The sequence below is a fragment of the Bos indicus x Bos taurus genome, chromosome 7 (assembly GCF_003369695.1).
Source record: "Bos indicus x Bos taurus breed Angus x Brahman F1 hybrid chromosome 7, Bos_hybrid_MaternalHap_v2.0, whole genome shotgun sequence".
NCBI lineage: Eukaryota > Metazoa > Chordata > Mammalia > Artiodactyla > Bovidae > Bos > Bos indicus x Bos taurus.
The window spans coordinates 77,104,192-77,680,907 of record NC_040082.1 but is presented as its reverse complement, the minus strand read 5'-3'; the positions used below and the strand labels follow the sequence as shown (position 1 = coordinate 77,680,907).

The 576,716-nt window shown below is 37.7% G+C and overlaps 1 protein-coding gene and 2 pseudogenes across 4 annotated transcripts; all 3 read right to left on the bottom strand.

Annotated features, from left to right (window-relative positions):
- Positions 1–130,821: 130,821 nt before the first annotated feature.
- Positions 130,822–131,230, bottom strand: LOC113896619 (annotated as a pseudogene).
- Positions 131,231–160,141: 28,911 nt separating this feature from the next.
- PRR16 (proline rich 16) lies at positions 160,142–453,630 on the bottom strand. Of its 3 annotated transcripts, XR_003511877.1 has the most exons (4): positions 453,265–453,627; positions 268,720–269,641; positions 267,631–267,734; positions 160,142–161,419 (listed from the first exon to the last, which is right to left on the bottom strand). XR_003511877.1 is itself a non-coding variant. In XM_027546957.1 (2 exons), exons 1-2 carry the CDS (start codon positions 453,421–453,423, stop codon positions 268,886–268,888), a joined length of 915 nt encoding a protein of 304 aa, XP_027402758.1. In that variant the 5' UTR covers positions 453,424–453,627; the 3' UTR covers positions 268,270–268,885. The 3 variants fall into 3 exon arrangements, 1 of the variants encoding a protein (XP_027402758.1); XR_003511878.1 differs by lacking the exon at positions 267,631–267,734 and having other exon boundaries at positions 453,265–453,630; XM_027546957.1 differs by lacking the exons at positions 160,142–161,419; positions 267,631–267,734 and having other exon boundaries at positions 268,270–269,641.
- Positions 346,918–348,650, bottom strand: LOC113895580 (annotated as a pseudogene). Its single transcript, XR_003511876.1, has one exon. The product of XR_003511876.1 is annotated as an elongation factor 1-alpha 1 pseudogene (transcript).
- Positions 453,631–576,716: the final 123,086 nt, after the last annotated feature.

The window sequence follows — 576,716 nt, the reverse complement described above, 5'->3', positions numbered from 1 at the left end:
CTGAACTCTGGAATGGATATTGTGTACCTATCTTTTCTAAATGTGCAAAGCAATCTACCTGGGCTACTCAAATATTTTCAGAAAAGTGTCATCTGCTAAAGTAAAAATGATAAACCGATCCATTTTAAATAGAGAACCTATCTAGCACACTTTGTGATCTTATCTATTTTGAGTCATGTGAGGAGCCTGGTGTTTGTGCATCAGTCATATGATGAGGGTCATATACTTATTAACTATATAATTCTCAGCAGTGGGTACCCATTTTCATTAAACTCTCTCATAGTCATGAAACTGTGTGCTGGAATCCCTGAGACATTCTAGCCCCCTATGAGCAACTGTGGAGACACAAAATCAAATCTAGTCTGCCACAGATCTCTGCCCAACCTATATTTAAACTGTAACTCTGGATAGTCGAGAGAACTGGGCTTCCACAGGGTTTGCCCAGGATAGTTAACCCTCATAGATTCTTCCCTTCCAATATACCCCTGTCCAGAGACAGAGCTACCGTAAGTCTTTTGGGTCTTCCACACACTAATAGTGATGGTTAAATCAAATCGGTCCACTTGAGTTCCTTAAGAAGATATATGCTTCTGTTCCAGCTATAAAGAATTTTGGGGAGATATACCCAAGTTCACAGACATAGAACTATAGGGTAAAAATGACTCAATAGTATCTCACAATGTACCTTTACTTCCCTGAGCCTACCAAACTAAAGAACTCACAGACTGGGGTAGTTTAATATGGTGGCATAGGAAAAGCCTGAATTTACCTCCTCCCATGGACACATCAAACATACAACTACATATGGATCAGTTCCCTCTGAAAAAAACCTGAGAACTAGGTGAATACAACAAAGAATTAAAAAACATATCAAGAGGGCTAGGAGGAACAGAAACTACTCTCACCAAAAACTCCCAGTCCCAGCATTGTGTCTCACAGTAGGAAGGGATCTCATCAAATGAGTGCTTTTCCCCGAAGAAAGAAGGGTTGGGGACCCACATCATGAACCCTGGGCCCTAGGATCTACACTCAAGAGACAAACTCTCGAAATGACAAATTTAGAAAACCAATACGACTGATGTCCAACAGTCCCAAAGTGCTATAGGAAACTGAGACTCCTTCAAGGGGTGAATGTGGTCTCACTCATGCCAAGACCAAGAAAATCACAGCAATACGAAACGTGCCAAGACTATGTAGGAAAGGAGGTCATTTGCAAACCTAAAAGCATTGGCTAGAGAGGAAAGCACTAGTGAGAATGCTTATCCATGCTCCTCATAGACTGAGGGATTGTCAGACCCCACCATCACCATTCCCCTCTAACCTGCTAGCCCTCAAAGGAGGGTGAGCTCAAACTCAGGGACAAGTGATTGCAGCACTATGCGGCCACCCTGCTGATGCCAGAAAGCTCTGGTAGTTGCAGCCCTCCCCTGCTCCCTGGCTGGGGCCAGTGGGCACAAAGAGTCATGGCATCTCTTGTTCCCTAGCTACTGTCTGCAAGTATGAACAGCTGTGACAGTACCCTGCTCACTGACTGGGGCTGGAAATCATTAGAAGTCACAGCATTATTCTGATCGACTATCTGTCGATCACCAACTCCCGGAGTTCACCCAAACTTATGTCCATCGAGTCGGTGATGACATCCAGCCATTTCATCCTCTGTCATCCCCAGCCTCAAGCAGAGTTGACATTCCCCTGCCCCCTGACAAGGATTGGTGGCTGCAGGCAGTCTTAGCATTCTCCCACTCCTAGCCTTAAGCTGATTCACATATGAGGACAAGGCACTCTCCTCTTGCATGTCTGGAGCCCACAGGCACAAATCATATTCCTTTTGTCTTTCTGAAGCAAGAAGGCAAGCCCTTCCCATAATGCCCAGGCTGCCTAGCTAAAGCTAGCAGGCATGCTGAGTCCACAAAAGGGTATCACATGATCACTAGGCACTGGCGCTCTAGAGTGCTGGTGTTTCTGAGCTCTGTGGCACTTTAACAATTCGAAAGAATTATTCATGGGCCACGACTCCCAGCACACTGCACAGACAGCAGACTGAAACACAACCCCAATCTTCCAGTGATAAAGGCTTATTTATTTGGTCTGGAGTTTCATCAGGAGGGTCAGACTTCAGACTTCTCGCACATCTAGAGGCCAAAGAGGTAGTCCTGGGGAGACATCCTTTGTGAGAACCCACTTAGCCTACAACAGCTTGACAAAACTCCCCTCAAAAGAAGATTATACATTCATCAAAAACCTGAGTTTTGGCAAATGTCACCCAGGACACCTCCAGATCTCCTGGTCTGGAGGACAGAAGGGATTAACATTGTAGCCCCATAGGACACCATATATTTAAAATACATTAAAACCTGCCATCTGAAGATCTAGCTTTCAATTAGCCTGAAATTATGTGCTAAATGAGATTCCCTCCTTGGAACACTGACAGGTTTTGGCACACTCTCAACCACAGAGGCATGTCAAGAATAAATCAAGTAGTATAGATGTGTACAAAACACATCTCAATAAATTTAATGAGACTGAAACCACTTCCAATTATAACAGTATGAAACCAGAAATTACAAAAAAAATTGAAAAAAAAAAAGCAAACACACGAGACTAAATAACATGCTACTAAAGAATCAATGGGTCAATGAAGAGATCAAAGAGGAAATCAAAGAAATACACCTTAACATACTGAAAAATGGAAACACAACATTCTAAAAAATATTAAACACAGCAAAAGCAATTCAAAGATGGAAGTTCACAGGCCTATTTCAAAAAGCAAGAAAAATCTCAGATATATATTTCAAATTTACACCTCACTAAACTAAAAAAAGAAGTACAAAACTCAAAATTAGCAGAAGGAAGGAAAAATAAAGATCAGAGCAGAAATAAGTGAAATAAAGACCAAAAAAATCAATGAAACTAAGAGATAAATCTTTAGGTAGATTCATCCAGAAAAGAAGAAAGGAGGGGTGGTCCCAAGATGGTGGAGGAATAGGATAGGAAGACAACTTTCTCCCCTACAAATTCATCAAAAGATCATTCAAACGCTGAGCAACTTCTACAAAACTTCTGAACACTGGTGGAGGCATCCAGTAAGGCAGCCCATTCTCTTTGAAAGGAGGTGGGACAAAATGTAAGACAAAAAGAGAGACAAAAGGGTTAGGGATGGAAACCCACCCTGGAGAGGGAGTCATGGAGGAGAAGTTTCCACATGTTAGGAAACCCTCACATAGGCGAGTCAGAATGGCTACTATTAAAAAGTCTACAAACAATAAATGCTGGAGAGGGTGTGGAGGCAAGGGAACCCTCTAACACTGTTGGTGGGAATGCAAACTAGTATAGCCACTATGGAGAACAGTGTGGAGATTCCTTAAAAAACTGGAAATAGAACTGCCATACGACCCAGCAATCCCACTGCTGGGCACAGACACCAAAGAAACCAGAATTGAAAGAGACACTTATACCCCAGTGTTCATTAAAGCACTGTTTACAATAGCTGGGACATGGAAGCAACTTAGATGTCCGTCAGCAGATGAATGGATAAGAAAGTTGTAGTACATATACACAATGGAATATTACTCAGCTATACAAGAATGCATTTGAGTCAGTTCTAATGCGGGGAATGAAACTGGTGCCTATTATACAGTTAAGTAAGTCAGAAAGAAAAACACCAATACAGTATATTAATGCATATATATAGAATTTAGAAAGATGGTAACAGCAACTCTATATGCAAGACAGCAAAAGAGACACAGATATAAAGAACTGACTTTTGGGCTCTGTGGGAGAAGGCGAGGGTTGGATTATTTGAGAGGATAGCATTGAAAGATGTACATTACCATATGTGAAATAGATGACCAGTCCAAGTTTGATGCATGAAACGGGGCACTTTTAAAGCCAGTGCACTGGGATAACCCAGAGGGGTGGGATGGGGATTGAGGTGGGAGGGGGTCCAGGATGAGGGGACACATGCACACCCATGATTGATTCATGTCAATGTACGGCAAAACCCACAATAATATTTATTGTACAGTAATTAGCCTCCAATTAAAATAAATTAATTAATAATTAAAAAGAAAGAACCCAGATAAAATATATGAGAATGAAAGATAAGTTACAACTGATACCACAGAAATAGAAAGGACAATAAGAGACAACTATGAATAACTGTGTGGGCTTCCCTTGGAGCTCAGCTGGTAAAGAATCTGCCTGCATTGCAGGAGACCCCAGTTTGATTCCTGGATCAGGAAGATCCCCTGGAGGAGGGCATGACAATCCACTCCAGTATTCTTGCCTGGAGAATCCTCATGGACAGAGGAGGCTGGCGGGCTACAGTCCATGAGGGTCACAGAGTCGATCACAACTGAGTGACTAAGCACATGAACAATTATGTAGCAACAGACTGAACATCCTAGAAGAAATGGATAAATTCCTAGAAACTGATAACCTGCTCAGACTGATTCATGAAGAAATAGAAAACCTCAACAGGCTGATTACTACTAAGACAATTGAATAAATAATCAAAAACCTCCCAACAAACCACCAAACTGGTGATATCTACCAGACATTTAAATAAGAATACCAATCTTTCTCAAACTCTTTCATAAAATAGAAGAGGTGGGAACATTTCCAAAGTCACCTATAAGGTCAGGATTATCCTGATATCAAAATAGTCAAAGATACGAAGAGAAAAGAAAATTTCAAGCTGATATTCCTGATAAACATAGATGCAAAAGTCCTCAACAAAATATTAGCAAACTGAGCACAATGATTCATTGAAAGAATTGTATATCTTGATTAAGTGAGAATTATTCCTATGATGTGAGGATAGTTCACAATCCACAAGTCAATGTGACACATCCCACTAAATACCTTCAGAAAAAGCATTGGGTAAAATCCAACTTTCATTTACAATACGATCTATCAACAAGGTAGGTATAAAAGGCACATACCTCAACGTAATAGAGGCCATATATGGCTAACATCATACTCAATGGTGAAAAAGTAAAAGCTTTTGTTCTCCTCACTCTTATTTAACATAATACTGGAAGTCTTAGCCAGAAAAATTCGGCCATAAACATGGTGGGTAAGGCACCAAAATTGGAATGAAAGACAAAACTGTCACTGTTTGCATATGAAATGATGTTATAACATAAAACCCTAAAGACTTCACCAAAACACTGTTAGAACTAATAAATGAATTCAGTAGACGTGTAGAAAACATGATATATATTAGTAACAAAATTTGGGGTTTTTTAACACTAATAATGAGCTATCAGATAAATCAAGAAAACAAAAATGTTAGAAATTGCATCAGTAAAAATAGATACCTAGGAATAAATTTATCTGAGGAAGTGAAAGAGATGTACTCTGGCAACTGTGATACACTGATGAAAGAAATTGATGAGAGCACAAACAAATAGAAAGACATACCATGCTCATAGATTAAAAAAATTAATACTGTTGACATGTTCATACTACACAAATCAATCTCAAGATTCAGTGCAATCGCTCTTAAAATACCAATGGGTTTTTCCACTGAACTTTAGATAGATCAAAGAATTCTCACTTTTTTAAATGAAAACTGCAAAAGACCTCAAATAGCCAAAGAAATCTTGAAAAAGAAGAAAAAAGTTGGAGGTATCATACATCCTGATTTCCCCAATCCTACAAAACTATAGTAATTAAAACAACATGGTACTGGCAGAAAAACGGACACATAGATCAATGGAACTAAATGAACCCAGAAATAAGCCCATGCATATACAGTTGATTAATTTTTTAAATAAAACAGGCAAGACTAAACATGAGAGAAAAGACAATTTCTTTATAAATGGTGTTGGGAAAATTGAACAGATATATTCAGAAGAATAAATCTGGAGCTCTACCTAACATCCATACAGAAATAAATTCAAAACAGATTAAAACCTTAAATGTATATCTGCAATCATAACATTCTTATAAGAGAACAAGGCAGGAAGCTCTTTGAGATAAGTCTTAGTGAAAGCTTTTAGACCTGTATCTTTGGCCAAAAATTAGAAGGAAAGAAAAAAAGGAACATAAACAAATGGGACCACACCAACCTTCTGCAAAGCAGAAGGAACCACCAAAAGAATGAAAAGACAACCTGCTGAATGGGGGAAATATTTGCAAATTTTATATCTGATATGGGATTAATATCTGAAACATATGAAGAACTTGTACAACTTAATATAAAAAATAAGCAATACAATTAAAAATGGACTGAGAACCTGAATAGACTTTTTCTAAAGAAAACACGCAGACCAACAGGTACATAAAGAGCTATTTAAAATGACTAATCATCAGGGAAATGCAATTCAAAACCACAATAAGACATTACCTCACACCTGTCAGAATGGCTATTACCAGAAGGACAGCAAATAAGTGTTGGGGATAGGGTGGAGAAAATGAAATCTTTGTGCACTGTTGGTGGGCATATAAACTGGGACAGCCACTATGGACGTCATTATAAAGGCTCCTTAGAAAATTAAAAATAGAAATACCACTCAATTCAGCAATTCTATAATACTTTTGGGTATTTACTTGAAAAAAATGAAAACGTAATTCAATAAGATATACCCAACTCTGTGTTCACTGCTGCATTGTTTACAACAGCCAAGATATGGAAACAAGCATCCACTGATAGATGAATGGATAAAGGTGTAGAAAATATATATACTTCTATATGTACGTAACTACTGGAAAAACAATAGCTTTGACTATATAAACCTTTGTTGTTAAGGCAATGTCTCTGCTTTTTAATACACTGTCTAGGTTTGTCATGGCTTTGAGAGTTGGACCATAAAGAAAGCCGAACATCAAAGAATTCATGCTTTTGAATTGTGGTGCTGGATAAGACTCTTGAGAGTCTCTTGGACTGCAAGATCAAACCAGTCCGTCCTAAAGGAAATCAGCCCTGAATATTCACTGGACAGACTGATGCTGAAACTGAAACTCCAATACTTTGGCCACCTGATGGGAAAAGCTGGATCACTGAAAAAGACCTTGATACTGGGAAAAATAGAAAGCAGGAAGAGAAGGGGATAACATAGGATGAGATGGTTGGATGGCATCACCAATTTGATAGACAAGAGTTTGAGCAAGCTCTGGGAGATGGTGAGGAACAGGGAAGCCTGGCATGCTGCAGTCCATGGGGTCACAAAGAGTCAGACATGACTGAGTGAAGAACAACAAACATAAGTACATACATATGTACATATGTACACGGGCTTTCCTGGTGGTTCAGATGATGGTCAAGAATCTACCTCCAGTGCAGGAGACCGGGTTCGATCCTTGGGTTGGGAAGATCCCCCGGAGGACAGAATGGCTACCCACTCCAGCATTCTTGCCTGGAGAATTTCCATGGACAGCGGAGCCTGGCAGGTGACAGTCCATGGGGTCACAGAGAGTCAGAAATGACTGAGCTACTAACACTGTCACTCTTCACACATATATATGTGTGTGTGTGTGTATATATATATACACACACACACACAACATACACAATGAAATATTACTCAGCTGTAAATAATGAAATATTGCCATTTGAAATAATATGGATGGATCTAGAGGGTATTCACCTAACTAAAATAAGACAGGGGAAGACAAAGAGAAATCCCATATGATCTCACTTACATTTTGAATCTAAAAACAAAACAAACTAAACAAGACCAGACTTACAGATATAAAGAAGGGATGATTGCCAGATGGAAGGGAAATGGGGGTGTGTGCAGGCAAAGTAGATGAAGGGAATAAAGAGATACAACTCTCTAGTTATAAAAATAAGCCATGGGGATATAATGTACATCATTGGGAATATAGTCAAAATTTTAATAACTTTGTATGGTGACAGATGGTAACTAGACTTATCATGGTGATCATTTCATATTACATGGGTAGTTCAATTTGTACATTGAGAAAGGGCAGGTACATGATAACTATTTCAGAGCTCAGTTCACCTGTTTTAGATTAGATTGTGTTTCAGCATGTCAGGCTTCAAGTCTTACCAGGTTCACAAACATACTTCAAATGATGATCTAAGTCATTTGTTGTGTGTGAAGCTGCAGATGTATCTGGGCCTTAACAGCTTTGAAGCAAAGAAAATACGTAGCTTCCTCAAAAGGCTTATGATCTGAAGAAAATGAGATTAGTTTATATAGGAAATAAAGGGACTTTAAATGCAGCTGATGGATTTACCAAGCATTTCATATTACTATTACACCAGAAACTAATATAATATTACATGTCAATTATATTTCAACTTAAAGAACTCAGGTATTAGGATCCCAGCTTTAGTCAAGTCATATGTATGTGTAGGCATTTCATGCGTACAAAAGTAAATAGGAAGAGAAAAAAATCTCGAAGTTTCTCTCTTAAGGTAATGAGTCATGTTCCAGAGAGTATGAAGGCATTGTGATTTTACTGTGATTAAATTGACCCTCTGAACGGACATTGTCATCAAAAGTTTCCAAACCTGCTGTCTTTAAAACACTGCTGGACTGGTTAGTATTACTAGAGTCTCAACATTTTGCATTAACAAAGTGGATAAGGATTCCATTCTCTTCTTTCAATCTTGCTTTTGTATTCTACTGAAATAAACTCCCCATCTTGCTATGGATCCTAATTGAGCCCAACTCTTTCTAGTTATGTGGGTTTAAAAAAATAATTGTGTAATCTGTTTAAAACTTCTAATCTCTTGTCCAAGGAAAAGTTCAACACATGTTCCCTTTTACAAATGCTTCCTCTACTACTAAGTTGAAAACAGGAAGGATTATAAAGAGCGAAAGTCTCAAATTAGAACACTTTCAAACACCACACACAAAGATAAAACTAAAAATGGATTAAAGACCTAAATGTAAAAAAAGAAACTATAAAACTCTTAGAGGAAAACATAGGCAGAACACTCAATGACATAAACCAAAGCAAAATCTTCTATGACCCACCTCCTAAAGCAATGGAAATAAAGTAAAAAAAAAAAAACAAAAAAAACAAATTGGACCTAATTATACTTAAAAGCTTTTGCACAGTAAAGGAAACTACAAACAAGGTGAAAAGACAACCCTCATAATGGCAGAAAATAATAGCAAATGAAACAAGTGACAGAAAATTAATTTCCAAAATATATAAGTACCTCATACAATTTAATATCAGAAAAACAAACAACCCAATCAAAAAGTAGGAAAAAGACCTAAACAGACATCTCTCCAAAGACATACAGATGGCTAATAAACACATGAAAATATGCTCAACATCACTCATTATTAGAGAAATGCAAATCAAAAAACTACAATGAGATACTACCTCATACCAGGCAGAATGGCCATCATCAAAAAGTATACAAACAATAAATGCTGGAGAGGGTGTGGAGAAAAGGGAACACTTTTGCATTGCTGGTGGGAATGTAAATTGATATGGCCACTATGGAAGATGGTATGGAGATTCCTTAAAAAGCTAGGAATAAAACCACCATATGACCATAATCTCACTCCTAGGCATATACCCTGAGGAAATGGAAATCAAAATTGAAAAAGACCCATGTACTCCAGTGTTCACTGCAGCACTATTTGCAATAACTAGAACATGAAAGCAACCTAGATGTCTATCAACAGATGAATGGATAAAGAAGCTGTGGTACATATATACAATGGATTACTACTCAGCCATAAAATGGAACACATTTGAGTCAGTTCTAATGAGGTGGACGAACCTAGGACCTATTATACAGAGTGAAGTAAGTCAGAAAGAGAAACATAAATATTGTATACTGACACATATATATGGAATCTACATGGTACTGATGAATTAATTTTCAGGGCAGCAATGGAAAAACAGACATAGAAATCAGACCTGTGGATATGGGGGGAAGGGAGGAGGGAGAGGATAAGATGTATGGAGAGAGTAACATGGAAATTTACAATACCACATGTTTGGGCTTCGCTTGTGGCTCAACTGGTAAAAAATCTGCCTGCAATGCAGGAGTCCTGGGTTCAATTCCTGGGTTGGGAAGATTCCCTGGAGAAGGGAAAGGCTATCCACCCCAGTATTCTGGCCTAGAGAATTGCATGGACTGTAAAACATATAGTCAATGGGAATTTGCTGTATGACTCAGGGAACTCAAACAAGGTTCTGTGACAATCTAGAAGGGTGGGATGGGGAGGGAGATGGAAGGGAGGTTCAGGACATGGGTGCACCTATGGCTGATTCTTGTTGATGTATGACACAAAACCATAAAATTCTGTAAAGCAGTTATCCTTCAATTAAAAAAAATAAAGTAGCAAAAAATATTAAAAAGTGGAAGTCTCTTAATTGAGTTGCAGACCAGTTCTTTTGGAAGGCTATTGCTTCTGTGCAACCTGTGTTCAAACATTCTTTTGAACAAGACATGGTTGGCTTCTCTGCAATGCACTTTGTGATCTGGAATTCACAAAATTTCTTGTTGTAGGTTATCTGTTTCTAGTTGAAACTCTTCCATTCATAGCTGTTCACATACAGCTCTCACTAATGGACTTGTTTGTCCAGTAAGTCCTCGGGTTGGATACTTGCAGCGTGATTCATCCAAGGTATAAAGGTTTATTTTATCATTTCTGCTTCCCTGGGAAACCCCTCATATCCAAGACTCAAACACTGGGATAGCAATAAAGTCTACACCACGGCCACTTCCTGTGACATCTCTCTTCTTCTCCTTGGTTCTAGCTGAGCAGACTGCCCTTCTGCTGCTCTTACGAACTTACACAGAAGCTTTAAACCCAGTTTCCAACTGCTATAACCCCATTAGCGTGGAATAAGACTTATTTTCAGATATGGATTCTGACAGCCAACTTCAGGAAAGTGGAAGAGCCCCTAAAAGCCTGTTATTTTACATCTTAGAAAGAAAAACATGTCTCCCTCTATAGAACATTTCCATCCACGGCCATACCCCTTAAATAACTCCTCAGTGATGAGAGTAGTTCTGTCTCACCTCATCATAGTGGCAGAACAGGACAGAACAATTCCCAGCCAGTCTGATTTTAAATTAACATTAGTATCAATGAATGCAATGCATACACTATTTTGTTCCACTTAATTAAAGCTCCATTAACTATATTTCCAGGTTATTAAAATTTTTCTGTGCTTTATGCCCCTGGGAGAAATAGCTACAAGGATCGTTACGACACAGAACACCAAGCTTGGGTCTAGAGATCACACACAGTGAATCTTGGCTTTAAGCCTCTGCCCGTGAAGTTGGTCACTTTTTTGTTTTGTTTTTTAAAATTTCATATGACAAAGATCTGCTTGAAACTGGTTAGACCAACCCTTCTTCTCTGTAAAAATATAAAAACGAATCTAATTTTAGGTGCCACTCCATCTCAGATGGTTTAAACAGAGCCATTCAATGCTTATTTTGTGTTACTTTGTAATAAATTAATCTTAGTCTCAAGAACAAATCAAAATGATTCTGAGTAAAATATTGAGGGTTTATTTTTCCTTCAATCAGTAGACTAAAAGCCAAAAAATAGAAAGCATTTTCATTTTCTAAATACTAAACTGCGTGGTAGTAAAAACTACAAAACTATAGGAATTACAAAGATGAGATTATCTTGAAAGGAGACTGACTGCAATCACACTGGTAGAAAGAGAAGACTAACATAGAGCCTACACGCAGCCATGTACACACTCCAGTAGAGAACGTGCACTCATGTTCACTACCACACTTGTGTGTGGGAGTGAGTCTTGTCCCACCCAAACCCCCAAGGTCTTTGTGAACACTGAGGTGGCTTTTTTCTCCCAAACCTGAAATGTCCATCACCATATTTTGGGTATGGCAGGATACATGCGCAGCCAGCTAAAGAGAGGAATTACATTTTAGAAGCTTTTCCTGATTCTTAAAGGTCCAATGCATATGCTCTGATGGTGGATTTTAAAAAGGTTTTCTTTAAAGAAATGTTTCTTCAAAGAAATGTCATCTGCTCATTTGATTGGGTGGGAGGAAGATAAATTAGGAGCTTGGGCTTAACATATACACACTACAATATATAAAACAAATAATCAACCAAGTCCTACTGTAGAGAACGGGGACCTCTACTCAATATTTTGTCATACCCTACATAGGAAAAGAATCGGAAAAAGAATGAATATATTAATATGCTTAACTTAATGACTACACTGTACATGTGAAACTAACACAACACTATTAGTCAACTATGCTCTAATAAAGTTTTTTAAAAAGATACGAAAAGGGTTTTCATATAAATATACACTAAATTATCCCAAGTAACCCCCTGAGCTCATGATTCCTCCACCTCATAAGAGAGCTGTAGAGTGTAGTTGTTCAGATTTCATGGTAGTATGCAAAATTTTTTCTTTGTGATGGGAAGTTCTTTTCTATAATTGTCACAGAGGCAACTTCTGCAGACTCAGCGAAGTCTGTGCTTAAGGGAACCTGAGTCTGCAGAATCAGGGAATGGAAATTGTTCTCAGATTCCTTCAAGAAATAGGAATACTTCAAGTTTTCTGAGGAAGGAGATTTTCAGAGGGAGATTTTTCATACCAAAGATGAGGATGAGAAATATTCAAGGGGGGACCAAGGAAAATAGGCCACAGAAGACCAAAGTGAAACTGTGGGGCTGTGAAAGCATGAATGTTTCACGCCCTGTAAGAGCCTAAACTCTAAGTGCTCCTTCCACCACTCCTGAACTCTTTTTGAAGCACACAGAAGGAATTAGTTAGGCCACAACTGGTAACTATACTCTCTTGTTTAGCTCTGAGATGCTGATATGATTGTTCACTTAAAAATAACAACAAACACACAGTTTAAACATCTTTCTGGGTCAGTAGTGTGAGTTCTCTTAAGGGAGGCTGAAGAAGAGGTGGTACATGTCTTCAGTCGCCTAGCTGGTCACCCTCCCCACTGGGCTGTGCCTCTTCGTGTGCACTTCCAATTGAACAAACCAGGGGAGCAACTGGTTCCCCAAGCAGGAGAGGCCACAGGGTGGTGGTCTGCTTCTTCCCATCAGCGTTCACCCAGACATACCACTCTGGGAAAGACAGGACTGCTCACAGCACATCAACCCTTCACAAAACCAACAAATAGATCATTGAGGAGAGATTTGGAAAAGGTTATGTATACTTTTCAAGCCACTAAACTTAGTAAATAAACCCACCAGGATATGCCATTCAGCAGGTAACAAGTCTGGTAAAGAACAGCAACCCTTCTTGTTGCTTCCTCCATCTTCCTCTTTCTACTGGTTATTTTTCCAGCATATACAAGGTACTCTGGGATTCCAACTCTGGGATTCCTGGCTCTGCTTCACTACCTGGGTCTCATTTTCTTACCCTCCTGTTTTTCCCATATTTCTTGAAACAATCATCCATACTCCCCATCTCTGTTTCCTTCAATCTTTCTGCATTCAATTAAAACCCATTACAATCTGATATCCTCCCTTTTCTCTACTCACTCTTCTGACTTAGGTCATCATGAAGCTCCATATTATCTAATGCAATAAACTGGTGGGGGTAGAACTTTATTTTTGTAATTGGTCCACTATCAAAATTCTCTAAGGCCTGCTGCTGCTGCTGCTAAGTCTCTTCAGTCGTGTCCAACTCCGTGAGACCCCATAGATGGCGGCCCACCAGGCTCCACCATTCCTGGGATTCTCCAGGCAAGAACACTGGAGTGGGTTGCCATTTCCTTCTCCAATGCATGAAAGGGAAAAGTGAAAGTGAAGTCGCTCAGTCGTGTCCGACTCGTTGCGACCCCATGGACTGCAGCCTACCAGGCTCCTCCATCCATGGGATTTTCCAGGCAAGAGTACTGGAGTGGGTGGCCATTGCCTTCTCCACTCTAAGGCCTGAAGGTCCCAGATATTTTTTTTTTACCTTTGTGGATTTATGATGCTAGTATCCTTTGTATTTGCTGTGTTCACACTGGGACCCCAGAATTAAGGCTTTGGCCTGTGCTCTTTGCTCTGTGGTTTTATCCAGGCTCCAGGTTTTCACTATACCACCCATGTACTAATGAATCAAAGCTCTAACATGCACATTCTGTCATGATCAGACTCACGTATCCAGGATGTTCTACAGTACCATACATCAACCTGTACACATTCTTATTCATCAATTCATCATTTTTCATCTTAAGTCTTCCTTTCTTTTATAATCTTGTACAGTCTCTGGTTTAGTCCTCAATCTCCAATATAGTCCATAAATACTTTTAATGAATGAATTCATAATGTTTAACAAAAATCAGCAATGGCTTGTATAAATTAATCATATGAACTAAAGTAATTTATGTGCTTACCCAAAAAAATCAAGCTAAGTGTATCCAATATATATGAATATGTGTATCTATGTGTATATGAATATATAGGATACACTTAGCTTGATTGTTTTGGGTAAGCATGCAAATTACTTTAGTTCATATGATTAATTTATACAAGTCATTACTGATTCTTGTTAAACATGAATTCATTCATATACATAGGATCCACAAGATGATAGAGTAGAAGAATGTGCACTCATCTTCTCCTATGAGAACTCCAAAATTACAACTAACCACTGAACCAAACCATCGACAGGAGATGGTTTTGCATCAGATGGAGTTTCAGCTTTAGCATCAGTCCTTCCAATGAATATTCAGGATTGATTTCCTTTAGGATTGATGAATTTCAATCAAATTCACCACCAAAAAAAATATGCCCACATCCAAGGGCAAAGGAGAAGCCCCAACAAGACAGTTGGAAAGGTGAAATAGCATTTAGAAGCAAATCCCATACCCACGCTCAAACAAAACCTTGTGTGCACCAGGACCCAGGGACCCCACAAGAGGCTGAGCCAGACCTGCCTTTGAGTGTCTGAGTATCTCCTGTGAAGGCACAGGTCAGCAGTGGCCTCCTGCAGGGACAGGTGCTATGACTGAAGCAGACCTGGGAGGCAGGCAATTGAGCCCCAACATAAAGCCACCAAGCAGACACACCACAAACTGGAGAACAATTATACCAAAGAAGTTCTTGCACTGTTGTGAAAGTTCCAGGGTCCACAAGAGAGTTCCCAACCTGGGGATCTGGCACACGGACTGAGAATCCCAGGGAATTTGACTTTGAAGGCCAGTGGGATTTGATGACAGAACTTACACAGGACTGGGGAAACAAATTCTTGGAGAGTACACACAAAATCTTGTGTGCACCAGGAACCCGGAAGAAAGGAGCAGTAACCCCACAAGAGACTGAGCCAGACTTGCCTGTGAGTGTCCAGGGGTCTTCAGTGGAGGCGTGGGCAGACAGTGGCCTGCCAGGGAGTCAGGGGCACTGACTACAACAGTCCTGGCACAAGTCCTTTCAGAAGGAGATTAACAATGTTACCCCTACCATAGTTTGGCCTTAGGCCAAACTACAGGGAAGGAACACGGCCCCACTCATCACAGAAAACTGGATTAAAGATTTACTGAGCATGGCCTCCATGAGCCAAGGAATGTTGGCAATTTGATCTCTGGTTCCTCTGCCTTTTCTAAACTCAGCTTGAAAATCTGGAAATTCATGGTTCACATACTGTTGAAGCCTGGCTTGGAGAATCTTGAGCATTACTTTCCTAGCATGTGAGATGAGAGCAATTGTACAGCAGTTTGAGCATTTCCACAAACTGTGGAAAATTCTTAAAGAGATGGGAATACCAGACCACCTGACTTGCCTCCTGAGAAATCTATATGCAGGTCATGAAGCAACAGTTAGAACTGGACATGGAACAACAGACTGGTTCCAAATAGGAAAAGGAGTACATCAAGGCTGTCTATTGTCACCCTGCTTATTTAACTTACATGCAGAGTACATCATGAGAAACGCTGGGCTGGATGAAGCACAAGCTGGATCAAGATTTCTGGGAGAAATATCAATAACCTCAGATATGCAGATGACACCACCCTTATGGAAGAAAACTAGGAGGAACTAAAGAGCCTCGTGATGAAAGTGAAAGGGGAGAGTGAAAACGTTGACTTAAAGCTCAACATTTAGAAAACTAAGATCATAGCATCCAGCCCCATCACTTCATGGCAAATAGATGGGGAAACAATGGAAACAGTGAGATACTTTAGTTTGGGGGGCTTCAAAATCACTGCAGATGGTGACAGCAGCCAGAAATTAAAAGACGCTTGCTCCTTGGAAGAAAAGTTATGACCAACCTAGACAGCATATTAAAAAGGAGAGACATTACTTTGCCAACAAAGGTTGATCTAGTCAAAGCTATGGTTTTTCTAGTAGTCATATATGGATATCAGAGCTGGACTATATATTTGAACTGTGGTGTTGGCAAAGACTCTTGAGAGTCCCTTGCACAGTGAGGAGATGAAATTCATCAATCCTAAAGGAAATCAATCCTGAATATACATTGGAAGGACTGATACTAAAGCTGAAACTCCACCTGATGCAAAGAACTGACTCATTGGAGAAGACCCTGATGCTGGGAAAGATTGAAGGTGGGAGGAGAAGGGGATGACAGAGGATGAAATGCAGGATGGCATCACCAATTCGATGGACATGAGTTTGAGCAAGCCCTGTGAGCTGGTGGCGAACAGGGTAGCCTGGCGTGCTGCAGTTCATGGGGTCGCAAAGAGTCAGACATGAGCAAGTGAAGTGAACAGAACTAAATGTATACTCATAGCTCATAAGACTCAAACCATAAAATCACTAACAAGTCTTCTGTGAAGCATTTTGTGCCTCATCTACCACTCTGCCACCAATAAACTATAGAACACTGGAGAAAAAAATTATAATCTATGTATGTGTGCTAAGTTGCTTCAGTCATATCCGACTCTTTGTGACCCTGTGGACTGTAACCCACCAGGCTCTTCTGTCCATGGGATTCGCCAGGCAAGAATATTGGAGTGGGTTGCCATTCCCTCCTCCAGAGGTTCCTCCCTACTCATGGATCAACTGGTGTCTCCTGCATCTCCTGCATTGGCAGGCAGGTTCTTTACCACTAGCAGAACCTAATACCTCACAAATAAAAACAGTAGAACTGGTCACATTATAAGCAATTTAGTTTCTTATGTGTGTGTCTAACTATAATTTGAGTTTCCTAAAGGCTAACTTTATACACATATAAAGTTAGCCTTTAGGAAGTTAGTTTCATCTTATCTGTGCCTGCCATATCTGGCACTTGATATTTTTGGACAAGTAATAGAATCTAGTAGACCTACTTTTAGTGTAGGATGTCCTTCTCACTTTAATTTTTATATAAGATTCTTTTACAAGATGAACTATTTTCTTATTTATTTTAATTGGAGGCTAATTATTGTACATATTTGTACAATATTTGGTTTTTGCCATACATTGACATGAATCAGCCACAGGTGTACATATGTCCCCCATCCCGAACCCCCCTCCCACCTCCCTCCCCATTCCATCCCTCTGGGTTGTCCCAGTGCACCAGCTTTGAATGCCCTGTTTCATGCATCAAACTTAGACTGGTCATCTATTTCACATATGGTAATGTACATGTTTCAATGCTATTCTCTCAAATCATCCCACCCTCGCCTTCTCCCACAGAGCTCAAAAGTCTGGTCTTTATATATCTGTCTCTTTTGCTGTCTCACATATAGAGTTGCTGTTATCATCTTTCTAAATTCCAAATATACACATTAATATACTGTATTGATTTTTTATTTCTGACTTACTTTACTCTGTATAATAGGCTCCAGTTTCATCCACCTGACTAGAACTGATTAAAATGCACTCTTTTGAATAGCTGAGCAATACTCCATTGTGTATATATACCACAGCTTTCTTATCCATTTGCCTGCTTCCATGTCCTAGCTATTATAAATAGTGCTGCGATGAATACTGGGGTACAAGTGTCTCTTTCAATTCTGGTTTCCTGGGTGTGTATGCCCAGTAGTGGGATTGCTGGGTTGTATGGCAGTTCTATTTCCAGTTTTTTAAGGAATCTCCACACTGTTCTCCATAGTGGCTGTACTAGTTTGCATTCCCACCAACAGTGTAAGAGGGTTCCCTTTCTTCCACACCCTCTCCAGCATTTATTGTTTGTAGACTTTTTGATGGCAGCCATTCTGAACAGCTTGAGATGGTACCTCATTGCAGTTTTGATTTGCATTTCTCTGATAATGAATTATGTTGAGCATCTTTTCATGTGTTTGATAGCCATCTGTATGTCTTTGGAGAAATGTCTGTTTAGTTCTTGGGCCCATTTTTGATTGGGTCATTTATTTTTCTGGTATTGAGCTACATGAGCTGCCTGTATATTTTTGAGATTAATTCTTTGTCAGTTGTTTCATTTGCTATTATTTTCTCCCATTCCAAAGGCTGTCTTTTCACCTTGCTTATAGCTTCCTTCGTTGTGCAAAGCTTTTAAGTTTAATTATATCCCATTTGTTTATTTTTTATTTTATTTCCAGTACTCTGTGAGGTGGGTCATGGAGGATCTTGCTGTGATTTATGTCAGAGAGCATTCTGTCTGTTTTCCTCTAGAAGTTTTACAGTTTCAGGTCTTATATTTTAATCCATGTCAAGTTTACTTTTGTGTATGGTGTTAGAAAGTGTTCTATTTGGTTTTAAATGTCTTTTAATTAGTATTTACTAAGTCACCCATGGTGCTTAAAAGATATACATAAATAGTAACAGCACCTGTTCAAAGACAACTGCTTTGTTGATGGATGGCGAGCTATTAAATATTGAAATGAATGTAATACAATTCGAGACACAAGAAAGCAAATCTTAACTATTTCAGGAGATTTTTCAATTGCATACCACAGATTCTGATGGACAATTCCAGGCATTTTTCTTTTCAGTCAGTTCAGTTCAGTCGCTCCGTCGTGTCCGAATCTTCACAACCCCATGAATCGCAGCACACCAGGCCTCCCTGTCCATCACCAACTCCTGGAGTTTACCCAGACTCATGTCCACTGAGTCAGTGATGCCATCCAGCCATCTCATCCTCTGTCATCCCCTTCTTCTCCTGCCTGCAATCCCTCCGAACATTGGAATCTTTTCCAATGAGTCAACTCTTCTCATGAGGTGGCCAAAGTACTGGTGTTTCAGCTTTAGCATCATTCCTTCCAAAGAAATCCCAGGGCTCATCTCCTTCAGAATGGACTGGTTGGATCTCCTTGCAGTCAAAGGGACTCTCAAGAGTCTTCTCCAACACCACAGTTCAAAAGCATCAATTCTTCGGCACTCAGCCTTCTTCACAGTCCAACTCTCACATCCATACATGACCACTGGAAAAACCATAGCCTTGACTAGATGGACCTTTGTTGGCAAGTAATGTCTCTGCTTTTCAATATGCTATCTAGGTTGGTCATAACTTTTCTTCCAAGGAGTAAGCGTCTTTTAATTTCATGGCTGCAGTCACCATGTGCAGTGATTTTGGAGCCCCAAAAAATAAAGTCTGACACTGTTTCCCCATCTATTTCCCATGAAGTGATGGAACCAGATGCCATAATCTTCGTTTTCTGAATGTTGAGCTTTAAGCCAACTTTTTCACTCTCCTCTTTCACTTTCATCAAGAGGCTTTTGAGTTCCTCTTCACTTTCTGCCATAAGGGTGGTGTCATCTGCATATCTGAGGTTATTGATGTTTCTCCCGGCAATCTTGATTCCAGGATGTGCTTCTTCCAGCCCAGCATTTCTCATGATGTACTCTGCATATAAGTTAAATAAGCAGGGTGACAATATACAGCTTTGACCTACTCTTTTTCCTATTTGGAACCAGTTTGTTGTTCCATGTCCAGTTCTAACTGTTGCTTCCTGACCTGCATACAGGTTTCTCAAGAGGCAGGTCAAGTGGTCTGGTATTCCTATCTCTTTCAGAATTTTCCACCGTTTATTGTGATCCACACAGTCAAAGGCTTTGGCATAGTCAATAAAGCAGAAATAGATGTTTTTCTGGAACTCTCTTGCTTTTTCCATGATCCAGCGGATGTTGGCAATTGATCTCTGGTTCCTCTGCCTTTTCTAAAACCAGCTTGAACATCTGGAAGTTCACAGTTCACATATTGCTGAAGCCTGGCTTGGAGAATTTTGAGCATTACTTTACTAGTGTGTGAGATGAGTGCAATTGTGTGGTAGTTTGAGCATTCTTTGGCATTCCCTTTCTTTGGGATTGGACTGAAAACTGACCATTTCCAGTCCTGTGGCCACTGCTGAGTTTTCCAAATTTGCTGCCATATTGTCTGCAGCACTTTCACAGCATCATCTTTCAGGATTTGAAATAGCTTAACTGGAATTCCATCACTTCCACTAGCTTTGTTCATAGTGATGTTTTCTAAGGCCCACTTGACTTCACATTCCAGGATGTCTGGCTCTAGGTCAGTGATCACACCATTGTGGTTATCTGGGTCATGAAGATCTGTTTTGTACAGTTCTTCTGTGTATTCTTGCCATCTCTTCTTAATATCTTCTGCTTCTGTTAGGTCCATACCATTTCTGTCCTTTATCGAGTCCATCTTTGCATGAAATGTTCCTTTGGTATCTCTGATTTTCTTGAAGAGATCCCTAGTCTTTCCCATTCTGTTGTTTTCCTCGATTTCTTTGCATTGATCGTGAGGAAGTCTTTCTTATCTCTTCTTGCTATTCTTTGGAACTCTGCATTCAGATGTTTATATCTTTCCTTTTCTCCTTTGCTTTTCACTTCTCTTCTTTTCACAGCTATTTGTAAGGCCTCCCCAGACAGCCATTTTGCTTTTTTTGCATTTCTTTTCCATGGGGATGGTCTTGATCCCTGTCTCCTGTACAATGTCACGAACCTCATTCCATAGTTCATCAGGCACTCTATCTATCAGATCTAGGTCCTTAAATCTATTTCTCACTTCCACTGTATAATCATAAGGGATTTGATTTAGGTCATACCTGAATGGTCTAGTGATTTTCCCTACTTGCTTCAATTTCAGTCTGAATTTGGCAATAAGGAGTTCATGACCTGAGCCACAGTCAGCTCCTGGTCTTGTTTTTGCTGACTGTATAGAGCTTCTCTATCTTTGGCTGCAAAGAATATAATTAACCTCCAAGAGTCACTGGCAGGGGGGTGATACTGTAACCAACTGGAGTGTGCCCTATTTCTCAAATGAATTAGAGTCAAAATACATCAAAAAAAGAAAAAAAAAATGAGAATCACAACGTATTAATTTCATCTGCAAATATATGTATGTATGTATATTTTTACATACACATACATATATATAATTTTATAAAATTTTCTAAGAATGTATGATCACCCAAAATAAGCTTTAAACCTACAATAATTATCACAGCATTTTTAATTAATAGTGAAGAGTGGGTGAATGTAAAAGTTGTTCAGTTGTGTCTGACTCGTTCTTTGAGACCCCATGGACTGTAGTTCATGGAATTATCCAGGCCAGAATACTAGAGTTGGTTGCTGTTTCCTTCTTCAGGGGATGTTCCCAACCCAGGGATTGAACTCAGGTCTCCCATAACGTTGGCAGATTCTTTACCAGTTGAGCCATGAGGGAAGCCCAAGAACACTGGAGTGGGGAGTGTATCCCTTCTCGAGGGCCTCTCACCAACCCAGGAATTTAACCTGGGTCTCCAGAATTGCAAGAGGATTCTTTACCAACTGAGCTACAGGGAGGCCCCATAAGCTATTTCTATAGATGATATCTGAATCCCTAAATCAGTTTTGTGAACGTTGACCATAATTATCAGTTCAGTTCAGTCCCTCAGTTGTGTCCGACTCTTTGCGACTCAATGGACTGCAGCACGCTAGGCTTCCCAATCCATCACCAACTCCTGGAGCTGGCTCAAACTCATATCCATCAAGTCAGAGACCATCCAACCATCTCATCCTCTGTTGTCCCCTTCTCCTCCCGCCTTCAATCTCTCCTAGCTTCAGGGTCTTTTCCAATGAGTCAGTTCTTTGCATCAGGTGGAGTTTCAGCTTCAGCATCAGTCCTTCCAAAGAATATTGAGGAATGATTTTCTTTAGGGTTTCATCTCCTTCCTGTCCAAGGGACTCTAAAGAGTCTTCTCCAACACCACAGTTCAAAAGTGTCAATTCTTTGGCACTCAGCTTTCTTTATGGTCCAACTCTTACATCCATATATGACTACTGGAAAAACCATAGTTTTGACTAGATGGACCTTTGTTGGCAAAGTAATGTCTCTGCTTTTTAATATGCTGTCTAGATTGATCATAGCTTTTCTTCTGAGGAACAAGTGTCTTTTAATTTCATGGCTGCAGTCATCATCTGCAGTGATTTTGGAGCTCCCAAAAATAATCTGTCACTGTTTCCATTGTTTCCCCATCTATTTGCCATGAAGTGATGGGACCAGATGCCATGACCTTAGTTTTCTGAATGTTGAATTGTAAGCCAACTTTTTCACTCTCCTCTTTCACTTTCAGCAAGAGGCTCTTTAGTTCTTCGTTTTCTGCCATAAGGGTGGTGTCATCTGCATATCTGAGGTTACTGATATTTCTCCCAGCAATCTTGATTCCAGCTTGTGCTCCATCTAGTCCAGCATTTCTCATGATGTACTCTGAATATAAGTTAAATAAGCAGGGTGACTATATACAGACTTGACGTACTCCTTTTCCTATTTGGAATCAGTCTATTGTTCCATGTCCAGTTCTAACTGTTGCTTCTTGACCTGCATACAGATTTCTCAAGAGGCAGGTCAGGTAGTCTGGTATTCCCATCTTTTTAAGAATTTTCCACAGTTTGTTGTGATCCACACAGTCAAAGGCTTTGGCATAATCAGTAAAGCAGAAGTAGATGTTTTTATGGAACTTTCTTGCTATTTCAATGATCCAATGGACGTTGGCAATTTGATCTCTGGTTCATCTGCCTTTTCTGAATCCAGTTTGAACATCTGCAAGTTCACGGTTTACGTATTGCTGAAGCCTAGCTTTGAGAATTTTGAGCATTACTTTACTAGCGCATGAGATGAGTGCAATTATGTGGTAGTTTGAGCATTCTTTGGCATTGCTTTTCTTGCTTTAACTGTATGGACCTTTGTCTGCAAAGTAAGGTCTCTGTTTTTTAATACATTGCCTAGGTTGGTCATAGATTTTCTTCTAAGGAGCAAGTTTCTTTTGATTTCATGGCCACAGTCATCATCTGCAGTGATTTGGGAGCTCAAGAAATAAAGTCTGTCACTGTTTCCACTGTTTCCCCATCTATTTGCCATGAAGTTATGGATCAGATGCCATGATCTTAGTTTTTTGAGTGTTTTGTTTTGAGCCAGCTTTTTCACTCTCCTCTTTTACTTTCATCAAGAGGCTCTTCAGTATTTCTTCACTTTCTGCCATAAGGGTGGTGTCATCTGTGTATCTGAGGTTATTGATATCTCTCTCCTGGCAATCTTGATTCCAGCTTGTGTTTCATCCAGCCCAGCATTTCTCATGATGCACTCTGGATATAATTTAAATAAGCAGGGTGAAAATATAAAGCCTTGACATACTCCTTTCTTTATTTGGAACCAGTCTGTGTCTTTATTTGGAACCATGTCCGGTTCTAACTGTTGCTTCTTGACCTGCATACAAATTTCTCGGCACACAGTTTAGGTCATCTGGTATTCCCATCTTTTGAAGAATTTTCCACACTTTGTTGTGATCCACACAGTCAAAGGCTTTAATAGTCAATAAAGCAGAAGTAGATGTTTTTCTGGAATTCTCTTGCTTTTTCTATGAACCAAAGGATGTTGACAATTAGATCTCTGGTTCTTCTGCCATTTTTAAATCCAGCTTGAACATCTGTAAGTTCTTGGTTTGTGTACTGCTGAAGCCTCATTTGGAGAATTTTGAGCATTACTTTGCTAGCATGTGAGATGAGTGCAAAAAAAGAGCAAGATGGAGGAATAGAAAGACATGTGCTCATCTTCTCCTGCAAGAAATCCCCAACTGCAACTTGCTGCTGAACAATAACAACAGGAGAATGTTGGATCCCACCATAAAATGATACCCCACATTAAAGGGCAAAGGAGAAGCCCCAGCAAGACAGTAGGACAGGCAAAATCACATTTAGAATCAAACTCCATTGGCCAGAGGTGCTTGGAGGGCTCAAACATAGCCTTGTGCATACCAGGACCCAGAGACCCAACAGAGACTGAGCCAGACCTGCCTTTGAGTGTTTCAGTGTCTCCTGCAGAGGTACAGGTCAGCAGTGGCCTGCTGCAGGGACAGAGGCTCTGGGTGCCAGAGATTTGGGTCATACACCGTGTGTCATAAGCCCTCTTGAGGAGGTCACCATTAACTCCACCATAGAGCTGTGGAGCAGAAGACCCACAAACTGCAGAACAATTATACCAAATAAATTCTTGCACTGTTAATAAAGTTCTAGGACCCACAACACATTTCTCAGCCTGGGGATCTGGCAAAGGGATTGAGAGCCCCCAGGGAATTTGACTTTGAGGGCCAGTGGGATTTGATTACAGAACTTACACAGGACTGGGGATACAGACTCTTGGAGGTAACACTAAAAACCTTGTGAGCACCAGGACCCAGGAGAAAGAAGCAGTGACGCCATAAGAGATGAAGCCAGACTTGTCTGTGAGTGTCCAGGAGTCTCCAGTGGTGACCATGATTATGACAACTTATCATATGGATCATATTTACTTAGTCTACAATAATCATTTTAAGTCAAATGGCAGATTCCTGCCTATATGATTTCTATTTTTAAGTTATCTAAAGAAAACACAGTTAACAATATGGCAATCTAAAGATTTAATCAGCCATCTGTAATTCCCATAGTTAAAATACCAAACGGACAAAAAAATTCATTTAGTGAGGTGGTTCAAATGGTTTCATGTTCTGAAAAGTTCTACTTATTTAAAATTTCTGTTTTATTTGTTGTGGTCAATAACCTGAAAACTGTTTCTGAATGATTGAGTAATTTCATAATCTTAAATATTTTATACAGTGATTTAAAAAACACACTCCAGGAGCAAGTGACTCATAATCTGTCTTAATAACAAAATTAAAGAAAAGCCAATACTTTGATTGGCAAATAAAGTTAAAATTTTATTATTTAAAAAATATAGCTGTCACATTATTAAAAATATTTATAGCTTCAGAAACTATCAGCCAACTATTTACTGATAGAAATTGATTTTTCAATGTTTACTGCTCAGAATAGACATAGGTCAAATCCCTCTGGATTTAAAAAACAAAAGTAATCATTCTTGGCATCCAGTAAGAACTTCTCTTGGATATTCACATACCTCTACAAGATTGCATAGCTGAATCACTCACTGACTTCTAGTGTGAGTTGCTCTACAAAATAAAAACATAAAAAGTCATTATTTGCTATACCTCAAATCTAAAATATGCCACATATATTCAGGTCATTAATCTCAGTTCCATTTGTGCAAAGAAGAGGAAAAAAAAAAAATTTCCATGGCTGTAAAATGTTTAAGCATGCTTGATTACTTAACTTTATGAGAGTCAAACTTTTCTGAACAAAGTTACTCAATGCTGTATGGAAATATGGGCACACAACAATATTCTGAGAATTAGATAAGGTCAGAAACTCTGGGTCCTGATTTCAGGGGTGTGAGTAAGTATGGCAAAAGTGGTACAAGCTAACTTTTTTAGCATTCTATGTGGACATTAAGCAGCACATGACTACACCATAACTATATACATAAACAGTCTATTACATTGCTGGGACTGCCAGATTTTCATTTCCTACTGTCTAGACAGCCAGTCTAAACACTGTATTCTGATGCCTCCGTGGAGCATAATTCTCCAAAGACTTCTTAAAGATCCTGGTAGTAACTATGTTAGACAATATCATTTTATTGCTTTTCTCTGGTACAATTTGTGTCCAGAAAAACAAAATATAGGATTCCTTAGGAGTAGGGAAAAAAAAAATCCAATCATTTTTTAAGTTGTAAAATCAATAAAGTCTTAACAACCAATCACCCACTCGCAGTCCAAAACCCTCCAGATGGCTTTTAAACTGTGTTCAGCAGTCAGGCTGAGCAGTTTTTAGGAGAGAAAGTATTACATTTTCATGAAATACAGAGTGTATAAAAAGTTTTCTGAGAGAGAAACCCCTGGAATTAAAATAAGTGTTCTTCATAGATTATTAATAATATTCCATGTACTGATGAGCCTAAAAAGAATGTTTTGAAAAAAATAAGAAAAGAAAAGAAAGTGACACTGTCTTCAGTTTTAACTCCACAGGGAATAGTCAATTATAATCCATTTTAAACCAAAACTAGAGGAAATCAGTTAAATCTGAGGTTGAACAAAATACACCCAGGGACAGTCAGCCAAATTCATACAGGGCTCCCAAGGAAGTGCTTAATATCAGAATATAACAATAATCAGATGGAGAAATCAATCTGGAATAAACGTCAGAGAAAGACCACGAGTCAGAAAGAAATAGAATCCAGGTCAAAGACTTGTTCAAAAACATTCACAAGAGAATAACAAGACACCAAAATAATGTGAGCAAGAATTTGACATCAGGAGAACTTTCTAAAGTTTCTGAGAGCAGATTACATGGAGGTTATTAGTCTCTGTTGGCCTTCCTAAAAAAATATGATCTATTTACATGCAGCATTTTTTTTTTCTAAATCCTTATTATAAACCAGAGTTCTTGAAACAACAGTATTCTCAGAAAGTTTCAAAGATATTGAATGAAAAGAGGTATGAATAACAGATATAAGCACCAAAATGGTGCTTAATGATACCTGGCTCAGCTCATTTGTGAAGATCTAGAGCTTCCAAGTAAACCTTAGCCTGCACCCTGAAGAGAGAAGTAGGCATGGAGCAGTACAGAGTAGAAAGGAAACAGAAAGTCATCAACTAAGAGCAGACAGATCCTAACATAGGTTTTGCCAAGTACAGTTAGAAGGACAAAGCACCTGGGTTTACAGCATATAGAGTAATCCAGCTCTTTACAATGTCGCACAGGCTAATCTCCCACACCACGTCCCCACTGGAAGCTGCATCAGTCTGTCACTGTTTGTGATTTCATACTGCATTCTCTCTGCTAAACACCAGCATGATATTATGCATTTTAAAATATATATTTTAATAGTATAAAAATTATAAATTCACACGGCTTTAAGAATTCAGCTTCATCTATTACCCCCATCCCCAGAGAATCAAACTTTCAAAAATCTTAGAATGTCTTATGTCAGAGGGTTAGTGATGAAAATTCATATAATATTTATAAAAAGCAATAAGTTGTTACAAAGTGTCCCTGTGTTACTTTAAACAGACTTCATTGTAATACAACTTACAGAAGTAAGATGCATCAGTTTTAAATACACTAATTTTATTTACATAAATTAAATGATTTGGTCAAAGATATAAATATATGTAATCAAGACATATCTAGTTTTAAGTGTACCCTATTATAAATAGAATTGTTTTCTTAATTCCATTTCTAGATTGTTCATTACCAGTGTACAGAAATAAAATTATTTATTTCATTTAACTATATCAGGACTTATTTTGTTTTCTAGAATATGGTCTATCCTGCTTAATGTTCCAGTGTGCGCTTGAAAATAATATATCTCCTGCTGCTGTTGAGTGGAATGCTAAACATTTATCAATCAAATCCTGTTAACTGACAGTGCTGTTCAAAGATTCTTTTATCCTTAATTTTTGCATTATTTCTATCAATTTCTAAGACAGGAATGCCGAGGCTCCAATAATTGTTCAGTATTCTATTTCTTCTTTTCCTTCTTAATGTATGTTCAAACAACTATTACTAGGTATCTATTTATCTAGGATTTTTATGTAATGATAAAATCACCCTTTATCATTATGAAGTATCTCTATCTCTAGGAATATCCCTTGCCATGAAATCTAATTTGTCTTATATTTATATAGCAGTTCCAGCTTTCTTAAGATTAGTGTTTACATGGTTTTTCTTTCCCCATCCTTTTAACTCATCTCTGTTTTTATATTTAAACAAATTTTTGTTGAAAGTATATAATTATGTCTAGACACTTATCAGCTGATACTTTGCTGCCTTTTAATTAGAGATTGTATCATTTATAAGATCACTTAATATGGCTGATTTAAATCTACCATCTTGCTACTGATTTTCTGTATTTTATATTTGCTCTTTGTTCCTTTTCCCCTCTTTTCTGCTGTTTTTTTAATTACCTGAGTGTTATTTAGAATTCTGTTTAACATTTGCTTTTGACTTATTAGCCAAGCTTTTTCTTTTAATATTTTTAGGTTTCTCTAGAGTTTGTTGCTGCTGCTGCTAAGTCACTTCAGTCGTGTCCGACTCTGTGCGACCCCATAGATGGCAGCCCATCAGGCTCCCCCATCCCTAGGATTCTCCAGGCAAGAACACTGGAGTGGGTTGCCATTTCCTTCTCCAATGCATGAAAGTGAAAAGGGAAAGTGAAGTCACTCAGTAGTGTCTGACTCTTCGCGACCCCATGGACTGCAGCCCACCAGGTTCCTCCATCCGTGGGATTTTCCAGGCAAGAGTACTGGAGTGGGTTGCCATTGCCTTCTCCTTCTCTAGGGTTTAGAGTGGCATTTTCACTTATCATGGTTGGACGGAAAGAATATGTTTATTGTCTTGACTATGGTGATGGTTTCATAGTGGTTTCATATACATTTATGTATCAAGCTATCAAACTATACACCTTAAAATGTTTCATTTATTTCATGTAACATACACCTTACTAAATCTTATATTTTAATAGAGTTATAAGTCTATCACATGGTAATAAGTGTTATACTAGAAAAAATTATCCCTAACATAACAATATCTATATTACCTATATACTAAGTAATATTCCTGAGTTTCTATCCTGAGAAATTGGAACACATTTTTAATATTCATGCTAAATCTCTGAAGCATCACAAATAATTTCTGAGTCACTGTTGCCTCTAACTATCATAAGCAAAGGGGAAACTTGAAAAAAAAAAATCATAAATTCACAATCTAAAGGAACTGAAAAATTAAACATTCACCTGTGAACAGCACATTCCCAAATTTGTTTTCTTATCTACAATTAGATTGATCTGTTCCATTTTCCCCTTATTTTGCCTCAGTTATGCTATAGAATATGTTAGCTTTTTTTTCCCCGCCCCTGTAAAGTACATAGAGTAAATAGTTTGGAACTTGAAGATCATATACATCCTGTCTCATATTTTTTTAAATAGGACTTTAGAAGTGTGAAAACAATTCTTACCTTGAGGGCTGAATAGAAATGAGCTGCAGGGCATAGTTTGCAAATACCTGCTTTATATTAAATTTTTTATTTATGTTCTTTGGGACCTCATCAATTGCTATGGACCATAAGCACTCCAAAGGCAGACATACAATAATTGGGCATGGTAATATAAACTCTGCATGCTTCCTTCGTACATTTCTCCCAAGCATATATGAGCTAATTATTCAAAATCTTTTGCACCTACTTAGTTGGCAGACAGTGAGAACTGACACATTGACATTTTACAGGCTTACTTGAGTTCTAGGTTTGGCTTCTATGTATTTGTAAGTTAATGGAAAACTTGAGAAACCCTGAACTAAGCTAAAAAAAGTCAACCATTTTGTATATGCAGACATATTGTAAGCTAAATGGAAACATTTGATTAGCATAGTTGTTTCATAAATTAAAATCCATAATTTCCAAAATAAATATCAAAATAAATGAGGTACAGTGAGTCTTTTTTTGGAAATGACATAATGTTTTAAATTTTGCATTAAGGGTATATTTGGAAAGGCTGACAAAAATGTGCAAAACATTTATTCCTATAGTGCACAAGTAGTTTTAAAACTGTCTCACCCAACTTCATTTGATTTGGGTAAATATGTCCGTGTTATTATTCATATATTCAGCAGATGTTTATTGAACATTTAACCTGTCTACTTAGAAAAGAACGGAAAACAAGACCGGCATGGGTCTTACCATGATGGAGTCTTTTGTCTATAAGACTGAGAGGTAGTAACAAAGATATAAAAACCAAAATAATTGCAGACTATTAAAAGTGAAGGAAATAAACATGACAACTTCACACAGATAGAGTAACCTCCAATATGAAAACAAGGAGATAAAGTTGGAACAAAAGGCAAACTTTGAGGACATAACCCAAATCCCAAGAGGACAGCCAGTGAAAAGGTATCAAATGGAAGTGGTCTAATGTGTTTAAGGAATTATTAAGAGGTCAGTTGTCTGAGGTGGATGTCCGTGAACACGAGGCATGAAATAAGACTGATGAGGTAGTAAGTCTCACACTGCTACCTGTAGACAAGACTGGAAGAGGAAACAGTGAACACAAAAGGGTCAGCAGAGACTCAATATGACCCATTTCCCTTGAGGAAGTTATTCCTCAGATAAGAGAAAACAGTGGTTGAGAGCAGGATAGTGGCAGAGGGATGAAAGGGAGTAAATGCACAGGCAGACCTGGAGCAAAGGGAAGACTGATACTATAGTCCTTTTGTAAAACTGTAGCAATGATCCAAAAGAGACACCTCTGAAGCAAAAACAAGAAGACCTGGAGCAAAGGGAAGACTGATACTATAGTCCATTTGTAAAACTGTAGCAATGATCCAACAGAGATACCTCTGAGGCAAAAAGAAGAAGAAATAAAAATTCAAAGTGCTTTAGAATTTAAATTACACAATTTAATTAGCATATGGCTTCCCTGGTAGCTCAGATGGTAAAGAATCCTCCTGCAATGTGGGAGTCCTGGGTTCAATCCCTGGGTCGGGAAGATCCCTTGGAGAAGAGCATGGCAATCCACTCCAGTATTCTTGCCTGGAGAATCCCTATGGACCAAGGAGCCTGGAAGGCTACACGGTCCATGGGGTCGCAAAGAGTTGGATATGCATATACTTCTAGAAGAATAAAGAAGAGGGGGAAAGTTCTTTAAACTCATACAAAATTTAGAAATGGAGTTTAAAACAAATCGTAAACTCATCCCCTTCTTAAAGTTTTCACTCATCAAATGTAAGTATTTGCCACATAACATGCCATATGCCAGATCCTGAGAATATAGAGATACATATTTTTGATATCTATGAGCTTACATTTCTGTGAAATTGTTTAGTATTTTCCATGTATATTTTCTGCTGTATATTAACCAAGTAAAGGAAAGAGATGTTTTAAAAGTGTGCAAGGACTCTTCCTATTCTTCCTCTTCCACTTTCTTTCCTTTCTTGAATTAATCACTTGTCCAAATGCTAACTAAAGCAGAGCACAGTATATCTACACTAGGGCTGCAGATGCCATGAGGGCCCGGTACAAGATGTTGGAATTTTGAGCAGGATGACAAAGACATCTACCTAAGAGTTAGGGAGGAGCTGGGCAGTGTGACATGGCAAGTCAGAGCTAGAAGAGTGTATCTATGCACTGGGGCAGTCCAGGCAGGGAGTTGGATCTTAAGCAAGATGAAGACAGAGTCTGCACTTGAGAGCATTCTGGTATACAGTATTGAAGTCCAAGTGCAGAAGGTAAAGCCACAGAGGTATCTGCAAAGGGAACAACCCTCTGTGTGGAATCAGAGCCCAAGCAGAATAAGGATGGCATGCATTCCAGACCAGCTAGGAAGTATCTGAGAAGGGTAAGGAAGGATTCTATGTTTGGGGGCAGCCAGATAGAGAATTCAGAGCCCATAAGGAACAAGCAAGGCACTCATATGAGTAGGCAGTCTGGTATGAGATTCCAGAGCCTGAGAAGAGTAGGGAAAGCATTTTCATAAGGCAGCAACAGCCCAATGCTGTTAAAGCAAAGCCAGGTGAAACTAGCCAAACCCTGGTTCAAATCTGCTTCGGAGTAGAAGTGGCCGTGAAGATGGGAGACTGGTAATATACATGGGAACTGATTGACTAAATATATTAAGGAACTAGGGGCCAGGATTCTCATTCTCAGAGAAGAAATGGAAAGAGCAAAAAACAGAAATGAAACTTAAGGTACTGAATTAAAATTAGAAATGTCAGTATGAACTCATGCCATACAATCTTTATAGAGAGATGTAAAATACATCTAAAAGGACATATAACCTGCCCCCAAAACTGTAGCTCAAGAAAGGAAGTGCTCACAAAATGCACGTACCCATACCCACACCTACACACACTTACACACACACTTACACACACATACATATGCACAGAGCTCTGTCTAAGAAGCTGAAAGTAGGAACACCCTGAAGGCAGAGAGCATATCTAGCATACTGATTGTGGCTTTTGAATATATTCTCCTCTAAGGGAATTAGGGTTCCTTGGAGATACAGCTAATTCCACTGCTAGACCAGAGAAAGTATGAAATAGACTTGGAATCCATTGCCGTGCCAGAAAGCAAACAAGTGCTTAGAGAAAGACAGTCATGACAAAAGAACACAGAAGCAAGTTTACAGGGGTTTCTGCTGGCCAGGTCAACAACCACATGACTATCACTGAAAAAATTAAGCACAGGATGATAAATCACTTAATAAGATGTCATAAATCTATAGAAATATAAACAAAAAGATATAAACCTAAAGTATGAAATCCCTTAGAAGAAATGGAGTAGCCATCATGGTCAGCAAAAGAGTCCGAAATGCAGTACTTGGATGCAATCTCAAAAACGACAGAATGATATCTGTTCATTTCCAAGGCAAACCATTCAATATCACAGTAATCCAAGTCTATGCCCCAACCAGTAACGCTGAAGAAGCTGAAGTTGAAAGGTTCTATGAATGCCTACAAGACCTTTTAGAACTAACACCCAAAAAATATGTCCTTTTCATTATAGGGGACTGAAATGCAAAAGTAGGAAGTCAAGAAACACCAGGGGTAACAGGCAAATTTGGCCTTGGAGTATGGAATGAAGCAGGGCAAAGACTACTAGAGTTCTGCCAAGAGAATGCACTGGTCATAGCAAACACCCTCTTCCAACAACACAAGAGAAGACTCTACACAAGGACACCACCAGATGGTCAACATCAAAATAAGATTGATTATATTCTTTGCAGCCAAAGATGGAGAACCTCTATACAATCAGCAAAAACAACCTGGGAGCTGACTGTGGCTCAGATCAGGAACTCCTTATTGCCAAATTCAGACTTAAATTGAAGAAAGTAGGGAAAACCACTAGACCATTCAGGTACGACCTAAATCAAACCCCTTATGATTATACAGTGGAAGTGAGAAATAGATTTAAGGGACTAGATCTGATAGAGTCCCTGATGAACTATGGAATGAGGTTCATGACATTGTACAGGACACAGGGATCAAGACCATCTCCATGGAAAAGAAATGCAAACAAGCAAAATGGCTGTCTGGGGAGGCCTTACAAATAGCTGAGAAGAGAAGAGAAGCTAAAGGCAAAGGAGAAAAGAAAAGATACACCCACCTGAATGCAGAGTTCCAAATACCGAGAGAGATAAGAAAAACTTCCTAAGTGATCAACACGAAGAAATAGAGTAAAACAATATATTGGGAAAGACTAGAGATATCTTCAAGAAAATTAGAGATACAAAGGGAATATTTCATGCAAAGATGGGCTCAATAAAGGACAGAAATGGTATGGACCTAACAGAAGCAGAAGATATTAAGAAGAGGTGGCAAGAATACACAGAAGAACTGTACAAAAAAGATCTTCATGACCAAGATAATCACGATGGTGTGATCACTCACCTAGAGCCAGACATCCTGGAATGTGAAGTCAAGTGGGCCTTAGAAAGCATCACTATGAACAAAGATAGTGGAGGTGATGGGATTCCAGTTGAGCTATTTCAAATCCTGAAAGATGATGCTGTGAAAGTGCTGCACTCAATAAGCCAGCAAATTTGGAAAACTCAGCAGTGGCCACAGGACTGGAAAAGGTCAGTTTCCATTCCAATCCCAAAGAAAGGCAATGCCAAAGAATGCTCAAACTACCGCACAATTGCACTCATCTCACACCCTAGTGAAGAAATGCTCAAAATTCTCTAAGCCAGGCTTCAGCAATACGTGAAACGTGAACTTCCAGATGTTCAAGCTGGTTTTAGAAAAGGCAGAAGAACCAGAGATCAAATTGCCAACATCCTCTGGATTATGGAAAAAGCAAGAGAGTTCCAGAAAAACATCTATTTCTGCTTTATTGACTATGCCAAAGCCTTTGACTGTGTGGGTCACAATAAACTGTGGAAAATTCTGAAAGAGATGGGAATACCAGACCACCTGACTTGCCTCTTGATAAACCTATATGTAGATCAGGAAGCAACAGTTAGAACTGGACATGGAACAACAGACTGGTTCCAAATTGGGAAAGGAGTACATCAAGGCTGTATATTGTCACCCTGCGTATTTAACTTATATGCAGCGTACATCATGAGAAACGCTGGACTGGAAGAAGCACAAGCTGGAATCAAGGTTGCTGAGAGAAATATCAATAACCTCAGATATGCAGATGATACCACCCTTATGGCAGAAAGTGCAGAGGAACTAAAAAGCCTGTTGATGAAGGTGAAAGAGGAGAGTGAAAAAGTTGGCTTAAAGCTCTCACTCAGAAAACTAAAATCATGGCATCTGGTCCCATCACTTCATGGGAAATAGATGGGGAAACAGTGGAAACAGTGAGAGACTTTATTTTGGGGGGCTCCACAATCACTGCAGATGGTGACTGCAGCCAAGAAATTAAAAGACGCTTACTCTTTGGAAGGAAAGTTATGACCAACCTAGATAGCATATTCAAAAGCAGAGACATTACTTTGCCAACAAAGTTCCATCTAGTCAAGGCTATGGTTTTTCCAGTAGTCATGTATGGATGTGATTGTTGGACTATGAAGAAAGCTAAGCGCCTAAGAATTGATGCTTTTGAACTGTGGCGTTGGAGAAGACTCTTCAGAGTCCCTTGGACTGCAAGGACATCCAACCAGTCCATTCTAAAGGAGATCAGTCCTGGGTGTTCACTGGAAGGACTGATGCTAAAGCTGAAACTCCAATACTTTGGCCACCTCATGTGAAGAGCTGACTCACTGGAAAAGACCCTGATGGTGAGAGGGATTAGGGGCAGGAGGAGAAGGGGACGACAGAGGATGAGATGGCTGGATCTCATCACTGGCTCAATGGACATTAGTTTTAGTAAACTCCAGAAGTTGATAATGGACAGCATGCTGTGATTCATGGGGTCACAAAGAGTCGGACACAACTGAGCAACTGAACTGAACTGAACTGAAAGTGTGATAAGATATGTAAACACTTTTGAAGTACTTCACCACAAAATTCATATTGTTTTTAAAGGAGTAAAGAGACCCTTTACAATAAAGAAACCAGGCAAATACTTCCTTAATCAATAATCAAGTAGTATTATTTTAATAGGGCAAATCAAAATTACATGCCATTTGGCAGACTGAAATAAGAATAGCAGAGCAATACTCCTTCTGATATTCCTCCCAAAGGTACATAACCTGAATCCAGCTATAAGGAAATATGACAAGAACAAAAACTGAAGGACATTCTGGAAAGAACAAATAAACTGGTCTGTAATCTTCAAAAGTCTCAAAGTCACCAAAGCCAGAGAAATGGCAAGAAACTATTCTAGACTGAAGAATAGTAAAGAAACTTTACAACTAAATGCAATATGTGATTCTAAACTGGATCTTTTGTCATGAAAGTTACTCTATTGAAATCACTGATGAAATTTGAATAGGATTTATGGGTTGGATGGCAGTGCTGAATCAATATAAATTTTCCCAATGAGTAGTCTGAAATGTAGAGCATCAGAAAATCAGTTACTTTCAAATGATTCAGGAAGGAAATATTCTTTACAGTACTCACAACTTTTCTGTAAATTTGAGCATATTTCAAACATTCTTTTTAAAAGTGGTACCAAATTCAGTGTTGTGGTTTTGATTTCAAATCATGATCCCAACACTATACGATTTAAAACTTTTTAATTAAAAAGTGGAACAGCCGATTTTCATTTAATAACAGTTTCTATGTTTACTCAGTTAATTCATTTATTTATTTATGTTCATTTTACCTGTTCATGCAGCAATTTAACAACTAATCTGTATGGCACAGTATGGAATGTTCAGATGTTTATGTATATTTTTCATTTATTAATTATAATATCTCTGCACATTATGAGTTATTATTCTAATCTGTACATGGAAATAATGCTCAGAGAATTTATCTAATGCCACATAAAATATAGGAGAACCTGAGTTTAAGTCAAAGCCTAAAAAGTTAACACTTGACTCAATTAAGACATTTAAGGACAAATCATTTATCTTGATTAAATGGCTAGTTAATTAATAATTGTTCAGTTCAGTTGTTCAGTCATGTCTGACTCTTTGTGATCCCATGGACTGCAGCACGCCAGGCCTCCCTGTCCATGACCAGCTCCCAAAGTTTACTCAAACTCATGTCCATTGAATTGGTGATGCCATCAAACCAGCTAATCCTCTGTCGTTCCCTTCTCCTCCCACCTTCAATCTTTTCCAGAATCAGGGTCTTTTCAAATAAGTTGTGGTGTTATACAAAAACACCTTAAAACTATGGTATCATTAATCTTCTTTACTCAGTATTAACTGTTTCACAGTAACTCCTAATGCAGAAATGTGATCAGGAAAAAAAAAATAGAGAAACTAAAATGTTTATTATGTGAAAGTATACAATCTGAAAATTCTACATACTTCTGAGACCAATTTGATGACATTGTGAAAAATGTAACAATCAGTTCAGTTCAGTTGCTCAGTTGTGTCTGACTCTTTGCAATCCCATGGACTGCAGCATGCCAGGCCTCCCTGTCCATCATCAACTCCCGGAGATTCCTCAAACTCATCTCCATTGAGTTGGTGATGCCATCCAACCATCTCCTCCTCTGTCATCCCCTTCTCCTCCTGCCCTCAATCTTTCCCAGCATCGGGGTCTTTTCAAATGAGTCAGCTCTTCGCATCAGGTGGCCAAGTATTGGATATGGAGACAGTAAAATGACCAGTGCTTGCAAAGGGTTGGTGGGGAGGGAAGGATGAATGGATGGGGCAAAAGGGATATATAGAGCAGTGAAACTACTCTGCATGATACTGATATCAGATGTATACTATTCATTTTTCCAAATGTGTAAATGTACAACACCCAGAGTGAACCCTAATGTAAATGATGGCCTTTGGGTGTTACTTTGTCAGGGTGGGTTCACAGACTTCCCTAATGTACCACTCTCGTAGGGAACATTGATAATGGAGGAGGCTATGCATGGTGGTAGGGGGAGAGGGATATGGGAAACCTCTGTACCTTCCACTCACTTTTACTGTGATCTTAAAACTTTTCTAAAATTAAGTCTATTAAAAGATTATGATCAGAGACCCAACATAGACCTGATACTTCCGCCTCATATGTGCAGCTAGCTGCTAAATCCCAATAATCTGGAAAACACTGCCAACATGAACCAGACAAAGACACCTACAGAGATGAGAAGATTCCCAACAAACTCTCCAGAAAATTAGGAAAGTATCAAGGTCATACTGTGAACCAAAGGAGACTCAGTTAAAACAAACAAATGTCCTTAATCACGTTTTGTCTCTCCTCTGAGCAAGAAATTATGATGATATCAATTTTTTTCAGGCAGTATAAGGGATTGCTTGCCACTGAAAACATTAAGAACATAAGAATGACTACATTTCCCAGGGAGAATATGCAGCAACATGTCTGAGCTAGAGCTCAAAGACAGCAGGAATAGATGGAGGGCCTGGGGATGAGGGTGAAGAGCAGTGTGGGGCTGTGAACAGATCCCTCCCTTGTTACCCACTGACATTCAGTAAGTGGCAGGAGAGATCGCAGTGCTATTATGTGAGTTCCTGGGAAAGCTGAAAAGAGATAAAGAATGGAACCAAACTGTTTGGGGGACAGAAGCTATAGGAAATCAGTAAATTTGCACAGGGTGGGAAAATGTGTCTCCCTAAATCTCCAAAAGTCAGGAAAGTCTCTAGAGTCCTTGGGTTGTATAAAAAGTGGCCCACATACATCATCAGATTTCCCTATCAACACATACCTGATGGAGGGTAAGTCCAGGGAAGAAGCTGAAAGTAAAGCTTGCTCATTCAAATTTTCAGTTTTTCTAAATGTGCTTGAAGAATTGTTGAAATTTTCTTCCTATGCCATTTGTGCAACGAAATTATTGATCATATGTGTATAATATTAATGTGCATATATTGCTAACATATCTGGAGAAGGAAATGGCAACCCATTCCAGTACTCTTGCCTGGAAAATCCCATGGACAGAGGAGGCTGGTAGGCTACAGTCCATGGGGTCGCAAAGAGTCGGACATGACTGAGCAACTTCACTTCATTCATTTAACTCACTTCATACTTTATCATTAGAAAAGGAAATGGCAACCCACTCCAGTATTCTTGCCTGGAGAATCCCATGGACAGAGGAGCCTGGCAGGCCATGGTCCACGGAGTCGCAGAGATTTGGACATTACTGAAGTGACTGAGCATGCCCACTAACATATCTACACTATCACAAATATATACTCATGTTTTTATACATGTAATGTACATCTACATGTAGAAGATATATACAGAGAACATAAATTCTCACCTTATGATGAATTAGGTTCCACAACAAGGACTCAAAAGCATTTAAAAAGGTGTGTGCCACAGCGTAAAGCATAGACCTTCCCTCCTTCGTTCTTTATAACACAATACAGTTTCTTATTAGAAATAATATCATTATTTCTTTGATTAAGGACTATATAAAGCTGGCTAATCTCTCTATCTTTAAACAGGAGAATAACACTTACATTGGTGGGTTTAGAGAAAAAATTTCATAAGAGACTGGCTAGGAGATAGCAGAGTCTCAACTCCCGTTCCTCCTTCCTGGACTAGGGAGAGAATAATCAGTACTACTTAAATCATAACCATTGTTCTTTTTGTGGGAAAATATGGAAATATAGATTCCCATTAGTTTAATGTATATGATAAAACTATATTCCATTAAAGTGTTTGTATGTATGAATTCCATCACAAGTGAAAGTGGAGGTTAAGAAAATCCATGAAGAAAAGCTTTAAAAAATATACCAGCAGGAAAATTGTTTTAAAATGAATTTTACTCTGTCACTCACTTCAACAAATAATTATTTTGTGTCAATCCAACACTGCATGCCAAGTAGCATGAAAAGTCTCTTTCCTATGTGTTTTGATATGAGAATAAATTAAGAAGGACAGGGAGGAAGGGAGGGAGGGGAGAAGGGAGGGTGAAAGCTAACTAAAGGAAAGAAGCTCTAGTTGATACTTTGAAAAGTACTCTTTAACTTTGCTTTTATGGTACTTATAAATTATATGGTAACTTTAAAATCAGAATTGTTATTAATTCAATAAACCTGGAAATTCTATAGGCTCACTAGGCAATGATATAAAAAAGAAATCTGAATTTTTTAAAAAACATGTTAGAAAACTGAAAACACAGGCAGTGTGTTAAATAGTGGGTTAAGTAGGATTAGATTGAACAAGATTGAGTATGGAACTGAGAACAAAGGAAGTCATTGTTTATAGGTGTTCACCTCTACATGTGTAACAATATCCACACCATCCATGCAAGCTTGCATTTTGGAAACATGTATCTTTTAAATAATATAGACACAAAAATCTTATTCCTTAATCAGAAAACAGACCAAACCAACAAAACTCCAACTTGGCACACTCTCTGATATCACATCAATTTCATTCCCCTTGCCTTGCAGGCCCACAGAGCAATTTCCCCATGCAACAAGCCCATCACTGATATCTGTGTGGCAGCAAGTGATATTAGAAGACTGTATAAATTCTAGTAATGGCAGGTGAACAGTTATAAATCCCTGCTCAGTCATTATCTATGTCCATCTTATAGAGATGCAGAGACAAGGACCATGGCCAGTGACTCTGTTAAGTTTCTGGCTCCAGTTCAGTAATTCTACAAAAGGCAAACTCATCTTGTTTCTTGTACACAGTATCAGAGGGTAAGAAAAAACTCTACCACAATAGGTATGCCTATACACACATGCAACCTAAATGTTAGCCGGGGCATTTCCAGACTTCAAAAGCAAGGTAAACTTACTGTGAAACTCTGTGCATAAAAACTTAAGCCTCATCAAATTTCTGCCAAGCCCTGAGAATTACCCCTGCATCCAATTTCTATAGTTTCACATATGTTTCTCTTTCACTTTATGCTTTTACATTCATCTCAAATATAGACATCTGCAAGGTTTACAAAAAGGATACATTTTAGTAAATTTTACTAGCAAAGATAAAGTATGGAGAAGGTGGTTACAGCCACCTGCCCTCTAAATACACAGACTCCTCTCTAATCTCTCTCTTTCCTACACCCTTCTCCAACTCAGGATTCAAAACAGAAATTCTTATCACCTAGCACACAGATTCATGCTCTTCTCCATAAACCCCAGTATTATCTGACACTCAGGCTCACAATGACTCAAATTCTATCTCAAATGAGCTTACCAAGAAATCACTCTCAAATAGTATGCACTGTAGGGGGAATTCTTATAAGGAGAATGTTCTCAAACTTATTACCTTTTACAGATGTAAAAGTTACACATACTTACTACAAGTATAAAAATCTGTACATGTGTGACAACTATCAGGAACTTTAACTAACAGATTTCACAAAGTGCTAAGCAGAGTCAGGAAAGAAGTTTAACTCATGACTTCTCTCTCCAGTGAGTTTACTGACAAAAGTGGCCTGAAATTTGGTGACCTTCTCTTCTCAATTTATCCCTTTTGGAAGCTAAATTTACTCAACTTTTTATTTCCAGAAACACTGAAGATTAATAATCTGAGACCATTCTCTCTGGACAACATATATTTATCAATATCATTAACACCTGGCTGAGTGCACATGGCATTAAAGGAAAACCTATAATGGCCATGATGTTCAGATAGTTTCTTTGACATTCAGTAGTCATAATGTTGGTCACTCAGCTGTGTCCAACTCTTTGCAACCCCATGGAGTGTAGCCCACCAGGCTATCCATGGAATTCTCCAAGCAATATTGGAGTGGGTAGCCATTCCCTTCTCCAGAAGATCTTCCCCACCCAGGGATCAATCCTGGGTCTCCTGCATTGCAAGCAGATTTCTTTACCATCTAAGTCACCAGGGAAACCCTTCCTTGACATTCAAGTGTTTATAAAATATAGGTCCAATTCATCTCTCAGCTGCTACTGCTGCTGCTAAGTCGCTTCAGTCGTGTCCAACTCTGTGCGACCCCATAGACGGAAGCCCACCAAGCTCCTCTGTCCCTGGATTCTCCAGGCAAGAACACGAGTGGGTTGCCATTTCCTGCTCCAATGCATGAAAGTGAAAAGTGAAAGGGAAGTCACTCAGTCATGTCTGACTCTTAGCTACCCCGTGGACTGAAGCCCACCAGGCTCCTCCGTCCATGGCATTTTCCAGGCAAGAGTACTGGAGTGGGTTGCCATTACCTTCTCCCATCTCTCAGCAATTACTACCAAATAAAATTAGTGTCACATTAGAGGGTGATCATCGTTACTTTGGAATCATGCTTTCATGAGATTGTTCTAGACTAATACTACTGTCCCCCTCTGCCCTATCCCTAGCCTCTAATCCCAATTGTTAAATTTGGACGAAGAAACTGAGTATACCTTAAATGCAAATAAGAGCCCTTGTTTTTCCACGCTCCTCAGTCTTGCTGGTGCAAACAGCCTGTTCCAGAAAATAAGACCTGAAATTATCCAGTCATACAATGGTTGGAATATGTTTAGGACAGAAGTAAAGCATTAGGAAGCCAGCTGTCAGTGCTGTCTAAAACTACATTTTCCAGTTGGCTTCATATGTGTAAAGCAGATAATGTTACACATCTTTCTCTCCCTCTCATGACCCTCTTCTTATTTGTTGATGTGTTTGAAGCTCTGGGAATCAGAGTAGAATATGAAGACAAGACTTACTGCTCTCTCCAAAATGCCAGCATGTTATAAAGTAGATTTATGAAAAAAAAAAAAATACAATTTACTGTGACTGTCATCACTGAGCTGATGTCTGGTCCTAAGCACCCAAGAATTTTCAAAGTCTACAGGCTCAGTAAATATAATATAATTTATTTACAAACCAGACTAACTTCATATGCTTTCCAAGCACAGACTATTCCTCTATTGGATATTTGCCATGTTTAGTCATCCAGGGTATTCAGATCCATTTTCTGTTTAGAGAATTTCCTAAATTCTAAGTTTGGGGGCTAGTAGGCTCTTCTTTGGGGGTAATAGGCTGACAAAGGTCCCTATAGTCAAAGCTATGGTTTCTTCAGTAGTCATGTACAGATATGAGAACTGGGCCAAAAAGAAGGCTGAGTGCTGAAGAATTGATGCTTGCTTTTGAGTTGTGATGCTGGGGGAGACTCTTGAGAATCCCTTGGACTGCAAGGAGATCAAACCAGTCAATCCTAAAGGAAATCAACCTTGAATATTCATTGGAAGGACTGATGGCTTCCATCAGTAAGGAGGTGGCTCTAATACTTTGGCCATCTCATGTGAAGAGCCAACTCACTGGACGACTCTGATTCTGGGAAAGATTGAAGGTAAAAGAAGCGGGTGGCAGATGGACAGACAGCATCACTGACTCAGTGGATATGAGTTTGTGCAAACTGTAGGATACAATGGAAGACAGAGGAATCTGGCATGCTACAGTCCATGAGGTTTCACAGAGTTGGACATGACTTAGCTACTGAACAACAACAACAAAGACTCTTCAATGTTGAACCCATACCATCAGCCTCTAAGCCTGGTTCTTTAACTCTCCTGAAATGTCGTAACTTTTGCAATATCCTTTAATTGAATCCTTTGTGACTTGAACTACAGTAGATTCTGTTAAATACATCAAAGAACCAGAAAAAATTCTAATTTTTTCCAGGTAGCGTTATAGAGAATTACACTATCCCTGCCAGCTACAGCAGTATTCATTAACCTGAGGCTTTGCTCCTTATGTGCAGTCACTCAGCTGTATCCAACTCTTTGCAGCTCCATGGACTGTAGCCCACTAGGCTCCTCTGCCCACAGAATTTTCCAGGCAAGAATACTGGAGTAGGGTGTCATTTGCTACTTCAGAGTTGCCCCTTATAATATCATTAAATTCAAGAGAGAAGCTTTTAACTAAAGGTCAATATATGTTAGATGTTATTTTTACTTTTCAAGTCTTAGAAGAATTTCCCATCTTCAAAAAGTTCTGCAAACCCTCGTTTGTTATTTAAACTCTGAAAGCACAAACTGCCTACACAATGAGATTGTTCTTACTGAATATAGATTGCTTTTCCATGAGAATAGAGGGAGCTAATCTTATATTCAGTGTGCACTATGGATTATACATTGAGATAAATGCTTTATTTTACATTATGTCCTTTGACTTAACCATTTTAACTCCAAAAATAACATGAGTTTTCCATTCTTATTTTATAGGTAAAGAAAGCAAGGCTCACAGAAATTTAATTCTCCAACAGTCATACAGGCAGGACTCACATACGTCTATGTGATTTCAGTTATTTTCTTTCACTATAGTATACAATATAGATCTCATTTTTAGATCCATCTTATAAAATACTGAGTACTGTGTCAGGCATAACGTGTTGTATTTCAGGCAAAAGCCTCAGGGCAAGATGGTTCCCATGGAAACATGCACAGTAGAAAAGGAAAAAAAAAAACTGAAGCTTGAATGAACTCACATAAGGAATAGGAGAGGCCTGGTTGGTAGGTCCTTAGCAGCTGGCTCCTACATGTACCACCTGACGCATAACAGATTCATTCATAAAGAAGATTGTCTGCATTATTCTAACAATGACCACTAGAGCAGTTTTCTTCAGTGGCTAGCAGTAAGAAACCAGAATTAGAGCTAGATATTTATAAGCCATAAACAGACCATGAGGTCACTTCTTCTCATTATGTTTTGAGAATAGAGAACAATTGATGTTTGGGATTCTGATCATCAGTAGCAGAAATCAGCCATTGAGTCCTAAAATCATAGCAGAATAAAACACTCTCCGACATACATCACAAGAGGATCCTCTATGACCCACCTCCCAGAATATTGGAAATAAAAGCAAAAACAAACAAATGAGACCCAAATAAAATTAAAAGCTTCTGCACAACAAAGGAAATTATAAGCAAGGTGAAAAGACAACCTTCAGAATGGGAGAAAATAATAGCAAATGAAGCAACGGACAAAGAACTAATCTCAAAAATATACAAGCAACTCCTGCAGCTCAATTCCAGAAAAATAAACGACCCAATCAAAAAATAGGCCAAAGAACTAAATAGACATTTCTCCAAAGAAGACATACAGATGGCTAACAAATACATGAAAAGATGCTCAACATCACTCATTATCAGAGAAATGCAAATCAAAACCACTATGAGGTACCATTTCATGCCAGTCAGAATGGCTGCTATCAAAAGTCTACAAGAAATAAATGCTGCAGAGGGTGTGGAAAAAAGGGAACCCTCTTGCATTCCCTCTGTTGGTGGGAATGCAAACTAGTATAGCCACTATGGAGAACAGTGTGGATATTCCTTAAAAAACTGGAAATAGAACTGCCATACAACCCAGCAATCCCACTGCTGGGCATACACACCAAGGAAACCAGAATCGAAAGAGACACGTGTACCCCAATGTTCATCACAGCACTGTTTACAATAGCCAGGACATGGAAGCAACCTAGATGTCCATCAGCAGATGAATGGATAAGAAAGCTGTGGTACATATACACAATGGAGTATTATTCAGCCATTAAAAAGAATACATTCGAATCAGTTCTAATGAGGTGGATGAAACTGGAGCCTATTAACAGAGTGAAGTAAATCAGAAAGAAAAATACCAATACAGTATACTAATGCATATATATGGAATTTAGAAAGATGGTAACGATAACCCTGTATGTGAGACAGCAAAAGAGACACAGATGTATAAAGCAGTCTTTTGGACTCTGTGGGAGAGGGCGAGGGTGGGATGATTTGGGAGAATGGCATTGAAACATGTATATTATCATATGTGAAATGAATCGCCAGTCCAGGTTCAACGCATGATACAGGATGCTTGGGCCTGGTGCACTGGGATGACCCAGAAGGATGGTATGGTATGGGAGGGAGGTGGGAGAGGGGTTCAGGATGGGGAACACATGTACACCCGTGGTAGATTCATGTCAAGCAAGCAAGCAATCGCTCAGTCATATCCGACTCTTTGTGATCCCATGGACTGTAGTATATCAGGCTTCTCTGTCCATGGGATTTTCCAGGCAAGAGTATTGGAGTGGGTTGCTATTTCCTTCTCCAGGGGATCTTCCTGACCCAGGGATCAAACCCAGGTCTCCTGCACTGCAGGCAGATTCTTTACCCTCTGAGCCACCAGGGAAGGATTCATGTCAATGTATGGCAAAACCAATACAATATTGTAAAGTAATTACCCTCCAATTAATATAAATTAATTTATATTAAATAAACCTTCAAAAATAATAAAAAGAATAAGATTAATAAAAGAAGGGGAGACCTGGATAATTTTATTAAACTATTAAATTTGGTCTTTTCTCTTGGTGGAAGAGAGATAATATTTTATTTTATTTTTGAATATATTTTTCTTATTTGGAAGTGGTGAATTATCAGCATAACAATTGGTTATCATTGATAGAGTAATCTTTTCGAAGACAATCTTTGTGCTTTTCGAAAGCACAAAGGTTTCGCTATTATATCTATATTGCTACTATATCGCTATTGTGTGTGAAATTTGAGAAGATTGTAGAGCTCCTTATGGGTAATATGTATGCTTCTAATGGGTTTTCACATAACTTTTAGATTTTCTAAGTATCTATTAAGTTTCCACATAGGTATAGGTGTCAAAATCTGGGAATCAAATTGAATGCTCAGTCATCATCATTTCAAATGGTTGCATAAACGTAATACTGAAGGAGAGATATTTCTAATTTATTCTTATCATCCCACACTCAATATTACCTTTATGTAGACAGGTCCCAATCACTGATTTTATACTGATAGGCTTTTCCCTCTACTTCTTTCTGTATTGTGATCTCTGCAAAATTACCAACACAGATCTCTAATCTAAGACACATATGTGCCTCTTCTAGGTATACAAAATACTCTAATTTTATGCTGTATTAAATAATAAAAGTGGTAATAATAGGGACAAATTCAAGAATATACACACAGAAATTATTTAGGCCAGGGATCAGCAAACTTTGTTCATAGAGGTTCAGAAAAATACACATATTAGACTTTGCAAGCCATATAGTCACTGTCACAACTACTCAAGTTTGTGGCTGTAGCTCAGAAGCAACCATATACAATAAACAAATGAGTGTGGCAATGTTCCAATAAAAGGTTGTCAAGTAGATTTAGTCTGCAAGCCACAGTTTGCTGACCTCCAATTTAGACACATGTACAAGAACACTGCAGCTATTTAATTGTAATAATTAAAATTTAGAATGCTTTCACTAGGGATGAAAGATTAAAATCAAAAGTGCCAGTTATCCGACATTTAAAGACTACAAAAACATAATCAATTACACACAATCCCTAAGGGTCTAACACGGGTCAATAAAAGCTGCTCTACTCAAGTTATCCACATCTTCCTCTCTTGTGACTCCCCACTGCTACTTTACACTCCACCTCCGGACAAACTGAAGGGGAGCATGAAATAAAAAAGGAGGAGATATATAACATAAATATAAACACTTTCTACCTTATGGGAACTAAATGTCAGTGGTGAGAAAAAGTGTCCCTCTGGATATAGTAAGGAAGCATTTCCCATCTCTTCAAGTCAAGTTTCGTGGTAGGAATGTCCAGCTTGAAAGTGAAAGTTGCTCAGTCGTGTCCAACTCTTTGTGACCCCATGGATTACACAGTCCATGGAATTCTCCAGGCCATAATACTGGAGTAGGTAGCCTTTCCCTTCTCCAGGGGATCTTCCCAACCCAGGGATCAAACCCAGGTCTCCTGCACTAAAGGCAGATTTGTTACTGTTTGAGCCACCAAGGAAGCCCAAGAATACTGGAGTGGGTAAGCCTATCCCTTCTCCAGCAGATCTTCCTGACTTAGGAATTAAACCGGGGTCTCCTGCATTGCAGGCAGATTCTTTACCAGATGAGCTACCAAGGTCAAGCCTAAGCCCTCATAAACATCTGAGGTGCTAAGAAGAAAGGAAGATGATCACTTCATCCCTGGCTGGATAACTCATGTGCTGTAGAATCCTGAATTCCACCCTGTGGTATTAATACAATTAAAGGGAGTTTGACCATAGGGAGATAGTTCTTGACATTTAACACTTGCAATTTGAGATAGTATGTAAACACTGAGGGTAGCTCATGGTATAGCTCAGCTGGTAAACCGTGAGCTCAGTATACATTTCTAGTCTATAAATTTCTAGGACTTGAAACTTCTTGGAAATGCTTGAATTAAAAAATGAATAAAGGAAACAATTATAACATTCTTGTGAAAAAATACAATCCTCCTCCCCATCTCAATCTTCATTATTAGAAGCCTTCACTCAAAACCTGCAGAAAATGAACTTGGCACTTTTGTGAAATAGGCACAAACTTCAGAAGAGGCAATAAGCACTAGAAAACCCCAGAACCATCAAGTCTACTGTGTAGGCAATTTACCCAAGAATGACTTGAACATATACCACCAGTGAGATTGAAGGAGAATAAACCAATACCCTCTGAAATGTTCCTCAGTAAGGAAAGGGAATTGGATGAAATGGAACACTATTCCCAAAGAAACTCACAAACTTCCTACAAAAAATCAATCACACTGATGACCAAGGTAGAACCCATCAGCAGAAGACAAACTCTGACAAATTGATACTTCTCCATGATCAATGGCACTAGTGGTAAAGAATCCGCCTGTCAGTGCAGGAGATACAGGATACTTGGGTTCAATCCCTGGGTTGAGAAGATTCCCTGGAGTAGGAAATGGCAACCTGCTCCAGTATTCTTGCCTGGAAGATTCCATGGACAGAGGAGCCTGGCAGGCTATAGTCCATGGGGTTGCAAAGAGTCAGACATGACTGAGCACACACATGCAGGCATGATCAGTATAAACTTGTTTATAATAAGAACAATATTTTCCAAGTCTGTGTGACTCCAAATCTGGTAATAGCTGAAACATGAGAGATGCATTTATCATAGGTGTCCATGCTTTCCCTCTCAACTTTAAGCAGAGATAAAACTCAAGCCTATGATCAGGAAAAGAAGGAAGATAAATCTAAATTCAAACTGAGACTAAATTCTCATATTTAGAGGTTTATTAATTAAAGAAGAAATGAAAATCCTTCTGTTAAGGGATGTGAAGTGCATGCTAAGTCACTTCAGTCATGTTTGACTCTTTGTGATCCAATGGACTGTAGCCCACCAGACTCCTCTGTCCATGGGACTATCCAGGCAGGAATACTGGGGTAGGTTGCCATACCCTCCTCCAGGGGTATTTTCCCAACCCAGGGATTGAGCTCACATCTCTCATGTCTCCTGCATTGGCAGGTGGGTTCTTCACTAATAGCACCACCTAGGAAGCCCCTAAGGAATGTGAAGGGACATAGTTCTTATGTCATGCTTAGAAATAAAAAATTAATGTATTTCATATTTATTCATAAAAGACCAACTCAGTATATAACCCACAGAGTGATATGTCAGTTAACTGGAATATTCAAACCAATTATAAGATGATCTATAGAATACTTGTTTCAAAACAGGGAAAATTTCAGCTATAGTGAACATTAATATATATACATATATTTTATAGAGGCAACCATCCAGAGTATGGATCCCTATAATGTATACTGCTTTAGTGTGCTCCTTCAAAAAAGGAAGAAAATTGGAATATATTGCTGTTCCACCCATTTATCATGAATTCTAGAATATCCAGAAGGAATTTCCCAGAAAATATTCATTTATGTATGTCATCCAAAACTCAGATAAGAGTCAAGGAGCAGTTGTTGGGATCTAAACATGCTTGAAGTAGCACTGCATTTTCAAACAATAGAAAAAGCTTATTCTGTGACTATATAATAAAGGCTATGATAGCATCATCATATATCAAGGTGGTGGTATAACATAGCCATTGGTTATTCACTGTTTGATAGGTCACAGTCAAGTTTCTTCAATTACTATGGGATCAGTTACTCAATATGAGAGCAGTAAAGAAACCAGACCTTTTAAGTACCATGTGATTATTAAGTACCTTGTCTCATAAAATCCTTTAACCAAACAGTTCTGCTTTTATGAAAAATGTTAATTCCAAACACTGCAATTTACTGCCCTTAGAACATGACATAAAATTATATATGGTACCTAGCAAGGAAATGAAAGATTTTATAACACAATTTTATTCTTTCTATTAGTCAAGGGAACAATTTTAACATAAAGTATTATGCTGAAGGCATCTAAGAACAAAATAATCCTATGGTAAAGAATGAGAGGTACATAAAAGCAAAACTACAATCTTCCTTTTCAACAACTCATTACTGTATGCATCTACGACAAGTATGGGTATTCTAGAGATTTGAACAAAGATATAAGTCTGGGTTCCAAGAGAAGAATAAAGAACATAATATATTGGATAATCTAATAAATGAATGTCTTCTGAATACTTAGCAGAGATACACAGAATACAAAGCAAAAAAAAAAAAAAAGCCAACAGCTTTAGATACAAATGTGATGCCACATGATACAAAAACATTGTAATGATAATATATGGCTATTAGCGCGAAGCTTTCAATTAAATGTGATGGATCAAACTTCTGTTTATAAAACTATGTATTTAAAAGACATAAAGACTTATGGACAAAAGGAAGAAGAATGATGACAAAATGACAGCAAGTTAAAGGTATGAAAAAAATGATAGCAGAACTTGCCTGGTGGTACGGTGTATAGGAATCTGCCTGCCAGTGCAGGGATATGGGTACAATTACTGGTCTGGAAGATTCCACATGACATGGAGCAACTAAGCCTCAACTACTGAGCCTGCGTGCTGCAACAAAGCCTGTGTGCCTAGAGCCTGTGCTCCATAACAAAAGAAGACACCATGGTGAGAAGTCCATGCATGGCAACAAAGACTAGCCCCTGCTCGCAGCAACTAGAGAAAGCCCGCATGCATAAAAGACCCAGCTGAGTCCAAAATAAATAAATAAATAATAAACATTTAAATATATAATTTGTAGTTTCTTAAAAGAAATGATAGCAGCTTCAAGTTTTAGAAAATAGGAAGCAGAATAGCTAGAGATGACTGGTGTATCATAATAGATAAAAAAAATATATATATATATATATATAAAATCACTTGGAGATCAGTAAGGCAATCAGAAGCAAACTCATAGCTACAGCATCATTTGCGGACTGGACACTCCTGAACCTCTGAAGAAATGGTGTGAGTTTTGTCTCAAAGCAGAATTTCTTGAAAACCTATATACATATAAGCATCATAAGATTGTTTTTTTTCCCAGCTCCACCCAGCACAGGACTACTTATCATCCATCATGGCAGACACTTAGAAAATCAATCAATGAAAGTTAGATTTAGGAACTTTCTGGATTTGGAGATACTGGTCACAACTGAGTGTGAAGCAGTTATACTAAAATATGATGATTCATTATAAATCTGGACAATGAAGTGGGAAATGTTCCAGTTCTCTATGTATGTGTGTGTTTAGTTGCTCAGTCCTGTCTGACTTTTTGTGACCCCATAGACTGTAGCCAGCCAGCCTCCTCTGTCTGCAGGGTTCTCCAGGAAGGAATACTGGAGTGGGTTGCCATTGTGCTCTCCAGGTGATCTTCCCAACCCAGGGATCAAATCCAGGACTCCAGCATTGTAGGCAGATTCTTTACCAGGGAAACCCTCCAATTCCTGAGGCAATTCCCCAAACAGATTTATCTCCCAGGCTGGAAAATGAAACATTTTGAAAATATCTGACTGACCCATAATAAAATTAAAAAATTAAAAGTAGTGTGATTATGTCAGGACCTGTCATGATAAATTGTATCTTGTCCACTGTGGGTCCCTATATTGTGGACAGAAATGTTGACTATGTGATTTGATTTGTTCAATGAGAAGTGACTAAAGGTAGCACTCTCCAACAGAAGTAAAGTCATTTCCTAATTTAACATATTTATTTTTCCTTTGTTGGGATATCTGGCAGACCTATCAGCCTAGATACCACAGTACAGACAACACTGAACAGCCACACGAGAGCAGCTTTGGACAAGTGGCATGAGTAAAATAAGGATATGGCTTGCAAAAGCAAAAATCAAAAGAAAAAGAAAATGAACAGCAACCAAAAATAAAAAATAAAAACCACAGAGCCACACCAACTCACAATACTTCAACTAACAATGTTTCAGAATCTAATGATAAAATTAAAGATATAAAAAATTTCCAAAGAGGTAATAGCTATCACACTAATAATTACTTTTGTGAAAGGCATCAGACTACTCAGCTAACTGTAATACTGAGAGCTAGAAGACAGTGAATCAATGCTTTGATAATTTTGGTGGAAAATTATTTCCAAACTTGAGGTCTATCTTCAGCCAAATTATCCATAAAACATGATAGAGAGATACAGTTTTGGACAGTATCTCAGAAAAACCGTATGAACCACAAACCAAGAAAAGCTTCCAGAAGATGCATTCCACAAAAATAATATAAAAACAGAAAAGAGAAAGACACGGCAGACAATAAAGAATTTGACCTTTTTCTCTGGTTCCTGAAAGGGAGATTAAATCCTTGGGATGTTTTAAGTATTATGAATGCCTATGTTAATCATGAACCCTTATATCATATATCAGTTTATGCTAATGAGATGAGTCCTGGAGGCTGGTCAATAAAAAGGCCAACTATGCAATCAAAGTTGAGACTTTGAGACAGCCCAAACTCCAGAAAGGGAAAGGGTACTAGAAAGTGAATTCAATCATGTGGCCAGTGATTCAATCAATTATGTCTACTTAATGAAACCAGAAAAAATAAAACACTCTGTACACCAAGGCTCCCTGGAACTTCCCAGTTGGTGAACACTTTGATGTGCTTGAACAGTGATGAACAATGAGTCCCATGGAATCCCATGGGAAGAGGGAATGGAAGTTCTAGGTTTGGGCTCACCCAAATCTTGCTCATTTTATCCTCTATAATTAAAATTTAATTGTTAACAAAAAGGACTTGACTGAATTCTTTGATTGATCCTAGCAAATCATTTAATCTGAGGGTATCCTGGTAACCCCTGAATCTGTAGACAAAGTTACAAGTGATCTGGGGACCCCAAAAGTACAACTGGTATCTGAAGTGAGGGCAGTTGGGCACCATGTCCTTTAAGTTGGGGGGGGGGGGGTCTTTGTTAACTTTGAGGAGTTATCAGAATAGTATTATAGTATAGCATTTGGTGTCACAATGGTACCAAGGCTGTTGCTCCAGAGTCATAGCCCTGCCCCTCTCTTGAAAGGAAACCAATTACTCTAATCTAAGATTCAGGAAGAAGATGCAAAGAGAGTAAAATAAGAACTGGTTAAAATCAACAAGGCCTAAGATGGCAGACCTTGAACTTCATTAGATGTTCACTGAAATACATTGACGTGCCAGATGACGCATCCACCAGCATCACAAAATGCCGGGAGCCAGCATATTGCATATTGAGTGCATATTGCATATTGAGTGCAGCACTTTCCACAGCATCACCTTTCAGGATCTGGAATAGCTCAACTGGAATTCTATCACTGCCGGTAGCCAGCGTGAGGAACTCCGCCCATGACAAAGGTCATGAGGAAGGAGGCTCGGCATACGCAAAGGCGGGATCGAGCCTCAGGAGTCCCCCTGGAAATTCTCGAGCATTTACACCCAAAACCAGAGTCTGCCTACTTTCTGCTTTGTGCTTTCACCTATACCTCTGACTTTACCGGGGGGCTGTCCCCCACTACCTCTCTCTGAAAAAAGAGTTAGCTTACAGCTCCAGTTGATAATTCCTGGGTGTGACAGTGTTTAACCTACAAACTCCTTTGGAAATCCTCTAGCCTGCCTGAATAGGTTTTTCCGGCCACATGTGATTGTTCAGAGCCTCCCAACTGTGAGAGGCAGGAGATGTTCTAAACTGTCTAAACACAGATTCTTTTGAGTAGTTAAAAGATTGATTAGAAATTGTATTGGTGAAGGGATTTTCACTTGTTGGGCCAATGTTTGCTGCTAAGTTTCCATATCCCTTACCTGCTGTGTCCCTGGCAGTGTATTGATTAATATAATTGGTATAAGTAGTAGCTTTAATGTTTGTAACCTGGGACCCTTGAGTTAATTCTTTTTCTTGTTATAGCCCACCACACCTTTGCGCTGTAGGAATGCAACTTTATCTAATGCTTTTGGAGGGTGGCTCCTGACCAATCACCTTTAGAGAAAAATAAGTTTTCTGAAGAAAAGGTCTTAAAATGTTAACAGGCCTCTGGGCCAGAAGATGATGCAAATCACCTAAGCTTTTGCATATGATAAGTTTGCAGGAAGAAAGCCTGGCTTGCTGCATGACTCTACCCCTTCCCCCTTTATCCTCTATGCATAACTTAAGGTATAAAAACTACTTTGGAAAATAAAGTGCGGGCCTTGTTCACCGAAACTTGGTCTCACCATGTCGTTCTTTCTCTTACCTTCTGGCTGAATTATTCAGCCTCTTTTCTCCACTGAATTTCCTCACTGAGCTATCCTTATTTCAGCCTCTTTTCTCCACTGATTTTCCTCACTGAGCTATCCTCATTCTATTACTCTTTATATCCTTAATTAACATTTAATTAAGCAATTGTTTCCTGATCTTCGCCTACGCCGTCTCTCCTTCGAATACCCTGGATCAGCCGGGGCTGGTCCCCGGCAACAAAAGTTGACAATTGCCACAACTGGAAAAGTCCATACAGGGACTCACAAGAAGAGTTGCCTCAGTTCCAGGAGATCAAACCAGTCAATCCTAAAGGAAATAAACCTCGAATAATCACTGGAAAGATTGATGCTGAAGCTGAATCTCCAATACTTTGGCCACTTGATGCAAAGAGCTGACTCACTGGAAAAGACTCTGATGCTAGGAAACATTGAAGGTAAAAGGAGAAGAGGGCAGCAGAGGATGCGATGGTTAGACAGCATCACTGACTCAATGCACATGAACAAATTCTGGAAGGTAGTTTGGAGACAGAAGGACAGGGAAGCCTGGTGTGCTGCAGTTCATGGGGTCACAAAGAGTTGGACACGATTTAGCAACTGAACAACAACAATCAGTTCCAGTTCCAACCATGCCTTTGTTCTCAGATAACTCGTGAATATTCCTCCTACTCTTTCCCATCCGCTCGCTTTTACCAGATTGTGCTATATATTGGGTTTCTCTGCCTGAATTGGGTTGAGAATTTGATCTGTTTCCCACTTCTCCATTATTTGGCCACTGAATTAAAGTTTGTGCTGTTCCAGTCTCAGTTTTTATCACTGGCTACATAAATCTTATCAGAAAGAAAGGCTCCCTGGCTGAGACAAAGGGTCTTGGCCTGGACCTCAGTGCCAGTCTAGTCAACCAATTACAATTCCTTGTAACAAGAATACAAGAAATTCAATAAGTCTAAGTAAGAGACAATTAGATAATTCCAAGGTTGCTAATGTGAGGAAGTTCCAGGTTGGTAGCTTGAAGGTTTAAAAAGAAACCATTCCAGAGCAAAGGATGAAGGAGGGCTCCTAGAAAAACTAAACTGAGAGATGACCTGATGGTTTGGATCATATACAGAGGATATTTTTGATTCCTTGATAGATTGTGATTGAATTATTGAAAGCTACATTAAAAAATAGCAAACAATAAAAAGTAATTATTTACTACAGGTAAATCATAAAATTATAGAGAATGAAAAGCATAATATATTATGTGTCTCAGCTGTAAATGATAAAGGCATTAATCATCTCTCAATCTTTCTTTAGAAATATGGATAGTAAAAGTTTGATATGAGGGAAATAAGTGCCTATCTACCTCTTTATTAAGTCAATATGTATTCTCCAAAATTTTAAATTTGATACTATAAAGCAAAATATCTAGATATATGAAGGTACAAACCATAAATGGTGAGTAAAAGAGTAGGGAATACTTTAAGTCAAGGATGATCTTAGAGCCTGGGTCTCTGTAAACATTCAAATTTACTGGGGATTCAGAGCTTGTAAGTTTTCCATTTAGAAAAGCAACAAGTTACAAGTATAATAAATATTGTGTAACATATCCAGTGGAGTTTTTGGAAGTACCCTATAACATCTATATTCAAATTTATTAAGAAACCCATTTGAATGTTCACAGTTCTGCTGCTGCTAAGTCGCTTCAGTCATGTCTGACTCTGTGCAACCCCATGGACAGCAGCCCACCAGACTCCTCTCTCCACAGGATTCTCCAGGCAAGAATACTGGAGTGGGTTGCCATTTCCTTCTCCACAGTTCATGGACTACTAAATATATATAGTTTCCTGAAACTTTAGACAAAATATGGAATTAGTTTTTAAATATATTTTGTCTTTCTAAGCTTTTTGAAAAGTAGAATTGTAGAGAAGAATTTCTTACCTGTTTGAAAATTTTATTTTTAAAATTATGTGTATCCTATTATTTGCTAATATACAGAGCTTAAAAGATAAAGAGTAGATAATGATATCAGAAAAAATGGAAATGGTTTGGCCACTCATTTTCAGATAAACATGAAGGCTTATAAAATAGAGTTGGTGAAGAGATTCAAGGAAAGGCAAAAAAAAAAAAAAAGAAAGGTTTGAGTTTTGTGACCTTGAAGTTAAAGGGAGCAAGATAAAGAGCAAACTAATTTAGTTAGTATAAAGGATATAAAAATACAAAAATTTGAGTGTGTAAAGGTACATTTTTAGAGTAATATAATAAATTATATTTATCATCAAAGAAAATATATTGCAAGTTAAACTACATTATATTAAACTTATAAAATATCTAAATGATCCATATATAAAGACCACCTGAACAATTTTACGGAGGTTGAGAGGAACCTGGTTTCAATGAATATTTCTTTATTTAATGATCTTCTTGTATCTAACACAAAGTGCTGTTTAGAAGACTGACAAAAATGAAGTATGTGAGAAGAGCACTGTAAACTCAATAATGTTGCCAGATATTATCTTTATGATGTGTCTATGGATTGCTGAGGTTGCCAACTGGTTCAATTGTTTTCTTTCACTCACATCTGATTCCCTCTTTAGCAGCATAATGAGGAAAGGATCATCTGAGATTTGTGTCTGGACGATGTCCCAGTGCCAAGGAAAAGGACTCTGAGAGTAGTATCATTCTTAACATGATAAGAATGTTGGAGACCCTTAACATGATAAGGGTCTCCAAGAGGTTTCCCAATGTCAGGGTCAATAAATCCCTCTTGAGCAGTGTGTTATCAGATATGTGGAATGACCCCTGTTCCCAAAGGAATTTCTAATTTGAAAAGTAATTAGAACAGATTCTTTCTTACTAAAGAGCCTTATTTTTCAAGGTTGAGCACAGTGTGGGGAGACTAAATTTTTGTGTGTAAACAAACCTGATCATTAATTGAATGCCCTACTCTAATACATAATTGATGGTTTATACTTTTTCTCTTTGAGCAGTTGTTTCCCCCCAAGCATGCCCTGCCCCTTGCTGTGTTGTCTGGTCCTTGATCATCTTGTTACAGTAACAAGAAGCAAGCCTACAGAGGGAGCATCCAGTCTTTCCTTCCTGCTGAGCTTTCGAAGCCAGCTTCTATAAAAATGTATGTTACACGTAGAAAAAGATTTTCATAAGCTGTGAAAAGCATGCCTTGAAAATAACATTCTAAGTGAAATCACTGTTTTATTTTCCTAGATCAAAATAACAAATCATAATTCAGAAAGGAAAACGATTCTCTATAAACCACCATTCCTCTCTTTCTTTCTCCTGTATCTCACATATTGAAGTCTCTATTAAAGGCAGTAGAGTTCAGCCCACCTTCTGCAGCAGGGAGACAGGAAGACATCCCTTACAAAGACAGTAAGAAGTGCTGGCATGAGTACAATAGAGCATCAGAGAACATTTGTCTGATCTTCCTCCTCTTTTCCTTATATTTTCTGCTATCCTCTTCCTGTCTTCTATTTGCACCCCTCAGGACTTAAAAACATGAAGGTATTACTGTGAGAAATACAGAGACTATTACCAATGCAAATTCAGTGAAGAAATATGATCATGGATTGCTTACATCCCCAAGGACTATCCTATTAACATGAAGAGTAGCCTAAGAAAAGCAAAACAAAATCAACTTTATTCAACATGATTTTACGAAAGTAAAAAATCCAATGCTAAAAACAATCTTATCTGCCAATACTCTGCTAAATTTAGCATCTTGTTTTATTTCTAGAACAAATTCCAAGTGTTATTTTGCATCATATTTCTTCATTTAACAGTAATACTTTGTGTTGTGTCTATTACATGCCAAACACTCCTCTATGCACTAGGGATTTAACAAACAGACAGACTCTGTCGTGATAGAATCTGTGTTCTAAGGGGAAAGATTAGACAGCACAAAAGGCTTAAACAGGTTTATGTAGTATGCTTGAAAGTAACAAGTGTTTTACAATGAAACAAAGCAGGTTAATGTGCTAGAAAGGAAGGGAAAGAGCAATAGGACTTGAGTCAGAAAAGTAAGGAAGCTCAGCTCATGGTGGGCCTTGCAAAGGAATCCTTATGACTCTTGTTTTTAATATGAATCAAAGGAGACAGCCATTGGGCTGTTAAACAGATGAGTAACATTATCTAAACTAAGAATTTTTAAAAGATCACTGTTGTGAAATGGTACCTCATAGTGGTTTTGATTTGCATTTCTCTGATAATGAGTGATGTTGAGCATCTTTTCATATGTTTGTTAGCCATCTGTATGTCTTCTTTGGAGAAATGTCTATTTAGTTCCTTGGCCCATTTTTTGATTGGGTCATTTATTTTTCTGGAGTTGAGCTGTAGGGGCATACACACTGAGGAAACCAGAAGGGAAAGAGACACGTGTACCCCAATGTTCATCGCAGCACTGTTTATAATAGCCAGGACATGGAAGCAACCTAGATGTCCATTAGCAGATGAATGGATAAGAAAGCAGTGGTACATATACACAATGGAGTATTACTCAGCCATTAAAAAGAATACATTTGAATCAGTTCTAATGAGGTGGATGAAACTGGAGCCTATTATACAGAGTGAAGTAAGCCAGAAGGAAAAACACCAATACAGTATACTAACGCATATATATGGAATTTAGAAAGATGGTAACAATAACCCTGTGCACGAGACAGCAATAGAGACACTGATGTATAGAACAGTCTTATGGACTCTGTGGGAGAGGGAGAGGGTGGGAAGATTTGGGAGAATGGCATTGAAACATGTAAAATATCATGTAAGAAACAAGTTGCCAATCCAGGTTCGATGCACGATACTGGATGCTTGGGGCTAGTGCACTGGGATGACCCAGAGGGATGGTATGGGGAGGGAGGAGGGAGGAGGGTTCAGGATGGGGAACACATGTATACCTGTTGCAGATTCATTTTGATATTTGGCAAAACTAATACAATTATGTAAAGTTTAAAAATAAAATAAAAAAAGATCACTGTGACATGAAATCATTATAAGAAAAAAAAAAGTTATACCCACAGTTCCTTCTTCTTTTTAGAAGCCTCAGGAACTAAATTCTTTACAGTGTTAAGTGGAATATTATGAACTAGATCAGCAGACTGGATTTACAATATCTGGAGGGAAAAGTTTTGGTCCAAAACCAAAAAGAAAAGGCCAAGCAAGCAAATTATTTAGAAAAGCATTCCAGCAGTTTCAAGAAATGGCTTTAAGAAATTAACCACCAGTGGAAACAACCCTTATCTGCTTTCTTCCTAAAGAAGCCTCCTGTTCATTTTATTCCTCTCATATCAGTCATCCATGGTGGCTACTGTTCAGCCAGGCTTCACACTCTGAACACATCTGCTCTCAAGAACATCTGTGCTCATGCCACCTTAGAGACACATTATTTCCTCATCTCTGCTTCAGCCCAACTTAATTCATTTACTGCAGTGCCCTTTGATGTAGTCATTTTTCTGAAATGCTGTTTTAGAGACTCCTCACTTCTATTCCATAAGTGTTTTGAAGTACTTCTTGTACTTTAACCTCTTCATAAATGTTCTTCAAAGTTGAAGGATCTTAATTAGGCACAAATTAAATTGCTAATGTCTTTGATAAAGAGCCCCTTCATGGATCACAGCCTTGTGATGGTGAAGGGGCTTGCTTAACTCAAGGAAGCTCTGAGCCATGCCCTGCAGGGCCACCCAAGACAAGACAGGTCATAGTGAAGAGTGTTAACAAAATGTGGTCCAACGGAGGAGGAAATGTGGTCCAATCCAGTATTCTTGTCAGGAGAATCCCAAGAACAGTATGAAAAGGAAAAAGATATGACACCAGTGATGAGTTTCCTAAGGTCAGAAGGTGTCCAATATGCTACTGGGGAAGAGTGAAGGGAAATTACCAACAGCTTCAGAAAGAATGAAGTGGCTGGGCAAAAGGAGAAATGACACTCAATTGTGAGTGTATCTGGTGGTAAAAGTAAAGCCTGATGCTGTAAAGGACAGTATTACATAGGAACCTGGAAGGAATATTACTAGGTCCATGAATCAAAGTAAAATGAATGTGGTTGAGTACGAGATGGCGAGACTGCACATCAACATCTTAGGGATACTGCTAACTGCTACTGCTACTGCTAAGTCGCTTCAGTCGTGTCCGACTCTGTGTGATCCCATATATGGCAGCCCACCAGGCTCCCCCATCCCTGGGATTCTCCAGGCAAGAACACTGAAGTGGGTTGCCATTTCCTTCTCCAATGCAGGAAAGTGAAAAGTGAAAGTGAAGTCGTTCAGTCATGTCCAACTCTTAGCGACCCCATGGACTGCAGCCTACCAGGCTCCTCCGTCCATGGGATTTTCCAGGCAAGAGTACTGGAGTGAGGGTGCCATTGCCTTCTCCAAAAATGGATGGGAATGGGTGAATTTAATTCAGATGGCCATTGTATCTACTATTGTGGGCAAGAATGCCTTAGAAGAAATGGAGTAGACCTCACAGTCAACAAAAGAGTCCAAAATGCAATACTTGGGTGCAGCCTCCAAAACAACAGAATGATCTCAGTTCATCTCCAAGACAAACCATTTAACATCACAGTAATCTAAGTCTATGCCCCAATCATGATGCTGAAAAAGCTGAAGTTGACCAGTTCTATGAAGACCTCAAAGACCCCCTAGAACTAACACCAGAAAAAGATGCCATTTTCATCAAAGGGGATTGAAATGCAAAAGTAGGAAATCAAGAGACACCTGGAATAACAGGCAAGTTTGCCCTTGGAGTACAAAATGAAGCAGAGCAAAGGCTAATAGAGTTTTGTCAAAAGAACACACTGGTCATAGCAAACAACCTTTCCAAAAACCCAAGAGACATCTCTACACAAGGACATCACCGAAGGTTAATACCAAAATCAGACTGATTATATTCTTCACAGCTAAAGATGGAAAAGTTATATACAATTAGAAAAAACAAGACCTGGAGATGACTGTGGCTCAGACCATGAGCTCCATATTGCAAAATTCAGCCTTAAATTGAAGGAAATAGGAAAAATCACCAGGTCATTCAGGTATGATCTAAATCAAATCTCTTATGATTGTACAATAGAGGTGACAAACAGATTCAGATGATTAGATCTGGTAGACAGAGTGCATGAAGAACTATGGATGGAGGTTCATAACCTTCTACAGGAGACACTGACCAAAATCATCCCCAAGAAAAAGAAATGCAAGAAGACAAAGTGGTTGTCTGAGGAGGCTTTACAAATAGCAGAGGAAAGAAGAGAAATGAAAGGCAAGGGAGAAAGAAAAAGATATACTCAACTGAATATGGAGTTCCAGAAAACAGCAAGGACAGATAAGGTCTTCTTAATAGCAAGGAGAGATAGAGCCTTCTTAAATGAACAATCAGATCAGATCAGATCAGTCGCTCAGTCCTGTCCGACTCTCTGTGACCCCATGAATCACAGCATGCCAGGCCTCCCTGTCCATCACCAACTCCTGGAGTTCATTCAGACTCACATCCATCGAGTCAGTAATGCCATCCAGCCATCTCATCCTCTGTCGTCCCCTTCTCCTCCTGCCCCCAATCCCTCCCAGCATCAGAGTCTTTTCCAATGAGTCAACTCTTCGCATGAGGTGGCCAAAATATTGGAGTTTCAGCTTTAGCATCATTCCCTCCAAAGAAATCCCAGGGCTGATCTCCTTCAGAATGGACTGGTTGAATCTCCTTGCAGTTCAAGGGACTCTCAAGAGTCTTCTCCAACACCACAGTTCAAAACATCAATACTTAGGCACTCAGCCTTCTTCACAGTCCAACTCTCACATCCATACATGACCACAGGAAAAACCATAGCCTTGACTAGATGGACCTTTGTTAGCAAAGTAATGTCTCTGCTTTTGAATATGCTATCTAGGTTGGTCATAACTTTTCTTCCAAGGCGTAAGCGTCTTTTAATTTCATGGCTGCAGTCACCATCTGTAGTGATTTTAGAGCCCAGAAAAATAAAGTCTGATGCTGTTTCCACTGTTTCCCTATCTATTTCCCATGAAGTGGTGGGACCGGATGCCATGATCTTCATTTTCTGAATGTTGAGCTTTAAGCCAACTTTTTCACTCTCCACTTTCACTTTCATCAAAAGGCTTTTGAGTTCCTCTTCACTTTCTGCCATAAGGGTGGTGTCATCTGCATATCTGAGGTTATTGATATTTCTCCCAGCAACCTTGATTCCAGCTTGTGCTTCTTCCAGTCCAGCGTTTCTCATGATGTATGCTGCATATAAGTTAAATATGCAGGGTGACAACATACAGCCTTGACATACTCCTTTTCCTATTTGGAACCAGTCTGTTGTTCCATGTCCAGTTCTAACTGTTGCTTCCTGACCTGCACACAAATTTCTCAAGAGGCAGATCAGGTGGTCTGGTATTCCCATTTCTTTCAGAATTTTCCACAGTTTATTGTGATCCACACAAAGGCTTTGGCATAGTCAATAAAGCAGAAATAGATGTTTTTCTGGAACTCTCTTGCTTTTTCCATGATCCAGCAGATGTTGGCAATTTGATCTCTGGTTCCTCTGCCTTTTCTAAAACCAGCTTGAACATCTGGAATTTCACAGTCCACATATTGCTGAAGCCTGGCTTGGAGAATTTTGAGCATTACTTTACGAGCGTGTGAGATGAGTGCAATTGTGCGGTAGTTTGAGCATTCTTTGGCATTGCCTTTCTTTGGGATTGGAATGGAAACTGACCTTTTCCAGTCCTGTGGCCACTGCTGAGTTTTCCAAATTTGCTGGCTTATTGAGTGCAGCACTTTCATAGCATCATCTTTCAGGATTTGGAATAGCTCAACTGGAATTCCATCACCTCCACTAGCTTTGTTCGTAGTGATGCTTTCTAAGGCCCACTTGACTTCACATTCCAGGATGTCTGGCTCTAGGTGAGTGATCACACCATCGTGATTATCTGGGTCATGAAGATCTTTTTTGTACAGTCCTTCTGTGTATTCTTGCCATCTCTTCTTAATATCTTCTGCTTCTGTTAGGTCCATATCATTTCTGTCCTTTATCAAGCTCATCTTTGCATGAAATGTTCCTTTGGTATCTCTGATTTTCTTGAAGAGATCCCTAGTCTTTCCCATTCTGTTGTTTTCCTCTATTTCTTTGCATTGATCACTGAAGAAGGCTTTCTTATCTCTTCTTGCTATTTTTTGGAACTCCGCATTCAGATGTTTATATCTTTCCTTTTCTCCTTTGCTTTTAGCTTCTCTTCTTTTCACAGCTATTTGTAAGGCCTCCCCAGACAGCCATTTTGCTTTTCTGCATTTCTTTTCTATGAGAATGGTCTTGATCCCTGTCTCCTGTACAATGTCACGAACCTCATTCCATAGTTCATCAGGCACTCTATCTATCAGATCTAGGCCCTTAAATCTATTTCTCACTTCCACTGTATAATCATAAGGGATTTGATTTAGGTCATACCTGAATGGTCTAGTGGTTTTCCCTACTTGTTTCAATTTCAGTCTGAATTTGGCAATAAGGAGTTCATGGTCTGAGCCACAGTCAGCTCCTGGTCTTGTTTTTGCTGACTGTATAGAGCTTCTCCATCTTTGGCTGCAAAGAATATAATCAATCTTATTTCGGTGTTGACCATCTGGTGATGTCCATGTAGAGTCTTCTCTTGTGTTGTTGGAAGAGGGTGTTTGTTATGACCAGTGCATTTTCTTGGCAAAACTCTATTAGTCTTTGCCCTGCTTCATTCCATATTCCAGGGCCAAATGTGCCTGTTACTCCAGGTGTTTCTTGATGTCCTACTTCTGCATTCCAGTCCCCTATAATGAAAAGGACATCTTTTTTGGGTGTTAGTTCTAAAAGGTCTTGTAGGTATTCATAGAACCGTTCAACTTCAGCTTCTTCAGCATTACTGGTTGAGGCATAGACTTGGATTACTGTGATACTGAATGGTTTGCCATGGAAACGAACAGAGATCATTCACGCCAGGGGCAGTGGCCAGGAGGACCAACCCCACTTCCCAGGAGCCGTGGCTGCGTGGGCACAGGAGGGCCTAGAGGAGCTATCCCACGTTGAAGGTAAGGAAGGGCAGCGGTGAGGAGATACCCCTCTTCCAAGGTAAGGAGCAATGGCTGCACTTTGCTGGAGCAGCCGTGAAGAGATACCCCACGTCCAAGGTAAGAGAAACCCAAGTAAGACGGTAGGTATTGCAAGAGGGCATCAGAGGGCAAACACACTGAAACCATACTCACAGAAAACTAGTCAATATAATCACACTAGGACCACAGCCTTGTCTAACTCAAGGAAACTAAGCCATGCCTGTGGGGCAACCCAAGATGGGCAGGTCATGGTGGAGAGATTTGACAGAATGTGGTCCACTGGAGAAGGGAATCGCAAACCACTTCAGTATTCTTGCCTTGAAAACCCCATGAACAGTATGAAAAGGCAAAATGATAGGATACTGAAAGAGGAACTGCCCAGGTCAGTAGGTACCCAATATGCTACTGGAGATCAGTGGAGAAATAACTCCAGAAAGAATGAAGGGATGGAGCCAAAGCAAAAACAATACCCAGCTGTGGATGTGAATGGTGATAGAGGCAAGGTCCAGTGCTGGAAAGAGCAATATTGCATAGGAACCTGGAATGTCAGGTCCATGAATCAAGGCAAATTGGAAGTGGTCAAACAAGAGATGGCAAGAGTGAATGTCAACATTCTAGGAATCAGCGAACTGAAATGGACTGGAATGGGTGAATTTAACTCAGATGACCATTATATCTACTGCTGCGGGCAGGAATCCCTCAGAAGAAATGGAGTGGCCCTCATGGTCAACAAGAGAGTCCGAAATGCAGTACTTGAATGCAATCTCAAAAACGACAGAATGATCTCTGTTTGTTTCCAAGGCAAACCATTCAATATCATAGTAATCCAAGTCTATGCCCCAACCAGTAATGCTGAAGAAGCTAAAGTTGAACGGTTCTATGAAGAGCTACAAATGAACAATAGAGGAAAACAATAGAATGAGAAATACTAGAGATCTCTTCACAAAAATAGGAGAGATCAAGGCATGAAAAAAAAAAAAAAAACAAACAGAAATGGTAAGGACCGAACAGGAGCAGAAGAGATTAAGAGGTGGCAAGAATATACGGAACTGTACAAGAAAGGTCTTAATGGCCCAGATAACCACAATAATGTGGTTACACACCTGGAGCCAGACATCCTGGAGTGTGAAGTCAAGTGGGCCTGAGGAACAATTATCATGAACAAAGCTAAGTGGAGGTAACAGAATTCTGGTGGGGCTATTTAAAATACTAAAATACGATGCTGTTAAAGTGTTGCACTCAATATGTCAGCAAATTCGGAAAACTCAGCAGTGGCCACAGGGATGGAAAAAGTCAGTTTTCATCCCATCCCAAAGAAGGGCAATGCCAAAGAATGTTCAAACTACTACACAGTTGCATTCATTTCACAAGATAACTAGGATATGCTCAAAATCCTTCAAGCTGAGCTTCAGCAGTACATGAACCAAGAACTTCCAGATGTACAAGTTGGATTTAGAAAAGGCAGAGGAACCAGAGATCAAATTGTCAACATTAATTGGATCATAAAGAAAGCAAGGGAATTCAGGAAAAACATCTACTTCTGTTTCACTGACTATGCTAAAGCTTTTGACTGTGTGGATCACAACAAACTGTGGAAAATTCTCAAAAAGATGGCACTATCAGACTACCTTACCTGTCTCCTGAGCAACCTGTAAGTGGGCCAAGAAGCAACACTTAGAACTGGACATGGAACAACTGACTAGTTAACAATTAATGAAGGAGTAGGACAAGGCTGTATATTGTCATCCTGCTTATTTAACTTCTATTGATGTACTTTATGATGTAGAGTCCATCATGCAAAATGCTGGGCTGGATGAATCACAAGCTGGAGTCAAGACCACTGGGAGAAATATCAACAACCTCATATATGCAGATGACACTACTCTAATGATAGTGAAGAGGAGCTATAGAGCCTCTTGACAAGGATGAAAGAGGAGAGTGAAAAGCTGTCTTGAAACTCAACACTGAAAAACCTAAGATTATGGCATCCTGTCCTATCACTTCATGACAAAGAGATGGATAAAAAGTATAAGGAGTGACAGATTTTTTTCTTGGGCTCCAAAATCACTGTGGACTATGACTTCAGCTATGAAATTTCCTTGTAAGAAAAGCAATGACAAACCTAGACAGCGTATAAAAATGAGAGGCATCACCTTCCCAGCAAAGGTCCATACAGTCAAAGCTAGGGTTTTTCCAGTAGTAATGTACAGATATGAGAGCAGGACCATAAAGAAGGCTGAACGGTGAAGAACTGATGATTTAAACTCGTGGCCCTGGAATACTCTTGAGAGTCCCCTGGACAGCAAGGAGATCAAATCAATAAATCCTAAAGGAAATCTACCCTAAAGGTTTTAGAAGGGCTGATGCTGAAGCTCCAATACTTTGGCCACCTGATGTGAAGAGTCGACTCACTGGAAAAGACACTGATGCTAGAAAAGACTGATGGCAAAAAGAGAAGGGGGCAGCAGAGAAAGAGATAGTTAGATTGAATCACCAACTCAATGACGTGAATTTGAGCAAACTTTGGGAGACTTAGTGGAGGACAGAGGAGACTGGCATGCTATAGTCCTTCGGGTGAGAATGAGTGGAACACAACTTAATGACTGAACAACAGCAACAAAGGATAAACACAATTTTCTATTCTTCTACGAAATGTTATAGGAAATTAAACTTGTTCATTAACTAGTTAGAAAAGTTTTTATGTACTGCTTAATACACCTACATGCAATCACCATCCTAGTTTTATACTTAAAAATGATGCACTTCTAGCTCTTTAAAAGTTCACAGTCCAGTGAAGTATAAAGACAATAAACAGGCAAGTGCAGATCAGACAAGAACTCGTAGGACTAGTACCTCCCTCACATTTGACAGAGGGGAGTCAGGAGTTGTCCAGGCAAAGAATACAATTCTAAGTAAAACTGAAAATACAGGTTAAAGACTGAAAAAGTTACATGAGACATCAGACAGCTTAAAGAGTCTTTGGACTAAATTGTGCTTCCCTCCAAAACTCTTCAGTTATAACCTCAAATGTGACCATAGTTGGAGATGAGGGCCTTTGAGAGGGCAATTAAAGTTAAATGAGGTGATAAAGGTGGAACACAAATATAATAGGAGTGGAGTCCTTATACATATATGAAAAGACACCAGGGCACGTGCACAGAGAAAAGGCTGTGTGACAACACAGAGAGAACGCTTGTTTGCAAGTCTAGGAAAAAAGCCTCAATAGAAACCTAACCTGCCGGCACTTTGACCTCAGACCTTCAGTTTCCTGATCAGTGAGAAAATAAATTTTCTGTGGTATTTTGTTATGACACTCTGAGCTGACTAAGACAACAAGATCAAAGACAGCCAGGATCAAGGACAGTCAATAAATAAGACTAGGGCATAGGATATGGTGAGGAGACTCACAGAATGAGGACTGGCTAGCTGCAACTCTGATAAGATTGGTGGTTGTCAAATCAGGAAGATGGTCTGTAAGTCTGGACTGAAGCCTTCAATAGAAGTCAGACCAAAACAAGTTTCAGTTCAGTTCAGTTCAGTCGCTCAGTCGTGTCCGGCTCCTTGCGACCCCATGAATCGCAGCACACCAGGCCTCCCTATCCAGCACCAACTTCCAGAGTTCACCCAAACCCATGTCTATCGAGTCGGTGATGGATCCAACCATCTCATCTTCTGTTGTCCCCTTCTCCTCCTGCCCCCAATCCCTCCAAGCATCAGGGTCTTTTCCAATGAGTCAGCTCTTCATATCAGGTGGCCAAACTATTGGAGTTTCAGCTTCACATCAGTCCTTCCAATGAATACCCAGGATTGATCTCCTTTAGGATGGACTGGTTGGATCTGCTTGCAGTCCAAGGAACCCTCAAGAGTCTTCTCTAACACCACAGTTCAAAAGCATCAATTCCTCAGTGCTCGGCTTTCTTTATAGTCCAATTCTCACATCCATACATGACTACTGGAAAAACCATAGCTTTGACTAGACAGACCTCTGCTTTGTAATATGCTGTTTAGGTTGGTCATAGCTTTTCTTCCAAGGAGCAAGAGTCTTTTAATTTCATAGCTGCAGTCACCATCTGTAGTGATTTTGGAGCCCCCCAAAATAAAGTCTCTCACTGTTTCCATTGTTTCCCCATCTATTTGCCATGAACTGATGGGACTAGATGCCATGATCTTAATTTTCTGAATGTTGAGTTTTAAACCAACTTTTTCACTGTCCTCTTTCACTTTCATCAAGAGGCTCTTTAGTTCCTCTTCGCTTTCTGCCACAAGGGTGGTGTCATCTGCATATCTGAGATTATTGATATTTCTCTTGGCAATCTTGATTCCAGCTTGTGATTCATACAGCCCAGCATTTCTCATGATGTACTCTGCATATAAGTTAAATAAGCATGGTGACAATATACAGCCTTGACGTACTCCTTTCCCTATTTGGAACCAGTCTATTATTCCATGTCCAGTTCTAACTGTTGCTTCTTGACCTGCATACAGATTTCTCAGGAGGCAAGACAGGTGGTCTGGTGTTCCCATGTCTTTCAGAATTTTTCAAAGTTTATTGTGATCCACATAGTCAAGGCTTTAGAATAGTCAATAAAGCAGAAGTAGATATTTTTTCTGGAACTCTCTTGCTTTTTCAATGATCCGACAGATATTGCCAATTCGATCTCTGGTTCCTCTTCTATTCTAAATCCAGCTTGAACATCTGGATATTCATGGTTCACACACTGTTGAGCCTGGCTTGGAGAATTTTGAGCTTTGCTTTGCTAGCATGTGAGATGAGTGCAACTGTGCTGTAGTTTAAACATTCTTTGGCATTTCTTTTCTTTGGGATTGGAATGAAAACTGACCTTTTCCAGTCCTGTAGCCACTGCTGAGTTTTACAGATTTTCTGGCATATTGAGTGCAGCACTTTCACAGCATCATCTTTTAGGATTTGAAATAGTTCAACTGGAATTCCATCACCTCCACTAGCTTTATTCATAGTGATGCTTCCTAAGGCCCACTTGACTTCACATTCCAGGATGTCTGGCATCTACATTTGTTATCACAAAACTCCCATTCTTAATTATCTTTATAATAACTAAGCAAATTAATATACCTATATACAATGAACAGTATGATTAATATTTTGAAGAATTTGCATAAAGATGTAGAATAAACAACACTCAGACAAAATAAAAATGTTAGAATCATCTGGACTGGCTCTCTCATTTTACAGACAAAAATGAGGTTGACGTAAAATAAAAAGTTCAGGGACTCCCTTAATGCTGTAAGGCCATACAGTAGTTAGAATTTAAGAGGGCTTATGCTTCCCATATCTGTGCTCTGCTTATGAACTCCATAAATGCACACACATTCCAACAATTCTTATAATTTTTACCACTAAATGCTAAGTGCTGTACTTTAGAGACTGAATATTTTAGGAACTGTGTAAGCTGACTCTCTGTTTCACAGATGGCAGAACTAAGACCCATATATTCAATTAGGGCTTCTCTCATGGTTCAGATGGTAAAGAATCTGCCTGCAATGCGGGAGACCTGCCTTCAGTCCCTGGGTCACGAAGATCTCCTGGAGAGGGGAATGGTAACCCATGTCAGTATTCTTGCCTGGAGAATCCCATGGACTAGAGGAGCCTGGCAGGCTACAGTCCATGGGGTGGCAAACAGTTGGACACAACTGAGGGACTAACACTTCCACTTCCACTATTCATACTTAACTGATGGGACACAACATGAAAGAGTAGTCTCCTTATAAGTACAGAGCCAGATTGATGTATATTGCCTCAGAGCCTTATTAGGTAATACAATGCCTGGTACACAAAACGGTGATGCAGTAAGGATTATGTGGATAGAACAAACAATCATAGGATGCATAATCTGCAGAAAAAAATAAGCTAACTATACAATTTGGTCTGTTTTTAATTATCATTATGTACCATTAATTCTAAACAACTTCAATGACAAAATATCATTAAAAGAATCTAACTTGTCAACCTCCTAAACAATGTTGAAAATAGTATTTAGTTTTTTGCAGTGTATCCATAAGCTTCAAATTTACACACATTTATTATTTATCCTTTAATAGGCATCATGTTCTACATAGCAGGAAGTTTAGAGTATTCCCAGTTATCCAGCTCCAAAAGGAGTTTCTGATGCGCCTGGAATCGTTTTATGTATCAAGAACAATTGAGACTATACTCAGCTATTAAGATGGTAAAAGTGCATCTTGGTTAACAACTTGCCTATAAAGATGATTTGAGTATGTTGATTTCTGCTTTTATTGGCTTTCATTATGCACCACATATATTAATTTATTATACATAATATATATAAGAAGGGAAATTCAGCAAAAAGTTAAGCATTTTGCAGGGATAGGAACATTTTATTGTGAAATATTGAAAGAAATACTTGAAAGTTTTTATAAAAAATAATATCTACTTATTTTCTTCAATGTGTTTACCACAATGGCTCATCTGAGCTGAGCCTGGTGAAAGCAATGCCATGTCAAACCACGTGTCTTCTCCTTCCCACTCTCTCTATTCTATCAGAGGATAATCTGATAGAATATATAAGTAGCCCCCAGTGCCTATCGTATGTGTATACACAAGACAGTTTTTCACACTACTTGAAAAAAAAATTCCAGTTTGAATTCAGGATCAGTAACTTAATTACCCCACTTAGGGCTTCCCTGGTGGTTCAGTGGTAAAGAATCTGCCTGCCAATGTAGGAGACACAGGTTTAATCCCCAATCTGGCAAGACCCCACATGCTGTGGAGCCACAAAGCCCCTACCCCACAAATGCTGAGCCTGTGCTATAGAGCTCGGAGGTCACAACTACGGAGCCCACATGCCACAGCTACTGCAGACTGTGTACCCGACCCCATGCTCCTCAACAGGAGGAGCCACCGCAGTGAGAAGCTCTTACACCACAGCTACAGAGTAGACCCCACGTGCCACACCTAGAGAAAAGCCCATGTGGCAGTGAAGATCCAGCACAGCCAAAATAAATTTATTTTAAAAAACTATCCTACTTATTAAAAACCCCCAATCTTGAGCCCAGCAGTCTTATGTTATTATGAAAGTTAAACTGAAAGTCGCTCAATCATATCCGGCTCTTTCCAACCCCGTGGTCTATACAGTCCATGGAATTCTCCAGGCCAGAATACTGGAATGGGTAGCCCTTTACTTTTCCAGGGGATCTTCCCAACCCAGGAATCGAACTCAGGTCTCCCACCTTGTGGGTGGATTCTTTACGAGCTTAGCCACAAGGGAAGCCCAAGTATACTGGAGTGGGTAGCCTATTCCGTCTCCAGGGGATCTTCCACACCCAGGAATCATACTGGGGTTATGTTATTAGGAACTCACTCAATTTAACTATGTCAATGGACACCCCAAGTCTATTCACAATGGATTATCCAGACAGGCTCTTCATAGCAGGAACTTTTAGAGTTTGTAAACTCCATAAATTCTCTAATGCTACATATAAAATGTTATATATGTGCAAATCTTTTTGACAGAAGATCCACATCTCTCACAAAACTCTAAGAGGCTGTCAATCTAGTGAGTTGAGAAGTGAAAACCACATCAGTAAGTATTTATTCCTATATTCAAATAGTAAGGAAATTTTATTTATTAAATCTAGGGCACATGGGATTTGCATTTTCTAGTCATCTGTTCAAAATAGTTCATAAGCAAGTTTCTAAAGAATGAATATCTTGAAGACAATGGCAATAAATCAAATTTTCTTCAAATAAATATGTATCAGTGTTTCACGGTGAGGAGCTATTTATTATGTAGAGTTAACTAGATAGACAGACAGACAGATATGAGTACAAAAGATTGTGTGCTGAGTCCAGATGTATGTTAATCCGTTATAGGATACAAGAAAGAAGTAATACACCTTTGTTTCATCATGGCAAGAGCTGTCACTAAAATCCTGAGACACTAAGTGTGGCTTCTGAGGTCTTTATGAGGACTCCATTCCACCCCAGGGTAGAATTTGTGCTCTAGAGGCAGCGCTGACTGAGAGTCAGTTCAAACTCTTTGATTTAAAGATACATTGTTTTATAATTAATAGAAATTAGAACTATTCTTCCTCTTGTTTGAGTAAAAATGCTACTGCTATTTACTTAGTACCTGGACAACTTCGTTTGGATTCTCTGAATGACTGGAAGTCAAAATAAAATAAGGAAGAGAGCAAAGAAGGAAGGAAGACTAGTACATGTTTTTTTGTTAAAAGAAACAAAATTAAATGCCCTATACAATACAATCATTCTTACTGTTCTATATTTAATCAGCATAAGGCAATTTACCAATAACTAGGTTCATACCAGGAGAAGGCAATGACAACCCACTCCAGTACTCTTGCCTGGAAAATCCCATGGACGGAGGAGCCTGGTGCGCTGCAGTCCATGGGGTCGCTGAGGGTCGGACATGATTGAGTGACTTCACTTTCACTTTTCACTTTCATGCATTGGAAAGGAAATGGCAACCCACTCCAGTATTCTTGCCTGGAGAATCCCAGGGACAGGGGAGCCTGGTGGGCTGCCATCTCTGGGGTCACACAGAGTCGGACACGACTGAAGCGACTTAGCCGCAGCAGCAGCAGGTTCATACCAAGTAGAGAAAATTTAGCGTCCTAAATGCCAAAATCACTTATATTATTACAAATCCTAAATCCACAACTTAAAGACTTTAAAATTCAATAGAGTGATGAGTTATAGCATCCTACATGTGACATTCTGGTTGAAACAAGGGGAAGAAGGCAAAAGCGAATAAAACATCATCCCTTCCCATGTTCTTTTAGAACATCTGCCAGTCCAGGTTCGATGCACGATACTGGATGCTTGGGGCTAGTGCACTGGGACGACCCAGAGGGATGGTATGGGGAGGGAGGAGGGAGGTGGGTTCAGGATGGGGAACACATGTGTACCTGTGGCGGATTCATTTTGATATTTGGCAAAACTAATACAATTTGTAAAGTTTAAAAATAAAATAAAATTAAAAAAAAAAATAAAAGATTGTATTCTAGTGAGCAAAAAGACAGGCAATATACAAGTTTATTTTTTCCTCTTTTGAAAATGAAAAATAAAAGCAAATAATACAATATTCAATTTATCACTCGGATTTAATAGAGGCTAACTTTTTTACATATGTAACTTATTTTTAAGAAATAAGATGTTAGATATTTTTCAGGATTCCCTTCTCTCTAAAACCAATAGGCCCTACTTCTTTCAACTCAATCCCTTCCCATCAAGTCACAATTCTGAACTTGTGCACATTCTTCCATGAATGCACTTATATCAATATCAATATGTGGTATTGCTTTGTGCAGATATACAATGAAAAGCATAGCTTCATTTATTTTCTAGAAAAAGTATTCTAGCCTTCTGTTTCATTATCATTTATCTGTTATAAAAATGTCAGTATTTGTTAAAATTTTCTATCTTAGAAAATGAGTTCTTCCTTGTCTGAATGATTGTTATGTGAACAAAAGTTAATCCACATAAAACAGAAAAGTGAACAAAAAGATTTATTAGAATATAAGCTTTACACATCAAACTAAATTTATAAAATTTCAGATTGTGATAATTACTTTAAAACATTAAATTTAAAAGATAATAATGTTTCAAGTGTTTCCCAGTGTGTTTTTCTAAAAAAAAATGTATGATAAAATAAATCTACATTTATCTCTTTGCATTTGACTTACTCTATCCTTATTTTGTTTTCATTATTGACTCCTTATCAAATTTTCAGTGTCTTCCTTAACCTGATACTCAAATCATTCTCTGTTGAAACTCAATTAAACACTCATGTAGATTTTCTCTTTTCAATTGTAAACTGCCCCATGTCTGCTATAAGGTTATCAGTAGCTTTGTTTGTAATTTACACTTAATACCACTTTCATTAACTTTCTAAACATTTTCAATTTGCGATTAGTTCCCACTGTCTTTTGTGTTCTACATAAAGTATTAACCATACTGGATTATGAAGAAATAAATCAAGATTATTACAGAATATATGATTGAAATTAGATTTACTTTATAATCATCAAATTCATCATTAAATAATTTCAAAAATGCTATGTTCTCAAATACTAAGATAGCCTAATGCTCCCCTCAGCCTGACAAATTTCTTCCTCACCATGGGTCCCCTGACCTCCCTTTTCTTAGAGCTCTGCCACATCTGTAATGGATAAATCTTCTTCAAAAGTCTCCTTGCAGTTTCAAGACTCAGTAAGGTCTTTTGCAAGTACCTGGAAATGATATCTTTAAAATATAATCATCCAGGAAGATCTAACAGTCTTTGGGTGATGGTAGGTGCCTAACTTCAAGGGACACCTTGCTCCAAATTGTAAAACTCCTGCTATCACAAAGATACCAGCTTACCTTAAGAAAAGAAAGAAAGTTAAGTCGTGTCCAACTCTTTGCGACCCCATGTGACCCCCTGCCAGGCTCTCAGTCCATGAAATTTCCAGGCAAGGATACTGGAGTGGATTGCCATTTCCTTCTCCAGGGGATTTTCCCAACTCAGGGATCAAACTCTGGTCTCCCACACTGCAAGCAGACTCCTTACCATCTGTGCCACCAGGGAAGCCCATAAGCTTACCTTAGGACAAGTTCAGTTAGCAAACTGAAATGACCTGTGGTCTCCACATCCCATTCCAGCTCTTAAAAAGTCTCCAACCCTTGGTATACTTATGCCCTTTATATGTATACCTATGGCTGATTCATGTTGATATATAAGAAACCAACACAATATTGTAAAGAAATTGTCCTCCAATTAAAAACAAAATTTAAAAATCTCCCGTCTTCAATTGAGTTAAGCTCAAACTCTTTCCTCTACGGTAACAATTTTGAACAAAGCCTTCCCTGCCTGTTTAACTCATGTGATTCAATTTTTCTCTGACAATGCTTTTTCTATTTTATTCCCTTAATTGCCATAACTCATATATATAATGAATACTCAGCCAACCATAAATTCCTCTATTTCAGTATTAGACAATTTGGGAGGGTCCCATTGTTTTTTACAAAGAAGTTAAGAAATTTTGCAAAGTACAAAGCTTCATTATTAACATATTTACTGTTTAACTTTAATAGATATGGTGCAGTTTTATCATTCAAACTGCAATATTTGATTTTTAAGAGCAAGGGCCCTGCTTTACTGTTTTATCCATCATGCTTAATACAATACTGACTGCATAAAATGTTTCTAAAAAATGTGGTCCTGTTATGTGATTATGGCTATTTGATTCCTAAATTTCTATCCCTGAAAAATAGTTGAAATGTAATTACAAGTAATATTAAATTCAAGGTATTTACTTGTGTTTCAGACAACACAGGTGCACAAGAAGTGGGGGTAAAAAAAAACCTACATACCCAATTGTAGAGGAGAGCTAGTTTAATAAATTATAATAACACATATTTAGTGGGATAATCTGCAACATATATATCAATATATTTGATTGGATAAATGGTTAATTACAGACTTGGGGTAGGAAATACAAAAGGTGAGAATGTGTTATCTTATTACTACTGAAAAGGGAAGCCACCAATGAATTTGCATCTAGTCCAAACAGCATAGAATCCAGCCGAAGGGGCCAAAGATGGAACACATCGAGCAGCCAGATAAAATATTAGTTAGTTAATGTAAACAATTCAACACACTAGGACTAAAACAAGCTTTTTAGTTCACAGAGATTTTTCTAAAAAGACAAGGAAAGACAGAAATCCAAAACTCCAACTAATTTTATAAGGAGTAAATAGCACCAACACCTTATTCTTAAAATTGACATGTAAAAGAAAATAATTAAGCATTTATCCTAACTTTCTTGCATAAATTATTCAGTGACCACATAAACTTAGTTTATAAATGAAAATGATTATTTACAGACAAATTCCAATCAATACATGTACAATGATGAAAATTTCAAAATCATAATTTTTAACCACTAATGAGATAATTGACTCAGGCAATGTTTATCGATAGATTATGCTAAAACATTATACCAAGAGATAAAATGTTAGTTGAGATCAAGTCACCACCAATTGAACCCAGTGATGATTCTCAGCCTAAGTTATAGCAAGCAAATATCGCACACTGGATGACTGGGTGACTACACATAATATGAGTTAAAGACACCACCACTTAAGTATTTTGCCACAAAGAAATGTCTAACCTAAATGTAGTTAAGACTGTAGCTGAATTATATTGCAAAAATACAAAGGACCATTTTCTTTACTGAATCAATGGCATTAAAAAAATTGACAGCAGAAATTGTTCTATTTGAGGCACATAACGATAAAATATTATATATGGTCTTTTTAAATATCAATCCGAAATTTAAAAGATAATTTTGATAGGTGTGATAGTTGTACTGTGCTCATAGGAGAAAATGTCCCTATATTTTAGAAGTATATACTTTATATATAATACAGATACTGAAGTATATATTAAGATTATACAACGTCTACATTGGCTTCAAAACTATCTCAGCAACAACCGAAAAAGTGAAGGATTCATACCATGACCTCTAAAAGGTAAATTCTTCAGCATCATATGTTGATAAACAATAAACTGAGATTTAAATCCATATCTGTCTGGTTTTGTATCCAACTGTTCTTTGAAATGCTATGCTGGCACTACTCTTTTTACCCCAGGCATAGCCCAAACAGGCCTTATGCACAGATAGAACACAGAGTTCAAGTAAGGAAAAAAAGAGTTAAAGTCACTTGTTCCAGCTGTTTGTTGATCTGGAAAACTAAGTCGCTTCCATTTAAACCCCATTTGGATTACAGATCTCAATAAACTTTTAAAAAATTGCCACCAATTAAGATATATTATTTAAAGGAGACTGCCAAATTGGCTCCTTTTTATTCTACAGCAATTATACTCGTGAGATGATACACAGTTCCTTCAATCCTTCTTTATCTCTGCAGCTGCATTCTACACAGTTATAGATGCTAAGAGAAATGGACAGCAAAAACCCTCGGCTCCCCACAAGGCATCACACCTGGTTCCCCAAAAGTCCTTTGGAACACAGAGCATCTAGGTCACATTTCATTTATCATCATGTTGCTCAAAAGAAAAAAATGGCACCCAGTCCATTTTACATAATCATAAGAGAAAGGATGGATACTGCATGAAAAAGAAATGCTAATTATAGAAAGAAAGCAGGTTGCTTCTACTTATTTGAATGAAGCTGACCACTCTGCCTCACAAAAGCAACTCCTACCCCAGATTTCCATGACACAGTCCTTCCACATATCAGTATCCTTTAAAAACTGAGTCTATCAAAATAAAGGCAAGCATCAATCTCTATCCCTTAAAAACTAAAATTTAATAAGTGGATGAAGAAAATGAATACAAGTTATGTATTCTGAAGATCTATTATAGAATTTCTATGATGTGTTCTTGGTCTTTTAAAATATAATAAGTTCACACCACTTGAAATCCAAATTTTCAATGAGCCTGATATCTTTCACACTGACTGTACCACAAAAAGTGACATTTCCTTAGCAAAGAGCACATTTAGCACACACAACTAATTTCTAACCTATTAGTCTCTAAGCTATAATTTTTCTTTTTTGGCATTGATAGGTAGAATAGGAAAAAGGAGTCCAGAATGGTGGCAGCTAAAAGACAAAGAGGGGAAAAGCCCACAAAAGTAGAATAAAGGGAGGTTGGAGGACCGGAGTAGGACCTCAGGTAAAATAAACAGCCTCCTGGGTAGCCCAATTTACATAGGGCAGGCTCATGGGGAAGAGAAAAAATATGTAAAAAGAGGAGCCAAAATTGAGCCGGGGGCCTCTCTTCTCTTTGTGTCTTTTGGGTCAGCATGCCCTCACGCCTCGAGGATGTTTTTTCCTTTACTTTCTAAATAAAATTAAGTTGTAACACAGAATCATAACATTGGTCCGTCCAAGGTCTGTCACCCTGGTCCTTCTGAGGGCTGTAACGCTGGTCTGTCCGTTGCTTCAAATTTTTGTTGCAACGAGACAGAACCGAGGAAATTACAAACTCCCCCAACAGCATCACAACATATCCTGAATCCATTCACTTCCTTTGCAACCCTCCTACCAGAATTCCAGTCTTGCCATTTTTCACTAGAGCTGTCAAAGTAAATCCCTAAACTATCTACCTGCTTCCAATCTTACTCTCCTTCAAATTACCTTCCAAAGTAAGATTAGAGTGGTTTTCCAGAAAGCAAAACTGTTCGTAAACTTCTCATTAACCACCAGATATGATGCAAGTGATTTATCATGACATCTATGATCCTTCACTATTCTAGCTTTGCCAACTTTTCAACTTCACATCCTACTCCTCAGCCTGTACTTTGCACTGAAATTATCCAAAATCACTTCTACTCTCTTGAAAAAACTAGGTAGTCTAAAACCTCATAAACTGACTCCTTTCTACTCACTTTTTCAGCTTCTTCCAGACATAAACACTGATCTGTTTCCACTGAGCAGTGCCCTGTGGGACTCTCTCCAGATACTATTAAATACATTCTGTTTGTTCTCCTAACTCATTCTGTTAATACATCCTGCAACAAGTCTTTGATTCTCATCCTACTTTTGCTTCTCTACCCTCTTTCTCCAAACCAGAACCTGCCTTGTTCCCCAATTCTGTCCAAGTTACAGCATGATTTAGGTAAAATAGAGAGCAAGATTCCCCAAAGAAAACTTTCATTGACAGTTTCAAGAATTTCCACCCCTTCCCACCATCATCATAAGCTACAGAAACTCAAAGTCTCAAATTAGGTATCATCTTCTTTGAGAAGTCTTCCTTAATATCTCCCATGGAGCAAAACCTTGATTCTCTCTGCTTTCAAAGCATGGCTTTTACACTTTTATAACTTAGGTATGTGTTTTCTTGTCTGTTTTTGCTAGACTGCAAACACCGAGAGGGCAAAAGCCCTCTTTTATGTTTGATGCCTAGGCAGGGAGTGAAATAAAAGTGGTGTTTTCAAGTATTTCTGGGATTAACTTGAAAAAAAAAATTATAATCACCTTTTACTGACCATTCTCCTTCTTATGCTCTTCACCTCAAGTCCAGTGCTACAAGTGACTTTGGTTCCAACATGAAGAACTATATTTAAATGAAAAATGAAAAAATATATATTTAAGAAAACTCTCTGGACTCTGAGAGGAAGTCAAAGATGGGTCAATATTTGTTTTATAAATGCCATTAAAGATATTACTTCAGTACTTTCTATCATTATAAAAATATATTAGTATATACAAAGTTTCCCACTCTGTCTCATATGACAGAAGCTCTCTAAAACATGGGTATTAACAATATGGAAATACACAAAGCATTACCTGTAATGACACACAGCTAACTAGCCTTGGGTAATGAAGACTTAGAGTATTTTCACAAAGGATGGTTGTTGTTGTAGTATGTACAAACCTCACCTCCTTAAAATATATACACTGGTAATGTGAGAAACTAATATTTACACAGTTGGCAGTTTTTAAATTGCTAGACTCCAGCTGAAGAATGTTTTTCATCTGTGGCCTCTGTATATTAGAGCCCCTTTACCAAAAGGAAAACACTTAAGAAAGAAACATATTATAGCAGCAGATACTATGGAAACTCAAAGTGTTAAAGGCCTATTAATAATATCTTTACTGCTTTGTTTCTAGTCAATCTATATTCCAAATAGAGCAACATAAAACTTATTAACATGCTGTCACATAAAGGGTTTAACTTTGAATTCAAACATTGGTTTGAAATTTTGTATAATTAAGAAGACTTTTAAATTTCCAAAAGCCAAGCTAATAGGCTAAAATATTCAAGTTTCCTTCGGTTAAATGATCTCTCCTTTTTATTCACTGATGTGCTTTTTCCATTCTAAGCAAAACTGTTATCTACCTCTTGAACTCTTGGGAAATGGGAGCTGTATACACTCAAATTGACAATAATGGGTTTTGATCTCCTGATGAAACAGGCCAACTGAAAATGTGCTCTGGAAGCAAAACGCTCCCACATGTGAGGATCACCTATATCAGGGTTAGAGAGGTAGGCTGGACCCAGACAGACGGGAGCATTTCTTTTCACTATATATTCCCGATTTTCTTCTGCTCTGATAAACCTGCTCATGCTATTATTTCTACTAGTTCCACTTCTGTGATTCCTGGGTTCTTAAGTCTCATCAGTTCTACAAAAAGCATCACAATGACACATTAATGGGTTTGCCACTTCAACACCCTGGAGTACAAATGTTTCACACTTTCACAGGATTTGTATCTAAATTTAGCAAATATGATCAAAGTACTCATAGTGAAAATTATACTTAAAGTACCTCAGGAGAGCTCCACTTTCAGATTATCTTTCAAAAATCTTCTCCCACTCAGAAAGATCACTACTCTTGAGCTGAACAAGAGTAAAGAGATTCTAAGAACCCCATCCCAATATATGTCACTAGTCACACGTGATTATTCAGCATTCAAAATGAGGCGAGTGCCAAAGGCAGTGAAGTGAAAATTTTCTTGAATATGTTTGACTCAATGAAATAAATTATTAAAATTAATTGTACCACCTCCAGTTTCTGGCCCAGGATATAAGGAGCCTAGAAGTCACCAATCAGTGCCAATAACAGGTAAAAATCTGAAATACTAAAATATCAGTAATTCTTCTTAGACTTGTCAGAGATGTGAGGTCACAGAACAAACCACTATCCCCCACTTTGGAGAGACAAACAACAAATACAAAGAATCCTAACCTACTTGAAGGGAAACCCCTGAGCAGTAACCTTTGCAGGAATCAGCACCAGGTAGGAAAATGCTGGATGATCAGCATGGATAAGGCAGAGTTAAAAGTTTCAAGAGGGCTAGTCATGGGGAGACGCCCACAGTTTTGTGAGTTTGACCCTCAGGACTCGACCAAGTTCTCACAATGAATATCTGAGAAAAATTCAACAAAATTTGCAAGGCATACTAAAAGGTGAAAAATCATATGAATCAGAGTCAAGTAAGGCAGGGATGTAGGAATTAACAAGCCAGAAATTTAAAAAATGTATTATCAATGCACTCAGCATTTTAGTAGGAAAACTGCCGGGCTCCAGCCCCGGTGGATCCAGGGTATTCGAAGCGGGGACGGCGTCGGCAAAGATCAGGAAACAACTGCTTAATTAAATGTTAATTAAGGATATAAAGAGTAATAGAATAAGGATATCTCAGTGAGGAAATTCAGTGGAGAAAAGAGGCTGAAATAAGAATAGCTCAGTGAGGAAATTCAGTGGAGACAAGAGGCTGAATAATTCAGCCAGAAGGTAAGAGAAAGAACGACATGGGGAGACCAAGTTTCAGTAAACAAGGCCCGCACTTTATTTTCCAAAGTAGTTTTTATACCTTAAGTTATGCATAGAGGATAATGGGGGAAAGGGTAGAGTCATGCAGCAAGCCAGGCTTTCTTCCTGCAAACTTATCATATGCAAAAGCTTAGGTGATTTGCATCATCTTCTGGCCTGGAGGCCTGTTAACATTTTAAGACCCTTTCTTCAGAAAACTTATTTTTCTCTAAAGGTGATTGGTCAGGAGCCACCCTCCAAAAGCAATAGATAAAGTTGCATTCCTACAGAGCAAAGGTGTGGTGGGCTACAACAAGAAAAAGAATTAACTCAAAGGTCCCAGGTTACAAACATTTAAGCTACTACTTACACCAATTATATTAATCAATACACTGCCAGGGACACAGCAGGTAAGGGATATGGAAACTTAACAGCAAACATTGGCCCAACAAGTGAAAATCCCTTCACCAATACAATTTCTAATCAATCTTTTAACTGCTCAAAGGAATCTGTATTTAGACAGTTTAGAACATCTCATGCCTCTCACAGTTGGGAGGCTCTGAGCAATCACATGTGGCCGGAAAAACCTATTCAGGCAGGCTAGAGGACTTCCAAAGGAGTTTGTAGGTTGAAACACTGTCACACCCAGGAATTATTAACTGGAGCTGTAAGCTAACTCTTTTTTCAGAGAGAGGTAGTGGGGGACAGCCCCCTGTAAAGTCAGAGGTGTAGGTGAAAGCACAAAGCAGAAAGTAGGCAGACTCTGGTTTTGGGGGTAGATGCTCGAGAATTTCCAGGGGGACTCCTGAGGCTCGATCCCGCCTTTGCGTGTGCCGAGCCTCCTTCCTCATGACCTTTGTCATGGGTGGAGCTCCTCATGCTGGCTCCCAGCAGTGATAGAATTCCAGTTGAGCTATTCTAGATCCTGAAAGATGATGCTGTGGAAAGTGCTGCACTCAATATGCAATATGCACTCAGTATGCAATATGCCGGCTCCCGGCAGAAAACTAGTTAATGTTTTAGATATATGATGTAACCAGAGAGATGGGAATTCTAAGATTCAGAAATGTTGGAGATCAAAAACCCAATAAAGCCATGAAGGACACTTTTGAGGTGCTCAGTAATAGCTTGGACATGCCTAAGGAGAGAATCTCTGAACTTCTGGATATAACAATAGAAACTTCCAAAACTGTAAAGCATATTAATCACATTTTTTTTTTTAAAATATACATTCCTGGTTTAGAATAGCTATTATCAAAAAACACAAGAGATAAAAAATGCTGGAAAGGATGTGGAGAAAAGGGAGTCCTTGTGTATTATGGGGGAGAATGTACATTGGTATAGCCAGTATGGAAAACATTAAAGAGGTTTCCAAACAAATTAAAAATAGAATTACTATATGATCCAGCAATCCTATTTCTGGATCAAAAGGAAATGAAATCACTATCTCAAAGAGATAGTAAACTCCCAAACACCCCTATGTTTGTTGCAATATTATTCAAAATAGTCAAAACATGGCTATCAAGTTAGAAATGGACAGAATAATACATATGCACCATTTATCATTCAGGAATGAAAAAGGAAATTCTGCCATTTGCAACAACATGAATGGAACTTTAGGACATTATTCTAGGTGAAAGAAGTCAGACAAAAACAAGTACTGTGTAATATCATTTTATATGTGGAATCCAAAACTGTTAAGTCCATAGAAACAAGGAGTAGTTTGATGGTTACCAGAGACTGGAAGATAGGAGAAATGTGGAGATTTTGGTCAAAACATACAAATTTCCAGTTATAAGATGAATAAGTTCTGAGGATCTAACATACAGCATGATAACTACAGTTAAAAATATTTCATTATGTATTTGAAAGTTGCCAAGAAAGTAGAACTTAAATTTTCTCCCCCAACACAAGCAAAAGATAATTATGCTAGGTGAGGAAGTTTCATTAGCCTCATTTAGGTAACTATTTCACAATATATGCTTGTATCAAACCATCACATTGTATACCTTAAACTTATAAGATAGTGTATGTTGATTATATCTCAAAGCTGGGGAAGATGTTATATTTAATATTTAAAAATTAAAATGTATGTCCAAGATTTAGTACACTGACAACATAAATCCTGGCAAGAATGTGGAGGAACAAACCTCTCATTACCATTAGTGGGAATGCAAAATTGTACAATCTCTTTGAAAGACAGAGTCTCAACATCTCATATTAAAACTGGATTATCTTACAACAAAACAATAATTTTTGTGCAATTCATTGGAGGAAAGAAATTTTGTCACTCTGTTCTAGATGTCTAGAAGTAGCCTGCTTGAAAGCAGGACAGTTTTAGGTGTAAACATATATCCATATGATATGTTAGTAGGTTGATTCCCTGGTAGCCCAGACGGTAAAGAATCTGCCTGCAGTGCAGGAGACCCAGGTTCAATCCCTGGGTTGAGAAGATGCCCTGGAGAAGGCAATATCTACCCACTCCAGTATTCTTGCCTGGAGAATCCCATGGACAGAGCCTGGTGGGCTACAGCCATGGGGTCACAAAGAGTCAGATATGACTGAATGACCAACACTTAACTTTCACTTCAGTGGGTTGATTAATACTCATTAAAATAATGTTTGCTTATTTTAAATTTCAGTGTATAAATTGACTTCAGTTCACTGCATCTGATAATGATGAAGTAAGTTGAAGTAAACACACTTATCAAAAACAAGTAGAAAACAGCAACCAAAGGAACTACAATTTGGGCAGGTTAGAATTCTGGAAAGAACAAGAGCTCACTGAAGTGAGCTTGGCATAGAAGTGAACTATACTTTTCCCACAGGCATGTGCTGATTCCTAAGTTGCATACAGCAGAGAGGCTAAAAAAACAAGAAGGAAGCAACAACTAGAAGGATTATAATATGAGGTCAGCTTTCAGCAGCCTCATGGAGTTGAAGAACCAAAAGTTAAGAACTCAGGGCTACTAATCAACCAGAAAGTCTGAGGCCATTATCTCAGAAAAAAAGAAAGTACACTAAGATAAACAAACAGAAACTACTGTGTTGCTAAGGCATTCACTTATTTATAAGCAGCTTTGTGGTCAAGAGGCTAAGAAGGTAAGGAGAATGCTGGCTAAGAAGAGCACTTTGGGAAGTTTCATGGAGCAGGGTTAACACAAATTAGGAATTAGAGTTGGCCAAGAGAGAGTGACTTTGGCATACACCTTAAATTTCCACATAAGACTCTGGAAGTGCTACAGCTTACGAATAAGTAAAGACCTGAACACGGGCCTACCACAACAAAAGTCTTGATCCTAATCGCACAAGTTCAATCTCAAACTGAATTACAGTAATTCACTCCAATTCTACCTACATGTCAGGCTTTCCTGGTGGCTCAGTGGTAAAGAATCTGCCTACAATGCAGGAGACCCAGGTTAGATCCCAGGGTCAGGAAAATCCCCTGGAGAAGGGAATGGCAACCCACTCCAGTATTCCTGCCTGGAGAATCCCATGGACAGAGGAGCCTGGTGGGCTACATACAGTCCATGGGGTCAGCCAGAACTGAGCGCTAACACACACTACCTACATATCAGAAAGCAACTGGAATTCCTTTCTGGTAAGGAATAACACTGTCCGGTGTTTCTAACAATCTGTGCAAACTTTCATAAGCAACGTTTAATATGCAATCAAATTTGTGCTGTACTTAGTTGTTCTGTCATGTCTAACTCTTTGTGACCCCATGGAATGTAGCTCACCAGGCTCCTCTGTCCATGGTGATTCTCCAGGCAAGAATACTGGAGTGGGTCGCCATGCCTTCATCCAGGGGATCTTCCCAACCCAGGGATCAAACCCAGGTCTCCTGCATTGCAGGCAGATTCTTTACCATCTGAGCCACCAAGGAAGTCCAATAAAAGGTTACCGATTATATAAAGTAAAACTCAAATGAATGAAAACACCAAGGGGAAAAAATTCCAAAGATTCAAAGGCGATCCAGGTATTAAACCTCTTACACATGAATTTTAAAATAATAGTGATTAATATATTTTAAAAGATTAGAAGACTGAAATTTAATACCCAAACTATGTTTACTTTAAATAAGAACCTCATGGAAAATTTTTAAATAAAATATTATACTTAAATATAATATATTGTAAAAATTGCTAATAGGGGATTGAGTACAATAGAAGAGAGGTGTCAGTAGACAGGTAAATAATAAATATTCAGACTGATGCATGGAGAGTACTGAAGGATGGAACATATATGATATAGCTGATATGGGCTAATAAAAATGACTAGTTGAAGACCCAGTAAGAAAGAAGTTGGGGGCGAGTGAGGAAAAAAGAAGTAGAGGTATAGGTACAAAAAAGTTTTAAGTAATAAGATATTTAAGTCACAGATGTAAAACTCTCAAGAAACAAGAAGGCTTTCTTCTCTCTCATTATTCTTTGAAATTCTGCATTCAGTTGGTTCTATCTTACCGTTTCTCCTTTGCTTTGTGCTTCTGTTCTTTTCTCAGTTATTCGTAAGGCCTCCTCAGACAACCATTTTGCCTTCTTGCATTGCTTTTGCTTGGGAATGGTTTTGGTCACTGCCTTCTGCGCAGTGATATGAACCTCCATCCACAGCTCTTCAGGCACTCTGTCAAATTAATCTCTTGCATCTATTCACTACTTCCAGTAGAAACAAAGCAGGGTAAATATAAAGAAAGCAACACCTAGGCACAACACAGGAAAACTTTTGAAATCCAAATACCAAGAGAGAACCTTAAAAACAACCAGAAAAAAACTTAAATCCTACTGTCAAAGGAGCAACAAATAAGACTGACAAATAAGATTTCTGTGTTTCAACAGAAACAATGGAAGCCAGAGACAATTAAAAGACATTTTTTTGTGTTGAAAAGAAAATAATTGTCACCTTAGAAGTATATATAGCAATATTAAATGGTGAAATAAAGACATTTTCAGGTAAAAAAAAAAAATTAGAATTACCACTAACAAATTAAAACTAAAAGAAATATGTAAAAGAGATTTTTAAGCAGAAAGAACCTACTTCAGCTAAAAACAAAACAAAAAAGTGCAGAAAGTAATGAACAGTATACAAAGCACACCCTTATCTAAAATGATGAAGGTAATGAAGATGATACTGGTTTGCGAGTTGGAAGTGTAGAATTATAATTCATGACAAGAATAACACAAAAGAATAGTGGCTAAAAGGAGACAAAATGGCATTCTGTATAGGAAGTGGTAAAAGTACTAACTTGTCTTAGATTCTATTAAACCAAGATTTCAAACTGTAATCTCCTAGGTAATCATTAAAGATGAGTTTATTTTACAAAATTAAAAGGCTAATAAAGGACAAAAATGAAATGATTAAAAACAACTTAAACTCTATATTGACCCAAAGGTAAGGAAAAAACAAAACAAAACAAAAAACAGAGCATTAAGGAATTCAAGGGGAAATTTTAGACGGTATATGTAACCCAAATATAAGAGCACTTTATTCACTCAAGGCCAAAGATTTCCAATTATTTGGCAGTCAGTCCCTGCTAAAGCTGAACATAAGGATATTCTATGAACTAGTAATTATTCTCAAAGTCATAGTCACATATATCCCACAGAAATGTACATGCACTTTTGTCAAAAGACACACAAGGAAGCTTTATTACTTTCAATAATAATAGCATTATTTGCAATAGCTGAAAACTAGAAACAATCCAAATATTCATCAACAATGAAATAAACTGTGTATAAAAATCTATTAAATTAATTACTCTGCTGCAGATAAAATGAACAAACTACTGCTAGAGGAATCACATAGCAAAATTTCATAAATAAAATGCTAACTTAAGCAAGCCAGACACAAAAGAGTACATAATGTACAACTACATTTGCTTCGAAAAAAAGTTAAAACAAAGACATTTAAAATCAGGATAATGGTTAATTTGAAGAGGATGGAGCAGGACTAATGGGGAAAGGTATCAAGAAGTTTCTGGTGTGCTGGTAATGCTCTTTGTTGATCTGGATGGTGATCATGTGGGATCTCTTTATGAAAATATAAATAAATGACATATTCTTTTCTGAATGATGTTATTTTTCAATATATGAATTCATCTTTCAATGTAAATAGGTCATGAGAGGCTCTCAATGTAAAGAAAATTTCAATATGTGGAATTCTAGAAATTAAACAAAATGAATTTAAAACTTTTAGCCAGTTTGTAAACTTTCTTATTCCTAAAATAGCATTGTCTCATATGTTATCCAAAGAAATAAAATTAATCAAGTCTAGATTTCCAATATTGATGTTTTCTAACAAAATGGTTGTGTATCTTTCTTTTAATCTATTTCTTTAGCAACTATTCATTACGTTTTCTGTGGGAAACTTTAGAGGCTTCACAGAAAACAAATGCTTAAATAGCATAATAACACTCCATGTTATATGAAATAAAGTGAAGAAATTGAAAATTTCAATTTTGATTCAATTGAAGATTTTAAATTATGATATTTTTTAAAGTGAAGAAAGTACGGAAAACCACTAGACCATTCAGGTATGACCTAAATCAAATCCTTTATGACTATACAGTGGAAGTGACAAATAGATTCAAAGGATTAGATCTCATAAACAGAGTGCCTGAAGAACTATGGACGAAGGTTTGTGACATTGTACAAGAGGCAGGGATCAAGACCATCTCCAAGAAAAAGAAATGCAAAAAGGCAAAAAGGTTGTCTGAGGACACCTTACAAAGGCCTTCTCTTCTAGGCCTTACAAAGGCCTTCTCTGTGAATAGAAGAGAAGTGAAAGGCAAAGGAGAAAAGGAAAGATATATCATTTGAATGCAGAGTTTCAAAGAATAGCAAGGAGACATAAGAAAGCCTTCCTCAGTGATCAAGGCAACTAAACAAAGGAAAACAATAGAATGGGAAAGACTAGAGATCTCTTCAAGATAATTAGCAATACCAAGGAAAAATTTCATGCAAATATGGGCACAATAAAGGAAAGAAATGGTATGGACCTAACAGAAGCAGAGATATTAAGAAGAGGAGGCAAGAATACACAGAACAACTATACAAAAAAGAACTTCATGACCCAGCTAACCATGATGGTATGAACACCAACCTAAAGCCAGACATCCTGGAATGCGAAGTCAAGTGGGCCTTAGGAAGCATCACTACAAACAAAGCTAATAGAATTGATGGAATCCAGTTGAGCTATTTCAAATCCTAAAAGATATGCTGTGAAAGTGCTACCCTCAATAATCTGGAAAACTCAGCAGTGGCCACAGGACTGGAAAAGGTCAGTTTTCATTCCAATCCCAAAGAAGGGTTATGCCAAAGAATGTTCAAACTACCACAAAATTTCACTCATCTCATATGCTAGCAAAGTAATGCTCAAAATTTTCCAAGCCAGGCTTCAACAGTATATGAACTGTGAGCTTTCAGATGTTCCAGCTGGATTTAGAAAAGGCAGAGGAACCAGAGATCAAATTGCCAACATCTGATGGATCATCAAAAAGCAAGCGAGTTCCAGAAAAACACCTACTTCTGCTTTATTGATTACACCAAAGCCTTTGACTCTGAAGATCACAACAAACTGTTGGAAATTCTTTAAAACATGGGAATACCAGACCATTACCTGCCTCCTGAGAAATCTGTATGCAGGTCAAGAAGCAACAGTCAGAACCAGACATGGAACAACAGACTGATTCCAAATAGGGAAAGGAGCACGTCAAGGCTGTATATTGTCACCCTGCTTATTTAATTTATATGCAGTGTATATCATGCAAAATGCTGGGCTGGATGAATCACAAGCTGGAATCAAGACTGCCGGGAGAAATAGAAATAAACTCAGATATGCAGATGACACTACTCTTATGGCAGACAGTGAAGAAGAACTAAAGAGCCTACTGATGAAAGTGAAAGAGGAGAGTGAAAAACTTGGCTTTATGTTCAACATTCAGAAAACTAAGATCATGGCATCTGGTCCCATCACTTCATGGCAAATAGATGGGGAGACAGTGGAAACAGCGACAGACTTTATTATGGGGGGCTCCAAAATCACTGCAGATGGTGACTGCAGCCATGAAATTAAAAGATGCTTGCTCCTTGGAAGAAAAGCTGTGACCAACCTAGACAGCATATTAAAAAGCAGAGACATTACTTTGCCAACAAAGGTCCATCCAGTCAAAGCTATGGTTTTTCTAGTAGTCATGTACAGATGTAAGAGTTGGACTAAAAAAGAAATCTAGCACTGAAAAACTGATGGTTTTGAATTGTGGTGTTGTGAACTGCAAGGAGATCAAACCAATCCATCCTAAAGGAAATCAGTCCTGAATATTCACTGGAAGGACTGATGCTAAGGCAGAAACTCCAATACTTTGGAAACCTAATGTGAAGAACTGACTCATTGGAAAAGACCCTGATGTTGGGAAAGATTGAATGCAGGAGGAGAAGGGGACAGCAGAGGATGAGATGGTTGGATGGGATCACTAACTCGATAGACATGAGTTTGAGTAACCTCCAGGAGTTGGTGATGGAATGGGATGCCTGCCATGCTGCAGTCCATGGGGTTGCAAAGTGTTGGACATGACTGAGCGACGGAAGTAAACTGGATTTACATGAAATCGACATGAGAGAAAATGTGCTTCCAGGTTTTCTGTTCTCCTCTTTTCTGATGCTGTATCAAGCATTTCTTCCAAGAATGATACATCCTCTCCATTTAGGAAATTATATTCAAACTGGTTAGCAAATTTTATGTTAGTTTTTATTGAGTTACAGATCACTTTTGGAAGTATAAAAAATTGTAAAATTCAAAATTATTTTCTGTTTTTTAAATGAATTTATTTAAATAAATCTATTATGTCTTCCTGCTAATAACATTTGAGAAGGAGAAATAAAACAGAAAACATATGGTGAAGAGTTCACTTGTCAAGAAAACAATCCATAACATTCTTCATGAACTGCTTAGCCAGACTTCATCTCAGACTTCATGGGCAGTACACATTTGAGTTCAAGACTAACACCTGGATGACTATTTAATAGCAGCCTGCAGGGTCTCCTGAGATGGGATGGAAGAAGTCAGGTTGCATTTCCACTGCACCATCTTTCACAGCGTATGTTAAGTCCAAAATATCCTAGGGAAACATTAAGCCACTTGTTCTACAATTGGAAAAGGGAAAAGGTGTATGCTCCATCTCATAACAATACCCTCTCCAAAGCTCAAGGTCAACTTATAACCCTTGCTAAGTGTTAAAGTACAGCTACATCAGCTTTCAAATCCCCTAAATCACATAATGTGTCTCTTTATAGAGTGGGAAAAGCACTATGGGTCTGTGGAAGAGAAAATGTGCTGGATTGAGACGTAAAATCTATCTGAAATTGATTCGAAACTCTTAGTAAATGACTCCTGATGTGAAATGAAATCTGGAAAGACGTACTTATGAAAATTTGAGGATTCATTTAGAAAAGAGATTCTGTTATACTTAGAAAAGCACATGCCTTCACATCCTACACTATACCCTGCAATAGCGTTTACATTTCATATCAAACTTACTATCTTATTTTCAATAAGTCAATTGAACAACATTGGTTGAAGGTCAGTCTTCTGACTGTCATTATCAATTAAGGAGCTGACAAAATCTGTGGATGTTATAAAATAATAAAGGCATTAAAGCACTCTAATATAGTCAATATAGAACAGTACAAGGAAATCTTTGTTCAGGTAAATTATAGGCAGGATAAAGAGTATACCCAAAGATCAAAAAATAAAAATGCAACTGTAGTATTTGGGAGATAGTGATGCAAAAGCCTGTTGGAAGTGAAAGCTATATGTTTCAGAACTAAGTTATAAAGTATAATGAAACATTAGAGTGTAAGGTATGGCAAACCTTGAATGTCAGAATAAGCATTATGAACTGACTCTGCACTCATTTCATTGGATGAGGTTGGCTTCAAAGTATTAAATAGACTAGAAAGAGATGAAAGAAGCCAAAAAATGGATGAGCCAGCTGGAACATTTGTTGAGTTGATTCAGGCGTGTGGTCTAGAATACTATTAATAAAAATGAAGAAAAAGAGACCTGTGGAAAATTTAAGACAAACTGCTTAGCAGCTGAAAGGAAAGACAGGGATCACAGCCAAATTTACTAACCATGCATAATATAGCCTTCATTTGTGCTTAATATTATGAATATAGTTAATAATACCACAAAGGTGATTTTTAATAGTAATGACTAACTAAAAGCACTTAACTGAAAAGACTAGTTGTGTATGTTCATTTCTCTATGCATGGACATTTCAAATTACACAGATCAATAGGAAATCTTAATATGGATAGGAAAGCAGAGAAAGGCTTAATGTCTTAATTTCAGTCCTTTCACTGAGATAAATGATTTTTAAAGGCACATACTGAAATTTTAGAATGTTCTTATGACAAAATAATCACAAACAATAATAATGTTTATGCTGTCCTTACCGTATACCAATAACTATGTTAAACATTTGAATAAATAATTTCATCTATTCCTCAAAAAACCCCTTTGGGGTAATATCTATACTTAACTTCTTATTATAGGAAACAAAATTGATGCTGAGAGAGTCAAGAAAACTGCCATGGTCGTAGAGTTGCTAAGCAGGAGAACCTGAAGAGATAGACATAGGTCTACCTGTTGACAAACTCTGCCCTTAAATATAGGCATTGTCCTAAAGCAATCTTTTGTCAACCTTTCACAGCACTGTTTGTAATGTATTATACTATGCTAAATTGCTTCAGTCGTGCCTAACTCTGAAACGTCCTGGACTGTACCTGCCAGGCTCCTCTGTCCATGATATTCTCCAGGCGAGAATACTGGAGTGGGTTGTCATGCACTCCTTCAGGTGATCTTCCAAATTCAGGGACTGAATCATGTCTCTTATGTCTCCTGCACTGGCAGATGGGCTCTTTACTGCTAGCACCACCATGGAACATTTCACAGACCATATGACAGGAGTTAAGATACCTGAATATTAAACTTTGGTCTGTTACTACTGGCTCTGTGACTTTGGGCAAGTCAATTAATTCATCTTTATGATTCACAATTTCTCTGTATAAAAAATGAGAAGACTGGGGAACTCAGACTCCTTTAAAAATAACATTATAAGGTTAAGTAATATATAATGCGGTGGTGTTGGAGAAGACTCTTGAGTGTTAGAGAAGACTCTTGAGAGCCCCTTGGACTGCAAGGAGATCAAATCAGTCCATCCTAAAGGAAATCAGTCCTGAATATTCATTGGAAGGACTGATGCTAAAGCTGAAACTCCAATACTTTGGCCACCTGATACGAAGAACTGACTTATTGGAAAAGACCCAGATGCTGGGAAAGATTGAAGGCAGGAGGAGAAGGGGATGATGGAGGATGAGATGGTGGGATAGCATCCCTGACTCAATGGACATGAGTGTGAGTAAGGTTCAGGAATTGGTGATGGACAGGGAGGCCTGATGGGCTGCAGTCCATGGGGTTGCACAAACTCAGAAATGACTGAGTGACTGAACTGATATGATTAGATCATATTTATCATATAATTAAGTTTTCAGAACTGCAACGATTTATAATTTTTACTTATTCTGATTTTAGTATTCAATCAATAATAATTCCTCATTTCCATCTAGTCAGAGAGTTGGGATGCTTGTTGCTTGTTAGCAGCCTAAATTATAATTACTCAGCTTTGTAGTTGTTGATAAATACTTATTTGCTTTTAGAGCACTTTATTTTGCCCTGCTCATTCTGTCTGTTGTATATCATATTCTGGATAGCACTATACAGAAGAGCGTAGCATCTTTACTCTCAGCATTAATACTCAATCATGAGCTTTCATTGAAGCTTCTAATATCACAGCAGTAAATCCATTTAGTACATAAACACATTTAGAAAGAACATATTTAGCATGGATTACATTTGCACTCTACAATTAAGATTCAATCCCTTCCAGAAAATTATAACTATGAGAAAACTACATGGTGAGATTGGACAAAGTTAAATTATGGTTTTTAATTTTAAAATCACAGATATGGATACATACACACATATAAAAGATATTTTTGCTTTTCCACATCTGGTAGTAATCTGAGTCACAACTTGCACTTGCTTGAATTTGGCAGCAACTGTTTCTTAAAATGTTAAGCATAAGCTCTCTGGATATATTCTAAAAGACAATATCAAATACACTTAGGTAATTAAAGTGTAAACAAATTACTGGGCTTCCTTGGTGGCTCATTGATAAAGAATCTGCCTGCCAATGCCTGAGAAGCAGTTTGATCTCTGGGTAGGAAGATACCCTAGAGAAGGAAATGGCAACCCACTCCAATATTCTTGCCTGGAAAAATTCCATGGACAGAGGAGCCTGGCGGCTATAGTCCATGGGGTCACAAAAAAACTAGTACAAAACTTAGTGACTAAACAACAATAACAAATAACTTACTAAGATTAAAGCAAATTTCATGGCATTTAGTAGTTATAATAAAAGAACTGGACTCCCCAGGTGGCTAGTGGTAAAGAATCTGCCTGCCAATGTAGGAGACATAAGAGATTCAGGAAGATCCCCTGGAGGAGGAAATGGCAACCCACGCCAGTATTCTTGCCTGGAGAATCCAATGGACAGACGAGCCTGGTGGGCTATGGTCCATAGGGTCACAAAGATTTGGACACAGCTGAAGTGATTTAGCACATAAAATAACTAATATATTTTCAGTTCAGTTCAGTCACTCAGTTGTGTATGTCTTTGCGACCCCATGGACTGCAATACACCAGGCCTCCCTGTCCATCACCAAATCCCAGAGTTTAATAAAATTCATGTCCATCACGTCGGTGATGCCATCCAACCATCTCATCCTCTGTCATCCCCTTCTGCTCCTGCTCTCAATCTTTCCCAGAATCAGGGTCTATTCCAAGGATTCAGTTCTTCGCATCAGATGGCCAAAGTTTTGGAGTTTCACCTTCAATATCAGTCCTTCCAATAAATATTCAGGACTGATTTCCTTTAGGATGGACTGATTGGATCTCCTTGCAGTCCAAGGAACCCTCAAGAGTCTTCTCTAACACCACAGTTCAAAAGCATCAATTCCTCAGTGTTCAGCTTTCTTTACAGTCCAACTTCACATCCATACATGATTACAAGAAAAACTATAGCTTTGACTAGACAGACCTCTGTTGACAAAGTAATGTCTGTGCTTTTTAATATGCTGTCTAGGTTGGTCAAACTTTTCTTCCAAAGAGCAGGCGTCTTTTAATTGCCTGGAGCAGCCACCATCTGCAGTGATTTTGGAGCCCCCCAAAATTAAGTCTGTCACTGTTTCCACTGTCTCCTCATCTATTTGCCATAAAGTGATGGGACCAGATGCCATGATCTTAGTTTTCTGAATGTTGAGCATTAAGCCAACTTTTTCACTCCCCTATTTCACTTTCATCAAGAGGCTGTTTAGTTCTTCTTCACTTTCTGCCATAAGGGTGGTGTCATCTGCATATCTGAGGTTATTGATATTTCTCCCAGCAATCTTGATTCCATATTATACTTCATTCAGCCCAGCATTTTGCATGATGTACTCTGCATAAAAGTTAAATAAGCAGGGTGACAATATACAACCTTGATGTACTCCTTTCCCTATTTGGAACCAGTCTGTTGTTCCATGTCCATTCTAATGGTTGCTTCCTGACCTCCATACAGGTTTCACAAGGGGCAGGTCAGGTGGTCTGGTATTCCCATCTTTTTCAGAATTTTCCACAGTTTATTGTGATCCACACAGTCAAAGGCTTTGGCATAGTCAATAAAGTAGAAATAGATGTTTTTCTGGAACTCTCTTGCTTTTCCCATGATCCAGTAGATGTTGGCAACTTGATCTCTGGTTCCTCTGCCTTTTCTAAATCCAGACTGAACATCTAGAAGTTCAAGGCTCACATACTGTTGAAGCTTAGCTTGGAGAATTTTGAATATTACTTTACCAGCTTGTGAGATGGGTGCAATTGTGTGGTAGTTTGAGCTTTGGCATTGCCTTTCTTTGGGATTGGAGGTCACTGTTGAGTTTTCCAAATTTGCTGGCATATTGAGTGTAACACTTTCACAGCATCATCTTTTAGGATTTGAAATAGCTCAACTGGAATTCCATCACTTCTACTAGGTTTATTCATAGTAATGCTTCCTAAGGCCCACTTGACTTTGCATTCCAGGATGTCTGGCTCTAGGATGGTGATCATACTATCGTGGTTATCTTGGTCATGAAGATCTTTTTTTGTATAGTTCTGTGTATTCTTGCCTCCCCTTCTTAATATCTCCTGCTTCTGTTAGGTCCATACCATTTCTGTCCTTTATTGTGCCCATATTTCCATGCAAATTTCCCTTAGTATCTCTAATTTTTTTGAAGAGATCTCTTAAGTCTTTCCCATTCTGTAGTTTTCCTCTGTTTCTTTGCATTGATCCCTGAGGAAGGCTTTCTTATCTCTCCTTGCTATTCTTTGAAACTCTGTATTCAAATACGTATATCTTTCCTTTTCTCTTTTGTCTTTAGCTTCTCTTTTATTCACAGCAATTTGTAAGGCCTCCTCAGACAACCATTTTGCCTTTTTGCTTTTCTTTTCTTGGGGATGGTCTTGATTCTTGTCACCTGTACAATATCACGAATCTCTGTTCATAGTTCTTCAGGCACTCTGCCTATCAGATCTAACCCCTTGAATCTATTCGTCTCTGCCACTGTATAATCACAAGGGATTTGATTTAGGTTATATCTGAATGGTCTACTGGTTTTCTCTACTTTCTTCAATTTAACTCTGAATTTGGCAATAAGGAGTTCATGATCTGTGCCACAGTCAGCTCCTGGTCTTGTTTTTGCTGACTGTATAGAACTTCTCCATCTTTGGCTGCAAGGATATAATCAATCTGATTTCTGTATTGGCTATCTGGTGATGTCCATGTGTTGTTCTTCTTCTTGTGTTGTTGGAAGAGGGCGTTTGCTATGACCAGTGTGTTCTCTTGGTAAAACTCTATTAGCCTTTGCCCTGCTTCATTCTTACTCCAAGGCCCAGTTTTCCTGTTACTCCAGGTATTTTACCTGTATCAATTTTCTTTTTAAGAAGAAAATAGATAAATGACTACCACAAGAACAATAACATAGCCATAAATCTGGTTCAGGTTTTCCAAAAATATTAGGAGTAACAGTATTTGATTCTTGCCAAATATAGGCATTCAACGTTCTTCATTATGATACCCCACAATACAGGTATATCTTTTTCAACCACATGTAGTTAGTAGATGTTTTAAAAATCTCCATCTTTGAAATATGGAAAGCAAAGCAGCATCAAGTTAAACATATATTTCACTTGCACCAATTCAGTTCTGTGTTTCAAAAAGATCCTCAGTTCAGTTCAGTCACTCAGTCATGTCTGACTGTTTGAGACCCCAGGAACCGCAGATCACCAGGCTTCCCTGTTCATCACCAATTCCCGGAGTCCACCAAAACCCATGTCCACTGAGTCGGTGAAGCCATCCAACCGTCTTGTCCTCTGTTTTCCAATTCTCCTCCTGCCCTCAATCTTTCCCAGCAGTAGGGTCTTTTCCAATGAGTCAGCTCTTCACATCAGGTGGCCAAAGTATTGGAGTTTCAGCTTCAACATCAGTCCTTCCAATGAACACCCAGGACTGATCTCCTTTAGGATGGACTGGTTGGATCTCCTTGCAGTCCAAGGGACTCTTCTCCAGCACCACAGTTCAAAAGCATCAATTCTTTAGCATTCAGCTTTCTTCATAGTCCAACTCTCACATCCATACATGACCACTGGAAAAACCATAGCCTTGACTAGACAGACCTTTTTTGACAAATAATGTCTCTGCTTTTAAACATGCTGTATGCTGCTGCTGCTGCTGTCACATCAGTCGTGTCTGACTCTGTGCGACCCCATAGACGGCAGCCCACCAGGCTCCCACGCCCCTGGGATTCTCCAGGCAAGAACAATGGAGTGGGTTGCCACTGCCTTCTCCAATATGCTGTCTAGGTTGGTCATAACTTTCCTTCCAAGGAGTAAGCGTCTTTTAATTTCTTGGCTTCAATTACCATCTGCAGTGATTCTGGAGACCAGAAAAATAAAGTCAGCCATTGCTTCCACTGTTTCCCGACCTATTTGCCATGAAATGATGGGACCAGATGCATTGATCTTAGTTTTCTGAATGTTGAACTTTAAGCCAACTTTTTCACTCTCTTATTTTACTTTCATCAAGAGGCTTTTGAGTTCCTCTTCATTTTCTGCTATAAGAGTGGTATCATCTGCATATCTGAGGTTCTTGATATTTCTCCCAGCAGTCTTGATTCCAGCTTTTGCTTCTTCCAGCCCAGTGTTTCTCATGATGTACTCTGCATATAAGTTAAATAAGCAAGGTGACACTATACAGCCTTAACGTACTCCTTTTCCTATTTGGAACCAGTCTGTTGTTCCATGTCCAGTTCTAACTGTTGTTTCCTGACCTGCATACAGATTTCTCAAGAGGCAGGTCAGGTGGTCTGGTATTCTCATCTCTTTCAGAATTTTCCACAGTTTATTGTGATCCACACAGTCAAAGGCTTTGGCATAGTCAATAAAGCAGAAATATACATTTTTCTGGAACTCTTTTGCTCTTCTGATGGTCCGGCAGATGTTGGCAATTTGATCTCTGGTTCCTCTACCTTTTCTTTTTTTTTTTTTTTTTGAATCTGGGCAAAGTATTTATCTGAATCTTAATTCAAGACTATATACATCTTCATGTTATTATTGATTTCCCTCTACCTTTTCTAAAGCCAGCTTGAACATCTGGAAGTTCATGTTTCACATATTGCTGAAGCCTGGCTCTGAGAATTTTAAGCATCACTTTACTAGCGTGTGAGATGAGTGCAATTGTGCAGTAGTTTGAGCTTTCTTTGGCATTGCCTTCTTTGGGATTGGAATGAAAACTGACCTTTTGCAGTCCTGTGGCCACTGCTGAGTTTTCCAAAGTTGGTGGCATACTGAGTACAACATTTTCACTGCATCATCTTTTAGGATTTGAAATAGCTCAACTGGATTTCGTCACCTCCGCTAGCTTCATTTGTAGTGATGCTTCCGAAGGCCCACTTGACTTCACATTTCAGGATGTCTGGCTTTAGGTGAATGGTCACACCATTGTGATTATCTGGGTTGTGAAGATCTTTTGTAAAGTTCTTCTGTGTATTCTTGCCACCTCTTCTTAGTATCTTCTGCTTCTGTTAGGTCCATACCATTTCTGTCCTTTATTGAGCCCATCTTTGCATGAAATATTCCCGTGGTATCTCTAATTGTCTTGGAGAGATCTCTAGTCTTTCCCATTCTATTGTTTTCCTCTATTTCTTTGCATTGATCACTGAGGAAGCCTTTCTTATCTCTCCTTGCTATTCTTCGGAACTCTGCATTTAAATGGGTATATCTTTCCTTTTCTCCTTTGCTTTTTGCTTCTCTTCTTTTCACAGCTATTTGTAAGGCCTCCTCAGACCACCATTTTGCTTTTTTGCATTTCTTTTCCTTGGGGATGGTCTTGATCCCTGTCTCCTGTATAATGTCTTGAACCTCCATCTGTGGATCAATCAGGCACTCTATCTATCAGATCCAGTCCCTTAAATCTATTTCTCACTTCCACTGTTTAGTCATAAGGGATTTGATTTAGGTCATACCTGAATGGTCTAGTGGTTTTCTCCACTTTTTCAATTTCAGTCTGAAATTGGCTATAAGAAGTTCAAGATCTGAGCTACAGTCAACTCCTGGTCTTGTTTTGGCTAACTGTATAGAGCTTCTCCATCTTTGGCTGCAAAAGATCCTAGTCAGCTAAAAATACCAATTTAAATAGTTGGAGCAACCTATGTCTCTTTACCTAAGCTTAGGCATGAGAAGGAAGACAGAGATTTTCTGGTGTCTCCTGAGTTTTTTTCATTGTGCATCTCAGCAGAAGCACTCACTGGATTATATGTAATGTGAGTGCACAAAAGTATATATTGTATAACATGTGCTCAGATAGTAGCTTAATACTTAATATTAAGTATATATAATACTTAATACAGTGTCAACCAACACAGAAACCAGCAGAGTATTAGTGTTCTGTTGCCAAGATGCCTATTGAAATTTATAAGGAAATCCAGAAAACATGTGAGTGAGAACAGATCTGTAGAGAGTATAGTGACCTGGAGGGATCAAGAGACCCTTTCAGGTTTCCAATGAGGTAAAAACCTGATGTAATGACACTAAGACATTGACCTCTTTTAGCGTTCTCAAGTAAAAGCAGAAAGCAGATGCCCATAATAATTTACACATCTTAGTAAAGAGATTCATGTTGGTTTCTAATGTATTCACAAATTATAATAAAGATGAATTTATATACTTAAAAAAGTAAAATCTAGAGCTTTACACATACTTTTCATTTTGTCAGTATAAAGGTATTCTTGTTGAGAAAAACAAAACTCTAACAGTTTACTAGCTAGACCTGTAATTTTTAAATATTTAGATTTTGAAATGTGGGCCTCTGTATTCTTGTAAAACAGAACTTAAAATTATGGGGGCAGGCGTGTTTTTCTTATGCCATTTTTCAATCAAAAGCTACTCAGAGGAAGGAAGAATACATGTGTTTTACACATGTTTTTTAACTAAACGAAAGAGCCTCTTAATGAAAGTGAAAGAGGAGAGTGAAAAAGTTGACTTACAACTCAACATTCAGAAAACCAAGATCATGGCATCTGGTCCCATCACTTCATGGCAAATAGATGGGGAAACAGCAGAAACAGTGACAGACTTTTTCTGGGGGACTTAAAAATCACTGCAGATGGTGACTGCAGCCATGAAATTGAAAGACTCTTGCACTTTGAAAGAAAATTTGTGACCAACTAGACAGCATGTTAAAAAATAGAGATATTACTTTGCCAACAAAAGTCCATCTAGTCAAAGCTATGGTTTTTCCAGTAGTCACGTATGGATGTGAGAGCTGGACTATAAAGAATGCTGAGCACCAAAGAATTGATGCTTTTGAACTATGGTGTTGGAGAAGACTCTTGAGAGTCCCTTGGACTGCAAGGAGATCCAACCAGTCCATCCTAAAGGAAATCAGTCCTGAATATTCATTGGAAGGACTGATGCTGAAGCTGAAACTCCAATACTTTGGCCACCTGATGTGAAAAACTGACTCATTTGAAAAGACCTTGATGCTGGGAAAGATTGAAGGCAGGAGGAGAAGGGGACAACAGAGGATGAGATGGCTGGATGGCATCACAGACTCAATGGATACGGGTTTGAGTAAACTCCAGGAGTTGGTGATGGATAGGGAGGCCTGACATACTGCTGTCCATGGGGTCTCAAAGAGTCGGACACAACTGAGCGAGTAAATTGAACTGAACTGAAGAAAGAATCTTTTTGACCCACCACCATTACTAGAACACAACTCAGGATATAAAGTCAGTAACAGATATAATAGTAGAGACAGCAGAAATCAGTATTTGATCTTTACTTTAACTATTTTTAGAATTTGTTCACATTGATTAGCATTCACCTATGAATGCAGGAGGAATATTTTTAATTTAAATATATATTTCTTTAAAAGAGAATTTATATAAATGAAACCTTATATTGGCAAGTGAGTCTATTCAATATAGATTTCTAAAATGAGATACTAATGCTATGTAAAAATAATTTTACATCTACAAATAGTGTTTAAAGATGCAGTTGTTATAACTGGGTGGTACTTTTACTGTAATTATGGCACTGGTAACTTATTAGGAAGCTGAGGGCACACTAAAAAACTTTATAATGCTCTCTGTGAAAAAGTGTGTGATAGATCCCCTTGACATATGATTAAATGTCTATAAAAATAAAGTCATATACCTTCTACTTCTTTAAAATCAGAACAGACCCATTTGCCAGAATAGTGATGCTTTTCTAACCCACTGTAGACATAGTATCTGCCCCATATATTGGTTTGTGTTTTATAAGATACTGGAAATTGCTGATGGGAAAGATTTCAGTACACCAGCACCCATGTCCACCAGAGAACAATTCAAAAGGAGTAGTGATCAAGCAATATTACATAGACTCAACAATTTTACTCCTAGAAATACTTACTAAACTCATAATTTGAGAAAAAAATTAAATCAATTTGTATAATTCAGCTATTAACAGATATAATAAAAGGATATTTCATTGCTTCTCATTAACACTTACTTGAAAAGTAATAATTTGGCTCAGAATTAAATGACATGATGAATCTCAAATGTTAGTTCAGGCATTTGCCTAATCATAGATTCCTTTGTTGGAGAAGGAAATGGCAACCCACTCCAGTGTTCTTGCCTGGAGAATCCCACGGACGGGGGAGCCTGGTGGGCTGCCGTCTATGGGGTCGCACAGAGTCATACACGACTGAAGTGACTTAGCAGATTCCTTTGTGGAACACACACATTACTGTAGGATTTGGGCCATAAAAGGATGGAATTTTTTTAATGGCTACTTCATAAATAATGCATTTTTCTTTAAAGTGTTTTAACTTTAAAGTGTTAAACACGAAGCTGGATTGTTCTGCTATCTATCTGTGGTACCTTCGTAATAGCATAAGGTCATGAGAACACAGTATGCCTGGTACACATAAACAGTAACTTTCTGTTTGTGTATTTAGAGAGAGATCTCTACAGTCACTCCTTGTGAAAATAGTTTGGAAGATATTAATAAATAATGGATACTTGCTTTGGAAGGGATGACTTTCCAGCAATACATTTATATGAAACTCTATAAAATTAAAGTGACCAATTTCTAATTACATCCATAGAGCAATTGGAAAGAACTATAAGTAAAGCCACATAGAGGAACATGCCTCTTATTGAAATAGTGAAAAGCAACGTGAAGTCCAACGTAAACATCCTATACTTGTGGAGAATATGATTCAATTTAATTTTTAATATCTTAAACGTGTTTGTTCTCTTCTCCACCAGTTTCGTAAAGGCTGCAAAAAGATGAGTGCTCAAATAAGGGCTTCACTGGTGGCTCAATGGTAAAGAATCTGCCTGTCAATGCAGGAGACATTAGAGACTTGGGTTCATTCCCTGGGTCTGGAAGATCCCCTGGAGGAGGGCATGGCTACCCACTCCAGTATTCTTGCCTGGGAAATCCTGTGGACAGAGGAACCTGGTGGGCTATAGTCTCTAGGGTTACAAGAATGGGACATGACTTAGTGACCAAACAATAAATGCTCATGTAAATGTGCACACAGCTCATTTTGTCTTCCCTAAGTTCATTCTTATATTTCTGTAAATTGCTTGTAGTGTCTTTATTCTTGGTATATTTTAATTAAGGGAATAACAGATGGTTAGTTTTATGTGTGCATTGTTGCTGGTTATAGCATTGCACTGCACTTCATCTTAGAAAAAAAAAAGAATATACTTGGATCCTTGGATATAAGTGAACAAATATTTAAACACAGAACAAAAGAAACTTTGATTTGAATTCATTTTTTGATGTAACAGAAATAAAGTGGACAAGTATTACATAGAAGTGATAGTTCCGGCCACCCTCATGATTCTGCCTGAAGAGAGGCTGTGGGTGAAAGGCTCGGTTAGATGAACTGTCCTGCCACAGACCACCTGCCAGACCCAGGAATATAGTGAAACCAAGACAGGACACTGACTGTGAAGCCACAGTCAATCCTGTGAGACTTTCCATGAGACAAAAATATTGGGAAGAATGACAGAAACTGTTCAAAAATAACTAGTGATAACAGAAAAAGAAAACCCAGTGAGCTGAAAAAAACGTAGTCTGGTTGAACGGTAGGTAGTATTTGCATGGGGTGTGGAGCACGTATGTGTGTGTTTGGGTCTGTGTCTATGTTTAGGGGCATGCTGTGTGAGTCAGTCTGTCAGATATGTGTCTTCTGTGAATTTTCTACTCTACTATTATACATATACTGGGAATATGTGGCCATTCTGCTTTTGGTCTTTTGGTAATACCAAATTAGTCTTAATGTTTAAGCACATATCTTTGAAGTTATTCTTTATGACTCTATGCTACCTGGAAATGAATTTCTATCAGAAAGTATTTAGAAAGAAAATAAAAATTTTCTTATTTCATGATATCTGATATTTTCTCTATTATAGCCAATAAGATCATGAATGCTCTCTTCAAATATATAGGATACTTTTTTTCCCTTCAGCTGGTTCTATTTCAAGAGAAAAAATACACTAAAACTACTGTGTTTAGGATTTTCTTTTTTAGAGTTGGCATTTTCTTAGAAGAGAAATAAGTCTTCTTTAACTAAAGTTCATGCAATTACAATATGTTCACAGAGAGACCTGAACCAATGCACTTCCAGAGTGAAACTAAAAGGGAAAGAAAAATGGAACTTTGTGTGGTTATGTAATTTGAAAGGTGGAAATTAGATCAGAGTAGCCTAATAAAGAAAGGTTGGAAAGGAATTCTGAGAAGAACTGGAGACAGACTATGTGTCTGGGCACTGTGTAGAAACTGAGCTAATATAAGGAAATGTCTGGGGATGGCAGAGGCAAAAGGGATACACAGAAAGTAAAATGATTCATACAATTTTTAAGTTGATACATATATTTTCCCCCAATTTCCTCTGTGAAATGAGTAACACCTACACATCACTCTGATGATTTTAGAGTAAACTCACTGGGGAAAACTTAAATTGGTCCTAAATTTGAAATATGAGTTTGTAGAGGATGAAAGGTAGTGAAAGTGAAGTCATTCAGTCGTGTCTGACTCTTTGCGACCCCATGGAATGTAGCCCACCAGGCTCCTTCCTCCATGGGATTCTCCAGGCAAGAGTACTGGAGTGGGTTGCCATTTCCTTTTCCAGGGGACCTTCCGAACCCAGGGATCGAACCCGGGTCTCCCGCATTCCAGGCAGACGCTTTAACCTCTCAGCCACCAGGGAAGCAGATATCTAAAATACATATGTTCTGCAATGTTTTTGTTTTTTTTTTCCAGTTTTATTAAGGTATAAGTGACTTAAAATATTTAGTAAGTTTAAGGTGTACAATGAGATTATTTCATATATATGAGCATGTGTGACTTTACATGTATGTTTGTGTGTGTGTATATATATATCAGAATGTTACCACAATAAGGTTAGTTAGCATATGCTTCAGCTCGTAAGACTTTGTGGTTGCAATTGTTATGGTGAGAAAATTTAAGTTTCACTCTCATAGCAACTTTCAAATATATTATCAGAAAACTACTAGAGCTCATCAATGAATTTGGTAAACTTGCAGGATACAAAATTAATACACAGAAATCTCTTGGATTCCGATACACTAACAGTGAAAGATGAGATCAAAAAATTAAGGAAACAGTCCCATTTACCACCACATCAAAAATAATAAAATACCTAGGAAACCGAGGCCAAAGACTTGTACTCAGAAAACAGCTGTGGTGTGTTACGTGCACGTGAGTGTGCACTCAGTCATGCACCACTCTTTGCAACACCGTGGACTGTAGCCTGCCAGGCTCCTCTGTCCATGGAATTTCCCAGGCAAGATCACCAGAGCAGATTGCATTTCCTATGCCAGTGGTTCTTCCTGACCCAGGGGCCACATCTCCTGTGTCTCCTGCACTGGCAGGCAGATTCTTTACCACTGAGCTATCTGGGAAGCCCACTCAGAAAACCATAGGATACTAATGAAAGAAATCAAAGATGACACAAACTGATGGAGAGATATGCCATATTCTTGGATTGGAAGACTCAATAACATGAAAATGACTATGCCAACCCATGCAATCTACAGATTCAATACAATTCCTATCAAACTACTAAGGATATTTTTCACAGAGATAGAACAAAAAACTTACAATATTTATGAAAATACAAAAGGCTTCAAATAGCCAAACCAACCAGGTTCAATATCATGTCAGAGGAGATTAGAAATAGACATAGAATGAAATCATTTGTAGCATGGAGACTGGATAAATAACTTTTGGTGTAGTCATATGCTAAAATATATTTATAGTATGGTAATAATAAAACATAAATAAATAAATCATGCCCACTCATAAAAGTGGGTGAATCTTAGGAAAAGAATGATGAGAGAAAAAAGCAAGTTAGATGATACGATACAATTCCATTTTTGTGAACTTCAAAACCATGCAAACCGAATAATATTCTGTTTAGAGATATAACCATATATGGTACATATTTTTAAAAGTATTAGTTAAGACATTTAGTGAATTTTCATCACTGTGAGTGGAGAAGGATGCGATCTGGAAGGGACCCTCAAAAACCTTAAAAATTTGGATAGTTTCCTGTGTTCCTTTTTCCTTTAAGGTAGATAATGAATAAAAGGGAGCTTGCATTGTTATTCTTTATATTGAATCATAGGTCATAGATATTATTTTGTATATATTCAAATTTCACACTGGCAATTTTGAAAAAATCAAAATAAAAAATTAAGGATATCATAACTAGAAGATAATTAACATGTAGATTTTTAAATATTACTGGAGAAGGGAAGAAGATCAAAGAAAGAACTCCATCGAAAGTCAAAAAAAAGGAAAGCTAAAGCATGAAAAAATAAATAAGATCTCAGAAAACATAAAGTGAAAATATGCAAGGTTTCCTTTGGATTAAGGAAAAGAGCTGTCAGGGAATGGCAAGAAAACTGGTGGCTTTAGGGTGGGGTGGAAGAACGAGCCTGAAAATAGACAAGCCAACCTGAAGGAAATATTGTTCAGTTAATCAGTTTATGAGGTCTGCTTTTGGTTTTTTTTATTTTAGTCCATTAAGATTTTTAAAATAGCATATCCTCAATATTTTATGTTTGAAAGGCAATTGTTTGTTCTGTGGGAGAGAACCGGAAAAAGTTCAGAAACAGGAAGAACAGTGAAGGGCTCAATATCATTGCAACTTACTTTTCACATTTAATGCAGACACTGTTTTCTAGTGTTTATTTTTAGACCTTCCACAGAAAATATACTTCTACAGTGTGACTGGAATCAAGATCGCCGAGAGAAATATAAATAACCTCAGATACGCAGATGACACCACCCTTATGGCAGAAAGTGAAGAACTAAAAAGCCTTTTGATGAAAGTGAAAACGGAGAGTGAAAATGTTGGCTTAAAGCTCAACATTCACCAAACGAAGATCATGGCATCTGGTCCCATCACTTCATGGGAAATAGAGAAACAGTGGAAACAGTGGCTGAATTTATTTTGGGGGGCTCCAAAATCACTGCAGATGGTGACTGCAGCCATGAAATTAAAAGATGCCTACTCCTTAGAAGGAAAGTTATGACCAACCTAGATAGCATATTAAAAAGCAGAGACATTACTTTTTCAACAAAGGTCCATCTAGTCAAGGCTATGGTTTTTCCAGTGGTCATGTATGGATGTGAGAGTTGGACTATGAAGAAAGCTGAGCGCTGAAGAATTGATGCTTTTGAACTGTGGTGTTGGAGAAGACTCTTGAGAGTCCCTTGGACTGCAAGGAGATCCAACCAGTCCATTCTAAAGGAGATCAGTCCCTGGGTGTTCTTTGGAAGGAATGATGCTAAAGCTGAAACTCCAGTACTTTGGCCACCTTATGCAAAGAGTTGACTCGTTGTAAAAGACTCTGATGCTGGGAGGGATTGGGGACAGGAGGAGAAGGGGACGACAGAGGATGAGATGGCTGGATTGCATCACCGACTCGATGGACGTGAGTTGGAGTGAACTCCGGGAGTTGGTGATGGACAGGGAGGCCTGGAGCGCTGCAGTTCATGGAGTCGCAAAGAGTTGGACATGACTGAGTGACTGAGCTGAACTGAATGCCATAATTTCAATCTAGACCTGTGTGATAATCACTGTTTGCTAACTACCTTGCTTCTCATTTGGACAAATACATGCAACTTTTCTTAAAAACTGAGAATATATCTTATCTTGAAGGTTAATCAATGATACAACACTTTAAAATATGAGATATCAGCTTCTGAAAGTACATTTGCCATTAGAATTCACAACTGAGAAGCCAACTTCTGTTAAAAATTGCATTAAAATAATTCATAAAGGGAATTATAAAAGACTAAAAATGGATCTATATAAAATATTTAAAAGACAGTATGTTAAATAAAAAGAACATTGACATGTTTTATTTCTGGATTAATGGTATTGGTAATTAAAGAAAAGTTTTCTTTATAGAATTTTAGCTAGATGTTTATAAATTCCTTCAGCAAAAGCTACAAACAGAAACAGTATAGACTTGGGAAACAAGGAGACTAAAGTTCTAATCATAGTCCTGCATTTATTAATTATGTAACTTGAGCAAATTACTTAATTCTCTGAGTCTCAGTTTCTTCAGATACATAGTAAACACAATATTGTGATAGACAAAATTCTAAGATATTCCCCAAGATTTCTGGTCCTTTCTGTGTATGCCCTATATGATATTTTTGTTGTTTAATGTGTGAGCGATCTATAAATACGATTCATTTCCATGATTAGGTTCCATCAGATGTTAAAATGATATTATATAGGTGTAATTAGGTTCCCCAATTAGTTGATTTTGACTTAATCAAAGGGAATATTATGCTAAGTCAGCAGTTGTTCTTAAAAGAGTGTATAGATGTCACAGAGATGTACTTCTGTTGGCTGTTTAAAAACAGTAAATTGTCATGTTGTGCGAGGATAATAAGTAGGTGACCTCTTGGAGTTGACTTGCAGTCTCCAACTGCCAGCCAGAAAGAAACCTCAGCCCTACAACCACAAGGAACCGCATTCTACCAGTATCTGAATAAGCTTGTAAGAGGACCTCTGGCTTCCAAAGAGACCATTTCACTGGCTCCAACTTGATGTTATTCTGGTGATACACTAAGCACCAGACCCAGCTAACTCATACCCATTCTCCTTTGGATTGCCAAATCATTCTTCTGGTAGAAAAGGAATCCCAGATTATAAAGCCTGAGTTACTTTAAAATGTCTCAGCTCTTTCTCTTATAACAAAGGAAAGGTGATTATAAGATACCACATTATAAGGTACCATATTTTTTAAAACTTCACTTATTTGTTTATTTCTGGTTGTGCCAGGTCTTCACTGCTGTGTGGGATTTCTCTAGTTGCTGAGAGTGGGGGCTACTCTCTACTTGCGGTGTGCAGGCTTCTTATCGCAGTGGCTTCTCCTGGTGCTGAGCACAGGCTCTGGGGCTCACAGGCTTCAGGCAGTTGTGGCACAGGGGCTCAGTAGTTGCAGCTCCTGGGCTCTAGAGCACAGAATCAACAGTTGTGGCATATTGGCTTAGTTGCTCCATAGCCTGTGGGATCTTCCCAGATCATGGATCGAAGTTATGTCTTCTGCATCAGCAGGTGGATTCTTTACCACTGAGCCACCAGGGAAGCCCACAACCATCAGATTTTTAATGACATACCATCCTTTCTTCTATTCATAAGATAAACCTTTAAAAAAAAATGCATTCCAGAAAAACTCCTTTTTAGCTACCATTGGGTTCCATGACTGTTACCAAAGGAGCATGGGATGACTATTGTTGGCACAGACCAATACAATTCATTCCATGGTGATGGATACATGGATATCCAAACACTAGTGTTTCAATCCATGTTAGATGTCTCTCAACATGGAAAACCAGAAAAATGGCTATTTAATGACTACCTTTCTAGGGGTCTTTTCTCAGGGTTGTGCAAGATAAGGCTGCTTTTGGTGACCATTTATCTTACCCTAGAGCTTGGGATAAATTCTGAATGTCTTGTGGATTAAGGAATGGATTAAGGAATGACAGGAGGAGAAGGGGATGACAGAGGATGAGATGGCTGGATGGCATCACTGACTTGATGGATGTGAGTTTGAGTGAGCTCCGGGAGTTGGTGATGGACAGGGAGGCCTGGCATGCTGCAATTCATGGGGTCGCAAAGAGTCGGACATGACTGAGTGACTGAACTGAACTGAACTAACTGAGAAAAGGGGAAATGTATAAAGCTGTGAGCTTATGCTGCTGCTGCTGCTGCTAAGTTGCTTCAGTCATGTCCAAATCTGTGCGACCCCATAGACAGCAGCCCACCAGGCTCCCCTGTCCCTGGGATCCTCTAGGCAAGAACACTGGAGTAGGTTGCCATTTCCTTCTACAATGCATGAAAGTGAAAAGTGAAAGTGAAGTAGCTCAGTCATGTCTGCTCTTCGCGACCCCATGGACTGCAGCCTACCAGGCTCCTCTGCCCATGGGATTTTCCAGGCAAGACTACTGGAGTGGGTTTTCATTGCCTTCTCCACTATGAGCTTATAAGAGAAGGTAATTACCCTCTATCTTCCAATCATTCCCAAAGAACAATGCTGAGGCCTGGAAGGTTTGCTGGAACAGTTTTCTGTTTCAGTGAAGGAACCTCATTCCTCCAATACTTTTCTTATCAGTTAAAGGATACACAAACTCCATGGACATCAAGATTTTGGTGCTCAGTTTTTATAGGACCTTTATGGAAATGATAGTTGCCCAGCACCTCACAATGAGTTCTATAAGAAGTTGCAATCTTCCTGCATAAAAGAGAAAGTCACCATTACCATATAAACTTTTTGAATACAGCACTTCCACTAGAAGGAGTTGAATGGATTTGCTCCAGCTGGCTTATTTCCCAGGCAATCCAGAATAAAATATAATCATTTTTCTGAAAATTCTTCCCCAAGGTTTCATCAAGTATAATTTTCTATCTATTAGCCTGTCCACATGTTGAATAGGAATAGAGTTCTATTATTTGTCATTCCTTCATCCTAACCTCTTATTCCCTGTTTGACTTTGGCATCCAAACTGAAGTTTATCATTCTCCATGGGGGTGTGTCAAAACTGTCTTTTTTTTTTTTTTTTAACATTTTGTTCTGGTATTACATAATAAGCTCTGTGAGAATAGAAGAGTTGTAGTCTGTCATCACCACTGACCTCTCTAAGAACAGGAGAAGATGAGTGGAAAACCACCCAATGCAAAGCCACTTTCTACTCAGGTCCTTTCAGATACAACCTAACATTTTCTTGGCTCCCCTGGTGGCTCAGCAGTAAAGAATCTGCATGCCAATCCACATGGAAAATCCCATGGACAGAGGAGCCTGGCAGGCTACAGTCCAAGGGGTTGCAAGAGAGTCAGACACGACTTAGTGACTAAATAACAATAGCAAATCATTTTCTCATTTAGGTGAAAGTAATGAAGAAATTTATTGTCTCTTTTTATCCCTTACTCAACCTGGAGAAGGAAATGGCAATCCACTCCAGTACTCTTGCCTAGAAAATTCCATGGATAGAGGAGCCTGGAAGGCCACAGTCCATGGGATCACAAAGAGTCAGACATGACTGAGCGACTTCATGATGATCCCTTACTCATAGATTTCCAAGAATCTGGGAGCCCTGCCTGGGAAGACAGTTTTATTTGCTCCCTCAATGGGCCCTTCTTTCAATATACCAACTGAGATATCTTTAATTTGATCTGCCTCAAAGTTTCACGTGTTGGTGATCACTAAAGCCAGGGATGCAGGGAATGATTTTCTGAAGTCACAATTAGTGCTGATAGTTTCAAACGCTGATGACAGTGCTTTCTGTGTAGATACAGATCACTCCTACCCTCCTCAAGTGCTATGAGTACAGATGGCAATGATCCCAGTTCCTGAGATGCAGACGGCCACATTGCAGTTACACATGTCAAGGTTCAAGTGCTGATTTCTACACAAAAGCCAACAACTTCATTTGCAACTGCATTTCCTCACACAAATTCTAAAAATTCACAGACACCTTAAACTCGTTTTTAGTTCTTGCTTCCCCCCCCCCCCCACAACTTCACAACATTGTGATTTTGTCATGTTGGGCAGGAAGCTATTACTTGACTCTAATTTAATATTTTTTCGCATTGGAGAAGGAAATGGCAACCCACTCCAGTGTTCTTGCCTGGAGAATCCCAGGGACAGGGGAGCCTGGTGGGCTGCTGTCTATGGGGTCACACAGGGTCAGACACGACTGAAGTGACTTAGCAGTAGCAGCAGCCATTATCAATGACCTGTCTTTTTCAGTTAGCTTCCTTTAAAATTAATTCTTTATTAGAAGTCACCTCATTCTCCCACATAAATTGATAAATACCTGCCCTAAACCACTAGTTTTCCAGGTATGCCTGAATGCTGGGATGAATACAGCATTGGCTGAAGTTAGTGATCCCCCTTCGTCCCACTCATGAGATTAGAATCTTAAATATCCTTTTCCAATATGTACTATTTTTTCACCTGTTTCCCTATATTGATTGTTAGTAAATTTTCTGAAGAATAAATGTGACTAAGTGACTATTTTTAAGAATATCAAAGAATAATACTCTCCCATATGTATTTCTGCATTGCTGAAAAGTTTTTTAAGAGTACACCGTATTTCTGTCCTTTCAAAAAATATAAAACAATATATGAAAAAGGATAGAATACTTAGAAATAGGGAAGAAATGCAGCTTCAGGATATAGGCAGACTGATGACAGGCGCTGAGTGAAAAGAGGAAGTTGAACTTTGGTACTGAATATGTAGTTTCCTATGATTCTGAGTGGAAATCTACAACTGATCAACAGAAATGAGCCTACACCTTTCCCCCCCACCCCCATCTCTTTCCCCACCCCCATAACTTCCTCACAGGATCTTCTTTTCAGGTCAAAATCTCTATATTCTTCATCTAGAAGGACTATTTCCTTCTTTTCTCTTCAAACAAAAGGTTCTGCATTTGTGCGAACCCTGAAAACATATTTATGATAAAGAGAATGTAGTGCTCTAACCTCCCATGAGACTGTCCTTTAGTGGCGCCTTCTGGAACAAATATACTCAGGGAACAGCAAGATTTACCAAAAATAAAAATAAAAACACAGAATGGTAAACTGACCTGAGTTTTCTGCCTTCCATGAAATTGTTTCTCCTAGGCAACTTGAAAAACATTAAGAAAATGAGGAAAGCGACTACCAATCAAATATAAACTGGAAGAAAATCACATGCTTGCGCTAAAAGCAATCTTAGCCATTGAAGTACATGTCATTAATGTCCCTTAATTCTTTACCTTTCCCTTATCCATATCCTTCACTTATGACTTGGCAATACTTTCTCCCATGAAGGACACAGAAGACATTTCACCAGCTTTGGCTTTTGGGCTTGGCACATGATCTGCTTGGGTTAATGGGATGTTAACAGAAAATACATTTCTGCTGTTGTACCCACTCTCTTTCACATCTGCCAGAGCAGAGGAACCAGCTGGGGCTAAGGAGGAAGATTAGGGGATGCATGGAACTGAGCCATCCATGGATATATAAGCCTAGAACAGGAGACCCTCAGGTGACGTATAGACTGTGAACTAGGTAAGTGCATATTGCTGTGGAATACTGAGCTAATGGGGTTGATTTTGGCATTATATTAGTTGATACCATGTCCAACAACTTCAACTCCTTCCATTAATAAAGGAGAAAACTGAACCCCAAAAGTGGAAGCAGATGAAGAGTAGTGTCAGGGCTGGAAGCTAGGCCCTGAAACAGAACCTTGAAGATCTGAGTATTTACTCCAGGCCACATGCGCCAGCCACATGGACATTGGAAAGTCAATTAGTTTCTCTGAATCTCAATGTTCTGTTTGAAAATGAAGGTAAAAGGTATCTGAAACAAAAACTAGAAATTGTCTGTTTTAAATAAGGCATTTGATAAGAAGTTCAAGGTTAGTGCTTAATGAATGCCAAGTGCATTACGAAAACTGTTTACATGATGCCACTTTATCTCATTTAATCTTTTAGATACCTGCCTATTAATAAGATAGGTGTGCACTCACTTGTTAAAAAAAAAAAAAAAAAAACAGGTGATTATTGTGTGCTTACAGAGCCAGATTCTATGGACATTTAATGAACAAACAAATTCTGGCTAAGGGAACTTTAATAGCCTACCCAAGTAACTTAACCTCAAAAAACTTGGCATGTTTTTATTAATCAGTAGGGAGCCTGCTGATTGTAGCTCAGGAAAACTGTTAACCATTATAAAATAACTTTCTGCTACTGGTCACCCAGAAACATGCTAAAAAGTTATTCAAATTAAATTAGAGTGTCTGCCTAGAGCTTTGATGTGAAAATTTTTATTAGAAACATCTTTGTTTTTACTATCCAAGATGTCTTGATATAAATGCCATGCCACCTGCCATTAACAGTTACTCTTGTCTCTAATTACAACAACATTCCATCTGCTCTGGAAGATGACTACCCTTCTTCTCTCTGGGCACTCCCAAGGGCATAAGCTGCCTTTCAAATATGCCACACGACCTGTATTTTGATTCAAATTACACCCAACATACCTTTAAAACTCAGTAATATGTATCTTTAGGTTCAACTTCTCAGCATAAGAAGGACTGACTCCTTTTTAAGGTATCCCATAACACTTCTCAAAATTGAATACATCAATACAAGCCTGTGCAAATCTGGGGAACACTCATAAGAGAAAAACCCATTTATTTGCACCAACAATTATTATTTGGGAAAACATGAGGTCAGTGCCCTAAATTACTAGGAAAGCTTATCAGCAATAAAGACTCTTGCTCTGAGTGAGACTTATACCATGAAAAAATTGAAAATTGTGTGAAAGCAAATAATTTCTCAGCTTCAAGAGTATTGAGTTAAAATTCCATTCCTGGCTTTCTAATTGCATTATTGTTGGGGTTGTTCAATTGCCAAGTTGCAACCACAGGGACTGGAGCACATGAGGCTTCCCTGTCCCTCACTATCTCCCAGAGTTTGCTCAAACTTACGTCCATTGAGTCAGTGATTCCATCTAACCATCTCATCCTATATCACCCCCTTTTCCTCTCGCCCTCAAATATTCCCAGCATCAGGGTCTTTTCCAGTAAGTTGCCTTTTCACATCAGGTGGCCAAAGTATTGGAACTTCAACATCAGTGCCTCCAATGAATATTCAGGACTGATTTACTTTAGGATGGACTGGTTGGATCTCCTTGTAGTCCAAGGGAGTCTCAACAGTCTTCTCCAACATCACAGCTCAAAAGAATCAATTCTTCAGGTCCAGGTCTCAAATTTGTACTATAATTGCATTATGGTTATATATATGAGAAGCATGTTCTCTGAGATGAAATCTCATGTAATTTCTTAGGGTCTTCACAAATTTTAGTTAATCAAGATTAAAGTAAATTGATCAGATCATGAAAGGATTAAGATAATTTGCTTTTCAGATCAGATCAGATCAGATCAGTCACTCAGTCGTGTCCAACTCTTTGCGACCCCATGAATCGCAGCACGCCAGGCCTCCCTGTCCAGCACCAACTCCCGGAGTTCACTCAGACTCACGTCCATCGAGTCAGTGATGCCATCCAGCCATCTCATCCTCTGTCATCCCCTTCTCTTCTTGTCCCCAATCCCTCCAAGCATCAGAGTTTTTCCAATGAGTCAACTCTTTGCATGAGGTGGCCAAAGTACTGGAGATTCAGCTTTAGCATCATTCCTTCCAAAGAAATTCTAGGGCTGATCAATCTCCTTCAGAATGGACTGGTTGGATCTCCTTGCAGTCCAAGGGACTCTCAAGAGTCTTCTCCAACACCACAGTTCAAAAGCATCAATTCTTCGGTGCTTAGCCATCTTCACAGTCCAACTCTCACATCCATACATGATCACAGGAAAAACCATAGCCTTGACTAGACGAACCTTTGTTGGCAAAGTAATCTCTCTGCTTTTCAATATGCTATCTAGGTTGGTCATAACTTTCCTTCCAAGGAGTAAGCATCTTTTAATTTCATGGCTGCAGTCATCATCTACAGTGATTTTGGAGCCCAGAAAAATAAAGTCTGACACTGTTTCCACTGTTTCCCCATCTATTTCCCATGAAGTGATGGGACCAGATGCCATGATCTTCGTTTTCTGAATGTTGAGCTTTAAGCCAACTTTTTTACTCTCCACTTTCACTTTCATCAAGAGGCTCTTTATTCCACCTCAAAATCTCTTTTCCAGTAAAATATATTTGATACAGATTCTACTGTGCATGCTAAGTCACTTCAGCTGTGTCCAATTCTTTGCAATCCTATGGTCTGTAGCTCACCAGGCTCCTCTGTCCATGGGATTCTCCAGGCAAGAATACTGGAGTGGGCTGTCATTCCCTTCTCCAGGGGATCTTCTTGACCCAGGGATTGAACCCGCATCTCTTATGTTTTCTGCATTGGCAGGCAGATTCTTTATCACTAGCACCACCTGGGAAGCCCATAGATTCTACTGGCATGTCTTAAAATTTACAATATTCCAAAGATACTGGAGGATGATGCTGGAGGAAGGTAGTGGGACCCTACCAGCATCTGAGATGACTTTTGTCTGGGCAAGGTTTCATTCTGTTTATTTTCATCACAGAGTTACAAATTCAGGACACAAAGAAATGAAGGCACAAGGAGTAAGGACTTCCTCTTCAACTTCTTATAAAGTTTTGTAGGTGTATGTGTTCTTGTTTTTGAATAAAACTCCTTAAGTCATAATTTCTGAACAAAAATGGGTTGTAGACAAGAACTTTGCACACATTTCATATTCTTTTCCTTGTTGAAATAAGGAAAAGAAGCATACATTTGGAAAGAAACTCTTTGATAATTTGCCTGTTCTGGTTAAATAGTTTAATTGTATATATTATGTATATATATTTATATAAATGTAATAGTATATATAATTATATATATAAAAGTAGGTTAGTAGTAGTTTATGTGTGTATTTATGTACTATATATATACATATATATAAATAATAGATATGGACAGGGCAGTATTCCCGTTCACAAAGGAAATTTGAACTTAAAAGGTCATTAACAGACAAGATACACAAAATACACTTTCTTACTGAAAATATTAATACACACTATGAAAGACAACTGTGGCTTTGCAGTAGTATCTGAGGCAGGACACAGATGGGCCCCAGGCTGAGCAGCTGGAGTTCATCCCCTGTGGACAAATACTCCAAAATAGCAGGAGTGAGAGAAGAGTTGAGCCCTGCACAGATGAAAGACCACATATTCATCATTCTCCATGTCAAGAAGACCTTCCCAACTACACATATGCAGAAAATCTCCTTGGAGGTCAAAAAGGGAGGGGGCATTAGCCCATAGCAGTGATGGCAATCAACCCATAGACCTCTTAGCTAGAATTCATCTTGGCTAAGAGATGCACACTCACAAATGGGAGGACCCTGAGAAAAACAAAATCTATCTGGTTCTGGACTCAGAACCAGGTAAAGCAAAATGACTGGCCAAAGAAACCAGTGATTCAAACCACAAGTGTGCAACTATGAGTCTGCCTGTAAGTCTATCCACATGTACTCATTTTCATCCTAATAAAGGTTTTACTACTTTCTGTCTTAAAGTGAAAATTCATTTCTACACAGCTGAAGGGCCAGACTCTTGTCCCTGATCCCTAGGATTCACTGTTCTCACTGCCGCGGTCTGACTTCAGTCTCTGGCCAGGAACCAATACCCTGTTTCAAGGGGCTGCAGGCTGAGGCCATCCATTTGCATTTTGTAAACTCTAGGAAGTACTTTCTAATCCTCTGGCTTTATTTCAAACAACACAAAACAGTCACTGTGTCAGATTAAGTCATAATTTATATTCACAAATAAAAAAGTGTTCCTGAAGAAATGTGTTTTTCAGCATTATTGAGAAATAATTGAGAGATGAAACCATAAGATATTTCAAGTGTATAACGGGATGATTTGATAAAAATATTTGAAATGGAATTCTTTTATGGTTAGTAAAGTGTTTACTATGCTTAATCTCCACCCAAATCAACTTCCCTTTTATTTGAAGTTCAGTTCAGTTCAATTCAGTCACTCAGTCACGTCCGAGTATTTGCAACCCCATGGACTGCAGCATGCCAGGCCTCCCTGTCCATCACCAACTCCTGGAGTTTACTCAAACTCATGTCCATTGAGTTGGTCATACCATCCAACCATCTCATCCTCTGTTGTCCCCTTCTCCTCCCGCCTTCAATCTATCCCAGCATCAGGGTCTTTTCAAATGACTCAGTTCTTTGCATCAGTTGGCCAAAGTACCATTGTTTCAGCTTCAATATCCATCCTTCCAATGAATATTCAGGACTGATTTTCTTTAGGATGGATTGGTTGGATCTCCTTCCAGTCCAAGGGACTCTCAAGAGTCTTCTCCAACACCACAGTTCAAAAGCATCAATTTTTCGGCACTGCATAAAAACATATGCTTGACGTTTCATGTTCCTTAACCTCAAAAAAAATCTTCACGACCCAGATAATCACGATGGTGTAATCTCTCACCTAGAGCCAGATATACTGGAATGCGAAGTCAAGTGGGCCTTAGGAAGCATCACTATGAACAGAACTAGTAGAGGTAATGGAATTCCAATTGAACTATTTCAAAACCTAAAAGATGATGCTGTGAAAGTGCTGCCCTCAATATGCCAGCAAATTTGGAAAACTCAGCAGTGGCCACAGGACTGGAAAAAGTCAGTTTTCATTCCAACCCCAAAGAAAGGCAATGCCAAAGAATGCTCAAGCTAATGCACAATTGCACTCATCTGACACGCTAGTAAAGCAATGCTCAAAATTCTTCAAGCCAGGCTTCAACAGTGCATGAACCATGAACTTCCAGATGTTCAAGCTGGTTTTAGAAAAGGCAGAGGAACCAGAGATCAAATTGCCAACATCCACTGGATCATTGAAAAAGCAAGAGAGTTCCGGAGAAACATCTATTTCTGCTTTATTGACTATGCCAAAGCCTTTGACTGTGTGGATCACCACAAACTGTGGAAAATTCTGAAAGAGATGAGAATACTAGACCACCTGACCTGCCTCCTGAGCAATCTATATGCAGGTCAGGAAGCAACAGTCATAACTAGACATGGAACAACAGACTGGTTCCAAATCAGGAAGGCTGTATATTGTCACCATGCTCACCTAACTTCTATGCAGAGTACATCATGAGAAACACTGGGCTAGATGAAACACAAGCTGGAATCAAGGTTGCTGGGAGAAATATCAATAACCTCAGATATGCAGATGACACTACCCTTATGGCAGAAAGTGAAGAACAACTAAAGAGCCTCTTGATGAAATTGAAAGTGGAGAGTGAAAAAGTTGGCTTAAAGCTCAACATTCAGAAAACTAAAATCAAGGCATCCTGTCCCATCATTTTATGGCAAATTAAAAAGCAGAGACATTATTTTGCCAACAAAGGTACGTCTGGTCAAGGCTATGGTTTTTCCAGTAGTCATGTATGGATATGAGAGCTGGACTATAAAGAAAGCTGAGTGCCAAAAAATTGATGCTTTTGAACTATGATATTGAAGATTCTTGAGAGTCCCTTGAACTGCAGGAGATCTAACCAGTCCATTCTAAATGAAATTAGTTCTGAATATTCATTGGAAGGACCGATGTTGAAGCTGAAACTCTAATACTTTGGCCACCTGGTTGGAAGAAGTGATTTGCTGGAAGAGACCCTGATGCTGCGAAAGATTGAAGGAGGGAGGTTAAGGGGACAACAGAGGATGAGATGATTGGATGGCATCACCGACTCTATGGACATGAGTAAGCAAGCTCTGGGAGTTGCTGATGGACAGGGAAGCCTGGTGTGCTGCAGTCTGTGGGGTTGCAAAGAGTTGGACACGACTGAGCAACTGAACTGAACTGATTCTGTTGTTTGAGAAAAGAAGAAAGGGGTTTTTCTCTCAATCTCAGCCCTGACTATTTGCACTGGTGTGCTGCTGCTGTTGCTGCTGCTGCTGCTGCTAAGTTGCTTCAGTCATGTCCGACTCTGTGCGACCCCATAGATGGCAGCCCACAAGGCTCCCCCGTCCCTGGGATTCTCCAGGCAAGAACACTGGAGTGGGTTGTCATTTCCTTCTCCAATGCATGAAAGTGAAAAGTCAAAGTTAAGTCGCTCAGTCATGTCGGACTCTTCGCTACCCCATGGACTACAGCCTACCAGCCTCCTCCGTCCATGGGATTTTCCAGGCAAGAGTACTGGAATGGGGTGCCATTGTCTTCTCTGGCACTGGTGTGCTAGTTGAAAGTTATTTTTTTCCAGAAGAAAACAAAGTCTTAATTTGTACTGTTTGTTAATTTATATGCTATAAATTTTCCCACTATGACCTATTTCAAACTATCGCTTTAATGACACTGCAATGTGAATGTGGGAAGAAATGCTCACAATCAGATCCTCAGAGGTACAATCAGCCAACTCAAAACACTTCTCACTACTTTTAAGCCATACACACTGGCAAAAAACAAGCATCTAGAAATAACAATATATGCTAAGGATACAACTCCCCATTAATAAGACTTTAGACAAGTACATAAAGAGAAGAAGTTGACGGCATAAATAGCCTAAGAATTATAACACAGACTTATTAACTTATAAGGCCATACACATTGTGTCTGAATTCATTACAGAATTCAGATGAATAAACTGAGGGTCTCAGCTTTACATAATTAGTAAATGGCCAAGTGGGGAACCAACCAAGGAACTGTTTCTCAAACTGTCTCTCTCCATGAGCTCAACTCTGGACACAATCACAAATCCTTTTCTCAAGACCTATATCCTAAAAAAAAAAAAAAAAGAGTCTTAGCTAGGCACACAATTCTTACCGGTTGATATATTTTTTAAGGGTAAACACAACCCAGGATGTTGAAAATATGAAAATCTGTCTGTGAGGGACAACCTTATTCCATTAACATCCTTTGCCCATAAATATGAGATATTTCTAATATGATCCAATGGAAAAAGAAATGAGTAACTTTTTGATTTGGAAGAAGAAAGTTACAGAAATTTCAATAGTTTGAAGCTCTACTGTGATAGACGGGGAAGCAAATATAAGCCTAAAATGAGAAGAGAGGCAAAAATAAAGACCCCTTGGAAACAATAATTGGCTGACTTATTTATCTTTTTATCCCTCTGGTTCAGGATGTGATGTGGCTGAACTCAGAGTAGGTGCTAGATACTATTTTGAAGAATGGAAAGAAAATTGGAAGGAAAGCCAGATGGAAGGAAAAACAAAAGGGAAAGAAAAAATTCAGAAGGCAACAAGAGGTACCTGGTGAGCATTATTTTAGAAATGTGAACAGTATCCAAAAAGGATATGACTGCTGTGAAATATGAAATATGAAATATGTGAAATATGGCCTGACTTTGACATTCACCTGAGCACTGACTTCTACTGGACTATAATTGAGCAAACGTGTTTGTAAGCTTCACCTTGTTCACCTTGCCAAAACATGGAATTCTCCTGATCACACTCATTTATAGGACATAGTTATTAAAAATTGTGTAGGGCAAAGTAGGTTCTCATGTCATGTCTTTATATTTGTATATTTAACAGCAATTAATCATAAGGGATTTGATTTAGGTCATACCTGAATGGTCTAGTGGTTTCCCCTACTTTCTTCAATTTAAGTCTAAATTTGGCAATAAGGAGCTCATGATCTGAGTCACAGTCAGCTCCTGGTGTTGTTTTTGCTGACTGTATAGAGCTTCTCCATCTTTGGCTGCAAAGAATATAATCAATCTGATTTTGGTGTTGACTATCTGGTGATGTCCATATGTAGAGTCTTCTCTTGTGTTGTTGGAAGAGGGTGTTTGCTTTGATTATACAGTGGAAGTGAGAAATCCATTTAAGGGACTAGGTCTGATAGATAGAGTGCCTGATGAACTATGTATGGAGGTTCGTGACAATGCACAGGAGACAGGGATCAGGACCATACCCATGGAAAAGAAATGCAAAGAAGAAAAATGGCTGTCTGGGGAGCCCTTACAAATAGCTGTGAAAAGAAGAGAGGCAAAAAGCAAAGGAGAAAAGGAAAGATATAAACATCTGAATGCAGAGTTCCAAAGAATAGCAAGAGGCGATAAGAAAGCCTTCCTCAGCAATCAATGCAAAGAAATAGAGGAAAACAACAGAATGGGAAAGACTAGAGATCTCTTCAAGAAAATCAGAGATACCAAGGGAACATTTCATGCAAAGATGGGCTTGATAAGGGACAGAAATGGTATGGACCTAACAGAAGCAGAAGATATTAAGAAGAGATGGAAAGAATACACAGAAGAACTGTACAAAAAAGATCTTCACAACCCAGATAATCACGATGGTGTGATCACTCACCTACAGCCAGACATCCTGGAATGTGAAGTGAAGTGGGCCTTAGAAAGCATCACTATGAACAAAGCTAGTGGAGGTGATGGAATTCCAGTTGAGCTATTCCAAATCCTGAAAGATGATGCTGTGAAAGTGCTGCACTCAATATGCCAGCAAATTTGGAAAACTCAGCAGTGGCCACAGGACTGGAAAAGGTCAGTTTTCATTCCAATCCCAAAGAAAGGCAATGCCAAAGAATGCTCAAACTACCGCACAATTGCACTCATCTCACACGCTAGTAGAGTGATGCTCAAAATTCTCCAAACCAGGCTTCAGCAATATGTGAACCGTGAACTTCCTGATGTTCAAGCTGGTTTTAGAAAAGGCAGAGGAACCACAGATCAAATTGTCAACATCCTCTGGATCATGGAAAAAGCAAGAGAGTTCCAGAACATCTATTTCTGATTTATTGAATAGGCCAAAGCCTGTGACTGTGTGGATCACAATAACCTTTAGAAAATTCTGAAAGAGATGGGAATACCAGACCACTTGATCTGCCTCTTGAGAAACCTGTATGCAGGTCAGGAAGCAACAGTTAGAACTGGACATGGAACAACAGACTGGTTCCAAATAGGAAAAGAAGTACGTCAAGGCTGTATATTGTCACCCTGCTTATTTAACTTATATGCAGAGTACATCATGAGAAACGCTGGACTGGAAGAAACACAAGCTGGAATCAGGTTGCCAGGAGAAATATCAATAACCTCAGATATGCAGATGACACCACCCTTATGGCAGAAAGTGAAGAGGAACTCAAAAGCCTCTTGTTGAAAGTGAAAGAAGAGAGTGAAAAAGTTGGCTTAAAGTTCAACATTCAGAAAACTAAGATCATGGCATCTGGTCCCATCACTTCATGGGAAATAGATGGGGAAACAGTGGAAACAGTGTCCGACTTTATTTGGGGGGGGGCCTCCAAAATCACCACAGATGGTGACTGCAGCCATAAATTAAAAGACGCTTACTCCTTGGAAGGAAAGTTATGACCAACCTAGATAGCATATTGAAAACAGAGACATTACTTTGCCAAAAAAGGTCCTTCTAGTCAAGGCTATGGTTTTTCCAGTGGTCATGTTTGGATGCGAGAGTTGGACTGTGAAGAAAGCTGAGTGCCGAAGAATTGATGCTTTTGAACTGTGGTGTTGGAGAAGACTCTTGAGAGTCCCTTGGACTGCAAGGAGATCCAACCAGTCCATTCTGAAGGAGATCGATCAGCCCTGGGATTTCTTTGGAAGGAATGATGCTAAAGCTGAAACTCCAGTACTTTGGCCACCTCATGTGAAGAGTTGACTCATTGTAAAAGACTCTGATGCTGGGAGGGATTGGGGGCAGGAGGAGAAGGGGACGACAGAGGATGAGATGGCTGGATGGCATCACCGACTCGATGGACATGAGTTTGAGTGAACTCCGGGAGTTGGTGCTGGACAGGGAGGCCTGTCGTGCTGCGATTCATGGGGTCGCAGAGTCGGACACGACTGAGCAACTTAACTGAACTGAAGAGCAATTTAAATTAAATCAATAAAATTTATATTTTAAATTGCATAGGCAATGTACATGCTTTTTATTTTTCTATGAAAAATAAAGGAGATTATCTTATTCAAAGCATACTGCAACAAAGAGTGAAATAAAAACGCTAGAAAATTCTCCCTTTTCATGCAGTGAAATAAACAAAATTTCTACCTGGAAAATGATGATCTCATTAGCATCACTTCATAGATTAATGGCAGTTTTTTGTATGTACCCATTGATAAAAGACTCTTTCTGGCTTTTAATAAAGTACTGTTTGTTCCATAGAGGATTTTATAATCTCCCAATCTGATTCTTTTTAGAGTGGTTCAGTTGTTTTTTCCACTACAGTAATTTCTATTCATTCTCCAAACAATAATAATCTAAAGTACACTCTCGGTAGCACTGTAGACTTAGATTATTAATGGACTTTTAACTGTCCAAGTTTTGTTTTTTTTTTTTTTTTAACATAGCGATTATCAAGAGTTAACTATTTTATTCCTTGACCAGAGAGAAACATTTATGTTATGAACACTTTTATTATAAAAGAATGTAGTACCTCCCAATACCCTGTATAACTTAATGCTATTGGTTGAATATTTTTCCAAACCTTCAGTTCAACTGAAATTATCAGGATCAGCTATTCATCAAGTTTGAGATACTTATTTTTAAAAGCAGAAGCTATTCATATTGTACAAGGCAGACAATATCATTTGTTCTTCAGTTTAAAAATCAGTGAAAAAAAAGTATTTTTCATGTCTTTTTGCCTTCTTTATCTCTCTTTTTATCTGTTCAGAAGAAAAATTAGTATTGTCATTAGGCACTATGTACCTAAGGAAAAGTAGAATCCCTTGACAGATGTGCTGCTGCCGGATAAGGGGAGATGATGGACGAAAGTCACTTTACAGAAAGAATTTTCCAAAATAAGCCAGAGGAAGACATCCAGGATCTATTGGATGAGCTGCTGAGAAGATAAGGCCACAGCCCTGTGCCTTAAAGGAATGAGACCTGGGAACAGCAGGCAGTTGGCAACCAGATTTAATGAATTTAATCACCTCCTACTTCAGGAACTCTGAATTCACTGAAAGGACAGTAAAATGGATTTATTCTATTAAAATTTAATTTAATAAAATGTCGGAGGCTTTTGCTGCTTACAGGGAGAAACTCTGTTTAAACATTCATGCATATCAGAGGTGACAATCAGTACAACACTCATCAATCAGGAAGAACATTAGTGACTACATGAATTCAGAATCCTTGAGTTGCCCTGAATTATACCAGGTACTAATCCTTCAGAGAGTGAATCATGGAGACTCGGGGATCTCTGATATAAAAGGTTAGTGAATATCTGCCAGGTTCAGTGTTTGTTATCAGTGCCTTCTAAATGAATATAAGCCCCATACAGCTTTTGATTTTGTACATACTTATTCCTTCTAGTAGATAATGTTCAGGTTCTTTTTGACTAATGTCTATTTCTTCCTATCCTCCTAACCCTGATGCATTTTAAACAGGCGATAGTTCATCTCACTATCAAATTACAGCACTTAGATACTGTACCCTTATGTTTTCCTCTCACTTCATATTTTGAGATTAACTTCCACAATGACACCATCGTCAAGGAATATAAAGTGATCCCCCTGTAGGTTGCATTTTCATCAATGATACCACTTTTTCTCACCATGGAGTTTGCAGATCACCCCTATTCTCCCTCCTGCAAATGGTGATTATTAAACTCACAAGAAATGTTTAATCAACTTACTTTGTTCACAGGCCAAAAATTAAATCTTATGTAGAAAGATATATCGGAGAAGGCAATGGCGACCCACTCCAGTACTCTTGCTTGGAAAATCACATCGACAGAGGAGCCTGGTAGGCTGCAGTCCGTGGGATCGCTGAGTCGGACACGACTGAGTGACTTCACTTTCACTTTTCACTTTCATGCATTGGAGAAGGAAATGACAATCCACTCCAGTGTTCTTGCCTAGAGAGTCCCAGGACGGGGGAGCCTTGTGGGCTGCTGTCTATGGGGTTGCGCAGAGTTGGACACGACTGAAGTGACTTAGCAGCAGCAGCAGAAAGATACATAATAATCAAAAATCAATATAAACATCTACACTCCCATCATCTTTCCACACTCACCTTCATCTTACCTGGGGGAACATTTTACTTAGAATATTTTTCCTTTCATCTGCTTAATATGTTAATAAAATTAATGAGGACAGTATTTGGGGACAGGGAAGAGAACCAGAATGTGAATACTCATATGTCATAATTCCTCTTACACACATGCATCTTGAATATGATTATATAAACTGACTGAGATACTAAAACTTGAAGGGGTCTTGCATGCCACAGATGTTGAATGTGGATTTATGAGAAAAAAAAAAGAACGGAAAATATTTATGTCTAGGAAGAGCTCTCCATCCACTAGATACCTCTGCCCTTCTCAAGCTATCATGGCTATGTCACACTGTGTAGTCAGCCACAGGTATGGCCAACTATCAGAACTGGAAAAGAAATATAAATGAACTAAATTCCTTTAGACTTGCAGATGATTTTTGCACACATTCTAGAAATGGTACTATTCTTTCCTCTTTTAACCTAGGATGATAGAGCGAGCACATAGCTAGAAGGAAAAAAAGAGCTTTACTGAATTTAGTCAATAAGTGCTTTTCAGTACCTACTATGGGCTGACGCTAAATCACTTGAAATCCCTTTGAGAAGTAGGTAAAGAATGATACACCAGGTACTGGTTAGCCATTAGAGATGCTAGACAGAAAAAGATGATTATAATATAGTATTGATAAGTACCAAGATGGGGATAAACAGTTGGGCTATTAGCTATCAGAGTAACACAGGAAGACAGCCCATGCAAGGAGAGAGGATAACTTTGGAAGTTTTCTGGAGTTACTGTTGCTGAGCTGAGTGACTACCAGTGAGCCCCTCAAAGGGAAGGTAGAAAGGATGCTCCAGTCAGTGGAGGTTTGAACTGTTGAAAGGAAACAGGCTGTAAAGTTGTAAAGGGCAAAGGAGGATCTGAATCTGAACTCCCTGGTTTAGCATCTATTGGGCCTAGGCAGATGACTTTTTTCTAAGTATCTATCTACCCATTGGCAGCCTTAGAATGAGAGAGTGAAAAAGAGAAAAAAACAACAACAACAATGCTTATCAGCACTTAGGTACTTACACTCAGGAACTCTATACATCTGGAGCAAAAAATATGCAAGTTAGGTAATGATTACTGAGGTAGAAAAGAAAGTTGAACACTAAAGGACTGTCTGCTAGGAATTACTAGTTGTCGCAGGTTGTAATTTATAGAAGCAGATACCAAGCAGAGTATGGGATACAAGATGTTCATAAGGGAATCAAAACATATGAAAGAAATGGTGAAATAGGATAAAGCAGAGGAAGAAGTCAAACTGCAAGGCAAGCACAAGAAAGCCCTGGCCAGCCCAGCAGAGAATTTGCGAGTGAGCAGTGCCTTTCAGAGTTACATACATGGGCCAAAATGGCCATGTCTTTATCTCTTTGCCTCACTCAGTTACAAGTGGACTGTCCCAGGAAAGACATGACGTCAGACAAGGCAGCTCCCAGCTCCCATTTGCTGAGACATGAATTCTCTGCATTTGGGCAGCAAGTATTTCCTTGAAGGGGGATCTAGGAGGCACATCTCTGTATCTATTGCAACAGCGTTCCCTAAAAGCATGTCCTCCCCCTGTTCTGGGTGAAAGCAAGATGGCACTTCTCAGACCCTGACAGATGGCCTGTGCACCTGATTATTTGTGGATAATGAAGACCCTACTTGCAAGTCTTCTGTTTCTCTCCTGCACCAAGGAGACTGTATGTTCCATATGGCAGAACCAAAGGGCAGAGGAGCCACCCTCCACCTGCACTGAAGACCATCTACATGGACATGATTCCGAAGAGTTCAACCTTCAGATGTAATACAATGAGGAATTGTGTGATAAGCTCTTAAGGACGATGGTGACATGATTAGATCTGCCTTTAGAAAGATCAGTTTAGCTACAATATGCAAAATTTTGGAAAATCAATGAGGCAGACAACTCATTATCTACTACTGTTGGAGTGAGACAAACAGGGTAACAAAAGATTTCCAGTCAAAGAAAGAAAGTAAAGCCAGCTAGGGCTAACTATACTACTGATGACAGGTTGGATGAAGGTCAGAAAATGTAGTTTGTGAGGCTGGGGTCTCCTACTGTATTTCCCATAAGATCAGCTTGATAAAACAGTAAGAGCATTTAATGTTAACTAAATGCCTTTGTGCACTAGTCACTCTGCTACTCATTTTGCATGCATTGCCCCCTTAGCCATCACAGTCCTCCTATCTGCTTTGCTGGCAGAAACCCAGCTTTATGAAGGAGCTAATTTTTTTGTGAATCTTTAGGGGCCTTGCCTATCTCCAGGGCTAGATGTTAATCAGTCTATGCCAGTCACGATAATTTCATTTCCCTTATCATGTCTCAGAGAAACAAGACAAAGAGGAAAGTCTAGTGAGAGGCTTCTGGGATTGTTTTTCTCATAACTAACAAAAGGGAAATAAAATAGAGATTCACTTGTTCCTACCTTTGCCATTGCCATGTGATGTCTCTATGTTGGGAGCTATTTGTATTCTCTATGGGCTGAAAGAGGGAAAGTCTAGAGACTCCCAGAGAGAGTAACCAGGAACCCTCACACCATGGAGCCTAGAAGGTAACCAACTCTGATAGAGCCGACCTTGGGACTTCCAATTATGCAATACCGCACATTCACATTATTCTCTTTGTTTAAGCCACTTTTAGTTTATTCAGTGATTTCCACCTAAAGGATCCTAACTGATACACCTGTTTTAGTGTTAACAATGTTTGGTGGAGGTAGGAGAAGGAGCAAGGGAATGACCCAAGTTCCCGAAACCTACCAGAAAGAATAGGAAATCCTTTCACAATTTTGGTAGTCACCCCAGTGGAAGGACTAAAAGTTTAAATGCAAGTATTTGAGAAAATAATTTGCTTTTTTCACTCTCTTTTTTCCTGAGACTTGAGCTCAGGCTTTTACAACCTCATGTTTACTTCTCATATGTAAGTCACCCTTTGTTTCATGGGATTTTAAAGTCACTTCATGCTCTGGCCCTTAAATATTTCACTGGCTCCATTCACCACACCATGTGAAGAGTTGTCCTTAGCTCCAAATGTAACTGGTCAAGAACTGACTACAGAAATTCAGTCTTTCACTAGTGACTGGTGTGCAATTCTGTAACACCCAAAAGTCATGCTCTGTAGATCACAGGACTGGGAATGGCAGTTTCTGTGGCTGCAGATTTTTGAAGGACTATGTTCTTTTGAACAGAAGACCCTGCAACCAGATTTTCATATTCTGTCTTTTGTTTCCACAGTCTCATCTGCTGTTCAGTCTCATCTGTTTTTCCATCAGGATAAAATTGTTTATTTGTTTTTTTCTTTCAATAAATACAACAAATAGTATAACCTTTAGAAAATTCATTCTTTTTATTTTCACTTTATAGGATATAAGGCAAGATATCCCTGAAGAATATATAGAACTGGGAAAATTATGTGTTCCAAACCAGAAAATAAATCAAAGAATATTAATCAAATCTTAACTTGAGCCCAATCTTATTTTGCTGATTTTCTTTTGGTTCTACATTAAGCACAAAGAGAGCAATACATTCTTTTAGCATGATGTTATGTATCCCAAAATGAAATACGGCATTAATTATATATTAAATTCTTCTACTTGGGGTTTACATCCCATGGCTTCTTAAAGACTTTCCTCAAACACTCCCTCTCCTGCATCAATAATTTCTCATTTCTTGGTGGAATATTACCACCAGCATATAACTAAGCACTAATATTGGGTTTTTAAAAACTAATCAAATAAAATCTCCCATGACCTTGATCTAAATTATCTTCCTACCACTGTTCCATTCCTTCTCAATTCATTGTAAAATTTTTTGATAAAGAGTCATGTCATAAGATCTTTCATATCCAATTCAATCAAGTTTTCATCCCTTCTATTCCAGAGGAAAAACCTTGTCAGGGTCACAAAAACAAATATCCGGTGGTTACAGTTCATTATTTAACCAGATCTTTCCACTGCTTTCTACATAGCTGGTCACCTTCCTTACTAAAACTTTCTCATCTCTTAACGTCTAGGACCCTATGTGCTTGTAACTGAGCGTCTGAACTGTTAGCTGTTTCATCTCTTCTTTGCTGCTTCCTCTTCTCTTCAACTACTAGATGTCCTGGGCTCTCTAGGAAATTGTTTACTATGACTTCCACATCTGTACCTCAATATCCAAATATGTCTTACAACTCCAGAATCATATATCCAACATCCACTGAATATTTGTCCATAGGCATTTTAAAAAGCATCTTAAAATTAACACAGTCAAGATAGAACTCTTGATTCTCCATAGAACTCAACTACCAAACTAGCTGTTTTCTCAGATTAACTTTTTTGAATAAATAACTCCATCCAATTTAAGCCAAATTTTCAGGGATTTTCATTATTGCTCATTATCCATCAGAATCCTCACTGTCAAATGTACATATATAAATTATCAAGATATCATGTACAATTTGCCTTCAAAATATATCCTAAATCTGTTTTGTTTTCATTTCTATTATGTAAACCATCATTGTTCAGATTATTCACAGCACTCTAGCTAATCTCTCTACTTCCATTCTTCTTTCTACACAATAGCTTTTTGTTTTTGTTTTGTTTTTACTCATTAAATTTACTGAAATGTGATCTACATTCGATAAAAAAGCACATATTTTAAGTTTACAATTTGGTGAGTTTGTCAAATGTATACACCCATATGTTCATCAACCCTATCAAGATACGGAATATTTCCATGATAATCCCCTGCCAGTCTTCCTTGTTTGCATTTTATCCACCCTCACCTCTGGCTTAGGCAATAACTGACATGCTACTACTACGGATTAGGTTTACCTATTCTGTGATAGTATATACATGAGTTCATATAGAGTGTGTTCTTTTGTGCCCTAGGTAGCTCAGCATATTTTTTGATATTTGTAAATGCTGGGTGCCTAGTAGTTTCAATTTATTGTTTGGATATACCACAACTATTTTAAGAAAACATCAAACAAAATTTTTGTGATCTTAAAGGATAAAACTACTAAATAGGCTATAATTAAAAACACCATCACATGAACTGCCCAAAATTAATACAACTTAAGAGCCCAGGGAGATGATGCTAGGGAATATACCAAACAAACCATTCATTATAAAAATCACATAATCAAAAGGCTGTATACTTCTGAGCCCATTCTTCAATATGGAAGTACTAAGATAGAGTAATTAAACATAATTAATAGATACATAGTGAATTTGAGGGGAAAGAGATTGTTTTTCAGGATAATCACATATAAGTAACAAGCTAAAAATGGCACAAAATTCCTTGAAATTTCTTACATAACATTACAAAGTATCTGAGGGATCCACACTGGAGAAAATATGCCCTACCAGTTAAGGAATGGAAAGTTAGTCATAGGGCATTTCCAACTAATGTAGTAAATACTACTGTAGTATTAAGCAGACAGAAAGTCCTGCTTTCCAAATGAAATTGCTCCTATTATCTTTAATAAATGATGTGTGTACTTCAAAGTCTGGATAACCATAAAGGAGTCATCCCCGTAACATGCTTCCATTTAACGTGAAATCAAATGAAAGGTGTCCCAAACAACTGCTTGGTATCATTTTTTCAGTGAAGCATTAATCAATTTTATGCTCCACTTGTTGAATGTGCTCTTTGAAAACACTTTGTATTGTTGGGTGAATTATTCTATAAATTTCAATATGACTGTTGATTGATAATTTATTCAAGTCTTTTATATCCTTGTAATTTTCTGCAGAAATTTCAACCATAATTGTGGATTTGCCTAATTTTGTTTATAGACTTTTTCAATTTTTGCTTCATAAGTTTATGAATCTCTATTATTAGAGCTTCAGAATTATTATATTTTCATGTTGAGCTCACACTTTTTTTTATGAAATGCTCCTTTTCATCTTTATTAATACTCCTAGGTTTGAGGACTTCGCTGTACATTTTTCCATCCTTCTCTCAGACAATCTGCAACTTCATATTTAAAATTTATTTTCTCTAGACAATATATAATTGGATTTAGTTTTAAAATGCAGTGTAATATCCTTTGCCATTTATTTGAAAAGTTTAGCACATTTATAATTAATCTAATAATTTATATGGTTGTTTTAAAGTATGATCTGGCTATTTGTTTTCAATTTATCCCATATATATATATATATATATATTTTTTTTTTTTAGTTTTATGGTTTTAACACAAATATAATGTGCACACAAGCTATCTATTCATTTTCTTTGCTGTGCAGACTGGCATTGGGATTGGTGACTCTGATGGCCAGCCAGGCTGCTCTTTCCACAATGGCTCTGAGTTTCTTGGAGGAGACAGTGTGAGCAATCACAACACAGTAATGTGTGTTGCACATCAGCATTGTTTCAAGTTCCTTGACGCTGTGGATGAGGAACTGCCAGAAGCCCCTGGGCAGCACATGCTTTGTCTTCTTGTTTCTCCAATAACCAATGCTGGGCATCAAGATCTGGCCCCTGAATCTTCTGTGTGCCTTACTGCTGATTCCACGGGGTTTCTACCAATTCCATTTAATTCTGACATAATCGGTCTGACTGGCACCGAATGGACTTCTTGCTCCTCTTTGTGGTAATCTTTGACTTCATGAGAGGTCTGAGGGTGGCCATGATGCCAAAGAAATGACTACCACCTCCACAGGCAGCACCAAGGAAAAGAGTGTGCCATATTTTTTGTTATTTGTCTCTGAATTCTGACTATTTAAATATTTTCATTATTCTTTCTCTACCATGGTCTTATCTTACTAGCTTAGCTATAATTTTTAAGTTTATACAGTAGAAGCTCTAGGATTTGCAATATGCATCTTATCAGTCTTTCTTCAAGTAATATTATGTCTCTTCAGTATAAAAGGAATATTACTATTATTCCCACATCTACTTTTTACTTTTATTGTGAAACAATCTACATCTACCTATGTCATAAGCCCCACAAATTTTTTTTTTTTAATTTAAACAATAACATATTTTAAAGAAATGGAAGTTCTGGGATTTGTGTTGGTACTATCTTAGCTCACATTTCCTGAACATGTGAATTTTTAACAGAAAAGTTGCTAGACAGTGTTCTTGGGAAGTTCGCCTGTAAGAATGTGAGAAAGGCAAGATATGGTACAAAGAGAAGCTGAATCACAATGTACAGTTTACTTTTGAACAATGAGAGAGTTGTTGAACAACCCTCCACACAGTTGAAAATCTGAGTCTAACTTATAAATGGCCCTCACTCTGTGTGGTTCCTTCTTATATACTGTTCTGCATCCATAGATTCAACAACCTGAATACTATAGTATTTATGATTGAAACGTATTCAAATAGAAGTATGTGCGTGCTTCAGTCGTGTCTCTTTGTGACCCTATGGACTGTAGCTCACCAGGCTCTTCTGTCCGTGGGATTTCCCAGGCAACAATACTAGAGTGGGTCGCCATTTTCTCCTCCAAGGGATCTTCCCGACCCAGGGGCTGAACCTGCATCTCTTGCATTGGCAAGCATATTCTCTACCACTGAACTATCTGGGAAGCCCAATGTATATGTATAGAGAGTGACAATCGCTCAGTCGTGTCTGACTCTTTGCAAGCCCATGGACTATAGCCCGCCAGGCTCCTCTGTCCATGGAATTCTCCAGGCAAAAATATTGGAGTGCGTTGCCCTTTTCTTCTCCGGAGGGTCTTCCTGACCCAGGGATTGAACCCAGGTCTCCTGCATTTCTGGCAGACTTTTTACAGTCTGAGCCACCAGGGCATTTGTATATCTATAACTTCTCTTTATACCATGAATTTCTAAAAAGCAGGAACCATCTCATTTCCTTTTGATCTTTAGTGACTAGTTAAGGGACAGTTATCAGGTTATGTTTAAGACTTATTTTCTGACTTTGATAAATCCGTGTTACTCATATGTCACCCTTAATATAAAATGACAAAGCTAGGTTTCTAATCTTGTTTTTTATATGCTGGTAGCTTGCCAGTATCAAGATTCTGGTAGTGATGAATTAGTCATGTTAAGTGGCAATCCTATTTTACACTCATAGAACACTATACTTGAACGTTATAGCATGTTTCACAAATGTAATGAATTGGATATATATTTAGCTCTTTACTATTTTTTGCTCTTGTTCTACAAGGATAGAGTCTACGTATGTTCTATTGATGACTACAAATCTTATACCTAGTACAAAGCCTTGCCTTAAGAAGACACTCAATTTTTTAAGAAAGTATACATATGAAAATGTTGCATTTGCAGATCTATAAAACACTGTTATAGAAAAAAATACAACACTTCATATATTCATCACAGAAGATAAATTTTTGGTAGATTACTTTTGGTATTAACTGCCAATTAAAGAAAAAATTAGTGATTTACATTGAAGTAGTCGGAGAAGGCGATGGCACCCCACTCCAGTACTTTTGCCTGGAAAATCCCATGGATGGAGGAGCCTGGTAGGCTGCAGTCCATGGGGTCACTAAGAGTCGGACATGACTGAGCAACTTCACTTTCACTTTTCACTTTCATGCGTTGGAGAAGGAAATGGCAACCCAATTCAGTGTTCTTGCCTGGAGAATCCCAGGGACGGGGGAGCCTGGTGGCTGCCGTCTATGGGGTCACACAGAGTTGGACATGACTGAAGTGACTTAGCATAGCATAGCATAGCACTTTAAAAAGAAAGAACCAGGCTTCTCTGAGAAAAAAGCATGTAGATTTTGAGGCTAAGATTCTGAGCTAAAAGAACAGTCTTTGTGAGGACTAGGTGTAGTTACTGACCAGTTATTAAAATTTCTAAATATTCCAAATATTTAAAGTCCTGAATTTAGTCCCAAACAAGCACATACTTAGAAAACATATAGATCCCAAGGAAATAAATGTGCTTATGATAAACACAGTTATTTCCTGAAACAAATACCAACACTATCCAAACAGAAGAAAAAAGGCAAAGCTCTGTGGAGGATTTTCAAGGTAATACATTTGGTAAAAGGAAAACAAGAGTTGCTTACTAACTTAGCAAATGATAAGAGTACTAAAATGTTAGTGGATAAGAAAGTGGTAAGGATTATTACATGTATTAATATGCTATGTTAAATGTGTTATATTTACTTTTTTTCAGAAATGCAAAAGAAAATTTTTAAATGAATTCATTTCAGACTTAGTCAATTTTCTTGTTGTTAATCATGAAAATCAGCTGAGCTCAGAATTGTCCATTCATCCCATCTCCGTTCATTCCTCGATTGAGTCTCTCCTTCAGTTGACAACGAATGAAGCTATGTAATACTGGTTCCTACTAAGAGTATATTTGATGGAGGAAACCAGGTCTTATAAACTAAAATCAATGTTTGGCTTACATTATGATAGGAACTCAAACCTCCATTAGTCAAAGGACAGTTATAAATACAGCAAACCCATCAGGGCCTCTGATAATTGATGATTCAATATGCTGAAATAAATAGGGATGACTCACATTCCAGTAAATCATCATTACTGTGAGCAAACCAGGCTGTAACCTTTCAGTCTTCTTAGAAGAAATTGCTTATTGATCATAAACAAAAATCACAGAATTTGATATAAACATAATGAAATGAGGAGGGAAGTATTCTTCATGTTAAAGGCAGTTGACACTGCCATGGACCTTCTTTCAAAGTAATTCATATCTACTTTAATGAGATTCTCTCCCACAAGAAACATTTTCCAAATCCTGAAATTTACTGTGTTCATTCCCTTAGATGTGTGGCAGGATTTATTTTCTAGAGTAATGGCTTTAGGCCCATAGAGCCTTCTTCCATTTCGGACTTATAACCTCCTTGTTCTTATTTCTTTCTTAGCTTATGATTAAATGGAATAGCACATATAAATCTCCACAATTAATCATTAATTTCTTTTAGGCATTTTCCCTGTGCAGCTTCAAAGTAATTTTCAGACATGTAATATTAAGTATAACCATTTGCCTTTCAAAAATACTAAGAAAGATATGTCCATTGCTCTATCTTCAAACATCTAGATTACAGTTTTTTCTCCATGAAATTTCTTTTTACATTAGAATTTCATATCAAGTAACAATAGATGTTTTAATACTAAAACAAAGAGTTGAAAAAAAGGTTTTATAAAAACTACATTTTAATAATGACTATGCATGGTTCAGTATAGGCTGAGATATGAATGGAAGTCTCCCTTTACTACCTTAAAACACAAAAATTATGAATAAAATAAAAATGCTTCATAGGAAAAGATAATTAGCTTGTTAATGAATTGCCTTCTATATAAGGTTTAATTACAAACTACATCAACTTAAAAAATAATTTATATTTTAGGCAGAAATATATCCTATGAATATGTAATGTGAGCTCAAGTTTTTGTGTTAAATTGTAGAAATATTATCATTTGTAGAAATGAATATCATTTGTTAATGTAGAAATGTAGAAATATTTGTTAATAAATATTAACACTGTAAGGAAGACATCTGTTTAAACTTATAAATTCTAAAAATGGGCCAACAATCATTATTTTTAAAATCTTGAACAAGAAACATATTATTATAATTAGCTTTTTTTTTGCCATGATATATAGTATATTTGATTTAGCCTTATGTATAACTGTAGAATAAATATAATACTTAAAGATTTAAATATAGTATTATAAAATATAATTAGAAATAGTATAGGGAATATTTGATGAGCATGAAATAAACACAATTACCCTTATAAACCAATCAGGAAAAAGGATAGAAAGATAAAATTATCAAAATTCAGAATGCAAGAAGAATATTTTTTATAGATTCTTTGGACTTAAACTAAGAGACTATTAGGATCAACTTTATACCAGTAAACTAGATTACACAGATAAAATGGAAACATTCTGTAGAAAACCTACTTACCAAAAATGACATAAGTTGATACAGAAACTTTTAGTATCATTGTAAATACTACAGAACATGAATTAATTAAAGAAATCTTTCCACAAAACTCATAGCAGTCCACTGGTGAATTCTATCAAACTTGCAAAAAACAAATACTACAATTTCATACAGAAAACATGTTTAAAGATTGTAGAGGAAGAAACACTTCACAATTTATGTGGCCATCATAACCCTATACAAAAATTTGATAAATACATTTCAAGAAAAGATTATACATATTGAAAAAAAATCTAAGATGCATATTGAGCTCTAAATTTAAAAAGAAAGTATGTCATGACCAAACTGGGTTTATTTCTAGAATTCAAATTTAGTTTAACATTTTAATACTATATAATACAAGATATTAATGGAAAGAAGAAGAAAATTTACATTTATCTCAATAGTCACAAAAAAACCCTCTCAACACACATTCATGATGAAAAAGAGAACTAAAAAATAATTCATTCACTCTGCAAAAACTTATTTAAAAATGCAGCTAAGACCATATATTATGGTGAAGTATTGAATTTTCCCTCCTAAAGATCAGTAACACTACATACATGTCACATATACTGTGGGTTCTATGCAATGAAATGAGATGATAAAAAATAAATAAAAGATCAGAAAGGAAGAAAGAAAACTGTCTCCATATTTGAAAATGACATAACTGACATAATTTAATTCTGAGCAGATAATTCTTCTAATTTCCAAATCAATTACGTCAACTAATAAGTAAGATAGAAAGATTTCCAGGTATAGTCATTATAAAAAAAAATCAATTATATTTTTATAAAGTTGCAAAAAACTGGAAAAATTTTGATTGTATTAACAACATTGTCATATAATACACTTGGATAAATTTCTTTCAAAAATATAAACACTTGTCACTGAACATACTACTTAGACAAAAAGAAAAGTAGAGATGTATCTTTTTTATGTATTAGAAGGCTCACTATTCCAATCCCAAAGGAAGGCAATGCCAAAGAATGCTCAAACTACCGCACAATTGCACTCATCTCACACGCTAGTAAAGTAATGCTTAAAATTCTCCAAGCCAGGCTTCAGCAATATGTGAACCATGAACTTCCTGATGTTCAAGCTGGTTTTAGAAAAGGCAGAGGAACCAGACATCAAATTGCCAATATCCTCTGGATCATGGAAAAAGCAAGAGAGTTCCAGAAGAACATCTCTTTCTGCTTTATTGACTATGCCAAAGCCTTTGACTGTGTGGATCACAATCAACTGTGGAAAATTCTTCAAGAAATGGGAACACCAGGCAACCTGAACTGCCTTTTGAGAAATCTATATGCAGGTCAGGAAGCAACAGTTAGAACTGGACATGGAACAACAGACTGGTTCCAAATAGGAAAAGGAGTACGTCAAGGCTGTATATTGTCACCCTGCTTATTTAACTTATATGCAGAGTACATCATGAGAAACATTGGGCTGGATGAAGCACAAGCTGGAATCAAGATTGCTGGGAGAAATATCAATAACCTCAGATATGCAGATGACACTACCCTTATGGCAGAAAGTGAAGAGGAACTCAAAAGCCTCTTGATGAAAGTGAAAAAGGAGAGTGAAAAAGTTGGCTTAAAGCTCAACATTCAGAAAACGAAGATCATGGCATCTGGTCCCATCACTTCATGGGAAATAGATGGGGAAACAGTGGAAACAGTGTCAGACTTTATTTTTCTGGGCTCCAAAATCACTGCAGATGGTGACTGCAGCCAGGAAATTAAAAGACGCTTACTCCTTGGAAGGAAAGTTATGACCAACCTAGATAGCATATTCAAAAGCAGAGATATTACTTTGCCAACAAAGGTCTGTCTAGTCAAGGCTATGGTTTTTCCAGTAGTCATGTACGGATGTGAGAGTTGGACTGTGAAGAAAGCTGAGTGCCGAAGAATTGATGCTTTTGAACTGTGGTGTTGGAGAAGACTCTTGAGAGTCCATTGGACTGCAAGGAGATCCAACCAGTCCATTCTAAAGGAGATCAGTCCTGGGTGTTCTTTGGAAGGAGTGATGCTAAAGCTGAAACTCCAGTATTTTGGCCACCTCATGCGAAGAGTTGACTCATTGGAAAAGACTCTGATGCTAGGAGGGATTGGGGGCAGGAGGAGAAGGGGACAACAGAGGATGAGAAGACTGGATGGCATCACCGACTCGATGGATGTGAGTTTGAGTGAACTCCGGGAGTTTGTGATGGACAGGGAGGCCTGGCGTGCTGCAATTCATGGGTTCGCAAAGAGTTGGACACAACTGAGCGACTGAACTGAACTGAACTGATAGTTAAAAAAACAAATCATGCCAAAATGCAATATAAATCCAATCAATAATCCTAGCTGTTCTGTAAAACTTAACAAGCTAATTGTATTTTTTTAAATTGTTTTCTTCAATAATTTTATTTTTATTTATTTTTAATATGTTTATTTTAATTGGAGGCTAATTACTTTACAATATTGTATTGGTTTCACCATATATTGACATGAATCTGCCACAGGTGTACATGTGTTCCCATCCTGAAGCCCTCTCCCACCTCCCTCCCCATCCCATCCCTCTGGTCATCCAAGTACACCAGCCCCAAAGATCCTGTATTATGCATTGAACCTGGACTGATGATTCATTTCACAGATGATAATATACATGTTTTAATGCCATTCTCCCAAATCATCCCACCCTCGCCCTCTCTCACAGAGTCCGAAAGACTGTTCTATACATCTGTGTCTCTTTTGCTGTCTCGTATACAGGGTTATCATTACCGTCTTTCTAAATTCCATACATATGTGTTAGAATACTGTATTGGTGTTTTTTTTTTTTCTCCTGGCTTACTTCACTCTGTATAATAGGCTCCAGTTTTATCCACCTACTTAGAACTGATTCAAATGTATTCTTTTTAATGGCTGAGCAATACTCCACTGTGTATATGTACCACAGCTTTCTTATCCATTTATCTGCTGATGGACATCTAGGTTGTTTCCATGTCCTGGCTATTATAAACAGTGCTGCAATGAACATTGGGGTACACGTGTTTCTTTCAATTCTTGTTTCCTTGGTGTATATGCTCAGCAGTGGGATTGCTGGGTCGTATGGCAGTTCTATTTCCAGTTTTTTAAGGAATCTCCACACTGTTCTCCATAGTGGCTGTACTAGTTTGCATTCCCACCAACAGTGTAAGAGGGTTCCCTTTTCTCCACACCCTCTCCAGCATTTATTTCTTGTAGACTTTTGGATAGCAGCCATTCTGACTGGTGTGAAATGGTACCTCATTGTGGTTTTGATTTGCAATGAGTGATGTTGAGCATCTTTTCATGTGTTTGTTAGCCATCTGTTTGTCTTCTTCGGAGAAATGTCTGTTTAGTTCTTTGGCGTATTTTTTGGTTGGGTCAGAGAGGAAGAAAGAAAAACGAATTAAAAGAAATGAGGACAATCTCAGAGACTTCTGGGACAATGTTAAATGCCCCAACATTCAAATCATAGGAGTCCCAGAAGAAGAAGACAAAAAGAAAGACCATGAGAAAATACTTGAGGAGATAATAGTTGAAAACTTCCCTAAAATGGGGAAGGAAATAGTCACCCAAGTCCAAGAAACCCAGAGAGTCCCAAACAGGATAAACACAAGGAGAAACACCCCAAGACACATATTAATCAAATTAACAAAGATCAAACACAAAGAACAAATATTAAAAGCAGCAAGGGAAAGACAACAAATAACACAAAAGGGGATTCCCATAAGGATAACAGTTGATCTTTCAATAGAAAATCTTCAGGCCAGGAGGGAGTGGCAGGACATACTTAAAGTGAAAAAAACCTACAGCCCAGATTACTGTACCCAGCAAGGATCTCATTCAAATATGAAGGAGAAATCAAAAGTTTTACAGACAAGCAAAAGCTGAGAGAATTCAGCGCCAACAAACCAGCTCTCCAACAAATACTAAAGGATCTTCTCTAGACAGGAAGCACAACAAAGGTATATAAACTCGAACCCAAAACTACAAGTAAATGGCAACAGGATCATACTTATCAATAATTGCCTTAGATGTAAATGGGTTGAATGCCCCCACCAAAAGACTAGTTGAATGGATACAAAAACAAGACCCTTATGTCTACAAGAGACCTACCTCGAAACAAGGTACACATACAGACTGAAAGTGAAGGGCTGGAAAAAGATACTCCACGCAAATAGAGACCAAAAGAAAGCAGGAGTAGAAATACTCATATCAGATAAAATAGACTTTAAAACAAAGGCTGTGAAAAGAGACAAACAAGGACACTACATAATGATCAAAGGATCAATCCAAGAAGAAGATATAACAATTATAAATATATATGCACCCAACATAGGAGCACCGCAATATGTAAGACAAATGCTAACAAGTATGAAAGGGGAAATTAGCAATAACACAATAATTGTGGGAGACTTTAATACTCCACTCACACCTATGGATAGATCAACTAAACAGAAAATTTACAAGGAAACATAAATTTTAAATGATACAATAGACCAGTTAGTCCTAATGGATATCTATAGGACATTTCACCCCAAAACAATGAATTTCACCTTTTTCTCAAGCACACATGGAACCTTCTCCAGGATACATCACATCCTGGGCCATAAATCTAGCCTTGGTAAATTCAAAAAAACTGAAATCATTCCAAGCACATTTTCTGACCACATACTACATTTTCTGACCACAATGCAGTAATATTAGATCTCAATTACAGGAGGAAAACTATTAAAAATCCCAACATATGGAGGCTGAATAACACGCTGCTAATTCTAAAATTTAAATGAAAACATGAAGGGCTTACAATGACCTAAACAATTTTGGAAAAGAAAATAAAGGGCAAAGTTAGAGGACTAATGACATGGATTTAAAGTTTAGTGTAGCACTATAATAATCAAGACAAAGGCATTGGCCTAAAGAGAGGCAAATAGATCGATGGAACAGAAAAATGACCAGAAATGGACCTGTATTTAAAATTCCAATTGAATAAAAGTAATTTAGCAGTGTGTGGACGCAAAATCTTTAAAACAAATGATGCTGAAGCAACTAGATATCAGTATTTGGGGAGAGTCGACAAAGATCTTGACTTAACTCACATCAAATTCAGAAACATATATTTAAGGTGTACTACAGGCACTTTCCAGACAGTCTAGTGATTAAGACTTCGCCTTCAAATGCAGCTGGTGGGGAGGTTTGACGTCTGGTCAGGGAGCTAAGATCCACATGACCTGAGGCTTAAAGTTCAAAATATAAAAAATAGAAACAAAGGTTTCCCTGGCAGCTAAGTGGTAAAGAATCTTCCTGCGAATGCAGGAGACACAGGTTCAATCCCTATTTCCAGAAAATCACACATGCCACACAGCAATTCAGCCAGTGTGCCATAACTACTCAGCCTGCACTCGAGAGCCTGTGGTCTGTGACAACAGAAGCCACTGCAATGAGAAGCCCCCACACTGGAACTGGTGAGTAGCCCCAGCTTGCCCCAACTGGAGAAAAGCCTAAGCAGCAACAAAGACCCAGCACAGCCAAAACTAAACAATTAAAAAAAAGAAAAACAAAACAATATTGTAACAAATTCAATACAAACTAAAAACAATTCACATCAAAAAAAGAGATGTACTACAGTTCTTAACATAAAAGCTAAAATTATAATGCCCTAGATGAAATGATGTGGAAATATATTTATGACATAAGAATAGGTAAATATATCTTTAATAGGACACAGGAAAAGAATAATTTGAAAAGGAAGAGAATAAACTAACCATCAAATTTCTTAAAAAGCTGTTAATCATAGGATACTATACCAATTGAAGTAACAACCGCAGATGAGGAAAAAACATGGCAAACATATATCTGATAAAATTGTGATATCCAAAATGCATAAAATAATTCTACAATGTGATGTTTAAAGCAAATAATCCAACAAAAAGCAGGAAAACTACTATAGATACCTTACAAGGGAAGGTATATGAATGCTAAATAATCCTATGAAAAAATGTTCAATTCTTTTAATCATAGAAATTTAAATTAAATATACTACACACCCACTAAAATGGTAATTCAGTTCAGTTGCTCAGTCATGTCCAATTATTTGCGAACCCTTGAACCACAGCACACCAGGTCTCCCTGTCCATCACCAACTCCCAGAGTTCACCCAAACTCATGTCCATTGAGTCAGTGATGCCATCCAACCATCTCATCCTCTGTCATCCCCTTCTCCTCCTGCCCTCAGTCTTTCCCAGCATCAGGAACTTTTCAAATGAGTCATCTCTTCACATCAGGTGGCCAAAGTATTGGAGTTTCAGCTTCAACATCAGTCCTTCCAATGAACACCCAGGACTGAGCTCCTTTAGGATAGACTGGTTGGATCTCCTTGCAGTCCAAGGGACTAAGGCTAACTTTATTTTAAAAATTTTAAAAGACCAACAACTCAAGAATTGTCAAGAATGAGAAGTACACAAACTCTCACACATTTGTGGTGAAAGTAAAATAATTTTAAAAATCTTTGAAAAACTGCAGTTTCTTTAAAAGTTAAACATATACCTACTTTATGACCCAGAAATTCTAATCCTATATATTTATCCAAAAGAAATGAAGATGTATGTTTACAAAAAAACAAAAAACTTGTACAAAATATGCATAGAAATGTCCATAGCTAAAACCTAATAAAAACAACCCAAATGACCATCAACAGAAAAATACATGAACCAATTGACTGTGGTGTGATTATATTATGGAATACTGTCCAGCAACAAAAATGAACAAATTACTTACACATAAAACAACATGATTATATAAGTAATCTCAAAGACATGTTGAGGAAAAGATGTTGAATACAGAAGAGTATATTCTTGATTCTATTTATATATAAACTAAGAAGACTCAAAACAAATCTATAGTGAAAAAAAGTCAGAGAAGTGAGTGGATATTGAGTCTCAGGGACTTGAACATTTCTGAAATGATGGAAATGTCATGTATCTTGACAAGGTTGTACATTCATCAAACTCACCAAATTATTAATAAACACTAAGATTTGTGCATTTTCTATGATTGATGAACCTATAATGACACATCACAATCACCCAAAGTTCATCAGAGTTCACTCATGTAGATTCTATGGGTTTGGACAAATGTATAATTACATGCATCCATCATTAAAGTACATTAAAATACAGAGCATTTTTTACTGCTCGAAAAATTTCCTGTGTTCCATGTAGTCATCTCTACTTCAAATCCTTAACAACCACAAATCCTTTTACTATCTCTATGGCTGTGCCTTTTTTTTTTTTTTTAATATAAGGAGTAATAGAAAATTTTGTGCTTGTGGGAGTTATTAAACAAATAAGAAAAACAAAATAATGATATAAGGCAGAGTTGGAGACAGCTCCTGGAGTGATATCCTTAAGCAGATAAGGCAAGATGTAGTCTAGCTCACAAGTAGAAGAATTTCCTTTGGCCATAAATAAGTACTCGTGGATCATCTGTGATAACAGATGGAAAGGCACACTATGTAGGTGTGGATACCTGTAGATGGTAAGACTAGGAGTGGAAGTCTGTGGAAGTTTTCTCCTGACAGCTTCAATCGGCACAGTGGAGTAGTAATCAAAGTCAACCTCTGAGAATGAGTTGAGAGGACACGTACTAATGATATGAAGAGAAAGGAGAATATATGAGTGTAAGAGTGAAAGAGTTTTAGAAAACATTAAAGGCTTATTTGCTCTTCTTGTTCATGAATTTATAGTGGAATGAAGGTGTGTAGTTTTATTTTCTTTCCAATCATATCCAATTTCATTCTGTGTTTGTGTGTGTGTGTGTGTAAACTTGAACAGTTAGATTTAGTCATAGATGTAGTTATGCCCAGGATTTCCCAGGTGGCTCAGCAGCCAAGAACCCACCTGCCAATGCAGAAGATGTAGGAGACACAGTTTCAATTTCTGGAAAAGATCTCCTGGAGTAGGAAATGGCAACCAGCTCCAGTATTCTTGCCTGGAAAATTTCATGGACAGAGGAGCCTGGCAGGCTATAGTCCATGGGGTCACAAAGAGTCAGACATGACTGAGCAACTAACACTTTCACTTTTCATATTTTTAGCTAATATATATTAAGCATTTATTAGATGCCAAGCAATGTAAATGTTTTGTAAGTGTATATATATATATATATATATATATATATATATATATGTTTTAACTCAATTAATTCAAACATTATGAAGTACATGTGATTTTCATCCTTATTTTACAAATGACAAAACTGAAAGACAAGGTTAAATAATCTTAGCTAAGATCACAACACTAGTAAGTGTTTATATTTAGGATTTCATGCCAGAGAATCTGGCTCTGTAAACCTTGTATTTATCTATAAGCTAATAAATGACAGTAATGATGAATAGTAATTTTTCATTTGTATATGTGTGGTCTGTCTTAATAGAGTCTCATTTTCATAAATTAAATGTTGACCTAAAATAAATGAAAAAAAAACACAAAAAATTTAACTGAAAAAGAAAAAGATGCTCACTTAGAGAATTTCTACAACAGTGCACAGAATAAGACAATTATGTTGTTCTACTTTAATTCTCAGTCTTTAACTGAACACCTGGATTTACCACTTTACATTTTTGAGGATGAAAATGATGTATTTAATGAATTCAGTTAATTCCTCTTGGCAGATTTTAACTATTGAACAATTTAAAAACATTCATTTTTTACCTGCTAATTACAGCTATTAGGCAGAACAGAAATACTTACCACTCCAGAAACACAATTAAGGAATATTTTTGACAACAATAATGCTCCCAAGCCCATTCCGAAGTTTCCAGAAAAACATCTATTTCTGCTTTTTGACTATGTCAAAGCCTTTGAATGTGTGGATCACAATAAACTGGGGAAAATTCTGAAAGAGATGGGAATACCAGACCACCTGACCTGTCTCGTGAGAAACCTATATGCAGGTCAGGAAGCAAAAGTTAGAACTGGACAGGGAACAACAGACTGGTTCCAAATAGGAAAAGGAGTATGTCAAGGCTGTATATTGTCACCCTGCTTATTTAACTTACATGCAGAGGACATCATGAGAAACGCTGGGCTGGAAGAAGCACAAGCTGGAATCAAGATTGCCGGGAGAAATATCAGTAACAACAGACATGAAGATGACACCACCCTTATGGCAGAAAGTGAAGAGGAACTCAAAAGCCTCTTGATGAAGGTGAAAGTGGAGAGTGAAAAAGTTGGCTTAAAGTTCAACATTCAGAAAACGAAGATCATGGCATCCGGTCACATCACTTCATGGGAAATAGATGGGGAAACAGTGGAAACAGTGTCAGACTTTATTTTCCTGGGCTCCAAAATCACTGCAGATGGTGACTGCAGCCAGGAAATTAAAAGACGATTACTCCTTGGAAGGAAAGTTATGACCAACCTAGACAGCATATTCAAAAGCAGAGACATTACTTTGCCAACAAAGGTCTGTCTAGTCAAGGCTATGGTTTTTCCAGTGGTCATGTATGGATGTGAGAGTTGAACTGTGAAGAAAGCTGAGCACTGAAGAACTGATGCTTTTGAACTGTGGTGTTGGAGAAGACTCTTGAGAGTCTCTTGGACTGCAAGGAGATCCAACCAGTCCATCTTAAAGGAGATCAGTTCTGGGTGTTCATTGGAAGGACTGATGTTGAAGCTGAAACTCCAATACTTTGGCCACCTGATGTGAAGAGCTGACTCATTTGAAAAGACCCTGATGCTGGGAAAGACTGAGGGCATGAGGAGAAGGGGAAAACAGAGGATGAGATGGCTGGATGGCATCACCGACTCAATGGCCATGGGTTTGGGTGAACTCCGGGAGTTAGCAATGGACAGGGAGGACTGGCATGCTGCAGTTCATGGGGTCACAAAGAATCGGACACGACTGAGCAATTGAAGTGAACTGAACTTACTCAGAATCAAGTCCAAAGTGCTAAAATCACTACAAGATTCCACAAAACCTGACAGAACCCTTACAACAATGTGCCCCATCTCCCGTTACTCTTCCCTCACTCATTCTAAGCCAAACAACTTTTCCACACTTGACACAGGGTTCTCACTCATATACTTTCCTTTCCTGAAATCGTCTTCTCACAGATCACACAATCTGGCTCCACAAATTCCTTTGGCTCTATGTTCAAATGTCACCTTATCAAGTGCTCAATAAAATAGCATCTTTACAACCCTGTCTTTCCAACCTTCGCCATTTCCTATTCCCCATATGCCACTGTATTTTTCTCCAGACATTTTATTAACATAATATTTTGCCATTTGCAACAACCTGGATAAACATGGAGGGCACTGTGCTAAGTGAAATAGGTTGAACAGAGAAAGACAAATACTGTATGATATCACTTACATGTGAAATCTAAAATATACAACTAATGCCTCACAGATACAAAGAACAAACTAGTGGTTACTACTGGGGAGAGAAAAGAGCAGAGGGGCAACATAGGGGTAGGGGAGTAAAAGGTACAGACTTATGTATAAAATATGCCACAAGCATATACTGTACAATATATATCCAATATAGCCAATATTTTATAGTAACTATGAGAATATAACGTTTAAAAATTGTGAATCTCTATATTGTACATCTGTAACTTGCCACCCCTCAAACTCTGAAAAAAAGACATATTCTTGATATTAAATTTGATATCTTGATATTAAAGTTGATATTAAATTTGAAAATGCAGAAGAACCAGAGATCAAATTGCCAACATCGGCTGGATCATGGAAAAAGCAAGAGAGTTCCAGAAAAACATCTATTTCTGCTTTATTGACTATGTCAAAGCCTTTGACTGTGTGGATCCCAATAAACTGTGGAAAATTCTTCAAGAGATGGGAATACCAGACCACCTCACCTGCCTCTTGAGAAATCTGTATGAAGGTCAGGAAGCAACAGTTAGAACTGGACATGGAACAACAGACTGGTTCCAAATAGGAAAAGGAGTATGTCAAGGCTGTATGTTGTCACCCTGCTTATTTAACTTCTATGCAGAGTACATCATGAGAAATGCTGGGCTGGAAGAAGCACAAGCTGGAGTCAAGATTGCCAGGAGAAATATCAATAACCTCAGATGTGAAGATGACACCACCCTTATGGCAGAAAGTGAAGAGGAACTAAAAAGCCTCTTGATGAAAGTGAAAGTAGAGAGTGAAAAAGTTGCCTTAAAGCTCAATATTCATAAAACAAAGATCATGGCATCCGGCCCCATCACTTCATGGGAAATAGATGGGGAAACAGTGGAAACAGTGGCTGACTTTATTTTTGGGGGCTCCAAAATCACTGCACATGGTGATTGCAGCCATGAAATTAAAAGACGCTTACTCCTTTGAAGGAAAGTTATGACAACGTAGATAGCATATTCAAAAGCAGAGACATTACTTTGCCAACAAAGGTCTGTCTAGTCAAGGCTATGGTTTTTCCTGTGGTCATGTATGGATGTGAGAGTTGGACTGTGAAGAAGGCAGAGCGCCGAAGAATTGATGCTTTTGAACTATGGTATTGGAGAAGACTCTTGAGAGTCCCTTGGACTGCAAGGAGATCCAACCAGTCCATTCTGAAGGAGATCAGCCCTGGGATTTCTTTGGAGGGAATGATACTGAAGTTGAATCTCCAGTACTTTGGCCACCTCATGCGAAGAGTTGACTCATTGGAAAAGACTCTGATGCTGGGAGGGATTGGGGGCAGGAGGAGAAGGGGACGCCAGAGGATGAGATGGCTGGATGGCATCACTGACTCGATGGACATGAGTCTGAGTGAACTCCGGGGGTTGGTGATGAACAGGGAGGCCTGGCGTGCTGCGATTCATGGGGTCGCAAAGAGTTGGACATGACTGAGGGACTGAACTGAAGTGACTGAACTGATCTGCCTATTTCCATCAGAATACAAACACTGCCTGTTCCTATGTATTATTTATTATATCCCAGTTCTAAGAATAGTACCTGGCCTAGTAGACAGTGATTAAATATTTTTTGAATCCATTTTTAATTCTGGTAGTCTGTCTTCTTGAAATTCTAACAGATTTGTTTCTTCTAAAATTAATATACTTCTCAAGTAATCAAACATACTATATTCTCTCAAATTTCTTCTACTCATCTAATTGTGTAAACCTTCAGTTGCTGTGTCTTTGTCACTCCTAGTAAATGTTGGAATTTTAGCCATTAATATGAACAGAACAACAGATATTCAAATACATTGTTTTCTCAAATAAAACACAGGAATTAAAAACAAAAGCAAGGTTAATGTACAGGTTAATCATCTTACCATAAGAGGTCACACATTCATTTATAAAAATCTGTTTATCTGTGTGCTAATGTAATTGGAAGAAAACACACAAATGAAACAGAACAGTAGCAACAAAATCATTACTCCCAGTTCCACAACTTCTGAGGAGTTATTTTGAACACATAAAAAATATTTCTGCTGCAATCCAACCAGGTTCCTAAAAATCTTTGTGTTAATGAGTACTCTCTTAACTTCTAAATTTTAGTAGGAAGCTTGGTAGAGATGGTCTTTATTGAAGAAAATACCTCAAAAAGGGTCTTAATGGTCAACTGCTGTATATCATAAAGTGACAATAAGGGGGTTGAAGGCAGCTAGAAGGGGAGAATAAAGGTCTAAACAGAATTGGCTGAGAAGATAGCTGTAATTTGGATAAGGAAGGAAAAAGAAAAGTGGGATCTAATCAAAGAGAAATCTCCCCTTGTACATTATCAAATGTGAAATTTTAGGTTACTATCATATAAATTATAAAGTAAAATGAGTGCTGGCACTTGAGCTAGACTAAAATCCTCCACCATCTCTCCTTAGTTTTCGTAAAACATTGTAGACTTGGAAAGTCTTGTGCTGCTTGTGCTTTGGCAGGAACAGAATAGGTGCAGTGTTGAGTCTGAGGAGAAAAGCTGTAAAGAACATCAGGTCCAGGGGACAAGATGCAGACAGATCAGTGACCATGGGCAAGGGGAGCAGCGGGGAGTGAGGAGAAACACACACTTCACAGACACTCTGGAAAGAAGCTGGGTTTTCCCACAATGTGAAGGAGATAAGAGTGAGGTTATTCAGGGTGACAAAACAAATCCAGAGGATCTGGGAACTCCCAAGCAACTTAAGTTTGGCTTATACAGAAGACGGGCTTACACACTGAGTCCTCCAGTTACTCCAATGTTTGGACTTGGAAAAATAATAAACAGACTGCATTAGCCTATTAACTCACAAAACTCCTCTTACTGAAAGGCACAGTACTTCCATGAAAAGCTCTCAGCTTTTATTTAATTTCTTGACAGTTTGTCTTCCTCTTTCTACAAAGTATGTGGCTCTCCTTTTCAGTTTTGCCTGGACTTACAGAAAGTTCCAAGTTAAATTTTACACTGAAGCAATGAAAATGCGGGACATAATATCCACTCAATATTAGTTGAACAAGTGAAGGAGATAACAGCAAGATATTAAACTGGATCTATCGTAAATTCAAGGATCATGGCTCTGCCAGAGAAAGTACAGATGGCCTGAAAGTTTTGGATTATAAGAAGACTCAAGAAGTAATTTCTCAAAAGTTGGGATAACTGCTTCCAGAAGAGACTGAAAGGGAATACCTTAGGGTGTCTTTCAGTAATTTAATATCTAGATTATCTCAGCCAGAATCTCTAGTGAAAGTGAAAAGTGAAAGTTGCTCAGTCATGTCTGACTCTCTATGCCCCCATAGACTGTACTGTCCATGGAATTCTCCAGGCCAGAATACTGGAGTGGGTAGCCTTTCCCTTCTCCAGGAGATCCTCCCAACCCAGGGATCAAACCCAGGTCTTCCACACTGCAGGAGGATTCTTTACCAGCTGAGCCACAATGGAAGCCCAATATCTCTAGCAGGTAATGTTGGCAGATCTTTTCTACTGTGAAAGATTTAAATCTCAAAGAGCGTTCTCACCAAAAAAAAAAAAAAGAGGCTGTTTTTCAAATTTTGTTTGAAAGAAACCCTTGTCTTGCTGCCTTCTTTTGCTTCTTGCTTGTTCCAGTTGTTTTGATTTTCTCAGTAAAATTGCATTGTTTTACTCAAGAAAGCATTTGAGTGTCCAGGTTATATTGCACATGCTGAAGAAAAAAAGATATGCAAAGGAAAATCTATTGGCAAAGACCACTTTTATTTCACTATGTCTCTGTCTACTTTCTAATGGTTTTCTTCTTTGATGGAGGAGTTTAGGAATTTAGAAAAGAAACTTTGTTTTTCCTTTCTTTTTGGTGGGGAAAAGGTGGTTAGGGTGCATTTTTAACTGAGAAAATTAGATGGTTTTATTCTCAACCATCTATTAATTGTTCATGATAATTTTAATACCTACCTATGGTGTTATTACTTGGGAGGACACTAATACAGAACATTAATAACGTAAATGTACAAATAGAATCTTCTGACATTTGAAGTTCAAATACATTATATATTGTCATCTAAAAGAAGTGTTAGGCTACCTAAGTGGATATGTCAGTTTTGTACAAAACAAACACACACAACAAAAAAAACCCCTCAATTAAATACACATGCCTCAATTAGATACACTTGGGAGACCAGAAGGCTTCCCAAGTGGCTCAGTGGTAAAGAATCTGCCTGCCAATGCAGGAGATGTGTGTTCAATCCCTGGGTCGGGAAGATTCTCTGGAGAAGGAAATGGCAACCCAACCCAGTATTCTTGCCTGGAGAATCCCATGGACAGAAACTCTTTATGGGCTACAGTCCATAGGGTCTCAAAGAGTTAGACATGACTGGGCATGCATGCACAGGATACCAGAAGGGGCAGCTCTCACAAGAGGAAGAAGAAAATATTTTCTTCTTTTCTGGCAAGAACTTAACCAATAAAAAGACATGCACCGTGTTTACTACAGCCCTCCCAACTTGCCCTTCCTCTCTAAGAAAGCACTCTTCTCCCCTTGCCATGGAGGGACCTGCACACAGCTCATGAAGTTTGCAGACCTCGAAATTCTCCTCTGAATCCAAATCAACCCGTCTTTGCTGGAGGAATAACTGATAGTCAGCTTGTTTTAGGTCAACTGTTTGGTCTTCCTTAATTACTACATGCACTTTCCTTCTGTAAATGATGATTTCTAAAGGAGTCAATTTCATGACTAAAACAGTTTTCATAAATTATCATGCAGAAAAATACATCTTCCATTTTATACTATAACTGAACAACTATTTTATCTCAAAAACATAATATCATTTCAGAAAATTTTAATGGCATCTTTAAAAGGAAGATGAAAGATTAACTCAACATTGACTGAAACCACACATTTAAAAAAACACAGTAGTTTTCAATGTTTTGCAAGCATAATTAAGGAGCATGTTTTGCTTTTTGAAATGTCCTTATTTCCTGTCTTCATGTTTCCTAAACTAATGCCTGCATCTACTTTTGGAAAGTAATAATTACTCCACCAAATGGCACTTTTCCAGTGAAATCTCCTATTACCTTTCAAATCTAGTTCTTATGTTCTTCTAGTTTCATTTCCTTTTAATTGAGTAGAATTTCCTGATATGAAAGAGACCTCACATACCACTATTACTACTACCAAATAATAATAAAATTTGAAATGCTATAATATTGGCCGTGCATGTTCAAAGAAAAAAATGAATTTCAATTTCCACCTTAGAGTGTGTACATGTGCACAGAAAATCACCTCCAACTGGTGCTGCATGAAGAACTGATTATAAGAGCAAAAAACAAGTAAACTAAACATGTAAACACAAAGAAGTGAATAATTAAAAATGCATAGGGAATTACCAGGAGATACAAACAGCAATGTGGAAAGATCTTTAAGATTTATTCTTGAATAGTACAAGTTCAGGCTGTAAAACATTATATAAATTATGATGCCATTCATAGAAATCACATATATACTCATACCAATATGCACATCAATAAAGTATTGCTCTATTGGTATAGGTATCTATGCCAAAGGTTTTAGTGGTCCTTTGGAGACTGGATGGGGTGGGCAAATGGTAGTAAGTGGGAAATTTTATACAGATCATTTTTATGGTAATAATGAATTATAAATATATTTTAAAATAAAGTGAAAACTGTATACTTCCTCATTTTATACCTAAGTTCCTTTCCCTCAATTTCTAAGTATTCAAAATTAAAGTGTTAAGAATGTTACTCTAATGTATATCAAAATCACAGAGGTACCACCTCACACCAGTCAGAATGACAGTCATCAAAAAGTCTACACATAACAAATACCACAAAGAGTGCAGAGCAAAGGGAAACCTCCTATGTCATTGGTAGGAATATAAATTGGTGCAGCCACTGTGGAAAACAATATGGAAGTTGCTCAGAAAACTAAAATTAGAATTACCATATGATCCAGCAATCCCAGTCCTGGCATATACATGGAAAAAACTATAATTCAGAAAGATGCATGCACCCCTTTGTTCATAACAGCATTATCCCCAATAGCCAAAATATGGAAACAACCTAAATATCCATCAACAGATGAATGGATAAAGATGTGGTGTACACACACACACACACACAACGGAATACTACTCAGCCATAAATAATGAATAAAATAATGCAATTTGCAGCAACATGAAGGCAACTAGATTCAAACTAACTTAAGCAAGTCAGAAAGACAAATCCCATATGATATCACTTGCATGTGGAATTTAAAATATAGCACAAATGAACCTATCTACCAAACAGAAACAGACTTACAGACGTAGAAATTAGACTTGTGGTTGCCAAGGTGGGGAAGGGGAGGGAAAGTGACAGACTGGAAATTTGAGGTTGGTAGATACAAACTGTTACATTTAGAAAGGATAAACAAGGTCCTACTGTATAGCACAGGTAACTATGTCCAATCTCCTGGGATAAACCATAATGGAAAATCATTTTGAAAAGTGCCTATGTGTAAAACTGAGTCACTTTGCTGTACAGATGCTGCTGCTGCTGCTAAGTCGCTTCAGTCGTGTCCGACTCTGTGCGACCCCATAGATGGCAGCCCACTAGGCTCCCCCATCCCTGGGACTCTCCAGGCCAGAACACTGGAGTGGGTTGCCATTTCCTTCTCCAATGCATAAAAGTGAAGTTGCTCAGTCGTGTCCAACTCTTCACGACCCCATGGACTGCAGCCCATCAGGCTCCTCCATCCATGGGATTCTCCAGGCAAGAGTACTGGATTGGAGTACCATTGCCTTCTCCATTTTTCACCTCTAAATGTCAAATTATCTCAAATACATTTATTAATAGCTGTTATTGCATGCATTCGTAACTGGCACAGGACCTAAAATGTCTCTGACTTGTTAGGGAAGTGTACACATCTGTGGGGACCTACATTTTCTATGGAAACCCATAAATCTACTTCCTTAAATATTTACTTTTTAATTTTATGGTGTATTGATTTCCTCTACTGAAGCCTTTGAAATGTCTGAATCTTGTCACCACAACCAATGAACAAACATCTCTTTAGGGCTTCCCTGGTGGTTCAGACAGTAAAGAATCTGCCTGCAATGCAGGAGACCCAGGTTTGATCCCTGGGTTGGGAAGAGCCCCTGGAGAAGGGAAATGGTAACTACTCCAATATTCTTGCTTGGAGAATTTCATGGACAGAGGAGCTTGGCAGGACAAGAGGAGCTTGGCATGGACAGAGGAGCAGGCAGTCCATGGAGTCACCAAGAGTCGGACACAACTCAGAACCAATGAAAAAACATCTCTCTAGCTATGCTTAAACCAAAAAAAGAGAAAATGCTTTCTTAGAATCAGCATAAATTAATGAGTCCCCCAAACTCTGGTGCGTATTAAGAAAAAAGATTTGAGGCCTTAAATTTCAATGTTTCCTTTTTCCAAAAAACAACTGATAAAACACCCTAGTTCAGTTCAGTCGCTCTGTCGTGTCCAACTCTTTGCGACCCCATGAATTGCAGCACGCCAGGCCTCCCTGTCCATTACCAACTCCCGGAGTTCATTCAGACTCAACGTCCATCGAGTTGGTGATGCCATCCAGCCATCTCATCCTCTGTCACCCCCTTCTCCTCCTGCCCCCAATCCCTCCCAACATCAGAGTCTTTTCCAATGAGTCAATTCTTCACACGAGGTGGTCAAAGTACTGAAGTTTCCGCTTTAGCATCATTCCTTCCAAAGAAATCCCAGGGCTGATCTCCTTCAGAATGGACTGGTTGGATCTCCTTGCAGTCCAATGGACTCTCAAGAGTCTTCTCCAACACCACAGTTCAAAAGCATCAATTCTTCGGCACTCAGCCTTCTTCACAGTCCAACTCTCACATCCATACATGACCACAGGAAAAACCATAGCCTTGACTAGATGGACCTTTGTTGGCAAAGTAATGTCTGTGCTTTTGAATATGCTATCTAGGTTGGTCATAACTTTCCTTCCAAGGAGTAAGCGTCTTTTAATTTCCTGGCTGCAGTCACCATCTGCAGTGATTTTGGAGCCCAGAAAAATAAAGTCTGACACTGTTTCCACTGTTTCCCCATCTATTTCCCATGAAGTGATGGGACCGGATGCCATGATCTTTGTTTTCTGAATGTTGAGCTTTAAGCCAACTTTTTCACTCTCCACTTTCACCTTCATCAAGAGGCTTTTTAGTTCCTCTTCACTTTCTGCCATAAGGGTGGTGTCATCTTCATATCTCAGGTTATTGATATTTCTCCCAGCAATCTTTACTCCAGCTTGTGTTTCTTCCAGTCCAGCATTTCTCATGATGTACTCTGCATAGAAATTAAATAAGCAGGGTGACAATATACAGCCTTGACGTACTCCTTTTCCTATTTGGAACCAGTCTGTTGTTCCATGTCCAGTTCTAACTGTTGCTTCCTGACCTGCATACAGATTTCTCAAGAGTCAGGTCAGGTGGTCTGGTATTCCCATGTCTTTTAGAATTTTCCACAATTCATTGTGATCCACACAGTCAAAGGCTTTGGCATAGTCAATAAAGCAGAAATATATGTTTTTCTGGAACTCTCTTGCTTTTTCCATGATCCAGCGGATGTTGGCAATTTGATCTCTGGTTCCTCTGCCTTTTCTAAAACCAGCTTGAACATCAGGAAGTTCATGGTTCACGTATTGCTGAAGCCTGGCTTGGAGAATTTTGAAGATTACTTTACTAGCATATGAGATGAGTTCAGCTGTGCAGTAGTTTGAGCATTCTTTGGCATTGCCTTTCTTTGGGATTGGAATGAAAACTGACCACAAATGAGGTACTGATTAATTGTACTAACCAACACATTAGAATATCAGAACAATGAAGTGTAAAAATCTCCAAAGTCAAAATCTCTTATGTCATCTATAAATGCACATTATCTTCTGGAGCACAGTCACAATTAGTGTGATGAGATGTTCACAACAGGAAACATATAGAGGTTTTTCCACATCATTACCAATCTTGGGTATATGTTTACAGAAAGGAATAGACATGAGTATAGTAGAATTCATAAAAAAAATTAAATGTTCACAGGATATGACTCAACTATGTTATTTTGCTCTTGGAGACGAGTTGAAAATTTTATTTCCTAAGTTTTGCATATAATTTGGGCTTCCCTGGTGGCTCAGATGGTAAAGCGTTTGCCTGCAATGCGGGAGACCCGGGTTCGATTCCTGGGTTGGGAAGATCCCCTGGAGAAGGAAATGGCAATCCACTCCAGCACTCTTGCCTGGAAAATCCCATGGATGGAGGAGCCTGATAGGTTACAGTCCATAGGGTCACAAAGAGTCGGATATGACTGAGCGACTTCACTATAGTGACTAATATCTCCAACACTTAAGGCTTCCCTGGTGATCTAGTGGTTAAGAATCCATCTTCCAGTGCAGGGGACATGGGTTCAGTCTCTGGTCTGAGAGGATCCTACATGCCTCTGAACAACTAGGTCCACAAGCCACAACTACTGTAGCCTAGGAACTTTAGAGCCTGTGCTCCACAAGAGAAGGTACCGCAAGGAGAAGTCCAAGAATCGAAATAAAGAGTAGACTCTGCTTACCACAAGAGAATGCCCGTGCTCAGCAAAGACCCAGCACAGCCAAAAATGAAATAAATACATTTTTAAAAAATAAACAAAACAAAATCTCCAACACTCAATTCACGGCATGATGAATTGGTGCATTTCTAATGTCTTGTGGCAGAATCAGACAGTTGTGCACACTCTCATTCATTCTCCCCAGCCTCTGTAATGTCCCATTACCAAGTTTAAGGTGGCAATGTGCCCACCCAAGGGACTACATTCCTTACCTCCTTATGCTGGTGTGGCCAGTTGGAACAAGAACAAATATACCAAAATACTGTGTGAACACATTTTAGCAAGTTTCCTTAAGGAGGAAGTGAGCTTTTTCTTAATCATGCTGGTTTGCATTCAGTTAGCCAGTCCATTCTAACGGAGATCATTCCTGGGTGTTCTTTGGAAGGAATGATGCTAAAGCTGAAACTCCAGTACTTTGGCCACCTCATGTGAAGAGTTGACTCATTGGAAAAGACTCTGATGCTGGGAGGGATTGTAGGCAGGAGGAGAAGGGGACGACAGAGGATGAGATGGCTGGATGGCATCACCGACTCGATAGACGTGAGTTTGAGTGAACCCCGGGAGTTGGTGATGGACAGGGAGGCCTGGCGTGCTGCGATTCATGGGGTCGCAAAGAGTCAGACATGACTGAGTGACTGAACTGAGACATACTTTAACCCATTGTTCCATTGTGCAACTGTATGTGTTATTTTGTTTGGGAGTAGAAATAAAACCTTTGGATGGCAGGGAAGGAGTGGGATCAGCTTTAGTCTTTTCAGGAATTAAACCCACATTTGTTACAGCAGATACATACGCTATTACTTCCATATACTTACTATTTTTACCTTTCATGATGTTTGTTTTCTGCTTTACTAGGTAAGATCTGGCTTCTATTCCACCAGTTTTCCCTGTGCTACCCTTTTTTACCCTTTGCTCCAAGCTAATTGTGTTCAGGTGGTCTGACATCTTATTTTTATGCCCCTTTTCACTGCTTTGCCCGTGATTTTGCCGCCTTTACCAATTTAGTCACCCTTCAGATCTTATTCCTAAGTTTACTTCCCTCACTGAGTAACAGGCACTGGATACATGGTCTGGACATATAGCATACCTTTCTGCATAGAACTTAGTATAGTTGTACTTATTTTGTTAACCGGTGAAATTACATGTTTAATGTATTTCTCTCCAACTAGATTTTAAATTCCATTAAAATATCATCTGCATCTTTTTTGGTAATCTGTTTTTTCCTAGTGCTCAACACAACTCATGTTCCAGAGTGAGCACTTAGTAAATAAAGAGAATTTCTTATCCATGTTAATAAACCTGATAACTACATGAAGTGGGACCAGCAAGGAGAGAGGTGCCTACAAATGTAACACACCTGTACTCTAAAAGCAACTGCAAGGAAGCAGAGATTACCTACACTGACATTCTCAACTCTAAAAGTGTGTATAAGTTGTACTTTTCAATGGAACCGAAGATTGTTAATAGATTTTGCAAAATTAATACTGAATTGTGAAGACAGCAAAGCTATCCTCTTGAAGAGAATGAAAGAAGATCCAGTGAAAGACAAGTGAAATTACTTGGAAAGTAAACCTAAGTTGAAGAGAATAAATAAATTTAATTCAAGGAAAATTTTGGACTTTTTTCTGGTCTGTGCCCCATCTTCCCTAGCCTCATTCCCTTTATAAATTACTACCAGTTATCCTGCTAAATAGCACTCCTGATTATGTCACATCTTTGTAAAATCTTTTAGAGGTTCTCCATAGACCACAGCAGACATATCACTGTGTACTGTTAAGAATACTCACAAAATGAAGAAGTATAATTTTTATCATTCATTCTTAATGGATTTTATTGTTAGATGTTTGGAGAGTAGCTTTCTATTTACAGTTTTAAATAATTCACAGCTCAAAGCAATCAGCATGGATTTTAAAAGACTTTGAAAGAGTCCAGTTATCTATACTTTAATGCCTCACATTCCACAAGAACTGGCAATCTGATTCTTAGCTGGATTATTCTCATGTACAATGTCTTCATTTTCAGGAGTTGAAATCGTGCGTGACAAACTAATTTTCTTCATTATGTTACAGGATACTCTAAGTATTACCAAGAGAGATTGCAGAGAGTAAATCATTTTAAGTGTGAAGAACAATATAATGAAAATTTAGTTTCAGATCATACTTTGGGAATAAACCTAAACACCTACTCTTTTAATTGTTAAACATAATTTGTCTGTGGTTTTGGGGGGTTCCAGTACAAGATGGTGATGCAGGAGTCCCAGGAGGCTCTTGGACTCATCTCTATCCACAAACACACCGAATCTGTAGCTACATCCTGAAAAACTTCCTCTGAAGAAAAGCTAAAAACCAAGCAACTCATTTGCATAGGCTAATAAGAGAAAGCTCACAGTGAAGCTGGTGGGAGAATGTGGAACACAATCTCACCATAAATGCCACCCATAGAGCAGAGACCCACAATCTGGAGCGAACTCAATCAGGAGCTTTTCTCCCTGTGGAACAAAGGGTTTGAACCCCACATTGAGCACCTCAACTTTTAAGACCTGCAGCTGAGAAACAAGTCCCTAAAACATCTGACTTTAAAACCCCACCTCCACAAGACTACTACAAACTAAGAAACGCTTTTAAATGGCTCATTTGACTCACCTGACCAAGGGCTCAATGCACAGGCTGCCAAACCAGAAACTTCAGATTTAAGTGAACAAGACTCCAGCCTTGCTTGCTTATCTTAAAGCATTAGCCTGAGGGGCAGGCATCTAACTGAGTTCACATCCAAGGACCTGCTGGCTGGTGGCACTGCCTTCAACAGTCCCTCTTCCTTGCTCTGTTGCTCTGTCCAGCAGGCACCATCTTTTTTTTTTTTTTTTTAAGCATTGCTTTCTGGGTCCCCTCCAACATTCTGCTTAGGTGTTTTTTCCCCAGCTGGAGCCACTTACATGCTCCACCCCCTGCCTCCTTTTATCTATAGCAGACACCATCTTTTTTTTTTTTAATTCTAAGCTTTTTTCACCATGGTGCCTTCTACACTCTATGCCTTCCTCCTAAACATAAATACCTCTCAGAGGGGAGTTTAACACACATCTAGTGCCCCCGGTTTGGGGAGGGGTGGGGTGGGCGGCCGCTCAGGGGACATCCCTTAATTGCTTGGGTCAGGAGGCCAGGGGGATATATGATCCTGGGCTCAACCAGAGAACCATTTCTTGGCCAACCACCACCCTCGGGCACTGCACAGAGACCAGAATGAAAGACCAGTCTTTCTGAGGAAAAGGCCTACTTACCTCTCCTGGAGCTTTGGCTTGAGGGGCAGACTTCTGGTTCAAAGCACAGCTTACCACCTAGGAAGGGCCTGGGTGGGGGTCTGTACGAAGACAGTTATACAGGCAGTCTTTGCGCTGTCCCTCTGCCTTGCTCCAGCTCCCTTGTGTGTCCCCTAAAAGAATTTATCTCCTTGTCCAACAACCCAAGTTTTCCGCCTGGTACCAGAGAACACTTCTACATTGCCTTGGCTCTGGTGGCCAATGGGGCTTATGCTTGTGGGTCCCACAGGATTTCAATCAAGGGAAAAGGAGTTCTTAAAGGGCTACTGCCTGCAGGGCACAGCAAAAGGCAACAGAAACAGGAGATCAGTCTTTCTATGAAAGGACCCTGTTCATTTACTAACAGGTTTTCTGAGAGTCTCTCACAAAATACTCATCTAAGGGTTGAGTGTAATCCTTTCCAAAGACCTCAGAGGACCGGTGCTATGTCTTCCACTCTCCAGAGCATCCCAGACATATCCATAGTTAATAATACTCTACTGCATATTTAAAAGTAGCTAGGAGAAGGGGTCTTGCAAGTTCCCATCTAAGAAATAACTATGTGTGCTGACAGATGTTACCTAGACTTATTGCAGTAATAATTTTGCAATATACACAGATATCAAGTCATTATAATGTACACCTGAAATTAACATAATTTTATCAATTATATTCCAATTAAAAAAAAAGAATAATTTGTGGGAGCTGCACACTACTTACTGGTGATAGCAATGATCATAAATACAGGCTCCAGCTGATGAGTTGCAAGTAAGGATGAGAACTTTGTGGGCACTCAATAAGTCCTTGTTGATAAGAACACTGTTTTTGCTCCAGTATAATTGTCTAGTCATTTTTACATACAATGATGGAAGTTCTCAGCAGACCTCTGACTGAGGACTCATTAGATATGATTAATGGCCTATATATATATATATATATATATATATATATATATACACACACACACATATACATAAATTATCTTCTTTTAGAGCAGAATTTCAAGAAGACAATTTAGAGGACATCCTTATTGATAAAATAATTATTATTTTTTCTTTTCCAGCAATGTCCTCAGTATTTTAAAACTAACTTCAGATAGCATAACTAGAATATTAAAAAATAATCCTTTACAAGAAAGTTCTCATGAAAAATATATCAATTCTTCTTCAGAGTTTAGGGAATAGAAAACACAATTTTATACCACAAAATATTTGAAATTTTAGTATTCCAGAAGTTCTGAATTTGTATGACAAAAGCTTACCTATGACCAAAGAAAACTTATCTTCCAGGTAATGAAAAGCAAATCAAATGAGCAACTACGAATAATACAAACAACACATTTATTTAGAAAAATAAACTGAAAATGCTGTTTGTGTAGTACATTTCCCCATGAGGCATAGATAAATGGCTATAAAAATCTCTTATATGTCAAATACAAATTACAAATGATTTTGTTAAGAGAACAAATAGATGTTCAACACAGATGTTTAGTGTACAGTTCACTGTATTTGACTTCTTCGCTGTAAATGATATAAAATGATCCTCACTAAAAAAAAAAAAACAAACAATTTTTGATCCCTTTTTCATTCGTTGGACCACCCTGATGCTTTTTCATTATTATTCTGTAGTTCTTTAATCTGAGACAAGTCCATTTTTTTATAACTGATTTTTTTTTTTAATGGAAGAAAGAGAAATCAATGCCTGGAGAATTCTTACATGTTTCCTTTTTGGACTCCTGCAAGAAACTGTTTGTTGTGGTCTCAAAACTCATGGGACCATCTGTGCAAATAACAGCACACATCATTACCCTGAATGGAAGTGACAGTGCAAATAGTAGAAGTGCGTTGGGAAGTAATCAGTAAGAACTGACCTCCCCTCTCTCAACCAGTATGGAGTGAAGGATCGAATGCAGAAACTTTTCAAGCAATTGACAACAATACTCTTACACCATTATGGCTTTGAAGGTGTACACAAGATGACAAATGTCCTCTCTGTTTGCAAACAACAACATTCTGTCCTTATACTGTTCATTGCGGCAATATTCCTCTGTTCAGTTTTTGTTGTGTATGTTTTTGTTTTGTTTACATATTTTGAAATGCTGAGTAATTCTAGCTATAGACACCTATTTCTATACTTTCACCTTCCCAAACGTTACATCAATTTATAATTTACTGGCTTAATTACTAAATATAAACTTTGGGAGGTTCACATCTGGGGATAATTTCAATGATAAAGTGAGATGAATTTTGTTTGTTTGCTTTTTGGTTTTTTGTAGGCTTGCTTATTTAGTCTTTTTCATTTCTTTTTTTTTTTTAATCTTCTTGGTAATTTCTGAGTGAAGACATTTAAGGCTGTGGCTTTTTTTTTTTTTTGCCCCCAGGGCTCTGCTCATGGCTGTCAGACTAGAGGCAGATAGTTTTAAGCAGACCATATCAGTGATCATTTGTGCTCCAAGTTGAGGGGTTTGCTGCTCCAAGATGGACAATTTTCTGGTTATTTCAAAATTAGATCTGGCCTCAAGAAGTCATAGTGATGAATCTGAAGTGAGAAAAATGAACTGACATGCCTCCAAATAAAGGTGTTCCTTCCAACCTGAAGGAGCTGTCAGAAAAAAGAAAGCAAAAGACAAAATATCAGTTTAAATAGCAAGTATAGTTTAATAAAAGATATAAAAATTATTTAAAATGAAGAAATAATCTGTTAGTAGTATGCAATTTAAAGTTCTTTGAATTATTAAGGATTTTACTTTAAAAGTATCATCACATTTTGAACATATATTCCATTTAAATCTTATATATAAAAACAATATTTGATAACAGTCATCAAAATTTAGTAGCACCATGTTTATATTTCAATTAAAAGATCTCTTACCTCTGACAGTTTTTAAAACTTAGGGTAAATTTGTCCACTTGTACCAAGTTCTCAAAAGAGTTCATAAATTTTAAGACAATAAACTTTTCAACATGCATCACCCTCAAAAAAAAGTTAATCAAGAAATCAGACCTATTAAGGTAGGACCTTCATTTTCAATTACCAAACAGTATTTTCAAAACATTTTGCCTAATGTAATGTTTCATTGCAATTTATATAGTCTAAATATATTATCAAACTGCCAAAAGACACCCTTTTTCATGATATACCACAACTGCCCAAGAACTAGCCTTTCTTTAGAATCTATGGTACCTTCAAATTAGCACCTTAAAATAACGTATATCCACATTTGTAATTAATGAATAAATTTTTCTGAAAACATTGGAAAATAAAACCTAGCCATAATTTTCACCCTGCCTTCCTGACATCAAACAGGCTCAGCACCACTAATGTCGAGCAAGTATGGTATTCTCTTTACATTATGATATAATAGAGAATATTTCTGCAATAATTTATTATAATAGATCCCAAAAGTTATTAAAATAAATCTTGGGCCATAATTGAACAGCAAATTATTAGAAATCTCAGAGACACAGAGTAATGGTTTTAAGTGTATTTTTAATCCCTTAAATCCATCTGAGACCCCCCTGTTTTAAACCTTTTCATTTGAGGGTAGGTGAGGCCCAAGTTCAAGATATTTTCTCCAATACACAGACATACATATAGACAACCGCATAAATCTTTTAGTCCTTCTGTGAGAGACCCTTAATCATTACCATTCTATTGGATGAATTAGAATTATTTTCATTTTTACTCTCAACTACCAAGATACAGTTCCACAATGAAATAATGTAAATAATCAAAATGAAAAAAATAATGCTCTCACTCAACTCTAAGATTAAAACTAAAGAAGTCACCCAACATAATTAGTAAATGTGTGTTGAGGACTTAATCTGGCTCATCATTAAAGATGTTTTATGAAAGAGAAGTCATAGAAGACAAGCTTTTGTCATGTAGTTGTTTAGGATGATGTGAGACTGTATCAGTACAGAGGAGTGGAGAAGGCTGGACTGAACTGGCCTAACCTGTACTCAGTGCAACATGGCTTGTATCTGCCTGTGTCATTTTGTATCACCTAGAAATATAAATCCTTTATATATGTTTTTCTTTTGCTTATATAGAGGCAATGGGCATTCAAATAATTACTAACGTATTAGCAACAGTTTACAATAATTAAAATTTCAGTTTTACTATTAAAAGCATGCAAAATACACAAAGGTGACATTCTACAAATATATAGGAACATAATTCATGTACTTGGGACCAAGACAAAAGTCAGTGTACCAATTATATTGTCATAGCTCTGTGATATCGGAGAAGGTGATGGCACCCCACTCCAGTACTCTTGCCTGGAAAATCCCATGGATGGAGGAGCCTGGTAGACTGCAGTCCATGGGGTCGCTAAGAGTCGGACATGACTGAGCGACTTCACTTTCACTTTTCACTTTCATGCATTGGAGAAGGAAATGGCAACCCACTCCAGTGTTCTTGCCTGGAGAATCCCAGGGACGGGGGAGCCTGGTGGGCTGCCATCTATGGGGTCACACAGAGTCAGACACGACTGAAGCGATTTAGCAGTAGCAGCAGCTCTGTGATATAGAACTCCTTAGTAGGCTATATCATTATTTATTACAGCTTATTGAAACTGGTAAAACAATCTATCGTTCATTCTAAAATATGTATTCACCTTCCATTGTATATCAAATATGCTATAGGAATCAGAGATATAAAAATGCAATCTCCTGCCCTCAAAAAGATTAGTACCAAAAGGTAATAGTCATAGTAAAAGAAGAGTTGTGTCATAAAATATATTTAACGAATGGGAGCATGCGAGTAGAAGCCTACAGAAAAAGGCATTTGAACTGAGACTTGATGGATGGGTTGGAGTTTGCAAAAGTGATATGTTGCTATTTATTATGAAATGTAAGTATTGCAGATGGAGAGAACTGCATGGGCAAAGATGCAGAAGCAGGGGAGAGTGTAGTACCTTTAATATTGTATAGCATAGAAGTGGAGGGAGAAAATATGAGGCTAGCAGGGGCCAAAAATGTCTTTTTATTCTATGTGAAAATATTTAGATTTTTATCTTAAATGCAATAGGAACCACTGGAAAATTCTGATGAGAAGAGTGGCTGGAGGAAATGTGGAAAGTACAACGCAAGGGAAGAGGGATGCATATGGCAGACATTTACAGAAAAGCAATGGCAAAGCCATCGGCTGAAAGCAACAACTAATAATTCCAGTTGCAGATGCTTTTTTAGTGGCAAAATGAAGAGAGAAAAATAACTCATTCTTTCTTTCTTCATTGGGACAGGGTTTCATTCATTTTCTACCTATTTACGATAAGAGCAAACATTATGAAACTTTCCTTGTTCCACCAAGTTTTCATGGAAGCAGATACTGCCTCTGAGCCCTAAGTGATCATACATTTAAAGTAGAGAATAAAATCTTCTATTCAATAACTAGTACATGTCTAAGTCCTCGATTAGATTCTAAGATTGGGTATTAAGGAACACATTTAAGTCTTGCTGAGTTTTGAAGATACATTGCCAATATCCAGGCCTTTCACTGTATGGTATTAGATATCAATTCAATCTGTTAATCTCAGACTCAAATATTTCCTCCCACTAAAGAAAACCCCAAATAACATTTTGTGTATAATTTCACAATTAAAATTTTTCATTCATTTTCATTATTATAGGTCTTAAAATACAAACATTTTTAAATCTCAGCATCCTCTTTTTTTTTATGTTTGCTTCAAATATGGAAACATGTAATACACCATCACAATTACACAAGTTAAATAAATTTACTCAGCAGTGAAATATGAAACATAAATAACATATACCAAAATTTTGTATAATCAATAAATTGAAGTGCTCATGGAAATGCTTTCTGATCCATTCTTCAGATTGGTGGGTTGTTTCATTCTTTTTAAAATTTTTAGGCTTTAAGTCATTAAATGTCAAATTACTTTATGTAAGTAGCATCTTAAGTGACTGAGAACATTTCTACACAGCAAGAACAACAAGATTTTAAAATGTCAAAGACAGCAAATAATGCTAAAAAAAAATTGAAAATATTACATAAATTTTGTCCAAATAGAAGTGTCTTATGATTCTATATCTATGTAAAATTGTAATTTTTATGATTCTTTCCTTTATATTTCTTAAATATAAATACATAAATTTTATATAAATGTGTACTATTCTAAAATATAGTTTATAAAAAAATAAGCATTTATATATAAATATATATTATGTACATATATATATAATTTAAAATATTTTAAACTGTGGGATAATGTGTCATGTTTCATGAGTCTGTTTAATTTTAAGAAGTAGTAACTATGAAGAAATCAAAGTCATTTCAATAAAATCTGTCTTATTTCCCCCAAACTGTTAAACTGATAGCAGCAAGATAAAGTCAAACAAAGATGTATGAAGTACCTATTCTAAGGAAGATATTAGGCCAAGCATGGAAAATTGAGAATAAAAACTTAGATTTCTCTTATATCTAAACACAGAGCTAAATACTTTCACATATTATTTAATCATTATATCAAGCTATGAAATAGATAGTGGTGGTTTAGTTGCTAAGTCACAACTCCATGGACTGTAGGCCTGCTAGGCTCTTCTGCTCATGGAATTCTCTAGGTGAGAATACTGGAGTGGGTGGACATTTCCTTCTCCAAGGGATCTTCTGGGCCCAGGGATTGAACCCATATCTCCTGCACTGCAGACAGACTTTACCGCTGAGTCAGCAGGGAAGCCCCTAATAAAGTAGATGGTCTAACCAATTTCCAAGTATGGACATTCTGGCTCTGGTGAGACTAAACCTGAAGCCAAATTCACTATCCCTATGCCATTTGACACTATCGCTATAGAGATGACTATTTGTTAAACAGAGTAGGATCCACATAGACTGAAATATTTGCTATCTGAGCCTTTATAGAAAAAGTTTGTCCATCCTGGTTGAATCTATCTAACTTGTCTGTTGTAGTATTACTTATGAATCTAACTTCATATTTTCCAAATGGATTGCCAACTATTTTAACTATGGTTACTGAATTATCTAAATCTTACTGTGTTTTGATATTCTATTGTTATCATTAAACAATTCACATACATACATGATGTATGTCTGGACACTAGTCATCTCCAGTATACATTTCAGATTCAGATGTCTTTTTCTTTTAGCAAAATTTTAAAATTCTATGGGTCAGCATGGGATTTATAAACTAATTGGGGCAGAATTGACATCTTTATTACAATATTAAAGTATTAATATGAGGAACTTATTGGATCATCACAACTATTTAGACTCCCAGATTAGGTTGCTCAGTACTATTTTCTTCATAGGCATCTTTAACATTTCTTGTTCAATTTATTCCTAGATAGTATATAGCTGTTGTTTCTATTATGCTAGAATATCTTAAATCACATTTTGTGTTAATTACTGGTATAGAAGACTATGTTGAATTTTTAAATATCCTTATATCTAGCTAATTTAATTACTTTCTCTTATTGGTACTAATACATGAAGTGAAGTGAAATGAAAGTCGCTCAGTCATTTCCAACTCTTCGCAACCCCGTGGACTATACAGTCCATGGAATTCTCCAGGCCAGAATACTGGAGTGGGTAGCGGTTCCTTTCTCCAGGAGCTCTTCTCAACCCAGGAATGGAACCCAGGTCTCCCACATTACAGGTGGATTCTTTATCAGCAGAGCCACCAGGGAAACTAATAGGTTTTCACCAATTCTCTTGGATTATCAAGATAAATATTCATATCATCTATAAATACTGTTTCATCTTCTTTTCAAAGTTTAGACCTTTTGTGGTTTTTATTTTTGTCTTTTTTCATTTGTTTAGTATCTCTAGTAAAATGTTAAAACAGTGTCAGTGATAGAAGTGGTTCATAAATTTTTTTTATTATCATGCCTATAATATGGGAAAGTCTTGACTGCTTTTTGTTTTCTTCTCTTGTTATTGTTTTTAAAAATGTTTCTTGAGGCTTTTGGTTATTTATGTTTTTTCTATAAAATTAACTGTTCTACCTACACTGAAACATAGAAACCCTTCCCTTTAAGTGCTTTTCCTTCTGATTCCTAAAGTTCCTCACTTATTTTTTTCTTCCTCATCTTCAATGGCATGATAGACTGAGTAGTTGTATCCCTCCAAAATTCATACATTGAAACCTAATCCTCAATCTGATGCCATTCGGAGGTGTGGCCTTTTGGAGGTGACTAAGTAATGAGGGCAGAACCCTCACGAATGGGATTAGTACTCTTTTTTTTTTTTTTAAACTTTACAATATTGTATTGGTTTTGCCAAATATCAACATGAATCCACCATAGGTATACACGTCTTCCCCATCCTGAACCCTCCTCCCTCCTCCCTCCCTGTACCATCCCTCTGGGTCGTCTCAGTGCACCAGCCCCAAGCATCCAGTATCGTGCATCGAACCTGGACTGGCAACTCGTTTCATATCCTCTATGACCCACAGTGGGATCAGTACTCTTATAGAGAAGACGACAAAGAGCGCTCACCCATTCTGTCATTTAAGAAGTACAGGGAGAAGTAGTAACCAGGAATTGGGCTTTCACCAGACTCTGAACCTGCAGGTGCCTTGATCTTGGACTTCCTGGCCTCCAGTTGTGAGAAATAAATGTTTGTTGTTTAGACCACCCAGTCTAGTATTTTTGTTGACCCCAGTCCTAACTTTTTAGACATTTGGCAAAAAGAATTATGTTGACATTCTTTTCAAAATAAAACAAATTATTTTTAATCAAATCTTCTTTCATAGTTTGATAATTTTTGTTAATTTTGTTTTTGTTTTTATTAGTTTTTCTTATCTACTTTTCTTGAGATCATTTTATTATTCTTTTTTCAATTTTCTGAGTTACACTATAGCTGTCATTTTGAATTTTATTGCATTGTAAGTCAGAGAATAAGGCCTGTTTGGTAATTCAAATTCCTAATATTTGTGTTTTCTAATATGAATGGAGGGATGGCAAGATATTTTTTCCTTCTTTATGAAAAGAAATATGACCTTGAGAGAACTTTCTAGCTTAGTTTCCATGGAAACCTATGTCAGCTGTATTATCAGGCTACATTGCTTATCATAAAAATAAGCCCTGAAAAAAAAAAAAAAAAAGCCCTGATTTGTAAACTGAATCTGGTCTGGGGGGCCTGTGGATGACTATAAATACCTTGTAGAATTTGAGTGAGGTACATTTTTGTAACTGGTGATATTTTTTGCTTATGGGCTATTATAAAAGATACCGACTCCTATCTGGGACATGGGAAATATTAGAATAGGTCTCATCCTTACCCATGATCTCATATTTATACCTGAGCTGTCATTTCACAGTACTGGAGAAAGACTTTAGCCCTAGACACTTGTGGGAACTGCCATGTTAAAGAATCACCTGAATGTGCTCAACTGATTCACATGGTTTATTGCATTACAGCCTTCTAATGGAACCATTGTCAAGTGTGGCCTGTTAGGGTCATGTGAGACTGACTGTCCAGTTGAGCCTAAAACCAGTACTGGGTATTATACACATGGAGGTTCTTTTTCATCCATGCATTTATAAAAATGTAATTGGCTTCAATATTCTGTGATGTATAGAAGGCTAAGCATAGTCAGGAGAAGGCTTAAGGGAAAACTGTGTACCCCCTGCATCTTGTACTATGGTCTGAAGATGTAACTAACACCTGAGTCCCCTCTGGATGATGCCAGAGTTGTCTTAGTCATGATATGCCTACAATAATGAAGTCTGATGCAAGGGAGAATTTTGAATGAGATTAAATAACACTCTTTCAGAAAGAATTAATAAAAATGAACAAGCCACTATAGCAAAAGAAGTTGGACAGAGTTTGTTTTTTTTTTTTTTAATATGTGCAAAAAAAATGTTTCAAAAACCTTTTAATAAGAATTCTGAGGCAATCTTTTTCTCAAAAGATAGGTAAGCAATGTGTAACCTGTTTGAAAGAGAATGTAGATGAAGCATTCTAGAACATAGATAAGAAGACCTAGGTGGGCTTTTAAAAACATGATGTGACATTTCCTCTCACTCATGTAGCATGCTTTATATTCTGCCCATGTATTGGGTCCAAGTTATAAAAAGTTGAATTGTTTTAGTTATTACACAGATACACATATAACTTGGTCTAAAGCAATTAAATTAGGAAAAGCCAGTTATGGATGTACTTCATTGTCATCTTTACGTTCCATTAAACATCTAGCTAGTTTGGCATAACATTTTAGTCCATGCTTCACGAACTATGAATACTGAGAAAATTACCTTGAAAATGTTTATTCTGATATGAAGAAAAGCATACTGCTAATTCCAGCATCATGTTTTACGTTGGCACAACTAATTTCTTCTTATGAATTATCTATGACATTTTCTAAAATAGAAGTGTGATTCTCTGATAGCTTTCCTGTTTTTCATATCCCAGAGCAGTGCAGATCCTGACTAAGAAATCTGTAATTCCATGAGCAGGACACACTGAACAAACTATGTAATAATGGACTTACTGGGGATATTTAGTAAATACGTGTGTGCCTGACCAAGCAACAGTTTAGAGAGGCGACATTCAAGCCTTTAGGAACAGATGTCATTTTCTAAAATACCTGATACCCTAAAAGACCATGCACCTCAGAATTTCCCTTCTCATCTGGGCTAGTGTATCAGACATGACATTCAATAATCTATTTGTAAATTACTAAGTCTAGTTCCAAAATATGCAGAGTCCAGTGAAAAATAGAATGAATGTCCCTTGTGCAAAAAGCAAGAACAAAAGCTCTGTCCTCTCCTCCCTAGTCTTTCTTTTGTGTGCTATCTAATGTCATGCTCTTCTGAGACAGGTTGAATGCAGACTCGCACAAGCTTTACCTTGCACATAAGAACACATCACACGGCTGCCAGTGTTTTGGCCTCCACCAAGCCAAAGGGCGGCAATGATCTTGGCATGTGGGGGGAAGTGGGTAGCCTGGAGCTCATCCTGGTGGGTGGTGAATGTAGAACCACACCTGAGGGAAAGCTTCAAGCCCCAGAACATTCTCTATCATCCTAACAGACTGTACTTATGCAACACAAATTCAAAGATAAAAATTACAAGACAATGACTGCAAAGCATTAAACCCCAAGCTTAAGGCGGTATGTGGGCACATTGCGGGGCGGGATGCTTCTGAAGACACGGCCCTATGCAATTGCAATGGTCACACACCCATGATTGAAAGTTGTCCCAAATAGACTGTTTCATTGGCCCCACTCCAAGCTTAAGGAGTTAAGCTTTGAAATTCAGAATAGCCCAAGCACATGTCTGCTGCTGCTGCTAAGTCACTTCAGTCATGTCCGACTCTGTGACCCCATAGACGGCAGCCCACCAGGCTCCCCCGTCCCTGGGATTCTCCAGGCAAGAACACTGGAGTGGGTTGTCATTTCCTTCTCCAATGCATGAAAGTGAAAGTGAAGTCGCTCAGTTGTGTCTGACCTTCAGCGACCCCATGGACTGCAGCCTACCAGGCTCCTCCATCCATGGGATTTTCCAGGCAAGAGTACTGGAGTGGGGTGCCATTGCCTTCTCCGAAGCACATGTCTAGCTTTGTCTATTACTATGTTCTGTTAGCTTCATTTTTTTCTTCAAAAGCAACTACATAAGAACAATGCACATACCTATATAAGGATTTACATGAAATAAGCTTATTTACATAAATAAGCTAAAGATACACCTTAAAATGTTTACATGACATGGCAACGTCTTAGCAAATGGTCACTTTATTGTAAGTAAATTATTAGTGCCCACTTGCTAAGATGTTTTTTTGTTTTTTTTTCATAGAAAAATAGAATCTTTATCTAGTGTGTAAACTAGCCATCCAAACGTTACCTTCTAAAATAAGGACATACTTTGTAAAATTCATGTATAATATATAGTGTTAGTGAAAATCACTCAGTCATGTCCAACTCTTTGCAACCCCATCTACTGTAGCTGGCCAGGCTCCTCTGTCCATGGAATTCTCCAGGAAAGAATACTGGAGTGAGTAGCCTTTCCCTTCTCCAAGGTATCTTTCCAACAAAGGGATCAAACCCATGTCTCCCACATCATAGGCAGATTCTTTACCAGCTGAGCCACCAGAGAAGCCCAAGAATACTGGAGTTTGGTAGCCTATCCCTTCTCCAGTGTATCTTCCTAACCCACAAATCGAACTGGGGTCTCCTGAATTGCAGGTGGATTCTTTACCAGATGAGCTACCACAGAAGCCCATAATATATAAGTACTGGACAACTGAATATGGGGAAATTCTCTAAGAAAATTAGCAATAAATATAAATAAAAATATAGAAGTTTTCCTATCCATAGAATATCTGCATCTGCACAGCAGAAAACACTTTGTTATCATGTTAAACTTTAGATTTCTTTTTTCACATGTGTTTATCTATGTAGAATCCTATCAGTTTGAAAAGGATGTTTTTCAATTATTTTACCAATTAATTTAATTCAGTTGAAATCAATTTTATGACATAGTTTTTAATAATGATGGAAATTATGTGTTCTGAAAGATATTATTTACAATAGTGAAGTTACTATAATGTGGTAATGCTGTAAGGTATTAATGAGATATTTACAATTATTTCAATATATGTATATCATAAAAGACTTTCAAAAAAAATCTTAAAAGCTTACCTTAGACAGTGGATATTTTTGTCAACTTTTTGAAAAAAAAATTATTACTTCTACATAAATGATACAATTAAATATCATAGTTAAAGTCTTCTTTAGGATAAGAGTAAATTGTGTGGAAAAAAAAGTACTTTTATTTCATCCTTTCAGTTGAAGGTGGAAGTATTACCTTGAAGAATACTTTCTACAAATATTTTTCCTCTGCTCATTATGGGCACAAATGAATCACTAGATTACTCAAGATTGCCACCAACTTGGCTAATGCTAAACTCTGCATGGATTGATCAACTAGCAAACTCTTGCAAATTCTAAACACAGTGCCTGGTATGATGTTATGATTTTGGAGTCTGAGGATCATAATTAAGTTCCATACCACAGTACTTTTAAGGACAAGAAAGATTTTGAGACAAAATTTCCTCATTGGTCAAAAAAAAAAAAAAAAATCACATAGCATTGTTAGGGGAAGCACACTGATTGAAACCGCCCACCCTGGCCAGGCACCATAGTAACCATTTGCATGAGTTATTTTATGACAGAAGATCCTGATAAGGAATACAGAACTAATAAGCCACCACCAACTGGAAGAGTTCGGGAAAGATCTAAAGGAGACACCGTGTGTCCGTCCACTTCCCAGAATCCCTCTCGCTAGCATCCATCTTGACTGAGTGATGCGTGCACCACCAGGAAAGACTCTGAATTAGAATGATTGGCCAAAGACCACCCGGAAACTAATCCCATCACCATAAAACCCGAAACTGCGAGCCACGCAGCAGAGCAGTTCTCCTGGGTTCCCTTACCCTACTGCTCTCCACCCGGGTGCCCTTTCCCAATAAAATCTCTTGCTTTGTCAGCACATGTGTCTCCTCGGACAATTCATTTCTGAGTGTTAGACAAGAGCCCAGTTTTGGGCCCTAGAAGGGGTCCGCCTTCCTGCAACAGCATGAATGCCATTTGCAGCAGCATTGGTAGACCTAGAGATTATCATATTAAGTGAAGAAAGTCAGACAGGCAAAGACAAATATCACATAGTATCAGTATCACTTATACGTGGTGTGTGGGTTAGTCACTCAGTTGTGTCTGACTCTTTGTGACCCCATAGACTGTAGCCTGCCAGGCTCCTCTGTCCATGGGATTCTCCAAGCAAGAATACTCGAGTAGGGTGCCATTTCCTTCTCCAACTCATATGTGGAATCTAATTTAAAAAGTGATACAAAATGAAGTTATTGACAAAGCAGTTACAGATATTGCAAACAAATTTATGGCTACCAGATGGGAAACGTGGAGGGGAGGGATAAATCAGGAAGTTGAGATTAACAAACACACAATACTATATATTTATATATCTAATATGTAGTTACTTACAATACTATATATAAGATAGATAACCAACAAGGACCTACTATAGCACAGGGAACTCTACTCAATATTCTGCAATAATCTATATAGATAAAGAATCTGAAAAAGTATAAATATAAGTATATATATGACTGAATCATGTTGTACAATAAAACACTATATTGTAAATCAACTATATTTTAATAAATTTAAAAAAATGGAATGACATTAACATGTACCTCCCAGAGTTGATGAAGAAAATACATGAGAACGTAGGTAAAAATGATTTTACAACATTGACATATTTCCTTTCATAAAAAGAATCATTGGACAAATATACTTTGGGGCAGATAAGTCCAAAGGAGACTTGCCATCATCTGGTGCTCCACCTCCCACAGCTGGATGAGGCCACAGCAGTGGATTTCTCAGGAAATAAAACCAGAGTCAAAATAACCATTAGCAACAATGGCCATTTTTGCAACCAAAGTGTTATAAATGTTTTCTAATATGTAATTACTTTAGGGCAATAAAGTGCATGGTGAAAAAGTACAGAAGTGTAAACAAATGCTTAACGAATCAATATAGAAAAAACAGCAGTACACTTAGTCTTTTTCTGTGAACACAGAAAAGCACACTAAATGAGGATATTTACTTCTTAATCTGAGGAAGTTGGGGGGCGGGTGGAATTTAACTCTAAAACCTGGATGTTTACTTACCCTGGTTCCCCTTGATCTACACTAATGGTGTTCAGAGGACAGTGTTGTTTTTGTGTTTATATTGTTTTATTTTGTTTTTAAAAATTCTCTGCTTTCATAATGTTTTCATTAGCCTAGGCTAAACAGGAATATCACTCATGCTAATGATTTTGAATTGTTTTCTTCAAAGCCAAGAAGGTTTTAAAACCCCTCTTCTTCCTAAATCCCCTTTTTCCTGCCCCTCCTTTTAATTTCCTTTTTTTATTCACTGACTTGCTGCTTAAAGAAACAGTTGCAGCCAGATTGGAGAGCACTGTGAAATGAATGGCTGTGGTATTTATCCCTTCTTTTGGCAAAACTCCTTTGTGTAAGTGCACTAAAGACAGCTGAAACTAATGTTAACACGTGCACATTTCAGTGAGTTTCCCTGGAAATGAGGCATGCTGGAGGAATGGCATGATTTTTTCATGTTGGAATGAAAGTATCTTCAATCAAAACAAAATTAAAATGCTAACGCTGCTCCCTCCTCCTTGCTTAAACATTCTGTCAAACCGCATTCATTTCAGGTTTTTAATTTATTACATGAAACAAGTGATACCAATACTTCCCCCTCTAATATCTGCTAATGTTTTTCAACAATAAAGTTCTCCAGACAAGCAATAAAATGCTGCTCTCATTTTTATGATATGGTAGTTCTTTCTCCTGGCTTTTAAATAAATGATAGGATGCCGTCTGTGAAACAGCAAGTGCGACTTTATGGGTTGGATTTTTATTAACCTCATATAATCAGCTAACTAGTCTTTCTTCCCCAAGCACAGGTAGGGTTAGAAGTCAAGGACAGGGAAGTTAGCCATTAAAAATCTGCTGAATAAAGCAATTTTATAGTCTGAACAGGAAATCAGAGATTCTCTTGAGTTGCTAAGGTCTCTGAAGTTACTGGCATTCCCAGTAACTTCTGGGTGCAGTGGTAAAGAACTCACCTGCCATTGTAGGACACACAAGAGATACAGGTTCAATCCCTGGGTCAGAAAGATCCCCTTGAGAAGGAACTGGCCATCCACTCCAGTGTTCTTGCCTGGAGAATTCCATGGACAGAGGAGCCTGGTAGGCTACAGTCCATGGCGTCACAAAGAGTGTGACTGAGCATGCACATGCATGCATGCAGGCTGAAGTCACTAGACTTAAGAAAAACATCTAGTTACCCATGCTCAGAGGCTACCTCTAGTCTCCATCTCCCTTTTTAAAACATTGTACTCAAAAGAAAATAAAAATAAAGCAAAATAAAATATATTCTCTTTAAATGTTATTTTTTATCTTCCAAAATGCTTTGCATTTTAGGCACACAGGACTGAATACTATAAGCTCAAGGATGGGCAAAATATCTTCCACCAACTATAATAAAATGGTATTTCTGGAAAGTTTTTGCAAATGCAGCATCTGGAATTTCTCTAACTTTTTTTTCTGCTCATCTTGAGAGGAGTAAGAGAATGTTACAAGTTTTTTAATTGTAAGTTATCTAGGATATTTTTCACTTAACTTGAGAAAAGGTCAATTTCCTATTACCTTTACTTCAATCTTGCCACCATTGGGAACTAGAAACCATGAGTATCCATATGTATACACTCACATTACCAATAGAAAACAGATGATCCTTAGTAAATGAGACAAGTAACTGAACAACAAGCTGTCTTCACTGCCATTAAACTTGAAATTAATCAGAAGGATGTCCCAGGTACCCTAACACTATTTGCCATGATACTTCACAAATACAATTCAATGACATATCTCTTTAATTCTAAAAGACGTAAACTATACTATCAAAGTGTCACTAACATATTATATTTAGAATTCAATTATTCTTTCAATAATGACTAAACCAAAAATAGTCTCAGTATTTGGCTTTCAAGGCACTTTTTTTTTTTTTTTTAATTTTATTTTATTTTTAAACTTTACATAATTGTATTAGTTTTGCCAAATATCAAAATGAATCCACCACAGGTATACATGTGTTCCCCATCCTGACCCCTCCTCCCTCCTCCCTCCCCATACCCTCCCTCTGGGTCGTCCCAGTGCACTAGCCCCAAGCATCCAGTATCGTGCATCGAACCTGGACTGGCAACTCGTTTCTTACATGATATTTTACATGTTACAATGTCATTCTCCCAAATCTTCCCACCCTCTCCCTCTCCCACAGAGTCCATAAGACTGTTCTATCAAGGCACTTTTGAAGCCTAATATATTCTATTCAAATATTCCCTTTTTCACCTCAGGAAAAATGTACAGACAGCATGTATGATTTCTGCACTTTCAATTCTGCATTGTCAGTGGAATCCTAACTTTAATAGAGGCCCAGAAGCCAGTGTGCTTCTGGATAAACTGGATTCAGGGGTGGAGATGGGTGTAATTTGAAAAAGGCCTCATAGTATATACAATAAAAACTTAGAAGCTTGAGGCAACTTAGTGTGAATATAAACAGCCCCGTACATTTCAACAGCCTCCAGGTTCATCTTTAATAAAATATGTGCAATGTTTAGTATCCTTGGCATTACTAACATTCTGGTCTGTATAATTATTTCTTCAGGGTCAGGAGGTTATGTTGTGCATTATAAGCTATTTAGCATCATCCCTGGACTCAGGGTCATTCAATATCTTAAAACAAAAAGCTAAATGGTGTTACTTTGTTCATTCACCCAACTTAAAACCTGTGAACTCCTACCCTCTGCAATTAACTGTAATGAAGCTACTGTATATTTTTTCATCAATAGCAATAGGAATTGTGGTTAAAAAGAGAGTAATACTTGTTCTACTTGAACAAGTAGATAATACTACATAATGCTTGTTCTTACATAGAACAATGTTCTATACTACTCATAATAGTATTTTAGAAAGCTAAAACGAAAGTTACAATTTTTAAGAGCTAATAGTAAAATTTTTATTTCATCACCCCCCCCCCGCCCCCGCCCGCCATGAATTCATCATCCCTCCATTATTTAGCCTGGCCAACAAAGACAGGTTTGACTACGATGTTCCAGTACCGAGCAACGTCTTGAATTTTACACAGTATTGTCAGTCCCATTACAGAAACATTTATTGGAAATGTTCATAGGTGCATGAATGGCTCAAGGCCTTTGGAAAACAAAGGTGAAGATATTAAAGGAAGTACCAAATGATTTTTGAGCAGAAATTAGAGAACAATGACCTCTGCTTGAAGGAATTGTGGAAGACTTTGAAGTCAGCTTCCTTGGTGTTCAATAAGAGAGGGAAAATTATTCAAGCAACACAGGGACAGAGTCAAAAATGCATATAAAGGGATGGTGAGAAATCAATGTAATTAAAATCTTACCTCCAGAAAGGGTAGCAATAACAGGAGACAAAGCCAGAAGGGGGAATGTTAGCAAGTAAATAACAGAAAGAGACCCTTCAGTGTTTTAAACTGGAAGGTGACCTGGTCATATCTGCAGTTTAGAAGGACGGCTCTGCAGGTGTATGTAGAATGAAATGGAATAGAGCAGACCTAAAATACGAGATAGGGTTTGCTGTCCATTAAGGAGGTATTTCAGTTGAAAGTGAGATATTGAACTGAAAAAAAATTGCATAAGGGATTGAAAACAGAGGAAGAGATTCAAACAAAATTTAGGATGTAGAATGGACAGAACTGCAAAATGATTGGAGTTGAAAATGAAGAAATGAGGGCGATTTTTCTCTACTGTCTCCCATGAGGTGATTTGGCTAGATAGTAATGTCATTTTCAGAGATAGGAAAAGAGGCAAGGAACAAATTTTAAGGAAATGCATTGTTAACCGTAGAGAGTATGTCATTGCACTAAATACCAAAGCAACATGTATCACAAAGAATATTTACTGTATTCCTGTGTAAATTGTAGAAATGTTTGTTAAGATGGGAAATCTGGTTTCTTAAATCACAGGCTCTCCAAAAGGAACTTTACTTGTTGATATTATTTCTATTAATTATAGGGGATTCCACTGGGAATCTTTAAACTTCATTTCCATGAATGTAATGCCTTAATACAGTACAGTTAGAGAATGTGCTGGGAAACAGTACTTGAAACAGTAGTGTGCTCACTGGAGGGAAGAAAACTGCTGATTAATACACAAGAATTCTCTGACATTAAATTAAAGAAATTAATTTAAATTAATTAAATGCAGCCACGAAATTAAAGACACTTGCTTCTTGGAAGAAAAGCTATGACAAACCTAGACGGCATATTAAAAAGCAGAGACATTACTTGGCTGACATAGGTTCGTCTAGTCAAAGATATGGTTTTTCCAGTAGTCATGTACGGATGTGGGAGCTGGACCATAAGGAAAGCTGAGTGCTGAAGAATTGATACTTTCAAACTGGTGTTGGAGAAGACTCTTGAGAGTCCCTTGGACTGTAAGGAGATCAAACCAATCAGTCCTCAAGAAAATCAATCCTGAATATTCACTGGAAGGACTGAAGCTGAAGCCCTAATACTTTGACCACCTGATACAAAGAGCTGACTCATTGGAAAAGACACTGATGCTGGGAAAGATTAAGGCAGAAGGAGAAGGGGATGACAGAGGATGAGCTGGTTGGAATGCATCACCAACTCAATGGACATGAGTTTGAGCAAGCTCTGAGAGATGGTGATAGACAGGGAAGCCTGGCATGCTGCAGTCCATGGGGTCACAAAGAGTTGGACATGACTCAGTGACTGAACAGCAAATCCTCTAGACAAATAAATGGTATGGACTTATCCCTTAAAATAGGCAGATGTACACCTATGTAATCTTTCTCTTCCAATTTCTAAATTCATAGACAGCCTTCTAATTTCATGATTTTTATATTCATGAATTCCATTCTTTGCATGGAATTCATCTTGTACAACCCTTGATTTAGGGTTGTACAAATTTAATCATAGGTATTATTTTTAAAAATCAAATATATATATATACATGGAGGTATATCTTTAGTGTCAATAGGGAATATTCTTTCTTCCAAATAAACTCATATAGATCATGGTTTTACAACCCTGTACTACTGACATTTCGGTTGGATCATTCCTCACTGACAGTAGGGAAGGGGAAAATGTCAGGTGCACTGTGAACCTCTGCTCACTAGCATTAGCAACCCCCAGTTCTGACAATCTCAAATGTCTCCAGGATTTGTCAAATGTCTACTGGAAGGCACATTCACTCCATTTGAAAACCTCAGCTACAGAAAATGACTAGTACTTTTGTAAAACTCCCACAAAAGAATGTCTGATGTAATTGGCCTCTATTATCAATAGGTTTTGCATCCTCAGATTCAACCAACTTCAGACTGAAGATATTTAAAAAATTCAAGAAAGTTCCACAACTTGAACTTGCCACACTGGCAACTATTTACATGGCATTTGCATTGTATTAAGAGTATTAAAAATCTAGGGATGATTTAAAGTATACACTGGGTGGGGGGGGGCATGCCTAGGTTATATACAAATAGTATGCCATTTTATATGAGGAACTTGGGCATCCTTGGATTTTGGTATCTGTGATGGGGGGATAGGTGTCCTGGAACCAGTCTCCTGCAAAGATACTAAAGGATAAACACAAAACTATGAGAGAAATCTAAATGACCTGGGGCAAAGTGATAGCTTTAGATACAAATCAAAAGTATAATCCATGAATTGTTCTTCTTTCCAAAGAAAAATCTTCTCATGGGAAAATTTTCTAGAACAGAAACAGCTAAGGCCAGTGTTTAAATCTCCTAGTTTGAGGGGGACAACTCAGTATTTTCTCCTACCTCCCTATTCTCATTGTAAGAGTGAAAATTTTCTATTTTTCATGGATGACTGAGATTTAGACAATAAAGTTATTATATCACAGCAGCTGCTTTTTATCTATTTTTTTCATCTTCCTTTTTACAAAATTAACTTTCCCTTTAAGAAATTAAATCTTCAAACTTGAGTAAGGAACAAACTGATATCTTCATATCAACAGGAAATTCATCAACTAAAAAAGAAGTGAAGTACTGTAAAATTTAGTTAATAATTGAATATAGTTCCATCTGCAATATAAGCAAGTTTATGCTCTTATGGAAAATGTTAACTTCATTTAATACTGTAATGGGAAATCTGTAACTTATGGGCAAGTTAAGGGATATATTAGGATCAGATACAAAAATCTGCTAATACTCATATAATACAGTTACTGAAGATTTAATAGAAAGCCTGTTTTTCTCTTCTCTGCCATTCCTTTGTCCCAGTCTTGCTCTGTAGAACCAAGTATTTCGTCCCTCTCTTTATTATCATTCATATTTCTTAGTCTTATTTTCAGGATACTAGAAATCTATTTGCTCCCTGTATTTATTTCCTTGTTTCCTGATATATTATCCATTTCATTCTGGGGGCTACTCCTCCCCTTAACTCTTAGCAGGTAGTCTGATAGAAATAGTGTTTTTCCCTTTAACACAGAACATCTGATTTTTCAGCTAGACAGTTGGTCACGCAGAATAGATACTATCCTGATGGTATATGTGGCCATCTAACAAAGCTGGAAGAGGATGGAAGTGAAAGTACTGAGTGGCAGCATTTGGAAAACTTTTTAAAAGAGAAGTTCCCCATACTGTTGTTAACGTTTCTCCCTTTCCTCAAACCTGTTACCTGGAATGTAGATTTGATGGCTGGAGCTCTGGCTGTACATTTACACATTTAGTATGAACACGCTATGTCAGAGATGCCCAAAAGCAATGCTGAAAGGAAACTCAGTGTTGCCTTTGTAGACCAGGACTGCCATATCAGCCCTCATCTGCCTCAAGACTTGTATATAAGAAACAAACTTGAATAATGCTTTGTTTCTAAAACTGTTGTGATTTGGAGACCCTGTTTTTCACATAGGAATCTAACTTTAACAGATATGGGTGAGAATCTACTCTGAATGGAGCACATGATCTAAGTCTAAGTTAAAAAGTTGATCACATTTCTCTGTTTCAGAGGGAGACATTTACTACACCAGTGTCTTGTAAGAAGGCATACTTAGAGCTATCTCAAACTCATACTTAGCCAGAAAAATATTGATAAGTGAACTATAAAGATGCTATCCCTCTCACAAAACCTCTAAGTATATTTTGGTTTAAATATCAAAATTCATATGACCTTGGTGCGTAGTAAAAACATCACATTGTCGTTGTTTACTCAGTCACGTCCAACTCTTTTTGACTCCATGGACTGCAACACGCCAGACTTCCCTCTCCTTCACTGTCTCCTGGAATTTGCTTAAATTCATGTCCATTGAGTTGGTGATGCTATCTAACCATCTTATTCTCTACCACCCTCTTCATCTTTTGCCTTCAATCTTTCCCAACATCAGGGTCTTTTCCAATGAGTTGGCTCTTTGATCAAGTGGCCAAAGTATTGGAGTTTCAGCTTCAGCATTAGTCCTTCCAATGAATCAGTTCAGTTCAGTTCAGTTCAGTCGCTCAGTGGTGTCTGACTCTTTGCGACCCCATGAATCGCAGCACGCCAGGCCTCCCTGTCCATCACCAACTCCCGGAGTTCACCCAGACTCACGTCCATCGAGTCAGTGATGCCATCCAGCCATCTCATCCTCTGTCGCCCCCTTCTCCTCCTGCCCCCAATCCCTCCCAGCATCAGTCTTTTCCAATGAGTCAACTCTTCCCATGAGGTGGCCAAAGTACTGGAGTTTCAGCTTCAGCATCATTCCTTCCAAAGAAATCCCAGGGCTGATCTCCTTCAGAATGGACTGGTTGGATCTCCTTGCAGTCCAAGGGACTCTCAAGAGTCTTCTCCAACACCACAGTTCAAAACCATCAATTCTTCGGCGCTCAGCCTTCTTCACAGTCCAACTCTCACATCCATATATGACCACATATTCAGGGTTAATTTCCTTTAGGACTGACTGGTTTGATCTCCTTGCAGTCCAAGGGAATCTCAAGAGTCTTCTGCAACACCACAATTCAAAAGCATCAATTCTTCGGTGCTCAGCCTTTTTTATGGTCCAACTCTCACATCCATACACGATTACTGGAAAAACCATAGCTTTGACTAGATGGACCTTTGTCAGCAAAGTGATGTCTTTGCTTTTTAATACACTGTCTAGGTTTGTCATAGCTTCATAAGCAGACTACATATGACTTCCAGGGGTAGCAATGAATGACCTCACAGTTACACAATTAAGACAAATATGTAGGGAATCATGAAGCTTCTTCACAGGCAATAAATGCTATAACTAGAACAGTCTGATGTGAGTTTAACATATTCTGGGATTTGTGATCTGTGGAAAACCATGGTGTCTGGTGCTAACTGCAAAATGCCTTTTGTTATGAGGCATGATGCAGGAGCTAAACCATCTTCACTCACTCATTCCAACCATTCCTTCCGGGTCCGCTGCACAAATGCCAGAATCACAATGTCTTCTGACCAGTGTGTGAGAAAGAGAAAAGGAAGCTTTGTAGCTTATGAAGGTATAACAAAATACAAATTATAAATAATACAAGGAAATACTGATTTCATTAAAAAGCAGTCATCCATTCTCAGTCACTAAAAGCAGTTCACATAGAATTAACTCAGCACTCGAACTAATACTACTTAAAGAACATAGTCCCTCTCTTAATTGTATGTTCAGATAATTAACTGAGCACAAGAGGCACAGTGCAGATCACAGCATTGAGTTTTCCCATCTTGTTTAAATTTGTAAAGATGTAGCAAGTGGATATATAAAATGTTCTTATACTTGTTTTTCAGTGCTAATGTATTATTTTACTTGAAATAATGCATGGACATTGAAAATGCTCAGAAAGTATGAACAGTAAAAGAAGGGGTAAAATATCACTCTTTCTGACACTAAAAGACAATTGATATTATGGCTTTGGCATATTTTATTCCAGTTTTTAATTTTTTCCTTAATTGAACCAGTTTCTATTGCAAAATGTTTTTTTTTAACATATCAAAAATCTTTGCAAAATTATTTAATGGCTATATAATATTTTAAGGTAAAGCTATGTTCTCTGTCATTTTTAAAGTATATAAGTCCTTAATATAAAAAATACTAATACAAAAATAAACTCAAAATGAATTAAAGACCTAAATGTAGGACAGATACTATTAAAACTCCTAGAGGAAAACTTAGGAAACTTACATAAATTTCAGCAATATTTCTTTGGATCTATCTCCTAAAGCAAAGAAAATAAAAGCAAAAATAAACAAATGGGATGAAATAAAAGTCTTTGCATAGCAAAGGAAACTATCAACAAAATCTGTATTGAATGTTGAATAAGAGAAGATACTTGCAAATGATGAGTGGTAAGTGCTTAATATCCAACATATATAATCAGCTCATACAATTCAACATCAAAAAAAATAAACAACCTATCCTTTAAAAAAAATGGCAGAAGAACTGAATACACATTTTTCCAAAGAAGACATGCTGATGGCCATCAGGTGCATGAAAAGATGCTTGACATCATTAATCATCAGGAAAATGCAAATCAAGACCACAATGAGATATCACCTCACACCTGTCAGAGTGGCTATCATCAAAAAGAACACAAAAACAGTTTTTGAAGAGGATGTGGAGGAAAGGGAATAGTACCACACTGTTGGTGGAAATATACATTAGTACAGACACTGTGAAACACAATATGGAGGTTTCTCAAACAACTAAAAACTGAACCCCAGAATTCCACTACTGGGTATATAGTCTAAAAAAAGAAAAACACTAATTCAAAAAGATGCACACAACCCAATGTTTGTATCAGCATTATTTACAATTGTCAAGACAAGGAAGCAACCTAAGTGTGCATGAACAGATGAATGGATAAAGAAAAAGCAGTATGTATGTATGCATATATATATATATACACACACACATACACACACACACACATACATATAGAAAGAAATACTACTCAGCTATAAAAAATGAATGAAGTGTTGCTATGTGCAGAAACATGGATGGACTTGGAGGGCATTATGCTAAGTGAAATATGTCACAGAAAGACAAATACTGTATGATATCACTTATACTGTTCATGGGGTTCTCATCACTTGTATGTGGATCAAAAAAAACACAACACACTAGTGAATAAAACAAAAAAGAAGTGGACTCTTAGATACAAAGAATAAACTAGTGATTATCAGTGGAGAAAGGAGAGGGAGAAGAGGCAATATAGGGGTAGAGGGAAGACAAGGGGATTATTATAGGATTATATGAAATCATGTGTGTGAAAATTTTGAAAGTTACAAAGCACTGTAAAAGTTAAAGAATCTTTCACTCAATAAAAAAAGTACTTTAAGTACTAATAAGTATCTTGGACATAGGATTTCATACCTAAATAAACATTAATAGAGACCACATTAGTTACAGGACAAACTTTGAAAGAATAAAATAAGAAATGTGTTTCACAAATATGTTTGTGAAATACTGCATACAATTTGTTCCCTGTTGTAGTATCTTAAAAAAACAATAGCATTGATATGTCAATAATCATGATTTAAAGAAAACTAGCTGGTTTTCTTCTCATTTTCTCAAATTATTTTTATGACAAGAGCTTTTTCATATTACTTATTTGTGTGTGTTACATACTCTAGGAAATACTATAATAAAGAATTTTTAAAAAAACATGTTAGAGTGAGGCCAAAATTACCCACAATCTAGTTTTTAAATATCCCAGTAAAAGCATATATCCTATACTTCTTAAAATATTTCTGAAGAAATAATGAATGTTAATATTAACAAATGCAAAGAAGACAAAGAAGCAATCAAAAACATTTCCCCAGTGGACTCTAAATTCTCTCATAAGAAATCACCACGACAAAAATGGAATGAACCCGATTCTAGGCATTTCTCAAATCACATATATAAAGATATAAAGACATACCAGTATGTAGGTATATTAATTAAATGTTAGTGGACAGGCTGATAGATAAGTAAATGATCTTTAAATTTTGCATTATGCTATATTTAAAAGTTATTTTAATAAAATGAAATTTTATTTTTAACCAAAGCAATATAAACTTGGAGACCCTGAAAATATTGGTAAGATACAAGTAAATTTTTCTTTCACAGATAAAATATTTTATAAACAATCTCTGTAAAGGTCAGATAAAATTTTGATAAATAGTAAGAGTTTCACATCATCCTTAGACTAAATAATTTAAACTACTTCAGACAATGTACTTTACTTCTAGCATTAAAGATGAAGAAATTAGCTCACTTAGCTTTTGTTCCACTTCTACTACATTCAAAAGTGTTGGAATAAATTTTTTAAGACCCAGTATGGTCTTGCAGTGTGTGGATTATAGTCTTTAGTTCCAGGATGTTTTCCTCTTTACATCTTTGAGTATTTTTGTGTTCTTCATATTCTTCAAAACTCCAGTCATGCTTCATTTTACTTTGACTATTTTTACATACAGTCAATTTTATCTTTATTACTTTCTCTTTCCTTTAAGTGCTTCTTTCAAGCCTATATCATAACCATAATCTCTAGTTGGGTTTCAATAGTTTTATGTTTTATAATATCTTTATCTTGTCACTCCTTTTTAAAAGAGAGGTCACATTTCTTTGCAATTTCTTTGAACTTGAAGAATTTTTGTCTGATATCTTGTTTTCCCCCTACAAGTAATTGTCCCATATTGTGTGTTCTTTAAGTATCTTTCTCTTCTCTTGTAGTTTCCATTTTTAAGGCCATGGATTTTATCTCCCCACTTAGGAGTTATGTTCAAACCATGACAGCTTGTGTACTGCATACTGTCAAATGAACATATAACACAACAAAAAGGAGAAGGGGCACCAACTTTGATTTCTTTTGTCTTGAGTACCCTCTTACTAAGTTGGCTATTTCATTTTGACACAAGCCCAGCCCCATCCTCACTCCTCCAATTATCAGCATTTAAGCAGTGCTAGCTGGGCTTCCCTGGTGGCTCAGCCAAAAAAGAATACGCCTGCAATGCAAGGAGAGGCAGGTTCAATCCCTGGGTCGGGAAGATCTCCTGGAGGAGGAAATGGCAACCCACTCCAGTATTTCTGCCTGGGAAATCCCATGGGCAGGGGAGCCTGGTGGACTACAATCCATGGGGTCACAAGAGTCAGACACAACTTAACGACTAAACCATCACCACCACCAGAGGGGTGTAGCTCATTGATCTGGTGATTGCTGCTTCCTCTCCTCTCTTCACCCCTCTTGACATCCAGGACTCTCCTTTGCATAGAAGTTCAGTTACAGACAATAAAAATGACTACCATGTTTTCTCCATTAGTATCATGTTCACTGCCACGTTATGAGAATGAATTAGCTTTCTACACAGATGTCTCCTAAGTCTGTAATAATCTTAGAGCTCAGATGTCCTCATTCTACTCCAGGGATGAGGAGATAAACTGCCATCACTGCAACACCTGCTTTTACTTCCTGACCCAAGGATTGAACCAGGCTGTCCTGCATTTGCAGGCAGATTCTTTACCATCTGAGCTACAAGGGAAGCCCCACTCCCCCTTTTTTTTTCTATGTAGCTTCATCTCTCAGGCTATTCTCTGGCTCACATTTGGTAGTGGTCAGAGCTACTGGCAGCGTGTTCTGGTTGTTGCCAATACTTGTACCACTGATGCTCTCAATAGATTTTGAAGAAGGAAAACAGGTTAAAACTTTTCTTTTTTCTGCCTTCCATAGCTGGAAAACTGACTCCAGGCTTATAATCTTTGAAACATTGCAGGTTTATTTAAGGTGTGTTTAAGGATAGTTTGAGTATTGTCAGAATTTGTCTCTGTTTATTTTTAACTTGGAGTTTCCCTGGTGGCTAAGCAGTAAAGAATCTGCCTGTCAATGCAGGAGACACAAGAAACCTGGGTTCAATCCTTGGGTCACGAAGATCCTCTGGAGAAGGAAATGGCAACCTACTCCAGGGTTCTTTGGAAAGTTCTGTGGACAGAAGAGCCTGATAGGCTACAGTCCATGGAGTTGCAAAGAGTCAGACAAGGCTTAGTGACTCAACAACAACAACACAAACAATTTTTAACTAAGTCAGCACACATATCTAGTATACTTAATCTAGACCATGAACTATGCAAGGTAGCAGAAATAGAGAAATGAGGTTTTTTTTAATCTTACAGTTGAAGACGTCACAAATCCAGCACTGAAGGTAGACATGTAAATAAGCAGATAAGATGCAGCGTGTGTGTGCGTGTGTGTACATGTGTGTCTTTTAATGACACAAAGACACCAATAGAGGTATGGGAACTAAGAGGAGGGAGCAAAGGAATTGCCTATTACTGCAAAGAGAAGATGATATCTGAACTGTGGCTTAAAATATTAATAGGAATTTACCAGGCAGAGGTAGACAGGAAGAAGTAGTTAGTGAGAAAACTGTCTGCAAAGAAAGGCATGAAGGCATAAGATATCTTCGTTGGTTTGAGGACACTCAGTGACATTTTCTTTCTGAAAGAGTGGGTGTGTATAGGGAGGATAGAAGTGAATTTGAATAAGTAAACTTGGGACAATAATGTTAAGGACATTAACTTTTAACATAGAGAAATTAGTAGGGGATGATGGATGACTTAGTTTTGAGATTCTAATGAAGTAGGAAATGCAAGGCTGACCTTACATAGCACGTGTCTCTCAAGCACTAGATACTACTTTGCTAAGACCGCAGAGTTTCAGTCTAAGGCATTTTGTCATCACAGCTTCAACTCTGTCCTCTCAAGCACAGCCCACTCATACAGAGCAACTCTATTATGTCTTAAGCTCGTTTTATTCTCAGATGCCATAGTATGAAAAGTGTTCCATTCCATTATTCAATTAGCTCCGCTGCAATATATAAACAGCAGGTACATTCACTCAAGACCACAGTGGTAGGCAACGTCTAAGCAGGGGAAGGAACTGGTCAAACCTGTTTTTGAATTATTTTGTTACACTTCACTTAAATTTGTCAATTATGGCTTCCTTTCAAATATTATTTGAATTTAATAGGAGTCCTAAGAAACATAACCTGCAGGAGCTCTTACTGCAAACCTTTAATTTCTTTCAAACAATTTTGCCAATCTTTTTTTTTTTGTAATTTCCTGCTCATAAAACCTCAGGTGGTTATTTTGCATGAAGTTAATTATTTTCCCCATATTTGTTGAGTATTAAACCAGGATAATGAGTTCTTGAGGTTTTTGCTTCAGCTTCTTCAAATGTACAATTAGAGGCAGATCAGAAAGTCAATATATTCAATTCATTCTATAGCAAAATAACTGAAAATTTCCAAGTACTGAAAATAAGAGAAGCCAGGGACCAAATATTGTACTATGGATAAATATACTATACAGAAATCTCAGTATGGGGAGAACATGACACAGTAAAATGAGTAGTAATATTAAGGAAAGAACCAATAAGTTACAATAGCTAACCCTTGTTCTTTAAAACCTTTTATAGAATGGTATTATAGGATTTTACTATTCTGCAAATACTAATCTATATTGACTAGAAAAAAAATATGGTGAAATTAACTGTATTGAGTGGACACCTCCTTTTATAAGTTCACTTATATGTGTCTATATATGACAAATGCACAGAAACCAAAAATCCACAGTGTTGGCTAGGGCTAAGAATGGATAGGTGAAATGATATTTAATAAGCATGGGGTTTTTCTGGGGTGATAAAATGTTCTGAAATTTATTGTGGTAATGCTTACATAATTTGGTGAATAAATTAAAAACCACTAATTGTACACTTCAACATGGTGATTTTTATGAAATGTGAATTATATCAGTGAAAAAAACAAGGTAACACAATAGAAGATTAGGAAAAGAGTTGAATAGACCCTTCACAAAAGAGGAAACCCAAATGGCCAAAAGATATGTCTTTTTTTTTAATGCTTAACTTCATTAAGCAGCAGAAAAATGCAAATAAAATGACACCAGTACATATCTATTAGAATAGATAGAGCAAAAGAGAAGTAATGCCAAATTTGGGGAAAGATGGGATACAACCACTACTCTCTTATTCTGACAGTGCGTGCGTCCTAAGTCACTTACGTCATGTTCAGTTCTTTGCGACTCTACAGACTGTAGCCCACCAGGCTCCTCTCTCTATGGGATTCTGCAGGCAGAAATACTGAAGTGGGTGGCCATGCCCTCCTCCAGGGGATCTTCCTAACTCAGGGATCAAACCAATGTCTCCTGCGTCTCCTGAACTGGCAGGCAGGTTTCTTTATCACTGAGCCAGTTGGGAAGCCCATTCTGACAGTAAGTATACTTAAACAGTTTATAAAAACTTTTTGAACTATCTACTAAAGCTAAACAAACAGATACATAAAACTCTTCAATTCCATTCCTAGGTAACTATACAATAGGTTTACATTGATAAAAGCACAGGTACTAAAATGTTCATGTGTGCTCAGTCATGTCCAACTCTGTACAATCCCAAGGACTATAGCCTGCCAGATGCTCTGTCCATGGAATTTTCCAGGCAAGAATACTGGAGTGGTTTGCCATTTCCTATTCCAGGGAACCTTCCTGACCCAGGGATCAAACCCACATCTCCTGCATTGGCAGGCAGATTCTTTACCACTGCAGCAAGTGGGAAGCACAAAATGTTTATAGTATCACTGTTTATAATAGCCAAAAAATTGGAAACCTCACTATTAATGATGTTTATCAAAACTGAATGGATATGTAAATTGTGGCATCAGTTCAGTTCAGTTGCTCAGTCATGTCTGACTCTTTGCAACCCCATGAGCTGCAGCACGCCAGGCCTCCCTGTCCAACTCCAGCTCCCACCCAAACTCATGTCCATTGAGTCAGTGATGCCATCCAACTATTTCATCCTCTGTAGTCCCCTTCTTCTTCTGCCCTCAATCTTTCCCAGCATCAGAGTCTTTTCCATGAGTCAGCTCTTCGCATCAGGTAGCCAAAGTATTGGAGTTTCAGTTTCAACATCAGACCTTCCAATGAACACCCAAGACTGATCTCCTTTAGGATGGACCAGTTGGATCTCCTTGCAGTCCAAGGGACTCTCAAGAGTCTTCTCCAACACCACAGTTCAAAAGCATCAATTCTTCCGCGCTCAGCTTTCTTTATAGTCCAACTCTCACATCCATACATGACTACTGGAAAAACCATAGCCTGGACTAGATGGACTTTTGTCGGCAAACTAATGTCTCTGCCTTTTAATATGCTGTCTAGGCTGGTCATATCTTTCCTTCCAAGGAGTAAGCATCTTTTACTTTCCTGGCTGCAATCACCATCTGCAGTGATTTTGGAGCCCCCAAAATAAAGTCTCTCACTGTTTCCACTGTTTCCCCATCTATTTGCCATGAAGTGATGGGACCAGATGCCATGATCTTAGTTTTCTGAATGTTGAGCTTTAAGCCAACTTTTTCACTCTACTCTTTCACTTTCATAAAAATATGTAACAATGAGAATAAAATCTGAAAGCTACATACAACAATATGGATGAATCTCACAGATATAATGTCGATTGAAAGAAGTTATAAAAACCTATGTTCTTATCTTCTCTTTTATATAAAGTACAAATCAGAAGAAACTAATCTGTGCCACTGAAAATCAAGAAAGCGATGACTCAGAATGTGAGAGATACTGACTGAAAAGGAGCATACAGCAGCTTTGGAAATGGTCTTCATGATCTACTTCTGTATCTCAGTGCTGGTTACCCAGTATGCTTAGTTTGAGAAAATCCATTGAGTCATAAACTAATAATCCATGGATGTTAACGTAAGCATATTGTAATTCAGTTTATTTTTATGGGTAAAAGAGGTTTTGTTTTGTTTTTGTTTTTTTAAAAAAACAAAAACAAATCTCTTGATTAAAAGATTCTTTTCATAGCCAATTCTTTTTATAAAAATTATTTTCTTAAATGAATATAAAGATGAAAAGACAAAACTTTAAGTGCTCTAAAAAAAATTCCCCCAGAGTTGGATTTTTTCAGTTTATATAATGCAGTTTGCTGAAGTTGATCTATTCTAAACAGTCTCTCACCACAGTGACAGTCCAAAATCAACAGTTTTTATTTATACATGTAAGGTCCTTCCAGGGTACATTTGAATCATCAAAGACAGACAAAGATGTGTTTAATTTCACTTGAGTCTATTTGGTTAAATCTTCACTCTTTGAACATCAGTAGAGTCATGTGTGATATCTAATGGAAAATATTTCAGACTATTTGCTTTAGCAGATGGCCATGTGACACTGTGTGATCTATTATTTATATTTTAAAGACATTTCATTTTAGAACTATATAATTTTGTTCTCTGTTTTCTTCCTTCCTTCTTAGGTATATACCCAATACATAAATGGGTTTACAAAAGTATAGGAACTAGAATATTTATGGCATCATTGTTTATTGTAGGCCAAAACTGCAAACTTCACTATTAATGATGCCTATCAACAGTAGAATGGATAAATAAACTGTGGTATATTTCCATAATAGTAGTATAGAACAATAAGAATAAAAATCAAAAGCTGTGTACAACAATATGAATTAAACTCACAGACATAATAGCAATTGAAATAAGTTCAGTTGTTCTTGAAACATTCATGAATCTCAAGGTTTAATTATTTATGTGTGAATAATATTCTGGTTGTATGTTTGTGTGTGTATGTATCCCAATTTGTTTATCTATTTATCTGTCAACACTTAGGCTATTTTCATGTGTTAACTATGGAATCATGCAGTGCACAATTTACATGACAATGCAAATATCTCTTTGACATAATGATTTTTTTAGTGGATTTGCTGGGTAATATGGCCCTTTTTTTTTTTTTGGCTGAAACTCCAATACTTTGGCCACCTCATGCAAAGAGTTGACTCATTGGAAAAGACCCTGATGCTGGGAGGGATTGGGGGCAGGAGGAGAAGGGGACAACAGAGGATGAGATGGCTGGATGGTATCACTGACTCGACTGACATGGGTTTGAGTGAACTCTGGGAGTTGGTGATGGACAGGGAGGCCTGGCGTGCTGCAATTCATGGGGTAGCAAAGAGTCAGACACGACTGAGCGACTGAACTGAACTGAACTGAACTGATGGCCATTTTATTTTTAATTACTTGAGCAACCTCCATACTGTTTTTCATAGTCACTATATTAAAACTCTTCTTGATATAAAATTTAAAACAAATGTTAAATTTGTTACTTCTCAGTGCTATTGTAAAACCCATCTAACAAATGTTAACATCTATTTGTTGAATGTGATGAATATTTGACTAGAAAAGTTAATGTGTCAGAAACAACAGTTTTACAGTCAGGGTATTTAATGTTTACCTCTTCCAAGTTTTCTTTCCTTGATTTTCTTTAAGAAGGGAACTTAAGTTCAGGGATGTAAAACAATTTGTGGGAATAATGGACTTAGTGAAAGTAAAACAAATTTATCTCATATGAAGTGTTAATATTTACTCTACACCATCTCTTCAAAACAAACTGCATTGAGAAGCATGGGTTTTTTTCTGTATATATCCCATCACCCACCCAAATAAATTATAAACATATCCTATTCCAATAACAAACAAATGTATTCCTACAGTTATCCTCATAAGGGCATCAAAGTGACTATCTGCACTAAAATCTACTGGGCTTAAGAGGCCAGCATCACTCCCCTAACATATTAAGTAGGTTCCTGGGGAGTAGAGTAGAAGTAATGATCCTCTGAGAGGAGGTATTTGGAATATATTTGTGCCTAAACTTACCCACATTTATATAACATCCCACATTCCAGAGTCACACCTTTTTAGCTCCTCTCCTTAAATCAGAAAAGCTGTCAAACTATACAGAGTCATTGCTGAAGTAACTTTTTAGTGCATACGAAATCATTTAGTGTTTGTCCAACCAAGGGAACATGAGACAAAGCAAACAAAAAGGGAAAACAATTGAAATTAAAGTTTTAAAAATGTTTCCTTGGTAAAAATCAAGTTCCTGGTAACAAGTTTTGGTGGAAAATTATGCCTTCTCCCATGATATGCTTCAGGACAAGATAAAACCAGAAACATGGAAAAAATATTCAGGAAACAGCAATATATGGAACATGACACAGGAATCACAAATCTTTCAACATTGTCTATAAACAGTTCCTTTTCTAAACAAAAATTAATAAACACTAATACCAAATTCTATTAAGTTTACATTCTAATTTCTGAGCTTAATAGAAATGCAAACATTAGATTGCAAATGTTAAGTTATAACTAATGAACTAACATAAATGAGCCAGCAACCTAATAGTGTTCTTTTATTAAACCAGGATAATCAAAATCAGAAAAAGTAAACACAATGAGATATGTGTCATAGACATTTCAAGTATTAAGTGCATTGTTAAAGTTTTCTTTGATAATCTTTTCTAATATCTATGTCAAAATTCACTCATAGACAAGGGGAGTCTATGCACTAGTAGATGTATAAGATTGTTTTGAATTTCTTATTGTTTTGATTTTCTGTTCCAGCATTTCTCTTTCCTATGCAGCTGATAAGAAAAAACATAAGTACCAAGAAGTTTAGCAGAGCAATCTAAGAGTATGCACATAAAAACACCCACTAGTGTATGCTGACACATAAGTTGCCCAGAGACAGTATCTTTTAATGGTACTTAATATTTTTACTTTCCTACATTTTCTTTTCTTTGCACCCAGTGGACAACAAATAAAGATGAAAAGTATGGAAAATAAAAATAAGATTTAGATCATTCAAGTGTTTTGACTGAAGCCTTGCAATAAGTTGCCTACAACACAAAATTTGAAAAAATTGTTATTACAGACATGAAAAGTACTTTCAATTAGCAAGAATTTGTACGTACTAAATCCTGCTTACCTTTCTCTGAAAAGTGGACACGATACAGTAAAGTCTTTATTAACTGTAACCCCAGGAGGAATAATTACATTTTGTTCTAGAAAGTAGTTTCAAAATCAGGCAGTAATTGGTCCTGCCTCTGGGAAAGGAATATATGAGGATATATATTTCTCATCTAAAGAAAAAGCATAGCATATTTTGCCTAAATTTTCTATTTCCATTATATTATCAAACCACTAGTCATAGAAATAATGCCTCTGAATTTTTCCTTACTAAGGGATCCCATTATCAGAGGGGATAGTGTATTTTTCTACCATACTGGTCAACTGTTCAACACTATACACATATTCTGTTTACACAGTCATACCTTAAGGAAAAGGAAATAATTAAATTGAACACATGGAAGAAATCTGAACACTAGGAATTTTAATAAAACACCATATCTTTAAAATAAATAGAATATTAAATAAGCCCTCAGAAACCTGGATATTATTGGGTATATATTTTTAAATACATATATAAACATGTAATTTAGTTTGTAGATAGTCTTTACAGTGACAGATCAGTTAAAATGAGACAATCAAGTTAAAACTCATTTTACACATGACTACTGTCCTTATAAAAAGGGAAATTTTGAAGGCAAACATGTGCACAGGGGAAAAGCATCATGTGAATATGGAGGCAGAGACTGAGTTGATGTTTTTCTAAGTCAAGGAATTCTAAAGATTGCCAGAAAACCGCCAGAAGTTAGGAGAGTCATGGAACAGATTCTCTTTCACAGGCCACAAAAGGAACCAAGCCTACCAGCACTTTGATCTTTGACTTCCAGCCTCCAGAACTGTAAGAAATTAAGTCTTTGTTATTTAAGTCACCAAGTTGGTGGTACTTCCTTACAGCAGCCATAGCACGTTGCAATACCATGCTATATTCTGGTTTCCATAGTTTTATATAATGTCTCTTTTCTGTTCCAAGATCCCTCATAATTACATCCAATCATTATGTCTCCTAAGGATGCTTTTGGCTGACCCTGATAGTGGAGAAATAATAGATATTTTATAGAATGCTCCACTATTTGCATTTGTGTGGTATTTTTCATATGACTAGATTGTGATTATGACTTTGGGAAGGAAGACCACAGAAGTAAAGTGCCATTTCCATCACATCATAGCAATATGAGTTTTACATACTACCCACATGATTTATCAGTGTTGATGTTGACCTAGATCACTTAGCTGAAGCTGTTTTGTTAGTTGTCTCCAATGTAATGTACCTCTTTTCTGCTTCCTTTACATTAGTGTGAATTCTTCCTCAACAACAATGAAACAAAAACAACCCCAATTGAAAAATGTGCAGAAGATCTAAATAGATACTTCTCCAAAGAAGACATACAAAGGGCCAACGAGCACATTAAAAAGATGCTCAACATTAATAATTACTGCTGCTGCTGCTGCTAAGTTGCGTCAGTCATGTCCGACTCTGTGCGACCCCATAGACGTCAGCCCACCAGGCTCCGCCGTCCCTGGGATTCTCCAGGCAAGAACACCGGAGTGGGTTGCCATTTCCTTCTCCATAATAATTGCTAGAGAAATGCTAATCAAAACTACAACGAGATACCACCTCAAACCACTCAGAATGGTCATCAACAAAGACTATAAGTAACAAATGCTAGAGAGGGTGTGGAGAAAAGGGAACCCCCCTACACTGTTGGTGGAAATGTAAATTGGTACAACCACTATGGAGAACAGTATGGGAAATTCCTCCAAAAACTAAAAATAGAGTTGTCCTATGATCCAGCAGTCCCACTCCTGGGCATATATCTGAACAACACTACAATTCAAAAAGATGCATGTGCACTGCTCATAGCAGTGCTCGTCACAATAGACAAGACATGGAAACAACCTAAATGTTCATTGACAGAGGAATGGATGAAGAAAATGTGGTATGTATACACAACAGAATATTCCTCAGTCATAAAAAAGAATGAAATAGTGTCATTACAGCAACATTGATGGACTTAGATATTATCGTACTAAGTAAAATAAGTCAGAAAGCAAAAGATAAATACTACATAATATCACTGTATTTGGAATCTAAAATATGACACAAATAAACCCATCTACAAAACAGAAAAAGATTCACAAACAGAGAATAGACTGTAGCTGAAAAGACGGAGGGAATGTGGGGGAAGGATGGATTGGGATTTAGGGGTTACTAGATGTAAACTATTATGTATACAATGGATAAACAGTGAATTTATACTGTATAGCATGGGAAACTATATTGAATACCCTGTGATAAACCATAATGGAAAAGAACTTCTAAAAGAATGTGCATGTATAACAATCACTTTACTGTACAGCAGAACTTAACACAACATTGTATACCAACTATACTTCAATTAAAAATATGTCTTCCTACTCTTTGGGAGGGAAATCACTGTTCATTATTTACATTTCAGAAGTTTTAAGTTATGCTCCTCCTCCTTGAAGGCATAGTATTTATATAACTTTTTGAAATTATCCTTCATAAGAGATATGCCTCTTCTCCTCCACTTATGTATTTAAACATTTATTTGCATCAATATAGACTCATGAAAGTTTATTTTATGCTTTGAGTTATAATTCAATACTACTTTCTTTGTGACCCAAATTGTTTGACCTTTGGCCATTGGAATTCTTTGTATTCTTTTGATAGATCTGTATTAATGTAGTATGTGTGTTTCAGCATGTCATTACTTTCTGGCACTAAAAGATGCTCCAAGATCATGTTGTGTATTTCCTGCCCTAGTCTTAAAATCAGCCATTCTCAAAAGATTCCTGATTTATTTTTACAAGAAATCAAAATCTGGGTACTACATTTGTACTAAAGTGGGTATTTGTACTAAATCTGGGTATTCATTTGTACTAAAGTGTCTTTGCTTTTAGGCTATTTTGGATGACGGTACAAAGAAACATATCGATTTGTATTTGCATACACATATATCTATAATTATGCTATTTCTATATGTAACCATATGTGCATTTGCAATAGCTAAATATGAGCTCTGAATGCTGTCTCCAATTGCAATCTATTACCACACGTATCATTCTAGCCTTCTCCCGTTGCTAATCTGTAAATTCATTGCAACACTGAGAAACCTGGCTCTTACCATCCACCATTCATTTACTTAACTGATCAATTCACTATACATGTATAGTAGCATCAGAATCAATTTGTACTTCTGTGGGAAGCAGCTTATTAACTACTGTTCAGTGTGTATGTGCAGTTCTTGGAGGCTCCACTCATATCCAGAGTTCCTTGGTCAGTACCTTTTAACTCCATTCCCTTAAGAGAAATTGTTTTATACATTTGTAATATGGTTAGATTCTCATCATATTCTGTACTTCTTCCTGGGATTTCCCATACCCTTAAGTAACATTAAATTTGCATATATTATGATTCACTTTGTGTGCTATAAAATTTTACAGGTTTTGACAAATGCATGTCATTTGTTGACCATTACAATATCTCATCTAAAAAGAATAAAATACTATGTTTCAACTATTCAACCCTGTGAGCTCTTGTCAACCAATGAAAATTTTACACTATATTTTTACGTTTTTGAGAATGACATATAATTGAGATCATATAGTAGATGCCTTTTTCAGATTTGGGTTTTCTTATTGTTGAATTTTAAGATTTCTTTGTATATTTTGAATACAGCTCTTTTATGAGATAAATGTCTTGGTAAGACAGTGAAGTAGCTCTAAACTTATTGGAAAGCTAAGAATTACATGTTATAAAGGAAATTTAAAGACTGATGCTATAAAAATCAATGGACAACTCTCAATTATTGCATTTTCTGCTTGTATTAAAAAGGATGTTTGAAAGGAAATATGCTCAAAAATAAAAATACAATAAAGTTATATCTTCATAGAATAATATACTTTTTTAGACTAAGCAAAAGAAAGATACCATTTTCCATATCATTTTTCATGTTCTACAACAGAATAAATTCCTTGAAGAAAAGATTAAAAATGATAAATAGTAAAATCAAAAAGCTAATATACATGAGGCCTATAATGAGAGAGTCATTTTCTAGGCAGGTTGATATGAAGTCTGCTGCTGCTGCTGCTGCTAAGTCGCTTCAGTCGTGTCCAACCCTGTGCGACCCCATAGACGGCAGCCCACCAGGCTCTCCTGTCCCTGGGATTCTCCAGGCAAGAACACTGGAGTGGGTTGCCATTTCCTTCTCCAATGCATGAAAGGGAAAAGTGAAAGTGAAGTCGCTCAGTCAGGTCTGAGTCTTTAGCGACCCCATGGACTGCAGCCTACCAGGCTCCTCCATCCATGGGATTTTCCAGGCAAGAGTACTGGAGTGGGGTGCCACTGCCTTCTCCCGATAAGAAGTCTAGGGGTCCCCAAGGAGAGAGGGGTCTGGAATTCTCAAGGAGGAAGAAAGGACATATGTTTTTTTTCCTCTACATTCCTTAGGATTATGTAACAATGTATCCTGCCTGAGGACAGTCTCTGGATTAAACCTTCTGGCTAATCCTGTTATCTTAAAATGTAAATTATGGGAGTAGGTCTGGTCTTCACAAGGATTATATAATAATAATGTATCCTGCCTGAGGACAGTCTCTGGATTAAACCTTCTGGCTAATTCTTAAATCTTAAATGTAAATTATGGAAATAGGTCTGGTGAGGTCTTTACAACCTCCAGACATCCTTTGGATTCATTGGAGAGTATATAACTCCATTGCTAACACTATCAAGAGGGTACTCTTTCTACCCCCTTCTGATGTCTATGTCAGAAGCTTTCTCTATGTCCTTTATACTTTAATAAAACTTTATTACACAAAAGCTCTGAGCTATCAAGCCTCATCTCTGGCCCTGGATTGAATTCTTCTCCTCCGGAGGCCAAGGATCCCAGTGTCTTTGCGTGATTCAGCAACAACCTTTCAATAATACAGAGCATCTAGTAATTGTAAGCCTTGGTACATATTTGCTCTTATTATTGTTCTCATTCATTATGAAATCAATATTCATACAAAATACCACAATTTGAGAGTATAGAAAACTTTGCCTAATACATTTCTTAATAAATGTAAATCATTTCCATTATTTTTACATCAAACTTGATTCAAAATAAGAACTCAATCCATAACCACAAATATTCACAGTTTAAAAAACTACTAGAGTGATGTGCTAATGAAGTTATCAACAATGTAACTACATTAAAATATATTTTTACATTCTAAGTTTATATGTAATTATTCCTCCTCTATATACTTAGTACATCTTGGGTTAACAATAAATTTTTACTCTAATGCACTTGTCAAAATTTTTATAAAATGATTATAAATATTTTTTCTTCCTATTTCAGTTTTCTTCCTATTTAAATCTAGAGACTAGAAATATCATTTTTGTTTTATGTATATGACTCATTAAAATTCTTCAAACTCAGAACTGTAAGAGGTTTTATTTGCAATTAGTTAGATACCATCAATTCTCCAAGCCTATGATCTCAATTTATCTGGCATCATTCTACAATTATTACTTTATTATTTAATCTTATAAGAGAAATACCATGATCTTATAGTTCAAAAATATTCATGTCAAAGCAGTTTTTATTATTATTCATATGATGATAACCAACAAAATAATTAAAATGACTAAGTTCTTATTTGCAAGCACTATTTATACTGTTCTATACAGCAAAAGAGAAGAACTAATGGGTCAAATTTTTGCCCATAGCCAACTTTTCCTAACTGATTTTTTTTTTTAAATTGTAATGAACTGTAAGCAAATTAAAATTCAGCTGATTTTATCTAAAATTGACTAATTAATTTCTGGTATTAACAACTTGCCTTCAGCTTTTCTGGTTGTAAGAAAGAGACACATACTTTAGAATGCTTTACTTGACTGGGGTTAATTGTAAATTGTAAAAGGAGATAAAGAAACAGGAAATCTGCTCAATAGGGTTGGCCCTCAATAGTCTACATTCATGAAGGCTAAATGCCTTTTTTTTTTTGCTTCTTTCTACCTGTTTTAAAATACAAACAATAATAATAGTAATATAAATTCAATAACTAATATTTATTGAAGACAAAAACTTTGCTATTTGCCATATGTCTGCCTTAAAATAAGCCCAACAACTTCATTTTGAAGATGAGAAAACAGAGTTAAAAAAAGAATACAGAAACCTGCCAAATTAACATAACTAAGAAATTCCAGACCCAGGATTTCAACCCAACGGTTTATCTTCATAAAGTACCAAATTACTCTATTCTCAACTTTCTATGGTAAGACCTTTTAATAGGTTCACTCTATACCTCATGGCTTCTGACCTATATATTTTGATCCTGCCCTTAGTCTTTTTATCGCCAGTGGTATAAATTTAGTAATAAATAAGGTTAAAGATTGGTTTAAGGAAAACAACTCATTTGCTTTTTACTTATGTCAGGAAGACTGAAATATAAGATCATTTCTAAAAACATTCTGGTTAGTCAATGTCAGCTTTAAGGTAAATCAGAGTACATATCATTAAGTAACTAAATAACTTTCTACTTAAATGGGAATAGTAATAGTATACACCTCTGAGACAAGAATGAAGGGGACAGGGCACACCCATTAAAAGAATGACACAATTAAGGATACAGCAAAAACTGGTTACGACATACTAGGCCCAAGAGGGCAGAAGATTCAACTTCCAGTGGCCTTGGCCCTCATTATGTGCTTATTTTAATATATTAGCATACGATAAGTCATGGACCCACAGGTGTCATGACAGTTCTAAGGCTGACCATAAAAGGCCAAAAAGTGGGCAGTGGCCCAAATCTTGGAGATCCCTGCCCCTTCTCCAAAACAGAATATTCCTCCCACTTGATAGAATATGAAATTCCCCAGCCCATAAAATCTAACTACCCCCAAAATACCAAACCCTGGGGCTGCTCTCAACTTCTGAGATAGACTCACATGCTCTAATTAATATCTTACTTGCAACAAATAAGAGAAAAGTTAACTTCCTATGGCCTTATTTCCAACCATATTACTCCATTGAAATTATACTTTCACAAGTGACTGATTGTCAGATCCAAAGACCATTTCTTATTTTCTATGCTCCTGGACTTCTTCTAAAGCATTTAATTCATTTGACTCACTTTTTCTATAACCTTCTGTAACCTTCTATAACCACTTTCAAGTCTAACCTGCACACCAATATTTTACAAATGCTCTTTTTATCACATCACTGCTCGGCTGAAAACCATTAACATTTCTTCGTTTATTTGTGGGAAAAGAAAAAAGTCCTCAGCATTTCATCCTTCATTCTCCATAACCTTGTCTTCATTTGTCTTTATAATATTATCTGAATGAAAGACACAAAAAGTCTTATTTTGTGATCTGATTTCTTTAGCAGCATTTTGCCAATTCTCTCTGAGAAAATATACGTGCATGCTAAGCTGCTTCAGTCATGTCCGACTCTTTGTAACAGTATGGAGTATAGCCCTCCAGTCTCCTCTGTGCATGGGATTTCCCAGGCAAGAATACTTCAGTGGGTTGCCATTTCCTCCTCCAAGGAATCTTCCTGACCCAGGGATTGAACCTGTATTTCCTACGTTGGCAGGTGGGTTCTTTACCACTGAGGCACCTGGGAAGCCCCTCTGTAGATATATGTCAAAACCATACTCATAAAAAATTGATGATAGGACTTAATAAATATTAAAAATTCCTGTTCTATAAAGACACTATTGAAAAAATTGAATGATAAGCCCCAGCGTGGGAGACGTCAACACATCTCTTTCAGAATTGGACAGGTAAAGTGTGGAAAATAAATTGTATGTGGGAAATATTTAATATAAACAACAAATGTATGGAGAGAAAAAAAGGAGAAGTCTGTCTCTCAAAAAAAGTACATTGCTCTTATGTCAATAAAACACTTAAAAATGTCATATAACTTACCAGAAAAAATTTACAAAATTTGAAATATAAATTTGTATCTTGTATGCTCTGATAAATGGAAAATTAAAAATAAGAATTCAGAAATAGCCTGTGACAAAGATGAACTGTTTATAAATGAAGAAATATACTTACAAAAATTATTTAGCTCAAAGCTGAAATTAAAAGTATAGATTCTAAAAATCAAGGAAAATCAAAATAATTGATGACCACAGTAATAAAGCACAGTAAAATCTGTACTCAGAAAAAACTTATGGTCATGAACATCTTGAATTATAAAGAAGAAATAATAATTGAATAAAATACTAATTTGGGGGAAAACTAACAAAATAAACCAAAAGTAACAAATAAGAATGAAGGAAAAAATGAAATGGAAAACCACATGTACACTTGCATGTACATGCACAAACAAAATGTCTAAATCTAGTTTTTTTTCTTTTAATATGCCAAAAAGCAGAAAAGACATCTACAAGTTTAAGTTTATAAAATAGATAATAAAATAGTTCATATTTGGAATGAGAAAGAACAATTTAGTGAAGATTTATGAAGAGTATAAAAATAGGAGATTAGGACATATAATTTTATGGGAAATGAAAAAGGAAAGAAAATGCCTGAAGAAATGGATTATCATCTATATATGTGGTATATATATATTTCTCCAAATTAGAAAACTTGATTAGTCAGATTAACAGAAATAATTAGAAAGATGATTAAAATAATCAAGATCTATCAGTAAAGAGTATCAAAATACAGGAGATTAAGGAGAAATCTGGCAGAATCCAAGACAATTCATATCAACAGGAGAGATACAGATGAAGGAGTTCATATAACTAAGTATTCTTCTAGCAAAGGGAGTAATTCTCTTAAGGGAATAAATGTGGTTTACCCAAGTAAAGGGCAGAAATGGAAGAAACTGAAGGCATATTTTCTAAAAGAGGCAAATCAGAGTGGATTGTTTCAGATTTCTTATCTACAGTACGCTGAAGTTGCATGTGTCCAATAATTAATCAGATGACATATTTAAATACTTAATGAAAACAACATCTATAGATCTGACAGCAGGATAGATGACAGCCTCCAGTTCAGAGAATTCTTCACTATTTGGCCCAAGGGAATCAATTTAATCTCCTCAAGGTAGTAAGATTTCACTTATTTTCCTGAGTGACAGAGTACCCCTGGCCTGAAGTTTAAACGTGACTGCACATTTGTTGAAACTGACATTGATAAAGTCAGATTTCATGAAATTACTTTGCTTGGTTCTTTGATCATTTCTGCAGATCAGGATGTACAGAACAACTGCAGGACATTGGAACCAAAGAGAAAACTTCAGATAAATCAAACTCTCAAAAGCCTGTACAACAGGTAAATTAAGGCTGCTACTCTTTTGCATTCCATGGACTGTAGCTTGCCAGGCTCTTCTGTCCATGAGATTTCCTAGTCAAGAATACTGGAGTGGGTTGTCACTTCCTTCTCCAGGGGATCTTCCCAACCCAGGGATCAAACCCAGGTCTCCCACATTGCAGGTGGATTCTCTACCGACTAAGCCACTAGGAAAGCCTGAATACCCAGCCAGGAAAACTAAAACTAAGGGGCAGTTTCTATTGTGTCCATCTCAAGAAATGAATAAGCTCCTACCTTCTTCAACTCAAATTCTACAGAAACTCTAACTGGGATCAAGTTGCCAACTTGGCCAGGAGAGGAAAGGACATTCTGCCAACAGTCCCTTTCAGACCTCAGCCCCTCTTAGACCACAACCCCCTTAGATCTAACATCATTGATGGTAGGTTAGTTCCTCAAAGCAAAATATATTGCTGTGCAAATATATGAGGAAATGCATAGTGGGCAGGCAAAAGCAAATATCCATTCCATACACCCTGTGATTTCATGATTCAGATATGTCCATTCTGTTTAAACACAATCATCAGTGGGAACCCATGACCATCCAAGGTAGCCTATTTCAGACAGCTCTGTTACACATTTTTCTCTTAAACTTAGCAGAATTTCCTTTGTTTATAGCTTTCATCTTTCACTTTGAATTCCACCCTCACAAAGCTCTCCAATCAATAATTTTCTGTCTTCGATATCAAACATTTGAAAGCAATTTCAAAAAATTTTAACTAACCACTGATCCAAACATCCAATGCGTGTATCTCTACCTTGTCTGGGGAATTGGGGAAACTGTTTAAAAGGCCTTGAAGTTTAAAAGGCCTTGAAGCTGTATCTCCCCAGTAGTGCCAAAAAAGGAGCTAAAACGGACATGACATTTAGAGACACGTTTCTAAGCTCTAGTGATCACCGCTTCCTTTTCTATTTTTTGTTTGTTTGTTTCTTTAAATCAATGTAATATTCGCTTGATCTTTTGATGCAAGTGACATCAAGCTTACTGATGATGAATGTGTGGATTCTATCTTCCTTTAAGATTATAAAACTAACACTTGCGCATCATAAAGCTTCCATTATCTTGCCCATTCCACAGAATGTTATTGAGATATTTCCTCAGTACTCTAAGAATGGAATTGTTTAAGACTCAGAAATAAGCACTCTCTTAAAAGTTCTCAGCATCATCAAAGCTCAAAAGTCTAAATGGGAAGAAACCCTAAAAACTGGTTCCACATCTTTTGTAGGTAAAGGGGATGACAAAAGTCATTTGTCTACATTACTTACTAATGGGGAACGCAATTCAGCTGTCAAATCATGTCTTTTCTTCTACCCACTTTCACATTACTTTCGATGAGTACTTTTTCTTGCTTGTACCATTACAAATGCCTTTTCATTTCTTAAATATATTTTTACCTATTTACTGAAACACTGCTGCTAGCTTAAAAATAATATTAGTAGGTAGCATTTATTTAACCTTTATTATATTCTGAGCATTATTGTTAACTGTTGACACATAATAACTCAATAATGCTCACAACAGACAACACGTTGTTTGCTTACCTGTTATCATACAGCTATTGTGTCCAGGGTCAGAATTTAAACTCAGGTGGTTTAATTTTAGATCTTGAATTCATAAAGATTACAAAATACTGCCTCTCAAAGCTCAGCTGTGAGTATACCACTCAGCTACTGAAATGGGCTACCATATTTATATGTTTATATATATACATATATATGAGTCATCATATATTTAGTTATATATACCATATATATCGGAGACGGCAATGGCACCCCACTCCAGTACTCTTGCCTGGAAAATCCCATGGACGGAGGAGCCTGGTGGACTGCAGTCCATGGGGTCGCTAGGAGTCGGACACTACTGAGCAACTTCACTTTCACTTTTCACTTTTCACTTTCATGCATTGGAGGAGGAAATGGCAACCCACTCCAGTGTTCTTGCCTGAAGAATCCCAGGGATGGGGGAGCCTGGTGGGCTGCCGCCTATGGGGTCGCACAGAGTCGGACACAACTGAAGCGCCTTAGCAGCAGCAGCAGCAACCACATATATAAATTATATATATATACCCACACACATGTATATATATAGGCTTGCCAGGTGGCTCAATAATAATGAATCCACCTGCCAGTGTAAGAGGCACAAGAGACGTGGGTTCATTCCCTGGGTCAGGAAGATCCCTTGGAGAAGTAAATGGCAACCCACTCCAGTATTCTAGCCTGGGAAATCCCATGGACAGAGGAGCCTGGCAGGCTACCGTCCATGGGGTTGCAAAAAGTCAGACATGACTTAGCACCTGAGTACACACACACACACACACACACACAAATACACCCTCTTTAACCCTGGAAATGGAACACTGACTTCATAACTTCATTTTTCAAACTGATATTCCTATCCCACTTTCCTGTCAACTTTGTTAAAAAATCTCTAATGTACAAAACACTACAATCTGCAAGTCTGTTAGTAGCATCACCATTTTCTTATAATTCAACCCTTCCTTTAGTCAAGATTATTATGTTACTTTCAATATGTATCTTCCTTTAGTCAGAAGGCCCCGAAAATCCTTTCTGATTCCTAACTCTGTACCCTGAGACTTCAGTTTCTGATGTGTTCTTGCCCTTTATCACCGCCAGCCAAGTCTTATCCAACTTTCTAGTCATATCTCAAGTATAAGAAAATCCACGACTGTCTCTTAATAACTCACTGGGCTCTCATCTAGACTTATCTACTCTTTTCATATCTTCATTTCAGTTTGCCTTTAATTATAACCTTAAAAAGACAGACATGACTGAGCACAGATGCATAGACACAATCTTAAAAAAATTTTGAGTGTATTTTCCTACTTAGATTGAAAGTTAATTGAAGGCAGGAATCATGATGCACTTCTTTTCCAACACCTGATATCATGATGGACAAAAAGTAAGTGTCTAGTGAATAAATGTGCCTCAGTTCTTCATGTAAACTTATAAGACTTAACCCCCAAGTGACCTTCAGTAGGAAAATACACCATTTGATGAACTTTATAGTAAAATACTATTATAAATTTTTTAAAAATCAGGATTTTATTTTTTTTAACCCTATCATATACTGAGGACTAGCACATTTAAATTTCTAAACAGTAGTATTCTTGCCTGGAGAATCCCAGGGACAGAGGAGTCTGGTGGGCTGCCATCCATGGGGTCGCACAGAGTCAGACACGACTGACATGACTTAGCAGCAGCAGCAGTTTTTCTTCAGCAATTTCAATAATTAGTTGAAAAATTGTTTATCCTGAAGACTACAAATTACATAAGATACATATCAATAGGATATGTGTTCAGAGAAGGAAATGGCAACCCATCCCAGTACTCTTGCCTGGAAAATCCCATGGACGGAGGATCCTGGCAGGCTACAGTCCATGGGGCCATGGGGTCACAAAGAGTCAGACAGGACTGAGCGACTTCACTTTCACTTTAGTGTTATGATGAGGGAGTAACAGGGAGAGATTTTGACAACTAGCCAGAAAGCCAATGCAAACTTCCAGAGCATCTGTCTTCAAATGACTAGAAACAAATGAGTCAAATAATATTTAAATTACTGTGTATATTAAAAGTAAGTTAGACTGTGTTTATGACAATAACATAAGAGATAACATGTAAAATCTTCAGATTTAAACCCTTAAGAATTTTTCTAATGTTGTCTATGAAAATGTGCTTAACGTTATCATTCAGTCGCTCAGTCGTGTCTGACTCTGTGACCCTGTGAATTATTGATTTAGCACTAATGCTTAGATATATGTAGTCTACAATGTTTTCAAAGAGGAAAAGAGTTTTAAATACATCTGTAGTTAAATCTTAGTATTTGCCCTCTGTGGCTAAACCTTTGACACACCATTGCCACTTGGTAGTGGCATACACAACAGAAATACTGGACTTTTTTTTTTTCTTTTAAATAAAGGTAAGTAAAATTTAAGCTGTAAAATTATAAAATTAAATTTAAGCAATGTTGACAATAAAATATTCTCTGATTTCACTTCTCTCACTTGCCTCAAATAAAAGTAAATTTTAATTCTAGCATTTCTAGATTGCTACATATTCTCTCATAGTCCCTAGTAATTCTTTCCCTTGTTCTCGGCCCACTATCCACACGAGCCTTCTTTCAGTTCCTTTAATTTCCCATACACGTTATCTTCTAACACAAAGATTTTTTATCACATTTCATTTATCTGTCTGACATGTTATTTACTAAATGAATGACTCTTTCATTCTCAGACCTGGGCTCAAATATCATTTCCTCATATAAGCTTTCCCAAAATTCATCTTAGATAATATCTTCCAAATGTTTCATAAGAACTTGTATTCTCCTCTCATACTATTACTAATGTTTTAGATGAAATATTCTCTGAATGCCAATTTCTCTCATGATTCCATATTTTCCACATTGACAGCTACTTTTTTAGCTTACTACCAGTCTCTGGCATATACTAGATGCATATAAAATGCTGGGAGAATGAATGAATTCACTAAACGATGAATTTTACATGAAGGAAAATTGCCTAAAAGAAATGTGATATTTTAGCATTTGTTCTCTAAAACTAAGACAAATATCTTCCTGGGAGAGAATCACCAGTATTTGGCTCAGGGAGGAAAATATTTTTCAATCTTGGCTGTTTTGAAATTATCATTTTCTTTCCAATCTAAACATGCTGTGAAACTTACATGACTGATTAAAAATATGTGAAAGGAAGAAACCTATTTTTCTATTTCAATATGTTGCTCTCATAAAGCAAACATTATCGATTGGTGCTTGATAATTCCACCTACCCTAAAAGTGTAATCATTCAATAATATTAATATATTTACCAATGGTATCCCACATAGAGATTTGACAGTGTGGGAAACATTTACATTTTAGAGTTATTGAATAAAAAGTAGAAAACAAATGATGGCAATTTATGGTAAATCAATTAACTTTGTATAATTCTCAAGAAGAGTGATTTTTTAAATGTGGGGAATAGATTGTACCAAATGTAAATTTTTTAATCTCTTTAAATAAATATACTTGTGATAGCTATATTTTTGTTAATCTGAATAATCCATGGAGCAACATGAATAATAAATATCACTTTAGGAAATATTTGATAAATTCTTTCTTTTTTCCTTTTATTCTTTTCTTCCTCCCTTCCTCCCTTCTTTCCTTCTTGTAAAATACAGTAAATTCCTAGGTTCTAAGAAGCACCTGATTCTATTTACACATTTTGCTGTATTTCTTGGCTAAGTTATACCTAACAATTTAATATCAGATTGCATATCTACAGACATCCACTGTGACTTTTTAGGTGGTCAATATGTTAGTTTCCTTAACATGTGAGACTATTGTTTTATAATAGTGACATCTCCCTCTGGTAGTCTTACAACATTTTGAGAATCACGATATGATCTGGTCTACCAAGACTGGAAGCATTTTCTAAAAGATTAAACTATTCACATAAGATATAATAGAACCTGGTTAAAAACTCAGCCTACATATTTTACTCTGCCCTGAAAAGGGGCATTGGTTCTTAGCAGAGAAAAAGTTGGAATGCTTGATTTGCTGATGAAATTTTTTTTTTTTAAGAAAACTTGAATGTACAGAGAATGACTAAGATCTTCTAGTACAGTGGTCCCCAACCTTTTTGGAACCAGGGACTGGTTTCATGGAAGACAATTTTCCATGGACCAGGGTAGGGAGGGATCATTTTGTGATGATTCAAGTGCAATACATTTGTTGTGCACTTTATATCTCTTGTTATTACATCATCTCCATCTTAGGTCATCAGGCATTAGATCCCAGAAGTTGGGACCCCTGTTCTAGCAGCACAGTAGGTTAATAGGTAAATATAAACTATAGACATCTCTCTGCTGCTGTTGCTGCTAAGTCGCTTCAGTCGTGTCCAACTCTGTGCAACCCCATAGACGGCAGCCCACCAGGCTCCCCCGTCCCTGGGATTCTCCAGGCAAGAACACTGGAGTGGGTTGTCATTTCCTTCTCCAATGCATGAAAGTGAAAAGTGAAAGTGAAGTCCCTCAGTTGTGTCCGACTCTTCAGGATCCCATGGACTGCAGCCTACCAGGCGCCTCCATCCATGGGATTTTCCAGGCAAGAGTACTGGAGTGGGGTGCCATTGCCTTCTCTGAGACATCTCTCTAGCCTCACACATATGAGCAGTCTCTAAGGCAAAATCTGTATCTATAGTTCTTTTTTTAGTTTCTTTTTTTTTTTTTAAATAGTATTTTAAATATGTATTTAACTTATTTTTCTCCTAATGATAGCAGGTTTCAAGTAAGCTTGAAATCACAATTTCTCTTCAATAGTCAATGAAGAAATTAATCTTTCAGCAAATCTGATAGAGTAACATCTCAAATAGATCTGACTTAAACACTAAGGTTTTAATATTTTCATCCAAATTTCAAAAGAACACTTGCTCTGCTTCCATTTCCCAGAAGAAAGGTTCTCTTATTCAGTAAAGATGCTGGACAGTAATTTCAATCAAAATAATTTCTCTTGGGCTCCAGGTGAGGGGGAAACAATTTACTTTCATTTATTTTGAATTGCAGCTATGTTAAGCCAGTGTCCCCATACCATCACTTCTGAAGACTGGTTTCCCTCCTGATTCATTTTCTGTTACAATGGCTCTCAACTCTGGCTGCACCTTTAACACTTACAGGTGCTTTTTAAAAAAATACCATTATCAGAGTCCCTCCCCAGATAAACTGAAGCCAAATTTCTGAGGCTAAAACCTAAGCAGCTTTTTTTTCTTTAAACTTCCCATGTGCTTCTAATGCCCAATGAAGGCTGCAAACTCTTAATCCAGTGTTTCGTCTAAAAGAAATTAGTCAAAGGTAAATACCAAGGAGTTAAGGAAAAACTGTTGACAAAACCAGGAAGTTCTAGATTTACCTCCCAGTCGGTTCAAGAAATCCTGTTAAGATATGCTTCACCAAACAGTGCATATAAATGCCTGTCATGGCTCCAAATTTCTTATTTTCCTCCGAGACTGGAGGGTACATTTCAGAAAATCAATTTTAACTTCAGAGGACAGTTGTTTTCCCAGGTTCAAATCATGCTTAAGTACAACAGGGACAGGACTTGGAAGTGGACATCATTTGCCTCACTAACTTCATGCCAAAGTCAACTATACTTATGGTTGCCTGGACCATGGAAATCACATTCACCAAATATTTCCATACGGAACACTAATGGAAATGATCCAAAGGAATAAAAAGTAAAATAATTAAGTAGAAGAAAAATTACTTTTAGAAAAGACTTAACCGACCTCAATACAAACTTCCAAAGATAATAAAATTCTGTTAAGTTTTAATATTTCACTGCCTCCAAAGCTAAAACTATGGGTGTAAGTAGGCTAAACACAAAACAAAACCCACCAAACAACCAACCAACAAAAACCTTCCACAAATACAACAGAGGTCATCAAAACAAGAGCTGGTAATCAGAGAAAGAGAAGGCTTATTAAAAATATTCTACAAGGCCTGACTTGGTATAGCTCTATCTACTACCAAAATGAAAAGTACAGGGAGAGAGGGGTGATTTCACAACATTCTGAAAAATTTTTCTAAAAATCCATGTCTGGAAAGAGCACAATGTGAATACATGGAGGCAGCTCAAAGAGGACCAAAGACCTCAGTAAAAGGATAATCGATTGACCATTGTGGTTTTGTTTTTCCTGCTGGAAGAAAAGCAGAGAGAAAAAGCAGAGACATTACAGACAGGCAGAGGTAATTGCCCATGGATATACAAGAACTTAGTTAAATACAAGTACAGAGAAAAGAGATTTCTGGGGAAAGTATAAAATAGAAGAATCTGTGGAAAAAATCTTCAATCCACTCTAAACTAAGTGTTGGGACTTTAAAATCAAATTGTGAATCTTATCCTATTACGCTTTTGGAAATTAGAAAAAACTTGAGGAAGACAGAAGCAAATAGGGTTTAAAACTACTTAGGCAGCTGCTTTTTGATAAACACTGAGACTTCTAGACTTTTCACCAAATTTATAGATGCCATTTGAAGCTTGAAAATTTTCTAACATGAATTAGGATACATCTTTTGCAAAGTGAACTGGGTATAGGACAATGATAAACAAGGTACAGTTAAATTTTTCTGATTAGATTCATGCCTGGTCTCCACTGATTGCCACTGCTCCCCATTTGCTATTTCCTTCTCTCAGATAAACACAGAACACACACAAAGACTTGCTGTGGCTTTGAGAACAGATGAATAGGACTGACACAGGACCACAAAGAAAGCACTTACAAAAATATGCAAACAATATCAGTGCACATAGGAAGTGTCGGCCAAATTCTCCATGCTAAAATGAGCCAGGTGAAAAATAACAGAAGCTCTATTTTAGAAGAAAATTAATGAATAATTTACATTAAAAATTTTAATAGAAAAGATGATTCTAATAAACCAATTCCTAAGCGATAAAATTATAAAACAAGAGAAAGACATGAAAAGGGAGATTGAAGAGTGAGTAAACAAATATTGGGTCAATGTTACACTATTACTAAATTAGTGAATATATTAAATGCAGAAAGGAAAAAAATATAGACAGGTGAAAAATATCTGACAAATAGGAAAAAGATAATACATTCAGAAAAGACAAAGGATAAAACAGAGTGATTCAAGCAGTGAAAAGACTATGGGTATGGAAGGCAGTCAAAGATGACCAACCCAAGGCTAGCTGATCTCCCTGGAGAATCAGATTCAATGTGCTTAGACGTTCAGTTGTATCCAACTCTTTGTGACGCCATGGTCTGCAGCCCGCCAGGATCTTCTGTCCATGAGATTTTTTAGGCAAAAATACTAGAGTGGGTTGCCATTTCCTTCCCTGTGATGGAAAGATCCCCTGCAGAAGGAAATGGCAATCTACTCCAGTATTCGTGCCTGAAAAATCCTATGGACAGAGGAGACTGGCAGGCTGTAGACCACTGCATCCCAAAGAGGTGGACACGACTGAGTGACTAAGCACCACAGTCAGAGATGATCAATCCCAGGATAACCGGTAGAAGCAAATTCATTGTAGAAGCAAACTGATTAATGAAATATAAATACTTTTAGAGAAGGAGGAAACTTTTCTGAAATACAGAAAGTTTCAGAAACAAAGATGAGAGCATATAACATTTCTTGGGGAAAAATTTGATACAAAATTATCAAAATGAAATATGTCTTGATTAAGTAACTGAAATTCAATGAGGAAGAAATTTTGCAAAGTCACTTATGACTGGAAAAAGAGCAAGCTATCTTCAGACTTCTCCACTAAATTGAATGAAAAACTCATTAGTGCAATAACTCTGAAATTTTGAAGGAAAGAATATTTGACCCAAGGGGATTATACCAACCACACTGGTATTCTTAGTAAATGCTATAGCCTGCATCCTCAAACACACAAAAAATAATCACTTAGAAAATATAGCATTAGTGAAACTTTCTTGGAGAAAACAATCAAATGTAAACTTCTGAAAACTGAATTTTACTAATTAAGATATTAATAAAACACACTGAATTTATTTATATAAAATGTAAGGGGGAATAACCAGGGAAATAAGATTACAAGAGATTGTTAGTTGCCAACCTCATGAGTTTCCTGAGTGAAATCTGAAATTAGCTTCCATATATGGAGAACAAGGAGAGACCAAAGAAAGAGGCAGTCTACTTTGAATTTGTAGGTGGCCATTATAATAAGTAAGGGAACTCCCACGTGAGGTTTGTCATGGGCAGTCATAACATGAGTAGATCTTCCTTATCTGTCTGCCAGAATCTTAAAAGTTTATGGCAAGGCCTTAACTGGGTTTAGTCATGTTTACTGTCCAGATGTTCTTAACAATACATTGCTCTCTTCAGGCTGTGACCTTGAAAATGGCTCCCACTGTGGAAATGGTGAGCAGAATGTAAATTCCAAGGACGTGGGAGGGAGAGAAGAGCCACTGATTGCCCAGATCCACCAGCAGCCAGATTTTCTCACTGACCTCCTCCAACAGAGATACATGTTTGAATATAAGCCATATAACAACACTTGAAAAGAGATATTGAGGGGGAAAAAAAAGATGGAATACTACACAGAATAAACTCTCCCCTCCAAAAATGTCTCTATTCCAATTCTAGGAACCTGTCAGTGAGTTATATTACATGACAACAGGTGGAATGGGGGATTTACAAATGTGATCAAATTAAGGCTCCTTTGATGGGGAGATTTACTTGGTTTATCTGGAAGCCTTCAATGTAGTCACAGGGGTCCTTATAAGTGGAAGGTTATGACAAATAAGGAGACATAATAATGGACATAAAGGATGGAATGATACAACTGCTTGATGGAAGAGGGTCATGAACAAAGGAATGTGGGCTCCACAACCTGAAAAAGGCAAGAAAATGGAATCTCTCTTAGAGCCCAGAGAGAACCAGTCCTGCTGATCTTAACTTTAGCTCAGTGAGACTGACTGTGGATTTTTGGACTCCAGAGCTGCAAGAAAAATTTGCATTGTTTTAAACTGCTAAGTTTATGGGAATTTCTTAAAGCATCAATGGGTGAGTTGCCATTTCCTTCTCCGATGAACGAAACTGAAAAGTGAAAGTGAAGTCGCTCATCCGTGTCCGACTCTTCACATCCCCGTGGACTGCAGCCTACCAGGCTCCTCTGTCCATGGGATTTTTCAGGCAAGAGTACTGGAGTGGGGTGCCATCGCCTTCAACTAAAGCATCACTAGGAAACTAATACAAATGGAAAGCAGTTTAGGTGCATTCATTTTTAAACTTTCCTTAAAGAAAACTGCTGCAACTGCTGCTGCTCAGTCGCTTCAGTCGTGTCCGACTCTGTGCGACCCCATAGACGGCAGCCCACCAGGCTCCTCTGTCCCTGGGATTCTCCAGGCAAGAACACTGGAGTGGGTTGCCATTGCCTTCTCCAGTACATGAAAGTGAAAAGTTAAAGTGAAATCACTCAGTCGTATCTGACTCTTAGTGACCCCATGGACTGTAGCCTACCAGGCTGCTCCATCCATGGGATTTTCCAGGCAAGAGTACTGGAGTGGGGTGCCATTGCCTTCTCCTAAAGAAAACTAATAGGCATTAAATATAGAAATAAATCAAGAAATAATGCTTTCAATCTATTTCATCAAATTATAAGAAGAAACCAAAAAATTTAAATAAGAAAATATCAACCAATACAACGGTCAACTGGTAGCTGGCACTGAAAAATGAAAGATCTTAACTTAGGATTTTATGTATACTATTAAAAGTTTTAGATATAATAGCTAATTTAAATAACACATTATAAACTTTCTAAAATACCTAAAGGAAAATAGGCACAAACAGACATACACATGTGTGTGTATGTGTAGACATGAACACACAAACACAGGACTAAACTATAAACAGACAAATATGAGGAAAATAAAATAAAAATGAAAAATATTGAAAATAGAAAAAAGCGTTAAAAACAAAGCAGACATTACAGAATTACAAACTAATCCACATGTCATATCAATAAAAATTCATTCATTCAAGGGCTTCCCAGGTGACTTAGTGGTAAAGAATCCACCTGCAGTGCAGGAGAATGGGGTTCTAAACCTACTCTGGGAAGATCCCCTAGAGAAGGAAGTGGCAACCCACTCCAGAATTCTCACCTGGGAAATCCCATGAACAGAGGAGCCTGTCAGGCTACAGTTCATGGGATAGCAAAAGAATTGGACACAATTAGTGACTAAACAATTCATTCAATTGTAATAAAAGAAAAAAATTAATGTATTTTATCAAAAAATCTTTACATGTTGCTTGAAAGAAATGCATTAAACACTATGATTGAGAAAGCGTAAAGGTAAAAGTAAATAAAGGCATAATAGACAAATGCTAACATGAGGGTAGAAAAATATCTTAATAAAAGCAGAAAATTCACTTGGTAAAATGTAGCACTAATTATTACAGAAGAAAACTTAGGAAAAAGAGAGAGAGGGAGAGAGGGAACTTTTTAAGTCTAATAAGTATCTATAAAAGCCCCAGAGAAAACATCAAACTTAATGGTAAAATAATGAATACTTCCCCTCTGATATCTGGAAGAAGACAGATATACATCCAAACACCACTGCTGTTCAACTTTGTCCCTAAGGCCAAACTTTTAAAATAATTGAAGAAATAAAACTTGTAAGTGTGGGGATGGAAAAAATAAAATTTTCATTATTCATAGGTGACTTAATTACAAATATAAAAAATATGAAATAACATAAAATTGTAAGAATAAATTAGCAAAACCACTGAATGTATTAACATAAAATGATTGTATCTGTATTTTTAAAAATAAATAAAGAAGAAAATTAATAAACAAAATATGCTATTTATTTTTGCTATTGTTATTCAGTAGCTAAGTCATGTCTGACCCTTTGTGACCCTATGGATGGCAGCACACCAGGCTTCCCTGTCCTTCACTATCTCCTGGAGTTTGCTCAAATTCATGTCCATTGAGTTGGTGATGCTATCTAACCATCTCATCTTATGTTGCTCCCTTCTCCTTTTGCCTTCAACCTTTCCCAGCATCTGGGTCTTTTCCAATGAGTTGGCTCTTCATATCAGGTGACCAAAGTATTGGAGCTTCAGCTTCAGCATCAGTGCTTCCAATGAATATTCAGTGCTGATTTCCTTTAGGACTGACTGGTTTGACCTCCTAGCAGTCCAAAGGACTCTTAAGAATCTTCTACAGCACCACAATTTGAAGCATCAATTCTTTGGCACTCAGCCTTCTTTATGGTCCAACTCTTACATCTGAACAAGACGACTGGAAATACCATAGCTTTGCCTATATGGGCCTTTATACTAGAAGCATAATCTATCAGATGTGGAAGAATATATATCTAAGGAAACATTTTCAAGACTCTTATGTCTACAATATTTTGAAATAAATTAAAAAAAAACAATTAGAGAGATTATTATGTCTTGAGTTGGTATACTGCATGCCAAAAACACCAATTTTCCTCAAAGTAATCTGTATATTGAATGAAATTGCTTGAAAATCCAAGGAATGTTTTTCTGAGAATGTGGGAAAACTGATTCTAAAATTTATGTGGCAATAAGAAAGGTTAAGACTAGCCAAGGCAAAAATAGGTACAGAAGCCAAGGACTTAACAATACCATATATCAAGACCAGAGCTGTTGTGATTAAAGTAGTTTGTTATTGGAACATGCATACAGAATGAGCAAAGGAGCAGAGAGGCCACAAACAGACCAACACACTTAGAATCAATGGATTCATGATAAAGGTGGCAATGAAGTACAATAGAAAAAGTATTGCTCCTTCAATAAAGAATTGAAATGTGAAAACATGAACACAAAAATTTGCAGAAGGTCTGTAACTTATTTATAATTTTCAAATGGCAATTGTCTTTTTAATCAGCACCCAAAATACAAAAGCTAAGAAAGACATATTAGGTAAATTTGAAGTGTTGACGTTTTTAAAAGAGAAAAATTATAACTTTACAAGGGGAAAGCTGACCAATAGCTTATGCTTTCACAAATTACCCAGATAAAGGGCCACTAAGAGAAGAGGGGGAAAAAAATGAATCAGAGCACAACTTTTCTTACATTTAAGTAGACACATGCCCTTAAGAGATTAAAAATGAAGACGTAAGTACCCTAAGTATTCAACAACATTATCATTATTTTGGGAGTAATAATGACCAAATTGCACTCATCTCACATGCTAGTAAAGTGATGCTCAAAATTCTCCAAGCCACACTTCAGCAATATGTGAACCATGAACTTCCAGATGTTCAAGATGGTTTTAGAAAAGGCAGAGGAACCAGAGATCAAATTGCCAACATAATCCACTGGATCATAGAAAAAGAAAGAGAGTTCCAGAAAAACATCTATTTCTGCTTTATTGACTATGCCAAAGCCTTTGACTGTGTGGATCACAATAAACTGTGGAAAATTCTGAAAGAGATGGAAATACCAGACCACTTGACCTGCCTCTTGAGAAACATGTATGCATGTCAAGAAGCAACAGTTAGAACTGGATATGGAACAACAGACTGTTTCGAAATAGAAAAAGGAGTACGTCAAGGCTGTATGTTGTCACCCTGCTTATTTAACTTATATGCAGAGTACATCATGAGAAACGTTGGGCTGGATGAAGCACAAGCTGGAATCAAGATTGCTGGAAGAAATGTCAATAACCTCAGATACGCAGATGATGCCACCCTTATGGCAGAAAGTGAAGAGGAACTAAAGAGCCTCTTGATAAAAGTGAAAGAGGAGAGTGAAAAAGTTGGCTTAAAACTCAACTTTCAGAAAACTAAGATCATGGCATCTGGTCCCATCATTTTATGGTAAATAGATGGGGAAACAATGGAAACAGTGGCTGCCTTTATCTTTTTGGGCTCCAAAATCACTGCAGATGGTGATTGCAGCCATGAAATTAAAAGACACTTACTCCTTGGAAGGAAAGTTATGACCAACCTAGACAGCATATTGAAAAGCAGAGACATTACTTTGCCAACAAAGGTCCATCTTGTCAAAGCTATGGTTTTTCCAGTAGTCATGTATGGATGTGAGAGTGGGACTATAAAGAAAGCTGAGCACTGAAGAGCTGATGCTTTTGAACTGTGGTGCTGGATAAGACTCTTGAGAGTCCCTTGTACTGCAAGGATTCCATTCTAAAGGAGATCAGTCCTGGGTGTCAGTTGGAGGGACTGATGTTGAAGCTGAAACTCCAATACTTTGGCCACCTCATGCGAAGAGCTGACTCATTTGAAAAGACCCTGATGCTGAGAAAGATTAGGGCAGGAGGAAAAGGGGATGACAAAGGATGAGTTGGTTTTATGGTATCACCAACTCAATGGACATGAGTTTGGGTAGGCTCTGGGAGTTGGTGATGGACAGGGAGGCCTGGCGTGCTGCAGTGCATGGGGTGGCAAAGAGTTGGACACGACTCAGCGACTGAACTGAACTGAATTGAATGACCAAATCATTAGTCTACCATTCAATTAGTTAAACTTTAAATATTGAATATTAGATGGTGGTTTAGTTGCTAAGTCAGGTCTGACTTTTGCAACCCCAGGGACTGTAGCCTGCCAGGCTCTTCTATCCATGGGATTTCCCAGGCAATAATATTGCAGTGGGTTGCCATTTCCTTCTCAGTTGATCTTCCTAACCCAGGAATCCAACCCAGTCTCCCACATTGCAGGTGGATTCTTTACCAACAGAGCTACAAGTGAAGTCCTAGAATCCTATAAATTATAATATTGCCATTTCAGAATGTGAGTATATTTGCCACAAAACAGCTTAGTAGATCAAGATTCTGCCATTTCCAATTTTATTTATCATATAATTTTTAAAATATGCTTTAGTTTTTCTACTAATTTATCTGAGGCTTATTGAAAAATCACTTGAAAAATTCAGGATTTTTAGAAGGTTGACAATTGAAACATTCATCTATCTTTAAATATATTTTAGACACCACTGTCTTATTAAAATACCAACTTCTTATAGTAATCATTTTGCTAATGATAGGAAAAGCAAAGAAATTTCTATGGCTAAAATGGAATACAGAAAAGATTTCTTGGCACTCCCACTGATATGCTTAAAGTTATGGTATTGGTGTCATATGTACACATAAAATAGACCAGCTTGGTGACATGGTTATTTATTAACTTGATTTCTGTGCCAATCATGAGTTTCAATGTATTGTTATAAGAGGCTGACTTTTCTATATATAACTCACACATAACAACTGCTTTTTAAAATATTTGCTTTCAGACTTAACTTGGACAAAGAAATGTAATCTCTTCATTCTATATCTATATAACGTTTTGAGATCTTCAAATTCAGTCTTGTCATTAGATTGCAACAAACTTTTGATACATATTTAGATATAAGTAACTTTGGGAGTTCAGATCAATATTCATATTTCAACATTACAAGTTTTATAAAAATATCTAATAACTCGTAATACAGAAAGCATGTTTTATAAGTACCCTAGAGAAGTATCGTTCTTGATGCATACTTAGCATAGAAACTTTAATTTTAATTAATGTCTTTTGCTAATTTCTTCTCTAAAGATGTTTTACCAAAATTATATAATATTATACTACTTGATTCCCCATAGCTCAGTTGGTAAAGAATCCACCTGCAATGCAGAAGACCTGGGTTCAATCCTTGGGTTGGGAAGATCCCCTGGAGAAGGGAAAGGCTACCCACTTCAGTATTCTGGGCTGGGGAATTCCATGACTGTTCAGTCCACGGGGTCACAAAGGGCTGGACACAACTGAGCTACTTTTACTTCACATACTACTTGCTGTGCATCCCAGGGGGCTCAGTGGTAAAGAACCCACCTGACAATGCAGGAGACAAGGGTTTCATCCCTGGGTCAGGAAGATCCCCTGGACGAGGCAATGGCAACTCATTCCAATATTCTTGCCTGGGAAATCCCATGGACAGAGCAGCCTGGTGGGCTACAGTCCATGGGGTCACAAAGAGTCCAGCACAACTAAGCAACGGAGCGCATATGCCAGCAGTACTGCCTACCACTCACCTCTGTTTGTTTCTATTTATATTTATGTTCCCAAGGGATATGAATGATGTCTTATTAGTCTTTTTATTCTTTGCCAGTACCCAGAAGAGCATTCTTATAGTATGTAAATAACATCTTTATATGCAGGAATTAATGAAGTGGCACAAATATTCAAGAAACCAGATCTCTGCAAAGATTAGCAATTGATCCAGTCAGTGCCTTCTACTTGATCTTTGCTTATCTCAGGAAAAGTCCCTATCTCTCCTCAGTGCTTTTTGCTAAGTAGCCTCTTAAAGGAAGGATGTTCCTGCTCAAAATTGTACTTACTGGGAATGAACACAGATCAGTCAGTCACACTCTGATGAGAGAATATTGCAGAAACCAGTAAGTGAGAAACCAAGCACCACACTCAGAGAGTTGGGGAACTCAGGTTTACTACACTGGTGGGCCCAGAGGAGTTAACACTCCAAGTTCTGAGCCCCAGTCGAAGGGGTTGCAGAATTTTTATGGACAGACTATAGTGGGCAACACTAGCTGCTAATAGGCTGGCTTGAGCTAAGGGGTTTCATGCACATGGGAACAGCAGTCGAGATGGGGAGAAGGATGCCTGACCTTTACATGGACAGGCATGATTAAGCAAGTTTGCAAGGGCTGGGCAATTGCAAACAGCAGGACAAGGGTGAGTGAGACAAGCTCCAATTTCTGGGATGGTAAGTCCCCACTTTCTGAGACTACGTGACCTACGAGATCCAGACTTTGCAAGGAGTAATCTGAATTACAGAGGCAGAAGGAGCAGGAGGTTATGTAAAATTTTAACTTTTCCTCTTCAATAAAATCAACTTGGTACACAGGTGGCTCAGATGGTAAATAATCCACCTGTAATGCCAGAGACCTGGGTTCAATCCCTGGGTTAGGAAGATCCCCTGGAGAAGGGAGTGGCAACCCACTCCAGTAGAATTTCATGGACAGAGAAGCCAGACGGGCTACAGTCCTTGGGGTTGCAGAGAGTCAGACACAACTGAACGACTAACACATTTACTTTCACACAGATGGCTACCAAGATTATAGGCCAAGTTCTGAGCTCTGATTTTAAGATGTGAAATCTAAGATATGCTGTGAGCCCATGACTTCTTACAATTGCTTGTTTTAGGTTCAGCTATAAGAAGTCACTATTAGGACTTCCTTGGTTGTCCAGTGGTTAAGAACCCACCTGCCAATGCAGGGATCGCAGGTTCCAGCCCTGGTCCAGGAAGATTCCATATGCCTTGGAGTAACTAAGCATGTGTGCCACGACTACCGTAGCCTGTGCACCCTACAGCCCATGCTCTATGTCAACTGCAAATTGGCACTTACCAAGATCATTGCCAATGACTGAACAACAAAGGCGTTTGCCGTCTGCCTCTACGGAGATTGAACCCCATGCTGCTATAGCTGGTGACCTTCAACACCCCCTGAGAGAGTTCAGAGTGGACTGAGGCACTCTGCTCCAGGGAATCTGGTGAGAAAAGTCTTTCAATAGTTGGATATTTTTAGGAACAGATTTTATGATCTCCATCATTGTATCTCCTCATATCTAGAGAAGCACTAAATCCCTTCATAGTGGCATCAGATCCTCATGACTAACAAAAAATCTTTTATAAATTGAGTGCTTCACGGCATTGAACTCCCCCTTCACCAAAACCTTATATATTGACTTTCCCCACTGCCGCTTTGAAGCAGTCTCTCAGAACTGTCTGAGATGCTGCCTCCCAGGCTGCAGTCCTCACTTTGTCCCAAATAAAACTTAACTTGCAACTCTCAAGTTGTACATCTTTTTTTTAGTTGACATCTGCAACAAGAAAAACCATCACAATGAGAAACCTACGCACCGCAACTAGAGAGTAGCCGCTGCTCGCCACAACTAGAGGTAGCTCATGTGCAGCAACAAAGACGCAGCGGTGAAGCCAAAAATAAATAAAAGTTTAAAAAAGAAGTCACTACTAGTTTAAAAGGGCTTACTAACATATGCAAAACCATCCCTAGTGTCAAATTAAGATGGTAGAGTAGGAAGCCATAGAACTCTTCCCAGGAACACATGAAAAATATATCTACATGTGCAACAGCTCTCACTGAAAACTAACTGGAGTCTGGCAGAAAAAACTCCTGTACAACCTAGGCTATGAGAAAGATCCACTTGGGTCAGAAGGGAAGAGAACTAATTAGGTCATAATCTGTTTTCTTCTGAATCCCTTCCAGGGTCACAGATTCAGAGAACGCCCCTGGGCAGTGTATGATTCAAGCTACCTATGGGGAGCCACAGCCCTGGGTCTGACAAGGGGAAGACAAGTTCCCTTGGCTGGTTGGAGGTCTGGTAGACTCGTAAGAGGACTGTGGGAAGCCTAGATTTCACTCATGAAAAGTGAAGTCTTGCTCGCTCCTAAAGTAGGGTGGAGAGGGCAGACTGAAACCTATGAATGGCTGACTGATTTCCTGTCATGGGCCCAGCATGCACCCCAACCTGAGTTGACAAACACTCCAGTCCTGCTGGCCTTGGATTGTAGCCCCACACTAAAATGAGGGCTGTGACAAATAAGGAAAAAATTGAGCCGTGAGACATTGAGGTTGGTCAAACTGCAAACAGCCTCTGAACAGGTAGGGGACAGCCACTACCGGTAATTGCACAGGTGGTATATCAGAGGCAGTCTGGATCTCTGATGTCACTCTGACCCTTGCCAAATACTCTTAGTGAATATGAGCAGAATCTGTGGGGCTCCTGTGCAAGGAAGCCCTTCCATGTCCCCCTCGTTTGTTATTTGTAGGAAATATGCTTAAGCCTCAATGACCTTCCTTGAGTTTTCCAAAGGGCTTTCCAAAAGGATTTAAAACAGTTGCTAATAAGGGAACAGAGGGGATGCAGAGACAAAGGAGGAGCAGTCTAGAAACAATAGTGCAGCCTTGGGACAGGATCCTGGTGCCCCCCAGGGGATGCACATAACAATATCTTTGAGCTCTTTGCAGAAATAAAACCCTCACCAAATGGAAGACTACTTAACCACTTGATGAAGTATTCTTCATTCCAGAGAGAAGTCACAGTTTGATAACCTCAAGGACCGCCTGAGGCCAGATTAAGGGAATGCAGGCCTAATCCTTATTAGAAACACTTTCAGATTCTTATTAGAAAACCCATCCTTGAACCATTGCTGTAAAACTTCTCACCAAATCCTCTAGGGTGGAGACACACAGTTTTTGAGGGCACAAAACTGCTATGTCCCCCTTTGCCTGGCAAAACGCTAAAGCTACTCTTTTCAACTTCATTCCAAACTGTGTCTCTGAGATTTGATTTGGCACTAATGTAGAGAGGCCAAGACTTTGCATCAACACCAGTCTCTCCTGCTCTAGCCCTGCTTCCTTCTGGGACAAGGGTGCAGGTGCTGGGAGGGGGAATGCTGCTGCTGCTGCTGCTGCTAAGTCGCTTCAGTCGTGTTCAACCCTGTGCGACCCAATAGATGGCAGTCCACCAGGCTCCCCCGTCCCTGGGATTCTCCTGGCAAGAACACTGGAGTGGGTTGCCAGTTCCTTCTCCAATGCATGAAAGTGAAAAGTGAAAGTGAAGTCGCTCATTTGTGTCTGACTCCTAATGACCCCATGGACTGCAGCCTACCAGGCTCCTCCATTCATGGGATTTTCCAGGCAAGAGTACTGGAGTGGGGTGCCATTGTCTTCTCCGGGAGGGGGAATAGCATAAGCTAAAAGGAAATTGAGGCAACCTGGACCCAACCTTCAGGGCTTCTGCTCCAGCAACTTGGACAGTTTCAGCTAGAACAAGAGAGAGGACTCAAACAATTTAAGAAATGAAAGGATAGTGGCAGCTACAAATTGGCATTTGCCAAGAGTATTTGCCAGTGAACAACAAGGACATTTGCCATCTGCCTCTGTGGAGAATTCACGGTGGAAATTGAGGTACTTTGTGCTCTAGGGAGACTGGTCTTTAGATAGCTGGATATTTTCAGGAACTGATTTCATCATCCCAATTCCTACATCTTCTCATTTCTAGAAAATTACTATATCCCTTTATCAGTTCTGAGTTTGAGTGAACTCTGGGAGTTGGTGATGGACAGGGAGGCCTGGAGTGCTGCGCTTCATGGGATGACAGAGTCGGACACGACTGAGCGAATGATCTGATCTGATCTGATCTGTAACTAGCAGAAAATCTTTTGTAAGGTAAAGGCTTGATTGCACTGAACTCCCCCTTCACCAAAATCTTATATATTGACCTTTTCTCGCTACCTCTTAGGAGCAGTCTCTCAGAGCTACCTGAGGTGCTGTCTCCTGGGCTACAGTCATCATCTTGCCCCAAATAAAACTTAACTCGCAACTCTCATATTGTGCATCTTTTTAGTCACCAGCAGATACCACTGGGATAAAAAAAACCATAAACAAATTGGACAACCTAGAAGAAATGGACACATTTCTAGAAACACCCAACTTTCCAAGACTGAATCAGGGAGAAATAGCCAATCTGAACAGATTATCCTTAGTAATGAAATTGAATTGGTAATTTAAAAATTCCCTGCAAATACAAGTACAGGATCAAATGGCTTCAGTAGGGAATTCAACCAAATGTATAATGAAGAGTTAATACCTATCTTTGCCAAAATCTTCCCAAAAATGGAAGAGGGTGGAACACTTCCAAATTTATTCTATGAGGCCAGTATTACCCTAATATCAAATCCAGACAAAGACATTAGAAAAAAAGTTACAGGTTAGACTATCTCTGATGAATATAGAAGCAAAAATCTTCAAGAAAATATTAACAAATCTAATTCAACAATATATAAAAGGGATCATAGACAGTGATCGAGTTGGATTTAATACAGGGGTACGAAGATCATTCAATATTTGCAAATCATTTAATGTGATACACCATGTTAACAACAGGAAGAATAAAAATCGAATACTAATCTCAATAGACAGAAAAAGCATTTTCCAAAATTCTACATCCATTTAAGATAAAAATTCTTATTAAAATTGGTTTAGAGGGATGAAAAGTTGGTATAGAAGTTGAAATACATATTTTAACATAACAAAGGCCACTTATGAAAAACCCATGCTAACATTATATTTACTGCTGAAAAGGTAAAAACTTTTTCTCTAAAATCAGGAACAATGCAAGGAAACCCACCTTTGCCACTTCTATTTAACACAGTATTAGAAGGCTTAGCACAGCAATCAGACAATAAATAAAAAGCCTCCAAATTAAAAAAGAAGAGGTAAAACTGTCACTGTTTGCAGATATGATACTATATACAGAAAGCTGTAAAGTCACCAAAAAGTTATTAGAACTAATAAATATATTCATTAAAGTTGAAAATACAAGATTAGTGTACAGAAACCTGATGCTTTTCTATACACTAATAATGAACTATCAGAAAGAAAATTTAAGGAAACAACCCCATTTACATTCACATCAAAAAAATAAAATACCTAGGAAAAAACATAACCAAGGAGATGAAATACCTATACCCTTAATACTATAAAACTTTGATGAAGTAATGGACAATGATATTAAGAAATGGAAATATATCACATGTTCCTGGATTAGAAGAATTAAAATTGTTAAAAAGTACATACTATGCTGGTGAGGGACAGGGAGGCCTGGTGTGCTGAGGTCCAGGACTTAAAAAAGTCTGACATGACTTGGCAACTAAACAACAACAAAACTATCTAAAGCAATCTACAGATTTAATGCAATCCCTGTTAAAAATCCCAAGGCATTTTTCACAGAACTAGAAAAAATAATCTTAAAATTTATATGAAAACTACTAAAGATTCTGAATTAATCTATAACAAAGGAGACAAGAATACACAATGAAGAAAAGCCAGTATTGTCAATAAGTGGTTCTAGAAAAATTGAACAGCCTCATGTAAAAGAATGATATTAGAATATTTCCTCACATCATATACAAAAATAAACGAGGTGGATTAAAAACCTAAAATGTAAGATCTAAAAACATAAAACTTCTACAACAGAATGCAGGCAGAATATGTGGACATAAATTGCAACAATATTTTTTTGGATCTGACTCTTAAGGGTAAATAAATAAAGCAAAAATAAACAAATGGATCTAATTAAACTTAAAAGCTTTTGTATAGCAAAGGAAATTATTGGCAAAATGAAAAGAAAACCACTGAATGGAAGACGATATCTGCAAATTATATGATTGATAAGGGGTTGATGTCTAAAACATATAACAGTTCGTACTGCTCATATAAACTTATATAAACAGCTCATACAACAATTCCACCCCAAAACAGAAAAAAAGCCCCATTAAAAAATGAGCAGAAGGCCTGAATAGAAGGCCTACATTATTCATAAGAAGATATACAAATGGGCAACAGGGCACACAAAAAATGCTTAATATCGTGAATCATGAGAGAATGCAAAGAAAAACCACAATGAGGTAACACCACATACTCGTCAAACTGGCTATTATTAAAATATACAAGTAACAAATGTTTGCCAGAAGGTGGAGAAAAGGGAACCATAGTATATTGTTAATGGTACTGCACATTGATGCGACCACTATCGAAAACAGTATGGAAGTTCTTCAGATAACTGAAAATAGAACTGCCATATGATTCAGCAATTCCACTGCTGGGTATATATCTGGAAAAAAAAAAAAAAATGAAAACACTACTATGAAAAGATAGATGCAGCCCAGTGTTCATAGTAGTATTATTTGCAATAGGTAAATTTTAAAGCAACCCAAGTGTCCATCAACAGATAAGACATTGTGTTTATATACATATACATATATATATATATATATATATATATATATGTATACACAATAGAATATTGTTGTTTAGTTGCTAAGGCTTGTCCAGTTCTTTACAACACCATGGACTACAGCCTGCTGCTGCTGCTAAGTCGCATCAGTCATGTCCGACTCTGTGCGACCCCATAGACGGAAGCCCACCAGGCTCCTCTGTCCCTGGGATTCTCCAGGAAAGAACACTGGATTGGGTTGCCATTTCCTTCTCCAATGCATGAAAGTGAAAAATGAAAGTGAAGTCGTTCAGTCGTGTCTGACTCTTAGTGACCCCATGGACTGTATCCCACTAGGCTCCTCCATCCATGAGATTTCCGAGGCAAGACTACTGGAGTGGGGTGCTATTGCCTTCTCCCACAGCCTGCTAGGCTCCTCTATCTATGGGATTTCCTAGGCATCATTACTGGAGGGGGTTGCCATTTCCTACTCCAGGGGATCTTTCTAACCCAAGGTTCAACCCTGTCTCCTGTAAGTTTCTTGCATTGCAGGTGGATTCTTTACTGCTGAGCGATCAGGGGCCACAAAATAGAATATTACTCAGCCATAAAAAAGAATGAAATTCTGCCATTTGCAACAACATGGATCAACCTAGAGAATATCACGCTTAGTGAAATAAGTCAGACAGAATAAGAGAAATACCCTATGTTATTACTTACATGTAAAATCTAAAAAATAAACAAATTTATGTAACAAAACATATTCACAGATTTAAAGAACCAACTAGTGGTTACCAGTGGGATGAAGGAAAGGGAAGAGGAGGAAAAAGGATACGGGATTTAGAGACACAAACTGCTGTATGTAAAATAAGTAAGCAACAAGAATATTTTGTACAGCACAGGAAAATTTTTTGTCTTTTTTGTAATAACTCTAAATGGAATATAATCTATAAAACTGTTCCATCACTAGGCTGTACACTTAAAACTGATATTGCAAATTAACTACACTTTAATAAAATCAATAAAAATACTAACTTTGTCTGTGCCATACTACTGAACAGTCTTCATTTCTCTCTGAAATTTTGGGGCACAATTTACATATTAAAACATTGAAGAAAATAAAACTATAAACATAGTAAGCAAAAAAGAAGCATTCCCTTGCTTTCAGTCATGATGATGATATCATCCAGTTTATTAGGTACACAAAGTTGGGAAGCACTCGTCAATAGTATGACTTGAAGAGTCTAAAGCAAAGTTCTGAGGATTAAAGTAGACTGTGAAGTAATATTATATTCAAATAATTTCTAAATATAATACTTTTTTAATATAGTGAAGACATCATATCTAGGTTGGAAAATCTAGGGACAAGGCTGGGCAGACACCCTCCTTTTATCCTCACCCTCTAACTGAATGACAGTTACTTTTGTCTATTAAATCAAAAGGAACTTGTGAAAGTTGCTCAGTCATGTCCAACTCTTGTGACCCCATGTACTATAGAGTCCATGGAATTCTCCAGGCCAGAATACTGGAGTGGGTAGCCTTTTCCTTCTCCAGGGGATCTTCCCAACCCAGGGATCAAACCAGGGTCTCCTGCATTGCAGGTGGATTCTTTACTAACTGAGCTATTACAGAAACCCAGGAGCTTGCAAGATGTATAGTTGATAAGCTGACTGTTTAAACAAGAATGTCAATCATTCTTCATTATACTTTTTATGAAGAATTGTATTTTCTATAAATACAAGTTTTTTTTTCTTTTTTTTCTGGTCATTTTTTCTTCTCGGTTGATTCTCTATATTTTCTTAATATCTAGTTTGTACACTTTTTGCCCTAAGACGCATTATCAAAGGCTTGGTTTCTTCTGTGTATTCTCTAGTTCCTAAATCAATCTCTACGAATTGTTTTTAAAAAGTGTACAATACATTGCCAAACATCAGTACTGAGTTAGTGGATAGGGGTACAATATCATTATTTGCCTAGATATTCTAAAATTCAAGCCTTTAAAAACACACTTTTGGACTCTCTGTCCCGCGTACATGCGCACGCGCTCTCTCCCTCTCCCTCCCCATGCACTCCTCCACTCTCTTCTCTTTGAGTCTTGGATTCTCCTGCTATCTCCTAAATAAAATAGAGCTGTAACACTGAAAAAAAAAAAAAAAAAAAAAATAAAAAAAAAAAAATAAAAACACACTTTTTATTTATTCTGGGCATTCAAAACTGCTTAATAGAATAAATACTTTCTAAAGCAAGATTTACCTCTTGAAATGTATGCATGTATTTATTGCATGTAACCATTAGAAGCTATACAAAAAGCATGCCCATTCAGCACTTACTTGTATCTCCCAAACAATTTTAATCAGACATCTGGTTGAATGTATTTTAATCATTTGATCTCTGTTTTTCAGGAGAAATAAAACAAAACACAGCCCCAAATTCTGGCTTTCAGGAAAAATACAACAAAACACAGCCAGTGTTGTTCTCTGTTGTTATACTGCCTCTCCTTTTTCTAAGCTATTGTAAGTCATGAAGCTCGGTATTATGTCCTATACAGCAAAGCTAAAGCAAGCATGAAATCGAAAGTGGTAGTCACTTAGTCGAGTTCGTCCGACTCTTTGTAACCCCATGGACTGGACTGTTCATAAATTCTCCAGGCAAGAATACTGGAGTGGGTTGCCATGCCCTTCTCCAGGGGATCTGCCCTACCCAGGGATCAAACCCAGGTCTCCTGCATCACAAATTCTTTATAGTTTGAGCTACCCAGGAAGCCAAAGCAGGCATAGAAATCTTGAAACACAAAAGGATTTTAAAGCAGAAAAAGCAAATCAATATTAAAATTCAATGCATGCTAACGATTCTATCTTCGAAGTGTAGAAGATGGATTTTTAATTTTTTTTTTCTCCTTTGCATGTCTTTCAGAATATAGAGATACAACTCTTCAGGTACTAGTACATTAGAAATACCAGCAAAAAAGAAAGGTTATAAACCCAAGTCTTAACCTCCAAGGAGTTGCTTGTTACTTTTATGGGATTTATAACATTACATTTTTTTTTAGATTTCTATGCTCTGCTGTATCAAGTTGCTTCAGCCCTGTCTGACTCTTTGCAACCCGTTGGACTATAGCCTGCCCAACTCCTCTGTCTATGGGATTCTTCAGGCAAGAATACTGGAGTGGGTTGCCATTCCTTCTCTAGAGGATCTTCCCGACCCAGGGATCAAGCCCATGTCTCTCACCTCTCATGCACTGGCAGGAAGTTTCTTTACTATTAATGCCACATGGGAAGCTCAGCCACAAAAGCAATCAAGAAATAGATTTTGTGAGAAATATTCTTAATTTTCTCAAGTAATTATTTTAAATATAATAATATTTTCCTAATAAGAGTTGGTATACATGTGTTTGGGATACACAAACGTTTAACAATTTCTAAAGGAGAGTACATGTATAAATGGGGAAACTGAGGCACAGATAATCAAAAGGAAAAAAAATCTTTTTGAACAGAAAATGTAAGAAATTCAGTAGCTACACATTACTCAGAGTTTCAAAAAACTTCATATTAAATAAATCAAGAGGAGATTGGAAAATAAAAGGGAATCAGATTATTTAACTAATGAGTTTGTAGCATCTATCCACCCCAACAGGGCTTCCCTAGTAGCTCAGTTGGTAAAGAATTCACCTGCAATGCAGGAGACCCCAGTTAGATTCCTGCGTAGTGAAGATCCACTGTAGAAGGGATAGGCTACCCACTCCAGTATTGTGGTCTGGAGAATTCCATGGACTGTATATTACATGGGGTTGCAAAGAGTCAGATATGACTGAATGGCTTTCACTTTCACTATCCACACCCACCCCACACAAGTTTTAAATAAGGAATTATGTAGTTGAAATCAAATAAATGCAACTTTTAAGTATACTTGAATGTATTTGAAGTTATGACCAACCTAGATAGCATATTCAAAAGCAGAGACATTACTTTGCCAACAAAGGTTCGTCTAGTCAAGGCTATGGTGTTTCCTGTGGTCATGTATGGATGTGAGAGTTGGACTGTGAAGAAGGCTAAGCGCCGAAGAATTGATGCTTTTGAACTGTGGTGTTGGAGAAGACTCTTGAGAGTCCCTTGGACTGCAAGGAGATTCAACCAGTCCGTTCTAAAGGAGATCAGCCCTGGGATTTCTTTGGAAGGAATGATGCTGAAGCTGAAACTCCAGTACTTTGGCCACCTCGTGCGAAGAGTTGACTCATTGGAAAAGACTCTGATGCTGGGAGGGATCAGGGGCAGGAGGAGAAGGGGATGACAGAGGATGAGATGGCTGGATGGTATCACCAACTCGATGGATGTGAGTATGAGTGAACTCTGGGAGTTGGTGATGGACAGGGAGGCCTGGCGTGCTGTGATTCATGGGGTCACAAAGAGTCGGACACGACTGAGCAACTGATCTGATCTGATCTGAATGTATTTGAACTATGGTAAAAACTCTTTTCCATATAAATAAATAAATAAATGTACATATTTTTTTCTCAAATGAAAGGAAACATTGAAAACACTGTGAAATAAAAAGAGACACACAAAGAAAATCATTGGTAACAAGGACTTGAAAGAAGCCTTTTAACCAGCTCAGGAAAACTGTGGGAAGGCTGGGTAATCAGGATGGACGCTTAAGGTTCTGTGCCAATTAAAGCCTGAAAGCTATAGCTGCTTCCTGGTTGCATAATAACAAATTCACTGAGGAGATAATTTGTGAGAGAACTAAGCACGGGTCTAATGCTGTTCATGATTATAGACCCTCTTGAATACTGCATGAGAAATTTCAATAATTTTCAGTAATACAGGTAGAAACTTAACACAAGTTCTATAATGAAAATAACAATTTAGTGGAACAGTGGGATCAAAGGTGATTACGAACTTGTACCTGTTAATACAGCGCAGTATTTTGAATGGATGGCCAAAGGAAATTGGGTCTAACGACTCATAGCATAATATGCTTTCATTTCCAGACTGACCTTGCTGGAAATTCAGAACAGACACAAACACACGCCCTGGGCAATTGTGTTTCAGTGCTGCTGTTGTTGTTTAGTCACTAAGTCGTGTCCAATTCTTTGTGACCCCATGTGACTCCAGGCAAGAGTACTGGGGTGGGTTGCTCTTTCCTTCTCCAGGGGATCTTTCCGATCCATTGCTTGAACATGCATCTCCTGCATTGGCAGACGGTTTCTTTACCACTGAGCCACCAGTGAAGCCCCTGCCCTGTGTTTCAGTGTACCAGGGCATAAGAAGAGCCCTACTAATGGAGCATATTGAAGGCAATTGCATTTGCCTGTCTCTTCTGTTACTAATGCAACTCCAGGAATTATTATTAATAATCATGGCTCAATCGGTAAAGAGTCTGCCTGCAAGGCAGGAGACCAGGGTTCAATCCCTGGGTCGGGAAGATCCCTTGGAGAAGAAAATGCCAATCCACTCCAGTATTTTTGCCTGGAGAATTCCATGGACAGGAGAGTCTGGTGGGTTAAGTTCACCGGGTCACAAAGAATTGGACATGACTGAGTGACTAACACTTTCACTTTCTCCAGGAAAAGTAAAAAATTCCATAGGATCAATACAGCCTCTGTGTGCAATTTCAAGCTACCAAGAAGACCTGATTGGATATGGAGTTGAGAAAAGATGTGCACAATCAACTTTTACAAGAAGGTGTGAGCCAGCCACCCACAGAGACAGCAGCAGTCCCTAAATTTTGTAAGAACAGCAGTCCCAAATAATCATATACATGACTTCCCTGGTGGCTCAGACAGTAAAGCGTCTGTCTATAATTCGGGAGACCTGGGTTTGATCCCTGGGTTGGGAAGATCCCTTGGAGAAGGAAATGGCAATCCACTCCAGTAGTATTGCCTGGAAAATCCCATGGACAGAGGAGCCTGGTAGGCTACAGTCCATGGGGTCGCAAAGAGTCAGACATGACTGAGCGACTTCACTTTGGCTTCTTGTATAACTTAAGAGCATTTAAATGACATTTATGAAAATGATTCATCCACCATTCTTGATTTCTATATTCAGAATCTATAACACATTTTAGTCTACTCTACACTATAAGTGTGTACTATCCACACAGATTTCTAACTTTTCAAGGGAAATATTCTATCAGATACATGCATAGGAATTTTGTTAGGTTCTAAGATCTGTTGAATTATCAAGTATCTTTTATTTCAACTTTTCCACACATGTTGTGAAACCTTAGTGTCATACTTTAAACATGGTTGAAGAATTTACATTTGATGGTAAGTTGTGAAAGTGAAAGTGAAGTGAAGTTGCTCAGTCGTGTCTGACTCTCAGCGACCCCATGGACTGCAGCCTACCAGGCTCCTCCATCCCTGGGATTCTCCAGGCAAGAGTACTAGAGTGGGGTGCCATTGCCTTCTCCAGAAGGCAATGTATAATTTATGTTTTAATGATATGCACAGCCTCATAGAAGATAAAAGGATTAACTCTAATCTCCATATGAACAGCTTGCAGTCTGAGTAAGGATAAGGATAAGTGAGCCTGGAGGCACTAAAAAGAGCAGAGAAGTCAAGTTTAGATAATACAGTAGCACTAGTAAAAGCATCTCAGGGTAAATACTCATTTATTTTCACATTTATGAGTTATAACTTTGACTCCTTATTTGATAAATCCCCCAGATAGCTTACATTCCATGCTCCATCATCCCTTCTTAAACAGTACGCTCATGGTTTTCACTGGTGCCAAACTATCCTAGCTTTCTTTGTACATAGGTTACAATTTCTTTTTTATCTCCTTGCTCCTTGTCCTAACCTCATGCCTGAAAAGTCAATCATCCCCAAGTGTCCATCCATGGCCCAGTGCTCTTCTCTTTGTAAATCTTCACAGATTGATACTTTATCTATTCTTATAATTTCACCCTTATGTAAATGACTCTCAAATCGATGTGTTCAGCCCAGAAATTTTCCCAAGCTTCAGGTTCATCTACTTATTTTTTCAGCTGGACAACTACTGCTGAGTATTCCACAAGCCCTTCATGGTCTGTATGACCTTAAATGTTGCATATCTATTTCTGCCTCTTGTTTTTCACATTGATTGTACTGTGATTAACTCTGTTACCTACCTTATAGTCCTGAGAATGCATCCTTTAGAGAGCTGCTTAGGAGATCTATCAGACATACAAAGGTTTCCATACCATTCTATTGTACCGAGTAGTCCATTGTCACCATTAAAATGGTATATTTCTCTCGATTGGAAAGAAGTAAAATCATTTCTAAAAATAAGCCATTACTCAAAACCCTGAATGTAGTACTCAAGATAGTTTATAGAAATAAAAATAGTCCTGGTTGGCACATTATATTCAAGTTAGATAAGAAAAATGGGAGTTGTAGGATAAACCCCACACACATGGTTTCCTTTTCACTTCCTTGGCAGTTCTGAGGTACTCTGAGGAGCCCATTTGGGTCTCCATAGCAAAGACTGAAAGCTACCGGATAATAGAAAAATAGTTTCTTTCTTGGAACAGCATGCAAAGTCCTCCATGACTCAGTGCTCCTCCCCTCGTTACCCTTCACATCCCAGCAATATCAAACTGATGGCATTTTCCCCAGATGTCAGGCTGTTTCTCATTTCCCAATTTGCTTATGTTACCTCTTGATAAAATTACTCTTTGAGCCTCCTCACTCCTATCATGTGGCCATTTACTTTGCAGCTTTAGGATTTAAATCAGATAATATTTCATTCATTCAATTATTCAGTCATAAAAAGAAGATACTTGCTTTCATGGAGTCTTAAATTTTGTGGTGGACGCTAGACAGACAGTAAGCAAACCAACATGCAAACCCCAGCTAAGAGTGAACTGCTTGAATCACCAAGCAGTGATGATTAATGCCGTGTTGACCACATACTAGATCTTCTTGACCTTTAAGAAATCATGAATGAACACGATTGTCATGCACAGTGCTACATGCTTTCGTATATCCACTCATGTTAAATCTCAAAATTAAGAAATAAAAGTTATTCTGACACTTTGGTAGATGAGGCGATAAGGGTTCGGAAAGATTTACAAATTTACCTATGGCCACATAGATGGAGAGAGTCAGAATCTAAATACAGCTCCAGAAATGTCCAATTTCAGAAACTATCCACGTTCATGATAATATTGGCTTTCAGGTGATATAAAAAAAAAAATAATAAAGGCTCCATCTTTATTTGAAATCAATTCATATGTTTAAATCGCCTCCATCAGAAATGGATTCGCTTAGTTCTAGGAAGCTTAGAGAAATTTTACATTGTAGCACTTTACAATTCAAAAGAACTTAATCATAAGCAGGGAATCTGCAAAATAATGCTCTCAGAGCCCCACTGATTTTAGCAATAGGGGAGAATAGTCTCCTGCCGCATCTGTTAGAATGAAATGGCTTAGAGGCGGTAGAAGAAAAGCATAAATGATGTACCGAACACCTGGTATTTGAGGCATTCTTTGCTGTATAAGCACCAAATTAAAGCTTCAGTTATTCATCCTGAAAATGCTTCTACCTTTGCAATAAGATTCTCAAATAATAGATGTGAACTTCAAACATAATCACTAACAAATGATTTAATAGTAATACATGGCTGTTACAAGAATATAGTGAGAATAAGCAATGTTAAAAACAAGGCACTTGAGAGCCCAAACTGCAGGTTGCTGCTGCCCAGATGTAGAAAAACACTCCAGTTTGACAGACAGATAAAGCGTTTTCCTTTAGAGTCTGAATAAATGCTCTTCTTGAATCTGGCAACATGAATTCTCAAGAGAAAACAAACCCAGCAAATCTCAGGTTCATAGTTGATTTCAAATTATCCCCTTCCATTTATTGCTTATATAGTGCGGCCATATGGGAATTTAGTATAATCTGGACAGGTATGATTTGCCATCGGTGTGAAAATATCCCCTTAAGATCACTTCCTAATTATGTCATTAAAACTTAATAACCTAAAAACTGCCTCCTTGCTGGACAAGGGGAAAAATCATTTTGCTGTTTTTGAGTCACATTTTTTACACACAAAATGCTTCCAGCCTCCTCTAAGAAAATCCATTTTGAAAAAAATTTTTGTTTTTATTGCTGCTTTCTCAAAATATTATAGCCTGTTTAAATACTTAAATTAGTTTATTTTTAGGTCAGAGACTATTACTTTGCTAGTTTAATTTTTTAAATTACAAAAGCAAATTATAATAAATAATATTTTAAAAATTAACTCACTTTCCATATATAGCTATAATATATATTTTAAATTTTATTTTCATGCCATACTCTTTTTATATATAAATTGATCAAATAATACATGTTATTCTATATCAGAATTTCTTCATATGATGTTAAATTATAAACACTGATCCACACTGTCAATAGAATACTGAAGAGAACATTCATTGAAAAAATATCCTGCAGTTTACTTAGTCAACTTTGTTTGTAGACATTTAGATAATGTTTAGATTTTCTCCGCCTGTATTATTACCTGTCTGCTTGATCTTTAAGAGACTCCATGCATTTTAAATATTAAAGTTTTCTTAATGATTCTAGAAATAAACTATGGCAACCTCTACTAGTGAACTTATTTTCTATGTCTCCATATTTTAACTTGGATCATCATCTAAAGCCTCAGCTTTATTTGGATGCATGAAACAACACTCCATTATTTTTAAAACAATATTTACTATTATTTAAATAGTATTTAATATTTGCTATTGCTAAGTCACTTCAGTCGTGTCCAACTCTGTGCGACCCCTTAGACGGCAGCCCACTAGGGTCCCCCGTCCCTGGGATTCTCCAGGCAAGAATACTGGAGTGGGTTGCCATTTCCTTCTCCAATGCATGAAAGTGAAAAGTGAAAGTAAAGTCACTCAGTCATGTCCGACTCTGTGCGACCCCATGGACTGCAGCCCAACAGGCCCTTCCGTCCATGGGATTTTCCAGGCAAGAGTACTGGAGTGGGTTGCCATTGCCTTCTCTGATTTAATATTTACTAAATATTTAAAACATATCTACTACATAGTCATCACAGCAATTCTGCAAGGCACAATTATTCTTGTTTTCCAGATAAACTATTCAAAGTGTTTAAGCAATGTTCTCATAGCTTGTTACAAGGGGTGTCTGCATGGCAGTACAAGTGATAAGTATTAAAAGAAATTAACAATACAGGTTTGTGGAAAGGAGATGGAATTTTGTCTTGAATATATTCAGTTTCTGTTGCATGTAGGATGCCCAAGCGCAGTTATATGGTAGGAAGATGAACACACATCTGGAACTTTGAAGAGAGGGTTCCTCTGAAGACACAATTTGGAAGTCCTTAGCTTATAAATGAATTTCAAACCATGGAACTGAAAGGGTTATCCTGGTAAAGTGCAACATGTGAGGCAAAGGCAGGCAAGTACAGAATCTTGGAGGCGCAGATACATTTGGCAAGAAGAAAGGACTTGGGGAAGGAAAAGGAAGAAAAGACATGAAGGAATTGTGGGTGAAGTCTTACAAATCAAGGAAGGAGACACTTTCAAGGACAGGACACTGATAACTCAGCAATAAAGGCAACATTGGTGATCTTGGTTAGGGGAAGTTTCAGTGGTATTCTGAACTGAAGAGGACTTCTAGTGGATTGATGAGCAGCTATCTTATGAACAGGACAAATTTTTTAGAGAACAAGCATGAAAAATGAGAAATCTACAAACTATGGTAACAGTGTTCCCACTGAGTGGGTAGAAGGATGAGTCAGTTGCCATGGAGATCTCAAAGGGGTCCTCTGAACATGCACAGCCTGAATTCAGCCCTGTTTATGGAAATTTGGCATATAAAGTTTCCTCCCCATAAAGAGTAGACATATCCGTCAGAACAGTCATTAGATATCACTTTTCCATTAGTGCATGTCCCCAAAGACTAAAACCAACAGCAGGTTGATTTAACATTAAAATTTACTCTGTTCAAGTCATCTGTGGGCTTCCCTTGTGGCTCATTGGTAAAGAATCTGCCTGCAGTGAAGGAGATTCAGGAGATGCAGGTTTGATCCCTGTGTTGGGAAGATCCCATGGAGGGGGACATGGCAACCCACTCCAATTTTTTTGCCTGGAGGATCCCATGGACAGAGGAGCCTGGTGGGCTACAGTCCATGGGGTTGCAAAGAGACACGACTAAAGAGACTGAGCCTGAAGCCATTGTTAAATATTAAAAGTATTAAACTACAAACCATGAAACATTAAACTAAGAGATACTAATTTATATAAGAATCAAAGTACTAAGTTACAATGGGGACAGCTACCTTATTCCAATGGCAGGCCATTTTTTTTTTTGCTAAGAACCAAGAGAGAATGGTAGAAGTCTAGTTTTGTTACCTTACATACCTTTTATATATCTTAAAAAAAAATCAATAAATTGTAGGGCATTGTGGAAAGCTGTGCAGGCATTCCTGTTCCCCCACTCCCCCCACCCCTCGTGTGACCTTTTAACAGCTCAGCTCTAACCTCCACCTCCAGCTGCACTGCCGACAGAAGGCTCAAAGAGGAAAAGTGCATCTGTGATTTCTTGACACCCACAGATAATTACTATACTGTTTGAATCTGAAGCAGATAATTCTTTGTTCTGCTCTTCTTTTGTTTAGCAAAAAAAGAACTATTTACATCTCAACTTTCTTTATGTTTTACATTCAAAGCATTATCAAAACTACAGAGATCTCATGAAGCCCACAGCATTCTCTTATTCACTATATTTAGTACTGAAATGGGTAAAAGACACTTTCAATTACATAAAACGAATAAATTTAGTGCCAAGTATCAAGACATGTGTTTAGTATAATAAGCCTTCCTCTTTCCCAAGAATCCCCAAATGCTGATATTACCAGAGCATATTCAACCTCTCATGTTTCAGAGTGGCCAGATTATAGATACGCTGCAAGTGGAACTCACTGGCTTCCTCACTGAGATGACAGAAGTTCCTCTGTTTCATCACTGTGTTATTCATTCAAGGAAAAAATAATTGAACACATTTTTTGTTCAATAGTTTTTAGGACCTGAACACTCAGAAGAGTGAAGTGAACAGGAACTCACAGTCCAGCAGAATTCCACAGGAAGGACAGAAGGTGCTTGCTATCCAGAATGCTCCAGCTGGGTGCCTGGATGGGATAAGGGGGCTCCCAGAATGCCTGGTATGAGACTGGGCCTGTGGTTAGCTACAGTGTCTGAAGATGTTTTTTATTATAAAATTACTAAATATAAATTTATGTTCAGTTCAGTTCAGTTGCTCAGTCATGTCCAACTCTTTGCGACCCCATGAATTGCAGCATGCCAGGCCTCCCTGTCCATCACCAACTCCCGGAGTTCACCCAGACTCACGTCCATTGAGTCAATGATGCTATCCAGCCATCTCATCCTCTGTCGTCCCCTTCTCCTCCTGCCCCCAATCCCTCCCAGGATCAGAGTCTTTTCCAATGAGTCAACCCTTTGCATGAGGTGGCCAAAGTACTGGAGTTTCAGCTTCAGCATCATTCCTTCCAAAGAAATCCCAGGGCTGATCTCCTTCAGAATGGACTGGTTGGATCTCCTTGCAGTCCAAGGGACTCTCAAGAGTCTTCTCCAACACCACAGTTCAAAAGCATCAATTCTTCGGTGCTCAGCTTTCTTCACAGTCCAACTCTCACATCCATACATGACCACAGGAAAAACCATAGCCTTGTCTAGACGAACCTTTGTTGGCAAAGTAATGTCTCTGCTTTTGATTATGCTATCTAGGTTGATCATAACTTTCCTTCCAAGGAGTAAGCATCTTTTAATTTCATGGCTGCAATCACCATCTGTAGTGATTTTGGAGCCCAGAAAAATAAAGTCAGCCACTGTTTCCACTGTTTCCCCATCTATTTCCCCAAGACACAAATCTGATCAAAGAAGAAAAATTAAAAAGCTTTCCCCCTCAAAGCTATAAAAGGCATTAAGTAATAAAATAGCCCATATAGATCAGTGAAGAGACATATCTAGACCTGTATCTCTACATAGAAAATTTTTGACAATCTAAAATAAATTGATTCAAAAACATTAACAAAAAAGTCATAAATTTAAGTTTTTTTTCTTTAACTAGAGAATAAACTCTCAATTAATGTAATTATAATGTGATCATATCCATCCCTAACTTTTACAAATATTAACAATTTTGAAATATAAGTACATAAGTATTAATATTAAATATTAAAACAATAATTTTTAAGCACAGCCTCTGAAGGGCAGCAAACATGTCATAATTTGTTTGTGTTTCTCCAGTGCCTGCACAGCACCTGATATAATATAGGTCAGACTTTAAATCTGTTGAAAAGCTGTGAAACTGCTGGAACCAGTAGAAGTCTCGGGCAACTAAATGTCCAATATTTTGCATATATGATACATTTTCAGGGTATTGTCTATTCCCTTTAATTGCAGGATGAAAGACAAATATAGTGCTTTGGGTACAAGAGATGTTATTGCTAGTTACTAGTTATGTAATGATATTAAAAAACTATCATATTAGCTATCTTAATTTTATGACTCCTTGTTTTCATTTCACGCCATGTGAAATAGAGCACAGTAACATCACAGTTTTGGAGAAATGACCTAGACATTAAAGCAACTTCCTCAGAAGGGAGATATTTGACATGAGTAAAAGGGACTTATTTGACAAACCAGTCAGAATAATTGCAATTAAATACTCATTATATGACATTAGACTAGCCTAGGGAATCAACTGATGTTTCAGTAGAGTTTGTTGATGAAAATTGCTTTCTTTAAGAAAATAAAAATATTTGATCTTTTTTACATACCTTTAAAATTAAGAATAGTACATTGGGGTTTTGATTTTTTTTTACCATAATTAATGCAATGCATGTAAACTAGTTTTCAAGATTTTTTCATCTGTTGATGCCTTAAATCCTCAAATTTGGAGATTTTGTATCATCTTGTTTCATGGACAAAATGGCAAAGACAACAGTTAACTCCTTTGAATACTCTGTACTAAGACGTTTCATTGAAATCTGCTTACTCCCATGGAAAACTGAGAGGAAATTATATACACTTCAACCACACAGTTCTCCCCTGCTCTTTTCGTCAAGCTTATAAGGTGTACTTAATACAATATACTGATATTTAAAATTCTTAATATACAATGAAGAATTGCACATGCAAGTCATCATACCAGAAGAAATGGATGACAAAGTGATATAACACACTGTTCTTTTCCTACTTGTTTAAATCCAGTCAACTAGACCTGCAAGTAACAATTCAAACAATAAATAATATTGTTCCCTAGTCCCAGAATCTGATCTCCATGCTCCCATGCCAGTGCCACTGAGTGGCAGAACTGTCATCAGGTCCCAAAGCAGAAAACTGGGAACCTCAAGGACTACCTTCTCTTAACCCAAAATATGAAACATATTTGAAATACCATGGATTCTACCAATTTAATACAGGTTTTATAGCTGATCCCTCCTTATTTCATCTTTCACATTACCAGCAGGCTTTCCCCCTGACCCAAAATAAAGCTTGATCATATTATACCCTATTGTCAACTCTGCACTTGCCTAGAGGATGGAATCCTAGCTCTTCCTGGTAGTATCAAGAGCCCTCTTGTGGTCTGACATCCACTCGCTATTGTTTCTTTCTTCCAGTGCCTCCTGGTACCTAGTATCTTTCAGCTGCATCAAACTGCTGGAAGTCCCTGAATATTCTGCTGTTTTATTCATTCTACTCTGATTGACCAAACATCTGAATGGCCTTAATCCCTGCATCTTAATCATTTTTTTCAACAAATATTTACTGAAAGACCTATTCTGTGCCAGGTTCATGTGTGCGTGTGTACTCAGTCATTCAATTGTGCTCAACTCTTTGGACTGTGTCTGACCCTATGGGCTGTAACCCAGCAGAATCCTCTGTCCATGAAATTTTCCAGGCAAGAATACTAGAGTAGGTTGCCATTCCTTCCACCAGGGGAGCTTTCCAATTCAGGGAATGAACCTGAGTCTCCTGCAAAGGCAGGTGGATTTTTTTTTTTTTTTTTTAAACTGCTGAGCCACTTGAGAAGTCCCTGAACTATATCTTGGGAATAAAACAAATCACTTAAATGTGAAACCCTCAAGGAGATCACCATGAAACCAAGGATAAAATTGATCCTTTCATGATCTCATCTCCTTCCCTTTCATACTCACTCTACTTCAGCCATCTGATCTCCCTGCTGACCAAAGAGCTCAAGTTGGCTCCCACTTTAAGCCCTTTACACATGGTTTCTTTTATTGGCAATACTCTCTCTCCAGAGTAGTGCCAGCTCTTGTTCCTTTATCGTATTTGATTCTCTGTTCAAGTATCTTCTCACAGTGGTCTGTTCTAATAATCCTTTTCAAGCTAAAATGATGATTTGATCCTCTGTCACTTAGGTTTTCTTTTCTCCCCAAATATTTATTGCTGCTGCTGCTGCTGCTGCTAAGTCGCTTCAGTCGTGTCTAACTCTGTGCAACCCCATAGACGGCAGCCCACCAGGCTCCCTCTTCCCAGGGATTCTCCAGGCCAAGAACACTGGAGTGGGTTGCCATTTCCTTCTCCAATGCATGAAAGTGAAAAGTGAAAGTGAAGTCACTCAATCGTATCCAACTCTTAGCGACCCCATGGACCGCAGCCTACCAGGCTCCTTCATCCATGGGATTTTCCAGGCAAGAGTACTGGATTGGGTTGCCATTGCCTTCTCTGATTTATTGCTACAGATATTATATTATACATTTATTTTTCAATGGAAATTCCATGACAGATGGATTTTATCAATTAGTCTGCTGCTATTCTCTCAAATCTTAGAACTGTGTCTAGTGTGTGGGCGGTTCCTCATATATTCGGTATAAATGAATTACACAGATATTTACCTATACCCTGAAATGGCAAACTAGGATGATGGAGTGAGACAAGGTTTTAACAATTGAAGGTTATAGTAGTTCCCCGAGTGATGGGAATTTCCTTTTTCATATTGATAAAGTTTAAAGAATAGGGTATTTGGAAAGTTTAAAGAAGAGGTAAAAAAATCTTCTTGCAGTTCATTTAGACAAAAGAATAATAAAGGAAAAAATATTTTTAAATCCATCACAAAACTGTTCAAGATTCTGGGAAAATGCTTGCCCTAAATATAGAACAAACATAAAAATACAGTAAAAATATGAACAGTAAAGACATTTCTGTCACTTACAGTCAATTATTTAGGAATTTTATTTCTAATTTTCCAAATTTTCATTGTTTGATAGCTCCTTGACCAAAATGTGGAAAAGAGAAATGAGGACAGATTATCCTCCATCTCTCAAAAAAACTATTTCTACTACAAGTTGATAAAAACCAGAAAAAAAAATCTGATAGACATTGATAATTCTTTGAATTCTTATGAATTAAAGCAAGTGAGAATCTTGGGAGAATTAAGTTTCTTACATATGTAGAATAAAGATACATTATTTTTTTGCATTCGGAAGAGATAAAAATAATAATGTATCAAAAGGTAACCTAGTAAACTATAAATTTGGGTAGGAAAATGGCAAAATAAAGATGAAAACAAGAATAACGGTGGAAGCAAAAAAGAGAGGAAAAATATAAAACATGTAGCGACTCAAAACTTGAGTTCTGAGTCTGGTGCGAGGCCCCGTTTAGTAGATTAGGAGACAGGAGGCAAGAGTCACCTTCTTGTAGCTATAATTATTTTGGCCTCCCGTTGGCAAAATGAAATATCAACAAATAAAGACTTTAACAACTATTCTCACTTTTGTGCCCATATTTAAGCAATTAATCAATAAAACCCTCTACTATATACAGAACTTTGTACAGGGTTTTTCCACTTTTTAATTAGAATATGCCATGATGTCTTCCAAATTAAGACCAACCATGGCAGTTATTTCACTTTACAGGAGTTTTATACAATCTTTTGGGATTTCCAATCAATTACAAAACAGGCATGCCATTCTCATCTAATATCACCTCACATGAGAGATCAAGAAAAAATGATTTTTAAAAGATATTTGATTTAATCTGTGTCATTAGTTTCAATTAGAATGTTTCCACAAATAGAAAGTTGAGAGTATGTAAATTACTTTCCATATAACTGTCATGCTATTTTCGTAGTCTCATCTAGAACCGGGAACATGCATTTCATGAGACAATACTGGCTTTTGTGGTTGCTGTTGTACAACATGTCTCAAATCACAGCACTACTTGCAAATGGATTTAATGAACATAAAAATGTTCCCATCAGCTACAACCCAAAATATCATCATTTCTACTCTCTCTCCTTTTATGATTATAATTACAATAGAAGAATTGAAAAAAGGCAACACATTGTTTTGTTATTTTTGTGACAGTAAAACTGATAATTACCTTGATGGAGTTAATTTATTGTATAATGCTTAATGATATTTAATATACAATACAAAAGCTCAAAATAAAATATTTCCTACAATCCATATGGCATCACATATAGTCAAATTAATGGAGCCAACATGCATGTAACATCATGATTGTCTATTATCATTGTCCTTATGAGTCTGATCAATCAAACTTACCAGGTATGAAATAACAAACTTTAAAGCTATAAGGAAGCATTAGATATCACTTTGTGCATACATAATCCAAGACAATCATACAATGTTGCTGTTTTCAGTCCCTAAATCCTGTCTGACTCTTTTGTGATTCCATGGAATGTAGCCTGCCAGGCTCCTCTGCCCATGGAATTTCTCAGATAAGAATAATGGACTGGGTTGCCGTTTTCTTCTTCAGGGGACCTTACCGACCCAGGAATTGAACCCACATCTCTTGTGTCTCCTGCATTGGCAGGCGGATTCTTTACCACTAGTACTACCTGGGAATCCCAAAGCATATCTCATTTAAAAATTAAATTGAAACTATAATGTGACTGAAGTAACAACAAAAATCTTTAAGATACCTTTCACAATTGGTCAAAATGATGCACTGAAAAATTGAAAACCATCAAATATATTTCCTGATATGTTCCTAATAGGCAGTCATAGACACACAGCATTAATATTTATCCTCTAATCTTATCCTCTCATCTATAGTATTTTCATTTTCTCCTCTCAATCGAAAATCATATGCCTTTCTCAGTACTTCTCTTCCTAACCCCACAGCATCTAGTACATGCTTCTATTAGGGTGTACCTTGGGGGTACTGTTTATAATCCTCTGTTGTCCTATTAGTCTCCTACAACAGACTGTAAAATTCTTCAGGGCCAGAACCTAGTTTAATTTGTAATACTTGTGGAGGTAATATTTGTGGCCTAACAAAAGCTGAATCCTTATACGTAATTCCTTGATAGTAGAGTTCTGACTCGGAGAAGGCAATGGCCTTTTCCAGTACTCTTGCCTGGAAAATCCCATGGACGGAGGAGCCTGGTGGGCTGCAGTCCATGGGGTCGCACAGAGTCAGACACGACTGAGCGACTTCACTTTCACTTTTCACTTTCATGCACTGGAGAAGGAAATGGCAACCCAGTGTTCTTGCCTGGAGAATCCCAGGGACTGGGGAGCCTGGTGGGCTGCCGTCTATGGGGTTGCACAGAGTCAGACACGACTGAAGTGACTTAGCAGCAGCAGCAGCAGAGTTCTGACTATAGTTTAGGTGCACCCATAAACAATATGTAGTCCAGAGAAAGACATCTTTCCTGGACCAGGATAAGCCAAGGATAGTCGCTTAGCATTGTAATTCTCTTCTATTACCAGTGGTTAGTTTAGGCATAGTTGTTAGACATAATGCTGCTCAATCAGAAGTGAGGGGCAGCATTTTAAGTAGCTTCTGGAAAAGATTATTTTAAGCCTTTAAAATTAAAAAAAAAAATCAAGAATGAGTTGACTACTCCCCTTCTTTGGAGACTTATTATTCCTCATGTCAGGTCTGCAGCTGCAGAAATAATTTAGCAACCATGAAGGGAGTTTGCCAGAGATACCAAGAACAGAAAACAAACAACTTGTTTCTTGTTTATATCATTTAGCTCCAGAATCACCACCCCTGGAGTCATATATCTTCTTGGTATGAAAGATAAATGATTTGTTAATTAAACTTGATAGACTGGAGTGTTTTGTTATTTGTGTTAATGTCTCCTATGTAAATGTCACTTTTTTCACTTTACTAGGCCCTAAAATATGTTAAATGAATAATAGACTATAGTTTCAATTAGAATGTAAACATCAGACTGGAAAAAAAAAATTAAGGCCATGTTTTTCTAGTAGTCATGTATGAATGTGAGAGTTGGACTACAAAGAAAGCTGAGTGCAGAAGAACTGATGCTTTTGAACTGTGGTGTTGGAGAAGACTCTTGAGAGTCCCTTGGACTGCAAGGAGATCCAACCAGTCCATCCTAAAGGAGATCAGTCCTGGATGTTAATTGGAAGGACTAATGTTGAAGCTGAAACTCCAATACTTTGGCCACCTGATGTGAAGAACTGACTCACTGGAAAAGACCCTGATGCTGGGAAAGACTGAAGGTGGGAGAAGGGGACGACAGGAGATGAGATGGTTGGATGGCATCACCGATTCAGTGGGCATGGGTTTGAGTAAACTCCGGGAGTTGGTGATGGAAAGGGAGGCCTGGCGTGCTGCAGTCCATGGGGTCACAAACAGTTGGACACGACTGAGCTGAACTGAACTGAATGCGTATGTAAATGTCAATTTTTTCACTTTACTAGGCCCTAAAATATGTTAAATGAATAACAGACTATAGTTTCAATTAGAATGTGAACATCAGACTAGAAGAATTTAGCAAAAATCTTATCTTTTTATTCTGAAATATCACCAGCAATATGAACTTCCAATAATCAAAGTTCTATCAAGTGTAATGTATTGCAAAGGTGATGAGTTGAATCCACAAGGCATTTATCTCTTGTCTTATTAAGAATTCTAGACTATGGAAGGAAATAAGCAACATATTCAATTTCTATCACTTCAAATTTGTAGTACTGAGTGTAAGTTACAGATTAAATGTAAAAAGCAAATCCCACATAAATTTCCATCTTGATTTGTGTATTAAATGATAAAATATTATAAGTTGTTATAAATTTTCCTGATATTCAGCTTTAATGAATACTCTCTTGACTCTAAATAGTATGGTTCATTTTTCAAATGAGAAGCCCGGAGTCATGGAGAACTTCAGATGCGGGAGGATATTATACCAAGAAAACATCAAACATTGCTCATACCAGCCCCTTTTCAAGTCAAATGCCATCATCTTTCTAGGCAAGAAGAAAGAGACTGCATATGTGCCACACATCATTGCAATCTTGTTTGCAGCCCGTGACTGAGTAGAAGACTGAAACTACACAGGTGTAGGAAGCAGCTTTGTGCTTTCTATGCAGATCTATCCCCCTTGAGTTTATTAATCAAATCATTATTTTTGTCAGGTTACCCATGGACTCCCTCAGAAGTTTTCAAGAATAAATGATCAAAGATAACTATAGAAAAACTCAGAAAGAAAGATTAAACCAGAAGTAAACTAAACACAACTACAATATTCCCTTTAAATTTTTTTTTCCAAAAAATAAAGGAAGTTCTAGGAAATCTTAAAAAAATTTCCCTCTGGCTAAAAATATAAACAAGCATAATCCAATAGTTATAACTCATTTCCCAAAAAGTGAAGGAGACAAGAAAGAGTTACAGCTTAAAGTGTTCATATCTTTGACCTAATGACTGTACAACAGAAAAGATGTTTGAAATTATTAGTGACGAAAAACTTTAGTCAGATGTTCTTCACCAAACTACAATACTTCAAGTTCAAAATAATTGTCGAGGAAGGGTGAAGCAATTATAGAAAGTATTGTTAAGCTGTAAGTTCAGTGATGAAATGAACCATGTTCATCTCCCTCACGCTCAGTTCTCAGCACATTACCTGGTGCAGATAAAATTCTCAGGAATCCCAATTCATTCACTCACTCACTCATTCTACATATCCATCCACAACTAGGTATTAAGCCTTACATTCATCCCAGGAATTAAGCCAGCACCAGTGATACAGGCAGAACACATGCAGTTTTGTCTTCAAGGGGTGGTAACTGATGATACAGTCAGGAAAGGAAGAAGAACAAAACATAAATACTGTGGGGAAATGCTAATGCTCAGTAGGTGACTGGTGATTGTAATGGAAATATACAAAAATGTAATGAGAGTTAAAGAGAAAAATGGTGGAATTCATTTAGAGTCAAAGGACAGGGGGAAGTTGGTGATGCTTTCTGAGAGGACCAGTCATAGAAGTGGGAAGACAGATCTCTGCTGGCCACAAAGTCAAGGAAGGGGAAGGATTTGGAAAGGAGCTGAACAAAGAAGGAGCCTGATGAAAGTTTGTTGAATGAATGTCATGGGAGAAGATGATGACTGAGAAGACGTCCCATTTGTGATCAATATTTCTCCATGTTGGAATATTTCTGGAGGTGTTTTCTTACCAGGCTCTCCCAGTTTTCCTTTTTGTGTTTAAAATCTGTGATAGGCAGGTAAGAAGTATTGGTGCCAACCTCAAAAACAGTGCATTTTCTGGAATAGCCACAGAATAATAATAAAAGGAAAAACAACAAGCAGTTTATTTTGCTTTTCATACATACCACCACTGCTTTCATCTGCTTTTGCTCTGTTTTGATTCTTAACATGGTAAGAAGAGCATAACACAAAATGAGATTGTATTGGCTCAGAAATGAAACTGAACCTCAAGGTGACTAAGTGTTGGTTACTATACAATACTCCTAAATGGAAATCATATTAAATAGTATATGAAATATTACCATAAGTAAGAGTATTTTCACTTAATTTTAGCTTCTGAATGCATCTAGGACATATTATTTACAGCTTGCTTATTACTCAATTTTTGTCATAAATATATGTGTGTGGGTGTTTATTTTTCATTGACTTTCAAAGGATATAAACATGAAATACTAAAATCAAAACAGCTTCCACAGTGCCTTGTGACAGTCATAATAAAGTCCTATAATTTATTTTTAAAGGCAGAACATGTAGAATTCAAAATTTAACAAGGTTGCTGCTTACAGATCAGACTTAGGAAATCAATTTAACTTCTATACTCCATATCCCAAATCACTTCTGGCAAAAGGCAATTCTTATCATAACACTTTTTCAGAAAACTCAATTATTTCCAATTACGTATTTTACATTCAGTACTTCTATATTTGATTTTAATAAAAATTCTAACAAGTTCCTTGACATTAATCATTGACTATAATAATAACTCCTGCTATTTACTTTCATGGACACTCCTTTTCATGAACTTAATATTACTATCTATTTTAGCAGACATATATAACACAAAGAAGAAATTGATTACCTGAACAAAATAAGACAATAAGCCAGAGAATTGGTTTTTTTAAAAATAGTTTTTGAATCATAATATACCAGTAATGTAAACCAAGCCCTTGGGCACTAGTACGGTTCATGAATCTAGGAAATGTATTAAAATTTTGGCTGAAGAGCAGTTTTTGATATAACCTAGGCTTTGATATAGGAGAACAGCTTAGAAAAAGATTACTTATTGAAGTCAAGGTATATTCAAAAGCTTTTATATCATTCTAACTATAGTCATACTTATTAAAGTGTAGTTGTATATATTGAAATTCTACAACTTTCATTGGACCTACATTCTATGAATTCAACCAACTATTAATTTCAAAATTATACTGCATTTGAAAAAGGGGATGCATTACAAATAGACAGTTTTATGACAGAGAGAAAATTACTAACAAGAAGTGCTAGGTTCTAACCCACTATGGAGCTGAGGGAACCTGAGCAAGTAACTTACTGCCTTTTCAACTCAGATTTTTAATCTGTAATATTGATGGCTTAATCATATAAGTTTCAAGTTAAAACATTTAAAGATTCTTTTTTAACATTCTGAACTGCCATTTATATCCTATCAATGCTTTTATATTCCAGTGGAAAGGAAAACAAGTAAATGAGTACAATAATTGCAGTTGTGACAGGCAGAAAATGGCTCCCCAAAGATGTCTATGTCCTAATCTAAGAATCAGTGAATATGTTAGGTTACATGGAAAAGGGAAATAAAGATTGCAAATGAAGTAAAAGTTGCTGATCAACTGACCTCAATATGGGAAATCATTATTATCCACGTGGGCCCAATATAATCAAAAGAGCTCATGAAACATGCAAAAGAGAGAGAGAAGAGCCAGTATCAAAATAATACCAAGTAAGAAAAACTCAGCAGGCCATTCCTGGCTTTCAAGATGGAAAAGGGCCATGAGCCAAGGAATGGAGGCTAACTCTACAAGCTGAAGAAGTCTGGAGAATCCTCTAGAGTCTCCAGAACGAAACATATCCCTGCCGACTTATTTTAGTCCAGTGAAAATGACTGCAGACTTCTGACCTCTAGAATGATAATACATTTGGGTGGTTTTAAGCTACTATTTGGGGTAATATGTTACAACACCAATAGAAAACTAAAACTATAGTAATACATGCTAGGAATACACCTGTAGTCATAATGAGAAGAGCATACCTACTCCTTTCATGAGCTACTATGCATATGGTAGGGCAGCCTACCTGGCTGAGTATTTTAAAATATTCTAATGTAAATGCATTTAGGAAGTTCATATGCTTTGCTGCTGGTCACATGCCCACATAATAAGTAATTTTTTTCCCCACTGGATATATGGGCAGAGTAATGAGGGCCTATGTGATTCTCAGTAACTGACAATAATTTTGAGACTCCCTTAATTTCTCCAAAATTATAAATTTTAAAAAAAGGACCCTTTGCAAAATAAAGTCAATGAATTTAATTATATACTTATAAAATGTACCACTATGGTAAATTCAGTTATATTAACTTAGTATATAGGTAAAATTTACTACATTTGAAAACAATTTTCTCCTTTGGCAAGAATTCATATGTAGTTTATATGATTATGAAACCATTATAGTCAACTGTCAACCAAAATGGTTAATGGCTGCCAAATAATTTCTAAAAGAAATTCTAAATATCCAAACTTTAATGGAAAATTCTATCTAATGTAGGATGTGGGAATATTTTAATGTGTGTAATGTCATGCAGGAAAGATCTCTGATGGTAAGGGTGTCTTTGGTCTGTGAGAGTATTCAAGGGCCCTGCTCACCACTCCTTATTGTTTTTCTCATAGACAAACACCCAACTTCTTTTACATTATCAGCCTGTACTCTGATTACAACTGAGCCGGTGACTCCCTATCTAGTTACCCATTGACAAGCTTAGAAATAAGAGAAGGAAATTGCCTTCACTCTGTGTTGAGGCTTCAGTGACTACAGTTGAATCACTTCTATACCTGCCCTGATATTGACCCTCCAACACATGTCACATCAAATCTCATTTATGCCTTACTTTCTAATAATAAAATAAAACATACTTATTGAAAAAAAATTGAAGACAAATGAAGAATATTGAACAAAAACATACTTAAGAAGCCAAGGGTTCTAGGTTCAGTTCTGCATGTTTAATTGAGAATTTGGCCCAAATAATCCCTGAATTCTAAAACGTTTCTGGCTGTGCCTTCTAGAGTCACAGTAATTCTGAGTCTTGCTTAACAACTGAGGGCTAGCAGAAATTCTCACCTTTAGGACTTCCTCTAGCCCCAACTTCTTCAGGATAGATCACAACTGCTTGGAATTTGGAGGTATATAGGTTAGTAAGGCGGAGAACCCACTCCAGTGTTCTTGCCTGGAGAATCCCAGGGATGGGAGAGCCTGGTGGGCTGCTGTCTAGGGGGTCACACAGAGTCGGACACGACTGAAGTGACTCAGCAGCAGCAGCGGGGTAGTAAGGATTAAATTGAGGTATGTGTCCATTTAAGAGATATTCCAGTGTGCCATCTCCTCTACAATTCATCATTGTAGTCTGCTTTTTTTTTTTTTTTTTTTTAAACTTTATTCTTCCTGAAAATTCTGAAATTCTAGAGTCTATTTGGGGCAAATGCCTGAAAGAATAAAGCTGTACAAGGAAACACAAATTGTAAATCTTCCTTCCAAAATAAAGGTTGGAAAAATTCCACTATCACAAGAGGAAGAGTATCCTTGTTTCAAGACAGCTGGGGTATTACTTAATTGTTATTTGTTTCTAGAGGGACAAACATTTTATAAATTTAAAATCGTTAAGTATATCAACTTGTAACAAATCATTGTGAATCTGAAAATAAACCATCACTAAAGCCAGTGCTGTTTAACTCAGGCCATTGTCCTGTTTTTGAGATATCAAACTAAGATCACATGGTTTTATTTGAATTTTGTGGATTAATAAAAATTGTTTATTTTCAGTATAAATTTCTACAAGTAGAGATTATCACACACAAGATTAGATGTAATTATAAAGAGTTTTTGAAGGGAATGCTAAAGGCTGGTAATTAATACTTTGAACAGATAATGATAAAAATTCTCCCCTGGAAAAAATCTCACTGCAAGTGTTGGCATTCTTTGCAGATGACTAGTCAAAAATGGCCTGAAAATACTATTATAACTAAATGCTAACTTAAACTGAATGTGTTTGATAATGTCCATGTACCTTCTTTAATTCTGTTTTCTATTTTCCGAAACTCTTAAAAATCTGAAGCTATGCATGTACACTTAGTTTAATTCTCATCTCCTTCTGAAATAGATATGTTTAATACAACCGATAATAACATCTCCTAGTGTTCACAGTACTTGAAAATGGCTCCTTGTACCTCATAAAATCATGAGTGTCTCCTTTACCCTATCCATTTTATTTCCTTAGTAATAATAACAGCATTTTTAGCTTTTCCTATCTGAGGTTTATTAGAATACTGGCATAGTCAAGTAAGGAAGTTTTAAGAACATTTCATTTCAAGTATCCTAAGGAAATCATTTCCTGACAATTAAAATCTAACCAGGAGCTCATAAGTGCTGTTGTAAAAGAAAATGACCCTTCTGACAGAAGAAAAGATGGGTGTTTTTAGCCATTCTGTTGAAAACCTGAAATAAATGATAGACATGATTAGAACACTGGTTGGAATTTTATAGCTTTTGATATACTCATTATCTAAAAAAAAAAAAAAAAAGTCTTTTGTCTTTCAAACATCCTAAGATTAAAAGCAAGGAATGGACAACATTGTCAACATTGACCACGTTTCTTACAGTAAATGCCTCACTGGGAAAGGTGAACGATTAATCCTGATAGTTACTAAATTCAAGAAGAGATTTTGCTGAGGATAAGAGGTGTCTTTATTACTGCCATCAGAAATGCCCCCAAAATAGATGGTTGTCATTTGATAATTTTTTTTAAAAATCAAGACTAAAATCATTAAAGTGAAAAATATTAAACATTTTCATAGATGCTGATTCTGTGAAGACAAACACAGTTCCTTCTATTCTTAGAAGCTAAAAACTGATCAGTAACCAACAGGTAACTTCAGTCTCCCTGGGCCATTGGTTTATAGCCTATGATAAGAATCTATGCCCGGTGATGCCACAATTATATCTAATTCTGATATGCAACAGAATTGCCCCTGACAACTTTTCATACTTTGTTTCTCTCAAGATTTTAATCAGAGAGAAAAAACCTCCATTTATTAATAACTTATTTCCTTTAAGTTTCCTTTTCTTCTTTCCCTTATCAAAAATGGTACAGTAACTCATAAGTACTACAAACAAACGATTTTCATTTGATGGCAAAATGGAAATTTCCTGCAGCTGTTTCACAAATATCCTAAGAGAATCATTTGCAGCCTGTAAGGAGCCTTTATTAGAAATAAGGAACATAGCAGGCAAGCAGATTAAATGGCTCTTGCCCTAAAGCTGCATCTGCTTTTAAGTCAATAAAATATTCAGATTGTTTAAAACTATAGAACATGTGGCATACAATAGTTTCAAGTGAATACAACTTTGCTAGGATAATCCTTTCCTTAAAGTTGCTGGAGAGTTTTAGGAAAATAAGGACTCAATCTTTGAAACTTCTCAGGCAGCCAGTGCTGTCCTCTTGCCTGGGAGTTTTATAAGGCCGCAGTATACTGGAAGGTTCATAGGTCTTGAAACAGATCAGAATTATGGTGAAGTCACAACTCTATCTCAAGTAGAAAACCTGCCTGCCAATGCAGGAGCCACAGGAGACACGGGTTTGATCCCTGGGTCGGTAAGATCCCCTGGAGGAGGAAATGGCAACCCATTCCTATAGTCTTGCCTAGGAAATCCCGTGGACAGAGGAGTTTGGCAGGCTACAGTCCATGGGATTGCAAAAAGTTGTACACCACTGAACACACACACACAAACACAACTCTGTAACTTAATAGCTGGGAAACCTTGGGTAAGTAAACTTTACCCTTCCAAGTCTCAGGGTCTCAGTAACAAGGGAATAACCATCTCTCCTAAAGGAGATCAAGACAGTTTTCACATTCTGCTCAGCTTAACTCAACTGTAGACAGGGCTCCAGGCTTCCCTGTCCTTCCCTATTGCCTAGAGTTTGCTTAAACTCTTTTGTCTATTGAGTTGGGAATGCTATCCAACCATCTCATCCTCTGTTGCATAATTTTTAAATTACTTTGAATCACTGTTTTATTTTTAATTAAAAAAAGGGTCATACATAGGGTTATAGAAAACAATTTAAGAACCAACCAGATTTATTGATGTTTTGCCATAGATGATTGAATTCCATCCATCTGTCTCTCTCTTATGAAATAAAATATTACAGAAATAAAATACCCAAATAACTAATAATGGTTGTTCAGTAAATAATTACTTTTTTCTCTATCTCCCTCTCTTTCCAAGCACACAATTCTCAGAACAGAGATCCCTGAAAATCCCAAATGTCTTTTTTCCACGCAAAGATCAGGTATATGGGTATGATACGGTTGTTAAACAACTTTTGTTTTTTATGTAAGAACAGATTCAAGGAATCAAACAGCAAGTTATATTCCTGGCATCTGCTGAGCTGGTCTGCACATTAGCGCCTGTTACAGTGATGGGCTTTTTGACAGCTGCCTCTTGGCCAGAGTATCCAGAAGGTCTCCAGCCCAAATGCAGTGCCACTCACACCAAATTCCAAGCAGAGAGGGCAAATACTTTGTTCCCTAAGCCAAACTGCAAGTTTTCTCTTTAGAAACGGATACAATCACGGCACAGGAATATCAGAGAGCCATCTCATCAAGAAGCATGGGGATGGCATGGACAGTAATAGTAAATGTAAAATCTCAAAGACTGAGTCTGAATGTGATCTGAGTTAACCCAAAGAAATCCCCCTTTCCAAGAGGCTCTCTGAGTGAAAAATAAAGCACAAATCACTCACTATCAGTTTGATTTTCATGAGTATGAAAATGGCTTTTTATTCTCTAGTAAGATCATTCCGAAGACTATTTGGCACCATTTTTACATCCATTTTAATTAGACTCCATTTCTCTGAACATTGCTACATGACTCTTAAAGGGGAATGATACAAAATATATGAATTTTTAAATAAAAGTGCTTTTTCAAAGGTGAGTTTCCTGTTATGGAATAAGTAATCAGTGACATACCAAGATCTCTGTTGAAATATTTGATAATTTTTTTGAAATGCTTTACAACTTTTTTCAATCCATATCATCTTATGACAGGCTCCAGTTCAACTTATAAACTGGCAGTATTTATTTCTAAGAGTAATTACAACCAGATCAGTAGAGAGCACTGCAAATTATTTATAACTATTAATATTAATAGTTAATATATAATTTGAATATTTTTAATGATTATATGTCCTTATTGTAAGCTTATGCTCTGAATGCCAACAATAACTTTTATTTCTTTAGCCAAAGAGCATAAAAACAAAGGAATAAGAAAATTTAAAGTTTGTTAAATTTAGTGAAGGAGATAAGCTGATCATGAAAAATAAACATAATTAACAGAAAATTAATCTTGAAGTAGTTATGCAGAATATTATTTTTCTAAAATTTGAAAATTGACTTCTACTTCCTTTGCATAAAAATGAAAGACATATACAGACACTTAAAGCTTGTTTAAAGCACATGTGGAAAATACCACAATATATTTAAGCTTGTTATAATTAACATGACTTGTAGAAAGAAGAATTTCAGGGAGGCCATGAAGACTGTAAGATTTCTAGCAATGTCAGGATATTATATTTTATACTTTAGCTTAAATACACCATCAGAAAATATGAATAACAAATGACAGTGAATTATTGTCATAAAATTAGGATAATACTCTATATTCATATTTAACTTAGAATTACTGATTCCTTGTATATTACAGATACTTAAGCAATATTCTTAAAATGTCTGCACTTCTACTTTTGGTTTCTCTCACAATTTAATATCAAGTTTTACTTTTCACTTTTTAAAACAATGATGCAGTAAATCACAGGAACTTTGAGTGGCAACATAATATATACATTCCCCGCTTTCTATTGACCTTAAGTACATCTCTAGCTCAGGGATTATCTTTTTAATGCTGCATTAACCAAAACAAGATTTTAGTGCTCCACATAAGCCCTTTAAAATATAGATTTCTAAGTACATTCTTCTCTTGCTTATATGGGAAAAGGAAAATATAAATAGATTCCATATTGATTTCATGCTGCTGCAATTAGGATAAAATAATATTGGATGTATCATTCTCTGTATATTATTATTTAGTGGTTCTTAAAATGCTGATATCGTAGAATCACTTGAGTAATTTAAAAATAGTCTAATATTGAGCTAATATTGACTATGAGCGATTCTGATTGAACTGGTTCAGGATAGAACATGTTGTACATCTTCCCAGGTGATGCTGATATCTGGCCAGCACTGAGATCCACACTGGTATAGCACAAACGCAAAGGAACAGACTCAGAGGACATCTGAAATATCCCTTAGCACAGTGATGCTCTACTTTCTACACCATACAGCTTTAAGAAATTTTAGAACATGTATTCTGGGATTTCTTCATCTCTCCATCTGGAAAACATCAGTTTTTTCTTTGGTACAATTAGCACTCCTTTTTTATAAAAACCCTGCATTTATTCTGATTTGTAATAACATACCCAGATCCGCAAAGGAGATTAAAAAGAACCTCAAGCCAAGGGAGTCAGTCTCCCACACTTGTGAAAATCCTGCTTTCCACAGCACTGTCTGCTCAGAAGCTATATTTAGGCATCTTTTATCCTCTCTACCACCTTCACTGGTGTTTGTTTCCTCTCCCCATTTTTTCTTTTTCTTTTTTAAAGAAGCTATTTTCCTAGGAAGTTCAGAAAGGAGTGTAAGAAACTGTGTTCTTGTATTAGCTTCTGTGTTTGAATTCTCACACTTAAAAAACAAAACAAAACAAAACTTGCACAGTTCTGTTTGCTTATATAAGCCCAGATGCATTGTTAGTATTTAACTCAATATAGAAAACAAGTTAAGATGCCTAAAGGTAATATATACTACCAGTTCCAATTCCACTCCTCTGTTGTTTAAAGGACTAGTGTGTATCAGCTGCTGTTTATATCAGTCCTTAGGTTATAAGAAATCCAGTATAGCTTCCCTCATTTCATGGATTAGGAAATTTATGAGGTCTAACCTTTATAACCTAAGCTAAGTAAATGTCACACATCTTAACCATCAGCAAGAAAGCTCTCACACACACTGAACCAAAGATACAAAAATAGTCTTTTCAAATTGCATTCCAATCTCCCCAAGCATTGCAAGGCACAATACATTAAATAAGAGCCATGGCAAAAGCTATAGGAAACAGTAATCAATAAAACACTTCACAGCAGACTGTTCGCTCCATGACTTCTGTCAAAAATATATTGAGAGGACTGCTCATCTTTATCAGAATGATTTTATCAAGCACAACAGAACATTCTGGATTCAGTTCACAGAATAAGTGCTCTAACAGAAAACATGGGGGTTCAGTTTTCTAGGCTTAGAAAATAAATTTTATGTTAAGTGCTGAATTAGAATTTCCTCAGTGAGAAGAAAATTTATACAACTTGTATATTTACTCCAGTAAGTGGAGCCAGGTTTAGGGTGGCTTGAGGAGAAGGAAAAGGCAACCCACTCCAGTACTCTTGCCTAGAAAATCCCATGGATGGAGGAGCCTGGTGTCCATGCGGTCGCAAAGAGTGACTTCACTTTCACTTTCACTTTCAAGGAGAATGCTATCTATAACATTCCAGTTGCAAATAGTATTTACCTCTTTTTCTTTGAGTCTGGCAGTGTAGTCCTTGCTGCCTGAGAGTACTGAGATGTCCCTGACTATACCAGCGTAGCAATCTGGTAGAGCTTAGGTAAGATGGATCCTGAATGCATGCAGTGAAAGACAGTATAAACCTAACTAAAAGCCTCCTCATGAGAACATTTACAAGACACACCTGACTTTCACAAAGCCCTCTTTATACAACACACCTGAGTCACAAATTTCTCATATCAGCCATCTACATTCCTGGGAAGGAAAACGTCTTTCTTCCACATTGCTGTCAAAGTAGAGTGTATCTTCAAATTCAAAAAGGTATGTCAAATAAAATAGCCACACTCTACATAAACGAAGTTTAAGCAGTAAAAAATACAACTCAACCTTCACGTATTAAGTGTATAGCCTTCATTTTATTCCATTGTATTCGGCTCACTTTTTAGATGAGATTTTAATTGCTTACCTTTTTTCAATTTTCTTTTTACTTCCCTTCCTTTTTTTTTGTCTAGCACTTTCTGCATATGTGATAAACCTCACATTACTAGCTCACATTTTCTTGCTTATTTCTTCTCTGCCAAGATCCCATTTCTCATGCATCAATATGCAGCAATCTGTCTTCTACTGGGAACTGCTTAAGTACCCAAGAATACATTTCATATCAGGTGAGGAAACTTCCAGTTCTCTACATGAATTCGAATGAGTTTACTTGTCCTACTAAGAGGTCTGTTTTATAGCCTATTAAGTGAAGAGACTGGATTTAATCATGGTAAGTTTCTTTTACTCTAATATCCTTTTTTTTTTTTAGTGAAAGTAGATAATAAATAATTGCCTTTCCACAATATTAATTTAAGAGATAATATGTATTGAAATTCATATTTGTTTAATTAATAGTTGGGTATTTTTCCCAAAGGCATTTTTATGTTTTATACTTTTGAATTTTTACCCGTGTTGTACCCATTTTACTACTGTGGGTTTTTAATATTTTATTTGTAATGAAAAGATTGAGATAAATAGTGGAAATCGAGTGAGCAAGATTTACAAAAGCTCCTCTCTTGAAACAGAGAGGAAAAATTATTTCAGCCTGGGCTCAGGAGAAGGTATAGTAATAGGAACTGAGTAACGCCTGCTAGGGGAGAAGGCAATGGCACCCGTCCACTCTTGCCTGGAAAATCCCATGGACAGAGGAGCCTGGTGGGCTGCAGTCCATGGGGTCGCTACAAGTTGGACACGACTGAGCAACTTCACTTTCACTTTTCACTTTCATGCATTGGAGGAGGAAATGGCAACCCACTCCAGTGTTCTTGCCTGGAGAATCCCAGGGACAGGGCAGCTTGGTGGGCTGCCGTCTATGGGATACACAGAGTCGGACACAACCGAAGCGACTTAGCAGCAGCAGCAGCAAGGCCTGCCAGGAGGTTGGCCATTTTGACTACTTGGCGGGAGCAGTCTTACTAGTGTTGAGCTCCCTTAGATTAGGTGCCTTGGAAAAGCTTTTACTCTCCAATTAGCTCCCTAGATTAGAAGTCTCTGAAAGGTTTTTGCTAGAACTGAACTGCCAAGCCCATACTTAAGAATTTTAAACAGCAGATTATCCTGAGTCTTGAAATTTTCTGGATTGAGATGAAATAGTGAAAGGAAAATTTCTCTGTTGGTATTTGCAGAATTGCTTTTGAACTGTGGTGTTGGAGAAGAGTCTTGTGAGTCCCTTGGACTACAAGGAGATCCAACCAGTCCATCCTAAAGGAAATCAGTTCTGAATATTCATTGCAAGAACTGATGTTGAAGCTGAAACTCCAATACTTTGGCCACCTCATGCGAAGAGTTGACTCATTGGAAAAACTGTGATGCTGGGAGGGATTGGGGGCAGGAGGAGAAGGGGACGACAGAGGATGAGATGGTTGGATGGCATCACTGACTCAATGGACATGAGTTTGGGTAAACTCCGGGAGTTGGTGATGGACAGGGAGGCCTGGTGTGCTGAGGTTCATGGGGTTGCAAAAAGTTGGGCATGACTGAGTGACTCAACTGATACTGATCTGCAGAATAGTCTGGCAGCTGAGGTAAGAGTATGAGTGACAAACAGGAGGCAATGTAACGTCAAAACGCAGGGGGTAAAAGCCTCCATGAGGACAGTGTGATTGAGTATGGCATTACCACACACCCACCCACAACCACACACACGAACTGGCAAAAAATTCAAATCACTTGGGTAAAAGAAAAGGAGCAAAGGAGAAGGAGTATCCAAATCCAGCTTAAATCCAGCTTAAATCCAGCTGAAAATTGGAGCTTTAATAATTAGAAGATCTACTGGAAAATCATAGGCTTCCTTGGTGGCTCAGATGGTAAAGAAACTGCATGCAGTGCAGGAGCCCCGAGTTCAATCCCTGGTCAGGAAGATGCCCTGGAGAAGAGAATGGCTACCCTCTCCAGTATTCTTGCCTGGAGAATCCCATGGACAGAGGAGCCTGGTGGGCTACAGCCCATGGGGTTGCAAAGAGTCAGACACGACTGAGCAACTTTCATAGAAGAGCTATTTTAGTATTTTAATACTAAATTTAATACTAATTTAATACTAATTTTCTGTAATACTGATAATAAAGCCACTCAGGAAAAAATAAATCTATTAAAAAAAGAATATCAGTACTATATTTAAAATGTTAGGCAGAATGTAGTCATTATTTGACATAACTATAAAGTTTTGGAAAACAAAGGTGAGAGAAATCCAAATATTCCACTTTTGTCCTTAAGAGTGGCTTGAATTGTTGGAAAATAATTGTTTTGGATGATAATTTTGGACTGCTATTAGCAATATTTACTTATACTTAAGTCATAAATCACTGTGATCAAATAACTTTTGGTTCTTAGTCTTTTGGGGAGGTACCACACCATTTCAGTGTAGTCAAGTATATCACACTCTGTTTAAGGCAAAATAAGAGTTAATAGTCAAATTTTACTAATATCACTGACAATGTTTTTAACCACAAACACAGACATTCCTTTTTTTAAACAAAAGCTTGATGATTTAATCTCTTATTTGACCAAACATTTTTAGGAGTTATAAAGGCCCAGTGGTATTAGACTTTATTTAATTTGATAAATTATATTATAAATGAATTTACTTATGTACTATTAAATATTATCATAAATAATTAAAATTAAGCTATACTTGTCAAAACAGTTTAATAAACTGGACTCAATTGTAGTCACCTTGAATTTCTAGCATGTTCATTTTCTAATTCACAAAATCTAATAAGTCAAGAATGAGAGTTCTACATTTGAACTAAGAGGGTTCTAAAAAAATTATTAGGCTTACTTGAAAATAGTAACTTAAAAACTATGTAAAATGATTATTTATAAATGAGATGAATAAAATATCATTAGCACCAAACTAGGCAAAGACAACTCAATCCATGATTAATACAGAACATGGTAATTTGGTAAGAAGTATAAACTGAGGTTTTATTATTAGCAAAATACTTTCACATTCATTAAATCATTAGGGCCTTATAACAACATGTTGTAAGGTATCCTTTAGAGGAGAAATACAAGGACTTCCCAGGTGGCTCACCATTAAGGAATCTGTCTGCCAGTGAGGAAGAAAAAGATTCAATCCCTGTGTTGGGAAGATCCCCTGGAGTAGGAAATGGCAACCCACTCCAGTGTTCTTGCCTGGAGAGGAGCCTGGAGGACTGTAGTACATGGGGTCACAGAAAGTTGGACACGACTGAGCATACACACACATAGAAAAAAGTTTAGGAAATTGGGTGCTAGTAGAGGATGGTTAGTCTATCAGTATTACTCTGGTAGAAATAATACGTGTGGTATCAGGCAATTTGGGGAACAAGTACCTCATGAAGGTATAAACAAAATAAGGCAGAGGAAATGCACATCAGGAAAGAGACATGAGCTGGAAAATAGTGGGAATTTGAGCAAATAAAGCAGAAGAATGATGGAATTTTGTATGTAACTCACTCTGTCAGCAGAGCTTCATCCTATGCAAATACTATAATGGAATTTAAACCAAGACATAAAGTAAACAGTAATTAGCTATGCTGCCATACATAATTTACTTAGCACCAACCTAGAGGAAGAGTTTGGGACGTGTTTCTGATGTATGCAAAGAATGAGGTGGAATGATTTGGTGATTTTTGTCTGCTCAATTGTGCTACAGGGTACAGACTTCTTGAAACCTAAAACTGCCTACCCGTGTTGCTTCATCCATTTTTACCTTTCAGCACTGCTGTCTGAGAAGAATGGAAGCTTACGGTTCTGATGCCATAGACATTCACTTGGGGTTTGAGAAATTGCAGCATCCTTCTGCTGATCTTAATCTTCTTGCCTCTTACTTTGTAAAGGAGGACTGGGTGAGCCCAGAGTACACACAGGCAAGTGGATAGTGACTCAAGAACTCTGTGCTGTGTTTAGTGGCTCAGTCATGTCCGACTCTGCGTGACCCTATGGACTATAGCCCACCAGGCTCCTCTGTCCATGGAATTCTCCAGGCAAGAATACTAGACTGGGTTGCCTATTAGGTAGAAAATAACACAGTTAATCTTCATTTGAAAGCCAGTTTCAGACCTAGTTAAGCAATTTGACCAAGAACACATGGGAAATGGGAAAACTGAACCTCAAATCTAGATCTTCTGGTTTCAAATTTACATTTTTATCCTATAAATTAACATTATAAACATGACATAAGTTACATTATCTATGACAAATTTCTGTAGTAGAAAGTCATATTTTTTTTTACTAGTTGGGGTAAATAAGTTGTCAAAGGTTGATCTATCGTTATGAGGATAGCTATTCATATAGTATCCTAATATACTGAAAAATTCTTCATTCAAAAATTGCACTCCTCAAATGTTTAAATAAAACATATATGTTGGTGAATAATCTCAGAATTCAACTATGGTAGCTAGTCAGTCAGTTGAGTCGCTCAGTTGTGTCCGACTCTTTGCAACCCCATGAATTGCAGCATGCCAGGCCTCCCTGTCCATCACCAACTCCCGGAGTTCACCCAGACTCACGTCCATTGAATCAGTGATGCCATCCAGCCATCTCATCCTCTGTCGTCCCCTTCTTCTCCTGCCCCCAATCCCTCCCAGCATCAGAGTCTTTTCCAATGAGTCAACTGTTCGCATGAGGTGGCCAAAGTACTGGAGTTTCAGCTTTAGCATCATTCCTTCCAAGGAACACCCAGGACTGATCTTTAGAATGGACTGCTAAGGTTGAGATAAAATCTACCTGTCATCTTCATAAATGCTGTCAATTTCCTCCACTAAATTTTTAGCAAGGCTGTTAGAGTCACATCTTTTCTCTCCTTCTTTGTTTAAACTGACATGGCACTGTAACTTACGGTGAGATTAAACAAATGTCAAGTAATATGAAAGGGAAAGAAAAGGAAGTCTGTAACATATTCACATTATACACATGCCAAAAAATTACTCCTTTGGAAACCATGGTTGAAATGACTGGTACTCACCCACATGTGGATATTCTTTCCTTTCTTGAGGATATGGGGATGACAGAAAGGGCTACATGACTAGTTTTGGCCAATGACACAAACAAGGACTGAGGAAAAGGAACAGCTAAGATTCTGCAGTCTCCTCTTCTTCTGTCGTGGTGATTTTGGAAGAGGACGCATGGCCAGGTGCTGGAGACACATTCAACCCAGCCTGGATCACTGAATGGCCACCTGAGGTACACCTGCCCTGGAGAATCTGAGGGAATCAGGGTAAACTTGGAGTAGACGAGAAACAGCTCAATGCTTCTGTGATACCAGTTGTTTGCTACCACAGCATGCACTCGTCTATCTTGGCTTATGTTTTTACTTTCTATCTGCCAGCATCTTTCAAGTAAGTTTCACTTAAATGTCTGTAAGCTTTATAGATGACCTGTGCACAGTGCAGGGGCTGTGCTTTGAGCAGTCCTGAGAAGGGGTGAACAATGTGGGCTGTGGAAGCTGACTTCCTGCCTTACAATCCTGCTGTGACCACCGCCTGGCTCTATGACCTTGAACAGCAGTGGCACAGTTTCCTCATTTGTACAATGTAGATAATAATACAGTGTCTAAGACATGGCATTTTTAGGAGGGAAAAATGATATTATGAGGGAAAAATAACACAAAAACACACAGAAGAATGACCCAAGGCAAACCATTGATAAGGGCTAGATAGCATGTATTGTCAACATCAACTCTAACCTACCCAAGGGCACACGATGTTTTATTTAGCTGACCCCAAATTCCCTTTGGTGGTTAGGATAATTGACAACTACATCATCAAATAGTTGAAAAAACCTATCTATAGTCTAATAACAAAAGGATGGAAATGCTTTTATTAGAGCTCTAATGCACTGGTTCTTTAGATAGATCCACAGAGTGGATCTATTAGCTGTCAGGGTCAATGTTAAACAGATGAAACTCCTAAATGAAATACCAGTAATGGAAGTGACACAGGTAGTGTCAAATGGTATTACTACTATAAAATCAGAACTTGTTAGGGGAAAAATAATCCAGAATAATAGACAGCCTTTGAACTTAAGATAAAAAACCAGAAAGGTAACGCCTCTGGTATAACACATGAGAAAATGAAGCTTGAATTATTCAACAGCTCATTCATTTTGATGGTAGGGAAATTGCCTGAAATCCCTTTCACATTCTGCAAAGATCAAACATATTAGGAATGTCAAAATAATATTAGACATCCCCTTTCAAGAGTCAAAATAACTCCTCAGAACAAAGGAAAAAAAGGGCAAAGTTCAGGGCTCTAAAGAACACAATTAAATGCTGATATTGTGGGGAAAAAAACATGGAAGTCCTGCTGGTACTATTAATAAAATGCCAGCCAGTCATTTACTAAGGGGTCAGTTTTGACAAAGCACTGAAACTGAGGTTCTGGATTTCTTCACTTTTAAATCAGGTTAATAATTTCTATTTTATACATTCATATGAGAATTAGAAAAAGCTAATGTATGTAAAGTTTCAGAAAAGATTAAAAATATTAGTTTACCCATCTTTGATCAGTCTGGAAGTCACAAGTCATAAGCAAAGTTTCCTATGTATTTTGCTTGGTCTTCACATAGTTCTATATCCCAGGTTGATCTAACTATGTTTTAAAGAGAATATTGTTTGCAGAGCTTCTTTATGTTCCACTGTGCTGCTGCTGCTGCTAAGTCAGTTTAGTCGTGTCTGACTCTGTGTGACCCCGTAGACGGCAGCCCACCAGGCTCTCCCATCCCTGGGATTCTCCAGGCAAGAACACTGGAATGGGTTGCCATTTCCTTCTCCAATGCATGAAAGTGAAAAGTGAAAGTGAAGTTGCTCAGTTGTGTCTGACTCTTAGCGACACCATGGACTGCAGCCTACCAGGCTCTTCCATGCCAATGCCTTCTCTGCTCTAGGTTTATCCAAAAGGACCGGAATGATAAATCCAAGTGCTTCCAATGAAATAACACCCTTCTTAAGGGATGCTCCACTAAAATGCAGCTAATGCAGTTTTATGGGCTCCCCTGGTGGCTCAGCGGTAAAAAAATCCACCTGCCAATGCAGGAGATGCAAGCTTGATCCCTGGGTCGGGAAGATCCTCTGGAGAAGGAAATGGCAACCCACTCCAGTATTCTTGCCTGGGAAATTCTGTGGATAGAGTATGGTCAGCTACAATCCATGGGGTCGCAAAAGAGTCAGACATGACTTAGCGACGAAACAGTAACAATGCAGTTTTATGTTCAACACTGCTGCTTGCCCAAATGGCAGTATCACACCTATCATTATTTCAGAATCAGGCAACTTACACAATTCTAAAATCGTGAAAGGTTTAGTCTAAAAATTTGAATACAGTGTCACAGTTCCATATGGACTCAAAAAATGTCTGTGATTTTGCAACAGTATCTAGTAAACGTCAGATTCTGTGTACTTTACTTAATTATGTGATATGGAATTTTATTGCTCATAAAGCATTTCCTCACTTAGAAAACATCACTAGGTACAAATGCACAACAATGCAATCTTTTGCTACAAATTTGAGTGTACATTACAGCATGTGAAACTGGGGAAAGACCAGAGAAACGGGAAAGAAACCCGAACCAGGACAAATACAAGACATTGCATTATTGCCTATATTCCATGGGAAAAAATTCAGTCAAGGCAGTGATTCAAGACTTGATTACATCATTCCCAGAGCAATTACATGTGGAACTACTCAGCCTTTTCTTCACGGAGCATCCAAGAGCTATAATTAGAACATGCAGATAAAACGTCCTGCAGAGTTTCAGAGACTGTGTAGCTGCTGTTTTTGGTGATGTTAAAAGCAACTACTGATTTGTCTAAAGAAAGCCATATAATGTACAGTGCCTTATTCCTTTATTCTTTAAGCAGTTAGATGCAGGCATAATTCAAACCCAAGATTTTTCAGGTTAATTAAATCGCTTCAGTTAATGGCAGACATCTTTTCATAGACTATTATTAAACTAATAGGAGGTATGAATATAATCAGACTGAAGAGTGGGGAATTTCTTTTCTTCCATGCCCTGTATTTTTTAGCAGGTATTTTATATTTAGCTTAAGCATGGCCTAAAAAAATCAGTTTTATTTCCTTTTATAACTCCTATAACTACTGAGAGATGGAAGAGAACTTTGGTCAACTTTCTTTTCTTTTCACCACTTAGCAGTGGAGATACAATAACCTCTCATCACAAAAATAGGACCATCTGTGTTTAAACTAACAAGACAAAATTTTTCCTTGTTGTTCAGTTGCTAAGCTGTATGTGCATGGACTGCAGCATGCCAGGCTTCCCTGTCTTTCACCATGTCCCAGAGTTTGCTCAAATTCATGCCTATTGAGTCAGTGATGCTATCTAACCATCTCACCACCTCAGCCTCTGCCTATTTTTCTTATTCCAATTTAATTAATGGATATAGGTTTTTGAGCCATATGTTCTACCTTTCACTATAAAGAGATGCGGTCATAAGCAGTACTACCACTTTTATTTTGTAGAAACATTATCTTCCAAAGGAATATGGAGGTCAGCTTTTTGGTATACTACTCCATGGAGTAGAATAAAAGAGTTAAAATCATGATGTGAAAAAAGACCATGCTCTTAAAGATTTGGGGAAAAAAAAATCCTGCTTTGGTATATTAAGGAAGAAAAAATATAGACCATGTTTTACGATGATTTAATAAATGACATGCAGAACTTGCATTTCAGAATTTAAATTTCAAAAGCAAGAGTTGGCTGATTACAAAAACTGCACTGCCACTTACGACACTTTAATTGCAAGTTTCCAGGCAAATATTATGACACTCTATGTTAATTACTTTCCATGTTTTACAAGTTTATATATATTTAGAGGCATGACTAAGTTCCAGTGAATGTTAAAAAATTATTGGGCAAAAAACCCCTATTGGCCCAATATATTCTATTCTATACATTAGTGAAAAAAATAAAATAAAAAGGAACATATGGAACAAAAAACTAAAAAGAATGCCCAACACTTGCTGTAATCTACCATTTAATGTTGACTAAGTGATAGACTGTAATAAGAGAAGAAGGTCAGCAACTGTAACTGTCTTAACGCTGAGGCTGAACGCAGCTTTACAGGCCAGTAACTTATAAATGTGTTAAATAAAAACAGGAGTTGTGGTTTTGGCATATGTCACTAATCAAACACAAAAAGATGATCTTTTATGAGGTAGCTTTGTCTAAAATTTGAGGAAGAGAGATGGCTTTGAACTTCAGAGACTGTGTCTAAGCATCTGGCTCAAATATCCTTAACCAGCAAGCTTAAATCATCCAGCTTATTCAACTTGCTTTAGTGCAAATGAGTTATCTGCTCCATGGATGATATGTGACTGTTAGTAAGATCAATTTTGAGGTCCAGGTTGGTTCCAAGACATCACAAGGTTCAAAGTCTCAAACTATAATTATTAGGTCACAGTAATTGGCTGTGGAAGAAAGAGGGCCTGAAGAGAGAAAAGAGCAAGTCTTCTACTACTGTAATATAAAAAGGCCTATCACCAGATGGACATTTGAAAGGATGTAAATATTTAAATCTAGAAAGGTGATAAAATCCTGGGTTTACTTATAACAAGCCTAAATGAACACATTAAAACATTAAGAATATATGTGTAATTCTGATATTCAATAAGTCAATTATTTGTTTACCTGGCACACATTTATTAAACATACGGATCATACAGTTAATACACTTTACATTCTGGTCTTTGATTATTGGTCTTGTGTTCTGTAAGTTTCTGAAAAGTTGGATTTATTCTGCTTGCATTATCTTCATGTCCAACACACACACAACAAAAATCATGCAGAGTAAATTTTCAACATGATATCTCTATTTTTTTTTCCTTATTTCATTGTTCCTTTAAAAAATAAACTTATTTTCTTTAGGAAATTATGCTTAAAATATATTATCACTTTAAATAGGAAGTTGTTCAAAAATAGTATTCCAAATTATTATGATATAACTTGAAAAAGGCAACAAAGAAATATGATTGAAGAGTACCTCTCTGCAGCAGCAAAAATTAAAGTTTTGAGATCAAAACCCAAATATTCAAAAGTATTACAGTATTCTTTTTTAAGTTGCATAATAATCAAATCTCCACTAAAGACTCCCTCTACTCCTGCCACTTTATGGACACATTTTGCCCAGGCACTTACCTTTCATCATGATTCTAAGGGAGTAAACCCATTTCTCACTCCAGGGCAAATCACACTATCAGTCCAAATCATGGTAGTTAAGAATTGGGTAAGTATCACCTAAGCTGACAAATTAAAGAGAAGCACATTTATTGGATATTAGAAGGAAAGGATTTCCTCTCTCCCTTTTATAGAATAACAAAGAACCCTGGCATATTTCACCTCTGAAGGGAATCAGCTTAAGGCAAATGCTAAAAACATCCTGTTCCGGAAACATCTGTATTTTCCCGTATGATTCGCCTATAAAAGAGGGACGCTCTTGGGGAGGCAGAGAGCCTGATGATGCAGGAGGTGAGTCATCCCACTGCTTCAGTGAGCTGGTTTATGGAGTGTCCGGGAGGCATGCTGAGAGTGAGGGGGACCTTCAAGGGCTGGCATGCACTAGATCATCCTTGAGGTGCCAAAATGGAAGCACACCATATGAAAATGTGTACAGTCCTATTTAGTACCTGGATTATGACATTTAATTTGAAACATTCTGACTTATACTCACAGTGATCTCCAAACTCTGTCAGAGTTGCTATCCATTTTGATGTAAATTACCATGTTAATTACCACTGAGTGAACCACTGCTTCATTTGAATTCCGAGGAACATTTGGTTTTGTTATTATTTACCGTTGTTTATTGACATATATTTCCACAGACCAAATCTTTCATTACATATATAGGTGGACATAGGATCATAATTGTATAGCATAGAAAATAAACCTTCTTGTATCATCCTCAGCATTTAATTATGCAAAACTAGTGACAAACATCTTTAGAAAAAAATAATAAAACAGTCCTTCAGTATTAAAATTTCTTATTAAAAAGCATGACATTGAAGTTAAGAGTATGGCATGTTATTAATGCATAGATGAGTCAGGCATGAATAAAATGAATCTAATCCCATCTCTTATAGTAAATCAAAATCTTTGACATCTACAGTTTGTAATGGGTTAACTGTAAAAAAATGATATATTCAGTTTTTTCAATATTCTGTGGTTTCTGATCATGTAACTTTTTAAACAATGAATACTCAGGATATAAACAAGGTACTGCATACTTACCAGGTGATTTTTATGTCACTCTGCTGAATGCAGGATAAATATATTTGGGCTTTTTATTGCTTGAGTAGAAAGTGCTCATTACTTATTATTTTATGTTTATAATATAGAAAAATTTTAAAAAAACACAAAAAAAACAACAAAAAAAAATGCTTTTAAATGGCATACATCACACTGTTGTAGTGGTAGACTTCCTCAAGATCGTCTTCTGTGGTTTTGGTGCAATGGGAGGAGGCACAGTTGCAGGTCTGAGGGGCGGGAAGCTGTTACTGTGGCTTATTCCCAGCCCCCCGTTTTCTAGTGGAAAAGGAGGGAGATGAGGGGGAAGTGGGTGGGGAGGGCCTTGGGGAGGAAGCTTTCCTGGTGGGTGGACGGGTTCACTGTGTAAGTGGACCTCCCTGTTCTTTACGTGATACCTGGTGTCACAGTCAGGACAATAGCCATGGTACTGGACTTTTTCATTAAACCTTACTCGTTCCCGAGGCCCAGCTTGGGGGCACCTGTCTTTTTCGGGTCTGTGCATCAGAGGCTGCCCGGGAGCCTTGTCCAAGTTACTGCTGGGTTTGCAGTAGATATCTCCATTGGGGATTTTGGTTGGTGCCCCAGGGAAGCCTCCATTTCGCAGAAGGGTGCCGTTGGTCTTTACCGGATTGACAGTGGGCACCACTCGCTGGGAGTCTTCACACTTCACGGGTGTCAACCGTGGAGGAGGCGCTGGAGGGTTTGGCTTTCTCAGGACCGTGAGGATAGCAGATGGGTGGGCTGGGGGCTTAATGAGGGGGGCATTGGCCTGCACTTTGATCTTCTCTATGCTGGAGGCTGTTGTCCCGCTTGAGCTACTATTCAGGGTGTCCGTTTTGGAACTGTCAGTCATCTCATCCTCCAGCTGTAGGTCAGAGGTCAGGGTATCGATCTGGTCAACCACCTGGTAAAAAGGACAAGGTAATCATGTTGAATAACGACCCGAAGCAAAATATACCACAAATGTCTTCCTATTTCATAATCAGATATGGGAACAGGGACTAATACTGAATGGTGAATTCCATTGTTCTTAAGTTTTCATTCAACAAATTTAGAGTATCTACCAGAAGAGCACAAACTATTTGATAACATAATGATTTCACATGTCTAGAATATGTTATTTATGTATATGTTCTATCCCTGACTCTGCTGTATCCAAAGATAAAATCTAATACAGAAATGTAACTGATTTTTAAAACTGATTTACAATGTTAGGTTCAGGTATACAACAAAGTGACTTGATATTTTTATAGGTTACCCTTTATTTAAATGTATTATAAAATATTGGCTATATCCCCTGTGTTGTACAGTATACCCTTGTAGCTTATTTATTTTATATGTAGTAGTTGGTGCCTCTTAATCACTTACTCCTATTTTCCCCTCCCCTCCCCTTCTCCCCACTGGTTATTAAACTGATTTTAAACAGAGGAGGGGGCTTTCCTTCTGACTTACCCTGTAGAAAGCATAGGAGAACATTAATCTCATGCTGAAATGAAACAAAGCCTGATAACCTGGAAAAATCAAAACTTTTCTAGAGATTATCAAAGAACTGAGATCACAAAGTAACCAAATAAACTTAACTGTAAAGAGCTCCAAACCCTGTGAGGGTAGACAGGACACAAAGACTGTTCCATCTTTGGCCAATCACAGGGAAAAGATGTAGTACACAAAAGTGAGTAAAGAAAATAGCCAAGACATTAAAGAGCAATTAAAGGCAGGATGTGCTATCATGACAAGGTAGAAACTTGAGGACCCCAGACACAATGTAGCCTGTTCTCACTTGGTGCCCCTTTTTCCATAGGCTTCTCTGAGGGCAGGCAGAGACTGCAAAGAGTCCCTCCTGGGCAAAAAAACTCACGCATTTCCCAGACCTTTCTTACACAACAGAAGCCTTCAGCACTAGGGGGATGGCAAGAAGTCCTCTAAACTCTAAGACATAGGCAATGATCTGCTGCTTCTAGGCTGGAAGAAAGAGGTGTCTATGTCCTTGGTGAAGGAGGTGAAACATTCTCTTGTATCCAGGAATCTACACTACTTTTGTCTGCTACCACTTGGGGGAAGGATCCAACTCATAGCTGCTCAGTATATGCCAAAGACACAAGACAGAATCAGGAAGTCAAGTAAGACTGCAGGCCCATCACACCACAATGCAGGATCAACCCCGAGTGTAAGAGAGTCCTTGTGAAGACATGGGGTTCTAGGCCATGCCTTTCTAAGGCAAGTTGGGCAGGGCCAGCGGAGAGCCATGGAGTTAAGGAATCCAGCACCTCCTACGACCGGCCAGCTTAGAGTCTCTTCGCTGTTAAGTCATGGTCTGGGATAGACCCTGGGAAACATAGTCTCGGCTCAAATGCTCAATTTCAGAGCCAGGAAGTTTGACCCTCTGTCATTTACACTCTCTGAAGTCACAGATCTTAGAGACCATTCTCACAGCTGCCGTCCATGTACTATTATGTTTAACTATGAAGGAAGCTATGGGTGACTTTAGAAATAATTTATTTTCAAATGGAATGAGTCCCTTCATCTCATGTTTCCATATGTAGGCTTTTTCCTCCTCTCTGACTCAGGCTGAAGTGTGTTCAACTGTGAAGTTAGCCCTTTGACACAAGATTGGGCTCAAAATGAAGACATCATAACCAACCAGAAGGTAGAGAGGACATGGAGAATCTACTTCTTCCACATGTGAGTCTTCTGTGATTGGTTAATACTAGTACCATGAGAGCTAGGCCTTCAGTTTTAGCTCCTGAATCCACATTCACTTCTCTCCATCTTCCTTTCTTTGATCCCAGTCTGAGCCTTGCCTCCCCTCTCAGTTCTATAATCTCAGTGATCTTTTAAAACACTGAATTGTGTTTTTGTCATTCCCTGCTTAAAACTTTCAATACCTGCTCATTTCTTCTGTGATACATATCAATTTAACATGGTGTCCAGGGGCTTGCAAAGTCTCAGTGTTGTTCTGGTAATTGTTGAATAACTGGCTCTTAGGGATATGTGTGAATCCTGATTTAAAGAGTTTGCCAGTTTCCATGGTGTGGTCTCATGCCACGGTTAACTTCAAGTGAGTAAGGCAGCATCACTGAATGTAAGACTGGGAAGAAACATGTAAGTGTGTATCATTATAAATAGTTTCCACCGTACCAGTAGAATAGACATAAACTCAGGAGTACAAATACATATTAAAATGTAGTAAAATAATTAGGAATGACTAGAATTAGACAAAAAACTTTTCTTTTTAATGTAATGTATTTAATATAGGTTTGTATATTTCGATTTTCAATAACAGTTATTTCACAACTGGCTCACAAGATTTCTGAAAATAAAACAATTAGCCCTTTTTAGCCAGTATGAGACAGTACTCCTAATGACCTTCTATATGTTGTTGTATGTGTATGTGTGTGTGTGTGTGTGTGTGTGTGTGTTAGCCATTCAGTCTTATCTGAGTCTTTGCAATCCCATGGACTATGGCCCACCAGGTTATTCTGTCCATGGAATTCTCCAGGCAAGAATACTGGAGTGGGCTGCCATTCCCTTCTTCAGGAGATCTTCTCCACCCAGGGATCAAACATGAGCCTCCGGAATTGCAGGCAGATTCTTTACCACTTGGGCATCAGTTGTTGTTGAATCACTAAGTTGTGTCCGACTCTTTGCAACCCCACAGACTAAAACACACCAGGGTTTCCCGTTTTTCACTATCTGCTGGAGTTTGCACAAACTCATGTCTATTGAGTCAGTCATGCCATTCAATCACCTCATACTTTGTGCCCCCTCTCCTCTTGCCCTCAATCTTTATTAGCATCAGTATGTTTTCCAATGAGTTGGCTCTTCGCATCAGTTTGCCAAAGTATTAGAGCTTCAGTTTCAGCATCAGTCCTTCTGATGAATAGTCAGGGTTGATTTCCTTTAGAATTGACTGGTTTGATCTTCTTGCTATCCAAGGGACTCCCAACAGTCTTCTCCAACACCACAGTTTGAAAGCATCAATTCTTTGACTCTCAGCCTTTTTTATGGTTCAACTCTTACACCATACATGACTACTGGAAAAACCATAGCTTTGGCTATATGGACCTTTGTTGGTAAAGTAATGTTTCTGTCTCTCTCTTTTTTTTATCTCTTCTTTTTAATTCGCTAAGTTTGTCATAGCTTTTCTTCCAAGGAGCAAGTGTCTTTTAATTTCATGGCTACAGTCACCATCTGCAGTGATTTTTCAGCCCAAGAAAATAAAATGTGTCACTGTTTCCACTTTTTCCCTATCTATTTGCCATGAAGTGATAGGAATGGATGCCATGACCTTAGGTTTTTGAATGTTGAATTTAAGCCAGCTTTTCACCTTCATCAAGAGGCTTCTTAGTTCCTCTTCACTTTCTGCCATTAGAGTGATTATCATCTGCACATTTGAGGTTGTTGATATTTCTCCCAGCAATCTTGATTCCAAATTGTGATTTATTAAGCCCAGTATTTTTCATGATGTACTCTGCATATAGCTTTTAAATAAGCAGGGTGATAATATACAGCCTTGATGTACTCCTTTCCCAATTTGGAACCAGCCTGTTATTCTATGTCCAGATTTAACTGTTGTTTCTTGACCTGCATACAGATTTCTCAGGAGGCAGGTCAGGTGGTCTGGTATTCTCATCTCTTCAGGAATTTTCCAGTTTGTTGTGATCCACATAGTCAAAGGCTTTAGAGTAGTCAATGAATCAGAAGTAGATTTTTTTTTTTAATTCCCTTGCTTTTTCTATGATCCAATGGATGTTAGAATTTGATCTCTGTTTCCTCTGCCTTTTCTAAATCGAACTTGTACATCTGGAAGTTCTTGGTTCACATACTGTTGAAGCCTGCCTTGGGGAATTTTTAGCATTACTTTGCTAGCATATGAAATGAGTGCAGTTGTATGGTAGTTTGAACATTCCTTAGCTTTGAGAACCCTCTATATTCAACTCAAATAATATTCCCTTTCTTTTCTCACACTTCTTGATATTCTTTTGGATCCTCATAATTGCCAGTCTGCTTCCCACCCTAAGGCATTTGAACATACTATTTTTTCTTGAAATGCTCTGACTTCTCCTCTTTGTCTAATTAACTCTTACTTTTTATAAAAATCTTAGCTCAGGAGTTAAACTTGTGAAGTACATTTTCCCCTCCTACTGCGATTTCCCTTATTGGTCTAGTTAATTTGTTAAATATTCACAAGAAAACATTTCTTTCATTTAAAGTTATCACATTTTTTTAATATTATTTGTTTAGTAGTAGATGAGCATTGGAATAATGTCTTCTCTCTAAATCTCAATCTCAGTGAGACTGAGGACCTTGTTGGTTTTACTCTTGTGAATGTGTATACCATTCACAAATATGTGAATGGTATACAAAAGGGACTCAACAAAACTTGTTGTATGAATTCACTGAGGTTGTTTCTTTGATTCAACTGTGAGCAAAAGCACTTCTTTTTCTATTTGATTTTTGAAGGTGTTACTTTAAAATTCATAATCACTGAATTCTAGAATCAAATCAGGGGAAAATGACTTAGCTATAAGTGATACACAGAGTTCAGTTCAGTTACTCAGTCATGTCTGACTCTTTGCAACCCCCACGGACTGCAGTATGCCAGGCTTCCCTGTCCATCAAAAACTCCCAGAGTTTTCTCAAACTCATGTCCATTGAGTTGGTGATGCCATCCAACCATGTCATCCTCTGTCGTCCCCTTCTCCTCCCGCCTTCAATCTTTCCCAGCATCAGGGTCTTTTCCAATGAGTCAGTTCTTCGCATCAGGTAGCCATAGTATTGGAGTTTCAGCTTCAGCATTATTCCTTCCAATGAATATTCAGGATTGATTTCCTTTAGGATGGACTGGTTGCATCTCCTTGCAGTCCAAGGGACTCTCAAGAGTCTTTTCCAACACTACAGTTCAAAAGCATCAATTCTTTGGCCCTCAGCCTTATTTATAGTCCAACTCTCATATCCATACATGACTACTGGAAAAACCATAGCTTTGATTAGATGGACCTTTGTTGGCAAAGTAATGTCTCTGCTTTTTAAATGATGCACAGAGTAGGTATCACATTCTCTAGCTCTTGGCCAGATATCAAAGAAATTCAAGTGGAAGGACACCTAAATATCATGATAGATAGATGAACATCTTGGCTCATGTGTGCTGTGTACTGTTTAACCCAGAGTGGTTACCTACCTAAGCCTTTTTTTTTTTAATCTTCAGCAAAGGAGAGAAAGCTAGTCTACTGTGAGGAAAGTGAAAATGATTTTTCAGAGATAAATACACTGCCTGGGGCCCTAATGGTTCAGTAGTTCCTGACTGGTTTTGGTCTGTACAGTGCTATTTCCCAAATGCCTAAAAATGCTAATAGAATAACAACAAAAAAACCCAGAAACAAGCAAAATAATGCCCCCATGGAACAGGATATCTAGTGGAATGGCCTGACATCAATGAGGTTCTCAAACACGTAACTGTAAAAGCACAAATGCCCCAGGTGCTTTGAAAGATAAATACAAGCTATTATAAGAGGACATAAAACCATGTGAGAAGGTGGGTGAAGCACTCCTGAAGGAAGAGTTACAGTGAACTGGTAGAACAGAAGTGATTCTAGAAGTCCATTTAGGGAAGAGCCTCTCAAGGTACTTGGATAGAAGAGAACCCCTGAGTGTGAGCAATTTAGAGAGGACTCTTGGCTGAAGGACACTTTGAGAGACAAGGCTGGAGAGTTGGATAGCAGCTACGCTGTGAGAGTCCTAGTTATGTTGTGATAAAGGACTACATATTTTTTAAAGGATTTCGGAAGTGGGTTTCAGAAGTGAGAGAAGCAATATTCAAAGAGACAATGAATTCAGTTTTTCAGAACTAATTAAAGAAGTATGCCGAGTCTCAAGCAGGAAAGCATAAGCAAACACACAACCAGAGATACTACAGTGAAAATACAGAACATTAGAAAGTAATGATTAAAGTTTTACAACCACAAAATAAAACACCAACTATTTATACAATAACAAAATTTAGACTGACAGGAGATTTTCACACAAGCAATGGAAGCCTCAGTAAAATTTAGAAATATGTTTCCTACTGAAAGAAAGAAATTGGATATGGAATATAGTGTAACGTTTCTGTAAAAGTGAGAGCGAAATAGACATTATCCATCAGAGATGAAAAATAATGAGTGAAATAAAATTGAAAGCTCATGTACACACACACACACACTCAAACAATGGGATAAAAGTTATAAAGAAGTCATTCACATAAGGTAAGCTCCAAATTTTCAAAAATCATACCCTCAGTCTCACGAGTAATCAAGCTAGTGCAAACTGAAGAAAAATGAGAAAGTATTTATTTTCTTCTGAGTAGTTTAGGAAAAATGAACCAGTCTGATGGTTCTACTTGATGATGAGGTGAATCGATGGGAACTTTGTATATTGCCAGTGGAAATGTAATTCAGTGCATTGGGAAACTTTTTGACAATGTCTTATAAATTGGATAAGGTTCATACTCTATGGTATAGGTCTTCTAGGAACAAAGTCTGGACTATTCTGGAGGAATTCTAAGAGATGTGCACAGGCTTGAAAAAGCACAAGGATAGTTCTTGTATTTTTTTTTTTTTTTCCTTTTTTGGTTTGTTTTGCCATTGCAAAAAATTGGAAGCAACCTAAATACCTGTTAGTAAGTGATAAGGTAAGTAAATATAAACTAGTTCAAATGAAGTAACTATAGCTATACATATCAACAGTGATAAATCTCAAAAACTTTCAGTTGAGCACAAAAATGTTAAAAAAAAATCCACTAAAAGTATAATATATACTGTTTATATGTAGAAACACAGATATTTTAGTTTATACAACATGAAATAATTGATATACATTAAGTTTAGGCAAGAAGGAAGAGGAAAGACTGTCAGGAGACATCAGCTACATAGATGAAATATTTTCTTTTAAAACTTCACATAAAGTAATTATGATAAAGTGTTAACATTTGTTAAGTTCAGGTTATATTTGATATAGTATTTATTTTATGTCATGTGTAAAGTCTTTTATAATTGAAGATAAAATAAATATATATCACTACTTAAATAAATTTAGAAAGAAATACAAGTATTTCTCATAGCTGCCATGTGGAGAACACATTGAAGGCTGCTGAAGTTTATTTACTTGGGGAGTTAGAGGATATTGCAGCCAAGTGAAAGATGAATAAATTAACCCGACAAGGAATACACTGTATCCTTATAATTACACTTCTACATTTTGCTAACAGAATTTCAAAGTATCATATTGCAACTAAAGGAATTATAACCACAGGCATGATGGAATTAAGGGGAAAACAAAATAAAAGAAAGGAGGACTAGAGAGACATGGTGCAGATATATAGAGGTGAGAAGGCAGCATGACATCAATCAAAAATATAAGAACATCCACACCTAAACATCAGGAGCAAAGGAGAAACGTGTATCTCGAACTTGAAACTGAGTCATCTGTCCAAGTGGAATCTATTTATGGGAGTGAAACAGCAAGACTTAAAGAAAGGATAATGCATTCAGTGATCTCAGGAAGTTTTCTTTCTTGTTGGAAAATAAATATGAAGGTTATAAACTTGCTTAAAGATTCTTACTAAAAATTGAACCATTTTTTGAGACAGAAGGCAGTATATGCTTTTGAAGGTATTTGTGTCAATTTATACCCTTTTCTTTGAAAGTAAATAAGATTTAAAAATAACAATAATCATAATTCATCATCAAGCCTGATCAACAGAAAATAAGCTAAAACTATAATGCAATTTTTCTTCTTTTTATGTGGGGTCAGTTGGGTTTGACAAATATTTATTGTACAAATAGTATTAATCTGTTACTATATGAGACACTGAGGATTAAGATATGAGGCTTCTAGTTTAATAGATACTGATCATATGTACTTAGTGCCTTCCTTTGCAAATCATATTCAAATGAGAGTAAAGAAATAAAAGCAGTAATAAATTCAGAAAATCTTCTCACACTGTGGTCTAAGTGTGATCAGAGATTTTTATAAGTACATGAAAGTGAAAGTGTTAGTCACTCAGTCATGTCCAACTCTTTGTGATCCCATGGACTGTAGCCCGCCAGGCTCCTCTGTCCATGGGATTCTCCCAACAAGAATACTGGAGTGGACTGCTATTCCCTTCTCCAGGGATCTTCTCAATCCAGGGACTGAACCTGGGTCTCCCGCGTTGCAGGCAGGTTCTTTACTATCTGAGCCACCAGGGAAGCTCGTATGAATACTTGAGTGAATTAATAAAAAGGTGGTAAAAGCACTGATGGAGTCCCAGAAGGCTTCCAAACTTGAAAATGAGATAGAGAGACAGTAGGCACGAGAGATAATGCAAAACTCAGGGTGTGAAATTGCTGAGTGACTATCTTTCACAATGGAAAATAGTTTGTATCAGATGGTGCAACAAGACTGCCAATGTGCTAACAGCTTACATCCCAAGACAAACTGGAATTCTTGCTGTAAGGAGACTGAACAATGTCTCTGGATAAGAAGGCCCTAAATGTGGTTGGTAGCATCTCAAAACAAAGCTCTTCTCCCCTATTTTTATTACAATAATAATATTAAGTTTTTCCATTGGGAAGGTGATAGAAATGGGGCAAGAGCAGCTAGCCTGTCTTCTAAAGTACTGCATGCCATCTGACATATTCACAATCTTCAGTCAGCATCCTGCCTTTTCCTGTATGTAGGAGAGGCTGATAAAACATCATAATAATTCCAACATCACAAAATAGAAGGACTAAGATGAATGAACAGATCAATATTAAGAAAAAGTGATAAAGTGACTGTTATTAATTAATTAAGAGAACTTTGTAGTAATTTTAATGAATGTACTAGAAGTTTGAGAAGATATTGCAGCTATAAAATAATACAATGTTATAAAAGAAGAGACATAAGACACATTTGAAGTATAAAACATAAATATAAATGTAAGAAAGAGGTATTTTTAAGAAAATCTAAAAGAATCTAAGAAATATTCCTAATCATAAATCAAAAATATTTTTTCAAGGAAAATGTAAGAAAATATTTAAAGGCATGGAACACAAGAAAATGAATCTTGCAGCTTCAACAACTGAGAAGTTCTAGTAAAAATGGGGAGAAAAAAGAAAAAAAGTGGGATTGCAATAATTAAAAAAAAGAGGAAATTTCACAGTTCACAATACTAGGAGCTTCAGATGGAAAGAGTCAACTGAGTGCTAATCAGGATGAATGAAAAAGAAAACAAAGTCAATAACTTACCAAATAAACACAGAAAACCCAGAAAGAGGTGATAATTAAATAATCATCACAGTGTCTTCTGGATGAGTGGAGGATGAAAGACATTTTACCAGTAACCTCCAAAGGTCTGCGGCAAAAATAATTTTAACCCTGATTCTATAGTAACTAAATCAACAATTTATTATAATGAAAAATCAAAATGTTTACGTATTAGGACAATTTACTTCTCTAGTGTCTGTGCTTTAAAAGTTAAGGATATTCTATAGCTCAGTAAAATGGAATCCAAGAAAGGAGGAAAGCACAGGATGCAAGAAACATAATTAACACAGAAGTGTGAAAACAAATTTAAAAAATTAAAGAATGATAACTATACTAGAGTCCCCAAAGTGACTATTCTAAGCTAAAACAGGAAATCAGAAGACTTCAAGAAAAAAAATAATGAATTACATTCAACGGTCAAATAACTGGAAAGTTGTCAGCACATCAGTGATAGGGAAAAGAAAACTATTGCAGTGAGTGATGAGTATAATGTATGTAAAAAGAGAATCCATTTGAAACTTGAGCTCTCTTTTGAAAGGTTCAGGTTTAGAAATACAGGTGTAAATTTATTTCTTTGTGAGTTCATTAGCAGTGTTTCATTCTACTTTTATTATTGAGATGCTGGTTACTGAATGAAAGGAATTTTCCTTGTGAATATTTAACAAATATTTTGTGGCACCATCCAAAAAATGCATAAAGTTAGCTCCTTGACAGAGGATGCACATGGACATACATATTTTAGTAGGTTAATTTCTTTTTAAGTCAAATTGTTTTGTAGCCATGGAATGAACAGCATGTAGAAAGTCCAGGTCTAAATATAAAACCCTAGATATGATTTATCCAAAAATGTTAATAGGTCTTGGCAGCCTTAGAAAATTACACAAGTATCAGTTTATCACAAATAACAGTTTATGTTATTTAAAGCACTTGATCCAAATTTAGTAACTACAATTTGCAAAAATGAAGATGTTTAATTTTTTTAACTTATAATACAATAGTACCTGGTTTCATTTAAATCATTTCCTCATAGAACTGCAAGCATTTTTGAAGGGCTGTTGGAGGAAGTAGAAATCCCCCAAATTATCACACGCAGTTTCTAAATGTCATCTACCCACATGCTTGCTGTTTAGAATAAAGAAACATAAGACAACTGAGAACCAAGGGATTAAGTGCTATTAACACACAGCTCAGCTCTAATGCACTAGCTGTGATGATCACTTCATGTAAGTCTCATGTTTACTTGCGGGTTAGTTTTAGTGAGTATTTACAACTTTTCTTTCCTCTGTAACATTACCCACAGAATATGACAGTTGAAATGCATTGCTAAATTTAATTTCTGTTCTCATAAAGTACCTTGTTATTTTAATGGGCAATATGCTTGTACTAAGATTTCTTGTAAAATGTGGAAAAGGAAACATCCCTCATCACAATTGCTTCAGCAGCTTAATAGATATAAAAGACTCATCCTCTTGCCTTTTGTAGTACACACACCAAAATGATTCCATTATGTTAATAATGTAAAGGAGGAAGCTGCAACTCAAGATAATGGACCTGTAAACTTAGCACATGCTTAGAGCTCTCAATCTCTAATATCTTTCTGTATTTGTAAAAGTGCAAATGAATAAACTCAGATTGTGCATTACATTCCTTACTGATGATAAACTAGATCAATACAAAATATTCTGTAAGCATCATGAGTAAAGCTGTAAGAATAAAATTCTCTATCTAACCCATTGTCTCTTTCATTTAATCCAGTTTTTGCACTGCAGCCAGACAGTGCTTTCCTTGTCTGTACATATAACATAAATTATTAAACCTTAAGTGGTTTCCTATTGCTCTTTGGATAAAGACTAAATACTTAATAAAAACATGATCTGGGTCCTGCTTTGTACATCAGCCTGCCCCGTGCCCCAGCTTTTTCTATTTCGTCCTGTGTTTAGAAGATGCTAAGCTAGATCTTTGTATAAGTCATCCTCCACCAAGACTTGGTTATCCTTCACTGTCGGCACAAAACACGCACACTCATAGGCACACATATTCATATTCACACATATTTTTCCTTAGCCTTCAAAAATTAACCCTTATTTCTCCTCTTCAAGGAAAGCTTCCCGATAGCCCTGAAGTCCTGCAACACAGCCTCGAGCTCCTGCATCTGTGCTTCACAGTATGAAATGCACTAACAAAGTGATGGATCATGTAAATAGCTCTTTAATGCCAGTCTCCATGGTGAAAATGTAAGGACCCAGAGGGCAGAGCATCCTGTGCCATTATGCCTAAAACAAAATATATATTGAATGAAAAAAATCATGACATAAATAAATAAAGCAAAGATACTATAACAAAATACTTTTACATTAGGTTGCTACTGCTTATGGTTTGGTGCATATTTGTAAACTTTTGAGGTGATGGATTCAGGTTGGAAATAAACTAAGTTCATGAGACTGCTAATCTATTTCTTATCTTAAAAATATAAGGTATTTTCTATTAGAGGAAAGACCCTGCAATGATATATTAAAGTACATTTGCAAGATTACTAAAGGATATCATTTACCAATATCAGTATTAAAATATTTATATACACATTAAAATGACACTTTGACATATGTTTTTACTGTTTATCAGACACTGAGTTTACTATATAATGTAAAGGAAGAGAAAGTTTGTAACTTAGACTAATATTTGTCCAAGTTATCTTATAATCTATATGAATATTAAATTACTTGTCAAAAACAGAAAAAATCTATTACTCCTTTCTTGATATCTCAAACACATAATTACAGAAATGACAGCATTTATTGAACTTTCAATATTTCTAGAAATGCTGATGTTGATAACATAGCTGGATTCGAAGGTATGGCAATTGGACATAATTATAATTTGGGCTCTCATTAGCTGTATGATAGTGAAACTGGGTCTCCCTTCCTAATATTAGTTCTCCCACATTGTTAATTAAAAGAAAAAAGATGAAAGAAAGAAAAATAGTCTGTGGTATCTGTGCACCTGTTAGAGTATGATTACATATAAAATATTTTGAGAGGAGAGAGGAAGAACAGTTAATTCTGCCAGAGAGGGAGAAACAATGTCAGAAATAGGAGTATTAAGCTTCTTTGGTGGCTTAGCTGGTAAAGAATCTGCCTGCAATGTGGGAGACCTGGGTTTAATCCCTGGAGAAGGGAATGGCTACCCACTCACCTGGAGTATTCTTGCCTGGAGAATTCTATGGATAGAGGAGCCTGGCGGGCTACAGTCCATGGGGTCCCAAAGAGTTAGACACAGCTGAGCAACTAACGTACTTTGGAAGGATCAGGTAGAAAAAGTGGAAGATAATTCCAGGCACAATAAAATGCAAAGTAAAGGAAGTGGAGTCGCTCAGTCGTGGCTGACTCTTTATGACCCCATGGACTGTAGCTTATCAGGCTCCTCAGTCCATGGAATTTTCCAGGCAAAAGTACTGGAGTGGGTTGCCATTTCCTTCTCCAGAGGATCTTCCCAACCCAGGAATAGAAACCGGGTCTCTTGTATTGCAGGCAGACGCTTTACCAGCTGAGCTACCAGGGAAGCCCTAAAAAGTAAAGGAAAGGAGGTTTGAGAATCAATTGAGATTTCCAGTAGAAAGCTGTAATGTGGTAGATGGAAAGGCGTATGGTTTGTGCATGTGCTGTGTGTGTGTTGACACACATTTGGGGGCGTGTTTAATAGATGCAGAGGTAAACTAGGAAAAGCAGAAAGCGCATAGAGACAGAAAGAAAACGGGATGCAGGTGAGGAAGTGCTGCAAACCAAACGGTCTTCAACACCATGCTAAATAATATAAGTAGGCCTTTACTTGAAAGTTAAAGGCAAAGCTGAAACAGAAAAGTGATGTGAGCAACTATGATTGTAGCCTTGAGGAAATGGAAAGACAGTGCCATGAAACAAGTCATTAAAAAAGATTATTCTTGTCATAAGCAAACCTAGGGAAAATTATTGAAAATGATTCAAATGGGAAGGTTACATTACATTATTTTTGCATTAGTGAAAAAAAACATCTGAAAATCTCTAAAGCCCATCTTTAGAATGTCCTTCCCAACTTGAAAATATCTAGTCTAACCCAATTATGGTGGAAACATGCGGGGCGTTATCCTTGGTTTAACAAAGGTATGAAAGCATTATCATATTCCCCTCTGTGCCCGAGTTCTACTCCATTCTTAATGGAGTAAAGGGAGTTGCATTTTAAAATTTAACACCTTCATGTCTGATTTAATGAGCCAGAATATATGAGATGAAAGAGAGGGGATTTAAAATTTGGAATTCTTTTATAATAGGCTTCTCAAGCATCTGTCTTCATTGTCACAGGCCTCCAGAGATATTTTATAAAAAATAATTTACCCATAATTTGAAAAACAACAAAAAATCTTACCACAGAGAGTCAACAGCCATTTAAATCTGCTAGGACTTTGAAAATTGATTTTTCACAGCTGTCATTTTGTTGAAAAATATGTGAAAGACTTCAGCATGGATTTTTTTTTTTTGACAAGAACTGAGTATTCATAACAAAAGCTATTCCTACTGTTTAGTTCTAACAAAAAGATATGCAAAGGTACTATAAATACACATTATTCCATATATGGTATTTAAATACATGAAATGTAGAATATTTTTCTAATACTTTTAAAATGTTAAGGCAATGAACATATGAAAACTTATCCCATCTGTGAGTTTGAAATATTGACTACTTTTCACTTACTAAATTATAAAACAGTGCCTTACCAATATACCTCAAATATTATATTTTATGTACAGTCAGGATAAGATTCTTGCATATTCTATATACTATAACCACATTTACATTTTTGCCTTTAACCAGGTAAACTTTGGTTGCCATATAAACTTCACTGTTTATTTTAACAATTATGCTTTCATTGGTTAAAAAAAAAAAATATATATATATATATACATATCTATCTATCTATCTATATATATGAACTGATGCGAAGAGCTGACTCATTTGAAAGGACCCTGATCGGGGAAAGATTGAGGGCAGGAGGAGAAGGGGATGACAGAGGAAGAGATGGTTGGATGGCATCACCGACTCAGTGGACATGGGTTTGGGTGGACTCCAGGAGTGGGTGATGGACAGGGAGGCCTTGTGTGCTGGGGTTGCAAAGAGTTGGACACAACTGAGCGACGGAACTGATACTGATATATATATATGAGAGCCCTCTAGTGGCCAAAATTGTAGGTAGTTCTACTGTACTTGGGCAGAAGTAAGAGACTCGAGGTTCGATCCCCAGGGGTCAGGAAGATCCCTTGGAAGAGGGCATGGCAACCCACTCCAGTATTCTTGCCTGGAGAATTCCATGAACAGAGGAGCCTGGTGGGCCACAGTCCATGGGATTGCAGAGTCAGACACGACTGACTGACCACTGACTGACTACTCTGCTGCTGCTGCTAAGTCACTTCAGTTGTGTCCGACTCTGTGTGACCCCCATAGACGGCAACCCACCAGGCTCCACCATCCCCGAGATTCTCCAGGCAAGAACACTGGAGTGTCCTTCTCCAATGCATAAAAGTGAAAACATGGACTGCAGCCTACCAGGCTCTTCTGTCCATGGGATTTTCTAGGCAAGAGTACTGGAGTGGGGTGCCATTGCCTTCTCTGGACTGACTACTCTACTTGGTCAAATTCTCTGGTGTTGTTTAAAAAACAGGGAGACTTCCCTGGGAGTCCAGTGGTTGGGACTCTAAGCTTCCAATGCAGGGGGAACAGGTTAGGTCCCTGGTCAGGGATCTAGTGTCCTTCATACCATGTGGCATGGCCAATAAACAAACAAACAAATAAATAAAAATTATTAGCCTATTTGTTACATTGCTCATCTAAATCCCAGGAATAGTGTTTCTTCTTTCAAAACTACACTTTCTTTTTTAGCAGGGTCTAAATTAATGAAAAGGTGGAATAACTGTGCTACTTAACATCATTAAGAAAGGAATTTTTAAAAATATGCCATATAATACAAAATTATGAGGCAGTGTGAATAAAATGTGCTGAAATTTCAAAGCTTAACTAGCAGAAAAATTAGCTTTTGCATATGGATTTAGAATACATATAATCCAAGAATTAGAGGATGATGACTAAATATTACAGGTAATTTGTAATATCTAGCCATTTAGACATTTTTTCCCAGAAGGCTGGTGTTAACCATATGTTTACATAATAATGATGCAAATAATATGTTTTATGTACATAAAACATAATTATGTTTACTTAATAACGATGAGGAATGCTTATAAAGTAATGTCGCATTTTCAGATATACCACAAAAAAGGGTTGTCAAATTTAACTGAGGAAGGCCTGTGAGTACATTGCAATGAAGAAGGGAATTCGGTGGACAGTAGAAGATATGACTGTCTAAAGCAAACACAAAGAGGGCTCTGTCTTGACCTTTTGAAAGATTTTAAGAGGGAGAGAAGAGTGACTTTATTATATAAAGTTTACAGATTTTTCAAACATACACACACAAAGACCATGCAAACCAAATCTGTACACAGGGGTTAGCCAGCTTACACCACACCATTTTGAGAGCCCTGGCACAAGAGACTCTATGTCATTGTACCAGTCCAATTTAGAATTAGTCTCTTTTTGCACCTTTGAGAAAACGTTTAGACAAACGGTTCTGAAAATGAATATACTTGAATTAGCCTTAAGCAATAAATGAGGGCATCTTACTTGCTGCAGGGTCAGTTTAGCTCTTAAAGCATTCTCTCAACCTTTCATTGCCTCATTATATGTAGAAAGAAGTGTCCCTTGAGTTATTCTTCCCAGTACCAAGCAGATCTTATGGAAGACAAGGATTTGTCTAGCTGTCCATATATTTGTTAGTTTAATGTATGCTTCACGAGTTAGAGTTAATTTTTTTTTAAGTAAATCAAGTCCCCAACTTCAATGTTTATTATTACTAAACAAAATTCAACTGTAGTCCACCTCAGAAGATATTGCAACATAAGGCTGTCATCTTTTATTACAAGATGTTTCAAAGCATTGCTCAGCAAATAGTGCCAAGACACAGATAGTTCACTTAGATTTAGTGGTCAAAAACAATACAGTAATAATCCAATTCTCTAAAATATAAGGGGAGTACTCTATAAGGATGTTAATGTGTATATTAGAGAGCGAAGAGTATTTTAGAATCTCCTTCCTCATTAACAAATAAAAGGAAAAACAGTAAAAATGCTTAATTTCATAAACAAAATAAATAAATATAAATAAAGAGGCACAGCCCACAGTCTTAAATTTGAAACACTGAAATAAGCAAAAGAAATAGAATTTTAACTCAAGTCAGTACAGATCTTTAAACTGGTCTCAGTGCCTCAGGATGGTACCAGTGAAGTTAACAATAGTCTTCAAATTTTCCAAATTGTGTCAAATATGAAAAAAAATAGATGTGGACTCTGAGTGGGCAGAACTGTAGAAGAGAAGACAGTGAAACAATAAGTAAGCAAGGGGCTGAACTCTAGGAATAATACGACAAAAAAAGGGCAAATGCAAAAGCCTTGAATGTAGTAGGAGTATGAAGTAGAACACGACATTTACTTTTTCTAAAAAGGGAGAGCAACAATTGCAGGATCCCTATTCACCCTTCTCCTGCCCCCACTGCCCTGGCCTTCAAGGTATAGAACTGTGATTAGAACATGAAATAAGCTCAGTTTTCATACTGAGGCTTGCTTGGGAAGATAAGTCAGACTTAAGACATGCTAGGAACATAGTTAGGAAAAGTCACCCATATTACTTGAGGCCATTGGAAGTTCAAAGCAGAGCTACTTAAGTTAAGCAAGACAAAAAGAACTGGCATGGTGACTCTATAAACGCAATTGTGGCAAGAAAAGAAAAGAAGCAAAAGAGTACATTATGCAAAAGACAGGTAAAGAACTCATTTTGGAAGAAATCTGCCCTGAGTGCTTTCCGTGCTATAGAAACACTCAGTGAAATAAAATAAACAAACGGAAGAATAAAACAGAAATGGAATTGAAGACCCAAAGAAACATGGTGCATTTCCAAATACAACCATTACTAAACTCACAAGTAAAATGCAAACAGCAAGCTAGAGAACAGACATGACTGCAATGCAATTACTGACAAAAAGGGAAAGCTTGACATGATCTCTGTGACTGCAGAAAGGAAAATCTGGAGTTTCAGATAGGCTTGTTTGGAATATTTTCAGCATCTGGGGTAAAACTAAAATACCATACAATGAAATATTAAATAATTGTAATTTCAAGCTAATAAACTATTTTAAAATGTTTACAGAATCTCTGGACAACTCAGCATCCACATCAGAGGGAGGCAGAGAAGACGGACAAATTCCAGCCCCCAGGCTCTAACCCAGGCCCATCACTCTCCTTTTCCCAACCATGAGTACCTCAAATACATATGTGTGCATACCCCAGGCCATACTTCCAAACTCTGTCCAGTCTCTACAGATAGTTAACATTTGACCAATAGACCTAAAGACAAATAAGTCTGTGTGTGCTTAGTCACTCAGTCGTGTCTGACTCTTTGCAACCTCATGGGCTGTATGTAGCCCGCCATGCTCCTTTGTCCATGGGATTCTCCAGGCAAGAATACTGAAGTGGGTTGCCATCCCCTCCTCCAGGGGATATTCCCAAACCAGGGATTGAACCGAGGTCTCCCACTTTGCAGGTGGATTCTTTACCGTCTGAGCCACCAGGGAAGCCCAAGAATACTGGTGTGGGTAGCCTATCCCTTCTCCAGGGAATCTTCCTGACCCAGGAATCAAACCGGGGTCTCCTGCATTGCAGGTGGATTCTTCACCAGCTGAGCTATGAGGGAAGCCCCAAATAAGTCTAAAGATAAATTTATCAGTGGTGTGGTCTATATTCAGAAAGCTATAGGAAGCTACCACACTCCTTGAAATGTGTTTGGAGCTCATGGTAGAGGAATTCCAGAATCTAGGGTGCTGCAGTATGTTCCACACAGGAAATATGGACTCTGACTGCACATGGCTGCCTGGGTCTCCTGCAGAAGATAGAGGAGGGTGGGGTTGGGGAGCTCTAATGTACGGTGTTCAAGGCAGGAGTCTGTCTTGCTCAGATCTAAAGATAGTGTTGACTGCAGAAATTAGAAAACAACAGTAACTGCGAAGGAAATTCAAAGTTGATATACAGCACAGAGAATATTGGTTTTCCTAGGAAGTAAACATTATTACAGAACAGAAGGAACAACACACTCAAAATGCTTAATTTCTCTGAAAGGAAGAAACTACCAAATTTGGCTGTTAAACTATGCAATATGCTGCAGTGAAATCTGTTGGTGAATGATTGCCACTAAGGAATATCCAGCATTTTAAGGATAGACATCAAGGAGAAGTTGCAAGTTAAATGCATGGAAGAAAAGTCTGGTATCAGAAAAGTCTGGTATCAGCCTTTACCAGGGCAACATCAAACAGAAGAGGGAAAAGCAGTATATACAAAGTTCTGAGGGAAAGAAAGTGTGAGCCAAGAATGTCATTCTCAGCCAAATTCCTATTCAAGTATAAAGATAACAGACATAACAACCTCATATCTCAAGTACCCAAAAAAGATAGCAAACACCAAAATTCACCAGTCCAAAAGATGGCAGGGAAGGCTGTGATGAAAGTGAAAGCCTTAGTTGCTAAGTCCTTTCCAACTCTTTGTGACCCCATGGACCGCAGCCCACCAGGCTCCTCTGTCCATGAAATTTCCCAGGCATGAATACTGGAGCAGGTTGCCATGCCCTCCTCCGGGAGATGTTCCCAACCCAGGGATCAAACCCGGGTCTTCTGCATTGCAGGCAGATTCTTTACTGTCTGAGCCACCAGGGATTAACTCCATATTCCATGGCCAGGTTCACACATTTTGAAGGACAAAAGTACACTCAGTTCAGTTCAGTTCAGTCGCTCAGTCGTGTCCGACTCTTTGCAACCCCATGGACTGTAGCATGCCAGGCTTCCCTGTCCATCACCAACTCCCGGAGTTTACTCAAAATCATGTCCATTGAGTTGGTGATGCCATCCAACCATCTCTTTCTCTGTTGTCATTACCAGAATATTAAAAAAATTTAAAAAGTATATTACCAGAATATTAAAAAAAAAGGTCCTTCAATATAGAGACAATGGACAGAGATTCTGAAGAATATAAGAACACACAGATTACAAGATCTCTTGAATACATCTTTGAAAACAAACACAAAACAAACAAAAATTACTTGACACTATACTTGACAGCATGGGCTCATATCAAACATGGAAAAGTATTTCAAATCCAGTTTTGCTTTTTACATTTCATAGTCATTAAATAATAAAACCATAATTTAAAATAAATTCATAAATTATACACTTTATGTAAATTCTAAAAACACATTTAGACTACATATTATCATGAGTACCGATGCTGTTAAAGTTCAAAAGCATGTGTAGGGAGAACAAGCAACAGCTTCAGAAGGAAAGAGGCGTTTGGACTGGGAGTAAAGGACTCAGAAGTTTGTGGGTATCTGTGTATTTTAAATAGGAAAAAGAAGTTCCTAGGCAAACACAACAAACAAGGATAAATCTGAATCATTTGTACCAGGTGCTTATTTTTTTATTTTTTATACTTTCTTTCTATATGCTTAATACATTAATAATTAAAAACATTTAAAACTGCAAAGCCTGCAAAATGTATTAGTGTGCTTTACCATGTAGCAGTTTTGAACATTTTAACTATATTTCAAGTGATGTTATCAAAATGCAGATTCTCTATTAAGAAAACAACAAGAAGAGCCCTGTGGCAAGCTTCTTCTGCAGTGGCATCTATCAATGAAAAGAAATTAGTCACAAAATATGTTTCCACTGATATCAGATGAGTTAAAATATATTGATAACAATGAAAACTATTCATAAGAAATATGATCTCAAGTTTAAAAATAACTATAATATATATATTTGGTGACCAAAAGATAGAAGGTTCACAAGTACACTGTAAAATTCTTGCTTTGCCTACAAGGATGACATGTATTTATATTGTCCTTAAACTAGCTTCGTTGCATCAGGATGAGTTTAGTAATGAAGCACTCTAATGTAGAGTTCTTTGCCCTTCTCATGAGTGAGTGATCTCGAGTTCATTCACATTCAGTTCTAGGTGCTACAAGGGTGTCCCCCTGCCTCCACTGCGTGGAGCTGAATTGGCAACCGTAAGATGCCCTATTTGGACTAACCCATGTTTTCAGACCGCAGTATGCCATTAAATGTTTAACAAGCAGCTCTCCAGGGGAGGGAAAGCCTCTGATTTGTGTCATTTATCAATTTCCATGGTGTAAATACTACAAACAGGGCTAATTTCAAGCTACCAATACAATATCACTGAACAGAGAAGGTGTGAAAGCAAGGGGCTCTCACAGCCCTGTGAACTGACTCCAGCAGCCACTGCACAGTGTCATTCTGCAAGCTGCCTTGTATCTGTAACTTAGGTCATATTGTAGCTCCAATCTGATTATGGTGAAGTTTAATTTCTCAAATGGTTTAAATCTGGGTTGGCAAGAGGAGTGCTAATTATTTCTTTCCTTTAAACATCAAAATATATAGAGGTCCGATATATGGGCCATTTCCAATTCACCTTTATGTCTCTTTAAGACATACAGTAAATCAAACACACTAAGCACTTAGCAAATAAAAATGAGTAGATACATTAGCTTTTGAAATGTTGTAGGGATATTTCCATATATAATATATATATATATGTATGTATATATATCAACATATACATAAATAATAGCATGCTTTGCAACCTTCTTTCAAACATGTTGGCCTTCTGTTAAAAAATCATTCGGCTGTACTAAAGTAAATGAAGACATTTCTCATGCTAAAGCTCTGGGAAATTAAAAATAGCAAATATTCTTTTATTACTAGCCTCAAAAATTCCTACTGAAAGCATTTGGATCTGCTTTCTTCACAGATATTTGGTAATCATATTATATATGTAGATTGAGATTGAATGAAATACATTTCCAAACAGTTTAATACTGAAACATTAAGCACAAAATATTGCATATGTATTGTAGAAAGTCTCTTCCTTTTGTAAGTAAGCAAGAAATCTTCAGAGGACACACTTGTTCAGCTTAAGGTGCAAGGAAGGCATCACAAGTGAGAGACTATTTCATTTGCTTACACTTGTTTATACCAGACACAAAAATTACATATGTGGCTATTTTAAACATTGGTAAAAAGCTGCTTTGGCAAACTGTCAACTTAAATATGCCCCTTTTACAGGTTACCTGCAGTCACAATTACACTGAATTTTAGATGTTGACATTTATATTTACAATTATTTTCTCCATTCTGTTATGTTTGATAAGTTACTTAAACTTTTTTTTTCCCCCAAATAGTAATTACTACCATGAGAAAGTCTATTTTCTTTGGAGTTTAGTGTGGCAAGAGACTATGAAAAAATTTTTTTATCCAAATCATAGCTACCAACCACTCTTGAACCTCACATCTATTAAGAAAAGAGGTGCCATAAGAAGTGGAGAAGACTCTTGAGAGACCCTTGGACTGCAAGGAGATCCAACCAGTCCATTCTGAAGGAGATCAGCCCTGGGATTTCTTTATAAGGAATGATGCTAAAGCTGAAACTCCAGTACTTTGGCCACCTCATGCGAAGAGTTGACTCATTGGAAAAGACTCTGATGCTGGGAGGGATTGGGGGCAAAAGGAGAAGGGGACGACAGAGGATGAGATGGCTGGATGGCATCACTGACTCGATGGACGTGAGTCTGAGTGAACTCCGGGAGTTGGTGATGGACAGGGAGGCCTGGCGTGCAGTGATTCATGGGGTCACAAAGAGTCGGACACGACTGAGCGACTGAACTGAACTGAAGAAGTGGAGAGACAACTGAGCCAAAGACAAGCAAACACATAACCTTAAATCGGCTACCCAGTTTAACTTCTCAGTTGACTTCTTCTTTCAGGATGCCCAATGAGAGCCTAATTGCAGATTTTCAGTCAACAGAAATTAAAGTACAATGAAACTCCATCATAATGTGGTAAGCAGCATTCAAGAGAGTTATTCGTGTAAAAGGTGGCAGTGATATTACAAGGATAATGAAAAGAATTGGACAAGTCTAAATAATTAGACGGTGTAGAATACTATGGGTCTAGCTGCGTGTTCCAAATCTATAAAGTCCAAGCTGGAATTTGGCACCACTACTCTGTCTTAAAGTAGAAGGAGGAAAAATATTTAGTGCCAATTCTATTTGGGACCACCTGTATAGTGACAGAAATTCAGGCCTCTCCTGATTAGCTGTCATTTGTCTCAACATCCCCATGGAGAGTGCTGGGAAGGATGAATAACATGAATATGAGAACTCTCCTCAATTTTCCTGACTCCCCAAGGTTGGGGGTGGGGGAAGGTCTCACTGTTCCTTCCATATCCAGCCTCCTCATTAGACCGCTTTCCTTTAAAAATGTGGGCTGGGTTAAGAATAAAAACCAATCGTCAATCACTAGCATCCAAATTTGCATTATCATGGGGCATGTAATTGCACGGTTTGATTGTACTCTGTTCTCCATTACTAGAGGATTGCAATGGACAATCCCACATATCGTATTCCTAAGCATGTAGATTTTATATTAAATAAAGAAATGTTAGAGGAAAACAAAAATTAAATTGATTCCTAAATTATTATTAATCTACCTAATATACTACTTCTCTTGCTCTTTCCTCTCCTTTTCTAAATTTATTTATATAAAAGCTTCTAAATATATTAATATATCTGTAATAAATATCTTATCTTCCTTCTGTTCTTTCCTTTACGTACTAAACTATTAAGCACCATAAAAATCTCTTGTAAAAAGTCAATTTTGAATTGAAGAAAACCCATCTATTGAAAATGCCTGTCAACATTATAAATATCTATCTTTTTGATTTGTACAAGTAAATTTGACAGACTGATGTCAATAAGCCAATATACAAAATCACCAAAAGAAATTGAATATTTATATTATTAAAGATCACATTATTAAGTATTCATCATTACCAGAGACCACAGTTAACAGAAATAATAAATAAGTATAAAGTTATACGGAAAGGATGGAGTGCTGTCCATCAGTGGAAAATAAGGGGGAAATGTGAACAATCAGAAGCATATCTCTTTGTCTTATAAAGCTTCTGAAGTTTTCTGATCTACAAGCTTTCTGTCTACACTCAGGCTCCATTGATGGCTCAGTATAACTTGTTTTTTTCCCCCAAGCTTTTCTCTTTTTCTAGCATCAGATCTGCAATACCTATTCCCTTATCTTGTTCATTGTCAGGACCCACAAAGGAAATGGAAAAGTTCACAAATATAGGCATATTTCTTTTTTTTTTTTAGGCATATTTCTTATAAAGAAAAAATACTGCCCAACCTTGTCATTAAAATATCATTTTCTAATCAGAATAGCAAAAGTAAAAAGGTTTATAATAATTACTGTGGCAAGCATGTAACCCAAAGCAGGTATTTTATTTAGACAGTTTGGTAGCCATTGTTTGAAAAGAGAACACAGAAAGGTTGCTTGGTCTCAGCATAAGCAGCTGAACTCCTTACATTAATGTTTCTGACCTGAGGCATCATGAAATCTTTGTGTGGAAGCACATGCCACAATAATTTTGGTGAGTAATTTTAAATTAATCAAAATAAAACATACCCCTCAGTTCTACCTCCAGGAATTTATCCTATCTGTGTATGCATATATTTATACATATAATGTAATACTTTCACTTAAGTACTATTTATTACATATGTATATATGTGTAACTCTAAATATATCCCCATCATGTATATGAGCATGCTAATCTAAATATCACTAGCTGAAGCACTGTTTGCCAGAAACAAGTAAAAGAACAAAAGCAAATTCTCACAAACTGAAAGAAGCAAAGTGAAACAAAAACACAAAACATAATGAAATGTCCATCAAGGGGAAACTGGAGTATACAGAGTGCAGCTGAATAAAACTGATGTAGAAAGGTCTGATGTACTGATATGGCTGACTAAGAAAGATCAAGAAGCTGTATTTTTAAACAAGAACAAAAATACAGAATGGTACATATGGTGGGATTCAGTTTACTATGAAAATCCCCGAGGAAGACTCTAAGTTGGAGATTAATATATGCTTTTTCCATAATCTTAACACAGGAAGTTTTATACTTCTATCACATTTTCCCTTCAGCCTTGGAATAGTTCACTGTTTGACGAAGTAGCAGATGAAGTAATTAGCTTGCTTTTAAAGTCCATGTTGTATATATGGTGAACTAATGCAAATATGCACACATATAAATAACAGAATCACATTCAACTCTAAATGATGCTAATATGATGCAATGTCAGGGGAAGAGAGATCAGTGAGTCTAGATTTATACACAGTACATTTATATGCTCACTCCTGAGCATATGGACAGTGAACAGACTACATATTTAAACCTACCTCCCAAGATCCTTTGTTATGCTGAGTTTGCACACATAGCTAAACTCCATAATTCAAAGGAGTTATATTGAAAATCCTCTGAAAATAATACACTTTTGAAAAAATGAAGGTATATGTGTGAAGGTTTTATAGAAGGATAAACCATTTGTGTTGAGACAGTGGGACTGATAATGTTCTGGGATTTTGGATTATAAAGAAAAATGTACTTGGAACATAAAGAGAGATATTTTTATATATCTTTGCATTTAAATTTTTGCCATGTGTATATGTCATTTTTTTTTTTTTTAAATCACAACACATCCTTAGAGAAATAAAAGTGAAGTCGCTCAGTCGTGTCCGACTCTTCACGACCCCATGGACTGTAGCTTACAAGGCTCCTCTGTCCATGGAATTTTCCAGGCACGAGTACTGGAGTGGGTTGCCATTTCCTTCTCCATTACAGAAATAACGCTATGTAGAAACAGGACAAAAATAAAGAGATTTAGGAAGGGGCATCTGTAGTCAAGAGTATTGAATGCCATCTATGTGACTTAGGCCTAGGTTTATGATGAATGTGCTTCCATAAATAATTAAAATGAAATGTACAACCTTACAGATAAAAAGCCAAAATCAATGTAATCATTTAATGTTTCTAGTGCTGAGTTTCTCTCTTGAGCCCCTTACTGACAGCCATAATAAGTGATATTTCTCATACTTAGGTGCTTCTTATGGTTGCCTGACTGCTCGAACCACCTCTACTCTTACATCACTTTATTCTTCAGGTCACAATTATGTGACATTTTTCAAAAATGAGAAATTCCTTGGTCTAAACCTCTTCAGTTGCCCCTATGCTGCTGCTGCTGCTGCTAAGTCACATCAGTCGTGTCCGACCTTGTGCTACCCCATAGACGGCAGCCCACCAGGCTCCTCTGTCCCTGGGATTCTCCAGGCAAGAACACTGGAGTGGGTTGCCATTTCCTTCTCCAATGCATAAGAGTGAAAAGTGAAAGCGAAGTCGCTCAGTCATGTATGACTCTTCGCGACCCCATGGATGTGGCCTACCAGGCTCCTCCGTCCATGGGATTTCCCAGGCAAGAGTACTGGAGTGGAGTGCCATTGCCTTCTCCATCAGTTGCCCCTATCCATCATGTAGGTAAATTCTAAACTTTTAAACAAGCCCATGAATTGTCCCCTAACATACTCCCCTTCTTCTCTCAGTAAAAGAATACTTGAATATGAACTGTGACATACAGTGGATACCTACCCAATGGAATATAAATGGTATGTTCAACCTCCAGAAAATACCTTTAAGGGAGGAGTTTTTGATCTGCTGCCCTTTCCTCCTTTCTGATGCTTGAAATGTTGACATAATGACTGAAGCAGCCATCTGGGACCACAAAATAGGAGATGAACATTAAAGATTCACTGGACTGCCTATCTTATATGAGAGATAAATTGATTCCTCACTCATTTAAACTCCAGCTATGTGGAGAATTAGCCCCTCAGAGTTAAGTCTGATCAGAATGAGCACAAAACATCCTTTACGATTTCCTTTCTACCTATCTTTCTAACTTCATTTCTCATCACTCCTACAACTGCATTCTACATTGAAACTACATCTACCACTCCCCATGTTATTTCCTATGTCTGCATATTAGTGTAAGTTGTCCCCTTTGTCTGAAATGTCTCCTACTTCTACTCAGCCTCAGCTCCTTTTCATGGGAAGCTAGCCAAGGCACTCAACAGAAGACAAAAACAGTCTCTCCTTAGCCCCTCACTACATAATCTATTTGACGCATAACAGTTGTTTCAGAAAGTTCAGACAAATCTTAGCGCTGAAGAAAGTCTTCTTAATCTATCATCCACTCTTACTGGTCTAGGAGGGGAGAACCAGGTAGAAAGAATTTAGAAGAAATACTATGGAGATAAAAAGTGAACCTCAAATATCATTATGAATATCCTTACAGAAAGAGAGAATGTACTACATCCAGTGAAAAAGAATATTGTTCTATGAAAATATGTAATAAAAAATGAGAAAGGCCTCTCATATATTAAACACTTTATTACCACATTTCAAACTCCAGTAAAAGGATTAGAAGATAAAATTCCAGAAAATAGGATAAAATGGCTGAAATGAAAAATAGGAAAAAAATGATAAAAACATTGTAGCATCAATCTGGGACATTCTATAATCAACTTCTAAGAATCATCAGAAAGAGAGAAGAAAGACTGTGGAGAGAGAATTATCGAAAACAGTACGTGAGTACATCTCAAAACAGTGAATTATACTCAGTAAATACTCACTGAACTATGCATACAGTCATTCTTTATCTCATGTAAAGCCAGTCATAATCACTGACCACAAACTACTGGGTAGGCCAAAAAGTTTGGTCAATTCCAAACGAACTTTTTGGCCAACTCAATACTTGCCAGAATGTAATACTAGGCACTGGAAAGAAGAGATGAGTAAGATAATGTTTCTGCTTTTCATGATCTTATTCTATTAAAGAACAAAGACATAAAAAATCATAACTACAATATGATGACATAATAAACATTTATAAGACCTCTTCCTGGGAGTCCCAGGTGACTCAGTGGTAAAGGATCCACCTGCCAATGAAGGAGCTGCAGGAGACAAGAGTTCGATCCCTGGGTTGGGAAGATCAGTTGGAGGAGAAAATGGCAACCCACTCCAGGATTCTTGTCAGGATAATGCCATGGACAGAGGAGCCTGGTGGGCTAGAGGCGATGGAGTTGCAGAGTTGGACATGACAGAGCTACTGAGCATGCATGGAAGAATTCTCTAGAAGAGTGCAGAAGGAATACATAGCCCATCCAAGTTGGAATTTCACAACATAATATTTATGTGTTACACTTATGAGTTAATACGGTGGTGTTCCTTACTTTTCATTTTATTTTGAATCATTTCCCATAAAATGTATTTTGGTATTTAATGTTAAAAAAGAACCTTTATAATTTATGTAATCCAAATGTTATTGAGCAAAATCAAGTAATTCCATTGCTTTTTAAATTGTGTAACATATATACAGATAAACATAAAAACCCTAGTATAGGTCAAAAGTTTTTTTCAAAGTGAACACAGCCAGGTGACTAACACAGAGACCAAGAATCTGAATATTCAGTTCAGTCAGTTCAGTTGCTCAGGTGTGTCTGATTCTTTGCGACCCAATGGACTGCAGCACGCCAGGGCTCCCTGTCTATCACCAATCCGGAGTTTACCCAAACTCATGTCTATTGAGTGGTGATGCCATCCAGCCATTTCATCCTCTGTCATCCCCTTCTCCTCCTGCCTTTAATCTTTCCCAGCATCTAGGTCTTTTCAAATGAGTCACCTCTTCACATCAGGTGGCCAAAGTATTGGAGTTTCAGCTTCAACATCAGTCCTTCCAAAGAACACTCAGGATCGATCACTTTTAGGATGGACAGGTTGGATTTCCTTGCATCCAAGGGACTCTCAAGAGTCTTCTCCAACACCACAGTTCAAAACCATCAATTCTTTGGCACTCAGCTTTCCTTATAGTCCAACTCTCATATCCATACATGACCACTGGAAAAACCACAGCCTTGATAAGACGGACCTTTGTTGGCAAAGTAATGACTCTGCTTTTGAACATGCTGTGTAGGTCGGTCATAACTTTCCTTCTAAGGAGTAAGCATCTTTTAATTTCATGGCTGCAATCACCAACTGTATCGATTTTGGAGCCCCCAAAAATAAAGTCAACCACTGTTTCCCCATCTATTTGCCATGAAGTGATGGGACCAGATGCCATGATCTTCGTTTTCTGAATGTTGAGTTTTAAGCCAACTTTTTCACTCTCCTTGCCTTCACTTTCATCAAGAGGCTCTTTAGTTCTTCTTCACTTTGTGCCATAAGGGTGGTGTCATCTGCATATCTGAGGTTATAGATATTTCTCCTGAAAATCTTGATTCCAGCTTGTGCTTCATCCAGCCCAGCATTTCTCATGATGTACTCTGCATATAAGTTAAATAAGCAGGGTGACAATATACAGCCTTGATGTACTCCTTTCCTGATTTGGAACCAGTCTGTTGTTCCATGTCCAGTTCTAACTGTTGCTTCCTGACCTGCATACAGATTTCTCAAGAGGCAAGTCAGGTGGTCTGGTATTTTCATCTCTTTAAGAATTTTCCACAGTTGATTGTGATCCACACAGTCAAAGGCTTTGGTGTAGTCAATAAAGCAGAAATAGATGTTTTTCTGGAACTCGCTTGCTTTTCTGATGATACAGCGGATGTTGGCCATTTTAATCTCTGGTTCCTCTGCCTTTTCTAAAACCAGCTTGAACATCTGGAATTTCACAGTTCACGAATTGTTGAAGCCTGGTTTGGAGAATTTTGAACATTACTTTACTAGCATGTGAGATGAGGGTAATTGTGCAGTAGTTTGAGTGTTCTTTGGCTTTGCCTTTCTTTGGGATTTGAATGAAAACTGACCTTTTCCAGTCCTGTGGCCATTTTTGAGTTTTCCAAATTTTCTGCCATATTGAGTGCAGCACTTACACAGTATCATCTTTTAGGATTTGAATGAGCTCAACTGGAATTCCATCACCTCCATTAGCTTTGTTCGTGATGCTTCCTAAGGCCCACTAGACTAAGGCCTACATTCCAGGATGTCTGGCTCTAGGTGCGTGATCACACCACCATGATTATCTGAGTCATGAAGATCTTCTCAGTATAGTTCTTCTGTGTATTCTTGCCACCTCTTCTTAATATCGTCTGCTTCTGTTAGGTCCATACTATTTCTGTCCTTTATTGAGCCCATCTTTGCATGGTATGTTTCCTCGGCATCTCTAATTTTCTTGAAGAGATCTCTAGTCTTTCACATTCTATTGTTATCCTCCATTTCTTTGCACTGATCACTGAGGAAGACTTTCTTATATCACCTTGCTATTCTTTGAAACTTGCATTCAGATGTTTATATCTTTCCTTTTCTCCTTTGCCTTTCACTTCTCTTCTTTTCCCAGCTATTTGTAAGGCCTCCTCAGAGAGCCATTTTGCTTTTTTGCATTTTCTTTTCTCGGGGATGGTCTTGATCCCTGTCTCCTGTACAATGTCCGTAGTTCATATGTACCTCCGTCCATAGTTCATCAGGCACTCTGTCTATCAGATCTAGTGAGAAATAAATCTATTTCTCGCTTCAACTGTATAATCATAAGCGATTTGATTTAGGTCATACATGAATGGTCTAGTGGTTTTCCCTAATTTCTTCAATTTAAATGATAATCAGCACCCAAAACATCTTTGGACCCCTTCTAATCACTGCCCTTTCCCAAGGGAAATGACTTCCCTGACATCCAGTAGCATGGATTAGTTTTACTATCTTTGAACTTCATAAAAATGGCATCATATCCCATATGTACTCTTGGATCCGGCTTCTTTGGCTGAATATTATATGATAAGATATTTCTACATTGTTGGATATACAGTTTTATTTTAAATAAAGCTTTTTTATAAATAACATTTTTAGATTTACTGTATATTTGAGAAAAAAATGCAGAGAGTTTCAGCCTGATTTTCCCTATTATCAGAATCTTATATTAGCATGGAGTATTTGCCACAATTAACAAACCAACATCATCCCACTGTTAAATAAACCTTTGTTGTTGTTGTTTAGTCACTAAGCTGTGTCCAGCTCTTAGCGACCCCATGGACTGTAGGCTCCTCTGTCCACGGGATTTCCCACTCAAGAATACTGAGAATTATTTCCTTCTCCAGGGGAACTTTCTGACCTACAGATTGCATCTGTGTCTCCTGCATTGGTAGGTGGGTTCTTTACCACTGAACCATCAGGAAAGCCTGTGAACTAAAGCTTATATTTACTGAAATTTTCTCAGTTTTTCCATTATGTTTTTTCTGTTCCAGGGTCCTAAGACCCCACATCATATACAATCATCATGTCTCTTTAGGCTTTCTTTGTTGTTCCAGTTTCTCAGATTTGTCTTTTTCTTTTTTCCTCAGGAACTTGACAGTTTTAAGGATTATTAGTCAGGTATTTTATAGAATGTCACTCAATTAGGATTTATCTGATGTTTTTCTCATGGTTAGTCTGAGGAAATGTGATTTCAGGGAGAAGACTGAAGAGGTAAAGTGCCCACTGACATCACATGATATAGACGGTATTTAATATCAATATGATTTATCACTGTTGGTATTAATCTGAATCACTTTGCTTTAGGTAGTGTTTCTCAGATTTCCCCACTGCAAAGTTACCCATTTTTCCGCCCCTCTCCCTTTCATATTACGAAGAAAGTAATACACATGCAAAAATAACAGGCTTATTTAACATAACATGACAGGCTATGACTCCCAAGCACAGCATTTTAACTAATACACTACATAGAAACCTACAAGGAAATCACACTTACCACAGATCCAATGTATGACATCCATGTAGAATATCAGTCCAAAAAGCACAGACACACTATAAATGTGTTTTTCTTACAGAATCATCTAAATTATCAAAGCAGTTAATTAACTCGATCTTTAGATCAGTATGCATCTATAGAAATAGTCTTAGACTGAGCTGATATAAGGCCAAGTGAAAGAAGTAGACAGTAACTATACAGTTCATACAAGGATCATCTGAAGATCTGGGTTAGTACAGTTTTGGATGACTCTTTTCCTTTTTCATTCTTTTTACACATGTAGACCTAATTACAGACTTTCTAAAGAAAATTTCCAAAAATACACACCATATCATATTAAAAGTTGACATTACAGAAGAAAAAACAGAACACTGAGGGAATTTATTCACAGAAGATTAGAACAGATCACATCATTTAATGTATTAAGGAATACCTCATTAAAAACATAACAAATAAGTTGTTGCTACCTAAGAAGACAAAATTTCTAAGTTCAGCGGGACATATGCCTGAAGAAAAATATTAACTCTTTCTTTAGTTTAATGAGTAAAACATTCTATTACCCTGACAACTCAGAAAGCAACATACTATATTTTCTATATACTATACTGTAAATTATAAAGACCCCACTCCAGTACTCTTGCCTGGAAAATCCCATGGACTGAGAAGCCTGGTAGGCGGCAGTCCATGGGGTCGCACAGAGTCGGACCCGACTGAGCGATTTCACGTTTACTTTTCACTTTCATGCATTGGAGAAGGAAATGGCAACCCACTCCAGTGTTCTTGCCTGGAGAATCCCAGGGATGGAGGAGCCTGGTGGGCTGCTGTCTATGGGGTCGCACAGAGTCAGACACGACTGAAGTGACTTAGCAGTAGCAGCAACTCTTAAATGCCATTCAGTAATTTAAATTATTTTCCCAATGGCCAGTGGCTGAAGTTACATTTGTTCACTTTATTTTAAACCCACTTTTCATTCTCCTTTTTGAACTGAAGTAAAAATCAGACACTGGATAACTCATGTCTCCTGTACACTCAGTAGTGATAGAAATGATAGTGATCTTCAAACACAGATTTTGCTGTCATCATTCATCCCTGAGGCAAAATGACTCTTGATCTTCATGCTAACTTTGAAGGTGTGGTCTGCCCTGACTGTTATACACCACAAATCTGAATAATCAATTTAAATCAGCAAGAAATACACTGAAACCTTCCTAGAAAACTTATGCTATTAAAGTTCAATCAACTTAAAACTGATATTCATACTAAAACTTCAAAAGAGTAGGAGAAAACTATATTGAGCTAGAGCTAAAATGTTCCCCAGGCAACTTGTTTTCTACATGATCCAGTGGTGTGCTGGGAGTCAGTTCATATTGGCTTAAGAGAAGCACTTGCTAAATATTTTAGAATTTGTGAACCTATTGTAAAACACAGACATTATTAAAAATTATTCTGTAAAATTACAATTAACCATACTAAAAACAAAGGTAATAACTATTCAAAACTCTTCAATCAGAGCTGTGCTATCATATAAAACTTTGTGGTCATTTACATCTATTGTGTGTGGCGAAAAAGTTCTACATAACACACAATTGTATGTTACTGTGCATCTTTTCCCAATTCCACATTCACTAACATCGAGTTAGTAGCCTGAAGTAAGTCATCATGGGAATATTTAAACCATGAAAGTTAGAAAATAAGCAAATGTCATAAACCAGGGTTTTGCTTCCACATCTCAGAGAACTGGCTGTTAAACATTCATCAGCACACCACCAACCAAGCACATATTTAACTCTCTCCCAACTTTGCTAATTCTCTCTGCACCCCTTTCATCAAATTTCTTAGTGTTGATTGTCTTTAGAGATATTTGTTTTGGGTGAACTTTCAGCTTTGTACATAACACTGATTCATTTAAAAATAATAAATATTTTTATCCTTTTGAGAGAAAAGTAGAAAATCAACGCCATTCCCCAAAATCGTTGAGAGAGTGTCTCTGTGAATTTCAATTTTACAAAATGTTAATGTAAAGAAAGGTTTGAGAGCTTAGTGAATTTCAATTTTACAAACTGTTAATGTAAAGAAAGGTTTGAGAGCTTATTGTTGGTAGACAGAAGTGGGTTTAACTCTTCTTACTACTTACTACACTGGGAACATAATCTAAGCTTGAATTCTTGCTTCCTAAAAAAATGTGGTAATATCCAATGTTACAGAGTTTTTGTAACAGCACCATGAGATGATATATGTGAAGTTATCATAGATGCTCAGTAAATGTGAGCTGTCTTATGGTGCTCACACAGGCTTGGCAACATATCAACATGTGAAAATAGAAGCTATGATTCAAAAATAGTTAACAGGTGCAAGGGAGATTAACATTTTCTAAATTGTTTGTATATTTATACTGAGTATTAGCAAACCAAACCTCAGAGGAGTTCCACATATAAGAAGCCAGTATGTATGGCTTCTCTGGTGGCTCAGATGGTAAAGAATCTGCCTGCAATGTGGGAGACCCAGGTTCGATCCCTGAGGTCAGGAAGATCCCCTGGAGAAGGGAATGGCTACCCACTTCAGTATTCTTGCCTGGAGAATTCCGTGGACAGAAGAGCCTGTCGGGCTACAATCCTTGGGGGGTCCAAAGAGTTGAACAGGAATAAGCAACAAATACTTGCACTTCGCTTTCATCTATCTATCTATCTATCTAGCAGCGTTCCTAAAAGTTCTGATATTGTTCTTGATTTTCCAATTTCAGTAAATTGTTAACCCATTCCTCTCCAAAGTACTATAGTGTAATGAGTTCTCTCAGTTCTACCTGTGTCATGTGGCTAAATATGTATTTATTACCGTTTCATTTCTCTGGGAGTACCTAAGTCAGGCTCTCAGTACTTCTCTACAAACAAAATTATGTAACCTGGGAATTTCCTCATGCTGCTAAGTCGCTTCAGTCATGTCCGACTCTGTGCAACCCCATGGACTGCAGCATAGCACCTGTAAATATCAGTTGTTTCTAAAGTACTTTAGGAAATGATATTGAGATGAAGCATGACACTTGGATGCTTTTACAAAGGCCTGCAACATATCTAGGCTATAGAGAATTTAAAATAATGGTAAGTTTTTAAAGAGGGTTCAGAAGTCAGCCAAAAGCAATTATAGATTATACACTTATCTATAGATAACTCTTTTAGAAACAAATTATTATTAAAGAAATAGCCTGAAGAGTGGCATTATAATGGATGTCAGTAAGTTAAAGCTTCACAGTTAAAGGAATCAGTCAAATGCAGTCTATCAAGCCACACACCAAGAGCAGATGAGCTTACATTTTTGGTATAAGTGATTAATTATACTAAAGTACAACTACACAAAGAAAAATTTCTTGGCAGGGACTGATACTTACTGCCCAAATATAAAGTGAATCTGTATATGAATTCTTTTTTTAAAGTATCTCTTTGAAAATGAAGTAGATCATATATCTGTAATCTTTTAATTGTCATCTATTTGAAGACTAGAAAACACCACAAAGCTCTTTTGCATCAATGCTTTTTTGCATGATTGATGCCAAGACACATACTGGACAACAGTTGAATAAGAGGGGGCAGAACATGTCAATATAGTCAGTATTTCTTTCTTAAAACTTCTCATCCCATGATTTCTCTGTCAGGGCTTTATTCTAGTTCTTTCCTTAATCTTAAGTTCATTTGAGATTAATATGAATTATTTATAATTTATTTCAGAAAGTATTTAATATAAATTTTATTATTATTACTGTCATTCTATAAAATTTCCAGGACTGAATATCTCCTATTATGGCAGCTTCAGGGACCTGAAACTGTCATCCACCTAGAGATTCACTGCCTTTTCTTGCCATAGCATGCTACCCCTATTCCCTGTAAACAAAACAAAGCAAAATGTAATGCCTGCTCCCTGGTGGCTCAGTGGTAAAGAATCCTCCTGCAATGCAGGAGGTGTGGGTTTGATCCTGGGTCAGGAAGATCCCCTGGAGAAGGAAATGGCAACCCACTCCAGTATTCTTGCATGGGGAATCCCATGCACAGAGGAGCCTGGCAGGCTACAGTCCATGGGCTTGCAAAGAGTCGGACATGACTTAGCAACTAAACAACAACAACAGTTCTGTTGTCGTGTTTCTGTTGGTCTTTTCACTGCTAATTCATTCTTGTCTTACTTACATTTGAATAAGTCATCTCAATTCTTGTCTGTAACATTGCTAGATATGCATTTTATTATAATTTTGTTCCTCAGGAGCCCAAATCAAGGTTTTAATCACTTCTCAACTGTTGATACAGCCTCTGGTCAGCAGTTTCATACCCATTCCTCACCCCATGTCATCAATCTTATATATCATTGCCAAGTTTCTCTTCTAAAAGAAGCTCTTACTGCATCACCTTCAATATCCGAAATATTGAATTCATCTCAATGACTGCTAATTGCATCCATGCATTTCACACTCTGTGCATCATCCCAGAGGTTTCTCACCCTTCTGCTATACATGCACTAAGCTTCAAACAGTTGTCTGAGCTATCTTAACTTACAAATTTGCTAATAATGTGTCCTTTACCTGGACTGTCCTCCTCTTGCGTGCTATAAAATTCTCCAAATTCTCCAAGCCTATGCATTCATTCTTTGATTCATCTAGCAAAGAGGGACAAATTGATGACTAAGATGATCATTTTTCCTATCCTTATGAAGTTCCAGTATGGAGGCAACAAAAGAAAATTTTAAAAAGATCTTACATGTAAATGGCTGCAATTGTAAGAGGTGCCAAGATGGAAAAGTTAGTGGTACTATTTTCTAAAAATGAATAAACAACACAACTGAACATTTTTGACATTTTCTTTATCCCTTACAACCACAAAGATTAATAATCATTCCATATTTATCACTTTCTGGTCTGTATTATACTTATTTGCAATCTGAATTTATCTTCCTATTTGGGGGATTGTAAGTAACTCCTATTTCTGCTTTATTGACTATGCCAAAGCCATTGACTGTGTGGATCACAATCAACTGTGGAAAATTCTGAAAGAGATGGGAATACCAGACCACCTGACCTGCCTCTTGAGAAACCTATATGCAGGTCAGGAAACAACAGTTAGAACTGGACATGGAACAACAGACTGGTTCCAAATAGGAAAAGGAGTATGTCAAGGCTGTATATTGTCACCCTGCTTATTTAACTTATATGCAGAGTACATCATGAGAAATCCTGGGTTGGAAGAAGCACAAGCTGGAATCAAGATTGCCGGGAGAAATATCAATAACCTCAGATATGCAGATGACACCACCCTTATGGAAGAAAGTGAAGAGGAATTAAAAAGCTTCTTGATGAGAGTGAAAGAGGAGAGTGAAAAAGTTGGCTTAAAGCTCAACATTCAGAAAACGAAGATCATGGCATCCGGTCCCACCACTTCATGGGAAATAGATGGGGAAACAGTGGAAACAGGGTCAGACTTTATTTTTCTGGGCTCCAAAATCACTACAGATGGTGACTGCAGCCATGAAATTAAAAGACGCTTACTCCTTGGAAGGAAAGTTATGACCAACCTAGATAGCATATTCAAAAGCAGAGGCGTTACTTTGCCAACAAAGGTCCGTCTAGTCAAGGCTATGGTTTTTCCAGTGGTCATGTATGGATGTGAGAGTTGGAATGTGAAGAAAGCTGAGCACCGAAGAATTGATGCTTTTGAACTGTGGTGTTGGAGAAGACTATTGAGAGCCCCTTGGACTGCAAGGAGATCCAACCAGTCCATTCTAAAGGAGATCAGCCCTGGGTGTTCTTTGGAAGGACTTATGCTAAAGCTGAAACTCCAGTACTTTGGCCACCTCATGCGAAGAGTTGACTCATTGGAAAAGACTCTGATGCTGGGAGGGATTGGGGGCAGGAGGAGAAGGGGACGACAGAGGATGAGTTGGCTGGATGGCATCACCGACTTGATGGACGCGAGTCTGAGTGAATTCCGGGAGATGGTGATGGACAGAGCCCTGGAGTGCTGCGATTCATGGGGTCGCAAAGAGTTGGACACGACTGAGCAACTAAACTGAACTGAACTGAAGTAACTCCCAAAACATCTATTCCTCTCAGGTAAGTAATCTAAATCAGTCATTGTCCCTACAGTGGACAGTAAGACATAAAAGGGGAGACTACTGGGCTGTTTCCAGGAAAAAATGTCCTCTGTCTTAAGAAAGATAACCGTAAGATTATATAGTATATTTTCCTTCTTCCAGTCACTGATATTCAAGATGTAATGCCTAGAAGTACAGCAGATAATTAGTCACCAGAATGAGTTCAATACCCAAACCAAGGATGACACAATGGTGCAAAAAAGGAAGATTGGCTCTTGATGATATCTCCAGGCTGCTGAATGAACCAATTCTGTGGTACCCACAGACAGACCTATCTCAAAACTTTTTATTAAGTGACTTTCAAATTTCCCCTCTGTTTAAACCAGCAATTTGCAGCAAATAGTGACATATTACAATACTAGACTGTAAACATGCTGAGAATGGAGACTGGTGTCACTTTTTTGCTGATAATAGCTGGTCAAAAATAGTAGCTTGGAAAATTAAAGTTGGATTTCAACTAAAACATTTTTCATGTATATTCTATCTCTGTGTGTATATGTGTGTGTGTCCAGGTTGTTAAGGACTACACTATTAGGTTTAAAGTCTCAGCTCAATTAGAATGTGTTTCCTGTGATGCTATAACACACAGGTTGAACACCTACAATGATATAAAAAGACAAAGAGGAAAAGTACTCAACTTTGTTAATCTTATTCTTTAGTAAAGAAAGGATTCATGTCTTGTCTCCATAACAGGCCATAAACACAGTCAAGTAATTTGCAATTTTAAACAAAAAAGGTCTAAGTGTCAGAGAAGTTGAAAATATTGAAAACTCTCCAGAGATGACAAGACATATGAATGCTGGCAAGGCACCAAATCAGAAGAGAGCTACAGGGATACATATGTGATTTTAGTCAACAGCTGGCTGTGGATGAATAGGTTGTGAGATGAATCTTTTTTACTGTAAATGAAAGTCAGGGAAGAAGGCTTTCTAACAAAGGTCTCATTTCAAGTAATATAAATTACCATATGGCTTATGAACTCAGAGTATAAACCAACAGAACCACTAACTTATTTCACTATATGAAATGCCCTCAATGGCAACGTTCTAGCTGAGAAATACAGGCATCATCCATTACTCAAAGAAACAAACAGGAGTGACTTTTCAAATGCCAGGTCAGATGAAGAATGTGACTATGCACCATAAAGAATGAGGTAGGCCCGGCTCTCAGCTCAAAAGTTTATGAAATATTTGACCCAAGAGACAACATTCGATGAGAATATAAATGCGATTCAATTTTCTGTTGACTCAGGTGTAAATGAAACAGCAGGCTATCAGAGATTCCGGAGAGCTCTGTCTGCACTCCCTGGGTGCATTACCCTGTACCACCTATCTACTTATACATCTTTAACTCCCATCAGGCTCTTTTATTAAGAACATGAGCAAGATTAAACATCATTTGTTATAATATCAGCGTTTGACATTTCCCAAGCTTATTATTCTTAGAATACTCGAACACTGCATTTTGCCTCTTTCCCAGAGCAGCCTCACTAAAATATCAGAATTCTACAGAGGACCAATATTCTATATACTGGAGTCAAATAAAAATAATAGCCAATATTTATTAAGTGGATTCCATGTGCCAGAATTAAACCAAGCACTTAATGTACATTATCTCCACAACTACTCATTATGAGACAGTTATTATTATCTCTATTCCCCAGAAGTGGAAATTGGAGATTAGAGAAGTTAATAACTATCATATGCAGCTAGTAAGAGAATATGTAGCTTTGGAACCCAGGTCTCTGGGTTCTATGGCCTTGGCTAAAATGGTTTAGCCCTAAGGACACCTCCTCGTCCACCCCACAATGATGGTCAGTAGTAAAGGATCTGCCCGCAGTGCAGGAGACATAGGAGACATAGGTTCGATCCCTGGATGGAGAAGATCCCTTGTAGGGGGAAATGGCAACCTACTCCTAATTCTCTTGCCTGGAAAATTCCATGGACAGAGGATCCTGGTGCAGGCCAATGGGTCACAAACAGGTGGACATGACTGAACACGCAGCACAAGAATACCCTCACCCTGAACTTCATCCAGATTTACTGAAGCCCTATTTGGAAAAGGGTTTCAGTAAAGCCGACTGCAATCCTTAGGTTGGGAAGACTTGGGTTCAGTCCTGAGGTTGGGAAGATCCCCTGGAGGATGGCATGGCAACCTTCTCCAATATTCTTGCCTGGAGCATCCCTATGGATAGAGAAGCCTGGTGGGCTACAGTCCATGGGGTCGCAAAGAGTCAGACATGACTGAGCAACTAAGAACACATATTTGGAAAAGAGATCACCTGCTTAGCTTACAGTGAAGAAACATTGATGGCTGACAGGACCAAGACTGGTTAGTGAATGTGCTGTCCCAACCAGCCAGGTGAGAAATAGCAACAGCCTGAAGGATCAAAGGAAAGGATAAACAGTAGACAAGTTTGGGAGGTAGCACAGGCAAGACTTGCTGAATTAGGAGATGTGGAGGAAAGGAAAATTAGGGAAGGCACCAGCTTTCCATTCTGGGGAAACAGGTAGCCAATATGAGACTTACATAAGAGGGAAGGACTGAGGTGCTTGGGGACAGGAAGCATAGGGAACCAGATGGACACAATATTTGACATATTGGCTTTGAGGTTCTGGGCATAACCCTTTAAATATGATCAATATGCAAAAGGACATCATCCCTGAGGTCAGGATAAAAACAACCCTGTGGTGCAGATGAATTCTCTCGTCAGATCTGTGAGGGAGAGTGAAGCTACATACGGATGATGGCATGTTTTCCATGAGAAAACAGTTCTCCAGACACCTTATACTTGCTGCTTTTATTTGAAAGGACGAAAGTCAACTAAAGCAGAAGCAAGCTTCAAGTGTTCCCACATGGCCAGAGGCACATGGATGGATGTCGTTTTCCACTCTCAAGGCATGCACAGTGGTCCCATGCAGAAACACTGCTTGAGGATCATTCCCCATGACATTCAGGACAGTGTGACGCTGTGACGATGCCGCCTGGAAGTGGGGTGCTCCTCTCCCAAGCATAGAAAAGCTGGAGAACTCAGGAGGAGAAAAAACATTTTTTCTCTTTCACATTTTTCAAGAACTACAGAGTACTTATACGTATGTCTCTTGCTGCTCATCTAACTGTATTATAATTATTAGTTTTGTCTGTCTCAGTCATTAATCTGTTAGCTCCACCAGACGAGGTACTGTAACTTTTTAATGGTTGAGTCTGTGGCCATTACACATAGGCCTCAATAAACATTTGGTAAATGAATAAGGAGCTTGTTTGCATACAGAGAAGATAGGTCATATTCTGCTCAGCCTCGGTCTAATTTTAAACTAGAGGAAAGTTCTATTTAGCTCCCTCACTCTCACTGGCTGTCTGCTTTTGTTTGTTGCTACCTTTTGCTCCCTTCCCATCTCCATCACTAGTCTGCTCCTCCGGCTGCCAAGGCACTGGCCTTGCAATGGCCTCTTTTTTTTAAAAAATTAGGCAATGGCTATTTCTCTTATTTGCTGCCTCAAGGCTCTGCAGGAAGTCTGCCAAATCACCGAGAGCCAATTCATAGACAGACAATTCTCAGGATGGCCATGTGAAAACAGCCTAACCAGTAAGCTAGCTCTCCCTAAAGGGTTAAAGCCCAGTAGTGGTTTTATGGGTGAAACATTCAGGGAGAAGAACAGAGGAGATGAGCTGTGTTTTGTGATGTTTTGCCTTGGTATTTTTCTTGAGTTTTTTTTTTTTGAGATTAGTGATATCATTTGATAGTACTCTTTGTCTACTTTTCAATAAAGAAGAAAGAGTTGGCTCAAAGTTTTCCTGTGAAGAAACAGCAGGACAATTCAGATTCTACCTTTGGCCCCACCTAGCATTCTATGCAAATGCATATGTCAGCCTCTAAAAGTTATTCCTGCTCTCTATCCACATATAAATGATTAGTACCTAAATAAAACACACTTTTTCTAAGGATATACTGCCTTCAAAAATGCCACTGCACTGATGAGAAATTACAATGTCACCGACTAAACCATACATGGAACAACGGACTGGTTCCAAACTGGGAAAGGAGTAAGTTAAGGCTATATATTGTCACCTTGATTATTTAACTTACAGGCAGAGTACATCTTGCAAAATGCCAGGCTGGATGAAGCACAAGCTGGAATCAAGATCGCTGGGAGAAATATCAATAACCTTAGATATGAGGATGGCAGAAAGCGAAGAGACACTAAAGACCCTCTTGATGAAGGTGAAAGAGGAGAGTGAAAAAGCTGGCTTAAAACTCAGCATTCAAAAAACTAAGATCATGGCATCCAGTCCCATCACTTGATGGCAAATAGATAGGGAAACAATGGAAACAGTGATAGATTTTACTTTCTGGGCTCCAAAATCACTGCAGATGATGATTGCAGCCATGAAATTGAAAGACGCTTGCTCCTTGGAAGAAAAGCTATGACTAACCTAGACAGCATATTGAAAAGCAGAGACATTACTTTATCGACAAAGGTCCATCTAGTCAAAGCTATGGTTTTTCCAGTTGTAATACATGGATGTGAGAGTTGGACCATAAAGAAAGCTGAGCACAGAAGAATTGATGCTTCTGAACTGTGGTGTTAGAGAAGACTCTTGAGAGTCCCTTGGACTGCAAGGAGATCAAACCAGTCCATCCTAAAGGATATCAGTGCTGAGTGTTCATTGGAAGGACTGATGCTGAAGCTGAAGCTCCAATACTTTGGCCATCTGATACAAAGAGCTGACTCATTGGAGAAGACCCTGATGCTGGGAAAGATTGAAGGCAGGAGGAGAAGGGGATGACAGAGGATGAGATGCTTGGATGGCATCACCAACTTGATGGACATGAGTTTGAGCAAGCTCCAAGAGATGGTCATGGACAGGGAGGCCTGGTGTGCTGCAGCCCATGAGGTTGCAAAGAGCTGGACACGACTGAGTGACTGAACCGACTGAACCGATGTAGCATTAGGAGGACAACCTTCAAGAAACCATGTATGTCTGTTTCATGTTTCTCTTTCTCCGTAGATCCAGATACATTAATGTCATCAATGTACACATTTTTGGAGTATTTACAGGTCACAGATTTAATTCAGTTCCATTGATTTAAAATGACAATGAGAATATTTTAAGGGAAAGAAGAATGAGAACCTGGGAAGCTACCATTATTTTGGGACTTTGGATTTTGAGCATATGCAAAGCATTTCTATACAATTTTTTGCCAATCTTAATCTAGTCAGTCAACCTTCAGAAGAAAATAGAATATCGTATACATTGATATGTTAAGATAGGAAGCAAACTGTACTTTTTACTCATTAGACGTTTATTTCCATTTCTTATAATCTCCTTAATATAAAACTGATTATAATTAAGTTTTGTTTCTTTCCAAACAATTATATGATATAAACAAATACTATAACTATAGTAAACTAAAATTTTTAAATTTTAAAATAAAAATAGATTAATTGAATCCAAAATCATAATTAAAGCTTATATTGATTAAAAGTTCATAATGTATAAAATGGCTAAGCACCAAAAAATAAGTTACTTACTAATGATAAATGTCATTCATTGCTTGTTTTGAGTTAGTTGGAAGCACAGATGTTGAATTAAATCACTAGATAGTGAAGTTTGAAATAAAATCTGTTATTTTCCAATAACAACGAAGCACGAGTTATAATGATTTTAGAACTCCTTGAACTGAACTACATGGGTAAGATCTTGGCTTTAATCCAGTGAAACACAAGCCACAGCGCCTCTGAAATAACATCTTTCATTAGGATTGAAGCATTTGCCACTGATCAAATAGTCCACTATATGGGGGTCATTATTATAAAATGAATAAGCGAGCTTGCCCCTTTTCTTACTAATCAGACAGACAGATAGAAAGATAGATAGAGGCAGAGTTATTTCTATGATAAATTTTACACCACAGACTCCGTATATTTGGGGGACGTGTGTTGGATGTGTATATTGGAGAGAGTGTGTGTGTGTGTGTGTATGAGTGTGTGTGTGTGTACATGAAGCCAGAGACAGTTCACAGCAGTAGTTCACAGTTAGACTGTGGAGTCAGACTGGAGATGCAATGGTTGCTAGTCCCAGCTTCACTGTCTCCTGGCTATATAACTTTGAGAAGGAGCCTGACCTCTCAGCAAACCTTGTCTTTATGTGGGATTTTAAGAGAATTTCATGGACTTGGAATTAAATGAGGACTTAAACAGGCAGTCTTGGAACAGTGCCTGGTTCACAGTTTTATCTTTCAGTGATTACCATTATGATATTCTTCTAACTTCTCTGTCATAAATTTTCCTAAAAATATTGGGTCAAATACAGTGTTCAGACAGCTTTTTCATATATGTGTGTTTGAAAATAACACATTGCTAATAACTTTATGGATGACTTTGGTAAAATAACCTGTCTGTTGTGCTATTTCTATATTAAACATTTCTATATTTTAAAAGGGTTACTATGCTGCCTGCTAACACTGGAGGAGGAGTTAATGAATGATTAATCAATCAGGCTGAAATTTCTAAGAAAGAGGATGACATAATATTATTACAGTATCTCACTGGTTTTTTTTTTTTTTTTTTTTCGCCTTTATGTGTTACTTTGCATTCATTTCAAAGCAAGCCAACAAAAAAACTGCTAAATCAGAGTTTCTTTTGAGACAGTTCTTTTTTAAAAGTGTGTGGGATAGAATTAGTTGAAAGCAGCAAAAAAAAAAAAAAAAAACCAGGATGACATAAAGGCAGAGGAAGTAGATTCATCTAATAGGAAGAAAAACCAGAAAAAAAGCAACACTTAAATGGTAAACTGCTTTCCTTCAAATCTATTTCTTTTCATGCTCAGTAGAAAAGGAGTATTCCAGGTTATTATTACATCAATCAGTTCAGTCACTCAGTTGTGTCCTACTCTTTGCGACCCTGTGGACTGCAGCCCGACAGGCCTCCCTGTCCATCACCAACTCCTGGAGTTTACTCAAACTCGTGCCCATTGAGTCGGTGAAGCCATCCAAGCATCTCATCCTCTGTCACCCCCTTCTCCTCCCACCTTCAGTCTTTCCCAGCACCAGGGTCTTTTCAAATGAGTCAGCTTACACATGTACATATAAAATTAGGGCTTTGAATTTGCCCCAGTTTTAAAATATCTGCTCGTACTTTATTATGGTGATATATAAAGGATATACAAAGATGAGGTCTTTTTCATTTGGAATCTAGTAAATCCCCTGTGAAATTTTGTTTTAAATAAATCTTCATCATCTGCCTATTCTATTGTCATCTGCTTCTTCGTTTAATGTTTGGATGAGTCAATCCAAACATTAAATATCTGTGTATTTGTGGGTGAACACTGACCATTAGGAAAACCATAGTTAAACAACCAGGGGGGCGATGGGAGACTTCTTTTTGTCACAATATACCAGACTAGATCGACTAGAATACCTGAAACTTTTCTAAAACATACATTCAGATTTGCTCAAAAAGAAAGGGGACTATCCAGGTGCCAGAAACAGAAAAGTAAGCCAATGTGAGCTGGCACAGAAACAAACCCTTTGCAAGGTGACTGTCTAAGTAATCAAGTGGTTTGGGGCTTGGCGCCCACAGAGATCACAGATAATGAGGTAGCGACACCTGCATCAAAGCAGGATCTGAGAAGAGCTGAATCTCTGCAAAGAGGCAGGCAAGAAAAAAATAACCATCTCCTTAAAAGTAGGAGACAGGGACAGGCTTCTAAACCACAGGTCAAGGGAAACAAAGTGGTCTTTTTGGTAACTTTTAAAACACTTTACCTGGGTTTTGGATTTAAATGTATAGCATCTGAACAGCATGGTTGTCCCAAAACAGGGAACTATAAAAGCCTATCTAGACGTGGGCTTTCCTTTTGACTCAGATGGTAAAGAATCTTTCTGCAATACAGGAGACTGGGGTTCGATCCCTGGGTCAGGACGATCCCCTGGAGGCAGGAAGGGCTACCCACTCCAGTATTCTTGCCTGGAGAATCCCATGGATAGAGAAGCCTAATGGGAAAGAGTCCACGGGTCGCAGAGAGTTCAGTCATGACTGAAGTCACTTAGCAGATGTCCAGCAGTGATAGCACAGAAGCCTCTGGAAAAAATAGAGGCCAGTCAGACCGTAGGAGATTTTAAAGATTTAGATGACTTTATAATAAAAAAGTGACAAGATACATAAAGAAACAAACCACTAAAACTGGGAGCACAGAGCACACCAGCAGGATTAGAAACCCAAACACTTGATATTAACAACAAAAGATAAATGGTGAGGGACTTCCCCCTAAGGTTCAGTAGTTAAGACTATGTTCCTGATGTAGGGTGCACAGGTTTGATCTGTGTAGCGGAACTAAGATCCCTCACGTCATGAGAACAACCAAAATAAAAATAAATAAAATTCTAAAAGGTAAATTATGAAATAAACACATTTAAAGTTACTAAATAATTAAAAACAAACATACAATAAGATAATGCATATAAAAGTAAATAAGATAATAAGCAAATTAAATATCAAACTAAACACAGTTAATGATGAAAACCCCAATACACTGGCAACCTGGGGTGAAGATCTGACTCATTGGAAAAGACCCTGATGCTGGGAAAGACTGAGGACCAGAGAAGGGGGTGAGAGAGGATGAGATAGTTAAATAGCATCATCGAGTCAATGGACATGAATTTGAGCAAACTCCAGGAGATAGGAGAGGACAGAGGAACCTGGAGGGCTGCAGTCCATAGGGTCACAAAGAGTCGGACACACATTAGCGACAAAATAACAGCAATGAGGAAAACAGTTAACTAGAGAAATACACGAAGGAACAAAGCAGAAAAATGTAAAGATTTTTAAAATATTAAAAATTTAAGAGACGTAGAGAGAATAGGAAGGAACAAGGTGTAATAAAAGTTCTGAGAGAGAGGGAGGGAAGGAGACAATATAAATGAAAATAGAGAAAATGAGAATAAATGAGTATCTAAAGGAAGAATGGCTGAGTTTTCCAGAATTGCTGAAAAACACAAATCCTCTGACAGAGGGGGAAATGAGATGTGAATGTGATTTGAAAATAAAATGCAAATCTGAGTCATCATAATGAAATGACCAATGACCAAAGAATACAGAAGATCTTAAAAAGAGAGAGAAAAAAACAGATTAACTTCTAAAGAATCAAAGTTATGCAGACGGCTGATTTTAGACTGTTCAAATGCCATAGTCAAAACCAGAAGATAATGGATTAATATTATTAAAAGGCTGATTGGAAGTAACTATTTTTCATAGAATCTTATGCCCAGTAAATGATCTAACATGAAGGAAAAAACAAATATTTTTCAAAGCAAAAACTATCAGCTTCTTGTACCAGGTGTTCTTAAGAACTAGAGGACATATTTTAGGAATATGGAAACTGACCCAAAAAGAACTGAGACGCAATGCTAAGTGAAGGTATGGGGAAGCATCAGAAAATATAAATAAGCCCTGTCAGTATAACAGAGTAACAATAATAATGACCTCTTTAGGGCATATAAACCATAATGGATCTAAACTATTGAACAATAAAGTAGAGAGCAGAATTAAAACATTCTAAGATCCTTTTGTTGGTCAAGAAGCTTATAGAAACTCTGCTAGGCATTTAAATTTGCATTTTAGAAACATATATTGCATAAAGCAAGCATGCAGGCAAAAAAGTAAATGTAGTTTCTAAAGACAGGGAGGCCTGCCATGTTGCGATTCATGGGGGTCTCAAAGAGTTGGAGATGACTGAGCGGCTGAACTGAACTGAACTGAACTGAAAGAGCAAGAAAACAAGTGTGGACTTCAAACAAGTTAAAGGAATTCAACAATGAAAGTCAGGTTCCTGCCTTTAAGATGCTTACTGTTGGGTGGGAAAGACACAGATATAACTTCACAAAACAAAAGATAAAAATCTGCTTTATTCTAGAGAAATCCAATCTCTTTTGCCTACACTTTAAGTCCTTTCCTCTTTACAGCCTTAGGCAGGTAAAGAGTTCCAATAAACTTACATGTTTCCTAGACTTTAAAAGGCACAAGTTCTGGGCTTTGCCAAAAGCACATAACAGAAACAATCCATTATTCAACATATGCAGAGAGAGTTCTAACAAGTGTCTGCAAACTTGCCAATACATGTGCTTTATATTAAGTCCACCCCACTCAGTCTCACTTATACTTAAAAAACAACCATCTTGAAAGTAAAATAAATGTAACCAGAAAAATGTTTACATGGTTCCATGCATACTGTTTTCAGAAAAAAAGATATGCATCTTTGTTCCCTTGCTGTCAGCACAACAGTTTCTGAAGGCAAAAAAAACGTGAAGTGAAAACAGGAGGGCTGAGAATAAAAAACAAAGCAGCCAGGCCTGACATTCAGCCTTCTAGGGAACAATCCATCTTCGTGTGTAAAGAACACAAATTCACAAAAAGATAACAGAACAACTGAAGAAATTATTATAAGGTCCATGTTGCTGCTAAAAGAGGATATATAACCAGCAGAATCAGGACAACAGAAAGGTGCTATAGTTAAGAAATATAATTGTACTAAGAGTAGATCAAGAGATATTGTTTTAAACAACACAAAGCCCACTTACACTTCTTTTATTTCTTTTAAGAGAGGGACTAAAAAGGAAAAAATGGATTTGTGAGCTTTTGACAAATCTGTCTTTAACAATAAGTCATTGAGCCCATAAGAACTGGACTGAGATGCTTTTAAGCATCAGGATGTGTGCCATTCAGAACATTCCTGGGGAGGAATAACTTGGAGATACATCAGAGCAAAATGCTACCTTTTGTAAAAGCAGCGGTGTGTCTCTCTTCTCTTGTTTTGATGTATGGTAAGCCAGCACTATATTTAAATAATCTATAATCCTTCCCAAAGTTCAGGAATGAAAAATGATGCTCTCAGGATCATTATTTTTAAAGGGTACTGTGATGGGGCATCATACTTTTCTCCATCTGCTCATTATAATTGATAATGTACATCAAACACTATTATAATGTATTAATTACAAGTCATATTTTAGACCTGTACTATCTGCAGTCCTAATTTACTACATGATGTTAACAGGCTCTTACAAGATGATAGTAATGAAACCACTTAGGAACCCAGCTATGATATCTAATATAGATCTACAAAACTCATCAATCAGCACTTATCAAATATCTATTTCAAACAAAAAGTGCCGAGTATTAGGATCACATGCAGATTATGTGTTCAGGAAAACTGGGCACTAGGTCCACATCAGACACGTTAAAGCTACTTGACTTGGGCTTAACCCTTGTATGTCTCTGTTGTCTTATCTGCAAAATGGGGGAAATGATAAGTGAATGACTTGCATATCTCATAAAGGAGAAATAAGTTGAAAATCAGAGGATAGAACATAGTGAAACTGGGTAATGACTATAATGCAGTGTTATGAATGAACTATGCCAGCATGCACGTAGTGCCCAGGGTGCAGGTAGCAGGCTACCTGTGTAGATATTCCTCTATACATGAACTCTCGCAGAGTCGGACATGACTGACTGAACTGAACTGAACTTAATACTATGATGCAACTTCCATTTAAACATTTTCATTTGAAGAGACATCTAATTTCTAATTTCTTTCTAAAGTCCGATACCCCATTTATCACATCAAAGGGAAATTATAGCTGAACAGAGTTCTAAATAAATAACACTTTCTACTTTATTGCCAATTTATTTTTTATGTTAATGTAAAAACTCATGTTTTATCTTTTATTCATTAAATTATGGAAAGCAGACAAACACAAAACTTACAATGGATTATAAACTTCTGAATTTGATTTTCAGTCTGCCTTATCAAAAAAGTATGGTCCAAGACATTAAATTTCTAGGCCATGATCCAGTTTGTCTCTTATTAACAGCATTATTAAGAAATAATTTACGTAAGATAAAATTCACCATTTAAGTGGAGAATTCTTTTAGCAAATGATCTTTAGTAAATTTACAGATTTGTGCAACCATCACCATAAATGTCCATTGCCCACTAAAAACCTCTCATGATCCTTTGCAGTCAATCCCTATTATAACTGCTAGTCCCAGGTCACCAATACTCTACTATCCTATTCTATTACTTTGCTTTTTATGGATATTTCATATAAGTAAAATCACACACTATGTGGTCTTTTCCATCTGCCTTCTTTTACTTAGCATACTTTTTTTACTTAGCATTTCTTTTTGTTAGCATAGCTCAGAAAAGGAGTTGGTTAATTTTTACTGCTCAATAATATTCTATTAAATGCATAGTTCATGTTTTGTTTATCTAATACCAGCTGATGAACATCTGATTATTTCCATTTTGCGCTATTCTGAGTAGTGCTGCCTTGGACATCATAATCCAGTTTTATGGATACATGTGTGTGTGTACACACACACACACACACACACATAGTGCTTACTCAGCCTTGGGGAAATCGGTTCTCAGATACACAAACCATAAATTTAGACTTTCCAGGTGCTCCATTGTTCTAAAGTTTCCAGGTGAAGAGAGAGAGAATTCGTAAAGTGGTTAAGAGCACAGATTCTAGAGTCTGGTTCCTTGGGGTCTGTAAACCAATTTGACTTCATATATTCTAAATTAGGAGGGTTCTTCATTAACTTCCTTGGTTTCCTTCACTGTAGAATGGGGATAATGACAGTGGCTCCATTATGAGTTTATAGTGAGAGTGTGAGTCACTCAGTTGTTTGTGATTCTTTGTGGCCCCATGGACCCCATCACCAGGCTCCTATGTCCATGGGATTCTCCAGGCAAGAACACTGGAGTGGGTAGCCATTCCCTTCTCCAGGGGATCTTTCCAATCCAGGTCTCCTGCATTGTGGGCAGATTCTTGACCATCTGAACCACCAAGGAAGCCCTTATATTAAAGATAAGATGATGCAAAAGACACTTAGCAAAGTGCTTACTAGATGTTAACTATTATAATTAAAATTGTACACTAAACTATCATTAAATATTTTTTATTTCCCTGGTGGCTCAGATGGTAAAGCATCTGCCTGCAATGCAGGAGACCCGGGTTCAATCCCTGAGTCAGGAAGATCACCTGGAGAAATAAATGGCAACCCACTCCAGTACTTTTGCCTAGAAAACTCCATGGATGGAGGAGCCTGGTGGGCTACAGTCCATGGGGTCACAGAGTCGGACACGACTGAGTGACTTCACTTTCACTACTGCTGTTAAAACAAAATGTTTAGAAGATTTTTGAATCTATTTTCCCACTCAACCAGTCAATCTTAAAGGAAATCAGTCCTGAATATTCACTGGAAGGACTGATGCTGAAACTGAAGCTCCAATACTATGGCCGCTTGATGTGAAGAGCTGATTCATTAGAAAAGACCCTGATACTGGGAAATATTGAAGGAAGGAAATATTGAAGGAGGAGAAGGGGATGACAGAGGATGAGATGGTTGGATGGGATAACCAACTCGATGGACATGAGTTTGAGCAAGCTCCGGGAGATGGTGATGGACAGGGAAGCCTGGTGTGCTGCAGTCCATTGGGTCACAAAGAGTCGGACACGACTGAGTGACTGAACAACGTCAACAACACTTTCCCACTAAGAGATGCAACTCTTATTTTTGATTAATACAGTATAATTATCAAGCACAGACACTGCCCGTTTTTATATGAGGTATAGCAAAATACCTATTTTCCTGCCTGGCCATTGCCATATAGTCATTGGATAGGGAATATTATCTAATGACCTCTTGCTTCAAGATCCCCTGCTGGATTCAGAGAAAAAGTAGCAGACTTAGATTTACCATAGAGAAACCATTCTTCCTGCTCTCATACCCTCTTGAATGGAACATTAGACTCGTGACAGACGGAAGAGAATAAAAAATAAATAGCTTAGGATGGAAGGACACATGTACACCCGTGGCCGATTCATGTCAATGTATGACAAAAACCACCACAATATTGTAAAGTAATTAGCCTCCAATTAAAATTAATTAATTTTAAAAATAAATAAATAGAAAAGGCAATGGAAAGGCTTCTCCAGCTTAATTTAATTATTTAACAATATATAGTGCATATTATGAGTCAGGAACAGTTCTGAATTCTTTAAAAATAGTAACTCATATCATCTTTATAACCACCCTATTAAATAGTATCTATTAGCCTCAATTTTGGATGAGATAATCAAGGCACAGAAAAGTTGAATAATTTAACCAGGATCACACAGCTTGTAAGTATAAAGCGGAGTTTCAAACCAAGCCACCAGGGTGTAGTGTTTGGTTTACACCACTATGCTTTGCTACTCCTTTTGCTAGAAGACAGAAATATCTGACTGAAGTGGATGCATTCCCAGAAAAGACAAGTAGAAGCACAATCAGTTTTGTTTGGCACATAGACCCATTTCCTTCAATCAGACTATTTGGCTTACGAGATAGCATATTAAAAAGCAGAGACATTACTTTGCCAACAAAGGTCCATCTAGTCAAGGCTATGGTTTTTCCAGTGGTCATGTATGGATGTGAGAGTTGGACTGTGAAGAAGGCTGAGCACCGAAGAATTCATGGTTTTGAACTGTGGTGTTGGAGAAGACTCTTGAGAGTCCCTTGGACTGCAAGGAGATCCAACCAGTCCATTCTGAAGGAGATCAGCCCTGGGATTTCTTTGGAAGGAATGATGCTGAAGCTGAAACTCCAGTACTTTGGCCACCTCATGCGAAGAGTTGACTCATTGGAAAAGACTCTGATGCTGGGAGGGATTGGGGCCAGGAGGAGAAGGGGATGACAGAGGATGAGATAGCTGGATGGCATCACTGACTCGATGGACATGAGTCTGGGTGAACTCCAGGAGTTGGTGATGGACAGGGAGGCCTGGCGTGCTGAGATTCATGGGGTTGCAAACAGTCGGACACGACTGAGCGACAGAACTGAACTGAACTGAACTGAACTGAAGTCACAAAGAAATGCTTCTTGCAAAGATAAGTGAAACACGGTAAGTTGTATTCCACTTTAAGTTTCATCTTAAACTCTCATCCATTTTATGTAAATGTAATGCTGAAAAAGTCAAGTGTTTCAAGTTCACAGAAGAGGTTCTTTAAATATTAGAAAGGCTCCCTAAGCTGACCATATGAACATACTCTTTGTAATCAATCATTCTCACTGTGAATTGACAGAGTAGTACACCCTCTGTGAGAAAATATCCCCAATTTTAAAAAATCTAGTGTGATTTATATCATTCTTGGAAGATCATGGTTCATATAAACATTTTAAACTCTTTAATTACACAATTATTAGGTACATACTTGTGAAAGAGAAACCTACAGATAAATGAAATGCAGCTATAGTAATATTTTAAAGGCTTTTAAAAGTTCTGATGGATATAAACTAAATTTGTTCAATGCAGCATTTATTAAACTATTACAATAATGGAATCTGCTTTTTTCCCTCCATAATAGCTTTTTTACCTATACTGACTGGAAAATGCTAAGAATTGCTCCAGACATCTAAGCAATCTAAAACATGTTAATGCAATCATTTCCTATTCTTCTGATGAAACCTTATTCCAATACAACCTCTGAGATCTGAGTTATGAGAAAGATGACAGTTAATAACATATGACAGCATGAATAAGTGTCAAGAAGATAATAAACAGAGTAACATTTATCAGTATTAGTAGGGGCTTATCAGGGCCCAAACATTATGTTCTTCATTTTTATCTTATGGAATGCTCAAAACAACTGCAAAAGGCAAGTATTAATTTGTTAATTCTCATTTTACAAAATAAGAACTAAGTAACATACCAGAGCACACAGATATTAAGAGGTGAGGCTGGGCTTCAGATTTAGGCATTCTAAACCCAGAATTCATATTTCAGCAGTTATACTCAACTGTCTTCCACAGGGTCACAGGCAATCATTTCACTTACATGTGTAGAATCTCTAATAGTAGGAACAAACTAGGAAATAAATATTACATAAACCTACCTAGCAAAATCTAGGAAGGCAGATATGATTTATTCATCACAATGTGTTTATGTTAACTCTCGATACTTTTATTATTCTAATACCTTTCCACTTTCACACGTCTCTTCTCTTTAGTAAGTAGTATGATGATTAGAACTTTTTTCTTTCTTCCCTGTCCTAAAGTAACTGCAGGGACAGCACATTTTCAAATGGTGATATATTCTGAAAATACTAGAAAACAACAAAATGGATCTGCAGTCAAACACTACTTCCTATTACTTTTCATTTTTCTATCAAAGGATCATTCATACATTAATATCTCATTCTAAGATATAAAATGTGTTGTTTGTGAGCGAGCAGTACATTTTTTTTATTGTTTTCTTTCTATTGCATACTTTTCAAAGTGCTAACATTAAGTTTCTGCAAATCAAATTCTATTTTGACATACAGCCTTTTAAGTGCCAAAAAGGAAATCATGCAAGAAGCACTAGATTTAAAGACTACAAAAAGTTGTGAAAATATGGAATGCCAAGTTCTAAGAAATGCACATTTTTCATGCTTTGTTCTAAGAAGACAGTATCAGAGTAGCATGTAAGACATTTCTTCAGCTCTCTGTAGCTACTTTATTTCTTGGTAACATCTTTAAAGCATCCGAAGATGCAAAAAAGAAGAACAAATGGATCTATAGAGAGAATTTTCTTTTTTTTTCTTTTACTACATACTTATTGTGCCATGATTTTTCTAGATGTCAAGGATCCAGTCCGCTGCCCTGAAGGAAGTTACATTTGACAGGCAGGGGTCAACAAATAAGAAAGCAAATGCATAACAAGAGCTCACAGAGTAGTAAGTGCTGTGGAGAAAATCACAGATAGCACTATGAAAGACAGGACTGTGCAGGTGAGGGAGTAAGAAGCAGGCACACAGTCAGCCAGAGCCCAGGCTGGGTGGTTGGCAAAAGCACCTCTGAAAAACATAACATAGACACTGATGCTAAAAAGAAGAGAAGCAGCCAGCTATGTGCATGCTAAGCGCAGAGGCCCAGAAGAGGGAATGGACTTGGGCAGGCCAAGGAACCCAAAGAATAGCTTGTGATGTAGAGTGCCAGGCAGGGGCACCAGACTCTAACAGAAGATAACTTCTGGGCTCAGAATAGATCACAGTGGATGGATCACAAGGTAAATAGCCAAGGTCAAGAGACTGAAGGAACTCTCAAAGGAATGGGGAGCCACACAAGTATTTCATGTTAGATGACACAACCTTTTACATTTCAAAAATTATACTTGTGCTGCTCTCAGGAAAACAAATTATTGGAGGGCAAGGGAAGAAGCAAGATCTGGTTAGAAATTTGTATGAAGGCAATCTAATGAAAAGATGAAGATAGCTTAGATGGGCATAGTGGAGATGGTACAAAGAAGGATTTAAAATGTACTTTGGAGGTAGACTTGACTAAACTTTCTGAAAGAATGGACATGAGGGGTGAATGAAAGGGAGGAAGCAAAAATGATGCCAAGAGTTCTGGCCCAGGTAACTGGTTAGATGATAGAAGAAATGACATAGAAGAAACCAAACAAGAAAGTTCTGGGTCTGAGCATGATTCTTAAGTTTTGCTTTGATATCTAAGTACCTGTTAAATAGCCAATGAAGATGACTGAGTGGGTTCAGGGAAAAGTTTAGAGCAAGAGATAAAAACTTGGCAGTCACTCACATATACTTGGTGTTTCAATCTATGGGACTATATGAAATCATCATGGAGTTGGTGGTGGGGAGGAAGAGGACAGGATAGGAGGGGAAATAAAAGAGTGTGAGAGAAACAGAAAGAGCGGGGAGAGAGAGAGAGAGGAGACCATGCATCTGCAAGTGAGCACGGATGGATAAACAAGCCCTCAAACTAAACATCTGGGCAATGTAACATTTAGATGTTAAGGAAGCAAGGATTCAGCCAAAAACACTAAGGAGGAACAGCCAGTGAGGTAGAGGGGAAATGTAAATTCACCTCTTCCATGCATAGAACCTTGACAGATAACCTTCTAACAACTGCAGCCAAAAAGTACTTTCTGGCATTTTTCACCTATAGCATTGCTCCTAGAACTACTTATTTGCTTGCTAAGGTTGGATGTAAACAATACTTTTCTAGAATAATTTCCACAGTGTTTTAACAACAAAATCAAGCAACACCATCTCATAAGCACAGGCCCCTGCAGGTTATCAATCTCTGTGCATATCTGGGGGAGAACTGCAACAGAACCATGAACCTGACCTTCCTGTTTTACCACTGCACCTGCTGGCCTTGTTGTTACTGTGTTCCATCATTTTTCACTCTTATCACATTCAAGGCCATATCTTGTGATGAATAAATTTAAGATAAGTTTCATTCCCTGTTTCCTTCTGGATGGGCACAATCTTATAAAAGTTCTCATAGGTATTTCTCCTATTCTTCCTTTCATTTTGCTAACAAAATCAGAAGACTTTGCCATGGCTTGCTAATTCCCTGTGTGCTCCTTCAACAGAATTCCAATGATTATTAATACTTATTTTAGTTTCTGAGCCACTTTGATTGTAGCTTCTATTTTAACCATCCATCCTTGTTTCATAAACTCAATTAATTACTTTGTATGGTCTCTCTGATTTACCTCCAACTCACTTGTCTTATCTTGTTTATTTTTTAACTCTTCTGGTAGACGCTGAACATATCAAGGGCAGAACTGTGTCTTATTAATCATCGCATCTCTTATTTCTAGCATGGTGCCCAGTACTAAATGCATGTGCATTTAATGTGGAATGAACGGATGAATTAAATAATCTACTAGATTAGTTCAAACTGTTCTTTATTGAGTTTGACAAAAATGATTAAGATGTAAAAAGACTGCTTTATTATATTTTAAATAAGACCCTTAGGAAAAACTTTCCTGTTGCTGAGATTCATCAGTGCCTCAAATTTTCCTACCTTCCTTCTATTTGCATATGTAATTTTCATTAGTATGCTAGCATAAGTGCAAGCAATTTTGAGTGACAACAGCTATTCAATTGACATTTGATTTTTTTTTTTCTTTTTATCTTCAGGAACTACCAGTGTGTTTAAACTCAGTAGCAACATTAAATGTTGGATTTTCTCTTTTGCTCAATGTAGCAAAAATTCAATTTTAAAATTCGAAGTACCTACAATTATTATGGAAAGACACTACACAGTTTATATTACTATTTTACTAGTCAACTTCATAATTACTTCAACAGTGATTTCACCATTTTTAATCAACTAAACTCTGCTGAAACAGTTAAATATTAGAAATTAATATTTTTTATAGAAATTTTATGAAGTTTGAGAAGTTCTATGACAGTGTGACAAGTACACCAGATGTCTAGAGGCTGCAAATACTTCATTAAAATGAGACAGATATTGTTTCAATGTAGATTATCAAGATTTTATTTCAATTAAAAGATGCTGAGCCTACAGTGCCTCACTTTTTCTGTAAAATTTATGTCAATAGAATACACAGAAGCTAAATCCTGAATCCTCTGGTTCATTTAGTCAGCTGAAGGTCTTGGGAACTCCGATTAAATAAATGACTTGCAGAATATTAACAAGTAAATTAACATTAGAGTTAGAATTTGAAAAATCTCCATTTCTGTTCTCATATCTTCACCACGTAATTTGTTCTTCAATTTGTCACATAGCAAAATGGTGAATTCATAAGATGTATGAAGAATGAAGGGAAAATAAAAGCAGAAATTATAAATATTTCTTCATAGGTCTTGTCTATCAGTATAGACATAGCCAGATTTTTAAAATCTCTTTATCCTAGCTTAGTCAACAACTTATCCTTACTTTCTTTCAGTATATTTTTACATTTATATAATGCTCTATACTTTCTAATTTAGTTACCTCTAAAGTAGAATTTGATTAAGAAGTTAAGTATAGCTAAATTCCAAATAGCATTGTCTCTTGTTTTCTAATTAGGGCACATAAAGAAAAAGACTTAATGCATGACATAGATCCTAACTGTGAAAAACAGTACGATTGCTACAATCTCATAAATGAAGATAGTTTACTAAGTTCTTGAGGTCACTGTATAGGAATGTAGCAAGGTTATTTAATAGGCTTTCAAGTACAAAACCAATATCACTCAGAGGAATTAATTTTAGAGTATTCCCAAATGATAAATGCATGTAAGTGTTTAAAGAAAAACAGTAATTGTAAACATGTCAATATGTACTCAGTATTTGATATTATCCAGCCATCTTTTATTTTTGGTTTTAGATAGAATAAATTCAGTCTTCAAATTAAATAACTGACTGATCACAACCATCTCTCAGATTTATCTAGATGTGGAAAAATTTAGTTTCATATTTAAATGATAAGTAGAGTCCTATATAGATAGAAATTATGAAATTAAATTATTGCTCCAGAAGCAGCAGTGGTTAATGATGCTTAATATGGGTTAATACACCCATAATCTTTCATATATAGAAAAACAGACACCAATGAAACCTTTATTGTCAGCCTTTTATGGTAGGAAACATAAAACTGCAACAGAAGAACATTTCTGACTTTACATGTTTTCACTTTAGGAATACAAAGCTAGTAAAGGTAACAGTCCTTCTATGGTCACATATAGTGAAGGCAGGACTATCCCTAAATTGTTAATGAGTCTTATGTACCCCCAAAATCAACTTTCTTTAAAAAAATGAGCATTAATTCAATATTTGATTATAAATAATATCATTTATATAATCTTGTTTTCATTTTCATGGTGAAACTTCCTACTTTCCTATAGTTGTTGTTGTTGTTAAGTCACTTCAGTCGTGTCCGACTCTGTGCGACCCCATAGACGGCAGCCCACCAGGCTCCCCCGTCCCTGGGATTCTCCAGGCAAGAACACTGGAGTGGGTTGCCATTTCCTTCTCCAATGCATGAAAGTGAAAAGTGAAAGTGAAGTCGCTCAGTCGTGTCCGACTCTTCGCGACCCCATGAACTGCAGCCTACCAGGCTCCTCCATCCATGAGATTTTCCAGGCAAGAGTACTGGAGTGCGGTGCCATCGCCTTCTCCGTTCCTATAGTTAATAAATATAATTATCAAAATTTAAGCTAGTTTTGTTCATAGAAAACATGGATGTTTTAACATGAATTTGTTAATCCTGACACCTTAAAATTGAAATTTTGCAATTTGAAAAACATCATAAATGTTCCTCCGAATATTTTAAAAATGTTACAAAGAAAACATTGCTGAATTTCATGATACTATTATACATATTTTCCTCTATGGAATTTCAATATAAAACATAGACTAAAAATATGACAATTTCTATGGTGATAATTAGTGTGTGATGGTTAATCGTGTTACTATGGTCATTATTTAATAACTTTAATATTCAAAGAGATCTAACTGGTAATTGTATCTTGTATGTATATTTCAAATAACAAATGATACCATGGACTTGCGTGTTTCTTAGAAATGCAATTATGTGTTGTCTAAATTCCTGTAAACATCATGGCAAAGCAGTGCTGACCTTCTCGGGCATTTCCTGGTGTCCTGTTCTCACTGCCTGCCGCACTGTTTCCCTGTTTCATCATGTGGGGATGTGGGAGTAGGTAATGGAGCTTCTGTTAAAAAAATTAGAGAACTTTTAAAAATAATGTATTTACTTTAGACTTTCCAAAACACACTGAACTGAACAGGTACAGGAGATGATGAAGTGGGGAGTGGGGGATTGATTAGTCAATATGAAAGCATAGGCTGTACTGATGAACACATGAATGGAAGAGAGGAGTTAACATATGCAGCATGTATATGGTGGAAATGCACATGAAGGACTAAATAATGTGAACGAAAACATTAGAACCATGGGACAGATCAGTCAGTCAATCAAGACTTCAAGAACATTCCCTGAGAATCTATTCTTTCTGAATATAGAGCACTAGATTAGAGCAAGTCACTAGAAACTTTCTTTAGATTAACACATTCATTAATCAATACTGTTTTAGTATTGCTGCCCAACATATTATTAACATAGACAAATGAGGACCACCTCTGGAAACAGTAATCAGAAGAGACATGTGCTTAGTTGCTCAGTTATGTCCAACTCTTTGCAACCCCATGGACTGTACTCCACCAGGTCCTCTGTCCATGGGATCTTCCAGGCAAGAATACTGGAGCGAGCTGCCACGTCCTCCTCCAGAGGATCTTCCTGACCCAGGGATTGAACCTGAGTCTTCTGTACCTCCTGCACTGCAGTTGGATTCTTTACCCACTGAGCCATTGAGGAAACCCTTATCAGAGAGATGGGGCAGTCAACCATGTCACAAAAGCTGATACAAATACTCCCAAGCAGTGTGGTGGTACAGAGGAGCCTTTGGAAATGAGAGCGCTATCCTGAAATATCTGAAGGGACGACTTGTCTCACAAAACCTAGGCTTGTTGTATGAGGTGCCAGTGGACTGAACCAACCTCTGAGAAACATACTCCAGGTCATGGGAACCAAAGATGACGCTACACCTGAGTGACCGATCTGGTTACAACAGAGGCAGAGTGGTCTCTTGGCCGTGACACTGTCAGGACGCCAAGTATCAGAGGGCAGGGGGACAGAGTCCATGGCCTGAGAGGTCTAAGTACTGAGCCCAAGTGCATGAGTTACAGTCAGTCCCCAAGTGTGCAGTCCCTCATTCCTGCCTTAAGCCTTTGGTAACATGTGCCCCAAACACTGCAGTTGCTATACTTAAGGACACGGGTTTCAATCATCCACTGTGCAAAATCATTCATGCATTCTCTCACTGCTTGAAGAGCACTATGCTTGGTCAGTACTAGGAATGCTGAGATGAATGATAAAGACCCCTCCCTCAAGTAGCTCAAAAGAACCAGCTTGGGGCCATGTTAAGGAAAGGCACACATTTCTCAGCTTCCTTCTGCTTCCTATGCTATTACCAGTTTTCTTCATCAATAAGATCTTTGAAAATTTATTAGAAGAAAAGCAAAAGTATACACATGAATAAGCTCAAGGCATTTAACATCATCAGTCATCCATTTATAAGGAATGTCAATTCATGACATACTCACTGAGCACCAATTATTTGCCAGGAGTACTTCTAGTTGCTGGTAAAAAAAAAAAAGAAAGAAAGAAAGAAAAACAAAAACACCTGCCCACATTTTTATTACATATACACACATTAGAAGAAACATTTTGTTAACAGTGAATTATAAAGTTTGGAAGCAAAACACTTAAAATTAATTTAAAAACCTAATGAATAGTATTATGCAAGCACTATTTGTTACTTAGTATTGAAAAATTTTATGATTCAAACATTTAACAAAGTTAACAGTCAAAAAATAAGGAGAGCAATAAAATGTTCCAACCACATTTCACATTAAATCTACATGAATACCCTTAACAATGTTGTCAAAAATCAGATTCATAAAGTTATAATGCTGCAGTGGAAAAGCAAAGCAAAGATAAAAATCACCCTAAGTTAACACTTCTGATGAAAATTATGCATCTCTGTTCTCCCCTTCTACCCAAAGAATGTTTACCCCCAAAAACCACTAAAAAAAAAAAATCCTTAAGGACCTATGAAAGGAATAGAGACTTTTCCATTGAACACTACCGTTTCATTCGTCATTCCAAGACACTGGGGACTGGTGGTGGAAGTATGGTGGCCACAGTTACACTCACTAGCCATGTGGTCTGAGGCAAAGTACTTACTTCTCTGCTTTGTCTTTTTTCTCTTCCCTGCTGCTGCTGCTACTGCTGCTAAGTCGCTTTAGTTGTGTCCAACTCTGTGTGACACCATAGACGGCAGCCCACCAGGCTCCCCCGTCCCTGGGATTCTCCAGGCAAGAACACTGGAGTGGGTTGCCATTTCCTTCTCCGATGCATGAAAGTGAAAAGTGAAAGTGAAGTCGCTCAGTCGTGTCTGACTCTAGCGACCCCATGGACTGCAGCCTACCAGGCTCCTCCGTCCATGGGATTTTCTTAAAGTACTGGAGTGGGGTGCCATTGCCTTCTCCGTCTCTTCCTTGCAGGGGAGGTAAAAAAAATAGTTGATCCTTGAATGACTGGGAGGTTAGGGGTATCTACCCTCTTGTAGTCAAAAACCCATATAACCTTACCATCTTCACTCTTTGCTCAGTTCTGAATCTATGGATTCAACCAACCACAGATCACATGCTACTATAGTACATTTCTATTGAAAAAAATATGCATGTTAGTGGATCCACACAGTTCACACCAACATTGTTTATGGAACAACTAGATTCATAGGGTTAGTGTGAAAATTAAATGAGCTAACACATGAAAAGGATTTAAGACTTTTTAAAGCACATAATAGGTGTTTATGTGTATTAAATTGGAAGAGCACTACAGCAACTATGCATGTTGAAATCTTTACTGACAGAGGTTCTCAGAACACTCTAAATGAAGGGGGAAAAAAGGTGCAAATGAACTTATTTACAAAACAGGACTCACAGATGTAGAAAACAAACTTATGGTTACCAGGGGATAAAGGATTGGTGGGGGGGGGGGGGGAGATAAATTGGGAGATTGCAATTGACATACACACTCCTATATATAAAACAGATAACTAATAAGAAACTACTGTACAGCACAGGGAACTCTACTCAGTACTCTGTATTGGCTTATATGGGAAAAAAATCTAAAAAAGAGTGGATATATGTACATATATAACTGATTTACTTTGTTGTACTCCTAAAACTAACACAATACTATAAATCACCTATACTCCAATAAAAATTTTCAAAACATAATTCTGAACCAAGCACCTAAATTTGGCATTCATCAACCCTGTGGACTGTAGCTCACTAGGCTCCTCTGTCCTTCGAATTCTCTAGGCAAGAATACTAGGGTGGGTAGCCATTCCCTTCTTCAGGGGATCTTCCCTGACACAGGGATGGAACATGGACCTCCTGCATTGCAGGCAGATTCTTTACAGTCTGAACCACTAGGGAAGCTCCTGTCATTCATTAATCTGGATCAAATATTCCCCAGGCAATACAACAGCAAAGCTGCAATACTTGGTACCTATATATATATTTTTTTCTTTTTTTTTTTTTTTTCTGTACAGTTCTTCTGTGTATTCTTGCCACCTCTTCTTAATATCTTCTGCTTCTGTTAGGTCCATACCATTTCTGTCCTTTATCGAGCCCATCTTTGCATGAAATGTTCCATTGGTATCTCTAATTTTCTTGAAGAGATCTCTAGTCTTTCCCATTCTGTTGTTTTCCTCTATTTCTTTGCATTGATCACTGAGGAAGGCTTTCTCATCTCTTCTTGCTATTCTTTGGAACTCTGCATTCAGATGCTTATATCTTTCCTTTTCTCCTTTGCTTTTTGCTTCTCTTCTTCTCACAGCTATTTGTAAGGCCTCCCCAGACAGCCATCTTTTTTGCATTTCTTTTCCATGGGGATTGTCTTGATCCCTGTCTCCTGTACAATGTCACGAACCTCCGTCCATAGTTCATCAGGCACTCTACCTATCAGATCCAGTCCCTTAAATCTATTTCTCACTTCCACTGTATAATCATAAGGAATTTGATTTAGGTCATACCTGAATGGTTGAGTGGTTTTCCCTACTTTCTTCAATTTAAGTCTGAATTTGGCAATAAGGAGTTCATGATCTGAGCCACAGTCAGCTCACGGTCTTGTTTTTGCTGACTGTATACAGTGTCTCCATCTTTGGCTGCAAAGAATATAATCAATCTGATTTTGGTGTTGACCATCTGGTGATGTCCATGTGTAGAGTCTTCTCTTGTGTTGTTGGAAGACGGTGTTTGCTATGACCAGTGTGTTCTCTTGGAAAAACTCTATTAGCCTTTGCCCTGCTTCATTCTGTATTCCAAGGCCAAATGTGCCTGTTACCTCAGGTGTTTCTTGACTTCCTACTTTTGCATTCCAGTCCCCTATAATGAAAAGGACATCTTTGTTGGGTGTTAGTTCTAAAAGGTCTTGTAGGTCTTCATAGAACCATTCAACTTCAGCTTCTTCAGCATTACTGGTTGGGGCATAGACTTGGATTACTGTGATATTGAATGGTTTGCCTTGGAAACGAACAGAGATCATTCTGTTGTTTTTGAGATTGCATTCAAGTACTGCATTTCCAACTCTTTTGTAGACCATGATGGTTCCTCCATTTCCTCTAAGGGATTCCTGCCCACAGTAGTAGATATAATGGTCATCTGAGTTAAATTCACCCATTCCAGTCCATTTTAGTTCACTGTTTCCTTCATGACCAAGATAATCATGATGTGATCACTCACCTAGAGCCAGACATCCTGGAATGTGAAGTCAAGTGGGCCTTAGAAAGCATCACTATGAACAAAGCTAGTGGAGGTGATGGAATTCCACTTGAGGTATTTCAAATCCTGAAAGATGATGCTGTGAAAGTGCTGCACTCAATATGCCAGCAAATTTGGAAAACTCAGCAGTGGCCACAGGACTGGAAAAGGTCAGTTTTCATTCCAATCCCAAAGAAAGGCAATGCCAAAGAATGCTCAAACTACCACACAATTGCACTCATCTCACATGCTAGTAAAGTAATGCTCAAAATTCTCTAAGCCAGGCTTCAGCAATAGGTGAACCGTGAACTTCCTGATGTTCAAGTTGGTTTCAGAAAAGGCAGAGGAACCAGAGATCAAATTGCCAACATCCGCTGGATCATCGAAAAAGGAAGAGAGTTCCAGAAAAACATCTATTTCTGCTTTATTGACTAGGCCAAAGCGTTTGACTGTGTGGGTCACAATAAACTGTGGAAAATTCTTCAAGAGGTGGGAATACCAGACCACCTGACCTGCCTCTTGAGAAATCTGTATGCAGGTCAGGAAGCAACAGTTAGAAGTGGACATGGAACAACAGACTGGTTCCAAATAGGAAAAGGAGTACGTCAAGGCTGTATACTGTCACCCTGCTTATTTAACTTCTATGCAGAGTACATCATGAGAAACGCTGGGCTGGAAGAAACACAAGCTGGAATCAAGATTGCCAGGAGAAATATCAATAACCTCAGATATGTAGATGACACCACCCTTATGGCAGAAAGTGAAGGGGAACTAAAAAGCCTCTTGATGAAAGTGAAAGAAGAGAGTAAAAAAGTTGGCTTAAAACTCAACATTCAGAAAACGAAGATCATGGCATCTGGTCCCATCACTTCATGGGAAATAGATGGGGAAACAGTGGAAACAGTGTCAGACTTTATTTTTTTGGGCTCCAAAATCACTGCAGATGGTGATTGCAGCCATGAAACTGAAAGACACTTACTCCTTGGAAGGAAAGTTATGACCAACCTAGATGGCATATTCAAAAGCAGAGACATTACTTTGCCAACAAAGGTCCATCTAGTCAAGGCTATGGTTTTTCCAGTGGTCATGTATGGATGTGAGAGTTGGACTGTGAAGAAAGCTGAGTGCTGAAGAATTGATGCTTTTGAACTGTGGTGTTGGAGAAGACTCTTGAGGGTCCCTTGGACTGCAAGGAGATCCAACCAATCCATTCTAAAGGAGATCAATCCTGGCTATTCTTTGGAAGGAATGATGCTAAAGCTGAAAGTCCAGTACTTCGGCCACCTCATGTGAAGAGTTGACTCATTGGAAAAGACTCTGATGCTGGAAGAGATTGGGGCCAGGAGGAGAAGGGGACAACAGAGGATGAGATGGCTGGATGGCATCACCGACTCAACGGACATGAGTTTGGGTGAACTCCAGGAGTTGGTGATGGACAGGGAGGCCTGGCGTGCTGCAGCTCATGGGGTCACAAAGAGTCGGACACGACTGAGCGACTGAACTGAACTGAACTGAACTGATATATTCTTTCTCACAGTGAAGTGCCAGATTTTGAGTGTGTTGCCAGAATTCCCCAGCTTCATAATTGACACCACTTTTTCCATTTTGACAGTATAGATTCTGTCTTGCTTTGGCAAAGACTGTTTGGCTTTGCATAGTGGAAAAACCTATTACTAAACCACTCCAGCCATAACTTGTGGTCTTATTCAACAACAGAGCCCTTTTATCAAACACAAGCTAAACGAGTCCTTCCTTCCTTTCCCCTATGTATTTTAGACACAGTCTCAGACTAGGCTAACAGCAAAATGAAAAAGGTTTGAAAACTATCTGTTAAATACTGAGTAAATCATTAAGCTATATTTCAATTATCCAGAGTATTATTACCCAATCTAGAAGGAAAATGTCTAAACTTTATACTTGGAATCACTATCGGGAAATAATAGAAGATGATGTGAATTTGTTAGAGGAAAGAGTACCAAACTTGAATTCATGACCAGTGTGCATTTATATTTTTCGCATTCCCAGAATTAATCAATGTCCACAGTCTGTTTTGATAACTCTGTCTTGAGTATTTGCTTATCCTTCCAACAAGATGGAGAAATGCCCTCAGGATGAGAACTGAATGTTGAACAGGTTACTCCTGAGTCATGGGTTTTACACTGAATGTGTCACATTATCGTGTCTCCTTTATGATCACTATCATATGCATTTGTACAATGTGTCATGTGCACAGGGTCACAGTCTGGTTACAGAAGAAAAGATGTCTCTGTATGAAACCATCAGATTTATCTAGGAATTGAACATACACCTATAACCCACAATCTACAAATATCCATCAACTGAATCCCTGTGGATGAGTACTCTGCGAAGGAAAGCATCATTCAAATTCTAGTCAGTATGCAACTGGCTGCACTCAAAGTTCCTCTAGGGAAGCGATAAACTTATTCATTTTCATAGCACCAGAATCTAAGAATCAAAGGAGATTTGTTTATTGGCTGAACAAACTTAATTAAATTTCACCTCTTAGGCTAAGTAGCAGAGGGCTATTGATTCTAGCCCAGATTTTAAATAAATCATGTGTCTGGATATAAAGACTTAAAATGCAAGGTTCTGTTTCATTTTTAACAACCATTACTTAAATGATGCATTATTGCCTTAAATAAAAAGGTATTTATTAAGTACAGCATATAACTATGGTATTGGAATTGCACCAAGAACTCCAGAAAAGCTGACAATATAAATGTTTTTTTAAAAGCTGAATTTAATTCAATAATAGATCATACCTATAAATTGATCATATGAATTAAATAAAATGTTCACATTTTGGATTACGCTTATTTATTTTGTCCTAAATGAAAGGTAAAATGCATGGTCTAAGTAACGTTCATGTAAATAAGTTGGGACTATCACAGGGAGATTTAAATCATGAAGTTTGGTATTATACTTATAGCATTATGGGGGAAAATAAAACCAAATCATGACCTTTCACAGGACTGCTACTGCTAAGTCACTTTAGTCGTGTCCGACTCTGTGCAACCCCATAGATGGCAGCCCACCAGGCTCCCCTGTCCCTGGGATTCTCCAGGCAAGAACGCTGGAGTGGGTTGTCATTTCCTTCTCCAATGCATGAAAGTGAAAGGTGAAAGTGAAGTCGCTCAGTCGTGTCTGACTCTTTGCAACCCCACGGATTGCAGCCCACCAGGCTCCTCCGCCCATGGGATTTTCCAGGCAAGAGTACTGGAGTGGGGTGCCATTGCCTTCTCCTTTCACATGACAATTTAAGATAAATATTCCAAGATTTAAGAGAAAACAAAATAGAAAAAAAAATTTTGTGAAATTTAAAATTTAAATCATTTTCAGCCTAAGTGCTATCAGAAAGATAAAATCCAACCATACAATCTAATATTTCTCATTTACAAAATACCAACACTAACTTTAATTGTGCATTTTATGATTATTCAGTAAATCAGCAAATAAACAACAAAATATGATCCTTGTTTTAAATTTCATGCTTAATTAGTAGATTTCCTTCACTGTGTTCAGATACCAGTTCAATTCAGTTGCTCAGTCGTGTCCGACTCTTTGAGACCCCATGGACTGCAGCACACCAGGCTTTCCTGTCCATCACCAACTCCCAAAGCTTGCTCAAACTCATGTCCACCAAGTTGGTGATGCCATCCAACCATCTAATCCTCTGCCGTCCCCTTCTCCTGACTTCAATCTTTCCCAGCATCAGGGTCTTTTCCAATGAGTCAGTTCTTCACATCGGGTGGCCAGTGTATTAGAGTTTCAGCTTCAGCATCAGTCCTTCCAGTGAATATTCAGGACTGATTTCCTTTAGGATTGACTGGTTTGATCTCCTTGCAGTCCAACGGACTCTCAAGAGTCTTCTCCAATACCACAGTTCAAAAGCATCAATTCTTCGACATTCAGCTTTCTTTATAGTCCAACTTTCACATCCATACATGACTACTGGAAAGACCATAGGTTTGACTAGATGGACCTTTGTCAGCAAAGTAATGTCTCTGCTTTTTAAAATGTTGTCTAGGTTTAATATGCTGACCCAGACTTGCCTGTGAATGTCCAGGAGTCTCCAGTGGAGCCATAGGTCAGCACTATTCAGACATGGACAAGATGTATTATACCCATGCTCCATGTATAACTTCATGGGTAAATAATAGCACTATATGTCCTTCAGTCTCTGCCAACATGCTCACTGAATGCTTTTCCCATAATCTTCACAAAATATGTACAATGCTCATATATTTTCCTTCTATAAGAATTTAGTTTCAGTTTCAGAAAATAGTACACAGCAAACTTTAATCTATAACTTCAATAAAATGAAAATGTAAGTTCTGTAACTTTTCAAGATCAAATATGATCATGTCACCTCAGTATTCAATTAAATACATACATGCATTCATACTCACACTAAAAAAGAATTGGATTGTGTGGAAGTAATAGTATATGCATATTTTACTGAATAATGCAATAGAAAATTGCATTTATTATAAGCATTTTAGAGCACAAAATTACATATTTTTAAAATAAAATGTATGTATTGAAATGTTTTTGTTTGCTTTAAAGTATATATATGAACTGTAGTTAATATCATCTCAAAACTAAAATCTCATGTTGCCACTTCAAACATTCAGGTTTAAATAAAGGGAGAGTACAGCTTTGAAAAATAATATTTCAAGGCAGTTTAATTTTGAACCAGTTACCTTTGTAGTGAAGGGTATTTATTCATTTGGCCCTAGCAAACAGATGGACAGTGATGGAGGAAACCAAACTCCACCACAAATCTACACATTAAATGGAAAGAAACTGCTTTACCAACTGTCTTTGCAGCTTAACTGTTCAAGGTGCTAAAATGGCCCTGTAACACATGCCCACGCACATCTGGGATTAGATTGTACAAATACACCTGAGGATAAACATCCTTATTTACAGAATTTGAGCAAAGCAGAGGCCAGGCTTCAATACCCAAAGACACTAGGTCTTCGTGGGGCCTGAGATTTGGAAAGCTAAGTACAATGTGAAAATGTAATTCTGAGACTTTAGTAACAGAACTGAAACTGTGTAAGTTTCTCCTAGTTTAAACCATTATTCTAGGAATAGCTCAGGGAAATAGGAAAGAAAATGAAGATTTCCAGATAATAAAAATGAGGAATTTTTTACTACTGTTTTTTAGTCATATGAGTAATATAACATATATATCCAATTCCTATGTCTAATTGCAAATAAAACATTTTTAAATAACTTTGAGTATTTCAGATTTTACCTAGATAAAAGAAAATGATTTCATAAGATATACATCGCTTTGAGCCATACTATATCTATATCTGTCTATCTATCTATATTTATTTCTAAGTATGAAAGGCAAAACTTCAGCAATTTTAGAAAAAAATTATATAATTATAACCTTGAAATATAAATAAATTCTTAAGACTCAAAAAGCACAATGTATGACACAAAATGGTGATATATTTGACTAAAAAGTGTAAGAGATACTATAAACAATATTCCAAATAATGAAAAAATTAGAAACAGATATTTTCAAAGCTATATCATATGAAGTACCAGTACTCAAGCATAGCAAAAAACCTTCTAAAAATCAATACTAAAAATATAAATTATGTAAACAAAAATTTTAATAAATGTGAAAATCCAAATGGCCAATGAATATTCGTAATCAAGGAAACAATTATTTAAAATATTAATTAAATACATTTTAATATCCTTAATAACAAAACTTGAAAATCTATAACTGCCAATCAATGGGTGAGTGCATATATATGTACTATATATATATGCACTATATATATATATATAGTGGTATGTCTTTATAATGGAATGCCCTATATAGTCTATAATGGAATAATATCCATCAGTAAAAGTGTATAAGCTCTAAGCAGAAATTTTAAGAAACATGTGAAAAATTATTTGCACAAGTGTATATGACACATATTATACAGAATTCAAAGAATGATGCATATTATGTATAAATTTGTACATAAGGAGAAAACATAGAAAATATATAATAATAATCGATACTAAATTCAGGAGTTTGTTTATATCTAGGTACAGAAAAAAAAGAGAAAGGAAAGGAAAGGGGGATTAGAAAGGTTTATTCAAGGCTTTTAAATCGTATTTGTGATATTTTATTACACTTCTCTAAAATTTTAAATTAGATACACTAAATGTCTAGGCTTTTCAGCATAACCAGGCTCTAGTTTAATGAAAACCATGCATCCTCACTTCAAGTGTTTTAACTTCACCCTCAGGCAGGTATACAGAGCTCACACTCTTACCGCAGTATTCAGATAAAGTGGAGTTCACTGTATCTAGTAAGAGACAAGAAACTTTCCCAAAAAGCTCCAGCAGATGCCTTCTCACATCTCATGAACATAAATAAAGACTACAGCTTTAATCAGTCCAGTGGTCAATGGATTAAAAAAAAAACTGACAAGACATCAAAAAGGGGGTATCAGGTAAATCTATTATGTGACAGGTAAAGAAATAGATAAAAGTACAAGTCATGAGACTTTTCTGTATTTCAATGGCTAATTCAAAGCAAAGCCAAGTAATTGCTGACACTTCAGAACAAAGTCATCCTTAACACAGAAGAAACTTCTTAAATTTTCACAATAGTTACCAATCTTTGACCTTGCTATGAGTATCTCAACTTAAAAAGGGTACTCATAAAATATTACATGTTGATAGAAAATATATTTTAATGATGGAAACACTCAGTTAAGTTGCAAAGGTAAATTCTTTGAATTAGGACTACTGTTGAGATAAAACAATACTGTGTTATGCTTAGTCGCTCAGTCGTGTCCGACTCTTTGTAACCCCACAGACTGGAGCCCACCAGGCTCCTCTGTCGTTGGGGATTTTCCAGACAAGAATGCTGGAGTGGGTTGCCATGCCCTCCTCCAGGGGATCTTCCCAACCCAGGGATTGAACCCAGGTCTCTCACATTGCAGGCAAATTCTTTACTGCCTGAGCCACCAGGGGAGCCCTAAAGCAATATTAGAGATCTAGAACACTTTAAAGTATTTACATGAAAGATAAACACTAATTGGTGAAAGAAAAAGATTCTTAAAGGGAAATATCAAATTCACATTAGGACACTTTGAGAATAAAGTGATTTCTCACATTACTAATTTAAAAAGGAAATCACAAATATAGTAGCTATCTTAGGCTTTTGTAACTATCCAAGAGTTTAATTTTTAGAATTATTAATTTAATTTATTTAATTATCTCATACTATTCCAGAAAACAGAGTAAGACATCTTTAGAAGTTAGCATTTATCACTGAGACTATGGAATATTACACAGAAAACATATTAATAAAATATCAATAATATAACACAATATGTCCACATGCCCTATAAAATAATAATAATTATCATGAAAATCCAAAGTTAATTATTAGCTAAGATATATACTGTCTCATTTAAACAATAATTTATGTTCTACCAAGGGTGAATCACTAAGAGAGTGGGCAACAAAGAAAAAGGAAAGATACACAATGCGTAAACTAGTTGTGTTTCAAATTACTTTTGAAGCAATCATTGCAAAAGATTATGGTTCCATCATTTGCTAAAAGCCTGTTTCCCTAAAGCCACAATATAAAAAAATTATTGTTTACTATGATTCAAACACTTCATATAATGTATTGGTTGATGTAATATATGTCAAGACAAAATAAAATAAAACAAAGTATAACAAATGGGCTGGTCCTGAACATGGCATTTTACAATTTGGTCATGTCGATTGTCAATTTAGTCAGGAATATTTACTAAGCATCCACTGTGTTCTAAAAGTTATTTTGCATTTCACTCCCCATGTATACAAGTATTTTTTCATTTTAATAAGTAGAGTGTTTTGATTTGAAATTTATATTTGAAAGAGAGTGTTTTAGAAGCAGCATATAGATGTCAAGTGAGGTAAGTATGCTACCCAAATTTATAGAAGAGGGGAATGATATCTTCATTAGTATGTATGCTAAAACTATAACATACTATAATGCCTTGGTTATACTAGTTTATCTTCTCAGACATTTTGATGATGAAAATGATAGACATCCAAAATACCATATAAAGATTCAAGCTGTCATACTGCATAAGGAAAAAAACTCTGTTGGTAGCTTGATAGGGATTGCGTTGAATCAATAAATTGCTTTGGGTAGTATACTCATTTTCACTATATTGATTCTTCCAATCCATGAACATGGTATATTTCTCCATCTATTAGTATCCTCTTTGATTTCTTTCACCAGTGTTTTATAGTTTTCTATACATAGGTCTTTAGTTTCTTTAGGTAGATATATTCCTAAGTATTTTATTCTTTCCGTTGCAATGGTGAATGGAATTGTTTCCTTAATTTCTCTTTCTGTTTTCTCATTATTAGTGTATAGGAATGCAAGGGATTTCTGTGTGTTGATTTTATATCCTGCAACTTTACTGTAGTCATTGATTATTTCTAGTAATTTTCTGGTGGACTCTTTAGGGTTTTCTACGTAGAGGATCATGTCATCTGCAAATAGTGAGAGTTTTACTTCTTCTTTTCCAATTTGGATTCCTTTTATTTCTTTTTCTGCTCTGATTGCTGTGGCCAAAACTTCCAAAACTATGTTGAATAGTAATGGTGAAAGTGGGCACCCTTGTCTTGTTCCTGACTTTAGAGGAAATGCTTTCAATTTTTCACCATTGAGGATAATGTTTGCTGTGGGTTTGTCATATATAGCTTTTATTATGTTGAGGTATGTTCCTTCTATTCCTGCTTTCTGGAGAGTTTTTATCATAAATGGATGTTGAATTTTGTCAAAGGCTTTCTCTGCATCTATTGAGATAATCATATGGTTTTTATTTTTCAATTTGTTAATGTGGTGTATTACATTTATTGATTTGCGGATATTGAAGAATCCTTGCATCCCTGGGATAAAGCCCACTTGATCATGGTGTATGATCTTTTTAATGTGTTGTTGGATTCTGATTGCTAGAATTTTGTTAAGGATTTTTGCATCTATGTTCATCAGTGATATTGGCCTGTAGTTTTCTTTTTTTGTGGTGAAAAGATGCTCAACATCACTCATTATCAGAGAAATGCAAATCAAAACCACTATGAGGTACCATTTCACACCAGTCAGAATGGCTGCGATCCAAAAGTCTACAAATAATAAATGCTGGAGAGGGTGTGGAGAAAAGGGAACCCTCTTACACTGTTGGTGGGAATGCAAACTAGTCCAGCCACTATGGAGAACAGTGTGGAGATTCCTTAAAAAACTGGAAATAGAACTGCCTTATGATCCAGCAACCCCACTGCTGGGCATACACACTGAGGAAACCAGAAGGGAAAGAGACACGTGTACCCCAATGTTCATCGCAGCACTATTTATAATAGCCAAGACATGGAAGCAACCTAGATGTCCATCAGCAGATGAATGGATAAGAAAGCTGTGGTACATATACACAATGGAGTATTACTCAGCCATTAAAAAGAATACATTTGAATCAGTTCTAATGAGGTGGATGAAACTGGAGCCTATTATACAGAGTGAAGTAAGCCAGAAGGAAAAACATAAATACAGTATACTAACGCATATATATGGAATTTAGAAAGATGGTAACAATAACCCGGTGTACGAGACAGCAAAAGAGACACTGATGTATAGAACAGTCTTATGGACTCTATGGGAGAGGGAGAGGGTGGGAAGATTTGGGAGAATGGCAATGAAACATGTAAAATATCATGTAGGAAACGAGTTGCCAGTCCAGGTTCGATGCATGATGCTGGATGCTTGGGGCTAGTGCACTGGGATGGCCCAGAGGGATGGTATGAGGAGGGAGGAGGGAGGAGGGTTCAGGATGGGGAACACATGTATACCTGTGGCGGATTCATTTTGATATTTGGCAAAACTAATACAATTATGTAAAGTTTAAAAATAAAATAAAATTAGAGAAAAAAAAAAAAAAAAAAAAAAACTCTGATAGCAATCTTAGGATTCCTTTTTCTCTTAAACACATCAAATAGAAACATAAGCTACTCTTGCAAAACTTTAGCATGTCTCTTAAAGAAGACACCATTCTAAAACTTTTATTTTATCTTGTTTTTTTAAAGAATCAAGACAATTCATTCAAAACACTTTTTATACAATTTGCAATGGTATTAATCTCTATGAGTTTACTATTTTTAAATAAAAATACTATTATTAGACTGGTATTGAAATAATTTGGAATACTATTAGATTAAATCTAAAGAATACAAAATATATATAACCAATGAGGATCAGAGAAGCTTTCTTCATGGTTTACTACTATGCATCAGAACTGTGATGAATAATTATGATTATATATACATATACACTCATTTTTATTCATAGTAATAATAATACCTAACCTTAACTGAATGGTCATTATGAGACATGGACTTGAACTTATAGTCAAGATCTTGTTCCACCTTCACCAAACAATTCACAATTTCTCCTTCTCCATTTTACAGTTACATAAACTGGAACCTGGGGAGATGGCAGATCTAGAAGCAGCTACATACTAATACGAACTCAGACATGTTTGACCTCAAACTCGCCCCCAAACAGTTCAAGCATCAATTTCAGCTGTTGAGAATCCTAGGTATATTAGTTACCTCTCAAAAGTTTGAAGATCTCTGAAAAAAGCAAAATTTTCTAAAACTTTAACATTGAATCAGTCACTACAAAATGAGCATAAAAGTATTACCAATAATTACAGAATTAGGATAAAAGAAAACACTGGGCTTCCCTGGTGGCTCAGAGGTTAAAGCATCTGCCTGCAATGCGGGAGACCTAGGTTCGATCCCTGGGTTGGGAAGATCCCCTGGAGAAGGCAATGGCACCCTACTCCAGTATTCTTGCCTGGAGAATCCCATGGACGGAGGAGCCTGGTGGGATACAGTCCATGAGATTGCAGAGTCAGAGTCAGGCATGACTTCACTTTCACTTTCACTGACAAAATACTTGAGGTAAACAGGAAAATGAGGCAAACCCCTCTCCAGCCATTCACTATTTCCTAGTAAAAAAGTTAAGTGTCCCAATTAGTTCAGGACAGAAAAATAGCAGATGGATAGAGTAACATAGGCACAAACTACCATAGGCATTTAAAAGCAAGAGAAGATCGCAAAGGGGCAAAATCAAGAAACTGCCAGATCTCAAAGGATCCAGGCAGGGAGAGGCTGGGACATGAGGGTTTGCTCAGGTAACAGAATATTTGACAATGAGATTTATTGTTTGTTTATATTCTATTGAGAGGAAAACATTCTTATAGTCAAGCGTTTTCTCAAAATCATGACTTAGAATATGGAGCAAAAATAATAGCTGAAAGGAGCATGAGAGAGAAGATACCTCTTAAAAATGTACTAAAAGGGTAGATATTGTTTTCTAATCACAAATGAAAATAGTAAGTAAAAAGGGCAAGAGGAAAATTCTGGAGGTAACGGATATGTTTATGGCATTGATTATGATACTAATTTCAAGTATATGATACAAACATATACTTATCTCCAAAGTCATTAAGTTGTATACATTAAATATATATACGTATCTTTTTCTATGCCCCAACCAGTAATCCTGAAGAAGCTGAAGTTGAACGGTTCTATGAAGCCCTATAAGACCTTTTAGAACTAACACCCCAAAAAGATGTTCTTTTCATTATAGGGGACTGGAATGCAAAAGTAGGAAGTCAAGAAACACCTGGAGTAACAGGCACATTTGGCCTTGGAATACGGAATGAAGCAGGGCAAAGACTAATAGAGTTCTACCAAGAAAATGCACTGGTCATAACAAACACCGTCTTCCAACAACACAAGAGAAGACTCTACACATGGACATCACCAGATGGTCAACACTGAAATCAGATTGACTATATTCTTTGCAGCCAAAGATGGAGAAGCTCTATACAGTCAGCAAAAACAAGACCAGGAGCTGAGTGTGGCTCAGACCATGAACTCCTTCTTGCCAAATTCAGACTTAAATTGAAGAAAGTAGGGAAAACCACTTGACCATTCAGGTATGACCTAAATCAAATCCCTTATGATTATACAGTGGAAGTGAGAAATAGATTTAAGGGCCTAGATCTGATAGATAGAGTGCCTGATGAACTATGGAATGAGGTTCGTGACATTGTACAGGAGACAGGGATCAAGACCATTCCCATAGAAAAGAAATGCAAAAAAGCAGAATGGCTGTCTGGGCAGGCCTTACAAATAGCTGTGAAAAGAAGAGAAGTGAAAAGCAAAGGAGAAAAGGAAAGATATAAACATCTGAATGCAGAGTTCCAAAGAATAGCAAGAAGAGATAAGAAAGCCTTCTTCAGCGATCAATGCAAAGAAATAGAAGAAAACAACAGAATGGGAAAGACTGGGGATCTTTTCAAGAAAATCAGAGATACCAAAGGAACATTTCACGCAAAGATGAACTCGATAAAGGACAGAAATGGACCTAACAGAAGCAGAAGATATTAAGAAGAGATGGCAAGAATACACAGAAGAACTGTACAAAAAAGATCTTCATGACCCAGATAATCATGATGGTGTGATCACTGATCGAGAGCCAGACATCCTGGAATGTGAAGTCAAGTGGGCCTTAGAAAGCATCACTACGAACAAAGCTAGTGGAGGTGATGGAATTCCAGTTGAGCTATTCCAAATCATGAAAGATGATGCAGTGAAAGTGCTGCACTCAATATGCCAGCAAATTTGGAAAACTCAGCAGTGGCCACAGGACTGGAAAAGGTCAGTTTTCATTCCAATCCCAAAGAAAGGCAATGCCAAAGAATGCTCAAACTACCACACAATTGCACTCATCTCACACGCTAGTAAAGTAATGCTCAAAATTCTCCAAGCCAGGCTTCAGCAATAGGTGAACCGTGAACTTCCTGATGTTCAAGCTGGTTTTAGAAAAGGCAGAGGAACCAGAGATCAAATTGCCAATATCCGCTGGATCATCGAAAAAGGAAAAGAGTTCCAGAAAAACATCTATTTCTGCTTTATTGACTATGCCAGAGCCTTTGACTGTGTGGGTCACAATAAACTGTGGAAAATTCTTCAAGAGATGGGAATACCAGACCACCTCACCTGCCTCTTGAGAAATCTGTATGCAGGTCAGGAAGCAACAGTTAGAAGTGGACATGGAACAACAGACTGGTCCAAATAGGAAAAGGAGTTAGTCAAGGCTATATATTGTCACCCTGTTTATTTAACTTCTATGCAGAGTACATCATGAGAAACGCTGGGCTGGAAGAAACACAAGCTGGAATCAAGATTGCCGGGAGAAATATCAATAACCTCAGATATGTAGATGACACCACCCTTATGGCAGAAAGTGAAGAGGAACTCAAAAGCCTCTTGATGAAAGTGAAAGTGGAGAGTGAAAAAGTTGGTTTAAAGCTCAACATTCAGAAAACGAAGATCATGGCATTCGGTCCCACCACTTCATGGGAAATAGATGGGAAAACAGTGGAAACAGTGTCAGACTTTATTTTTCTGGGCTCCAAAATCACTGCAGATGGTGACTGCAGCCATGAAATTAAGACACTTACTCCTTGGAAGGAAAGTTATGACCAACCTAGATAGCATATTCAAAAGCAGAGACATTACTTTGCCAACAAAGGTTCGTCTAGTCAAAGCTATGGTTTTTCCTGTGGTCATGTATGGATGTGAGAGTTGGACAGTGAAGAAGGCTGAGCGCCGAAGAATTGATGCTTTTGTTTTTTTTTTTTCTCATTAAACTTTTTTTAATGGGTCTCAAATTCTGTGACAGATTTTTGGTCAAGTTGTTTTCATTAAAAAGTACTGATTTTAAAAACTAATAACTTAATCTGCCACACACAAAACATATGGTCCACAAAAACATTCTCCTTTCCTTCTGAAGGTTTTACGATGCATTGTTATCATTAACCAGTCTTTTACTATTAAACTTAAATGGCCAATTGAGAGAAACAGTTCTGAGACCGTTCTTCCACCACTGATTAAGACTGGGGTGGCAGGTATTGGGGATAATATTCATTTAGCCTTCTGAGCTTTCTGGGCAGACTTGGTGACCTTGCCAGCTCCAGCTGCCTTCTTGTCCACTGCTTTGATGACACCCACAGCGACTGTCTGTCTCATGTCACGCACAGCAAAACGGCCCAGGGGAGGATAATCAGAGAAGCTCTCGACACACATGGGCTTGCCAGGAACCATATCAACGATGGCAGCGTCACCAGATTTCAAGAATTTAGGGCCATCTTCCAGCTTTTTCCCAGAACGATGATCAATCTTCTCCTTCAGCTCAGCAAACTTGCAAGCAATGTGAGCTGTGTGACAATCCAGCACAGGTGCATATCCAGCACTGATTTGGCCTGGATGGTTCAAAATAATCACCTGAGCTGTGAAGGCAGCAGCTTCCATGGGTGGATCATTTTTGCTGTCACCAACCACATTGCCACGACGGACATCTTTGACAGACACGTTCTTGATGTTAAAGCCCACATTGTCCCCAGGAAGGGCTTCACTCAATGCTTCATGGTGCATTTCTACAGACTTCACTTCAGTTGTTACACTGACTGGAGCAAAGGTGACCACCATGCCAGGTTTGAGAACACCAGTCTCCACACGACCCACAGGGCCAGTACCAATACCACCAATTTTATAGACATCCTGGAGAGGCAAACGCAAGGGTTTGTCAGTTGGGCGAGTTGGTGGCAGGATGCAATCCAGAGCTTCAAGCAGGGTGGTTCCACTGGCATTGCCGTCCTTATGGGTGACTTTCCGTCCCTTGAACCATGGCATGTTAGCACTTGGCTCCAGCGTGTTGTCACCATTCCAGCCAGAAATTGGCACAAATGCTACTGTGTCGGGGTTGTAGCCAATTTTCTTAATGTAGGTGCTGACTTCCTTAACAATTTCCTCGTATCTCTTCTGGCTATAGGGTGGCTCAGTGGAATCCATTTTGTTAACGCCAACAATTAGTTGTTTCACACCCAGGGTGTAAGCCAGAAGGGCATGCTCACGGGTCTGCCCGTTCTTGGAGATACCAGCTTCAAATTCACCAACAGCAGCAGCAACAATCAGGACAGCACAGTCAGCCTGGGATGTGCCTGTAATCATGTTTTTGATGAAGTCTCTGTGTCCTGGGGCATCAATGATGGTAACATAGTACTTGCTGGTCTCAAATTTCCACAGGGAGATATCAATGGTGATACCACGCTCACGTTCAGCTTTAAGTTTGTTCAAGACCCAGGCATATTTGAAGGAGCCCTTTCCCATCTTGGCAGCCTCCTTCTCAAACTTTTCAATTGTTCTCTTGTCGATCCCGCCACATTTGTAGATCAGATGGCCAGTCGTGGTAGACTTCCCTGAATCTACGTGCCCAATGACAATGATGTTGATGTGGGTCTTCTCCTTTCCCATTTTGGCTTAGGTTTAATGGTGGTTTTCACGACACCTGTGTCCTGGCGGCAAACCCGTTGCGAACTGTGGTGTTGGAGAAGACTCTTGAGAGTCCCTTGGACTGCAAGGAGATCCAACCAGTCCATTCTGAAGGAGATCAGCCCTGGGATTTCTTTGGAAGGAATGATGCTAAAGCTGAAACTCCAGTACTTTGGCCACCTCATGCGAAGAGTTGACTCATTGGAAAAGACTCTGATGCTGGGAGGGATTGGGGGCAAGAGGAGAAGGGGACAACAGAGGATGAGATGGCTGGATGGCATCACTGACTCAATGGACGTGAGTCTGAGTGACCTCCGGATTTGGTGATGGACAGGGAGGCCCAGCGGGCTGCGATTCATGGGGTAGCAAAGAGTCGGACATGACTGAGCGACTCATCTGATCTGATCTGATCTTTTTCTAAGTCAATCATGTTTCAGTAAAGTGTTTACAAAGTACTAGCTGATGATCCTAAATAAGAAATCAAATAAATCAACTATGAATCACAGAAACGGTTTTGAGTAGAGAAGGAGGACATGATTACTATCATGGATAAGGGAAAACTATTATTAGCTTAAAGGTATCTTTTGGTAGGCAAATTAAGAACCCAATCCCGTTCCACTTGTTGCCATTTGGCCAGTAAGTCTAAGGATCACCACCCTATACCCATATCCTCAGACTAAACCAGTGTAAATGGCAATAAATTTTGTATTGTGCTGGACATTCCTATATTTTGAAACCTTACGGATATTTTCCTTAGAATAGGCTACATTACATTCAACTGGTAAGGGGAAGTAGATAGAGATGGGAAAGAGAGTAGCATCTGCAAAGGTGAGAAAGTTGGAGCTAATAACCAACATTCAGAAAATTAGGCATGTTTCTGGTCAGTTGGAACATACATTTTTTAAAGCATAAGATACATTTCAGAAAGTGTCTTTTATAAAGAGCCTTGCAAAATTAGGCAAATGAGCTTACTTTTTATTCTTTATTAAAATACAAAGCTTAGTTATTTATTCTATAACAACCCTATGCAGTGGGTTTTGCTATTATCCATATTTTATAGAGGATAAAACTGAAGCCGAGAAAGGCTAAACAATTTAAGGTCACATTGCTAGGAAATGGCAGAGCCAAGATTCTAATCCAGGATGTTTACTGGGACTTCTCTCTTTAGTAAAATAACATTATTAGAACTGGGTTTTAGTATAAATAACATATGGATCCTATGTTAGACATAGAGGGAAGGACTAGATTGTCCAAATATTTTCTAAAAGAGCAAAATAAAGGAGAGCAAAAGATAAATATCCTAATATTTAGGCTGAGAGTTGCTTAACATATTACATTCAAGATAATTTTGCACATATCAATTTAAAATGTATTTTTGTATTTCATTTCATCTTGGAGAGCAAACTTCAAGATAACAGGACTACCAGAACTGAAGGTAATGTGTTAACATGTATCTGAAACATATATGCTCATCTTGAAATACTAATCTGAACTGTAGCAGAAATTCTCAATGAAATGTAAATAATTGGGAAGACAAACAAAAATTAAGCTTTATCTTCAACCAAAGAGAAACACCCGGTCAGTTCTTCATTTTCTGAAATGAGCAAAATGTTCTTAAGACTGTTATGTACTGATGTGTGCTGCTGTCCACTGACTTAAAATTTAAATAGTAAAAAATTAGACCTCCTTCAATAAACCATCAAGTACAGGAGTGGAATTGACTTATCTGTCTTGTTTTTATTTAGCATTGCAGAGTCCATTGATGGTTAAGCTGTTTCAACAATTGAATCTTTCGTTTTTCTGTGGGGGAAAGGTAAACACATTGTTGTTTTATTTTAGAGAATACTTTTAAGAGACTGAGGACAACAGTAGGCCAATATGGTGGGGTGGAAAGGCTAGGAGCTTGGATTCCATCAGGGAACATTTCAATCCCACTCTGCCCACATCGTGATGGAAATGACCTCTGCTTCACAGATCTCCCTCTTTACCAGGGCACTTCCATCCTGTAGTGAAATCACCTATTCTCATGTCTCTTTCTTTTGGTAGATACAGTACAGGACAGAGAGGACCTTGTTCATTTTTATACTTGCAACATACAATGGTTGGTCCATAACAGATACTTAATGTCAAGTTAGATCCATAACCCAGTCAGGATAACCTTTGAAACTTGCAACAAATTCCTGGAATGCCTGGGTTAAATGCCTAAATTGATTACAGCAGCTAGGCCAATGGGTCGAGTATCCTCCTAATATTAGGCAACTCGTGGCAGGCCTCCAGACAGAGTGCCCAGTACTTCAGAGGTAGTTTCCATCCGAACAACAAATAACATCATTCTGATATAATCCACCAATCTCCAGAGTTGTCTTTGTGCCAGGCAACTAATCTTTAGCCTTGACAGTTCAACATGTCCAAATGTCATGAGATTTACAAACAACTGCAATGCCATTCTTGACAGTTATTTCATCTTTGACACAATTATTTTATTTTTTAAATCTGTTTCCAGTCATATGCCATGAAGTAAATTCCTATTTTCTCAGAACAAATACTCACCAAAATGTACAGGCTAAAGAAAAACAAAAATAAAGTCTCCTCTTGTGAGTTGGCCTAGTCCCTGTCATGCTTAATAAAGTATCTTCTGGAGACAAGTGTGACTCATTGCTTCCTACCTGGCTTGCCAGGCCCTGGCAAGTTTTAGAACCCTCAGATGGAACGGCAGATTGTATTTTCTAAGCATGGTGATACATACACATACACGAACACATATCCCTTCCTGCACATTTCAATAAAAATGTGATGGCAATCCTCCAGTGAAATGTGAGGTCTAGGGTCTCTCTGTCTTCAAACTGGGTGGAGTTTAGTAACTACCTTAATCAATAATATGTAGGGGATGTGGTGCTCAATGATTTCTGAGGCTAGGTAATAAAAAGCAAAAGGACCTCAGACTAGATCACCCTCTGACTTAAGACACTTGCTCTTGGAACCCAGCCACCATGTTGTAAGGAATCCCAGGCTAAATGAAGCGGTCCTAGGTAGGCATACCAACAATAGCTATAGCAGGCTCCCAGGGCCAATCTGTGTGTGGATGAGACTTAAGTAGTCCCAACCTCCAATGTGTGAATCTTCCAGCTGAGACCCATGGAAACCACCAGAGGTAATGGATGAATATGGCTGTTTTAAGTCATCAGGTTTTGGAAATATTTGTTATTCAGCAACAGATAATGAAAATTGATTTGGCAGGATGCCTAATTTTTGGAATGTCCATTTACAATTATACTTAAGACCATTTTAGATCTCTCACATTTTGGGGGCATTTTTTAATTGAGAGATGATCTGGAAATAACCATTCTGAATTTTATATTCCCATACCAAATATCACCAATTATGGAAGAAATAAGAAAATGAATCAGAATGTACTGTCCTAAATATCTTAACTGCTTGATAAAAAACTCCAGATTATTGTTAAAGGCCTTCACAGTATGTCCTCATCCATTTTGTCACAGGTATTTCTTCAACAGAGTTTGTTCTCACTGGTTATTTTTAAAAATGTGGTTCTTTCCATTTTTAATGACACATGAATATTTTTGGCAAAAAATGCACAACACTGTAAACCCCAGGTACGCTTTATTCTCTCATAGTGAAATCTTTCCCATTTATTTGATTTTAAATCCATTCAAAAATTTCTCTGAAACACATTTTTGTTCACTCAGTTTTCATTCTTAGATTTCACTCCTCATCCCACCTTTAACCTACGGCCAACTCAAACCTATGGTTCTTTACCCAGTCACCCACCAACAAATACATCAAATAGTCTACAAACTTGTCCTAGAATGTGCCAATCAGAAGATCTCCTTCTTATCCGCTAAATAGCACACTCCTGAAGTCAAAATAAGTCAATTTACTTTTTTAATATGGGCTTCCCTGGTGGCTCAGATGGTAAAGAATCTGCCTCCATTGCAGGAGACCTGGGTTTGATCCCTGGGCTGGGAAGATCCCCTGGAGAAGGGAATGGCAACCTACTCCAGTATTCTTGCCTGGAGAATCCCCGTGGACAGAGGAGCCTGGCTGGCTACAGTCCATAGGGTTGCAAAAAGTCAGACATGACTGATTATGCTACTAAACATAGAACCTTTTTAATTGTTTGCCTTTTCTTATATGATTCAGTTTTCCCATCTATAAAATAGGGATGATAATTGTACCTGGCTCCAGAGTTGCTGTATTAATTGAAAATATAAGCATTTTAGAGGTCAGTATATACCTATAATTCTTATATTTACATCTTATGTTCATATTTGTATTCAGGCTTTTAGTGAGTAGGTTTCTTCCTCACTGTACCATTGTGTTCAGTTACTTAATATTCATTATATGTGATTATCCACAGTTGAAGAAGGTCAGAATGTTAAACCATTAAATTATTTATTGACATTAAACATATTCAAATTCAAAGGATGACTACTGTTTAAAATGCAGCCATAAAACTAGAAAAATCAGCCTCTTCCAACATTCCATATAGATTTAAATTTTGACAGACTACATGAGTATTAGGAAACCAAGATACAATTGAGGGTATAATTAGAACAAAAAACAAAATTTTAGAAACTAGAACTTCCTCTGCTATAAGTTCAGTGAACAGTCTTTTCCCCAGGAATACTATAGCCCTTTCTCTCAAATTTAAAGGGGTGAAGAGGTGCAAGACCAAAATAATAATAATAATAATAATATGCTTTGATAATCTCTCTGGACTCAAAACTCCATAGATGATTTTGAAAACCAAGTCAGGTGTGTGATTTACACTTCAGTAATATGATGATGAAAGTCTAAGTAACTAAAGGTGATAAGAAGTGGTGATAAGGTGATAAGAAGATAAAATAAAAATAAAATAAAATAAAATAAAAAATTTATGAACACGGTGCTTACTTTGTGAAAGAGTTAATCTTCATTTGAATATTCCTAATACGTATTGATAAAAGACTTACTTGCAATGTCTAAAGAAGAATTAAAAAAAAAATAGGTGTCACAGTTGTAGGAAAGAATCTTATCAGTATTCTAAGATTTTTGGAAAGTTAACACTGAGGTGCTCTATCTTAAAAATAAATGATGTACAATTTATCACAAGGAAATTTGCTGTGGAAGAGTGAAAAGGCTTGGATGTTAAGGGTTTTTAAAATTCATTTTAAAAATAAATATATAGCAATTCTATATAAGAGGGTAGTTGTTAATAACATCCTTGGGGAGGGAGGAGGGAGGAGGGTTCAGGATGGGGAACACATGTATACCTGTGGAGGATTCATTTCGATATACGGCAAAACCATTACAATATTGTAAAGTTAAAAAATAAAAAAAATTGTCAAGAGTCTAGTATTTTAGAAGTTTGCATAAAATAATTATTCAGAGATATAAGACTAATCCAAAACTGGGAAAAAGTTGTGTGGATACTGGTGTTCATATTTGTAGTGTGTATCAGAGAGAACAACTAAATGCTTTCAACAAACATAAGTATGTTGTGGGTTCATTTTCTTAACATATTATACCACATAAACGTGTTTACAAAGATTTATAATAACTCGGAAAATACTGAAGGTAAATGTTCAGTGAGAAAACTTTGTTTTTGTTTTTATGACATGCAGTCTGGCATGTGGGATTTTAGTTCTCTGACCAGGGGACTGAACCCCGGCCCCCTGCATTGGTAGCACAGAGTCTTAATCACTGGACCACCAGGGAAATCCCAAGTGAGGAAATAAAATAACTAAAGCGCATGTATAATAGGAACACAATCAAGCAAATTTACATATAGCATAATAACTAAGGGAAAATATAAAAGAGGTCCTATGGTTTGTGGCTGTCTGACTTTTTCCATATTTTCTGTTATTTTACCAAATATTTCATAATAAAAATATATTTTACAATGAAATATTTTAAAATTAATTTTCTTTTTTATCTTATCCTCACTTCCCTCTTTCTCTTTATTCTATCTCTTTTCTTCATTCATAAGTTGGCATACCAATTAAGAGTTTGGTTTCTGAATTACTCAAAAATTGCATTTAAATTATACCTCAAGTCACTTTCTACTGGGCTTTCCACATGGCACTAGTGGTAAAGAATTCATCTGCCAATGCAGGAGACTTACGAGACTCGGGTTCAGTCCCTGGCTTGGAAGAACCCCTGGAGGAGGAAAGGCAACCTATTTTAGTATTCTTGCCTGGAGAATTCCCATGGACAGAGAAGCCTGGTCGGTGACACATCCATAGAGTCGCAGAGTCTGGTACGACTGAAGTGACTTAGCATGCACATACACTTTCTACCAGTGTGAGTTTATGTAAGTTGGTAATGTCCTAGTTTTCTAAATCTGTACAAATTAGCATAACAATAGCATTTCCATTTCTGATTGCTGGAAAATTGAGACAACAATAATAAAACTCTTGGCATGGTGCCTACTATTACATGGCCATTACTTAACAGATGAGACCTGTTACTCTGCAGTTTCCGGCCTGTCATTCCTCCTTCTGTGTCCTTATTTACCTCCCTTTTGAGAAGTTCCCTGGTGGCTCAGATGGTAAAGTGTCTGCCTACAATTCAGGAGACCTGGGTTGGATCCCTGGGTTGGGAAGATCTCCTGGAGAAGGAAATGGCAACCCATTCCAGTATTCTTGCTTGGAAAATCCCATGGACAGAGGAGCCTGGTAGGCTGCAGTCCATGGGGTTGCAAAGAGTCGGACACGACTGAGCAACTCCACTTTTGGTTCTCTTTAAGAAGGTCAATATTAACAAAAGCAGAAGGAACTTCAAATATTATCTAACTAAAGCAAACATTTGTGTGTTCTTTAGTGTTGCTCTGACATGTGTAAAAAGATTTGAGAGCAGTTCCAGGGAACAGTGTTTTCTAAAAACATCATGGAGAGTCAGTGTTTCAGAACAGAAGAAACCCACAAAATGAAAACTTATCTGGAAGAAAACAGTGGTACTATTTCTTTGTTCCTAATTGATTTTCTCAAACCTGAACTAATGTGCTAATCAAGTTACTGTCCATTGTGAACATGGATGGGCCAAGGTCATCCTCTAAACCTCAACAATACAGTTTCTCAAGCTTCGACATTTTTCAGTTTGCAGCCTTTGCTGACAGAGATTACGTATGCTAGTGACTTCTCAATATGAAAACTGCAGGAGTTTAAACAAGGACATTTGAGATGAAAATACAATACCTTTTGGCTTGGATTTCTTTGTTAAATATTTCAAAGCACATCCTTGGAACACACACTGCTTCTGTCTGTACACATAGCTATATATAGTTATGTGTGAATCATATTAGCGTGAAAGCACAAGAATATCCCATTATTCACCCATTTTGAACCATTTCCTGGAATTCACCCATGCTTATAAAAAAAAAAAAAAAAAAAGAAGAAGAATCTGCCAGCATAAGTAAACCAACTTTTTAAAAAACAGTGTCTGTATTGGAGAAACATAAGAAACTGAATGCATACAGAGAGAGGAATACAGAGAAGGATTATAAGGAACTGGCTTAGATGATTATGGAAGCCAGGAAGTCCTGCAATCTGCAGTCAGTAAGCTGAAAATGCTGGAAAGTTAATATTGTAGTTCCAACACCAGTCCAAAGGCATGCGAACCAGGAGAGCCAATACTGTAGGCTTCATTCCAAAAGCCAACAGACTGGAGACCCAAGTAAAACCAATTGTTCAGTTCAAGTTCAAAAGCAGGAAAACAGCAACATCCCAGCTTAAACAGTCACTGATTTTAAAATTTAAAAATATTTTTCTGATTTCTCCAGGCAAGAATATAAGAACAAGTAACAGCATGATTAAGTAATAGCTCAATTTAGGATAATAATGGGAAAAGGATAGTGTATAGAAGTAGGCATTTTTCTTACTATCAGAAAGACTTTTTGTAAAAAATGTTAAGCTTTTTCTCTCAAAGGAGTCAATTCTGGGCATTACATTAGCTGTAACAAAGAATTAGCAAATTGAATCCAACAACACATAAAAAAGACCATGCATCATAACCAAGTTGGATTCATCCCAGGGTCACAGGAATGGTTCAACAATTTGCAAATCAATCAATGTGATACACCACATCCACAAAAGAAAAGATAAAATCACAAGATTATCAAAATTTAAAGACTTAGATATGACATGACCTCTAAAACTACTAGAAGAGAACAGAGGCAAAACATTCTCTGATATAATTCATAGCAATGCTTTTTTAGGTCAGTCTCTCAAGACAATAGAAATAATAGCAAAAGTAAACAAATAGGACCTAATCAAACTTACGAGCTTTTACACAACAATGAAACCATAAAGCAAAAAGACAACCTATGGACTGGGAAGAAATAGTAGCAAATGACATGACCGACAAGAGTTTAATTTCCAAAATATACAAACAGCTCAGACAACAGCAACAACAACAAAAACTTCCCCAATTAGGCAGATGACCTAAATAGACATTTTTGCAAAGAAAATATATAGATGGCCAATAGGCACATAAAAAAGATGCTCAACATCACTTATTATTAGAGACTTGCAAATTAAAGCTATAATGAGGTACCAGCTTATACAGGTCAGACTGGTCATCATTAAAAATTTATAAATAACAAATGCTGGAGAGGGTGTGGAGAAAAGAGAACTCTCCTATACTGTTGGTGGGAATGAAAATTGGTACAGTCACTATGGAAAACAGTATGGCATTCCTCAAAAAACTAAAAACGGAGTTGCCATATGATCCAGCAATTCCACTCCTAGGCATTTATTAGAGAAAACTTTAATTTGAAATGATACATTCACCTTGACGTTCAGAGTAGCACTATTTACAATAGCTGAAATACAGAAGCAACCAAAATGTCCATTGACAGATGAATGGATAAAGATGAGCACACACACACACACACATGTGCATGTGTGCACACACACACAATGGAATACTATTCAGCCATAAAAAATGAAATTTGCAGCAACATGAATGCACCCAGAGATCAACTAGGTTAGATAAGTCAGAAAGAGAAAGATAAATTGCCACATAGTAGCATTTATATGTAGAATCTAAAATATGACACAAAGGAACTCATTTATGAAACAGAAATAGACTCACAGACATAGAGAACAGACATGTTCCCCCTTTGCCAAGGGAGAAGTAGATAGAGGAAGTCTAGACTGGGAGTCTGAGATTAGGAGGTAAACATTATTACACATAGAATGTATAAATAACAAAGTCCTATTGTATAGCACAGAGAGCTATATTCAATATCATATAATAAACCATAATGCGTAAGAATATATAAATCTATATAAACATATATATGCATGACTTAATAACTTTGCTGTACATCAGAAATAACACAACACTGTAATTTAACTATACTTCAGTAAAAGTCTGGCAGGCAGGGCTTCCCTGGTGGCTCAGACGGTAAAGCATCTGCCTGCAATGCGGGAGACCCGGGTTCTATTCCTGGGTAGGGAAAAATCCCCTGGAGAAGGAAATGGTAATCCACTCCAGCACTCTTGCCTGGAAAATCCCATGGACGGAGGAGTCTGATAGGCTATAGTCCATGGGGTCGCAAAGAGTCGGATACGACTGAGCGACTTCACTTAATTTCAGTAAAAAATAAATTTTAAAAAAGTTCTCAGAAAGAGATCTTAAAAAATGGGTCATTCAGAGGGTTAAACTAATTATGTTCCAATCTTCATTTTAGAAATTATCTCAAAATTACGTATGTATTTTATAAAAAGTTATACATACACACACACCTATATACATTACTCACAATGAGGAATAAGTACATCAATCGTTATCTTTATTTCATTAAATAAATTAAAGTTAGTAAAGGGAAGACAGCATTCAAGCCTTATAAGCTCTAGATTCTGCCTGCCTTTCCAAGTTGACTGCACAGATTAGATATATGACACTGGCCAAGTTATTTAACCTCATTAAATCTCTATTCTTCATCTGTAAAATGACAAGAGTAATTCCTATCTCAGTTTACAGGAAAGATTCTTTCAGAGAATATGTGTAATATAATTAGCATGGCACCTTCTTTTTCTTTGCCATCATGATGTAGAGGTGATATTACTACCATTAACATCATTGTCATCAGTATTAGCTAGTGAGTAATGGCACCCCACTCCAGTACTCTTGCCTGGAAAATCCCGTGGACGGAGGAGCCTGGTAGGCTGCAGTCCATGGTGTCGCTAAAAGGGTCTGACACGACTGAGCGACTTCACTTTCACTTTTCACTTTCATACATTGGAGAAGGAAATGGCAACCCGCTCCAGGGTTCTTGCCTGGAGAATCCCAGGGACGGGGGAGCCTGGTGGGCTGCCGTCTATGGGGTTGCACAGAGTCGGACACGACTGAAGTGACTTAGCAGCAGCAGCAGCAGCAGCAGCAGCAGCAGCAGCAGCAGTAGTTTGTTACTCCAGAGAGTTCTAAGTCTGAAACTTTTCACTGTGCTCCTTAAAAAGTTTTACTAAGTTAGTGCAAGAGAAGGCTGATGCCTTGCCACAATGATATCAACAGCTCACACATAAATATATTCATAGACAAGGCAGGAAATATTAGTAAGATAGTAGATAATGCTGTGAACTATGACCAGCTGGGAAGTAGAAGCCCAAAGGCTTTCAAATTCAATTTTTTTCTTCATGCAACTGAAACTTGCCATTTGACGTAATAGTAAGAAAGCATTTTTAAACAAGCATTTAAATTCGAAGTGATGAAACCTTCTGTATATTTAACAGTGTCAGAAGGAGACAAATAGAAGCATATTCAATGACCAGAAACAACTCTAGTTGACATTCTTTAAATCATAGACATCAGCTTTGGCAAATACCCTTAAGTTGATACAAATGCCCAGGGCCATCCATTTGCCCCTGTTCAGATATTGAGGCCAGAAAGAGAACAGGGTGTTTCTTTTTGGCAGACAAGAGGAATTCTAGAAAGTGTATTAAGGTTTTGTCCATGCAAGCTTTCTCTTCTTGTTCCCAGATTTTTTTTTTTTTTTTTTCCTTGCAGCCACTCATACGGGCTTTTGTTTCTATGGCTCAAACAAAATAGCTCCTATAAGGGTCATCAGCAATCTAGGCTCCAAGAAAATATTCAAGTTTCAGTCCTCATTTGTGTAATCAGTGTGTAACAAATTTGATTATTCCCTACTCCATCTAATGATTTCTCTAGGCTTCTTAGACATCATTTTCCCTTGGTACTTCTACATCATGACCTACTCTTGATTTCCTTGCTGGTTTCTCATCATTTCCTAATAATTACAAATATTTGCACTTCCCTTAGGCTCAGTAATTAGATTTCTCCTCTCCTCCACCTACTCTTCCTCTCTAAATGAAACTCATGCAGTCCCATTAATTTAAATACCATCTATACACAGATAGCCTCTGCCCAAAGCTTTCTCGTGAACTCCAGAACCATATACCTGACAGCCTATTTGATATGTCCACTGGGTTCTCAAACAAGCAACTCAAACTTGCCATGCACAAAATGAAAACTTACCATGAACTCTGATTTTCCTTCCCATAGTTTTCCCTATCTCAGTAAACTACTCTGTTTCTCTAGTTGTCTGGATCAAAAATCATGGAGCCATCCCTGATCCTTCTTTTTCTCTCAAAAGCATATTTAATCCATTGGCCAAACCTAAACATTTAAAGCTATTTAGAATTAGTCACTTCTCATAGCCTGTACCTCTTGTGTTGCAACAGTTTATATATAGCCACAAATTCTTTGAGAGTCCTCCTATCAAGAGATAAAGTTTAGAGACTTCTCTGACTGTCCAGTAGCTAAGACTCTGTGATTTCAATGCATGGGTCCAGGTTCGATTTCTGATTGGGGATCTAGATCCCATATGCTGCAACTGAGACTCAGTGTCACCAAATAAATAATTTTCAAAAAAGAGAGATAAGTCGAAATCCCCAACCCTGGAATTTGGGTGCACTTTGTGACCACTTTGACAATTACAATGTGACAGAAGGGATAGTGTGGCACTTTCTAGATCTAGACACTGGTAACTATCACTTTTGCCTTCTTGGGATACCTGCTGCTGGAGTTCTAAACCACTATGTAGGTAGTCTGAATACTGAATAGACCATGTAGAGAGACCCTGGGTAGGTAGAGGAAGCTGTCTTGGATCAACAAATAAGATACCAGCTGAATATCTCCAAATTACCCTTGTTTGCTCCTCATGAAGCAGAACTGCCCGGCAGAGAACCCTGCCTATAACCTTGGCCCACAAAAACGTGATGTATAATAAGATGGTTGATGTACAAGCCACTAAATCAGGGGTAATTTGCTCCAAAGTTGTAAATGTTCAGAACACTCATACTCTCCCAAGGTACATCACCCCTTTCTTGAATTAATTTAAACTCTTCTAACTGATCTCTGCTTTCCCTGATTCCCAGCTTGACCTATCCATCCTTCTCTCCACAAAGCAGTCACAGTAATCTTTTAAATAATACATCATTCTTCTCCTCAATGCCCTCCAATGGACTGCTATCTTATAGTGGTTAATTCCTATCTCAGGAAGACTAACAGCCAGGTCCTTACAATGGCTCTGACAGTCCTACATGATATGAACCTCCTCTACTGCTCTGACTTGATGTCTCACCATTCCTGGTACCCAGTCTCTCAGCCATACTGGTTTCACTGAAATTCTCTACAACACACCAACCACACTCCCCTGGCATTTCCTACTGCATTTGCATTTACTATTTCTCTGCCAAAACAGATTCCCTCCTTGTCACCCACTAAGCTCACCCTTTCACTTCCAGCAATTCTACGTAGTTCACCCCTTTACTCCCATCAATTCTCTGCTTAAACGGCATCTTTTAAGAGAAGATGTCAATGACCATGATATATAAAAAAAATCCCACTACTGCATATTCTGTCATTTATTATTGTTTTATTCTTTTTCATAAGCCACATAACACAGTCTTCTACATTACCTATTCACTTGTTTATCTTCTGTCTCAACACTTTTTGTATAATCTTATTGCATTCTTAGGAGAAGGCAATGGCAACCCACTCCAGTACTCTTGCCTGGAAAATCCCATGGATGGAGGAGCCTGGTAGGCTGTAGTCCATCGGGTCACGAAGAGTCGGACACTTACTGAGCGACTTCACTTTCGCTTTCATGCATTGGAGAAGGAAATGGCAACCCACTCCAGTGTTCTTGCCTGGAGAATCCCAAGGACAGCGGAGCCTGGTAGGTTGCAATCTGTGGGGTCGCACAGAGTCGGACACGACTGAAGCGACTTAGCAGCAGTAGCAGCAGCAGCATTGCATTCTTAAAAGCAATATGTACTTAAAAAGCTATATATTTGAAAATCATTTGTTTTTAAGTTTACAAAAATACCATCATGTTTATAATCTTTGGGAATTCACTTTTCATTTAATATTTAGTAATTTATTACTAACATTTATCCATGTTGCTGCATATTGCTATGTGTATATGTGTGTGTGTGTGTGTATTCATTTTGCCTGTGGTATGGTTCTGTGAATATACAACAAATTACTCATCTACTCTTGTCTTGATTGACACTTAGATGGTTTTTAGATTTTCTACTATGAATACTATTTTATGTGTCTTTCACTGCCTCTGTTCAAGAATTCTCCTTGGTAAATACCTAACAGTGCAATTCCAAGGGTAATTTTTGATTGCGCTTTGTATGAGTCCATGTTTCTACTGAAAACCATCTGCGCTTCCTTAGTCCCTACATTATACATTTGGCACAAATTATTTTCCTATGCAGGACTTCTGGTGGTTGTCTTTTCACCAACTATGCTCCATTTTTACACCAATAGTACCCTAAGTTTCCTTTGGTAAGTTCATTTCTTTCCCATTTTTGGAAGTTCAGGTGGCTGTGTCGCAAAGCCAGCTCTAGAAATGAAACCGATAGGGAAGAACCATTCAGTACATCCCATCCTCTTGATCTACAGTGATCAATTCAAAAATAGCAGATATAGCACTTAGAGATGTTTGCTGGAGATTCTGGGAAAAAGTATTTTAATTGTCTTTTATGCTGCTGCTGCTGCTAAGTCGCTTCAGTTGTGTCCGACTCTGTGCGACCCCATAGACGGCAGCCCACCAGGCTCTCCCGTCCCTGGGATTCTCCAGGCGAGAACACTGGAGTGGGTTGCCATTTCCTTCTCCAGTGTGTGAAAGTGAAAAGTGAAAGTGAAGTTGCTCAGTTGTGTCCGACTCTTAACAACCCCATGGACTGCAGCCCGCCAGGCTCCTCTGTCCATGGGATTTTCCAGGCAAGAATACTAGAGTGGGGTGCCATCACAAAGAGAAGTTTTCATCTTGATAAAGATCGAAAGCTTGTAAACTTGGGACTGGAGCAAATCCTGGGGATATAGAGTCAAGAAACAATAACATAAAACCCATCTTGGTCACATCTTCACATCTTCTTTGTCACATCAAGTGGCTCATAACCCATATCTAAACTGAATTCTATTTCTGGAATTTTAAGCCATCATGATACGATGATCCCTACCATTTATTTATTTATTTAACCAGCTTTTGTTACCTGTCGCATAAGAGTAATAAGATATCCTTAATTTCATCTCCAATTGTTCCTTCACATGAACACTCTACCCAGCTGTATCAACCAGGTTCCTTATTTTCAAACACTCTCCTGACGTTTATTATTTTCTACTGTCTTTCTAGCAAATTCTCACCCACATTTTAAAGCCCCATTTGTTCCCTTTTCTTTTATGAACCCTTTCCTGACCATGCTGGGGCATCATATGACACCATAGTATTTTCCTGCTGTGCCTTTTGGGGGATAATGTTCTGTTCTTGTCTTCTCTTTTAGAGTCTTATGTTCCCATGGACATTTTCTGCTGTGCTGTGGTATGCACGTCCTCTTGTCCCACTAAGTACATGGACCATGAGTTTTATTTCATTATCTTTCCCAAGACAATAAATCTTTATTGAATGAACACATTAGTCAAAGCAGGTCCATGCTTTCTCCATTACCTGGTAGTCAAATTTTCACTCTAGTATCTCAGTTCCCAAAATGTAAGATTCTGTGTAACCCCATTATTATTATGACTAAAACAATGAACTTGTCTTAACATTTGCATAGCATTGGTCTCTTTTCAGCATATTACTCTTAGTGCTCTGAAAATCTTGTGAGTTTTTACAAGTATTAGATTTGCAAATTTACAAGAGAGATCATTTTTAAAAAGTACCTTAATGCTTATGAAAGATAAAGTAAACAAATGATTGAAAATAATGTTTTATGAGTATAAAACAGGACAATTTAACACATTTAAACTATTTATATACATTTAAAAGCAGAAAGAAAACAAATGACCACAAAAGCAGGATAGTGATGAAAGAAATAAATAGAATGAGGCTGTTAAAATAAGAGAGAAATGAATGAATTCCATATGACCCAGAAAGAGAAACAAACATTCATAGATGGAGGCATCAGAAAGGGAACCTAATATCAGAGATCTGAGAAGTGCTTGGTGATCCTATCGTCAAGTTTGTCAAGAACCAGTGATAAGAGCATTCCAAAAACTTTTATGATTTGCCTAAAATTAGCTAAATTCACTGCAGGTAATTTCTATGTAGATGGTTCTGAGAAGTTAACCTAGTAGATCAGACAGTTAAAGTATAAATCTTGTGTGCCAAAAAGCATGCAATCACTTAAAAAAATGCTTGTAGTGTTTGTAGTCTATTATTACAAAAGAATGTGTAATTCTCACTTCCATAGTACACTGTTCAATCCAAAAGTAAAAAGTGCTATAGCCTATATGCTATGTTATACAACACAAACAATAAATCAACAAATATTGAACAATATTTTCTATTTAAACTGGTCCCTTCATTAGGTGGCAAAGGAAGTGGGGAGATGAGGGACAGGAGTTGATCTTTTACACTGCTTTTTTATATATATAGAATATTGCTATTGCTATTGCTAAGTCACTTCCATCGTGTCTGACTCTGTGTGACCCCATAGATGGCAACCCACCAGGCTCCCCTGTCCCTGGGATTCTCCAGGCAAGAACACTGGAGTGGGTTGCCATTTCCTTCTCCAATGCAGGAAAGTGAAAAGTGAAAGTGAAGTCGCTCAGTCATGTCCCACCTCAGTGACGCCATGGACTGCAACCCACCAGGCTCCTCCGCCCATGGGATTTTCCAGGCAAGAGTACTGGAGTGGGGTGCCATTGCCTTCTCTGATACAGAATATCAGAAGTCATTTTTCCCTTGAATGACTTTATTTTGGTTTCTTTCAAGAATGATCTTTCCCATAAACATCTCATTTCCCTAACTGTAACCAATGACAGAGTACATCTGTGATGACTGCTCTTTGGAACAGTAATTCCCTACTAGAAGCACAACTTTATCACATAGGGAGGCTTTAAAAGTACTGATCGTTTGGGTTCCATCCCAGCCCTATTGATCTAGACTCTCCCTGGGTGGTTTTGGAGACATGTTTTTTGAAAGCCAGCTTATTATGCCCATGTATTTGCATTGCAGTCTATGCTCTTGCTGCACAGTGCCTGGTTCCATCTGCTTCTGTTTTTCTGGATTCCCGAGGTCTCCTAAAAGACAACTGAAATCCAGAGAAGCAATTACCTCAAAGCACAAAGCTTCTAATCACTTGTACCACTGGTGCTGGTGATGCATTAACAACCACAGAAACAGTGGAGAGTCCCAATATATTCATTTAAACTAGAGTTTGTATCACACTGTATTAGAAATATACTGTGCAACTATATGAAGTCATGGCTGTCACATATGCTGCAGTCTCATCCAACAGACATACGGAAGCTGAGTGGAAATGGGTGGAAAGAAGAATGAGCCTGCACAAGATAGGTTCTGGTCTAGAGGGACAGATCATTTCTCACACAGGGCTTTCTCCTAGAATTTAGTGAGCTGTCCTACCAATAACATCACACCAGGCTCTGTGAACTCTGTGCCAGGCAAATGTGATGGGAAAATCACAGTGGTGGGAAGGTCAACTGAAACACCATAGCAAGTTCCAGTCCCCCAGGTAAAAGGCTCTAGGAGGGCTAGACATGTCAAGGGCTAGACAGTCTGGGCTAATAAAATACCATAAACCCCTTGACTTAAACAAACAAACAAAAAAAACCACACACATCTATTTCTGATAGCTCTTGAGGCTGAGAGGTCCAAGACCAAGGTGCCAGTAGGTCTGATGTCTTATGAGACCTTTCCTCCTGCTTTGCAGATGGCCAGCTACCTTCTTACTACAGTCTCACATGAAGAAAAGAAGAAGTTCTCTGGTCCCTGCTTCTAAGGGCACTAATCTCATCATGAGAACAACTCACATGACCTCATCTAAACCTCACTCTCTCTCTAAGGCCCTACCTCCTAATACCCTAGCATAGGAGGTTAGGGCTTCAGCATAACAACCGGGGATAGTACACAAATATTTAGCCATTAATAGGGCCCCAGGCAAGTAGATTGTACTTCAGATGAAACAAATAAGACCAGTAAGCCAGCAACACAGACTGACCATACATTTGTAAGTTAAGAGCCAATGCTGTCAACATGTAGTCACGAGAGTGCCATTACAAGCTTACAAAGCAGGCATGACGTCTCCAACTTAGGATAACAGATGTATTCCTCTACATCAATTTACAAGATATGGTGAGCATGAAAGCATAACACTCACTGATCTGATAAGCTTGAAAGACCAAACACAAACTACTGAAAAGCTGTTTACTTAGAAATTATGCAGGAGTTAAGCATGCCTGAGGAACAACAACAACAAAAAAACTGAAAGAACTTTGTGAACTATATAAGATAATCACATTTTTACCAATTTAAGAGTAATATATCAAAGCACGATACTGACTAAGGTAGGGTATGAACTCTTTACTGATTGAATTCACAGAGAATTGCTTCTAGAATATGTATGGAAAGTAATTCAACAAACTGTTAAAAGTATTGCTTCCCAGGAGAAGGAATGAGAGCAGAGAGAGAGAGAGACAGGAGTGTTACTATAACGTGAATGCCCTTTTAAAACTTATGTTTTATAGAATTTATACCTATACACTACTTAGAAATTAATCAGTTTCAAAACAAGAGATGAGTGCTTGAATTTCTCACTTTGTTTTTTACAGATGGATATAACTATGTCGTGAAATCAGTGATCAAAAATACTTCCATCAGTCAATAGCATATCTCAGCAAAAGATATTGTTCTAAATAGTCATGAGGGTCAAGAAATTCTAAACTGTTGGCGAAAATAAACACCAGAAGAAAACTAAAACCCAAAAGGCTACAAAAGTTCATGTCAGTCAAGCTATTGTTCTGGTAACTTCCACTGGGATGCAATAAAAAGTCATACACCCCAGTCAGCCATGCCACGTATTTAACACAGAATATGCCACAATCCATGTGTGAATATGCTAAAACAGTCCTGTCAAGATTCGGGGGGGAGAACTATTCGGAATAAATTGAAAAGTCAAAATACTCTGAAATACGCTGAAAATACACCACATTTCAGCCAATATGTGGTGCAATTGTACAGTTAATTGTACTTATAATAAGCCCAGTATTAACAAAAAACAAAAGAACTATCATGATATTTTAGAGGTGTTGGGTTTTAAGAAGCTATTAAGGAATGTAATGCACTTTAGAATTAACAAGCCTTTTTCACAGGAAACACTCTTCCTTTCTCCATCCCACAAATCCTTAAGTAGAGTATTATTTTAGTTTTATTGTATGTGTAAGTCTAGAGATTTGCTAGCAGTCTCACTCATAGGAAGTAGTAGAGAAATGAATCAGAGTTCTGCTTTATTTCAAACACCTATGATCTTACCAGATCACATTTTGATGAATTGGAAATCTAGTCAAATAAAGCAGAACAAGTTCTTACTGAAACTACTAGTTTTGAAATGACTCTCCACATTTAGCCCAAGTTAATCATATCAGTCTAAATGGGCTAGTTTCAACATATGAAACATATAAAGAGTATAGAACCTCAAGATGTCATTTCATCTCAATGACATGTGTAATTATACCAGTTTACTACTTTTTCAAGGTTATACCTGGTGTTAATATATTTTTAAATGCTTTTTTTTCCCCCAGTCAACATCTGTTATATCACACATAAACTGAAAAGCTCAAGCTCAGCAAGGATTTTAGCACAAGTATAAACATAAGCATATAAATGCATCATAAATACACTGCTGCTGCTAAGTCGTTTCAGTCATGTCCGACTCTGTGCGACTGCATAGACGGCAGCCCACCAGGCTCCCCCATCCCTGGGATTCTCCAGGCAAGAACACTGGAGTGGGTTGCCATTGCCTTCTCCTAGCTTGCCCCAAAACTACTACAATGCTATACGCCACTCCCTCCATCTGGACCTAACTTTCAATTATAGGCAACTAACACAAGTCTCCAACCAGTCTATCCTAAAGGAAACCAGTTTTGAATATTCATTGGAAGGACTGATACTGAAGCTGAAACTTCAATATTTTGGCCATCTCATGCAAAGAACTGCCTCATTGGAAAAGCCCTGATGCTGGAAATGATTGAAAATGGGAGGAGAAGGGAATGACAGAGAATGAGATAGTTGGATGGCATCACTGACTCAATGGATATGAGTTTGAGTAAGTTCTGGGAGTTGGTGATGGACAGGGAAGCCTGGCGTGCTGCAGTTCATGGGGTTGCAAAGAGGTGGACATGACTGAGCGACTGAACTGAACTGAAAACAAGTCACTAAAGCTTTTTATGTTAATTTATTCTTAGGGTATAAAGAGTGCTATTAATCAAAAACAAACAAACAAATGACCAAATTAAGCCTGCATATTTTTGTTGATGTTGTAACTGAAGTTATTTAATTAATATTAAGCAAGAAGTCTAGTTCCTTATAAAAATTATGTAAGAAAAATTGGAATATATTGACAGCATCATTTGATAAAGGAATTTAGATATGGGTTTCAAAAATGATTACTCCATTATCTCTCAGAATAATATGAGCTAATCTTTACTTAAAATGATAGATATGCAAAATCATATTCAAATTTACATATGGAACTAACATTAGAGTCTAGTGACAAGATACCAATTTGGTTTCCATATTTCCTAGTGGTTAAGAATCCACCTGTCAATGCAGAGGACACAGGTTTGATCCCTGGTCCTGGAAGACCCCACATGCTAAGGCCCTGCACCACAACTTCTGAAGCCTGTGCTCTAGAGTCTGTGCTCCGCAACAAGAAAAGCCACTGCGAGGAGAAGCTCATGCACTGCAATTGACTAGCCCCCGCTCATTGCTTCCAGAGAAAGTCTATGTGCAGTGATGAAGAACCAGCTTAATCAAAAAAAAAGTAGATTTATCCTTTATCTAATCCTTCCAAATGTTTTTGTCCTTCCACAATTACATACTGTCTATATAAACAAAGAATTCACCTCCAAGTCATTATACCAATTTACTTCTTAATGGTCTTTTAATCCTTAGGTGGAGAAGATTTCAGTGTCTTTATTTTGTTTTGTAGAAGAATGGATTTTTATCTTATCATAGTTGAAGCTCTACTGAGGTAGAATTAACACATAAGATTGGAATGCTTTTAGAGTGTACAACATGATGATTTGATAAATGTATACACTATAAAAAAAATCCAACAATTAAGTTAATTTGTACAGAAAATGGATTATTTTAAACAATATTTCTTTAGACTTCTGGTTTTTAAATTGCAAAAAAATGAAAACCATGGAAATGCTTAAATAACCTTAAAATTTTTTAAATGCTACCTGAATATGGTAAAATACCTCATTTCTAATGAAAAGTTCCTGTATTTTATGATAGAACTTCAAAAGCTCTAACCAAAAACAATATACTGCCACTACTGAATTTGAAATGGCCTTTCCTAGTAATAGGTTTCAAGTAGAATGAGTACTAAAATGATCCTTCAGAAAAACCATGTACAAGAATTCTAACTTTGAAAAACATGTTATTTCCATGGAATGGTAAATAATTTCTAATTGTCTATAACTTAGTTATCAGATATAGTTTGTATTTTTCTAAGTATTTCATGAATTTAAATGTAATTATATACCACAATCCCTATTTAAGAATGAAAAAGAAACCACAGGAACTATAACTATATATATCCAAACTCATTTGCATGAGAAAATGGATATCTAGAACTGCCAGAGATTTTCCCAAAGTACTGGTCTTGGCATTGATTTTTTTCTGGATCTGACTTTTCGATCAAAAACACAGGCAATAAAATAAAAAATAACCAAATTTGTCTATATCAGACTAAAAAGTTTCTCATAGCAAAGAAAATAATCAGTACAATGTAGAGGCAATACAGAACATGCGAAAACATTTGCAAACCATATATCTGTCAAGGGATTAATATCAAAAATATATAAGGAACTCATACAACTCAACAGCAAGAAAGAAATTAACTAGATAACTTGATTTTTAAAATGGGCAAAGGACCTAGATGGACATGTCTCCAAAGAAGTCACGTGAATAACCAAAAGGTACACCATGGACTGCAGCCCACCAGGCTCCTCCGTCCATGGGGTTTTCCAGGCAAGAGTACTGGAGTGGGGTGCCATTGCCTTCTCCAATATGGAAAGATGTTCAACATCACTAATAGTCAGGGAAAAGAAAATCAAAAAACAATAACAAATCACCTCATGCATGTTAGGATGTGTACGTATGTGCTCATTTGTGTTTAACTCTTTGCAACCCCATGAACTGTAGCCCACCGGGATCCTCTGTCCCTGGGATTTTGGGTGAGAATACTAAGTAGGTTGCCATTTCCTTCTCTGGGGTATCTTCCCGACCCAGAGATTGAACCCGCATTTCCTATATCTCCTGCACTGCAAGAGGATTCTTTACCCACTGAGCCCCTGGGGACACCCCAATGGTTATTATCAAAAAGTAAAAAAATAACAAGTATCGATGATGATATGGACAAAAGGGTGTCTTTGTACACACTGGTAAGAATGTAAGTTGGTACAGCCATTACGGAAAACAGTGTAGAGGCCCCTCAGAAAAATAAAAATAGAACTATCATTTGATCCATCACCTTCTTGGGTATATATCTAAAGGAAATAAAATCACCCTCTTCAATAGATATTTGTACACCCATGTTAATCACAGCATTATTTATAGTAGCCAAGATATGGAATGTTCAGTGACCGCTAACAAACGATAAAGAAAAAAAAAAAAAATATATATATATATATATATGTATATTATTTAGCCTACAAAATAAAGAAATCTCTGTCACTTACAACAACATGGATAAACCTGGAGGACATCACCCTACGTGAAGTAATCAGACACAGACAAACACTGCATGATCTTATGTATATGTAAAATAAAATTAAAATAGAGCCAAATTATAGTAAGAGAGAGCAGAATGGTTAACAAGGGCCAGGGTTTGAGCAAAAGGAAAGATGTTGGTCAGAGGGTATGAAATTCTAGTTAAATTAATAAAATAAATAAGTTCTGGAAACCTAAAGTACAGCATAGTTTGCAATAATGCACTGTGTCCTTGAAATCTGCTGAGAGAGTACATCTCAAGTGCTCTCTCCATACACAGAAAGGAGTAACTATGTGAGGTGATGGATTTGTTTTAGCTTAATTGTGGTAAACAATTCATAATATATACATATATCAAAATATCACATTCTCTACCTTAAATGTATATAACTTTTGTTTGTCAATAATAATTTAATAGAGCTAGGGGGTAAAAAAGCTAAGAAATAACTAGGTCAATTCTTTGAACTCAGATTTCCTGAAGTCCATATCTCTTTTTATCATATCAATATATGTTCAATTAATTGCATTAGCAATTACAATCTGAAGCAATTTATAAAAAAAGAGTGCAGATACAATCAAACAGCATGTAAGCTGAATAAAAATATAAAGAGGAAACAGAAAGTATTTATTTATTATACAGATAAAAGTATTATATATCTAGACCCAGAACTACAAGAGACTCCAGAGCTGTTTACTGAAGTTTCTTTTTGGCCACCAGAACATAGGCTTTTCAGTATGCTATGGGAGGAGACAGAAAAAATGTGAGTTAAAACATAGTTCTATTTTACACCACTTAAACTGTTAATTTTCTATTTCATCACACTCTGAGGCTTACAACAATATTGCTGGGTGCTTGGAGATTACATTCAGAGAGTATGACTTGGCTGATGTAGAATTACTGACAAAGGAAAACAAGAGCTCACCATTTATAAAAATAATTTTTTCTAAATGGGGAAACAACTGTGAAAATGGGCAGAATAATATTTTGTAAACTAAAATCTTGTTGTACCATATAGGGAAAAGAAAGTGACAGAGGAAACTCAAACCAATAAAATCTTACAAGTTTACCCAACAGATTAAAATCTGGGGAAAAAGTAAGTTACTAATTTTATAAATAGGCCCTGTTATGAATATTTTCAAGCTGAAGGGCTGTGTCCCTCCAAAATTTGTATGTTGATGCCTTAACTCTCTAGCATGATGGTATCTAGAAGTGAAGCCTTTGAGAAATAGTTAGGCTTAGATGAGATGATGAGGGTAGGTACTCCAGGATGGAATCAGAGTCCTTATATATGAAAAGAAAGAGAGACAGAGCTGTCTATCTTCTCCATGTGAAGGCGCAGCAAGCCAAGTAGAAAGTCCCCACAAAGAACAAAATCTGCCAACCCCTTGATCCTAGACTTCCCAGGCTCCAGAACTATGAAAACTAAATTCCTGTAGCTTTAATATATCCAGTCTGTGGTGTTCTGTTAACTGCAACTGGAGCTGACTAACACAGGTAAAACACTGTGTTTCCCCAAATTGACTTACTTGTAGCAGCGGACAACTCTTTTCAAGCAAACCTTATATGGTGCCTCTGAGATAAAAGAGCTTGTCAGAATATGGAAAATCTGGAGCAGAGTGATATTAAATATTATTTGGAATGAGGGCACAAATGCTGCTTTACCATGAATGAAGATATCATACTGTGAGTGCTGAGTTTCCTAAAACTCAAAGAATGAATGAATAAATGCTACATATTTATGAAGATTCCAAACTTGTCTAAGATAAGCATAATGACTTAGCAAGAATTGGGCTTCATCCTCTCTGCTGACATAGCCCTCCCTATATCGAGTGTCACCAGCATGAGCTTCCATGATGTAAGGCATGCTGCAACTGCTTCTGCTGTTTTTGGTTAACTTTTTTGTGTTAATATTGCAATCTTCACTAAATTCATGAGACAATTATGTCACATACTTCTATTATGTTCCTTCCTTCTCAGTTCAGTTCAGTAGCTCAGTCATGTCCAACTCTTTGCGACCCCATGGACTGCAGCACACCAGGCTTCCCTGTCCATCAGCAACTCCCGGAGCTTGTTCAAACTCATGTCCATTGAGTCAGTGATGCCATCCAACCATCTCATCTTCTATCATCCCCTTCTCCTCTTACCTTCAATCTTTCCCAGCATCAGGGTCTTTTTCACAGAGTCAGTTCTTCACATCAGGTGGCCAAAGAATTGGAGCTTCAGCTTCAACATCAGTCCTTCCAATGAATATTCAATGAATATTTCCTTTAGTATTGACTGATTTGATCTCATTGCAGTCCAAGGGACTCTCAAGAGTCTTCTCCAACACCACAGTTCAAAAACATCCTTCCTTCTAATCCCAACCTAACACAGTCTTTCAAGTTACAGAGCAACAGTAAAGTTGCTCTGGTTGAGGTGATGCGGGAAGATGGAAGTCTAGCTGTTGTGAGGCTTATGTGAAATAGTGTATGTGAAAACAACTAACAGATGATCTGCAGCATTGCTGAGGTCCAGCCCTGGCTGATCCAGGGTATTCGAAGGAGAGACAGCTTCGGCGACTATTTATTTGTTTATTTATCAAAGATATAAAGAGTAATAGAATGAGGATAGCTCAGTAGGAAAATTCAGTGGAGAAAAGAAGCTGAGTAGCTTGGTTTACGCGGAAAATCAATATAACCCGTGACACCAGGTTAGCTCTGACCACGGAGGCCGCAGGCGCCCTCTCGAATAGCAGAAGGTGCCCCACCTTAGACACCTTCTCGAGTGGGTCTTAGAAGCCCAGGCAAATAAATGGTCGCAGAGGATATCCACACTCCAGATGGAGACTCAGCTGGAAGTTAAGGAGAAGATTGACATGGGGAGACCAAGCGTTGGTGAGCAAGGCCCGTAGCTTTATTTTCAACAGGGGCTTTTATACCCTAAGTTACACATAGAGGATAATAGGGGATGCAAAGTCAGCAGTCTTTGATCCTTATCAAAAACCAGGGTTTCTTTCCTGCAAATTGATCGTATACAAATGGTTTAGGTGATTTACATCATCTTCTGGCCAGAAGGCCTATTAACATTTTATGACTCTTGACAAAGACTTATCAACAGACTTATTTTCTCTAAGAGTAATTATTTTAAGCTTTGGCACCATCTTCCGAAGATAAAATTGCATTCCTATAGGGCGGATGTGTGATGGGTTTACAACAAAGGAAAGAATTTATTACCTTAAGGGTCTAAAGTTACTAACACCAAGGCCGCTAATTTTTTCTACATACCAACTATTAATTAATACATATTCAAGGATACAATTCAGGGGATATGGAAACTTGGCAGCAAGCATTGGTTCATCAATGAAATCTTTTACTAGTTTTATTCTGACAGTTTCTAACTCTCTGAGAGGCTCTAAGCTATTTGAATATCTTAAGCTTCCCGTGCCTCTCGAGGCTGGGAGACTGTAAACAATCGTATGCATAATTGCAGGAGCCCGGGTAAACTTGTCAGGTGAGCTAGAGAGCCATCTGAGGGGTTTGGATTTAAACACTCCTAGTTGCCCAGGAACTTTATTAATTGGAGCTGTAAGTTAACTCTTTGACAGAGAGAGCGAGACGGTGGTGGGGGACAGCCCCCAGTAAAGTCAGAGGTGAGAACACAAAGCAATCAAGTAGGCAGACTCTGGTTTTTTGGGGGTAGATGCTCGAGAATATCCAGGGGGACTCCTGAGGTTCGATCCCGCCTTTGCATATGCCGAGCCTCCTTCCTCATGACCTTTGTCACGAGTGAAATGCCTCACCGGCTCCCGGCACAGCATAGTCCTTACTCAATGCTAGTTCTACTATTTATGCTCATCCAATTTTGTCCCCATTCAGGAAATAGAATTACCTCTCAGATTAGAGCCAAGCTACAATCTGAATTGCATTATCATTTTTCCCCTTATACCTGAATTCCTATATTGCAATTTCATGGGATCATGTGTTCATTGAGCTAATTTAATGAAGCCATCCAGTTCTATAATACTCAGTTTTGTTTAAAAACAAACAAACAAACAAACAAACCCTGACCATCCTACTTGCATACAACTGATTTTTTAAAGTATTAATTGAGTATTTGAAATCCATCTACAGTAAATTTGGTAATAATTTCTCCCTATAGTGCCAGCTAATCAAGATCTCATTAATGCCAAATTTGCCATAAACAAATGAAAGAATGAATAAACAAACACTGTACATAGAAACGTATTCTCTTGAAAAAATGCACACACATTATTGACATGAAGCCTCCCAAAGTGGGAATCTGCAAAGAAAACCTACAAAATCATATCTGGCAGTCATGCCTAGACACCTGGTCCCTTTCAAAAACAGCATTACAGAAACTTGATTTTTAAAACTTGATTTTAAACTTCAATATGTTTTCTATCCTTTCTCAACTGTGTGTCATTTGCAAATTTAGTTAGTATTTCTCCTATGGATTCAACTAATCCAAGGAGAAGATACTGAAAGGGACAAAGCATAACAGAATTTATTAGAATGTTGCCAGAGAAGTGATTTTAATTACAGAAAATTAACCAGTCTGATCACATGGACCGTAGCCTTGTCTAACTCAATGAAACTATGAGCCATGCTGTGTAGGGCAACCCAAGATGGATGGGTCATGGTGGAGAGTTCTGACAAAACGTGGTCCACTGGAGAAGGGAATGGCAAACCACTTCAGTATTCTTGCCTTGAGAACCCCATGAGAACCCCATGAACTGTATGAAAAGGCAAAAAGATAGACACTGAAAGATGAATTCCCCAGGTCGGTAGGTACCCAATATGCTACTGGAGATCAGTGGAGAAATAACTCCAGAAAGAATGAAGAGACAGAGCCAAAGCAAAAACAATACCCAGTTGTGGATGTAACTGCTGATGGAAATAAAGTCTGATGCTGTAAAGAGCGATTATAGCATAGGAACCTGGAATGTTAGGTCCATGAAGCAAGGCAAATTGAAAGAGGTCAAACAGGGGATGACAAGATTGAACATGGAGATTTTAGGAATCAGTGAACTAAAATGGACTGGAATGGGTGAATATAATTCAGATGACCATTATATCTACTACCGTGGACAAGAATCCCTTAGAAGAAATGGAGTAGCCCTCATAGTCAACAAAAGAATCCATAATGCAATACTTGGATGCAATCTCAAAAATGACAGAATGCTCTCTATTCGTTTCCAAGGCAAATCATTCAATATCACAGCAATCCAAGTCCTTGCCCCAACCAGTAATGCTGAAGAATCTGAAGATGTGTAACAGTTCCATGAACACCTACAAGACTTTCTAGAACTAACATCCCACATAAGATATCCTTTTCTTCGGGGAGCGAGCTCCGCCCCTGGCAAAGATCATAAGGAAGGAGGCTTGGCATATGCAAAGGCGGGATCAAGCCTCAGGAGTCTCCCTGGAAATTCTCCAGCAATCTACCCCCAAACCAGAGTCTGCCTACTTTCTGCTTTGTGCTTTCACCTACACCTCTGACTTTACGGGGGGCTGTCCCCCACTACCTCTCTGAAAAAACAGTTAGCTTACAGCTCCAGTTAATAATTCCTGGGTGTGACAGTGTTTCAACCTACAAACTCCCTTGGAAGTCCTCTAGCCTGCCTGAATAGGTTTTTCCGGCCACATGTGATTGCTTAGAGCCTCCAAACTGTGAGAGGCATGAGATGTTCTAAACTGTCTAAATACAGATTCCTTTGAGCACTTAAAAGATTGATTAGAAATTGTATTGGTGAAGGGATTTTCACTTGTTGGGCCAATGTTTGCTGCTAAGTCTCCATATCCCTTACCTGCTGTGTCCCTGGCAGTGTATTGATTAATATAATTGGTGTAAATAGTAGCTTAAATGTTTGTAACCTGGGACCCTTGAATTAATTCTTTTTCTTGTTATAGCCCACCACACCTTTGCTCTGTAGGAATGCAACTTTATCTAATGCTTTTTGGAGGCTGGCGCCTGACTTTAGAATAATCACCTTTAGAGAAAAAGGCCTCCGGGCCAGAAGATGATGCAAATCACCTAAGTTTTTGCATATGATAAGTTTGCAGGAAGAAAGCCTGGCTTGCTGCATGACTCTACCCCTTCCCCCCCTTATCCTCTATGCATAACTTAAGGTATAAAAACTACTTTGGAAAATAAAGTGCGGGCCTTGTTCACCAAAACTTGGTCTCACCATGTCGTTCTTTCTCTTACCTTCTGGCTGAATTATTTCAGCCTCTTTTCTCCACTGAATTTCCTCACTGAGCTATCCTCATTCTATTACTCTTTATATCCTTAATTAACGTTTAATTAAGCAATTGTTTCCTGATCCTCGCCGACGCTGTCCCCGCTTCGAATTCCCTGGATCCACTGGGGCTGGACCCCGGCACTTTTCATTATAGGAGACTGGAATGCAAAAGTAGGAAGTCAAGAGATACCTGGAGTAACAGGCAAATATGGCCTCGGAGTACAAAACAAAGCAGGTCAAAGGCTAACAGAGTTTCGTGAAGAGAATGTACTGTTCATAGCAAACACCCTCTTCCAACAACACAAGAGAAGACTCTACACATGTACCTCACTGCTGCTGCTGCTGCTAAGTCGCTTCAGTTGTGTCCGACTCTGTGTGACCCCAGAGATGGCAGCCCACCAGGCTTCCCCATCCCTGGGATTCTCCAGGCAAGAACACTAGAGTGGGTTGCCATTTCTTTCTCCAATGCATGAAAGTGAAAAGTGAAAGTGAAGTCGCTCAGTCGTGTCCGACTCTAGCAGCCCCATGGACTGCCACCTACAAGGCTCCTCTGTCCATGGGATTTTCTAGGCAAAATGGTCAATAAATCAGACGGACTGTATTCTTTGCAGCAAAAGATAGAGAAGCTCTACATGATCAGCAAAAACAAGACCGGGAGCTGACTGTGGCTCAGATCATGAACTTCTTATTGCCAAATCCAGACTTAAATTGAAGAAAGTAGGGAAATCCACTAGATCATCCAGGTATGACCTAAATCAAAACCCTTACAATTATACCGTGGAAGTGACAAATAGATTCAAGGGATTAAATCTGATAGACAGAGTACCTGAAGAAGCATGGACAGAGGTTCGTGACATTGTACAGGAGGCAGGGATCAAGACCATCTCCAAGAAAGGAAATGCAAAAAGGCAAAATGGCAGTCTGAGGAGGCCTTAAAAATAGCTGTGAAAAGAAAAGAAGTGACAGGCAAGGGAGAAAAGGAAACATATACCCATTTGAATGTAGAGTTTCAAAGAATAGCAAGGAGCCTTCTAATTCTTGAAAACATTCACCAGTTGTTGTAGGTGTGGCATTAAAAATAAATTCTCTAAAGTAATGTGAACAAAGAAGATGGTGATGATTTCATGATTTTGCAGATACCTTATGAAGATAGTGCAGTGTGATAGTCATCTTAAAAATCAAGAGACCAAGTGATTTAAATAAAAAGCAGAAAAGATAAAGCATCTCCACAAGAAAACCAAAAAACTGCTGAAATGCAGGCCCGCATGAGTTATTATTCATAATCTTTCTCTCTTTGAAAAACTGTAAGTCATAATTTGAAGCATCTTTTCTTCTTGATTTGGGGGAGGGTCTCTCCACAAAGCAAAGACATAATGAGACCCTTGCAAAATACCTTACTAAGATCAAGTTATGATACACAGAAAGTAGTATGTAATTTACTATTTAGTAGTACTATGGAAACATTAAATGAATGGCATGATATTGTTCATAAGGAGTATATACAATACTCTGGTCACCATGGGTGGAATTCCCTGGTGGCTCAGACAGTAAAGAATGTGCCTGCGATGCAGGAGACCGGATTTGATTCCTGGGTCAGGAAGATCCTCTGGAGAAAGTAATGGCTATTCACGCTGGTATTCTTGCCTGGACAATTCCATGGACAGAAGAGCCTGGTAGGCTATAGCCCATGGGGTTGGAAAGAGTCAGACACGACTGAGCAACTAATACTTTCACTTTCTGGTCATTGTGATCTTTTTAACATCCCGAAACCATGGTTTAATAACAAGTCTATGTAAAATTTTGTAAGAATAATGACTTGTGTATGTACCTTGCATGATGTTTCATTTTTCACTAAGGTAAGAAAGGACTTCCCTGGTGGCTCAATGGTAAAGAATCTTCCTGCCAATGCAGGAGACACAGGTTCAATCCCTGGGTTGGGAAGATACCCTGGAGAAGGAAATGGCAACCCACTCCAGTACTCTTGCCTGGGAAATCCCATAGACAGAGGAGCCTGGCAGGCTACAATCCATGGGATCACAAAAGAGTTGGGCATGACTTAGCAATTAAACACGACCACCAAAAGGGAAGAAAATGATTTACCACTTATAAAAACCTGTTAACCTTCATTCTCCATGTTGTCTAAGTGTTGTGGAAATAGAAGTAAAACTGAGGCAGAGAAGTTTTTTATTATATTTTTACATAAATTACTTAGTCAAATTTGTCATGGACATACCAGTTAAAATCTCTGGACTACCTATAAAATGAGAGAAATAGATGAGTTCTCTCTGAGAGAACTCATATGGACCAATAGATGGTCCATTCTCTGAAATGTGTGACCTCAGAGCACTGAAAATATTTAGTTAATATCAAGAGGCTGGCTAGTTAAGAAGGCAAGCTCAGTACTTCAGTCTCCTCATTTGAATTCTGATCTTCCTTTCAATATCAATATGCAGTGGATGACTCTAAAAATCAATAGGAAATGAGTGCTAAAGAACTTCCTAAGGCATGACATGCTATGGAAATAAAACTATAATCCTGATAATTTATTAAAGATTCTTCTGCAAAATTTTCATTACTGTAAGATACATTTTGTCTAAGCTTAGAAAGTTGCAGAACAAATTTGCACATGATTTATTTCCACAAGTTTAGTCCAAGGTCAAGAAAAAAGGCTTTGTTTTATATATAAAATATAATAGCTTCTGAATGACAAGAATTTCCTAAAACTCTTTCTAACATAAAAAAGAAACTGGAACAGTTTTGTAGGACAAGATAGGAATAATTCACATGTGACCAGAAAATACATTTTGGACTTTCAAGTTTATTTTAAGTGATATAAATGACATGGATTCTGAATGGTAAAATTATAAATATCGTGTTTCACTCTATGCCTCCTTTTTTTCATTTGATTCAGCTATATTCCAGATGCCAATGTGATTTCCCCAAAGGACATATATACCTATCATTTGGTTATAATTCTTCTGTATTTTGTAGATCATTTTAATGTCATAATCAATGACTATCAATAAAAAGAATAAAGCATCTAATTCCCACAGCAGTCACCTGAAGCAATATAATGAGACTAGAAAGAAGTGTTTACCACTACTTCCCACTGACAATATCTGCAGCCATGGTAATGAAGGGAACCACCAGAGGTTTCTGGGAGACACAAACTGAATTTCAAATCAGCATAATTCACGTGCTCTTATCAAAAGAGTATACCTATTGCATAGAAGGCCACTACTGCGAAGGCCATTGCCACTTTTAGTCTACGAATGTCACAGGGGATTGGGATCTGATGGGATGTCTGAGACTCATTTTTGTTTGTGACTCCATCAGCAGAAAAGTTTTCCTCTGGTTCTACAAAAGGGGGATAAATCCATGAAATGCTCTGGACATCCTGCACCGAGCTCTTGGTGGACATTTTCATTCATCCATCCAATCAAATGGTGTTGCTATTCAGTTGCTAAGTCATGTCTAACTCTTTGTGACCCCAATACTTGCTAAATAAGGCACAATGCTAGCAGATGAGAACCTGTTTTACCAAGTCAGAGAATTCACTAGTGTCTTCCCTCTGGTGATTCAGGCAACTTTTCCAGTGTGGCTAATGGTTCTCTCCATACTCCTGCACCAACACTGGGTCCACATCCAACAGCAATTTCTGTTACCTATTTATCATATCCTACCCTCACAAGATGGAGAATGGAATGGCAATCCACTCCAGTATTCTTGCCTGGAGAATCCCATGGACAGAGGAGCCTGGTGGGCTACGGTACGTGGGGTTGCAAAGAGTCAGACACGACTGAGCGAATAACACTCTGATACACTACCCTCACAATAATGCACAGGTCTTATGTTTCACCAAAGGAAGCACTGGCTGTGGGCAGAACATTCTTGGTTTACCACACAGTAACATTTGATATGGCTTCACATTCAGTTCGACAGAAGAAGCTAACATGCATTGGCATGCACTCATGATTGCTAAGAGAATAACTTGATGAAGGAGTACTTATTATCCACATTTAATAAAGGATGAATTTGAATCCAAAGTGAAGTTAAATAACGGGACAAAAGTCACACAGCTGGTAAGCCTGAGAGCCAGCAATTTAACCCAAGTTCATCTGATTTGAAAAGTCAAATCTTAATGCAGCCTCCCTGAATAAACACAATATTGAGGGCTAATGAAAAGCAATGAAGATTTGAAACAATCAAGGCATCTGCCAAGTTCGGCCTTTCCCTCCTTTAGGCTGTATTGTGTTTTAAAAAAAATGTTAATGATGAAGAAAAAAAAAAAAAAGGAGTGAGGATAAGAACAGAAAGAGGGATAAAATAAAAGAAGCATCTGAGTTCATCTATCATGCTGGGCACTTGCACAAGTATTAACCCAGTTAATCCTCTTAATAGCGTTTCTATTTTGACTGATAGAGAAATCACCCTCTGAACAGCAGCACCAGGATTTAAAACCAGGCCTGTTTGACTCACAGATGATACACTTGCAAACACCTATGTTTACTACATATATTGAGGTCCACTCACTCCTATCAATCCTAAACAACACAGAGGGTACTGGGACAATTCTTGCTCTCATGAGACTGGAAGAGAAGCAGAGCTGTGCTCTAAAACCTCTTTATTTACTCCTTTGGTAACTCACCTAAATCCTTTAGCTACTCACCAAACCCAGAAACTTCCTATATTTTGTGCCTGTAAAATAAACCCATAATTTAACACTTTTTCTGTTCCTTTCCATTTTCAGTTCAGTCAAATAACTTTTTGTTCTACAGAACCTCTTAGAAAAATTGAGATACAAAATATTCAAAGCTAATTACTACATCTGTAATTTCCCAACAAATTGTATAATGTCTTGAGTAAGCAGTGACAGAGGACTGTAGGTTTGAAGGTGCTTTTCCAGTGATGGGGACAAATAAAATAGCACAGAAAATGCCATATAATATCTCACGTTCACGAGGACGCTTTTATGAATGGCATTGCATTCTCTCTGTCAAGCACAGTCAGATCTCCTTATCATCACTTGTTAATGTGCATTCATTCTTTACTTTCCTCTCCTAAGAAACTTTGTTCTAATTTTTGCCAAATCCCCATAGGTATCCTTTCCAGGGCTGAGAGTGTTGCAACCGTCCGTTTCTATGAGGTGTTATATAGTTTTAGTCCCTCAGGGTAGAATATAAACTCCAGAAGAGCAGGAACTCCTCTCTTTTAATTCAACATTGTATCCCTAAGTGCCCAATAGCATTCCTATGCATAGTAGATGCTTCATAAGCGTTTGCTGAAATAATTAATTTGCAGATGAACCAAAAGTTAGGGCAACACAAATCTGTAGCCATGGAACACAATAACATTTACTGGTCTTGAAACTTAATTAATTGGACCAATGTTGCATCCTAGCCACTTTAGCCATGAACTGCCTTGGCCCCTAATTCATTACTGATAAATGTCAGACTCACCAAGTGTGTATTCAGAATCTTTATACATATGAGATGTTACAGAAGTACAAAGACATACAGATTGTGAGTACTCCTCTCAAAAAGTTCACAGTCTAGCTGAATAACTAATAAGCGGAGAGAAATTTGAGGAAGTGAAAAATGGCAGCAGTAACACAGGGATATCAGGAAGACAGTTCACTGAAGGTGACACAGCCAGAAAAGGTCTCAGGGTGGACTAGGGGTACAGGATGCAGTGATCAGCGAAATATGTAATGCATGTGGATTAAAAAAGGTGGTTTCACACCACAGAAACAGAGAAAACACTAGGTATTATGAAGGAAGGAGAAGAAGCTTTCTTGACTCTTACAGAAGATGAAGAAATAGTGAGGATGTTAAGGAGAAAGATCAGATATTAAGAAGTGTCTTAAAACTCAGACTGCAATTTCATTCTATGGGGTAGACCACAGAGAGTCACTTTCAATTTTTAATATTGGGAGGACATGTTGGAATTTATGTTCTAGGAAGATTATTCTAACAAATGTATCTTTTAAAGAATAAAGTAGAAAAATATACAAGTTTAGGCAACCTGGAAATATGAAGAAAATAGGTCAATACACTCTTCTAGAATGGTAATTTAGCTTTATTATTTATTTGTTATTTCTTTTTAAGAAACAAAGGTATATCGGTGTGTACATGGATGTGTATGTGTGTGTGTGTGTGTGTGTGAAGAGACAGAGAGAGAACCTACTTTTTTTGGTTCATTTTTTTTTAACACCAACTCTCAACCTTTTTATCACTCAGATATCAGTGCATTTAAAATTGGTTCAGTATATCAGAAGCTAATTTGTGTAAGTTAACTGAAAGCAAAAAGCATAGCAGTCACGCACCTGTTTATATAACTGCCTGTTGCTTACTTTTTAAGTCACTTCTTGGCCAAGTCAGATCACATCAGAATGTTAAAATCAATCCATGAAAAGATAACATGTGTCAGTTCAGTTCAGATCAATTGCTCAGTTGTGTCCAACTCTTCACGACCCCATGAACTGCACCACTCCAGGCCTCCCTGTCCATCACCAACTCCAGGAGTTTACACAAAATCATGTCCATTGAGTCAGTAATGCCATCCAACCATTTCAAACTCTATCGTCCCCTTCTCCTCCTGCCCTCAATCTTTCCCAGCAGTAAGGTCTTTTGAAATGAGTCAGCTCTTCGCATTAGGTGGCCAAAGTATTGGAGTTTCAGCTTCAACATCAGTCCTTCCAATGAAAATTCAGGGCTGATTTCCTTTAGGATGGACTGGTTGCATCTCCTTGCTGTCCAAGGGAGTCTCAAAAGTCTTCTCCAACACCACAGTTTAAAAGCATCAATTCTTCGGCACTCAGCTTTCTTTATAGTCCAACTCTCACATCCATACATGACCACAGGTAAAACCATAGCCTTGACTAGATGGACCTTTGTCAGTAAAGTAATGTCTCTGTTTTTTGATATGCTGTCTAGGTTGGTCATAACTTTCCTTCCAAGGAATAAGCATCTTTTAATTTCATGGCTGCAATCACCATCTGCAGTGATTTTGGAGCCCCAAAAGATAAAGTCTTCCACTGTTTCCACTGTTTCCCCATCTATTTGCCATGAAGTGATGGGACTGGATGCCATGATCTTAGTTTTCTGAATGTTGAGCTTTAAGCCAACTTTTTCACTCTCCTCTTTCACTTTCATCAAGAGGCTCTTTAGTCCTTCTTCACTTTCTGCCATAAGGGTGGTGTCATCTGCATATCTGAGGTTATTGATATTTCTCCTGGCAATCTTGATTCCAGCTTGTACTTCATCCATCCCAGAATTTCTCATGATGTACACTGCATATAAGTTAAATAAGCAGGGTGACAATATACAGCCTTGACTTACTGCTTTCCTGATTTGGAACCGGTCTGTTGTTCCATGTCCAGTTCTAACTGTTGCTTCCTGACCTGCATACAGATTTCTCAAGAGGCATGTCAAGTGGTCTGGTATTCCCATCTCTTTCAGAATTTTCCAGTTTATTGTGATCCACAAAGTCAAAGGCTTTGGCATAGTCAATAAAGCAGAAATAGATGTTTTTATGGGATTCTCTTGCTTTTTTGATGATCCAGCGGATGTTGGCAATTTGATCTCTGGTTCCTCTGCCTTTTCTAAATCTAGCTTGAACATCTGGAATTTCACAGTTCATGTACTGCTGAAGCCTGGCTTGGAGAATTGTAAGCATTACTTTACTAGCGTGTGAGATGAGTGCAATTGTGCCTTAGTTTGAGCATTCTTTGCCATTGCCTTTCTTTGGGTTTGGAATGAAAACTGAACTTTTCCAGTCCCACGGCCACTGCTGAGTTTTCCAAATTTGCTGGCACATTGAGTGCAGCACTTTCATAGCATCATCTTTTAGGATTGGAAATAGCTCAACTGGAATTTCATCACCTCCACTAGCTTTCTTCATAGCGATGCTTCCTAAGGCCCACTTGACTTCATATTCCTAGATGTCTGGCTCTAGGTGAGTGATCACACCATCGTGATTATCTAGTTCATGAAGATCTTTTTGTACAGTTCTTCTGTGCATTCTTGCCACCTCTTCTTAATATCTTCTGCTTCTGTTAGGTCCATAGCATTTCTGTCCTTTATTGAGCCCATCTTTGCATGAAATATTCCCTTTATGTCTCTAATTTTCTTGAAGAGATCTCTAGTCTTTGCCATTCTACTGTTTTCCTCGATTTCTTTGCATTGATTGCTGAAGAAGACTTCCTTCTCTCCTTGCTATTCTTTGGAACTCTGCATTCAAATGGGTATATCTTTCCTTTTCTCCTTTGCTTTTCCCTTCTCCTCTTTTCACAGCTATCTGTAAGGCTTCCTCAGACAGGCATTTTGATTTTTTTTGCATTTCTTTTTCTTGGGGATGGTCTTGATCCCTGTCTCCTGTATAATGTCATGAACCTCTGTCTATCATGACACTCTATCAGATCTAGTCCTTTAAAATCTATTTCTCACTTCCACTGTATAATCATAGGGGATTTGATTTAGGTCATACCTGAATGGTCTAGTGGTTTTCCCTACTTTCTTCAATTTAAGTCTGAATTTAGCAATAAGGAGTTCATGATCTGAACCACAGTCATCTTGTTTTTGCTGACTGTATATATCTTCTCCATCTTTGGCTGCAAAAAATATAATCAATCTGAATCGGTGTTGGCCATCTGGTGATGTTCATGTGTAGAGTCTTCTCTTGTGTTGTTGGAAGAGGGTGTTTGCTATGATCAGTGTATTATCTTGGCAAAACTCTATTAGCCTTTGCCCTGCTTCATTCTGTACTTCAAGGCAAAATTTGCCTGTTACTCAAGGTGTTTCTTGACTTCCTATTTTTGCGTTCCAGTCCCCTATAATGAAAAGAACTTCTTTTTTGGGTGTTAGTTCTAAAAGGTCTTGTAGGTTTTCATAGAACCATTCATGTGCCAAGACCTAGTTTATTCCCAACTTCACTGACAAGAGATAATTCTAGGACAATTACCAAAGGAAAGAATAAGATTTGAGGGTTAATTATAATATTTGACCCTTTAAATTGATGCTACTCTGTCAACCGCGCAGAGCATAAATAGCCTCAATTGACCTGTTTCTTTCTATTTTTTTTAAATAAACTTCTCAATGTTTCTACTAAAACAACTCTGATTTGACTACCATGAAGCATTTTCCTTTGACAAGCAATGAAAAATACACAATACTTTTAAATATTTTATTTCTTGTTGACTACTTTTTAAAGACAATATCTTTATAAATTTCTTAAATTTCCAAGCCTTCATTGAGATGATTTACTTAAAAAACTGTAATTGACAGCTGGGTAAATGTTAAGGAGAAGATTATGAAAGAATAGTAACATAATGTAAACAAGTGACTAGAAAAGATTGATGTGTCTATAGCTAAAAACTCACAACTATATGTGGCTCAGGTAAGTTGCTAAATATTAAGAAATTTGATGTATTTGCAGCTCGTTACTTAGAAGTAGCTACAGGTAATATCAATCATGCATGTCTGTCTGCAATATTTGGTGATAGAGTCATACCATACTGGTTGCCTTTCTGAAAACAAGATTTTCAACTTGAAAAAACCCCCTACCTTCCTCAGTATCTCTTTAGACATAGCACTTTTATGATCAGCCCACAGATGGAGAGGAGACACATCCTAAATCTACCATTTATCATATTCATTTATCAAAAAACTTGGGGTTTTCATTGTCATTGTCCAGGATTTTTTGCTTTGCTTTCTTGTTTGCTTGTTTTTCATATCACTGAACTAAGGTCCCATGAAAATGTAAATAAATACTTCTCACCCTCTGCCTATGTGGTTGCCTGCTTTGGTAAAAAACTGATAGACTCATTTATTGTGCATTTTAATCAATTTTTGAAGAGATCAAATAAATTATTATATCTACAGAGGACCAGATGGTTGGATGGCATCACTGACTCAATGGACATGAGTTTGAGCAGGTGCCAGGAGACAGTGAAGGACAGGGAAACCTGGCATGCTGCATTCCATGGGGTTGGAAACAGTCGGACATGACTGAGCGACTGAGTAACAACAAAAATTCTATCCCCATAGACATTCATATCTTTACCCTTTTTTGAGTGTAAGTCTCACAGCAGGAAGATAATTCATAATTGTTGCAGAAATTTTTAAACATTTCAAATAAGTGACTACTTTGCTCATTTCAGTGACTGACATTCTGCTTTTCAAACAGCCTGGGACAGAAAGCAAGAACCTTTTTTTTTTTTTTTGGATCAATTATGTTCTTATCAGTTCAGATCAGTTCAGTTCAGTCACTCAGTCATGTCCAACTCTGCAACCCCATGGACTGCAGTATGCCAGGCCTCCCTGTCCATCACCAACTCCTGGAGTTTACTCAAACTCATGTCCATCGAGTCAGTGATGCCATCGAACCATCTCATCCTCTGTCAGCCACTTCTCTTCTTGCTTTCCATCTTTTCCAGTATCAGGGTCTTTTCAAATGAGTTAGCTCTTTGCATCAGATGGCCAAAGTATTGGAGTTTCAGCTTCAACATCAGTCCTTCCAATGAATATTCAGACTGATTTCCTTTAGGATGGACTGGAAGGATCTTCTTGCAGTCCAAGGGACTCTCAAGAGTCTTCTCCGACACCACAGTTCAAAAGCATCAATTCTTTGGCACTCAGCTTTCTTTACAGTTCAACTCTAACATCCATACATGACTACTAGAAAAACCAAAGCTTTGAATAGACAGACCTTGTTCGCAAAGTAATGTCTCCGCTTTTTAATATGCTATCTAGGTTGGTCATAACTTTTCTTCTAAGGAGCAAGCATTTTTTCATTTCATGGCTGCAGTCACCATCTGCAGTGATTTTGGAACCCCCAAAAATAAAGTCTCTCACTGTTTCCATTGTTTCCCATCTATTTGCCATGGAGTGATGGGACTGGATACCATGATCTTAGTTTTCTGAATATTGAGTTTTAAGGTTACTTTTTCACTCTCCTCTTTCACTTTCATCAAGAGGCTTTTTAGTTCCTCTTCATTTTCTGCCATAAGAGTGGTGTCATCTGCATATCTGAGGTTATATTTCTCCCGGCAATCTTGATTCCAGCTTGTGCTTCATCCAGTCCAGCATTTTTCATGATGTACTCTGCATATGAATTAAATAAGCAGGGTGACAATATATAGCCTTGACATACTCCTTTCCCAATATGGAAGCAGTCTGTTGTTCCATGTCCAGTTCTAACTGTTGCTTCTTGACTGTATGTTCTTATAGATAATGCCAAAAGATAATCAGTATTGTAAAAAAAATGAAAATTGTATCATAATGAGGATGATCTACCTTCCCAAAGAGCCACATCTACAAATACTAGTCAAGGTTTTATAAAGAAAGATCACAGATAGGAGAGTCACCAGATCTTACATTTTTCTTCTTAGGACAGGCTGCCAGAGGCTCTGTCACCCTGTTTAGGCAGACCATGATGGATGGATAGGATTTGGTAAAATATTCAGGACTTCCTTGGTGGCTCAGACAGTAGAGAATCTGCCTACAATGCAAGAGACCTGGGGTTCGATGCCTGGGTGGGAAAAATCCCCTGGAGAAGGGAATGGCTACTCACTCCAGTATTCTCACCTGTAGAATTCCAAGGACAGAGGACTCTGGTGGGCTACAGTTTATGGGGTGACAAAGAGTTGAATAGGACTGAATGATTAACTCTTTTCTTCTGTTTTCTGCCTCACTTGGCAACTAAAATTATATCCCAAGAATTTCCATTTTGTTTCCCTGTCTTTTCTTGGGGGGGATGAGGTGTATTTTCCCAGGAATTAAGAAGGACTCAGTGATCTTGGAGTTTTTTGGCAGTCTTGGAAAATGATAATAGTTTAATTCTTTAGAAACATCTAAGGCTCCTTCATGGAGATGATTGGATTTCAATGCTCACCCCCAAGACTCCCAAGAGTAGAGATGACATCCCTGGTCAAATCCTTGCTCACCTCCCATGGTGTACTTTTGATTCAGCAGATCAGGCAGACAGTTGATCAATAATAGCAACTGTTGCTGCAAGTTACAAACACTGATAAGTAGACAGGGCTTGTAGATAAGAGCCTGGCTTGTGTACTGGAACAGGCTTCTGCCAGCTCCTGCTGTGCCAGGCAATAATCTTTTCACTTCTGAATGGGGGTGGACCTGTTGGTACACTGAGGGAAGCTCTGGCTGTAGGGAAGAGGGTAGGGAGACAAGGTCAGATTAATACTTATCTTTCAAAGGAAAACATTTCAGTAATTTCACAATCCAACAGGTAATCTTTATCACTAGGTACTGACTGAATATTAGCCATGGCTATATGATTGAAAACGATGGTGTTAGTTACTTAGTTGTGTCTGACTCTTTGTGACCCCATGGACTATAGCCCACCAGGCTTCTGTCTGTGAGCAAGAATATTGGAGTGGGTTGCCATTCTCTTCTCCAAGGGATACTCCAAACCCAGGGTTTCCTGTTTTGCAGGCCAATTCTTTACAATCTGAGCCACCAAACATCTCTATATTTTAGGGAGTATGATGACAAATATTGACAGCCTTGCAAATAAATTTTTTTTTTTTTTACCAAATATGGATAAAGTGTTAAGAACATGGACTCTAGAACTGTGTTACAACATTTTAAATTTCAGCTTTTGCACTTATGAAATGGAAATGATAAAAATACTCCTTGTAGTGCTCTGAGAGTAATATATGGAAAGCACTTGTATAGCAAAGCTGGTACCGAGCTACCTCAGTTGAAGAAGATCAATCTTCATTGAACGACATTGTTGAGATCAACAGAAAACAGAACCTCGAGTGTATATTAAAGTACTCAAAAGGAAATTGATAAGAACACATCTTATTTTTCAAACTGTTTGAGAATGATATTTTCCTTCCACTTATATTGGAAATTGAGGAGAAAATGGATGTGTAAGATCTACAAAAATCAAATCTGTAGTACCCAATGTCTTTTTATTTTCTTTTTAATAAGGCAAATTATTCCTTACAAGTAGTCTAACATGGTCTTGATATTTAATGATTCTTTGACAAAATATATGCTTTTAGGACATTTCTCCACTATAAGCTATATATCATGCAGCAATTTTTAAAAGAATGTAATTTAGAAAGAATGATATGACATCTTATTTTTATATTTAACAATTTCGGGGCCAATATTTTCTCCTAAAATCAAGTTTCATTGACTTATAGTATAAGAAGTGTAAGGTAAGATTTTTCACCCCACTTTATGACATTATGAAAGCCATGCCATATATAAGTTGTCAACCATATAATTATAAGGTGTTAGGGTTGAAAGAAACCCTACCAATGAGTTTCACATTAGGTGGAAAACACTGATCCACTCCAAATAAAGAATATAATCAAAATAAACCTCATGGACAGAATACAATATATAATGCCATATATACTGATTATGTAATGAAATTAATTTTTATTTGCTAGAAAAATAACTAAAACATTTGGAAGAGACAAAGATTTTTATGGATACATCTATGTGCATATGAACAAACATTTAGACATGCCACATGTAAGCAGTTAAAAGGAAGAAAATTATCTCGTCAACCAAAAAGACATGCAATGTTCCATTTAAGATTCCTAAATAAACCTCTCTCTGTCCCCTCTCTCCCATCCTCTCTGCTCAGCATTGCCTTCTTCTTGGGGACATTATTTCCCAGTATACTGGAAAAGTTTACTTGGAAACATCAAATTCCCAGCAAGCAATATATTCATACTGTCCTCAAGACATCAAGCTGAGAAAACCCCTCTGAGTTACTTCAGATATCAGATATCTTGGTGGGAAAATCACATACAGCCATCAGGAGTAGTACCTGCTAGATTTCTGAAAAGGAGCAGTGACTAGGAAATCAACCAATTGGTGGGTCTTGTACTCAATGAGTCTGTGTGTGACTACTTTTTTTCAAGAAGTGAAATATAAAACTATACAAAACATGTCATATTGAATAAAATTGAAAATTGTATTATGATTGTCATTCTATTTTTTAATTTTAGTTTCACATACACACATACACATGTAACACACACTCACACACAAGTGTGTACTGGGTTGTGAAGAAACAGGCACTTATTATGTTGAAATGGGCAAAAATGTTGGAAAGCTACAGAAACAGGAACAGAAATCACAAAGTGGCATCCACTGGATAAGTTCCAGACTCCTGAATATTTAAGGGTTGGTTTCTTTAAATTGAATTAGTTGCCAATAAAGATGAAAAGCTATTGATGTGGCTTCCTTTGAAAGGTCAAAAGATGTTCTTCTGGGGCATAGGCCTTGGAAGCTGAGTAACAGCTGCACCATTAGGAAAAGGATGGGCTCTTCAAGTCATCAGCATCCTTATCTCCTACCTTTTCACTCAGTTCTGTATCTGCTAGATAACATCATCCATTTGAATTTGTTCCCTCTGGTCTAGACTTTTGATCCCACAATGATCACAGAGGTCTAAGGATAGTTATAGAAACTCATGATTTGGCCTGAATTATTCCACAGCCTGACAGGACACTGAATAGTGACTGTACCTGATCATCAAAGAAATGATTACCAAATCCTCCATCTATAAAGCCAACATATGCTTTAGAGGTCCTCAGTTTAAACTTTCCATTTCACAGATGAGGAGACTGAGACACAAAGAGAGCAAGTAAAATGTTGAAGGCCAACGAGTTAGTAATTCCATGATTAGAAATAAATTCTCACTCCTATCTTGATGCCCTTTCAATAACACATGACTGCCTTTAGTTAAATGATTTTCAGAAGTGAAAAGCAGTATAAACTGAAGCCAATGTGATGCACTATGTGTAAATGATCTATGAGTAATACGGATAGGGCTTCCCAGGTGGCTCAATGGTAAAGAATCCGCCTGTCAATACAGGAGATGCAGGTTTGATGTTTCTGTCAGGAAGATCCCCTAGAGAAGCAAATGGCAACCCACTCCAGTATTCTTGCCTGGGAAATCCCATGGACAGAAGAGTCTGATGGGCAACAGTCCATGGGGTCACAAGAGTTGTACATGACCTGGCAATTAAATAACAACAACTCTATTCTCACTAATCTCATCTTTTGTTCACATTAGTTTTCCTCCTTATCTCCATTATCCAAGTGTCAGTTCAGTTCAGTTCAGTCACTCAGTCATGTCTGACTCTTTGCAACCCCATGAACTGCAGCACACCAGGCCTCCCTGTCCATCACAAACTCCTGGACTTCACTCAAAGTCACATCCATCGAGTCAGTGATGCCATCCAGCCATCTCAGCCACTGTCATCCCCTTCTCCTCCTGCCCCCAATCCCTCCCAGCATCAGAGTCTTTCCCAATGAGTCAACTCTTCACATGGGGTGGCCAAAGTACTGGAGTTTCAGCTTTAGCATAAGTCCTTCCAAAGAACACCCAGGACTGATCTCCTTTAGAATGGACTGGTTGGATCTCCTTGCAGTCCAAGGGACTCTCAAGAGTCTTCTCCAACACCACAGTTCAAAAGCATCAATTCTTCGGTGCTCAGCTTTCTTCACAGTCCAACTCTCACATCCATACATGACCACTGGAAAAACCATAGCCTTGACTAGATGGACCTTTGTTGGCAAAGTAATATCTCTGCTTTTGAATATGTTATCTAGGTTGGTCATAAGTTTTCTTCCAAGGAGTAAGTGTTTTTTAATTTCATGGCTGCAGTCACCATCTGCAGTGATTTTGGAGCCCAAAAAAATAAAGTCTGACACTGTTTCCACTGTTTCCCCATCTATTTCCCATGAAGTGATGGGACCAGATGCCATGATCTTCGTTTTCTGAATGTTGAGCTTTAAGCCAACTTTTTCACTCTCTTCTTTCACTTTCATGTGTGTGTGTGTGTGTGTGTGTGTGTGTGTATCTATCTATCTATCTATATATATATATATATATATATATACACATATATATACTCACTCTCTTCTTTCACTTTCATGTGTGTGTGTATATATATATATATATATATATACACACATATATATATATATACACACATATGGAGTGTATGTATACTCCATATATATATGGAGTATATGGAGTGTACTCCATATACACTCTATGTATATGGAGTTGATTGAATGTAGACTGGTGTAAATCAATTACTATATAGTGTACCTGCTAAAATATGAAGAATCCACATTAATTTCCTAATTCTGACAAATATATCTCGGTAATGCAAGATGTTAACATTAGGGGAAACTAGGTGAGAGGTATATAAGAACTCTGGACTATCTTTGCAATTAATTGTTCTATAAAAACCTAAAATTAAAAGGTTTATTACAAATCATGAGAAACCATTAATTAAGATGTTATGAGAGTGCCATGTTAGTTAGCAGTAAAAACAGAAAAGGATAAATGTATCCTGAGGAAAATATCCCTTTATCAAAAAGCTACATCATCATAACTGTGTCCATACTCAAAACCTTGCCAACAAGATAGCTGAAGGCTTATAACAAGGTCATGGCTAAAACAAAGCCCAGAGGTTGCTCCAACTCTGAAACACAAAGCCCCCTGTAAGATATAATACACACACACACACACACACACACACAGAGTTTTAGCCTTTTCGGAAGAAATGCCAATGATTTTAGTCTCAGGAAGACTACTTAAGTCTCAAGATTACTTAGTCTCAAGATAAGATTACTTACTTATCTTTAATCTATGGTGTCATTGAATACTTATGAGTATGAAAAAAAAAGAACAAAGGATGAGGGGACATCTATATACATATTTAATATGTATATTGATACGTACCAATGAATATATGTATTGATTCAGAAAGAGATCAGAAGCATATGAAGAGACCAAGATATCCTGGCAGAAATCCCTTTTCAGTTGGGGAATATGTCTATTTCCAAGATAGCCCACCTGGGCCCTGAAAGTTGTATGACCCCATTTATCCCAGCAGGAATGCTCCTATGTCTGGATCCACAGTTATTACTAAAAACTAATGTTTGTTATAAAAACTGATTTTGTATATGAGGGTATCTCAGCACCTGAATCCTAGGAAACAGGTACTTTTTCAAAATATCCTTAAGCCCTATATTTTAAAGCCCTATATCTACTGTGGCAGGAGACCACAATTTTTTTTTTTTTTTGGCAGAAATATGGTGGAAGACCATATTTAGTTGATCACCAGTAGTTTTTAGGAGTATAATGCATACTCTAATGGGCATTTTTCTCTACACTGCTCATCAAAACCCTGTGCTTGTGACTAGAAATGAGACAGAGTTGGGAAGTATTGAAAAACGTTCAGACTTTCAAAAAACAGTAATTTAGTGCTATATTTCTAGACTGTGCTACTTCTGCCTTACATCAAACTCTAAAGCAATCCTGTATAAGACCTCAAAAGAATTGTTTTATAAATTATTTATATGACAAGTTATATATATATTATCCATATTTATGGATCTGAATTCATTTGTTTGAACAGTATTTACTGCGTATCTTCTGTGTTCATGGCACAGTTCCACATGCCTACCCAGAACATACATTTATTTGATCGGGGCTGGTAGATACTGAAGCACCAATAATAAAATTAATTACAGTTGTAATATGATAAATGCTACAAAGGAATATAGCACAAGATATTGGAGGATAGCACAAAGTAGGTATTAACCTTTTCTGGGGTCAAGAGAAGGCTAAGCTTTTTAGTCTGAGTTCTGAAGGATGGAAAAGAGTTGTTTGGGGGGAAGGGTGGGGTGCAGGATATCTAAGATCCAAGGCAGGAAGGAGTAAGACATTGTCAAGAGGCAGAAAACAGGCCCATGGGACCAGAACTCTGGCTGCTTAGGGAGGTATGGTGCACAGGGCACCTGGTGAGAGAGGCTATAGAGGATCTTAGAGGACTGAGAAAGAATCTCGCCTTTATCCTCAGAGCCCATAATTTTCAGGTAAAAGTAAGCCCAAGTCTGTAAGATGGGTCAAGGAGGAAAGAGGCATTTTCACACTTGTATTCAAGACAGATCAATTTGCTGCTTTGCACAAGATGGTCAGAGATGCTCCAGAGGGTCCTCAGCTGTGGCCGTGATAACAATTCAGGTCCCGGCTTGACAAAAAGTATGAACACGTTCACTGCATGAATGTGCTTGGCTCATTCAAGAAAACAACACTTTCATCACCATTTTCTGTCTAATGATCCACCACAATATGGAACACTGCTAGGTTCAACAAAATAGAAACTGGTTTCCAAGTGAAATAACAAGGGCATGGGTCTCTGCAGAAGCAGCTGTGTTCTCAGTTTTAGGAGTGATGTGCATGATTTCAACCAGACATTTTGAAATAACAAAGATCCCCAAATGTAAAGACAATAAACTCTAAACATGTCTCAGTCATCTCTCTCACTAAGCATAAACCACTCATCAAAAAAAAACCCAAAATAAAACTTAATATGCTTACAATTTTCTAAAATCATTTCTGAAAAAAAAAAAAGCAAAAATAAAACACTACACACTTTAGGGCTTCCCAGGGGGCACTAGGGGTAAAGAACCCATCTGCAAAAGCAGGAGACACAAGAAACATGGGTTTGATCCTTGGGTTGGGAAAATCTCCTGGAGGAGGAAATGGCCGCTCCGGTATTGTTGCCTAGGAAATCCCATGGACAGAGAAGCCTGGCTGGTTACTGTACGTAGGGTCGCAAAGATTCGGACACAACTGCACTACTTAACACACAAAACACACACAGAGACACTTCAATTGCATTAGGCTGACATAATAATTATTGTTACAAAGATAAACATTCAATTATAACAAACTGATAATTCAAAAGACTAATGAGTGAATAATACAAGCACCTCATGCCTCATAACGTTTGTCTCCACACCTTCTGCCAACAAATACAGCTAATTTTTTTGCTAGATAAAAAGACTGAAATCAATCGTAGTCTAAGATGGTTGTTCACAAAATTAATGATTATCAATCTTTTAAATTTTGGAATAAATGCCACTTTAAAATCTTTTTGAATAACATGTGGTTATTGTTTCTTATTCCTTGGTCTCTTTTTTAAGTATCTGGTCCTGATTTGAAATAGTTTCAGTCTTTCAGGGGAAAAAAATACCATATTCAAACAAATAAAGCTGCTGTGTGTTATCAATATCAGAATTTTTTTTAAATCTTGCTTACTTCAATAGGAAATATGTATGAGAGACTGCATCTGTTCTCTTCATGCTGTAGAAATAGCCTCAAAGCTGCCTGTCACAAGTTTCACAAAATGCTAAAAATCATTCTGAGCTGCTCTTTCCTGCTTTCTCAGGAGTCCAGGTATTAAAAAAAAAAAAATGCCTTTTCTGCCCTTAGGGTCATGATTTAGCCATTTTCCTCCATACCAACTTTCTTTCTCTCTATTTCACTTCTCCTACTTTTTCACAATCTTCCTCCAGGGAACAAATTCACAATACAATTTTTAGTCAGCAGCCAACACTTTGTTCCAGCAGTGGCGCTAAACTCCACCACTCCAAACCTGGCTGCTGCTGCTGCTACTAAGTCGTTTCAGTCGTTTCCGACTCTGTGCGACCCCATAGATGGCAGCCCACGAGGCTCCCCCATCCCTGGGATTCTCCAGGCAAGAACACTGGAGTGGGGTGCCATTGCCTTCTCCACCAAACCTGTCTGAAACTCCTAGAAAAAAGGAATCTGTGAGGTATTTCAGAAGATTGATATCTCCAAGGAACCAGATTATTTGGGAGCACTTAGAAAAGTCTGGGAAACAAGAGCAACATTCTTTTTTTACCTATAATTGCAACACATTAGTGTAAATGCTGAAGATCCTTTCAGTTTGCAAAAATACACTCTGGATCTATACCTTTCCACCACCACTCCCCTACTCTGGGCCCAAGGAAATTTAAACCACCAGTTCAGTTCAGTTCAGTTGCTCAGTCCTGTCTGACTCTTTGTGATCTTGATTTCAGCTTGTGCTTCATCCAGTTTCTCATGAAGTACTCCGCATATAAGTTGAATAAGAAGGGTGACAATATACGACCTTGACTTACTCCTTTCCTGATTTGGAACCAGTCTATTGTTCCATGTCCAGTTCTAACTGCTGCTTCCTGACCTGCATACAGATTTCTCAAGAGGCAGGTCGGGTGGTCTGGTATTCCCGTCTCTTTCAGAATTTTCCAGTTTGTTGTGGTCCACACAAAGGCTTTCACATAGTCAATAAAGCAGAAGTAGATGTTTTTCTGGAACTCACTTGCCTTTTCAACGATCCAGTGCATGTTGGCAATTTGATCTCTGGTTCCTCTACCTTTTCTAAATCTAGCTTGAACATCTGGAAGTTCATGGTTCACATACTGTTGAAGCCTGGCTTAGAGAATGTTGAGCATTACTTTACTAGAGTGTGAGATGAGTGCAGTTATGCAGTAGCTTGAACATTCTTTGGCATTGCCTTTCTTTGGGACTGGAATGAAAACTGACCTTTTCCAGTCCTGTGGCCACTGCTGAGTTTTCCAAATTTGCTGGCATATTGAGTGAAGCACTTTCACACATCATCTTTTAGGATTTGAAATAGCTCAACTGGAATTTCATCACCTCCACTAGCTTTGTTCATAGTGATGCTTCCTAAGGCCCACTTGACTGCATTCCAGGCTCTAGGTTGGTGATCACACCATCATGATTATCACCAAGCAGTGACCAAACTGTTAGCAGTGGAAACCTTTGTTCAGTCCATTAAATATACAAAGTGGCATTTTAATAGTATATATTAATGTTTATAAATTCAAAATTGCAATTTGTATACTCAGTAAATTGAATTGATATATATTTTAACAACATACATCAATTGATGTATATTTTAGCAACATACTACACCAGGGGCTCCCCTGGTGGCTCAGACAGTAAAGCATCTGCCTGCAATGCAGGAGACGGGTTTGATCCCTGGGTCAGGAATATACCCTGGAGAAGAAAATGGCAACCCACTCCAGTATTCTTGCTTGGAAAATTCTGTGGATGGAGAAGCCTGGTGGACTACAGTCTTTGGGGTCACAAAGAGTCGGACATGACTGAGCGACTTAACAACATAAAATTTTGAAGTGCTTTCACAAATGGATTACTCATGGATTTCATTGTGGTTACAGAACAGTGACAAAATTCTACATCACAGAGAAATACAGCTGAAATCGCCCTGTTTTGGGTGACTTCCAAAATCAGAATATCCATCAATTAAACTAATTCAGTTGCTTGAAAGAGGGGTACTAGAAATCTTGTTGGAATTAGAAATGCAAACATTAATAACAGTTTACTTACATTTTCTAAATAGTAAATATTTAATGTGGCTGAAATCAAGGAATAGACAATTCAGTGTCCCTTGTTCAGAGATGGGAAGACCAGACCACCTGACCTGCCTCTTGGGAAACCTGCATGCAGGTCAGGAGGCAACGGTTAGAAATGGACATGGAACAACAGACTGGTTCCAAATAGGAAAAGGAGTATGTCACGGCTGTATATTGTCACCCTGCTTATTTAACTTACATGCAGAGTACATCATGAGAAACACTGGGCTGGAGGAAGCACAATCTGGAATCAAGATTGCTGGGAGAAATATCAATAACCTCAGGTATGCAGATGACACCACCCCTATGGCAGAAAGTGAAGAGGAACTAAAAAGCCTCTTGATGAAAGTGAAAGAGGAGAGTGAAAAAGTTGGCTTAAAGCTCAACATTCAGATAACTAAGATCATGGCATCTGGTCCCATCATTTCATGGGAAATAGATGGGGAAACAGTGGAAACAGTGGAAACAGTGGCTGACTTTATTTTTCTGGGCTCCAAAATCAGTACAGATGGTGACTACAGCCATGAAATTAAAAGACACTTACTCCTTGGAAGGAAAGTTACGACCACCCTTAGACAGCCAATTAAAAAGCAGAGACATTTACTTTGCCAACAAAGGTCCATCTAGTCAAGGCTATGGTTTTTCCACTGGTTATGTATGGATGTGAGAGTTGGACTGTGAAGAAAGCTGAGCACCAAAGAATTGATGCTTTTGAACTGTGGTGTTGGAGAAGACTCTTGAGAGTCCCTTGGACTGCAAGGAGATCCAACCAGTCCATTCTAAAGGAGATCAGCCCTGGTTGTTCATTGGAAGGACTGATTGAAACTCTAATATTTTGGCCACCTGATGCCAAGAGCTGACTCATTTGAAAAGACCCTGATGCTGGGAAAGATAGAGGGCAAGAGGAGAAGGGGAAAACAGAGGATGAGATTTTTGGATGGCATCACAGACTCAAGGGACACGGGTTTGGATGGACTCTAGGAGTTGGTGATGGACAGGGAGGTGTGGCATGCTGCAGTTCATGGAGTCGCAAAGAGTCAGACATGACTGAGCAACTGAACTGAACTGAACTGTTCAGCAGAAAGTATTATTCAAAGTACCTTTTAACATTATATGTGTTTAAAAACATCATTTAAAACATTCAATATATCAGAATAACTATGGTTAAAAAAAATCATTATCATTCAAAAGTTCAAGAAAGACTTATTTCAGACTGACTCCACATTTTACTTCAGTTCCATTACTAGTCTAACTGCAGTTACCTGCATGTGACTAGGGTTAAAGAACCAGTATCGGAACTGAAAGGTGATCCTACTTGGCCAAATTCAGCTCCTTCTGACTAATAACAGTGGTGGGTGGGAGGACCTTCCAATTTAACAATAATTACTTGTACCATAGATAAAATGATACATTTATGATGAGATGGGTAATTTGTAAATACTTGCTAGAGCATCCACTAAGCTTTACTTTGTATGTAGAAGGTATCCTTTGGGAAATGAGAAATCATGTATCATTACAAATGAAGCAAATATAACACTATACCCTGTTATTCAATAACACATTTTCCACAGTTGCCAAATACATGCCCAGAAATTGCAGGAAAAACTGTTATTTCAAGAATCAGTTTGGTAAAACAAATTAATACACTGATTATTGTATTTCATTTACTTTCAAATTTAGCAATTAGTAAATGTGTGTCCTTTTAGGGTTTTTAAATGATTACTTTCTTAAAATTAAAGTTGAATCAAATAATGATTCCCACTGAAGCACGCTATCATGCTAAACAACACAGAAAACCAATAATCTAAAACTTTAAAAGATAAGGAAAATATCTTGGTTAATAGGAGGCAGATAGCAGATAATTCTAGTGCTATGATTTAATTCATCAGTGACTAATAAAGCAGAGATGTACTTAGTTATTCAGTCATGTCCGACTCTGCAACCCCATGGACTGTAGCCTACCAGACTCTTCTGTCCATGGGGATTTTCCAGGCAAGAATACTGGAGTGGGTTGTCATTCCCTCCTCTAGGAGATCTTCCCAACCCAGGGATAGAACCCAGGTCTCCCACATTGCAGGCAGATTCCTTACCATCTGAGCTACCAGGGAAGCCCAAAGCAGAGATAGATCCATTAAAATGTAAATATTACAATGTCATTTCTCATACATCAAAATTGCCATTTTTTCACACTAACATTATTCTTTCCATTATTTGTGTGTGTATATATATTTATTTCTAGGCGGTTTTTTTTGTTTTTGTTTTTTTTTGGTAAAATGAGAGAACGCCTTATTTGCAGAACCGTTTGAATGAGATAATGTTAGATATTTAACTGGAAAAGCAAAGTAACTTTGTAAAGTATGTTGTATAATGTAAAATATATGCAGTATTACAGCACTGGAAAAGGGGTGAGAACAACCAGTATTATGGGAATGAGTAAACACTGACATTTAAACCAATAGACTCCTAAGGAGATTCAAACAGAACTCTCTCGTGATCACAGAAAGGTCACAGTGTTTGACTGAAATTCTTTCAAAACAAAAAGTTTTAGAAATTATCTTAAGAGCGTATTTTTTTCTTTATGATGTTAATCAATAGACAGTAACTTATTGCTGAGATCTGCAACACTATTTTTAATTTTGAGGAGAAAAAGCAACAGACATGGTACCCTAATGGAACTCTTACATATGTTCATTATACATATATATATGCAAATATGTACAAATAAAATTGATACAATGTAAAGTGAATACAGAAAATCACTTTGAATTCAAAAGTCATTACAATCTGATTCATTATTTAGATCCACATCTCTTACTAATTATTAAGTAAACCATATTCTATATAAATTTAAAATAATTATACCCTACCCTACAATGTTCTGATACAGTTTTTGGTTCATTTACAATATTATCTCTAAAACTATACAAAAGTTCAACTACCAATAAAATCAAAATTTTTCATGCAAGAATTTTTCACACTACATACTGATGTGCCTTTTTTAAAAATTGCATTTGTCTTCTTTTTAATTTTACCGGTTAGGGCTCATACTTAAAGGTGACAAAAATGTACACCTAAAAAAATGTCTATTTTTGAGATAATCTTTGGAAATACACAGAAAATGGAATGATAGACCCACCTGTATTGAGTAGGGAGAAGAGAAAAAGTGAAAAATAGGAAGAGGTGAAATATATTTTCAAGTACAGAGAGTCAGACACATAACTCCAGTATAAAATGATACATATTAAAAAAAGATACAATAGAATAATTTAAGTGCAGTAAAGGACAATTGGACTGGAGTCTACCCTAACCATCTCCATTCATTGCTATGAATAGCACATTTATGTCTAGTATGTATATATTCTCAAAGAAGGATTATTTAAATTTAACAGATAAGAGTAAAAACATAGTATTTTTTTTAATTAATTTTATTTTATTTTTAAACTTTACATAATTGTATTAGTTTTGCCAAATATCAAAATGAATCCACCACAGGTATACATGTGTTCCCCATCCTGAACCCTCCTCCCTCCTCCCTCCCCATACCATCCCTCTGGGTCGTCCCAGTGCACTAGCCCCAAGCATCCAGTATCGTGCATTGAACCTGGACTGGCATCTCGTTTCATACATGATATTTTACATGTTTCAATGCCATTCTCCCAAATCTTCCCACCCTCTCCCTCTCCCATAGAGTCCATAAGACTGTTCTATACATCAGTGTCTCTTTTGCTGTCTCGTACACAGGGTTATTGTTACCATCTTTCTAAATTCCATATATATGCGTTAGTATACTGTATTTATGTTTTTCCTTCTGGCTTACTTCACTCTGTATAATAGGCTCCAGTTTCATCCACCTCATTAGAACTGATTCAAATGTATTCTTTTTAATGGCTGAGTAATACTCCATTGTGTATATGTACCACTGCTTTCTTATCCATTCATCTGCTGATGGACATCTAGGTTGCTTCCATGTCCTGGCTATTATAAACAGTGCTGCGATGAACATTGGGGTACACGTGTCTCTTTCCCTTCTGGTTTCCTCAGTGTGTATGCCCAGCAGTGGGATTGCTGGATCATAAGGCAGTTCTATTTCCAGTTTTTTAAGGAATCTCCACACTGTTCTCCATAGTGGCTGTACTAGTTTGCATTCCCACCAACAGTGTAAGAGGGTTCCCTTTTCTCCACACCCTCTCCATAGTATTTTAAAAAAGATATTAAAAAACACAAGATCAACAGACCTAATGTTGAAAACCTCCAAACTCAGTCCTTGACTCCTGTCTCCTCTCTCACTTACTTAGTGATTTCATCAGTTTCATGGCTTTAAATAGCACCCCTTTGCCAATAGCTAACAAATTTAAATCTCTAGTTCAGACCTTTAGCATGAAATTTTAAGTGATTTATACAATTGCTTATTAAGCATTTCTGTCTGTATTTCCAAAAAGCACCTCAAGCTCCATCTGTCAAAAACAGAGCTCCTAATATTTCCCCCACCTGTCCCACTGAAACCTTCTTCATCTTAGTGGAGGCAACTACAAATTATCGAGCCAAAAACAATGAATTCACCTTACTCCTCTCTCGCTATTATAACCCACATCCAATCTGTCAGGAAACCTTGTTAGTATTACTTGCAAAACATACCAGAATCCAGCCACTGCTTACCATCTTTACTGCAACCTTTCTGATCCAAGTCATCAGATCATTATCTGTCACCCAGACTATTATAACAGTCCTAATTTTCTCTTTTCTGACTGTGATGTCCTACAGGCTATTCTCAACACACACACACGAAATAGAATTATCCTAAAGAGGGAGGGGACATATATATATACCTATGGCTGATTCATGTTGATGTATGACAGAAATCAACACAATATCATAAAGCAATTATTCTCCAATTAAATAAATTTTTTAAAAATGTGTGAGCCAGAAAAAAAAGAAACATAGTTTAGATAATTTGCTTCTCTGTTCAACAGTTCACATCGGTCCCTTATTTTACTCAGATTAAAGCTGAAGTTGTTACAAGGGTTACAAGGCAAGGCTCTAATGTCTTTTTGACTTTAGCTCCTAGTCCCCTTCTCTCGCTTCCTCTATTCCAGTCACAAATGCTTCCTTGAATACACTTGGCATAATCCTGCCTTGGAAAGTTTTCCCTGACTGTCTACATATCAGTAGAAATCTTTTGCCATAGATACTCACATAGCCAACTCCTTCACCCTTTAAATTCTCTGCTCAAAGGACACTTTTGAAATAACCATCATACTCAAGATAGGAACTTATGCCTGTCTCCATCCATCCTGGAACTCCAGATCTGCTTACACCAGTCTACATTTTCTTTTTCCACATAACCTACCCTTTTCTAAAATGCTATACTAATTTACTAATTAACTTCTCAGTCATGTCTGACTCTTTGCAACCCATGGACTATAGCGTACCAGGCCCCCCGGTCCATGGAATTCTCCAGGCAAGAATGCTGGAGTGGGTAGCCATTTCCTACTCCAGGGGATCTTCCTAACCCAGGTCTCCTGCATTGCAGGCAGATTCTTTACCAGCTGAACCACCAGATAAGCCACTCTAAAATGCTGTGAAAGTGAAGTAGCTCAGTCATATCCAACTCTTTGCGACTCCATGGACCATAGCCTACCAGGCTCCTCCGTCCATTGGATTCTCCAGGTAAGAATACTGGGGTGGGTTGTCATTTCCTTCTCCAGGGGATCTTCCCGACCCAAGGATCGAACCCGGGTCTCTAGCATTGCAGATGCTTTACCCTCTGAGCTACCAGGGAAATGCTATATAACTTAACAATTTATTATGTCTACTGTTTACTATCCATCTCCCCTTTAAAAATTCGGTTCCAACATTGTCTCCATTTACTTATACATACCCAAACCCTGACAGCCTAGCACATAATAGGCACTCAATAAATATTTGTTGAGTTAAACTGAAATTAAAACAAACAAAGAAAAAACCTTAAGAGATACATATGTTTAGGTTTTTAGGAACTACTGAATCTGATGAATAAATGTAAAGATTTCTGCCCAGAAATCCAGAAGATTACTCCATAAGGGCAGGAGAGGAGAAGAGGTGCTTTCTAGTTAAGCTTCTTCATTCCATTTGCAGCAGATCCCTGAGGACGACAACCAGAGATGAAAAGGAAAAGAAAGCGCAGGGAGAGTAACAACCTTCCTGTGACTTAAGGGACCCTGCTGTAAGTCAGAACGACCTGGGAACACTGAAAACAGAAGGTAGACACAATCTCAACCCACTCATTCTAGTTTACACAGAAAAGTTACTAGAATGACATCTGCCAAATGTTAATAATGACTTTTCTTTCTGGAGAATGCCCTTTGGAGTGAGGTTTTGCTTTTTTGTCATTATTCTAGTATGTGGATTTCTTTCCAAATAATTCTACAACACTGAAGGTGAATTCTTACATAAAATTTCTTCTAAAAGCCTATGCACATTTCCTTATAAAAATAATATTCTTATAGGAGAAAATTGAATAATTAAAATTACTTCTAATTTCCCTGAATGTAATATTATACATTATAAGGTTTCAAGCATTCTATCCTGAGGTATGACTTGGACGATGAAGGTATAAAAACTGTCAAAATAAAAAACTAGAAATGTCAACCATTCTGATTAGGTGATGTCATATGAAACCTAACAAATAACTTTCTAATTGACTGTTATAAAGAAGGCAGAAAAGTGTTCCAAAGGAACTCTAGACAGTTTTGCTGAAGAACTTATGTATAAGAAAGAAATAAGGAAAATATTTCCAAACTACAGTGTATTATCCTAACCAATAATGGCATGGCTGGATAATCATAGTGAGACTGATGTGGAGGTTAGTCCAGAGTGAGGGGATTTGGTAAGATGGTGTCTCTGGGTCCTGATCAATAGGATCTCATTGACTTTGACATCATATTATATAATCATCATTTAAATTTCATTCTCATGTTCTCTGATAATACAAAACTCAATCCACACTTTCTTTTTCAGAATACCAGAAAAGAAAACCCTAGCATATTAAAAAAGGAAATTTCTAATGGAGTTTTTTTTTTTTTTTTAATAAGTACCCTTTAAATTAACTCACTGTAATAAGGTGACCGTGGATGTTTTCAATTCATTAGATGTCAGTTAACAACTCTTTTATCACTGTCTTGTCAACTCACCATATAATGGCTTAGCAGAGTCACATCAATAAATTAATGATGCTTTGTAGGATATTTACATATTTAAAGATGTATGCACAAATTAAATATAAGTTAGCATTATGAGTAGGAGATACTACTCCTTTTTCTTCTGTTTTCTCTTGGGTTCTTCTATACAAAATGTATGCCAATTTAGAGGGTTCTGAAGCACCATTTAGATAGTGACAGCATGTTGCAAGACAAACTGCCTAAATAATTGAAAATACAAATAAGGCAGAAATCAAAAGATCCAAAGTACTTCACCCAAAAATGAAGCTTTTATGAGAATGACCTGTTAGAGAGTGCCTATGTCCACTGACCTCTTTACTGTATTTAGGAATGACGTGCTATGGATGGAAGGGTGGACACCAGGCATATTCTTCTAGACCTCTACCAGCTCTCTTAGACCGCTACCTCACCTGCTTATTCTGGTCATAATAACACCAAGGTCAGTAGGGCATCACAGAGAAGAAACCAAGGAGCAATGTTCTCTTAAAGATCTGAACTGCTCCCACCAAACAATGATTCCCCATGGTTAAACTACAATCAAACATATCAACCTATAGGTCGCCATCAAACTACCATCACCAAAGACAGAAAGAAGATTCTTAGGTTCAAGAATGGTTCTTACTTGATAGTTTTATTTCCTTTAAACAGGAAAAAAAACCAAAAAAAACAAAAAAGTAAACTCTGGGTTTTCATACCTCTTTATTATTCCAGCCAGTGTAATTGGAAAACATAGAAAAATGGAGCTAAGCAAAGAGAATGTTTGATCTGGAAGAAAAAGAGACTGTCAGTGTATTTCTTTTATACTTCAATTATTCTTCACCAACTGTATTTCTATTTCTATCTTCTGCTTCACTAAGCTATGCACTGTATGCAATGATGGAGGTAAAATTCTAAGATTGCAATGTGCTCTACTAAAGCCTCCTGCAGAACGTCTGCTAAAGTCATCTACTATTTTGGTAGTAAAGATTGCATGAAGCTCCTTGGCATACATAGGAAAACAGAAACGTCTGTCTTGATGCTGCCAGGGAAACTAATCCTCATTATTCAAATCTCTCTTTCACTTAAGGCTGTTTCTTTTTCCTCCTATCAAATTCCACCCTACCACCCCTTTATTATGCTTACTTCCCTGCCACCCCTTTATTATGCTTACTTCCCCCGATTCCCTGCACCTCACCTCGTCTAAAATCAAATGTTACACGACCTTGCTAAAGTACACTGTTTCCTGTTGTGGGCTTACCCAAGCACTAGTGTTACGCTATTTCCCTTCTACTTTATCTTTTTTTTTTAATCCTCCAATTAAAAATGGGTGAATTTTTAAAAACAAGTTAAGAAAAATGGAAGGAAAAGGAAAACAAGGGAGCAAAAGAGAAGGGAACTAAGACAATCGAGGGAACTACAAACAGAAAGTTCAGGGAGACATGATGAGAGAAGGACAAAAAGAGATTAGACGTTGGAAAAAGGAAAGGTGGAAAGGTAGCAAAGAGATTCATCATTATTCGTAAGTAGTGAGGGCTTACTTAGGGGCAGGTTTTGTGCTAACTGCTTTATATGCAGCATTTAAGTTAAAAAAAAAATGTGAGTAGCATATTTATAGGGATAAAATTCTCTGTTGTGAATTGAATGTACTTGGTTCCCAAATGGTCAATTTATGTTAGCTTGATATATACCAGAAAAAAAAAAAAATATATATATATATATATAATATGTACTATTTTAAGAAATGTAAGCTTCCTAAAAATGAAATATTGTATAATAATATATTCCTTTTTTCTCTTTTTATTCCAGCATACAAAACTCAATTTTGTATTAGTTTTATTTAATTTAAAAAGGCTAATATTAAAAAGAAAGGAAACCTGTAGCATTGTGTTCAATATTTTCTGGTATTATAGCTAAGTGACTTTATCTACTTATATACTCTTAAAAGATGTATCACCATGGTAACTAGATCCTTTGACAATTATTCTATTTTAGTGTAAACCAATACAAAGGGGTTAAAAAATATCCTGTTCTTTAACCGAGACTCTTTTTCACTCTTAAAGTTTATCCTTTTCTCCCCCGTCATTTCCCAGAGAATGTTTGAGGATTTTTCTCTGTCCTATTTCACTGCTCATCACCCTGATTTGCAAGCAAGCAGCTCTCAAACCATGAAAGCTGATGCACTTGGTGACAGTGAACTCCCAGCAGGGATTTTTGCACTTAATTGAAATGGATAAATGTTGCAGGGTGTGTTATATATTCCAAAGGTTATTTACTGTGATTGCTGTTCTACAGAGAAGAAAATTAGATTTTTATCTTAGAGGCAGGTATTTAAAAAAAAAAATAAGGCGAAAATAAAACTGAGGCCCTTGTCCTCTCTGTTCTGTACTGGATTCCAAAATCTCAGCTGGAAACTCAGATGCCTTCAGAGAGCCCGAATTTCCGTCGGATTGAGGGACTCTTTGTACTTTCCCTGAGGTACCAGTTTTCCCATTATCTTCTTTTCATGGGCTCCCTGCCACTCACTGCTCTTTCCTCTACCCTCCCCTCAGAATATGGCAAAGTTGCCACAGAAAATGACTGTCATGATTCCTGTAAAATACTGCGGGGTACAGCAATTGCCACCACTCAGCTGCACTCAACTGAAGGGCATTTTGTGCGCATGCATGCTCAGTCCCTCAGGGGTGTCTGACTCTTTGTGACCCCATGGACTGTAGCCTACCAGGCTCCTTCTGTCCATAGGGTTTCCCAGGCAAGAATACTGGAGTGGGCTGCCATTTCCATCTGCAGGGGATCTTCCCAATCCAGGGATCGAACCTGTGTCTCCTGCCTTGGCAGGGGGATTCTTTACCACTGAGCCACCTAGGAAGCCCTAAAGGCCATTGTAGGTCAACAGCAACTGTATCAGTGGGTCTCCTCAACCAGGGCTCTCTCTTCTCATCTTTTTGGTTCTCCACAGTGCTGACAGTGCCAAAAGCTCAACATATTTTTGTTTCTATTAGTGTCACATTTAGATTCCCTGTTCTGATCTCATCTCTCCATTATGCCAACAGCAGCAGCAGCAGTCTAGCAGCCCCAGCTCAGCCTTGCCAGGCAAGAGGGGCTGGCCACCCCATCACTATCATGGTTTCTGCACGTTTTTCCTATCTGACTTGTCTTTAAAATAATACTAACCTAATCCGCATTTTTTTTATTATTTACAAAAGGGTCTGTGGACTATCTGCTGATTTTCTTTCACTTCTTCATGCTGTTTCTGATTGGGCATATAGAGAGGGGAAAGGTAATTTCCATTCTTGTCTGTTTCCATTTCCAAGCTCCTTACATCTTTGGTGATGGACAGGGAGGCCTGGCGTGCTGCAATTCATGGGGTCGCAAAGACATGATTGAGCGACTGAACTACTGCTACTACTACTACATCTACAGAGGAGCCTGGAGGGCTACAGTGCTTAGAGTTGCAAAGAGTTGGACACGGCTGAGACAACTAAGCATGTATGATCACTGAAGAGAGGAAGTGAAATGAGAATCCCTTAGCACCTCAGTTAATGTGCCTTTTCTCTCTTCTGCTAAAATGGCCCCAGTGTCTAGAAACCTGCAAATAAGAAGGTATCTGTCGACCCCGTCTGCCCTCTTAGCAGAAAGTTCAGGCAAATGAAAAGGGAGAAAGGAAACTCAATTTCAGATTCCAGAACGTTCTTCCAGAGATCAGGGACCCATGACATAGTCCCAAGCTTTGTTTCCATTTGCATTCTACATCTAAAGTTGTTCAGACACTGTTTTAGCTGTATTTCTCACTTCATGACTCAAAATTAGCCAGAGGCTACTCAAACTGTTATTTGCTAGCATGTTAATTTGATCAGAGTCTCTCAAGGCTCTTTGCTTCCTTAATCCTTTAAGACCAAGGTCAGCGAAGTACAGCCCATGAGCCAAATCCAGTCTGCCACCTGTCTCTACACAGCACATAAGCTAAGAACGGATTTTACAGATGAATATCAGCAGTCAATTTGATGAGAGGGAACAATAACTTTGAACCACTATTAAGGAAAATATTATTCCCCCTCAAAGTCTAATAATTCAATTAGACTTGTGTTACAAATATTTGTACTCATTATTATATTTTGAATTTCATGAATCAAAATTTATGGAAAAGTGTTCGTTATATAACTATTTACATTATGTCCTTGATTTTATCTCTCAGCCTACAAAGCCTGAAACAGTTATCTGGCCCTTTAAAAAACAGGTTTGCTGATCCCTGCTTTATTGAAACACAGCTGGAAGTAGTCCATGAATTGCAAAGAAAAACTTCCATAGCAGTTTAATGCAAGACTTCTAGGAGCTTCGCCTTATATACATTTTTTGTAACAGATTAAACTATAGACAGACAGATAGATAGATAGGTCTAAATATATACATATACATTTATCTCTATATAGTTTTTTCTGCTGGTTATAATGCTTATTGACTAAATATAATAAGTGGCAACTATGATTTTCTTACTAAAACACACGTCACTCTTTTCAAATTGGTATTCATTACTAGAATTGATTGACTGCTTACTAAGTATTGGGCTTTATGAACTTCAAACCCTTTAGGTTGGCATTGTTTCTGTTTAAAGATAATAATGAAATGCAAACTCAGAAAAGCTATCCAGCTTACCTAAGGCACAGAGCTAGTATGCAGCATACTACACTTTGACTACTGAGCTCCCGTTCCTAACCACACTAATGCCCTGGCTCCACTGTGGTTTACTCTCTCTTTCTAGCAATGTCCTTTAACTATCACCAGCTTCTATTTGTCCTAAAGACAGCAATTCTTCACTGCTGTTCACTTTGCCCTCCAACACTCATTGAGAAGCAGTCACATTGGCATGGAGATTTAGAAGTACATCAATAGCTATGTCTCAATGTTAATTTGAACTTCTGGTACTCTGACCTTGTTTAAATCACAAAGTCCGGCATGGAATTTTGAACAAAGGCCAAGACCCAAGATCCAACCGAGAACAAGCTATGGCTGCCAGATCCAAGAGGTTTGATTCACTGCCCTGAAATTAGGAGCTTTGGGCAAGGGAACTGATTTACTGTATCTGCCACTTAGACACTAACCTGAATAGACTTTAGGGACATATCATTGATCAGGGTGAAAACCTATATAGTTACAGGAAACACAAATAAATTGATCAGGAAAGTCAATGCTTTAGCAGTAGGTAAATCTACTTCAACCAGTGACTCCCTCTGTGACACTGTCTTCACTTCATACTACCAGGGGGTTTTGATTCCCTTACTATTTGCACTTTGAGGATTACGATGTCACCAAGCTTTACTTCCCATGACCCTTGGGCTCTAAAGTCCACCTACACAGTGACATAATCTAGAGAAGAATGCTATCTGAGTAGTGGCTGGGTATGAGAAAATTATTCTGATACTGTCTACAGATCACACATTACTGATTCTCTTCAAAGGCTTATCTAGAATAGTTAGGATGCTTCTGCTATAATGATATCATTGGAAACTTAAGATATATAGTCTATAAACTTTTGGAAAATAGCTACTATATATTATTTCATCTATTACTTTATTTTGAGGTTTCTAAAATCAGAGCATTCCAAATTTTTAAGAATGTGATTTAACCAGTTGATGCATTTACAGGCTTTAATATTTTCTGATTACCAGTCCCTGAAACACAGCAGAGGTGATAGAGGATGCAGTGGCTCTATTCCCAAAGATGGGCCCAGCCCAGGGAGTGGAGTGGAGCTCAGTGGAGCTCAGTGAATGCACTGTAAGATGAGTAAGTGAAGGAGGGCTACAGTAATTCATGTTATTTCCTGGATTTGTTGCCTGAGTAGCAAATACATAAGGTACAGAAAAAATGTATTCAGAAAGTCAAAAAGGGAAGTAAGTGTTACATGATTATAATTAAATGAGTCAGTGAAAGTCGCTCAGTTGTGTCTGACTCTATGCAACCCCACAAACTATACAGTCCATGGAATTCTCCAGGCCAGAATACTGGAGTGGGTAGCCTTTCCCTTCTCCAAGGGAATCTTCCCAACCCAGGGATCAAACCCAAGTTTCCTGCATTGCAGGCAGATGCTTTACCAGCTGAGTCACAGGGGAAGCCCAAGAATACTGGAGAAGGTAGCCTATATCCCTTTTCCAGTAGATCTTCCTGACCCAGGAATTGAACTGGGGTCTCCTGCATTGCAGGTGGATTCTTTACCAACTGAGCTTTTGGGAGATATATAGATGTGAAAGTACTTGTATGCATGGATTTAGGAATAACAAGGGATTGAGGTAGCCTGATCTGTGTTCCCACTGGGAAAGGCGGGTCTGGGTGGGACCTGGTGTGTGAAAAGGGAACAGCTTGCCAGGCTTACACTGATGACAAGAGGACAAGACCTCTCTTACCCAGGCACAGAAAGTCCCTGGGAGTACACTATATTTTCTTCACAGCTCATACCACAGCTGATCTTCTCCCTCAGAACAGAAAGACTAGATCTGGAATTGTGGACCTGATTGTTATCCAGTCTCTTCTCCTGCCAAGAATAAATTATATCAGATTGCTCTTTAGATCTAGCTTAATCTGCTGCTTTGCATGGGGGAATGCTTGTCCCAAAATGCTATCACTTCCTTTTGAACACATGAAATTCTTTCAACAGGGAGTAAAGCTTATCATTACATAACAATCCATTCATTGCCTCATTAAAAAAATAAATAAATGTTATGCTCAACATCTATTGCACCAACGTGACCATCTGAACTGCACAGTGAGTCCTCGTCAAGGCTTATATTTCAAAGTGCACTAATGACTTATAAACACCGATTCCTAACTGTTTCATGTATGTCCATTTGTCCACATTAGTTACTTATGGGTACAGATTTGGCAAGACAAGGCCCTCATAATACACATCAGAATTTTCTACTCAGTGGTTAACTTTTAAAATGCAATATTTTAAATGTCAATGCTAAGGGAAAATCATATGTTATTGAATTAGGTCATGGTTGCATATTCACAGTGGCCCATGGAACTGAAGAGTTTGAAGTGGAACATCCTCTTAGTAAATGTGTTTATTTATAATGAGTCATGTGCCAGAAAAAAATATAAGATGTCTTATAAAGATTTTTTAAATGGAGCAAGAGAACATAAATTAAAGGGAGGGGGGAATAAAAGAGAAAATCAATGGTAGTGGTACAATTTACATTATTTTGTTTAAGTCTAGGTATGGAAGAACTGGCAGAAATAAGGAGCTATAATGAGCCATGTAGTGTAGCTTGAGTCATTTAGCTTGCAAAGAGGACAGCGTGGTAAATTTGAAGTCAACCTGATTTAGTATATTTAAACATACAGTGAGAAAGCTCACATTTACATATCACTTTTAAGTATATATAAAAACACCAACTATATGCATTTTCTTATCTCAGTAACTCTGCAATAGTGATAAGGAAGCTAAGTCTCTTTGGAAAAAGTGATTTATCATGGAAAGCTGCTTTCTGTAGCCTATGACACCAAATGTTTTTAAGAAGACTTATATAGACATGAGAAGTAGAATTAGAGGACCTATTACAGGGAATCTCTACATGACCTTGTGAACAAATGGGACATTCCTTTATTATTATATTTTTAAAATATCACTTTCAATACTAGGCTGAACCACATGGAACTATCAGTCTGGAGGTCAAAAATGGTTACATATCAGCCATATTCACCCTCCTGATTTAGATATCAGTGAAAACAAAATGTGGCACGGATCTTGTGTTCACCCTCATTTAACTTTCTAGATTGTACATTAGACATGTTCTTACTTTATTAAGCAAAATGTACCAGCAAAGACACACAATTATCCTTAAATGCACTGAGATCCTTTTTCAGAACAGGAACTCAGTAACAACAATCTCTGGATTCTGGTACTGTGTTTTCTGCAGGGATTTTATGGGGCATATGTTGAAAACTATGTCATAGAGAAGGATAGAGCTTCAACACAAGTCAGCTTAACTGTGCTGATATCCCCATTCAAGCTGGTTTGGTGATACTGGGCAGGTTACATAAACATCTGTGTCTCACTTTTGTCATCTGTAAATTGAAAATGACTCTATCAATTTCTCTAACAATGAATGGTACATAACTGAGCCTTTATCGCTTTCTATTGTAGCCGGAAAACTCAGAGCCAGTTTGGAAATTCAGCTTCAGGAACTGAAGACCGTATGGTCTACATATTAATATTCTTTCCCCTGGTTTTCAGTGATAACTTTTTAAAACTTTCCTTTGCTTATACCTATATATTTCTTCTTTATTCTAATTTTGTGAGATAAAGTGTTTTTTAATATTAACTCAAATTTCTATGGTACAAGTTAGATTTTAAGAAATCAATAAATTAATTCATAAATAATACACACTCACTGTGAAATGCTGGCTAAAGGTGATTTCTGCTAAAAATATACATCATAATTAAGAATGTATATAAATTCAAGCATGATAAAGCTTTTTACCTCTACTGACTATAGGGAGTAATAACGGCAGTCAATTATGAAGCCCTCAGAAAAAAATCAGATTCAATTCAAAATAAATATTAAATAATAAAAAATTAATTAATGAGTTTTATGTTTAATAAATGTTATTATAAAGTTAAATGATATTAAACAGTATAAAGAGAAAAAACCATTTTCATTGACATCAGTACTAAATGGTGTTTAATATGTGAAAATAGAAATGGATTTTTGTACTTGTTTGTCCTACGGCCAAGTTCATAAATGCAATTCAAAACAGCATTTACCCCATTAGTAAAAGCACATTAATAATAACATTGACTATTAAATAATACACTAATTCTATATGTTGTAACTAAGAGATTCCATTGAAATATACTGTTTTTAGAGGCAATTACACCTAAAAAAGTTCCATATATTTTCCAGATACCAACTTAGAACAAATAATTAAGTTGAAATGATACATAAATGTAATGATGTGTTATTTTCTTGAAATGCTCAAACTATGAATTCTACCTCAAATAAGATAGTAACAAATAAGAAACTTAAAATCATTTTAGTCACCCTTTCGAAGGTAATTTAGAATAAGACAGCCTGGGATTCAAGTTCTATGACTCTGAATGAAGCCAAAAGGTAGATAAGAGTCTCAAAATATTACCACAAAAACGAGTCCCGTAAAGACAGGCAAGCTACCTGTGATTCTGGGTTGCTGTATACATATTAGAAAGAAAGTACATATATTCCATCAGAGATAAATGGCAATGATAATAGCAATAATAAATCTAGAAATTTACAGAATAAAAAACCTGTAGTACTAAAGGTGTGTTCTTTATGATTATTCTAATAAAAGGGAATAATCTCAGTTGAGACATTATAGTCCATGGGGTCACAAAGAGTTGGACACGACTGAGTGACTAACACACTAACATACTTTAACAATAGAAAATGGACACTTATTTTGAGAGCCTATTATTTCTATTTCCTGTTTCCTTAAACTCATTTTGCATTTATTGCATTTTCCCTCTATTCCCCTCACTAAATGTTGTCAATTTAACTTTGTATGCTGCCCTCATTCTGTCTTCGGAACAGAGGTCTAATACCCCCAGATGCCAGGATTGATGCCTGTGGACAGCTTACAGCTGAGTCCCATCTAGGACTCCTCCTCAGCCCAAGGAAGTTGTCTTAGCCAAAGCTACCCTCCCTCCTGGAGTCATCACCTACTCAAAGTCTAGCCAGTACGGAGGTACAAAGACTCTTGCCTCAAATCTAATATTTCTGAAGGGCCATACTAACTTCAGAGCCTTAGCTACAATTGGCTGAGCCCGTTCTTACGACCACGGCACAGTTCTGCTTCTCCTTCTGCCTGCCCTTTGTCCTCAGATTCCCTCATAGCTGTTTCCAAAGGCATTTCCTCATCAACCTCCTACAGATAAATTTCCATCTCCTGAGAAACATGACCTATGATACTGTGAAGGAAAAGTATTATGTGCTATAATTCATTTTAAAAGAAATTAACCAAAATGGTAATCAGTACAACCTTTATGAATTTTTTTTTTTAGTAGGAAGAGACAAACTCCAAATGGAGAAATAAGAAGCTAAAGGTTTTATTATTTTTTTAAATATAAGTTTATTTATTTAGGATTACTATTCTCGGCATTGTATAGAGTATGATTAATTTTCAAATGTACATGACAACTCACATAAGATGCCCAATTGAGGAGAACAATAAAATGCAATGATGAAATTTCAACCCACATCAAAAGATATCCAATGTTAATGCACTACAAGTAGTCAAATACCACATGTTTCAATTGTTAAAACACTGAACTGACATGAACCGAAATCTGGGGGAAAGGATTCTCTCAGCCTAGGTTCTTTTAAAGGGAAGAAGATGTCATTTATTGACAAGGACCCTTTGCTTTGTTTCCTTTCTTCTGGCTTTTACTGCAATTTCAGGATGAGACTCAAACTTTGCTGGCAAAATTCTACTAAAATACTGTATATTATCATATGACAGTAGAAAAATGTGATTCTACTCATTCATAAACTTATGGTGCTTCCATTCATGTGATGCTTTTTAATAATAATGTTCAGGATTAACAGTATCTAGAAAAGATGAAGAGCAAAGCAAAAAGATTAGGTATTTTCAGTATAGAAAGGGAAAGCTGAAAAGGAGATAACCAAGTGTGAAAAAAATAAGAATAAAAACATAAAATGTATCATTTTCAGTAATTCTTCAGCATACCAAATCCCCTAATATGTCATCTCCGTCTTACATCTGTGTTCTTTTTTCACTGAATTATACCCTTAAATATTCAAAGCCTCTTGAATCTCATATCTTCAATATTAAAAGATTCCCGCAACTTCTGAAAAAGAGTTGTATTTATATCTTGTATTTATGTTCGTCACTACTGTTCCTAACCACCTACCTACTCCAGTCTGGCTGCCAACTCTACTGCCCAACGGAATTGTTCTGACTATGTGTCCTAGTGATCACAATGCCACTAAAACCGTTGGGGAATTTTCATCCTCACTTTACTCCACTTCTCAGCAGTAATTGAACATCCCTTTCATCTTTTAAAGGGTTCTGCTTTATTCTTCTGTGACACCAGGCTCTCATGGTTTTCTTTTTAACTTGCTGGCAGCTCCTTCTGTCTTTGGTCACCTCGTACATGGATTTGTTCATTCATTCATTTATTTAGTAGAATGGAGTCTGGAGACACAAGAGTGAGCAATACTAGATGTGGTTCCTGCTATCACAGGGTCCGATACACCCTCTACAGCTTTACTCTGTACAAGTCGTTCCGCAGTATCACCACAGTGCTACACGTAGCTTTCATCTAGGTCTTCAACTATGCAGAGCTCTTCCTATCTCAAAGCTTTTACATGCATCCTGTCCTCTTCTTAGGAAGTTTTGCCCCAGCCAGCCCATCCCTAAAAACGGATTCCATGTTAATTCCTCAGAGAAATTTGCCCTGGTATCCCTCTCTCAATCAGCATATTCTCTTATTTTATTGTACACAACTTTTTTTTTTTCCCCTGTAGTAATAGAAATAGCTGGCACAGCATTTAAAATAATGACTCAACAACAGCAAAAAAAAAAAAAAAAACAGCTGTTGTTTCACTTCTGGTACAAAAGATGGTTTAGGTGAGAAATACAAATAGGTTCCTAAGAGATTTAAGTTCATAAATAAAGCAATCAGGAAAGACAACTGAGCTTTTTAATAATACAGGGTCATACACACCCAATAACAAACAAGAAAGATTCAAATCCAGGCAAGTTGACTGCAGATTCTATGATTCAATAGGGTGACGCATCCTTTGTTCTATGGACCCACAACTTTTCCTTCAGCCAAGTTACTCTATTCTCCTTGCAAGCACCACAGAGTCTCAAACTTTTAGAGTTCAGTAAGTCTTTGTAGATCTCATAGAAGTAATGCAGAGGAAGGTCACACATAGAGCAGAGATAGATAAGACACTTGTATCCAGTCTTCTGGTTCTCAGAAGAGAGCTCAGTCGATACCTCACACTGGACCTTCTCTACAGAAATCAAGTAAAAATTACTGAAACAGGCACAGAGCCATGTTCCACCTAGAAACATTCTCCTATTACCTACAAAGCATGAGCCATTAATATTCTGGAGTATTTCTCTAAAAAGAGAGCAATCTCTCAAAAATTCAGCCACTTTTGTAAAGAAAGCTAATCCTTATGGCCAAATTCAGACTTAATTGAAGAAAGTAGGGAAAACCACTAGACCATTCAGGTATGACCTGAATCAAATCCCTTACGATTATACAGTGGAAGTGACAAATAGATTCAAGGGATTAGATCTGATAGACAGAGTGCCTGAAGAACCATGGACAGAGGTTTCAGACACTGTACAGGAGGCAGTGATCAAGACCATCCCCAAGAAAAAGTAATGCAAAAAGGCAAAATGGTTGTCTGAGAAGGCCTTACAAAAATCTATGAATAGAAAAGAAGCGAAAGATAAGAAAAGGAAACATATACCCATTTGAATGCAGAGTTCCAAAGAATAGCAAGGAGAGATTAAAAAAACCTTCCTCGGGGATCAATGCAAAGAAATAGAGGAAAACAGTAGAATGGCAAAGACTAGAGATCCCTTAAAGAAAATTAGAGATACCAAGGGAACTTTTCATGCAAAGATGGGCACAATAAAGGACAAAAATGGTATGGATCTAACAAAAGCAGAAAATATTAAGAAGAGGTGGCAAGAATACACAGGAGAACTATACAAAAAAGATCTTCATGATCCAGATAATCACGATGGTGTGAACACTCACCTAGAGCCAAACATCCTGGAATGCAAAGTCAAGTGAGCCTTAGGAAGCATCACTATGAGCAAAGCTAGTGGAGGTGATAGAATTCCAGTTGAGCTATTCCCAGTCCTAAAAGATGATGCTGTGAGAGTGCTGCACTCAATATGCCAGCAAATTTGGAAAACTCACCAGTGGCCACAGGACTGGAAAAAGGTCATTTTCATTCCAATCCCAAAGAAAGGCAATGCCAAAGAATACTCAAACTACCACACAATTGCACTCATCTCACACAATAATAAAGTAATGCTCAAAATTCTACAAGTCAGGCTTAAACAGTATGTGAACCGTGAACTTCCAGATCTTCAAGCTAGATTTAGAAAAGGCAGAGAAACCAGAGGTCAAATTGCCAACATCTGTTGGATCATCAAAAAAGCAGGAGAGTTTCAGAAAAACATCTACTTCTGCTTTATTGACTACGCCAATGCCTTTGACTGTGTGGATCACAACAAACTGTGGAATATTCTGAAACACCACCTAACTTACCTCCTGAGAAATCTGTATGCAGGTCAAGAAGCAACAGTTAGAACTGGACATGGAACAACAGACTGGTTCCAAATTGAGAAAGGAGTATGTCATGGCTGCATATTGTCACATATATTGCTTATTTAACATATATGCACAGTACATCATGAGAAATGCTGGATTGGATGAAGCACAAGCTGGAATCAAGATTGCAGGGAGAAATATCAATAACTTCAGATATGCAGATGACAACACACTAATTGTAGAAAGCAAAGAGAGCCTCTTGATGAAAGTGAAGGAGGAGAGTAAAAAAGTTGGCTTAAAACTCAACATTCAGAAAATGAAGATCATAGCATCTGGTCCCATCACTTCATGGCATATAGATGGGGAAACAGTGGAAACAGTGACAGACTTTATTTTTTGGGCTCCAAAATCACTGCAGATGGTTATTGCAGCAATGAAATTAAAAGACACTTGCTCCTTGGAAGAAAAGCTAGGACCAACCTAGACAGCATATTAAAAACCAGAGACATTACTTTGCCAAACAAAGGTCCGTATAGTCAAAGCTATGGTTTTACCAGTGGTCATGTATGGATGTGAGAATTGGACTATAAAGAAAGCTGAACAGTGAAGAATTGATGCTTTTGAACTGTGGTGTTGGAGAAGACTCTTGAGTGTCCCTTGGACTACAAGGAGATCCAACCAGAACATTCTAAAGGAAGTCAGTCCTGAATATTCAATGGAAGAACTGATGCTGAAGCTGAAACTCCAATAATTTAACCACCTGATGGAAAAAAATCTGACTCATTTGAAAAGACAGTGATGCTTGGATAGACTGAAAGTGAGAGGAAGAGATAGATGGATGGTATCACCAACTCAATGGACATAAATTTGAGTAAACTCCGGAAGTCGGTGATGGACAGGGAGGCCTGGTATGCTGCAGTCCATGGAGTCGCAGAGTTGGACATGACTGAGTAACTGAACTGAACTGAATTCAATACAAAAACTTTAATTAAAAAAAAGAATGTATATATGTGTACAACGGAGTCACTTTTCTGGACAGTAGAGACTGACACAACACTGTAAATCAAGTATACTTCACTAAAGAATTTTAAATAAAAAGTGAATAAAGCCAAAATATGAAATTGCTATTTGGACACTTCCCAGGATATTTTTTTCACCATAGAAGAGTTTTTTCCCCTCTCCATCTACATTTTAAATATAAAAAAAATGAAAATCATATATTTTAAAAGGAAACCCACATGTGCCTGTGAAAAGCTTTTTTTCCTAAGTGAAAGAATACACATGAAAGGCTTAACAGTCTTCAGTCTTGAGTTTTTGAGGGCCTGCATGAGTGGGGAGTAGGCAGAGAGAGCAGGAAAAGAGAGAAACACAATTGTAGCTGTCTGGGCAGACTTATTCTTCAACTGTAATGTTCTAATTTCTCTTATAGGGGAATGAAATGAATTCAGGGCATTGCTTGTATAACTAAAATAAAATCAATACAACATTAAAATTAATGTTTTCAAATGAGCAAAAGTAGGCTACTCAAAAGGATTCAAGTCAAGACAATCAACCTTGTTTTGTTCTTTGTCCTGTTTTCCTACAGACTATTCCAGCACAACCATGTAAGAGTTCAGTGCAGTCACTGAGTCATGTCCAACTCTTTGCAACCCCATGGACTGCAGCACACCAGGCTTCCCTGTCCATCACCAGCTCCTGGAACTTGCTCAAACTCATGTCCATCAAGGTGGTGATGCCATCCAACCATCTTGTCCTCTGTCGTCCCCTTCTCCTCCTGACTTCAATCTTTGCCAGCATCGGAGTCTTTTCCAGTGAGTCAGTTCTTTGCATAGGGTGGCCAAAGTATTGGAGCTTCAGCTTCAGCATCAGTCCTTCCAATGAATATTCAGGACTGATTTCCTTTAGGACTGACTGGTTTCCTCTTCTTGTTGTCCAAGGGACTCTCAAGAGTCTTCTCCAACACCACAGTTCAAAAGCATCAATTCTTCAGCGCTCAGCTTTCTTTATAGTACAACGCTCACATCCATACATGACTACTGAAAAAACTGGAGCTTTGACTAGACGGATCTTTGTTGGCAAAGCAATGTCTCTGGTTTTTAATATGCTATCTAGGTTGGCCATAGCTTTTCTTCCAAGGAGCAAGTGTCTTTTAATTTCATGGCTGCAGTTACCATCTGCAGTGATTCTGGAGCCTAAGGAGAGTATCCATTTTAAAATCATCCATGTAAAAGTATCCATTGCCAAAGATAACTTTGCACCAATTTTTTACTCCAACTCAGGGAAATCCCCAAGAAGCCTTCTCTTTGGGTTGTATTCACCTCAGGAGGATTTCTCACAGAATTTGCTAACAATAGAAATCATTTCTTGGTTATGATACAGTACCAGCAGGATGTTCAAAATGCCACCGGCCATTCTGTAGTCCTACCTGGCCAAGCCTGCTGGTAGGTACCATATGAGCCATATGGAAATTGCTAAAATAGGAAATAAAGCAGCAGGTTCTGAAGCCACCAGCTTCCCCTGCCATGGTAGAATTAGCATTAGTCTATGATGCAAAACATTTCTGCCTTTGAAATGCCCAATATCCATGGAATATCACCAATCCACGGTGCTACACCAAATAGTATTTCAACATATTCTGATTACCTTTTCACCTCTTTGGTGCCTGAAATAGCTACATTTTGAAATAAGAAAATTTACCCAGAAAAACATCCATACAGGCCATATTTTGCTCAGCAGAATTAACATTCTATAGACACTAATGTTGTGATAGGATGGTTTGAAGATGCAATCTAAATTCCTTATAACTGCTAATGTATGTCTGTACTTCCTCCCTGAGAGATAATATCAAGGGATCTTTTGTTCTAACATAAAAATGTTCAGACTTGAACTGTAATGTGGGGATAATACAGGGAAGCAATTGCACTAACAAGATGGACTTAGAGGAATGAAAATCACCTACCAGAAAATCCACAATAAGGAGAAAAACAGCAACAACTGAAGTTTAAAAGATGTTTAAGGTCAGGCTCTCTTGAACAAGAAATCCTTGAAGAAAGAAATAATACCAACATAAAATGTACAGAAATACCTCCCAACTGAATAAAACTGAAATAATCTGAGAAATATAAATGCCATAAAGGCAATAAATCTGAGATCTTTGCATAAACACACGGCACCCTTTGTTTCCATGGGTAAACTTCCTATATATTACTTCACACTGGTTGTGAAAATACGTGGTATTTACTGTGTAAATTAACATGCACATGGGTGCAGCTTATGTCAAAGACTGGTACAGTGTACTATTAACAGTGTTTTGGAGTCAGTGGATAAAATATTCTTAAAAAGAAAAAGATATCAGTAGGTGAGCGTATTCCTGATGTTGTTCACCCCAAGCAATTTCCATAGAAAAGTGCCATGTTCAGCTACATTATAAAAAATTCCTGTCATCCATGCCATCGTCTGTATTATATAAACAGCATTATCAATCATATATTACTTTTTCATTGATTTAAAAAAAAAAAACATTATTTTAGAAAGACACTCCAACTGAAAATGGGATAAGGCATTTAGCATACTCTTCTTACTTAAAAAAAAAAAGAAACTAATCTATGAATATTAAGGAACCCCTAGAAGATAATTTAGAACAGTAGATATGCTCCCATATGTATATCTTTGACAGTTAAAGAAAATGCATTAACATTTCTTTATCACAAATTTGCAAAAAGCCTTCAATTTCAAATAAAACAGAATGAACTCTTGGGTTTACTGACTGCCCAAGCATTCTAAACCCCACTTCACATAGAGGCATAGAGAATTGATATATCATTAGGCTGCAAATGGCATCTTAGGTTCATCCATTCATCATTCATTTATAAAAGACCTATTGAGTATCTGGCATATGTCAGACATGATGCTAAAAACTGGACATATAATGATGAATGAAACAGATGTTATCTAACCTTTTAAGTCTCACTGTGAGACTTAAAGAAGAGAGACAGAACTCCAGACAAAGGAAACATGCATGAAGGGTTTGAGCCCCAAGAGTCATAAGTATTTAAGAACTAGAAGGGGTCAGCATGGTGACAGCATAAGAAGCAAAGAAGAGTGAGATCTGAGCAAAGCCTGAAAGGTAGGCAACAAGAGATCACCACTGTGAGAGGTCTGTACTTCATGGGTCATCATGAAGTCATTCAAAGGATACCAACAGCATGGCCTGGATCTAAGCCTTAAGTAGACTGTTTAGAGAGTGCTTGTAGAAAATAGAACCTCAATATCTTCCTAAGATCTTTTTTCTACTGCCAGAAACCAACCTCCTGCAAGATGAAATTCATACATCCGTCCCATACATCTGGGAAGAATAGTCAAAAGCAAGCATCCTAGGAGGAAAGGATTTTCATATACCAAGTTCTGTCAGAGATTCCCCAGGCTTATGGGAAGTTTTCCACCTCATTCTCATGATGGCAGACCTTTTTTTAGCTAATTGCAGAACCATAGCCAGACAATTTTGATCTTCTATGGATTTGATCCTCTAGAACTTTTATACCCCTGATGCTCACAAAGCTGCAGAGAAATGCAGTTGTGTCAAATCAAAAAGTTAGGGAAATGGATATGGGAGGAAAAGGGATGTGTATCCTGAACACTATTTCTACATGGAGTGGGGGTGAAGGAAACAGGTCAATGGAAGTGGATTCCAGGAATATATTCTGGGTAGTGCTGGAAGCCTGCAGAGCTGATCAGCAGATGCCTGGATCTAGGGCAGTGCTATGAAAAGTAAGTCAAAGTGCTAGCTGCTCAGTCGTGTCTAACTCTTTGTGACTCCATGGACTGAAGCCCACCAGGCTCCTCTGTCCATGGGATTCTCCAGGCAAGAATACTGGAGTGGGCTACCATCCTCTTCTCCAGGGGATCTTCTCAACCCAGGGATCAAACCGGGTCTCCTATATTGCAGGCAGATTCTTTACTGTCTACGCCACCAGGGAAGCCCAAACCACAATAATAAAGCGTCACCAAATATCTGCAATGATAAAAACTAATTTAATTGTGGGGCGCAAAGCTTCACAGATACTTCTTTCACCAAAGCTTTTAAAAACATCAGTTGTTCATTTCCTTGGAGGGCCTCCAGAAGGAATGAGTTTCCTTACTTTTCTAAAATAATCCAAAATGATGGGATGACACAACCTAGAGCAGTTTCCTTGGTTTCTGTCTATGTCTGCTGACACTGAACTATGTCAAAAAGAATGCTATTTCTCCTCTGTTGCCTAGTTAATGGCAACCCAGTCTAGTATTCTTGCCTGGAGAATTCCATGAACAGAGGAGCCTGGCAGGCTGTCCATGGGGTCGCAAAGAGTCGGACATGACTGAAGCTACTGAGCACGTACACCTAGCTAATGTTTCAAAGGAATCTAAGTGTTTTCTACAGGATGAGAGGAAAATCTGAAAAAAATCAAATTGCCTCTTAAACACCAAAACTACCCAAATAAATACACCAAGTGAGTGGGAAGTTGCTCAAAGTCTGAGTTCTCTAAATATTGAATTAACCTGACATAGGCAGAGATGGTAGGAGAGGGGATATAACAAGAAATCCCACCAAGAACTGAGAAATAAGAGAGATAAGGTTTCCCTCTGAAAATTAAATTATAAAATAATCGTATAATAGGTGAAAGAGAAACAAGCTGAGAGAAACAACTCATTTTGAAGAGTCACAAATGGCTCCCTGATAGGGAAACCTGATTATAATGAAACTAAAGCCAAAAATAATGCATCAGTCAAAGGGAAATCAGCAATGAGATTTGAGAAAAATCTAGAAGACAAACATTCTTAGAGTTCTGGTGCAAGGAAGAGAATGATTTTGCCCAAGGATGAGTTCTCTCTGGTTCCATGGACAAATAAATCTTACTTGTATGAATTAAGTTACCTTACATTGATGCCATTCAACCTAAATTGATTTTGTGCAACCAGTAAAGGTTTTTAAAATAGATTCTGGTCTGTCAACTAGATTGCCTTTGAGGAGAAATCAGCTAGCCAAAAAATAATGGTCCCTTTAGTAGTGCTATTTTCATTACACATTAATATGCCAGCATTCTGCTTGTTTCCATTAATTTCTGGGAGCTTGCATGCTGGATGCTGAGAGACAGACTCACATCCAGAATGCCAATAAATCAGGTTTCTGAGACTGTAAAGCTGAAAACCAGACCATATCATGTAATATCATCTTGCAAACATGATATTAAAGTTTCCAAACAAGTAGGGAAATCACAACTGATACATCGGCAGATGAGATAATTAAAGGCACACGGCTTCTATGTGGCACACCAGAACTGGAATCTGGCTCTGATTCCTTGTCCACCTTGTATCAGAAATGTATGTAACACACGAATTATCTATTGACTCTCTGTCTAAATTCCAGAGTGTGGGATAAGTAAGAATTCCCTAGGCATTCCAATTCAACACTGCTAAGCTGAATTCATAATTAAGTGATTTTTCAAACTCCCCCTCACCATCACCCAGTGCATCCTATCTCCTTCTTCACTGGCCATGTATGAGGCTGTCTCTGAAAGTTTAAAAAAACAGTAGCATCATACCATGTCTAACACCCAATATGTGGGAACAGATGGCATTTCATAGGACATGATCCTTTTCTATAAATGACAGAAAGTGAAAAGTAAACCCTCAAAGATAGCAGGCTCTTCTGCACAACGATAACACGCCAGAGAGTAATTTTTCATCTTAGCAATTTCAACTTAGGAGCCCGTTTCAACTGTCAAGACTTATCCATTTCTCATGTTTCCCTTATGAACTGTATTCTCACATACATTAACAAGCTCCCACGGAACGTCCTGAATGTTACTATTTAGTATTTAAGTAGCTTTCTGAGAACACAAAGTGTCCTGCCAATCATGGGTACTTTGCTACTAATACCATCTCTTTGGAGGCAGGCAGAAATCATTCTCACTTTAACAGCTGAGAAACTAAGTTGGAGTAAGTTAATAACAAAACTGTTCAATTAATAAGCCCAGGTAGAATCAAAATGTATTTACCCAGTTCGGGCCATTCTCTTGTGAGACTCTTTTAACCCTTCATGGACTAGCTCTTTTTGAAATTTTCTTTTGGGCTAATAGAAACCTCACTGATAAACTAGCTCAAATATATACATGGAGAAGGCAGTTTAAGGAACAGAAAACTGGGAGCCTTGTCATGTCAGAAACTCAGCAGGTCAAGCTGGAAAAAAAAAAACCCTGATGAAAGGACCTGAAGTCCTGATAAGCTGTTAATAGATTAACTATTACTCAGTGACGGTACAAAATTCCAATTTAGGAGGTTATTCACTATTACTGAACATTTCTGATTGAATAGATAAATAAAAACTGAACTGTCTTGATATTCACCTGACTAGTTCATATTAATTTCTTCCTAAGTGAAAGTGAAAGTCGCTTAGTTATGTCCGACTCTTTGTGACCCCATAGACTCGTCCATGGAATTCTCCAGGCCAGAATACTGGAGTGGGTAGCCTTTCCCTTCTCCAGGGGATCTTCCCAACCCAGGGATCAAACCCAGGTCTCCTGCATTACAGGCGGATGCTTTACCAGCTGACCCACAAGGGAAGCCCAATTTCTTCCTGCTCTAACTCAAATACTATAAAGTAAAATCCTGCTGCTTTTAACACTGAGGGGCTGCCCTGGTGGCTCAGAAGGTGAAGAATCTGCCTACAATGTGGGAGACCCTGGGTCAGGAAGATCCCCTGGAGATGAAAATGGTAACTTCCTCCAGTACTCTTGCCTGGAGAATTCCATGGACAAGAGGAGTCTGGTGGGCTACACTCCATGGGGTTGCAAAGTATTGAACATGATTGAGCCACTAACACTTTCATTTTCTTTAACATTGAAAGAAAACATAAACTCAATGGCCTCCAGTAGCATAAAATTGATGAAACTTTAATTTTAAAATTTAAAATCCTCTACTCCCAGTAACATCCAGATGCTAGTACATTTAACTCCAAAGAATGACAGAAGAAACTGCATAGATAAAGAAATCCTCAGTGGGGAAGCCCTTCTAAGCTATTGTTTCCTGCATCTCCCACAGAAAATAAAATGCCTCAGCCACCTAGCATATTCTCCAGCATGTGACTGCATCTAATTGAAAAAGTTCAGTAGCCCAAGTGACTTGCCATCAATCTTCTGGTGGTCTCAGCCAGGCCTTCTGCTCTCACAGGATCCTAGAGCATATGGTTATAAACAGTCCTACAGATGTATACAGAGAACTCAAAAGAAGCCCAGGGGGTAATCTGGCCTACAGATGTATGATTATACCAGTGGGCCTGTGTTACTCATGCAGTTAAAGTATTTACAAAATGAATACAAGAAACACAAAGTACACATGAATGTAAAAGATAAGAATTTATTGCACTACTGAATTTTGCCCACCAATTAGAAATTTGTTATCTAGATTCATGGGTATACGATATAAGATGAAAGTGAAAGTCGCTCAGTCATGTCCGAGTCTTTGCGATCCCATGGACTATACAGTTCATGGAATTCTCCAGGCCAGAATACTGGAGTGGGTAGCCTTTCCCTTCTCCAGGGGATCTTCCTAACCCAGGTCTCCCTCACTGAAGGCAGATTCTTTACCAGATGAGCCACAATGGAATCCCATGATATAAGATAAGGGTTATGAAATCTAAATCAACAACAGCCTATTTTAGAGTGAGAGCTAGTTTCACCAGTATATATGTTCAATTTTACAAGTTTTATTTGACTAAGAAAAACAAATGATCACCATCCGATTTCATACAACAGAAGTTACCAGTTATACCAGGGGAAAGAAGCACATAATAATGAATATTTAAATTCAGGTGATATTAAGTGTAGTAAGTCTCATGACATTTTAGTTTAACTAATCCACGGGCAGCATTTATACATTTAACATATTCACTGTTCAATACAGCAAACCACAAGCATAAAATAGCTTTCTCCCCAAACAAATGTCTTACTTAAAACCCACGATGATGATCCCTGCATATGGGGAAAACCTTCAAAACATAAAAGTAAAGTGTTTGCAGAGAGATATTATTCACATAAGGCACTGTTAAGTAAAGACAGATTTTATAAGCATATTCCTTATATACTGGGAAAGCCTGAGCGTCTAAATACAGGAATTTAATGATATAAAGAGGGATAATACCATCGTTTTAAAGCCTTTCCTTTCTACTGTAATTTCTAAAGCAGTTGAAACAGCCTGGATTACCATCTATCCAAAGGAAGCTGATTTTATCATATTGCAGCAGACTGCTACTGAAGGGGGCAAATTGTCATTAGTCTCCACATTTGCTCCTTTATGTTGCTATAACAATTGAAAACTGCATTCAACTGCACATTAAAAAAAAAAAAAAAAAAACCTGCTTTCAGCACGTAAGGGTTTACATAATAGAAAGTCCAATTTTCAAGTAGTCCAGGATGATGCAACAACTATAAGAAGTCTTGAATGAATACTTCAGACACCATCCATCTTAGTGTCTGGCATGCATCCTCATGGTCTCAAAAGGACAACTTTTTCTTTGGGCATTACATCTCTATCCCAGGCAACAGGAAGGGAAGGGAAGGAAGGAAAGGGAGAAAAGGAATATACAGCATCTTCCCTCTTTTAAAAGTGTACCCAAAATGTTACCAACGACTTATATTTTGAAATGACTGAACTGAGTATGTCACTTTTTAGTAAGAGAAGCAGAAAATTGTAGTTATTTACAATGGGCACATTAAATCCAATGTGTCTCAAATCAAAAGTAAGATTCTGACATGAAGGGAGAAAGAGGCACAGGCAGTGGGTAGGCAACAAGCAGTAGCTTGCTGTTACAAATATACTGCTTTGTTGTCCAGGTATTTCAGTGTATAATCCAACAGAATATAGTTCTGAAAGTCTCAGAATAGGAGATTCAGTTTATGCTGACTCTTTTTATCAGGCAGTGATTGCTGCCCCAAAGACACCCAAGCTCAAACTGCCATATTTAACACACGAGAATGACTTTGAAACACTAATAGTCAACGCACATGCTTTTTCCTTTCTCCAACCCTCATCTTGCCAGTTTGAAAGAAAGGTCATGAAAGAACTGGACTTATTCTCATACCCTATATTTGTAGAACATCAGACCATATCTCTTAACGAAATTTTTAAACGCTTTTTTGGAAATAGCTAATCCAAATATAGTCTAATATGTTTAAATTTTGGTTTGCAGGAATTTCTTCCAAAATACTATTACTTTTGTTCTTCCCTTCTAAGATAGGATAAAGATGGAAAGAGTTAAACATAAAGCCTAAAAACTAATTATTGTCAAAATTCCAAGTTAAAACAAGGACACACAGGCAGTAACTAGAAGGTAATTCATATGAAAATAGCCCACAGTTTCTGGATAGTATGCATGTCTATCTGTTTCTTCATTTGTTTTTAAAGTATCATTGCTGAAAAATCAGTATTTTTTTTTTTTCCCTTTGGCTGCCTGAGGTCCTGGTTGCATCATGCAGGCTCTTTCCTTGTGGACTCTCCAGCTGGGTGCACAGGCTTAGTGGCTCCGTGTCATGTGGGATCTTAGTTTCCTGACCAAGGATCAAACCCACATCCCCTGCATTCCAAGGTGGATTCTTAACCACTGAACCACCAGAGAAGTCCCAGACATCAGTATTTTTCAGTTCTCATGAACTGTATCACATGATATGAGTTTACAAGTAAATGTGACAAAACAAGATACATTTTGTGCCCAAGAAGGTGAAAATACATATGCATATTATAGAAATACATATACATATTTCAGAAGAAGAGTAGTAAGTTTTCAAAGTAGGTATTATGAATCAGTTTCAAGCAGATAGAGCAAATAATTCATGAATAAGTTTTACGTTATACAGTTTTTGAGATTACTCATAGAGAAAAGACTACAAATGGTTTCAACCTGTTTAAAATTTTACTCTGTAGTGATCTGTTATCAAAGAAAAATGGAAAATTCCCTGCCACTTTTTCCATTAAAATAAATGCCAAACGTATAACTGCCAAACATTTGTAACCTTTGTCCTCCAGTGATGGATAGCTTGATAATTCTTATGATGAACAGTCTTAAACCAAATTTTGAGGGGCAGGTTTTAGAATTCCAGCTTTAGCTACTCAAGCACTCTCCATCTGGTAAGTGAGGTGCAAAGGAGTCCATTTGGGAAATTCATTTATGATTGAATACTTGCCCAAGCAGGAAGCAAAAACCACATTCAAACATGTTTAAAGTAACCCACTTCCTGTTAAAATTTCTTACCCAAGACTTGGATTGTTTTTATTGCATTTGTTCAGGAACACTTTAATAATCAAATAGATTAGAAATTGTTTCTTTATTAAGCACTCCATCAGTGTTTCTTTAGACATAAGAGTTTCCAATTCAAATACTTCTGATGAGCCTCATTAAACGTATATTATCCTGAAACTCATTTCTAGGAGTCAGAAAAGTGTTTGGAAGGGGAGAAGAAAGAGAAGAGGAGAAGAGAAGGCAGAGAGGATTAATCAGGTGGAATTCTTTTTAACATTATTCTTGAAACCACTCCAACACAGCTTGCTTCTCCAGATTACATTCCAAATGTTTAGAAAAAAATAATACTAAATTGAGAGAATTCCTAAAAACCCAGAGAGGTGCTACAATAATAGATGCCAACATCAGGCACAAGTGTTCCTGCCTTCTAAAATCAACCACTTCCTTCTGTACTCATGAGTCAGCGGGATCAGATCCTTGAGAATTCAGAGTGTTTCCTTGCCTACAGATCTATAACTGTGGGCCCTGTAAGATTTAATGTGACAGTGCAGGTAATCCTAGAGTATGTCAGTCTCTGACACTCACATTTAATAAGCCTAAGAAGCAGTAAGAAAAGGCCAGAGGTGCTGTCATCCACCTTGAGAGTCTAGGCTTTGGGGGACTGCATGGCTGTGCAGCAAGAAACTGGTTGCTGCATTTTTCTCAATTCCTGCCGGAGCTCCTCTTTAATAACCACATCATCATCTTCCTCCAGAGATCCTGCCCTTCTTGAACCAAATGTTCACTGCCACATCAACCCTCTGAAGGGTGACTCACTGTTCTCCTTGTTCACTGGAAGCACTTCTCAAAAAAACGAGTAAGAGAGTTTCTTTTCATCATGTGAACACAGTAGTTCATGGCAGGCAGTCACCAGGTAGTAGGAGAAAAAGATTTTAGGAATATCTCCACAGTGTCTTAAGGAACTTAGCTTCATGGATAAAAAACACCTGGTAAAAAAAAAATTAAAGAAATCCATCTCTCTTGATTTGTCTCCACTAGGATATGGTATGCCATGAGACCCCAAATTCCTGCTGCTTCGATGTGTCGCCAATGACTTTTCCAACTTGAGATGATGGAACGTGGCTGGTTGTTAACATCCAGCGGAATCAGCACCAAGGCCAGGGCAGACAGAAGAAGGGTGTGGGCAAGGGGCCTCAGCCTCCTCTAAAAACCATTGTGTGGCCAAAGGCTGGACTACAGTTATTAACTGTATTAACTCTATTAGAGCACTCACACTATCAATAAACACATTTTTCCTACACCTAAAATGAGATCACGTAAAATTATGCCACTTGGTAGAAATCATAAATGAATGAAATTATGTATTTTTTTAAGAAACACTTTAAATTCTTATAATGTGCATCATTTTAAGTAAATGTTTTTCTAAATTTGCATTTTCTCTCCTTTTCCCTCCTTTCATTAAACATGAAATACTTTAGTCTCTAGAGTCTGAAATGTTATCTCAGATTTTTTATGACATTTACAAAAATTTTCAAAATTTAATTTTCTAATTTATTCTTAAATTTTCTTAGAATTGCTGGTGGAATTTGATATTTTTAAGATTAACTGAATGGGCAACGATTAACTTTTTTAACCTAGTGGCCCCCTAGTATTTATGTGCTTCAACATAACATGGAAATGTGAACCAGCAAAATATTTTTCACATAAAAAGATAAGTTGCAGGTTACTTGAGCTAAACATTTCACTAGTTAATATGAGAAGGCTTTTAAATGGACAGAAAGGTTCCTCTGCCTCCTAAAAGGAGACTTTTTGCCTAAGAAGAAATCACTTTTTTTAGACAAAACTTCATTAGCTCTATAATAAACTCATAGATCATTGGTGTTAGGAAAAAATCGATTACTCATTTTATTAGGGTGAACCAAACTGCCAGTATGGAAGTGTTTGACCAAAAAAAAAAATGGCAATATCATATGCTTCAACTAATAAAAAGAAAATTGCCTCCCAGAGGGGTTAATGGACTTGTCCAAGGTTAGTAACAAAGCTGGAGAAGGCAATGGCACCCCACTCCAGTCCTCTCGCCTGGAAAATCCCACGGATGGAGGAGCCTGGTGGGCTGCCGTCCGTGGGATCGCTAAGAGTCAGACACGACTGAGCGACTTCACTTTCATTTTTCACTTTCACCCATTGGAGAAGGAAATGGCAACCCACTCCAGTGTCCTTGCCTGGAGAATCCCAGGGACGGGGAGCCTGGTGGGCTGCCATCTATGGGGTCGCACAGAGTCGGACACGACTGAAGTGACTTAGCAGCAGTAACAAAGCTGGAATCCAAAGCAAAACCTCTGGTTTCCCACATCAGGTGGCCTTGAATTTTAAGCACACAGAGCTGCTTAACATACCAGTTGTCTTTTTATTACAGTTTTTGTTTTCTACCATTTAAAACACTCCTGTCACACATACAAGGCAGAATTAAAAAGATTTTCTGCCTGAGGAGTAACAAAGACAATACAAAGAATTTAAGACTTGACTAGATACTGTATGGGGTTTAAAATGGGTTAACTGTTACAATTTTAGTATCTGCTTTTGAAAACAGTATTTTTTGGATTTCTTTAAGAATTAGGAAAATGACACTTTCAGTTGTACAATGTAAAAATAAATAAGAGCAGAAATATGAAGAAAAATAAGAATAAAGAGAACACATAAAAGAAAATTGATATAGATATTTTGATGCATACTCTGTTATTTAAATTTTTCTCTGCTTCTCTAATTATTTCCTCTTAAATGGAGTCTATTGTTTGCTGGGAAAAAAGAGTTTGCATGACTTCTGATGAATATTGACAAAAATGTCCTTTGGAAATATTGTTCCAATTTACACTCTCATTAGCTTTATTTTGAAAATGCTTGATTCTCTCCTCCCTTGCACAGTGACTTTTTAAATGCACACCAGTCTTTCATTTCTTTTTTCTTCTTTTGTGAACCACTAGATCACATTCTCTGATATTTTGTATTTATAGAAATAAATGCAACATATAGAAATGTCTAACCAACATATGTGTTCTATATGTTCTAACCAACATATAGAAATGTCAGCTTAATGTAAATGTCCTTTAAACTATAGAGAAGAATAGTTTATTAAATATATCCCCTTAAAATAGGGTTTAAAAATGTGGCAAATAACTTGTTTTGCATCATACCATCATAAATTAGACATTTTTAGAAGTTAATCTTTACTTATCAAGATTCCACATTATATATGTATGTTTATATGTGTGTATTTTAGTATCTCCAAGCCCTCCTTTTTTCTAGACAAAAAAAAACATCTGGCACATAGTTAAACTTTTGATGGACATACTATCCTCTTTTCAGTTTCATCAGAGTAAATGTTTAAATCTATTTTCACTTAAAAGTTACTGATGATAGGATTCAGATGTAAGGTTCAATTAATTTACTTTATGTGATTAAGTTAAGTATGTCATTCACAAAGGCTAAACCCAATTCTGAATATTCACTTAATTTATGTTAATTAATTAATTTATTCTAATTAAGTTAATTAGAATTAATTTATTCTACACATTTCTACCTTCCTCAGTCCTTTCACATTTACTATATATATTCAGGAAAAATATTCTGTATTATTTCAAGATAACAACTTTAATGCTTCTATGAATAAATTTAAAAGCCTCTCTGCTGAATTCTCTGGGGGCAACTGCTCAATCTTCTCATCTTTCATTTCTAATGTAGTTCATACCATAGTTACTCACTTTGTTTTTTAAGCTTTCTTAGTTGTTATGTAAGAAAATATCATAAAATGAAAGCAAGAAATTCTCATCCTAGCACTGAATTCTATTCAACCTACAAGACAAAGAAAAGAGTATAAAATGTATGCAGTTTAGCATGAACTCAAATAATTATGATTCTCTTCTCATGGGCTGACTTTAATCAGCATGCTACAAGATCCATTCTTTTAAATAACAAAACATAACATTAAGGTATGTCCGTCAGTGAAATTCTCTATTTGAATTTAATGAGATTGACAGAAAGTTTACATTTTTTGAGAGGGAATCTGCTTTTCATGTGGTGCATGCTTAGTCCTGTCCGACTCTTTGCAACCCCATGGACCGTAGCCCACCCAGGCTCCTCTGGTCCATGGAATTTTCTAGGCAAGAATATTGGAGTGGGTGCCATTTCCCTCCATGGGATCTTCCCAACCCAGGGATTGAACCCAAGTCCTGTTTGGCAGGCAGATTCTTTACCACTGTGCCACCTGAGAAGCCCCAATGCATGATAGGCACTGCTCTAAACTAAGAGAACACAGCAATATAAGACATATGAGGTGTTTACTCTCGTGGAACATGTATTCTGACTATAAGGAAGAAGATGCCCAGTGGGTAATATGCTCATTAAAGAAAAAAAAGATGGCACTTTTCTTATTAGATAATTATATTTGTAATTCTGTTTCCCTGCTAAATGTCATTTAAAAACACAGAAATTATGGTGATTAAAGAAACAAAAAATGAGCCATTAATCTTTATTTTCTGTTATAATAACAGATCAGATACTAAATCAAATTTTGGTATTTCTTGGTTCTCTTTAGTAATGGAATCCTATTTGAATATAATCAGCAAACGATTTCAAAATTTATTTTGGAAAAGAAATATTCTAGGCAAATTGCAACATATTTTACCTAATTCTATAAAAATACTACAATCTAAAATTTTCTTTATCACTTACCAAATTCTGTGTATTAATGGAACTTGTATTAAGAAGATTTTCTTAAATGCACAAAAGGATTTTTTAAAGTTATACTCCTAGCCATGTATTGGTTTTCACCTGCACTGAGAAAAGTAATATGCTTTCAATAATTTATAGGAAATATATTAATATAATGTAGTATTATTTAGATCTCTATTTTCAAAAAACACAAGATCTCCCACAGACTTTCAGAATTCTATAATACACACATGTACTTCTATACTAAAAATGGAACCAATATCTGTAATGATATCTTTTAAAATGCTGGTTAAGTGTCTGTGTTATTTTTGAAAATTATCAAATATTCAAAGGAAATAAGTTAGCCAAAGTGCTGTCTGCTAGGTACTTCTTTGTCAAAAAGTACTTCAGGTCATTGCCAAGTTCAGGAGTACTATACAGGGTGACTTTGAAGAGGATGTATGAAAACATTAATTCAATCAGTTCTCATACATTTTCTGTTGTTTTAAAAATCTGCCTGCAATGCAGAAAACCTGGGTTCAATCCCTGGGTCAGAAAGATCCCCTGGAGAAGGGAATGGCAACCCACTCCAGTATCCTTGCCTGGAGAACTCCAAAGACAAAGAAGCCTGTCAGTCTATAGTCCATGGGGTCTCAGAGAGTTGGACACGACTTAGCAACTAACACTTCCACCTACAGTAAAACAAGACAATTTTATATAACTGTGCAGGAGATCAAAGTTTCTTACTAAAGAGTTCTTAATTGGTTTAGATTTCCTCACAATTTAAAGCTATCATCCTCTTGTGTAAACTCAGACATGAACGTGAAAGTCGCTCGGTCATGTCCAACTCTTTGCAAACCCATGGACTATACAGTTCATGGAATTCTCCAGGCCAGAATAGTGGAGTGGGTGGCCTTTTCCTTCTCCAGTGGATCTTCCCAACCCAGGGATCGAACCCAGGTCTCTGACATTGCAGGCAGATTCTTTACCAACTGAGTCATCAGGGAAGCCAAACTTAGTAAATCATCTCCCATCTTCAGTAAATGTTATAATGGTATTCTAACTCTATACAAAGCAAGCTTATTACTATATTTTTAAATTAAATGATAGCCCCTGCTCTTTTATTTTTCTCTGCAACTCTGTTCAAGTATCAGTGCTTTTTAAAAATTGCATCCCTTTTTCCATCAATTTTCTGAAGAAAGAAGTCACATGATCAGGAGCCAATAAAATTTTAATATGGTTAGAAATATTTCAAATCTAAGAGCTAAGTGTAGCAATATAAGCGTTATCTCCAATAAATACTACTAAATCAGTAGAGTGACCAAAAAAAGCATTATGAACAGGAATTCAGATAGTGGTTCAGTAAGTATCCCCATTTAGCCACAAAAAAAAAAAAAAAAAAATTCAAGAAGTGTTACTGGCCAACCTAGTATTAAATACAGAGTATATCAGGACCTAGGGTTGTCAGTGAGTTATGGACTTCATTAGACATTATATTTATTAGTAATAACAACTTCAGAAAGCAGATGTTAAGTTCTCAAGCATTTTGGTACATACTGTCTATAATGAAACAACCCCAAATAGGCATCGGTGCCATATTATTATTCTGCATATTTTAAAAATATGTTTCCCCAAGGGCAAACAATGCAGTCTGTTATGAATAAGGTTAAAGTATTGAATAATTCTCCCCTTAAAATATATAGTATGAATGTTGAGTATTAGATTCATTTAAAATGCACTAATCATTATAATATCGAAGGATTTCCAGGGAGCAGATAGAGCTTAGAAAAGAATGTCTCTGAAAGTCACTTAAATTAATTTATTATTTCTATTCTTTTTTATCCATGCTTTGTCTGACTATGAGCAATAGTAGGCATCAAAGTAGTTCAAAAGAGTAGGCATCAAAGTAGTTTTAAAACTATAGGGCATTAATCAAACATAAGTAACAATCTTATATATCAGTTTAGAAAAATTCACTTCAAACAGTAGCCTCGAATTTTTTAAAATTTCTGAATAGTAATAATTAATTTAGTTAACTTTACAATTTAAAATTATTTTCTCTTCTATATATGCTAGAAGTTTTAATATTCTATATTAAATGAGAATAATATAATATATATATATATAATATATAAAGTAATATATACATTATTTAAGGGCTTCCCTGGTGGCTCAGATGGTAAAGAAGCTGCCTGCAATGCATGAGACTTGGGTTCAATCCCTGGGTTAGGAAGATTTCTAAATTTTCATATTTGTTATTCCTAGAGATACCTTCATTATTTCTTAAGGTATCTTTAAGCTAATATATTTAGATAATGTTTCAGTATATTAAAATAAAATTATGTCAATTATTTAAATACTTTAAATTCTGTGTTCAAAGACACAGCTCTAGTTAATACAGCTTTTGTTTTTTTTTAAATTTTAGCATGTGGGGGGATTCCTGTTCATATCCAAATTGCCCAACTAATATCTAGAATTTAGTTTTTAAAACTGAGGAAAATTCTGATCTTTAAAGACAGATGTTCAAGACACCCACAATTTCCCCTGACTAAAGTGCACAGGTTAAAATTACACATATGAAAAGACAGACACAATCAAATCCCTACAGGAAAGGGGAGAAAGAATGCTGTTCATACAAACATTGGAAATTCACTAACTGGATAATATAATCTCCAGAGTGAAAAAAAAAAATATATATATATATATGTATATACACACACACATGTATCAGGTAAAGAAGGCCTTATTTCTACATTAATGTGTGTTCTTTAGTATCTGAATAAGCTAATTATAAGTACTCATATTTTTGAACACTAGAGGGAGTACACAAAAGAAAAAAAAAGAAAAAGAGGCCAAATACAAATATTATCTAGCTTCTGAATATTTTGCATAAAATCAGGTCTTCTCAACAAACTGCTTTCTTATTTCTTATGGACATAGTGGAATGATTAAAACATATTTAAACAATATCTAAAACCTCTTTTGCATGTCATTTTCTAGTTAATTTAAAATTTATAATGACTAATGGTAAGACAGGTACACAATGTTCAAAAAGCGGAAAAACATAGTAAATGCTGTAAAAAACAAATATATATATATACTTTCTCCACATTTTAGTTTACACACAATTAGAAGAAAGTAGAATTGCATCTAATGTGCTTCAAAGAGCTTAAAATGACAACTCTGATCTTTAGGGAATAATGAGCTCTGAAATCAAAGCCGGACTTGTCTGAAGGTGAGGGCCTAAAGTTACACCACATTCAGGGTTGAAATAGACAGGATGTCTCTAGAATTTCCATATAGGAGGGGTAATAAGGGAGCCAGTGGTTGGGTTCAAGAAAGGTGAGGACTTAATGAGTTAATGTTTTTTCAACATTTAGAACCTTACATGACACATAGTAAACATTACTGAGAGATCCTTGGTCCACTTCAAAGAATATTTGGGTTTAGTGTAGTGGGTTTAGTGAGGTGAGTAGATTACAAAAATCAAAGCAGGGGACCAAGAGCTGCCTCCAGCCAACCTACAACCTACCACCACATGAAAAGGCAGGAAGATAAAGCATCCACATAAAAAGTGTTTAGACAGCATCTAATACATGTTCTTTCTCTCTAACTGATACATATGCATTGGAAAGTGAAAGGTAATCATTTGATCTTTGAGAACTTTAATGGAACAAGACTTGGAAGAGCCTCGGTTATTCATAAATTCATTTAATGAGCACCTATTATATGATAGCCACTGCTCTAGTTCTTTGAGATACATAAAACAAAGGTCACTGACCTCTAGGAGTGAATATTCTAGATGTGGGAAACAAACAAACAATGAATAGTAGAAATAAGCTGTTTAGTATATCAGAAACTATCAAGAAAGAGAGAAAAGTTGAAATAAGAAAAGAAAGATACAGGATGCCAGAGTATATAGTCACATACGGAGCCACCAGAATCAGCTGTGGTGGGATAACACATGAGGGAAACTTTAATAAAATAACAGAGCAGTAGGGCAGAGTTAGCCATGGAAATGTGGATGACACGTTCATGCTTGAAATAGCCAAGGTTAATGAAGTTGAAGCAGAGAGAGCCAAAAAACTAGTAAATGAGCAAGACAGTGGAAGTCGGCATGAAAACAGCGGGAAAAGGAAATCTGGGGCCTTGTAACCACTGTAAGCACTTTGAGAATGGCCAATCATTACACAGATTTGAGAACAACAATATGATCGTGGTTTACCCAGACTGCTGAGCTAAAAATGAGGGCTCAAGGAAGCAAAAGAGAAGAACAATCAGGATGTTACTGAAGCAACTGAAGTGAGAGAGGATGTTGCTGCCATGGACTAGTGGGGTAGCAGCGGAGGAACTGGTCAAATTTTACAAATATTTTGAAGGTACAGCCAACCAGACTGTGATGAATTTGACTCTAACACTATCTGTTGACTTGGGAGAGACTACAAAAGCTAAGTTTTGAGGGAAAGAGAAAAAACAGTATTCCAATTTGCACACAAAAAGGTGAAGATGTCTCTTAAGACATTCAGGTAGAGATACAGAGAAGACCACTGATCTTATAAAATTAGAAGAAAGGTCTGGAGAAACCAGGGTTCTCTGCCATGGGGATTCTCCAGGCAAGAATACTGGAGCGGGTTGCTATGCCCTCCTCCAGGGGATCTTCCCAATCCAGGGATCGAATCTAGGTCTCCCACTCGGCATGTAGCGTCTTTACCATCTGAGCCACCAGGGAAACCCCAGGTAGAGTACAGGTCTGATCAAAGGGGGTTTAGGAAAGAGTAAGAGGAAATAGGTGATGGCAAATATAAAACTCAGGATATTCGATAAAAGAGAGCTAAGAAGTGGGATGGTAATTTTCAAGGCAAGTGGAGTCAAGAGAGGGCTTTACTATTATCATTATTTTCACTTTTACATTCATGGGAATCATCTGGGGAGAATGAACAAAAGATAATATAGGAGAAATAGGTGAGAACTGTTAGTGATTTTCTTAAGTAGATGAGAAAGAACAGGCTGTCATGCACAAGTAGAATTACTGAGTTTTAGTCCTTAACATCTTTAATAAGTATTACTCAGAATTGGATCCTCAAATTTAAGTTCCTCATCAGATAACAAGAGTAAGACTTTAAAAATGTTGCAATGAATATTACATGGTTACTAACCAAAAGAGAAAGGTTACTAATTTTTTTAAGGCACAATCATGGAACGATTGTTAAGGAACCTAAGAAAACACAATTGAGTGGCATAGTGACCATAAACATGAGGAATACGGAATTCAAGTTGGGTAAAAACTGTGATGTCAAGATTGTCTGGGATGGTCTTTGCTTTACTCCTCAAAGAAGAGGAGATAAGGCCAAGCTATAAAAATGGAACTGCTAGATATCAGCCTGGAAGTCTGGGTTTGTTCATTTGACATTTTAAGTATCAGGAGAATAGTGTGTGATCTTTTAAGCAGGGGAGTGGCCTGAAGAAAGCAGTGTATTAAGAAGATTAATCTGGTAGTGTTTAAAGAATGAACTGGCAGAGGAGAGGTGAACAAGAGACAGATAGCTCTAGGGCTATTAAAACATCATCCATGAAATTCACAGCACAAGGATAAGAGAGGTGGCAGTAGGAAGGAAGGCGATCAGTCTGAAAACCCCTATTTAGAAGAACTTACAAGACTTCCCAATGATTTTATGCTCCTGCTATACCAGGAGCTTTTCTTTCACAGCCTTTAACATGCCTTAAAAAATATTATCTCTGTTATTTATTATTTGAATAATGTCTTCCTATTAGTGTGTAAGTTCCAGATGTCAGGGGTGTTGTGTGTTGCTCAATACTGTGTTTTTATTCCCTAGTACACTGCCTTGCATATAGTAGCTATTTAAAGAATGTAGAAATTTAAACAAAATTTTTGCATACGTGTAAAATATATTGAGGCATAATCAAAGAAGCTTACGCAGCATATCAAAGAAGCTTATGTGGAAGGAGAAGAAGGAAAAGAGAAGTTTCAAGAACAAAAAAATGAAGAAGACAGAGAAGAAGGGAAGAACAAGAAAGGAAAGTGTGACAGATGAGGTAGAGGAAGAAGGAGAGAGAAAGAGATTATACTGAAGTTAAAAGCCTGTAAATAGCAGAGTAACACTATTTCTGCTGACAACTGGGAAGTTGTACTTCTGGACAACGATCTAAAGGGAGAAGTATCAAGAGACCAACTGCATCTCTGCTCTCTATATTGGTGGATCAGCCAAAAAGATTATTCAGGCTTTCCCATAACACCTTACAGGGGAAACTCAAAACAAACATTTTGGCCAGCTCAAGTTATCACTCCATTTCACCTACCTCATACATAGGACAATCATAATGACCTAAAGGGACGACTGAGAGGATTAAGTGTGCTAACTCAGAACAGCTCCTGTTACAGATCAGATCAGTCCTTCAGTCGTCTCCGACTCTTTGCGACCCCATGAATCGCAGCACGCCAGGCCTCCCCATCACCAACTCCCGGAGTTCACTCAGACTCATGTCCATCGAGTCAGTGATGCCATCCAGCCATCTCATCCCCTGTCGTCCCCTTCTCCTCTTGACCCCAATCCCTCCCAGCATCAGAGTCTTCTCCAGTGAATCAACTGTTCGCATGAGGTGGCCAAAGTACTGGAGTTTCAGCTTTAGCATCATTCCTTCCAAAGAAATCCCAGGGCTGATCTTCAGGATGGACTGGTTAGATCTCCTTGCAGTCCAAGGGACTCTCAAGAGTCTTCGCCAACACCACAGTTCAAAACCATCAATTCTTCGGTGCTCAGCCTTCTTCACAGTCCAACTCTCACATTCATACATGACCACAGGAAAAACCAGAGCCTTGACTAGACAAACCTTTGTTGGCAAAGTAATGTCTCTGCTTTTGAACATGCTATCTAGGTTGGTCATAACTTTCCTTCCAAGGAGTAAGTGTCTTTTAATTTCATGGCTGCAGTCACCATCTGCAGTGATTTTGGAGCCCAGAAAAATAAAGTCTGACACTGTTTCCCCATCTATTTGCCATGAAGTGATGGGACTGGATGCCATGATCTTCGTCTTCTGAAAGTTGAGCTTTAAGCCAACTCTTTCACTCTCCACTTTCACGTTCATCAAGAGGCTTTTGAGTTCCTCTTCACTTTCTGCCATAAGGGTGGTGTCATCTGCATATCTGAGGTTATTGATATTTCTCCCGGCAATCTTGATTCCAGCTTGTGTTTCTTCCAGTCCAGCGTTTCTCATGATGTACTCTGCATAGAAGTTAAATAAACAGGGTGACAATATACAGCCTTGACGAACTCCTTTTCCTATTTGGACCAGTCTGTTGTTCCATGTCCACTTCTAACTGTTGCTTCCTGACCTGCATACAAATTTCTCAAGAGGAAGGTCAGGTGGTCTGGTATTCCCATCTCTTGAAGAATTTTCCACAGTTTATTGTGATCCACACAGTCAAAGGCTTTGGCATAGTCAATAAAGCAGAAATAGATGTTTTTCTGGAACCCTCTTGCTTTTTCCATAATCCAGCAGATGTTGGCAATTTGATCTCTGGTTCCTCTGCCTTTTCTAAAACCAGCTTGAACATCTGGAAGTTCACGGTTCACATATTGCTGAAGCCTGGCTTGGAGAATTTTGAGCATTACTTTACTAGCGTGTGAGATGAGTGCAATTGTGCAGTAGTTTGAGCATTCTTTGGCATTGCCTTTCTTTGGGATTGGAATGAAAACTGACCTTTTCCAGTCCTGTGGCCACTGCTGAGTTTTCCAGATTTGCTGGCATATTGAGTGCAGCTCTTTCACAGCATCATCTTTCAGGATTTGGAATAACTCCACTGGAATTCCATCACCTCCACTAGCTTTGTTCGTAGTGATGCTTTCCAAGGCCCACTTGACTTCACATTCCAGGATGTCTGGCTCTAGGTGAGTGATCACACCATCGTGATTATCTGGGTCATGAAGATCTTTTTTGTACAGTTCTTCTGTGTATTCTTTCCATCTCTCCTTAATATCTTCTGCTTCTGTTAGGTCCATACCATTTCTGTCCTTTATCGAGCCCATCTTTGCATGAAATGCTCCTTTGGTATCTCTGATTTTCTTGAAGAGATCTCTAGTCTTTCCCATTCTGTTGTTTTCCTCTATTTCTTTGCATTGATCACTGAAGAAGGCTTTCTTATCTCTTCTTGCTATTCTTTGGAACTCTGCATTCAGATGTTTATATCTTTCCCTTTCTCCTTTGCTTTTCACTTCTCTTCTTTTCACAGCTATTTGTAAGGCCTCCCCAGAGAGCCATTTTGCTTTTTTGCATTTCTTTTCCATGGGGATGGTCTTGATCCCTGTCTCCTGCACAATGTCACGAACCTCATTCCATAATTCATCAGGCACTCTATCAGATCTAGGCCCTTAAATCTATTTCTCACTTCCACTGTATAATCATAAGCGATTTGATTTAGGTCATACCTGAATGGTCTAGTGGTTTTCCCTACTTTCTTCAAGTCTGAATTTGGCAATAAGGAGTTCATGGTCTGAGCCACAGTCGCCTTCATGTTCCTCTTCTTCATCATCACCATCATTGTTATCCTCATGACCATCACTGCATTTCTTCTATAACTTGTACCATTCCACAGAGCAGTGGCACCACTCAAACCTCCCCTATATCTCTACATACAAATGCATATGACACTGTTGTTGTGTTTAGTTGTGAAGTCCTATCCGACTCTTTTGTGACCCCATAGACTGTAGCCCACCAGGCTCCTCTGTCCATGGGATTTCCCAGGCAAGAATACTGGAGTGGGTTGCCATTTCCTTCTCCAGGGGATCTCCCTTATCCAGGATCAAACCCACACCTTCTGCAACTGCAGGAGGATTCTTTACCACTGAGCCACCAGGTAAGCCCATGATATTGTTAGGCAGCTCAATAATTTGGAGCCTTGTAAATAACTCCACAAGCTTCTCTATTCATCTGTCACAGCAGAAAGTGAAACAACTGTAAAAACCCCAGACATTTCAGAAAACTTAAGGACAGTAATCCCCTTCAAATACAATTTGAAAACAACAAAAGAGAATAAGTTATTGAAATAGTGACAGACTTTATTATCTTGGGCTCCAAAATAACTGTGGATGGTGACTGCAGCCATGAAATTAAAAGACATTTGCTCCTTGGAAGAAAAGTTATGACAAACCTAGACAGCATATTAAAAAGCAGAGACATTACTTTGCCAACAAAGGTCTGTATGGTCAAAACTATGGTTTTTCCAGAAGTCATGGACAGATATGAGAGTTGGACCATAAAGAAGGCTGAGCACCAAAGAATTGATGCTTTCAAACTGTGGTGCTGGAGAAGACTTCTGAGAGTCCCTTGGACAGCAATGAGATCAAACCAGTCAATCCTAAAGGAAATCAACCCTGAATAGTTACTGGAAGGATTGATGCTAAAGCTGAAGCTGCAGTGCTTTGGCCACCTGATGTGACGAGTTGACTCACTGGAAAAGACCATGATGCTGGGAAAGACTGAGGGCAGGAGAAGGGAGAGACAGAGGATGAGATGGTTGGATGGCATCATCAACTCATTGGACATGAGTATGAGTAAACTCTGGGAGACAGTGAAGGACAGGGAAGCCTGGCATGCTACAGTCCATGGGGTCACAAAGAGTCGGACATACTGAATGACTGAACAACAAATCCTTTTAAATTCATTTGAAACTTCTGAATACAATGCTCAAGATCAGGAAGTACCCATATTAGTTGCTACTTTATTTTCTAAGTCATAATATAAAAAAAGTGATGTCATATTATTATTAATGTTTTTGCTGAAGAGTAAATAGGTCAAAAGTAATTCACTGCACTACCTACTTATTTGAAGGATGAAAACTACAATGTCTAATCAAGCCACTGTTAGTTCTGCCTCAATACTGGTGCCCAAAACTGAGTACAACCCAACAAAAACAATGTTATCACAAAGAAGCAATCCAATCACAACAAGATGAAAAGTTTTATCATTTTCACTAGAAATCGAAGAAGAAGAGTCTACACATATACAGATACCAGGGGTAAAAAACTTGTGAAAGACTCCCTGGAAGATAGCTCAGCAAAGTGGATTGAAGACTTGAAAACTTTCACACCCTTGATTTCTAAACAAATGGGGGGAAAGTAGGAAAACCCAGAGCTTAGTGGTTAAATGCCTGAGTTGTGCTGTGTGTCCAGTCATGTTCAACTCATTGGGGCCCCATGCACTGTAGCCCACCAGGCTCCTCTGCCCATGGAATTTTCCAGGCAAGAATACTGAAGCAGGGTGCCATTTCCTACTCCAGAGGATCTTCCCAGCCCAAGATTCAAATCAGTGTCTCTTGAGTCTCGTGCATTGTCAGGCAAGTTCTTCACCACTGGTGCAACCTGGGAAATGCCTGGGCTGCAGCACTAAAATGCCTAGCAATGAAGCCCCACTTACAAGTAAGGGACCTTGGCAAGTGACTGTATCTCTGACCTCTGTTTTCTTATCTGTAAAACAGTAACAACTCTACCTTCCTCACATGTCTGTTTTGAGAATTAGAAGTCCTAATATTAAGAAATATACTTAGAATAGTACCAGGAAGAGAGTAAAAATTTCTTTGCTGTTTTTATTGTCAAAGTTATTCTTTTAGAGATCCTTAACAACCACAAAAACTTGTTAATAAATAGGCTGTTGAACATTCAGTTCAGTTCAGTCGCTCAGTCGTGTCCAACGCTTTGCAACCCCATGAATCGCAGCACGCCAGGCCTCCCTGTCCATCACCAACTCCCGGAGTTCACTCAGACTCACTTCCATCGAGTCGGTGATGCCATCCAGCCATCTCATCCTCTGTCGTCCCCTTCTCCTCTTGCCCCCAATCCCTCCCAGCATCAGAGTCTTCTCCAGTGAGTCAACTGTTCACATGAGGTGGCCAAAGTACTGGAGTTTCAGCTTTAGCATCATTCCTTCCAAAGAAATCCCAGGGCTGATCTCCTTTAGAATGGACTGGTTGGATCTCCTTGCAGTCCAATGGACTCTCAAGAGTCCTCTTCAACACCACAGTTAAAAAGCATCAGTTCTTTGGTGCTCAGCTTTCTTCACAGTCCAACTCTTACATCCATACATGACCACTGGAAAAACCATAGCCTTGACTATATGGACCTTTTTGGCAAAGTAATGTCTCTGCTTTTCAATATGCTATCTAGGTTGGTCATAACTTTTCTTCCAAGGAGTAAGTGTCTTTTAATTTCATGGCTGCAGTCACCATCTGCAGTGATTTTGGAGCCCAAAAAAATAAAGTCTGACACTGTTTCCAGTTTCCCCATTTATTTCCACATTGCTGCTGCTGCTGCTAAGTCACTTCAGTCATGTCCAACTCTGTGCGACCCCAGAGATGGCAGTCCACCAGGCTCCACCGTCCCTGGGATTCTCCAGGCAAGAACACTGGAGTGGGTTGCCATTTCCTTCTCCAGTGCATGAAACTGAAAAGTGAAAGGGAAGTCACTCAGTCATGTCCGACTCTTCGCGACTCCCTGGACTGCAGCCTACCAGGCTCCTCCGTCCATGGGGATTTTCAAGGCAAGAGTACTGGAGTGGGGTGCCATTGCCTTCTCCAATTTCCACATTAAGGGACCTATAAAGTAACTTATAAGAGATTTATATAATGGTTATGATCTAATAGTACTCCAGAAAGCAGAAAACATCCTTGTACATAACTTCATAATTTTACATGACTTTGTCTATGTTAAAAATACACATACAAAAAGACAGAAGGGCTTGTCTGGTGGTCCAGTGGTTAAGAATCCACCTTGCAGTGCAGGGGATGCATGTTCAAACCCTGGTCAGGGAAACTAAGATTCCACATGCTATGGAGCAACTAAGCCTGAGTGCCACAACTAGAGAGTCTGTGAGCTGCAATAAAGACCCAATGCAGACAAATTACATAAACAGATATTAGAAAAAAAAAGATGGAAAGAAAATGTAGCAAAATTCTCAATATATTTATATATGTGTGGCATTAAAAACAATTTTTGTTTTCTCCTTTTTAGTTTTTTAGACTTTTCCAAACTTTCTATATTATTCATACACTGTATTACTTAAGAAATCACAAAAAATTTCAAATATTTTCTTTAAAAAAACTAGTACCCTCAGGATTTGAAGGAAAGAAAAATAGGTGGAGCAGGAATTTTAGGGCAGTGAAAATACTCTATAGAACACCAAAATGATAGATATATATCATTAGACATTTGTCCAAAGTCACAAAATGTCCGAAATTAAGAGTAAACCCTAACATAAACTACGGACTTTGGATGATAATGATGTGTCAATGTGGTTTAGACACTAAGCCACATCCAACTCTTTGCAACTCCATGGACTGCAACACACCAGGCTTCCCTGTCCTTCACTATCTACTGGAGTTTGCTTAAACTCATGTCCATTGAGTCTGTGATGCCATCCAGCCATCTCATCCTCTGTCAACCCCTTCTCCTCTTGCCCTTAATCTCTGTATATCCATCAATTATACCAATGTACCAATCTGGTAGGGGATGTTGATAATGCAGGATGATACATACGTAGGGGGACATGGGGATATAGAAATCTCTGTACCTCCTCCTTGATTTTGCTGGGAATCTAAAACTGCTCCCCACCCCCCTGGCAAAAAAAAAAAAAAAAATCTTAATAAAATGCACAAATTAATCTTTTAAAGAAAAAAAAGTACCCTTCATTGTTACCAAACTTTGATTTTCAGCTTTATGTCAGTTATGTACATATTAATCAGAAATTAGTTAGCATATTATTGGAAATTTTCCCTTTTAATTTTAAAAAATTGCCCATGCTATTTTTCATGAACTAGTTCTATAGAAGCTTCTGTAGTTTAATTTATTTGGGAAAATATGTTTTACTCAAACTTACATTCTATCTTTTTCTTACACTTTGTTTTAATTACCTGAGATCCTCAGAGCAGTAAAGGTAGAAAAAAAAAATAATGCAGGTAACAAATTACTGCCTTGGTTTTATTATCTATTACTTCACTATTGCCTGAAGTACACTATTTATTACTTTCAGTCTGCTTGAATTTCTTATCAGGTAATTCTCTGAGTCTTAAATAGTTTAATGCATTGGAAATAGAGAGACAGTAAAGGATGGTTACTGGTTATTTTTATTTTCTCAGAACCATGCTGCTCTTTTAGTAACATGCTAAGCCATCATGCTTAAGAAAAGAAAAACGAAAAAGCATTTTAGCAGGTAAATATACTTGTTTGAGAAGGCAGACTATTGAATAGAGTAGTAGAACTACAGCTATAGCTGCAATTGAATTAACTATGAAATTTTACTCATTCACAATTTTAGAACTTAGAAAATACTGCAGAGATTATTTTCTGTAATTTGTTCAAGTAATGAATTGTATATGCATGGATTCATTAACCAGAAAATATTTGGTAGGATTTCCCTGACCAATAAACTACAGCACTTCATGTGGATAAGGGTAAAAACATTTAAAAACAAAAATATTTTACAGATAATTGTTAATTCTATTTTGTTGTTGTTGTTAATTGGACTAATTCTGTTTTCAATGCCTCCCCAAAATGGATCATTTCCTAAGGTTTTCAAACTTTTTAAAATTAAACTTAATTTTATTTCCTTTTATGACATTATAAGAAAAAAGATGAATGCTTTCCAATTCATAGTCACAAAGCTGACAAAACCTTCCCACTCATGGAGTCCCATCAGTCAGTCACTGTGGGGCAGACAAAATAACTCGTCTTAGCCGGTTTCTCCATAATAGTCATGTCTACTCACATGGCTTAGCTATATGTTATTTACATATGTGTATGTCTATGTATATGTATATATACAGATATATGTATGTGCACATATATTTAACTCATATGATAGTCTTGTTACTTAAAATCATAAAATGAAACAGTATGAAAAATTACCAAGGCTATAAACAGTCTAAATGAGAATCCAGCTAAAGCAGCAATGAATTTTGTTTCCAAGTAAAAAGCTACTTATTACATATTCCAATATTGCCCTAATCAACAAGATCTGTGATCCCATACTAACAGCAACACTTGAAGCAAACCAAGTTTACCAGTGACTTCATGAAAGAGCTTCCCAGGTGGTGTAGTGGTAAAGAATCTGCTTGCCATGTAGGAAACATGGGAGGCTAGAGATGTGGGTTCGATCCCTGAGTCTGGAAGATCCGCTGGAGGAGGAAATAGCAACCCACTCCAGTATTCTTGCCTGGACAATTCCATGGACAAAGGAACTAGGTGGGCTACAGTCCAGGGGGTCACAAAGAGTTGACTTCTACTGAGTGACTGAGCACGCAAGCCTCTTCATAAAGAACAGGAAAAATGATACGAAGAGCTGTCTGATTATGAGAATGATTTTTTAAAAGCACTCTTTCTTCTGCATTACTTCATTAAAAAAAAAAAAGGATCATTCCATACCTAATAAGCCAGAAATTGCTAATTTTACCCCTACAACTTTAGTGTTTCACTACTAATTTTTTCTCTGTTTTTCAATGTGTATAAAAAAGCAACATGGAATTATCTTGCACTCCAATGTTATTTCCCCTCAAGTCCTCCTTTCTACCTTTTCAAACCTTATTCACATCTCAAAGACCCCAAATTTTCATTTTCAACTCTTCATTCCCCCTAAGAGCTTAATCATCATGAAAATCTCCACTGTTTATTTGTATTTTCTTTACTGGGGTATAGTTGTTTCATAAAATCTCCACTGTTTAATTGTAACAGTTGGATATGTGAGTTCCTGTATATGGCACTGATCCATGTTTGTTAATCATGACAATCTGAATAAACCATAAGCTTCTTCAAATTCATATCTTACCATCTTTTTTAAGCTTCTACTACTCTTTTCACCAAAGGTTTACCGTACTACTAAGTGCATAGTAAGTATTGGTTTATAAATCTACATATTCTTATTCTCAAGTCTCTTTTCTTAGATCACAGTAAGAGTACCCACTAAAAGCAGCAATGTCTTTTCACAGTATTGATGCTGAAAGACAGGATAAACGTCTCCCAAACAACTCTCTGAGTTCACTGAGATCAGAAGCTTCAAACTACTCATACTGGTAGCAATAAAAAGATAACATAGTATTTGGCACACAGTAACTACCGAATAAATATGTTGGATTATACTTAAGGCTTTTCCATTATAGTAGAGAAGACCCAGAAACTCATATTACTTCTGAACAGTCAAGCTATTTGAGGTTTTACTAAATTCAGACCCTTAGACATCCCAATCTGTAGAAATCCCAATCCTCTTCTCCTAATATTCAATCTAATTATAAATGGTTAAGTAACAATAGCTAATGATAAGAGACACCAATAGTAATGAAATTTTGTTACTATTAAAGAGTTCCAAGCACCTACTATTCTATTCGAATCCATTGCACTACCTGAATTTTCAGATGACTGAAGTCCAGAAAACTTCTAAAAAGAAAATAAATTTCAAAACAACATCAAACAAAAGTCCAATATTGTTGGTGCAGAATTTATACAAAAATAAATGACAAAATATTCAAAAAAAGAATACTGCATTTTAGAATAAACAGGAGGAAAAACAAATACCATATGGTGAATGATATAGTAATCAAGTCATAATCACCTTCTTATTTCTAACTTCTGTTCCAAGCTAATAAGAGCTCTGTGCTAATTTATATCAAAATACATCATGGCCTAAAAGTATACCATTGCCAATAAAAGAATTAGAATTCTAAATGCAACAGTTTGTGTTTAATATATTCCTATGATAACCTGCCAGAATAGCGAATGTAACTGATAAATAGTGATATTTACATTTACAAATCATAAGTATAGACACTAACAGGTTTTTCAGTTACTCCCCCATTCAAAATTACATCATAGACATGTTCAGTCATGTGTGCAACATTATCTTAAAAAGATAAATGCTGGACAACTGCAAGATGTCACAGGTTAAACATGCCCTATAAATATTTTGTTCTTGAAATAACTCTTTCTCCTACAATATAAATGGCCAGCGTTTTGAGATTCAGACACAATATATACAACTCCATGTGCAAACTTAGGATGATGATATCCTTCTCACAAAAGTAATTAACAATCACATCAAATCATTTATCATTCATAAAGTTTACTCCTGAGAGTGAAATCCTTAATCAATCAGGCCCCAACACCCAATCAAAACTTACAAAACATCAAGTCAACATTTCATCTTTAGATATGCCTAGAAGACAGATCCTTTAATTTAATTGGTTGTACATTTCTATGCTTTTCTATTTCTTTTACATACCGGTTTGCTTGGTGGTGTTTTCCCTAAAAAAGAAAAATCCTCAAGCAAATGAAAACACAGAAAGAGTGAAAGGGAGAGAGACCCACAGACTCCCTGATTTACTTCTTTGTGATTTTAACCAAGATCTATGGTGAGGTCAAAAGTTTCACAATACATCAACCTGGTCTGCAAACATCTACAAAATAAGGATACAAAGCAGAACTGGGACCATGTGCAGTTTCTTGTCATTTATTCTGCCTAAAATAGAGAGTGGAGTGACACATGGTAATATAAGAAGTATTTGCCCAAAGATGCCATTTTCATTGACTACCTTTCTCCTAATTTCAGGCTCCTGGATGAAACAGTAAAAACGTTTCTGTGCTGATTTAAGTTTTCCACATCCCCCATCTTAGAAACCTCAACAACTGAAAAGCACAATTCTGCCAAAAGGAACTTGCAAAAATTTGTTCATTTTTTAAAAAACATAATAATGTTTCAAATGAAAACACAACCTGCCAAAGATGTCAAATAAAAGGGTAACAAAGAAACAAACAGCATCTTTAGAATTGAATTTCAATGCATAACCTTGCCATTTGCCAACCAGTTATGAAGCAGTGATCCTAGAGAAGCCCTGAAACATGAACTAGTAAGTTTCCTCCTCGGATTGATCACCTGTATCACTCTCCGCTTCCAGGTTAGTAACTATATTGTCGATGGAGCAGCCTCCAGAAATGACACTTGCCATTGGCAAACCCAACCCTGTTGATAAATGGGCCATTTAAACAGACTTGCATTTGGTAACATTTGCGGAGTTCAGTTCACAGAGACAACGAGGAGACGGGAAGAAAAAAGGGGGGCTCTATCTTTACATTTGGATTGGAAATTGGACAAAAGAGGTCAGTCTCTAGAGTCCAGACATCCAAAGGACCCTCAATCTCCTCCCACTTGGCCTCTAAAACAGGATTACAATTTTGGATCTAGACTATGCCCCACCCCTTCCCTTCCCACCGTGGCTACCACCTTAGAAGTTACCGCGGTAGCTCTCCTGCGACTAGGGGTGCGGATTCTCTGACGCAAAACAGCACCGGGCACCAATTCAGTAGCGGGGAACTACTGGGTTGGGACAGCCACCGGCTCCTCCTAGAAGCCACCTTCGGGCTCGCGGGAGACCCCACCGCCCCAGCCCTGCCCTCGCCCCGGCCTGGAGCTGCAGCGGGAGTTACGCATCCTCAGCCTGGACACTGTCTGCGCTTCTTTCTATCCGGATCAAGGCTGGTGGGGGTGAAAGGGTAGAAGAACGGGGGTTCGTGGGAGCGAGGGAGAACCAAAACAGTCCGGGTCCCCAAAAGCTAGAACTCAAGTGGCCAGAGGCTGGTGCACTCGCATCACACACACACACACATACATACATGCGCACACACACACCCCGAAGCGCTCTGTGCCCCAGCTTCTATGCCAACTGGCGATAGGACGGGAAGAAGAAAGGAGGTGGGGTACCGGGCAGGCCCGGAGTTACTAAGGAGTGCAGCGGCTGCCTCCTGAACTGCGAAAGTGAGGAAGTCCCAGACCCTTCTACATCCCCACGTCTGAGATCTCCTGCAAGCAACCCCGGGTCGCTTTCCTTCCAGCAGGGTTCGGGGCTCGGGAAGCGGGGAGCAGAGCTGGAGTCTAGATTCTCCCAGGCTGCCCTCCCGGGTCTGGCTCAGGGCCGAAACCCGCCCCATCAGCTTTGGTCCAGGAAGGCTGCCAGGCAAGGAGCGACAAGCCTGGGAGAGCAAGAGGGCAGGAGAGAAGCATCTTGGACCCTCAGGCCGGTGGCTGGTCTCTTCCTCTGTCGACACACCCCCAGTGAATCCCCTACTCTCTCTCTCTCTCTCACACACACACTCACACACACACTTAGATACGGAGGCTCGCATGTTTACCCCTCCCACCAGCCCAGGTCCATCGATTAAAAAAACACTAGTTGATTTCTTCCTGATTAAAAATAAGAAAGTGCAACAACTTCTCGGGAGTCGCAGGAGCAGAGCAAGTCTATCTGCAGGCGTCCTCTTTCTTTAGTTTCCTAGGAGTTAAGAAATCTGGCGGTCCCCAGTGAAAACGGACCCCTAGTGGGTAAAAGACAACGAACTCCTTTCCCAGCCCTCCACCCCCCAACCCCCGCCACCTCTCACCTCCTTAAGTTCCTTGGCCACGTCCTTCAGGTCGCCCAGGACTAATTCCAGATCCTCCACGATGATCTTGATCTGTTCCTTCACCTTGGTTTTGGAGGCTGCCGGCGGTCCCTCGGCTGGAGAGGACGAGGAGGGGGTCCCCTTGGACTTGGCTGACATTCTTTGGGGGCAAGCGAAGCAGGTCAGCACAGGCGGGCCAGCGGAGGCTGCTGCGCGCCCCGGTCCCCCCACATCCTGGACGCTCCCCGGGCAGCGGCGGGTGGTGGCTGCGCTCGGCGCTCGGCCGGGCGGCCGCACAGTGGTGGTGCTGCCATCGGCTCCCCGAGACACGGCGCTCGGCGCCGGGCTGCAGACGGGCGAACAGCGCGCCTGCGCCTCCGCCCGCCGCTCTCGCGCACACACGCGCTCGCTGTTCCCCGCCCGCGCGCGGAGAGGGGCGCCGGGCCGCCGGCCCGGCTGTCAGCTGCAGTCCCCAGGCACGTGCCTCCTCCGGGATCTCTCCGGAATACCTGGGCGTCTGGGAGCAGGGTCCTGCCCACCCTCTCGTCTAGATCCTGAAATGCCCTCCCTCATTTGATCATGCTCTATGTCTTTTCACATCCAGCTTGGATTCCTTCTGTTTCCCCACCAGCAGGGACCAGGATCCCCACCACACTTTTTCTGATCAATTAATACGAACCACAAGAGGGTCAGAAGTTGGATTTAGGGTTAGTAAAAACGAACCTAAATGTTTATCCAGGGCGAGAGTATGTCCAGAAGGCCTCCAGTCACTCTCCTACTCAGCTAAGAGTTAACACAGACGTACAGGTTTAAAAAAAAAAAAGAGAGAGAGAGAGAGTTGTCCATAAAATTGACCCCTCACCCCCTGGAATCATGATATTTAAACAGTGTTCTTGAAAGAGGTAGCTTAATCCTGCTGATTCCACAAACCTAATAGAGGATTTATTAATTGCAAGTCCTCTCACCAAAAAATCCCCTGGGAGACTGTCTGACTCATCTTGGCACTACTTATCTGGGACAGTTTTTTGTTTTTTATACTGTCCTTCCTCTTTTCATGACCTATGCTGATGTATGTTTTGGGTAGAGGGGGAAATACACTGGACCTCCTGTTGTGAGAGAGAATAAGAAGAGTTTGCTTCCAACTTTTTTCTTTTTTGTTTTTGTATCTATTTCAAATCTTTTGCAACTAAGTAAAGAGGAAATAACTTTTTGACTGCTCTATTAAAAAGATCTAGGGAAGGGAGTTAATAGGAAGCCTTGGGTTTCATTCCCAGTAGGTGGCTAGGATTCTCATTAGTTAAAAGTTCTAATTTCCTGAGTGGCAAACTCATGGGTTATTAGCTATTGACCTAGAGGGCTGGATTTACTTTGTTTTCTTCAGTGCACTTTACTCCAAATTACTATTTTAATAGGCTTCCCATTTGGTCATGCCTTAGCAGGCATCTCTGTCTCTTACTTCTCATACCCCAGGTTGTTCCAACATGCTTCCATACAAGAAGAAAATCTTGGCAGCTCCCCTCTTCCTAGTCCCTTAGGCCCCTCATATTCAGTCTCTTCATTCTGAATAATTCATCTTGATAAATCCTTGTAAGTCTTATTTGCAATATGGAAGGAAAAAAGAGACAACAGAAGAAAAATGGGAATTTAGAAGTGGTGTCAAGAGAATAAAAAAATTAATTTAAAAATTTAAAATTCATTGAAAAATCAGAGGGAAAAGAAGAAAAGTAGAAAGCAGAGGCTGCTGGAAGAAAATTAAAATAAGGCAAGAATAAAGAAACCAGTGTACACTAAGTAAACTGGAGAGAAGAGGGAAGAAATAATTAGAAGTGTTAAATAAATAATGTGCTTGAGTTCTCTAAGGTAAAGAGAATGTATAGTTTTAAATGACCATGTGTCTGCAGGTTCTTCTTTATATTAAAAGATAATCTTTAATTATACTCTTACTTAATGTCGGAAGAAGGATAAGTGGTCAGAAATGGCAGGAAAGAAGGTGAGAAAGAGGGAAGGTGCTACTCCTTTATATCTGATTTTTTGACTCTCAATAGTAGACAAGTGAATAGAAAAGTCCTTAAAACTCAGAAATAACAAAGTTAGGCAAGAATACTGGAAAACAGGAAAGAAGGTGGTGTTTTGGTGTTTTTTTCCCACAGACAAAGTAAGTCTCATTAATATAAGAATATTTTCATGCTATGCTAAATCTCCTTCACTGACAATTTAAAAATTTCTTTTCTCCTATAATATCTATGAAATCAATCCTGAATATTCACTGGAAGGACTGTTACTTCATGAAGTTGAAGCTCCAATACTTTGACCACCTGATGCCAAGAGCCTACTCATTGGAAACGACCTTGATGCTGGGAGAAGTTGAAGGCAGGAGGAGAAGGGGACAATAGAGGATAAGATGGTTGGATGGCATCACTAGCTCAATGGACATGAGTTTGAGCAAACCCCAGGAGAAAGTGAAGGGCAGGGAAGCCTGGTGTGCTGCAGTCCATGAGGTCGCAGAGTTGGACACCAATTAGTGACTGAACAACAGTAGATTAGTGAGTCCAACTATTTTGGATCAAAATTGAATCATAATTATTACTATAAAACATGCTATGCACATCCATATCCAAATTACTTTTAAGTAAAGGCTATCCTCCATCTATATATCTATCATCTATCAATCTGTAAATATGATATGGAGTTAACTGGAAGAAAAAAGTTAAAATTGGCTTCCAAATCCAAACTATAATAGCTAGACAGCCCCCAGCAGTGATGACTACCACTATCTATCAGTCATTAATCAGGTATGCATAAAATATTCCTAAAGAAAAAAGTTTTACAAAGAAAGTTAAAGATATTGAGGGGAAGGAGACAGAATGAGAAGAACAGGATATAGTCAAGTCTATTCACTCTATTTTTTAATCACCCTTGGGAAACATTGGGCTTCCTTTGTGGCTCAGCTGGTAAAGAATCTGCCTGCAATGCAGGAGACCTGGGTTTGATCCCTGGGTTGCGAAGATCCCCTGGAGAAGGGAAAGGCTACCCACTCCAGGATTCTGGCCTGGAGAATTCCATGGACTGTATAGTTGCAAAGAGTCAGACACATATGATGTTTCAAAGCTAACTTATGGTGATCACACAGCAAAAATGACACCTAATAAGATTTACGAATGTGTTCATAAATACGTTTATGTACTAGTGGTAGAGGCAAATGAGTACATACGCAAACCACATCACTTATAAATGTAGAATAACAGACTGCTAATAGAAAAGTGTCTTATTTTTTTAGAAATGACTTTGCAGCCAGCATTTTATTCTTTCTATCTCTTTAGTCAGTATTTTCTGAGTGTTGCAGCAGGAAGGATTGGATAATTATAGGAGATCATCTAATGGTGGTTTGTTCAGTTCCGGGCACTTATCAATATTCTCCTGTTTGTGTGTTTAATCTACTGAATTCAAGCTATAATAATTAACCTACATGAGGAATGCTACAACACTGCCATACTTTTTAATTCATGAAGAACTCAAAAATATTCCCAAAATATTTTGTTGGCAGCAGCTTTTATTACTATACTATCATAATAATGTTCATTGCATCTTTAAAAAGAGGATAATACACATAATAATGGCAACACTGTTTTCATTTTTTTTTCTTTTGCATAAACTTTGTTTGTAAAATCCAGTGAAGTCATTAGAGATTTTTGAAAACATTAAGAAAAAAGAAAAAAAATGGGGGAGTGACAATTTTGTTCCCACCAAAATAATGGAGTGAAAAATAATGGAGAACAACATGGATATCTATGAGAGAAAATACTGCTCGTGAAATGCAACAGAGGAAAATGAGTTAAGTTCTCCACATGCACACTAAGAAATATACTGTACACGATATGCCTAGGCAGCGATTCTCAAAGGCACTAGAGCTTCTTACTGTTAAGAAGAAGTAATTCATCACTGCTGGGGGCTGACTAACTGTTATAGTTTGGATTTGGAAGCCAATTTTAACTTTTCTCCTTTCAGTTAACTTCATATCATATTTACAGATTGATAGATGATAGATATCGGAGAAGGCAATGGCATCCCACTCCAGTACTCTTGCCTGGAAAATCCCATGGACGGAGGAGCCTGGTAGGCTGCAGTTGATGGGGTCGCTAAGAGTGGGAAATGACTGAGCGGCTTCACTTTCACTTTTCACCTTCATGCATTGGAGAAGGAAATGGCAACCCACTCTAGTGTTCTTGCCTGGAGAATCCCAGGGACGGCGGAGCCTGGTGGGCTGCCGTCTATGGGGTTGCACAGAGTCGGACACGACTGAAGTGACTTAGCAGCAGCAGTAGCAGATGATAGATATATAGATGGAGGATAGCCTTTACTTAAAAGTAATTTGTGATATGGATGTGCATAGCATGTTTTATAGTAATAATTATGATTCAATTTTGATCCAAAATAGTTGGACTCACTAATCTACTGTTATAGTTCAGTTCAGTTCAGTTCAGTCACTCAGTCGTGTCCAACTCTGCGACCTCATGGACTACAGCACAGCAGGCCTCCCTGTCCATCACCAACTCCTGGAGTTTGCTCAAACTCTTGTCCGTTGAGCCGGTGATACCACCCAACCATCTAATTCTCCGTTGTCCCCTTCTCCTCCTGCCTTCAATCTTTCCCAGCATCAGGGTCTTTTCAAATGAGTCAGTTCTTCACATCAGTTGGCCAAAGTATTGGAGTTTCAGCTTCAGCATCAGTCCTTCCAATGAACACCCAGGACTGATCTCCTTAAGGATGGACTGGTTGGATCTCCTTACAGTCCAAGGGACTCTTAAGAGTCTTCTCCAACACCACAGTTCAAAAGCATCAATTCTTCAGCACCCAGCTTTCTTTATAGTTTAAGTCTCACGTCCATACGTGACTACTGGAAAATCATATATCAGAGCTTGTTAACGGACCCCACTACCAGGGTGTCTGACCCAGTAGGTCTAGGGCAAGGGTCTGAAATTTGTGTTCTACTAAGTTTCTAGGCCGATGGAAAGGGTCAAACTCTGAAAGCCATTACCTAGAAAGACTGAAAGAAAACTTTAGGCTCCTTTTAGCCAAAATAAACCTTAAAGATCATCCAGTTACAAATCTTCATTTGATAGATGAGGAAACATGGTCTGGGGAGGTTAAATGGTACCTCATATACATCATATCTAGGGAATATAAACTGGAAGCTAGAACCTCATCATCTTGTGGTTCTAGATGCCTCAGACATCTTGTGGTTTTGTCTCTATTTGTCTGGAGAAGGTCTCCTTTTTAATGTATCCATTGCTTTTGGCATAATGGCTGTCTATTACAGAAGCATATTGGTGAAAAACAAATGTGATCTGGCAGTTAAAATACAAATACCCATTGTAGTATCCTGAGTAATTAGAGCTGTGTCTATTCCATGTAGCTGATTAATAAATACTTGATAAGGAGATGAATGAATGAAGTATTGTCTATCTTGTGTGTTTTGAAACGAATTTAATTTGACAAATATTTAGCAAATGGTTAGTTTAGGTAAGAATCTATGCTATGGAGTAGATGTGCTGCTAGGATTAGCAAGACACAGCCCCAGCAAGAACAATTAGATAATCCCACACATGACTCTAATATAAAATGATTTTACCTCAGAGTATCTCTTTTTGGCCTCTTTCTCAACAATAGTCAGTTTACTTTACTTACTTACGAAGTTAATGTAGATTTAACATTGTTTTCCTTACTTTTTATTCATGAGACAGAAACTGAACTTTGCTTAACTGAACAAAGGAAATTATCTCATAGCTTAACCATAGAAAAGCAAGAAGAGAAATATTTTCTAGTAGAACTGGAGCCAGAAATGGAGCCAGAGTCCATTGGGACTACTTATTTTTGTCCTTGTTTCCCATCCCCTTTTAGTGGATTGGCTTCAATTTCTCCCTAAAGTTGAACTTTGGTCACTGATAAATCCATATTCACATCTTTTAACTCTGCAAGTAGAAAAAAAAAGAGCTAATTACAGTAAGCTCCTAGGAGAGGACTTTGATAGGTCCAGCTTCGGTCATGGACATACACAGTGGCCAATCACTATGATAGGCTCAGGTGCTAAGCTACTATTACAGTGCGCCATTCTTAGAGAAAAGTCTGATATAAATAAATATATTTGTATATTTATTACCATGACTCTCCAGCAGGTGGCAGTAAGATGAGTCAGTCTACAAAAATGGGTGTATTATGATAATTTTCTAATATATAGAAGTAAAGTATCTTTAGGAAGCAAAATTTTTTTCAGATTCATACAAAGAAAGACACCATATGAATCAGCAATGGTTCTACCTGGGTCAGGGCTTCTGAGGTAGTGTTAGTGGTAAAGATCCAGCCTGCCAATGAGGGAGATATAAGAGATCCTGGTTTGATCCCTGGATTGGGAAGGTCCCCTGGAGGAAGGCATGGCAACCTACTCTAGTATTCTTGCCTGTAGAATCCCATGGACAGAGAAGTCTGGCCAGCTACAGTTCATAGGGTCATAAACAGGCAGACACAACTGAAGCAACTTAATATGCACGTATGTACTACTTGGGTCAGTAACTGGTAATGAGGCAGTTCAATGACTGGCCAAACTTGGGTCAAGTTTCCTACACCTCTGGCCTATTTCTCCCTCAAAGGTGGAGAAAAGTTATCTACCATACAGCCTATAGATTTTTTTTTGCATACTTGTAGATTGACATTTCTAAATTGCTTAGTTTGCATGGGGTCCATAAGAGTCGGACACGACTGAGCGACTTCACTTTCACTTTCCACTTTCATGCATTGGAGAAGGAAATGGCAACCCCCTCCAGTGTTCTTGCCTGGAGAATCCCAGGGATGAGGGAGCCTGGCGGGCTGCCATCTATGGGGTCGCACAGAGTAGGACACGACTGAAGCAACTTAGCAGCAGCAGCAGCAGATTGACATTTCTAAATTGCTTAGTTTCGCAAAGCCAGCTGCACTCAAGAACCCCTTCATCCATTCTCATTTTACGGTCCCAGCTCTAAAGACCTGCAATATTAATATTGTGATATATATACGTGTGTGTGTGTGTGTGTGTCTGTGTGTGTATAGGTGGTCATTCAGATGAACACAGCCCCTAAAACCCTTGGAATTTCCTGGGCAATAGTAACTGTGATAATGTTTGGTCTCCTGTCCTTTAGTTCTTGAAAATGCTACAAGGAAACTGGCTTTTGGATCTCACCCAAGGGAGAGTGCTGGTTGCCAAGAGAATCAACCATATGATTAGAAAGCTGGACTTTAAATCTCACTCCCTGATTCCCAGAAAGAGATGAGGGGCTTGGGGTTAAATCAATCACCATTGGCCAATGATTTAGTCAGTCATGACTATGTAATGAAACCTCCATAAAAACCCAGAAGGATAGTTTTATGCACCCCTTTTTGGACAGCTTTCAAGATGGGGAACAAGAATGTTTCCAAGTGCTGGCCCCAGCCTCCAGGTGGACAGAAGTTCTTCTGTTCTGAACCTCACCCAATGTATCTCTTCATCTCACTGTTGATTTGTACCCTTTAACATCCTTTAATAATAAATCAGTAATCTAGTGAGTAATGGGTTTTCTTGAGTTCTGTGAACAGTTCTAGCAAATTCTTTGAACCTGAGGAGGGGATTGTGGGTACCTCTGAATTTTAGCCAGTTGGTCAGAAGTACGGACAACAACCAGGACTTGTGATTGGGGTTTGAAGTAAAGGGAGGGGTTCTGGAACTAAACACTTTACTTGTAGAATCTAATTCTACCTTCCAGTAAATAGTGTGAGCACTGAGTTGAATTTTCAGACATGCTGCTGGTATTCAGAATTGCTTGTTGGTGTGGGGAAACCTACACACATACACACACACACACAAACACACACATGCACACGTGCACACATTGGAATTGAGCCCATGAACTCATTTCAAGGACTCACTAAAACCATAGTTGTTAAATTGCCCCACCATGTGTGCAAGCAAATACTGAAACTACTATACCCTTTCACCTAAGTTTTAAGAATTTCTATTCATCCTGAAACCTTGGGACCCATGCCTGTCATCTCATTCTACCCAATCTCATTCTACCTCTCAGCTACAAACTGCTGGACCAAGTGAAAAAAGAACCTGAGATTTTCAATACTCCAGGATTCTTATAGACTTGGCCAAAGAGGTGTTCTAAAAACTTGGCCAGTTGCCACCCTGCACAGATTAACAGCTTTTGCATGTAAAGAGATTCAGCTACAACTAAAGAATATCTGATCATTCTGTAGAGCCCAATACACCCTGCAAGCACTAAAATGACTGAAAGTTCTAGTCAACCATTCATCAGTTCAGTCACTCAGTCATGTCCGACTCTTTGCAACTCCATGAACTGCAGCACGCCAGGCCTCCCTTTCCATCACCAACTCCCAAAGTCCACCCAAACCCATGTCCATTGAGTCGGTGATGCAATCCAACCATCTTATCCTCATTGTCCCCTTCTCCTCCTGCCCTCAATCTTTCCCAGCATCAGGGTCTTTTCAAATGAGTCAGCTCTTCACATCAAGTGGCCAAAGTATTAGAGTTAGAGCTTCAACATCAGTCCTTCCAATGAACACCCAGGACTGATCTCCTTTAGGATGGACTGGTTGGATGTCCTTGCAGTCCAAGGGACTCTCAAGAGTAGTCTCCAAAACCACAGTTCAAAAGTAAGAACTCTTCAGCACTCAGCTTTCTTTATAGTCCAACTCTCACATCCATACATGACCACTGGAAAAACCATAGCCTTGACTAGATGGACCTTTGTTGGCAAAGTAATGTCTCTGCTTTTGAATATGCTGTCTAGGTTGGTCATAACTTTCCTTCCAAGGAGTAAGCATCTTTTAATTTCATGGCTTCAATCACCATCTGCAGTGATTTTGGAGCCCCCCAAAATAAAGTCAGCCACTGTTTCCACTGTTTCTCCATCTATTTGCCATGAAGTGATGGGACTGCATGCCATGATCTTAGTTTTCTGAATGTTGAGCTTTAAGCCGAGTTTTTAACTCTCCTCTTTCACTGTCATCAAGAGGCTCTTTAGTTCTTTTTCACTTTCATCAAGAGGCTCTTTAGTTCTTCCTCACTTTCTGCCATAAGTGTGGTGTCATCTGCATATCTGAGGTTACTGATATTTCTCCTGGCAATCTTGATTCCAGCTTGTGCTTCTTCCAGCCCAGTGTTTCTCATGATGTACTCTGCATATACGTTAAATAAGCAGAGTGACAATATACAGCCGTGACGTACTCCTTTCCCTATTTGGAACCTGTCTGTTGTTCCATGTCCAGTTCTAACTGTTGCTTCCTGACCTGCATGCAGGTTTCTCAAGAGGCAGGTCAGGTGGTATGGTATTCCCAACTCTTGAAGAGTTTTCCACAGTTTATTGTGATCCATACAGTCAAAGGCTTTGGCATAGTGCACCCAGTTAATTTTATATATACCTGAAGATCCTTATCCTTATTAAGTTTCAGGATTGTTTTGCCCCATGGAAATTAATAAAAGTGGGCCAAGAAGCACTGCTGTTTCTAACAGAGTAAATAGGACAGAGAAGTTGGCAGAGGCTGTACCGCTCCCTCTGCTTATAGACAGCCTTGACCTCAAGGAATATAAAGCCATATCCTGCCCGGTGTAAAGTGGCACCAATATTATCCATTCTGTATGGCTAGATAGAGTGTGCAGTTTAGTCTCTCATCTGGGATAGAATGACCCAAATCTGCATACAATCTAGAACATCCTGTGTAATGATTAACTTCCAAAACTGTGAGAAAAATGAATCTCAGTGTTGAATGTACCCAACTTACAGTAGTGTGGTGTGGAAGTCCAAGATGACTAAGATTTAGCATTTTTTTTGTTCTTCTAGCTTCATTTAAATATAATTAACATATAATATTGTGTAATCTTTAGATGTAGATGTGTTAATTCAATACATTTACATGTTGCCGAATGATTATCACCACAGAATTAGCTGACACCTCAATTCCATTACATAATTACAATTTCTTTTTTTGTAATAAGAACATTAAGATCCGTTCTCTTAGTACCTTTTAATTATAACATGCAGTATTATTAGCTAAAATCACTGGGTTTCCCTGGTAGCTCAGATGGTAAAAAAATGTGCCTGCAATGTGAGAGACCTGAGTTTGATCCACGGGTTGGGAAGATCCCTTGAAGAAGGGCATGGCAACTCACTGCAGTATTCTTGCCTGAAGAATTCCCATTAACAGAGGAAACTGGCGGGCTACAGTCCATGAGGTTAGAAAGAGTCGCACACAACTAAGCAACTAAGCACACACATACCACTCTTTATGTGAGATCCCCAGAAGGTATTCAGCTTACAACTAAAATTTGTACCCTATGACCCAATTCTCCCCTAGCCCCTACCCTTTAGCCCCTAGTAAACACCATTGTACTGTTTCTAGAGTTCAACACTTTTTAGAGTCAATATATAAATGATATTATACACTGCTTCCTCTGTCTGATGTATTTCACTTAGCATAATACCCCCAAGATCCATCCATGCTGTTACAAATGCCAAGATGTCTTGTTTTATCATGGTTGAATAATATTTCATTGTTTATGTACACCACATCTTCTTTATCTATTCATCCATTGACTGACATAGGTTATTTCCGTATCTTTCCCATCATGAATAATGCTTCCATGAACATGACAGTATACATAATTCTTTGAGATCCTGATTTTACTTCCTTTAGACATATATCTAGAAGTGCAATTGCTAGATTACCCAGGAATTCTAAAATAGGATTTTGATATTGAGAAATGGGGCACTGCTGTGACAAATACCTAAAAATGTGGAAGCAGCTTTTGAACGGGGTAATGGGTAAAGGCTGAAAAGGTTTTGAGGTGCATGCTCGAACTATGGGCATTTAGGCCATTCTGGAGGGGGCTGAGAAATAAAAAAGGAGATCAGAATAAAAAACCTCCATCTTCTAAGAGATTGCATAAATACTCACGAATAAGATGTTTGTAAAAATGTGGACATGAAGGGCCATTCTGGTGATGTCTCCTGCAGACCTAAGGATATGTTATCGTGAACTGGAAGAAAGGCTATCGTTATTATAAAGTGACAAAGTACTTGGTTAAAGTATGTCAGTTCAAGTATTTTACAGAAGACAGAACTCATGAGTAATGAAGTTGGATATCTAATTAAAGAGATTTTCAAGCAAATGTTGAGGGAGCAGTCTGGTTCCTCTTGACTGTTTACAGTATAAAGCAAAAAAAAAAAAAAAAAAAAATGAATTGGAGGGATTTTTAAGCAAAAAAGGAATCAGACCTAATGATTTGGAAAATTCTCAGTCTGACTATTTTGCAAAAAAAAAAAAACACACAAAAGCATATTCTGAAGAGAATACCCAGGGAAAGGCTGGACAATCAATCAAAGATATTATGGAATTATAAAAACTGAAATATAGCCACTGAATTGAAGGGGACAGAGATGGAACAAAATGAAAGAAGGGTGTCAGACTTAGATTCTATTGGGTTCAATCATATTTCTATAAGGATGGAAATATGTACTCTCTTTCAAGGAAATGGAAAGATCCCAGAAATCATGTCGAGATCATCAGGGTCACCACTGCGGATTTAATAGGCCAGATGGCTTTCATCCAAAGACTTGGGTATGAGACAGTCCTGCAAAGCAGTGGGATGGGGCGACCCAGAGTCTTGGGGTATGAACCCCTCCCATCAGATTCACGGAGAATCTCTGTGACAACTTCAGCGGGTACTGAAGGCAGAGGTGCTGCCACGGCAGGCCTGTAGTGTACAGCACTGAACCGAAACATGATCCTACAGCACCAAGATGAGATGGGATTTACCTTGCTAGATTTTGGACTTGCTCAGAACCCATCATTCTTTCCTTCTTCCATGTTTCTCCCTTTTGGAATGGGAATGCCTATCTATGCCACCACTGTAATTTGGAAGTACGCTGACTTATCTGGTTTCACAGATTCACCGATAGAGAGTACTTTTGCCCCAGGAAGAACTGAAACAGAGCAGGACCCTATGGTCCATCCTCACCCTACCCCTCAGAGGCCACCATGTCCTCTACCTGCCTTTTGTCTGTTGAAAAACTTTAGCCAAAGAATAAGCTTAATCAGAGAAGTGAGAAGATGCGGAAGCTAAGGAAAGCAGTCAAAATAGTAATAGTTCAGTCATTAAGCAAAGTCAAGGAACTTAGTTCCTCCTCAAGGGCTACAGATAATATTCTGAGCCATATCCTTTGAGCCATTTTGTAGATACTGAAACCTCCACCAGGTGGAAGAAGTTAATTGTATGATGACAAGACTGTAGCCATAACATAAACTGCTACGATTCTGGGAATATGCCTCAAAGAAGTGGGAAAAATAAATAAATAACCCTGGAACTGAAGACTAACCGTACATAAATCAATCAAAATGACATGGATCAGACGACTGCATGGCCAATTTCAAGATGATTGTCAGAGTTGACTATGCTCTGTCTGCATGTAGCCCCCTCCCTTCACCTATAGAAGCTCTTGCCCATTTGTCAGTGCAGAGAGTCGGCCTTTGGACACAAGTCTGCTTTTTCTCCTGAAATAAATCAAACTTTCCTTTCCACCAACCTTGCCTCTTGAGTATTAGCTTTAGAGTGGGAAGCAGCCAGACCCCACTTTTGGTAACAAAATTATACCTGATGTCTCACACATATCTGATTAATATAATATTTATATGAGGCTTTAGACTTCAGATTTTAAATGATGCTGGAATAATTTAAGACTTCGGGGACTGTTGGGATGAAATGAATGTATTTTGCATTTCAGAAGGACTTGAATTTGGGAGGCCAGGGATAAAATGGTATGGAATGAATGCTTACTTTCCCTCAAAATTCCTATGTTTATGCCCTAACCCTATGTTATAATATTTGGAGATGGGGCCTTTGGGAGGCAGTTAAGATGAGGTCATGAGGTTGAGCCTTCAAGATAGGATTCAAAGAAGAGGAAGATTCTCTCTTTTTCCCAACTCTCCACTGTCACCTTTCTCTCTCTGTCTTTCTCTCCATCTACATGCACCAAGGAAAGGCCATGTGAGGACATAGCAGGAAGAGGAAGAATAAGCCAGGAGGGGACCTCTCACCAGGAACCAAATGTGCTGACACCTTGAACTTGGACGTCTCAGCTTCCAGATTGTAAGAAGATAAATTCCTGTTCTTTAAGCCACACAGGCTATGGTGCTTTGTTACAGTAGGCAGAGTTCCCTGAAAGAGGTATTGTCCACCCCAGAGGAGTTCTACAATTACATGAAAGTGGTGGCATCTCTCTTAGGCAGTATGTGAGATAAGCTTTGGAGTTTGGCTAGTACACAGAGCATAGATATATGTGAGGCCCTCTGGGACTTTGCAATTCACAGGGGATAAATTTGAATGTTAGAGTCTTCTGTGATGGAGAGAAAGGATTAGAGAGAGAGAGCAGAAGTCTGCCCAGGTAGGATGTTGGTTGCTTTGGATGTGCATATAGCCTAAGGGCCTAAACTACATAGAAATAGTGAGCCTAAATTGGAGATAATCCATAGGTTTTTAGGATTGAGAAGGACTTATCAGCCACATGATCTGGTAACTAATTTAATACATCAGTAAGAAAGAAGTTAAGTTTGATTTTAAGTTTGAATCTAAGTTATTCTCAAATGCCCATTCTAATGTTTTGAAATATAGCTAAAAGTCATGCCTAATCTGGTAAAGGTGCATTTTGATGGAATGAAGGAAAAATAAGCAAAATAAATATACCATATAGCATGAAGTCAAATGTCCATACATTGTTCTCCTAAGAGAACTGAAGTATGTATATAAATAATATACCATACAAAGACCAAGCAGTATTTTCTAAAAGTTCATGTATAAAAATAGTCAACATCACAAAAGAAGCAGATGTTTGCACTCTAACAGAAAATACTGATTGTAGCAAGAGTTTAAAAAATCTCAGTATTTCAGAAATGGAAATGATTTAGAAGCTATATAATCCAAATATTTTAGTCTTACTGATAGAGATACTGTGTTTAGAGAAATTGTAGGACTAGCTGGAGAATCAACAAAGTCAACAGAGTCAACAAATGATCAGAATCAGACTTTCATACATGGACCCTTGAATGATACAAACAGATTAAGATAATATTACCTATCCTTAAACTAACTCTTTTTGAAAGCACTGTATAATAATGAGGTAGTAGAAGTTATTTTTCCTATCTTAAGAGATTCCTACATCTTAAGACATAATTACTAAGATCTCTTGTACTTTAGAAGCTGGCTTAAAACTCAACATTCAAAAAGCTAAGATCATGGCATCCAGTTCCATCACTTCTTGGCAAATAGATGGGGAAAAAATGCAAACAGTGACAGACTTTATTTTCCTGGGCTCCAAAAGCATTGCAGATGGTGACTGCAGCCATTAAATTAAAAGATGTTTGCTTCTTGGAAGAAAGGCTGTGACAAACCTAGACAGTGTATTAAAAAGCAGAGACATCTCTTTTCTGACAAAGGTCCATATAGTCAAAGCTAAGATTTTTTCGGTTGTCATGTATGAATGTGAGAGTTGGACCAAAAAGGAGGCTGAGCACCAAAGAATTGAGGCTTTTGAACTGTGGTGCTGGAGAAGACTCTTGGATAGCAAGGAGGTCAAACTAGTCAATCCTAAAGGAAATCAACCCTGACTCTTCATTGGAAAGACTGATGCTGAAGCTCCAATATTTTGGCCACCTGATGGGAAGAGCTGACTCATTGGAAAAGACCCTGATGCTGGGAAAGATTGAGGGCAGGAAGAGAAGGGAACAACAGAGGATGAGATGGTTGGATGGCATCATTGACTCAACAGAAATGAGTTTGAGCAAATTCTGGGAGATAGCGAAGGACAGGGAAGCCAGGCATACTGTAGTCCATGGGGTTGCAAAGAGCCGGACACAACTGAGTGACTGAACAACAACTAGTACTTAAAAAGATTTTGCCAATGATATCCTTTGGAAGAGAGCGATAATTAGAGAATGCTGGAGATTCTAGGAAAGTAAAATCGGAGACCTCCAAAGACAGTATCAAAATTAGAAAGAAAGCTGTCAACTAGGCAATACAACAAAAAATTAGTATGTAACTTTTCACAACACAGATTCCTTTTTTGTTTCAAAATTTAGGATGGCCACATAGGAACTATTTTAACCATCTCTTCCTAATAAAATTTGACCAAAGCCTTGATATCTCTGCTATTTTAATAATATACGTTCTGTCATTTTTTTCAAATTTCTTTTTACATACGTATAAGCTGTTTTCCTTTTTTAGTAATTGTTCTAATCCACTGAAATTTTTTTCAACTCACTATGTATTTGTAAATGCTATAATTGAGAGGAAAAAATGCTTAATGTCAATAAATTTAAAGACAAAGTCTTTATTCTATAATAATATTCCATCATAATGACCATCTCCTCTTTACCTTTAGCTTTTCATATAATTTTTGTAAAAACATTTTAGGATTATCATGTGTAAATCACTACTAGTTTGTATTTTCAGAAAGCTTAGCACTAGCTAAACTAATAGTTTAGCTAGACATTTGAAAATGGTTCAGCTCTTTCCCACATAGCACAGACATTTAATATCCCTCATTCCAGTAAATGCCAGTCATACCAGCTGTCCAGACATCTAAAATGCCCCCTACGTGGTGGTACTGTTCTCTTTTAAACACACTATGCCTTTTTGTTTTGTCCATGCTTTCCTTTGCTATGCAAGAGTTTTAAGTTTAATTAGGTCCCATTTGTTTATTTTTGGTTTTATGTTCATTACCCTAAACAATGGATCCAAAAAGATCTCACTGTGATTTATGTCAAAGATTGTTCTGCCTATATTTTCCTCTAAGAGTTTTATTTGCAAAGGAAGCAACTGACAAGGAATTAATCTCCAAAATATACAAACAGCTCATGCAGCTCAATACCAAAAAAATGAATAACCCAATCAAAAACTGGGTGGAAGACCTAAATACATATTTCACCAAAGAAGATATACAGAGGGCCAACAAGCACATGAAAACATGCTCAACATCACTAATTATTAGGGAAATGCAAATCAAAACTACAATGATGTATCAGCTCATACCAGTCAAAATGGACATCATCAAAAAATCTACAAATAATAAATGCTTGAGAGGGTGTGGAGAAAAGGAAGTGCACATTCCCCTGCACTGATGGTGAGAATGTAAATTGGTACAGCCACTGAAGAACCGTATGGAAGTTCCTTAAAAAAACTAAAAATAGAGCTCCCATATGAACCAGCAATCCCACTCCTAGGCATATATTTGGAGAAAATCAAAACTTGAAAGGATTCAGGCATCCCAGTGTTCACTGCTATTTACAATAGCCAGGACATGGAAGCGACCTAAATGTTCACTGATGGAGGAAAGAAGATGTGATCCATATATACAATGAAATATTACTCAGCCATAAAAAGGAATGAAATAGTATCATTTGGAGAGATGTGGATGGACCTAGAGACTGTCATACAGAGTAAAGTAAGTCAGAAAGAGCAAAACAAACATCATATAATATTGTTTGTATGTGGAAGCTAGAGAAACGGTGCGCATGAAATAATTAGCAAAGCAGAAAAAGAGACACAGACATAGAGAATGGACTTACAGTTACCAAAGAGGAAGCAGGGGGGTGGGATGAACTGGGAGACTGAGATTGACACATGTACACTACCTGCGTATAAAATAATGAGAACCTACTGTATAGCACAAGGGCAAAGGAGAGGCCCCAGTATGATGGTAGGAGGGGCGAAATTGTGTTTAGCATCAGACCCCACACCCGCCAGAGATGCCCAGAGGGTTCAAACATACCTTGTGTGTACCAGGACCCAGAGACCCCATAAAGACTGAGACAGAACTGTGTTTGGGTGTCTCCTGAGGAGGTACGTGTCAGCAATGGACTGTTGAGGGGGCAGGGGCTCTGGGTGCAGTAGACCTGGGTATAGCATAAGCCCTCTTGGAGGAGGTAGCCATTAACCCACCATAGAGCCACCAGAACTTACACAGGACTTGGGAAACAGACTCTGGGAAGGCACAAACAGAAACTTGTGCATACCAGGACCTAGGAGAAAGGAGCAATAAGCCCACAAGAGACTAATCAAGACTTGCCCATGAGTGTCTAGGAGTCTCTGGCAGAGGCGTGGGTTGGTGTTGGCCTGCTGCAGGGTTGGGGGCATTGAGTGTAGCAGTGTGCGTGGGAGCTTTTGAAGGAGGTCACCATTATCTTCATTACAGGCACCATAGTTGGGCCTCAGGTCAAAAAACAGGGAAGGAACACAGAAAATTGGATTAAAGATTTACTGTGCATGTCCCCGCCCATCAGAACAAGACCATTTCCCCCTCAGTCAGTCTCTCCCATAAGGAAGCTTCCACAAGCCTCTTATCCTTCTCCATCAGAGGGCAAACAGACTGAAAATCATAATCACAGAAATTTAACCAATCTGATCACATGGACCACAGCTTGTCTAACTCAATGAAACAATGAGCCATGCTAGGTAGGGCCACCCAAGATGGACAGGTCACTGTGGAGAGTTCTGACAAAACGTGGTCCACTGGAGAAGGGAATGGCAAACCACTTCAGTATTCTTGCCTTGAGAACACCATGAACAGTATAAAAAGGCAAAAAATAGGAAATTGAAAGATGAACTCCCCAGGTTGGTAGCTGTCCAATATGCTACTGGAGATCAGTGGAGAACTAACTCTAAAAAGAATGAAGAAACAGAGCCAAAGCAAAAATAACACCCAGTTGTGGATGCGTGATGGAAGTAAAGTCTGATGCTGTAAAGAGCAATATTGCATAGGAACCTGGAATGTTAAGTCCATGAAACAAGGCAAATTGGAAGTGGTCAAACAGGAGATAGCAAGAATAAACATCGACATTTTAGAAATCAGCGAAATAAAATGGACTAGAATGGGTAAATTTAACTAAGATGACCACAATATCTACTACTGTGGGCAAGAATCCCTCAGAGGAAACGGAGTAGCCATCATAGTCAACAAAAGAGTCCGAAATGCAGTACTTGGATGCAATCTCAAAAATGACAGAATGATCTCTGTCCATTTCCAAGGCAACCATTTAATATCATAGTAATCCAAGTCTATGACCCAACCAGTAACGATGAAGAAGCTGAAGTTGAACGGTTCTGTGAAGACCTACAAAACCTTCTAGAACTAACACCCCCAAAAATATGTCCTTTTCATTACAGTAGACTGGAATGCAAAACTAGGAACTCAAGAAATACCTGGAGTAACAGGCAAATTTGGCCTTGGAGTGCAGAATGAAGCAGGGCAAAGACTTTTGCCGAGAGAATGCACTGGTCATAGAAAACACCCTCTTCCAAAAACACAGGAGAAGACTCTCCACATGGACATCACCAGATGGTCAATACCAAATTCAGAGTGATTAAATTCTTTGCAGCCAAAGATGGAGAATCTTTATACAGTCAGCAAAAATAAGACTGGGAACTGACTATGGCTCAGACCATGAACTCCTCATTGCCAAATTCATACTTAAATTGAAGAAAGTAGGGAAAACCACTAAACCATTCAGGTATGACCTAAATAAAATCCCTAAACAGTGAAAGTGACAAATAAATTCAAGGGATTAGATCTGATAGACAGAGTGCCTGATGAACTATGGACGGAGGTTCATGACATTTTACAGGAGGCAGGGATCAGGACCATCCCCAAGAAAAAGAAATGCAAAAAGGCAAAATGGTTGTCTGAGGAGGACTTACAACAGCTATGAAAAGAAGAGAAGTGAAAGGCAAAAGAGAAAAGGAAAGATATACCCTGCATTTGAATGCAGAGTTCTAAAGAACAGCAAGGAGAAATAAAAAAGCCTTCCTCAGTGATCAATGCAAAAGAATAGAGGAAAACAATAGAATGGCAAAGATTAGAGATCTCGTCAAGAAAATTAGAGATATCAAGGGAACTTTTGATGCAAAGATGGGCACAATAAAGGACAGAAACGGTACGGATCTAACAGAAGCAGAAGATATTAAGAAGAGGTGGCAAGAATGCACCAAAGAACTATACAAAAAAGATGTTCATGACCCAGATAACCACGATGGTGTGATCACTCACTTAGAGCCAGACATCCTGCAATGTGAAGTCAAGTGGGCCTTAGGAAGCATCACTACGAACAAAGCTAGTGGAGGTGATGGAATTCCAGTTGAGCTATTTCAAATCCTAAAAGATGATCCTGTGAAAGAGCTGCACTCAATATGCCAGCAAATTTGGAAAACTCAGCAGTGGCCACCGGAATGGAAAAGGTCATTTTCATCATAGTCTCAAGGAAAGGCAATGTGAAAGAATGCTCAAATTACTGCACAATTGCACTCATTTCACACGCTAGCAAAGTAATGACCAAAATTCCCAAACCAGGCTTCAACAGTATGTGAACCGTGAACTTCCAAACATTAAAGCTGTATTTAGAAAAGGTAGAGGAATCCGAAATCAAATTGACAACATCTATTGGATCATCAAAAAAGCAAGAGTTCCAGAAAAAAATCTATTTCAGCTTTATTGACTATGCCAAAGCCTTTGTGTGGATCACCACAAGCTGGAAAATTCTTCAATAGATGGGAATACCAGATAACCTGACCTGCCTCCTGAGAAATCTGTATACAGGTCAAGAAGCAACAGTTCGGTTAGAACTGGACAAGGAACAACAGACTGGTTCCAAACCAGGAAAGGAGTATGTCAAGGCTACATATTGTCACTCTGTTATTTAACTTATATGCAGAGTACATCATGAGAAATGCTGGGCTAGATGAAGCACAATCTGGAATCAAGTTTGCCAGGCAAAATATCAATAACCTCATATATACAGATGACACCACCCTTATGGAAGAAAGTGAAGAACTAAAGAGCCATTTGAGGAAGGTGAAAGAGGAGAGTGAAAAAGTTGGCTTAAAGCTCAACATTCAGAAAACTAAGATCATGGCATCTGGTCCCATCATTTCATGGCAAAAAGATGGGGAAACAGTGACAGGCTTTATTTTGGGGGGCTCCAAAATCACTGAGGATAGTGACCACAGCCATAAAATTAAAAGACGCTTGCTTCTTGGAAGAAAAGTATGAGCAACCTAGACAGCTTATTAAAAACAGAGAGATTACATTGTCAACAAAGGTCCATCTAGTCAAACCTATGGTTTTTCCAGTGATCATGTATGGATGTGAGAGTTGGACTATAAAGAAAGCTGAGTGCTGAAGAATTGATGCTTTTGAACTGTGGTGTTGGAGAAGACTCTTGAGAGTCCCTTGGACTTCAAGGAGATCCAACCAGTCCATCCTAAAGGAAATCAGTCCTGAATGTTCATTGGAAGTTCTGATGCTGAAGCTGAAACTCTAATACTTTGGCCACTTCATGCAAAGAACTGACTCATTTGAAAAGACCCTGATGCTGGGAAAGATTGAAAGTGGGAGGAGAAGAGGATGACAGAGAATGAGATGTTTGGATGGCATCACTGACTCAATGGATATGAATTTGAGTAAACTCCAGGAGTTGGTGATGGACAGTGAGGCCTGGTGTGCTGCAGTCCATGGGACCACAGAGAGTCAGACACGACTGAGGGACTCAACTGAACAGAATGACTATATTGTACAGGGAACTCTACTCAATGACCTGTGGTGAATGAAATGGGAAGAAAATCTATGAAAGAGTGGATAGATGTATATGTTGTAACTGTTTGCTGTACAGCAATGCAACATTGTAAAGCAACTGTACTCCAATAAAAGTTGATATTAAATAAAAACCACTATGCCAAAAGTATGCAGGATCTAGTAGGAGGAAAAGTCTCTATCCTTTATTTTGAACTTTCAAAGAACAGTACAAATGCCTCACTGTGTCTCTTTTTCAGTAGTAGAGCAGTGGGCTCTGGTGGAAAGCTAATGGATTCGCAGCAAGACACCTTCAGTTTGAAAATCATGTTCTGCCACCAGCTATGTGATCACAGCAGTGAAAGTCCACCACCATTTGCTTCTTTATCTGCAACTAGGGATATAGTACCTATTTTACAAAGGTTGATTGAGAGTCAAGAGGGAGGATGCAGGTGGAAATGTTTCCTAATCTGTAAAGGACTGAACAAATGTTAGTCATTGTTATCCTTTTTTGTGTTTGTTTTGACTGATGTTCACTGAGTATCAAGGAAAACGCTACCTTCGCTGTTTCAGAATTTGGCTGCTTTTCGAATTGCTTGATTAAGTAAATCTTTCTACAACAGCATTTTTAAAAAATATGTCTCAGCAGTTTCAATTAAAAAAAAAAAGGAAACTGCATAATATGCACCCGTCTTACACAAGTTAAAGTCAAATATCAGTAGGTTAAAAAAAAACAAAAGAATATATCCAATTAATTTTAATATCCAAACTTGTTTCTTTTGACCATGAAATTCCCAAATCCCCTTCTTTCTGTGTCTCTTCCTTTCCTGTCTTTTTTCCTTCTACTTTTCCAGCCACTCTTGCCCTTCCTTCCTTCTTCTTTTAACATAACACTTATAAGTATTCTGCTTAAAAAATTTCATGGAACACAACTTCTTAAGATCTATTTAAAATGTTTCTAGTGACTGCTACTGCTGCTGCTGCTAAGTCACTTTAGTCGTGTCCAACTCTGTGTGACCCCATAGATGGCAGCCCACCAGGCTCCCCCGTCCCTGGGATTTTCCAGGCAAGAACACTGGAGTGGGTTGCCATTCCCTTCTCCAATGCGTGAAAGTGAAAAGTGAACGTGAAGTCGCTCAGTCGTGTCCGACCCTCAGTGACCCCATGGACTGCAGCCCACCAGGGTCCTCCATCCATGGGATTTTCCAGGCAAGAGTACTGGAGTGGGGTGCCATTGCCTTCTCCGTTCTAGTGACTACTTTTGATCATATTTTGCTTTTCCTAAGAATGGACTGGCAGCTGAATAGGAGGTCTTCTGTATTATTCTGTATAGGAGGACTTTACCAGGAATCATAGTGTGTGTGTTTCAATATTTTTATGCTGATGTATTTTTCCATATGACAATTTTTGTTCTGTATTTTTGTTTATGCTGTTGTTGCTCAGTCACTAAGTCATGTCTGACTCTTTGAGACCCCATGGACTGCAGCACGCCAGGGTCCCCAATCCTTCACTATCTCCCGGAGTTTGCTCAGATTCTTGTCAATTGAGTCAGTGTTGCCACTCAACCATCTCATCTTCTGCTTCCCCCTTCATCTTTTGCCTTTAATCTTTCTCAGCATCAGGGTCTTTTCCAGTGAGTTTGCTGTTTGCATCAGGTGCCCAAAGTATTGAAGCTTTAGCTTCAGCATCAGTCCTTCCAGTGAATATTCAGGGTTGATTTCCTTTAGGGTTGACTGGTTTGATCTTGCAGCCCAAGGGACTCTTAAGGGTCTTCTCCAGTACCACAGTTCAAAAGCACCAATTCTTCAGCACTCAGCCTTCTTTATGATCCAACTTTCATATCTGTACATAACTAATAGAAAAACCATAGCTCTGACTATATGAACCATTGTCAGCAGAGTGATGTCTCTGCTTTTTAATATGCTATCTAGGTTTGTCATACCCTTCCTTCCAAGAGCAAGTGACTTTTAATTTCACAGCTGCAGTCACTGTCCAAAGTGGTTTTGAAGTCCAAGAAAATAAAAATTGTCACTGCTTCCACTTTCTCCCCCTTCTATTTGCCATGAAGTGATCGATGCTGTATTCATACAGAACTTGACTGTTTTCCAAGCATGTCCCAGTGTCACATCATCATCTTCCTTTACTCTCAGGATAATCCAACAAAACTAAAGCAGGGAAGTTCTGTTATCCTCAATTTACACACAAGGCTTACAAGGCTAAGAGAGTTATTCAAGATCACACATAGCTATGTGGGCAAAACTAGCAACAGAACCCGGAAGTCCTCATCCTTGCCCTCTGAGCTTTCCTCTACAAGGTAACACAACTTAAACTTTTTGCCTTTCAGACTGTCAACTTCCAGATCTCTTTGCTATCTTTGCATGACCCTCTCCCCTCCACACCCACCAAAAAAACCCAAAAAACAAAAACAAACAAACAAACAAAAAACAGTGGGGCTTCCCTGGTGGCTCAGATGGTAAAGAATCTGCATGTAATGCAGGAGACCTGGGTTCGATCCCTGGGTCGGGAAGATTCCCTGGAGAAGGGAATGGCACTCCACTCCAGTACTCTTGCCTAGAGAATTCCATGGACAGAGAAGCCTGGTGGGTTACGGTCCATGGGATCACAGAGTTGGAAAGAGTCAGACACGACTGAGCAACTAACTCACACACACATTTTCTTCTCCAGGTCAGGAATGTGAAAGGTAGAATTTGCTCACTTATTTTTAGCTGCCTATAACTGAACCCCTATCTTTATTTGCTACAGGCTATTTGGGAACAGGAGGGAAAGACAGAGAAGTTTATATTTGGTTTGAAATACTGAAGGAACATCCCCTGCTCTCAACTTCAGACAAAGATTTATTCAAGAAATGTCAAAGACTGTAGCTCTTTCAGATTGTTTTTTAGCATAAGACTGCATCCTCAAAGGTTTGGATTAATAATTCTGAAGTAGAACAGTATGTACTATATAGCAATGGGACTTATCCTGCCATAAGGGCATGGCAATGCTTTTACAAAAAGAAAGCTGTATTCAAGTGGTGCCCATCTGGGGCCATAAAAGAGCTCAAAATACACTACTGCAACCAAGAAAACAATAGGGAAAGCTTTCCTATGGACTTTCCACCATGCATTTGACACACTGGCAGCTCAGTAACATTCCTGACATTTCTGAGCTTTCAGGAGAGCAGCCCATGAAGAGAAAGTGTAATTGAGGCTACTTCAGAACAGAACCATGCTGCAGTATAGGAGTTTCAGACACCTTTCCTGGTTAGGCTGAATGCCAAGTAATCTATAGTCACATGACTTGATGACTGGAAATCTACACTATGTACCAAATTCTCAATAATGTAACCATTGGATTCAATTTGCTCCTTCCCCAGGATTTTTATTGTTTTGGGAGTCACAGCATAAAAATCAATAGGGAGAGGATATATGTATATATATAGCTGATTCACAATGTTGTACAGCAGAAACTAACAGAACATTGTAAAACAATTACATTCTAATACAAAAATAGCAAAAAAATCAACAACTTATGCAACATTGATTGTAGTAGGAATGTAAGCTGTTTCTTATTTATCTGCAACATATATGTTTTTAACCTTAAACATCATTGTAATGGATCATGTTTCACTAAATCCAGCAATACATGACCTATTATAAAGCTAATTTAAAATTCTTTTGATTTTGCTATACTATATACATTCAGATCTCCTTTAGTCAATTTTGTAAGGATAACCCTGTTAAAGTTATAAAGTTAAGATGAGGTTCCATAGTATTTTCCACTCCATAGTATTTTCTACTGAAGTGATTCTGTGCTAACAAACGTGTACTGGATGGCAGGTGGGGGCTAAGAGGGTGAATGAATGGAATTCGATGGAGGAATCATCAGAGTAAGAGTTTGAATTAATGAAACCAGATACACTGCCCACTGTTGTTTGCCCTGATCTCTGCACAGGAGATTCAATTGTATAGACTACATTCTTGATGTCCTTCGCCCTCTGCCTTTCCAGATTGGTTCAGGTAATCAGGACTAGAGGAAAGCTATTTCCTTGTCTGGCATATTTCCTGTAGGACTGACCATGTCCCTTAGTCATAGCCCTTGACAAAGGTCTTCCTGGGTTCTATTTATATTATTCTATTTTCTTCTTCCCTTCAGGCCTCAGCTCCTTCTCAGGTTCTGCACCACTGCTTGGTTTCACTATACTCTAAGCCAATTTCTGCTGACTGTCCTTATGTTAAACTCTTTTCAAATTACCCAGTGGGAAAGCACTATGTTTTGGCTGACTCTGCCTTATATACACCAGAAGTCACACATGCCTGCACAGATATGGGTGGCCAAGTAGTTAGGATCCCATCTGTAAAAGTATAAAAAATATAGGAAGTGCCTCAGTCTAGGAAAAGAGAGACCTAGGGTCCCGCACAGTAATCCTAGATCCACTGTAGGAAAATAACGTGTGGGGGTTTTACAATCAAGTGTGTATCTGTTTTCTCATTCTCCCCAATGTGTACTGCTTACACATTAGTTTAAAAACAGTAGAATTTTTGGCAAGTTTATATGGTCAAATGTTTTTACAGGTACACACAAAATTTTATATTTTTCTGGTGTTATTCTTTGTTTGGCTCTCACATTTAAGCTAGGAAAATAACTTTATCGTCATATACACCTTGTTCAGATTATTTTTCTAAGCAATGAGACATATTCAGAAACAGTTAGTATGTGTTTCTTCCATAAGCAGTAGCAGGCAAATCAAAGAGATTCAGCAACACAATCCTAGGTGGCAATAAACATATTTTCAATGTACTTGAATTACTTTTAACTCCTGTGCTTCCAGGTTCCATAGCATAGGCAGCAGCAGTGCTGATTAACTTGAAAGAACATATCTAAATTGCTTTACATGTTAATTATTTTAGAAATTCTATTAGAAGCTCACGTTTCTTTTCATGATGTTCTGGCTTATTCTGCTTATTTTTTTCTCATTTGGGGAGAGAGAGAGAGAGAGATGGAGACACTATGCATATATATACATACACAGACACATATATGGAGAGAGACTGCATCTCTATCCATACATGGCCTCTCTCTCTCCATATATATTTGTGTGTGTGTATATATATATATATATATATATATATATGTACAGTGTCTCTGTCTCTGTCTGTCTGCCTGTCTGTCTCTGTCTCTCTGTCTCTGTCTCTCTCTCTCTCTCTCTCTCTATATATATATAGTGTCTCAGAGTATTCTAGCTTTTAGACAAATCTTCAGCATGTTTTTGTACAGTTACATATTGTTGGAGTCCTCCAGCCTTCATGATAATTCTATAAAATAGAAGTCTTGAGAAGACATGTTGGACTGATTCTCACTGAGAGGGTGGAGTGTTACTGATCATATCTTTAAAGAATTCTCCTAGTACATCTGGTGAACATAAAAGTGTCTGTCCTTTGGGAAAATGTAGCTAAAGTTAACACTACAGTCGTCCCTCAGGATCTGCAGGGGATTAGTTCCAGGGGATTTGGTACCTACTATGGATACCAAAATCCAAAGATACTCAACTCCCTCATAGAAAATGGCATAGTATTGGCATGTAATCTATGTGTATCTTCCCATATACTTCAAATCATCTTTAGATTATTTTTAATACCTAATACAATGTAAATGCTATGTGCTGCTGCTGCTAAGTCCCTTCAGTCGTGTCCGACTCTGTGCGACCCCAGAGACGGCAGCCCACCAGGCTCCCCCTTCCCTGGGATTCTCCAGGCAAGAACACTGGAGTGGGTTGCCATTTCCTTCTCCAATGCAGGAAAGTGAAAAGTGAAAGTGAAGTCGCTCAGTCCTGTCTGACTCTTAGCAACCCCATGGACTGCAGCCTACCGGGCTCCTCCATCCATGGGATTTTCCAGGCAAGAGTACTGGAGTGGGGTGCCATTGCCTTCTCCGAAATGCTATGTAACTAGCTGTAAATACAATGTAAATGCTATGGAAGTAGTTGCTGGCATGTGTCAAATTAAAGCTTTGCTTTTTAGAACTTTATGGAATTTTTTTTCAAATATTTTGGATCCTCAGTTGTGGAATCATGGATGTGGAGGACCAACAGTACAGATGAGAATATTGAGGTAAAAAGAACTTAATTGCATATAGTCAGGCAAGAAGTAACAAAGTTCTAAATCAATCCCAAGTGTGATTGACTGCAAAATCAGTATGCTTAAGTACTAGCTTTGAATCAAGAAATAGGAACTCTTATTTATTATCTGCCATACATTTGCAAACTTTAAAGTTGTTGTCCCTTCTTGATCTTAATTTTTCATCTGTATAATGAAAATACTTTATGATCTCTAATAAATTTTCTACCTATATTATTCAATATATTCAATCAATCACTTACTTAAAGAGTTTGCATCAAGTGCTCAGAAATTTTAAAGTACATCACTAGATTACCTGGAGAGTTTAAATTAAAATAATTCACTTATTTGCATTATTTTTCTCATGAGATTCCTCCAGGAGACAGAAATAACTCATCATCTGCATTTTTTGCTTCTTTCCCTAGATTCCTTCCATCACCAATATTACAGACACACACATAATTTTCTTCACTAACTGCTGGGTCACATCCTCTTTACCCTAATAATATTTTCTTTATTCTAGAGACAGAGACAGAGTATACTTATTGAAAACCCTTTATAGTTTTATAATTGACTAACTAACTGCTTTTCTCATTTTCCTTTCAGCTCTACAATAATAAAGCAATGAAAAAAAAAAAGAATACTTTCTCTGATGGTTGAAATCTATTACTTGGACCATAAATTTGATGTCAGAAAAACACAAGATCTTTTATAATCACACATTTTTATGTCCCTGGACCTATAAATGTTTGCCACAAAAGTATGTAAAATAATTTTGTGGTTTTATTTTTTGTGTTTCTAGAAGTCCTACATAGTCTACATGTCAGAAACAACTACTTTGACCATGATTTTCACTTTGTCCAGGGACTTAATTCATTTTACTAATTATTCAATATGTTTTCCTATATACCAACACAGTGACATCTTATGATTATGCACTGATTTAAAACCTGTATGATACTTTCATTTTGTAAACAATATATGCTGCTCTTTATTGTCTTGAAATAATAATGCCAGAAAAGGCATCTATACTGAATTCATCAACACTGAATTATTATATTGTGTTCCACTGATCACAGGCTGGCTCCCCCAGAAAACTGTCTGCCAGGTGGTTTATAGGGTCCATTGTACTGGATATTTGTTATCCTAATAATCCCTTTCCTGTCCTTTCTCCCACTCTGTTCTACATCACAGGGAACACCATTTTCCTGCCAGCTAGTTTCTCTTGCCAACTGGATTCTGGGTAGCTTTAAGCAATGGTTAAAAAGGGGAAGGTGAGAGCAAGAGAGAAACCAGAGTATTTCTTTCTGTCTTAGATTCTTCAGCAACAACTTTGTCTGCAGCTGCATCCTCTCAGCTCATGCAGAACAAAAACCTCTCCCCTAGAGACCCAACTGCTGATGGCCACAGTTCTTGCCCTTTGAGTACTCCACCTTCTAGATCTGGTATCACTGATAGGAACAGAGTAAAGGGACAAAGTAGGTGATTACATAGTCAATCCCACCAACCAATCATAAGTGGAGAGGAAAGTATGGGAGATGCCATAATGATTACTCAAGAAAGTACGCTTGCCTAGCAACAAAACTGTGCAAGAGAAGTGTGAGTCATTCCCCAAAACAGTAAAAGAATGGTGGAATGAGATCCACATACTACCTACTGAAGTCAATAAGTTAAGGATCCTTGCCAAGGGATTTTTCTGCCTGTAATAAGAACCAAAATGTAGGGGAAAGGTGACATCATACTGAAAGTTGAGATGATTTACCACATTTTAGCATATGTTATCACCTTTTTGTTCATTTCTATAGTGCCTTGATAGTCTGGGTTTCGCCATATAGGGACCAGAAAATTCTCTCATCTGACATGGAGGCAGAGATAAAGATGGAAGTGTGACATCTACTCAAGAATGAATAAGAAGATGGTCTTCTTCCCCTGCCTACTTTTCTTTTGACTGTAAAAATGTAGCCCACTAAGTTCTTGTGGTGGCAATCCCTTGCCTGCCCGCTTGTATCTCTGTACTAATAAACTCTTTCCTTACCAGTCACCCTGCCTCTTGCTGAATTCTTTCTGCACCCAGACATAAGGTCTGTGCTCTACTGAGTTTTGAAATGTCTTCTATAGCTTCATCACTGCTTCTTCCTTCTGTCCCTTCTTCTCTATGTTAGTGATGCTCCCAAATGTTATTAATCACTGGTTTGCCTCATTATCCCTAATTGACTTACCACCTCTTCTACTGGTTCCAAATAGGAAAAGGAGTACGTCAAGGCTGTATATTGTCACCCTGCTTGTTTAACTTCTATGCAGAGTACATCATGAGAAACGCTGGGCTGGAAGAAGCACAAGCTGGAATCAAGATTTCTGTGAGAAATATCAATAACCTCATATATGCAGATGACACCACCCTTATAGCAGAAAATGAAGAGGAACTAAAAAGCCTCTTGATGAAAGTGAAAGAGGAGAGTGAAAAAGTTGGCTTCAAGCTCAACATTCAGAAAACGAAGATCATGGCATCTGGTCCCATCATTTCATGACAAATAGATGGGGAAACAGTGGAAACAGTGTCAGACTTTATTTTTCTGGCCTCCAAAATCACTGCAGATGGTGACTGCAGCCATGACATTAAAAGACGCTTACTCCTTGAAAGGAAAGTTATGACCAACCTAGATAGCATATTCAAAAGCAGAGACATTACTTTGCCAACAAAGGTCCATCTAGTCAAGGCTATGGTTTTTCCAGTGGTCATGTATGGATGTGAGAGTTGGACTATAAAGAAAGCTGAGCACTGAAGAATTGATGCTTTTGAACTGTGGTGTTGCAGAAGACTCTTGAGAGTCCCTTGGACTGCAAGGAGATCCAACCAGTCCATTCTAAAGGAGATCAGCCCTGGGTGTTCTTTGGAAGGAATGATGCTAAAGCTGAAACTCCAGTACTTTGGCCACCTCATGTGAAGAAGTATTTTATTAGAAAAGACTCTGATGCTGGGAGGGATTGGGGGCAGGAGGAAAAGGGGACGACAGAGGATGAGATGGCTGGATGGTATCACCAACTTGATGGACATGAGTTTGAGTGAACTCCTGGAGTTGGTGATGGACAGGGAGGCCTGGCGTGCTGCAATTCATGGGGTCGCAAAGATTCAGACACGACTGAGAGACTGAACTGAACTGACTGACTGCCCATGCAAACAGTTCCATGAATTTTATTTCCTCTGTTTAAAAGACCTAGTATGGTTTCTGTTTTTTTGGACTGGACTCATAGATTAACCTATGCTTACTCCTTTCGTATTCATCCAGCAAGACTTCATTATATATCAAACTTGTGCAAGGCACTGTTTAAGGGTAAGAGCATGTCTGTGAACAAGATAAAATACTTTCCCTACCCTTTATAAAAATTATAGTCCAGTGGGAAAGATAGATATTATATAATAAATTATGTGTGTGATGCATATTATAAAAGATAAATTATATTATATTATGGGGTCAAAAACAAGAGAACGTTAATCCTAAATGAGTCATGGGACTTCCCTGTCAGTCCAGTGGTTAAGACTCTGTGTTTCTGCTGCAGGGGGTGTGGGTTTGATCCCTCATGGGGGGAACTAAGATCCTACATGCCACAGGAAAATTCTTAAGTTTGTGCCTTTTCAAATGAGATCTAAAATGCAGGAGAGTCTTGATAAGATGTATATGATAAGAATAATATGTGAGAAGAAAAGAACTTACTGTAAAAAACATCTCACCTAAGTTACCTTCCCATTTGGAGCTATGTATCTGTGAGTGGAGAAAAGGAGGAGGCTCTATTATGTACATTCTCCTATAACCTTTGAATAATGCTAACTGCAAGTATCTCATGTTCAAAAAGATCATTTAAAATTATCTTTAAATATCTGAAAGCCTCTCAGACAGAACTGATAAATAATTTTTCTAATTTAAAGTAATATCCAAAGAGAAGTACATGACAGTTCATTGAGGTTTTTAGACTCTCTGGATAATAGAGAGATTCTAAGTGCCCAAGTAGAATGAAGGCAACACACATATTTCAAATATTTAAGTAGAAATGTGAATCTTAGATAACATATAACCCCAGGTGCTTAAATAATAATGTAACATAAATATATTGGCTGTCTGTGTAACCTTTAATTAAAAAATCTCCTGCAGCCCACAAGAAAGAGGCACAAGGTTGGCACCTGCAAACGTAAGTGCTGAAATATGTCCCCGTGTCGCCTTGTCCCTTTACTTAGCCTGAAAATACCAACTTATGTTAAACCAATTTTGACTTGCTCTAGTACTTCATTTTCCTTATTTTTTGGTGTGTGTTCAATTTGGTGTAAAATACTTGTTAATTATAAGGTACTATTTGTGGATATGAGGATGATATAAAATACAAAATACATATCTTGCCCTAAGGAAATTTCTGTCTGAGAGACGCAGGCAAGTGAACGAGTGCTTATGGTATCTTATGATACATTTCAAGAAAGAGGTTGGTACAATGTGTTAAGGAAACCCAATAGAAAGGGATCCAGCCAGCCTTGGGAAATTAAGGTAGCTCCTTAACGATGTCATAGTTAATTAGAAGAGGAATCAAAGGCTTTTTGGTGGAAATATACAAGCTATAAATAAACAGTTTTTTGATAACAAGATTGAAACCAAACAGTAGTTAATCTTCAAAGTAAGCCAGACAAAATGGCAATTTATTTAAGAGATTCAGTTTATAATTATTATAAAAGACTATAACTTATATGGGCTACCCTGGTGGCTCAGGTGGTAAAGAATTCACCTGCAAGGCAGGAGACCTGGGTTCCATCCCTGTGTCAGAAACATCCCTTGGAGTAGGGGATGGCTACCCACTCCAGTATTCTTGCCTAGAGAATCCCATGGACGAGAAGCCTGGCAAGTTACAGTTCATGGGGTTGCAGAGTTGGACACAACTGAGTGACTAAACACACACACCCACAACCTATATATTAATACATTCACTGTAATATAGCCCCATCAGTGACACTTAAGGGTGATTGCTGATGAAAGAATGTTTTCTGAAAGTTAAGGCATAGAGGTCTCCTTATTCCCTTAAAAGAGTTACAATTAGAGCCATAATTAGTCAACTTCTCATTATTCTTAATTAAATTAGACATTATCCCGACATCAAAAATTATAATATACTCCAATTACATGCCAGAGTAAGTCATTCATGTAATTGGCCCCACACTTAACATACAATTAAATGTGCCAAATAAAGCAAACAAACAAAGCCTCTCTGGAGCTCCCTGATTACAGAGTTCCATGTCTGCCCAAACTGCTCACTAGTTCCCTTTTCTCTGAACTTTGACTCTAAATAGCTCTCCCTGTCCTGCTCTATAAGAGGAAGTCAGGGAAAGGTTGGAGAGGCTCTAATTGCCTGGAGAATCCCATGGACAGAGGAGCCTGGCAGGCTACAGTCCATGGGGTTGCAAGAGTATGACATGACTTAGCGGCTAAACGGCCACCACCACCAATAAGCATCTGAGCTGTCTACTCATGGCCACACCCCCTCCTCTGTGCAGTGCGACTTTTTATTCGGATCCTTTGTTTCCTTGCACTGTCTTGTGGCCATGATGGCTGCAATCATCTTGATGCCAAATTCTCCTCTCCTTTTAAAGCTTTCAGTTGATGATAGCATTTTCTCTTTTCTTTTGACAAAGTAAGTCATTCAACATGATGTCTCTCATCATTCTTAGTTTTCATTTCACCAACACTAAATTTTAACCTTTCTCCATATATAGAGAAAAATGCAGTTCCTTCTTTCTAAGATTAATTATTTTTCCTTGACTCTTCCTCATAACCAGCTTTCTTAAAATCCAGCAAATGCTCTTGCATAATTGTTCTATATTTTTCTTCTACTTTTTATTTCCTTCATCTGTTGGCTCCTTTTCATCTGCTTGTCTCTCTCTTTGTCTGTCTCTCACATACAATATATAGACATTTGAAGAATGTTTATACAAATGCTTTATAAACAATAGGAAGTGAGTGGTTGGGAAGCTAGGGAAAAGGGTTTTTAAGACTGAGATTTAAGCTAAGCAGTGAAGAATCAATAACTTTTACTTGATCAGAGGTTCTCAAACATTTTTGATTTCAAGAACCCTTTATGGTCTTAAAAGCAAATGAGGACCCCAAACAGCTTTTGTTTATGTATGTTAGATTGATCAATAAAAATCAACTGCATGTTAATATAAAAATATTTTTACAAAAAATAGCCACATTAAAAAGAAAGCAAAGTATTACTGTTTTACAATAATATGTAACATTACACTTTTTACTGTTTTGCCAGTTTCTTTAACGTCTGTAGAACATTACTGGTTTCTCATACCTGCTCTGCATTTAACCTGTTGTAGAGTGTTGTTTTGATTAATGTATGCAAAGAAAACCCTGCCTCACTCAGATATATAATTGAACAAGGGAAGATGATTCTAATATACTTTTCATATAATTGAGACTATTGTTTTTGATATTATGCTAAAACTCAGTAAGTAGTAAACCCCTAAAAGTTAGTTGTTATATGCAACCTGCATACGTCAATAACCTATTCTTGCCCTGTTTCATTAAAATCCACTGGCCTGCCTTGCACTTTGAGGTTTTCCTCATGAATTGTAAATTTTACATTGTTTATTTGGAAGATATTTGCTTACAGAACTATGCAGATCTTTCAAATTTAGATACCTTCCATTATAAAACGTAAAATATATATATCATTCATTAATATCCTCACCAATATCATCAGAAAAATTTTCAAGCTTTATAGAGTGGTCCAGACTACAGTGGCAAATGAAAGTTGTCCAAAATTCCAATTTCTCATGTAAATCTCAAATTTTATTATTTTTCTTTCTTGAAGTAATAGGCTCACTTTGTTCATTTTCCAGAGAATATATGCCAAACACCCAACTCTGAATAATCATTAAGTTATTCTTTCAAGTGAAAATGGTGTTAATTGGAAAATGAAGTTAGTTCAGTTTAAAACTCAAATAATTGCACAATATTTTGAAATGACCATTGTATATCAGCGTCCAGCATAAGTGCTTTACTATGTATTTCTTTTTTGCCACAAAGAATATTTAAAGTTTGAGTAAGCAAGAGTCACAATTTAACAAAATTAATAACTTCATTGTTCTGTTAAAGACACTATTAAACAAGATATAATCTCTCTCTCTCCCTTTGTTTCTCCCTATCTTTCTTGCTCTCTCTTTTAAATGCAATTGCCTGGCTGTGAAAAATCCAGTAATTACTTACATAGTTTGGTGCCAATGCCTTGACTGGTGCTAAGTTTATCTACTATTACTTGTGTAAAATCAATGCAAATGTCAGCATAGTGATAAAAGGCAAGTTATGTCAGAGTTTGTTTTGAAAATAGTTTTGATCTCTGGACTCTCTCTGAAAGAGTCCTAAGAATCTCCAGGGATCCCTGGAACAAATTTTGGGAATCACTATTGTAGCTCTAGAAGCTTAAAAAATAATCTGGTATAAAAAAATACATATAAAGATTAGAACATCACATGTTTATCAACAACACCTAATTATGTACTCTCTGCTCCCTAAACATGACTTCTTCTTTTAGTCTCCTCACCATTGAACCCTTAGACAAGTAAGGTAGATAATGAAACACCTGGAAACACAAGTCATGGGGGCACTGTGACATTCACTTGTCTCTGAGGTCCAGTCTGGTAGTAGAATCAGTAACATACTACTTCACTGTTACTGGTTTCTGTACACTGCTCTTCCAAATCTCTGGAACTGAAATGTCTAATATGATGGTCATTAGCCTAATGTGGTTATTCCAATTAAACTTAATTAATATTAAATCACATTATTCAGTTGCTCAGTTGAATTGTCATATTTCAAATGCTCAGTATTACATGTGGTTGGTGGATATTATATTGATTAGTACAGATAGAGAGCCTTTCCATTATTGTGGAAAGTTCTCTTAGGTAGGGTTAGGGTGGACTATCTTACTCTTTTTATCCTCACCATAATTTACTGCTTTCCCATTATCCTAGTGACCATCATAGGAGAAATTCTGTATCACCAGCTTTATTAACAATTTTTTGTTCTGTTTTCTTTTGTTTAACATCAACCTCCATGAGAACACCCGACCCAATACACTAGACTCATTCTTTAATGTCCTATATTTCCAATGTCCTTCACCTACAGGTCACTTCTTAAGCAACCCAGAACCGCTCAATTTCTAAAATCCTAAAATTCACTATCTCATTTCTCAGATCACATATTCCTATCTTCTAGCTCCTACTTACTTATTTCCATCTCCCTTCTATTTGAACTCATTAACATTCAAGTTAATGGAGAAGACTCTTGAGAGTCTCTTGGACAGTAAGGAGATCAAACCAGTCAGTCCTAAAGAAAATCAACCCTGAACATTCATTGGAAGGACTGATGAGAAAGCTGAAGCTCCAATACTTTGACCACCTGATATGAAGAGCCAATTCATTGGAAAAGACCCTGATGCTGGGAAAGACTGAAGGAAGGAGGAGAAGGGGGCAACAGAGGATGAGATGGTTGTTATAGTTTATATTTCCCTCTCTTTTTTAAAGTTACTATCAGTATAATAGGAGAAGGCAATGGCACTCCACTCCAGTACTCTTGCCTGGGAAATCCCATGGACAGAGGAGCCTGGTAGGCTGCAGTCCATGGGGTCGCTAAGAGTTGGACACGACTGAGCGACTTCACTTTCACTTTTCACTTTCATGCATTGGAGAAGGCAATGGCAACCCACTCCAGTGTTCTTGCCTGGAGAATCCCAGGGACGGGGGAGCCTGGTGGGCTGCCGTCTATGGGGTTGCACAGAGTTGGACATGACTGACACAACTTAGCAGCAGCAGCAGCAGCAGTATAATAAATTCTGACATATAAAATATTTTTAATTCCAGTAGTTAAACTAATAGGACTTTTAGTTTAATCTCTCTCCTTCACTTTCTCTAAACCATCCTTCATATATGCAGCACATATTTATATCATAGAAGAACAGATTAAAAGTGATCCAAACAGTCTATTAGCCAGTTGACACCAGTTTTAGGCAAGCTTGAACTTAAATGCAATGTCAAAAGGTTATTACATGTAAGCAATGGTATGGAAGTCTAGCCTCTATCATGGCAGAAATACACACACACACACACACACTCTCTCTCTCTCTCTCTCTCTCTCTCTCTCTCTCTCTCTCTCTCTCCAGGTCCAAAACTAGGATCTGGGAGCCAGGAAGATTTTTGCTCCATTTCTGAACACAAAAGGCATATAATACCAAACTTTGGGAAAATTTAAACTAACTTGATGTTCAAACAGAAAAAGTGGAATAAATACTTGGGATCTGCCTATCTTTGATAGCCACCCCCCATTACTTTTCAGCCACATAATCTTTTTTATTTTTCCTTATCATATTTAGTGCTTCCTCTCATGATTTTATGTATGCATATGTTGTCTGTCTCCTCCATTAGAATATTAAGTCTCTGAAGGCATCCCCTTTGATTTGCTCAAAATTCCTACCATCTAGAATAGTATAACATAGCTTTTCTGCTCAAGAAATATTTGGGTGAATGACCAAATACAAACATAGTTGCTCTTTACAAAAGAACATACAGTTGCTCTTCACAAAAACACACACACACACACAATAAAATTAAACTCTTCCATATGAGAAATAGTACATTAAATACTGAGAGACTCAATTCCTAGGCAGGTTGGTAAGAAGTCTGGGGTCCCTGAGGAGGAGAGAAGGGATCTGTGGTTTTCGAGGAGATAGGGGTCTGGAATTCTCAAGGAGGAGGAATAGACAAACATCTTTTTTTTCTTTTCTCTCTACATTCCTTAGTCTTAGTCACATAACACATGTTTTTCTTTAAGCCTGGAACTGACGATTACATAACAGACAACTCAGTTTAAACTCTGTATTAAGGATTATATAACAACAATGTATCCTGTTTGAGGACAGTTTCTCCTTCCTGAAAACCTGACTAATCCTGTTTCCTTCAGTTAAGTTTGGTTCAGTCCCTCAGTCATGTCTGACTCTTGTGACACCATGGACCGCAGCACGCCAGGCCCCCCTGTCCATCACCAATCCTGGAGTGTACTCAAACTCATGTCCATTGAGTCGGTGATGCCATCCAACATCTCATCCTTTGTCATTCCCTTCTCCACCCACATTCAATCTTTTCCAGCATCAGGGTCTTTTCCAATGAGTCAGTTCTTCACATCAGGTTGCCAAAGTACTGGAGTTTCAGCTTCAACATCAGTCCTTCCAATGAACAGTCACAAGTGACTTCCTTTAGAATGGACTGGCTGGATCTCATTGCAGTCCAAGGGACTCGCAAGAGTCTTCTCCAACACCACAGTTCAAAAGCATCAATTCTTCAGTGCTCAGCTTTCTTTATAGTCCAACTCTCACATCCATACATGATTATTGGAAAAAACATTGCTTTCACTACATGGACATCTGTTGACAAAGTAATGTCTCTGCTTTTTAATATTCTGTCTAGGTTGGTCATAATTTTTCTTCCAAGGAGTAAGCGTCTTTTATTTTCATGGTTGCAGTCACCATCTGCAGTGATTTTAGAGCCTAGAAAATAAATAAATAAATAATAAAGTCTGCCACTTTTTCCACTGTTTCCCCATCTATTTTCCATGAAGTGATGGGACCAGATGCCATGATCTTCGTTTTCTGAATGTTGAGCTTTAAGCCAGCTTTTTCACTCTCCTCTTTCACTTTCATCAAGAGGCTTTTTAGTTCCTCTTCACTTTCTGCCGTAAGGGTGGTGTCATCTGCATATTTGAGGTTATTGATATTTCTCCTGGCAATCTTGATTCCAGCTTGTACTTCATCCGGCCCAGCTATTCTCATGATGTACGCTGCATATAAGTTAAATAAGTAGAGTGACAATTTGCAGCCTTGATGTACTTCTATCCTGATTTGGAACCAGTCTGTTGTTCCATGTCCACTTCTAACTGTTGCTTCCTGACCTGCATACAGATTTCTCAAGAGGCATGTCAGGTGGTCTGGTATTCCCATCTCTTTCAGAATTTTCCAGTTTGTGGTGATCCACACAGTCAAAGGCTTTGGCCTTGTCAATAAAGCAGAAGTAGATGTTTTTCTGGAACTCTCTTGGTTTTTCAATGATCTACCAGATGTTGGCAATTTGATCTCTGGTTCCTCTGCCTTTTCTAAATCCAGCTTGAACATCTAGAAGTTCATGGTTCACATGCTGTTTAAACCTGGCTTGGAGAATTTTGAGCATTATTTTACTAGCATCTGTACTCCAAGGCCAAAGTTGCCTGATACTCCAGGTATTTCTTGACTTCCTACTTTTGTATTCCAGTCCCCTATAATGAAAAGGACATCTTTTTTGGGTGTTAGTTCTAGAAGGTCATGTAGGTCTTCACAGAGCCACTCAACTTCAGCTTTTTCAGCATTACTGGTTGGGGCATAGACTTGGAATACTGTGATATTGAATGTTATCTTAAATACTGTTAATAATGTAATAATTACTTTTATCTTTAAATGTATATTATGTGACTGGGTCTGGTAAAATTTTTCTATTGTTAAGTTCTAATCCTGTTATCTTAAAATGTAAATTGTGGGAGTGGGTCTAGTAAAATTTTTACAACTTTGAGATGTTCTTTTGATTTATTGAACTCTTTATTGCCAAATTCAGACTTAAACTGAAGAAAGTAGGGAAAACCTCTAGACCATTCCGGTATGACCTAAATCAAATCCCTTACAATTATACAGTGGAAGTGAGAAATAGATTTAAGGGACTAGATCTGATAGACAGAAGGCCTGATGAACTATGGACGGAAGTCCATGACACTGTACAGGAGACAGGGATCAAGACTATCCCCAAGAAAAAGAAATGCAAAAAAGCAAAATGGCTGTCTGAGGAGGCCTTACAAATAGCTGTGAAAAGATGAGAAGTGAAAAACAAAGGAGAAAAGGAAAGATATACCCATTTGAGTGCAGAATTTGAAAGAATAGCAAGGAGAGATAAGAAAGCCTTCCTCAGAGATCAATGCAAAGAAATAGAGGAAAACAACAGAATGGAAAAGACTAGAGATCTTTTAAAAAATTAGAGATACCAAGGGAACTTTTCATGAAAAAATGAGGTCAATAAAAGGCAGAAATGGTATGGACCTAACAGAAGCAAAAGATATTAAGAAGAGGTGTAAAGAATACACAGAAGAACTATACAAAAAAGATCTTCATGACCCAGATAATCATGATGGTGATCTATCTATGTGATCATCAATCACACAGAGCCATATTTCCTGGAATGTGAAGTCAAGTGGGCCTTAGGAAACATCACTGCAAACAAAGGTAGTGGAGGTGATGGAATTCCAGTTGAGCTATTTCAAATCCTAAAAGATGATACTGTGAAAGTGCTGCACTCAATATGCCAGCAAATCTGGAAAACTCAGAAGTGGCCACAGGACTGGAAAAGGTCAGTTTTCATTCCAACCCCAAGAAAGGCAAAGCCAAAGAATGCTCATACTACCCCACAATTCAACTCATCTCACATGATAGTAAATTAATTGTCAAAATTTCCAAGCCAGGCTTCAACAGTATGTAAACATTTGATTTCCAGATATTCAAGCTGGATTTAGAAAATGCAGAGGAACAAGAGATCAAATTGCCAACATCTGCTGGATCATCGAAAAAGCAAGAGAGTTCCAGAAAAACATCTACTTCTGCTTTATTGACAAGGCCAAAGCCTTTGACTGTGTGGATCACAACAAACTGTGGAATATTATGTAAGCGATGGGAATACCAAACCACCTGACCTGCCTTTTGAGAAACCTGTATCCAGGTCAGGAAACAACCGTTAGAACTGGACATGGAACAACAAACTGGTTCCAAATAGGAAAAGGAGTATGTCAAGGCTGTATATTGTCACCCTGCTTATTTAACTTATATTCAGAGTACCTCATTAGAAACTCTGGGCTGGAAGAAGCACAGCTGGCATCAAGTTTGCCGGGAGAAATATCAATAACCTCAGATATGCAGATGACACCACCTTTATGGCAGAAAGTGAAGAAGAATTAAAGAGCCTCTTGATGAAGGTGAAAGAGGAGAGTGAAAAAGTTGGCTTAAAGTTCAACATTCATAAAACTAAGATCATGGCATCTGGTCCCATCACTTCATGGAAAATAGATGGGGAAAGAGTGGAAGACTTTATTTATTTATTTTTAGCTCCAAAATCACTGCAGATGGTGACTTCAACCATGAAATTAAAAGATGTTTTCTCCTTGGAAGGAAAGTATGACCAACCTAGACAGCTATTAAAAAGCAGAAACATTACTTTACCAAGAAAGGTCCTTCTAGTCAAGGCTATGGTTTTTCTAGTAGTCATGTTTCCTTCTCCATGTATGGATGTGAGATTTGGACTATCAAGAAAGCTGAGCACCAAAGAATTGATGCTTTTGAACTGTGGTGTTGAAGAAGACTCTTGAGAGTCCCTTGGACTGCAAGGAGATTCAGCCATTCCACCCTAAAGGAATTCAGTCCTGAACATTCATTGGAAGGACTGAGGCTGAAGCTGAAACTCCAATGCTTTGGCTACCTGACATGAAGAGCTGACTCATTTGAAAAGACCCTGATGCTGGGAAAGATTGAGGGCAGAAGGAGAAGGGGACGACAGAGGATGAGATGGTTGGATGGCATCACCGACTCAATGGGCATGAGTTTGAATAAACTCCACGGGTTGGTGATCTAAGGGAGGCCTGGTGTGCTGCAGTCCATGGGGTTGCAAAGAGTCAGACATGACTAAGTGACTGAACTAATGAACTATGTATTTAAAAAGTATATAGCTCCCTTGCTAAAGACTAACGAGCGGGCCACTCTCCACCCATTTTAATGTCTATGTTAGAAGCTTTCTCTGTCCCTTTGCTCTGTAATAATATTTCTGCTACATCAGATCCCTGAGTGGTCAAGCCTGGTCTTTGTTCGGAAGCTAAATCTTCTTCGGAGGTCACAAATCTGACATCGTTCACCATAAGCTATAAGTATTTTATATGTATAGTTATTTAATGCTAAGAAAAACCTTAAATATTAGGCCATATTTGTTTCATTTTAAAGAAAAGGTAACTGAATCTAAGAAAAGTTGAGTTACTGATATAAAATCAGAAGCTGATATAAAATTAGATACATACTTCTAGTTTAATGGCTAGAGATTCTCCATGAACCTGCTCCCCCATGAAACTGGGGAAAACCATTTTCTAAGAAAAACCACTCTAAGTTTCTAGAAATCGTTTTAAGAGCATACAGCAAAAGAAGAAACATTTCTTTAAAAAATACATACTAAAACTCAAAAAGAAGAGTCTGTGATACTTGAACGAAGACCCACTTCTTCCTTCCTCCTTGGGGCTCAGAGACTGAGATTCCACCCATTCACAGTGCAGCCCAGAACAGGGTCCCTCTCCTGTGTCTCCCACTCAGAGGCTATGGTCTCAGGAGCCGAGACCATCAGCATTTTTTATCCTATCCCCAGCTATGTGTTGTTGAGACTAAGTCTGGGCAAGTGTGACTAAGAAATCGGGGGGTCACTTCTTCTGCTTGACCTTACTCAGTCTTCACCACAGCTGAAAACACTAAGGCTCTCATTGCCCTTGCCTTGTTTGTATGCTCATTTTAAAAATGAATTACATTATCATCACAGTAATAAATGCATATAGTGGTAAAAAACCTTTCGAAGCCTTATACTTAAAAATAGAAGTTATTTTTCTTTTCACGTGATGAAGCTGTCGTAAAAAATTCATTGACTGTTATTTAGCTAAGTGTTTGAAGAGAGAGCATATAAACACCAGCAGTAGATCAGGGAGGTAGTAACTTCAATGCAGTGGAGAAATGAATTGTTGCAGTAGGAAATCTGTGATTGAGAGAAAAGGCTGTGTGAGGGGTTCCAGAGAGCATGGCTGCCTGGGATATGAGAGGAGCGAAAAAGAGAATGCTAAAAATAAATTGTCTGCTTTGTTATTTTGTCATGGTTTAGTCCAAATGTTGGTGATCAGCTCTTGGGTTAAGCAGAGTCCTTTTCAGCTCAGAGAGAGGAGATATAGGTTAATGCAGTTGACCTTGCACCACTGTCTGCAACTGCTCAAAGCAAGAGACCCGTACAGTCTTACCACATCTCCTGAATCAATCATTGGTCCTTATATATTCTCAGGAGATAGCTAGGTCCTTCCTTAACCAGAAAACCCTGAGGCAACCACATCAGACCCACAGTCATCTCAAGAGAACTGGTAGTGCCAGAAGGTTCCAAGCATGAATAGTATTATCATATTCTTAGATGAGCAGAATGACAAATATGGCAAGTGGGATTTAGAACAGCAATTCCCTAAGTGTGTTCCATACATCATTATCCCAGTAGATGCTCCTTGCGGGGGGGCGGTCGGGGGGGTGCAGTGGGCAAAGGGTTTTGGATCTATTCCATCAAAAGCATTAAATTACTGGGAAAAAAAAAGTTTATACCCATGATGTAAAATAAGCACATTAGATTATGGAATAAAAGTAACAGGTCCAACAAAATTCTGATTTTCCCCTGGTGTTAACTCCTGATGCTTTAAAAAATATTAAATTCTGACATAATTTTCCTTCCCAGTTTTGCTGGTGTCCTAAACATGTATTTTATTTGCCTAATGGTTAATGGTTGTTCTGGCACAGGTTCGACAGCTAAATAATTTGGGGAAGTGAGGCATTTTCTGTAGAAGATCCATACTGCATGTGAGTATATTAATGAGTCTGACAGCTCACTGGAGAGGAAAATGTGCAAACTTAACACAGTGTTTCCAAATTGTGTTTGACCTTAGAACCCATTTTTCACAGTATACATATTAGTATTCTATTGAACTAGTGGTCTGCAGAAGATATTTGGATATCACTGCTTAGAGGACTGAAGTTGGACAAGGCAGGCATCGGGCCCTCACAAGCCCCATCGTATCCAACATTCTGCACAAATAGACATGATGGCACCAAAGATTAATCTTTTATGACATCTGTTCTCTTAACATGGAACATAAATCCTAACCGTCTAAATATACTTGCTTTTTTTTCCAGATAAAATATTTTCTGTACCTAACTGTAGGATAACATCAGTGGTGCTATTTTAATTGTCACTTGATATCATCTCAGAAGCAGCTGGCTATGTTTGGAGTGTGATAAAATTGACAGAAGTTGTGTATGTGTAATGTGATTTGTGATTCTCTAAAGTTTTGACTTGTGTTCTTGAAAAGTGCTATGTGCTTCAATAGATGATAAATCACTCAAGGGATTTGAGATTCTAACAATCTGGTATTGATCAGATGAAGAGTCAGTAAATGTGAATTATGTGTAAATTGAAAGATAAGCAAAAATCAGTTCTCTTGGTTTAGAAATATTATATGCAGTACTACAAGACCTTTGCAAAGTATAACCATATGTTATACATAAACATTTTCTCTGATAAACATAATAAATACAGTGATCTCCTAGAGTAATGCCATCTTGGAAGATAAATTCAACTGTATTACATATGTGTGTTAGTCGATTAGTCGTGTCCAGCTCTTTGTGACCCATGGACTTTAGCCCACCAGGCTCCTCCATCCATGGGATTTTCCAGGCAAGAATACTGGAGTGGGTTGCCATACCTTTCTCCAGGGGATCTTCCTGATCCAGGGATCAAACCCAGGTCTCCTACACTATCTGAGCCTCTAGGGAAGATCCGTATTATGTACTAATCACGTGGTAATAATGGTGAACTTGGAGGTGACAGCACTGGCTAACTGCTGGAGATTTATTTTGAGATATTTTTCTAGTATAATTTATAGATATGTGTTGACTCATTGCCCTTGTTTCATTTTTCCTTGCTACCAATGGCATGAAATAAAAAGAGATGGCTAAGATTCAGAGTACAATCTATGACCTTGGAAAAAACACAGCCAACCTGCCCAAGTGAGAACTATGATATGGTTCCTTAACATAGAGCTTTGCCCAGCTGAGTCAATAAACTAAAATATATGTTTTTACAATGTACATGGTATAATTCTTAGTATCTCTTCTTCTGTCTTGATCATCAGAGCTAAATGGACATGAAAAAATCTAAACTCACTGTGTATCTCATCATCAAAAGAAGACCTTATCAGTGCTTATATGTTTTTAAATGAATAATAACTAGTTGCTATTAAGTATTTGTGTGCATGCTCAATCCCTTCAGTCATTTTGACTCTTTGTGACCGTATTGACTGTAGCCTTCCAGGCTCCTCTGTCTGTGGGATTTTTCAGGCAAGAATGCTAGAGTGGGTTGCTAAACCCTCCTCCAGGGGATCTTGCCAACCCAAAATCAGAGGCTAATTTATTAAAAAAAAATACACTTACTTTGCAATTTTTTGATGACATATGATGTGAAACAGCTTTTCATATGCTTATTTGGTACCTATCTTCTTTGGTGAGGTGTCTGTTAAGATCTTTAGTCCACTTTATAAAAAAGGAATATTTATTTATTTGCTGCACCAGGTTTTAGTTGTCACATGTAGGATCTTCAGTCATTGTTGTGGCTTGTGAGATCTAGTTCCCTGACCAGGGTTCGAACCAGGGTCCCTACACTGGGAGAATGGAGTCTTAGCCACTAGATCATCAGGGAATCCTTTGGTCCACTTTTTAATCAAGTTGTAGGTAAATTCTTTGTATACCCAAAATTTTAGGAATAAAAACGATTTAATGCCATCAGTATATGTTTCATCCTCTATTTTGTGAAGTAGGAGACACTCTCCATTGTTTTTCTTAATTTTGCAAACAAAACATATCTTAAAACATTGCCTAGAAAATTTCTTCCTTGTTAAGCACACACCATTGAGCACTCAGCCCTCAGAGTTTGCTGGACTATTTCATTGGAATGGACTAAAGATAGGAAAGTATCTTGTGTTAATTAACATTTCTTTTATTCAGTTCTAGCATAAATAAAAAGAATCCTCATATTGGGATAGATAGAATGTAAATCTGAATTTTTCTATAAATAATATGCAATATTATGAAACATTTCATTAAACCTATCAAGTTTTAATTAAACCATCTATAGACAATTTCTGGACAGAAATCATAAAGTTTTTTTTTTTTTTTAAATGAGTGATGTTGAGCATCTTTTCATGTGTTTGTTAGCCATCTGTATGTCTTCTTTGGAGAAATGTCTATTTAGATCTTTGGCCCATTTTTTGATTGGGTCATTTATTTTTCTGGAGTTGAGCTGTAGGAGTTGCTTGTATATTTTTGAGATTAGTTGTTTGTTGGTTGCTTCATTTGCTATTATTTTCTCCCATTCTGAAGGCTGTCTTTTCACCTTGCTAATAGTTTCCTTTGATGTGCAGAAGCTTTTAAGGTTAATTAGGTCCCATTTGTTTATTTTTGCTTTTATTTCCAATATTCTGGGAGGTGGGTCATAGAGGATCCTGCTGTGATGTATGTCAGAGAGTGTTTTGCCTATGTTCTCCTCTAGGAGTTTTATAGTTTCTGGTCTTAACGTTGAGATCTTTAATCCATTTTGAGTTTATTTTTGTATATGGTGTTAGAAAGTGTTCTAGTTTCATTCTTTTACAAGTGGTTGACCAGATTTCCCAGCACCACTTGTTAAAGAGATTGTCTTTAATCCATTGTATATTCTTGCCTCCTTTGTCAAAGATAAGGTGTCCATATGTGCGTGGATTTATCTCTGGGCTTTCTATTTTGTTCCATTGATCTATATTTCTGTCTTTGTGCCAGTACCATACTGTCTTGATAACTGTGGCTTTGTAGTAGAGCCTGAAGTCAGGTAAGTTTTATCCCTTACTATAGACAAAAACATTGACTGAATATTGTATATAGGAAAAAAAGTTATGTAATCTATCCCACAAAAAATATCTTTATTTCTGGAAAAAAAAATTTATGTATTTAGATAATACTCATATTTTTGAAAATATCAATTCTATACACAGTAGAAAATCTAACACAAGTCACGATACAAGGTATATACCATAAATATTAATAGATAACATTATTTTTCAGAAAAGTAAAATTTTTATTTACATGATTTTAAATATACTGTCTACTAAAGGTGATTATTTTTACATTCTCTATCCAAACATCCACTGGAATGCTAAACTGAGTAAGTCAGTAGAGAAAACGTGTATCATGTTTCTAACTTCTTTAGACATTTCTCAGAGTGAGAAAAAGAAACCTTCATCTGTCACCTTCGCTCTTCCTTTTCTTATCATTCTAAGTATCATCGTTCATGGGTCTTGTCTAAACCATCCTTAAACTCTCTCTGCCACAATTACTTCTTGATTTAGCACAACCTGCTAATGGTCACTCCCAAGACCACCCCAAAATCTCTCCCTTGACAATGCTCAGGCCCTGCCAAAGTTCTTAGCCTTGTAGAGAATATTCTGTCATCTGACAGACATATACACGTATCTCACTCTCTAATTCAAAGCTCTGTTTTATTTGCTTATCCTCTCTTCTCACTTGACTTTGTTGTTGTTGTTTAGCCTCTAAGTTGTGTCTGATTCCTTGCCACCCCTTGGGCTGTAGCCCACCAGGCTCCTCTGTCCATGGGATTCTCCAGGCAAAAATACTAGAGTGGGTTGCCATTTCCTTCTCCAGGGGATATCCCCAACCCAAGGATCGAACGCACGTCTCCTGCATTGGTGGCAGATTCTTTACCACTGAGCCACCAAAGAAGCCACTCTCATTCAACTACAATTTCCAAAACAGTGCATGATTTCTTCTATATTTATTCTTATAAAATAGAATTTGACTCCATTTTTTATGTTTGACCTGTCATCGTTTTAGTTGCTCAAGTCTATTTGCTGTTACCCTACAAGGGGAACCAAGATAGAGTGTCTGTGAGCCATTCATCCTGTGAAGTCAGTGGTAACCTCCCTGGCAAACCCCAGGCAGCATGTGGGCTCTGCCCCTGCTCCATATCCAAGTCACTACAAGTATCCAAGGCACTCTCTCTGCTTTGCTTTTGCTTCACTCCTTAAGGAACTTGAACCCTTCACCTTGGAAATCCTTTCATGGTTTACTATCTTAGTAATAAATTCTATTTCACATCTATTGATATCTGTATATCATTTGTCCCGGCATCCATTATATATTCCTAGGGGGGTGGATTTATAGCAAGAGATGTTAGTCACACATATAAAATACTTTTTATACATTTATTTATGCCAATTAATCTTATCTTTGTCAACTGTACATTTTTTGGAAAATGTTAAAAGCATGCCTTAATTTCTTTTGTGTCCAATGCAGGTATTTATGTAACATTTTATATAGTAGATAATTTTATATTTATGTATAATAGATAATATATTATAAAAGTATCCATTATGTAATCATTTATATAAATGTATAATTAATGTCTATCTATACAAATATTCTCTGTCTTGCCAGGAAAATTATTAATAGTAAAGGCTATTTTTCTATGATTAGCATATTATAATAGATATTTAATAGATCATTTTTAATTTGGAGGTAAATGGATTTAATTAAAATAGAAAGAGTGAGGAAACAATATATTTCCTTAAAGTCTAAAAACTAATTATATGTCTTATATTTGACTGCCCAATACAATATCTGGACAATATAATATTAATTTTGCAATATCTTGTTTTGCAACTTGTCTTAGTATATACATATCCTTCAAAGTCTCATCCCTCTTATAGGATATCTTTTCAAGCTTCCTTTTCTCATTTTGATCTCCTGATATGCTGATCATGGGTATAGCTCTGTGTGGATCAGCAGCCAGCTCTTTGCATTTAGAACAAGGTTTTTAACCTCATCTCTTTTTACTATGAGTTACTATGATTTACAAATTATTTCCTATGAGAAAGTATCTTTTTATTGTTAGAATTTATGTCAGTCACACATTATTGCAGACATCTGGAAGAGAGAAGAAAACAGTTCAATTCTTTTTCAAAAATGCCTCAAAGCCCAAGCAACAGGATTCTATAGTCGAATAGCATAAAAGGGCAACAGAGAAGAGGTAACAACACTCAGTATTTCTCACTGAGATTATTAACACTGCGAGTATAATCACATATTTCATCTCATGTGATGAACATATCAATTATCCAGACTATCTTCAGTTAGGGATCGGAGATTAATTTTTCTTTTGACATTTGTGGTTTCAGTATTTTTCACATTTACACCAAACAAGGGTTTTGTGCAAATGTGACATCAAACTCAAACGATGATAAATGACCATGGCACAAATATAAGCCCTTTCATGGATCACTGTCTTGTCATGGCGAAGGGGCTTGCATAACACAATGAAGCTATGAGCCATGCCATGCAGGGTCACCCAAGACGGACAGGTCATGGCAGAGAGTTCTGACAAAATGTGATCCTCTGAAGGAGGGAATGGCAAATCACCACAGTATACTTTCTGTGAAAACCTCATGAACTGTATAAAAGGCCAAAAAGATATGATACCAAAAGATGAGTCCCCCAGGTCAGAAGGCATCCAGTATGCTATTGGGGAAGAGTGGAAGAGAATTACCAATAGCCCCAGAATGAATGAAGGGGCTGGGCCAAAGTGGAAACAATGCTCAGCTGTGGATATGTCTGGTGAGGAAAGTAAAATCTGATGCTGCAAAGAACAGTACTATATAGGAACTGGAATGTTAGGTCCATGAATCAAGGAAAATTGGATGTGGTCAAGCAGGAGATGGTAAGAATAAACATCAACATCCTAGGAATCAGTGAACTTAAACGGACAGGAATAGGAATTTAATAAAGATGACCTTTATTTCTACTAATGTAGACAAGAACCCCATAGAAGAAATGGAGGCGCACTCATAGTCAAAACAGTCTAAAATATAGTTCTTGGGTACAATCCCTAAGACGATAGAATGATCTTGGTTCATTTCCAAAGCAAGCCATTCAACATCACAGTAATCCAACTCTATGCCCCTACCACCAATGCTGAAGATGCTGAAATTAATCAGTTCTATGAATAACTAGAAGTAACACCTAAAAAAGATGTTCTATTCATCACTGGGGATGGGAATGCAAAAGTAGGAAGTCAAGATATACCTGGAATAACAGGCAAGTTTGGCCTTGGATAACAAAATGAAGCAGGGCAAAGGCTAACTGAATTCTGCCAAGAAAATGCACTAGTCATAGAAAATACTCTTTTTTCAACAACATGAAACAACTTTACACATGGATATCACCAAATTGTTAATACCAAAATCAAATTGATTACATTCTTTGTAGCCAAAGATGGTGAAGCTGCATAGAGTCAAAAAAAACATGACCTGGAGCTGACTGTGGCTCAGATCATCAGCTTCTTATAGAAAAATTCAGGCTTAAACTAAAGAAAATTGGGGAAAACACTAGGCCAGCCAAGTACAACTTAAATCAAATCCCATATGAATGAGATAGTCAATTCCTAGGCAGGTTAATAAGAAGTCTAGGTTCTCCAAGGAGAAGAAAGGGGTCTGGGATCTCAAGGAGGAGATAGGGGTCTGGAATTCCCAAGGAGGAGAAAAGGACAAATGTTTTTCTCTACATTCCTTAGTAAGGATTATATAACAATAATGTATCCTGCTTGAGGACATGTTTCTCCTTCCTGAAAAACCTCTGGCTAATCCTGTTATCTTAAAATGTATATTATGGAATGGTTCTAGTAGGATGTTTACAACCTTGAGACATACTTTTGATTTATTGTAATAACCAATTAAACCTCGCTAAGACTAGGGATGGGGGGCACTCTCCATCCCACTTCCAATGTCTATGTCAGAAGCTTTCTCTGTCCCTTTTCTTACTTTAATAAAACTCTGCTACACAAAAGCTCTTGAGTGATGAAGCCTGGTCCCTGGTTCCAAAGCTAAATCTTCTTCTTTGGATATCATGAATCTAACATAGTTCACTGCAAGCTATTATGAATTTGCAATTCACTTCAGTTCATTCGCTCAGCCGTGTCTGACTTTTTGTGACCCCATGGACTGCAGTACGCCAGGCCTCCCTGTCCACCACCAACTCCTGGAGTTTACTCAAACTCATGTCCGTCCAACCATCTCATCCTCTGTTGTCCCCTTCTCCTCCCACCTTCAATCTGTCCCCAGCATCAAGGTCTTTTCCAATGAGTCAGTTCTTCACATCAGGTGGCCAAAGTATTAGAGTGTCATCTTCAGCATCAGTCCTTCCAATGAATGCTCAGGACTGATTTCCTTTAGGATGGACTGGCTGGATCTCTTTGCTGTCCAAGGGACTCTCAAGAGTCTTCTCCAACACCACAGTTCAAAAGCATCAATTCTTCAGCACTCAGCTTTCTTTATAGTCCAACTCTCACATCCATACATGACCACTGGAAAAACCATAGCTTTGACTAAATGGACCTTTGTTGGCAAAGTAATGCCTCTGCTTTTTAATATGTTGTCTAGGTTGGTCATAGTTTTTCTTCCAAGGAACAAGTGTCTTTTAATTTCATGGCTGCAGTCAACATCTTCAGTGATTTTGGAGCCAAAAAAAAAAAACTCTGTCACCGTTTCCACTGTTCCTCCATCTATTTGCCATGAAATGATGGGACCAGATGCCATGATCTTAGTTTTCTGAATGTTGAGCTTTAAGCCAACATTTTCACCCTCCTGTTTCACCTTCATCAAGAGGCTCTTTAGTTCTTCATTTTCTGCCATAAGGGTGGTGCCATCTGCATATCTGAAGTTACTGATATTTCTCCTAGCAATCTTGATTTCAGCTTGTGCTTCATCCAGTCCAGCATTTCTCATGATGTACTCTGTATATAAGTTAAATATGCAGGGTGACAAAACACAGCCTTGATGTACTCCTTTCCCAATATAGAACCAGTTTGTTGTTCCATGTCGAGTTCTAACTGTTGCTTCTTGACCTGCATACAGATTTCTCAGGAGGCAGGTCAGGTGGTCTGGTATTCCCATCTCTTGAAGTATTTTCCAGTTTGTTTTCATCCAAACAGTCAAAGGCTTTGATATAGTCAATTAAGCAGAAGTAGATGTTTTTCTGGAACTCTCTTGGTTTTTTGATGATCCAATGGATGTTGGCAATTTGATCTCTGGTTCCTCTGCCTTTTCTAAAACCAGCTTGAACATCAGGAAGTTCATGGTTCACATACTGTTGAAGCCTGGCTTGGAGAATTTTGAGCATTACTTTACTAGCATGTGAGATGAATGCAATTGTGTAGTAATTTGAGCATTCTTTAGCATTGCATTTCTTTGAGATTGGAATGAAAACTGACTATTTCCAGTCCTGTGGCCACTGCTGAGCTTTCCAAATTTTCTGGCATATTGAGTGCAGCACTTTCACAACATCATCTTTTAGGATTGTAAAAGCTCAACTGGAATTCCATCACCTCCACTAACTTTGTAGTGATGCTTTCTAAGGGCCAATTGACTTCTCATTCCAGGATGTCTGACACTAGGTGAGTGATAATACCATCATGATTATCTGGGTCATGAAGATCTTTTTTGTATAGTTCTTCTGTGTATACTTGCCACTTCTTCTTAATATCTTCTGCTTCTGTTAGGTCCATACCATTTCTATCCTTTATTGAGCCCATCTTTGCATGAAATGTTCATTTGGTATCTCTAATTCTCTTGAAGAGATCTCTAGTCTTTCCCATTTTATTGTTTTCCTCTATTTCTTTGCATTGTTATCTGAAGAGGGCTTTCTTATCTCTCCTTGCTATTCTTTGGAACTTTGTATTCAAATGGGTATATATTTCCTTTTCTCTTTTTCTTTGGTTCTCTTCTTTTCATAGCTACTTGTAAGGCCTCCTCAGACAACCATTTTGCCATTTTGCATTTCTTTTTCTTGGGGATGGTCTTGATCACTCCCTCCTGTACAATGTCATGAACCTCCATCCATAGTTCTTCAGGCACTCCATCTATCAGATCTAATCTCTTGAGTTTGTTTTTCACTTCCACTGTATAATTGTAAGGGATTTGATTTAGGTCATAATTGAATGGTCTAGTGAGAATTTGCAGTAGAGGTAACAAATAGGTTCAAGGAACCAGATCTAGTTAACAGTGTACCTGAAGAATTATGGACAGAGGTCTGTAATATTGTACAGGAGGTGGCAAACAAAACCATCCCAAAGAAAAAGAAAAGCAAGAAGTCAAAGTAGTTATCTGTGGAGACTTTATGAATATTGGAAGAACAAAGAGAAGTGGGAACAGTATATCCAATTAAATGCAGAGCTTCAAAGAACAGCTAGAAAAGACCAAAAAAGCTGTCTTCAATGAACAGTGTTTAATAATAGAATAAAACAACAAAAGGGGAAAGACTAGAGATCTCTTTAGGAAAATTGGAATCATCAAGGGAACAGTCTGCCCATAGATGGGCACAATAAAGGATAAAAATGGTAGAGACCTAGTAGATGCCGAAGAGATCAACAAGAGATGGAAAGACTACATGGAAGAACTGTATAAAAAAGATCTTAATGAATCAATTACTATGATGGTGTGGTTAGTCACCCAGAGCCAGACATTCTGGAATGCAAAGTCAAGTGGGCCTTAAGAAGCACTGCAGTTAATACAGGTACTGGATGTGATGAAATTCCAGCAGAAATATTAAGATCCCAAAAGGAGGATGCCATCAAGGTTTTGCATTCATTATGTCAGAAAATCTGGAAGACCCAGCAGTGCCCATAGGACTGAAAAAGGTCAATCCTCAACCCAATCTCCAAGAAGGGTAGTACTAAAGAATATTCAAACCACCAAACAATTGCACTCATCTCCCATGTTAGTAAGGTTATGCTCAAAATCCTCTGAGCTAAGCTTCAGCATTATGTGAACGGAGAACTCTCAGATGTTCAAGCTGAGTTTAGGAATGCAGAGATACCAGAGGTCAAATTGCCTACATTTGCTAGATCATAGAGAAAGCAAGAGAATTCTAGGAGAAAAAACAAAAAACAGAAAACACCTTACTTCTGTTTCATTGACTATGCTAAAGCCTTTGATTGTGTGGATCATAACAAAATGTTATGTTAAAGAGAAAACTGTTAAAGAGATGGGAAAACTAAAAAAGATATGGGAAAGCCAGATTATCTTACCTGTCTCCTGAGAAACCTGTATGTGGGTCAAGAAGCAGCAGATTGAACCCGTTATGGAACAACTGGTTGATTCAAGATCGAGAAAGGAGTACAACAGGGCTGTCTGCTATCACCCTGTTTATTTCACCTATAAGCTGAGCACATCATGAGAAATGCTGGGCTAGGTGAGTTATAAGCTGGAATCAACACAGGAGGCAGGAACTTCAACAACCTCAGATATGCATATGATACCACTCTAATGGCAGAAAGTGAAGAGGAACTAAAGAGCCTCTTGATAAGGGTGAAGGAGGGAAGTGAAAGAGCTGGCTTAAGACCAAATATTAAAAAACAAACAAACAAACAAAAAAACTAAGATCATGGCATCTAGCCCCATTACTGCATGGCAAACAGAAGGGGAAAAGGTGGAAGTAGTGATAGATTTCCTCTTCTTGGGCTCCAAAATCACTGCTGATTATGACTACAGCCAGGAAATCAGAAGACAATTGCTTCTTGGCAGGAAAGCAATGACAAACCTAGTGTGTTGATAAGCAGAGATATTACTCTGCTGATAAAGGTCTATATAGTCATGGCTATGGTTTTCCCAGTGGTTGTGTATGGTTGTGGGAGATGTACAGTAAAGAAGGTAGAATGCCAAAGAATTGATGATGCCTTTGAACTGTGGTGATGGAGAAGACTCCTAAAAGTCCACTGGACAGCAAGGAGATCAAACCAGTCAATTGTAAGAGAGATCACCATGAATATTCACTGGTAGGACTGATGCTGAAGCTAAAGCTCCTGTATTTTGGTCATCTGATGTATTTTGGTCAACAAATGACTAATTGGAAATGTCCCTGATGCTGGGAAAGATTGAGGGCAGAAGGAGAAGAGGGCGTCCCGAGATGGCTGGACGGCATCACTAATGCAATGAACATGAACTTGGCCTAACTTCGAAAGATGGTGTGGGCCAGAGAGGCTTGGTGTGCTGCAGTTCATGGGGTCACATGACTGGGCAACCAAACAACATCAACACGCAAATAAAAGTGCATCAGAGCCAGGAGATAAAAGTTACAAGTGGTGCCATAGCCTTGCAATTCTTGTCTTTCTTGAATCTTGTTTAAAATCATTAACATTTTTTTGTCAAGTAATTTCCCTTTTATTTGACTTTCATGGAACTCTTTCCAAAATAAATTTAATAACCCTATGCCTAAATAGTTATCTCAGAAACTGAAGTGTCATTTCCTGTCTCAGCATACTTATGATCAATTTTTTAAATGCAAATAAAAGTTACCTGCGGGCAAGTGAAATTGAATTAAAATTTATGAAAATATACCTCAAAGATTTTACATGTGTTGAAATATTTCACTTTCTAAACTAACTGAAACAAGTAGTCTAAACTTGCAAGGGGAAAAACTTGATAATGACTTTGTGAATCATGATTTTAGCACATATCCTAATAAAGAAAATAATTGGTAAACTCTTCAGAAAAGACTAGTGTGTCAGTGAGTTTATTAGACAAAAATGACAATTTTATATAAACAATAACTCTGAGGGAGAAGTAAAGAGGAAATGCTTTCATTCTAAGAATGAGTCTTAGAAATGTTTAGGACGACTTGTGCCCTTTACTGACCTTCTATCCTGATAAGTCTTAAAAAAAGAATGCAGTACACTCAGATTGGTGCCTCTCTTCAAGAGTCCCCTCTTTCTATAAATGGCCCTATACACAGGAGACATGTGCGTGCGTCCATGCTCATGAGCTTCAGTCGTGTCCAACTCTTTGCGACCACAGGAAACACATTGACCCTTAAAGGTCATGTAACCTGGCTTCTACTCTCTCAAGCTCATTCCCTTAAAAACTGTAATAGCCTGAGTCAATCAGAGAAATTATTTAAGAAATTTGAAAATTCATAATGTAACTAAAGATACTTGTTGGAGTAGAATTAACTTGCTAGTGAAGTTGGTGAAGTTGCTCAGTCGTGTCCGACTCTTTGTGACCCCATGGACTGTAGCCTGCCAGGCTCCTCCGTCCATGGGACTTTTCAGGCAAGAACACTGGAGTGGGTTGCCGTTTCCTTCTCCAGGGGATCTTCCCAACCCAGGGATTGAACCCGGGTCTCCCACATTGTAGGAAGATGCTTTTACTGTCTGAGCCACACTTCCTAAAGACAAGGTTCATGAATTTCTCTTGTTGAAGTCCCCCCAAAGTTCCTCATTTAATTTTTCTCTTGACCTGTGTTTTCCAGCTCTTTGATTCCTAATTTCTACCCCCGCTATTTTACAAACAAACCATGTTGCTGTTATGGCTGTTACTTTGTCCAGAGTTGGTTTCTGTTGCCTACTGATAAAATGGAACTTTAAGTTATACAGATACTGTTACCAGAGAACGAATTGTAGACAAAAGATCTTTAGGGACATGGTAGAATATTAGCAATGGAATATCAGGCCAAGGAAAATGGAAATATATTGAGTTCTTATTTTAAGATGGCAAGTATTCTATGGTACAAAAGGTCAAAATAAGCCAATCAGTTTCTGTTCTGTGATCCACTGACCATGAGTTCATTGAGGCTAAAACCCTGAAGATTTGAACAAATGACACTGTGGAAAATTTAAAGCAAATATTCCCAATAGTATTAAATAACAGAAAACAAAAGCTTCAAAGACAGATTTTAAATTCTGGACAGACTTCATGGAATTGATTCAAAATTCTAAGGGTGGTAATAATAGGTCTAGTCCATCTACAAGTAGAAACTTGGGGTAGTCGGCTTCTGTCACTGTGTCCTGGAAGGGCAATGGCAGAACTCCGAGAAGTACATTTCCCTGATCTACTTTAAGTTAGAAGAAGAGATGAACTAGCCAGTGGTTAACAGTGTAATCAAGCAGTCAGGGCTTCAGATGAAAGATGGAGGATTAACAGCAATGTGACTGGAAAGAAAGGTTGTAAATTAACCTTTTGGGATGGTCCCTGAACTTGAATATATCTTTGCAAATGCTCATCAAAAGAACCTTTCAAGAAGAAAGTCTTAACAACCAAAAGGAACAAGAGGTCCTATTTTGTGGGTATCATTTATCTTTCCTTGTCATCCAGGTCACAGCTTGATCCTAAAAAAGTGGCCATGGGGACAGGGAAGTAGACTATGCATGGGCATGATGACATAGACTTTCTTCAACAAAGTCAATCCTACCACTACTACAGATTATATTGTTACTGTTGAAATCCTGTTTGGCAGCAGGATATACAAGTTTTTAGCAACTCAACTAGTCTTGATACTCCTTTGTAGTAACATGTGTCAAGATAAGCTACAAGTTACCTGGTGGCAGATAGATTCTACTAGATCCCATCCATTATGAAGTGCATAGTATATTTTTTTTCTTGCCAAAAAAAGTTTACAAACTAATTTGAATTTACCTCTGACAGCATCATCTTTGTCAACTTATCAACTTCCCTATATATAATGATGATATTCCATACAACTGTACATGAGTATAAAACTTAAGAGGGACATAAACAAATTAATGGCTGCACATGTTTGAGATTTACTGGTATTTTCATGCATTCTACTATCTAGAAGCACTGGAAGAATAAGAATGCCATATTGGGACTTCTGTGGTGGTCTATGCCCTTGCTTCCAATGCAGAGGGCCCAGGTTCAATCCCTGGTTGGAGAACTAGATCCCACATGCTGCAGCTAAGAGCCCACCTGCCACAATTAAAAAGATTCTTCAGGCCACAGCTAAAGGTCCTACATGCTGCAACAAAGATTCTGGGTGCCACAACTAAGACCCAGTGCAGGCAAAATAAATATTTGTATTTTCAATAAGAGTGCCTTATTGAAGTCTCAGCAGTGGTGATAATCAGCTTTTCTGAGAAGTCAGAAAGTCATGTTTTGGCTGAGACTTGAAGGTTAGTAGGAATTAAGTCAGGGGCTTACCTGGTAGCTCAGCTGGTAAAGAATCCACCTGTAATGCAAGAGACCCTGGTTCAATTCCTGGGTCAGGAAGAACACCTGGAGAAGGGATAGGCTACCCACTCCAGTATTCTTGCCTGGAGAATCCCATGGACATGGGAACCTGGTGGGCTACAGTCCATGGGGTCACGAAGAGTTGGACATGACTGAGTGACTAAGCACAGCACAGCACAGGATTTAAGTCAAGTCCTGAGTAGAGGAAAAGAGTTTCACATATTATTTTATTTTTTTAAATTTTATTTTATTTTTAAACTTTACATAATTGTATTAGTTTTGCCAAATATCAAAATGAATCCGCCACAGGTAATAAGTAAAAATATCCCCAAATTCAGAAAACTAAGAACATGGCATCTGGTCCCATTACTTCATGGCAAATAGATGGGGAAACAATGGGAACAGTGAGAGACTTTATTTTGGGGGGCTCCAAAATCACTTCAGATGGTGACTGCATCCATGAAATTAAAAGATGCTTGCTCCTTGGAAGAAAAGCTATAACCAACTTAGACAGAATATTAAAAAGCAGAGACATTACTTTGCCAACAAAGGTCCATCTAGTCAAAGCTATGGTTTTTCCAGTAGTCATGTGTGGATGTGAGTTGCACTATAAAGAAAGCTGAGCACTGAAGAATTGATGCTTTTGAACTCTGGTGCTGGAGAAGACTCTTGAGAGTCCCTTGGACTGCAAGGAGATCCAACCAGTCCATTCTGAAGGAGATCAGTCCAGAGCATTCATTGGAAGGACTGATGCTGAAGCTGAAACTCCAATACTTTGGCCACCTGATGCAAAGAGGTGACTCATTTGAAAAGACCCTGATGCTGGGAAAGATTGAAGGTGGGAGGAGAAGGGGACGACAGAGGATGAACTGGTTGGATAGCATCAGTGATGCGATGGACATGACTTTAAGTAGGTTCCAGGAGTTGGTGATGGACAGGGAAGCCTGGCATGCTACAGTCCATGGGGTCGTGAAGAGTCGGACACAACTGAGTGACTGAAGTGACTAAATTGATCCCAAAATAGATAAGAGCCTTGTGTGCTTGAGGAACTGTCTGGTTGGTCTAATGGAGGTTTAGTGAGAGAAGGCCCTGGCCAGATTTTGCAGAGCCCTGGGCCATATTACAGAATTTGGAGTTCATCCCAAGTCCAAGAGAGGGTTTTTAGGGAGGGTGGTGCTACTTAATTTAATTAAATTTTCAGAAGACCACTCTGTTCCTTCTGAGTAGAAGGTTGAACAAAGAATAATCCACAGATTTTAGGTACAAGATACCCAGTAAACACAGTTGTCATCTGCAGTTGAATGCTGTGGGCAGTTGGACAAACTGACCCGAGACACCATCGTATCAATACTTATCAGAGTGCGTGTAGGGCATAGAATATCTGCACACTGCTCCAGCTGCTGACTTTAAAAGTTCCTTTGAAGCTTACTTAAACATTTAGGTAATTGATTCATCATGACTGTTGGCTCTATAGCTCACAATAGGGAAAACTTATTTTGACTTGAAACGTTTGAACTCAGATGCAAATAACCTCAACCATAGAATAACTTCAGCTTAACTCCTGTGGAGCATTTGACTTAGAGTCATATAGCACCCTCAGGGGCCTGTCAAGGGCTGCCTGGCTGCAAATACACACTTTGAAGTGGCTGAAATGAAGGATGGGAGGGGGTTATATAAAACTCTATTTCTGTCTTGAAGCTTGTCTCCTAAAACAACAATCTTAGTATTTATAAAGTTGATGCCTAGTTACTATTTCCGAGAGTAATTAGAAAGTGGGTTTTTTAAAGGAGCCTATTTAACATCTTTTAAAGGCTGGAATTTAATTGACCCTATTGCCATTCGTAATTATTTGAATTACAAGTATTTCACGTAACAGATTTTGAAGAAGTGCTAAAAGGCTGCAACGTATTATAAGCTAATGCAGGTTAGTTGTAGAAATAAACTTGCCATGAGTGAAAAGTTTGTGTGGTCACTGAAAAAAGGCATGCATTATTTGCTGATATCATTCTTTACTGATATAATAGTGTATGGCAGTAACTCTTCATATAGTAGTTTTTCTAAAAACTATATTTTCACTCATGCAGCACCTTAGATTGCAGGATTGAATCATGCAATTTAAGAAAGATATTAAGGGAGTTTTCAGAGGCTCAGACAGTAATAGATTTACTTTGGGTATTCTCATTCAAAAGCCTATGCCCTTAACAGTCAATTATCCTACATTTAACTCAATCTATAATTTGTGATAATGTAATTTATATATTGGTGATAATGGATAATGTAACTTCTTTAATCTACTCTGTCTTGGTGATGAGAATAATATTTTGGAAGTGTAAGACATGTTTTCATTTCCTTACATAAGTTGCAAGGAGGTTAGTATCTGACACCTTCAGGATAGAATCTAGCTCTTTAATATGGTAACAGTAGCAGAAACAAACTTCCTAATTTCTGCTTCATTTTTTTCTCGCCATGCACACTGAGTTTCAGATTGCAAACTGTTTGAATGAATGTGCCATGATATATCTGTGCCAAAGGCCAATACTGGGGCCTGTCTGAAGAGTCAAGTCCTCTTGACTTCCTTCCATCACAATCTGACATAAAATTGACATGGTATGTTTAATTGATTCATTGTCAGTCTTTCCTATTAGACTATGAGCTACATAAGCCCCAGTGTCAAACAGAATTTTTAATATGTACCACTCAATTCATACTTAGTAAATGTGTAAATTGTGAATGAAGTACAGGTTCATTTAATTATTTAATTATGTAGCTTAAATTTTAGTTAAATGAAAAATTAGTACAAATTAGTACCTATGTGGCTCTTAAACAGTCAATAATATTTAAGACTAAGTTTGTGTCAATAAAGAACATACAACGTCTACCTTTAAGGAAATAATCAATAGTCGTTCTGATCTGTGGAATCATACAAAAATATATATTTACATATTTCAGATTTAAACAACACAACAAAGTATATTAAAAAATGAAAGCAAAATATCAAATTACATACAATATATGATAGGGAACTATAGATATTAAATAGAACAAAAGCAAACAAAAGAAATCTCTTTGTGTGATTAAAATAAAATATTTTGTCATAGTACCTATGTAAGAATATGAATTGAATATTCAATATATTATGTACATCAACGTATATATCACATAGCTTAAGAAACAATATATTAGCAGTACAGAGGAACCAGAGATCAAATTGCCAACATCCGCTGGATCAAGGAAAAAGCAAGAGAGTTCCAGAAAAACATCTATTTCTGCTTTATTGACTAGGCCAAAGCCTTTGACTGTGTGGATCTCAATAAACTGTGGAACAGACCACCTGACCTGCCTCTTGAGAAATGTGTATGCAGGTCAGGAAGCAACAGTTAGAAGTGGACATGGAAAAACAGACTGGTTCCAAATAGGAAAAGGAGTACATCAAGGCTGTATATTGTCACCCTGCTTATTTAACTTATATGCAGAGTACATCATGAGAAACTATGGACTGGAAGAAACACAAGCTGGAATCAAGATTGCCAGGAGAAATATCAATAACCTTACATATGCAGATGACAACACCCTTATGGCAGAAAGTGAAGAGAAACTAAAAAGCCTCTTGATGAAGGTGAAAATGGAGAGTGAAAAAGTTGGCTTAAAGCTCAGCATTCAGAAAACGAAGATCATGGCATCTGGTCCCATCACTTCCTGGGAAATAGATGGGGAAACAGTGCAAACAGTGGCAGACTTTATTTTTGGGGGCTCCAAAATCACTGCAGATGGTGACTGCAGCCATGAAATTAAAAGACGCTTACTCCTTGGAAGGAAAGTCATGACCAACCTAGATAGCATATTCAAAAGCAGAGACATTACTTTGCCAACAAAGGTCCGTCTAGTCAATGCTATGGTTTTTCCTGTGGTGATGTATAGATGTGAGAGTTGGACTGTGAAGAAGGCTGAGCACCAAAGAATTGATGCTTTTGAACTGTGGTGTTGGAGAAGACTCTTGAGAGTCCCTTGGACTGCAAGGAGATCCAACCAGTCCATTCTGAAGGAGATCAGCCCTGGGATTTCTTTGGAAGGAATGATGCTAAAGCTGAAACTCCAGTACTTTGGCCACCTCATGCGAAGAGTTGACTCATTGGAAAAGACTCTGATGCTGGGAGGGATTGGGGGCAGGAGGAGACGGGGATGACAGAGGATGAGATGGCTGGATGGCATCACCAAGTCGATGGACGTGAGTATGGGTGAACTCCGGGAGTTGGTGATGGACAGGGAGCCTGGTGTGCTTTGATTCATGGGGTCGCAAAGAGTTGGACACGACTGAGTGACTGAACTGAACTGAATGAAGTCATAAGTAAATCCCTTTCTACAAACCTGTAAAAAAAAATTCCTCTTATATGTAAATAGATGACAGTTTTCTTCTTTTTATCTTTTCTTTATTCATTTATTTATTATTATTACTATCCTGAATTAGAGTCTACAGAATATCCTTGGGAAAGTGGTAGTGAGTATTCTTGTCCTATTTCTGCTTTCAAAGGTAATTACTTTAGCATTTCACCAATAAGTTTATTTCATGAAGATTTTCATAAGCTAAAATATATACAGTTAAAAAATTGCTTTCTATTTCTGGCTCTAATCATGAATGCATGGTGAATTTTTATTGGGAAGATTTTTAATCTATTGAGGTGATCATAACAGTTTTTTTTCCTTTACTCTCTTAAACCATCCTTGCATCTCTGTCAAACCATACTCATTTAAAATGTATTATTTTTATACATTGGTGGATTTAGTATGCTGGTATTCTTCTTTTCTTTGGCTCAAAAATAAGATTAATTTCCCTTTCTTTTTCTTAATTTGTATGGAATTTTTAACAAAAATATATGAACTTCATAAAATAATCCAAATAATGTACTGTTTTTCTTTTGTTACTTTAACAAATTACTACAAGCTTAGTGACTGAAGACAATATAAACTTATTATCTTACAATTCTATAAGCTAGAATTTTGACATGGGTTTCATTGGCTACTATAAAAATTCTTAAAGAGATGGGAATACCAGACTACCTTGCATGTCTCTTGAGAAACCTGTATGCGGGATAAGAAGCAACAGTTAGAACTGGACATGGAACAATGGACTGGTTCAAAATTGGGAAAAGTCTACACCAAGGCTGTACGTTGTCACCCCGCTCATTCAATTTCTATGCAGAGTACATCATGCGAAATGCCAGGCTGGATGAATCACAAGCTGGAATCAAGATTGCTTGGAGAAATATCAATAACCTCAGATATGCAGATGATAGCACTCTAATGGAAGAAAGTAAAGAGGAACTAAAGAGCCTCTTGATGAAGGTGAAAGAGGAAACTGAAAAACCTGGCTTAAAACTCGACATTCAAAAAGCTAAGATCATGGCATCTGGTCCCATCACTTCATGGTAAATAGATGAGGAAAAATTGGAAAATGTAGCAGATTTTATTTTCTTGGGCTCAAAATCACTGTGGACAATGACTATAGTCATGGAATTAAAAGACATTTGCTCCTTGGAAGAAAAGCTATGACAAATCTAGAAAGCATATTAAAAAGCAGAGACATCACTTTGCTGACAAAGCTCTGTGTAGTCAAAACTATGGTTTTTCCAGTAGCCATGTATGGATGTGAGAGTTAGACCAAAAAGAAGACTGATCACCAAAGAACTGATGCTTTCAACCTGTGGTGCTGGAGAAGACTCCTGAGACTCCTGTGGACAGCAAGGAGATCAAACCAGTCAATCCTAAAGGTAACCAACCCTGAATATTCTTTCGAAGTACTGATGCTGAGAAACTGAAGCTCCAATACTTTGGCCACCTGATACAAAGACCCAGCTCATTGGAAAAGACCCTGATGCTTGGAATGATTGAGAACAGGAGGAGAAGGTGACAACAGAGGATGAGATGGCTGGATAGGATGGCCAACTCAATGCACATGAGTTTGAGCAAACTTTGGGAGATGGTAGAGGACAGGGAAGCCTTGCATGCTGCAGTCCACGGGGTCACAGAATCAGAAATGTTGAGCGACTGAACAACAACATTATACTAATAGAATATTCTGAATTTGACTATTCATTTATGATTAATGGTATGTTGTATATTTTTATATGTTTTTATATTACCAGTTAGCATCCTTTCATTTCAGCTTGTAGAACTCCTTTCAGTTTTTTTTCTGTCGGGCAGTGAAGGTGATAAATAACCTCAGCTTTTGTTTGTCTGGGAAAGTCTTTATTTCTTTTTTATTTCTGAGGAATAGCTTTGCTAAAAGAGTATTCTTGGTGGGCTATAATATGCTAGATAGAATATTTTCTTCCAGTACTTTGACTATGTCATTTTATTCTCTCCTGGGCTGTAAAGTTTCTACTGAGTAATTAACTAGTAGTTGTACTGGGGTTCCATTACAATTTACAAGTTTTTCTCTTTCTTAAGTGTCTCTCTTTGTCTTTGATAAAAATATCAAGGAGGGTATTTTTATATTTATTTTGTTTGGTGATCTATGACTTTCAAGAATTTGCATATCAAATTTCCCCCTAGCTTTGGGAATTTCCCAGCCATTATTTCTTTAAATAAGCTTTCTGCCTTCTTCTCTCTCTCTTCTCCTTCTGAGTCTTCAATAATTCTTAAATTGATACTTTTGATGATACCCAACATATCACTTTTACTTTATTCTTTTTTATCCTTTTTTCTTGTATCCTCCAACTGGGTTATTTCAAATTTCCTGTATCTGACCTCACAGATTCTTTCTTCTGTTTGATATATTCTGTTGTTAATTCTCTCTATTGCACTTTTCATTTCAATACTTATAATTTTGAATTTCTATGACACCTCCATAATTTCTATCCAGTTCTTTTTATTATGATTGCTATCTCTTTGCTGAAATTCTCATTTTGTTATTATATTATCTTCCCAATTTTGTTGAACTCTCTTTCTATATCTTCATGTATTTCATTGAATTTTCTTAAAATAGCTATTTGAATTCTTTATCTGATAAAAGCAGATCTTCATGACTCTGGGTTCATTTACCAGAAGATTACTATGATCCCTTTGTGGTATCATGTTACTTTGATTTTTCATATTCTTTGTAGTTTTGTGTTGTTTTCTTCATATTTGAAGGAGCAGTCACTTCATCCAGTTTTTACAGAGTGCCTTCAGAAGAGAAATACCTTCCATTGCCCCTGCTAGAGATGTTGAGGCTATCTCAGACTTCCTGTAGGATACTTGCCTCACTCTTGGTTTCTGTCTTGTGGCAGAATGTCTAATATTGTGGACTTTCTCTGGATGATGCAATATACCAGGCCAAGTGCTGACAGTCTTTCTTGTTTTCTCAAACATGGTGTTAAAGCTGAAGTTTGTGGTCTTACCATGGTCCACAGATTCGACTGACTTTCTGTGGCTATTCCCTAGCTGCCTGCCAAAACTCTCTCTTGATGTTGTGGAAACTCTATGAGTAGAGCTGACCTCAGGGCAGGTGTGTACATGTGGTGAAGCATATAGAATGCAGAAGGTGCCCATAGGGCAGGTGGGGCATCCTCAAGTGAGGTAGCTCCAGTCACTTGTGGATTGCCTTCTTGATGGAATCCCCAGTGCAGTTAAAAACCACAGCCCCTTATAGGCATCCCTCATTTTATTCTATTTTGCTTTATTGCACTTCATAGACAATACATTTTTTAAAAAATGAAAGGTTTATGGCAACCTTACATTGGCAGATGATGCTTAGCATTTTTTGGTAATAAAGTGTTTTTGAATTAAGGTATGTGTAGTGTTTCTTAAACATAATGCTATTGCACACCTAATAGACTACAGTGTAGTATAAATACAGCTTTTTATGCACTGGTAAGTAAAACATTCATGTGACTTGTTTTACTGCAATATTTACTTTATTGTGGTGGTTTGGAACCACACCCTCAGTATCTCTGAGATATGCCTTTAATATCCTCAGGAGTTCTATCTACCATTCTCCCTGCCTCTTTCCATCCCCCAGTCATGGTTCAGTGCTCTAGATGATATGAGATAGAAATTAGTCATTTTGGCAGCATCCTGCAGAGCTCAGGGAGCCAGGTTTTCACTCACACACTCTCTCTTTCCTTGACTGAATAAATCATAGGCCAAAAAAAGATGTTTCTTGATCCTATGCTGTACTTCCTTGAGGCAAGGGATGTAGGTAAAGTATAAGTGTTTCTCCTGCCCACTGCAGTGGATCCAAACATATACAGATAAATCCTAACCTAAGATGGTTTCATTTGTAAGTGGAATCCCTACTTAAAATTTTTCAGTTTTACAATGGTGCAAAAGCAACATGTATTCAGTAAAAACTTGGCTTCAAACTCTGAATTAAAGGGTTAGCCTGATGACAATTGATACTCTCTTGTGATGCTGGGTAGTGACCGTGAACTATAGCTCCTAGTCAGTCGCATGATCACAACAGTAAACAACCGATATACTTATGGGCGTTCTGTACCCATACAACCATTCTGATTTTCACCTTTAGTACAGTATTCAATTAATTACATACATGAGATAGTCAACACCTTTATTAAATAATAGGTTTTGTGTTAGATGATTTTGCCAACTCTAGGCTAATGTAAGTGCTCTGAATATGTTTAAGGGAGGTTAGGCTAAGTTATGATGTTTGGTAGGTTAGGTGTATTAAATGCATTTTCAAATTATGGTTCTTTCAGCTCATGAGGGTTTACCAAGATATAACTCCATTGTAAGTCATGGAAGATCTGTAATTTTTCCTCCAACAAAATGTTGAAATTTCTTTTTTGGAAACCTGGACTTCCATAGAGGCTCTCTTGTTCATGAGTGATCATCTACATTAGCATTCCCCAGGGCCTCCTGAACTATAACTGAAAGGAACTGGAGCTGGTTTACAGGACACTGCAGAATCCACAGCCAGAACCAGGGACCCTCTGCCTATCACTTGACACAAAGATGGACAAGACTCCTCTTATATCCGTTCACATATGGTGGCTAACCCCACAGTTTCTTCAAAGGCACTTTTGTTTGTGGGTGCCAGATTTTCATTGTTGATGAATGGAAGACAAACAAAAGACATCTTATGCCACTGTGATTCTGACTTTACTGCCTGTACACCTATTTTAACTTTATTTTTTATTAACAACATATATGTGAATTTTACCTAGCATCAGTGCCTTCATTTTTGTTTGTTCATTTATTTATTACTGGTGGTTCTATTTCCTTTATATGTATTTCAATCATAAAAATGTAAGACTTGATATCTCTCTTGTTTTGTTCTATTTTGTCTATATTGTTTGATTCTCCTTACTATACTATTTTTTAGGATTGATTTTTTAAAACTCTAAATCTTCTTTTGGAAGTTACACACACTTCAAATATTTCAGTGGTTGCCATTGTACTTTTACCATAGATACATAATTATTCAAAGGTTAATCCTAGCCTACAAACTAGGATCTTGGAACACTTAAAATCTTCTCATATCTCTCTTTTTGACTTATATGTTATTGTCTAATATGTTTCTATTGGTTTTTAACTTCTAAAATTAGATAACAGGATTGATAATTCATATTGTCCCAGATATTTACCAATTTCTTTGTTCATTATTGCTTTGTACATCTCAGATCTTCCTTATTTAAAAAATGTTTTCTCATTTGTAAAGTAAACCCCTAGCATTTTATGTAAAAATGCCTGTTGTTGGTAAGCTATTTCAGTTTATATTTGTCTGAAAACTCTAAATTACAGTACTTATTTGCAGGAACCAAAGTGCTCTTAGTTCTCATTATAGACACAATCTGCGGCATAAGCAGTCTTTCCATTTGGCCATTTTGGTCAAGCACATTGGTTTAAAATGTCAGTGCTTGATAAGGATGATAGGCAAACTGCACTAACTCAATCAGTGGAGCCCTATTGAGCTCTCAATTTATTCTTGGGCCATGTGTGTGTGTGTGTGTGTGTGTGTGTGTGCGCGTGCGTGCACGCGCAAGCGTGCAGGCTCAGTCCTGTCCAACTCTTTGGGACCCCATGGACTGTAGCCCACTAACTCCTCTGTTCATGGAATTTTCCAGGCAAGAATACTAGAGTGGGTTGCCATTTCCTACTCCAGGGGATCTTCCCCACCCAGGGATCAAATCCAAGCCTCTTGCATCTCCTGCAATAGCAGGCAGATTCTTTACCACCAGCGCTACCTGGAAAGTCTGCTTTTGGGCCATGGGACACCAGGTGAACATTCAACCTCAGTTGTCTGTCATGAATTGGATGTCTTCTGATGCAGCAAGCTACAAATTTTGACATTACTGGGATTATGCCACAGTACTTGAAGTATTTGATATGATATAAGGTGGTGCTATAAGTGAACAAGGCCGAGAGCAGATGGCTCACATTCTCAGTGTGTTCACTCCTGCTGTATTGCCCAAGAGCCCTCAGACCACAGTTTTTAGCCTCATATGGAGTTCTCTAGTTTAATAAGGAGGAACAATAACAAGCTTAACTTACAGATCTCTTTATACAGAATGGCTGCGCTTGCTAGAAGTAGACTACTGGAGTAGTACAGCCCAACCTAGGCTTGACCCTGAAGGATAATAGAGAAAACTTCCTTGTAGGTAGGAAATATTTTTTTTTCCAGAAAGGAAGTATATTCCAAAGTATCATAGACACTTAAACATCAGAGAATGAGCTAAAGAATGGTTTGCCAAGATGGTCAAGGATTTGGAAAGAGTAGGAATGGAGAATTGGTAAAAATTTGGAAAACTTTCCTCTTGGAATGGATCTTATGCTGACAAAATAAACCACTGTACAGGTATCAGTCAGCTTTTTGACCCAAGCATCTGCATAACTCGCCTAATGAATTTATTGATAAAGTAGTTATGGTAGAAGGAACGGAGGTAATGGACAGATGTAAAAACACAGGATAACCATCATCTAAGTTGACATTTTCCACCAATTTCACCTGATATAATATCAGCTATGTCTAACCTTAAGCCTTCCACATGGCCACATATCTGAGTAACAAATCACCTGATGGCAAATAAATTACTTCCTAAAATTTTTCCTGTCTTAATGGAGAGTTATATTGTATATAGTTTTTACTTTATTGCCCATCACACTTCTAAAAGTAGCAATATCTGTATTCTATGAAATGTTTACCACCATATTATCTAATTATCTCTTCTGATCAAGAAACTCATGTTCAGAACGAAAGAAGCTCTTGTTTATAGGATTCATTAGCTTTACCACGTGTCTTATCACCTAGAAATCACCTAAACTATAGACCAGTGGACAGTAATACTGAAGACAGCTACAGTACTTGCTTGGAAATACACATTAAAATGTTCTTCAAATAGCAGTACATGGTTCTGTATATTTCACTCCCCAAACCAGAATACGTGGGTCTGGAAACTTTGTAAGTTATCAATATGAGACTGCACCTCTCACTATCACAACAAAGACCACACTCACAGTGTTGATTGCCCTGCAATAAATTGCTCTCTGTTCAAATTAGCCGTAGCAGATCCTGTCTTACATAAATAAGAGCCCTGACAGATATAGGGCCTAAAAATACATACACAAAGTATACTGATTAAATGTTTTTGGAATATGTGAATGGAATTTTATGAAACCTAAATAAGATAATGTATGCATACAGTTTTATAGTGTGACTCATTGGTCAAATTAAAAAAGAAAACATTTATTATTAGAAACTGTGAGCGCAAATCTGGGCACTGGGTACGTGACTCAACAGGATCTTCTTGAGCCTTTATTTCCTTACTTTCTTTACTTGAGCCTGAGTTTCTTTACAGTACTGGAAGAATGTTAATCTAGGTTATGTTTGTGAAAGGACTTGACTTAAGCACAAGGACCATGTACTTGCATGTATCCAACATCTACCATGTTATCTGACACATTGTGTCAATAAATGGTTGTCCAACTGAATTGCAAAGTTTAGGCATCATGAACATGCTAATGATTCATTTAACAAATTACCTTTATTTAATTATAAGGATCTAGATAAAGAGATGGAGAAGGCGATGGCACCCCACTCCAGTACTCTTGCCTGGAAAATCCCATGGATGGGAGAACCTGGTGGGCTGCAGTCCATGGGGTCGCTAAGAGTCAGACACGACTGAGCGACTTCCCTTTCACTTTTCACTTTCATGCATTGGAGAAGGAAATGGCAACCCACTCCAGTGTTCTTGCCTGGAGAATCCCAGGGATGGCGGATCCTGGTGGGCTGCCGTCTATGGGGTCGCACAGAGTTGGATACGACTGAAGTGACTTTGCAGCAGCAACAGCAGCAGGAGATAAAGAGAAAATGTTTCTTGCATACAGGCAACAAAATGCCATCAGTTTTACTGAGTTAAGGCCATAAGAAACTTACTTGGAAGTTGTATGTCTAGGGCTATATGTCAACTGGCAGTTGAGTAAATCTGTGAGATCACCATGAAATCTGTGAAAGAAAGGAAGCAGAGACAAACAGGTTTAGACTAGTGGAGGGAAAGTTGAGATAAAACAGTGACAACTGAATAAAGAATTTATGGGATGACTGAAATGTAAAATGGGATATTTATTAAGGCCTTTTCCATGTAAAGTTTGGTATAAACCTTGTCTTCTCTTTTCTTGAATCTGACAAATAAAATCTACATAGCTCACTAATGATTTGGTAGTGGATTTAATTTCAGAGGCCATGATGAAACACCAAATCCAGTTTCACAGTTTGGGGAAACAAGAAGCTGTTTAAGATATGACACTCACATATAGGATACACATTTAAACTGTTGCTTATGGATGGCCTCCAGAACACCTTCATAAATGCATGCAGATTTCTAATTAATAGAGCAATTGGGGGAGTTTATATTTTATAGCCATTAAACATTAAAAATTAGTGTATTTAGTATGTTTATTACAAAATATCTTCAATGTATAACATTGTTTTTAGTTTAATTTAATTAATAAAATAAAATTAATAAAATAATTAATTAATAAAATAAATAAAATTAATTTATTTGTTTACTCAATCCATCTTAAAGTATCTGAAATAATGGAAAAAGTGAGAGACTTTATTTTCTTGGGCTCCAAAATCACTGCAGATGATGACTACAGCCTGAAATTAAAAGACACTTGCTCCTTGGAAGAAAAGATATGACCAGCCTAGACAGCATATTAAAAAGCAGAGATATTACTTTACTAACAAAGGTCCATCTAGTCAAAGCTATGGTTTTTCCAGTAGTCATGTATGGATATGAGAGCTGGACTATAAGAAAGCTAAGTGCCAAAGAGTTGATGCTTTTGAACTGTGGTGTTGGAGAAGACTCTTGAGAGTCCCTTGGACTTCAAGGAGAGTCAACTAGTCCATCCTAAAGGAAATCAGTCCTGAATATTCATTGGAAAGATTGATGCTGAAGCTGAAACTCCAATACTTTGGCCACCTGATGTGAAGAACTGACTCATTTGAAAAGACCCTGATCCTGGGAAAGATTGAAGGCAGGAGGAGAAGGGGGTGACAAAGGATGAGATGGTTAAATGGCATCACTGACTACGGACACAAGTTTGAGTAAACTCTGGGAGTTGATGATGGACAGGGAAGCCTGGTGTGCTGTCCTTGGGGTCACAAAGAGTCGGACATAACTGAGCAACTGAACTGAACTGAACTGATGGAGACATAATTCATATACTATACAATTTACCCATTTAATGTATGTAATTTAATGCCTTAAAGTATTTCATAGATTTGTGCAACCATCACCACAAACAAAATTTAGAACATATTTGACCTTTCTGAAAGGAACCACAAATCTTTTGCCTCCCCATGATACCTCTATCTGTCAGCAATAACTAATCTCATTATGTCTTTGTATATTTGTCTGTTCTGGATATTTCAAATACATTCAATCAGACAAGATGTGGTTACACGTCACTGTGTTTTTTCCCTTAGTATAATGTTTTCAATCATCTTGTTGTAGTGTTTATCAGTATTTCATTTCCTTTTATTGGCAAATGATATTCCATTGTATGGATATGCAACATACTATTTATCTGTTCTTTGGTTGATAGACATTTTGGTTGTTTCCACTTTGAACTATTATGAATAATACTGTTATGAACATTTGTGTACACATTTTTGTGTAAATAATTGTTTTTACTATCTTGGGTGAAAGTGTTGACTCATACCATACTCTATATTTACATTTTTGAGGAATTTTCAAATTGTTTTCCAAAGTGACTGCAACATTTTGTTCTACTAAGAGCAATGTCTGAGGATTCCAATTTCTCCATATCCTCAACATCACTTGTTACTGTCTGTCTTCTTAATTATAGCTCCCATAAGTGTGGGAGTGAAATGGCATCCCATTGTGGTCTTGATTTGCATCTTATTAATGACTAATGACATTTAGTGTATCTTCACATGCTTTTTGGTAATTTGATATCTTTGGAAAATATCAGTTCAGTTTCTTTTCCATTTTTAATTGAGTTATTTGTACATTTATTATTGAGTTGTTTTGTAGAAGGCCATGGCACCCCACTCCAGTACTCTTGCCTGGAAAACCCCATGGATGGAGGAGCCTGGTAGGCTGCAGTCCATGGAGTCGCACAGAGTTGGACACGACTGAAGCGATGCAGCAACAGCAACAAGAGTTATTTGCACATACTAGATATAAGCATTTTATCAGATATATGATTTAGAAATATTCTCTTCCATTTTGTGCATGGTCTTTTATTTTCTGGATCATATCATTTGTAGCACAAAACAATTTTTTAAAATTTTGATGTGATTCAATGTATGTGTTTATTTTCTTTTTTTGCTGATGCTTTTAGTCTTGTGTCAAAGAAACTACTGTCTATTTTAAAGTTAATACGGTTTATCCCCATATTTTTTCCTAAGGATGGAATACTTTTATATTTAATTTTGTGATCTAGGTTGAGTTAATATTTTTGTATGGTATGAGACTGAGGTTCAATTTCATTCTTTTGCATATGGTTATCCAGCTGTCTTAGTACCATTTACTGAAAAAAATATTATTCCCCATTTAACTGTCTTGACACCCTCGTCAACTGACCAGAAATGTAAGTGTTTGTTTCTGGACTCTCACTTCTGTTCCACTGTTCTATATATCTAATGTCAGTACCACACTCTCTTGATTACTGTAGCTTTGTAGTAAATTTTGAAATATGAAAGTATAAGTCTTCCAACTTTGTTCTTTTTCAAATTGCTTTGGCTGTTCTGGATTCATTGTTTTTTTAATATAAATATTATCTTTAGATTGTCAGTTACTACAAAAAAGAATCTAGGATTTTGATACAAATTGCACTGAACCTTTAGATCACTTTGAGAAGTACTGTTATCTTAACAATATTAAATTTTCTGATCCATGAACATGAAATGCCTTTCTCTTTCTTTAGATCTTCTTTCAACAATGTTTTGTCACTGTCAGTGTTCAAATGTTGAATTTCTTTTGTTAACTTTATTTGTATTTTGTTTTTTCATGCTATTATAAGTGAAGTTATTTTAATTTTTTGAATATTAATCTAGTATATAGAAATATTTATTTTCTGTATATTTATCTTTTATCCTGAAGTAAATCCTGTTAAGCTTGCTTATTAGTCCTAATAATTCAATAGAGTAATTAGAATGATTATACACAAGTTCATGCCATATGCAAATAGAACAAATTTTACTTCTTTCTAATCTGGATTTGTTTTTCTTTATCTTGCCTAATTGCAAAGACCTCTAATACAATTTAGTTGACTCACTGGAAAAGACTCTGATATTGGGAGGGATTGGGGGCAGGAGGAGAAGGGGACGACAGAGGATGAGATGGCTGGATGGCATCACTGACTCGACGGACGTTAAGTCTCAGTGAACTCCGGGAGTTGGTGATGGACAGAGAGGCCTGGCGTGCTGCGATTCATGGGTTCGCAAAGAGTCGGACACGACTAAGCGACTGAACTGAACTGAACTAATACAATTTTAAACTTAAGTGGCAAGAGTGGATCTTCTTAACTTGCTCCCAATTTTAAGTGAAAAACATTCAGTTTGTCAATATTTTGTAGCTATGGGTTTTTGTAGATATCCTTTATCAGATTGAAGAAGTTGTCATCTAGTCCTACTTTGTTGGGCATTTTTCTCATGAGGATATTTGCTGAACTATTTGAGGTAGTCATTTGTTTTTTATACTTTATCTATTGGTATGGCATATTTTATTCTTTTGTTTTAAGCTATTAAAACAGCTTCAACTTTTGCAATAAGTTCCATTTGGTCATGATATGTAAACCTGTTTATGAATTGTTAGATTTGGTTTGCTAGGATGTTTTAAAGTCATTCAATCAAGAAATAAATTAAAAGTATTCTATATATAAAGGGTGAAATTATGATGAAACTCATACATAATCCTTTCCTTCATGAGTTCCTTGTTCAGCTGGGGAGACAGATTTCATTCAAATAGTCACACAAATTATTACTAGTTACTAATGAAAACAACTATTATAAAGGGAAATAACATGGCTATCAGTTCAGTTCAGTTGCTCAGTCGTGACCGGCTCTTTGCGACCCCATGGGCTGCAGCACGCCAGGCCTCCCTGTCCAGCACCAAATCCTGGAGTTTACTCAAACTCATGTCCATTGAGTTGGTGATGCCATTCAACCATCTCATTTTTGTCATCCCCTTCTCCTCCCACCTTCAATCTTTCCCAGCATCAGAATTTTTTCAAATGAGTCAGTTCTTCACCTCAGGTGGCCAAAGTATTGGAGTTTCAGCTTCAGCATCAGTCCTTCCAATGAATATTCAGGACTGATTTCTTTTAGGATGGACTGGTTGGATCTCCTTGTGGTCCAAGAGGCTCTTAGGAGGCTATATGTGAGTTTATAACAAAGAGAGAGACCCAAGTTGAAATATTTTCTTTTCCTATAATATAAAGGATATTTAGTTTCTAACTAGGAAATGAAAGAGCATTCTAGAAATTCTAGAAACATTCTGGGAAGGACAATAGCATATTTGAGAAGACTACACAAATATGATCATTTTTAGAGACATATGGAAAAATGATTGAAACCTAGACAAAAGCCACATTATCCAGGTTCTTCTGAGCCATGTTTTTAATTTTCAGTCTTACCCCAAGAGCAGTAAGAAGCTATTAAGTTTTAAGCAAGTGAAATAATATTATCAGATTTTCATTTTTAAAGGATAACGCAGACTGCCTTGTAGAAAATGGACTGACAGAAGGATTTAATGATAATCAGGAAGTTATTCTGGAGGCTGATGGTAGTAGTACAGGTAAAAGGTGCTGCCTGATATTATCACAGGCTGGTGGCAGAGGCGATTTGTGTATAAGGAACTGTAAGAATTCTTTAGTTAATTTTATGGCCAAAGCTGTCTGTCACATACTAAGTGGCTAATACGTGTCAAGAACTACTTATCGTTTTAATCCCCATCACAGCTGTGTGAAAAGGGTGGTGTCACCACTCACTATGTTAGAGGAGAGGAAACTTCAATTCACAGAAGTAAAGAACTTTTCCAATTTCATATTGTTAGGAGGCGACAGAGCTAGGATTTGCAAAAAAAAGAAACTATGAAATAAAGATGAAATTATACCACTGGCTTTTTAAACAATTTCTGCAATGTATTAAAATGTATAATTTGCAGAATTGACAACATTCACAAAATACTTGCACCCAGATTATTCAGATTTTAGAGCTTTATGTCATATGGAGATAATATAATGATAAATAAGAAATACGTAAACATTTATACAAGGAATTGTATAGCACCATTGTATAGTACCAAAACTAAACCAAGCTTGCATATCAGTGTTCAAACTGTGTAATGAGGTGAATGGAAGAACTCCATTTAAGGAAAAATACTTCCAGAGTAATCTAATGTTTTCTAAAGAACATGTGTGTCATTGAGATTGATTTTTCATACTTCTGCTTTTACAATATGGTTTTAGTTGTTTTCATGTTTATAAATTAGCTAATACTATTATTTTAGAAGTGAATTATTCCTGCTTTTTGTTGTTGTTGTTTTGAATAATACGTGTTGCCAGGGCAAATTTCAATAAGCAAGGAATTTATTTTATCACAAATTCTAGTTTATAATATTTTGATTTTACAAAATCACATTTTCAATGATGAAAACTAATTTTTACAAAAGAGCAATGAAAATTTTATTTAAAATACATTTGGTTGCACATATGTTTGGAATAAAATTGTTGTTTTAAATGGTTTAATTAGAACAGTTTGTCATACTTACTGGGAACTGGTATAACGGCATTGCTTTAACCACCCAACTCATTCACACACAAAACAGAACGTGAGAAACACTCTTTTGAACCTTTATTCTTCTGTGTCTTTCTGGGCAGTTTTATCTGTCTTATTATCTTCAAGGTACTTTCACTATAAAACTGAGATATTCAGAAAGATGTTATATTAGGACATAGATAAAGATCAGCTTCTCAGTTGAGTAAAATAATGTCTATTAAATGTTGAGCATGTGCAAGCTCTCTTTATCTATAAATTAGAAATTTCTCTGAAGAGAGTTTGATTTCTAATGTTGAATTTCGTATTCCATGTTTTGAGCTAAATGCCCACAGATGGCACTTTGTCCAGTATGAGAAGAAACACACCGTAGTTTTCATAGAGTCACATTATCCGTGGTTCCTAGGGCGCTTTTCACCAGCAACTTGATTGCTTCGAGGTAACTATTCACATCCTGCTTTTCTCTCAGTGTGTCCTCCTATACTACATACTCTGAGAAAATTAGGCTATTTCATCTTTCTGCAAAACAACCCATATTTTTCTTATTTGTTTTCACTGGAGGATACCACTGCCATGTCTCAACAACCCCACTTGTCCAGAGTCTTTCCAAACTTCAAGTAGTAGCTTTCCAAACTTGCTAAACTTCCCATAACCCAAACCCTAATGGAGATAATTCTGTCTCTCTTCATATTTCCATAGTAATTCTGTTTCTTCACTATGACCTTCCATTATAGCTATTTATATACTTGACTAACTGATGTACTCTATGAGATTATAAACTCCTTTGTGGCCAATTCTTTCTTATTTTCATATTTTACCTCTTTGTCTCAAACAGTTCTTGGTGCATAGCACTGTCAAAATGAATTGCCTTTACAGAGTTACTGGTAGGCTCAAGCTCATGATGCATATAATGAGTGAGTGAGTGACTCATAGAGCCAACAGAAGGAGAAAAGCCTGCTGCTCCCAGCTTTTAATAGTGCCCTAGAGATGCATTTGGAGAAAGACTTCCTCTTATAGCAGTTTCTTACTTGTCAAAAGAAAAAAAAAAAAAAGGAAGTAAAGGAAAAAACCAAGGGAGTTAAGAATTTTGACCCAGAAAAACAGCAATGGCACTAAAACAGAACTGAGATAAGACTAAGAATGAAATAATCAGTGCATCTCCTCAATTAAAGCTGAGACTTTCTACCAAACACCTCTTTCACCGTTTCCAGTAGAAATCTTTGATGCATAGCTTATTTTTGGAAACTAGCCCAACAAAGTAACTTTAAAATCTGAATTAAAAATATTAAGTATATATCATGGCTATATGTTATTCTTTTCTGGAGAATCAGTGTCTTCGCTTCTTTACTACACTTGTGAAATCACCTCCCACAACCTTGTGAGTTTTGATGGGATTAAAAGAATGTGCTCAAGTTCCAGATATCCACTCTTGTACTCAGAGTTCCTCCAAATGACCTAGACGTTGCCAAACAGGTTTTTGGAGAGGACCAGCTAAAGAATCTGGCTGAGAGGAAAATTCCAGCAAGATCAAAATGCCAGAAGCAACCAGAGCAGGGGTGCTAATGTGGGTGTTAAGTGTTCAGGGCTAACTGTGCCGAAGTGCAAGGAGCATCTTCCATGGCTTTGTGGGAGGTAGCCTTATGTCTTCACCAAATATATTCGAATAAGGAGTTTGGGGAATTTTTCTAGATGACTTAATGATTCTATCCACAACCTAATATTCTTTGAGCATGCTGTTTTCCATAATGCAGCAGATGATTTTTCTGTCCATATCTCCCTTAACAGTAGCTGCCAACTGACTTCCAAATAGCAACACCTGCTCTTTGCTTGAGGGTTTGCTGTGGCTGCCTGAGCCCTCTCTGTTTGTGTACAAAGAAGGTTAGAAATGCTGGTGAATCAATGGTCCACAGGAATAATCTTCAGCCATCAACTGCTAGGAGCTAGTTCTTAATACCCAGCTCTCTCCTCTCAGAGGTGACAATCACATGGGATTAAATTACTACGGTAGCCTATTTAATAATGTGATACTTTTTTGGCTTCCTTACCTTTTCTCTGTCATTTCCTCACTCCTCTGTTCATGGTTACTGGGATCACTTCTCAAATAAACTATCTGCATATGACTCTTATTTCAAGTCTGCTCCTAGAACCTAAACTAAGGCACTTAAATAATCAAAAATTGGTTTACATTGTTTAAACTCCGAACACTGACTTCCTTCCTTTATTAGTGTATTTGACATCATATAAAAATGTCTAAGTCATTTTTATATGTCACATGCTAAGTAATAATCAAAGCTCTATAATGTTTCTTTCTTTGTCTTTTTATGTCTTTGTTATTTTAATTTTAATTATTTAAAAAAGTGTGGACTTTGGAGTTAAGGTCAAATAACAGATTAAGCTTTTATTAAGTGTCACTGGATTATTTACTTCATTCTTCTGAATCTCATTTTATTCTCAAAGAAATGATGTACTTATAACTCTCTCACAGTGAAAGTATATAAAATAAATATTTCAGATGTCTACACTGTACCATTCACACTAATGCCAATCATATGTACTTTCCTTTCCTCCTCTTCTTACTTTGGTCTACCTTTTAATCCTTTCCTTGATCAACCTTTGTTTTTCTTTCTTTAAATATTAATTGAACAAAAGTCAAAATACTCAAAGAAATACAGTTTTGGTGAGGCAACTAACCACTCAGGAAACTTAGAAAATGTTGACAGTACATGTCCCGCAAACTGGCAATTCTGATTTTATATTTGTTGATGTTCTCACTAAATATAAGTCTCTACCTGAAACTCGTTCAACAACAGTTGCCTTACACAAAAGCACATCCGTATAGTATAGATATAGCTCATTCAAGAGCTGCTTTTTATACCCACTACTTTTTGGCAGCTCGCACTTCACTCCATCTCACATACTCAGCACAGTTACCAAACACCCTTAGCACAGAAAGTATTTCCCCCAAAGAATTTCCTTCCTTGAAGCTCCATTTTCTAGACTTTTCCCTCCGCTCCTCTCCCTCATCTCGGTCTATTCTAACACCTCCTTGAAGTCTGGACAATTAACTTGACTAATCTGATAAACGACTTTAAGACAAAATACTCTTTCAAATAACATTAATGTCTTTATTTGGGTTTTATTAACTCTGAGGAACTATGAGAGTTTTAAGCATAGAAGAGACTCTTTCAGTTCAGTTCAGTTCAGTCGCTCAGTCATTTCCAACTCTTTGCGACCCCATGAATAGCAGCACGCAAGGCCTCCCTGTCCATCACCAACTCCCGGAGTTCAATCAGACTCACGTCCATTGAGTTAGTGATGCCATCCAGCCATCTCATCCTCTGTCGTCCCCTTCTCCTCCTGCCCCCAATACCTCCCAGCGTCAGAGTCTTTTCCAATGAGTCAACTCTTCGCATGAGGTAGCCAAAGTACTGGAGTTTCAGCTTTAGCATCATTCCTTCCAAAGAACACCCAGGGCTGATCTCCTTCAGAATGGACTGGTTGGATCTCCTTGCAGTCCAAGGGACTCTCAAGAGTCTTCTCCAACACCACAGTTCAAAAGCATCAATTCTTTGGTGCTCAACTTTCTTCACAGTCCAACTCTCACATCCATACATGACCACTGGAAAAACCATAGCCTTGACTAGATGGACCTTTGTTGGCAAAGTAATGTCTCTGCTTTTGAATATGCTATCTAGGTGGGTCATAACTTTCCTTCCAAGGAGTAAGTGTCTTTTAATTTCATGGCTGCAGTCACCATCTGCAGTGATTTTGGAGCCCCCAAAAATAAAATCTGACACTGTTTCCACTGTTTCCCCATCTATTTCCCATGAAGTGACGGGACCAGATGCCATGATCTTCATTTTCTGAATGTTGAGCTTTAAGCCAATGTTTTCACTCTCCACTTTCACTTTCACCAAGAGGCTTTTTAGTTCCTCTTCACTTTCTGCCATAAGGGTGGTGTCATCTGCATATCTGAGGTTATTGCTATTTCTCCCGGCAATCTTGATTCCAACTTGTGCTTCTTCCAGCCCAGCGTTTCTCAAGGGAGCTAAATTTGGACATGAAGCTATTTTTCACATTTTAAACTCCTATCCTATAGTTGACTATTATTCCAGCAGAATATAATATAAGCTCTAAGATTCCTGGATAATAACATATATCCCATTCTCTTGACATTTTAGCAATTATCAACAGTCTTTCTGTCAGTATGTCATACACCTTGACTTTAAAAATGAGAATCTTCTTATTAATGATCTATATGACAAACACTTCAAAACACTATTGTGTTGACAACATTTTCCCAGACAGTAAAAGTCAAAGAATAAAGATTCCCATACTCTAAGAGCATAGGTATTAATTTTGAAATCAAAGAATAGAAATATGATGTTGTTATAAGTTGAAGCTTATACATGACTTAATTTCCAAAGAATTTTTTTATGCCCAAAACATCCTAATATAGTTCCAGAATGTTAATATAAGTGGATATTAGGACAGTTAAGAACAAACTATATTGAGTGTGTGAAAACTGGGGCAACACTTGAATGCAAGGAGGATATTTGGATATGCAATGAGAAAGGAGATGGGCAGCCTAGGTTGGGAGAATCACTGGAGCAGTAACTTAGAGACTGAGGGTACCTATACTGGAGAGTGAAGTGACCCATCTGAATGAAGCAGAGTTCCAACGTTGAGAAATAAATAACCTGAGTGTGGCCAGATTTTGTTTGTTTATTTAGAGAGGTACATGTGCCTACGGGTTATGATATTTTGTGTTAAGCTATACAGGAAGTCACTGGACATACATTGTATATAATTCTGGATCAAAACTTTCACTCATATCTAAGGGAAAGATAAATAACATCAAAACCAAAACTAGATCAAGAATATGTTGGAAGATTCAAATGTAACTCAGCAGAAAGACCTAAGCTGCAAACAGAGATTTGAGCTGTATTGACCATAAAGAGGACAGAATACTAAAGAATTGATGCCTTTGAACTGTGGTGCTGGAGAAGAGTCCTGAAAGTCCTGTGGACAGCAAGGAGATCAGTCCAGTCAGTCTTAAGGGAGATCAACCCTGAATATTCACTGGAAGGACTGATGCTGAAGCTCCAGTATTTTTGGTCATCTGATGAAAACATATGACTCATTGGAAAAGTCCCTGATGCTGGGAAAGATTGAGGGCAGAAGGAGAAGAGGGCATCAGAGGATGAGCTGGCTGGATGGCATCACTGATGCATGAACTTGGGCAAACTTCAGGAGATGCTGAAGGACAGGGAGGCCTGGTGTGCTACAGTCGATGGGGTCACAGAGTTGGACATGACTGGGCAATTCAACAACAACATCCTATTGGTAGCTACAGACCAGACTGTATGTGAAATCATCAAACATAGTGTTTAGAGTAAGACAGCCAGAGTCTGGGGACAGACAGAACAAGAACTGCATATAAAAGCGCTTGAGAGTAATTTGTAGAAGTGTGGGGTGATCTAAGAGAGAAGTGTTGTGGGGGCTGTAATTTTAAAGAAGGAATTGTTACCACTATGAAATAATGTAGCGTTCAAATGAAATACAGACTAAAAGGTATCTTTTATATTTAATTCTTTGTTGTTGTTCATTTGCTAAGTTGTGTCTGACTCTTGGGAACCCCATGAACTGCAGCATGCCAGGCTCCCCTGTTCTTCCCTATCTTCCAGAGTTCGCTCAGACTGATGTCCGTTGAGTCAGTGATGCCATCCAGCCAGCTTATCCTGTTGCCCCCTTCTTCTTTTACCTTCAATTTTAGTGATTAGCAATGTTTGACAGAGTAATTTCAGGAAAATGGTTAGTTAGGGAGTATGATTAGTGTTCTTTTCTTATCTCCTGAAAGTAACTTTCTCTTAGGAGATACTCTCTGGTGCCCTAAAAGAGCTTTCTCAACCACCCTGGTACTCTGTTGTTATGGTGATCTTTAACATATTACAGGAAAACCTGAACAAAATTTTTTGGCCAACCCAATATATACCTGCTCAAGTTGACTATTTGACAGCAAAAAGTAGGGAGAAGATTTTCAGGAACGATCCTAATATGAGGAAACCAGCATGTGGAGCAAGTTTTAAAGGCCCAAGGGCAAAGATCTTGGCATGAGCTCTATCAGGCACTGACAGGTCTGTCTCCAAGGAAAAATATTCCCCTCAAAACGGTTATAAGCATCCAAGGCAGAACAAAATTACTTTCTTGGTGGGGGGGAACTCTTTCAGAAAAATAGGCAAATATATAGTGCAAGTATGATACTCATGAGCATTGTTAAGCTGTAAGTTTGAGAGCTGTGGTTTAGGCTTCTACTCCCTAAGATAACTTTAAGTTAGATCCTGTTTTTAAAGTTAGAATCTAAAAATTTCATTATACAACTCAATGGTTTTCAAAGGTATATAATTTCTATTTTAAATATAATTGCTGTGTCACTTTTAAAAATGTATTCAAAAACAGTACAAAAAATAGTTTTTGACAGTTTTGTTTTTTTTTTTTGCTGTCAAATAGTACAGTATTTCAAAAAACTAAAAATAAAACTACCATATGACCCAGCAATTGCACTCTTGAGTAAGTAAACGAAAAAACAAAAACCCTAATTTGAAAAGACACATGCACCTCAGTTTTAATAGCAGTATTATTTACAGGATATGGAAGAAACCTAAGTGTCCATCAACAGACAAATGAATAAAGATGTAGTATATAAGGGAATGTTACTCAGCCATAAGCAGAATAAAACATTGCCATTTGCAGCAACATGGAAGTACTTGGAGGCCATTATGCTAAATGAAATAAGTCAGAGAATGGAAAATACTGTATAATATCACTTATATGTGGAATCTAAAAAATACAATGAGCTAATGAATAAAAGAAAAATAAGAAGCAGACTCACTGATACAGAGAACAAACTAGTGGTTAGCAGCGGAGACAGGAAAGGGAGGAGGGGCAACATGTGGGAGGGGAGTAAGACATACAAACTATTAGGTATAAAATAAGTTACTAGAGTATATGGTATAACATGGGGAATTTAACCAATATTTTATAAGAACTATAAATGAAGCATAATCTTTAAAAATTATGAATCAGTATATTATATACCTGTAACTTATACAATGGGTCTTCCCCAGTGGTTTAGTGGTAAAGAATCCATCTACTAATGTAGGAGACATGTTTGATTTCTGGATTGGGAAGATCCTCTGGAGAAGGAAATGGCAATCCACTCCAGTATTCTTGCCTGGTAAATTGCATGGACAGAGGAACTTGGTGGGCTATAGTCCATGGAGTCACAGAAGAATTGGACACAACTTAGTGACTGAAATAAACAAACAAAACATATAATATTGTACAGCAGCTATACTTCAATAAAAATTAAAAAAGAAAATCCAAAAGGAGTATAAATATAATCACAATGATAATATTATCCCATAATTCAGTTAAAGATATACAAACATACTTTTTTAATATTCAAAAAATCTGATTGCTTTTTCCTCAGTTAAATTATATTTTCATTCAATTTTACCCACAGATTTCCATTCTCATATATTTTTATGCTTGAATGTGTTTATTAAACACTATATCATATTTCTCTGCAGTAAAAAGGCATCATCAAAAAGACATTTATTTAAAATTTTCTTTGAATATCAATTGTAAGTGTCTAAAATTTCTTCTGGAATTAATTATGTCACAATAATTATCATTAACAATTGTTCAGGACAATATTATAAATCATTGTAAGTAACAACTGTAAGGATAAGAAAATGGCAAGCCACTCCAGTATTCTTGCTCGAAAAATCCCATGGACAGAGAATCCTGGCAGGCTGCAGTCCATAGGGTTGCATAGAGTCAGACACGACTGAAGCAACTTAGCACAACAATTGTAAAACATAAAAAAATAGAAATGCTACTGGAAATGAATCTACTAATGAGATAGATGGGAAGAAGGGTTGTGGTACATTAAAGAGGTTTTCTGTAAGATCTGGGAGCATGTCTGCATTTCTGGAACATGTAATGTGCAATACTGGGGAAGGGGAAAGGAGCGAAAAAAAAAAGAAAGAAAGGAAAAGGTGATTACCTAAGAGTAGCTGGGAAAGGAGAACAGATATGTCCCCTTCTTCATAGCGAGCATTTTCCCCGGAAAGAGAATACATAGAATTTGAGGCTCTGGAAATCAATTTCCTTAATCATATCCTTACACACACTTAAGGTCTCTCTTTATGTGCCCTCAGGGCCCTCCACTTAAAAAGCATTTCAAGTTAAAGAGTAAAAGTCTCCTGAAAAGAGAGTTTTCTTTTCCAACTCACCCTTCCCATTTAGGAAATAAAGTCTGTCTTTTGTCAATAGTGTGTCTGGCACAGGAGATGTAATACATGTGAATTGTTATTTCAAGATCCATTATTGGATTGTTTTTAACTTACGTAAAGGTATTCGGGAATTATTCCACTCCCTTATTCCACTCTAATGCTTGAATTTCTTTTCTTCCTCAAGTGGCAACATGACTTTATTAAAAGGACTCTGTTGAAAAATCCACCAAAGGATTATGCAAAAGACTTGGGTAGACAAAACAAACAGGTGCCAGGGTTCCCATGGGCACTGTTACTGCCATGCAGTAGAATTTTATGGAAAACCAGGCATGGCAGTGAAGGCAGGAAGAAGGAGTGGGGCTGGGTTTTGAGTGGAGGTAAGAATCAGAAGGTTTTGGTATGAGTTTCCCTGGTGGCTCAGACAGTTAAGAATCCGCCTGCAATGCAGGAGACCTGGTGGGTTCAATCCCTGGGTCAAGAAGATCCCCTGGAAAAGGGAATGGCAACTCACTCCAGTATTCTTGCCTGGAGAATCCCATGGACGGAGGAGCCTGGCAGGCTATATAGTTCAGGGGGTCGTGAAGAGTAGGACATGACTGAGAGACAAAGCATACAAACAAGTTCTCAAGAAAGACCCATAGGATTATACGTAAGTGTCAAGCTGCTGCTGCTGCTGCTGCGAAGTCGCTTCAGTCGTGTCCGACTCTGTGCGACCCCATAGACGGCTGCCCACCAGGCTCCCCCGTCTCTGGGATTCTCCAGGCAAGAACACTGGAGTGGGTTGCCATTTCCTTCTCCAATGCATGAAAGTGAAAAGTGAAAGTGAAGTCGTTCAGTCGTGTCCGACTCTTAGTGACCCCATGGACTGCAGTCTACCAGGCTCCTTCACCCATGGGATTTTCCAGGCAAGAGTACTAGAGTGGGGTGCCATTGCCTTCTCCAAGTGTCAAGCTACTAGCCATGAAAACAGTTGAAGAGAAATATTTATCCCTTTGAAGCAAAAAGCATGTAAAATGATGAGAAATTTGATATATAGCCACTGATATTTAAGACATTTACTTAGTAGCAAAAGGAAGGGTGATCTCATATTTGGGGAATGACATTTAGGGTGAGGCTACACTGTCAAAATGTATACAGAAGCCATTTTACAAAAATAGTTTTAATTTTTGTATGACTTTGTTGAACCTTGTTTCAATGATGTGGTGAAGAAAACATATTGTCTGGTGTTTTCCAAAGAAGAGTAGCATAATAAATGTAAGATGTTGCTGCTGACATTAGAACTCATGCATCCCACACTAGTAAAAGAAAAAAATTAAACCAAAAAAAAAAAAAAAAAGAAGAGGTAGAGTCTAAGACACTAAGCAAAGGATGAATCATATCCTGTCCTCATAGAATTTTATGGCTACATTTGAATTACACAATTTAGTTATGGGAATCAGCCACTAGAAGTCTGTATAAATGTTTTTCGACTGAACTGTGCAGAACCAAAAAGGACAAACAGTCTCAAGAAGAGGAAATTGCTACATCTTCAGAGTAAATCCCTGGCATTTACTTAAATTTGTGCTCTAAATGTCAAATTCAACACAAGACAAAGTTTAGCTGTATTTAGGGTTTAATACTTGATAAACATTCTCAGCACAGACCCAGCTCACTGGAAGAACACTCAACACATCTTTTTAATGAATATATGAACTAATTAATGAATGAATGGTTGGTGTCCCCATCAAAACAAACAAGCAAATGAGCAAAGAAAGCCCAAACAAAAACCATAAAGTGCAGATAGGAACAAATACTTTATATTTTGAGATCTGTGAAAACCTATTGCTATTATATTAATTTTAGGAAACAAATTTATTCAGTACCTGAAAGTGGTGATTTAAACATTTTTATTTTAATTGTATTTTCCTATTTTACTTTATTATCATGCATATTCTTTTTTTTAATTTTATTTTATTTTTAAACTTTACAATATTGTATTAGTTTTGCCAAATATCGAAATGAATCCGCCACAGGTATACCTGTGTTCCCCATCCTGAACCCTCCTCTTAAAATTTATTCATGAGTTATTTTCCTCCATAAAGTATATATTCTAAAAGGTTTTTTTTGAAAGGACAAGTTAAACTAAAGACCAAAGATGTACTTCAAGCAAAGCCACTCCAGAGTGGGTGTTTCCTTTTATTTCATTTATGTGATATTTTTCCTTTTGCTTCTTAAAGATGGAGTGGAGCAGTCAAAGAAGTTTAATACCCCATGTTGTGTCTACTACAAAGATATGATAATTCACAGATGTGCAAATGAATAAACTCTCAAATGTGAATTTTGTAGTTTTCCTGAGCTGAAAAGAAAGGAAAATTGCAACCAAGTTGAGCTGACAACTTATATGTGTTTTATAAACATTTTATAGTGTTATTAAAAACCTACTAAGAATACAGAATGAAAACATTTATCATATCATTTGGAACTCATTTTTTGGTAAAAAGGCAAAATAGAAGAGTGAAAAATCTTTTTCCCCTAGTCAGTTATTAGATAGAAAAATGATTCATACAACTGTTATGAGATCTAAGTGTAGGTCTTTCTACTGAATTGAATGAGGAGCTGAACTTGACATTCATTATCTTGTATATTCTGTATGTGGTTCATTGCTGTTCAGTCTCTCGGTTGTATCTGACTCTTTGCGACCCCATGGACTGCAGCATGCCAGGCTTCCCCGTCCTTCACATCTCCAAGTGGTTCAAGGAGAACTGTGTTTATGGTATTAATATTACTGCATTCTCAGGCAGACTGGGGGTCCACTCCCACTAAAGCTTCACAGATATGGACTCAGATTTAGAAAAACATGAGAATTTAATGCTTGAAAAATCAAGTGCTCCTTGAAATGTATAGTTTTAGAGTTAAAATTAGTCATACTTTTATCTGAAAATAATGTCATACTTTGCCAAGTTCATGTTAATGTTATTTATTCAATTTCCAATTTTAAATTTCATTAATGCATTGCTTCAGTGAATTACATACTATTCTTTTCCTGTATCTTCCGAACTCCAGTGTTAACATAATCATTTTATTTTTTTTAATTTTTTAAAATTTATTTTTTTTTAATTTTATTTTTAAACTTTACAATATTGTATATCCACTATCAAATCATTTAAGTAGATTTTGGAAGTTAGTAAAGGTTTTATATGTGTTACTTTCTCTTCCTCTCCAACCCTAGCATTTAGTTATTCACCCAAATATTTACCAGATGTTGCCAGCTTACTTGGACATTAGTGCCCTGCAGTTCAAGTTGATTTCTCATCTGTGACCACTGTTGGGATGACTCTCTACTGCCCCTTGCTACAGATGCTGAATCATCCCAACCTAGCTGCAAGTAAACAATAATACCCAGCTGACACGTGTTATGTATCACCATCATCTGTTTCATCTCGTCTATCATTTTTCTTACACAAATGAGCTTATATAAATATACAAACTTTTTATAAGAGTCCTTTCTCTCTGCCCATCCACATACAAAGAAAACATATTGTTTATATCATAATACTTGCTTTAAGAAATTAAGGTATTTCACACACTCCAAACAACTTTATTTTACAAACTTCCAAAATACATCTTTCAAATCTGATATTTTGGCAAGGGATTTTTCACAATTAATTTTAAGTTGGCTTCCAGACATTGGTTTTTCCATAGGTAGCATATGGTTGTTAAATCGAATTATTTAAAGATAAAATCCACAAACTTAACCACCTGGTTGTGAATTGAATTTGACTTAAGACTGTTGTATTTCTCTCTCTACATTTTTATTTGTGGACGTGTGTGCACGTGTGTGTGTGTGTGTGTGTGTGTGTGTGTGTATATAGTGTTATTCAACTTGCTAAGTATTTTACTGGTCTAATAGAATATTTTACGACTAACAAAACTCTTGGCTCATAGGTTAATTTTAGTACTTACATGGTAAATCATATTTCAGAACTCAAAGTTTAATCAGTCTTAAAATTTGTCTATAATTGTTGAGTTTTATAAGCAATTACAAAAAATGGTTATTCAAAACAATTACCATTTGAAAGTGAGTAAAACATCTGCCTACTGCTAATGTAAAATACTCCAGATGACATCTGAATGACAGGGGAACCCTGAGCATGCTTAGGCTTATAATGAACAGCTTCAAGAAAATTCCCCTGTAGTTGCCTTGAGCTTTCTAAATGTAATATTCTTGGGATTAACATTTTTCTATGTTTAAAATATGCCTTCAACATAAACTGTATCTACCACACCACAGAGATTGGACTGCATGTGCATTTTTATACATGCAAATTCTGACATGGAATTTCAGATGTGATAAAAGAGTACTTGGAATGCTCAGATGGTTAAGTGATATTAGAAAGGACCCAGATATGGGAAGAAGAAAGAACAAGATTTCTAAGTGGAAGGGAGAATCACACTCAGTGGATAGCTACTTAATTTACTAAGAAGATAAAATAACAAGACAGAAACATAACTAATTTCTATCAAAAATAACTCTAAATTGGAAAAAAAAATTCCAGTATAAGTTACCTACCAAATTTAGAATTTATTTAAGAATATGAACAAATTTAATGGACTCTGACTTGATCAGTTAATTAAATCTTATAAAATAGATACATATGCTCCTTCCTTTTATTTTGAAGTAAATGAAAATACTCATGAACATATGTTGAAATATAACTTCTCTATATAAAGATGAGGCCAACCTGTCTTTTAAGCTAGGAGTCAATTACTGATTGGATAAAAAACCATGATATTCTAGGAAACAAATCCAGCTGAGTGTAACATCCCTGAAATCTCCTTTTCATCTCTAAAATAGACTAGGCATGGACTTGCCCAACATACAAAGCACAACTCCTTGGGAGGCAACTCCTGACTGAGTCCATGATAGCATAAAAAAATTCTGACCATCAGATCACCCTTATAATTATACTGCAAGAAAGACCAAGTGTCTTTCCTTTTTGTGTAAGTTTCCCTCAATCCAATATTTATTTGAGTCATTATATAGTTACTTAAACCAAAACTAGGACTTTCCTGGTGGCTCAGACAGTAAAGTGTCTGCCTACAATGTGGGAGGCTCAGGTTCGATCCCTGGAGAAGGCAGTGGCACCCCACTCCAGTCCTCTCGCCTGGAAAATCCCATGGACAGAGGAGCCTGGTGGGCTGCAGTCCATGGGGTCGCTAGGAGTCCCACACGACTGAGCGACTTCACTTTCACTTTCATGCATTGGAGAAGGAAATGGCAACCCACTCCAGTGTACTTGCCTGGAGAATCCCAGGGACGGGGGAGCCTGGTGGGCTGCCATCTCTGGGGTCGCACAGAGTCGGACACGACTGAAGCGACTTAGCAGCAGCAGCAGCAGGTTCGATCCCTGGGTCGGGAAGATCCCCTGGAGAAGGAAATGGCAACCCCCACTCCAGTACTCTTGCCTGGAAAATCCCATGGACAGAGGAGCCTGGTAGGCTGTAGTCTATGGGTCTCAATGAGTCAGACACTGAGCAACTAAACTAAAACCAAAACTAACTCAATAAATTAGACAGTTACAACCAAAACTTACTATATTTATTCTGAGAACACATGGAAAGGAAAGGAAAAGGAAAGTGAAGTCGCTCAGTCATGTCCAACTCTTTGCGACCCCATGGACTGTAGCCTACCAGGCTCCTCTGTCCGTGAGATTTTCCAGGCAATAGTACTGGAGTGGATTGCCATTTCCTTCTCCAGCAGATCTTCCTGACCCAGGGATCAAACCCAGGTCTCCCGCATTGTAGACAGATGCTTTACCATCTGCAGCACCCCAAATTTTCCATTACTAGCTAATTATATGTGTGTGTGTGTATGATTATTATTTCAGAATAAGGACAGCTTATATAAAACTTGTCCTGTTATTTTTCTTCCCTAATAGTATTATTCATTTCTTGTTTCCCACTCTGGTTAAAAAAACAGTAAATTGAGTCTAATTCTCCATCATTGGTTTCATCCCAAACTGTATTATTATGAACATAAATGTCCATGTTCTAAAAATATTTAACATGTTCATTAATTAATATTATTTTAGAAACCTTTCAAATGAGAACTTTCTTCTATGTGACAAAAGTTATTTCTAAAGAATTTTTAAAATAAGTAAAAATTCATAAAACATTGCCTACTATTTCCTTTATAATGGCAAAGCAAGGGATGGAAACTTTCTTTAATAAACTCAGTGTGACATTTGCAGGTTAACAGTTAATGTTTCAAGTCATTGTGACCTCTGTTTTCTGCTCTGAAATTAGTGGAATGAAAACATAAGAGAAAAATAAGTTTTATTTTTAATGGAACTGTTAAGAACTACTGCCAAATATATTGAAATATGGGCCAAACTGAGGTCTAATACTCAGAATGTAAACCATTTTAGATCTCAAACAGGACACAGAGAACTCCCAAATTAGGAGGCATGCCCTTGGCGGCAGAGAGGGGGAAACCAGTGGTACTTTCTTTGGAAAAATAAGGCCACTTGATAAATAAAGGCTACAGGATACTCTCTGTGCCCATGTGACACCATGGATTGACAAAGGAAGTGGGATAAGATGAAGAATATCAGGAACACATTGTCTTTGCCTGAGGCTCTTGTCACTGCACAAAGAGGATGGAGAAGCACAGTGAGTACATATCATTTCTAAAACTTCAACTCTCTGGCAACTAAGAAGTAAAAAACTAGTAAAGGACATGTGACATATAGGGTTCTGCTGGGAGTCAAAAATATCTTCTGCTGTCACTGAGTAGAAACATACCCAAGACAAGAATGTTACTGAATTTGTGTAACTGACCCAAATTCCATATGTATGCTTTTCCAGTGCAATACCCTGACTCAGACTCAAGCACTATTTATCGTTAAGCAGCAAGCAGGATCAGAAACATCTGTCATTCCAAGATTAGTAATAATCAGAAAGATAAAGTATATGAAGTATGTAACATAATTACAAAAAATACTTAAGCAAAGAAATATAAAAATTTAAAAACACTCAAATATAGCAGTGGGAACTGTACTCAATGCTTTGTGGTAACCTAAATGGGAAGAAAATCTAAGAAAAAGTGGATATATATGTACATTTAACTGATTCACTGTGATGCACACCAGAAACTAACATAACATAGTAAAGCAACTATACTCTAATAAAGATTAGTTACAAAACATTGCAAAGACTATCAAACAGGAGAAATTATTGAGATAGAATAATATCTCTTTAAAATCAATTATAGACTACATACTTACATAATAAAAAGAAGCTCTAATGACAGTTAATTGGCTTCAAAGAAGATATGATGAGGCCATATAAGGACAGAACTGGCACAGCTCAGGAATCCAAGAAAAAGTAAAATTATTTCGAAAATTGAAAAATAGCTGCAGTATTAAAGAGAATAGATATTACTGAAAAAGAAGTCAGTTACTTTGATAATGCTTAAACAAAACAAAATATGAATATGAAACTGGAATGAATATACATGCATAGGAAGTATTTGGAAAACAAAAATAATTTGAAAATAATGCTTCTGGAGAGACAAAACAATTTGCCAATCTTAGAAGTGAGAGAGAGAATTACTTTTAATTATATACTTTTCTCTTATTATTGAATAATTTTTAACAATTAAAAGTTTTATAATATAAATTTGCTATTGTGTGCATACCCCACTACATTATACTATATTCCTACAGACATTTGTGGCAAATTAAATTTGTACTTTATTGAGGCACTTTTTTAATGTAGACTATTTAATTGAAACCATACAGTACAATGATTGAGCACATCTAAAAATCATGTGATTAGAATTAGATGTAGATGGAAAAAGTTACAAGTGTGGAAGAGAGATCATAGAACATAAAAAAAAATGAAATGAAAAAAGATTTCAAATGATCAGAGACCAGAATTATTAACAGCACATTTGTCCAGATGAAAAATATTATTTCTGTTTCCTCAAGAATACTAGATCAGCTAAAAACCTGCCATGAGACTGTGTTTTTTTTTTTTTTTTTTTTGCATGCAACATTTCTGGGCCTGGACACAGCTCATTTCAGTGATTTGGGTCAGAGTACCAGTTGTCAAGTTGCCCTTCTTACACCATTGTTTTCATCATATCTCTCTTTTATTAGTCACATTAGTACAGGACCATGCTTAAAGGATACAAAAATGTCAAGTGAAATGAAGACATCACTTTATTTGATTAAATGTGTACAAATTACATGATTTATATTATTTCATGAAGAAAAGGACAATTTAACCATTTAATCATTGTAAGCAAGTCTTTTAAAGTTAAGACTAAAAAAACCCAGGATATTCACAGATGACTGATATGGTGAGTACCCACCTACAGTGCAGAAGACCCACGTTCAATCCCTGCATCAAAAAAATCCCCTGGAGAAAAGAATGGCAACCCACTCCAGTATCCTTGCCTGGAGAGAATTCCATGGACTGAGGAGACTGTGTACAGTCCTGGGATCACTACTTTCTCTTGACTTTCAAATGTGACAATATTTTTGAGTTAATAATGGTAATTCAGTTCAGTTCAGCTGAACAGTTGTACCCGACTCTTCGCATCCCCATGAAATGCAGCACTCCAGGCTTCCCTGTTCATCACCAACTCCCGGAACCTACTTAAACTCATGTCCATCGCCTCGGTGATGCCATCCAACCATCTCATTCTCTGTCATCCCCTTCTCCTCCTGCCTTCAATCTTTCCCAGCATCAGGGTCTTTTCCAGTGAGTCAGTTCTTCGCATGAGGTGGCCAAAGCATTGGAGTTTCAGCTTCAGCATCAGTCCTTCCAATGAATATTCAGGACTGACTTCTTTTAGGATGGACTGGTTGGATCTCCTTGCAGTCCAAGGGACTCTCAACACCACAGTTGGAGAGTCTTCTCCAACACCACAGTTCAAAAGCATCAATTCTTCAGTGCTCAGCTTTCTTTATAGTCCAAATCTCACATTCATACATGACTACTGGAAAAACTGTAGCTTTCACTAGATGGACTTTTGTTGGTAAAGTTGTCTAGGTTGGTCATAACTTTTCTTCCAAGAAGCAGGCATCTTTTAATTTCATGGCTGCAGTCACCATCTGCAGTGATTTTGGGGCCTCCCAAAATAAAGTCTTTCATTGTTTCCATTTTTTCCCCATCTATTTGCCATGAAGTGATGGGACCAGATGCCATGATCTTCGTTTTCTGAATGTTGAGCTTTAAGCTAACTTTTTCACTCTCCTCTTTCACTTTCATCAAGAGGCTCTTTAGTTCATCTTCACTTTCTGCCATAAGGGTAGTGACATCTGCATATCTGAGGTTGTTGATATTTCTCCCAGCAATCTTAATTCCAGCTTGTGCTTCATCCAGCCTGGCATTTTGCATGATGTACTCTGCATAGACGTTAAATAAGCAGGGTGACAATATGCAGCCTTGACGTACTTCTTTCCTGATTTGGAACCAGTCTGTTGTTCCATGTCCAGTTCTAACTGTTGCTTCTTGACTTGCATACAGATTTAGCAACAGGCAGGTCATGTGGTCTGGTATTCCCATCTCTTTAAGAATTTCCACAGTTTGTTGTCATCCACACAGTCAAAGGCTTTGGGCAAGTCAATAAAGCAAAAGTAGATATTTTTCTGGAACTCTCTTGCTTTTTTGATGATCCAGAGGATGTTGGCAATTTGATCTCTGGTTCCTCTCCCTTTTCTAAATTCAGATTGAACATTTGGAAGCTCACGTTCAAGTATTGTTGAAGCCTGGCTTGGAGAATTTTGAGCATTACGTTACTATTGTGTGAGATAAGTGCAATTGTGCGGTAGTTTGAGCATCTTTGGCATTGCCTTTCTTTGGGATTGGAATGAAAGGTGACCTTTTCCAGTCCTGTGGCCACTGCTGAGTTTTCCAGATTTGCTGGCATATTGAGCGCAGCACTTTCACAGCATCATCTTCCAGGATTTGAAATAGCTCAACTGGAATTCCATCACCTCCACTAGTTTTGTTTGTAGTGATGCTTCCTAAGGCCGAATTGACTTCACATTCCAGGATGTCTGGCTCTAGGTGAGTGATCACACCATTGTGGTTATCTGGATCACAAAGGTCTTTTTTACAGTTCTTCTGTGTATCCTTGCCCACCTCTTAATATCTTCTGCTTTTGTTAGGTCCATACCATTTCTGTCCTTTATGGTGCTCATCTTTGCATGAAATGTTCCCTTGGCATCTCTAATTTTCTTGAAGAGATCTCTAGTCTTTTCCATTCTGTTGTTTTCCTCTATTTCTTTGCATTGATATCTGAGGAAGGTTTTCTTATCTCTCCTTGCTCTTCTTTGGAAATCTCCATCCAAATGGCAAATCTGTTTACAAATATACTAACATGTCATTGTAAGCTTTGATTAGTTTGTATTTCCAAGGAATGGCTCCCACAATGATAAACTCTGTTTTATTAACCTTTATGCTTGGAACCTTTGGATCAAGCACCCTTAGGAGGATCCTACCTTCTCAGTGCTGTAGGTGCTTTAGCTCCTGTAAGTCCTTTGCAGCACAGTTCCTTTCTTCTCTAGGAGGGCCCTGGGCTTTTCCAGCTAGGTTATGGCTGTGAGTTAACCTTAATGCTTCATCTGATCAACATAAAATGTGAAAAACTTGAAATTATTTTACCTAGTTCCTAATTTTATAAATATAGATATAGGCTCAGAAATGAATACGTAATTGCTACTTGTAATGCTTAATTTTTCCGATTACTGTGCTATATTTACTTCTGAGACAATCTAGATTTTTGTTGTTGTTGTTGTTGTTAGTAAAGAAAATTAGAATCAAATCCAATTTGGGGGGTGGGGTATATCATATTTCACTCGTTTGCTAGAATGTTTAAACTTGTAAAATACAAATTTTTAACACATTTTTCACTATTTGAAATCTCAAACAAATATTTTGGGGTATATTTGTTTATGTTAATGTATTCCCATTTGGGGGATAGTTGGATATCTGCAGTAGCACTTTTAACCAAGCAATTTCAATATTATTTTTATATTTCATTTTAAATTTTATCTGTGTAAATATCTCAAGCTTACTAATAATAGTAAGATGATGAAATCAAGGAAAGTGTTCCTTTTATTTTAAAGCAATCATCATGTGTTTATCTGCCAGGTCATCAAGTAAGCATACATTATAGATATAATGGTTAAAATCTCACCAATAATGATGGACAAAATTGCATCCACTTCTAATAATTTTATTTAAAAGAAATTATGCCTCTAAAGATACATTATTCTTGTTGGAGTTCTTCCCTTAGGGCAACATTGATTTAGATGATTCATCTTCACTTTTTTCCAGTAATGTGGAAGAAAACATCAGAATATAGATTGACAGTCTTTTACGTAATATTATTTCTATTTTTCGCTGACCTAATTTTCTTTCAGCTAATGAAAACGTCTAAAGTGGCTCAAATAAAACTCACTCAGGATCATTTGTAGGAAAATGAATGAAGTTTGTTCATGTTATAAACCCATTTCCCTGTTTATAGATTTCCTTTTCTGTTTTTCTTAATGGTCATTAGTAAGTGGAATCCAGCTTCAGGCCAGAATTCTATGTAGTCTTTCAGGCCTTCCCATTTGGCAATGACAAGGCTTTGCATGGCAGGCTTCACTGGGGCAGCTGTCCTTCTCACACACTAAACTCAGTGCATAGGCAATGCACTGAAGTTTTTGGAGGCAGTTGCAGTGAAGGACTCCAGTCCCTCTGGGCCAGCCATGCTCATATGCTTATCTCCATTCCTGGCTGTGAAATTCTATTTGGAGGCCTCCTTCTTGGGAGTCCTGGCTGATGCACTTTTCAGGTGCTTCCACCATAAACCCCTTTATCCTGAACTTTTGCTGATGTAATTTTGCCACTTCGATTCAGTCATTCCTAGCCCTTCCCCTTCACCGCATCCCTTCAGCCCATTAGTTCATTGTTGTTCAGTCACTAAGTCATCTTTGACTCTTTGTGACCCATAGACTGCAGCACGCCAGGCTTCCCTGTCCTTCACTATCTCCCAGAGTTTGTTCAAACTCATGTTCATTGAGTCTGTGATGCCACCTAACCATCTCATGAGTCCTTTAAGAGACAGAATCCTTTTGCTGAGCCCTGCGTCCACCTGGTAGCATTCCCTGGGGAAAAATGAAATACTAGGGCACTGGCACCACTTTTGTCTCTTTCTTGTCCTGTCATAATAAGTCATCAAATCTTGGTTGTTACTTTCAACTTTGTCCTAACTGACCACTGTACACATAGATGTCTAACAGTTAAGCATTTACCAAATTTTAAGTGATCATCAAACTTGTTTTCTCATTGCCAAAGATCCTTTATCTCAGTGATATGTTCCTTGTTAAATGTACCATTCTCTTCATCCAATATTCAGATCTTATGAAAGTGCTTTTGAAGACACAAATAATTTTTGAGGCTTGAAGGATAATCAAAAAGGATTGAATTTTAAGCATTGTGATAAATAGTATAAGGCTTGGGAGTATATACCTTGAAGAGCTGTTTTTCTTTTTTCTTTTTTTGTGGTAAGAATTCAACATGAGATGTACTCAATAAATTTTTGAGTGCACAATACCGTATCCATAATGGTAGGCACAATGTTGAACAGAGTTCTAGAACTTATTCATCTTACATACTGAAACATTATACTGTTGAAAATCAACTTCACCTTTTCCTCTACCCTCAGCCTCTGGCAACCACAATCCTCCTTTCTGTTTCTGAGTTGGACTATTTTACATACTTTCTATAAATAGAATTATGTAGCATTTGTCCTTCCATGATTGGCTCATTTCACTTAACATAAAGTCCTTTAGGTTTATCCCTTTTGTTGCACTGGCAGGATTTCCTTCTTTAAGGTTAAATAATATTCTTGTATTATTGTATGTGTGTTCTATGTACATACCACACCATCTTTATCAATTCATCTGTTGAAGAATATTTAGGTTGTTTCTATACTTTGGTTATTGTAAATAATGCTGTAATAAACATGAGAGTGCAGATCTGAGATCCTGATTTCAATTCTCTGTGGTAAATACCCAAAAGGCTGGATTTGATCCACATACCTGCATAGACACCTTCACTTCTATTGATAGTGTTAGCATTAGTTGCTCAGTCACGTCTGACATTTTGCAACCCCGTGGACTGTAGCCTATCGGGCTCATCTGTCCATGGCATTCTCCAGCCAAGAATACCAGAGTGAGTAGCCATTCCCTTCTCCAGGGGATCTTCCTGACCCAGGGATGGAACCCTGGTCTCCTGCATTGCAGGCAGATTCTCTACTGTCTGAGCAAACAGGGAAGCCCCCTCTAATGATAGTGGCCATTCCCAATTTCTTTAACAATTGCACTTAGCAGTGTAGCTAAATATTTGCATGTCTGCACAACCTCACCACATGTGTACTCCTTTCCTTCTATGTTGCAGAGATAAGCTGAGTTTGTAAATAACCCAAGGTAAAAGCTGAAATTGATACAATGACCCATGAGAATCTACTCATTCTGTCCTTGTCCCTGGATATTTTTCCAGCCTCTCCTCTTGCACCTTCCTCCTTTCTCCCATATGAAGCCACATGAAGACAGACTTCTGCTCCAGGACTTGCACATGTTCTTCCCCCACACCAGGAATGCTCTTTCCCCCAAAATCTACTAGGTTGCTCCCTAACTTTTTCTCACAGGTTATTTCCCAGCTATCCATGTTCTCTGCTGCTGCTAAGTCACTTCAGTCGTGTCTGACTCTGTGCGACCCCATAGACGTCAGCCCACCAGGCTTCCCCGTCCCTGGGATTCTCCAGGCAAGAACGCTGGAGTGGGTTGCCATTTCCTCCAATATATGAAAGTGAAAAGTGAAAGTGAAGTTGCTCAGTCATTCTCTACCAAGTCCCTAATATCTAACATGTATGGGCATATATCGAAGGTGTTCAATAAATATTTGTTGAATAAATGAAAAGAATAAATATGCCTACAAACCAGGAAATCAAGAATACTCTTTGTAGTCACAAAGCTATGATGCTTTTTCACTGTAACTCCTTTGTTATTTCAAAATAGATAAGTAGCCTATTTCTAAAGTCCTTATAATGGTGGGATTAAAAGAGAAAATTCCTAAGTGGCTGTGACTAGGAGAATTATTCAGAATTGCAGCCATAGGAAGTAACAAATAATCCTGGATCTCTGTGTACAGCCAAGGCATTATTTTCAGATCACACCTGGCCTGGATGCAACCCTCTTCCTTTGTAAAGCAAGAGCTGAAAAAAAAAATAATAATAATCTTCCACTTTGGCAGCATAGTTCAGAGAGAAATATAGCAAAGATCAGAGAGCATGGAGAACAGAAAGAAATAGCAAGAGCACACCAAATACAGAGGACATTCTTCTTAATGAGTCGCTGCAGGCAGCACTGGAAAAATAAGCAAGCCTCCTGCAATTTCTAGCACTCCACAGATTCATGGAATGATGAATAAAAACAATTGCTTCAAGTGTGAACCTTCAGCAATTACAAAGGCTCCAAGAACGGTCTGTAGTTAGTGTAAACCTATTCCAGAGGAAGTGACTATTGAAGTGCAGGTGGTTAGCTAACCTCTACCTGCTCTTGGCCACATATTAAATATTATCTCATTTATCCCTCACAACTTCATGTAGTCTGGTACTATTTTGCAAAAAAGAAGATTACTTGAGAAAATTGGGTTTCTTGCTCAAAATTACAAGCTAGGAAGTTGTGAGTTCAGAATTTGAACTTAGAAATTAATGACAGAGCATATGGAAGAGCTGCCAAAGGGACGAACAGGGAAAACCAAGATCTGACCTAGCCTTGCCAGGCTAAGCATATCAAGAAATACACATACATACATATATAAATATATATATATACACACACACATATTTTTGTGTGGTTGTCATATGTGTACATATATATACATACACTCTGTTCAGTATATCCCCAAGTTGGGATTTAATTATTTGCAATTAACAGTTTTGTGTTACTCCTAACAGCCTGAGTAAAAGAATCAAAATTTTATAAGTAGTATTTCTAGAGAATTTTCTATATTTCCTAGAGATTTTTTTTTTAAAGCAACTTTGAGTTGTCTTTAGTATGAAAACAAGACAAAATACTAATTTATAACTAGTATTATGGAACACTTACTAAGGGTCAGGCACTGTGACAAGTGTTTTATACACATCACATTCATAAATATGCATATCAACAGTTATCATTTTTATTCCAATATTTCATATACGTATGAAAATGCTGAGATGTAGCGTCATAGTCTAATTTATTCAAAGACATATAGATTCAAAATTAGTTCTGGCTAGCTTCAAAGTACTCACCATTCACCAACATGACATGCTGCATAAAAAAAAATAGACTATGCAAAGAAAAATAAACCAGTAGAGTCAATTTATACCATGTTGAAAAAAGATGGTTTCAAGCAATCTTATTAAAGCACCATCTGTCTCTATAGCTTTTTATCAAAACCAAGTTGACATCAGTTATGGTGTTGATTATCTACCATTGCTTTCCTTGTATGGTCCACTGCTCAAGTCTTTAGTTCTACACTGTCTGAGAACCCCCTGGATTATTGGTTCACAGGTTAAACCAAACTCTCTTAGCCACGTCATTGAATGAGATCATGGCCGTGGGTGAGCACAAGTCAAATACAGCTATGAATACGACCAAATGGAATTGGAATCTGAACCTGAGAGTGCATATTTATAGCTGATAAAAGTTCAACTAGGTGGAGGTATCTTAAAAGGGAGGATCTTGAGATCTACTTACTTAAGGATATTGAGATACAAAATGCTTATTGATGGTCTTTTCTGGTAGCTCAGCTGATAAAGAATCTTCCAGCAATTGCAGGAGATCCTGGTTTTATTCCCAGGTCAGGAAGATCCCCTGGAGGAAGGCATGGCAACCCACTCCAGTATTCTGGCATGGAGAATCCCCAGGGACAGAGGGAGCTCGGGAGGCTACAGTCCATGGGGTCACAAAGAGTCGTACACAACTGACTGACTAAGCACACAGCACATGCTTATTGATACTCTGTGACTGGAAGACTTCTAAAGAATATAACAGATCCACTGGCCATGCATGTAAGACCATTCACAAGACTGTATTGTATCACCATTTTAATTATAGTAAACGAAAGGAAATTGCAGAGAAGGCAATGGCACCCCACTTCAGTACTCTTGCCTGGAAAATCCCATGGACGGAGGAGCCTGGTAGGCTGCAGTCCATGGGGTCGCTAAGAGTTGGACACCACTGAGCGACCTCACTTTCACTTTTCACTTTCATGCATTGGAGAAGGAAATGGCAACCCACTCCAGTGTTCTTGCCTGGAGAATCCCAGGGACGGGGAAGCCTGGTGGGCTGCCATCTCTGGGGTCGCACAGAGTCGGACACAACTGAAGTGACTTAGCATAGCATAGCAAAGCAAAGGAAACTGGCCCATTAAATATCAGATTATTTTTTCTTATGAGGAAGTTAATTCTGAGACTTAGAGAAATATTTTATCCCCGGTCAGCACCATAAGCTCCATATGCCTATTTTATTTTGATAAAACAGCCAGAAATATTCAGCACAAACATCTATATCATATTATAACCCACATAAATAGAAAGATTCACTTCATGAAACAGGATCCTATAGTGATTTCAGGGTTGCCAAATGAATTTTGATATGATTTTGATATTTATATGCACTCATTTACTCTATTTGTCTCCAGTTTATGCTAGTGTGCATTACCATAGAGCATTAAATCTGTGCTGTCACTTCTTTTAAAAGAACATGTGAATGGTGATTAAAGTATCATTTAAAAAAACATGTAATACTTTGTTGCTATAAGAGAACATTTAATGATGAAAGGAAATAAAATGATGAAAGAAAAACTGTTAAAGATATTACTGAAAGAACATCATACATATAAATGAATTAATGTTTGTAAATGGGAATAATGGTAAGTTCAGTTCAGTCGCTCAATTGTGTCCGACTCTTTGCGACCCCATGAATCACAGCACGCCAGGCCTCCCTGTCCATCACCAATTCCCGGAGTTCACTCAGACTCACGTCCATCGAGTCAGTGATGCCATCCAGCCATCTCATCCTCTGTCATCCCCTTCTCCTCTTGCCCCCATTCCCTCCCAACATCAGAGTCTTTTCCAATGAGTCAACTCCGCATGAGGTGGCCAAAGTACTGGAGTTTCAGCTTTAGCATCACTCCTTCCAAAGAAATCCCAGGGCTAATCTCCTTCAGAATGGACTGGTTGGATCTCCTTGCAGTCCAAGGGACTCTCAAGAGTCTTCTCCAACACCAAAGTTCAAAGGCATCAATTCTTCGGCACTCAGCTTTTTTCACAGTCAAACTCTCACATCCATACATGACCACTGGAAAAACCATAGCCTTGACTAGATGGACCTTTGTTGGCAAAGTAATGTCTCTGCTTTTGAATATGCTATCTACGTTGGTCACAACTTTCCTTCCAAGGAGTAAGTGTCTTTTAATTTCATGGCTGCAGTCACCATCTGCAGTGATTTTGGAGCCCAAGGAAATAAAGTCTGACACTGTTTCCACTGTTTCCCCATCTATTTCCCATGAAGTGATGGGGACCAGATGTCATGATCTTCATTTTCTGAATGTTGAGCTTTTTTTGTTGTTGTTTTTGTTTTGTTTTTGTTTTTTTTAAATTTTATTTTATTTTTAAACTTTACATAATTGTATTAGTTTTGCCAAATATCAAAATGAATCTGCCACAGGTATACATGTGTTCCCCACCCTGAACCCTCCTCCCTCCTCCCTCCCCATACCATCCCTCTGGGTCGTCCCAGTGCTCTAGCCCCAAGCATCCAGTATCCTGCATCGAACCTGGACTGGCATCTCATTTCATACATGATATTTTACATGTTTCAATGCCATTCTCCCAAATCTTTAAGCCAACTTTTTCACTCTCCTCTTTCACCTTCATCAAGAGGCTTTTGAGTTCCTCTTCACTTTCTGCTATAAGGGTGGTGTCATCTGCATATCTGAGGTTATTGATATTTCTCCCAGCAATCTTGATTCCAGCTTGTGCTTCTTCTAGCCCAGTGTTTCTCGTGATGTACTCTGCATATAAGTTAAATAAGCAGGGTGACAATATACAGCCTTGACGTATTCTTTTTCCTATTTGGAACCAATCTGGTGTTCCATGTCTAGTTCTAACTGTTGCTTCCTGACTTGCATATAAATTTCTCAAGAGGCAGGTCAGGTGGTCTGGTATTCCCATCGCTTTTAGAATTTTCCACAATTTACTGTGATCCACAAAGTCAAAGGCTTTGGCATAGTCAGTAAAGCAGAAATAGATATTTTTCTGGAACTCTTGCTTTTTCGATGATCCAGAGGATGTTGGCAATTTGATCTCTGGTTCCTCTGCCTTTTCTAAAACCAGCTTGAACATCTGGAAGTTCACAGTTCACATATTGCTGAAGCCTGGCTTGGAGAATTTTGAACATTACTTTACTAGCGTGTGAGATGAGTGCAATTGTGCAGTAGTTTGAGTATTCTTTGGCATTGCCTTTCTTTGGGATTGGAATGAAAAGTGACCTTTTCCAGTCCTGTGGCCACTGCTGAGTTTTCCAAATTTGCTGGCATATTGAGTGCAGCACTTTCACAGCATCACCTTTCAGGATTTGGAATAGCTCAACTGGAATTCCATCACCTCCACTAGCTTTGCTCATAATGATGCTTTCTAAGGCCCACTTGACTTCACATTCCAGGATATCTGACTCTAGGTGAGTGATCATACCATCGTGATTATCTGGGTCGTGAAGATCTTTTTTGTACAGTTCTTCTGTGTATTCTTGCCACCTCTTCTTAATATCTTCTGCTTCTGTCAGGTCCATACCATTTCTGTCCTTTATCGAGCCCATCTTTTCATGAAATATTCCCGTGGTATCTCTAATTTTCTTGAAGAGATCTCTAGTCTTTCCGATTCTGTTGTTTTCCTTGATTTCTTTGCATTGATCACTGAGGAAGGCTTTCTTATCTCTTCTTGTTATTCTTTGGAACTCTGCATTCACATGCTTATATCTCTTCTTGCTATTCTTTGGAACTCTGCATTCACATGCTTATATCTTTCCTTTTCTCTTTTGCTTTTCACTTCTCTTCTTTTCACAGCTATTTGTAAGGCCTCCCCAGACAGTCATTTTGCTTTTTTGCATTTCTTTTCCATGGGGATGATCTTGATCCCTGTCTCCTGCCAATGTCATGAACCTCCGTCCATAGTTCATCAAGCACTCTATCTATTCGATCTAGTCCTTTAAATCTATTTCTCACTTCCTAATCATAATCATAAGGGATTTGATTTAGGTCATACCTGAATGGTCTAGTGGTTTTCCCTACTTTCTTCAATTTCAGTCTGAATTTGGCAATAAGGAGTTCATGATCTGAGCCACAGTCAGCTCCTGGTCTTGCTTTTGTTGACTGTATAGAGCTTCTCCATCTTTGGCTGCAAAGAATATAATCAATCTGATTTCAGTGTTGACCATCTGGTGATGTCCATGTGTAGAGTCATCTCTTGTGTTGTTGGAAGACAGTGTTTGCTATGACCAGTGCATTCTCTTGGCAAAACTCTATTAGCCTTTTGCCTGCTTCATTCCGTATTCCAAGGCCAAATTTGCCTGTTACTCCAGGTGTTTCTTGACTTCCTACTTTTGCATTCCAGTCCCCTATAATGAAAAGGACATCTTTTTGGGGTGTTAGTTCTAAAAGGTCTTGTAGGTCTTCATAGAACTATTCAACTTCAGCTTCTTCAGCATTACTGGTTGGGGCATAGACTTGGATTACTGTGATATTGAATGGTTTGCCTTGGAAATGAACAGAGATCATTCTGTCATTTTTGAGATTGCACCCAAGTACTGCAATTTGGACTTATTTGTTGACCATGATGGCTACACTATTTCTTCTAAGGGATTCCTGCCCACAGTAGTAGACATAATGGTCATCTGAGTTAAATTCACCCATTCCAGTTCATTTTAGTTTGCTGATTCCTAGAATGTCGAAGTTCACTCTTGCCATCTCCTGTTTGACCACTTCCAATTTGCCTTGATTCATGGACCTGACATTCCAGATTCCTATGCAATATTGCTCTTTACAGCATCAGACCTTGCCTCTATCACCAGTCACATCCACAGCTGGGTATTGTTTTTGCTTTTGCTCCATCCCTTCATTCTCTGGAGTTATTTCTCCACTGATCTCCAATAGCATATTGGGCACCTACTGATCTGGGGAGTTCCTCTTTCAGTATCCTATCATTTTGCCTTTTCATACTGTTCATGCGGTTCTCAAGGCAAGAATACTGAAGTGGAATAATGGTAAAGTAATCATGAATCCATCTTTGCTAAAGATCCCAAAGCAGTAAAAAGGAGAAATATGGAAGTCCATATTTATTTTATGGGATAAACTTTGAATCAAATATCATTATATAAACAGGAAAATACTAATATGTGCATTAATTATGGAATAGTCCATAAAATATGAGCTGAATCAGATAAACCTGAAGCAGAAATTTAGTTTAAGTTGTAAGTTACCAAAAGGCAGGACCAGATTTTAATTCAAATTGGAGTTAATACTTGGAACCAAGCTGACTTTGGTTATGAGTAAGGAATTCACCATTCAAATGTTCTTTTAAAAGAAGTGACAGCACAGATTCAATGCTCTATGATAATGCACAGTAGCAAACTGAAGACATTCAAACTAGAATATTTTGCATGTAGAACTTTTTCAGGGCAACAGCTATAAACCAGGAGGATCATCCCAAGCAACCCAGAAGTTACAGTTACCTTATTTATGAGGTATGACATGGCACCTACTAGAAGGACCTCAACTTGATCCTCACTTGCTCCTAAATTCAACTTTTAAAATGGTAAGTATCATGGTATGAAAGATGAAGGATTCTGACTAGGATAATGTACTAAGAATTTAGTGTGTTTGTTCAGCAGTCTTTAGTTTACTGTAGTACAGAGGTAGAAGAAATTAGGGTTGCATCTACACACCGAGGGTTCTGAATCAAAGAGAAGGAAAAAGCTATGCATAATTATGTACAACCAGTATTTATTAACTGCTACACTTGGCACTGAAACTGTATCATTTTCAAATGATGAAACAGTCACAACTGTGGACGAAACTGTATCAACAATACTATGATTAATCATTACTTGCAGTATTACTCTGCCCAGAAAAAATATTTTATGGATAAAGAAGGCAAGTTTCTCTCACCAGAATGACTAAAATGAGAAAGAAAGGCAGTACCAGCTGTGAGTGAATGTGTAGAGAAACCAAAAGTCACATACACTCTTGGTGAGTATGCAAAGTGATGTCATCATCTTGCAAAACTCAGGAAAATCATTTTGCATTATTTACTAAAGCTGAATACACACTTATCTTTTGGTCCATCAATTTCTATGCTAACAAAAATGTGTACATATATTTACCAAAAGACAGACAAAATGTTTATAGAAGAATTTTTCATAGCAGCTGCAAACAAGAAACTGCTCAAATGCCCATCAGTAGGAGATTAAACAACAGATAAAAATAAATGTTGATATATTCACACAATGAAATATACCAGTGAGAATGAAGAAACCACCACTACTCTCAAAAGTACGAATCAATCTCATAAAATAATCTTTAGCAGAGTAATACATTTACTAGCATGCATATGGTACGTTTCTATTTATGTAAAATTGAAAGGCAGGCCAATCCAATTGATGGTGTTAAAAGCCAGGATACTTCTTAACTGCTCTGAGGCTGATGAGATTTTTTTACTTGATCTGGGTGCTCATTATGTGAGTGCATTCAGTTTTAAAAAAATTAATTCTACTGCAGCATATTATTTTTGCACTTTCCTTATGTAAGTCAAATTCCAATAAAGAGGCATGATTCAGTGTTGTCAATACTAGTGGAAATGATAATAAATTTAAAATTAACAGAGTCTGAACTAATGATGTTTTAAAGCATACATAAGCATCAATTCTCTTTTAATGTTTGGGAAAATAATAGTATGCAAATATTGGGCTGGCCAAAATGTTGATTTGTGTTTTTCTGTAAGGTCTTATGGAAAAAATTGAATGAACATTTTGGCCAACTCAATATGTTCCAAATTTTTATAAGATAGTTTAAAAAGATTATTTCCATTCTAAATCTCCTTTAGAAAAGAATATACTAATATCTTAATAAAACTTGGAATTATAAAAATAAATAATATGACCCAATTTTTAAGCTTTCTTGTGTGTAGAAATAGATATACACACACATATAAGGCTGCAGTCCATGGGATTGTGAAGAGTTGGACACGACTGAGCAACTTCACTTTCACTTTTCACTTTCCTGCTGTGGAGAAGGAAATGGCAACCCACTCCCAGGGAGGGGGGAGCCTGGTGGCTGTTGTCTATGGGGTTGCACAGAGTTGGACACAACTGAAGTGACTTAGCAGCAGCAGCAACAGCATGTACATAATATGCATGTATGAATTTATAGTACTGATGACATTCTCCCATATTTCCTTTTTAATAATCACTTGAAATGCTTTTTTTAAAAACTTATTTTAAAAATGTTCTAAAAATATAATTGCTACAGTTTTGAGGATTGTTTTCTAGACAGAAAAAATAATGTATTGAAAAGACACTCTGATTACTATTTAGTGGAAAGGAAAAATTATTGTCAATGGTTTCACCTTTGTTAGCCTATTAAAAATAAAGAATATAGAATACAATTTTATTCCTCAACTAAAGTTACTTAACAGGCTGTACTCAGTCATTCATAATATATTCAGAAATACTTGGAGTGACATTATGTTGAAAAAATTCTGGAAATGAAATTATCCTTCTCTTTTTGTTATAAATGTGTAAGGACCTACCTCCTGCATTCTAAACTCTCATTGTTAAAACATTTGCTATTTGTATAACTTAAATACAAAAATTCTATGGCAAATTATGTTTTAGTTCATAAACTAGTCATAAAATGACTTTCTTTTCATATTTTATTTTGATAAATAATATTTGTATTACATATATAATCACATTTTTCAATTTTATTTATATGACAATACATGGAAGTAAAATTATTAAAATGGGAGTAAAATATAATTTATGTCTTATTCTGTATGTTATAATTGTACTTATTAGAACACATACCACTCACTAGCTAGCTAAATATTGAGTAAATACTCAATTGACATTTTAAACTATATTGTGTGTTATTTAGATGTTTGAGAGAATTATAGCAATATTTGTAGAAATTGGAATTTGGGAGTAGGTAAGAAATTTAAATCTGGAAAACTCAGCAGTGGCCACAGGACTGAAAAAGGTCAGTTTTCATTCCAATCCCAAAGAAAGGCAATGCAAAAGAATGCTCAAACTACAGCACAATTGAACTCATCTCACACGTTAGTAAAGTAATGCTCAAAATTCTCCGAACAGGCTTCAGCAATACGTGAACCATGAACTTCCAACTGTTCAAGCTGGTTTTAGAAAAGGCAGAGAAACCAGAGATCAAATTGCCAACATCTGCTGGATCATCAAAAAAGCAAGAGAGTTCCAGAAAAACATCTACTTCTGCTTTATTGACTATGCCAAAGCCTTTGACTGTGTGGACCACAATAAACTGTGGAAAATTCTTAAAGAGATGGAAATACCAACCACCTGACTTGCCTTTTGAGAAACCTATATGCAGATCAGGAAGCAACAGTTAGAACTGGACATGGAACAACAGACTGGTTCCAAATAGGAAAAGGAGTACGTCAAGGCTGTATATTGTCACCCTGCTTATTTAACTTATATACAGAGTACATCATGAGAAACACTGGGCTGGAAGAAGCACAAGCTGGAATCAAGATTGCCGAGAGAAATATCAATAACCTCAGATATGAAGATGATACCACCCTTATGGCAGAAAGTGAAGAGGAACTAAAAGGCCTGTTAATGAAAGTGAAAGAGGAGAGTGAAAAAGTTGGCTTAAAGCTCAACATTCAGAAAGTGAAGATCATGGCATCTGGTCCCATCACTTCATGGGAAATAAATGGGGGAAACAGTGGAAACAGTGTCAGACTTTATTTTGGGGGGCTCCAAAATCACTGCAGATGGTGAGGGCAGCCATGAGATTAAAAGACACTTAGTCCTTGGAAGGAAAGTTATGACCAACCTAGATAGCATATTCAAAAGCAGAGACATTACTTTGCCAACAAAGGTTCGTCTAGTCAAGGCTATGGTTTTTCCAGTGGTCATGTATGGATGTGAGAGTTGGACTGTAAAGAAAGCTGAGCACCAAAGAATTGATGCTTTTGAACTGTGGTGTTGGAGAAGACTCTTGAGTGTCCCTTGGACTGCAAGGAGATCCAACCAGTCCATTCTGAAGGAGATCAGCCCTGGGATTTCTTTGGAAGGAATGATGCTAAAGCTGAAACTCCAGTACTTTGGCCACCTCATGCGAAGAGTTGACTCATTGGAAAAGACTCTGACGCTGGGAGGGATTGGGGGCAGGAGGAGAAGGGGATGACAGAGAATGAAATGGCTGAATGGCATCACTGACTTGATGGACATGAGTTTGAGTGAACTCCGGGAGTTGGTTATGGACAGGGAGGTCTGGCGTGATGCAATTCATGGGGTCACAAAAGGTCAGACCTGACAGAGTGACTGAACTGAACTGAACTGAAGGAATTTATATGACTTTTCCAAATTTAAATAATTGAATATAGGCTCAAAATGTGAAAATTCATTATGCAGTCTTTCTTTAAAATTCAATTAGATTTAGAGAAAAAGATATGCCTTTACGATAAGAAATTAAAATGACACAAATCCTGAAAACATATTAGTTACATTTCTGACTATACAAGTGGACAAGTGTTTTAGGTCTATCTTAAAATGACCAAAAAAAAGTATAGTGGAGATGGTTTGGGAGGGAATTTTCAACTAAAACATTTTAATGTCTTACAATAATTTGTAGTGTATCTCCTTCGTGAGAGCTAGGACAAGGGTGTACATGAAAAATATAAGTGAAAATTCTTGTATTTCTTAGATATAGATGTATGTTTACCTATAAAACATATCATATGAATACACACATTTATTAACTCCCTAAGATATTAATAATGAAGGATGCTGGAAAAGTTAAAAATAATTTAGTGTAGGATAATATTACAGGGCTGAATACAGAGAATAAGCAAAAGAAGAATCAAGAGGATATTCAAAAAGACAGAAGGAAACAAAACCTAAGATTTCTAGTCCAAACTCTGAATAGCAGACTGATGAATTCATATGAATTCATGGATAAAGCTGAATTAGACTAGACAATAAAAACCTTGAGCACTACGTCCTTACCTTGCCCCAAAGAAACAAAAGGATAGCTTCCCCTAGCTTCCTCAAGAAGCTGGTCCCTTTCTCTGTCCACAAGCCCCTAGGAACCTCTTGGCCTTACTGTCCTCTTGTCCATGGAGGATTCTATTACATACAGGAAATAAGAGATTATTGAAGCCATGCCCTTTTTCCTCTCAACTTTTTAATTTTGCTGTCTGTTGTGAGAGAAAGAAATTCATCAAACAAGGCATTTTCTTTAGTTTCTTCCTCAGTGACTAGGAGACAAAATTTTTACAATGGACATGGTTAGGGACTTTGATTAAGAAATGTGAAAATCATTTGTAGTCATTTGTATAAATAAATTAATGTGTTAATCCCTACCTAGTGAAGTCACTATTCTGAAGACTAGCTTGGAAAATATCAGGACCACCCTTACAGACTTCAGTATTAACAAAGTTAAAATCTGGGTGTTTCACATGTTTCAAGTCCATACAAATGCCTTTTCAGATCAGCAACACAGAATTTCTTCCCTAGCTATCTCAATTTCAAATTGCCTCATGAAGAAATGTTCTGCTTAGACAATTGATATTGAAGATTTATATGCTAAACACTTATTCCTCTAGACTCTGAGTTTTACACCTCAATAATGACCAGAAAGCTGTATTCCAAGCCTCTGTTGAGTTCTCCTATTGAACTCTTATTTAAGTCTTGGTCTTAGGTCTTTGCTGAGGTCTTCGATAAGAGAAGTCCCTGTGTATTATGTCTGCAGAGGCAGATTTCTCGTGAACATGAAGAAATTCAAACTCCAGGGCCTCTCGCTTCCTTGGCAACTTCCAAGGACCTGGGAGGGGCACTAACACTAGATTCATAAAGTTGAAAAATTTGGCAAAATTTGCAAAAGTAAAATATTTTATCAACAACCTGTTAAAAGCACTTCCTGGGGCCATTCTATCTTTTCCTCTGACATACTTCACCTCTTATCTGGTGGTATTAGTGTGGCACCCAAAACACTCATAATGAAGAGAAATGTGGGTTGATAAGTTTGTTTTTTAACAAAGCTAATAAATGCTATTCACGATTTCTTTAAATTCACATAGTGCTCCAGTATATTAATACTCTGTTAGCTTCGAAAAATCAACTACATTTACAATATTATTACTGGTCACCAAAATGAAGGGATTTAGTGGGCTGCATTAGGTAGTGGTAGTGACTTTGTGGAAACAGTGTCAGACTTTATTTTGGGGGCTCCAAAATTACTGCAGATGGTGACTGCAGCCATGAAATTAAAAGATGCTTACTCCTTGGAAGGAAAGTTATGACCAACCTAGACAGCATATTAAAAAGCAGAGACATTACTTTTCTGACAAAGGTCTGTCTAGTCAAGGCTATGGTTTTTTCCAGTGGTCATGTATGGATGTATGCGTTGGAGTTTGAAGAAAGCTGAGCACCAAAGAATTGATGCTTTTGAACTGTGGTGTTGAAGAAGACTCTTGAGAGTCCATTGGACTGCAAGGAGATCCAACCAGTACATCCTAAAGGAGATTAGCCCTGGGTGTTCATTGGAAGGACTGATGTTGAAGCTGAAACTTCAATACTTTGGCCACCTGATGTGAAGAGCTGACTCATTTGAAAAGACCCTGATGCTGGGAAAGATTGAGAGCAGGAGGAGAAGGGGACAACAGAGGATGAGATGGTTGGATGGCATCACCAACTCAATGGACATGGGTTTGGGTGGACTCTGGGAGTTGGTGATGGACAGGGAGGCCTGGCGTGCTGTAATTCATGGGGTCGCAAAGAGTCGGACATGACTGAGCAACTGAACTGAACTGAAGTGACTTTGGTGGGAAATCGTGCTATTCCAAGCCATCCTGGCATATACTTTGCCAACTCTTCTGGTGTCAAGATACAAATCTGCAAGGCCTGAGGTCATAAAAGGACTGGCATTCAAAGAACAAGAGTCATGGAGAGGAATCGCAGTTTGAAACGTATAGAGTCATAGCTAATTTTTCAGAAATTCTTCCAAACATAAGTCAGGTAAAATTGTTACCAGAGAATTTTGTTCTCATGGGTGCCAAGTGAATATAATGTTTCTACCTGCCAAGAAAAGATTCAACCAAACAGCATAAACAATGTAAGCAACCACCATACTTTATGTTTTCCCGTTTCATGAGAATGGAGGGAAATAGATTTGTGAGAATTTCCGTCTCTGCAGGAGACAGACTCACAGCACGACTATAAATGGTTACTGAGTTGGCATGTGAAGTTGCATGTTTCATGTCTCAATGTTTCAGATATTATTTTGTATATCTAACACCTCTTCTTTTGCTAACTCTGGAAATTTTAGACAAAATAGCATGTAGATTATATCCAAAGCAGTAAGTCCTGAAGTGGAAGAGATAAACCTTTCAGAGAAATAATGGATTCTTGGATCATTCAATAATCCAGTTAATGAACGTATTCCCAAATACACTGGGAAAATATTTAGACTTAAATGATTTAACATCCTGATACCCCCAATGATTTAACATCAATAACTGACATTAACAAAGATAGTAAAATCCACCTGACACTGTTACCAAAGCATTGCTGACATGCTGACCACTGTATTTACTAGTGCTAAGCTGCTTCAGTCACGTCTAACTCTTTGTGACCCCCCGGACTGTAGCCCGGTGGGTTCCTCTGTCCATGGGGTTCTCCAAACAAGAATACTGGAGTGGGTTGCCATGCCCTTCTCCCGATTCAGGCATTGAACCAGCGTCTCATGCCTCCTGCACTGGCAGGCAGGTTATTTACCACTAGTGCCACTCAGAAGACCCAACCAATGTATGCTGTCAGTTTAAGAAATATTTAAGATTAGTTTGCCAAGAAAATGTGAAATATAAATTTCCTGAAATTTTACAGCTCTTATATGAAAGAACCTTGATAGGGATTTCCCAAATTTGACAACAATTCTAAAAAGGAATGATGTTACAAACAAGTTGTAAAGTTCAAGTAAATTTCTTAAAACTACCACTAATAATGAAAATGTCCAATCATGTTATTTTCTCTACAGATAATGATATAATAAAACTATTATGTACAACTGAAACTCATATAATGTGTAAAATTATACCTCAATAAAAATGTTCTAGATGCTTGTTTCTAGAGTACACGGACAACAAATATAGGAAAAAAATATAGCAAGTAGTTAATGTCTGTTGTACCTTTAAAAGTTTTAATTTCTTTGTGATTTATTTTTAACTCTAAAGAAATGTTTTCTTTTCTTCCTAATTATGTACTTGTAATTGCATATCCTGTTTTATTCAATTGGAGATAATATGTTTCAGGCATCAAAAAAAACCTCCTTTTTGAGTTCCTGTGTTTCAGTAGCCTTTTCTGTTGCTAAAGAGGATGACTATGTAATTATTTTCCCAACAAAGATACTTGAGAATGGAAATTTTACATAAACAATGCAAAAGACCTCCCCAAAGACAGAAGTGGGTCATACTACTTAAATAAATATCCACAGGAAAAATTTCTGATGGATTGCGTAGATATGGTAACACTGGTCTATTCTGAGAAACTGGTATGAGTCATTGTTATTTATCCATCAAAGCTATAACTCATTATGTTTTTCTTCTTTCCTTGACTTCCAGGAAACTCAGAGGTAAGTTTTATGCTCAATAGCCAAAGAGTTCCTTAGTTCATTATTTTCTGGATGATTCTGTAGCCTATTTACCCCTAAATACCTTATAATATAACTTTCTCCCTCTCTTTTTCAGCTTTTATTAAATGGCTATATGGTTTTTAAAAGTATTTTCTATTGAATACTGCCTTTAAGTACTTTTTTGGAAATTAGCATTATATAAAGACAACAGCTAAAAAAGAAAAGCCTTTAGAATTCTTATTATAATAATAATTGCCATTTATTAAACAGTGACTCTGGCCCAGTTCTGTTATATAAATTATTTTTAATATATATATATATTTAAATATAATATTTAATATATTTTATTTTGTCCCAATAATTTCTAGATCGCATTATCTTTTACTGCATTCACCAAACATGGGATAAATCTTAATAATGACCACTTTCTTAGGAATTGAATGTCACCCTTACAATTATTACACAACTTCTTTATTTAGTAGAATGGAGGGAATTTCACATGCACACACCTACAGGTGTGCATGTGTGCAGCCTTGTTAAGTATTTTAAAGGTACCAATTCCTCTGTGAAGTTGCACCTTGCAGTTCTGACAATGTGATATTATTGCAGCAGTTTAATTCAACTATCTGCTTGGCACTTTGATGAAATCAGGGAAACTCATTGATGGGAAAAAAAAAAAAAGATTACATTCCTAACTGGCTCTTGTGTGAGGCACCTATTAAATTGATGTAACTGTATGCTGTGAAGAATATTGGAGAGTCTTGGCAGCAAAGCCAGCCTAGGAGACTTGGTTGAATTCCTGAACTAGAAAGCCATCTGCCTTCCAGTTTTACTCTTTAGTAACAGTAGGTATTGCCTTCAGTGAAACAGATCAACTTCCTTGACTGTGCCCATTGTCTTTTCCAGAGAAAGATTTTAATATAGGCACGGAAGGGATCTCAGCGAGGGAAGCCAAACTATAAAAGGAAACTCTAAACACTATTTCTCCAGTTACACGTCTGGAGGGTAACTGTAGTCCATGATGACCAAATGTGTGTGTATTGGAATGAAGAGTGGAAGCCAAAGCAAGTCTTTTGTCAGAATGCTGATCATGCTAACCATTCCCTTCTTAGTGATTAACAAGTCCTTTCATTGATGGAAAACAAGACACTAGGATTCCAGAACATTCTAAGAACCTTCATAGTATATGCTGTGACTACCCAGGGGACACAGTGAAAGAGAAAACAGAATCTTACTTGATGGGACCTTCTCAGTTACATGGTCTCTGCTTTCTCTTCCCTTCACATGATCAGAACAATATGACATATTGAGGGATATCTCTTGAGACCAGGAAACTTGTTCTTTCTCATTATTTCAATTCCAGGTGAGAAAAATAGACCAGAGATATGAGGACAAAAATGCATGGGGTGAAAACATTAAGAGAGTATTAATATTGCTTTTACTCTTTTGGTAGATTTTGTCCATTAGCACTGACTATAATAGTGTCTCTGTGAATATTTTCATATTTTAGTCATTTAAAAAGTTATCTTCTCCAGACTTTAACTTGAAGATAGTAAACTGATGTCAAGATGACAAAGTATCTCTGCCCAAAAAAGATGGGAAAAAAAAAATAGTTACAGAAAACTAAGCCTAGTAAAATTGTACCAGCACAATGATTAGAAGGCAAGAAAAGAACTTAATAGAAGTTTCAAAATGTTGCTATGTCTTGATCTGGGGCAGTCTAAGCAGCTCTGAATTCTGCTCAGTTTGTGTTAGTAAGTGTGATGGGGATTAGATAAGAAAACAGTACTTCCCCTTCCCCAAATATCACTAATCATTTCACTCAGGAGACTAATAGAAAACACAGCATGAGATTAGGGATTCTGGAAGAGGGAGGAGGTGGATATTTCCACTTGCCCTCTCCTGAGTCCCTGCAAAGGACAAGGAAAACCACTGTACATTACCATTTTGATGATTCCCTAACAGATATCAAACTTTTAGGGGAAATCTAAACATGCCCACAAAATACTCAGAGCTAACTAACCACAATTTAATCAAACAGAAGTTGTAAGATGAAATACATAAGCCAGAATTGGAGAGCAAATTGGAAACAGGCATTGCTGACAGAGATCCTTCCCTCCTATCTCCTCAAACCCACCCCCCAGACTTTTAATTCAATTGGCAAAACACATGTAATGCATGTATTTCTCTCCTCTATTGTTGGCAAATAGAAATGACTGTATTGAGAGAACAACTGGCCAGGGTGAATGGGTCAACTTCTTTGAGTTGAGTTAGGGAAATTATCTGAAGTCAGGAGCTATTCCCAAACTGGACATGGATGCCTCCCAGGCACTGTGAAATGAGTACAGGTCCGGGACATGTAACAAAGCTTGGATGCAATCAAATGCAGAGACCACAGATTCCTGTTGAACCCATCTGGGGCTCTGCAGCCTTCTCTACCCCCAGTCCATGTGCTACAGAAATTCAATTATCGACATGGATCTCAAAGGGAAGACAGTTTTCAGATAAGGGATGAATCAAGTAGAACTTACTCTGCAGTTTTAGTACAAATAAAGGGTAATTGTCACATCACCAAGTTAGGTAAGAAGAAGATGAAGAAAAAAAGGCAGCATTTAGGCAGCATTACTGCAGCAAAAACATAAAGGAAATACAAGGACCATGGAATGTAATGACTAGAAGTGAATTTGCCTTGAAAGAAAACAGAACCCAAGAATTTAGAAAAACTCAAAAACCTTACTGGTCCACAAACAGTCCCTAATAAGACACCAACTCTTAAAATACTAGGTTTGTACCTTAAGAGAGAATGCTGAAATACAGTTTGAAATCAGAATTGTTATTAGGGGTAAAAAATTAAATCTATATTAAAGGATAAAAGTAAACTACTTCAAAAAAAATTTTTTTTGTAAGTGACAGATGTAGAAGCAAAATTAATTGAGCTTTGCTAGATAATCAGGTAATTTATACCAAATAAACTTATTTATATGTAGTCTAGGAACAATACTTTGGCAACCTAATGCGAAGAACTGACTCCTTGGAAAAGACCTTGAGGCTGGGAAAGATTGAAGGCAAAGAAGAAGGGGATGACAAAGGATAAGATTTGATGGACATGAGCTTGAGTAAGCTCCAGGAGTTAATGGACACGGAAGCATGTGTGTAGCAGTCCATGCAGTCACAAAGAGTCAGACACGACTGAGTGACTGAACTTAGGATTAATAGCCTGTTTCTCACTACATCTTTGAAAAAATAGAGTCACCATAGCTAACTAATATTTTTCAGTTTAAAAAATCAGTTTCTTGTAGACAGCATTCATCCAGTCTGTGTCTTTTGGTTGGAGCATTTAATCCATTTACATTTAAAGTAATTATTGATATACATGTTCCTTTTGCCATTTTTTAAATTGTTTGGGGTTTGTTTTTGTAGATCATTTTCTTCTCTTTTATTTCCTGACTATATAAGGTCCCTTGAATTGTTGTAAACATTTGTTGTAAAGCTGGTTTTGTGGTGCTGAATTCTCTTAACTTTTGCTTGTCTGAAAAGCTTTTGATTTCTTCATCAATTTTGAATGAGATCCTTGCTGGGTACAGTCATCTTGGTAGATTTTTCCCTTTCAGTACTTTAAATATATCCTGGCATTCCCTTCTTCCCTGCAGAGTTTCTGCTGAAAGATCAGTTGTTAAATGTATGGGGTTTCCCTTGTATGTTACTTGTTGTTTTTCCTTTGCTGCTTTCAGTATTCTTTCTTTGTGCTTAGTCTTTGTTAGTTTGGTTAGTATGTGTCTTGGAATGTTTCTCCTTGGGTTTGTCCTGTATGGGACTCTTTGTGCCTCTTGGGCTTGATTGATATTTCCGTTTCCATGTTGGGGAAATTTTCAACTATAATCTCTTCAAAAATTTTCTCATCCCTTTCTTTTTCTCTTCTTCCTCTGGGACCTCTATAATTTGAATGTTGGTGTGTTTAAGAGGTCTCTGTGGAGAAGGAAATGGCAACCCACTCCAGTGTTCTTGTCTGGAGAATCCCAGGGATGGGGGAGCCTGGTGGGCTGCCATCTATGGGGTCGCACAGAGTTGGACATGACTGAACTGACTTAGCAGCAGCAGCAGCAGAGGTCTCTGAGACTATCCTGTTTTTAAAATTCTTTTTACTTTATTTTGCTCTTCAGCAGTTATTTCCACCATTTTATTTTCCAGCTCACTGATCTACTTCAGATATTTTGCTATTGAGTCCATTTGGAATATTTTTAACTTCAGTAATTGTGTTGTTTGTTTGTATGTTTGTTCTTTTATTTTTCCACATCTTTGTTAATTGACTCTTGCATTTTCTCCATTCTATTTTCAAGGTTTTGGTCAACTTTACTATCATTATTCTGAATGCTTTTCAGGTAGTTTGCCTATTTCCTCTTCATTTATTTGGACTTCTGTGTTTCTAGTTTGTTTGTACATTTGCATAGTATATCCCTGCCTTTCATTATTTGTTTTTAAACTTATTGTATTTGAGGTCTCCTTTTTCCAGGCTTCATGGTTGAATTATTTCTTCTTTTTGATTTCTGCCCTCCTAAGGTTGGTCCAGTGGTTTGTGTAAGCTGCATAAATAAATGGTAAGATTTGTGCTGAGCTTTTTTTTCCTTTAATGGACATGGCTGAGTGAGGTGATAATCCTGTCTGCTGATGATTTTTGTTTGCATTTTTGTGCTGTTTGTGGTTTGGATGAGGTGTTCCACAGAGAATTCTACTAGTAGTTGGGTGATGCTGGGTCTTGTATTCAAGTGTTCCCTTTGTGGGAGTTCTCACTATTTGCTACTCCCTAGAGATAGGAGTTCTCTGGTAGTCTATCTAAAGACACATATAAACTGAAAGTGAGAGGATGGAAAAATATATTCCATGCAAATAGAAATCAAAAGAAAGCAGGGATAGTGATCATCATATCAGACAAAACAGACCTTAAAATAAAGAATATTATAAGAGATAAGAAAGGACACTATATAATGATCAGGGGATCAATCCAAGAGAAAGACATAACAATTGTAAATATCTATGCACCCAACATAGGAACACCCCAATACATAAGACAAACACTAACAGACATAAAAGGAGAAATTGATAGTAACAAATAGTAGGAGACCTTAATACCCCACTTACACCAATGGATAGATCATTAAAACAGAAAATTAATAAGGAAACACAAGTCTTAAATGATACATTAGATGAAATGGATCTCATTGATCCCTTCAGGACATTCCATCCAAATGCAGAAGAATACATCTTCTTCAAAGTGCACACGGAAAATTCTCTATGATAGACCACATCTTGGGTCACAAATGAAACCTCAGTAAATTTAAGAAAACTGAAATCATATCAAGCATCTTTTCTGCCCACAACACTACGAGACTAGGCATCAATTACAAGAAAAAAATGAAAAAACACAAACATATGGAGATTAAACCATACATTTCTAAATAATGAACAGGTTACTGAAGTCAAAAGGGAAATAAAAAAATTCCTAGAAACAAATGACAATGAAAACACAACTCAAAACTTTGGGGTGTAGCAAAAGCAGTCCTAAGTGGGAATTTTATAGGAGTACAATCCTACCTGAAGAAACAAGAAAAACTTCATATAGACAACCTAACTTTACATCTAAAACACCTGGAAAAAGAAAAACTAAAAAATCCCAAAATTAGCAGAAGAAGGAAATCATAAAGATCAGAGAGGAAATAAAAAGAGAAATGAAAGAAACAACTAATAAAATAAGTATTAATAATTAGTTATTAAAAATAATTTAAAACTAATGAAACTAAAAGCTGGTTCTTTGAGAATATAACAAAACTGACAAACTTTTAGGCAACTCATCAAGAAAAAAAGAAAGAAGAATCAAATTAACAAAATTAGAAATGAAAAAGGAGTGGTTACAACAGACAATGCAGAAATGCAAAAAATTATAAGAGACTATTATGAATAACTATATGGTAATAAAATGGATAACCTGGAAGAAATGGACAGGTTCTTAGAAAACGTCAGTCTTCCAAGACTGAACCAGGAAGAAATAGAAATTATGAACAACCCAATTACAAGCACTGAAATTGAAGCTGTGATAAAAAAATCTCCCAAAAAACAAAAGCCACGACCAGATAGCTTCACAGGAGAATTCTTCAAACATTTAGAAAAGAGCTAATGTCTATCCTTCTAAAACTCTTTCAAAAAATTGCAGAGGAAGAAACACTTAGAAACTCATTTTACAAGGCCACCATCACCCTGATATCGAAACCAGAAAAAGACAACACACACAAAAAAGAAAACTACAGGCCAATATCAATGATGAACATAGATGCAAAAATCCTCAACCAAAATTTTAGCAAACAGAATTCAGCAACACATCAAAAAGCTCATAAACCATGATCAAGTTGATTTTATTCCAGGGATGCAAGGGTTCTTCAATATACACAAATCAATCAATGTGATATACAATATTAATAAATTAAGAGATAAAAACCATATATAATATCAGTAGATGCAGAAAAAGCCTTTGACAAAATTCAGTACCCATTTATGATTAAAACTTTTCAAAAAATGGGCATAGAAGGAAGCTGTCTCAACATACTAAAGGCCATATATGATAAGCCCACAGCAAACATTATTCTCAATGGTGAGAAACTGAAAGCATTCCCCCTAAGATCAGAAACAAGACAAGGGTGTCCACTCTCACCACTACTATCAAATATAATTTTGGAAGCCCAAGCTATAGCAATCAGAGAAGAAAAAGAAATGAAAGGAATTCAGATGGAAAAATAAGAATTAAAGCTCTCACTGTTTGCAGATGACATGATACTTTACATGGAAAACCCTAAAGTTACTATCAGAAAATTACTAGAGCTAATCAGTGAATTTAGCAAAGTTGTAGGATACAAAATCAATACACAGAAATCACTTGCATTTCTATACACTAACAATGAAAAATCAGAAAGAGAAATTAAGGAATCAATTCCATTCACTCTTGCACAAAAAGAATTAAATATCTAGGAATAAACCTATCTAAGGAGACAAAAGAACTGTATACAGAAAATTATAAGGCGCCAATGAAAGAAATCAAAGACAACATAAACAGATGGAGAGATATTCCATCTTCCTGGGTAGGAAGAATCAATATCGTGAAAATAACTATACTACCAAATGCAAGCTACATATTCAGCGTAATCCCTATCAAATTACCAATGACATTTTTCACAGAACTAGAACAAAAAATTTCACAATTCATATGGAAACACAAAAGATCCTGAATATCCAAAGCAGTCTTGAGAAAGAAGAATGGAGCTGAAGCAATCAACCTTCCTGGCTTCAGATTATACTGCAAAGCTACAGTAATCAAGACAGTATGGTACTGGCACAAAAACAGAAATATAGACCAATGGAACAAGATAAGAAGCCCAGAAATAAACCCATGTACCTATGGGTACCTTTATTTTTGACAAAGGAGGCAAGAATATGCAATGGGACAAAGATAACCTCTTCAATAAGTGGTGGGGAAACTGGACAGCTACATGCAAAATGATGAAATTAGAACACTTCCAAACACCATACACAAAGATAAACTCAAAATGGATTAAAGACCTAAATGTAATACCAGAAACTATAAAATTCTTAGAAGAAAATATAGGCAGAACACTTGATGACATAAAACAAAGCAAGATCCTCTATGACCTATCTCCTAGAGTCATGGAAATAAAAACAAAAATAAGCTTTTGAGGTCCTTTAATGGACCAGAACCTGGTGGTCTGGAGTCAATGATAAGAAAGTAAAAGAGAGACAGAAAGAGGCTGATATTCTTTGGTTTATGCAGAAAACCAAAAAAGCCCTTGACAAGGGCTTGTGTTGCTCACGAAGGCACCGGGCGCCCTCTCGAGGGGGTGAAGGCACAATGCACCCTCTTGAGAGGGTCTTAGAAGCCCGGGCAAGAGAGTGAGCACGATGGGTTTCTACGCTCCAGAGAATTAGCCAGAGAGAGAGAGAGAGAGAGAGAGAGAGAGAGAGAGAGAGACACGGGGACCCAAGCTCTGATGGAACAAAAGTGTTCATTCAACACAGTGTGGGTATATATACTGTCTTAAAAGGTAGCTTTGTTCAGCAAAGATAAAGATCAAAAGTCCAGACTTACAAATTATCAAGGAAACATAAGGCAATCCATATCAAGGATAGAGGGTTGTCATAAATAGTTACTTATCAACATACGGAAAAACTAACGAAGGAAATGCATGCATTCCTCAGCCCCTGGAGCAGTTTGCCACTCCTCTTAATTCCTGAATATTCAGGAATTAATAAGGAACAGAGAATTCATGACAGATCCAAAACAGCACACAGGAAGCCTCCTGTTAAATGCTTCCTGACAGTAAGCAAGTGGGATCTAATTAAACTTAAAAGCTTTTTCACAGCAAAGAAAACTATAAGCAAGGTGAAAGGAAAACCCTGAGAGTGGGAGAAAATAATAGCAAATGAAACAACTGACAAAGGGTTGATTTCCAAAATATACAAGCAGTTCATACAACTCAATACCAGAAAAATAAACAACCCAATCAAAAACTGAGAAAAAGATCTAAACAGACATTTCTCTGAAGAAGACATACAGATGGCTAACAAACACATGAAAAGATATTCAATATCACTATTAGAGAAATTCAAATCAAAACTAAAATGAAATATCACCTCACACAGGTCAGAATCACTTCAGTTCAGTTCAGTCGCTCAGTTGTGTCTGACTCTTTGTGACCCCATGAATCGCAGCACGCCAGACCTCCCTATCCATCACCAACTCCCGGGGTTCACTCAGACTCACGTCCATTGAGTCAGTGATGCCATCCAGCCATCTCATCCTCTGTCTTCCCCTTCTCCTCCTGCCCCCAATCCCTCCCAGCATCAGAGTCTTTTCCAATGAGTCAACTCTTCGCATGAGGTGGCCAAAGTACTGGAGTTTCAGCTTTAGCATCATTCCTTTCAAAGTAATCCCAGGGCTGATCTCTTTCAGAATGGACTGGTTAGATCTCCTTGCAGTCCAAGGGACTCTCAAGAGTCTTCTCCAACACCACAGTTCAAAAGCATCAATTCTTCAACACTCAGCCTTCTTTACAGTCCAACTCTCACATCTATACATGACCACAGGAAAAAGCATAGCCTTGATGAGACGGACCTTTGTTGGCAATGTCTCTGCTTTTGAATATGCTATCTAGGTTGGTCATAACTTTCCTTCCAAGGAGTAAGCATCTTTCCATCATCAAAACATCTATAACAATAAATAAACCTGGAGATGGTGTGGAGAATAGGGAACCCTCTTGCATTGTTGGTGGGAATGTAAATTGATACAGCCACCATGGAAGATGGTATGGAGATTCCTTGAAAAACTAGGAATAAAACCACCATATGCCCCCGCAATCCCACCCGTAGGCATATACCCTGAGGAAACCAAAACTGAAAAAAGACACATGTATCCCATTGTTTATTGCAGCACTATTTACAATAGCTAGGACCTGGAAGCAACCTAGATCTCCATTGACAGATGAATGGATGAAGAAGTTGTGGTACATATACACAATGGAATATTACTCAGTCATGAAAAGGAATGCATTTGAATCAATTCTAATGAGGTGGATGAACCTAGAGCCAGTTATACAGAGTAAAGCAAGTCAGAAAGAGGAGAAATATCATATATGAACACATATGTACAGAATCTAGAAAGATGGTACCAAAGAATTTATTTGCATTGCAGCAGTGGAGAAATAGACATAGAAAACAGACCTATGGACATGGGGAAAGGGGAGGAGAGGATGAGATAAGATATGGAAACTTACATTACCATATGCAAAATAGAGAGTCAACAGGAATTTGCTATATGTCTCAGAGAATTCAAACAGGAGCTCTGTATTACCCTAGAAGGGTGGAATCGGGAGGGAGATGGGAAAGAGGTTCAAGAGGGAGGGGACATTATGTGTACCTATGGCTTATTTATATTGAGGTTTGACAGAAAACAACAAAATTCTGTGAAGCAATTATCCTTCAATTAAAAAATAATTTAAAAAAGTAAAAAATCAGTTTCAATTATATAAAAATTATTCTTCTTACTTTGTCTTGTCTCACAAAGGGCAATTTACAACTAAAACAAGTTCATAAATGTTGATTTTGTGAATATACAACTGACATATAAATGCTTTCCAATAATTTCTGCTTATTATTCCTTTTAGATACAATAATAATACATGGTAACATGAGCAGAAGGAAGTTAGAATCATAGAGTCTGGTTCAGAGTTGTCATTAATAGATTGCCATCTTGAGAAAGGCTCCTAGGTTTTCACTTTTGTCTTACAAAATTACAGACATTTGACCTGTAAGCTGTCTTAAAGAAAATAATAAAAATTCCATCTCTTTTCTTAGTTCTTCTAACACTTACATGTGTGCTGAGTTGCTTCAGTTGTGTAAGACTCTTTGCAACCCCGTGAACTCTAGCCTGCCAGGCTCTTCTGTCCATGGGATTTTTCTGGGCAAGAATACTGGAGTAGGTTGCCATTTCCTTCTCCAGGAGATCTTCCAGACCCAGGAGTAGAACCCAAGTCTCTCAGTCTTAGATATGCTGGGGGCGGGGGGAAGTTAATGGTCCAAAATGCCCTAAGGAAGGTTTTCATTAGTGGGAATCACCCTGGTTTTAGAGTCACAGAGCCAGTAATTTAGTCCCAGTTCTACCCCACACTCATCTTATGATGTTGACAATGTTGTCACTTCTCTGGGTTTCTAAGACTTACTAGATAAAAGAAGGCAGTAAAATAAAGGCTTTCTTTTTTTTCCCTCTTGCTCCTCCTCCTCTTCTTCTTATTTAACCTTTTAACCTTTAACAGACATTGAGGTTCTTGAAAATGCACACATGTACAATGTTTTGCACATACTTTCAGTGGGTCTCTTTAGGGAAAAGCCCAGTTAGTCAGTTCACTCACTCAGTAGTGTGCGACTCTGTGACCCTATGAATGGAGCACAGCAGGTTTCCCTGTCCATCACCAACTCTCAGAGCTTGCTCAAACTCATGTCCATCCAGTTGGTGATACCATCCAATCATCTCAAGCTCTCTCATACCCTTATCCTCCTACCTTCAATCTTTCCCAGCATCAGGGTCTTTTCCAATGAGTCAGTTCTTTACATCAGGTGGCCAAAGTATTGGAGTTTCA

What these genes read in the sequence shown, in the direction of transcription:
- PRR16 (XM_027546957.1), bottom strand. Translation starts at nt 453,423, where the DNA reads ATGTCAGCCAAGTCCAAGGGGACCCCCTCCTCGTCCTCTCCAGCCGAG. An exon ending in TGGCCAAGGAACTTAAGGAG is followed by an intron (nt 269,642 to 453,264) that starts GTGAGAGGTGGC and finishes CCTTTTTACCAG; the next exon opens with GTGGTTGACCAGATCGATAC.